The 558,525-nt window shown below is 44.1% G+C and overlaps 3 protein-coding genes, 2 long non-coding RNA genes, 1 other non-coding gene and 1 pseudogene across 20 annotated transcripts in view; 3 read left to right on the forward strand and 4 right to left on the reverse strand.

The window, feature by feature from the left end:
• Window positions 1–18,284, reverse strand: part of Arhgap26 (Rho GTPase activating protein 26) — a 411,097-nt gene extending 392,813 nt beyond the window's left edge. For 2 of the 6 annotated variants that reach the window (XM_058584255.1, XM_058584256.1), the window contains exon 1: window positions 17,746–18,283. In XM_058584255.1, the coding sequence (XP_058440238.1) occupies window positions 17,746–17,899 (154 nt within the window). In that variant the 5' untranslated portion in view covers window positions 17,900–18,283. Of the gene's footprint in view, window positions 1–5,081; window positions 5,210–17,745 lie in introns of all 6 variants that reach the window. The other 4 variants (XM_058584257.1, XM_046460146.2, XM_058584254.1 and 1 more) reach the window with 3 other exon arrangements.
• Window positions 18,285–86,948: 68,664 nt separating this feature from the next.
• Fgf1 (fibroblast growth factor 1) lies at window positions 86,949–181,543 on the forward strand. Of its 8 annotated transcripts, XM_046460357.2 has the most exons (7): window positions 86,950–87,329; window positions 98,139–98,292; window positions 98,674–98,853; window positions 106,717–106,834; window positions 161,010–161,212; window positions 173,149–173,252; window positions 178,290–181,543. In XM_046460357.2, exons 5-7 carry the CDS (start codon window positions 161,044–161,046, stop codon window positions 178,482–178,484), a joined length of 468 nt encoding a protein of 155 aa, XP_046316313.1. In that variant the 5' UTR covers window positions 86,950–87,329; window positions 98,139–98,292; window positions 98,674–98,853; window positions 106,717–106,834; window positions 161,010–161,043; the 3' UTR covers window positions 178,485–181,543. The 8 variants fall into 8 exon arrangements, with proteins under 8 accessions (XP_058440243.1, XP_046316313.1, XP_046316314.1 ...); XM_046460358.2 differs by lacking the exon at window positions 106,717–106,834; XM_046460356.2 differs by lacking the exon at window positions 98,674–98,853.
• LOC124103798 (small nucleolar RNA SNORA36 family) lies at window positions 150,295–150,421 on the forward strand. Its single transcript, XR_006855279.1, has one exon. It is a non-coding gene; the product is annotated as a small nucleolar RNA SNORA36 family (small nucleolar RNA).
• On the reverse strand, window positions 169,466–188,318 carry LOC124103402 (uncharacterized). The gene is made up of 3 exons (XR_009228293.1): window positions 187,484–188,318; window positions 186,180–186,249; window positions 169,466–170,847 (listed from the first exon to the last, which is right to left on the reverse strand). It is a non-coding gene; the product is annotated as an uncharacterized LOC124103402 (long non-coding RNA).
• A 14,691-nt stretch (window positions 188,319–203,009) lies between these two features.
• LOC124103641 (uncharacterized) lies at window positions 203,010–330,574 on the reverse strand. Of its 2 annotated transcripts, none has more exons than XR_006855244.2 (12): window positions 330,084–330,574; window positions 328,950–329,019; window positions 325,291–325,378; window positions 323,405–323,678; window positions 285,804–285,892; window positions 261,315–261,489; window positions 260,857–260,922; window positions 256,612–256,861; window positions 255,757–255,869; window positions 219,930–220,005; window positions 217,805–217,891; window positions 203,010–205,408 (listed from the first exon to the last, which is right to left on the reverse strand). It is a non-coding gene; the product is annotated as an uncharacterized LOC124103641 (long non-coding RNA). The 2 variants fall into 2 exon arrangements; XR_006855246.2 differs by lacking the exon at window positions 203,010–205,408 and adding an exon at window positions 211,681–212,709 and having other exon boundaries at window positions 323,405–323,540.
• A 67,737-nt stretch (window positions 330,575–398,311) lies between these two features.
• Window positions 398,312–413,184, forward strand: Spry4 (sprouty RTK signaling antagonist 4). 2 transcript variants are annotated; one of them, XM_046460321.2, is made up of 2 exons: window positions 398,312–398,513; window positions 408,528–413,184. In XM_046460321.2, the coding sequence occupies exon 2, from the start codon at window positions 408,575–408,577 to the stop codon at window positions 409,472–409,474; it is 900 nt and encodes a 299-aa protein (XP_046316277.1). In that variant the 5' UTR covers window positions 398,312–398,513; window positions 408,528–408,574; the 3' UTR covers window positions 409,475–413,184. The 2 variants fall into 2 exon arrangements, with proteins under 2 accessions (XP_046316277.1, XP_046316278.1); XM_046460322.2 differs by lacking the exon at window positions 398,312–398,513 and adding an exon at window positions 398,547–399,458.
• An 83,477-nt stretch (window positions 413,185–496,661) lies between these two features.
• Window positions 496,662–496,880, reverse strand: LOC124103460 (H/ACA ribonucleoprotein complex subunit 3-like; annotated as a pseudogene).
• Window positions 496,881–558,525: the final 61,645 nt, after the last annotated feature.

The raw sequence follows: 558,525 nt of genomic DNA on the forward strand, positions 1-558,525 counted from the left end.
TGGTCAGAGGCTGGGAGGCAGCAACAAGACCTGGCCAGCAGACACACATACAGTAGGAGCCCAAGCCCAAGATGTTGAGTACTGGTCCCCAGTGCCTTTCCTGAACTCCAGTTCCCACAAAGCCATACTGTCCCTTGCCAGAGTTGTGCAGCTGATGAGCTGTTAGATAAGCCAGTCAGGGCAGGGTTTGTGTCAAACATCGCTGCACTACCCACATACAAAAGCAAGAAGCTCCTGTCTTTAGAGAAGCAGCCCACAGAAATTCTTAAGAAGCAAGAGGCACTCAGCAACTTAGCATGGCCCTAAGCAACACAGTGAGATCCTCTCTCTAGACAAAATATAAAAAAGGGCCAGGATTGTGGCTTAGTGGTAGAGCGCTTGCCTAGCATGGGTGAAGCACTAGGTTTGATTCTCAGCACCGCATTAAAAAAAAAAAGTAAAATAAAGACATTGTGTCCATCTACAGCTAAAAATATTTTTTAAAGGGGAGGGGCGGGGCCAGGGATATGGCTCACTGGTTAAGTACCACTGGGTTCAATCCCTGGTACCAAAAAAATTAAAAAAGCAAAAGGCAGGGCAAAAGCAACACTGGTCTCCTGGTAACACCTGGGGTCTCACCAGCAGTTGCTGTGGTCTGCTCAGTCACCCAGCCCTCCCCAAAGGGCTGAGAACCTACAGAGATCAGAATAGAGATAGGCACCCAGGGAGGAAGAAGCAGAAGCTGTTGCCAGAAATGAGTGGCCCAAGGGCACCTCCAGGGCAGGAAGAGGAGAGAAGCACTCTCAGTTTGGGGTACTTCATGCTCCAGAGACATCAGCCAGGCTGTCCCCAGACTGTGTGACTAGCTGTGCAACTGCTCAGCCAGCTCATTATGCTTCCTGAATGTTTTTAAAGAAAAAATGTGCAAGATAATGACAGACTCTGACCCCAAATGACTTTAACCCTGACAAGAGCACCAGGACTCATTGTGGGAAAACTTTTTGCCCTGATTGTCCAGGAGCATAAAGTTCTCTTTTAGGAGCTCATCCACCCAACCCCAGTACTACCGAGAGCCCCAGCTCACAGATAGAGCTCATGAAAACAACTGGATCCCAGGTAGGAAGCCACACTGGCTGAAATGTTCCAAAGTCACTGGAACTTCCACACTTCAGAAACACTCAGCCATCATTCCTCCACCCGCAGTAATGCAGACACCTTCCAATACCTCAGATGGCCTAACAGAAAGGTGAACAACAACTCCATTGTGCACATTAAGGGGAACAAAGGATTTGAGGACCAGGTTTATATAAAAATGTTCTGGCCTATTCAGACAACATGTGGTTGGTCCAAGGACCTCCTCCATATAACTCACCCTAATGGGTGGAGGGGAGGTGGGGCTACAGGAAATGCAGATTTCCAGGCCTTCCCCGAGCTCATGTATCAGAATCTCCTTGTAGATCCAGAATCTGCAATTCATGGAATTTTTACACACTCTCACTTTTAAGAACCTCTGCAGGAAAAAGTGATGGGGGTTATTCTGAGGCAAGCATGGCAGTTATAACTCAAGATGTCTACAGTCGTGCCAAGCTAAATCCATACAACCACCAGCTTACAACAAGGACAATCTGGTAGTGAAAATAATGGCAGTTCCAATTATAGAATACATACCATGTGTCTCCTTACACAGCTCATCATAACATCTACTGTCCTCATCTATTCCTCACAATAATATTATTAGGTAGTTATCAATTTCTCCTCTTGCACTTAAGCGCTTTCTTCAGTTTTGCCTCCAAAGTGAAGGTCAAAATCCATAGGCCTCTGAGCAGGTCCTCACCCAAAATGGCCAAGAAAAAAGCCCTGGTTCAAACTGTCTCCCATCTTCTTCTGGTTACCTTCTACACTTTGATGCTCCATGGTTTCGGCCTCCTTCTCTTCTCTCATTCCACACTGGTGGTTTACTATCTTTGCTGTCCATTAGAATCACCTGGGGAGCTTTTTAAAACTTCCCATGTCCAGAATATACCCCCAGACAAACTATATCAGAATGTCCAAGAGTGAATCTATGGAAGTGGTGTGCTAGGCTCCTCAGGAATTCCAAACAGCAGCTAAGGCTGAGAACCTCAGCCTATGTCTCACCTTTATAAATCCATTTACTTCCAGGGCCTCAAATACCATCTAACAGAACCAGACTTATACCCATACCCTCCACAACTCTGCAAAACTCCCAACCTGTGCTTCCTACCACCTAGTAGTTGTCCCCACACTCACGCCCCATCAGAACTCAGCAGGAACTCAACTGTGCATCCCCTATCACACACCATGAGTCTTCTGTGGTATGCAGTTCAGCCAGCCCCCCAAGACCTAGCAGAGAAACTTCACATACACCCCTAGCTCTACCCTCCTCTCTGTCCTCATCCTCTCCTCAAGTCACAAAATGCTGTTCTCTTTCTCCTCTTCATTCACACAGCTCACGTCCTCTGAAAAAAATGCCATGGAACTCTTCATTCTACTCTGTAATTTATCAGTGTCTGTGTGACTATTCAAACAGTGACTGCACTGAGTAAAGCAGATTTTCAGGAAAATCCCCCCCCCCAACCCCCACATGCTCTCTGTACTCTCCGGCACAGAGCTGCCTATCTAGGACACTTGTAACCTAGTCTGTGGTCGGTGAAGCACATCCCTCTCCTCCTCTTCCCCCAGGTACCAGGCCAGACATGTGTCCATCCTCTTGAATACTTCTGCCTTGGGACAATGTTAAGCAGAGACTGACTCTCACATCTCTGATGAAATATAGGATTATTTAAGGTAATATAATAAATAGCAAGTAGTTTTCAATTTGATTATGATTGAATGGCTATTTGAAGACATTTTATAGAAAATTGCTAAACATATCAAACTGTGATTTCTCAAAGATATAAACTTCTCTTTTGAAACCAATGCATTTTTTACTAGATAGATTTTTACAAGGTAAATAAACAGTGATAAAGGTGAGGCAAAAAATAACAGAGGTAACCTTTAAATGACTGACTACTGTCTCCTTGGGCTTGATAAGCCTTCTTGGGCTTTACCTAGAGGTCTCTACTCCTTCTCCCAACACCTTTCCAAACCAGCAGCAACTCTCACATGGGCCACATACAACCTGTTTTCCCTGCCTTCTCTCAAGATGCTGAGCACCCGGGAGAGTAACCTGGGTGACCTGACCTGCAAGTGTAATAATAAGACTCTGCCTGCTCCATCCCAGAAACCACCCCACCCACCCCACCCCCTCCCAGAAAAGTTGGCTTCTACACCAAGAGGAGCTGCCACAGGCATAAACCAGAGAGGACATGAGGCAGGATTTTGTTTTGCATTAGGGAGAAGTGCTAAGTGCTAAGTTCTGCAGCAGCTACAGAGAGATATCAGAAAAAACACCCTCTCTCTTACCAGTCCCCAGGAATTCCAGGGCCCACAGGGAAGCTTCAACCATAGACAAGGTCAGGATCTCCAACTACCAAAGGCAGGAGATTGCTCTCCTTTTACACCTGTCAAGCCTCCTGAATAATGCACAGGATAAAAATTCAACAGCATCATCACCAGGAACACAAACAAGTTCTCTGGGGTCCTACACTTGGATGATTCCTAGGTACAGAGGGGTCACATTTTAGTGATTTTTGCTGTGGTTTTTAGTCCCAGAATTAACAATACATACAAACCAAGAAGAAGGAAATGGAGAAAATTCTAAGTACTGTTTTTATTTCAGAGGATACTCTGTAATGAATTCTAAACAGTGCGTTTCCTTCCCACACTAAAATCATAGTTTGTAAGATTTGGTTCACTTAGTATTTTTTTAATTTATTTTTTAGTTTTCGGTGGACACAACATCTTTATTTTATTTTTATGTGGTGCTGAGGATCAAACCCAGCGCTCTGCGCATGTCAGGCGAACGTGTTATCACTTGAGCCACATCCCCAGCCCCCACTTAGGATGTTTTAAGAACACTTCTATGAAATATTTATTAAACTGAAAAATACAAATATGGCATCTTTTAGCTGAGTAATTTCATCTCTAGGAATTTTCCTACAGATCTACTTACTTATCTGTCCTATGCAAGAGGTGCCAAGGTGTTCCTAGCAGCACTGCTAATAGGGTCAAAGACTGGAAATAGCCTAAATGTCTACTATTATAGGACTGGTTTCATAAATTATGTTATATTCACACAAAACAATGCTAACAGTGAGTTAGGTCTGTTCGTACCAATGTACAATATCCAAAATATATTATGACAGGGTATAAAACAGTATACATGGCATACTTCCAAATACATATATTTGTTAAAAAATGTGTATATATGTGTATATATATATATATACACATATATATGCACATTTATATATACATTTGCTGACACATGCATAGTTATACTTGAAAAATTCTCAAGAAACTGGTAAAATGTTGCTTCTAGCATAACTAGAGATCCAGAGGCAGAAGTTGCAGCTGTCCCTTTGTCTCTTTTGAATTCTGTACCATTTATAGGTATTACCTACTTAGATTGGCTTTTTAAAAGAAACATATGAATTCGACTAACTATTTATTTTTAATTTTATTTGCTCAACTGATATTCTTTGTCCGCACCTGACCTGCAAGTGTAATAATGAGGCACGCAGTCAGAAATGTGTTACAGTTTTGGTCCCATGGCTTGACAGTGCCCTTGGCACAGGAACAACCAAAGTTCAACTCAGCACCTGAAAAATCTATCTAGTCTCACAGGAGAAGCCAGTTCATGTTTTCACAATGCTCCAATCAGCCTGGAGTAAACTTAAAAGATCTGACAGCAAGATCAGATGAGCTTTGAAAACTACCTGGGATGTCTTTACAAACCATACAAAATGGGGTTTATTTTGGCTTTTCCTGTGTGGCGGCAGCAGGAGTCAAAGTATAGCTACTGGCTTGGCCCAGAGAAGCCAGCTAGTTAACAAGGTTTGTTCCAGAATCCCCAAACCCCAAACCTTTGTCCATCTAGCAAAGGAAACACACACACACACACACACACACACACACACCACCCAACCCCAGGAATCTCCTCTTTCTAAATATAGTAGGAAACTGCCCAGTCTCCAGCTCACCCTCTGCAGCACTCTGTGCCTTCCAACCAAGGTGAAATGAGCCAGACATAAACATGCCGTGACAGCTCCTGGCCCACACTGCCAAGCTGTTTTCCTTACTATTTCCTCTCTTCTTCCACTCTGGGTTCCTACAAAAAAAAAAACCCAGTGACTCTCATTTGTAAAAATTCCTTCAGCCACTAATGCTATTGTTCTCACTCTAAGAGACATGATTCCCTGCTTGGTCCCTGAAATTTGAGCAGACTGTTAAATATGGACAGAATCCTCTCCATCTCCTATTTTGCCTGTAAGAACCTGCAGCTCACCAAGGATATTACACCGGTCCAAGGCTAACAAGGACACATTTAATTAATTGTAATATCTCTCTCTCACACACACATATCAGGTTTTGTTCTACATCCTGGTTATCTTAGAATCAGAATCAATGCCTAAAAGAAGGGCCTATTCAAAATGTTGGCAATTTGAGCAAAAGGTTAAGCTCTGAAACATAATCTAACGTATTCAAAGGGGCACCAAGTATCAACTAGCTATAGGAATGTAAAGACCTAAACAACTGATGTCAACAGGCTTGTAAAAACTGGAGGTCAGCAACAATTCCACTTGGAGGAATCTATCCCATGGAAAAGCTGCCACCCCACACCCAAAGGCAGGTTGTGCAAATTATCAATGTGAGACAATCCAAAAAACCTCCAAAAGGAGCCTGGGTAAATAAACTATGGTAAATACACTATATCCACACCATAGAACCCTCTGAGGTGATCAAAAAGAATTCAGAACTGTATTTCACCACATAATTGTTGCAGATTTTATGCCATTTTTTTTTGCAAAAAAAATGGAATGAGACTATTATGTGAAGCTTTTTTTTTAATTGTACTGGTATTACTTAAAAATCATTTATTACTAAACTGTCTTTGAACCAAGATTAGGATGCATGGGTTACTCATGAATATATGTTAAAACTGAAGAGTCCAAATCCATGCACATCATTTCTTCTTGACATATTAGCAAACACTTTTCTGGTATGACAAAAAAGTTAACAAATCAGCATTATTGATTTGTGCATTATAGTTGAAATATTATACTTGAGGAAACATACCACAGCACTGGGAAGTATGGACTTAGAAATTCAAACTTCTCTGTCCAAAGATCCTGCACTGCTATCATTGGTTTCATTACCTGCCTCACCATCCTCAGTACCACTCATCTAAGATGCTAAGATGTGTGCTACTAGTACAGCAGCATTCTGAACAAACCACATAAGTGGGCTTTCAGAAACAGACGGACAATGGGCAAATGCTGGGAATTCTAGGCTCCTGGCTGGATTAGCAGTGTGTGAGAAGATAAATGAGCATCCTTTTGCCCCTGGTGAGTACACTGCTGCTGTTTACCTTTTAAGCAGCATGACGTACAGAATTATACCAGGTGACAATTATGCAATGCAAGGTTATAAGCCAATTTTTTTTTAAAGAGAGAGAGAGAGAGAGAGAGAGAGAATTTTTTAATATTTATTTTTCAGTTTTCGGTGGACACAACATCTTTATTTTATTATTATTTTTTTATGTGGTACTGAGGATCAAACCCAGTGCCCCGCACATGCCAGGGGAGTGAGTTACCGCTTGAGCCAAATCCCCAGCCCTATAAGCCAATTCTTAAAGTGAAAAAAAAAATTTGGTGTAATAATTAGGTGGTGGTGAGAATTATGCAGTGAAATAAAGAATGGGCATGTATTGACATATAAGAACTCTAAGACACAGTATTAGCTGGAAAAGTAAAACAGGATAATCTGCATAGTATAATCCCAATTATGAAAAAATTTTCACAGAAAAATGATACGGAAAAAAATATTCAAAAGTGCCGGAATTGAGTGTGCAGCTCAGCAGTAGAGTGCCTTCCTAGCATTGAGAGGCCCTAGGTACTATCCCAACCAAAGAAAAGGGACAGAGAGTACTGAATACTCCTATATACTTTTTTTTTTTTTAACTTTTTGAGTCTTGTATGAGAATATATTCATGATCTGTGTCATTTAACAATAATGTTAAATTTCTCCCTAAACTTAATCCTCCCCTAATTTCTATTTCAGAAAAGAGTAACATCATTCACACAACTGCTCAAGTCAGAGACACTGAGTCATCCTTGATATTCCTCTTTTCTTTCATAGTCCACATACAATTAAGCAGCAAATCCTGTGGGCTCTACTTCCAAAAGCACCAGCATGTGACCACCACATCTGATATGGCCAACCTGGACCAAGCTGCCATTGTCTCTTACCTTACCTATTAAAAGCAGCCTCCTAACTGGTCTACTTGACCCCATTCTGGCTTCACAACATTTTCCACCCAGCTGCCTGCGTAATCTTTCTAAAACACAAGCACGTCACAACCTCCTATGGCTGTCCATCATACCTAGAATGAAACCTAAAGTCCTTTCCAGAACTCAAGATCACTGATTTGGCCCCTGGGCTCTCTCTCCATTCATCTGCTCTGTTCCAGCCACAATGGCCTCACTGCTGGCCCATAAACAGCCCATGTACTCTTCCCTCTGTGACTTCTGCACCTGTTACCTCCACCCAAAAGCCCTGACTCTAATCTAGGGTTTTGGAAGGTCCAGTAAGAGCAGAGCAAGGCTCCTGATTTATTGAATTAAATACATAAAAATTTTAAAACATACTGGGTTATAGTTTTAAAAAATTAAAACTAAGGTCAATCAAAAATTTAAATCTAGAAAAACCACCTTAGTTGTTAGCTTCGTATTGGCATCCCTCTCTTGGCTAATTTTTAGAAATGCAATGGCCTTGACAGGACAACAAAATCCCTTCCCAAAGTACCTTCTACAATATCTCCATGGTAATTACAGTTCTCCCCTGGGGGCGGTTCTTATTTTGTCAACTCAGGGCGTTTGAGATCAGTAGCTTACAACTGCCAGAATTAGAAAGCCTTGTCTATGGAACTCCCAAAGAGATGCTGAATGGCCTAACTAGAGTAGAAACCTCAACCAGGGCTGGGAAAGTGGCTCAAACGGTAGCATGCTCGCCTGGCATGCGTGCGGCCCAGGTTCGATCCTCAGCACCACATACAAACAAAGATGTTGTGTCCGCCGAAAACTGAAAAATAAATATTAAAAAAAAAAAAAACCTCAACCACACAGCCTTCAAAGAATCACTGTCCTAAGTCCTGAGATCCAAAAATCAATCAGTCAAATACATCTGAGACCACAACACTGGAAACAAAAAGTCCCCAGAAGAGGACAAACAGAGAAAATATACTTGGTGCTGTTGACTTAATCATCAAAACCTTATAGGACAAACCAAAAGGTAATAAATATGTGAATACATATTTCATCAAAAAAGTTGTACCACTGGACAATAAATGCATATTAAGATGCTCAATGTTATTCATCATCAAGGAAATGCAAATTAAAATCACACCAAGATATCAGCACTTTACTCTCACTAGGGTGGCTTCAATCAAAAAGAGAGATAATAACAAGTGTTGGTGTGCATGTGGAGAAATTAGAACCCTCATACTTTGCCAGTGGGTATATAAAATGGTGCTTCTCTGTGGAAAACAGTTTGGCAGGTTTTAAAGTCAAATATAAGTTTGATTTAAACTTAAGTTTTAAGTCAAAATTAAACATATGTTTGCCATATAACTCAGCAATTCTATTCCTAGGTAAGAAACAAAATTAGAAGTGAAAACATACCCACTCAAAGATATGTATGCAAATGTTCATAGCAGCATTATTCTTAACAGTCAAAAACTTAAAAAAAAAATCCAAGGGTCCATCATTTGGTGAATGAATAAACAACTTGTGCTTGCAAAATTGAATAATCTTCAGCAACACAAAGGAACCAACTTCTGATACATGCTACAACATAGACAAACCTCAAAACCATCACAGTAAGTGAAAAGAGCCAGATGCAACAGATTACTTCTTTCATGATTCCATTTAGCTTAAAATTTCAGAAAAGACAAATTTATAAAGACAGAAAAGAGTGGATTAGTGGTTGTCTGAGACATAACATGAGAATAGAAAGAGCCTGCAGAGAGATATGTGGAAGCTTTTGGGATGATAAAAATGCTCATAACTGGATTGGGGTGATGGTTACATAACTCTATAACTACAAAGCACAGAACTGTAACTTAAAACAGGTGAATTCATGACATGTAAATTATAATCAATAAAGCTCTCTTTAAAAACTATTTGCCCAAAACATATATGCCTAAAACAAATGGGTACTTAGAAAGGAATAAATGTATAGATAGCATTCTTGTAAGAGACACTCATGATAAACTGATGTCAATTCCAAGTGCTACTTACCATTCTGAGGGGGGGAGAAAGAGATGGAGAGTGAAAAACAATTCCTTTACATGATTTTAAAGGAGAAAGAACTATTCTTTCCTAATAATAATTGTTGATAATCAAAAATTAACAGATATTCAGCCACAAAAAGATATTAAATTCTACTACAAGAACACTGAAAATATTATACTAAGTAAATTAAGCGGATACAAAATGAAAAATATTGTATGATTCCACTAATATGTCTTGAACAGGCAAATTCATAAAGACAGAGCAGAATAGGGGTTACAGGGGCAAAGGCAATGGGAAGAGGGTACATATAACACAGCTTCAGTTTGAGATGATGAAAAAGTTCTGGAATAAGCCAGGCACAGTGCCACACACCTGTAATCCCAGCAGCTCAGGGGGCTGAGGCAGAACGATTGAGAGTTCAAAGCCAGCCTCAGCAAAAAGTGGGGCACTACGCAACTCAGTGAGACCCTGTCTCTAAATAAAATACAAAACAGGGCTGGGGATGTGGCTCAGTGGTCGAGTGCCCCTAAGTTCAATCCTCAGTACTGGGAAATAGACACAGAATTGTGAAAGGCCACTGCAGTGTATATTTAAAGGTGGTTAAAATGGTAAATTTTGTATTATGTATATTTTGCCATAATAATTTTTTTAAAAACTCAACAATAAGAAAATAAACCAAACTAAAAAAATGGGCAAAAGATCTGGACTTCTCACCAGTGAAGATATATTTTCATGACATATAAGCACATGAAAAGATGCTCAATAGCGAATGCCATGAAGGAACTGCAAATTTAAAAAAACCATGAGATACCACTACACACCTAGAAGAAGGGTGAAAAGCCAAACACTGACATGAGCAAATACGGGCAACAGGAGCTGTCATTCTGCTGGAAGGACTACAAAAAGGTAGAGCCACTTTGGAAGACGTTCAGCAGTTTCTTACAGAAGTAGCACACTCTTTCCATATGACCCAACAATCAAACTCCTTGTTTACCCAAATGAATTGAAAACTTTCATCCACACATAAATCTTCACACAAATATTTATATCTGCTTTATTCGTAAGTTCCCAAACATTGAAAGCAAGCAAGACATACAATCATAGGTGAAAGGATAAACAAACTGTGGTTCATCCAGACAATGGAATATTGTTCAGCAATAACAAGAAATGAATTACCAAGCCATGAAAAGACCATGGAGGAAACTTAAGTGCACATGGCTAAGTGAAAAAAGCCCATCTGAAAAGGCTACAAACTGATCCCAACTAAGAATTTTGAAAAGACAGGCAGCAGTAAAAAGACCAGAAAGACCAGGGAGAAAGTAAAAAGAAACAGAGGTTGAAGGAAGAGGATATAGACAGAACACAGGACGTTTGGACAGTGAAACTATTCTGTATGATACTATAAACATGCGTCCATGTCATTCTACATTTGTCAAAATTGCTACTGAGAGGTTCAGACGGGAGGACTGCAAGTTCAAAGCCATCCATGGGCAACATGGAAAGACCCCCTCTCAAAAAAACAAACAATCAAAATACCATTTGCCATAGCATGTGTGATGCTAAGAGTGAACCCAAATGTAAACTATAGACTTCTGTTACTAATATTTTATCAGGGGGCTAGGAGGGTAACTCAAAGGCAGAGTACATGCTTCAAATTAGAAGGAAAAGATATGAGAGACTACAGGGAACTTTTCTGTAAGCCTAAAACTGCTCTAAAAAAAAAAACAAAACTAAGTCTATGAATTATTTAAAAGGGGGGAGGGGCTCTAAGCTGTAGGCAGTCAGCAGATTGAAAAATACAGACTGGATGTAATTTATTCAATGCAACTGAGAATGAAGAAAAGTAAAGGGATTCTTTTTAAGCCAATGTTATATAAAAACTACAAAATCTTGTTTGGATTTAATTGCTGTTTATATTTGTATGAGTAATGCTCCAAATGTCAGTATTGCAAATTACCACCATTTACAAATAATTAGGAAAAGGCTTTTTTTCCCCCCCTTTTATTCACAAGGTGCTAAAGCAAACCAAAAGAACTGGGAGAAATTTGTTGCTAGCTAACTCCATGTGCATTTATTCCATTAGGATTCTGTGAGTAATATAATTACTCCTAAACAAAGCAAGCTGGCAGAGAACATCCTTTGACAGTTTATGCCATTGAAGAAGGTCTCATCTTACTGTTGAAAAAAAAAAAAAGGCTATAACTAAATCTTAAAGAAGCACAAAAAGGTGACAAGCTTTAAAGCATACAACACTTGATGCTGGGTGTTTGTTTGTTTTTCCTAGTTTTAATAGGAAAATAGTTTTAATAGGCACGCCATTTACCTTACTGAATTAGACTAGAAACAGATTTTGGCCTCCCTGATTAATGCCCTATTTTCCACTTAAAAGGGAATCATTGATAATCATTCGTTATCACCCCAAAAAGAAAGCATTGCTTTACAATGCCAAGACACAGTCTGCCCCTCCAGCCTACAAGTTTCTATAAGCATGTGAGGGAGAGAAAACTACAAAACTTAACAGCACAATACAAAAGATTTACTAGTCTTTCCATAGGGTGAAAATCACCAGGACTATATTCTCACCTAATCTAGCATCTGCAGCACCACCTTTCTACAATCTAGATCTATGAAAAATTTGCATCTTCGCCACCAGCATTTTGCTAAGGCACTGAAGGGTAATTTTCAAAAGGAGGCCCCAGAGGCTATTGCGAGGTTCAAAACTTGATTGCACACATTTCTACCTTTAGTAGTGACTTTAATCAAGTTACCCCAACTATCAAATGCAGAAAAGGAAGAGGACAGTTGACCCTTCAAATCTATGGATCTGCATTCTGCAATTCAACCAACCAGGATTAAAAATACTGAGGGAAAAACTGCCTCTGTACTAAACATGTACAGACTTCTGTCCTTGTTATTATTCCCTAAACAATATGGTAGATAATAACTACTTACATAGCATTCACATTGTATTAGGTATTATAAGTGCTCTACAGATCATTTAAAGTATTCAGGGGGATGAACACAGGTTATATGTAAAGATTGTACTGTTATCTGTAAGGAACTTAAGGATTTTGGTATCTGAGGGGGTCCTACAACCAATCCCCCATGGATACTGAGGAACATCCATATTCATCTCACAAGATTGTGGTACAGAATAAGAAGACAATGTGTGGCATTTAGTATAGGACCAGGCACTTGGTAAATATTCAATAAAATGAAAGATGCTGGTATTCCTATAAGCTATTGTTTCTATTAAAATTACCTTAGGAATGTGTACAAGAGAAAGGACAGAGATCTCAGAATTACTAACCTCTGATAATATAATGAAAAATGCACATCATCCCCAAAGCCTCCCAAAAAGTATAGGCTCAACTAGAAACATAAATACATTCATTTCCTTTAGTTAAAAAAGTATCACCCAGCAGGATATCAACCACAAAGTATGGCTTTATTCAGTATCATATATCCTGCCCCAACATGGCTGAAAACTCAGAGGGAAGAGGCTAGATTCTTGGTCTTGTTTTGGTTATTCCCTCTGCATCCATTCAAGTACCATGAACTAGAATGAATCCATTCCCCTTTCATGAGCTGAAAACATGAAAGTGCATCCAGGTTTCTCCAGACCCTAAGACACTATCTTTGGTTCCTCAACTTAACTCCCTCCCATGTGAAGAACAGCTTTTTTTTTTTTGGTACCTGGGATTTAACTTGGCCACTGAGCCACATCCCCAGCCCTATTTTGTATTTTATTTAGAGACAGGATCTCACTGAGTTGCTTAGTGCCTTGCTTTTGCTGAGGCTGGCTTTGAACTCATAATCCTCCTGCCTCAGCCGCCTGAGCTGCTGGGATTACAGGTGTGCCCCACTGTGCCCAGCTGAGAATAGCTTCTTGATTCTAAGTTTTCCAATGTGAAATTCAAATCAAGAACTCTGTGCCTAAATTGGTCACCATCACCTAGGGGAAAAAATGATTAACACTGTATTTCGAATGTCTAGAAGGCAAATCTATAGAGACAGAAAATACGTTAGTGACTCATGAGAGCTGCAAGGTTAGGAGGAATTAGGGAATGAATGCTAATGGGAAAGAGCTGCTTTCTTTTGGGGGTGATGCTCTAAAATTGTTCTAAAATTGATTATGATGATTATACATCTCCATGAATGTACTAAAAACTATTGAATTGGATGGTTTAAATGGGTGAGCTGCATGGTAATGAAATAAAGTTGATATTTTAACATCTGCATTTGTCACCCTCCCACCCACTTGGACTATCAGAATAAGTACACGCAATCTCAATAAATTTAAAGGAGTATATCCCCAGCATAGATACATGGTGTATAACACCAAATTTAGAAATTAACAATCTAGAAGAGAAGAAACAGTTCCTGAAAACTCATACCACCCATCAAAACCAATAGCCTAGTTCACTTTCATTCCTATGAAACCATATTTGGTTTGTCACTGAGTCTATGAAACAGCCAGGCATGAGGTTCCATGCAGTCTGCAAGCTTTTCCTGCAAGGCAGAGAGCAGTAGCCAGCCCAACCACTGAGGGGAGAAAGTGAGTCTAGCAAAAGGTTGAAAATTTAAGAATGTTATTAGGAACCAAAGAGATGTTGCGAGGCTTACTTACTTTGTTTTCAACTTATGAAGCTGTTCTGGCATACTGCAACTTGCTACAAACACCATTACCAGGATCCTGCCCACCACTGGCTAACAAACACGTAATCACATGATTTACCAACAACTGGCATGAGGGATGTGTGGGTCTAACTCCTCATACTGAAGGTAAAAACTGTACCTCTGCTCCTAATGACTTCTGCTCTGAAAAACAAGTCTTGACAATCCCAAGTGCTGGAGGAGGAGGATTGAGCAGTGCCAGGTGCCAGCCTCCAAGCTAAGTAAGAGCTTTCTACAAATGCCCTGTTTCATGCAGTCCTCACAACAACCCCAGAGGTCAGTGTGGCTGTTCAAATTTTATACTGGAGGAACTCCGGCTTAGTAACAGACCCAGAGCCAAGCAACTAGTAAGTAATGGGGTCAAACTTGATCCAGGAAATCCTACAACTCATTCATCTCTACAGAATGAAAAAAAAAAAAAAAAAAACACAAGACTTAAACACACAGAATCTTCCTGAATGAGATAATGATTAAACAGGTTGGAGGAAAGGGTCCTGGGTGAATGAGTGCCCACAGAAAAGGCAAAAACAAATCATCATCAGAAGCAACTGACTGGGAGTTGCCAAGACTCAACTCCATGTCAAACAAGTACTTTCTCCAAAGGCATAATTTTTTAAAATGCAGGTCTCAAATTATTTTATCGCTTATACTCTCTGTGTACTACCAAAAATCAGCAATCCAGAGAAAGAACCAAGGGATTCATTTTTATGAAATCCAGAGCTTATATCAGATTTTTCAAGGGGACTCAACAGACAAATGTGCAAGAAGCACTGACCTAGGCTGATCTAGAGGACAGTGTTGCATCATGGTTAAGTCAATGCTTTTGGAATCCCACAACTTGTTTTTAAATATTGTTAATTGCTGTGTCACCTTGGCCAGGTCACTGATTTCTCTGCCCCTTAGTTTCCTCATTCATAAAGTAGAAGCAACATAACAGAGGTCTAGCTGAACTCTGGCAATCCCTAGAGGCAGTTTTATTGCTTATGATTCACATAGAAAGGGAATCTAAACCCAAAGATCTGCAAACACTAGTTATAAAATAACTATAAAATAAAATAAGTATCGTTGTAAGATAAAACCATAAGACAAGGGTTACTCATATAATTAAGTATAATTACATATGTAGTTTTTAGTTATCCTGGAAAACCACCGGTTTTTCCATTTACAGCAGTAATAAAGACAATCTGAAGAAAAATAATACACAAATACTAATCTGTACAATGTAGCAAGTACCTCAAGATAACAGAAATATTATCATGTACAATGTAGCAAGTACCTCAAGATAACGGAAATCTGGGAAACAGTCATTGACTCCACCTTCTTTGAGAAGTCGATGCCCTATTCAATTAGTAGTTAGTGGTATTAGAGGAGCTTAGTAACAGAGATGGATGTAAAGAGACCAAAACACCCATCAGCCTTTCCCCAAAGTTACAAGAGTGGTCCATCCCATTGCGCAATTTAACTATTGAACTCCATTACTGCAATGTTTCTTTCTATCTGAAGAATTCTTGCTCCTGACCTCCCCAAAAATAGTAGCAGGCAAACTGCCAGTCAACCAAATGCACCCTTCTCAGAGTCAATGCAGAAATACAAATACAAGTCCAAAGTCTAGCAAGCTTGGTCCAAGGTGTTCCCTTCAGGGCAGGAAGAATGGGGCGGAATCAAGAGCTCTGCTTGCTTTGCAGGAACTTTGCTTAGGGTTCAGACCAAGTAGATTTCTTTCTTTTTTTCTTTTCTTCTTCTTTTCTTCTTTTTTTTCCCCCCTGTAGGGCCTTGCTCAATTGCTAAGGCTGGCTTTGAGATCCTCCTGCCTCAGCCTCGCAAGCCACTAGGATTACAGGTGTGAGCCACTGCATTCAGCAGATCAGGTACATTCAAAAGCTCTAGCCCAGCTAACACTGTGTGACTCTGGGCCAATGCTTCCCCAAGCTCCAGTTTTCTCATTTGCAAAATGAATAAAGGTACATAAGATAATTCATGTACCTTTGGGTGAAGCAGTGCTTGGCATGGAGTAGCCTCTGTAGCCATGGGACAGCTGAATATTGCTGTTATATCCTTAGCATCCAGTATAGTACCTAGCACACAGCAGGTACTCCCCGTTTACTGAGTGAAGCAGAGGACCAATTAAAGCTAGCCAGAGGATCAATCAAAATTGCTAAGCCCAACTTATAACTGGTCCCCTAACTTACTTCAAACCACAGGTCATGTGTTCCGCAAACCAAAGAATGACCCTGGTTTTTGTCAGAGGATGTCTGTTCATATGTTTCAGGTAAGGCACAGCTTCCTGTGAGGACCCCTACCCCTGGGAAGCCTCCCCACATCACAGTCCTACAGTTCATTTCACCCCAAAAGATTTGCACTTGCTGCTCTAGCATTTCATAGTCTCGTTCTTCATTTTTAGAAGGAATAGGCTCACAAAATGACATCTCAGGCACTTAGTTTCCAATGTCTCCTTTAAAGAGGCCTGGGGACAATTCTCACAGATAGGAACCTACCCACTAAGGCAACCTTTCTTAGCTGAAAGATATCACCTTTTAGTAAATGCATCACAGAAAAGACAGGAAAAGTAAAGAGTCAAAGATAATTCCACTATCTACCTTCATGTTGTTTCTGATTCTGAAAATGAAAAGATGGAATGAACTATTTTTAAATGGGTAAACTGGAAAGGCACCAAAAACCATTCTCACAGTGCAAGGTGCTCATCCCTGAAGCACTCTAATTTGTCCAGAAGGATAAACTTTGTGGTTCTGCAGAAATCAAGCAGAATGCAAATTTCATTCCTTCCCTTGCACTGGGAAGAAAAAAAAGCAAAAACGGTTTTACAAAAGGTACCAGAACCATTGAGATCACTTTAAACTTCCCCTTTCTGAAGGAGGACTAGGACATTCCTTCTCAGGCCTTTCAGTTTTCAAGGATAATAGAAGAAGTAAAAAGTAGAGCAAGGGAGAGAGCGGGGAGAGGGGTGGGGGGGGGAGGGAGGAGATGTATTCCTTCTATTTTTAAACCCACGCCCACAGTTTGGAGTAAAGGAACACTCTGATTCTGTACTCCCACCCCTATCACCTTCTGCTAAACACAAGAATCAGAACCTGCACACGTATACATCACTGATTCTAGATCTGGGGGTTACTGCCAGTACTCCACGGAATCAGGGCTAACCAACCGCTCCACCCAAAGAACCCGGCGGCCCTGACTGGACTGAAGCCGCATATAGGGAGCGAAGCAATCACAGCCCGCCTTTTCCCTGGGGGAGGCAGCGCCCCCTTGGTACGCTCCATTCCCACGGCAGGGCGCCCAGAGTCAAACAACTGTTCCGCTAAGGAAGCCGCATTAGTGGACGTAATTCGTTTCCCATTGGGCTGCGGCAGGCTGGACACTCAGGTACCACTCTGGGACACCTGTATGCCGTGCACACCCACCCTGTCCCAAAGTACCACCCGCGCTTCTTCACCACCAGGCCATCCCCTAACACAAACGGCGGGGCGATGCGTCTCCTTCCTCATCTGATGGTGGCTCCTAACCCATTTTAGGTATCCTTCCTGCATCGGAAGCATCGACACCCCCCACCCAGTGCCCCGGGGGCGAAACCCGGCAGCGCGCGGGCGACTAGGGCTGAGCGCCGCCCCTCGGACCCTCCCGCGCCGGACCCGGTCCGCACGGAGCTCGGGGTACTCACTCTTGAGCGCGATGATGAGTGACTTCCCGTCTTTGATGAGCTCCTTGATGAATTTGTTGGTCTTATCCAGCTCTGCTTCGTGAGACTTCAGCGTCTCTCGGAAGTGCGGGCTGTCGAGGCAGCAGTCACTGAACTCGAGCGCGGGGAGCCCCATGCTGCCCACGGCGCCCAGCCAGGGGTCGCGCCTCCCCCGGGGCTCGGGCGGCCGGCTCCCTGAGCACGCTCGCCTCGGGACCTCGGCCGGCACCCTCGACGGCCGCCGGCTCCACAGGTGTGGCGCCGGCTCAACCCGCGCGCGGTGTCCACCGGTGCGCACGACTCCAAAACCCAGCTGGGACCTGGACGATGGGCTGTTGCTCCTGCGGCGTGCAGTGGAGCAATAGGGGAGCAAGAAGCGCAGCGATGGACCCGCAGCGACACGGAGAAACAAGCTAGCGAGCGGGCGAGTGAGCGCGGCCGCCGCCTCCCCGCCTCCTTCGCAGGCTAGCTCTCCAGCAGCCTCGAGCGCCCTCTCACAGTAGCCTGGGCCGCCCCACCGGCGTCCGGGCCGTTCGAACCTGCTAGCGATGACCTAATCCGGTCCAGACCAATCAATGCGCCCTCCTCAGCCCGTCCCCCAGGGCCGCCCGGGGCCGCCCGGCCCTTCCGCGGGTCTTATCCAATCAGAGCGCCATGGGGGCGGGGCCTTGGATGGGGGTGGAGCCCACGCCACCGCCCAGGTCCGCAGAGCAAGCTCCGCCCGCTCCCGCCTGCCGGTGTTGCAGACTCTGAGCTCTAGGGGTGAGTGCTGTGGTTCTTGGGCCCCCGCCACCCCGGACCTTTGTGGCTTGTTGCGGTCCTAATCCCAGCCGGGGTTGATGCGTCTGTTGGTCTGGGGAGCCGAGGACCCTAGATATGCCAAGCATGAAAAATCTGGGAATTCGTGCTGCCATTCACCGCAGCTCGCCCTGTTCTGCTGGGCAACTGAGCTTGTACTTACATACAGCCCTTGCTTCGGGAGAACCCGGAGTTTACAGAGCATCACACGTTCCTCATCCAGTCAAGCAGAAAATGTTTGCATCTTTGAATTACCAACACTTCTTGCCCGCAGTCTTCCTGCCCCCTACAGTCCGTCCCCCTCACGGCCACTACTGCTCAAAACCCGCCCCTGGCTGCACTCCCCCCGCACTCCCTCCCTGACTTGCCCCTAGCCGAAGGATCACACTTTCTTCAGCCTGTTATTTTCCTGCTGGGCAATAGCACCATTTTACACAATTATGTCCAATGTCTGTTGTCCTTCGCTGCTACACGGTTAGCTTCAAAAGGGCACGTGCCACCGCAGTTTTCTTATCTGTTATTGCTCCCAACACTTAGAACAGCAGCTGTCATTTAATGACAGATTTTTGAGGGCTTACTATGTGCTCAGTGTGTTGTGGTGCTTGATAAACATTTGCGGTATGAATGAATGAATGTTTCCCTGTCACTCTTCACCTTCCACCCCCAGTGCGTTGAACGGTTGCCCCCACTATTCTATCATAGCACTCAATTCTGGCAGCTCACTCACTGCACACTTGCCAGGCTGGGTCCCACAGAGTGTCTAGTGCTGAACTGTGAATTCCTGGAGGATAGGGACTGTCTTCGAATAAAGTATTTCTACGTCCAGTAACTAGCAGCCTTCCTGCAGTTAATTGAGTACGTGTCTGTTTGGGTTTCTTTGTTTTTAGGGGTTTTTGTTAGTTTTGTTTTAAATGTCTGCTATGTGCAGGCATGAACCTGGACTCTAAGGGATACAAAGATGGAGACAGGTAAACTTGATTGCTTCTATTCTGGGGGAGATGGAGGAAAACAAGCAGTAACCATGCTGCCTGACAAGTTAGGATGGAAGACTTGTTGGGGGGGAGGGGGTCTATGTTGATAAATTAATTGATCTATCTATTGAATGCATAAATGAATGAATCTAATATATTTGCAAATTGTATCTACAAATTTAGACTTGATAGCAGGTCCAAACAGCTATCTGATAATCACAATCCTGAAAATAGTCATTCTTCACTTGCTATGGATGAGAAATGCCTGGAATGGGAACTCAATGAAAGTAAATCTGTTTAACACTTATTTTGAGCACCTAAAGGTAGGTGTTCTCCTTATCTATTGATACATAACAAGTCATGTGAAAACTTAATAGTTTAAGACAACAATAATCTAGCTAACTCAAAAACAAAAACAAACTTCTGCTATGATTTTTCTTCACAAGAACAATAAATCAAACAGAATGCCTTCTGTAAAAAAAAAGACAACAATAATCAAATTATTTTCTCTTATGATCTCCATGTGTCAGGTATTTGGGGAGGGCTTGACTGTGTCAGGGCTTGGGGTCTCTCCTGTTATTGCAGTCAGATGGTGAGAGGACTTAGAGCAGTCAGTGATGAGCTGGGCCTCTCTCTCTCTTCAGGAAGATTCAAGGCTTCTCCATGTGATCTTTCTATGTAGTCTAGTTTAGGCTTTATCAAAATGTGGCAGCCTCAGGGCTCCAGTGTGAACATTACAGCTCACTAGGGGAAACTGCCTCTCCTTTGATGATCTATCCTTGCAAGTCACACATTCATTGGCTATAAGCAAGTCAGACTCACGCAGACCGAAGCAGGGGGTTAGGGTGTATTTCTAGATGAGGGAATGACAAGATCCGGAGATACTGTCATAGCCATTTCTGAAAAATACAATCTGTCACAGTGGTCCTGGCACATGGTATAGGACTCAATAAATGTTAAATGAATGAAACAAAATTAGATCCACAATTATTTGTTTTATCTCATTAAGGAATATTGGGAAATATACTGATAATACATATTAGCTATCATTTGTTAAGCTTAGTTTATGTCGGGTATAATTTTAAAGTGCTTAAATGCACTTAATCCCTACAAGGTGAGACTGGTATGATGATAATCACCATTTTTCAAATGAGAAATTGAGGCCCAGAATTATAACTTGAACCACATTACATAGTAAGATTGTATGATATCAACACATAATTTAATATGCCCATTCACAGACATTCTTAAATGTGTAGATAATGTATAAATGTCTTATGCATTTAATCCAGAATTTCCACAAAAGAGTTCCCATGCTTTCAGCAGTACTATCAGAAATTTGTGAAGCATTCCACATTTAAAAGAAAAAAAAAGAATCAGAATGCAACAGTGTTGAATATAGACATTAGCACACAGAGGGTACAGTTATCTCTCTCCTGGGGAAAACCTTCCATGAGGGTAGGGATTTTCAGTACTAAAGCCCCAGTTTAGAACAGCAATTGGTTTCTCCAAGATACTCAACATCAACTGGAGGGACATATGTTTAATAAGGAAGAAATAGTGACTCCTGTGACAACAGGTTATGGCTATGCCATGCAAGTAGAAGAGAAGTTAAGTCCAGGAATCACTTTAATTTTAAATAAGGAAAAAAGTTAGGCAACATTATTTGGCCTGAATTCTTTGCCTAAATGTCTGAATTCCTTCAAATTAGACACATAGTTAGTCCAAATAGTTCTGCTTTCAGTATCAATGTATTTTAAATCCATATCATTTCCAACTTAAATTGTCCCATTAACTTTACATCTACCATACAATTACCTTTCATTTTTAGAAATGTCATCATCGGCAAAGCTCTCCCACAGATGTTGTGTCTCACCCCATGTAATCAGAGATGAACCTGGGCCACCCACTCATTGATACCTGCACTCAAGATCACACTGATCTGTGATGAAGTGTCCCTGGATCTTCTTGTCACTAAGTCCAAGTTCAGCTCTAGCTTCAGAACAGCCTCTGGAGGATTGGGTGATGAAACCAGCACAAAGCATCTCCATCCCTCAAGCTGAACTTCATTTGTTTGTTTGTTTGTTTGTTTTTTTTTTGGGGGGGGGGTACTTGGAGGGTGGAGGTATTTTTTTAGTGCTTGGGATTGAACCCAAGGCCTCATGCATGCTGGGCAAGCACCCTGCTCCACCCCTGATGACCCTCTTTGATGGCTATATTCTTTGGTGCCCTCTCATCTTCTCCAAATTTACATCCAGCAATATTAACAGTAAGAGAGTTTTCTTTCTAAGAATTCCAGAAGAAATGACAAGACCAGAGCCAAGGATAAAACAGCCTCACTCCAAACACATAAAGCACTGGGGAGTTGGGATTTCCTCAAAGGATAAGCAAAGTGCTGTTCACAGTGCTACTGAAGAGCACAAGCAATAATGTGCAGTACACAGGCCCTGTCCCCCAGCCCCCTCCAAAAGAATGTTCCTTCTGTTGCATCCCCATGGTTTTATAATTCTAGCTAGCACTTATTCATTCTTTTTTATGGTCGGTACCATATGTTGGTTTACACAGTGACTTCTCCTTTGTATTATTACTAGATACCAGTATTCCTATCTTAAAATAATGATTTGGGGTTGATGCAAATGTTCTGTATGGTGATAGTTACACAGACATCACATTTGTCAGAACTCACAGGGGCATTTTATTGGGAGCAAATTAGACCTCCATAAAGTTTGATTTTTAAAAATGGATGGTAATGGTAATGCTGATGAGATTTATTAAACATTTTTTTGTGTAGTAGGATTGTGCTAAACACTTTATTGTATTTCTTAATTTCACATATACTACAATTCTGGGAAGTGGGTACTGCTGCTATTCCCATTTTACAGATAAGGAAGTGAAGGGCTAGAGAAGTAAGAGACCTAAAGTCAAGAGTTTACTGGCGGATGTAGGCTCATAATTCAACTCTGTCTTAAATAACTGTCTCTCCATATGACATATCTATAAGAAATGCATTTTATCTATCTCAAAACATTAATAATGCCTAAATACGGAATGAAATCACACATGGTGGGAAAATAGGTATCTCGCTGGAAAGTATGTTTTAGTTTCCAGGAATGTTTTGGCTGTTATGTGCCAAATATATCTATGATTATACAGGTATCTAATTTGTTTTGGCTTTAAATCCCAGGCCCTACAATTTACATAGAAGCAATTGATTAAAGCAATCATGAAATCTTCATTTTCCTGGAAAGAAAAATAATAATCTATCCTTATAAATCCATAGGCTCATGAGAGAAATGAGAGCATTTATGTAACATTATTTGGCTTGAGAAACTAATGAAATTCATATTTCTTGAACTATACAAGTCTGTTTTGTATGTTAGCAATAGTTTTACTTTCAATATTTATGATTCATTATATGCCTACTACTTTTCTACCCAATATCCATTCTCTCTTCCTTACACACTTGAGAAAGTACTTATATAACATTTACTATGTACCAGACATAATCCTAAATACTTTATAAATATTAACCCTCTTGATCTCTTAACAATTCTATTAGTATCTTATTTCCATTTTATAGGAAAGGAAACTGAAACATATCACTTAAAATCACATAACCACCGAGTGGCAAAGCTGAGATTCTCATTGACTGTCTAATTCCAGACTAGGGCTATTATCAGCAGAACCCCAATGTGCTTGGCTGAAGAACCCATTTCTTGAGCTTTCATTCAGCTAGTGGTGCCATGTGCCACTTTTATGGCCACTGGGATATAATTGGCAACCCACTGGGTGGGGTTTGAAGGTTTGTGGTTTTTTGATAAGAGGGCAGCTGACATACACCTTTTGTTTATTTCCCTTCCCCCATCTTTTTTCCTTGAATGTGGTTAAAACACTTGGAGTAGCAGCAGCCATTTTGCAATCATGAGAATGAATGCCAGATGCTAAGGATGGTTAAACAGAAAAACAGAGGGAACCAGGTTCCTTTGTGATATCCATAAGCCACAACACTCAGCCACAGAGTACCCCACCTCCCAACTACTCAAAGCATGAAGGGGCAACACAACTTATTTGTTTAAGCCACATTAGTGAAATTTTCCATTATTCAAAGCCAAACCTAGCTTTAAGTGATATAATGCACTGACTACAAAATCTATTACTTCACCTCCTCCTGAAATTTTTATCGTCCTCCTTAGTATAGGGTTCTTAGGTAGTTTTCAAATTAGAAAACCATTAGTTTTTAGGATAATTACGAAAACATTTAGAATAAAAATATATCTGTATTTATAAGGCAAAAATGTGTATTAAATGAGGAAAGCTGTTTAGGAAAAAGGTAATCAATAAAAATAAAATTGTTCAAAGACTGAGTTAAAACCAGAAAACTATCAAATATAATTTCAGTAGAGACACAGGATTATCCAAGCCAATGAAAATAATATTCTTTCCTAATTTTTGCTGCTGAAATGACCAAATTAGCTTACTTTGGTAATGTAACCAAAACTAAACAATCCTCCTTCCTGGCTTCCCAATCTTCTTATATGTGTGTAAAATCATATTAGTATATTCTAAGCCTTGAGAAACCTGCAGGAAATAATCCTGTGAGATTTTATTTAATCCAGTATTTCTCATATTTCTTTCAACACAGAGTCCTATTCTGCTCTCTCCCCCTCCACACACAAACATTGAGTACAGGACACTAGATTCTACACTTAATATTCTACAAAACACATAGAAAATGAACAAAATTGTAAAACAGGGACATACGAGAGAAAGGGGCAATTTCTAGCCTTTCAGTTGCCATTTCAATTGTTGCAAAGAAGAAAGTTTGTCATGAGAACTAAGCGAGTTTTCTAAAGCAACTGGAAAATAACCACTATCCAATCTCAAAGGCTTCCCAGCAGCCAGCCTGGGAATTCACGTTCTTTCAGGTGGCTCTGGTTTTGAGGCAGCTGGATCTTTAGAGGGTGTCATGACTGAAGGCATGCTGGGAACAGAAGAGGACAGTATTTCATGGGCAAAGGGTTCCATTATGTTCTTCTTCTATGGAGAAGCCAGCATGAAAAAAAATCAGTACTAAAATGATTATCCTGCATCTAAACAGGGTGAACCGGATATAATGTCTGCTGGGGGAGTGAATGTTTGTGGATTTCTTTTATTTATGTCCCCACTTCCTTTTGTATTTCTTTTCTGGAATTTCCTATCACTACATTTCTATTACCCAACATTCATTTTTAGAAAAACTCAACAAAACTCATAGCTGTTGTAGTCTCTCACACTGAAGCATTTCTCACCAAAATACTAATATTTTCCAATTTAAAAACCAAGCATTTTAAAAGGTATTTTGTTTGTTTATTTTGCCTGAAAAGTAACCATGTGAACTTCCCTTATGCTTCCCAAAACTGGTCTGAGGACTTGGGCCAGTCCAGAGAGAAGTTTTCCTCTCTTCTTTCTTTCTTTTTCTTTTTCTTTTTTTTTATAGTGATGGAATGAGAAAAACAATGACAATATAATGATTTTTTCATGAAGTTGAATATATTTCATTTAAAAGGGTGCTTTTTAATTTGAGATTATTTCCTGCCTACATATTTGGCATTAATAACTTTCTTTCTTTCTCTTTCTTTCCCTTTCTTTTTCTTCCTTTTTTTCAGGATAAACATACTTCGTTTTTATAAGATGATGAACGAAGTGAGTGCTATAATTTTTTGAAATATTCTTCGAGAAAATTAACATTTGGAAGTCCCACCTCCCCTGAACTTGTGTGCAGTCTGTTTTGCTTTTATTTAAAAATTTAGCAACAGCTCCTGGAGCCAGAGCCCCAGTGTGTCTTGCTTGTTGCTGTCCACAGGGTGCATTGCAGTAGTAAGCAACCAAGGCAGTCTAATAGACGAGACTAGTGCCAGCCAACCTTTGCCATCAAGAACTTGTTGGGTTTTATAGGCCCAAATTGTCTGTTGTGCCTTCTCAACTCTGCTACAGAGGCTGGAAACCAACTACCTACAGTATACAAATTAACCCCTATGGTGGCTATGTGCCAGTGCAACTTTTGGACACTGAAAGTTGAATTCCATATGATTTTTATATATCACTAAATAGTCTTGTTTTTATTATTTTTTTAACAGCCATTTTAAAATGTAATAAACATTCTCAATGAACAATACAAAAACAAGTAGCAGAGCTGGGAGCGGTAGCCCATGCTTATAATCCCAGACTTAGGTAGGAGGATCACAAGTTCAAGGCCAGCCTGGCAGCTTAGCAAGGCCCTAAGCAAATTAATGAGACCCTGTTACAAAATTTAAAACTAAATAAATAAACCAAAAAAGCTGGGGATGTAGCTCAGTGGTAAAGCACCCTTGGGTTTAATCCCTAGAACCAAAAAGCAAACAAAAACAACCAACCAACCAAACAAACAAACAAAAAGAAAGGTAGCAGGCTGGAATGAGCTCACAGACTTCTGGATTAGCCAAACAAAAGAAGAGAAAGACTAGAAATTTCAAGGGTGTTAAATTCCAGTCCTTTCTTTAATTGAGTGCCTGGGACCTTAGAAAAGCCTATTTAGGACATCAGCATAGCCGAGTTTCCTCACTATAAATTAGGGAAAGCCATTTAAATTTATTTCTTGAAGTTATTATTGAACAGCATTTTAAATAACAGTGAGGAAACATTTTGGAACTAAAAAGGACTAAATAATATATAAATGAGTATAAAAGAAAAATAGTAGATGTATCTACTACATCAATTTAAAAGATCCCATTGCCTACTGCTTCCCCAAAAAGCCACAGATGAGAAAAGCAAGAGTTCCATTCAACACCAACAAATTATCTTTGAACTGGGCTATTCACAGACTCCCAGAGCCATGGAGCTGTCAAGCTAAGAGACCAGGAGAGTACCCAGCTCAGTCATGTTTCTCTAAAGGCAAGAGAATCAAATACCAGGGAAGAAAGTCAATCCCTAGAATCACTTGTTTAGAGAATGCAAATGGTCTAGTAAGAAAAGATACCTTCTGACCCCCCAAAAGGAAATAAGGTGGTACCATAAGAAGAGCCTAGGATTTCTGAATACTAAATTCAGATGACACTTAATTGGTTTGGGAACTCAGGCAAGATACTGAACTCTCTAAGTCCCAGTGTCCTGATCTTTAAATCAAGGGCAATAACTGACATTTCATGGAGGTACAATTAAGAACAAGTGAAATAATGTATAGTGCACATTGTCAGGCACATAATGGATGCTTAATGAATGAGAACCTTTGTTACTATTATATGAACTTTAAAAAAATTTCAAAATTTACCACAGCTGCTAAAAAACAATCTTGATATTACATTTTTTTAAACTGAGGAAATGGAACTCAAGTATTTACTTACAAAAATACTTTTATTTTTATTAGTAGAAATACGTCCTTGAATTTCTATCTATAGCATGCTTGGAAGTTGATGTAGCACTGTTTTTAAACCTGAAGCCACAAACTAAGACATTTTCGCTTTAGGATGGGAATTTGATGCCATGAAAGCAGGCTTGTCATTGAAATACTCTGAAGATTATTGATCCATATAGACATCCTAGTACCTGTGAATTTTTATTTCAATTTCTTTTCTGACAATAATTTGGTGATAATAAGGAATGCAGTCCTTTAAAGACATAGTTAGAATGTCCTCATATTGTTTTTTTTTTTTTCAAGTAAAGCTTAGAGCAAAGTCCTAAACAGAGACTTATGCTTGAACCACAGCTCTGCCACTTCATGATTATGTGACCTTGGATGACTTACTTAACCTCACTAAGCCTTTGGTTTTATAAGTGCAAAATGTAGATAAATTTTAGTAACTATCTCACAGGTCTAGGTGAAGTTTAAATGATAGGATAGTGCCTACTTAGACCAGTGTAGTAAGTCTGAACAAAATGATAGCAAAATTAAATGGTAACAAACCCAGTGTTGGAAGATAAACTTTGATAAATTCCATTGCATCCTCTAGTGGATGATGTTAAATAAGATTTTGAAAGAACTGAATTTCAGAGTAGGATTATCAGCTATAAAGATTGCTACCCATGTGAAGACAGAACTGGAGGCAGATCTCTTCCATTGTTACGGTAAAGCTGGGAGGAAACCAAGAACTGGGGAGTTTCTAGGAACTGGGAACACAGGTTCAATTCAGGACTCTCAAAAGAGTTGCTGGTTACCTTGGAAACATCAGAATCTGACTCTTCAGAGACACTTCTCTGCCTTCCCAATGAAAGCAGCCCCTCCTCCTGGTCCACTAAAGAGCAAATTCCCAGTTGGCAAGAACACGCTGGACCTGTGTGCTTCATGGCTGTACCACTGTCCCCCAGAATAGTGCCTGCCACTGGAAATTCCCTGTAATTCCCTGGTGAATGAATGAATGATTTCATGGATGGGCAGCCCTCACTTACACTCAGTGCAAACTCTCCCTAGATGTAGACAGAAGGTGAACTGAACTTTCAGCTGCTATAAGAGGAAAGAGAGAAAGGATGAGATTCATGACCATGGAGACCCAGTGAAAAGTCACACAGACTCAGAGTTTCTAGGAGACAAAAAAGGAAATATGTAGAAGCTGGATAACCCTGGGCCAATAAGAGTAAAGAGGAAAATTGTTATTCCACACATGTGTGTACCCATGCACACAAACATACATACACACACGCACACAAACATACATACACACACTCACACACACATTCCACAGGCCCCATACATATATGTAGAAAATACACTATCCACTGATTAGAATTTAGTAAGTTGTTTCTTACTAGAATGAGGCCTACCATGAGGCAAGTATGTAAGAAAATTTGTCAAATGAATGAATGAATAATATCATTTTGGGGAAATCTTCTGTATATTCAATAAGAAAATATAAAGTAAATAACCATTTGCTGAATCCCATCTACAAGCAAATACTGTGCTTGTTAATATCACATTCAGAATGCAGACCAAGACTAGTTGACATTCTGTATGGATTTAAAATTAATTTAGAAAATGTTAGTCTGAAAATTCAAGATAAGGCTTGGTAACTGACAGTAAGTAAATAAGCTATGGTTAAGCTAGAGAAACATTACCTCACTTTTTTCTTAGTCCCTCTTCTGATCCATGGTATCAGATTAGTATGTATTTTAGAGTCTGTAGCATTTGCCTTTGGTCTCTAGAGCTCATCCTTTCAGCCAGAAATGCAAATTAGATTACCTCCAAGTTTCTGCTGATAACCCTCTATCTCAATCTTGGATAATAATTCCCCTTAGCTCCTAATTTTTTTGAGGGGGGGCGGCACGGGATTTTCACACTGAAAGTTTCTACAGCCAAGAAGAAACATAGACCTACAATCATAAAAAGAAGTGTAAGCACTTAGGAGGAAATGCAGACCTACAATTAGAACTGTTCATTCATTCACCAGATATTTACTAAAATGTTACTATGTTTCAGGTGCTGAACAAGGCACTGGGAAATCAAGATGAACAAGACATGACCACATCTTTTAGGAACTCACAAGGGAATCTTGGTGACAACTGGAGAACCTAGTCTTTATAGTGTGATGATAAAGGGGAGTTCAGTGGGATACAAGAGTCAACTAGAGGGCATCAGCTCATCCTGAAGAGTCCACCAGGCTTCCTGGAGGACCTGGTACCTCAGCTGAAGCTCATATCATGTATAAAAATGGGGGTGCAGGGTGGGCCACATTCCAGACAGGGCAAAGCATGAGCAAAGCCATGGTGGTATGAGTCATGTAGAGTGTGCTGGAAACCAGAAAGAGATGTTGCTCTAGAGGTGAGGCTGGAAGAGGGCACGGGGAAGGATGAAGAAAACTTTATGTAGCATATCGAGGAGTGTGACCTTGTTCAACAGGCAGTGGAGAGCCAGCGAAGCAGGCAGGTGAATGTGTCTGCTACATAGACATGCTTGGAGGCAGGGACACCAGTAGGGAAGCCATGGCAGTGACCAAATGAAGGGTTATGTCATTCTGAATTAGCAAGAGGAGCAGAGATGGGAGATAAGGAAACAGACATAAGAAATGCTGAGTCAAAATCAATGAGACTTGATGAAAGCATTCATTCATCCATTGCCCATTTATTCAAATACCATCTGTCAAATATCTCATTGTAACTTTTGAGTCTGAATTTGAAGGGGGAGGTCTAGGCTTCAGAGCGTTGGGAGCCATTGGCACATGGATAATCAGGAGTTAACCCTGAGGATGGTTGTCACAGTAGGTAGCATAAATGAGGCTCTCAGCAAGTACCTGTTGAAAAGAAATGAATGGGGGCTGGGGTTGTGGCTCAGTGATAGAGCGTTCACCTAGCACATGTGAGGCACTGGGTTCAAACCTCAGCACCACATAAAAATCAAATAAAGATAGCTAAAAAATAAATATTAAAAGAAAAGAAATGAAATAAATGAAGAGTTACTGTACCAGAGTACATAAAGAGAAAAGTGCTGTGGACCAAAGATGAAACTTGGGAAAGCAAAAATGCTTCAGGACTGGGAGAAGGAGCAGGAATGGAATCAGAAAGGCAGAGTCATAAAAATAAAGTGAAATAGGCCCAGGAGCCAAGCACACCACACGTTCTCAGCAATCCTAAAAACTTTTAAATTCAGAGTCTTCTCCTATGTTAACATTTCTTCATGAATTATTCCTAAATTGAAAATTAAGTAGGTCTATAGACAAATCTAGACACACAAACAAAGGGCATTTCCTTTTTCTAGAGCTTTGTTACCTTACAATCCAAGGGCTTTTGGAGCAATAGGTGCATTTCTAGTTATCAAATTTAATTACCAAGTGCATGCTTTCATATGCTTTTGCATGAAATAATTCTGGATATTTGTTTCTCATTTAGGATGATTAGTTTCCATTCCCTGATATGGTTTGGATATAAAATGTCCCCCAGAGTCTCATATGTTCAGAGGTGGGGCTTCTGGGAAGTGATTGGATCAAGAGGGCTCTCAACTTGTCGGTAGATTAATCCACTAGGAGACTGGGCTTAGTTAGAGGAAGAAGGTCACTGGGGGCATGCCCTAGAAGAGCTTCATCTCTCTGTTCCCTTCCTTTCTCTCTGCTTCTTGACTGCCATGAGCCAAGGAGCTTTTGTCTGCATACCCTTCCACCATGATATTCTGTCTCATCTCAAGCACAGAGCAACGGAGTTGGTCAACCCTGGACCAAACCTCTGAATCCATGCGCCAAAATAAACCTGTCAGCCTCTACATTGCTTGTGTTAGGTATTTCAGTCATAGCAACAAAAGATGACTAATATACTCCCTAAAGATAATTTAAATCAGAGGATGAAACTGAACATCTGAGAGACCTAATTGTAACATTTAGTTAATACTATATATTCATGTACCAATGAAAGAGATTGTGGCTTCTGGTCTATGTGAGAATGATGACTATTGGTTGCAAACATTTTTGATTTGGTTTTGATTTGCTTTTTACCTACCTAGCATCCATACACCTTTCTTATGGTAGCAGTATCTAAGTTTTTCTTAGGAAAACAACTTATTTCCCATTCTTAGTCCAGGTGATTTGGGTGGGGCTGACTCCAATGAGCTTCAAAAAAAAAAAAAAAAAAAAAGGGCATGTAATAAATGCTGGCCAATATTATCAGGTGTGGCTGAACAATGAAGCACTGCAATGTCCTGAGCCCAGTGACTGGTTCCAGAATGGGTACATGATCCAATCAGAGAAAAAAAGAACTCTTGGACTTTATAGCAGCTAAGCCATAGGCACTCTGCTGAACTGGAAGCTGGATGATGTACATCTGAAGCTGATGTCAGCCACTACATGGTGAGAAAAGCCTAAGAATGAAATGAATGCAAAGAACAGACAGATGAGAGAAGAGAGCAAGACCAAGCACTGAAGACATTGCTTGAGACGTGGTTTGCATCTGACCTGCCTGAAGCTAGCATACTGCTGCACTTTTCAATTATGGAAGCCAATAAATTCCCCTTTGAAACTTTGGTCAAGTTTTGTTAGCTTTTCTACTCCTTCCAACCCAAAAGTCCAGATGTTTCCAAAAACAGAATTTCAAATCTGTTTTTTTTTTTTTTCTGCTTTATCCACCAGCAGGGAACCAACTGTCCAAAGCCATAGCTATTCCCAGCTAGCCTAGCATGCATTCCATGACCACACTCATCATTTTTGGGTCAGTCTCACTCCCTCTTTCTACTTTGTGCTTTCTCGGTTCCAGGGCCTGGTTCCTAACCTGAGCTCACTAAACTCCCAGCCTGAGCATGGATTTACTGCTTCCCATGGACACTCCCTGCTTATTCTAATCACTGACAGCAGGCTCTGCCCTGCCAATTTGTTTGTTGGAATAAGTAGAGGCAGGACTGGATGGAAGCCACTTCTTTCCCCAGGATTGGAAAGCCCAATGCCAAATCACTGGGCTCTGGCCCCTGCCCAGCACTGCGGATAGGTACACACTCTGCTTTAAGCTCCAGCCTTCTGCTCCCCATTGTCCCACCTGCTGCTGCTTTTCCCTCCCTGTTTGCCGATGACAGGTTTAGGCTGATGTTATTTCCAAATCTGTCGTCTCTACTGTTGCCATGCCACCCAGGACCTTTGCTGTTTCCCCTCCAGAGATCTTGGAAAATTCTTTCAAGTTGTAACTTAGAGACTTAGAACAATCCAGCTTCCAAACATTTTTTTCACAATCCCACAGTGACATTCTCCCTTTTCAAATAAGGTTGTTTTCCCTTCTTCTGCCTCCAGACGGGCAAGGTAAGCCATTCATATCTGCCAAGGGAGGAAAACAACCATCTTCAGAATTATGTAAGAGGAGAAATTTTCCTTTAGCTTTTCCTAAAGTATTGGGAAATATCAAAGGGACAAAAGCAGGTAATGACTTGGTCTCCTTCCTCTGCTTTTATCATCTTTCAGTATCTTTAAGTATAAATTGAATACCTTTTATATTCTTGTCAAGCCGAACTGAGTTGTGACCAATACGATTCAGTAAATACTTGTCTCTTACATGCCAGGCACTGTGCTAGGTCATGGACTTACTGAGGTGAATAAGAAAGGAAAACTCCCTTTCACTTTCAGATTGGAGTCAAAGGTGGGGTAGAGAAGAGGCAGCGACAAATGGGTAAACAAATAAGTGAGCAAATTTCAGACGGTAAGAAAAGCCATCAAGGAAATACAAGGTGGTAATATACTCAGAAGTAAGGGGACTGTTTTAAGAGTCATCTGAGAAGTTGTTCCCAGGAGATGAAATGTTATTTGAGATCGAATGAAGAGAAAGTTCAAAGCTTGTGAAACTTTGGAGAGGATTCCAGAAGGCCAGCATGTACAAAGGTCCTGAGCCTAGAGCAAGCCTTCTCTATCACAGCAGAAGTTAGTAAGATATAGCCCAGGGAACAAATCCAGCCTGCTTTCTTTTTATGAACAGCCCACAAGCTAAGAATTTACTTTTTTAAATGGTTGAACAACAAAACAAAGCAATAATGATATTTCATGATGCATGAAAATTATGTGAAGTTCAAATTTCAGTGACCATAAATACAATTTTTACTGAAACACAGCCATGTTCTTTCATTTGTGTATTTCCATGACTGATTATGTGTCTCATTGGCAGCTAAACAGTTGCAACAGAGACCATGTGGCCTGTAGAGCCTCAAATATTTACTATCTAGCCCTTTGTGGAAAAAGTTTACAGATCCCTATGTTCAAGGAACAGGAAAAAATATCTTTCCAGGCTTAGAGAACAGTGACTTTAATTGTTTCGTGTCCTTTTGACTGTAAATAACAGAAAACCTGTGTCTAATTGACTTAAGTAATGTGAGGGACAAAGATAGCCATAAACTCTTCAATACTTTCCCCATCAAGACAACACTCCATGTCCTCTCCCCTTGAATCTGAATGGGCTTTGTGACTTCTTTGGCCCATAGATACAGCTGGCTTGAGAGACTGGCAATTTCTACTTCCTGCCTCTTGAAATATTCTCTCTGGGAACCCTGTAATGGCATAAGAAGTGTGGCTATCTTGAGATGGGCATGGTGAAGAGGCCACATACATGTGCTCCAGTTGAGGGTCCCTGCTAGCCTAAGCATCTAGCCATCACTGCCAAGGTGTCAAATAGGTGAGGGAAGCCATCTTGGACTCTGAGCCAGTCCGTCTGCTAGTGGAAGATGAACTGCAGACCACAGAGTGACCTGTCAATGCTGCATAGAACAGAAGGATCACCTAGCTGAGTTCTGCTTGGCTTCCTGGCCCACGAAAATGTGAAATACAATACAACAGATGCTGTTTTAAGCTACCCCCCCCCTTTGTGACTGTTTCGTAGCAATATCCAATGAAAACAAACAACATGGGAATTTTCGTTATCTCACGTAAGAAACTCAGACGTAGAGCAGGGTCCATCCACAGATAATTTTCTGCAATTTCCTTGGCTCTGTTCTCTGTTTTGGGTTGATTGAATTGTCAGGATATTAGCAGGATGACTTGTCGTAGATCCAGGAATCATATTCAAACCTGACAATGTCCAGAGAAAGAAGATTGTACTTAGGAGAGAGAAAATGTAGGCTGATTGTGATCTAGCCTGGAATTAGAAATGGGATCACCTCCCCTGAGTCACTGGGGATGAAGCAGACACCTGATCATATCTGGGATTTTATTAGGGAGAAAGGTGAGTAGTTATATCTATAGTTATGCTATATCTAAAGCATCTTTCTTTCTACCCTTATTCATTAATTCATTCATCTGGAAAATTTTAGGTTGAATCATACCAATTTGTTTTTTTGTGTGTATGAGTCAAAAATAGTCAAATAATTTTAATATCAAATGGTTAGACAATGTGCCTTTAGTCTAATGGCAGACATAGGGCTAGGTGTCAGGACTATTGCAATTAAACAGTACTAAGTTCCAGAAAGGGAGAGAATAGGGGCAACTATAAGATCTACAAAACCCAGAGCAAAATGAAGATGGGGCCTCTGGTTCAAAAACTTAAATTTTCAAAAATGGTGAGAGCAAAGCCATAAACCAAGCATGGTGTCCTCCTAAGTGTCCTGCGTAACTACACAGGTGACATGCCCGTGAAGCTGTCCCTGGGAAAGAACAGGCATTCACAAAAGAGAATAGCTGAGTCCTAGTTTAGAGGGTAGGGTCAGGAAGACTTCTCTGAGGAGAAATTAATCAAGGACCTGAAATGTAGACAGAAATGAACAGTTGAAGGTGGAGGCATTTACCTCCTTGAAGAAGAATAGTATTCTTCCTTTTCCTCCATCCTCCAAGTTGGGTTAGTCTCTCTTATCAGTTGTGATGAGACAAAAAGATAACAGGTAACAGATCCCTGTCCTGTTTGTGCCAGCTCAGGCCTGTTTCCCAGCTCTTTTGTGTGTTGCAGAGTCTTACACTTAAGAAATCGACTCATAAAATCTGATCTTTCCCCTTTAATACTATGGATGGTTAGAATCACCTGAGGGAGGCCCCAGCCCCACTCCTTATCGGGTCCAGTGGCAGATGCATCCTAGGAAAACAGCCTAACTCTCCTGATCCACTTGGCCCAGACTTGCCATAAACAGGAAAAGAGTTTTTCCTACCCTCTCATTTTCTCAAGTCCCAAACCATGAAGACAACTAACATAAATTGGACCTCAAAACATTTATCACCAAACTCAAATTCCCTAAAATAATTTTGTCCCATTTTTAGTCCTATAGTGTTTCTTCTCCTATGCCAGATCCTACAGAATCGTGGTGTAGTGTGTTTCTGATTTGGTTGCAGAGAGAATCAGATAAGAAGCTTATTAAAAATACAGATGCCCTAGCTCCATGCCAAACCTAGCTCCTCTATTTTTAACAAACTCTACAGGTGATTCTAATGTACTGCCAGGTCTCTGAATCATTACCTTTAGCAAGCTGGACCTAAGAAGGAAACGTTTCCATTTGGCTGGTAGGACTCAGAATATTTATTTCTTGGGCTGGTGGTATAGCTCAGTGGTAGAGCTTTTGCCCAGAATGGCCAAGGCCAGAGGTTCAATCCCCAGCCCTGGAAGGAAGAAAAAAAAAAAAAAAGAGTTTCATTCCTGTCACTAACTGTGGCTCCTAGGGCAAACCACTTTCATTCAGTTCCCTAGTGATTACTCCATTAACTCTCTGTAGTATAAAACTATTGGTACCTTCCCATTACTTAATTCCCTTTCTGGTGGGAGCACCTCAGTTCCCTGGTGAACTGTCTCTGACTTTAGGTAGGCACAGGTAGGCTTGGTAGAATTGTCAAAGTGCTCCATGGCTTCCTGGCTGATAGGTGGACCCAGGCGCAAGTGTGGCCAATCAGATTCTGTCTCCCAGGAAATTAAATCTGAGAGAAGTGAGGCAGACACTGAAAATAAATGAAGTTGATTAAACTGGTTTGGATGACCCAAAAGTCTTAATTTCTACTCTGAGCTGTCCTGGATCCTGTGCTTTCTGAAACCGGCTTTTTCCAGATTTCCCTGAAGATCTATAAACAACTCCATAGCCTTCTAATAAATTCTTTCTATTGCTTAAATGAGGCAGAGTTTGTTCAATTGCTCGCCACCAAAGAATCCTGATTCTTGTAATCAAGATCTTTGATAGAGTGTTCTATATGCTAATGATGTCATAGCTTCCATTCTTGAAAAGCCATTGTGAATGATGCTTTTCTAACTATAGACCATTCTATGGGAGGTCAAGAGCTTATTTTAATAATGACATCTTTGTTCCAGTAATTCTACAAAGTGAAAAATCCTCAATAGGATAAAAGATTATTCACTGTCCTCCTGAAATATCTTAAATGGAAACAGGCTTTGGGCAAATACTCTTTTTCTAAGCAAGGCTTATTGTTCTAGACCTCAGGAAAGGAAAGGACAAAAGAAATAAAGGAAAAATTGGGCTCAGTTGAAACCAACTTCCCTCTGGCTACACCCACACTTCACACACAAATTTTAGGAAAGTTCAACTCTAAGTATTTTTAAGAGGGCTAGAAATTGCATTTGAATGTGTCTTTTACAGGGTGACTATCACAGAGGAATTAGCTTTATTAATTGAAGGCTTTTCTCTTAGCAGCCTATATTTTATTCCCACCCCATCTCATTGTGACAGTTTTATTATCATTATTGATATCCCCATTATTATGGTTCTAGTTAACAGTTACTGACCAATTCCTGTGAATCAGGCATGATGCTATATTTTTTTTACATGCATTACTTCAATTAATCTTTACAAAGGCCCTTTAATGCCCATTTTATAGAGGAGAAAATTGAAGTTCATGAAGTTCAGTAATAGGGCTAATGAGCCATAGGATTATTAATCATTGTATATCTCCCTCTGTCCCCAAGCCCTCCTTACATAATGCCCCATTGCCTTAAATTGAAAGTGTCTGCTAGTCCAAGGCATTACTGAAAAGATATTAAAAGTAGTAATACAACTGAACTCACTGCCCATGTCATGTTCTGTATTCTTGACTAGACTATAAGCTCCTTAAAGGAATGAATTATGTTTTGCCCACCACAGGATTGCCAGCACATGTCCCGCACAGAGAAGGCACTCAAAAAATGTTTGTAGAAGCAATGAATATCCCATAACAGCTTCAGACTGAGAGATCATCACAAAGTTAGGAGGAAGTGTTAAGCACTAGCCTAGCATGCACAAAGCTCTGAGTTCCGTCCCAGCACCTAGAAAGAGAGAGAGAGGAAAGACAGGAAAGAAAAAAGAAGAGAGAAAGAAATCTTTCCTAGGAATGGAAATTCCAGGTTGCCCCAAGTGAATCCAGCCAACTCCGAAGTTTGGCTGAGCCTCTAAACAGCATCAGATGATCCCACACTCAGGATCCTGGGCTACTGCTTCCCTTCCTGGAGAGCTGTTCCATCTTTGAGGCACTGTCATGCTTTGGCTTGAGTTTAGAAAGAGCAGAGTTTCCAAAAACCTGACAGGAGAAGTCTAAGCTGAAAGTCTGAAGTGCCAACCACACCTTTCCCAGGGTAAGTTAGTTCCCTGAGGGCTCAAGTCCACATAGTATGCTCTCCACTGAGGAGTGGAAGCATAACTTTATTGTCTCACTTTCAGAACTAATCTTTGGATGCTATAAGACCCATTATATACCCTTGGATGGATTCTCTTTGTGTCTCAACTCTTCATATGGAAAACAGTCAAACAAGCACAAATACAACCTCTGGGAATTTTCTGCAAATCTGTGGTGTCCCTCATGGAGTCATTTATTGCTGTTTAGTTGGACACTGGCCTTTGGATTCAAGTAAATCTGAGATTAGACTTTGGCTGTGTTGTATACCAGCTATGCGACCTTGGGCAGAACACGGCTGCTGTTGCTCTCAAAGCCTTCGAGGCCTTGCCTGTTGTTCTAGGGAGGGTGAAATGAGGTGATGGGTATGACGGACTTAGTACGGTGTCAGTCACATAGTGGGCAGGCAGAGCTTGGTGCTTAGTTTTAAAGACATCCCTGCTGGTTTCATTTACAAGTTTCATTCAAAACAGTTGAGAAGTCCTATGTGTTCTTGGCATTTTAGCTAGCAGGTGTGATCTGAAGTCATCCTTCAACTAAAATAGATTACTTTCTCCCCTTCTAAATTGTAAGCAGAATTAATCTGGAATAAGGCAATGAAGTCATATACTAATAACACTTTTGTTCTGATATTTCATTTGGAAAAAGTTCAGTCCACACTGAATCTTACAAAGATTATTCCAACCACCTACTTATCAAGGAAAGCCAACATTCCTATTGCACTTTATCTTGACTGTTTTACTGCCCAAACTTTATATATCTATTCTAAGATTCAATATAAGACCTAGAGTAGGTTTGATTCTGAATACAGTGAACAGATAAGATACTTCTCCTTTCTTTTTTCCTTTCTTTCTTCTTTCCTTTTTATTATTTTTAAAATGTTTGTGATCAAACCAGGGCTTCACCCATGCTAGGCAAATGCTCTGCCCCTGAGCTACACCTCTAGCCTTACTCCTTTATTAAAAGTTATTCTTAGCAGGTATTTTATAATTCTTCTCCTCTTTCTTTCTACTAGATCAGTGGTCGGTTCTCTATAATTTCAAGTCAGATATTTTAAAGACTCAAGATACCCTTTAGTTCATATTGATTACAAGTAGATCCATTTGAATTGGAAATTTTTTCTTTCTTTTCTTTTCTCTCTCTCTCTCTTTTTTTTTTTTTTTTTTTTTTTTTTTGTTGTTGTTGCTTGTTTTTAGACAAGGTATTGTTTGTTCAGCTTCCCAGGCTGACCTTAAACTCATGATCTTCCTATCTCAAACTCCCCCAATAGTTGGGATTATAGGCATGCATCACTGTGCCTGGCTGAAATGGAAAAATTCTAACCTGAATATTCTAACAGCTTTTTGTCACTACGCCAAAATACCTGAGATTGGACTTTTAATCACTCACAACATGTATTATATATTATGTGGCTTTTAATTACTTATAAAAGAAAATGTTTATTTTGGCTCACAGTTTTGTGATCTCTGGTGGGGATGTGGATGGCAATGTCAGAGAGCGTGTCGCAGAGCAAAGTGCTCCTCCTTTCATGGCTAGGAAGCAAATGAAGAAAAGGAAGGATCTGGGGTCCCATAATGCCTTGGAGGCACACCCCAGTGACCTAAGGACTTCCCAATAGGCCCCACCTCCTCACGATTCCACTACCTCCCAATAGCTCCACCTTAGGGACCAAACCTTGAATACCTGGGCCTTCGGGGGACATTCAACAGCTCAACCATAGCAAGTAATAAGAGAACTTTCTAAAATTAGTTGGCTACAGGACCTGCTTGAGCTACTGGAAGGTGGGTAGTAGACTATAAGAATCAAAATATGATTTTTCTCTCTGTCAATGACAGTTGACATTGATCTAAATATGCAGTGTGGAAAAAAATAGCTTTTTGTTGTTTTAAGCCACTAATACTCTAGGGATATTGGTTTCTACAGCACATTCTATCTTATCTTGACTGATAAAGCAAAGATATAAATGTATTTTGCAGGTATAATAGGCATACCTACATCCTCTCATCTTGGTGGACAATTAACTTCCAGAAGGTAGTTAGTGAACTACCACCAACATCAGAATAGTTTTAACTCTTTAGCAAAATCAAAGAACTATTGCCTCTATGCCATCATAATAGTGAGAAACATGGTTCCTAAATTCGTATTCCCAGCTAAACTCTCCTTATCTGTCAATAGACTAATTCTTTGATAACCTGGGGAGAATCCAGAGTGGGCTGTCTCTCCCTCATCCTCAGGTACTTCCCAGGTGAGTTAGAGAGCTAGGGCTGACCTTAAACTGAGAATACCTTAAGAAATACCACCTTGTGTTAGTCAGTTTTTCATTGCTGTGGCAAAATACCCGAGAAAATCAACTTAAAGGAAGAAAGATTTATTTTGACTCATGGTTTCAAAGGTTTTGATCTATGGTCAGCTGGCTCCATTGCCATGGGTCTGAGGCAAGGCAGAACATCATGGTAGGGAGTGCAATTTCACCTCAAGATGACCAGAAAGCAGAGAGAGAAAGGGGAAGAGGCAAGAGTTCCAATATACCTTTCAAGAGTGTACTTGCAGTGTCCTAGTTCTTTCAATTAGCCCCCCCCCTTCCCAATAATAAAATAAATAAATAATTTAAAATAAAAATGTAAAAAGTTCCCACTCTTTCCAGTAGTGCCACCAGCTGGGGACCAAGCATTTAACATATGAGTCATTGAGACTCCATTCCAGATCCGAACTACAGCATTATCCATTCCAAGTAGCCCTCACTCCAGGGAATTTATTATCTGTATCTTAAGTCTCCATAGAAGGGCTCAAGGTTGGTACCAATCTTTTTCACATCAGCCTCTTCATAAAGAAATCAGTGGTTTTCCAAATAATTTCTTCCTATAGAGAAATGGAAAGTATTATTCATTCTTTTAATAAAAATTACAATCTAAACCCCATTAGTAACAATGTTGAAAGCTTGTTATTTGGCACTATGACCAGCACTTTGTACACATCATTTCATTTAATCCTCACAACTCAATCAGGTAATAGTTAGAGTTCTCCAGAGAAACGGAACCAATAGATACAAATGAAGAGATTTATTTGAATTGGCACACGTGGTTATGGGAGACAAGAAGTCCCACGATGTGCAACATATGGGCTGCAGAACCAGGAAAGCCAGTGGTATGATTAGGTCTGAGTTCAAGGGTCTGAGGAACAGGAGAGCTAGTATAACTGCCAGCCTGAGGCCAAAGGTCTTGGAATCAGGAGGGCCAATCTCCGAAGCAGGAGATGGAGGCTCTACTCCAGCAGAGAGAGAATTCACCTTCCTTCTACCTTTTTGTCCCATTCAGACCCTCAGTGGATTGGATGATGGCTGCCTACATGGGTGGAGGCAGATCTTATATTGATTTAAAATGCTTCTACTGATATAAATGCTAACCTCTTCTGCAAATATCTTCAGAGACACACCCAGAAATAATGTTCTATAGCTATCTGGGTATCCCTTAGCCCTGTCAAGATGACACATAAAATTAACCACCATGGGTAGAAACTACTATCTCCCTTTTACAGGTAAAAACCCAAAGTTAATAAGTGGTCAAGAAACTTGCCTGAGGTCAGCCAGCCCAGAAGCAGGAGAAATTATACTAACTCAGAATCCATTCCCTTAGAGGAGACACACTTTACTCCCCCTCCTGGCCACAGAATCATGTCTTTATTCACACATCCAAGATTTAAACTCTGGTGTTTTCTTCATCTTGTTGCCAGGGACTTGATGACATCATTTCTGGTCTGACACCAAGGCTGCTCCAGTATGTTCCCTCAGAGGACCATGCCCCCAACACCTGCTAATTTCTTCCTGTCTTTGCAGAATAAAGCCTGGGAAATGAACCTCAGGGGGAAAAAAAAAGAAAAGAAAGAAAGTGATCCAAGGAGAAAACCCAACCCCTGGGAGGGAGAGAAGTTATTTTCCTCTTTGATAATCCTGTGTGACTGTGGAGGAGAAAAGTGATCTATGGGGCCTGAGGCGGAAATAGACCCTGTGAGACCAAGAAAGGGGTGGAACCAAAGGCTACAGCCAGGAAACAAAGGACAGGAAACAGGATTTCTTTTTTCCAATGTCCAGAACAAAGCTGACGAGAAGTTTGGCAGGAAGAAGGACCACCATTTCATACTTCCAGTGGAAAAAGCACTAAGTGCTCAAAATTGAAGATACGTGGGAAGGGATGAGTCACGGAGGAAGGGTGATGTATGACATTCTCTTTCTGAGAACAGTCATTTAATATTTCTGCTCAGCATTCTTTATTATTTGACTCTAGCCCTCATGTCACTCAAAGGAAGCCAGAAAGGGGCCAGAATCATCTCATGTTAATGCCAGGAAGCCACACTTCTTCTCTCCCTTCTTTTCCCTCCTTCACACAACATTTTTCCTCTCCTAGAATGCCTCTCCCACTGCTCTTGGCATCGATAATTCTTTACCTTTTGGTTTTAGCTTAGATAGCACTTCCTCAAAGGTACTTTCCTTGACCCTTGGCCTGTGGCAGAGTTTCTTGCCCAGTATCTATTTTCGCCTCTTTCTTATTGACATTATTTCGATTTTGTTGGAGGTAGAAACATTTCTAGAAAATTCTACATTTTCCAGCCTCTCTTGCAGCTGGAGGTAGCCACATAACATAGCTCCAGATAATAAACAGAAATTGTTAGAGTGTACTTCTGGAAATTTTCCCTAAGAGGGAGACCTGTTCAATAGGCAAGCTAGCTTTGTGTGCACTTGGCTCTTTCTCCTTGCCTCTGCCTGGATGGATGGAACACTAGCAGTCTTCCTGTAGGCATGAGATCAAGGGTCATCTTCTATCAACGATAGATTAGAAATTTAGAAGAAAATAGGGCCCTGATGACATTGAAGAGCTTTCATAACAACTCTGTTCTACTTACCTCCAGACTTCTCATCTCACAAAGAAATAAACTCTAATTATTTAAGCTATAATTTATCAGGTTTCTTTACTTCCAGCTGAACACAATCTTCAACTGATAATTCCACCCAAATAAATAAGTACTTTCTTGATTTCTCTCTCAAAACACAATGTCCTCTTCCTTCATAGCACATATACTTTATAATTATTTATCTGGTAAATGGCCTAAATGACTCTCTAGTCTCTGAGCTGCATGAAGTTTGGGACTTGGTCTCCTTTGCTCACTGCCCTATTCCCTATTCTAGCACCTGGAAAGCTGAACAATTAGATTAATGTGGTGACCGGTGAATTCCATCAACAAGCAGCCCACCCACCAATCACTGGAAAACAGAGAGAGAGAGAGAGAGAGAGAGTGTGTGTGTGTTTCTTTGGATCAAATAGGCAGGTAGGATTCCTTCAAAGGAACCATGTTAACACTGGAACCTCTTAAGAGACAATGTAGAGCATCTAGCTCAGCAAAACAGACCTTGAACCTGGCCTTCCCACTCAAGTTGTTTTGCTGTTGCTTTTCTCCTAGCAGAAGGAGCTCCACCAGCCTTCACAGAACACAGGAGCCAGTGGGAGGGTTGTCCATGCATAGAATGAGGGTCAGACTTCTCTACAGGACAGTTCCATGAAGGTTTCAAAGAAGGGGAATGAGGTCTCCATGGAAGTATGAGCAAACACAGAGAAGTGATGTGAGAGGTGTGAAGCCTGTCCCCAGCCACGGTCAGGGTCAAGGATGGCAAGGCCACAGGTTTTCCATCCACTCACTCATCTGCTGCACCTAAGCATCAGAGCTGGACTCAGCATCTGCAGCCTGAAGGCTGGAGAGGAAGCAAGCTGCTGATGGACACTGCCAAGCTGCCCCCACAATGGACTGTCTTGAGCAGTTGTCTCATTGTATAAGAAGACATGAAATTCAGATGGCAATTTTTTAGATTTTTCAACTTCCTATTTAGAAATCACATTTTCCAGTACATCCTAATCCTATTTAGTGTGTGTGTGTGTGTGTGTGTGTGTGTGTGTGTGTGATGGCCAAATGTCATTAACAAAGGCCAGGCATGAAAATAAAGAAAGTCATTAGGCTCAGACTGGCTTAGCAGCTACATCAGCTCTGTGGGCAGGAGCCATGGCTGGGCTGCTGTCACAAGTGGTGCAGCCTCCAGGGACCATCCAAGTATGTAAGCACAAATCTGGACTGACAGCAACTTCACATTCAATCAAGGTCCAGTCTTACCGGAGGAGCCACATGTTACAGAAAATGCCCTAATGGTTAACTCAGAAAACAAATAGATGCTAGTGCATTTGACTTCAGTTTGCATGTTATTTACTTCTCTTAGGTGCAGAGAATATAACTATAGTCTATGCTCACATAGCTCCACATCTTTCTGTTTTCAAACTGGCTTAGTCAAGCCTAATAACTAAATAAATAACCACTGGGGCCATAAGGGGTGATGTGATTCATCAGGGGCATACCTTGGAGTCAGACAGCCTGGGCTCAGTGCTGGATCTACCACTCACTCAAGCATGAGACCTTGAGAAATTTGCTTAGTTTCCCAGACCTCTTCTGTAAAATGGCTTAAGAAAAGTACTCATTTCATACCATTGCCATGGGGATTGAATAAGACAAGCTTTTAACATGGCGCTTACATAGAGAAAGTGCTTCAGTGATGCACCGTTATGATTAAATATGCCTAATTTTATGGAAACAATCCTTATTAGCCTTTGATGCCCTTCCTCACTGTAGAACAGCAGAGGGTATGGAGAAGAATTGGCCAAAAAATGGAGTCAGGGACAGGATTTGACCAAATTCAACCTTTACAAGAAGAAAAGGAAAGAGATGAGGGGTGTGTTAGGATTCTCCAGAGAAACTCACCCAGTAGGAAGTAGATATATAAAGGATGTTTATTATTAGATGTGGCTCATGTGATTGTGGAGGGCATGAAGTCACATGATGTGCAGTCTGCAAACTGGAGGACCTAGGAAGCTGATGGTGTAATTCTGTTTCAATCCAAAGGTCCAAGAACCAGAGGAGCCAACGGTCCATGTTCAAGGCTAATGATCTGAGTTGGAGGTTGAGCAGAGAAGGGAAGGAGGTGCTGCTAGTATAAGTCCTGAATTTTGAAGTCCCAAGAACCAGAAGCTCTGATGTGTATGGCAGAAGATGATAGATGTCCCATCCCAATAGAGAAAATCCACCTTCTCCTGCCTTCAGGTTCTATCTGTACCCTTGACAGACTGGATGATGCCTACCCACAGTGTAGAGGCAACCTGCTTTACTCAGTCTGCTGAGTCAAATGCTCATCTCCTCTGTAAACCCCCTTACAGACATGCCCAGGAACAATGTTTTGATGGCTATCTATGCATCTCTTAGCCCAGTGAGGTTGACACACAAAATTAACCATCATAAAGGGAAGAACAAGCCAGCTAACGATATGGTTCTAAAACATCAAATAGGAATGGAGGTAGAAAAGACAAGGAACCCATCATAAGAATGTACTTCAACTCATAAGCACTAATTTGACAATGACAGAGCATAACATTTGGAATAACTTAGTAGGAGACTGCCTATATTTATTCCTAAATAAAACAGGAAATAAGAAGGAGTATAATTAAAATGCCTACCGGAGGGAAAATGAGGCTGTACTGCTTTTGCTGGAATCTAGCAGCACGAGTATTGAAACAGTAACACCGAGGACAGTGGACTGTGGTGGAACAGTGGCAACATTCCCAGAGCAGGCTGGTGACGTGCCTCTCCTGTATGGTGGTGACAGTGTCTCTGTGGTCTTCTGCTTCCACTTTTTTTCTTCAACCCGGGATTGAACCCAGAAGTGCTTAACCACTGAGACACCACTGAGCCACATCCCCAGCCTTTTTCATGTTTTTTATTTTGAGACACAGTCTCACTAAGTTGCTTAGGGCCTTGCTAAATTGCTGAGACCGGCTTTGAACTTGTGATCCTCCTGCCTCAGCCTCCTGAGCCACTGGGATCACAGGTGTGCAACCACCATGTCTGGTTCCTGCTTCCACTTTTGCCCCTAGAGAAACCACTACTCTACCTAGCAGCCCAAAAATTTTTTTGAAAATATAAATCAGATTAGATTACTGCTCTGTTTCCAAATCTTCCCTGAGGGCTTCCCAGTGGATTTAAAACAAAATCAGACTCTTTGCCATGACCTAAAAGGTCATGATCTGGCCTCTGATGGCTCCTCAGGCCTCATCTTGCACAACGCCTGGATCCCAGTTCTGGAACAGGCCAGCTCAATCCTGTGCACGGCAAGGCGACACCCTGCAGCTGCCTTCCCAGCATCCTAGTGTCAGCTCAGATAGCAAAGCCTAGAAGAGGCCTTCCTCAACTGCCTACCCATGCCAACTCTCCACCCCATGCTCTATTTAGTCCTTTCTTTGTTCTCTTGAAAGCTCTTTAACACTGGATAGAATCACCTTACAAGTTTGTGTACGTACTTCTCATCTGACTCCCCCACCAGCAAGTGGGCCTTCGGAGGGAAGGAACTTGTTGGCTATTGAAGCTCAGGGACAAGGGTGGAGCTGACATGGAGAAGAGTCTTTTGAATAAATAAGTAAATAAATATTTCACTCTCTTACTACCCCCACTGCCACCCTGCCTTGGGGGAGTTTGAGATTCAGAGCTCAAAGCAGAAGTTGTCTGAAGCCAACCTGATCTTCTGTCTTTCTTGAAGACCTTACCAAGTCAAGGGACAGATGCTGTGGACCCAGAGGACCCACAGGGTGAGGGCCTGGCTTTGGGGAGGAATGGGGCAGGATTTCTTCCAGCAGAGGGAGATCTGTAGGTTGGTGAGTGACAGGCACTTGGAGATCTCTGAGGACATGAAGGGGAGAGAGTCTCATGGTGGGTTCTGGGAGGCAGAGAGTGACTGAGAGTCCTGTGGAGGCACAGAAGTGCAGAGTTCAGGCTGCCAGCACTCACCTGGACAAGGCCCACACACCAGTCCCTCAGGTCAGATGTACGCAATGGGAAACCCAGAGGTAGGGGAGCTGGAATAATAACTGAGATGGAGTTTCCTGGAAGCCTGATAGAATAGGGTTTACGGTTGGACTTCATTTGATTTTCTTTTTTAAGTAATGAAATGATGGGACATTTCAGACACATCTGAGTTTAGAAAGCAGCATGAAATCAGCTGCTCCAATACCCACCATAGAAGCCACTACACAATGAGCCGCTTTCTTTTAGGTCTTAGGATGCCAGACTTGGCATGAGTGCTTTTTATACTTTATGTCCCTGGAATCTGGATGAGGGAAGTGCTACTTATTTCCTCCCTCTCTCTCTCTCTCCCTCCCTCCCTCCCTCCCTCCCTCCCTCCCTTCCTTCCTTCCTTCCTTCCTTTCAGATTTAGAAGGTGAGGCCCAAAGATACTTGGCAACTAGCTCCAGGTCCATCCAGGGTGGGTGGCAAAGCATGGGCTTTGACAGCTCGGCACCTCCCCAAAGAGGCTCCACTTTGTAAGTCTCCCTTGAGACCTGCATATCTACCCTTACCCGCTCTGCATGTGAGGTTTATGATAAGCCCCTGATGAAAGGTCATTCCCCAGACCAGTTCTTTTGGTACCAATCTTGTCCTGCAACTGGACACATGCCAGGGCTGCTTGCCGATGGATGAGAACAACCAGAGAGTTCTGCTATCTGGGAGGAACCAGGTGGGTATGCTCTCCTCCACAGTTGTGGGCTGGGGTAGTTTTCACCTGAAGAGGTTACAACTCATTCTCCCCTCTCAACTCAGCCTCCAACACCCATTGAAGGCTGCTAAAGGGACAGAGACACTTTTTTCTTGATCCCCTACTGTATGACAGTAAGGGTCGTTCTCTTGCCTCAAACACCAAAATCTGTTCCTAGAATACCTACGGACAGGTAAAGTGACCAAATACCACACAGAAAAAGAAATCCTAATCAATTGCTCCCTCCTCAGGGGAACACTAGCCTCTTTGCAGTAGCTCATTTGCCTTCGGGGTCTTTCCATCTGCCCACCTCCTTCTATGTGGCCTTCCTGCGTTCCTATTACCAGAGTTATCCCCCTGGCTGAGGAAGGGATGGGAAAATGAGTTCATCTGGGAGTATTTGTGATTTGATTGTTTTATCCTTGGCAAAGAGAGTGAGGGACAGTTTACAAAGAAGAGTCTGGAGAAGATTGTGTTCTAGGCAAAGCAATGACTCCAGAGTGAAGGTTGAGGCCACCAAGGCAGGGCAGGAACACAGCTGAGAGCCCCTCAATTCACCACGCACTCTCTGGCTGGGGACTTAACCCTGAGGAAGCCATGGCTGTTGATGGACTTTCAGTGTCCCAGGTTTCCTGAACCTGACCAGCAGATCCTAGATGAAACTCCAAGGATGCTGTCTATACCCTACCCTCTCTTTGCCCACATATCCATGGTTCCTGTCCTCCCTGTTTTCACTCCTGAGACCAGGCCTGCACCCAGGGCTGGTGTGGGGAGTGGGAGGTATGGCCTAGGACAGAGGAGGCAAACTCAGACATTTGGGATTTGCATGTTTTCCCCAGGTTGCTCAGATCTTCTCCTTTGAGGGATTGAGGAGGGGTGGGGGTATAATTGACTGAAAGCCCCTCTAGACCCTCCGTGGTGTTTGTGCCCTGGTCTTGCTTTTCAGAGCTAATAACTGAGCATGTGGTGCCCTCATGCAAGACCTCTCTAGCTATGGCTTGAGGACTCTCTCTTGGCCTGGTGAAAACCTTCTCAGAACTGCACTGCAGGCTGAGTCATTTCCCAACCAATCCTCTTCTCAGTGTCCTTAAACAGGTGTTGGTTCTGCAGAACAGTCTGAAGACTCCCTGAGCAATCCTGCTCCCTCCCTTATCTGCAGGAGAGTCTCTGGCCACCATCACACCTGCTTCTCAGAGCACCCAAACTGGCAGTGCATGGGGATGACTGAAGAAAACAGAAGGATGGGGTTGGGGGGACTACCTCACTCTCCACCAGGGAAGCAAAGGGGACACCTTGGTAGACTGTGGGTCACAGAGTCCCTGGCAGAAGGTGCCAGCCTAATTGCTGAAGTGTCACTGGCGCTGGCCCACAGAGACATTCTGATAGAAGGGAACAACAGCCTTGCAGGTGGGACAGTTCAAGCATTTGAAAGATACTGCAGGGAGGCTATGTCTACAAGGACAGCAGAGTCTGCTGGTTGTTGCTATATTGTCTTGAAGCCTTCTGGAGAGAGGAGAAACTGAGAGTCTTTCATAAACAGCTTTAAAAAACAAAAAAACAAAACAAAAACAAACAAACAAACAAAAACAAACAAACAACAACAAAACCAGGCTAAGGCTAAGTGTGAGAGCCAGAGGGCTTATTTGGTAGTTTACCAAGAGGCCCTACCTCCTGTGGTGAAGAGCTTGCTTGGTGAGGAACAAATGAGAATTTCACTGCTAGTGCCACAAAGTCTCAGAGAGATTCAACTGCTCAGCCAAGACCAGTCTGACACACTTAGACCCAAGACCTGGTTGGAAAACCCAGGCTCTGAAATTTGGGTTGGGGACTTCTGGGTGGATGATCAGGACTCCTTAATATCTAAGAGGATGATACCTCCCCGCTCCCCACCCCGTGAAGTGGCTCTACACATCAGAGGCAGCCTCCCTCTTTCTACATAAGAGCACTTCCCTATGCTGAATGACGCTGCAGGGGCCTCTCCCAACCACAGTGACATTTCACTGGCCTCTTAGGAGCTACCATCATCTTTTAGTATCTAGGACTAAAGTCCTAGATATCCTAGACCTGATAAGGAAGAAAAGAGATGTGTAAGAACTAGCTGGCAGGTATTTATAGGGGACAGAGAAGGCCCTCGGGGATTAGATTTGCATATAACCTGAAGGAATGTTCTAGTATACACTTGCCACTATGTTGCTAGGTCCTCTCTATCAAGGACCCCTCCACCTCTTTAGTCAACAAGTTCAGGATATGAAATTGATTCTGGTCCAGAATCTGAGTGAAGAACTATGACTTCTTTCTGGGATGATTGCCTTCAGTATCCTGCTTGTTCAAGGGAGAAGCATGGACAACTGAATAAGCAAGAATTCATTGCCTCAGAGAACTTTCTTGGACATGGGATTTAACCCTCTGGCAAAGGACCCAGGAGTTGAGGCAGACCTGCTACTTGGGTGGCTGTGGTAGGCAGCCTCCAAAATGGCCCCAGTGACCCTTGCAGACTGATATTCAAGCCCCAAGGTAACCCTTTCCCAGTGGGTGTGAGCCCAACTTCTGTACTCACTTCTAATAACTAGGATACTGCAGAGGTGATGCGATGCCATTTCTAAGATTAGATTGGTTTAAATTTTAGTGTTGCCACCAGACACCAAGAAGTCCAGGCTGTCTTGCTAAAGAAACCAAGTGGACAAGGAAAACCTGGAGGCTGGGAGGCCACCTAAAGAAGAGCTGAGACATCCCAGCCAACATAGCTGCCAGCCATGGAAGTGACCCTTCTTGCAAGTGGGCCTTCTAGCCCCAGTCCCTGAGCCAGAAATATCCAGATGAACAGCTCCTGACCCGACACAGAAAATGTGGGATAAACTGATTATCATTTTAAGCTACCAGGTTTTAGGGAATTTGTTCCACAGCAATCGACAGCAAACCTAGTATCTTCTAGTAGCCCAAAGAAATTGATGGTCCATGCTGAAAAAAGGAAAAATGCCTGATTTTCCCTGAAAGATAATAGAAGAAGGAATAAAGAAGCTGGAGGAAGTGAGAATGCTGGGATGGATATATTATGTGAGGCCAGAGGGTCATGGTCCATGAGTGAGCCCAGACACAGCCTGACCAAGCCATCAGGTACTAGGGGTACAAGAGGTTCATCAGTGGATCTCCTCTGCAGGTCAGAGGGAGTCCCAGAGCTAGTCTCATTAATTCCCATGGGGATGAGCCTCCATTCTGAAGAAACAAAGACCAGGTGCATTAATCATCAGAAGCCAGCTCTGATGACTTTGACTTATTGACTAAAGAGGTGGATGGGTCCTTGACAGAGAGGACCTAGCAATATAGTAGCCAGTGTATGCTAGAACATTCTCTCAGGTTTATCATACTCTAAGAAAGGGGGAATACCCAGATATGTAAAACACACCTGGATAGACCAGTAGTAACATTGATGCAAGTTTGGAGGGACAGCTAAGAGAGCTTCACCTTTAGGGCATTGTGATGATTTTTTTTTTCTTACTGGGGATTGAACCAGGGGTGCTTTACCACTGAGCTATATCCCACGTCCTTTTTATTTATTTATTTTTATTTTGACATAGGGTCTTGCTAAGTTGTTTAGGACCCCACTAAGTTGATGAGGCTGGCCTTGAACTTGCAATCCTCCTGCCTCAGCTTCCTGAGTCAGGAGGCATGTACCGCTGTACCTGGCTAGGATGGTTGTTGTAGCAAAGTCTTTTAGGATCAAGCAGATAGGCAGCCCAAAGGAGATGCTTAATATTCAAAAACTTCACTCTTTCCCTGCACAAAAAGCAAGAGTGAACAAGCAGGATACTGAAGGCAATCACCCCCAAAAGAAGTCATAGTTCTTCACTCAGATTCTGGACCAGAGTCAATTTCATATCCTGAACTTGTTGACTAAAGAGGTGGAGGGGTCCTTGATAGAGAGGACCTAGCAACATAGTGGCAAGTGTATACTAGAACATTCCTTCAGGTTATACTCTAAGAAAGGGGGAATACCCAGACATGTAAAACACACCTGGATAGATTGGTAATAACATTGATGCTCAGACACCCAAAGCATTATCATATCCCCTTATTAAAGTAGGGGCTTATAGAGGTCAGATTGTGAATGGAATCATGGCTAACATCTTGTCCGTGGTAAATTTACTGGATCTGGACAACCATCCAGTAACCATTTCCCCAGTCCATGAGTGGACTATTTGGATTGACAAATTGAGCAGCTGGTGTAGTCCCCACATTGGATCCTTGGCCTGTGGGTAAGAGCTATGATCAGGTGGAAACCTTTACAGCTACCCCCTCCTCCTGGCCAAGATGTAAATAAAAATATTACATCCTAGAGGGATAGAGACAATATTACCATTAAAAGCCTGAGGGACACAAGTCTGATGGTCCCTCTTGTATCTCCTTTGAACTTGCCAGGCAGGTCCCTACAGAGACCAGATAGATTATGAAGAGTGACCAGATAAATTCTGAAGAGGACCCTCATGAGGTTGCTTTCTGCCTACCAGAAAGCATCCACCATGAAAGAGGCACTGAATAACCAAGAAGACAAAGTGACTCAGCTGTCTGATGTAATGTGCATGATGGGCACATGCAACAAGTCACCTTGGTAGCAGAAAAAGAAGCCCCTAGATCTGTGGGCCAAACAACATAGATCACCACTTAGCATGGCTGGTCTAGCTACTGCTACCTTTGAATGTTCAACTGGGAAGCAACAAAGATCAAACCTGAGCCCATATAATGGGCTGTCTTGGGTTTCCATCACCACCTCAACCTTCCCCTCCACAAGCTCAATCCAGGAGGAGCCCTGATGGCAGCCCTGGTGCTGGATGTGGATGGAGTAGATTGACAATGCCTCATGTATAATGAAAGTGTGTGGCCACTGGTTTGGTGAATGTGCTCTTTTATTTTAATTAGAAAAGAGAATCTGAAAGCTCCCTTTATTATATTACTGAATATTTATTTTCAGATTTGCCTCTATACTATTTTAACTCTTTTCTGTGTTATAACACAATTCAAAGAGCTCTGCACTCCCTGGAAGTCCCAGAGGACATCACACTGATGCATTCCATTGATGGCATCACGCTGGGCAGACAGAAAGAGCAAGAGGTGGCTAAACAGGGAAACTGGTGGTGAGACAAGCGCACCCTGCAGGGAGGGAGAAGAAGGTTACAATGTTTCAGGGATTGCCACTGGTCAGGGGCAGGGGTGACAAAATATCTTTATATAGAAAAAGACACTTTGCTGAAAGCTCCAATGGAAATGCCTTATGATTTTAAGGGAGCCCAGATTCTAAAGCAAGATCATACCACCCACAGCAGATGAGTATGTGCTGTAGAAAATCAAGTCCTGATGGATAACTGGGCCTTGGAAGAGAGACAGTTCATTTGATTATGGGTTACAAACTGGTCATATGTCTGAAACTGCCTTGCATGAGCTGGGTTCTATTGAATCCAAGTTACAAAATTGGATGTACCCAGTTGCACTACATCCTAAATTGGAAATGATAAATTTGGGATTAGGCTGCATGAACAGGTAGCCTAGACCTCCAGCACACTTGTCACAGTGGTACTAGTGGCCCTCCCTGAATCTGTACCTGTGCCATGGTGGAACTCCTTAAGACCAGCCAAAGGAGGAGGAAGGAGCCCCAGCTTGGTTCATGGCTGGGCTAACTTGGTAGCAGGTACAAGACAATGGAGCATAATAGCTGCTTTGCAGCTGCATTCAGGAGAGCTTTAAACAGTGGATGGAGATAGAAAGTCTACCTAATGAATGGAGCTGAAAGTGATGCATGGTGGTCATCTATTTTGTGTGAAAGGAACATTTGTTTAAGGTAAGAACATATAGACATTTATGGGCAGAGATCCAAGGACTATTCATCTGATTAGGGGCCTGGGAGATCAGAGACAAGGAGGTTTGAGGCAGAGAGGTGTGGATGGACAGATGGGAGTAGAAACAAAGTGAAAATATTTGTATCACATTTTAATTCCCACCAGAAAGCATCCAAGAAGACAAAGTAACTCAGCTGGCTCATATCATGTGGGTGATGAGCACATGCAACAAGTCACCGTGGTAGCAGAGAAAGAGGCCCCTAGATCTGTGGGCCAAACAACACAGATCACCACTTAGCATGGCTGCTATTGCTACCTTTGAATGTTCAACTGGGAAGCAACAAAGATCAGCTCTGAGCCCATATAATGGGCTGTCCTGTGTCCCCATCACCACCAAATTTATATGTTGAAATCCATTATCACAGAGCCTTCGACTGTACCACGTTTGTAGATAGGGTCTTTAAAGAGGCAATTAAGTTTAAATGACTCTATGAGGATGACCTGTAATCCAATGTGACTGGCACCCTTATGAGGACATTTGGACACAGACATGTACAGAAGAAAGACAATGTGAAGACACATAAAATGGCCAACTAAAGCCAGGGAGAGAGGCCTTCTACAGATTCCTTCATGGCTCTCAGCAGGAACCAACCCTCTGATATCTTTGCTCTTGGACTTTTAACTGTAATAACCATGAGACAATAAATCTCTGTTGTTAAAGTTAGTCAGTCTGAGGTATTTTCCAAACTGCAGCCCTAAGAAGCTAATGTAGCCCCTGACATAGCATTGGTCCTTAAGGAGACTAACTTGACTACTTGGGGGGAAGTTAACAACATTGAGCTCTTTCTTTCTGGGAAGGGCATTAGTTCATCCTTATATACAGATCGTTATTTAGAGTATGGATTTGTCTTTTCTGCTGACAGAGTCTTAGCCAGCACCACTATCCAGGGTCTTTTAGAACAACTAGTCCATTGTTGTTATTCTATTCAATATTTTTGACCTGGGAAACCTTCATAGCAATGGATGTACAGGTGTGGACTCTTTAATATGGGATCAGCTGTTCACATTCATACAAAAGTATCCCCTCCCAATGCAGTGAGACTTACAGAGTGCTGTAAGTCACTGGTGCTTCTAATGCCATCCTGACATGACTTCCTGGAGGATATGTATTGACATGGAGCTGTCCTCATGATCTTCTATAAACATAGCTGAAGGATGGGCGCCATGCATCAGGATCCATTATAGGAGTTAAATCCAAGATCTCAATGTGAAACTATCCTCGATAAAATAAATACATTGGTCAGAAAACCAAGGTATGGAAGTAGGAGTGACCCCATTTACCATTACCCATGACCCACTGGGGAATTCTGTATTTCTTGTACCCAGAACTCTGGGCTCTGTGGGGTTGGAGGTCAATGGCTCTCACAGAGGGACACTTTTGCCAAATGACATTGCAAAGTTTCCACTGAAATACAGCTGTGGATGCTGCAGGGAACTTTGGATTCTTTGTGTCTAAGAGCCCATAGGCAAGAAGTGACCATCTTCACAGAGTTGATGAATTCCAATTAGCAAGAGAAGGTAGGTCTGTATTTTTTGTTCATATATGAAGTATTCCCATAAAGCTCCTGTGTTGATGTATAAATGTTCAGAGGTGAAATGACGGTGTCATGAGAGCTATAACCTCGTCAGTCCAACCTGTTTGAATGGACTGACTGGTAACTGTAGGCAGGTAGAATGTGGCTACAGGAGGTGGTCACTGGGGGTGTGCATCTGCCCTGAAGCCCCTTCTTTCTCTCTCTGCTTCCTGTCTGCCATAAAAAGAGCAATGGTCTTCTACCATGTCCTTCTGTCCTGATGTTTTGCCTCACCTTGGGCCCAGAGCGATGGATTCCAATGACCATGGACTAAACCTCTGGAACAGTGAGCCACAATAACTTTCCCTCTTCTAAGTTGTTCTTGTCAGGCATTTTGATCACAGTGATAAAAAGCTGACTAATATTGGCTGCTGGTACATAATAAAGATGTGAAGTCATGCGAGTGGAACCCAGGTGATGTGTATATGGGTATAGTAACCCCTGCTGAGACGGCTGAGGCTCAGCCCTCTCAAGAATGAGGGTTTGAGTCACATCACCAGGTAAGCCACTGAGATCTTCAGAGGTGAGAAGGGAAGGTGAGGAGAATTTCAAATGCATAGTGAGGAGGGAAAGGAAGAGAAACTCATGGAAACCATGGAGGAGCTGCTGTCTGAGCATTATGGAGAAGGAGAAGTAGACCTGTGGGCGTGAGGGATAGATTGTTTAAGCCATGTGGATACAACACTCAGGTGTATCTTCAAGAAAGAACCTGCTGGAAAATGTGCTGTTAGCTCAGTCTCCAGCTGCTCCAGCTGCAGCATTTTTAATTTTATTTATTTATTTTTTCAGCACTGGGAATTGAAACCATGGTCTTGCATGTGCTAGGTAAGTGTTCTACCATTGGGCTACATCTCCGATACACACACACACACACACACACACACACACAAGCACAGATTTTCACTAAGTTGGCCTCACACTTGCAATCCTCCTGCCTTGGTCTCCTGATTAGCTGGAATTACAGCTGTGTGCCACCACACCTGGCCAGTTGCTGCATCTTCACAATCCACTCAGTGTTCATTGCTAAGGCCACACTTTCCCCAAAATGCTCCCATCAAAGACTGGGCATGGGGCTGGGGATGTGGCTCAAGTGGTAGCGTGCTCGCCTGGCATGCGTGCGGCCCGGGTTCCATCCTCAGCACCACATACAAACAAAGATGTTGTGTCCGCTGAAAACTAAAAAATAAATATTAAAATTCTCTCTCTCTCTTAAAAAAAAAAAAAGACTGGGCATGGCAGATGTAACAGAAACAGGCTATTCCAGATCAGCATGGACCTCCTTATGGGCAAGCTTAATGCTGGAGCTCACTGTCGGTCTAGCCAATAGGTTCCTGGAACTGTGCTGCAGTCTGGAGCTCTTGCTACCCAACGCTCTCATTCTTTTTCTCTCTCCCTTCACAGATGTCATAACTTCCCTGCATTCTGGAGGCCCTCCCTGCCTTCTCCTGCTTCCTTTCTCCTCTATTTTCCATGGCGGTTATATCCAATAAGTCCCTGGTGCTTCTAATGCCATCCTGACATTACTTCCTGGAGGATATGAATTGACATGGAGCTGTCCTCATTAAAATGGACAAGACCCCTGAACTTTGCATGACCTTGAAGGAAAGTATTGAGACATTGGGTCAGAGATTTCACTGCCTGAAAACCAAATGAGAACATTGAATTTTCTGCTGCTACTCTGGAAGGGACCGAGCACTCCAAAACCAAAGAGAAGAGGTGTATACAGACCTTCTCAACTTCTGTTTTATTGTCATCCCACATTCTAGACCTCTAAATGAGGAACATCCATGGGTTCAGTGCTTGGACACTTCCATTCCTTCTTTAACTTCTTGGTGGCTCACATGGAGTCTTGTAACTTCAAATAGCATCAATATGCTGATGACTCTTAAATTTATGTGCTAGATCATCAAGATGAAAAAATCTCCTGCTTCAAAGAACTCAATCAAAAGAGGGAAAAGAATCCATGGAATAGGAGAAAAATCTTTGTGACTCATATATCAGATATGAACTCTACAATTCAACAATATGAACACAAATAATCCAAATAAAAGGTGGCCAGAAAAATCAAAAAGCTATTTTTTCCAGAGACACAAATGGTCAATAAACACATGAAAAATGTTCAACATCATTAGTCATCAGAGAAATGCAAATCAAAACCACAGTGAGACACCACCACACACTCACTGGGAAGGCTGGAATAAAAAAGACAACAGCAAGGTTTGTTGACTATCTGGAGAAATTGGAACTCTCATGAATTGCTGGTGAGAATATAAAATGATGCATCTGTTTTAGAAAATAGTTTGGCAGTTCCTGAAAATGTTAAACATAGAGTTACCCTTATGACCCAGCATTCCACTCCTAAGTAGACCCAAGAGAACGGAAAACACACGTTCACATAAAAACTTATGCATGAATATTCACAGCAGCATTATTCGTAACAGCCCAGAGTGAAAATGACCCAAAAGTCCATTGACTAATGAGTAGAACAAAATATGGCGCAACCATACATAGGAATATTATTCAGCCATAGAAAAGAAGGAAGCACTGATATTCGTGGGCGAACTTTGAGAATATTATACTCAGTGAAAGAAGTCAGAAACAAAAGGCCACATATAACAGATTGCATTTTTATGAAATGTCCATAAAAGGCCAATCAACAGACAGAAAACAGGTTATTGGTTTCCAGGGGCTTAAGAGTGAGAGGACTTTGCAAGGACTGCTAATGGGTATGGAATTCCTTTTTAGGGTGATGAAAGTGTCCTTAAATTAGACAGTGGTGACATTGTACAATCCTATGAACATACAAAAATCTCCCCAGTTGTATATTTTAAAAGGGTAAAAATCTATGGTATGTGAATTTTGTCTCAATAAAACTTTTATTAAAAAGAAAGAAATCATAGGAATGAGAAAAAACATTTCTATGTCAGTAAACCCTGCCCTCTCTCCCAAACTCCAGATGGGCATATCCAACTGGCTACTTGAAATTTTCACTCGGATGCTTAATAGGCATTTAAAACTAAACATGTCCCAAACTGAACTCCTTGATCTCAGCATCCCCCGCCCAAATTTGTTCCTCCTGTAGTTTTCCCATCTCAATAAATGTCAACTTTATGCTTCCAGTTGTTCAGGCCAAAAAAAAAAAAAAAATTGGAACCATCCTTGACTCTTCTCTCTTTACACCCTACATCCAAACCCAGTGAGACCTGCTTTTCCTATGAGATATTTGCAAAATCTTTCTACTTCTCAGCCTTTCACTCTAACACTCTAGTCTAATCCACCATCATCTCCGGCCTGGATCCTGGAATTAGCCTCCTAACTGTTCTCCCTGCGTCTACCATTGTCTTGCTATGGATTGAATTGTGTTCCCTAATGCATGTGTTGGAGCTCTAATCCACAGTCCCTCACAATATGACTATATTTGGAGAGAGGATCTTTAAAGAGGTGATTAAGCTAAAATGAGCCCTTTAGGGTGAACCCTAAAGCCATCTGATTGGTTTCCTTACAATAAGAGGAACTTGTACACAAAGAGAGACACAGAGGAAAGACTATGCCAGGACACAGTGAGAAGGTGGTCATCAAAAAATAAGGAGAGGTGTCGGGAGCTGCCACCTAGGAGCTGAGCACCCCCTAGCTTTGAGTGATGGAAATGTGGAGACTGGCTTCCCCTACCAGGTGGGCCCCCATTTCTGCAGGAGGCAGAGGAGCACAGGTTTGGGAGTGGGTGTTACCCAGTGGGAGTGGGCTGCCCCGTGTAACATTACCCCTCTGCCTTATATGGATAGAATGTTCTTTTGAGCAGCCTCCCCCAATAAAACCTGGGTATCTTGGCCTGCTCCCTCTCTTTCTTGCCTGCTTTGTCCCCTGTGTGGGAGCTGGGTAAGAGGAGCCATCACAGAACCCAAAGAAAAAGGTATTTTCTCTGTCCTTGTGTGATTATTTCAAGCCAGCCCAGTTCACCTGGAGTGACCCTGACGGATTAGTCATTGTCACAACAGAGAGGGGCTGGGGTGTAGCTCAGGGCTGGAGCTCTTGCCTAGCATGCCCAAGGCCCCAGGTTTGATCCCCAGCACTGCAGAAACAAAACCCCAAAACAAACAACAGAAATCAAGGAGAGAGGCTTTAGAAGAAACCAAACCAGTCAACACCTTGATCTTGGAATTCCAGCCTCCAGAACTGTGAAAATATAAATTTCTATTTAAGCCACCCAGTCTGTGGTATTTGATTGTGGAAGCCTGGTAAACTAACACCCGCCCCTAGCCTGTTTTAAACAAAGCAGCCTGAGTGGTCTTTTGAAATCATGTGTCTGTGCTTAGCCACCCTGGCTCCCGTTCTCCTGGCCCGACCTCTTCCCATGTTGCATCTGCACAACTCTGAGGACATCAGGAGCTGCTCACCCCCTCCTCTACCTCCTTCCCTGTGCTCAATCCACCCTGACCTTTTGGAAGTTCTAGAGATGCCAGTTTCCCCATGCTTCCTGGCTTTGGCACGCACTGTCCTCCATACTGAAAGGACGAGTCTCCCAAATACCGGAAGGCTCACTCCTCACTCTACAGCTTACTTCTGAGTGTCACTCCTTAAGGGGACTTCCCTAATGGCCCTACCTCTCCCCTGGTCACTTCATCATATATTTCATAATTTCTTGCATGTTGTTTATCTTCTCCAACTGGAAAGTCAGCTCCAGGAGGACAGAGACTGTACTTTGTTCACAGCTGGATCCTTTTGCCTAGGGCAATGCCTGGCCTATGACAGAAGCTCAATACATGGCAATTTTTAAAAATAAAGTAAAAGATAAAGCAATTGCAGGTATTTGGGGCCACCTTTAAGACTGAGTACTTATTTTCTTGCTAAAAAGCTCAAGACCAAATTTATGTACTGTCTTGGTACACCAGGGAATTAATACATCACCCTCTACCTGGTTCCATTGTTTTCTCTTTATTTTTCCTTTGTGTCTATACCTTTTATTCAGGTATATCATATGCATTTTTGTTAGCTACCTTAATGTTTGAAATGTTATAAAAACAAATATTAAAGCCAGGTGTGATGGTGCATACCTGTAATCCCAGTGACTTGGAAGGCCGAGGTGGGAGGATCGAAAGTTGAAGGCCAGCCTGGAAAACTTAGCAAGACTGTCTCAAAATAAAAAGGGTCAGAGATGAAGCTCAGTGGTAGTGCATCCCTGGGTTTAATCCCCAGTAGTGCAAAATAAATAAATAAATAAATAAACAAACAAACAAATAAATAAATAAAAATGATTAATTAATTTAAAATAAACAAATACAATTTTTAAAAGTGTGTCCAGTTTCTGGCCTTTTGGATGGCGATTGGATCCCTTGCCATGGGGGTGGGAGAAAGAAACTGTGCATGTTCCCAGCCCATCTTACTGAGTGGACATAGGTTTTTCTTGTCTCAGGAGTTCCTGGGAGAATTCTTCTGAAGGTCTACAAATTCTCCCAGGCATCATCAGCTATAGAGGAAGAAAAGATTCCCTCTAGAAGACTTCATTGTCCAAGGGTATGGAAAAACAGAGCTCTGGGGGCGGCCAATGCATCTTCTCAGCCTATAATATATTGGGCCAAAGTTGAAGGGAGTGCTTTAAAATTTGCCTGCCCTGAAGGGCACAAGGGCAGTTTCTGGGTTAACTGCCTGGATGCCAGCAACAACTGGAACAGAGTGGCCATTGTGTGGCTGGCTGGGTCCCTAGAGAATGTCTCTGCCCCTGCTCTCCACGGGGGAGGAAGGCTCTGTGGGGCTGGCAGCAAAGCCTGCCTTGAACCACTTCACAGACAAGCAGACGGTGCCTCTCTGCTCCCTCAGAGGTCAGACCCTGCAGGCTGAGGCTGGAGCCCAGCACCTGACCCTTGGGATTCAAGTTTCTGGTCTCTTTGCTCACAAGTTTGCTGCCCCAGGACTTCTAGGGAGAATGCAAAAGCCACACAAGTTCAGAAGCAGCTGCAGAAGCATCTTCTCCAGGAGGAGGTTGCTAACTATAACCAGTCCCTTTGCCAAAGAATTGTGTCATGTTTGCTCACACACTCCATTTCAACCCCAAGGCTGGGTCAGAGTCAAGGTGAGGAGCCCTGTGTTTTTCCATCACAATTTCTTGGCCTCAGACTCCACGTGGATTCAGATTACATCACTCTTCTACTTTCTTTGTTACTTTGTTTTTTGTTGAATGACACTTCTCTCCTGTTGCTGAGAGAAGTCTAGTTAAGTCAGGAATAAAAGATCAAGGGTCCACAAGTCCGAAATCCAGGCTCAATTGTTCCCGTGTCATGGCTTTCCAAGGCTCATGATGCATTGGAGTCATAAATGCAGCAGTTCTCAAGCTGGATCTGTGGTGAAGGTCACCTGTTGAAAGGAAGTCATCCACACTCTAGACTTGTCAGTTTTGTGGGCCTGGAGTGGGGCCAAGGAACCTACATCTTAAACTGCCGAAGGTGATTCGATGCAGCCTGTCTGCAGATCACAATGTGCACAGTAAGTCCTTTGGTGCTGGTTAACAATACAGACAGTCCCCAACTTACGATGGTTTTACAATTTTTTTTTTTTACTTTTTAGGATGGCACAAAAGCAAGGTGCATTCAGTAGAAACTACTTCAAATTCTGATCTTTTTCAAGGCCATTGATAAGTGCTACAATACTCTCTTGGCCCTGAGCAGCAGCAGTGAGCCACAGTTCTTAGTCAGCCATGCAGTCACAAAGGTAAACAACTGGCTCTACAGTGGCCCGTTTCCCAGTCATTGGTAGACTAGGCGCATTCAATGCATTTTTTAAAAAAGTTGTATTCAGTGCATTTTGACGTAGGATATTTTCTACTTATCAGAACGTAACCCCCTCATAGGTGAAGGAAACATTTGGACAGGTGTTTAGGTCTGGCCACACACTCAGTAATTCAGAATTTGCAGCCCCATGTAAGCTATAGTCCACAGAGGAATCTGGCACACAGCTAAATTTGGGAATCACTGCTGCAGAAATTATTTCATCCAGAAAAAATAAACCAAAATGTCTGCCTCTGAGTTCTCCTGCATGGGCTCTCATCACTGCCTGAAAATCAAAGACACACGGGGCTGGCATCGAGACCTTGGTAAAAACTTGCATGTGCCCTAGCAGCCAAGATCCTTAAACAGGACTACAGAGATGGAAAGCATGATCATCGTGATTTTACACAGCTTTCTTCTTGTTCCCTGGGTCTGATAGGAATCCCCAAGGTGAAAGTGGCTGTCTGGAGCTTCCCATGTGGTTGGATGACAGTCCTGCTCTGAATTATTTGGATGTCAGTGAGGCAGTGGCAACAGCTGTATTTGTCACTCACCCAGGAGCCAGTGTGGCTGGCGTGCATCCTGAATGACTGCACACTGCCACCAGATGGACTGGTCTGTGCCAGGTACTGGGTTGCTGCAGCTGCCCGGGAGAGAGTGCTCTGTTGGCAGAGCTGTCTGCACCTGGACACAATGGTGTAACCCACAGGAATCCTCGACTCGCTGGAGTGCTGTCAAGTCCTCTGTGGAAATCAGCAGCTTTGGTACTGAGAGATGGCTGATTCCACTGTGGGATCTGTGGTCAGACTTGCTTGTTGGAACCGGCTGCTTCTCAGGGGGGCCAGATGGCTTCGTTCTGAGTTTATGTTACAACTGAAGTTTCATTCAAACTAATGTAACCCATATTTCTCGGTCCTCCAAAAAAAAAAAAAAAAAAACAAGTGGAAATCATGGGCCAGGCTCCAGCTGAAACTACTGATCTGATCTTCCAACTCCGCTGGGCACACTGGGTGCATACACCCTGGCTCCCTTTGACTCTTTCAACAAACATTAACCAAATGCCAGACATGACCATAATAACTACAGTCATTAGTTCATAATATAGATCATAAAAACTAATGTTATTGATTGGTTGTGGCAGGTCAGGTGCCATACTAGACTTGGCACTGGCAACTTTTTCTTTGATAGTCACCAAATAGTAGAGGTTAGAAAGTCCACTTTACAGACACAGGAAAGGATCCCTGAGGCAAAATAGCCTGTCTGAGGTCCCACAGCCAGGAGGTAGAGCAGCCTGCTGGCTGACCACCCATTTTAGGGCTGGGCTGAGCTGAAATGCCCTTTCCTGCCACTCAGTGCATCTGCCTCATGCACCATTCTTTTAACACTGAAACTTATTCTGGCTATGAGGTCTTCCCCTGAGGGTGTCAATAGGTTTGAGTGACTCCCACCCTTGGCACTGTGCCTCCTTCCTCTCTGTAAACCATCTCAGATGGTTCAACCCTACTGTCTCCCAGCTCCTACACTACCCGACCCTCCCTCTGTCATCATGGATGCCTTGGAAGCCCATGAACATGACACCTCACTTGGTGCTCCTTTATCTCACTCAGGAGCCCTGGCCCAGGGCTGAGCCCAGAGACTGTACAGGTTCCTGCAGAATGCCTTACCTGAGTGTTCTTGGGTGTTCTCAGGTAAAGGACCCAAAGAAGGCAATGGGCATCCAAATGAGAGCTCTTCCATTTCACCTCCTGGCATAAGTGTGAGGAGATCAGATACCAATGTGGGTTTGCAGCCAGCCAATCATCAGGAAGGCACTCTAGGCTAGAGAGCAGTGGTTCTGGAGTGTAAGCCTGCATCGCACTCAGCTTGGGTAGAGGTGGGAGGTCATTAAAGCGAGATTACAGGGCCCACCTGGAGCTCCAACCCAGTGCCTAGTGTGGTATGTGAGAATTCACTTTTCTAACAACTTCCCCAGGTGATGCTGATGCTACTGATAGGGGTCCTCATTTTAATAAACCTGGCTCTAGGGTTCTAACCCTAAAGTCGTATCACTTTCCTACTCTGCAGAAGAAAAGCGGCAGCCACTCCCACCCACTTCACTGGCAAGTCTCTCAACTGTACCCCTCAGAGCTTTTGCAAGGGTCCATGGCTGAGTGTAGGGTGCCCCCTCGTGGCCTAAATGAAAAATTACCGGAACTGTAATGCATTGGCCTTGACCCTTAACAAGCTTTGCCAAATATTCAATTTTACCTACCTGACAAAACATCCAGGAAAACTTGAAACCTTCATCACTCGTCATATCTGGTACATGTGTAGAGGAGGAACCAAAAGACCATTCAATATGTGATGGGTCAAATTCTTGGCCCACAGATGTTCAAATACAGCAGAAATGATTTATTCTCATTCATGGCTTGGGATTTTACCAGGTAAGAAGGTGTCTAGGAGAATAGTCCAAGCCAGATGCTCACTGAATTCTGCTAGAGAATATGCACTTGTAATATGTTAGAAGTAAATAATTTCAAAGCCCTTGAAGCACTATGTGACTAAGCAGGGACTTCAGAATGACTGAACTATGTTTGCTCCTCTGCTGCCCCCCACCACTCCCACACCGCCCCAACTGTCCTGTAATTAGAAAGCTGCATTATTAATTGGATATTGTGCAAAATCACTCTAGAGCAAGTGTCACTGATTGATATGGTGCAAACAACCAGGCTCTCAGCTTTCAGCAGTTTTTGTAATATTGTAGGATTTGCTGCCACCCACCACTCAGGCCAGGAGTTGGTAACTAGGAAACAGGATCAGCTAAGCAGCTTTCTCAGATTGCAGAGAGCACTAGAACCACCTGGAAGCTTTGTTAAAACAGATTTCTGAGCTCTACCTGCAGAGATTCTGACTCAACAGGACTGGGTGGGGTTGGAGGATTTGCTCTTCTATTAACTTCCTGGCTGCTGCTGGGTAGGGATGTCTCTTGTACCATCCATGTACAGGGCTTGATTACTCATCAGCCAAAATCTGTAAGCTATGCCTTTAATTCAGGCTGTCTCAACTTTGTCACTATCGATATTTAGACCTGGTAATCTTTTTGTGCGTGGGGGGGGGGGGGGGGGGTTTGGGCTTGTTTAGCAGCATTCCTGGCCTGGACCTACTAGAAGCCAGTAGCAGCCTCCTCTCCCCAGGTTTTGATAATCAAACATGTCTCAGCATAAGATGTCCTGGGAGGCAAACTGCCCCCAGTTGATAAGCACTGCTCTAAAAGGTAGGAATGTTTCCCTTTCCCATTTGGTAGACTGTGAATGCATCTACAAGTCTTGTCTTACCTAATAATACAGACTATCTTAGTCTATGTTGTGTTGCTATAACAAGAAACCCAATGTTGGGTATGTTACAAAGAAAAGAGATTTCTTTAGCTCACAGTTTCAGAGGTTGAAAGTCCAAGATTAGGTGGTCTCATCTGGTCTGCTGCTGGTGAGGGCTTTCTGACTGCCTCACTACATGGGGATGGTCTCACAGTGGGAGTACATGCAAAAGAGATCATCCAGCAAAAGAGGGAGCCAAGAGTGAGCTGCGAAAGCTGAACTTACCTTGTAACAACCCAATCTTGTGGTAACCAACCCAGTCCTGCAATACAAGCATGAAAATCTTCTGAGAGTGGCACTCCTATGATCTAATCACCTTTGAATAGGCCCCACTTCTTAAAAGCCTACCTCCCAACCCCCCACCACTTTGGAGATCAAGCCTTACATGAGTTTTGATAGACACAGACCATATTCAAGTCATAGCACCGACATATAATAAATTGTCAGCTCTTTTGAGTTTTAATAGCAACAGAAAAAGTAGCTTATGTTTCTTGAGTACCTACTGTGTACAAATTACTTTTTTTTTTTTAAACAGGGACTTACTATGTTGTCCTAGTTGTCCTTGAACCTCTGGGTATAAGTGAACCTCCTGCCTCAGCCTTCTGAACAGCTAGAACTACAGATATGCACCACCAAACCTGGCTTTTGCTAACATTTTAAAATATGTAATTGATTTTTAAAAATATTTTGTATTGGTGATTGGATCTACTGAGCTATATCCCCAGCCCTTTATTTTTTATTTTGAGGTAGAATCTTGCTAAATGTTGAAGCTGGCCTCAACTTTGCAATCCTCCTGAATTGCTGAGATAACAGGTGTGCACCACTGCGCCTCACTACATAATCGATATTTTAAAAATTATTGATTTTTCACTCTTGTTTTTGTGCTTGGTGTGGGTTTTACCTTTGCAGCAGTACTCGATTCTCAGTAGACACATTTCAAGTGCTGTAGAGTCACGCACGCTCCTGGCTTCCACGTTGAGTAGCACAGGTCTAGACCCTAACTGGAGGCTCTGCTGTGCCCAGATGCCTTCTGGCCTTCACGTGTCAAACAACATGGGGCAATTTTACTTCAGCCTCCTTCAGTTTCTGGCTCCACTTCAGCTACTGTATCGGACATACACACCTATTCCTGTACCCTGCAGTCTGTCCTTGGAACAGTTCAACTTATTTTAAAATGAGGTCTACAGTTTTATAGAATTTGTCAAACAGCAGAACACCTCATCTGGTGGCCAGACTGTGTTGACTGTTATCATCGTTTAGTTCCGATAGCTTTTCCAGAGGCTGTTTTCCAACACAGCCTGTGTTTGTACGCGCACAACAGAGATCTCTCATCCTATCAGATGCTAATTGCTGATGCGTGCGTCAGTCCCACTCTCCGGCTCTGTGATCTGCCTCACAACATCCAGCAGTGTTCACTCCTGCTCGGGATTCTGCCTTTTCATCAACCCCTGTTGACATTTCTCTGTGTATTCCTCATGCTGTCCCTTATGAATGTCTCTGGTCACTTAGGAACCACATTTCTTAATTCAAATTTTACAAACATAAAAATCAAGATACACTTAAATACTAAGGTCAACGTATACTAGGAAAAAGTCATAATGAGAACTAACGCTTATGAAAGGGTTCCTATGAGCCATATACCATGCGTAGCACTGGACATGGATTATCTTGTTGATTTCTTCTAATTAGGTAGGTGTTGTGACAACTGCCACGTTAGAGTGGGGCTAAGGAGGCACAGAGTTTGTGTAACTTGTCCAAGGCCACTCCACCAACCAGCAACTGGTAGCTGGGAGCCCTGTGGAGATCTGTTTGGTGACTGAGTTGGTTCCCTAACTTCTACACTTGATTTTTAGGAAGCATGATTTGGAAGGTTGTTCTTTTTTCTGGGCTTGTAAGGACATGTTTCCATAGCCAGGATGCCACAGACCTGATCTTGATAGGAAAGCAAAAAAAATAGGCCTTTGTACCCTTAGTATCCTAAGAACTGCCTCTGACGCAAGGTGCTGGGGCTCTTGCCTTGAACAGGAGGCTGAACTCCCATCAGAGGCTCAGACCAAGGGGTCACCTCAGAAGCCAGCAGAGCCCAGTGCTGAGAGCAAGGAGCAGAAGTGGATGGAGGAGTAGAAGGGAACATGCAAGCTGAGTGTGAAGGTGATTCCTTCAGGAAGACAGGCCTCAGAGGAGGAGACAGGGTGGGAGGCAGGGCTCCAAGGAGGGTTGTTCTTTTTATTATTATTATTATTATTATTATTTAAATTTTAGTTGTAGATGGACACAATCCTTTTATTTTATTTACTTATTTATTTTTATGAGGTGCTGAGGATCAAACGCAGTACGTGCTCCACCACTGAGCCCACGGGGGTGGTTCTTCACCTGGTGATTTTGTTTTGTTAAAGACTTGAGCATGTGGTAATGCGGATGTGCAGAAAATTAGGAGCTGAAGATAGAGAAGAGTATGGGGAGAGGGTTGATGCTGATGAACCAGCCGGGGCCTGAAGAGTCAGGGCAGAGGAATATTTGAAGCCATGTTGGATTATAAAATCCCTAGAGTCAAGTGGCTAGGGAAATTATTTACATTCAGCAACGTTTCTCCACCACCGGGCATAACTTTCTATGTTTTTTAGTGAAGAAATATAAAATCCATGATATCAGAACATATATCCTATGGCAGCACCATATGTAGGTGACATGGTTTGATACGAGGGACACTAAGTCTACCTCCATCGACAGCTGCCTGCCTCTGACCTTGGTAGACCTTCCTAAAGAGTCCTGACAAAAAGGTCAAAACAGTCTTGAAATGAACACTCATGTTCAGGGCAACATTATTCACAATGGCTGCAAGGTAGAAGCAGCCCAAGTCCAGCAGATGAGTGGACAAACACAGGTGGTAGAGCCACACAGGGGGCAAGTTATTTGGGGGCTTAAAAAGGAAGGACATTCTGGCCCATGCTACAACATGGATGACTCTTGAATCTTGAAGACACTAAGCTAAGTAAAATAATCCAGATACAGAAGGACAGATACTGCCTGATCCCATTATCAGAAGCCCCTAGAGGAATCAAATTTATAACTGGTGGTTGCCAGCAACAGAGGGGACTCTGGACTGAGGAGTGAACTTCAGTTTGGGCTACTGAAAGAGTCCCAGAGATGGAGGATAGGGGTGGTTGCACAATTACGTGAATGCACTTCATGCCATTGAGTTGTACATTTTTAGCTCATTTCACCATAGCTAAACTGTGAAAGCAACCTAGATGCCCTTCAATAGATGGATGGATAAAGAAACTGTGGTATATACACACAATGGAATATTACTCAGCATTAAAAGAGAATAAAATTATGGCATTTGCAGGTCAATGGATGGAGTTGGAGAATATCATGGTGAGCAAATTTAAGCTAATCCCAAAAAACGAAAGGCCAAATGTTCTCTCTGATAAGTAGATGCTGATCCATAATGGCAAGCCGGGAGGCATGGGGAAAATGGGGGAACTTTGACTGAGCAAAGGGGAGGGAGGGTAGAGAGGGGACATGGGGGCAGGAAAGATGATGGAATGAGATGGACATCATTACCCTAGGGACATGTATGGCTGCACAAATGTTATGACGCTACATGGTGTACAACCATAGAAATGTAAAGTTGTGCTGCAATTGTGTACAATGAATCAAAATACATTCTGTTGTCACATATACAAAGCTAAAATTAATTTAAAAAACTGTAACTTTTGTTATGGATATGTCCCCCTAACCAACCACCAAAAAAATTGAGTCATTTAGAGGGGCCCCTTGATCACTCCTTCTCCCCCTTTTCTAGTCTGCCAAGTTTTGCTTTTCAGTCAAGGGTGCTCCACCCAGAGCAGGACTTTAAAGAGCTGGGACCCACAGGGCTGGAGACCAGAGGGTCCTCAGGCTAGTACCTACCTCATAGAGCTCTGGGTGTGCCCTGGGAAAGGCAGGTGCCCTGCTACAGAGGAGACCACGAACGCTGAGACACCTGGGCGAGCAGGCGCCTTTCAGTCAGCCCCTGGGCCTGCTGGGACGCCTCCTCCAGGACCTCCTCGCTCCCCTGCTGGTGAGGGAGGTGCTGACACTGTGCTTCTGTTGTGGAGGGCAGGTGTGAGGGCTGCACTGGGCTGGCCAAGATGCTTTCCTTAATTCTGCTGGCACCTCCCCTTCCTCCAGCCCTTAGGAAAGGAAGCCATTTTGGTGGCAGCAAACAGCGTTTTAAACATGTCTCATTAATGGAAAAGACAGAATTGTTATACTAGTATGGGAAAACTCAGGAAGGCATAAATTACATTTTCATGCTCTCCAGCTTGAGTCCCAAGCTGAACAGATGCTATTTTTATCAAATACTTTCTATTCTGTGACATGCTTTGCCAACTTTCTATTATTAGACAAATCAGGGAAAGTCTGAGTTTGATTGCTCTCCCTCCCAATTTGGCAGGAAGGGTGGTGGTTTGGGAGGAGACATGGTCCTATCAATAGAAGGAGAGAATGATAGGGAAATGACAGCCACCTGACAACTCACCTTGTTGCCAAAACCTCCCGGAAGGAGCTCTGTCTCCTTTGAAATGACATCCAGTCTGACTTCACCCACCCAGATGGCATAGCTGTGGGACAGGAAAGAAAATGTATTTTGGAGTGTTTACAGCATTGTCTCCCCACCCCCATTTCCTGTGAAGGAGGATTTAGTCTTGGCCAGCTACATTTTGGAGTATTTCTTGTGCAGAATATGGGAACACGTGGGAAGGGATTCTGAATCCTGCAGTTTGTGGGTGGGAGGGCTTGAGGGCCCACCTAAGAAAAGGCAGGGAGTTACTTCCTAAAGCAAGCAGAATAGATCAGAAGGTGAGAGGGTGGGTGAAAGAGGCCAGAGCCAGGATGTACTGACTTGGGGGGAATTCAAGAACTAAATTAAGGGAAGTTGGAGTAGCTACTGGGCTGTCACGGGAAGGAGTTGGGAAAGAGACAAAAGAGGACTTTTCAGAAATGTGTCGGTGTTGTGAATGGAATCTACCCCCTTCCCTTTGGCATTTTTAAGAGATTTCAGTAAAGACATGAATTGGCTTTAAAACTATATTTTATGTGCAGAGCTGCTGTTTATTCAAGGCTGTGCAGGCTGCCAGGAGGCTAGAGTTTAATAGAAGGGAGTTCTGCCTTCACCCCACTTCTATCAGCAGACTATGGTCCAGAATTTTAAACTGGTATCCTGGACTAAAGTGTGGACCCCTGGGTGTGGGTGCATTTTGTTTGGCTAGTTGAGAATTAATTTAATTTAACACTTACTGAAAATTGGGATTTCACATTTCAAAAGTCCATGTCTACATTTCCTTTCCTACTTCTCTTGGAAAACCTGGCAATGTGAGACCCTCATTTCCACAAAACAAATGCTGGCTCATGCTCTCTAGTTTAACCCCAGCACCTACCACTCCCATAAGGTGTGCATATGCATGTACACCTGGCCAATGTCCTGCATTTATATTTTCTACCATCTGGTAATGGCAGACTAGATCATCCAGTCCTGTTCTCCTGGTGAGGACAATTATAAAAGCAGGAAAAAAATCTGTTGGAAAGCATCAAAGTTAAAAAGATAATGAAGAATCACAAATCCAGGTTTTGGAGAAAGATAGGTATTTACTCAGGCAAGCCCAATAACTGGGCCTCTTTCCCCCTGCTTGAAGAAGCAGAGAGACTAAGCAGCATGAGGGCAATATAGCATGCCTATGGGGACAAAATTCCAATGCCCACCAAAGGAGGGTGGACCTATAATCCCCAATTTTAGGTAAAGGCTGATGAAGGACTATGCCTCAGAACTGGATAAATTGGAAGTAGTTGGAATTTTGCAGAGCTTCAGCCAAGATGCAATGAATTGAGTTTTCTTCAAATTAGATTAAGGTGATCCCATATTGTTAGTATCCCTGGGTACCTCACAGAAGCAAATTTAAACACTCTCTGGAGGAACATAACAAAATCCTATTACATCCTCACATTACTTCTACCAACAATTTTTCGCATACAATTTTAGCACACATGAAAATAACCAGGCACATATGGAAATAAGACATGAAAGAGATTTAGTTGCAGCAACTACAATAGAAAAAATCCCAGAGAACTCCAGTTCTAGAGTTCACAGATATGACTTTAAAATAATTATGTTGGCTCTGGGTAATGAGACAAAAGGCAATATTTAAACAATTGGCAGAGAGCTAGAAACTTAAAGAGGAAGAAAATTTGAAAAGTAACTGGATAGAAATTTAGAACTGAAAAATATACCAACAAAAGAAAAGAGCTCAGTTAATGGGTTTAGCAGAAGACGAAACAGCACTGAAGGAGATCAACTGGGAAGTAAGTTAGAAGAACAGGTGGGGATGAAACATGGAGAGATAACAGGATAGAAAATGCTGCAAGGAGAATAAGAGCTATGGAAGAAAATGGGAAAGCAAGTTCTAGAAGGAGATGAGAAGCAATAGGGACATAGCAATATTTGAAGATAAATTATTTTAGAAATTATCAACATTAATGCAAGGCATTAAACTGCGGATTCTAGAAGCCATAGGAGTTGTAGGGGGGATAGATATTTTTTAAAGCCACATCTAGGTATATCACAGTGATATAGATGAAACCAGAGATAAGGAGAAAAAAATGTTACAGGTAGCCACCATTACTTGAAAAAAATGTATCAGATGGGCTGGGTTTGTGGCTCAGCAGTAGAGCACTTGCCTAGCATGTGTGAGGCCCTGGGATCAATTCTCAGCACCACATAAAAAATAAGTAAATAAAAAAATAAAGGTGTTGTGTCCAACTACAACTAAAACAAATAAAATATTAAAAATGCATCAGACTATTATTTTCTTATTAGAAACAATGGAAGTAGGAATTAGTGAAAATTTTAAATATTTTTCAGGTGCTAAAAGAAAATTAGCTATAAACCTAGAATTCTATGCCCAGTGAAAGTAGCCTCTAATAATAAAAGTGAAATTAACACATTTTCTGGATTTTTTTTTACCAGCAACAAATGCTAAAGGTATTCTTTAAGCAAAAGGAAAATTATGTAAAATGGTAGGTTATGGATGTAGAAAGAAGTAGTTAATTAATTTAGAGAAATCCTAAACAACATAACCATGTCTTCTTGGGGTTAAAAAAATTGAAACATAAAATGTGCATGAGAATCAGGAGCCAGGGCAAATGAAATTAAAATGTTCTAAGGTCCTTTTATTATTGTTGTTGTTGTTATTTGTGGTGCTAGGATCTTTTGCATGCTAAAGCAAGAGCTTTATCTCTGAGCTACATTGCTAGACCCCTTGTATTATTATAGAAGATAAAAGTACCAATAAACATTAGACATTGATAACCAAAGACATATTGTGATCTCTAGAAAATACCAGAAAGTAATATAATTTCCTACATAATAGAGGTAAAAATAAGGTATTCAACTACTCTACTCCAATAGCAGATTTTTTTTTTTTTAAAAGGAGGATAAAAAGAGCATAGAGCATGTGGGACAAATGAGAAAGATAAGATGGTAGGTTTAAATCCAAGTAGATATATTAAATATTTTTAAATATTCTAGCCAGTATGGTGGCACACACTGTAGTCCAAGCTCCTCAGGAGGCTGAAGCAGGAGAATAGCAAGTTTGAGGCCAGCAAGCCTGGGCAACTTAGCAAGACCTGTCTCAAAATAAAAATTTAAAAAGGGGCTGGGTGCTAGTCTGGAGGAAGCCCATCAACCCTTAAAACCCATCAAAGGGGGTGTGCTACCAGCACGGTTCTGCAGCTGATCCAGGTACCTGGTTTCCAACTCCCCCACCCTTAGCTGCGGTAACTCAAAATATTTCCCACAAGCTTTTGGGGGTTGTAGCTATCAATGCAAAACAACAACTGTACAGGCACCTGGTTTCTACCTCAGAGACTAGAGTAGGGAAGATACAGGTGGAAGCTCATTTCCTTTCACACTGGCTATACCCACCACCCTGAATACAGAGGCTCAAGCTAGGAATAGACAACGCCACCTACTGGAAGCAAGGAAAACAGTGTTCTGAGAGACCTTTTTTTTTTTCCTCTTTCTTTCTCTCTTTTCTTCTCTCTCTTCCACAACTTCAACGTATGTGAAACCAAGAACTGTGCACGAACAACCGAATTACCAAAGTAATATAATATAGAGGAATTGCATATACCCCACCTTCCCCCCATTTTTTTCTTTATTTCTATCTTACTTTCCTTTTCCTTCTCTCTTATTTCTCTTTTCTTCCTTGTTATTTTTCTTTTTTTCATTCGTATTCTCTCTATCCAACTTTCAATCTCCTAACATTTGCTATCTATACATAGGGTAACTATCTAAATACAGATAGGAGGTTGAGTCTATACATTCTTCCATAAATTACCAGTCTATTGGTTAGAGTTCTCAAAAGGTGCTAAGTTAGTTTAACCTCATACCCTCACTCCTTTCCCTCTAAGTATAACATCCTTCGTCTGAAATTAAGTTTTCTGTATGCCACCAGATATGGTATGCCTTTTATGAAACTAATGAATATATTCTTAAGTAATAATTAAAACCAATATCTATAGACTTAGAATCTAACTTAAATGTATTAATAATGAAAACTTGTGCTTAGATGATGTACTGTTGATATTGGGAACTGTTAACATTGTCTTTCTCCGCAAAAGAGGGATTTGGGAGCTATACAAGAACAATACAAATATATAAGGGGAAAAACATTAACACAACAGTTTCACAAAGCTAGAAAGAATCATGAGCAGTATGAAAAGACAAGGAAAGAAAGGACCACAAACAATACAGGTCAATTCAACATTAGATGAGGTAATATCTGCAGCTGATGGAATGTCAGACAAAGAGTTCAGGATATACATGCTTCAGATGATCTGGAGTCTCAAGGAAGACATTATACAGCAAATTCAGACAATGAAAGATCACTTTGACAATGAATTACATAAACAAATCCAAGAAGCAAAAGATCAATTCTGTAGGGAGATAGAGGATATAAAAAACAAACAAACAGAAATCCTGGAAATGCAGGAAACAATAAACCAAATTAAAAACTCAAATGAGAGTATTACCAGCAGAGTAGAACACTTAGAAGATAGAACTTCAGACAACGAAGACAAAGTTTTTCAACTTGAAAAGAACATAGACAGCTCAGCGAGAATGTTAAGAAATCATGAGCAGAACATCCAAGAATTATGGGATAACATAAAGAAACCAAACCTAAGAGTTATTGGGATACAAGAAGGTACAGAGTTCCAAACCAAGGGAATGAGCAATCTATTCAATGAAATAATACTAGAAAACTTCCCAGACTTAAAGAATGAAAAAGAAATCCAAATACTAGAAGCCTACAGGACACCAAATGTACAAAATCATAAGAGATCCACACCAAGACACATAATAATGAAGATGCCCAACATACAGAATAAGGAGAGAATCTTAAAAGCCACAAGAGAGAGGAAGCAGATTACATTTAGGGGTAAACCAATCAGGATAACAGCTGATCTTTCAACACAGACTCTGAAAGCTAGAAGATCCTGGAACATCATATTTCAAACACTGAAAGAAAAAGGGTTCCAACCAAGAATCATGTATCCAGTGAAATTAAGCTTCAGTATTGAAGATGAAATAAAAATCTTCCACGATAAACAAAAGTTAAAAGAATTTGCAGCTAGAAAACCAGCTCTTCAAAACATCCTTGGCAAAACATTACAGGAAGAGGAAATGAAAAATAACAATGAAAACCAACAGCGGGAGGTAGGACAGTAAAGGGGGGGGGAATAATCAAAGAGGAAAACAAACCATGTTTAGTAACAGAAATAAACAAATATGGCTGGAAGAACAACCCATATCTCAATAATAACCCTAAATGTTAATGGCCTAAATTCACCAATTAAGAGACACAGGCTAGTAGAATGGATTAAAAAAAAAAGATCCAACAATATGCTGCCTACAGGAGACTCATCTGATAGGAAAAGACATACACAGACTGAAGGTGAAAGGTTGGGAAAAATCATATCACTCATACAGACCCCGGAAGCAAGCAGGGATATCCATACTTGTATCAAATAAAATAGACTTCAAGCCAAAGTTAATCAAAAGGGATAAACAAGGACACTACATACTGCTCAAGGGAACCATACACCAACAAGACTTGACGATCATTAATATATATGCCCCAAACAATGGTGCAGCTACGTTCATCAAACAAACTCTTCTCAAGTTCAAGAGTCAAATAGTCCACAACACAATAATCATGGGAGATTTTAACACACCTCTCTCACCACTGGACAGATCTTCCAAACAAAAGTTGAATAAAGAAACCATAGAGCTCAATAATACAATTAATAATTTAGACTTAATTGATATATACAGAATATACCACCCAACATCAAGCGGATACACTTTCTTCTCAGCAGCACATGGATCCTTCTCAAAAATAGACCATATATTATGTCACAGGGCAAATCTTAGCAATTACAAAGGAGTAGAGATTCTACCATGCATTTTATCTGATCATAATGGAATGAAATTGGAAATCAATAATAAAATGAGAAAGGAAAAATCCTACATCACATGGAGATTAAACAATATGCTACTGAATGAACAAAGGGTTAAAGAAGACATCAAAGAGGAAATTAAAAAATTCTTAGAGGTAAATGAAAACTCAGACACAACATATCGAAATCTCTGGGACACTATGAAAGCAGTACTAAGAGGAAAATTCATTTCATGGAGTTCATTCCTTAAAAGAAGGAAAAGCCAACAAATAAATGACCTCACACTACACCTCAAAGCCTTAGAAAAAGAAGAACAAATCAGCAGCAAATACAGTAGAAGGCAAGAAATAATTAAAATTAGAGCTGAAATCAATGAAATCGAAACAAAAGAAACAATCGAAAATATTGACAAAACTAAAAGTTGGTTCTTTGAAAAAATAAATAAGATTGATAGACCACTAGCCACACTAACAAAGAGAAGAAGAGAGAGAACCCAAATTACTAGCTTACGGGATGAAAAAGGCAACATCACAACAGACAATTCAGAAATACAGAAGATAATTAGAAATTATTTTGAAACCCTATACTCTAATAAAATAGAAGATAGTGAAGGCATCAATAAATTCCTTAAGACATATGAACTACCCAGATTGAGTCAGGATGATATAAACAACCTAAACAGACCAATATCAAGTGAGGAAATAGAAGAAGCCATCAAAAGACTACCAACCAAGAAAAGCCCAGGACCGGATGGATATACAGCAGAGTTTTACAAGAACTTTAAAGAAGAACTAATACCAATACTCTACAATCTATTTCAGGAGATAGAAAAAGAGGGAGAACTTCCAAATTCATTCTATGAGGCCAATATCACCATGATTCCCAAACCAGATAAAGAGACGTCAAAGAAAGAAAACTACAGACCAATATCCCTAATGAATTTAGATGCAAAAATCCTCAATAAAATTCTGGCAAATCGGATACAAAAACATATCAAAAAGATCGTGCACCATGATCAAGTAGGATTCATCCCTGGGATGCAAGGTGGGTTCAATATACGGAAATCAATAAACGTTATTCACCACATCAATAGACTTAAAGATAAGAACCATATGATCATCTCGATAGACGCAGAAAAAGCATTAGACAAAGTACAGCATCCCTTTATGTTCAAAACACTAGAAAAACTAGGGATAACAGGAACTTACCTCAACATTGTAAAAGCTATATATGCTAAGCCTCAGGCTAGCATCATTCTAAATGGAGAAAAACTGAAGGCATTCCCTCTAAAATCTGGAACAAGATAGGGATGCCCTGTCTCACCACTTCTATTCAATATAGTTCTCAAAATACTGGCCAGAGCAATTAGACAGACAAAAGAAATTAAAGGCATTAAGATAGGAAAAGAAGAACTTAAATTATCACTATTTGCGGATGATATGATCCTATACCTAGAAGAAACAAAAGGGTCTACAAAGAAACTACTAGAGCTAATAAATGAATTCAGCAAAGTGGCAGGATATAAAATCAACACGCATAAATCAAAAGCATTCCTGTATATCAGCGACAAATCTTCTGAACTGGAAATGAGGAAAACCACCCCATTCACAATATCCTCAAAAAAAAAAAAAACTTGGGAATCAACCTAACAAAAGAGGTGAAAGATTTATACAATGAAAACTACAGAACCCTAAAGAGAGAAAGAGAAGAAGATCTTAGAAGATGGAAAAATATACCCTGTTCATGGATAGGCAAAACTAACATCATCAAAAGGGCGATATTACCAAAAGTTCTCTATAGGTTCAATGCAATGCCAATCAAAATCCCAATGGCATTTCTTGTAGAAATAGTTAAAGCAATCATTAAATTCATATGGAAAAATAAAAGACCCAGAATAGCAAAAGCAATTCTAAGCAGGAAGTGTGAATCAGGAGGTATAGCAATACCAGATTTCAAACTGTACTACAGAGCAATAGTAACAAAAACAGCATGGTACTGGTACCAAAACAGGTGGGTGGACCAATGGTACAGAATAGAGGACACAGAAACCGATCCACAAAATTACAACTATCTTATATTCGATAAAGGGGCTAAAAGCATGCAATGAAGGAAGGATAGCATCTTCAACAAATGGTGCTGGGAAAACTGGAAATCCATATGCAACAAAATGAAACAGAATCCCTTTCTCTCACCATGCACAAAAGTTAGCTCAAAATGGATCAAAGAGCTTGATATCAAATCAGAGACTCTGCATCTGATAGAAGAAAAAGTTGGCTCTGATCTACATATTGTGGGGTCGGGCTCCAAATTCCTTAATAGGACACCCATAGCACAAGAGTTAAAAACAAGAATCAACAAATGGGACTTACTCAAACTAAAAAGTTTTTTCTCAGCAAGAGAAACAATAAGAGAGGTAAATAGGGAGCCTACATCCTAGGAACAAATTTTTACTCCACACACTTCAGATAGAGCCCTAATATCCAGAGTATACAAAGAACTCAAAAAATTAAGCAATAAGAAAACAAATAACCCAATCAACAAATGGGCCAAGGACCTGAACAGACACTTCTCAGAGGAGGATATACAATCAATCAACAAATACATGAAAAAATGCTCACCATCTCTAACAGTCAGAGAAATGCAAATAAAAACCACCCTAAGATACCATCTCACTCCAGTAAGATTGGCAGCCATTATGAAGTCAAACAACAACAAGTGCTGGCGAGGTTGTGGGGAAAAGGGTACACTTGTACATTGCTGGTGGGACTGCAAATTGGTGCGGCCAATTTGGAAAGCAGAATGGAGATTCCTGGGAAAGCTGGGAATGGAATCACCATTTGACCCAGCTATTGCCCTTCTTGGACTATTCCCTGAAGACCTTAAAAGAGTGTACTATAGGGATACTGCTACATCGATGTTCATAGCAGCACAATTCACAATAGCTAGACTGTGGAACCAACTTAGATGCCCTTCAATAGATGAATGGATTAAAAAACGTGGCATTTATACACAATGGAGTATTACTCAGCACTAAAAAATGACAAAACATGGAATTTGCAGGGAAATGGATGGCATTAGAGCAGATTATGCTAAATGAAGCTAGCCAATCTCTAAAAAACAAATGCCAAATGTCTTCTTTGATATAAGGAGAGCAACTAAAAACAGATCAGGGAGAAAGAGCATGAGAAAAACATTAACATTAAACAGGGACAAGAGGTGGGAGGGAAAGGGAGAGAGAAGGGAAATTGCATGGAAATGGAAGGAGACCCTCAGGGTTATACAAAAGTACATATAAGAGGAAGTGAGGGGAAAGGGAAAAAAAACAAGGGAGAGAAATGAATTACAGTAGATGGGGTAGAGAGAGAAGATGGGAGGTGAGGGGAGGGGGGATAGTAGAGGATAGGAAAGGTAGCAGAATACAACAGTCACTAGTATGGCAATATGTAAAAACGTGGATGTGTAACTGATGTGATTCTGCAATCTGTATACGGGGTAAAAATGGGAGTTCATAACCCACTTGAATCAAATGTATGAAATATGATATGTCAAGAGCTTTGTAATGTTTTGAACAACTAATAAAAAATAAATAAAAAGGGGCTGGGGCATAGCTCAGAGGCAAAAATCCCCTGTGTTCAATCCCCAGTACCACCAAAAAAAAAAAAAAAGAAGAAAGAAGAAGAAGAGGAGGAGAAGGACAAAGGAAGAGGAAGAGGAAAGCATAAGAAGAAGAAACATATCTAAAACATTAGTATTAAAAATGTTGAACTGAAAGGGTAAAAAATGTAAATAATAAAATCATATTAATATTAATAATATCTATATTAATATCAATGTAGACTTTGAAGCAAGAAGCATTGCTAATGCTAAAGAATGCACAAAGAGGAACCCTTCCATACTCATTCTATGAGGCCAATATCACCCTGATACCAAACCAAAGACACTTCAAGGAAAGAAAACATCAGACCAATATCCCTGATGAACATAGATGCAAAAATTCTCAATAAAATTCTGGCAAATTGCATTCAAAAATATATTTAAAAGATAGTGCACCACGATCAAGTGAGGTTCATCCCAGAGATGCGGGGTTGGTTCAACATATGGAAATCTATAAATGTAATTCATCATATTAATAGACTTTAAAAAAAGAATCGTATGATCTTCTCAATAGATGCAGAAAGAACATTTGACAAAATAGAGCACACCTTCATATTCAAAACTCTAGAAAAACTAGGGGTAGTAGGAACACACCTCAACATTGTAAAAGCTATATGTGGTAGTAGGAACAAATGTGACTCCATTTTGTTTTGTGACTTCATCCTGTAAAACAACCATGCCAAGTAGAAGAGTCATGACTGGGGCAAGATGTTCTTTTCCTTTTGCTATAGAAACCTTTAAGAACACGGAACTACCTAATGAGGCATTGTTTCTGTAACTAGGGTAACGGGGCTCTGTTTCTGTAACTGGGGTGACTGGGCTAACTGTGATTGGTTAGGCTTCCCTCCACTTGACGGCACTGTCCCACTTCTGTAACCTGGCTTGCTTGCATTGGCTGGACCCCCAAACATCCCTTTTGCAGTTTTCAGGCTTATAAGGAGTGCCCTTGCAATTGTTCGGGTCTGATCAGGGGAACAGCTTTATGTTCTGGTCAGCCACCAGCGGTGTGCTTCAATAAAGGTTTGATTCAATTATACGTGAGTGGTCTGGAAGTCAGTTTATGAAACCCTGGGACGAAGCTTTAACTATAACTCATATGCTAAACTCAAGGCCAGCATCATTCTAAATAGAGAAAAATTGAAAGCATTCATTCTAAAAACTGGAACAAGACAAGGATGACCTCTTTCACCACTTCTAATCAATATCATCCTTGAAACTCTAGCCAGAGCAATTAGACAAAAGAAAGAAATTAAAGGGATACAAATAGGTAAAGAAAAACTCAAACTATCACTATTTGCTGATGACATGATTCTATATCTAGAAGATCCAAAAATTCCACCAGAAAACCTCTAGAACTAATAAATGAATTCAGCAAAGTAGCAGGATATAAAATCAAAACCCATAAATCAAACATATTTCTATATATCAGCAATGAATCCACTGAAAGAAATTAGAAAAACTACTCCATTCACAATATCCTTTAAAAAAATACCTGGGAATCAATCTAACAAAAGAGGTAAAAGACCTATACAATAAAAACTACAGAACACTAAAGAAAGAAATTGAAGAAAACGTCAGAAGATGGAAAGATCGCCCATGCTCCTGGATAAGCAGAATTAATATTGTCAAAATGGCCATATTACCAAAAGCATTATACAGATTTAATGCAATTCCTATTAGAATCCCAATGACATTCTTCATAGATATAGAAAAAGAAATCATGAAATTTATTTGGAAAAATAAGAGACCCTGAATAGCTAAAGCAATCCTTAGCAAAAAAAGTGAAGCAGAAGGCATCACAATCCAGACCTTAAACTATACTACAGAGCTATAGTAACAAAAACAGCATGATATTGGCACCAATATAGACTTGTAGACCAATGGTACAGAATAGAGGTCACAGAGACATATCCACATGAATATGGTTATGTCATACTAGACAAAAGTGACAAAAAATTCACTGGAGAAAAGTAGCTTAGTGAACAAATGGTGCTGGCAAAACTGGAAATCCAAATGTAGCAAAATGAAATTAAACCTCTATCTCTCAGGCTGCACAAAAATCAACTCAAAGTGGATCAAAGACTTAGGCACTAGAACAGAGACCTTGAGCCTAATAGAAGGAAAAAACAAGCCCAAATCTTCACTATGTCTGCCTAGGATCTGACTTCCTTAACAAGACCCTAAAATGCAACAAGTAAATCAAGAATCAATAAATAGGATGAATTCAAATTAAAAAGCTTCTTCTCAGCAAAGAAAACAATTACGTGAGGAGAGAGCCTACAGATTGGGATCACATGCACCTCTGATAAGACATTAATCTCTAGGATATATAAAGAACTAAAAAAAAACTTAGCACCAAAACCCCCCACAAATAACCCAATAAATGGGCTAAGGAACTGAACAGAAGAAGAAATACAATTGATCAACAAATATATGAAAAGGTGTTCAACATCTCTAGCAATTAGAGAAATGTAAATCAAAACTACTCTTAAGATTTCATCTCACTCCTGTCAGAATGGCGATCATCAAGAATACAGGCAACAATAAATGTTGGCGAGGATGTGGGGTGGAAGGTACACTCATACATTGCTGGTGGGACTGCAAATTGGTGCAACCACTATGGAAAGCAGTATGGAAATTCCTCAGAAAACTGGGAATGGAACCACCATTTGACCCAGCTATCCCACTCCTTGGTTCATACCCAAAATACTTAAAATCAGCATACTACAGTAATGCAGCCATGTCAATGTTTATAGCAGTTCAATTCACAACAGCTAAACTATGGAAGCAGCCTAGTTGTCCCTCAATAGGTGAATGGATAAAGAAAATGTGGTGTATATACTCAATGGAATATTACCTAGCTTTAAAGAAGAGTGAAATTATGGCATTTTCTGGAAAATGGATGGAATGGGAGAATATCCTGCTAAGAAAAATAAGCCTATCCCCCCCCAAAAAAGTCCGAATGTTTCCTCTAATATGCTAATGCTAATTCACAATAAGGCGGGGGTGGGGGGCAGTAGAGGAGAATAGCATTACCTTAGATTAGGTAGAGGGGATTGAAGGGAGGGGAGAGGAGGGCATGTGGGGATAGGAAAGATAGTAGAATGAAACAGACATTAATACTTTATGTGTGTGTGGTGTGTGTGTGTGTATGACCAATATAATTCTACAACATGTACACTCAGAAAAACGAGAAATTATATCTCATCTATGTATCATATATCAAAGTGCATAAATGCATTCTATTGTCTTGTGTAACTAATTAAAACAAATAAAAAATTTTAAAAAGAATGCATGAAGATTAAAAAATTTAATTCACAAGGAAAATAACAACAACTATAAAACTTGTACACATCCTATAAGGTAGTTCCAAAAATATAAAACTAACATTGACAAAATCTTAAGAAGAAATGAGTAAAGATATTGATTATTTGAACAAGATTGGCAAACCTGATTTAGTGGACATACCATTACACCTAACAATTACCTAAGTCATGTTCCCCAAATATTTATGATATACTACTTAAAATTCCCCACTTCATTTTATATTAGGTATAGCCATGTGACTTGTTTTGGTCAATGAAGTGTGAGCAGAGCATCTTCCAGTGTATTGGTAAACAGGTCTCCCATTTTCCTTCTTGAAAGCAGAGATCTGGAAATCCTTGGATCCAGGTCCTTGGGTGAGGATGATTTGGACCCAAGTTTCCCAGCCAATTTGCAAATGGACATGTCGATGTTGGTTACAGAGCAATAAATCATTGCTATTTTAAGTCACTCAGATTTGGGGATTATTTATAGCCACAGTATGACCTACTCTATCTTGACTAATACAGGTAGACAAACAGAAGGACTGTTTCCCAGGCAGAGAAGTGAGCTTGTTGTGAAAAAGTATGACATGCTGAAATTCTGGTGAGTTCACTGTGGCTTAAATTCCGGGAAGTGAGAATGGGAATAGGGGTGAAATGTAGAAAGCATATCCTGGAAGAGCTCATGAAGACTGGCTATGGGCATGTTTTGAAGATCCTTGGGTTTAATAATAAGCAATAGATGTTACTGTAGAAGTTGAAAACTCAAGAAGTTAGTGACTATTTGGGGGCAGTAATGGAGAGGATGAATTGGGGTAGAATCTAATCAGTGTGGAGGGAGGAATTAGGTAAAGAGCTATTACCAATGGCTTGCCATTATACCATAAATATATAACTATCCATCTGTTGATATTTAAGTTGTTTGCACAATTACAAACATGCTTTGGCACCTTCCTTGTGAGTAATATCTATATATTTTACTATCTTCCTTCCTCAGGCAGCTAGATAACTTTTGCCATCATTCCAGTGGTGAGAATTTCAGGCAAGGTAATAGAGAAAAACAACTAGGAATGCTATTTGAGGTCACAATTTTGTTTAGAGGCTGCCTGGTATGTCTCAATTATGCTCAAAGGTATTTTGACCTTACACAAAGTCAATCCATATTATAAATCAGTGGTCCTTGTTATGGATTAGATATGAGGTGACCCCCAAATCTCCTGTCAATGCAAGAATAGTCAGAGGTGAAATGATCAGATTATGATGACTGTAACCTAATCAGCCCATCCTAGTTTGAATGGATTAACCAGTGCCTTGAACATAGAAGACATCGGGTAAGTATTTGTTCAATGAATGAATGACTGAACCAAAAAAATGAGTGAATTCTTACCACTGTAGGTACTAATCAGGCTTGTCCTTCGCCCATCTGTAACAGGATTTCTTACCCTTGGCATTATTGACTTCTAGAGCCATATAATTCTTTGAGGGGGGACAGGGGAGGCTGTCCTATGCATTGTAGAATGTTAAGCAGCCTCTCTGGCCTCACTTACTAAATGCTACTGGCACAATTCTAGTTACATAACTAAAAATGTCTCCGGAAATTGTCAAAGATCTCCTGGGGGAAAATCACTACTGGTTGAGAACTGTTTTAGTCAACTTTTGGTAACTGTGACCAAAATACCCAACAAGAACAATTTTGAGGAGGGAAAGTGTATTTGGGGCTCAACATTTCAGAGGTCTCAGTCCACAAATGGCTGACTCCACTGCTCGGGATCCACAGTGAGGCAGCACATCATGGGGGAAGGGCCCAGCAGAGGGACACTGCTCAGCTCATGGCAGGGTCAGGAAGCAGGATGTGGGGGTGATGGACCACAGGGAAGAACAATCCTTCTAGGGCATGTTCCAGTGACCCACCTTCTCCAACTATGCCCCACCTGCCTACAGTGACCATCCGGTTAATCCACTCAAACTAGGATGGGCTGATTAGGTTACAGTCATCATAATCTGATCATTTCACCTCTGACTATTCTTGCATTGACAGGAGATTTGGGGGTCACCTCATATCTAACATAACAAGGACCACTGATTTATAATATGGATTGACTTTGTGTAAGGTCAAAGTACCTTTGTGAAAGCAACTAATTCTAGAAACATTGATCCTTCTTCCCCTGAATCTCCCTATGTTAAAATGGCCTTTCTTCCTAGGTTTTCTGTCTATTTGTAAAGATTCTTGGATACCTTACTTTTGGTCTAGATTTCATTTCTCTAGGGCCACCTTACCTGACTTTACCTTGCATCCGGTAGATCACCATTACACATCGTTAATGTCCATTATGCATTTCCCAGTCAACAAATATGCTTCTTTGGTGGTGCTTATCAAAGACCAATTTTTGGCCAGTTGTAATGGTACACACAGATGCATGAGAAGCGGAGGCAGAAAGATCACAAATTTGAGGCTGGTCTGGTCATCTTAGAGAGATCCTGTCTCAAAACAGAAAAAAAAAAGGTGGGGGAGGAGAACTGGAGATGTAGCTAAGTGGTACAACACTTCTGGGTTCAATTCCCGGTACTGAACAAAAAAAGGTGCATTCTTATATTTATTTGAGTAATTATTGAATGAATCTATTTCTAACTGTCAAAGAATTTGGCATGTAGCTTGTTAGGTTTTGCTCATAATTATTATCTCTAGTGTCCCAAACAAGGCTTAACACATAGTAGGTCCTCAATGTGTATTGAGTGCATGGATGGATGACAACCATTATCAGTTGGCAATACTCAACACTAGGGCACAACAACCTTCAGGATTTTTTTTTTCTTTTGATACTAGGGATTGAACCCAGGGGTGCTTAACCACTGAGCCACAACCCCAGCCCTGTTTTTTATTTTTTATTTTTATTTTGGAAGGGTTTCTCTAACTTGCTTAGGGCTTCACTAAATTGCCAAGGCTGGCTCTGAACTTGCAATCCTCCTGCCTCAGCTTCCAGAGCTGCTGGTATTATAGGTATTTGCCACCACCCTGGCTAACCTTCATGAAGTTTTGCTCTTGTGCCTTCTAAAACAATTGTGAAAAACAATGTTACTGGTATACACCTTTCAAACTTTATATGTTAATTTTCAGATTAAGTTTATGTGGTTTGAAGGTTATTACTTCCACCATATTTTAAATATCAGAATTTTAAAATTAAATTATGACATCATTCTTTAAGTACACCTATTTTTCTGTTATTTTTATTCCAAGATTCTCTTTGATTTGCTCCACAATTATATCCTCTGACATTAAAGGTATGGAAGAAAAAGTTGTCAAATGAAAAAAATGCCTAATGAGTCATTAAAGGAAGTTGAATTAAACCATCAAAGGAAGCTTTCAGTTTGGGAACCTGGAGAATTTTACACCTGAGAAAAAGGTACCTTATGAAGATTTGCAGAACAACCAGGATGTCTTTACTTTTATATACTAGGAGAAGAATTATTATTATTAACACAACCATGTTCTAAGGTAAACCAGTTTTAGGAAGGAGTATTCACAGAAACAGAGAACCTGAAAATTGATCCTCTGAAAAATCATTCTTGGTAAGGCTGAAGACTACTATCCTGGGGTAATGCAGCCCAATAGCCCACAGAGGGCAGTGTTGGACAAGCTGTTGGGCTCCATGGCTGGCTATACCTCAGACAGCAGAAAAGGCAATTTGGCTTGTATTCAGTGGGGGCCTTGCCCTGGCCTCTCTAGTGTGTGTGTTTGCACAGTGAATTATTCATAGGAAATGCCTCCAATAAGAATGGAGGCTAGAGATCCTCCATTCACCTAAAATCAGGGCCAGGGGCTGTAAAAACCTTAATCTCTTTTCCCTGTAAGAACTGAATTTAGGAAAGAAATCAAGGATTATAGTTATGGGTCTGAGTCAACCATAAGTTTTTTGTTTTTGATCTTATTAAATGAAAGCAGCAGAGAAATTTCAACACTTATAGGAAGCAGCAGAGCAAAATGATCAAGAGCCCCCAACTCTGTAGTCAGACAGTCCAGAGCTCTGATCTCACTATAGGCTTTCCAAAGGTTAAATTCAGGGCCATTCCTAACCTCAGCTTTCCTGGCTGTCAGATAGCAACAATGCCACCTTCCTGGTAGGCTGCTGTGAGAATTAGAGACCAGACATGAAAGGTGCTCAGCATGTGAATGGCATTTAGCGTGAGCTCAGTAATTACAGTGATGGTGGTAAAGATGATAATATGGAATTGGCATTTGGTCGGGCATGCCTGTTTCAGTTCTCCATTCGTGTCCAAAGAGGAAGAATCAGAGGTGAAAAATCAAGCAATTTCAATGTTGTTAAGTTTTACAAGCCTAGGAGTTGGAAGCAGGAACAACCATGGGAGGAAAGCAGAAACTTAGAGTCCACCATCTCCCTCAACATAGCTTACACATGCCTTCCAGGGTTGCCCCAATGTTGACGAGAGGGTCTCTGAGACTCAAAAATAGGGTGTATGATTACTTGACATGGTCACCAGCTCAGAAACACTGGCCTGCCTCTGGTAATGATTTTTTTCCATTACATTTATCCCCTGTGAAACCTCAAAGGGTAGCAGTCAACTAGTTGGAGAAAAAAATTAGTTAAGTTGCACAAATTGCTTGTAGCAAGACCCTCACTCCTTCCTCTGCTTGGCATGGGGGAAAAGGATCAGGGACTAGATCATGCCCAGAGAGGGGCATGGAGACGATTTGAATGAGATATTTGTCCTTTCACCTGGCAGCTGTCCAGCCCCCAAATAGCTCGTGTGTCAGTCCAAAAATAAGATCACATGAGTGGGAGAGAGAGAAGTTCACGAGTGCTTGTCCTTGGGCTTCCTATGGGCACACCAGCTCAGCTGCGTGATAGTGCTCAGGACACATTCCCTCCCCAAGCCCCCAAAGCCAGGAGGCCAACCTGCTATCAGGGAGGGTGCGTGGTATGTGTCACTGAGCCCTTCTCTCAGGGCTTCTTGGAGCTCTACTCACACCAAAAAGGGAGCAAGGAGAGTGAGGACCAGCGAATCCAATAACTTCCAAGGGGATAAGGGCATCGCCTCCTTTCTTGAAGGACACTCCCTTCTGATGGTGATGGGAACTCCCTTCCTCCTGCATCGGCCTGCCTGCAGTACAGTGTGAATGCTGCAGCAGCGACCAGGGCCCCAGAAAGACAGCGCCCCAGAGTCCAGGCAAAGAGGTGAGTGCATCTGTTTCTGTAGGGTTGGGATTGCTACAGACTGTCACCTGGCTTCAGGCTTGGGCTCAGCACGAATGCTCTTCCCCATCCCCCATGCCTTCCTCCTCCCTTCCTGGGTCTGGGCCTGTGGCAGGCTTGAGGCTCTGTGATGATGCTGGTATAAAAGATTCTCTCCTGCAGAGGCCAATTGACTCCCAGAAAGAACTAGGCAGGTCTAGTTCTTAGCGGGAAAGCAGGAAGTGATTCCTACCAAGAGAATTATCTTTGCTGAGATCCAAGAAGATGTGTACCAGGAAATCGTTAGACAAATCCCATGACAGTAGAGTTAATGCTTCATTTTAAAAAGCACTGCATGAAATAGGAAATAAAAGGATGCCAGCCGATTCTTTGTTATTAGGCAAAAAGGAAAAACGAAAACGGGATCTGCAGAGCTTCCTCTCCCCATCTCTTCCTGACTCCTTGGAGCCCTGCAAAACATGCCTAACAGATCCGAGAACTCATTACCCTGGTTGAGAACAACGGGAATAAAATCAAGAGTCTGGGGAGAACTGCTCTGTAAGCAGAATCAAGGCACAAGGAGGTGGAACCAGTGTTACAGCTCGGTCTCCCCTTCCAATGTTTCTGCACACCCAAGCACATCACATGGATGTGTGCCTATTTAGGGATGTGTACTGAGGCCACTATTCTTTGCACCTGCGTACTGTTATCCTGGACACAGACTGTGCCTGGGCTGTGGACTACAAATATCCATGCTGAGAAGTCTGAGGGCAGCCTGTATTCTTTTAGTGACCATAGACTGAAATTCATTTGGAAGGGTCTTGGGCAAAAAGAGAAAAACTTTGTTTTCTCTTATGTAACTGAAAAGCCAAGGTTTTGGTCAGGTAGGTCAGGTATGCAGACAGTGGCCTCCTGAATCTGCGTTTCTCATCTCTTGGCCTTGTGACCACTATGTCATTCTGTTTCCAGGAGGACTTGCTTTGTGGTGGTAACATGATTGCCTGCGGCTCAGGCTCACACCCTCCTTGGAGGGCCATCCTGCAAGAACAGGTGCTTCTCATACCCAAGGTTCCTACCCAGAGTTTCAGGATTGCTTCTCATAGATCTGGTGTGGGGATTGCACAGTTAGGGGTGTTGTCACTCCCATCCAAAACCACATGCAGTCCCAGGAGGAGGGCTGGGGGTAGATGTAGGGTGGTCAAGGTCAGTGGTGGTCACTGTGTTGCTCTTTTTGCAATGGTCTAGAGTGAGAGTCAAAGTTCCTCCAATATAACTCCTCCTCCTTCTTTCACTCCACAAAAATGCATTTGTAACAGAAGGTTTCATAGGAAGGATAATTATTACTAGGACAGGTGATGAAAAGACCCCATGCATGTCATTCATAAAGACCCTAAATACCAGGGAAGCCACAGATGCCAGTTTGCCTAGCTCAGTCTCTAGCCACGCACCATACCCCAACCTGCCTGGGCCCCAGACTGCCCGTGCTCTCCTGGGTCTCCTTTCCCCTCACCCATCCCTGCTCAGGTCTGTTTCTCCTGTACTGATGTGAAATCATCTTGCCTCGCAAGGACCAGCCTCAGTGCTGCTTCCCTTTGGGCCCTTGTCTGGCTCTTCCAGAATTTTCTGCAGTCTCTCCTCTTTGAACCTGAACCAGGTGTCAGGATTATTGTTTACTGTTTGCATGTTCTTTAAGAACTTCATGTTCTCCGTTTCTCTCCCAACTTGAATTTCACATTCATGGGAGAAAATTAAATTTTGTCTCTAGTCTTGTCTGTGCTAGTTAACAAAGAGTAGGTGCCCAAGTAAGTGAGTCCAATTCAATTGGCCAATAGAGAATGAGCCTCCCTAAATAGTTAGGAAGGATGGCTAGATTGCTTAGGCCCTAAATTCTGGCTTTAAAAGTCGTTTCATGACTGTGGCAGACATTGATTGAGTTCAGAATGCATGCGGAGCCCCTAGAGGTGTCATCTCAGCACTCCTTCTGGCAACCCTACCAGGCAGGGACTGTTATTGTCCCATTTAGCAAATAGGGAAACTGAGTCTCAAATAAGGAAGTCACTGTCCTAGAACATATAGCTAGGAAGTGGGGACGCTGGGGTTAGAACTCAGACAAGCCTGTCATCTCAGTTCCTATGCCAGTCAGCATTTACGTGCTAATTAGTCAGATTTCCTGCTGCAGAGGGGTGGGCTGCAGTGATTGTTCAGATGGCCTGAGGAAGCTCAGCTATTTCTCGGACCCTTCGCCACCTGGCCTTTCAGTGCCTCTATGAGGGGAGGTTCTTATTAGATTCTACCCAGGGGTATGAGTGCAGGCCCCTGCCCCAGAGCCAACAAAGGGTCAAGGGGTCAGGGATTTCACAAAAGGAGGTGCCTCTGGAGCTCTGTAGAGAGCGAGGTGCTTTTTAATTAGTGGCAAAACGTTGGCTGGAGCAGGCTTTAGAATGTTAACTTGCTCCTCTGGCCACCAGTCATAAGGCATGAACCTTTTCTTTCCCCTGCCCCTGACTAGGGTGACCAAGCTGGGGGCTTTGCCTCAGGGGCAGCTGACAGGATTTGGATGGCAACAAAATTCTGATCTCAAAGGAAATCAAAATATTGAGAAAACATGTTTATTATACCCACTATGCCCTTACATTACAAGCCACAGGCCTCTGGCTGTGCTGGCAAAACCCTGGTCTGAGCGCATGCTGTGAATTGGACATGCACAAGCTTGTTCATATGAGTTAGTGTCTTCAAAAGAGCAGATCCTATTTGATTTACGTCATTTTGTTTATCTTCACAACATCCTGTGAGAGGGCTAAAGAACTGGTGTTCTCACCTGCCTTGCCTCTATTGATGGCACAATTGAGGCAGTGAGACTGAGCACATCTTGAAACTGTACCCCAGGTCCCAGACTGGGAATGGAAGTTTTCTGAGGTCTTTAGGATCCAGGTCTGCTGGCTTCTCCATGAGGTTAAGATAGGTGATAAGTAGATAAATAAACACACATACATGTGTATATGTATTACATAACATCATATGTCATGTGTTACATGTATCATATATGCAATATACACACTTGTATATTATATTTCGTACATTATGTGTATATGTATATATACGTTATACCTACATATATGTATATAAATTATATCTATATGAAATATATACATATAATCCTTAACAGAAAAAAACATAAGAGAAATGAATACTTGTTTATACAAAGTCTATATTCATACAAAGACTTGCCATGAACATTCACAACAGATTTGTGTGTGTGTGCATGTGTGTGTGTTCCTGGGGATTGAACTCAGGGGCACTGTACCAGCCCTTTTTCGCGTTTTTTATTTTGAGACAGAATCTCCCCATGTTGCCAGGTTGACCTTGAATTTGGATTCTCCTGCCTCAGCTTTCAGAATAGCTGGAATTACAGTTGTGGACCATTGTACCCGGGAATAGCAGCATTATTGAAATAGCCAGACAGAGGGAACATGCAAATATACACTAGCTGATGAATGGATCAGTAAAATGTATTGCATTCATACGATGAAATATTTAGCAATAAAAAGGAAAGAAATTTTGATATGCTACAACATAGGTAAAGCTTGAAGACATTATGCTAAGGGGAAAAGTTCATATTGTATGGTTCTGTTTATAGGAAATGGTCAGAACAGGAAAATCTAAAAAAGTAGCTTAGTGGTTGCCTGAATCTGAAAGGAAGCGGGAATGGGGAATGACTATTCATGGGTTTAGGGGTTCTTTTTGGGTGACAAAAATATTCTGAAATGATAGTGATGAGTGTTACCCAGCTTTGTGAAAATATCCAGTTTGTCCACTTTAAATGGATGAGAAATATGATATGTGATTTATAACTCAATATAGTTGTTTAAAAAACATCTCAAACCAAGCTGGGCTGGGTGGGCTCGGTGGTGCATGCCTGTAATCTCAGTGATTTGGGAAGCTGAGTCAAGGGGATTGCAAGTCCGAGACCAGCCTCAGCAATTTAGGAAGGGCTAGAGATGTAGCTCAGTGGTAAGTACCCCTGGGTTCAATCCCCAGTACAAAAAAAAAAAAATCCCAAACCACTGCTAGTGGAATCATGAACTTAGTGACAGTTTTGCTGAAGGATGTAGTCCTACCCTGTCTGCTCTGATAAGCTCACGTCTTGCTCCCTAGAGCCTGGCCACAGACCACTCACATAATTCCAGTGGAAAGACAATAGATGGAACAGATGGCTCCATAGATTTCTCCCTGGAGGCTGAACCAAGAAGATCCCCACTCCCTTTTGTAAAGGTCATTATAAATTTTATGGAATCAATCTCATTCTATTTTCACTTCTGGGTTTCAAATCATGCTACAAAAAGTATTCCCCATTCTAAGGTGATAAATCTCATTAATGTTTTCCTCTAAGATCATTCTTCTTATATTTAATCCTCTGATTAAATCAGGGATTTAAATAACCAATGGGATCCAGACTGGTTTTGTTTGTTTTGCCAATAGCAAGCCAGTTATTAAATCAGGAGTTGGGGCATCTTCTAACTTCCTGAAATTAAACATAAAAACGTGTGTGAGAGCATGTGGATGTGTGGACGTGTGTGTACAGCATGTGTACCCACATTTATTTTCCTGGGGAATAGGGTTGTAGATCTTGTAAGTTGCTCGAAGGGTTTTGTGACTTGGAAAAACCACTGGGTTTTATCCATTTCACAACCTGGTGGGGTCCAGGTACTGAACTGGTTAGAATGTTCCAGTGCATTGAGGCTGAATCTGAAACCAGATTTGTAATGCAGGGGAGGCCTGTCTGAACACTCCTGGGGAGGTCCTCTGTCACATTCCACAGGAACAGCACCACCTTTTGGCTTGACTACCTGCTGAGGCAGGGGACAAAGAGTGACTGTCACTGGCTCCTCTTGGGCCTATAAAGCTTTAGAGTTTTAATATCCAGCTGACAAATCCAAGGAGCAGATTAACCATATTATCTGACAAAGCTCAGGACTTTCCTGTCACAGAAAATGTTGCTACAGAGAAGTGGCACAGCCTCATGTGCAGGCCTTGCACAAAGAGGTACAGGCAATGCCCACAGTGTGCCGGGCATTGTCCAGACTGGTGGCTCTCCAAGCACTGTCACCACACCAGCAACTGGAGAACTTGTTAGGAAGGCAAATTCTAACGTGGTGGATCCACCCCAGACCTACCGAATTAGGAAACCCAGCAATCTCTATTTTTTATAATTAATTAATTAATTTTAATTAGGTATATATGACAGCAGAATGCCTTTTGATTCATTGAACACAAGTGTGGCACAACTTTTCATTTCTCTGGTTGTACATGATGTAGCGTCGCACCATATGTACAGTCATACATGTACTTGGGTAATGATGTCCATCTCATTCCACCATCTTTCCTGCCCGCATGCCCCCTCCCCACCCCTCCCACCCCTTTGCCCAATCAAAGTTTCTCCATTTTCCCCATGACCACCCCTCCCCCATATGGATCAGCATCCACTTATCAGAGAGAACATTCGGCCTTTGGTTTTTTGAGATTGGGTTACTTCATGCTAAACAATCTCTATTTTAACAACCCTCAAGGTGAGTCTAGTGCACATCCAAGTTTGTGAAACACTTGGTGTATAATAGCAAAGAGATAAAGTCCCCGCTCTCATGGAGTTTCAGTATGCATGGCAGGGGTGATTAAAAACATTTTATGAATGTTACAATTTTCAGATATTTATAAGTTCTGTAAAAAAAAAAAAGAAAGCAGGTGGATGTGGAGGACAGTGAGGAGGGGTGAGTTTAGAACAGGTGGTCAGGCAGGAGATGGTCTGAGCTGAGACCAGAAGGACAAGAAAAAGCCAGCCATGCAAGGAATCTAGCAGCAGAAAATAAATGTGTACATTCCAGGTAGAGGAAACAGACAGCAAATGCAAAGGCCCTGGGGTATGACCAAGCTTGGCTCATAGAAGGAGCAATGTCACTAGAGCACAGTGAGCAAAGGGTAATGCATAGGGAGTAAACTTGGAGAGGCTTGAACTTAGTGTTCAAGCTTAGTTCTTGCTCTCAGTGCAAGGGAAAGGCATTGGACAGATTTGAACAAAGAAGGATGTAATGTAATTTACCTTTTCCCAATGAACTTCTAGAATGAACTATAAAAGCTAAGGGCAGAAGCAGGAGGCAAGTTAGGGGGTGTTGCAGTAATTCAGGCAAGAAATGGACTGATTTGCAGAGATCTATTATTAAGTGAAAAAAATGATGCAGGGTATTGTACACAGTAAACTATTTTTAAACACACACACACACACACACACACATTTCCCCTGAAAAGACCTCCCACCCTCACACAAAATTAAAAGTGGTTATTTTGGGGGAAGAAAAGGGTTACTGAGGATCATGTTGTACTTCTCTGTACATTAAGCATTTTTATCATGTACAAGAAGTTTTCCTTTTATTTAAGAATAAAATATTTTAAAATATTTAAAAATAGAATACACAATGAGTGATCAACATCAGAGAGAAGCAGCCCACGTCCCATGGGTAGGCCCCTTTCCGAGCATCTCGCCTGGATGTTGGTGGAGATCTGGCTGACAAACTGGGGCAGAGTCCCATTCTTGGGTTACTGTAGGACTGGGACAAGGCGTCTCTGTTCTTGAGAGCCACTGGACCCAGTTTCTGTCCTGCGGCTCTGGTGTTAGGTCAGGTCTCCTTGGACAATGATTGCCATTTCCCATCCATGTCTGCAGCATTTCCCAGGGCCCTCCATCCTCTTGGCAGCTGGCGCACCAGGATGCCAGGATGCCCTTCATTTAACTGCCTGATTGGACATAAACAGAAGGAAATGCTCTGTTGGGGAAAGAGAGTGGCGTGCAGCATCTGATTTCTCCTGTCAGCTGATTAGGATTTGTTGTGCCTGAACAAGGTTGAATGAGATTAGGAAGAAAACACACTGGGCCTGGTGTGCGTTTCAGAGAATGGCATCATTTCTGTAAACAGGAGGAATGAAGGGGGAAATTGTAAAGCAAATATCCAATGTAAGTCTGAAGATTCAAGGACAACTCTGTTGTCATGCATGACTGAAAAGCACAACAAGAACAAAAAGACTCAAGGACAAGTTGCCCGGCTATGTTATGCCAGGAGAGGAAGAAAACATGGGGGGCATTCTGAACCCTGCTATGTCTACCCATCATGCTCTGCTCCTGCTTTCAGGTCGGTGAAGTTAAAAAGCGAGGGTTTTAGGTCTGATTTTTCAGAGGCTCTGCAATGTCCCTTTCTTCCTTTGTCACCCTTCTAAAGCTCTCACGAAAGGTTTGGAGCTACTTTGTGTAATAGTTACTGCCTAGGTGCTCCATGTCCAGTCTTTTTCTTGGGATGTGGAAGCAGACCTCACCTCCAGTACCAGTACCCATGGTTCAGATGGGCATGACCCTGGCAAGCCCACATCTCTACGTATAAACATCCCAGGATTTTTGTTTGTTCCTGAAATCCATTCTTTTCTTCGTCTTTCTGCAATGGTAGTTTGGTTCTTATATTTGGTTTTATCATAGTAAAAAATAGCCTTTAAAGTAGTATAAGAGCTTTGAGGGAAGATATACTCTCTGTAACTTATGCTGTATAGGATCTAGTATACTGTGGCTATTTAATTAGTGGCTTTCATAGCTATTATTTCCGCAAACTATTTCCTGGCTCAGAGATGAAGGGTTATTCCGACACCAGACTTTTCTACTAGGTAATCTCAGAGTCCCTCCCTACTCTAAATAACAGTGGGGCTAAAAGCATCCACATTATCTTGTCTTAGGACTTAAGAAAAAAAAAACTTCAATGTATATTACTTAAGAGATAAATCTAGATCCTTGACACAGAAGTTGAAATAAATATTGAAATTGAGGGATGTTAAAATGAAATTTTAAGAAATTTCAACATTGAGAGAAATTATATTACAGTAAATATGTTAAGAAACTGAGGAGTCCTTATTTACCAGTATTTGGATCATGACATTGCTGAATACCCAACAAGAAGTAGAGACTGATAACGTATGTTAGTAACCAGGATTACATTTGCCTAAAAACTGTGTATGTGTGTGTGTGTGCGTGTGCACACGCGCTAAACAGTGTTTCACAACTGCATATAATAGAGAAATAAACTAAAATAATGATTTTGCTTTGTATCCTCAAACACCTGGACACATGCAATTGTCAAAATGATCCTGTGAGTTGGCAGAAATGATATGTCTTACTGATCTCCCTTAGGAAAGGGTGAATTTGGAGCCCTGGGCTGAGTTGCCTAGAAGGACCAATGACATCTGAAGTGGGGCGACCTGGTTTTGGTCACAGTGGGGACTTTAATTGGGATTGCAACCCAATCTTTTGGGTCTGCATCTTTTTTTAAATAGAAGTCTCTTTTTTTCCTTTGTGGTATTGGGGGTTGGACCCAGGGCCTTGTACATGGTAGGCAAGCACTCTACCACTGAGCTGTATCTCCATCTCTTTTTAAAATTTGAGAGAGGGTCTCTCTTGAGGCTGGCCTCCAGCTTGGAATCCTCTTGAGCCTTCTGAGTAGCTGGGAGTAGAGGTGTGGCCCCAAGCTCAACAGAGAGGTCTTTTGTCGCCTCATCAAAATACCACAAATTGGTGTTATAATCTGGGATCTTGTTTCCAAAGCTGGACAACTCTTGTATCTTACTCATCAGGCTGCTGAACTGTTCCTTTTTCAGAGACATAGATGCCACCCAAACATCTTCTGATATCCTTGTCTTATTTTGTGGCTTGTTGAATCAGGACAGCTGAATTTGATACAAGTTCACTGTCATTTCTTTCAAGGATTCTCAATTTTCTGGGCTTTAGAGACTAAAGAAGCAGCACCTGGGCTTCACTTGAACTCTGTGGAGGTATTTTTCTCCCAAGACATTTTGGATTTCAACAAGAGACCCATGGTCCGGAGTGAGGACGTTGATGGGGCGGTGCACACACACATAGACCTCATCTTGTAGAAAGTGGTGTGAACTCCTGGACAGGTTCTGTAGATGACTGCAGATGGTGGGAATGGGAGCTAGGGCCTTTTCCTATTTCCCCATCACCCCTGAGCACAGGGCCTCTTCTTTGAAGGAGACTAGTTTCTATGCTGATGTGATGAAGTCCCTCCGTAGGGTTCCTGAAGATCCATTCAGAGTGATGATGACATTTTTTGGAATATCCACAGTCTGATTGCTAGAATGGTCTTCATTCTCCCAGCAGATGTGGCAGAGAAAGAATGCCTCTCTGAACTCTAGATTGTTAGGGCATTCTCTCACTTCCAACACTGCTATTTCATGTAGCTAAAAAGAGTTAATACATACTCTATGTAGCATAATCATTCTCCAAAATTTAGAAGACAACTGTCCAAAGCATTTGTATCTATAATTGAGAAGGTTCTTTAGAATCTTGCAAATTCTCAGGAAGATTATTATGTTTTAAAGCAAATTATCAGTTTCCTTTGAGTATGTGGAAATGATAGTTCACAAAGGTTCCAGCTAATAGGGTTTGGAAAAATCAAAATTTTTTCAGTCCAGTTTTGGAGATCCATGATCAAAGTCGTGTAATATCTGAGCCTCTGACCCCCAAGATCCCAGGGGCCCCTCCCTTCTGAAGGCACCTGAGTAGGCCCCCAGATACTCTGTGCAGAAAACAGTCTCCACCTCCACCTTCCCTGCACCCAAGCAGCTGTCCTAGGAGGGAGAGACTGGAGAGCTCATTTTCAGCTGCAGCAGGTCAACCTATCTCTCTCTATCTGAATTATCCATGGTCACGCACACACACACACACGCACACACACTCACACCCCACTCAAGCCTCCCAGGCTCAAGCACCTGAGTAAAGGAAAAGGAAAAGGGAATTACAGGGAACTATTAATCGTGTTTCCATTTGGTTTCTTCAAAGATACCCCCTCATTCATATCCTTTCTGTCCACCTTCATTCCCACCTTCTGGCCAAATAGTATTTATATAGACACCTCCCTCCCTTCCTTCCTTTCTTCCCCTATCCTGGCATCAAGTGGTATAGGGATGATGTTGATGTTCAAAGACCATAGAGGGAATCCTCACCTGACACTGGGCTCACCTGAGGCTTCACCTAGTCCAATAGGGACAGGCTTGCACGGTGGTGAGGAATGATAGAAATATCCCCTTTGCAGCCCCTCCCCAGTCCTAACCTGGACAGCCATCGCCTTGACGGGCTTTGCAGGGGACCTTTTCTAGGGCTTAGCTCTGGGAAGGGCACAGACAGACAGACACTGCCACACGGAGACACACCTACACCCTGTGCGAGGATGCCAGATGACAGAACAGAAAAGGGCTCCCTTTCACCCCGCAGGCCTCTGGTTCCAGAGGAGTGTCTCTGAGCCACGACCTGCTGTTTCCCTGGTGACTGAGGCTTCAAAATAAACAGGATTCTGGTCAGACAGGCCAGTAGTCCATTCAGCTCAGGCATTTGCCCCAAGACAAACCATGTTAAAATAACAGCCGGTGTAGTTGCTGCCACTGTCTGCCATCTCTGCCTCTCTCTGTGGGCCAAAGCCTGTGTGTTCCTGGGCCTGCTGCCAGCTGCCCAGAGTTGGGGGTGCTGAGAGCTATGTGTGCATTGCTGTAGGCGGACTGACTCTGGGTGGTGGTCGACAGGCAGGTCCCCTCTGCTGATAAACAAGGGCCAGAGACAGACCTAGAGACTGACATTCCCAGCCCCATGCCCCCTGCCCCCTCCCTGCTTCCCACACAACCCTCTGGGACTGGTGGCCCGCTCTGCGGCATGGCCTCTGGAGGCAGGCCAGCAACCTGATGTGCATGCCATGGCCCGTCCCTCTCCCCACACAGAGCTACAGCAGCCCAGAGGTTCGGAGAGCCGGCTTGGGACTGCTGGAGAAGCAGCCGCAGCAAGGTGACAGTGACAGACATAGAGCAGAGGACACAAGTGGATTCTGTTTCCCCGCCAGGAGCGAGGACAGCCTTCAGCCTACGATCTCTTTGGGTAAGAATCAGGGGGTTTCCTCTGGGGAGACTAGGTTCTATCCAGAGCTGAGGTTGTATGTGTGGAGGTTGTATATGGGGTGTGTGTGTGTGTGTGTGTGTGTGTGTGTGTGTCCTCCTTGGTGTAAGTATAAGGCACTTGGAGAAGAAGGTAAAAAGAGAAAAGTTAGGCAGAAGAGTGTTCAGAGCAGATAGTGCTGGAGCCAGCACTCCTGCAAGTGAACCTCAAGAAGCTCCCCTCCGGCTGGGCAGGAATCATGGTGAAGACTGCTCAGGGGGAAGGTCTCGCTGATGCCACAGATATGTAAAAATAGCACTGACAATTTAGAGACTGCAAAAGTAATCATGCACCATGCTGTCCCATTATCTTCACCACCCCCAGTGCCAGCCCCAGCACCAAAGGGGCCAGGAATGTTCTCATTTACTAAGTGCTATTCGCGGTCCTGCGGTTCAGCGGAAGCTGAGAGTGGTACTGCAGGGCGTCTGGCTGACATTATATTGCTGTGTCACACTCTCCTGGATAGCCTGGAAATTCAGCCGCAAGGGGCGACCTGTCAACACGGTGAGCAGCTTAGATTTTATCATCCTCCTGCTATAAAAATCAGGCTGAAATGTAGGATTCTCTGAGGGTGTGAGCTTGATACTTTGAAGGGCAGTATTCTGGGTTATTTCTTACTCTATCTTCTGGTCATCTTTGGCTATCACCATCTTTATCTCAGAACCCCTCCCATAGGCACCAGTAGCAAAGAGGCCAGAATGGCTGATCCCTGGGCACATTCTCTGTCACCCGGGCAATCTCCACCCACCTGGCATTTATATGGCCAAAAGTATGCAGGGCTTCTAGACAGGAGCTCTTGAGGAATTCAGACTCCAGGGCTGGGATGGGAATTTCAGGTATTTTACCAAGTACCATTTTTCAGAGACCTCACCTCCCATCTCAGGTCCAAGAGCTCACTGTGACTCAGCAGAACTCAGGCACTCTGTGCTTTCTCTTCATCCACCTCCCCATCTCCTCCTTCCAGCACCTTCCCTTTAATTCTCCTGGGGGTCTAGGGGGAGAACATGAGCATCCAGCAGAAAGCAAGCCAGGCTGCCTCCTGGTGACTCTACCTGAGGAAGAGCCAGCCCGACAGTGGCAAAGGCTTGAAAAGAATGGGTCTTGCTTTGGGAGGTGGTATCCGGGGAAGGGTTGACCAGCTGCTTTGTGTGAATAAGTGTGGATTTTGGTGGAGCCTCTGATTCACAGCCACAAATCCGTTTTCCCTTTGTTTTCTTTTTGTTGGTCACTGAGGACTTCCTAGGAAAGTCCCCTCTTAAGAATGTGTCTCTGAGGGCAAGATCACCAGTTCACTGCTAAGGGCAGCTGGCTGAAGATGCAGGGAGACTTTCTTTTGTCGCCCTTGTCTTTTTTTTTTATTATTATGACAAAATGAGTTTGCAAATGAAGTACTTAATCAAAAGCAAAGGTATTATCAAAAAGTGAAGCAGGAAAACAATAAGTAAACCTTCTCCTAAATCTGGTGTTTATATATACCTGACCTGGTTTCAAAAATAAGAAAGCAGGATCTGATCCAGTGATGTGTCTTAGGGGTGTGTAGCACTGACCAGGATGAAGGCACTTTCAGGGAGATGGTGAGTGGACATCCACAAACTCCATCTATACTTGTGTAGGGATGTCCAGTCCTGGGACAGACAGTGTGGCAGTCTCTCTGCAGGAATACAATCTGTGGACCCTGAATAAGCTATAAATGGATCATGAGCTGCCAGCCTCACTGTGCCAGCTGCCAGGAGCTAGGTATTGTGCAGAGTGGAGGCACACCCGCTTCCACCTCATTAAACAGGCATTGCTTGGCTGATGCAGTACCCATTGGTTTGGGCTGCAGGGAAAATATTCTGTAGCCCCTCATGCCATAGACATACCCTGCTTTATGTAAAGCTAATCTTTACACATTATATAAACATATAAACAGTGGGTATTTTTCTTTATGGAAGGATTCACTAAGCAACAATTGTTCATTAAGTACCCACAGGGTGTTTCATTTCAGATGTGATTGGATTCAGCCCCAATCAACCGCAGAAAAGGGAGGGAACCTACTGGCTGGGCAGGTACAGAGATGAGTTGGGCTGAGAGTTGTTCAACTCAGTTGGAAGGTAAGTAAAGGAGCCCAAGGTACAGGGCAAGAGCAGGCTTCTGGACCAATGGCCTACAGAGAGAGAAAGGAGAAGGAGGGAATAGCCATTGTTTTAACACCTGACTCATGCTATGGAAGAGAAGCTGTATAACAATGGTGGCTGAGTACCTGGATTCTGCAGCCAGGCTGCCTCGGGTCCAAATTCTTACTCTGCCTCTTATGAGTTCTGTGCCTTGGTTTCCTCATCTGTAAAGAGGAATGATGAAGTACCAATCTTAATATTTTTAATTTTTTTTTTGTTTTTTTTTTTTTGGTGCTGGGAATGGAACCCAGGACCCTGTAGTGCTAGGTAAGCATACACCACTGAGCTACCTTCCCAGCCCCAACCTTGAAAGGAGTAACAATCTTAGTACTATGCCTGGATTACAGTGAGTGCCATGTGAGTGTTTACTGTTAACATTATTAAAAGATGAGCTCTGAAGAGGCTGCCCACAAGTCCATTTGTTCCAGAGGCCCAAGCGATACCCTACAAGTGACCGTGAGTGCTGCCTTTTGGCAGCACTGAGGCACTTTGGCCTTGGCATGGGGTTTTGTTTGCCTCTATGAGCATCAGAAACAAAAGAGCTTCTGTCCGGTTGCCATGCTTGGCATTGGGCTAGACTTTAGTGTACCAACTCACTGGATTCTTGAAACAACCCTGTGGAATAGGGGCTGTTACAGACACAGGAATTGAGGTTCAGTGGGTGGGTCGTTTGCTTGTGGTCCCACAGCTACCAGGTAGCAGAGCCGAGCTTCACACCAGGTTTTTCCAGATTACTATACTCCTTACAGGGTGGAGGGCGGGGGTGCTACATTTGTTTTTGGGGGTATGGGAGGTGTCTTGAGAGGCAGGTGGAATTTGGCAACAGGAATTCAGCAAGAGATGATATTGGAAGACCCTAGAAAATAGGCCAGGAATTGTTAACTGCTTAGAGGTGGCAGGACCCTTGCTTGGGCCACGGGCAGAATCTCATGAAGACCTACACTCTTTGGGAACAAGATATGAATGCTGGCATTGAGGGCGAGGTGGGTCTCTGGTTTTGCTGAAGCAGGCAGGGGATGGTGCCCAAGGACAAAAGAAATGCAGTCTGATGACAGAGACACAGGCACAGCCAGCAAAACTGGGCCAGGTCTCCCTCCCCAACTCAAGCTTAAGGTCAGAGGTCTCTTGAGTTAAGTCTGAGGTTAGCATTGGGTGACCCTAGTTGTGGGAAGAGGAGAAATGGACAATCTAAAACTAAATGTCTGGCCACAGTAACGTTTAATTACATAAAAGATGTGATCCCTCTAAAGAGAATACATTTAAAGTGTAACTTACAGAGATTTGGTTTATGCCTAATTGCTCAAGGTTAGCTCTCTGGCTTTGTCCGAGGAATGCCGGTGATGCAAACAGGTGTGAGGGGCGTGCACCTGGCACCAGGGTGGTGTGGATGTGCAGGATTACTCATGGGCATGACTCATCCCTGTTCCTCCAGGAACCATAGTCTGGTCCAGGGGTTTTCACACTTTAACGTGCATAAGAATCACAGAGGAACTTGTTAAAAATTCAGGTTGCTGAGTTGTAGGGGCAGTAGTGATTCAGTGAGTCCATGAGGGGACCCAGATTCTGAATTTCCTGGGTGGGGCCCAGGTGATTCTGTGCCACAGGGAATATGGTGGCATTATCTGGCTGTGTCCTTGGTCCATAGATCATAATTGAAGAAGCTCACAATTAGAGAAGGTCTGGCTGTTGCTCTGACTCCCTTCTCTATTACTAGTAAGGGAACAGAGGGTTTGGGGGCCAGAATCAGTGGCACTTAGCTTCTTCTTTGTCATTACTTCTTGAATTACCTGACTGGACCTCTACCTATTCTAGAAATGACAAGCACACACTTTCTGTATATTGAGTTATTCTGTCCTAGGCACACTGCTAGGCCCTCTACTCTGCTAATCTCTCATTAATTCTCCACAGCAATCCCATATATTAGACACTATTATTAGTCACATTTTGCAAGTAGGGGGAAAGCCCTCATTGCCCGAAAGTGGCTCAGCTGGGATTTGAATTCAGGACTAGCAGTTACCAGAGCCCAGACATGTACCCACTAGGCTATTCTATGAGAGTGGTTCTAGCCCAGCAGTCCAGCCCTCCTTTCTCATTGTTAGGTGGGTTGTCTTTCTCCAGGTCACATTGATGGAGTCTCCACCACATTCCCAAACTCACATATAATCTCTTCAGAAGATTCTATGTTCCTTTGCTTCCCTATTTTTATTTCATTCAATGAGTCAAAGTGATTTGGGGAATTGGGCAGGTTGAGGTAGATGTCATGGGTTAAATTCATATGCTCAAATATACCCCTTAGCCCTCAGTACCCAAGACTGTGACCTTATTTAGAGATAGGGTCTTTTCACAGATAATCAAATTAAAAATGAGATCATTAAAGGGTGCCCCTAATCTACAATGTCTGGTGTCCTTATGAAAAGGGAAACTTTGGACACAGAGAACTAAGAAGAAGACAGCCATCTATAAGCCAAGGAGAGTCCTGGAACATTCCCCCACAGCCTTTGGAAGGAACCAAACCAGCAGAAACCTTGACCTTGGACTTCCAGCAATCTAGTTGAAGGTCAATATATTATGTCAAGTTATAGCAATTTAAAAAAAACCTCAAGAGTAGCTTTCACATGACTTTCATGGTGTTTTCAGGAGCTACAGTTGGCTCAAGGATAGGAAAGAAAGACTGAATTAGAAAGAAAGAAGAGGGAGGAAGCAACGGGAAGTAAAGAAACAAGGAGGCAGGAGGAGAAAGAGATGGAGTGGGACAGGATGGGCACATGAAGGCCAATGATGACCACTGCAGATTCATCCAGCTCACTCAGAGGGAACCTCCTGGGTGTCAGGGCGAGTGCCCTCGCTGCAACACAGTCCCCACCACCAGGAATATTAGAGAACAGATGGAGCTACAGACATCAATCAAGCAGTGACTCCAAGGTGGTCTGCAAAGCGAATGGCAGAGGTCCTGACCCAATCGAGGAAGCAAGGGATCTGAGAAGGTTATGAAGAGGAAGGATGCTGAGGTTGAGATCTGAGGGACTGACAGGTGTCAGTTAGGGAAGACAGAGTGTCTCTGGTGGGGGAAGAGCATGTGGGAAGTCCACATGGTATGAGGAAGCATGGCATTGCCCAGTTCCTGGAGGAAGGTCAATGTGGGTAGATGGGAGCCTGGGGGCCAGGCAGGGTCAGACCACATGACCCTGTGGAAGATTTAGGCCCTTTAATTGTAAGCTATAGAAAGTCTGAGGAGGAAGTGATCTTACACAGAGCAAAAATTTCATTAAATAGAAACATCTTGGGCTAGAGATGCTGATGACCTTGGTTGGCGGTGGGCCAGCCCTGAAGCAAGACATCAGACTCCTTGGTTTCACAGACCCTGGGTTGGCTGCATGGGTATTAGAGAGCAGAGTTCTAGGCCTCTTCCTACATAGCGTCCAGCCATGTTGTCCTCCAACAGTGTATGTTCTAGGTGTTTATATGGCCCTGTTGAGAAGGCTCTCAAAAGGGACAGTTTTTTTCCTATGGGGGAGGCTAATTATTGAGTGTGGCAGCTGGATCAGGCTCATACTACTGTGCATGCGGCTGGGCACCCTTCTTCAGCATCATTTGCAAGACACAGAGGTCTGATGAGCGCAGGCTCTGCTCTGCCTGCCTGTGCTTTGCCTGCAGGAGGCCAGGTGTGCAGCAGATTATGGGGGACGGTGTGCAGCAGATTATGGGGGATGGCGGCGGTGAGGCCAGGAAGCCCAGGCAGAGCCCCCGAGGACATTGGGGAAGAAGTGGTTTAGAAAGGATCTGAAAGGGGCTGAGAGTGCTGAAAAAAAGAAGTCCCAAAGCCAAATTCTGCTTCATTTATAATTTCACACAAAATGCAGCCATCGAGGCCTTTGCTGGGAGCAGGGAGATCCCAGCCCAGCCAGGTGCCTGAGCTCCTTGCCCACCTTGACCACCCTTCCCATCCTTGGGAAATCTTTCAAGTGCCCCATATGTAAGTCCCTATGAAACAAAAGTCCTGCTGTGGAAAACTCAATACCAGCCTTTACCACAGGCCTTGCCTGGCTCAAAAATATTCCCTTCATTTGGAATTGAGCAGAGGGACTGGTTTGGCTAAGCAAGAATGAATCCCTGGAGCACACTTTGGTATACACTCAAGAGTGCCCACTCGATCCCCTTAGCTTCCCTTTGTTCTCTGCTGTTCCATGCCCTTTCCTGCCTCTGAGACTTCGCCACGGCTGTTCCACCTGCCTGGAAGACGCCCCCAGGTCTCGTCACAGCAGACCTCTTTTCTATTCTCAGTGCTCACGGTGCTTGTCAACTCCTCCAAGACTCTTCCCTGTTACTCCCTATTCTGTCTCTTTCCTTCATGGTACTTATCCCAGTTGATAGTTATTCATCAGTTCTTTTTATTTTTCCTATTTTTTTGATTTCTTTTATAAACACATATTAATTACCCAGGCTAATGGGCTTCACTGTGACGTTTCCATACACACATATATCATGCCCCATCAGGCCCACCCTTCCCTGTTTCCTTTCTTATCCTCCCCCACCTCTCCCCCTTGCCCCAGGTCCTTTCAAGTCATCTTTTTTTTTCTATTTCCCACATATGAGAGAGAACATGCTATACTTACTTTCTGTGTCTAGCTTATTTCTCTTGACATGATGCTCTTCAGTTTCATCTGTTTTCCTGCAAATGACAAGCATGATTTTGTTCTGCTTTACGGCTAAATCATACTCCACTATATATGTCCCATTTTCTTTCTTCTTCTTTTTTTTTTTTTTAAAGAGAGAGGGAGAGAGAGAGACAATTTTTTTAATATTTATTTTTTATTTTTCGGCAGATACAACATCTTTGTTTGTATGTGGTGCTGAGGATTGTACCCGGGCCAGGCGAGCGTGCTACCGCTTGAGCCACATCCCCAGCCCATGTCCCATTTTCTTATCCATACTTGGCTATGGGAAAAGTGTCATGATAAAGGAAGTATGCAGTTTTCTCTATTGCATGCTGTCTTTGATTCCTTCAGGCATGTACCCAGGGGTGCTATAGCTGGATCATACGGTTTTTATTTATTTATTTATCTATTTTTGAAGACCCTTCATACTGTCCTCCATAGCCACTATGGTAACTTACATTCCCACCCACAGTGTATAAGGGTTTCTTTTTCTCCACATCCTCTCCAGCATTTGTTATCATTATTTTTTATGATAGCCATTCTGACCGGGGTGAGATGGAATCTCATTGTAGTTTTGATTGGCATTTACTTGATGGCTAAAGATATTGAGTATTTTTTCATGTATTTATGAGCCATTTGTATTTCTTCTTTTGAGAAGTGTCTGTTCAGATCATTTGCCTATTTTTGATTGGATTACTTGTTCTTTTGTTGTTGAGTTTTTTCCACATTCTTTTTATATTCTGGATATCAATTCTCCGTCAGATGAATACTGGTGATGTCTTTCTCCATTCTGTAGTCTGTCTGTCTCTTCCCTCTATTGATTGTTTCCTTTGATGTGCAGAAGCCTTTTAATGTAATCTAACCCCATCTGTCAATTCTTGCTTTTATTTCCTGAGCTACTGAAGTTCTTTTCAGGAAATTGTTCTCACCAGTTTTTTAAAAGAGTTGCTATTGCCTTTTCTCCCTTATGTAAGCCTCAGAAGGGCTGGAACTAGACCTTGTCTGTCTTGTTCCTTGCTATATATATATATATTACTATGAGCCAAACCACATAGTAGGGGCTCAGTAAATACCAGTCCAGTGAATGAGAGAATCATTACATCTTGGGATGAGAAAGCCAAGACCCAGGGCAGTAATGGGACCTCCTAGCCTCTGTTGGTCCTTCTGAGGATCCTGGCCCGTCTGAGAGTGAAGTCAGGAAGTTTGCACCAGGGGCCCCTCACAGTTCTCCAAGCCCCATGCTCTGTGTTCCTGCCCTGGCTTGGCTGACTTGGTGTTACCTCTGGAAAAAAAATCTACCCTCGTGGTATTATTCACACTCAGAAATGAATAACTTCTTTGGCTGATGTGCATCAGAGGCAAGCAAGGGATGCCAGGCCCCCAGAAGGAAGGCATCGATCCAGCAGCACATCCTGGCCTTTGTGCCCTGGAGGCAGCGGGACGGAGCAGCTCGCTTCTGCCTCCCCCTGGTTAACCAGGGTGTGCCAAGTCCTGCCTAGGACCTTTAGGGGTAGAAAGGACGTCTAGCAAGCGCACCTCTTTCTGTCCTTCCTCAGAATCTATGTCAGCTTCTGACACCGCTGTGGAGAGAGTGAGTGCTGCAGAACTGTGACCTGCGGTCACACAGCAAGCCCAGGACCCAGAGGAGGGCACGTCCCCTGCTCAGGAGTGCAGGTGGGTGGCCCAGGCGTCTTGGAGTTGGCTGCATCACCTTAGTGACAGGTGGTGTTATAGAAGCTAAATAGTCTCCCTTAAGTGTGATCTTTTTTCTGTGTTTGAAGTAATAATGGGAACATTTCTAAATGACAGAGATGCAGATCAGCTTCAGAATGGCATCTTTCAAAGGAAGTTTTCTTCCCAAGGGTGACACTTCCATGCAGTTGGTCACACAAAACTCAGTGCCATTCTCCCAGGCTGGTCCTGAGATTTTTGCTGAGGGCTGGCTGAGCAGACCCTAAGTTGCTGGCATGGGCAACAAGAATTCTTCTGACAGTTTCACTTCTGACCCATCTCTCTAGACGTCACTTGCTAGACGTCCTTTCCATTATTTAAGAAACAGCCTGTGGAGTTTTGGTAGTATAGTATAGTGGTCAAGAGTAGGGACTCGGGCTGGGGATGTGGCTCAAGCGGTAGCGCGCTCACCTGGCACTCGTGTGGCCCGGGTTCGATCCTCAGCACCACATACAAACAAAGATGTTGTGTCTGCTGAAAAACTAAAAAATAAATATTAAAAATTCTCTCTCTCTCTCTCTCTAAAAAAAAAAAAAGAGTAGGGACTCTTGGGTAGGACTTGTTTGGGTTCAAATTCTGGATCTGACATTGAAGAACAGTGTGACCGTGGAAAAGTTACACAGCTTCTCTGTTTCTATAAAATAGACATAATAATAGTACCTATATCCTAGCACTTGTTGATAGGAATATGTGAATTAACTCAGGTAAAGTCCAGAGTACCTGTCAGTGCTATGCCAATGTTAGTTGTTCCTATATCATAGGGTTGGTATAAGAATATAGAGAATTGGGCTGGGGCTGTAGCTCAGTGGTAGAGCGCTTGCCGAGCAGGTGTGAGGCCCTGGGTTTGATCCTCAGCACCACAAAATAAATAAATAAATAAAGATATTGTGTCCATCTACAACTAAAAACATATTTTTTAAAAAAAAAGAATGTAGAGAATTAACACATTAAGTGCCCAAATGTTTTAGTACACAATGCAGAGTGTTTAGTATTTGCTCAGTAAAATTTGAATTGTTATTGTTATTGACAAACTTTACCATCTGACTAAGGTTTTTGGAAGTCTTCCTATAAATGTATGGTCCTGGTTGAGGGTGTGAAGGTCACCTACTACCCTGCTGTTCCCCAGGAGCCTTTATTTTGTCTCAGGGGAGGATTATCATCCTGTGATTTTTCAGCACTTAAAACCCCTATGATGGGAACCTAGAACCCACCAAGAGAGCAATAGTCCCTTAAAAGGTTGAAGTCCCCCACACATGCAGTCTGCTTTTCTGGCAGTTTCAAACTGGAGATGCTTCCAACAAACCATTAAAGAGGAGTCAGCTTTTACCCCTTTTGCTCAGCACACATGAAGACTTTAGGATTCCTACCCTCAGTACATGGACGGCTTAAAAATTTGGCTCAGAAGCCCCTGATGCTGGACTTTGAGTTGAAATCATCTGAAAGCTGACCGCAGGGATTGGAAAGATGGCCTGTTACACGTGGCCAATTACACAGCCACTCTGTGTCCAGCTGCGCCTGATGCGCTGACCTCCCTGGCCAAGTGACCTGGGCTAGGGAACTGGTCCTCTTTCGTTTCAGATTCCTTCTCCACAGAGCTCCTCTGGGGATGGTCTTGGAGGTTGAGTTAGGGGTGATGTGTAAAGCCCACGGCATGGCTGTCTCTCTTGCTAATTCCCTTCTCGCCCTTTGTGGGCCCCCTGACTGTCTCAGATCTGTGAAGGGAAAAACCCAGTGGTGATCAATGTTTTAGAGGGTTGTGAATATTCCCTCGCACCAGGTGACCATGAGCACATCACTTGGCTTGTGGAAGCAGCACAGACAGATGGATTCTGGGATGGGGTCCAGGTTGCGGTCTGGAGGAGGGGGTGCTGGCAGCCCCCACACCCTGCTTAGCCCATCTTTTTGCTCCAGCGAGCCAAGCCTGGAATATGAATTTGTAACCTACTGCTCTTCTGGGATGTGAGACACCTCCCCAAGGCCTAAAGATTGATATTCTCCTCTAAAGGAAGCGGACCTTGCCTCTCCCACTCTGACCCTTCCTAATGCTTCCCCACCTCCCACCAAGGCTTGAAGGGTTTAATACACAGCTGGTTCAGGGTGGATCCAGATGCTTGCTGTACAAGGGGGAGAAGCGTTTCCAAGGCAACGTCGAGTTGTTTCTGGAGACCCATTGACCCTTCCCTCCCTGCCTCGCGCTGCCCCCAGGACTGAGCCAAGCCTTTGGAGGGTGGCTTCACCTTGGGATAGCTGGCTGGAACCCTAGTATGGTGGGAGGTTCGGATCCCACGCTGGATGGGCCCTGGGGGAGGTCAGCTGGAGGATGAGTCAAGAAAGGCCTCTTCGCCTCTGGGTTACCTCCAGGCCTCTCCCTCTTCTCCCTGCACAGAGTCCAGTGGGGGCTGGGGAGGCCCCCCATTCTAGGAATTGTCTCTGAAAAACTCTAACCTCATCTTGCTCAAGGATGGAAGTATGACCTGAGTTGGCTACTTTAACATCTTCTCATACATGGCAGCTCAAGAGAGAGACTTCTGATGACTAATTGGGAGCTGTACATTCATCAGACTATACGGCAGCCCAAAGTCGGTATTTTCCTGGAGTCAAGATCCTTTTCTTCCTGGCCAGTCCCACATCCTGCTGGACCTGCGTTGGTCAGCTCATGTTTCTCATTATCTCTCCCTGATCCTCATTAAAGGCTTCTCATTCCATCTGGGGGTTTTATTTTTAACTTGCACCATAATGCTAGGGCTGAGCAGGACATACTGCCTAGGTCCACAGGAAACAGGGCCTCTTGGAATGCTGGCCCCATTTTGGGGGGCTTCCTCCCTCTCTCCCTCTAGCCAGGGGGTGGAGAGGGGAAACCTCTCTGAGGAGGTGCCATAAAAGCAGAGACCAGAAGAATGGGGGGCACCAAGCATGTGGGGAGCAGGGTGGAGACTTCCCCAGGGAGGGAAGAACGTGTGGTAAGGCCCTGACATGGGCAAGAGCATGACATGTTCTAGAATGCAACAGAATGCCAGAACTGGAAGCCTAGGGGCCAAAGGGACAGTGGTGAAGATAAGCTGGGGAGGGCTCAGCGGCCTGGTGGTGCTGGACCCCGAAGTCTTGAGAAGAGTTTGGGGCTGTGTTCCGAGTGCAGTGGAAAGCCACAGGGCGAGGTGGGGACAGGTGGTGGTGTACATTTTAAGATCCTCACTAGGTTCCTGAAAGGAGAACTGACTCGGAGGCGGGTGGGAGGGGAAGCAGGGATGTGAGTTAGGCGGCTACCGAGGCAGGCAGGAAAGAAGTGATGGCAGCCAGGGCAGGGCCACTGCACGCAGGCTGGCTCTCTGGGAATTAGCTCTTTCCAGAGAGCTCAGAGAACTCTGTTCCACAGTCGTCACCCAGCCTGAGACCCCCAGGCCCCCTGTTGCAGGGCTGGCCAGGATGAGCTGTTGGGGTTACACAGCCTATTGCCTCTAACTGGCCATGTTTAATAGATTCCAAACACAGTGAAGAAGCTCTTTGTCCAACACCTGTCCCTCTGATTGTCCTGAAAGGTGGGTAACTACTCTTCTCTCTTTACACCGTGGTAGCTCTCTCTGTCCTTGGCATCTTTGGCTCAGATTTGAGACCAAATGGGCCAATTTTTGAGCAATTGTTGCTTTGACGGAGTGATCTCACTTAGTCTACAAGTCATGGGTGATATGGATGCCCAAATGCCATGAGCAGTGGTCCCTGCTCTCCAGGGAAAACACATTGTGTTATTGCTCTTCAGAAGGAAGCGTATGGAATATAAAAGAGAAATACAACATAAAAAATTGGCAGAAAATAATAGTAGTTGTTATTTGCTGTGCTTTGCAGGCCTCTGCTTATATTAACTCATTTAATCTTCAAAAGGATCAAGGACATAGGTACCACTCTTAATCATTTCAAGGATGATGGAACTGATTGACGGAAGGGAGGCAGGGAGATGTCACTTGGTAGAAGTGGTAGAGTCAGGTTCTGGAAGCTGATGGACTCCTAACTATAAAACAGGCTCTATGCTGCCTGGCTTGGTCACTACTGTGAAAAAAGACCTGGACAAGCGTGTCCAAATGCTGGTGGAGCATGGATACGAGCAACTTTGTTGTCTTTTTTATTTCCTTTTTTTATTGTTTTGAATACACAGTGCCTGGTACAGAGTGGAAGCTCGGGATCCTCTTGTTTAATGAAACTGCTGAGCTAATGAGTACAAGTTATTTAAAATTATTTGGGGGTAGTTAAAGTAAGTGGAAAGTAAATTTTAAGAAAGGAAAAATTTATCCATCATCCAGAGATAATCACTATTAAAATATTGAGAATAATGATTCAGACATTTCCAGGTTTTTCCTTTTATTTCTGTCTGTGTCTGCCTGTCTCTCATTATCCATCTACCTACCTATCTATCTTCCTAGTGATTTGTATGTATATATGTGTGTATATTCTAAAATATTGTACACCATATTGTACTTCAACATACTTTTTTCACTTAACAATATATCACAATCATTTCCCATTCCATTTAATATTCTTTGGGTTTTTTTGCTTGTTTTTCATTCATTCTAATTAGTTATACCTGACAGTAGAATGCACTTTGACACATCATACATAAATGGAGTACAACCCGGGTGTACAGAATGTAGAATCACACTATATGCACATAGGGTAATAATATCCGATTAATTCCACTATCCTTCCTACCCTCATTTAATATTCTTTTAAAATAGAATTTTTAATGGTAGCAGTGCATTTCTCTAAAATTTATTTAATGAGTCCATATTATTAGATATTCAATTTGTGGTCATAATTATTCATAACATCATATTAAACATCCTTCTACAAAAACACTTATGCACAGCAACCATCTTAGTATGTTTGGGCTGCTATAACAAAATACTATAAACTTACAGTCTAATAAATAACAAATATATACTTTTTAATTAGAGCATTATACTCATGCATAGTAGTTGGGCTCATTTTGACAAAATTATACATGCAAGGAATTTGATTACAGTCCCCATCCCCCATTTCCTCCTCTCCTCCTTCCTCTACTCTATTGATCTTCCTTTTGTTTATTTATTTATTTTTATTGGAAATATATATAAAGCTGAAATTCCCTTTGGTACATTTATATAAAAAACATATCACATGATTTTATTGAATTCATTCCACATTTCCTCCCCTTTCCCATCCTCCCTCCCTCCTTCTAACAAATGTATTTCTCAAGGTTCTGGGTTGGGAAGTCCTGATGGAGGACCCAGTAGACTCAGAGTCTGGTGTGGGCGTTTCCTGGAAGCCATTTTTTCCTTGTGACCCTACATAGCAGAAGTGGGGAGGAATCTCTCTAAGGCCTCTTTTATAAGGTTACTAACTCCACTCAAGTGACCTAATCTCTCCTCAAAGCCCCTCACCTGTTAATACCATCATCTTGGGAGTTAGAGTTTCAACATATGAATTTTCTAGGCCCCAAACAATCAGATCATAGCAGTTACAGTGCTATTAAAAAGGGCGGGCGGGTGGTGGGGGGGAATCACTTTACACATTCAAATACAAAAGGGAGAAGATACTTCTTTTTAGGGCCCTTTGGGGTAGACCAACTGGCACGTTTCTTGCTTCTGACTTTCAGAATCACTTCAAGTTGACATGTCATTTAAAACTCTCCCCATTTTCTCAGTGCTGCACATTATTACTCACCCCTCAAGTATGGCTTTGGTGTAATTTCACCACAATAGGAATAATTCAGGAAAAATCTCAGTTGTGACTAAAATGTGGGTCCTGAAGTTAGACAACTAGGTCTAAATGCCAATCCCAGCCCTCATCAGCGTGTGTCCACAGGCACATTCATTTTCCTGAGCCTCAGTGTCCCCATGTATACATGGTGCAGGCCTCAGAGGATGCAATGAGGTAAAACGGGCAAGGTTCTTCTGAGCACTGTGCCCAGCAGGGGACAGAGGCTCAGAAAATGTTTGTTGTTAAGATGGAGGAAGCATTTTCTCACAATTTAACACTTTGGAAAACTGCTTCCCATCCTATTCTGCAAGAGCCTAGGAAAATAAATTGTTAAATCACTCAAAATACTCTCTGACTCTATTATTCTTTTTCCTTCATTTTTTTGGGGGCAGGGATGGGGGGTAGGGGATGAGGTGCATGTCAAAGTCTAAAACATTAAAGACAATTAACTCTCTTTTTTCTTCCCTTCCAAGAACCATGTTGATTGGATTAGAGATAGATTGAAATAATTCTGTTGTTCACAGCTGCAAAAGGAATGTAGCCTTTCTTTTCATTGGGCCAGCTGCATTTTATAACTGTCTATCCTCAAGTAAAAACAAAGCAGCAAAGCAACAACTCAAAAAAGGACTCTCTAGATCAACCCTAAATTGCTCTCTGTTTTATAAAACAATTCAGAAAATGTCTAACCTCTAAAATGCAGACCACAGAAAGAACTGATCCAATTCATATACTGTACATCATTTGTTAATGCAGGCACACTAGAGACCCACAGTAGGTGCTCCTTGGACTATGTTGGGTGTATATCTTGACTATATGTTTCCTTATGAGCAATAGATTGTTGAGGGTTGACACAAATACTGCTAGAGCCTCTTGGGAGGATCAGAAGATGACAAATGATTAAATGAACAGATGCTTTTTGAGTTTAGAAACTGAGTGTTGAGAAACTTTTTCCTCCTAATTCATGACTCTTGGAATATGATTGTGATCCTGATGGAACTGTGTAGGATTTCTCTAAACCACCATCCTAGGCAGCAGCACATGTGATAAAGCATTTCAGATGGCCAGGCCAAGTTTTTCCACTTCTCTCTAAACATGAGAAATGTTCAGAAGTCTCTCTCTCTCTCTCTCTCTCTCTCTCTGTGTGTGTGTGTGTATGTGTGTTCTGGTATGGTGTGTTCTCAATACCAAAGAGGCCCCAGTGATCACAGTTAACATATTTGTAGGCAACCTAGCATTGGGCACATGCCCTGTTGGTGCTGGTCAGGTGCCTTCTGTGCGTGAGAACTATGCTGTGGGAGAGTCAGGGTTAGATGTGTTCTCTGCTCTCATATTGTAGTATGCAGAGGAAGAGAGGAGCCAACTTGATTGGATGAGGGATGAGGTAATTGCTAGGCAAGCACCACACTGTAGGTGCTTCCGGGAAGGAGGGAGGCCTCTTACTGGCAAGACCAGGGAAAGCTTTGCAAGGGAGTTTTTGCTTTCAACAGAGACTTGAAGGATGAGAAGGGTTTTAATTAGCAGAAAATGGAGAAGGGCCTTTCAGGTGGGGGAACAGCAAGAGCCAACACATGAAGGTGTGGAAGTTCTTGGTGTGTGGCAGGGAGGAGCCCAGAGAGCTGGGAGGTAGATGGATACAGTGGGAAGTGAGGCCTCTCAGACTGGGTTTGGGTCCACTTAAATGTTTAGGCAAGGATCTGAGGTCTTAAAATGTGGGAAGTGGGAAGCAAGGGAAGGAGTCTGAACCAAGAAAGACCTCAGTGACAGTGTACAAAACACACTGGAATAGCACCTCTAGGAGACAGGAGACCAATCTGAGGCTCCAGGGTCCATTCTCTACTTTTAACCTCTTTGCAGTTTTGAACAGTGTGGCCCAGCCCCAGTACCCCCTCGGATGCTGGTATCCTGTGCTCTATGAATTCTCTCCTGGCTCTACCTCTACTTGACAGGCTTCTGTGGCTTCTCTGAGATAACTGGCTGCACTAGGAGTATCTGGGAGTGTGAGGTTGTCACAGGCAAATGGGGAACCCAAGGTCCGAACCTCAGTTCTTGTGTCCTAACGAAAGAAAACCTGTCTTGTTTTATAAAGGCTCAGAAAAGTGAACTGACTTTCTGAATTTTAATCCAGGAGTCAGACACAAAAAGTCAAGCAGGAGAATTTTATTAGACTTGAAAGTAAGGCTCAAGCAAAAAAAAAAGAACAGTCTAGAGGGAGAGGGAGTCATCTCCAACTACAGAATGACAAAGGAAACAAGGCTACTTCCAGATTTATTACTGCTTGATATTTACCAGGAGACCTGGGGTCCGCCTTCTGCCATCCTCACCAATCAGTTGTCTAGCTCCTCCTTCATGACAGGCAGAAAGTTTTTGACTCTAGTTGGTTTTCTCTGGAACTGTCATGGCCACCACCCCATTCAGGGGGTGTCTTCATCTACAAGTTAATTCTGTGTTAATGTAGGTACTGGGGTCAATAACCAGGAAAACTTCATCTTGGTGTACCTGTGCTCCTAATGACATTTCCCTTCTGAAATATGTTGAGAAACCTATGACTATACATCCTAACTTGACAGTAATCTTATTGGACCCTGTCAGGAGCTAGCCAATGATCTTTCCTTCTTGAGGTATTTCCTAATTGGTTCCTTTTGTTTCCACGTGTTTATTCTCAGGGTTAGTACACCTGTTATTCTACAAGTTACTTGATTGTTCTTTAAAGGCAATCAAAGAAACTCGGTGACCCTGATAGAGACTCGGTGACCCTGCTAAGTTATGGGTTCATATTCTACTGTTCATCACTACTACCTAACTGATTGACTCCAAGGTGGCTGTCTCTGTCCACCTGTATCCAGGCTTTAGGCTGTTCTCCCTAAAAAACTCCTTTTTCTTCTCTGCTCCGGCTTTCCTGCATCTGCCACACATGTGGCTTCTCTCCAGACCCCCGTTCACTGCCTGCCAGGCAGCCATCTGCAGATGCTGGCTCTTACTCCACTTGCCACATGCCCCACAGCCTGGTGTTTGGTCTGCTGAAGGGACTTCTCCCTTTGCTCAGCAACAGATCTCCATTCACTCCTCCAGCCCACCCCACCCAAGCATGTCTGATTATCCCATCCTCCTCTTCAGGTGACTATATAGAGCCATTCTCTCCCTCAACTCTTGGGGTTCAAGTTTCGGCTCTTTTCTCTATTTCAGTTCAACCAATGTTGAGCATCAGGGGCTGCATTGGGGAACGAGGGCGAGGAAGCACTTGGCCCTGTCCTAGGCTAGCTCGCAGCCTTGTAAAGAAGATGGACACTAAGTAAGGACTTCAAGACAAATTCACTTTTCAGAGATGGAAATTCTGTGCTCCTTGGCCTCTGCTCTGCCCACCCCCACCAGTAACCAAAATTTCCGTATAAAATGTTTCCAGAAGCATTTTCCAAATTCTCATCTCAAAAAAAGCTCCTCTGGTTCCACTTTTATTTGCTTGCAGATAAGTCTGAATTCTTTGGAATGGCATCCTTTGGGGTCTTCCATGGGTTGATTCCAAACTAGCTTGCACTAACCCTGCGCATTCCACAACCCCCACTCCTGCTCAGTGGCATCAGCTACTCACTGGGGTGGGTGGGATGGGGGTGACTTCCGCTTGCCCATCCTGGCCTTTGTTCAAGCAGTTCCTTGATTCTGTGCTGTTAGCTGAGATGTCCCGTCTTCTACAGAATCCCTGTGCTCCTTTTCCCCTCCTTAGTCCCCCAGCCCTTGGCACCTCCCTCAGAGCACTTAGCACAGCCTATATGCTGTTTATGATTTAGCCTCTCACCCTCTGTCAAGGACAGAGAGCTTATCTTATTCCTCTTGAATCATCATAACAACAAAAATAATAGCTCAAATTATGAGATGCATTAGAATGAACTTTTTATTTATCTGTTAGGCAGCAGAGTGCTTCATTTGTATTATCTGCATAACAACCATGCAGGGTAAGAGCTGTCACTAGCCTGCTTTTATAGAAGAAGTAGCCAAGGCTCAGAAAGGTGAACTGACTCTCTGAATTTTAATCCGGAAGCCTCACTTTAAAGCCCACAACCTTAGCCATGACTTGCCCTTCATTCCTATTGTGGGGTCAGTTTCCTTGTTCATAGTGTGTCCTTAATGGGATACAGGTTCCCAAAGCAAAAGACTTACCCTTCACACAGCCATGGCTGCCTCTGCCCAAGCTGAGAGGGATATTTAACAAGGGACTATCCTCTCCCTCCCTCCGTTGGACTGGACCTGTCTGCTTCCTTAGGGCAGAAGGGTTGTGTTCTCCAGGCGTCCATGCGGGCCCTGCTCATCTCAGATATGCTTGCCTTTGTAAGCACGGGCAGGCGGGGAAGCTGGGGTGGGGGACTCTCAATGAGCACATGAACCCTGTGGCCTCCCCAGTCAGCAGGAGCAGGGCCAGAGGGGACGGTTGGGATGGGAAGGTCAGGAATGGGAAAGGGTTGGTTGCTGAGAGACCTGTGCACAGGAACCAACAGGCCTGGGTGTTTCCTCTTCTCCTCTCTGGGGCATGAACAGGAGAGCCCCAGAAAGCCTGGAGGAACACAGCCCAGAGTTTGGACCTCAGTGCTCCCCAGAGCCTGTGACATCTGACATGCAGGACGTTGGTAGAAGGAGGACCATCTACTCCTCTTTTCTCTTTTCCTTTCCCCATCATCTAGGAGGGACTAAGAGGTTGGTGGCTGCTATGGTTTGAGTGTCCCCACAAAAACTCATGTTGAAATTTAATCCTCATTTTTAAGGTCTTCAGAGGTGGGACCAGATGGGACACTTAGGAGGTGACTGAGTCATGAAGGCCCCGTGGATTGTCATGGAATAATGGATTAATATGTTATTTCCAGAGTGATCAGTTATAAATGCTACTCTGGCTCTGTCTCTGGTACACCTCTCCTCTCTTGCCATGTGATGCCCTGCAGTGCTCCAGACTCTGCAGAAAGTCTCCACCAGAAGGTGTTCACTAGATGTGGCCCCTGACCTTGGATCTCCCAACCTGTAGAACCATGAGCTGAATAAACCTTTATTCTTTTTAAAGTACCAATTAGAGGTACTTACTCAGTTATAGCAACAGAACGTGGACTAAGACAGTGGCCTTTCCTTGCTTTATTTCTTGACTTGCCTCCAGTTTGGCTTGGCTTGTCTACAGCACAGACATCTTTACGTGCCCCTTTGTCCTCCATATCCTGGCTCACATGCTGCATTTGGGGGGACATGTTAGAAGATATACAGACAGGCAGAGGAACAGACCCATGAGGGAGTAATGTTCGGAGTCTCATCTAACACACTGTGCTTGCTACTCTCTGATTCAACAATGCCTCGCTGCTGCTGGATCTCAAGACATCTTACACCCCACCCTGGCCACTGCATTGCATTATGGACATAACTATTTTTAAAGGAGCAGAAACAAATTTTGAGGAGCTGGGGCTTATTTGACATGTTCTTTAGACCATTAGTCTTATTTTTATTCTTCTGCCCCCGCAGGATCATGCACAGCCTATGATGCTGCTACAGATCAATCTCATGCTATCAGGACTCTAGGTTGAATCTGCAGCTAAATTTAATTCAGCAAAGTCTGAGATTTTTATCAGATGTCATAAATAGAGTAGCTCAAATTACAGCAGAACTCCACAGGGACATCTAAGTTGCAGGTACAAGTCTGGATTCCTGAGCCTCCTGGTGCAGTGAAGCAGGCCAGGCACGAAGGGCACATTGAGTGTGCCATGCTCCCCAGCCCCTGGAGGACTGAGAGTGGGAAACCTGTGGGCATCTGAGGGTTCTGGAGGCGCAGGGAGTGAGAGTTACCATTGTTATAAACACATAGCTTTACTAACAGTGAGGTAAAGCAGTTCCCCAACTAACGTCCCAAGATGGTCCAAAGTCCTAAGGAGGGGGGGCACTGGCATGTGGGAAGCCTGGCTCACAAAAGAGGAGAGCAGGCAGGTGGGCTGGTGGACAGTGGGCTGAGAGGTGCAATGCGCGTCTGTGTCCTGGCTACCAGGGCAGACCATGAGACTGATTGGGGTTTCCAGTCCCCTTCCTGTTGAGAGCCTGAGATGGGTGCTTTGTGGTGGGGCCGCCAGGTTCTTATGATAACTTTTATAATGTGTAGGATTATTTAATAATTTGTATCCTCTGCCTCACTACTTAACAGTGCAGCAGTGCACTGAGCACTTTACATAACCTTAACTCGTTTTATCCTCACAATAACCCTACGATGCGTTTAGATGATATTGTTATCCCTTGTTGTAAAGAAGAGGAAACTGAGGTTCAGAGAAGTGACAGTCTCTAGCCCAGTTCTCACAGAAAAGTAACAGTGAAGTAGAGACTTGTCCCCAGCTGGGTTCCTCCAGGGCCCCAGCTTCTGCCCAGCCTGGAGAAAGAAGGAAACCTTCAGAAGTCAATAAGCCAAGACTCAAATACAGGTAGAATGACCACACCACACCCCAACTACCGCTGACTATCTGACCACTTCCATATTTTGTCTAAAGAACTGTCAGTTGTAAGATATGCCATCATTTTGGGTAGCACTAAGAGAAAAATGATACCCAGCCTGATTTTAGAGATGTTAAAATACCAGCTATATGTGCGTCCAAGCTTGATGGAATATTGCAGTGGCCACACTGGGCTAGGGGCTCTGCCTCCATGTGTCATTTCTTCACAGTGGCCCTTCCCATTGCCCCTGCTTCTGCAGGGCAGGACACAGGACTCTGTGCCCATGGGAGGTCACATAGAGCTTTGGAGCCCCAGAGCCTGGATCTGTCTTCAGCAACTTCCAAAGCCCAAACTTCTGTCCTTGACGAGGAGGCCACACTGCCCCTGAACAAGATGGGCTGTCTTGCCATTTGTTCCTTCTGATGGCAAACACAAAACACATGGGAGAAGGAGCACTTGCCTTACTGACCGGCACAGGCTCCTCTGGGAGCCCATGTGCCTGGGCCTCGTGGCCTCTCCGGCTCCTGCTGGACTTTGGGCTACAAGCCATCTACAGCGGAGTCAGGCGAGCCCTTCAGGACACCCAAGAGCTCTGTCCGGTCCTCCCCTCCTTCATCAGCCTCCTGTGTCCACGGTCTGTCTCCCACCCATCTCGCGCTTTCCCCAAACTCCACTTGTGATCTGTGCCAGATTTTGTGGCCTCTTGCCTGACCTTGAATTTATTCCTCCCCCGTCTTCCTTGCCTCCTCCCTTCTCTCCGAGCTCTTCACTCTCCACCGCGCCCTGCCTTCCTCAGGAGCTGGTTCATGCCTTAACCACTTCCCAGCCCTGTTCACGCCTCCTTCTCGTGAAAGGCCTTCTAGAATCCCTGCATGTTCACATGGAAATAAAGGGCAAGAGAGAGGCGCCGCAAAGAGGCTGTGTGTGGGGAAAGAAGTCCACTGGAAAGTTCCTTTGCTCTCGTTGTGACCCCGGGCCTCCTCCACCTCTGTGGGCTGAGCAGGGCCAGGTGGGCCTCTGGGTTTCCAACCTGTGTTGTCATCGTAGTCTTCTCGCCTCTGTCTTGCCCTCTTAGCCCCCCCCCCCGCCCTCCCCCCAGTTTTCCACAGTGAAGAGGACAATTATATTCATTAAGTCTTCCCCGGCTCTTTAAGACTCCCTCCTTCTCTCCCCTCCCAGCCGCTGAGTCACCCTTTCCCATCACACCTCTTCTCAAAGCCTTCCCTGACTGGAGATGAAGGATGGGACTTGGCACTTAACCTTCTTCTGCTTTTACTCTCCATGTCAACGAGAAATTAAAATCACAATTTAGCCTCCTAACCAACGGGATCATTCTATGGGGTGATTTTCTTTTTTCTGAATGACCTTCCTCTTACCCATCCTTGGCCCCTTAGAAACTTCCTTCTTTGTCTTCACATGACTGTCTCAATGCAGCCTAACTTTCCCACAAAACCCTACCAAGAGGAACTTTATTTTTTATTTTTATTTATTTATTTTAAGAAGGACGATAAAACAACTTGCAAGCTGGGTGGCACAGGCCTATAACCCCAGCTCCTCTGGAGGCTGAGGCGGGAGGATCATGAGTTTGAAGCTAGTCTGGGTAACACAGAGACCCGACCTCAAAAACAAAAATAAAACAATGAAAACCATCCAATTCCAATATATGCAAACCTTTATTAAATATTAAATATTATTTGCTTTCAGTGTTTAATTGAATTGTGAAACCTGCTCGTGGGGGTTTCCTTGTTCTAGGTTCTCCCGGGGCTTGGTTATGTCTGCCTCTTTCCTGCACTCCACACACCAAGGAGGCTACAGAAAATATGTGCTGAATGAATGAATGATGAGCAGTTGTCACTGGGGCTGTGTCCACTTAAGATGTGAGCTCTGTGAAGCCATCCACTCCACAGAGACTGATGGAGACCCTGCTACGTCAGGTCCTGGGTTAAGTGTGATGGACATGGCAGAATCAAACAGACACATGCTCTTGAAGTCCACCTTATAACAGAAAATGACCACTTAAAATTATTATATTGGGGTACTGAGGTTGTGGCTCAGCAGTAGAGTGCTCTCCTAGTATGTGTGAGGTGCTGGGTTCAATTCTCAGGACCACATAAAAATAAATAATAAAATAAAGGTGTTCAACTACAACTAAAAATTTTTTTTAAAAATGTTTAAAAATTATTATGTTAGTGCCTACATAATATGGGACTCTAATAAATGTGCTAGAGTAAGTCTCAAAATGACAGAAAGTTGAATTCATATTTGTTCTAGGAAAGCTAAGAAACTGGGACAGAGAGAGAATGAGAGATTTGATGGGGGCTTTATTGAGATATAATTCATATATATCAACTCATATAATTCATATATCAACTCACCCAATTAAAGTATACAATCCAATAGCTTTTGGTATGTCCACAGGGTTGTACAACTATTGCGCTATTTAATTTCAGGATGTTTTTAGTGTTTTACTGAAGAAAAAAACAAGGCCAGGATGTAGCTCAGTGGTGAGTGCTTGCCTACTGTGCGTGAGGCCCTGGGCTCCATCCCCAGAGCCACAAAAAGTAACGCAAAACAACCTTTTAAAAAGTTATATTCTATTTCTCTTCTTCCCCGTCTCTATGGATTTGCCTATTCTGGACATTTCATATACGTGGAATGTATATGAAAACATGGAGTCATATAAAATATGGTCTTTTGTGACTGGCTTCTTTCATTTCACATGAAGTTTTCAGGATTCATCATGTTATGTTCATTCTTTTTATGGCTAATATTCCACTGTATGAATGTACCACATTTCTTTATCCATTCATCATTCAATGGGCATTTGGGTTTTTTCTACTTTTTGGCTACTATGAGTAATTGAATGAACATGAGTAGACTACTTTTATATGCTTTCATTTCTCCTGGGTATATACTTAGGTATGGGATTGTTGGGTCATTTGGTTAACTCTGCTTCACCATTTGAAGTGTTTTCCAAAAGTGATCACCATTTTGCATTTTGCCAGCAACGTGTGAACAATTTCTTCATATTCTTGACAATATTTATTATTGTCTACCTTTTCCATTAAAGCCAACATGGTGGGTACAACATGACATCGTGCTTTTGCCTTGCATTTCCTTGGTGGCTAAAGGCGTTGAGCATCTTCCCATGTGGAGATGAGAACGTCTGTACCATTTGTGAGGCAGCTACTGGGTCCACAGCACAGCGCCTGCTGCTGTAGGTGCTCAGAGGGAAGGAACCTAACTAAGAATGAGCGAAGAAATATGCCTTGGATGATGTCAGCTCTGACAGCCTCAACCTGTAAGGGGACAGTCGTATGAGGGAAATGTTTTGCAAACATGAAACAATGCATTTTCACTCCTCTCACCCCATCCCACTGCTTATACACCATGTTCCATTTGGGCTTTCCCTCTCAGAGGCTGGGCCAGGAGGCCCGTCTCCTGTAGCCAGAGAAGGAAAGGAGAGCACAGAATAAAGAAGAGTTGGACTCAATTGCCAAGATCTGTGGAGAGACTTGCAAAATGGCTTGTGCTCCCAATTCACATAGCGAGGGCGCGGCTCGGCAGAGAGTCTTTGGAGCTCCCACTACTGTGGGGGTGGGGTGTGAGGTTCAGTCTTAAAGATCGGGTTAGAAAAGAAGGTATGATAAGTGTGTGTGTGTGTGTGTGTGTGTGTGAGTGTGTGTGTGTGTGTGTGTGTGGTGGGCGGTGGTGGGGGGACTTTGGCTTTAGAAACATCCTGACACACAGGGATGAACGCGGAGACAAGGCGGCTCTCAACACGGGGCTGCAAAGCGAGGGTTGGGAGGGTGACGGGCGCGATGGATGGCGAGTGGGTGTGCTTTGATGCCGTTCCCACATGATGAGATGCTGAGATATGAGCCAGAGGCTGCTGTGGGGTGACCCTACAGTGGGGTCCGGGCAAACCTTCTGGGTGGGGAAGCCAAGGCTCATGGCCAGCAAGAGCTGGTCAGCCTGGGAGCCGCCCTGGGCCAGGACAGACCAGCAGTCCCAAGTTGAGTCATAAAGGGCAAAGGGGTGGGCAGAACACACCAGGCAAAGCACTCAGCCAGAAAGTGTGGGCCCCTAGAGGACCCTGTGCAAGAGCATCTTGGTGCTTCTCTTCCAGGAAGAGGTTGGGTGCCTCCCCCCAACTCCTCCTGCAGCCAAGGTCAGGGGGGCCACTGAGGCTGGAGCATTTCCTAACAGGACCATTTAAATCTCCCATGGGATAAGAACAAAGATGTTTCCAGCTACCTAGCAGATGAGGTCTTGTGGGGAAGCCCCCACTACAGAAAAACTAAGGGAAACCATGGCCATGTGGTGTGAGGAAGACTGTGCGACTTCCCAGGGTCCTGTCCTATGGCAGCCCCATACAGGGCTGGTGACACAGGGACGTGGTCCCATCAGCATTGCTGTCTATAGCTATTTTTGGGGACTTCTGTGGAATCAAGAAGTATGTAGGCAGAGAGTCAATAAAAAATAGTCCAAAGAGCAAGTCCTTTGTCATCTTTGGCTGCAATCTTTTCAGAAACATTTGGAAGCATTCAGATGGGCCAAGCTAAAGAAATGGCACTCCTCTAACAGTGGCACCCGGTTTTTGAACCTTTACTTTGTCCCAGGTGTTGTGCTGACTCTTGACATGTGTCCTTGAATCCTCCAGCAGCTCTCTGAAAATAGAAACTCTTGTTATTCATGTTTCATAAAGAAACTGGGAGCTTGTGGAGGTCTCCCAGGATCTTGCACACACATGGAAGGGCCTGCATGTCTGCACCCAGGGGTGCTACCTAGAAGACCCCACTACAGTGTGGTCCCACTAGGGCAGAGACCATGACTATCTCATTCACAAAGATATTTATGAGGTGTGACCCATCGTGCAAGCTGTTTGTTGCCTCTCTAGTGAATAAAGGTTACAGTCAGATCCTACAGAGCTCAACCACCAAGCTAAGAAATTGAGCTTGGCATGTAGGCTATGAGAAATAATGGAGGAAATTCGATCAAGGGCAGGCATGGTCAGATCTGAGGTTTGGGAGATGCTGTGGAGAGGGTAAGAAGACTAAACTGCAGAGAGAAAAAGTAAAAGCAATTTCCCCATGGATAAAGATTGAGAATTTTTTATCAGAGTTAAGACATTGATGAAAGGGAAGGAAAATTTTATATTTAGGTCCAATCATGAGAAGATGCATGTAGGTAGTGATGGAAACAGAATATGACCAAGTCTGCAGCTTGGGTTACTTGGTAACACTGTACTGTCTTCTCAGGGGCAATGGAAGTAGGAATGCATGGATTCTACCTTGGGATGCATCTGTAGAATGTTCAGGAAGGTTTCTTTCAAATGGTGGGAGCTACAAATCAGCAGATCAGAGCAGAGGTATAGGACAGGATTTGGGAGACATGGTGGACTCTCAAGCAGACCAGGACACCCAGAGAGAACACCATTAAAAGAGACCGTCTAGGACAGGCCCCTGAAGGATGCCATACTTCAAAGGGTGACTACTATTGTTTAGATCTGGATGTCCTCCAAAGATTCATGTGTTTTAGTCTCGGTCCCCACTGCAGCAATGTTCAGAGGTGTGGCTTTGGGGAAGTGATTGGGTCATGAGGGCTCTGACCTCCTGAGTGTATTAATCCATTGATAGCTATATGGACCATGGGGAGATGGTAGAAACTGTAGGTTGTTGGGACGGTTGAGGAAGTAGGTCCTGGGAGTATGCCCTGAAAGGTATTTCTTGTCCGGAGTCCCTTTCCTTCTCTCTCCCTTCTTCCTGGCACCATGAACTGAACAGTCTTCCTCTGACACACCCTTCTGCCCTGTCTCATCTCAGGCCCAAAGCAATGGAGCCAGCCAACTCTGGGCCGAAACCTATGAAAATGTGAACCAAAATAAATCTTTCTTTCTCTAAGCTGTTTTTCCCAGGTATTTGTTACAATTTGAAAAGCTGACTAAAACAGTGGCTAAAGGAAGAGAAATCAATGCTGGGCACTAAGCAAGTTCAGGTACAGAGAAAGAAGACCCAGAAACTAGAGAGGGGAGCATTATCTAGAGTAGGATGAAAAGTCCTAGTGCCCTTTGGGTTGAAGAGTCTCTAAGAGAGTGGTAGAGATCCAGTCTCAGGTTGACCCTCACTCCAGCTGGAAAGGATAATGGGTGAAAGGGGCCAGGGACTGTGGGGGTTAAAGAGAAACCAGAGAGCAGGAGTTTTAGATGAAATCTTCCAATTGGTAAAATCATGTCAATTAAGGACAATATTCAAGGGCTAGAGATGTAGTAGTATAGTGTTGGTGCTTTCCTAGTGTGAGGCCAGGTGTTCAATCCCCAGCACTGAAGAAAGTTGAAAACAACAACATCCACATTTGACCACATATCCTCAGGACATTGCAACCCAAGTACAGGAGGAGATCATTCATCTGCTTTTCAAAAGTGGGTTTCGAGGGAGGAATAGGCAGGAAGAGGGCCCCAGAGGGCTGGGGGTGCCATCTTCCTTTAGTAAGCTCAGCTGTGCAAAGAAGCTGAGGGGCGAGAGGGCCTCCGGGTGAATAGGAAGGTGCATTCATCTGCTCTTCATGGCTCTGACCGAAATACCTGACAGGAACAGCTTCGAGGTGTAAAAGCTTATTTGGAGCTCGAAGTTTCAGAGATGTAGTCCACAGCTGCCTCCATTGCTCTGGGCCCAAGGCCATGGCGGAACATCATGGTGGAAGGGTGTGGCAGAGCAAAAGAAACAGAAAGAGAGAGAGCGCCGGGAGAGTCAGGAACAAAATATAAGCCCAGAGGCACCCCCAGTGACCTCCTTCCTCCAACCGTGCCCTGCCTACACTTTCTACCCAGCATGGTAGTTCTTTCAAATTATTAATACATCAGATGAACTCATCCATGGATTAGGTTTCAGCTTGTGTAATCTAATTGTTTCACCTCTGAACATTACTGAGTTTCCTAACATGGGCTTTTGTGGGACATCTCATATCCACACCAAAACAGAAGGACTTTCAGGTGGAAGGAACTGATTCAATTTGGGGGGCAAAGGGAAAGGTTCAGTGAACAGCATTCTTTCTCTCTTTTTAAGGAGTTTCAAAGTTTTTTTTCTTTTAAATTAGAAAAATTCCTACAGTATCAGAATAGAATGTGATTTCTCATCCACCCCAATCCTTTCCCTGAAGTAATCAATTCCTCAGGTTCCTATCTATGTATAACCATACATATGTGATTTTAAAAAGTTATGGGGTACTCAGGGCTGGGGTTGCAGCTCAGTGGTAAAGCTGTCACCTAGCACATGTGGGACACTGGGTTTGATTCTCAGAATTGCATATAAATAAATTTAAAAAAAATAAAGGTCCATCAACAACTAAAAATATTTTTTTAAAAAAAGCTGTGAAATGATTCTATGTCTATTGTTCTATGGCTTTCTTTTTCTCCACTCAAAAATGCACATAAATGTCTATCTCTCCTTTTTTATAGTTGCTTGATGTGACTTGGCCGTATGATTTATTTTATTGCTCTATTATTGATGTGACATTATTTCCAAATTTTTGCTATTGCAAACAGCACTGCAGTGAATCTCACACATAGATCTTTGGGCATTTGTGTGAGTTCTTTTGTAGGAAAAATTCTTAGTATTGGACTTGCCAGTTGTAGGGTTGGCACATAAGTGTGCTGGTTCCTGGAAGGGCCTCTTGATTTATTTGTTCTCTCAAGGCTAGGAATTACAAGCACAGGGAAGAAGACATTTCCAACGGAGCTTGTAAATTGAAAACAATACTTTAACATATTCCAACTTGATGAATATACAGCTTTCTTTTTAATCAAGATGCTACAGGTAATTGTATTGATGCATAAGTAACTCCTATTCACCTGATGAATATAGACCAAATATAAATCACTTTCAAAGAGATAACATTACAGTCTGCCCTTCTTGGTTTGATTTTTATGACCTTCTATACCTAGAGTCAATATTTGAAGAAGATTCTCATTCCTGAGGGCACATTTACATTGTTAAGATTTAACCCGAGAGAAATTTGTCTACAGATTTCAAGGAGATCAAAGGTTGATGTCCATTAACATTTTTAAAGACATGATTATATTCCTGGGACTCGGTATTTATTATGTGAAATTATCAGATAGTTTTTTGGTGCAGAGTAGGTAAAACCCTATCTTCTTCGGGTAGAAAGCACAAAAACATTCAGGAAAAACAAAGATGAAGCATAAACCACTTCTTGGTGGGGTCCCTCTGATTTGGGGGCAGCACGCTTGGCTCAGAGTGCCCTCTACTGACCTCAGGCGCCACTGCACCACCCTGTATCTGGCGTAATTTCTAGAGTTTGGAAAGCAACGCTAAGCTCTCTAACGCTGACATAAATGAAATCTTTGACTATCTTTTGTTGTAGCCACTATAACCCCAAGATGTCTTCTTTCAATAGTCGTGCTATATTTTCATGTTATTCATGGCTCTGCTTTCCCTTTAGGAATCATTCCTTGGTGACCACAGTGTTTTTTTTTCTTAATGCCCTTTCTTAGCTACTGGGGTATCACCTACATTCATTAACTATTGGAAATAAGATTCATAATTTTGGATAAGCAGGAACTAGATCTAGAAGCAAACAATTCAGTGTCATCACCCACTGTGTCTGAGCTAAGCATGGCCAAGATTGAGGTCTTCTGTCCACTCTGGAAAGCTGTCGGAACCTTAGGGCAGCCACGTCTTTCCTGTATTCGTTGAGCAATATTTGCCAAGTACTACTATGTGTCAGGGAGTGTACCAGGAGCAGGTCTTAGTGGTGGACAAGATGAGAACAGTTACGCTTTCATCATTACGTGTGATAACTAGGTAGTATTTTTATTGCAAAATGCTTGGAAACTTAGGAGCATCGTAATGGTTTACTGGAGCCTCAGTGATGTTCTTTCAAATTACCTGTTAATCTCTTCTGTGCAGCAGGACTACTAAATTTAACTAGGCTCATCCTCTCGCTCAGAAATGGCTTCTAACATCTTAAAAGGAACCATTCAATCCTCCAAGGAACATGCTCATGATCTGTTATGATAGGGAGGAGGAGGCAGCATGAAAGAAAACCATTTTTCCAAATAACTGTTTTCCTTGGAGCTTGGGTGGGCAGAGCTGAGGCCAGGCCCTGTTTGGATATGGGAACCTGTGGTTACCTGGCGCTATCTTCATAAACCCTGCTGGGTGAGCAGCAGGCCCGTGACCCCCTGCTCGTCCCTCACCCTGCTGCTCCTCTGGGCAGAAGAGAAGCCCCCCCCCACTTTTGCTTTCTCTCTCTATTCAGGGCTCATCTGCCAGACAGAGGGATCAAGTCCTGGAAAGGCCAGCCCCAAAGAGCGGGTGCTTCCTTTCAACCAGGCCACAATATTTATGGAGTAGAAGACAGCAGACGAAAGCACTGGCAGATGAGCCAGGCAATGTCATCCAAGAGAGATAAGGAAATGACGCAAGGCCAAAGGCTGGAAGGAACCAAATTCCACGCAGCATCCAGTGAGATTGCACTGGTTATTTATGCCCTAACTTTTACTAAACTTCAGATGAACTTGGAGGGACAGACATTATTTCTTCTTCATTTCTCCTGGATTTACAAGCACATATTATACTTCTTTGGGAAAGTCATGCATCCTTCTAATTTATTGTCCAAAGTTCAGTGAACGACCGCTAGTTCATTGTAAGTGAAGTTGGCTTTTTAAAAGGCTATTCTCTTTAAAATCATTCCTGATTTCCAAGATCCTGGTATTAATGGGTTTGTTTTTGTTGTTGTAGTTGCACTGGGGATTGAGCCCAGGGGTGCTCTATCACTGAACCACATCCTGAGTCCTTTTTATGGTTTATTTGGAGACAGGGTCTCAATAAGTTGCCCAGGCTGGACTTGAACTTGTGTTCCTCCTGCCTCAGTCTCCCCAGTCACTGGGATTACTTGTGTGGGCCCCTGTGCCCAGTGGGTTGTATTTTATGGGTTTGCTCCATGAAAAGTTCCAAAATTTCCAATCCCTTTTCCCAAGTTACACTATTCAATTAAATCCAGTTCATTTAGTCCAACTCACCAAATATTTGTTGAGCTGAGCACTCTGTTTGAAGAGGACCTGGACACCACCCTTGGGAAATTCACAGGATGAGACAGATGATAAACAGCTCACTTCAGTCCAGAGTGGTGATCGCAAACGAGAAGGTTCCACACACCACAGCACTTCCAAGCCTCTGCCCTCCTGGAGTTATGGTTTGGAGGGAGAGCCAGATGCTGATCAGAAAATCGCACAAATCAAAATAGAATTTAAACTCCAACCAGTGCTCTGGAGACAAGGAAGGTGGTGTCGTGGGTTAATGTGGCATCTGGCCTGGGTATGTGGGGGGGAGAGGTGTCAGAAGAGCATCTTCAAAGAAGATCTGAAAAATGGTTCAGGGTGAATTCACTGTAGACTGGTGGAACCAAGGTCCAGGCACTGGAAGGTACATGCAGAGGAACTGGAGCAGGAGGGCCATAGTGTATCCAAGGGATCAAAGCAACACTGGTATGGCTAGATCACAAGGCTGGCAAAGGAGAGCAAGTGGCCAGGCCAGTGAGGTCAGCAGGGTCAGACCCCCCCCCCCCCGCCGTGGGAGTCTGGTTGACCTTGGCCTGCACTCCTGTGTGCTCATTTCCTCCTCTGTATAATGGGGGGTCTGAACAACACCTGCCTCGTAGTCCCTGTCTGCAAAGCACTCGGGACTATGCTGCTGGTGTTGGCTGCTGCTGTTGTCATTGGGATCCTTGTCATTTTCACCTGGGGACAAGGACCTGCCCAACCAGGTTGAATGTTACTTTTTAACAATTCACACTGGCTCTGTGGGCACAGTCCTATAGAGGTCTCAGAAACCACAGAAATTAGCGTAAACTCCTGTCAAGGCAACCACTGGCTTTCTGGAGACATTCTGAATGAATGACCGGCGGGGCTGCTGACCACAGGACTCAAAAACAACCACCAAGAGTTTATCCCGAATACCCAGGGGGAAAAAAAAAAAAAAACAAGACGGAGGAAGGAGGCCTGAGCCTCCGGAGAGAAGACCATCTATAAATGGAAAATTACACTGAAGCAAAACAAATCTTATTTGATGTGAACCCATTTTTGACTCTGTCTGGAAATGCAGGGCTGAAGGAAGTGGAGGGGACAGGGAGTGAGCCGAGGTGCCCAGGATGAGGCTGCCTGACGGGGCTGGTGCAGACATGTGTGTGTGCTGTGACGGGGCCATGACAAAGGGCCACAGCCGGCTGCCAAGGTGGCCACTCCTCTGGCCAGATGCGGGTGGACCCAGGCACTCCTGGGGTGTCTGCACTGTGACACATGCCTGGGCAGCATGTGCTGACCGGCTGACTGAGGGCAGGCAGGGCCCTAAAGAGGTATAGGAAATGTGGGAAGAAGCATGAGGAACCCTGGGGCACTTCTGTTCCCTCCAATGGGGCCATCAGTGTCATGGTCTCACAGGGCCATCATAGCATAGACTGGGACAACCCAGCTAGGAAGTGCTATAAATAACCAATCAGCACTCTTCATTTTTAATATTTTGAATTATAGATGGACAGAATACCTTTATTTTGTTTATTTATTTTTATGTGGTGCTGAGGATCAGATCTAGTGCCTCCCACATGCTACGCCAGTGCTCTACCACTGAGCCACAACCCCAGCCTCCAATCAGCACTCTCCGGAGCAGCTCAGAACCACCATACCCAAGGCTGGTATTTCTATTTCTACAGTCCTTCCACGCTAGAGGTTATTTCTGAACATCTTCGTGTCTCATATTTCTCATGATAAGAGAACTGTGACCTTTCCACTTAAATGGCCTTCACACTCCCACCCAGCAGGGAGAGGGGCAGGGACTCAAGCCAGGAGGCAGGTAAGAAATGACAGTGACTGGGAACATGGCTGTAGTGATGCAGAGGGAAGAACAGGCCAGGGTGGGGATCTATTTTGAAGCTAGAACTAATGAACTCGCTGAGAAATGGATTAGGCTAGGTGAAGAAGAGGGAGAGAGAAAACTGATTTTATTTGGGGGGGGGGTGAGGCACTGGGAATATTTATAAGATTTGAAATATTTAGGAAGGAACATCTGGGGAGTTGGAAAGAGGGAATCAACAGGTCTGTTTGGGCCATAATAATTTTAAGATGAGCAGTGGACATCCAATGGAGATGTTCAGCAGGGGTGGGATGTAAGATCTGACTACATATGATTTTCCCAGGTTTACCCCTCTCACCCTTGGATTGAGATATGCTGGATTCGCAGTGAAATCTTCCAATTCTGGCTCTAAGTTTCCCCAACTCTGTACGTTGCCTAGGTGTGTCCTCTGCCCAGGGCACCTGCCAGTCTTGGCCTTTTGAGACCCCAATCATGACCCCTTCTTCCCAAATCTCCATCCTAAGTGATTTGTTCCTTGTGCGGGGGGGCTTGTCTTGTTTGTGATGCTTGTCATATTTTCTTCACCCCAGGAGAGCTATTTCAATGCATTAACTCCTGTACTGGCTGCTAAATTCCTGGAGTGCAGGGCTCACAACCACCTACCTATTTACGTATTTTATTTTTACAATATCTTACATGGTATGCGGAAATGTGCTCAGCACAGAGAAGGCTACACATTCAGTGTTGGATAAGGGAAGGATTAGGATATGATCTGACATGACTGAAAGGCTAATCTAGTCCCAGGTAGTCAAAGGTGGAAGGTTTTCTAAACCCTAGAGGAACTGGCAGTGGCTGTGTGTGGTTCTTTGGTGTAGAACCACCGAGCACAGTGCTCAGTCTCAACTCACCTACTTCTCTCTGCATAATTCATGTGCTCACTACAGAAACCTGTCTTTAGAAAGTCAGTAGTGTATGTTCTTTCCTAAGTGGGGGAAAAAAACTTCATATGCAGTGTTTTCATTGTCACTCTGTCACCCCACAATCAGGTTTTATAAGCCTGGACTTTGGGCCCTTTGCTTTCTGTGGATTCAGGCATTTGTGCTAGAGCACTGGATCCTGGTGTTGAGCCCCATTTGTTTTAGATCGATGCCTAATCTATAAGGCTGCATTAAGATTGGATTGATTTATTCTAACACACATTTTGCTTCATGGGGTATCAGATCACGGATGCGGAAGCGCGGAAGAAATAATGACAGGGTCAGGGCTGGGGTGGTGGAGCGCTTGCCTAGCACATGTGAGGCACTGGGTTTGATCCTCAGCACCACATATAAATAAATAAAGGTATTGTGTCCACCTACATCTAAAAAAAAGAAATTAAAAAATAAAAACGATGACAGGGTCAGATATCAAGTGGGGGAGTCTTGGTATGCAAGCTGACAGACAAAGTGAATGGAGACAATTAGAAATGAATAGTGACCATCCAGGGGGCTGGGGTGTGACCTGAGCTCAGGAGAGTGTGAGAGGCAAAAGAAGATTCCTGGACCAAGTAAGGGTTGGAGGCTAAGTGAAATGAACAAAGAAAGGAAAACATAAAGGGTGGGCTATAATGGGGGTTACTGAAGGCAGAGAGAAAAGAGCAGGGTCAATAACTGCAGTGTTGCTTATTGAGTGTTGGAAATGTGCCAGGCACTGGGATAAGGGCTTTGTGCAAATTGTCTTGTTTACTTATCCTGATGACCATGCGGTAGGTATTATTATTTTACTCATTTTACAACGAGGAACTTGGGGATCAGAGAGATTAAGCAAATTTCTCAGCGTCACAGAACTGGTAACTCTAAGAATTGGGATTTTGACCCAATTCTGTTGAATGCCAGAGACCAGGTTCTGCATCTTCGGCTATCGATGGATTCAGGGTCAGTCCTTCCACCAGGCCTGCTGCAGGCCGAAGAATGAAATGTCTCAGGACACCTCAAAGATCAAGGGAGATGAGCTAAGTTGGAAGTGCAGCTCAGAAGCCCAGCTCTGAGTGAGCTGCTTGCCAGGGCTGTGAGTGCTCAGGGCAGAGGTACTCTTCCATCACCAGGGAATACTCACCCCATTGTGTCGGGCCCCACCTAAATGTTTTTATATTGTCTGCCCTTTGCCATGAGTAATGCCACTTTCCATTTTAAGCGGGAGCTCCAGGAGATGACTGCATGAGGAGCCAGGATTTAACACTAACCTCTGCCTGGGGGATCACTCACCCACTTGTGGCCAACAGCACAGAATGCTGCTAAAAGAGCTTCTCCCCTGCCCGATCTTAAAGGGAATCTGGTTTCCCAGTAGGAGCTGAGCCAGGATATCAGAAAGCTGGCTAGTTAAGTGGTTTTCCACAGGGAACTACTGTCTTGCTCTGGTCCCCTGGTGTGTGCTAAGGTCTTGACTTGTTTGTTCATTTGGCCCTTGTTGAGGGCTTGCTGTGTGCCAGGCAGTCTGCTCTGCGGTGGAGATCCTGCCCAGGACGACACAGCCTTAGTTCTTGTCCTCACGAAGCTAACAGGTCTAGGGGAACAAGCAGACACTAATAATAACATGTCACAACCGATAAATAAACGATATGAAATGGAAACCCAGGGAGTGTTGGGAACCACCAGCCAGAGGACTTAGGCCACACAGGTAGGAAGGCCGAGGAGGAGCTGGCTGGGTTTCTTCACTGTAAGCAACTGAAACTGACTCCTGAAAATGAGAGAATGCCATGTGGCTCGCAGAGTCACTGGGAAGGTCTGGTGGCCACAAATCACTCAGCATGAATGGTGTGTGTGTGTGTGTGTGTGTGTGTCTGTGAGGGGAGTGAGGGGGAGATAGGTGGAGTGGGTAACTCTCAAATATGTGGGGTGTGGCTTCAGATGCTGCGCAGTCAAGAAGATGACAAATGTCCAGAACAGCAGGTAGAAATTGGGAAGGTGGGGAGGAGAACGCTGTCTCAGGATGACGTAAGACATTCTGAGTCAGAGTAGCCAAGAGGAACAGCTTATAGAGAGCTCAGGATTACTGAGGCCAGCCAGCCCTGGTGCAGCAGGCTCCTGGGGCTTCTTGGGAGTGAAATTCACTACTCCACCAAAGGCTTTGCCACCTCTGCAGGAGACCAGCCAGGTAAGCAGGAACTTCTTCCTTTTTTTTTTTCCTGGGGCCAAAGGAGAGTCTCACCACACATCTGGAGATTACAGGGCCCAGGTAAATCAGAGAAATGTTCTTCACGTGCTGATTAGAAACGATGCCTGCTGGGGACATGTCAGCGGGATGGTGATAAGAGCTAGCCTTTCAGGCTTGTGCTACTACCATGAGCTCACGTGGGGCATTTCATCTCTTCCTCATCATAAGCCTGTCAGTTTACAGATGAGCAGACTGAGGCACAAAGATGTTAAGTGACTTGGCTGCACTCCTGTGGTTAGCAAACCGTGGTTAGCAATGTAAATCTGCTTTACTGTAATGAGGAGCCTATCGACAGACAGGACAGGGCGCAGGTCAGATGAAGAAAAATGGTCACTGAGACGGCAAAAACACTCTTTTCTACACTAAGTTCATAAAAGGGGATCAGAAGCCTTATCCTTAGCTGTGCCCTCTCTCATGGGTACCATTGGAATCTTAAGGACAGTTTTTGTTCTCTACTGAGAAATTCCAAATCTTATCTGAGGGGAAAAGCCTTGTTTTCCTTAAGAAAGCCTTGTAAAAGCAGTAAATTAAAGTATTAACTCCCAGACTACAGCAAGGACTATATATAGTATTTTAAAATTTATTATTTAAATAAAACTTCTCTGATTATATAAAAAATACATGCTCTTCATAAAATATTGGAAAATAAAAAGAAGAAAACAAAAAACAAATTTAAGCTTACCATCCAGCGATGGTAGTTGTCATATTTTGGAGGGTGTACGGTAGTCCTTATGGTGAGTGCGTGCATGTGCGTGTGTGTGTAATTTTTGGTCTCTTTTCCTGATGCATATATGTTGATATTGCCTTTTAAAATCACAGTTCTTAGTATCTTAAATTGTTATTGTACCTGTTGAGTTCTTTTCTTTAAGGGAGAATTGTACTACAATATTTAAGTTTGCAAATCTACTAAATGAATCTCAATTAGTAGAATACATCATGATATGGAAACAAACTGAACCATTTGAATGAGTGGACAGAAGCCATGGGGGCTTTCTGGGTGCCTTGGATACTGTGCGTGGGAAGGTGCATGTCGTTTAATTAGGATTTGGGAGTTTGTTTTTGTTTTGTTTTATTTTGGTACCAGAGATTGAACTCAGGAGTGCTCAACCACTGAGCCACATCCCCAGCCCTTTTTATTTACTATTTTGAGATAGGGTCTTGCTAAGTTGCCTAGGGCCTTGCTAAATTGCTGATGCTGGCTTTGAACTCATGATTCTCCTGCTTCAACCTCTTAAGTTGCTGGGATTACAGCAACTGCACCTGGCAGGATTTGGTTTTTCATTATTTATGAATACTTCTAGCTGGTAAGCATTGCCTGAAAGATGTGTAGCATGATTAACCTAATCAAGCAACCATTTATTTATTAGGAGAGATTTACAACATAACCTATGATATGCATCACACTCAGTAATATTAGCTGACAAAAAGCAGAAGACTGGTGTCTAGGGCTAAGCTCCAAATGGAATGTCCATTGTGATCCCTTTTCCCCTTCACTGGCTTAGGGGACCCCACCTCTTCCCACAGCCCAGCCAAAAGCAGTGCAGGCAGGGATTCCACGTGGCCTTCCTAAGCCATTCCAAGCACCTCCTCGTGGATCCCACGTGCCTAGGGCAACACAAAGCCAGGTCTGTTCCCCCACTGCTGCTGCTGTCAATTCTTGGCATAACTGTGTGCCACCTACCTTCTGTCCTTTTTCCAAGCCATTAAGACAAAGTCCTCCGGATCAGAAGTCCTGTGTGTTCCTTCTTTGTAGCCCAGACATCTGTTTTATGTTGGGAGTTGAGGCCCATCCGGTGCTTGCAAGATGCAGCTGGATTTGCTGATGCAAACAAAGCTGCTGGGCTCTGAGTTTCCTGACCTTGAAATGGCCCCACAAACTATCCCGTCAGGCCTCCACAAGGACTTCGCCCCCAGTCCAAGGGAACCGGAAAATGAACTTAATTTCAGTTAATTAGGTACAGGCAACAAGGGACCAGAGCACCTGGCTCTTTCTTTCCGTCTCTGCCCCCTGGTAACCCTTCTCTCACCAGACCATTCCTTGTCCTGAAGTGAGATGTCACAGCCCAGGGCATCTACTGGGGGACCCAGGAAGTCGAGGGCTGACTGGCTCCTCTGACTGTACTGTGGTAGGTGCATGAACTTGTTCTTCCTAGAAAACCACTTCTGCTTTCCTCTGGCTTTTCTGTTTTGTTGTTCACATTTCACTAGATTTTCTTTTTACTTAAGAGAGTAAACATTTAAACAAATATCTATTTTAAAAGTCAATCATCTCCAATGCCACCTTTTGTTCTACTTTTTAGCTCCATGAAATTAACAAGGTTCTCGTTACATATTCCATGGGCAAACAAAAGCCGGATAGTAGTTTGCATGTTGAAAATACCTCCTAAACCTGGAAGTCGCTTAATTTCTCAGGATCTCAGTTGTGTACCTGAGGAATGAGAACGGGAGTAACAGCATATACACTGTGGTCACTTTTACAATAGATTAAGCAAGAGATAAGTGAAGTACTTAACAGAGTGCAAATAAATTAGATTTAATTAGCTATATATGTTTTGTTTTAAAATTACATTTACTTTTACAGCAACCGTCTGTCACAAGTGAGAACCAGTTTTATAACTTCAGTAGTGATCCAAATTTCCATCTGAAATGAATTTCAGTTTAAATACTAATTAAACTTTCAAAATATTCATTAAATAATGAGAAAATATATTCTAGATGCCTTTGTCTAGATTATTCAGGACAAAACATTCTGCATATGGAGAAAATAAACTCTCTTAAAAACAAAGAAAGAAATAGCATAGAAAACATAAGAAGATAAGAAAATCCAAACAAACCCCAAATCACCCAACTAACCAAATGGCAAAAATCTCAGAGCAGACCTGGACATTCACAGCCTTGAGTAGCAGGGACAAAGCAAGATAAGTCACAATGGCATTTTACCACCATCAAGACCCATAGAAATATAGGCAATTAATTCCCATTGCCCCCCAACTTTTTTTTTTGCTCCCTACAACTTCCTTTTTTTATCCTGGCCAACCCCCAGTAGCAAATTTTGAAGCTTTCCATGTTCTTGGTTGGATGAACCACCTAGTGTGGTTCAAAATTATCTTCTCCTTCCCTCACGTCAAAACTCTTTCTTTTTGTAAAAGGTTTGTCTCCAAAGTAAAACCCAGATATCCTCATTTTTTGAGGATATGAGCATCAATTAATATTCACTGAGCACCTAAAAGTGTATGGCCAGAGGGCATGTCTACAGCGGGACAGCTGTGCCCAGACCCAATCCCTGCCCTTGAGGACTTGAAGGGTCATCAGGGAGCCTGAGCAGAGGATGCAAATAACTCTAATTGCAGGGTAGAATGTAGAGGCTGCCACAAACAGCTACAGCCAACATGCACAGGATGCCATGGAGGAAATGGATTTTGGCTTGGTAGGGATCAAGTCAGGTTCAGGATGGAGGCAGCAATGGTCCCTGAGAAGCATTTGTCCTATAAAAAGATTATGCTAACTCTTGCAGCCCCCTGCAACCCGTGGATCATCCTGAATGCCTTGCCCACTCTAGGGTAACAGCTGTTGTTTCTTCCAGCTCCTTCCCCATGAGGATCACAAAACCTCCTCCCCTGGCTGACACAGGCTTAGATGCATATGGCCTGCACCAGCCCCTGACCCCACCTTGGCAAACTCCTGTTCACCCTCAAAGGCCCCAGCTCAAATGTCCTTGGAGAGCCCCACCCTTCTTTTTGACCACTTCCAGCTACTGGTGCAGTGTCCTCCTCCAGCCACCCCTCATTTCAAAGGAGATAGGGTCATTTGAACCATTTCAGTTTTTCTTTCTTTCTTTCTTTCTTTCTTTCTTTCTTTCTTTCTTTCTTTCTTTCTTTCTTTCTTTCTTTCTTTCTTTCTTTCTTTCTTTCTTTCGACAGGGTGTCCCTAAGTTAACTGAGGCTGACCCCAAACTTGGATCCTCCTGCCTCAGTTTCCCAAGAAGTTAGGATTCTTGCCACCTTACCTGGCCATTCCAGATTTTCATACTCAACTGTTTGCTTTCTAAAATGTAATATCTCATTGGGTGAAGTGATGCATACCTATAATCCTAGCTACTCTGTTTCAAAATAAAAAGGTCTGGGGATATAGCTCAGTGGTAGAGCAACAATGGAATCAATCCTCAGTACTGGAAAAAAAGAGAGAGAAAATGAAAAGAAAGAAAAAGAAAAAAAAAGAGTAATAGGAATAAAAAGACAGCAAAAGCAGGAAGCTGGCTTTTATTATTTGCCCCTGTGCTCTCAGAGCCTGTTCAATGATAGCATTTAATAAATTTTTTTGAGTTAATTAATTAGTGATTATTATTATTATCTAGTTAAATCTTGTCTCTTCCCCAACCTTTTCATCTCTCTGTTAGGCCAGTTTGGTTTTGTGGGAGCTGGGAGGGTGTCAGTGACTTCAAAAAATAAATAGAATTAATTGCATATTGATTCAATTAGTCAAAAATATTCACACTTTGGTTCAGTAAGATAATTGGAAAATTAGTATATTTGATGGGGCCTTGGTTCAGGAGGGGACCTGAGCCAGCATGTGTCTTTTCAGCAAAATTGACGTGCTACATGGGATGGGGCAGAATGTCGTTCCTCTCTGCCATAATCTTTTCTTTCAGTGAATATGGCTTTTTTTCTTAGCCTTATTAAAGTATAATTGACAAAAATAGTAAATGTATTCATGGTATACATCATGAAATGATTTCCTCAATCAACCTAATTAATATACCCCAAACCTCACATGGTTATTATGATATACGGTGAGACATTGAAGATCTACTTTGTTAGCAGTTTTCAAATATATAATACATTATTATCAATTATGACAACCATGCTATACAATAGACCTGCAGAATTTTTCTTTCTAACTGAAACTGTACCCTTGATCAGCATCTTTCCATTTCCACTCCCCAGCCCCAGGCCCTGGCAACTACCATTCTGCACAATTTTATTAAGTTTGACTCTTTTAGATTCCATATGTGAGCTCATGTGGTATTTGCCTTTCCATTTCTGGCTTTTCCACTTAGTATAATGTCCTCTATATTCATCCGTGCTGTTGCAAACGACAGGATTTCCTTCTTTTTAAGGCTGGATAGTGTTCTACATTTTTCTTGACCGATACATTTTCTTGACTGATTCCTCCATCAGTGAATACCTAGGTTGATTCCTTATCTGGGCTATTGTGAATAATGCTGCAGTAAACATGAGAGCCAGATATCCATTCAAGATACCGCCTTCAATTCCCTTGGATATATATCCAGTAGTAGGATAGCTGGATTGTATAGTAGTTCTCTTCTTGTTTGTAGAAACTCCATTTTATTTTCCAAAATGATTGAACTAGGTTACCTTCTGAGCAACAGTGTACAAAGGCTCCCTTTTCTCCAGACCTTTATCAGCACTTATTATTTTTTTATTTTTTATTTTAGTTGTAAATGGACACAGTATCTTTTTATGTATTTATTTTTATGTGGTTCTAAAGATCGAACCCAATGCTTCACACATGTGAGACAAGCACTCTACCACTGAGCTACAGCCTCAGCCCAGCACTCATTATTTTTTTGTCTTTCTTAAAAATATCTATTCTAACAAGTGGAGGTGGTATCTCATTGTGGTTTGAGTTTGCATTTCCCTGGTGACTAGTGATGTTAAATATTATTTCATAGACCTGTTGGCTCTCTGTATATCTTCTTTTGAGAATTGTCTCTTCAGGATATTGCCCATTTTTATTGACTTATTTGTTTTCTTACCACTGATTTGTTTGAGTTCCTTATACATTTTGGATATTAACCTCTTATCAGTGTATGGTTTGCAAATATTCCCCCTATTCTGTGGGTTGTGTCTTCACTCTTTGACTGTTTTTGTTTTTGTTTTCCTTCCTTCCTTCCTTCCTTCCTTCCTTTCTTTCTTTTTTCTGTACAGAAGCTTTTTTAGTTTGATACAATCTCATTTGTCTATTTTGTTTTTGTTGCCTATACTTTTGGGATTATATCCAAAAAAAAAAAATCATTGCCTGCACCAATGTCAAGAAGCCTTTCTCCTGTGTTTTTGTCTAGTTATTTTATAGCCTCAGGCCTTACTTGTAAGTTGTCAATTCATTTTGAGTTGCTCTTAGTCGATGGTGTGAGTCAGCATATTTATTGAACACATCTCAGGCGCCCAGCCTGTGCTGAACACTGGGATAAGATAGACGGGGCTTTGTCCTGGGGGAGTAGAGCTTGGAAATGGGTGAGCAAACAGCATGAGGCCTGCTCTGAGGGAGAAATTTCCTTTCTGAGGTAATGGGAGAGATGGCAGCTTTGGTAGACACCAGCCCAAGAGAAAACCAAGTTCAAAGACCCAGAGGTGAGAACAAGCTTGGGACATTGAGATCTAGAAGTTCTCTTATTGAGGTCACTAGTCCTCAAACCCTGGATTCAATACCAGGGAACCCCTGGGCCATTTGAGAAGAGCTTGGAGGAAGGGTGGGCCACCAGAGTGTAAGATTACAGAGAATAGAAGCTCTGTGGCTTTGCTCACCATTTGAGAATGGAACCAGAACAAAATAGATTCTTTTTTTTTTTTTTTGGTACCAGTGATTGAAGCCAGGGGTTAACCACTGAGCAACATCCCAGCACCACCACCACCCTCATTTTTTGAAAGTTGCTGAGGCTAGCTTTGAACTTGCAATCCTCCTGCCTCAGCCTCCTGAGATGCTGGTATTACAGGCGTGCACATGGCACCCTGCACAAGGAAGATTCCTAATGACCATTTATAAATTCACGCATTTATAAAGTGAATGAATGAATGAAGCCCACCAGGCAGTCTCAGCTATCTCCCCTGGCATCAGCAAAATGCACACAAGCCTAAGTTCAGAGGCATCTGGAAAGCCAGCTGTCCCACTCCTCCTCCCTGCCCCACCCCCACCAGGTTAAGCCACTCAGAAATGACACTGTCTTCTAGGCTCTGTAAATTATAGTGGCATGACTAGGAGATTCAGTTCTTGAGGACATGCTCATGCTGCTGCTGGAGAGACAGTTTGTCCAGTCACCGGTAGTGAGTCGAGGACAGGATGCCAAAGCATGGAGAGCAGCCCTGAGTGCCCCAGCCTGGCATGACAGGCAGCGGGGGAACCCTGGCTCCCCAGCAACATGTGTCATCTAGTGATTTGTCATGGTGCCTCATTTCCAAATTGGCTACTGAAGACCAATGAGCCCACAGTCCCAAAGTAGCACTACCCTGTGTGGGAATTCTATGTCTTGGTATTCGGTGGTACACTATTTAAATCCAAGTTTAGCTCATCTCCTGATACAATGCACTGACTACATGCTGCAGTCTCTCTTGGAGCAGGCTCCCGGGCCAATACTTCCAGGATATCTGAACCATCACTCTGAACAGTGACACCATCTCTGGCTCGTACCCACACATACCACTCCATTGAGGTCTGCAGCCTCCGACTTGGGCAATAGCAAGTACTTTCCCTTTTTCTGCCTCCTGTATTCCACTCAGCAGCCAGAGTGACATTCTTAAGATGCAAATCCAGGGATGTCACTTCATAGCCTGCATTGTTCAGTGGTTTCCCACAGTCCTTCAGCTCAATGCCTGCCAGGCTTAGGGTGATCTGGCTGTCAGTTTCCCCAGCCACAGCCTTCTCTCCTCAACCAGGATGCACTTTTCAGTTCCCCAAGTGAAACATGCTCTTTCTGGAATCAGGAATTTTGTATACACTTTTATCTGCTACCTTTCTCTCTCCACTCACTAGCAACATGACCACCCCTTCCTCCAGGAAGTCCTCCCCTCTCCCAGGCATCTGTAGGTCACTTATTACCTGCCTCCCATGGTGCCCTGGACTTTGCCACTGTAACACTGAGTTCACGCCGAATCCCTTGCATGGGGCTCTTTCTGTTCACCCACCTTGCTGAGAAGCTGCCTGTCTGCTTTCTTGCTTTCATGCTGTGGAGCAGCCAGGAAAGCGACCCTCTTGAAACGCCTCTTGGGGCTCTTTCTTCCTCACTAGAATTCAAACTCCAAGAGGGCCTCCCTGCCTCTGCTTTCTTCTTTACTCCATTCCTCCTATCTGGCACATACTAAATTCTCATTAAATGTGTCAAGTGAATGAATGAATATTCAGATGGGTAAACAGTTGGGAGCAACTTTATCAAACCAAATAAGAGGCTGAGAGAAAACAAAATTTCATAGGACCTCACCCTTTAGCAATTCCCAGCCTTGTGACCTTCCTCACCCTGGAGGCACGAGTTCGACTTATTGCCTGTTTATGTGCTGTGATTAGGTCCCAGTTGATCCTTCAGAACCGATTCTGGCTCAGCTCAGAGAAATCTGGGCCTCTCCACCAGGTACAACCACAATCAGCAAAGCAAAGCCCCAGCAAGCCAAAGGCAGCCCAGATGCGTTGGCTGCTGCTCCCACCCCACTCACCTGTGGCTGCAGAACAGGTTGAGAAGCAGCCTCCCTCATTTTGCCTCACCCTCTGTTTTTACTTGCTTCCCCCTAGTAGCAACAAACAATAATTCAGTAAAGGAAATATGAGTAATGGAAAGAAAGAGAAAAAATAAACATATCAAAATGGGCAGTGTTCCCCGGCTGTTGCTTTTAAAGAAAACAAAAGGAGGAAAATAATCAAGCTCGTCCCTCCCTTCTGGGCTGAAGTGCTTTCCTCTACCTTGGGACAGAAACAGTTCCCCCAGACCTGGGGGTGACACACTCAGGTGTGCCTCAGGGTTCCCTGTGGAGTCCTGTTGGACACACAGGTGCCCCAGCTCAGCCCAGCAGGTCGGAACCCCAAGGACAGGGACTCTGACATGATTCTTGCACCCAGGGGGCGTGAACTCAGGGTGCCAGTGCCATGGTATGTCCTGTGCCAAGGACACAAGAGGCAGCTCCAGTAGGAAGCTACTCTTGGGGATTCCAACCACAGTGCTGAAAACCTTTTCAAAGTAAACCAGACTTGGGATGTGCAGGAAAATGAATGCTGTTATATCACCTCTGGAGGAAGCAAATGGGCATGTCTTGTTTATTTTGTTCACTTCAGTTGACACTGAACTCTACCTGTGCTAAATACAACAGAAAGATGGCATTGGGCAAGACAGTGACGGTAACGCAAGTGAACTGAGACCTTAGTATGTGCTAGGTGTTTTGCATGTATTATCTCATTTAATCCTCCTAATCACCCTGCAAACTATTGTTATCATTTTCATTCCATGTACAAGAAAAATGAGACCCAGGGAAATGAAGGAACTTGGCCAAAGCCACTCACTAACTTACTGCAGAGCCAGACTGGAAGCCAGGTCTCCCCATTCTGAAATCTCTGGTCTAAACCATTATGGTCTGTCTCCCTGCCTTTCTGATGCTTATAATTAAATGGAAAAGGCATAAGAAAATCAAAAGGGAAAGTATAAATTATACAGTTTTATGCGGCAATGAGCAATCAGTCTGGGCACATCTGGTGAGTGATATCCAGTTATGGTTCATTACCGAGCACTCTCTGTTGCAGAGTCTTAAAAGGAAAGACTGTAACCAAAGTGGCTGTCTGCCCTCCTCCATGGAAGGGGAGAGTCAGCCTGTTTTTAGAAAAAGCCCAGCGGTCCCATTCCCCAGCATCACATGGAGGAGAGAAGGAGCTGTGTACATGTATTGAATTATCACATTGTACCCCTTGTAAGATAATGTGTCAATTGGAAAGAAAAAATAAGATGAGGAAAAGAAGTAAGGATATGAGCTTCAAACAGATGTCAGAGAGGGGAAAGGAGGGCACTGCAGAGGAGGGTCAGGGAGTCTGGGGCAAAAGACGCCTTCAAACCTGCGTCAACCAATGCTGTATCAGGCATTCTGCCCCCAGTGGCCTCAGCACACCTGACTTCCAGGGGCACAAATTAAGCCCATAACAGGTAGAAACTTCCTGAAATGTTTGAGTTAAAAACCTTATCAAATGGACATGATTTTCCCCAGGAATTTAGTTTCTCCAAATTCTCCCTTAGGAAATAATAACATAATGCACAAAGATGACTTCAGCAATTTTGTTGATAATGGGAACAAATGGTGAACAAATCAAACGTCCAACAATCAAGGATTAGTTAACTCAGCATAGCGTGTTGGTATAATGAAATCCCACGCAGCCCCTTACAAATGAAGATGTGCACGTTCTTCATGAGGAAAACATTCCTAACGTTTTGAGAAATTCAGACCATAAAAGAGCATCAATTATCAGGTGTAGTGTCACATCCTTATAATCCCAGTGGCCCTGGAAGCTGAGGCAGGAGGATCATGAGTTCAAAGCCAGCCTCAGCCTAAGCAACTCAGTGAGACCCTGTCTATAAATAGAATACAAAAAAGGGCTGGGAATATGGCTTAGTGGTTGAGTGCTGCTGAGTTCAATCCCTGGTATCAAAAAAAAAAAAAGAGCATCAATAATAATTAGTTTCTCTATAATTATTTTATAACAAATATATAATGTATATTTATAATATAAGCATATAATGTATACATTTTTTTCATTTTCTAAACTGCTTACATATTAACAAAAAAGAGAAGTTAATGCTGGCATGTATGATCATACACAGTCACGCAGGTGAGGTGTAGCTCAGTGGTACAGCATTTGCCTGGCACACGGTCTTAGGTTCAATTTCCATCACAAGAAAAAAGAATGATCATACACAGTCTTTAGAAACTTTATGGTGATTTATCTATATTCCTAATTTTTCTAACACTCCCTCATATTTAAGAGTTCCTAAGAAGACTGGCATCCATACTGCTTACTTGTTGAAATAATAACAACAGTAAAGCAACAGACCTAAATACCAGTCCTTTGCTTCCCTAGTAAGGGGCAGGCACCCCAAGATACAGGAGAGATTGTGAGCAGCACTAAGATGAGTCCAAAAAAACCCTGTTAGGGCTCCTTAAATCTTTATGATTATTCAGGGAGACAGCTTTTGTGTGAGGACAATTATGTTTCCAGCCAAAGGAATCGCTGCCCTTTCTGTAGGCCAAAGGGCTCAGCAGGCGGGAGGAGGTGGGAGGCATCTGACCAGAAGCCAGTGACAGGGTCATCTTTTCATGGAGTTTATCTTTCTGACTGCCTTCTACTTACGGGAAGTTTTTGCAATTGCACTTGAGAGGTGAAGCTTCCTTTAAAAGGGGAAATTAAAAGTAAGTGAAACTGCTCATCGGTAATTTAAATAGAAGTTAGAAGTTAGAAATTTGTTAAGAAGGGAGTGATCGATCAAAAGGATGAAGACAGCACACCTGAGACTTCAGTCTGAGGGACGTGATGGCCTCTAGAAGACAGGAAAGCCCTTCTGGAATATCAACGTGCATTAGAATATCCCAGTAGTTCCTAAGGCCCTGATTTGAGTCCATCTTATCATTTTAATATAAAAACAATAGCATGGAAATAAAAAATGAGCAGTTGGTTCAAGTGATAACTCAGCCAAATGGGAGACAATTTCAGAACAGGATTCTGAGTCTGTCCAGATAAATCCTGCTGGGATTTATCTGATTGGAGGCGGAGGAGCCTAAAAACAGATAAAATTTCTTTGCAATGTTTGCTCTAAGGAAAGAGGCCCTTCCGCAGGAAGAAACCAATCTATTTTTGAAAGAGCATTTCAAGTGGTTAGTGGACTTACTTCCTGTGGTTCCTAGGAATTCTGCAACAGGCTCTCAGGAGGATGTTGGTGATAGGGAACAGGGACTTGATGAGTGAGAATCAATAATTATCTCTATATTTGCTTCACTTTTTTCTATAAAAATAATCTAGGGGGAAAAGGCTTGCTTTAGAAGAGCAAAGGTCATGACAACAGAGATCAGAATGGGACATGAACATGCCTTAGTGTGTGGCAGCGTCCTTAGGTCACAAATTTGCAATCTGAAAAATTCATTTATTCACTTATTCTTTCCCTCCCTCGTTCACTTAACACATATTTGATTCAGTCCTCTGTGCTGGCCCTTGTGTGAAGACTGGGAAGGAGCTGAATAAACATCTCTTTTGTAGCCCTCCAGAGGCTGACCGTCTAGAGGAGAAGAGACCAAACAGCCACTCATGTGGGTGGATATGCAATTAATCAATTAATTAACCAACAGTGGTTAGCCTTGGGAAGGAAAGACACAGGAGGCTCCAAAAGAGAATGGTGGGGAGGTCAGGAAGCCTTCCAATGTAGTGGTGCATCAGCCACCATCTGAAAGGTGTCAGCCAGAGGCCACCCTCGGGAAGGAGACTGCAGGAAAGGGAACACACTGTAGGAAGTCAGCCCGAGAAGACTGCAGTGAGCTCAAGGATCCAGGAGGGAATGGGGTGACTGACATGTAGGGACAAAAGGTGGGAGTAGCAGGCAGTCATGAAGGTCTTGGAGACCGTGATAAGAATTTGGATTTTACTTTATAGAAATGAAAAGCTGTGGGCTGGGGATATGGCTCAGTTGGTAGAGTGCTTGCCTTGCATGCACAAGGCCTTGAGTTTGATCCCCAGCACACAAAAAAATAAATAAAAAGGAAAGCCATGGAAGGTTTCAAGCCAGGCAGTGACCAATCTGATATAGATTTAAAGAGATCTCTCAGGTTCATTGTATAAAAATGACAGGAGGAGAAAACAGCATAAAGAGGTGGTGGGGAGCATGCTCTTTTAGAGGTAAGGCTGGAGGTGCTGGTGGATTGGAGTGGGGCTACTGGGGGCCTGGTAATAAGCGTGGACATTTGCTGAGCCTTGACTAGAGTCAAAGGGCTTGATTAATAGACCTTGGAGAAGTCAACCAGCTAACAGGGGTGGATGAGGGTGATGGGAGGCAAGCACTTGCTTCAAGCAAACACTTCACTCCGTCATCACGCTGAGTAATAGCTTCACGTGATATTTTCCGAAATTCCACTGTAATGCAAAAATATCCATGGTGAACAAAATATGAACAATAATATAATTATAATAATTTGAATTATAATAACAATTTCTAAAAGACAGGATGAGTAACAGTGCTGAGTGCTGACAATACAATGTGAGCAAACCAAGCCTGATATGGGCCCTTAGATTACATTTTTGTGTGTATACAGTTATGTAGCTTGAGAAAGAACAATAACTATGAATTATCATGAATGATATGAAAGAAACACATTTAGGGAGGGAAAGAAAACACGGAAGTGAGGGGGGCTTCTTTAGACAGAGTGGGCCCTACACAGACTCAGGGGGGCAGATACCCTGCCTGTAAATGCTATGCGTTAATAAAGATTTTTTTTTTTTTCAAATCAAATCCATCAAACTTCTACATAGCCTAGTGACTGACTCCTATGAAGGACAGTTTTGAAAAGCAACACCCATCTATGTGTTTATTTTCTGTAAGAACAGATCTATAGAAAATTTATGCCATTAAGAGTTCAAGAGTACACTATCATAAAACACTGGAGAATGTTCTGCCTTCTGTCCTCCTCACCCCACGGGACTATCTCAAGTTCTAGATTTATCAAATTCCAAGAAGAGCCCCTTGCACCTGACCAAGCCAGGAGGAGCCAAGGAATGCAGGATCTCTGGCTGTCCAGAGGAATTATGTGCAAAAGATGGCACAGCTCAGAGAAGGGAAGAGAAGCCCCTCTCAGATCTCTCCTTGCTTCTTGTTGCCTAACCTGTTTTTCAAAGGCCGATAACTTAAAATTTCTCCACTTTTCAAACCACCCCACCCAACCCAGTGGGTCTTCTTTGATCTCTAAAACATGATAGGGGCCAGTGGACATTGAAGGAGATAAATGGCTTTGAAAGGTCAGATCCCAAAAAGAAATAAACAAGGAGGGAGACCATGGAGAGCTGAAGGGCTGGAAGCAAACCATGCTTTGAGCTACCTGCCAAGACTAATCTCTCCTAAGAGACCTCATCTAACGATGAGTATGCTGTGGCGGTTGTTGGTACCTACCTACCCTCGCCATTTTTTTGAGAAATGGTGTCTTAACTGTAATGCATGCCTTCCTGGAGACATGGGAGGCTAGGGCTAGACTTATCTCTTGGGCCAGCTTCTTGGACACCAGATTTCAACTCACTTCCAAATGCATTCATTCCTTATCAAACACCAGTCATTTCCCAGGCCCTGTGGTGATGTTTTTTGCTCCATCTCCTTTCCATAAAACCCACCTGGCTCCTGTCAATGGCTAGGCTGCGTGCGGACCCCTGTGTGGAAAGCAATGACACAGCCCAGAGACCTTGAATGCCCTGGGTGACATTGAAACAGAGAAAAGAGTGCATACGGGAAAATGGTCCCCTTTGTATTATTCATAGGGGATCAAGGGGAGTTGGCAAGAACAAGGAATCTCTAAAAATAGCCAAAGTCCTTAAAAAGAAAGAATGCAAAAAGGGAACAAGTTTTATACTGTCCTAAAACAGGCTCTGCAAAAGCTGAGCCCTGGAAGGCTGGCACCGGGGTCAGTGACTATTTTCTTCCTGCCCTTTGGCTGTGACACCCATTGAGTCCCTTTGCAAATCCAGGGCCCTGCTCTCCTGCCAGCTTCCTGCATGGTGCTGGATGCCTCTGCAGGATGTAGCTCTTGGGGGCCCAGCTGGGGCCTCCATGCCCCCTTTAGAGATCCAGAATAGACCATGACATGGGAAAGAGCTCTATGGGGTTTACATTCCTCCCTCGTATCCAAGCACCTTAAACACAAAGCTGCATGCCGGGATTGCCAACCATTCTTCCTGAGCCGCCTGGGTATCTATCATCTGTCTGACAAAAATGTGAGTTTGTCCTTTTTATTTTTTATTATTTTTTTTTTTTTTTACTTTTTCAGTGAGCAGGAGTCCTTTGGAAATGAGGCAGTCCAACAGAGGGGTGACATCATAAACTGATGTCTTGGGACTGAGGGTTTTGTTCTTGACTAAGTTGCAGATTTGCTTTGATAAGCTGTTCAGCCTCCATCCCAGTTGTCTTGGCTGGGGGGCCTGGGTGGGGGGTGTTCATGTAGCCGTAGGAGGAGGAATAGCAAATACAAAGGGAGAATAAAGTACCTAATGTTCTGTCCACACAATAGTCACTCAGAGAGGCTTTTTTTGCTTCTAAAATGCTCTGTGAAACCTCCAGTGCCTTAAAAATTCAAATAGTCAACCTAATAAGACACAGGCTCTAATTAACAATTATAATACCTGGCGTTTTCTGGAACTCACTGTATGTGAGATCCTTCCCTGGCTTTGTTCTCTTCCCTCCTCCTGACAAGTCCAGCACTCTTTTCTTCCTTTTTTATGGTGGTGCTGGGGATGGAACCCAGGGCCTCACATGCTAAGCACATACTCTATCACTGAGCCACATCCCCAGCCTGGGGCTCCACCCCGAACAACTTCATTTTACAGATAAGGCAATTGAGGAACAGAAAGGTTAAGGATTTGCCAGTTCTGCAAGGAGTTCATGACATAGCAAAATACAAAATCCAAGTCTGTGACTCTCAGCTCATGAAGACTTCTCAAGTTCAGAGCCCTTGGAGCCTCTTGAAATTGGACCATTCACGCACTACTCTGTGTTTTCAGGCCACCCTGGATCCTTTATCAGCAATGGCAAACGGCTGCTCTGATGAGGGCCCAGCTGGTATCCCATGATGCTGGGTCACCTTCAGGAGGTACCAGAATGACAACCAGGAAAGCACCCAAGGTGGCCACTGTACCACTGAGGAAGGGGAGAGTCTGTCAGAGGAGGCACTTCAAAGACCCCATTTCAGTGAAGGCAGATACCTCTTTCAGAACATCTCGAAGGCTGCATGAGTTACAGATGCTGGTGGGGTAAAAAGAACAGAGAGGGTGAAGGATCTCTCAGCCCAACGACATTTATTCTCTTTTCCACAATGATTCAGGGATTAAAATCAGGGAGTCCGGAATCAGAAAATCTCCCTTCAGGTCTGAGCTGTGACAGTTGTTCAGCTGTATGATCCTAGAAAGTGACTGAGATTTCAACTCTCTAAGCCTCAGCCTCTTCAGCTGTAAAATGGAGGTGAGAAGGAGAATCTTTGCCAGGCACGGTGGGGCTACCCTATGATCCCAGCTCTTCAGAGGCTGAGGAGGATAGCAAGTTGGAGGCCAGCCTGGGCTCAAAATAAAAATTTTAAAAAGCTCTGGGAATGTGGCTCAGTGGCAGAGCACTTACCTGGCAGGCATAAGGCTCTGGGTTCAATCCCTAGCAACACACACACACACACACACACACACACAAGCAATGCCTTGAGTTCTTTCTAGGGTAGCTCTCTTTCCTCTTACTTTAACTTTCAGACATTAAAATAGGCTAGAGTAAGTGATAGCATAGAAAGTGTTACTCTATTCATTTACCTCCCAGCCAACCCTGCCCAAAAGCAAAGCCTTCCTGCTAGGTTGAATGGTGCACACCTGTAATCCCAATGACTCAGGAGGCTGAGGCAGGAGGATCACAAGCTTGTCCACAATGATTAATATGTTGTATACAGCTTAGTGAGGCCCTAAGCAACTTAATCAGACCCTGTTTCAAAATAAAGAAAATCTGGGTATGTAGCTCAGTGGAGAATCACTCTTGGGTTCAAACCCCAGTATGGGGGAAAAAAAAGTATATAATGTGCTTAGGACCGTATCTGGTACATAGTACATGTTCAAGTACTGGTTGCTATTGCATTATTTGTGGATGTGCTTGATTATTTATGTGTATGTCTAAAGTGGGCTATTGGGTAATCTGTGATAAGAGCAAGCCTTCAGCAGTTCCAAATAGATAACAAATACATACTTCAAAACACTGAGTTTGGAGAGATTGGAGAGATTACATTGTCTAGGTGAGAAGGGAAGGGAGAGAAAAAACAAACCAGTGAACAGACTATCTTCCTATGAGCTAGAAAGAGGGCTTACTTAGAGAAGGTATGTCCTTGCTGGGCTGCTTCTGGAGACTGGAACTCATACAACACATTAAAAAGGTTTTTGGAGACACATCAATAAGAGAAGGTTAAAGGGAGGGGCGTGAAGTTGCAAGAACCCCTGCAGAATCACTTTGCTTTTGGCTCAAATCCCTGGGCTTTAATGCTTCAGTTTGCAGGAAGGATTTCCATTTAAGAAGTGTGCAGGTCCTCGGGATGGCCCCGAGCCGGCGGGATACTCTGGCCCAGTGTGCACCATTAAAGCTCAGACAGAACTGGGGCCAGCAGAGCATGGAACCGCTGCACCAGGAAGCAATCTGGTTTTCCTCTCAGATTGGAAGCTGTTTTCTGCAAGCACTTAAAAGAATTCCTGACCTCCAATTGCAGGGTGCTCCCTAACAAGGATGTGTTTGGGGGTGGATCCACTAACTGCAGAGAATAAAAGATCCTAAATCCAGGGAAGAAACCCCAGATGGAGGCAATCCTTGGGCATATGTGCACATGTGGATGCACACCTTACATTTCTCTAGTCTTCATTAAGGAGTGTGGGAGCCAACACTGGGAGTGGGCTGTTCGGCGTTGCACCTAGATTAGACTAACAGCCCCCATTTTCTGCCACTTACACTTGGTCCAAGAATCTGTATCTGTCTCTTCTGAAGCATGGCTTGATGAGTCAGATAGGCTAGACTGTGACCTCCTTAAAGACAGAAACCCATTTCTACTACAATCCCTTATCTGAAAAACCTTGGACTAGATGTGTTTCAGAACCTAGAATTCTGAGAATTTTAGAAGTTAGTATTACTCATATATTACAAAATAACTCCAGTGGCATCTGGGACAGTAACTTGGAATCAAACACAATTGTAATTTTGTACCAGATATATAAACATTAAGACAAAGTGAGATAACTAAAGATGACAGTTTGTGTCTGAGTTATGAAAGAACTTCGAGTGTTCAGAGCCTTTGAGACTTCAGAACTGGAGAAGAGAGATTTTTCAGCCTTTCTTTTCCTCTTTCTTTCTTTGCTTTTTCTTTTTTTTTGTTTAAATTTCCAGGACACCTGAAACCTTCTCCCCTAGATAGCTCCGAGTAGAAGTTATTGACATCTAAAGTATGATATCTTGATCTCTCTTGAATATTTGATTCTGGAAGGCTGGGGAACGGTTTGTGCTCAGTGACTTGGAGATTTTTAGGATTAGAAGGATCCTAAAGAACCAGAGAGAAGGACCATTAAATCCCTAGGTTCTCCGTCATCCTGGACAGTAAGACATGCACTTGTAAAAAAATATACTGAGTACTGAGGAGAGAGCGTCATTGCACACAGTGATGATAGAACTCCTAGCTTATCACTTAGAAAAGGACATTTTTCAAATATTACTAAAGTATTAGTAAATGTTACAGATCAAGTTTGTTCAGTTCTAAATCAATAGCACAGTTGACGATCAAAACTAACAAGAGGATTCATGAATGGTGATATGTGAATGGTGACAGTCAAGCTAACGCCTATTGAGCCTTATAGATTTTCAAGTGCTGGGTTCGGCATTTTGTAAGCATCACCATTTAATACTTAGACGGACTCTGTGCAGTACCTACTACTATGAAGCTTCATTTTACAGATGAGGAAACTGAGACCCTGTAAGAATAAGTCATTTACTAATGAGTTCCCCGCCAGGATTTAAATCCAAGGTTAGTAGTATGCTGGTAATTCAACTATCAAAAGAGAGAAAAAGAAAGGGGGGGGGGAGGCCCCGATTTCTAGCACTTGCCAATTTCTGTAATATAAATATCCTCATTGGAGCTGATTTGAAGCTACTAATGGTTTAACAGCCAGCAGCAAAATTCCTGAATGTGTAGTAATTGGTTTGCAAAAACTTCCAGGAGCCATCTCCTGCACACCACTGTTAAGTCCATTCCATAGTGAAGTTCACAGTTTACAGTTAATTTTGGAAAATGAATTATAGTTCATGGAACAGAATTGATTTGAGGATAGCATGCTGTCCAGGCCAGTCAACCAAGGCCACACTCCTAGCCTCAGACCCCTTACATATCACTTGAGGGTAGAATAGGCAAATACAAACAGCAAAGAACACAGTGTCTCTCTTAGTTCAAACATTCCCAGCCGGGCGTGGTGGTGCAACCCTGTAATCCCAGCTGAGACAGGAGGATCAAGAGTTCAAAGGCAGCCTCAGCAACCTAGCAAGTCTCTAAGCAACTCAGCAAGACCCTTTCTCTAAATAAAATACGAAAACGGACTAGGGATGTGGCTCAGTGGTTAAGCACCCCTGAGTTCAATCTCTGGTACCAAAAAAAAAAAAAAAAAAAACAAAGAAAACAAATATTCCTTCACCAGAGGGTTTGAGAAGGGTCCCTGCCAGCCTGACAATGTTCCCTGGCAGAAATAACAAAAGCTGGAATATTTTTTTCAGGCCCTACAATTTTTTTTTTTTTGGTTTGGTTTTGGTTAAACAAGGTCAGATTTGGGACCAAAAGATCTGATCCTTTAACTTTTGAAATCCTTGATTTCTCTAGCATTTCCTTCAAAGAAGTAAGGAAATATTTGTTATAAATAGGAATAGAATTTAGGCCTGGTAGAAACCAAGGCAGGGTACTCCACTGTAAACTGAACCCAATTAAATCAAATGCTGGCTCTTGGTTTAGCTTCTCTGTCGATGTCTGTAGGATACTATGCTAGAGCCTCCTGAGAAGGGGCTGCCTTGATATTCAGTCAACAAGCTGCACCGGATACTGATACATCCAGGCATTTGCCAAATGCTAGATGCAGAAAGAAAAGGAAAAAATGTCTTTCCCAGCATCTCAGACACTAATGAAGGAGACAGTCAAGAAGCAGAGTTAAATTACATTCATCCACTCACTCAAAAAATATTTGTCGAGTGACCATCAGATGCCAGGCATTCTTCCAGGCACTGGGAACCATGGTGAGCCATGCAGAGTGGTTTCTACTATTATGGAACCGACAGTCCTGTCATGAAGGAGACATTAATTAATCACAGGAATGAGTCCATATTTAAAAACTGATGTAAATCCTCCAAAGAAATATTAAATGGTCCTGTGAGAACTGGAGGAACCTGACCCAGTTAAGGGAAGCCAGGAAAGGCTTTCTTGGGGAATTGGCAAGTGAACTGAGATCTGAAGAAAAATGAGGAGTAAACCAGGTGGGTGGAGCAGAGAGGAGGAGAGCACAGCACAGAGGGCAGAGTGGGGGCAAGTGTCCTAGGGTGAGAGGGAGCCAGCGCTTTCCAGGAAATAGAAGGCAGTTTGGAGAAGGAGTGTAATGGAGATAAACCAGGGGAAGAAGCTGGGCTGGTCCTCCTGGAGCCCCACAGGCCAGCTCAAGGCTTTGGTCTTTACTACAGAGCAGCAGGAAGCCATGGAGGGGCTGCGGTGGGAAATACCCATGGCAATCACACCCAGTGCTGCCATGAAGCAAAAGGAGTGCTGGGAGCCCAAGAGAAATCAATCAGCTCATCTGCACTCTGTGTGTGTGTGTGTGTGGAGGGAATGGGCAGAGGTCAGGTTGGGGGATGTGTCCAAAGAGGGCCTTCTGGAGGAGGAACTATCTAGCTGAATTTTTGGAGGGCGAGGATGACTTAGCCAGGCCCCTGGAAGAGTCGGAGTAAGGAGAGAGATGACTGCTGGCAGCAGGAGGACGTGTGGGTCAAGGCCTGGGCAAGTGTGAGGGTGTGGGGGACTGTGAGAAGAGACCAGTAAGAGGACAGGTCACCAGGGTAGGCAGAGAGCAGAAGAGAAAGCCTCATAGGTAGGAGTCTGGGCTTTATTCTGAAGGCAGTAGAGATCCACTGATCCAGTCAAAGATCTTCAACTGGGGAGCGATTACCAGATCCCTAGTTAGGAGGTCACCAGCAGCAGGGTTGGAAGTGGTTGGAAGGAGCAGAGCTGGAGAAGAGGGACCACTGCAGCTTGCCGCAGCAGCCCAGAGACGGGAGGTGTGGCTCTGCTCTAAGGCAGCCCAGTGAGGAGGGAGAAGGGAGGGTGTTTTTAGGAGACATTAAAAAGGTAAAAGTGAGGGTGGGAGGGGGCATGGGGGCAGGAAAGATGGTGGAATGAGATGGACATCATGACCCTAGGTGCATGTATGACTGCATGTATGGTGTGACGCTATATCATACAACCAGAGGAATGAAAAGTTGGGCTGCAATTGTGTTCAAAGAATCAAAATGCATTTTGCTGTCATGTATACCTAATTAAAATAAATAAATAAATAATTTTTTAAAGAAAAGGTAAAAGTGAAAGGACCTTGTCACCAAATGGATGGTTGGAAGTATTTTCTATTCAGAGAATTGTTTGAAGGAAACTCACTCTTCTGTTTGGGTTGCATCTTGCCTTAGGCAATTTTGGTAAATGTTCCAATGTCCTTGAGAAGACCTCTGTCCACTTCACTGTTGGGTGAAGATTCCCTTAGATGTTTGTTCAACTAAACATCCTAGTTGTATATTTCAGGATGTCTTCTACATTCTCATTGATATTCTGTGACTGTCTGCTCTACCATTTATGACAGAAATGTATTAAAATCTTCCATCACCATTGTGGATTTGCTAATTTCTCTTTATATACTTGTCAATTTTTTGTCTTATATATTTTGAGACTGTGTCATTAGGTGTACACAAACTTGGGATTTTTTTTATCTTTCTGTTTAGTGTTTCCAGTTATCATTATGGAATAATTCCTTTTACCCTTAATCATTCTTTTTGCCTTAGAATTATTTTTATCTGATATTAATATAGCCAATTTTAATATTTTGTTAACCTTTGAAGGTCATCTTATTTATTTATTTAGTCATTCATTTATTTATTTTAAAACAAGGCTTTGCTATGTCGCCCAGGTTGATCCCAAACTCCTGGGCTCAAGTGATCCTCTTGCATCAGCCTCCTGAGTAACTGGGAGTACAAATGTAAACCATCATGCCCAGCTTAGTTTTTTATCATTTTACTTTCTACATTCTTATCTTTTAAATGTATCTCTTGTAATCAAAATGTGTATGGATTATTTTTTAAATCCAATAACTAGATAATTTAGTCCATTTACATTTATTGTTATTACAAATCTATTTGGGTTAATTCTTCCACCTAATTTTGAGCATTTTAAAAATTTTCTCTTCTCTTCCTCTTTTTTCTTGACACTTCCATGAAGTTTTATTTATTTCCTACAAGTACTGGTTGGAATTAACGCATTCCATTTGTTTTCTCTTTACCATTAACATTTTGTTTTTGTTTTGGTACTGGGGATTGAACTCAGGGGCACTTAACCACTGAGCCACTTCACCAGCCCTTTTTTGTATTTTATTTAGAGACATGGTCTCACTGAGTTGCACAGGGCCTCGCTAAGTTGCTGAGGCTGGCTTTGAACTCACAATCCTCCTGCTTCAGCCTCCCAAGCCACTGGGATTATAAGCATGTGCCACCATGCCTGGCTTCTTTTACCCTTAATATTTAATATGCATATTTGACTTAACAAAATCGGAAGTTAATTAGTATCTCTAAGGAATAGTTAAGGCTTTGGGTGATGCCTAAAAAGGAAGAAAAGGAAGGAATAAGAACTTAGAACCAATTTGGAACCAAAGCTAATCCTGTTTTTTTATATCCTTAAACAAGGACATGATTATCTTAATTGTCACACACACATCTACTTTTGGAGGCTTTATATACTTTTCAAAATGCCCTGCTTTAAGGGTATTCTGTATTGCATAGGTAGTGAAGGGGATAAATAAATAAATGTCAATGTTTGCCTTTCCTTGATTTCTAAAACCATAAGACTTTCCTTCCAGCTTCATCACCAGAGCCAAGCTGAGTACAGATGTCTCCTAGAAATAGCAAGTTTAATAAACGTCATTGCAATAGCTGCTGATAAGCTGAGAACCAGTCTGAAAGAGGAACTGAATCCCCTCTTATACAACCATGGTTTACCTTTGCCTCCTGCTCCTCTCTGTAGTTTGTGGCCTAAATAATGGGAAGAGGGACTTAGCTTAAATTTGGGAGGGAATGAAAAATAACTTTCAGGATGGGGGATGTAGCTCATTGGGAGAGCAGGAGACTAGCACTGCAAAAAGAAAAACAGAAAAATCCTCTATTTTCAAGCCCATTGAAAAATTATCTTAAATGAAGCATTTAATCATAAATGACCTAGACCACACCAGGCTTCAACTAGTTCAATATAACCAGTTAATCTTGTCTCCTATAGGTCAAATTACAATTTTAAACTGTCCCAAGGGCTTTTGTGAATATTGTTCCTATTTAACCTAACCCCTCCGTGTATTAGGGAAGGTGAGGGTTATTAGAGGAAACACCTTAGAAGGAGGGATCCACTCCTCTTCCCAGCCACTTTGGGTGCAGGTAGGGTGGTGCAATGGTTGCTTACAACCATTGCTTGTGACTGCTGTATTCCTGGGTAGGAGTGTCCACCTCATGTCCTGTTTGAGTGTCCAAATTCAGGGTCTCTTCCAGAGGCCACAGCTAACCAAGTGTGTCAGTTTCACACAGATGTTCTAGTAGACTCCATGCTCCTCTCATTTTGGTGTCACTGATAAATCAAGAAAATCACCTGGCTTTCCTAAAATCTCACCACTGTCCCAAATCTCCAAGGGCTGGACTTAGTGCATAATGATGACATAGAGTTCATTGGGCTTGATCTTCTTTATCTTCCAGCACAAACACAGATAATCCCCTCCCCTGACAGCCAATAAAAAGAAAATAGTAATGAGAAGCAGAGCTCATAAATTCCCATTATGCTTAATGCCTGATTTCACTTAGTTAATGGATTCATTTATTAGAGCAATTTGTGTAAATCCCCAAGGGCCTGCTAAGGTTGCTGCCTTCTGGTTTTATCATGTCATATACTTCCTTTATTCCTATCCTAAACAAATAGTGGATTGGCAGAGAACTTCAGACCAACCACAGCTCAAAAGATAGGTGAATTGTAAATAAAGTTAAAAATAAGAGCTTTTCGTGCCCCCTGGGGTTTTTGGCTGATGGCTAAATCCTCTTGCCCTGGCCTATCAGCTCGGTGTAGGCTCCAGGACTATGTTCCATTTTCCAGGATTATAGTAGCCATCTGAAGAATATAGTCACCCCATGACTGTGCATCTTATAGTGGGGAACAGGCAGAAAGCAGAGGGTGGCCTTGTTTAACTGCATGTTACATGATGGTCAGGAGGAAGGGAACCTTGAGGACCTGCTGGGCTTGGGCCAAAGTCATTTAGCTGGTGAGATCTCTTCACCAATAAGCCTATCCACACAGGTGAATGTAAGCCTTAGTGTCATCTTTGGCCAGAGCTGGTCCTCTAACAACAGCCAGCCTGCTGCTGCATCCTCTTTCCCCCCAACCCCCCATGGAGTGGAAGCAAGAATGCAAATGGAGTCAAATCCGTGCACAACACTTAGAAAACTACTTCATGGAGACTGTTCACTGGGGCTGGATCCTTAACATGCCGTTGTCCCACCATCAGGGAAAAAAGCAGACAGAAATCCCCACTGGAGGAGACCCAGAGACTACAAGAAACAAAAACCACCCTCCTATTTTCACAGTTAAATGGCAACCACTAGAATATGATTGTTATCTCCTGTATACCAAATTAAGTAAATGACTTAGGAAATGCTTGGGAAAAAAATATCTATCTATCTATCAATCTATCTATCTAAGTTGTATTTTAACAAGGGGTGACATTGTGTAATGGAAATGTGATAGGTGAAGGGGACAGAAGGGGATCCCCAGGACTGGAGCATGGCTCAGTGGCAGAGCATGCTTAGCATGTGTGAGGCCCTGGGTTCCATCCTTGGGGATGGGGAGAGGGAAGAGAAGGGGATCTAAAATTGAGCAGAGAGAGACTGAGACTGAAATGGGCACAGAGAGACTAAGAGGCTTCAGATGACAGGGAGTGATTTGGAAGAGAGAGTGGAAATTTAGGAGAAGATTAGAATGTGCTATGCAAGGTCAACTCTGCTGCTGCCCTGTGAAGCAGACACAAATAGAATTAATTTTCTCCCTGTCACTATGTTGTGTGAAGAGGATTGGACAGAGTTTCACCATATGTGAGGGGTCATTTGGGATGGTCTGACTTTAAATATAGTTCTTATGGTATGTGCAAAATTTGCTTTGGGGGTCTTTGGAGAGACCTCAAACAGCAGTTGAAACAGGGTTCAATGAATGACCCATGTGGCTGCACATTAGGAGAAATATACCCAAACTAGCCGAGAAAACAAATGAAGGTTTCCAACATCAGTCCCAATTTAAATGTCACAAGGACAAATTATTCAGATTGGTGCCTTGATCTATGATGGAATTGCTTTCTGTAAGAGCAACTCCGGGAGGCTGCTGCAGAAGCCGCTGAAGGCTGTGGTGGGCTGGGACAGAGGGAGGCCAGCAGGTCTTCCCTGGGCTTATAGTGCTCAGTGATCTGGCCTCCTCCTGGGAATGAAGAACTGCCTGAGTCCTGATTCAAGGTCAGCAGGGGGCAAAAGCAGAGGCTGTTGGTAGAGAGAGTCAACCTTTGGGTCAAAAATGAAAAGAACCTAATGACAAATTTAAGGAGGCAAATGTACCTGCCAGGCATGGGTAAACCCTGCTTCTGCCAACACTGCAGCCTCCGTGAAGCCATTTAACCTGTTCTCGGTGATTAAGGACAAGACAGGTTGTATGTTCAGACTCATTTTGAGTCTTAGCTCTATCACTTCTAGCTGTTGACCTTGGGAAAGCCAGGTAACTTCTCTAAGCTTTGATTTCATTTTATAAAAGATGGGATATTAGCATCCATGTCAGAGGATCATGGTGATGTTAACAGGCATTAACCTGTGGCTCAGAATATATTGTCGGTGGTGATGGTTGCTATGATTATAAGACCACTTGATAGTTCACCCTTATAGCTGGCCCCTCTCCACTTAGAAGCAAACCCCCCACAGCAGCTCCTGCTGTCTTTGACCTCTTTCTTTTCCAGCCTGTGTAGTCACCAGCCCTTCCATGGGGGAAATTCATGCTTTTAATGTAACATTCATTGGCTTTGTTTTTTTAATACTTTGGGGGTAATAATCCATGCATATTTATAATAATAATGTAAATTTGTATGCAGTAATATGTACAACATTAGGAGATTTTAATGTGCAATATGGAAGTTTTGGTTGTGTGTGTGTGTGTGTGTGTGTGTGTGTGTTGCTGGGGATGGAACCCAGGGCCTTGGGCATTTGAGACAGGCAATCTACCAACTGAACTATATCTCCAGCCCATTAGTTTTTGTGTTATGTCTCTCATAGTACAAAATAATCAGGATGAAGATGGCTTGGGACAGGTCAGACCTGACTTCTCTGTGGGCTATGAGGATGTGTGAAAACTATGGAACAAGCAGTAACCAGGCACAGCCTTTGTAGTGATCTAGCTCATAAAATTTCCTTTGGTACAGTGCTTTCCCTTTAAAAACCGTACTTGACCCCCTCCCTGCCTCCTCCCCTGGTCCTGGTTCTGTCCTCCTCACCAGCCCAGAATGATTCCTTCCCATTTTAACCCTTTGCTGTCTCTGCCGTCTTTCGCTCACAGGCCTCGAATGTCCCTGCCATCTGTGCTCTCTGCTGCCATAAGCCACGAGGCACCTAGTCTAAACAGTGTGAGGGTGGAGGGCAGAACCTCAGGCCTGGCCTCTCGGCTCTTGTGGGTTTCAGCCAGACCCAGGTGTTATTTTAGTGCAACTTCAGTGTTTAATTTGAGGATGTGTGTGGACCAGAAGGAGGGACCAAAACATGATTTTTTCCCCTTGGCTAAATGATTAAATTTAAAGTTCTAAAAAATGCACAGCTTGGTCCCAAGCTACGTCCAGTTGCAAAGACAGAAGGGCTGTGAAACACCCTCCCAGGCCAGGGACCACCCTGCCTTAGCCAGCGGCCACCTCACAGGCCCGTCTTCTGTGGCCATCACCTGGCCAGTCTGTGGTCACAAGCTAACCAGGCGCTCTGAGCTCTGAAGCAGTCCTTCTCTTCTTGAGTTTCTGCCCTGCCTTTACTGGAAGAATATTCTACAGATTTGTTTAATTTCTTACAGTCCTGAAGGTGTCACCAGCAGCCACCACTGAGCCATGGCTGAAGGGGAAATCACAACCTTCACAGCCCTGACGGAGAAGTTCAATCTGCCTCCAGGGAACTACAAGAAACCCAAACTGCTCTACTGTAGCAACGGAGGCCACTTCTTGAGGATCCTTCCTGATGGCACAGTGGATGGGACAAGAGACAGGAGCGACCAACACAGTAAGTAGCCATCCATATTGTACCCTCCTTGCTTCTGTCTTCTGCTGTCAAGGATGGGAAAGGGGAGAACTGAGCACTGGTACCCTCTTCTCCAAGGCTCTACTGGCAGGACACATTCAGAGGTAGGGGTACCATACCTGTGCAAAGAGCCCAGGTTTGGAAAAAGGGGAGTTGGGGGCTACTGCATATCTAAAGATGAACTATTGCAAATTTTTAAAGGGATTCTCTGCTGACCTAACACAACTGGCTGCCAATGTTCAATTACTGGATGTTTCCTGAGTTTCTGTAACTAGTGAAAGATCTGGCCCCTGAGGCTGGCCTGGGGCTGGCTTGCTCCAGGATGGGAAGAGCCAGATGGGCAGGGACGGTAAATCCTGCACAAAGACCTGGGCTCGGTTTCAAGTGAATGGACTCTCCAGGTTATGCTTCCGCTGGGCTTGATTTGTGAAATCCTAGTGTATAACTGTAGCCTTACACATCATAAATTATGCAGCTCTCGCTCCGCACATCATGCAGATGTGGCTGTGGTAATCAGGAGGGGTAAAGTCATTCTCCAGATTCTATAGAAGCCGGAGAGGGAGCGCCGTCCAGCCAAAGGCTGACTGCCTCTTCCAGGTTTCCCGGTAGCCTGACTCTCCGAGGATGTTGATAGATGGAGGTATCATTTCAGGGAAAAGAATCTTCTGGACTAAGCCTAAGATCTCTTCCTTCTGCCTCCGTACTTCTGGTGCTGGAGTGTAGGTGTGACTTCAGGGTTCTGGGTCCTGCAGTGGTGTCTGGAGATTCCCTGAGGACCACTAAAGCGTTAGATGTCATAGAGAAGCTAAAAGTCAGATCTGGATCCTGCTTCGGGGAGCTGCAATCTCAAGAGTCAAACACGCTGCAAATCGAGAGAAGGGAAGAGTGAGTGAATTGAGGAGATGCCAGAGCCCAGGCAGGAAGTCAGGTTCCATGAGACTGGCTTTAAAATGGAATGCAAAACGCTGCCTTGGAGGTGCTGGTTTACATATCGGGTAGTAAGCAGGCCATGCTCCAAAGGTTGCAGCCTGGAGTGCAAGGACCACTTCAGTGCTACCCGCTCTCTACCCCCGGGTGCACAGGTAACTGGCATGGATGCCAGCATTTATGGGCCAGCTGGCATTGTCCCTTCCTTCCCACCCTCCACCCAGACCTGCAGAAGAGAAGCAGGAAGGCTAAGGTCAGGGCTTTGTTCTGGTGACTTTTTTTTTTTCAAATGGACTTCCTGCATGCTTTATTCTCAGTGGAAAACAAGTACCAGAGTAATCCACAAGGAAAAAAAAATCTAGTGCATTAAATACAAGCAGCATTTCCTGCAAGTAAATGGACTAAGATTGTAGTCCATTGTGTTGGGCATGATATACAATTTATTCATGTGATTGGCCCACACAAGAGGAAAACAAGCTCTAATTGACCCTGGCTTTAAATGTCTCTAGTAAGTCTTATCAGTTTTCTGAATCAATGGGGGAGGCTCTGATATCCAGAATGGGAGAGGAAGGGCAGCCTTGGTGACATGCTCCTTGGGGTAAAGCCAGCTCTTCTGGGAAACCTTGAATTGCAGGGTCATGAGAAGCTGTAAAAACATCATATGTCTTCGTTATTGTCATTCTATCATTAACATTATAGACTGCACTCTGGGTACATAACATCAGGACAGCTTCTGAGTCTGCTGTGGATTTGGCTGCCTGACTGAAGACATCAGGACCCTTGGGACTCAGCACAGCAGGCACAGGAGTGTGTCAGGTGTCTGCATCCAAGTGATGCTGCATTATTGGTCAGGTGAACTTGGGCAAGTCACTTAATCTTTCTGGTCTTAAATTTCCCAACTATAAAATAAGAATAATAATGTTTCCTGCCTAACAGGTTTCTTGGGGGAAGTTAAATGAGATGATATATTGAAAGCTCTTGCATAATGTCCCACCCAGAGTAACAGTGCAGCAAATATTGATTAATACTGCTGTTATCATCATCAAAATTTCTACATATTCAATGAAGCATATGGAAATCCAGCACAGTATTAAGGAACTTTCCTAGTGTCCTCTTTTCTATAATGCCACTGACCAGGAAGGGCAAGGGTCTAGTTTCAAGCTTTGATTCAGCGCCTCTCTGACAATGTTCAAAATGGCTATGTTGACCTATTATTTTCTTTCTCTGGAACTAAGAACAAGGGGACAAAAATCAGAGTGAGTAGGGTGTATGGGCAGAAATCCATCCCTGTTCCGTCAGTACAGAACTGGAAAAATCCACATACTCTCTGTAGAGTCAGGGGCCCAGATTTAGGGTTGGAATACCCGTATTCCTGCTCTACCACTTCCAAACTAGACAAGAAACATTCTCTCCGTTTTGTAGGAAGTGTTCTGCAAAATAAACTTAAAGTCACCTTAGCTGTATGACTCTTCCAAACTCTAGTGTCTTCAGCTCTCTAATTTTGAGGGAAAATATTTTACTGTCAGAGACTCAGTTTCTTACCGGTGGAATGGAAAATGGTAGCATTGCTCTGTGTCTTTCACAAGGCTGAAAATTAATAAGATCCTAGAACTGAGAGGAGTCCTCCTGGGCACCAATGGACTCCGAGTGTGGATCTGTCGCCCTCTTCTGCCCAGTGGTGGTACTGCCATGGTCCTTCTGCATCTCAAGGGTTATTCCGAATCAGCCTTAGACAGACATGGTGTGAACGCCCCTGGATAACTGAGATCTGCATAGACTGGGGATTGATTCCTATTCCTTGACCATTAGTCTGAGTGTGACTAGACTGTTGTTACAGGTAGGCAGTCACACTCCAAGCCTTCTTTCAGAAAGAGCATTCCTAACAGACAATCAGATATTTAAATAAATCTACATAAATAATTTCTTTCACATCTTGTCCTTGTCCTCAATTAGTTGATCTGCCTTGGGCAAAGGTAGTTGTCAAAATTTGTCTTCCTACTACCCATAGCGGGGAGTAAATTCCCAAGTACCTTATTGTGGTACTTGGGTCTCCATCCCTCCCATCCTAACAGAGAACTGAGTAGAATGTCTCCACTGGTAAGAATTTCTGCACATGGAGAAGATCATCTCTGCAGGCAGTGGGCAATCTATGGACACTGCTGTGGACACTGGTTACCCTGCCACACCACCCGTGCCCGGTACAACCAGGTGGGGAGAGCTGCAGCCTCTGGGGCCCATGGAGAGCAGTTTGTGAGAAGATTCCCATTGGTGCCAGAGTTTTAACTCTGAGAGGAGGGTAGATGTGTCACCATGGAGAGGAGGATCCAGAAAGAGGTGAAGGGGCAGGGGAAGATGGCCAGTCAGTTTTGGATATAGCACATTTGAGGGGTATGTCCTGGGGTGTTCCCTCCTTGCACCTATACCTCTCCACTCATTTGTGTGATCATTTGACCGTTTTCTTTCCCACTGGACTCCCTGAGAGCAAGGACTTTGTCTCTTAATGCTCAACATTGCAATTTTTGTCTGGCCCATAGCCTGTCCCTTGGTATGCATTAATTTGATGAGTGACTGAATTGTATTGGTGGCAGATAAATTTGAGCTCAACAATAGATCCAATAATTGCTCTCAAATACTGATTTCCGCCAGGCATTGTGCTAGACTCATTTCTACCTAACTGTAACCCCATGAGTTTCCTAATAATAATCACTCTGAAAACACTGAAGCTAACAGGGGGTGACCAGCTTCCAATAGGGACAGCTTGGCTAACCAGTACTTTGCTTCCAGTACTAAGGTTCTTTCCACATTCCACCATTCCCTGCACAACAACCCCACAACAGTGGTTTCACTACTAAATAAGCACACAGAGTCATGTGGATTAGGTGAGTGGAGGTACAGCCCCCCAAACTGCCATTTACTAGTTCTATGTCACTTTGGGGTAGTTATTTCTCTTCCATGTGCCTCAGTTTCCTCATTTTAAAAATAAGAAAAGCAGCCAGGCCTGATGGCACATGCCTGTAATCCCAGCGGCTCAGGAGGCTGAGGCGGGAGGATCTCCAGTTCAAAGCCAGCCTCAGCAAAAGCAAGGTGCTGAGCAACTCAGTGAGACCCTGTCTCTAAATAAAATATAAAATAGGCCTGGGGATGTGGCTCAGTGGTTGAGTGCCCCTGACTGAGTTCAATCCCTAGTACTTCCCCACCCCCCAAAAAAGGGCAATACTATCTAACGCGTAGGCAAGAGGGGATTTGAAATGTGACCATGTTTGTACAGTGCCAGGCAACCAGTGCTGAGACTGACAGTCCTCTTCCTCATCACTCCTGGGCTATCTAGGCCTCCCCTATCTCAACGTTCCATCTTTCGAGTCTGCCACATTAAGTGAATTCCATGCTTGCTCACAAAACCAAAGGTGGTTTTTCATGCCAGCTTCTCTGGGACTACCTAGGTGGGAGCTCTGGAGGCCTGGCACAGAGGCTGAACATGCCCGGGGCCCTGTCCCTGTAAGCTCTGCCACGTTGAACTTCTCTGGTTCAACAAGCCACTTGGCCAACAGGGATGGAGGGTTGTGACTTCCTCCTCAATAGGAATAATAACTGCAGAATAATGATATTCTCCCGAGCATCCCCAGTCTGCAGCCTCGGGAGCCCACAGCCCCTGGCCTCCCCAAACACGTAAGAGGCTGCATGGGAAGAGGGATTACCGGCACCACTCACCACACAAATGGAAATGTTCTTGAGCGAAGTGGATTCCAATAAAATATTTATAAATCCAGCCACATCCTAGAGGCCCCAGGGGGGTTTGCTGGTCAGAAAAATTCTACTTTGTAGCCCTTAATCCAGGCAGACGGCTCCTCAGTGAAATCCCTCCCTGACTATTGTTTTGGGGAATCCAGACTTCGGCCACCTGGTTTGATGCGACTCAAAGGCACTTTGTTCCCCACTGGCTTGAGCCCTGAGTCAAGATGTCTTCCCAGGTGCCCACGGTGGGCAGAGCTGGCCCCATTGCCAGAGGTCAAAGAGAAGAGCAGATCTCCAGTGCACCACCCCCAACAGGGTGCCCTAAGCTTGGTCATAGGGATATAAGGGCCTCCCTACCCCTTCTCCCTACCTGCATAGTCCTTATCTGATTATAAGGAGGGATTTTTCCAGATAAACTTTGAAATATAAATATGCTATCATATATATATGATATCAACCTCTAGACTAAATAAAAAATTTCCAACCATCATCTTCAGACATTAAAAGAGCACACACTTACATAAATTTAGAAAAATGTCTTTCTCATATAGCCGTGCGTGTGTGCACGTGTGTATTCCAAACCACTGGAATTGGAATTTTTTCCCCTCAAATCCACTTTCTTCCCCTTCTCTGTCTTTCTTTAATGTTCTGCGGAGCCCGACTTGTGGCTACGTTTTAATTATAAATGTCACTGACATAAAACAACCTCCCTGAGTTCTGAATGAGGCTGACTTCACTTTGGGTAAACACGGCAAAGGACGGGAAGTCTCCAGCCCAGAATAAGCCCGCGCGTCATCCCTGAGGCCTCTCCTTGGTTTAAAGGGCAGGCAGGCTGCGCAAGCCAGGCCTCCTCTCCACGCTTTCCAGCACCCATTGTAACCTTATCTTTACAACTTCCTAGGGCAGGAGAGGGAGAGGCTGGGCTCAGAGATGGGGAGCAGTGACCAGGCTCCCCTCACATGGCAGGCTCCTGGCTCCTTCTCCTTCTTTCTATCCTTGGAGAGTTAGAGATCAGTACCTAACTGCCAACAAGCTACCACTAAGAGGAGATGGAAGGCTCTGAGGAGAAGAGGACAAACCAGGACGACATGCTCGCCGTTTCTCAAACAGAAAGCAAGTGTCCTGAAGGGCTGGTATATCCACTCAAAAACTCTGGGCTCACTTTCAGGCAGGTGCCTTTAGTATTCAGAGACCTGGGATGGGATTTACATGATGAGCACAAGATGATATGAGCATGGTCCATATCAGCAAGGTTATTTTGTACATTTCTGATTATTTGACATTTATTTTTGATGACCAGAACATCCCCAAACCAACACAATCTACTGTATTCCTAAAAAAAAGAATAGGATGGGTTGGGAGTGTAATTCAACTGTAGAACACATTCTTAGCATGAGCAAGACCCTGGGTCATGCACCAAAAAAAAAAGAAAGAGAGAAGAAGAATTAGGATGAGGAGACTGAGACAGGAGGATCACAAATTTGTAGCCTCAGAACCTTAGTGAGGACCTAAGCAACTTAGTGAGAACTTATCTCAAAATAAAATTTAAAAAAAGGACTGGGGATGTGGCTCATTAGTAAAGCACCCGTATGTTCAATTCCTGGTCCAAAAAACAAAAAAGAATTGTGGAAGATGGTAGCTCTTTGGTGAAAACTTTTTAATAAACACAAACCAATCTGCGTAGCTCATGAATATTTATGTAGGAAAAAAAAAGGTGTGTTAGAAACAGACCAAAGATCCTCAAACACCGGTGCCCCATCTCTCAGAGGTAGCCTTAGATTATTTTTAAAGAAAGGGATGGAAGAGACATTCCCTGCATTCTCTCTGCAGTCCTAGTCCTTCTTCTCATCCTCCCCAGAGCAGCTACTGTATGCATTTAGTGTGTATCTAGTGCAGTTTTATGTTTCACTTCATAGGAGCTATGCCCAGCGGTTCAAGTTATTATATTCTCCCACAGCTTGGGTTTTTGCCGTATGTTTTTTTCTGCTTTTCTTTGAAAGAGAAAAAAGGGGGGATGGGAAGAGAGAGAGAGAGAGAGAGAAGGAGGGAGAGAACTCTTACTGTAATTTGTGAGTTTTTGTTTGCTTTTGCTCAAAAACCAGCGGGGTTTGTTGTGTTGCCTTATCACGTGTAGGTTCATGTGTCTGTTGTTGACATGTGTAAGCCCTGGGTGCAGGGTCTGTGCCTAGCACTGAGCACAGTTCCCAGGAGCGTGCCAGGCCTGAGCAGCCCCCACCCCACCCTGCTGGTGGCCAGCCTCTCCCTCGCCCTGAGGCCCCTTTCTCAGGCTCTCGCCTTCCTTGCTCTTTTATAGCAGCAGCTGCAAGAGGATGTAGGTCTGGAAAAACTGGGATGAGGTCACTCTAGAGAGCTGGACACCTAGTCAGCTGCATGAGCAGCTCGGCTGGGTGTTGCTCCTTCCTGCCGGCTCTGCTTGCAGAAGGATATATGTTGAGGAAACTTAGCCAGAAAGCAATGCAGTGAAAATGAGCTATGAAACTTGGACATCCTGGAGAAACAATATTTACAGAGGAAACTCTTGAATCGAACTCTCACAACGACCCTGGTGTTGGGGCGCATGGCTGAGGGCTGGTCACGTGCTAGGCAGGTCTCGGCTCTTGTTGACCTCTGTGAGGCCATGACGGAACTCCACAGAAGGAAAGTCAACTCTGCTCGACCCCAAGGCAAGACAAACGGGCAACAGAACAGAACACAGAAATGGAAATCCTTTTAAAAATCCTCCTTGAGATCCAAAAGGACCTGCCCCTTGGGATTTCTGTAGCTCTCCTAGCGTGTTGGTCTAAATACTTGCATAGATGGGTGGTGGGTAGAAAAAAGTCCCAAGCACTAGCCTCACTCCATTCCATGGTTACCAATGGGGACCTGGAGGACCACCCACCATCTTGATTATAAAGGGACCCAACCTGGAGAGTATGGCTGGATTTGGATCAGTTCATCCCATAATTGGAGCCCAAGAGGTTGTGTGAAAGAGAGGAAATCGCAGGGTCCTTGGGGGACTCGAGCCTCGTTCTGGCCATGGTGTTGCCTCTTCTTATAACTTGGAGTGCAAGCAGATGCTCTAGCCAAAGCTCCAGCACGTCATCTGTCACCTGGAGTAGGGACCACCTCCTTCAGGGGAACTGGGTGAGGAGCAGATGAGGTCACATAAGCACAGAGGAGAAGATCACAACGGGAGTGGCCTCTCTCCATGCATGAGCTCATTCAATCCTCATGACAGCAATGGAAATAGGACACAGGGACCAACAACCCACCCAGTGACCACACAACTAACACACAGCCCAATCAGAACTGGAGCCCATGTGCTGGACTCCAGAGCCCACGCTCTCTAACTGTCCACTGTACTATGACAGAAACTAGTGTGGGGCCTGACCCACGTAGGTGATCCATAATGGTTATCACCTTCCTTCAGGCTCAGTTAAACCTGCAGGATTATGCTGAGAAATCCAGAGAAAAATATATGTGAAGGTTCTCTGAAGGCCATAAAGTCCAATGAAAATAGAGGACTTTTTTTTAAAAAAATGACTTTATTGAGATATAATTCACATACCATTATAACTCACCCATTTAAAATATATCATCCAGTGTTTTTTTTTTCTTACATTTTTTCTTAATAGAGTTGGACAGCCATCGCCACCATCAATTTGAGAATATTTTCAAAGAGAAACCCCATGTCCCTTAACTATAATTCCTCCATCTCCACTCCCACCCCTGCGGAGACCCTGGCTACCACTAACCTGCTGCTATATTTATAGATTTGTTTCTTTGGGGCCTTCCTTGTAAATGGAATCATAAAGTATGTGGTTCTGCTGGTTGCTGTGGTGTGCACCTGTGATTCCAGAGACTCGGGAGGCTGAGGCAGGAGGATTGCAAATTGAAAGCAGACTCATCAATTTAGTGAGGACCTGCCTCAAAATGAAAAAAATAAAAAGGGCTGGGGATGTTTTCCAGTGCTAGAGAGCCCCCACGGTTCAATCCCCAGTACGTGGGAAAGAAAAATCTTTCCATTGTACAGACAAGGAGGCTGAGGCCCAGAGAGGGGATGGAGCATGGCCAGCTGTTGGGGGTAGAGGCCAGCCTCGAGCCTTTTGACTCTCATCTTGATCCCATCTCACTTTGAACTGTTGGAAACACAGTTAAAAACTCACAGGTCACTGATGGGGGACCAGCAGCAGCATCTCTGCCAACATTTGCCTGACACCATTCATTCAGCAAGTGGATGCTGTCTGTCCCCCATGTACAAGACACTGCGAGAGGCCGGGGACGCAAGGAGGCACAGATCAGCCAGGACTCCTGCCCTTCCTCTCAGATGTACCTTCTCTTGGAAAGGCAGAAACAAATGAATGAACCCCTAAATAATCAAATAATTGTATGTTAAGGGCCACAAAAGAAGCAATCAAGGGTCTGAGAAAGAGCCATGTGGGGACTAGGGAAGTACCGGCACAGCAGGGGTGGGGTGAAAGGACCCACCATACAGAGTGCCACACAGCACTTCATCAGACACTTGGAGAAGGTGTCTCCAAGGAGGGGATATTTAGGTTGAGGCCCGGAGGAGGAGAGAAGCAATCTTGTGACTATCTAGAGGAAGAAGTTACCAGACAGAGAGCTTAGTATGTGCAAAGATCCTGGGGCAAGAAAGAGCTTGGAGTGACTGAACAAGCAGGTGGTGTGACATGAGGCTGGAGAGGGCTGGGCCTGGATCCCAATGGAAGCTCTTTGGCCTCTTCTTTCATGACCACACTCTTAGAGTTAAATGAAGACAGGAGGACTTGTGGGAAAGACCAGAGGCTCCCAGTTCCCTTCCAGTGAATTCAATGAACTTCACTGACCACAGGCAGCTGGAAGGAGTCCCGAATCTAGAGCAAAGGCTTCCAAGGATGAGAGAAGCATCCTCCGTACGCTTCCGGTCTTCGGTGGGAGTGATGTAGCTGTGTATCGCCCTTGGGGTGAATCAGATGAGGAAAATGGTGTATAAAAAACATATAAAAAACAACATACAGCCGTATCAATAGGGAGGGGGTTAAATAACTATGGTATAGCCACATCGTGGAACATAATTCAACTGGCAAAAACAATGAGCTGAACCTTTCAGTACTGCCATAGTTGATAAGAAATCAACCAACCAACCAACCCTAGGGGTAGCACTGTGTGAATCGAATGTCATCAATTGTGTGCAATAAAACAAGATGCATATTTGGCAAAATCCACACATATCATCTGTCTACAAGGAGGGATTCCTGCTGTTTCTGTCTCCCCAGGATAATGAACTGCACAGGGAGGAAGGGCAGGATCTTCTTCATTGGCTAGATGGTAGGACGGAGGGAGGGGTACCCGGGGACTCTCCACTGTCTTTTCTGAGACTGTTTCCAAGTTTGAAACATGGGAATGGATTCTTCCCTATTCAAAGAAGTTAAATGAAAAAATAAAAACAAAGAAACGGTCTAGACCTACGAGCCAAAGCCCTATGCTCCAACCCTGCTGCCCCTCAGCCTCTGATAAGTCCTAGAGGAGTCGGTTCCTGGTCTGGATTTTGCTCCTAGTTGTATGGATGCTTTGTGATCGTCTGGTGACCAAAGAAATTGTCCAGAGAGACCAGAATTAACCCCAATTGCCAAATTAGAACCCTCAAAGCCCCTGCCTTCGGAGGCACTCTGAGATGTGCCGCAGTCCGGCTGCAGCAAAATAACCGGGGGGTGACGAATAACTTGTGTACATTGATACAGCAGGAGTAGGAGCCGTTTATTGCAGGACAGGAGCAGTATTTATACATTCCACACAGCTTATCTAATTAGCATAAACTAGATACATCAGTCAACCAATAAGGAATCTCCACACTTAATGGCTTGTTTTTGTTACTTCTCAAACCAGTCCCTCTGGCATTTTGCCAGGCACCATCCAGACTTGTTTAGGAACTTTAACATTCCCCTGGCTAAATGCCAGGTGTTATTTTGACTTGTTTACAGACTCTAACAGAGATGAACAAGCAAGAACGTCTTCATCACTTGGGTCCTAGACTGTGATTATGGACCCAGCACTGGGCGGGCACCTTGGGAGTGTCCCTGTGCAAAACCGGTCGAGCGGGCCTCAGTTTAACTCGAGATCGCTGCCCTCAGCCTCCAAGTTTCTCCACCTGGGCACCACGGACTCTTCCAGCTGAACAGTTCTTTGCTGGACGGCTGCCATGTGCATTATAAGATGTCTTGCAGGGTCCCTTGGTCCCTGCCTACTAGAAACCAGGAGCACCCTCCAACCCCTCTGGTTGTAACAATCCAACCCATCCCCAGACAATGCCCAGTGTCCTCCATGGGACAAAATAGTCCCAGCTGAGAACCCCTGTTCTCACCACTGTATTTCCGAGCAACTGTTGCCCTCTAGATGGGAAACTAGTGACTTCCCCTTGGTCTGGACCCCAGATGGGTTGCCCCAGGGGTGGAGAGGTCGACTGAACTTCACTGTGGTTGGTCCCCTGTGTTTCATAGCTGAAAGCCATCCTAACTCCTTGGGAAACTTTTCTGTCTGGAAAAATAACAATTCCAGATTTTTTTTTTTTTAAATAAGAGAACAAGGGACTGGGGTTGTGGCTCAGCGATAGAGCGCTCGCCTAGCACGATCCTCAGCACCACAGTAAAAAAAGTAAAAGATAGTGTGTCTAACTACAACTAAGAAATAATAGAATAATAGAAATAATAGAACAAAGCCAAGTGTGATGGTGCACCCCTGTAATCCCAGCTGCACGGGAGATTGAGGCAGGAGGATTGCAGGATCAAGGCCGGTCTGGGCAAGTTAGCAGGACCTTGTCTTTCAAACAACAACAACATCAAAAATCTGTCCGCAAGAGTCACACGCTGGTCAGCTCCACTGCACCCCAAGATTGATGGGATGGCAGAGCCAGGGAAGCAAATGCCATTCCCTCCTGATTATTTTCTTCCAGGAGACAGCAGGAGGGGAGCAGGACACCCTGAAGGGCCCCACGGGGTTATTGTAACAAACAGGGTGGACAACCAGAGGAGCTAGCCATCGTCTCTCCTCCTCTCAAGAACATAGTTCCCCATGCACAGCTTTCTCTGGATGGCAAAGAAAAAGGAACTGTATTTCTATGTTCTGATTAATGGGAGGCTCATCCTTGGGGTTCTACAAAACGAATGAGCAGAATTTTCCAGAACCGATTATCCTGGCCGCTGGGCCCTATCTGCACAAGTGTCGCGTTGACTCTACTTTTTCTTGTGTTATTTTTATTCCAGTTCAGCTGCAGCTCAGTGCGGAAAGCGTGGGGGAGGTGTATATAAAGAGTACTGAGACCGGCCAGTACTTGGCCATGGACACCGACGGGCTTTTATATGGCTCAGTAAGTATGAAACTGACGTGCCTCCAGACACGGCCCAGGTTTGAGGTTTCCAGAAATCTTGTTACACCAAGTGATGCAAACTCAAAAGCATCAATTAGTCTCTGTTTGTTATTTTTTCCAGTAGGATTCCCACCCTCTACCTTGCCTTATTTTAGGTATGAACATAAAAGAGTTTTTTGTGGTAGTCTCAAAATACTCAAGTGTATTATCCTACAGACAGAGAGGAAACATTGATTGATGTTTTGGTAGCTCATCAGACAGTCATTTCAGAATACCTACTCCTGCTTTATTCATTCAGTCCCAAAATGTTTTCTTGAGCACCTACTAAGTGCTATAGGCATGTCTCTTAATACTTTTACAAAAATTGTGAGCCCAGACGTTAGCAGTTTAAATGTCATGTATACAGGTTTGAAAAAAGGCCCCTTTTATTCTAGATAGATCACCTAAAAGAATGAACATTTTAATAACTTAATTGAACATCTATCGAATTGGCTTCTCTTGTGTCTCAGTGCCATCTTAGATACTGAGAGGTCCATAAAGAAGAATGAGCCACATCAAGAAGTGTAGGCTTTAATTTCTTCGGTAACTAAAACCCTGCACACCTGCTTCTTCCCTCTGAGTAAAGGCACTGGACAGGTTTGACCCAGTGTGTCCTTCTGGTCTTTGTGAGAAAAGAATAGAAACACAGGCAACCTGATTTTGCCCCTCATTTTCCTCCACTAAAAGATTTAACTGGACAGAGAGCTGAAATAAATCATTGCAGAGTTTGCAATTATTTCCAGATTTCAACTATCCCTCCAGTTCCCTAATATCTGATAACCAGGGTGTGACTGTGACTCATGACCCAGTTCAAACCACTTTCTTCCCTTTTATGAAGATGTCTCCAAAAAGGTAACCATAGTGCGAGTTTAGTCTGGGGCTTCCTTTGACTTGTACGAAATCGCCAAGCCTGAGAAGGGGCAGGAAACCCTTTCTTGAAGCCTGGCTGCTAGTGCTAGATGTGAACAGAGTTTGTTTCATCACACTGCCCACTAGAGGTCAGGAGGAGGAATCATCACAGTAATAGGTTGACTCTTAGGCAGTTTGCTGAAACACAGAGCAACTGGGACAAGTTCAAGGGGTTTGGAGCGTAGACCTTGGCTGCTACATAGGAAGTAGTTTTTTCAACTACTAATAGAATCAATCAATCACCCAGTCTCAGACCCACAACTGAATCTCACGCCTCTGTCACTTTGTAAGTTACTTGCCCACTTGGAGCCCTGTCTAAAATGGAATGTAGGACAGTGACCACTTCACATGGGCTCAAGAGGGGTCAATGAGACCACACACACAATACATCCGCCAGGGTGAAGGGCACATTGGCACTACATTAACAGTAGCTATAAGACAAATAATCAGCTTGTGAATACCTTATCCTATCTCTGTCTTAGGTTATACATTACAGTTTTATGGCCTTTTCTCCTTTAAATCTTTTTTTTTTTTTTTGCAGTACTGGTGGTCTCCTTTCATTACACTCAGCTTTACCCCATGAGCACACATCCCCAGCCCGTTTTATATTGAGTCAAGGTCTCACTAGGTTGTCGAAGCTAGACATGATTTTGTGATCTTCCTTCCTTAGCCTCCTGAGTAGCTGGGGATTATAGGTGTGTGCCACTACACTGACCCCTTTAGATCAGTTTTGATATTTATTGTAAACTTCTTTTACTTATATAAAAATATTAAGGAAGAATCCAGTTTGCTTTAGGTTCCAGGCAGCCCCTCTCCCACTATCACCCTGGTTTTCACTGCTACTTACCTGAAATATGGTCTTAGTATCCTATGCCTGATTTTTTCGGGAGGGTGGAAGGTACTGGAGATTGAACTCAGGTGCACTCAACCACTGAGCCACATCCCCAGCCCTATTTTGTATTTTATTTAGAGACAGGGTCTCACTGAGTTGCTTAGTGCCTCACTTTTGCTGAGGCTGGCTTTGAACCTGTGATCCTCCTGCCTCAGCCTCCTGAGCTGCTGGGATTACAGGTATGCACCACCAAGCTTGACATTACACCTGATTTTTGACATTTTTCCCCATTTAAATTTTAAAGAAAATTCTCAAGTACCTCACAGCCCTGCCTCATGAACAAATTTTATTCAATCATCCTAATTCAAATATGTGTATGCACACGTGTGTGTGTGTATACAGAGAGGACATGTTTATTTTAAGTTTGAATGTCTGTATACCAAAATATTAACACAGTTCTCTCTGGGCGTGGTAAGTGGGTGTTTTTCTAACATGGGGGTGCCTTCCTGTATTTTCCAAATCTTCTACGGTGAGTATGTCACCTGTGTAACTGGAAGAAAAGCATGCTAAATATAAAAAAGAAACAACCACAATCCTAGGTGTGTATCAACAAGTTGGCACTGTACCTCATGCATGGCAAGTGCTGAAAAGTCCCAGCTGGGGTTGGGGCACCTCTGGGTTGGCCTGCGGCTCAGCTTGTGACTCAGCCACTTGGTCTGTGTTGACTGAGCCGGTGTAGTAGAGACATCAGTTGGGAAACGTGGCCAGCCTCACCTATATCATAGAAGGCAGGCCTTACACCCACCGGGGGGAGTCATGGGACTAACGTCCCTGAGAGGGTCAACGACCCACACAGTCCAGAACCTCCTGCGTCCTTCCATCCCGACACAGTGCATCAATGCTAATGTTCAGACCAAGTTCCTCCTGAGGCAGCCTGGCCAGCCAATTAGTATATTTATATTTCATCTTGTTCCAGAAGGGCTAGAGTGTCTCACCCAGCTCTCCTCTCTATACTTCGGTGAATATGAAGCAGCATGCTTCCTGTTGCATAGCTTTTTACTAATGAAAGCTAACTTTAGGGCGGAGGCTGTAGCTCAGCAGTAGAGCATGTGCCTAGCACACCCTGGGTTTAATTTCCAGCAAAAACAAACCAAGATACCAAATTAATTTGCTACCTAGCTGGTGAACACCTACCATCTGCAAGACTGGGGATAGACACAAGGTCAACGAGATCTTATCTTCCCTCAGTGGGGCTTACAGTCTAATGTAACAACCAAGTCCACAAATAGAGAACAATGAGCAAGAGGACTGGAAACCACGAGAAAGGGAATCACCAACCACATGGGCACAGAAAGACTTTATACACCATGCAGCTTGAAAAAGGTGCCAAGTCAGATGTGTGATGTCATTGGAAAAAGAGCATCCAGCAGAAGGGCTTTGCTATCCCTGCTTTATATCTCAATAGAGTAAATGTGTTCTAAAATCTGGACAAATAGAGGTTCAAAGGCTGGCTTCCCCCACTCTCTTAACAGATAAATTATAAGTAAAATATCAGTTGGTGGATACTTTTTAAGTACGGTACTCTTTTTAATAATGTTGTGGTAGCTACTTAAGCTTAATACACTTACGTCTGCACGGGACCCCACTCTAGTGATGTATCTGCCCACTCACACCTTGCCATAGGTACAAAGATTGCTTTCAGTTTGTTGCTATTACATCCAATGCTTCAAAGAACATTCTTGAAAATATGATCTTATACTCGTTCAACTATCTTCTAAGGGTAAATTCCTAGAAGGGAATTTCTGAGTCAAGGATAATGCTATCTTAAATTCTGATACCGCCAAATTGCTCTCATCTCACCAACAGTGAATGAAAGTGCAGGTTTTCCACACTCTCACCAATACTGATATGTAAATCTCTTTGGTCTTTACAGATAGGATAGCCAACAGATGATCATTTTTTAGCTTGCATTTTTCTTGCTAGTGATACTGAATGTGTTTTCGTAGTTTTATTGTCCAATATTAGAACAGCAGATAAAACATGTCATTTATGATAATATCATAAATCTATATTCACAGAGTCTTATCTATTGTACATAAAGAGATGTAGGGGAGGGTGTTCATCAGCTGTTAACAGCTGCCTTGGGCTGGAAGTGTAGCTCAGTCGTAGAGCACTTGCTTAGCCTGAGTAATGCCTGCGGTTCCATCCCCGGGACTGTACAAAAATAAAATGAGTGAACACACAAAAGAACAAACAAAAAAAACATATCTAGTGGTGGGCTTTGGGTACTTTGTTGTTTTTTCTTTTTAAAATAAAGTTGTGGGTACAACCAGAGAAATGAAAAGTTGGGCTCCGCATTCTGCTGTCATGTATGACTAATCAGAACAAATAAACAATAAATAAAATAAAATAAATAAAAATTTAAAAATCATTTGAGTTTTTCAACTCAAATTTTAAAACAACCAGAAATGTTATTGTGTAACAAAATATAGATGAGGCATTTCCAAAATTTAGTTTGTTGAGAGAAGTTGCAATTTTTTTCTTCCATATTTTGACTAGGATGTTTTAACAAACTTTTGTTCGAAAAGATCTCTTACAAATTCTTTACCTTTGTTAAATTTTAATCAAAAGCATAAAAAAAGGTTTTTTTAAAAAAACATTTTATTCTTTTTTATAGGTAGCAAAAATAGTTATTTTCACTTAAAAAAAAATTTAAGTCCCAGTTTAAGTTTTAATATGTTAGGGCAAATTTTGTACAAGCATTCACATCTGTAATAATACTGAAGTGAAATCCTCAGATATTGTTAGTGACAATCACCAGGATAGAAAGAAATATTAGTAGGTTTTCATTTATTTCAAGTCCAAACTTGAAAAACACCACTGCCTCACTGTCTGGCTTCACGTTCTTCTACGATCGCGTCTGTCGGCCTCCACAGAGACAAAAGTCCCAGCCTGCCCTCAAGGTGCTTGGTCTAGCAGGTCTCCCCGGCAGAGACCCTAGGTCCCGAGAACAGCAGGCAGGAGGGGAGCTTAGAGTAATAGTGGATGCATATTGAAGACCCATCACTTGTTGGGTACCCTTCAAAGTCCTCGTGAGCACCTTCTGAGATGGGCTCCCTCTTTATTCCAATTCTGAAGAAGATCCTGAGGCACTGAGCATTTCAGTTACTGTCCCAAGATTAAGCTGCTAGTGAAAGGAGGGATCCTTTAAAAGCACTTGCTAACAGTTCTACCCTATGTTGGTTTTATCTTTGTAGCAGACCCCAAATGAGGAATGCTTATTCCTGGAAAGGCTGGAGGAAAACCATTACAACACGTACACATCCAAGAAGCATGCAGAGAAGAATTGGTTTGTTGGCCTCAAGAAGAACGGAAGCTGCAAACGTGGTCCTCGGACTCACTATGGCCAGAAAGCGATCTTGTTTCTCCCACTGCCTGTCTCCTCTGATTAGAGAAATCTGTTCTGGGTGCTGACCACTCCAGAAGAGCCTTGAGGGGTCCTCACCTGATTGGCCCCCAAATGTCCCCTTGATCATTGGCTGCGCTAACCCCCAGCCCACGGAGCCTGAATTTGTAAGCAATGCGCTTCTAAATGCCAGTTCCCTTTTTTTTAAGAGCCCTTTACCCTAGCTCAGTTTGGAACAGAGGGACCAAATTGCTTCCAGGGGTGACTGGCAGGCCAGTCTGAGTCCAGGTTTGGAGGTTCAGTTGCCGCAGGGCACCTGCGGTAGGCTGAGCCTCTCAGTGCAAGGTGGGGCCAAATGAAGTGTGTTCCGGAGTTTGCCAAGTGGCCGTAGGTGACTGCATAGCATTTTCCTGCTGCTGAGTAAACCCCAGCTGCCGGTCCCCCAAACATCTGGTCCAATCTGCCTCTTTTCCTTTCGGTAGCTCACAAATATTAGCAGAGAAGCAGATCGTGAGGTTTAGAGGAGGGCCATGTTCCGTAATAGAAGCAGGGACAGAGAAGTCCTCCCTTGAGCACAGAAGGGATTTAAATTGGAAAGAGGGGGTGCACTTGGGTGGACATCAGAGAAGGATGGAATTTCAATGCAGGATAAATGAAGGAGGGGAGGCTCAGCCACGGGAAAGAACAAACCCATAGCCTTAGGAATCAATACCGTGCCCAAGAAGCCTCTGAGGTCAGGAGGAGCATGGGAAGTGGCTTCTTCATAAAAGCAAGGACATCAATGCTGGGAAGTTCATTTGGGTCTTGGCAGTGTGTTGGGAGTGACGAGAAAGGAAGGGTGTCCCTGGCTAAGGGGATGTTGCACTCTGAGAAGGACGATTTTAGAAGACAGGAAGAAAGAGAAAGTGACACCATGACTTGTGCTTGGCCACCAGTAAGCAGGGCTTTGGAGTCCGCGTGCAGCACTTCCCCACTCTGACGTGCTTAGGGATCAACTGGGATCTGCTTTGAAGTAGCTTCTGGTTGGGTGGGGCTGGGAGCTTCTACATTGCCAAGGGGCTCCCAGGTCCTGCAGAGGCTGCTGCCTTTCCCCAGTGCACTTGAAGGAGCAGATCAGAAAAAAAATGTCATTCAAATAAAGATGGCCCGAAGCCCTGACCCTCACCCACCTCTGCCTCACCTCGAAACATGCACCCCGCCCCCCACCTTCCCTGAACATTCAGTCAGCATTGACAATAGTTAGGCCTGTATCAAGGAAGGATTTTAAAGACCCAATGCTGGCAAAATGCCCATTTAGAAGATATACAAAAGCATACAAAAAAGTGTTAAACCCCCACACACAGCTTCCCGCAAGAGACCTTTTCTGTTACCCTTCCTTGTATAAATATGCTTCCTGCTTAAAGTGAACTTGGCCCAAGTGGCTAGCATATTAGTAACACCATTCATCTCTGACATATGATACCGATGCTGAGGCCTTTAATAAGCCATTTAAATTTACTGTGAGACTGTATGTTTTAATCACATTTTGAAATATATAGCTTGAAGGCAGTTAAACTGATTAGCATTCAGCCTTTGTGAATGGTAATAATAGGATACGATACATAAGGCACTCAGTTAACTAACACTTCACCATGTTTACTCAAGAGATTTTTCTTTGTCTTCCACTGTGCTGTCCCGCATTTGCTCTTGAAAATGGGGACTCTTAACCAATGAGATGATCGTTGTATATAAAAACGGATGAGAGTGTTAGCTCACGTTTTACAACGAATTGCAGTAATTTTTAACTGAAGCATAATTTCTCACTCATTGAACTGTCAGACTTAGGATGAAAGAAGAACGACAATTTGAAAGTTCAATGTGAGAGCACATCTGAGGAACTAAGTTGGCATTATGGTTAATAATAGTGATCTGCTTTTGTACAGAAAAATGATTTCATAACTTTTTGTTTTTATAACTTGGATGATTCTATTTTATTTTAGTCAATCTTTGTAGGCAAGTTGGGGATAATGCATTGTGGCTTAACATCTCTTTTGTATGAAGATTTGGCCAGTAAAAGGCATCCAGAGAGGAAATCTAAGATATTTATGATGGTCCATAATTTTTATTGTGTGAATCAAATTCAAGTATAACACTGGCCAAGAACAACGAAATACCGTTGCTAACAGACGAGATGGAAGTTGGTGATTCCAGAGACCCAAAGCATTGAAGTAGATTGTGACTTAACAATCAGCCCAGGCATCATTTGCATATTTGCTCAATGGAGACCGTGTGCCTGTGTGCCAGGTACTGTACTGGGAACTGGGGTCCCTGAGGACTTTGTCTGTCTGGTTTGCTGCTGTATCCTCTCCCAGGGCATTATATTTATGATGAAAGATGCTGTGGATTCATTTCTTTAAATCAAGTGAAAAACATAGACTTTGCATGTTACTGCTGAGTAAATAGCAAGTACCAGAAACCCAGGATTTGGAAGAATTGGCTCCTCCCAACATAAGACAAATCCCTAACAGAGTGACAAACAACATAGCAAAGTGAATCTAACATTTTTAGCTGTAGACCTGCATCTGCTTCAGGGAGACTGCTTGCAAATTAGGAAGAGAGCCCATGAGCTCTTGGCAGAAGGGAGTGGTGAGCAGTTCCCTGTGTGGTTTTGAGCGGGCGAACATTCCCATTGTGCCCTCTATTCCTTCAGTGATTCTTGCCGCCATCTGCCCATCCTGTGCCTCTCCCATGCATCCATGTTCAGAATGACTGTCACAAAGGGTCTGACACTCTATTGTCAGGACCACAGAGGCTTCAGCAGGTTGGCAGTGAGGTGTGGGTGGAGGTGGCTCTCATCTCCTCCAGTAGCCAACAGGGTGGATATACAAAAACCAGATGGGTGTACCAGCTGCCACTGCAGAGGAGGCCCTTACTTTGTGCTGGAGGCAACAGAGCCCAGGTCCTTAGCCTGGCAGAGTGTGCTGCCTAAAACAGCCAGGCCCACGGCTGCAGAGCAGGTCAATGAGGACACCACCTGTCATTTCACATCACTCTCTGTCTCTCTCTCTTTTTTCGGTATTACAGTTATGCCTTACAAGTAACAATAAATGTTCCATTAACTGGTGATTACGTCTCTGAGTGTCTGAACGTCATGGTTTCTTTTCTATCAAAAGACTTCTCTTGGCAAGCCTAGGATGTGGACACTGTTTTCTACTTATCTTGTTCCCAGATATGAGACTTTAATGGCTGACAGGAAAAGCTGTAGCAGAAGCATTTTTTGTTTTGTTTTGTTTTGTTTAGAAACAGAAGGCTTTTGCTAGGGAAAGATATTCAGGAAATGTGTCCCCTCAGGAGCCAGGCTCCACTAATAACTCAGTTAAATCTTTTGCTTCGTAATATAAACCTTGTGAAATTGTGGTACTATCACTGGGCTAACAGGCTTCTGCTTAGGCAAAGATATGGTAAACTGAAAAAAGAAAAAAAAAAAAGAACAACTTTAGAGCAATGTCAAAAAAAGCTGCATATCTTCATCCTAAAAGCCCACCAGCTTTTCAAACTTATCGTTAAGTAAGGATGTTTCCTTATTTGAACCTCCAAATCTCATGATCTCTTGTTCTTGGAGACACAACATGGTCTAGCACAACATGGCTAATTAGATTATACACACACACACACCCACATGCACACCTGTACAAAAATACCTGGGCCGTGTGTGCCCACTATAGTAATTACATATCTTTCTTTTAAAGTTGCCTTGAGCAGTAATTTTTTTCTATTTTTTGGAGTTTGCTCACAAAAAGAATTACATGTTCCATTCTAACCCAGCCACATACATATCCTTATACATACACAGTTGAAACGAGAAAAATTCATAAAACAGTATGAGACACACTTTTGACCTTTCTATGATATTCCACTAAAAATACTGATCCAATAGTTAAATTAGGTCCCAACATTATTGGGTCACAACCACAGTTTGAAAAAAAAGCAATTGTCCTCCTTCCCAAAGATGGAGAGACCCAATTAGGATCCTGTGTTGACTTCAGTGTTCTCACTGCACACCCACCCCAGTACCGGGAATGGAAGCCAGCGCTAGCTGGACAAGAGCTTTACCTCTGATTTACACCCCCAGTCTGACTTTAGTGTTTTCAATGGCATGATTTGTTCTTGAATAAATAAGACAAGGGACATCCTGTCACCCAGGCACCATCTGTTCTGAAGCTCAGCGGTTGTCTTAGCCTGGTTTGCCACTAATCAGGCAAAATGAATGCGACCATGCAGATTCCACGGCACCCACCCACAGCCGCCAGTGCTGGTCTAGCAGATTTCTGCTCTTGGAAGCCCTGGACACTCTGGCCCACTCCCTTTTCCTTTGGAATGAATGCTCACCACTTTGGGTCTTGAGGTCATCCCCTCCCTAACTCCCACGATCTTCATTCACCCTTCCTGCCCCCCCCAGGAGAGATGAAGCAGGAATCATAACCATTTCTAAGAAAGGTATAAAAAGACTGAGCCAGGAAAAGGCCATAAACCTAGGACCTCTGAGCATCCTCCCCAGCCACCAGCACTTTCTGGAAATTACCCTCTGGCCTCTCACCTACCTCTAGGAAAAATGGAATACCACTCTAAGTCCTCAGATAAACGCCACTGCTGTTGGAAGGAAGCTTTTAAATTCCTGTTTTTTGCTGAACCGACTTTTAAAAAGTACTTCTGTTCCTTGGATGTTTGAGGGGGTAGGATGGCTGAGAAGGGGCCTCGTGGGGATGAACTTGACGGCAAAGAGAAAACTACGAATGAAGTTATCACTTTTCATGTTTATGGGGTTGAGGGTCTGCTTGTCATGGGGCAGGAAGGGTGGGCAATCTCAAGTCCTAAGCCCTAGTGGGTAGTTGTTATATTGCTAGTAGGATAACAGCGGCACATCAAGCAAAAATGTGACTTCAACTGTAGTTTCACAAATTATCCAAAAAAAAAAAAAATATATATATATATATATATATATATATATATATATATATATATGTAATAGTGATACTGTAGGGATATTTAAGCCCAACCAAGCCTGGGGATCTGTAGGTTTCCCATTTCAGAAGTAGTAGGATGACGTGTCTAACAACTGTTAAAATGAAATAATGGCGAGTAGAAGCGGCACCCCCACCTTCCTCGTCCACTCCTAAAACGCCCTCCACCACCAGAAAGAAACTCCCTTTGTCACTGTGCATAAAATTTACTCCCAAACCCAGTCAGAGAATCAGAGGCATGGGGCTTTGACATCAGGTACTCCAGACCCCAAGATTTCTCCAACGTTATCTCTGGTGTCAGGGGAAAAGTACTAAATGACTCTTGGAGTCTTTCTGCAACATTGGACTTACTTTGCAGTTGATATATTGACCATGACATACTACACCGCTAGCTTTCCACCCTAGTTATAAAATTAAAAGGAGAAACGAGGTCACACACAGCTTGAAGCCAGAGGGTAGGTTTGCTGTATAAAATGCACATATTGTAGGCCCAGTTTTGGGGTCTTCTGATGGGTCTGAGAGGGTTTGTGATGTGGGGAGGAGGTATCTCCCAAACTGCTTCCTTCCCTCTTAGTTCTCACTGTCACACAGGCTAAATTTACACATTTGGCAGCTAAACATTGGTGTCTGTTTTATTACGTAAACAAGCAAAACCTCACCCTGTCCTTGATGTGCTTTTCTGTGGCCTTAATGAAGGGTTGGGCACTCTTGTTTGGAACTGCATTCAATTTAAGGATTTGGTTCCCTTGGCCGAAGTGTTTAGGGATGTAGATGTAGATGGGCAATTTGCGCAAATCATCACAGAAATATATCTCATTGAAAGTTTCACATTTCATGTTTTCCTGTCGTAGGGGAAAAAAAGATGTATTTTAGACTGACCCGGAGATACATAGAGTAAGATGTTAGTTTGTCTTGCTGATAGACCTTGGCTAGAAGTCTTTATCCTCCAGAACAGGTCATAGGAATGTTACTGTAAACTAACCTCTTTTGTGTGGGCTGGAAAAAAAGGACCCTTCAGAGCCTGGAAATATCAACTATGTTAAGGGTTTAGTAATTTCCTGTGGAAATGAACAGAAAAATCTATGGTGTTCTCAAAATAGAGCACCTGCATTAGCCATGGTGCTGCTGACCCCAGGACACAGTGCAGACTCTACGACTGGCCAGGTTATTTCTGGTACAAAGCTGCAATCGTGGATGGGTGTATGGAGGGAAATTTGCTTCTATCTCTTTGGTGTACTACAATGTGTCCTGTAATTTAAGTGAGGTGAAGAAGAGAGATGGGCTTGAAGATCGCTTGAAAACATGCAACTCTCAAATATCTTGAACATCTGGGAAGAATTTGATAGGACAGAGGCCACCTAGTCCAGTGCTTCAAAACAAAGGGCGGCAATCAATTGAAAAATGAAGCATTTTGCTTCAATTCCTCACTCAAACATCCATTCATTCATCATTCATTGTCTACCACTCTATTAGTCAAAATTCATGCAGGAGATAGTATCCACAACAATGATTTGAACAGGGAAATTTTAATGGCTTGTAAAGGGGATTCACTACTAAGAGGGATAAGGAGATCTCAAAAAAAAAAAAAAGTGGAACAGCAGATGCAGGGAGCAGCTACCATCTGCAAGGCTGAGGAGAGACAAACTTGAGGGGACAAACTTGAAAGAGGGTGAGATGCAGATTTAGTAAAGCTGTGTCTGTTACCCACGGGATGGCGAAGAATTTCCCTAAGGTGCTTCAGGGAGTTCTCCCCCAGAGTGATGGTGAAAGTTTCTAGGTGTGACTTCCAGGGGTTCTGGCAAAATCGACAGAGGTGTGCTCCACTAGGTCTCCCACAGGAAAGTACCCACTGGGCTTGTGCCCTAGGAACAGGAGGAAATCACAAGAACCCCAAAGAAAAGCCCCTTCTTCTTACAGCGTCCCGCCAGCTCCCTCTATTGACAAATCTTGCATTGCATCTGCTGGTATAGAAGAAATGTTGAAAGGGTCAAGTTCCAGTATCTCAAAACAAGACGAAGAAGAGTCGATGAGGAAAGAAAGCAATAGACAGCTAACTGGCATAACCATGCCTCACATAATTTACTACACACAGTATTTAAAATGGAAACTGTGATCCTTTATCTTGGTTTTTACTTGTTTGTTCATTTTTTGGTACTGGGGATTGAATCCAGCTGTGGTCCTTTCTCTTAAAAATCTTATCATAAGTCAGGTATGACAGCTCACATCTGTAAACCAAAGATTCAGTAGGCTGAAGCAGGAGAATCACAAGTTCAAGTCCAGACTGAGCAACTTACCAAGACCCTTTCTAAAAATAAAAAAAAATAAAAATAAAAAGGGCAGAGAATGCAGCTCAGTGGTAGAGCACATGCCTAGCACACATGAGGTCCTGGGTTCAAAGTCTATCGCCTCACTCAAGAGAAAAACAAAATGTTTATCATAGTAGAAGAGAAAATACCTAAATGAAAGTGTTAGGGTTGTGTTTTTTCTTTTCTTTCTTTCTTTTATTTTCTTTATTCCTTTTAAAGAATATAACAGTCTCTCTAAGCCCTCTGAGCCACTTGGATGAGTACCTTGTATGTTCATAGCACTGTCTTTACATATGGCTATTCATTCATTAGTTTAAATCAACTTAAACCAACATAACATACATGTACAGAAGAAGGCAGTTTTGAAGCCAGACTGGAGGGTGGGAATCCCAGTTCTCCATTTACTGACATCAGAACTTTGGGCAAGCTACTTACTCTGTCTGTGCCTCCATCTCCTCCTGAGTAAATACAAACAGTATGAACCTCACAGTGTCATCAGGAGGATCTAATAAGAAGGAGACATGCAAGAACTGTGAAACACAACCTCTGGCATATGACAAGGATTCAGTAAACATTTGGTATTGTCTCTATAATAAGTATAATCATACATATTATAAAATAAGAAGGGCTAAAAATGATCTTTTAAGACTCTTCATTTAATGAGTCTTAGGAAAGAATGATTTCATGAGTCTGTATTTAAAGAGATATTACAAAAAAAAGAGATATTACTCCATACAATCCACATGAAGAAGATATAAGAATCTTAGTTGATCCCAAGTTAATGAGGTCCAGATTACAGTAATTTTTCTACAGTAATCTGAGCTGGTCAGTGCTCATCTAGGCCATTGTATATGATTCTAGATGCTGCATGGTATGTGACGTTTTATAAATTAAAAAAAAAAGTTAAGTGGAGGATTACATTAGTTAAGAGAGATAAAGATAAAAGTTCTCTTCAGATATTCTGAGTACCTTTTGCTTTTCTTGCTCTGTTATAGTTTAGTATTTGGGACTTAACAAGAAAGTGATTTGGGTTTAATAAAAGGGAAAAAAATTAAAATAGCAAAGCCATTCCCATCACAGAAGGTATATCCACAGCCAATGACTGACACCTGCTACTCCTGGAGATTTTCATAGTCTATGGCAAATCCAGTGACGTGTCACCCTATCTCCCTTCTGATATGCCCTACCTACAGGCAGACCCTAGCCTATAACACCTGCAGGGATGGCCCTGATGAAGAGAGCTGCTGTCCCCAAGGTAGTCCTCTCCTTGAAGTGGCCTACAAGGGTGTATAATTCTTTGGGCAGCTCTAAAAGTCATTCCAGGTTTAGAACTTCTCATGGAACCCACTTAAGCCCACACTGAGACGGCCTTGATTTCTCCCTCTGCCCACTCCTGCTTCCTTCCCTTCCACAGGAGTTCTAAGAGCACTCTCTATAAACTCCCTGCCACTGATCTCCCTCTCAGAGTCTGCTTCTCAGGGACTCCAGTCTGTGACAGCACCCTTCTAGGATGCTGTTGATACTATTTTGAGTAAGGTAATGGTAAAGATCCCTACAGCTCTGTGACTCTACAGAGTCTCTGGGCATCTGAAGGTGACTGGTTTAGGTCTACAAAGTTACAACCTGTCTCCTCTGTGGATAATATTTACTAAGGCCCAAATGTGCATCAAGTCTGGTGGGTACAATGGTACACACACACACACACACACACAAGAACAAAAATCACCTCTGGAGCTTACATTTTTGTGAGGGGAAACATACTGACGAATGCATTCTTTCCCAAATTTCAGTCATTTTCATTCTGTTTCCAAAATGTTTGCCACATATGCCTGTTTCCGGACCACAGTGCTCCTGATTCACATGGTTTGCATAGGTGGATTCATAGTTTTATCTACTTTAGACCCATCATAAGGTGGCCTAAAATGTTCACAAAATGTTGTTCATTACTACCAGTACTATGTAGACTTTTTTTAAAAAAATGCACATTAAAATAAACACATAACTCATAATAAAACAAATATCCACATATCGATAAGCTGGCACACATACCTACACTACACTTCAGGAAGCAGTTTTTATAAAAGATCACACAGAGAAACGTATAATTGCAACGGTAACAGGTGCTTACAAAGGAGAAGTATCAGGCATCCTGGACCCTGTGGTAGAGGGTTAAACTTGCTCAAGAGCTTCCCTGAGAAGCAACCTGACATCTGAAGGAAGAGCAAAGCTGACTAGGTCAAGAGGCATGGGCAGGCCTGTGAAGAACATTCCAGATAGAAGTAGCAGCATGTGCCAAATGCCTGTGACAGGAGAGAGCATATGCCAGGGAGGCTCAGTGTAGAAAGCAAGGGGGGCAGGAACAGAGTAGGACCTGAGACCCACCAGAGAGGCGGATGCCAGAAACAGAAAAGTTGGGTGGACTGCATTCTCCAACATCTGTAGATAACCAAGTGGAAGTTACATATGCATAATCGTTCTCTCTCCACGCACAGCTGAATTATAACGCTTCTCTAGTGCCTCTGCCAAAGAACACAAATAATCAGTATCAGCATGCATGTGTCTGGCCTGGGTTCAGATCTGAGAGCCTGTGAAATGTATTCCAGACTTGAAACTCTGGAGGCTGAGGTTACATTTGCTAAATATTTAGATCTTTCACTGAGGCTTTTATTCATTCCATCCAGCAGGTGGAGTACAGGAAAATGCTTCCCCCTCCCCGCCCCCCCCCCCCCAATGAATTCCCTGGGACCCAGAAAGAAAAGCAAGATTTGCCAGCATAGTCAAGGGTGTGAGTTAGAACAAGGGAACCGTGATTATGTATTGGCGTCTCATTCATCTGAAAGCATGAAGGAATTAACTTCTTACTGTTTTGCTTCCGGAGATTCTGAATTTGGTGTTTCTGCCCAAGTTTGGATAGCTACGATGTTAATCAGTCCAAAAACAAATGATTAGCTTAAAAAGAATCACACAGCCAAACCTTACATTCTTCACAAGGGAGAAAAAGGCAACTGGAAAACTCTTTAGAGATGGTGCCAGTTTCAGAGTTCAGGAAGGAACTGGCTGTCTGGGGATGTCTTAATCTGGGTATGAAAATAAATAACATAAGAAGCTTATTTATACAGATCTAAAGAGAAAAACTCCACAGCCCATATTACCCTTCAGGAACTAGTTTCCTAAGGTCCTACGGTAAAATAGTGACCCTACAGAAAGAACAAAGAAATCAAAGAGACAGAAAATGAGTAGAAATGAGTAGAGATAGAAAAATTTTGGCACTCCAGATTCTTTAAGAAATGACTGATTCTTCGCAATAACCTCTATGAGTTGACCTCATTTGTTTTTCTAAAAGGATAGAGATCTGCTTTCCTGACAACCAAGCAAAAAAGAGAGTCCCTGAATCCCTCCTATGGGGGAGAGACTGTAACAGAGACCAGAGAATTATGAACTAAAAAAAAAAAAAAAAAAAAAAGGATGCTATTGAGGGGCTTCAAAACTTAGCGGGAGAATGTGACATGAACAAATCATTTAAAAGCAACAAGAAAAGCACTAAAAGAAATATGTACAGGATGCTTTGGGAACACAGGTAGGAGGAAAAATAATCTTCCTAGGGGTGTTAGTAAAACTTCCCAGAGAAGCAACATTTGAGCTATGTCAGAACAGAGGAGCAGATATTATGATTTGAATGTCTGTGTGGCCCCGAAATGCACGCACATGTTGAAACCCAGTCACCATTGTGATGGGGTTGGGAGGTGACTAGGTGAAGTGGGCTCTATCCTCATGAAGGGGATCAGTGCCCTTATTTAAAAATAATAATAATAATAAAATAGACCCCAGAGACCCCATAGACTGCTTTATCTTTTCCACCATGAGCAGACACATGACACAGGTTCAAACAGCCAAGCTGTGGTCAGAAAAGTAGTCTACTTATTGGCCCAGAGATATGGCTGCCATGGACCCTGTATCCTGAGAAACAGAGGTCACTCTCCAAGGATTTATAATCATCATCTATCCTTAAGAAGATCTGGGCTACAAATTTATACTACCTGTCTGGTTGAGGAACCCCAGCCTTAGAAATAAACATAAGAAATGGCCCATGGTATTCTTGGGACACCAAGTCAAAGGAAACAGAACTCTCTCTGCAGATTCAACTTCCCAAATCAGGACACATGGTTTTTCCATGTTTATTGAATCTCTAATCCCTAGTTCATAATTCAAAACTTACTTGCAAAAAGTTGAATGAGACAGTCAGCAGACATGCCGAACAGCAATGCTAAATGTCCAAGAACTTCAGAGAGTGGAACCATCGGTGCTGATCGGGTGTCCTCACCATAGAATACATATCTGTAAGATGATCAAATATGCTTTTCAAAGGGACGTGAAGAAATATAAAGGTTCTCACAAATCCAAGGCAAATTTAATTCGGAAAGGAGCCAAATAGAACTTCAAATGAAAAAGATACTGAAATTTAAAACCCAATGGGTAGAACTCCCAGCAATGGCAGATGATTAAAGTGGTCATGAAATCCTCCCACAGATAACAATGATAAAAAATAGGATAAAAACAATTAAAAAAACACACACACAACTATTGAAAGACAGAAGCAGAAGAATTTAATCTCAAAAACTGCCACAGGAAGAGGTAAGAATTTTGAGTTTCTGTCTTCCTGGCTTGAGGGTGATGCCCAACCCTCACAGCTACAACTGTGAAAAATAGCAGTGGAAAACCACAGTTTTACCAGCTGAAGGTGCCAGAGATCAGAGTTCAAGGCTGGAAAAGTAGCTAGAAATCTACAGGAAAAGTACTGGCAGTAGAAAAACCACAGAAGGAGTATAAAACGGTGAGTATAAACTCTGCCCAAACCCTTGGCCAGAAACTAAACTACGCAGATGTGGTAGGAGACCCTAAGGGACGTGGTGAAAAAGTGGACAGAAACCAGAAAGAAATCTGCTCTTGAACAGAGCTGTGTGCAGTCACTGCCTTTTTAAATTTGTTTTTAAAAACTGAGTAAATTTCTCAACTGTGCACAAATCAGGTGGTGGAAAATTGAAACTTACAGGCCTGAAATGTTAGAGAGAGTGCTCAAAATCAGCCAAATAGCTAGAAAACAGGGAAAGGGAACCCCTAGAAGCAAGAAAATCACAAAGAGAGCAATTCCGTCTCTGTTGAAATCCTTGGCTAACCACCAAATGACAGAAACAGGGGAAACCCCCAAAGGGCCAGAGGAGAAACACAGCAATGGGAAGCCATAGGAACAGAGAAATCAGCTACTGAGCCTCACAAGGTGACAAAGTTTGCAGGGGAGTCCAGACAAGTTAACTGCTTGCCAGGTCAAAACTCAACAAAGCGCAAAAGAATGCAACAGAATCTGGAGTTGCCAGAGTGGGTTATCTACAAGGCCCAACTTTCAACCAGAAATTCCTAGACGTGCACAGAAACATGAAAGTGGTCTCTATTCTCCCAGGAAAAGGCAGCCAATAGAAACTGACTCTGAGTGACTCCGGATGTTGGACTTCATGGGCAAAAATCTTTAAAGCAGTTATTATAAAAATGTTCAAAAAAAATTAAAGGAAATTATTATATCACATTCAATGAACAGCTAGGAACTCTCAGTGGAGAAATGAGAACTGAAAAACAAAACCACCACCACCAACAACAACAAATAAACAGAGCCAGGAAGATCTAGGTCTGAAAAATATGGAAACTGAAATTTAAAAAGATCATGACACGGGCTCAACAAAAATTTGGGATGATAAAACAAAGAATCAGTGAACCTGAAGACAGTGTAATGGAGATGCCAGATTCACACAACTGCAAGAATAAGAACTGAAGAGAAAGGAAGAGGACCTCAGGACCGGGGGGATAGATATCCAGATGTTCCAGATGTTGGTATACATGTCATTGGAATTCCAGAGGAAGAGGAGAAAGAAGAGGAAGAAAAGGTAACCGAAGAACTCTTTATTAAAAACTTCCCAAAGGGGCACAAGGAAACTTTTAAGGATGGTAGAAATGCTGTGTGCTTTGAGCACAGAGGTGTAAACATTCATCAAAACTCACCTAATTGTATACTATAAATGATGTATATCAATCAGTATCTAATACTCTATTCTAAAAAGTGATGAAATATGCTCATCTCCCCCATTAAAAACATCCTAATGTATGAGTTAAATATTATATTGGCGATGTTTGCACTTCCCAATCTTTTATTTATTGTTTGCTTAGAGTATTTCCTTTAATTACATGTTAAGGGTAGGCTTGTTCCCATAAATACTCTTGGGTATCTTTTGTTTGAAAATATTTTTATTTCCTATTCATTGCTAAATATTTTTACCAGATATAGAATTCATGGTTGAGTTTTTTTTTTTTTTAATTTGAGAAAAATGTGCTATTTCTTTCCTCCATGGGTTCAGAAAAGTGAGGAAGTATGAGGGGTTTTGATGTTGTTGTTTTGCTGGTGTTTGGATTATGTAGGGTAGAGGCCACCAAATGGTCCTTTGGCTCAGGGAACAGCTTTTCTTAGAACATTTTATTTTTGTCTGTGTCTGTCTTAGACTATCATAGATTGAATGGCTTAAACAACCAACACCAATTTCTCACAGTTTTGGAGGCTAAGGAAGAATTCAAGAACAAGGTATCTGAAGGTCCAGTATCTGGTGACCCACTTGCTGACTTGCAGATGGCCAACTTCTTGCTGTGTCCTACTTGGTGGAGAGGTAGGGAAAAGCAAGACCTCATGTCTCTTTATTCAAGGGCAATGATCCAATTCATGAGGATTCCAATCTCATGACTTAATTCCCTTACAAAGGCCCCATCTCTTAGGTGTTAGGATTCAATACATGAATTTTGGGTGACACAAACTGCCTATCTATAGCTTCTACAACTCTTTAGTTGGGAGATTTGGGAGATGATGAGGAAAATAAAGGAAATTTCCATTAAGCTTCTCCTCAGTCCCAAAGTCCCCAGTTGGCCAACTTCTTTCCACATTTCCAAGTCTTCTTAGGCTCCTTTATTGTGTCATGTCAGGGGTTTTTAAATTACAAGAAAGACAACCTGGGAAGATTGGGGCTCCTCCATTTTGGCTCAAACTCAAGATATAGAATTTTTCCAACATTATGATGGACATTTTCAAACATGAAGCAAAACTGAAAAGATTTTACAGTAAAACCCATATACCAAAACCACCTAGATTTTATCACTGACACACTACACTTGGGTTGGCCTGGTCCTGAACAGCTAAAGTCTAGAATGCAAAATGTCCTCTACAGTACAGTAGGAAAAGTTCCCTGAAATCACGACGGTAATTCCAACAAAATGTTTGGAAGACAGTTTTTGTCTAGGTCTGTCTGAGTTTAGACTATCATAGACTGAGAGACTTGAAAATACAGGTGTATGACTTTATCATATAAAGTTACTAATGTGTGAAACTATCGTGTAAAGATGTTTAAATGGGTAGTAAAACTACAAAGGAAAGCAAAAAAAAAGTCTATCACAAAAGTCATAATTGGCCAAATTATATTGTGCACATGTACAAATATGTAACAACAAAATCTCATCATTATGTACAACTATAATGCACCAATAAAAAATGTGCAAAATAATAAAAATAAAGTCATAATAGCAAAACCATGATGAAAAGACAGAGTATTGGCAGGGTTACAAAGTACCTCTCCACCAAAAGCTTATTAGTTGCAAGGAAAAATTATTTCTGATTAGGAAGGAAGTACTAAGTGTTAGTACTTCTCAACTTGGGTGTTCGCTTTATAATAATGTTATATTGGACTGCATGTTCTAATTGGCTTTCTGTGTGTACTTCACATTTGTAATAGTATGAGAAATGAACATTCTTGAATTGATAAAAAAAATATTATATTGGTAAATACTGAAGAGAATACAAATAGAAAAACAGATCTGAAGAAATTAACCAAAATGTCACACAGTGAGAAATGTGAGAGGAACTGAGGGCTGGGGAGGAGAAAGTGAGGAGGCCGTGCAGTGTGGGAAAAGAGGGGAAACAGAGAGAGGGGATATGGAGGGACGGGGACTGAAACTGTTCTTGCTTTGATGAAAGGTAGAATCCTAATGTTCTGGAACCATGTGGAGTTCTCTGCCGGATCTATGCCCACATTCAGAGGGACAGTCACCAGGAGGAAGAACATCATAGAGAATATCTTTAAAAAAGAACTGAAGGAAAGGGTGGTTCCCTGTACAGTGGCATTTATAGCAGCAGCAACACAACAATAGCAGCCAGGAGAGAGGAGACTCTGTCTTCAAAGGGCTGAGAGAAAATAATCGTTAACCGGCTGGTTCTCTGTGACCAACGTCAAGTCATTTCTGAACTTCTGTTTTGAGCTTTCTTGTTACCTCTTCACTCCCAGTCCATCAAATATGTCCAGTCTCTTAGGCTTTGAAGGGATTTTATTTAAAGTAAACAGTGTTAATATGCTCAGGGTGTTAATGACATAAGACTGTGGACTGCCAGTGTTGACCTAAGCCATTTTTATTATATTACTAAACTATGCACAAATATATAAAACTAGGTCTAATGCTCATATGCTTATAATTCTCACACAATTACTAAGCCTAAAATGTATGAATAAAGGCATAGGACTTATTCATAGATTAAAAACAAAATGTCAATGAAATCCAAAATATTGACATAAATGTGACAGACTGTGCTATTCATCTGTTGATGGACACTTGGGTGGTTGCCACAGAATAATTGCTAAATTCTTAAAGACCAGAAGCGTATCGTGTAGTTGTGCATTTTCTTTTTTGCTGTGAGAGGCTAAGCATAGTCGCTCGGAATGATGAGCCTGAAATCAGAGGCTTTGTAAGTTATTGTTGTCCTGATTGTAATTTGTCCTTTTTAAGATAAGCTCGTTTTAACTTCTGTTTCTGTTTGTTTTGTTTTGCAAAGCTGGGATGAAACCCAGGACCTGCTAGGCCAGCGCTTTACTACTGAGCTGCATTCCCAGCCCTGTTTCACGATTTTAAAAGGTTAATTAATTTCATGAGAAACCTCAAAATACAATACCAAAAAGCTTCCATTCAAGGGAACGTGCTGATGAAGGGGGGACCATGAAGCAGGCTTGGCTGATTCTGCAAAGTGGGTGAGTATGAGACTGGACCCCTTGATCCTCATACCTTGGGGTCTTCTCAGTCTACCTTGCAGTGAGACATCACCTCCTGTTCCCCTGATCCCCATATGAACACAAACCCAGGAACTGAAGGAGGGTGGCCAGACTGACACAGAGATTCAGAATGAGTTCACAGTCCTTCTGAAAGCTGCACACACGCATGTCCATACACACACACACACACACACACACACACACACACACACCCCGCTTGCATATTTAACAACCTCATTTTTATCCTGAAAATGAAGGATTTTAAGGCAAGAGAATCACTTGGGGTAAGAATCTCAGATGGTGGAAGGCTCTGGCAAGCTGTTGATAAAAGGAAAGATATGCCACACTTTAGCGGTGGCAAAAAAATGATCATTAACACTCAAGCCAGGAATGGTGCATATTTCTAATCCCAGCTATTCCTGAGGCTCAGGCAGGAGGATCACAAGTTTGAGGTCAGCCTGGGCAATGTAGCAAGACCCTGTCTCAAATGATTTTATATATATTTTTTTCCCTAAACACAAAAAAAAAAAAAAGAAAAGAAAAGAAAGAAAGAAAAATTGTGAGTTACTTATTAAAGATCTCCAGGTCTAAACAAACCATCACACCAGGGCCTGAGAAAGTACACACAAAGAGGCTGACAGTCTCCAGCCCTTTACCACAAGTCTATTTTCCCCACAATCCACTGACTGCCTGCCTCCTTCAAGATACTAAGGTGGCTAGTGAACAAAAAAATGAAGGAATTCTTTTAAGAACACAAAGAACGATGAATAGATTCAGACAAAGTACTGGATTCTTAGAAACTAGACTCTTCCATCCCCTGCAAGTTCAAATTAAAAAGTAGAGATGGCGAAAGAGTTGGAAACAGGAACCAAAAATTCATGTCAATGAGCCAGGCCTGGTGGCACACACTTACAATCCCAGCAGTTTAGGAGGCTGAGGCAGGAGGATTGTGAGTTCAACGCCAGCCTCAGCAACTTAGCAGGGCACTTAGCAACTCAGCAAGACCCTGTCTCTAAAAAAAAAAAAAAAGGTCTGAGGATTTGGCTGAGTGGTTAAGCACCCCCTGGGTTCACCCCCTGGGTTCAATCCCTGGTACCAAAAAAAAAAAAAAAAAAAAGAGGAATGAAGGTGCTGAACATGCTGAACACCCTGGGTGAACTTTGAAAACACTATGTTAAGTGAGATAAGCCAGACCCAAAAGACCAAATATTGTATGAATCAATTTATAAGCGATATCTTGAATGGATAAATTCACAGAGACAGGAAATAGATTAGAGGTTGCCAGGAGCTAAAGGGAAAGGATGATTATTGCTTAGTTTCTATTTGGGCTGATTAAAAAGTTCAGGAAATATAAAATAGTGATGGTTGTACAACAATGCAAAATCAATACCATAGAATTGTACATTTAAGAATGGTTAAAGGAGCAAATTTGATGATATATATTATATATATGATATAATGTATTATATATAATGTATTATATATATTATTTATATATTACATATAATATATATAATAATTTCCCTCTCTATATAATGTATTATATATCATATATAACCACAATTTTTTTGAATGAGGGACTCCACTAGAAACAGTCCAAGTGCCCTCCAATAGATGAACGAATCCATATGTAAATTGTGGTACATTCATATGTTAGAATAAAATGAAACTAACTATGGATACATACAACAACTTTGATTAATTGCAAGGATATTATGCTGAGTGAAAGAAGCTAGTTTCAAAATGACACCTACTGTGTGATTCTCTGTTTACCACATCCTCACAATGAAATAGAAAGCACATCAGTGGGGCGCTGGTAGGGAAGAGTAGAGTCAAAGTGGTGGCACAGGAGAGTTTTGGGGGCAGGAGATGGAACCGTTCTGAACCCTGATTGTGGCGGTGGCTACGTGAATTTATGTAGATGTTAAAAGTCATAGAAGTATTCATTGGAATTTTACAAGTCAAGTTGTAAAAAAAAAAAAAAAAAAGGAGGGGTAGGAGAAATGTCAACAATCGCTGTCACTGCTCCTGTCACCACTGATAACTGCTTCCTCCCTCAAGTCCCTGATTTCCCCTGGAACTTCTATCTCGTAATATCACTCAGAGAGCACTATCTGGAAACATTTCTCTTGTAATTATAACAAAGGGTGCACACTGCTGTTCCTAGGAAGGGTCCTTTTCTTCGCACTTGTCCATCCATCTAAAGCCACGCTCTCTGCCTTTCTACACTTGATGCTTTTTCTGGACAAAACTTTTTTCACCTGGGAAAGAGAAATGTGGCTGGGTCCCAGGGGTAACTTCCACAGAGCCCTGGGAAAACACCACAACACACATCCGTCATGCCGTGACAAGGAGCACCCCAAGTCCTCCTGAGGTACAACCTTGGGAAATGTATAGACTCACAGTGTGAGCCTCCTGGGTTGTTTAATGACCATGGCCTCTGGAAACCTTCAGGTGTGTGACTCTGAGGACCTGGAAGAAGCAGGTCCCACAAGAGCCCAAACAGGCTCTATGGAGCAAACCCATGCACAAAGCTGCCAGAGACTCTGGATCACACCAATGGCCTGCAGGAGAAAAACAGTAAGAGAAAGCCCCCAGCAAGCTCCTGTTTCTGGGGTAATTCATGCTGCACTGGTAGCTCTGGCCTCTGGAAGCCTCTGGAAGCCCTGGGACATTATTTATGGCAGCTACAGGCAGCTACAGTCCCTGGATGTGAGCTGGACAGACTTGGGAGAAAGCAGAGACTAAGTGCCCTGCTTTATCTCACCCCGTACTTCCTCACCTCTTGGTGCTGGGCGGGGGTGTCACCAGTGAAAGAGTATTTTACAAGCGAGCCATTCATCAGGACTCCTAATTAAAAAGTTGGAAGGCGGAACATTGGAGCTGCTTTTGCCATCTTCCGACACCTCATTAACCTCATCGCTGGTCTTCTGTTGAGGGCTGAGGCTCAGGGACTACTTGGTAGGATCCATCCTCATGCTGGAGTAGAAAAAGAAATAGCACCACTCTGCCTAAACAAGGACCCCCCCATGTGACCAGGAGAGTTGCATCAGGTCACGAACCAAATGGGAAGGACGTGACAAGGGGCGAAGATGTTCTTAGCCTTTCCTGAATTTAGGCATATCCGCCCGTTCTCAGAGGAGAAGGGAGGAATCACAAGTAACCCACTTTTCAGAGGCCCTTAGTAAAGGGGAAGATGATTTCCCAACTTCTCTGTGCAGAAGACAGCTAAGAATAAATAGCTAGGGTTTTGAGCTAGACTGAGAACCAAAAGCTGCACATTTTGTGAATTTTGAACTGAGACCAAGTATTCTTTTTTACTCAGCTGCAAAACCAAACTTATGTTTTAAATACATAAATAAACTTTAGAAATACAGTTCACACTGAGCCAGATTCATTTATTTTTCCATGACTGGTGAACTGAAGCACAAAAAAATGTTCACTATTCACTCAACTAAACTTATATTCCATTTTTTTTTAAGTCTGTCTCTGGTATCATGGAAATAACAGAAAGAAATTAGGCTCTACTGAGCAAGGGGTCCAACTCCATCTCGCTCCTGGTGAGAATGTGGTGAGACTTGGAAAAGGAGTTGGGCCCAAGCAGCCTTTCGAAGCCCAGGGGCAAGATCCCAAACTGGGTTTTACCTGAATCTGTGATGTTTTAATTTGTCCACAAGAACCAGAGCCCCTTCCCTTGCTGGTCCCCTACAAAAATGAAATTATAAAATCATTTTTTTAAAAAAATACTTTTATTGATTGATTGATTGATTTTTATGTGGTGCTGAGGATCGAACCCAGGGCCTCACACATGCTAGGTGAGTGCTCTACTCCTGAGCCACAACCCCAGCCCATAAAACCGTTTTTTAAAAGCCCAAATAAGAAACCAACAAGCCAAAATGTAGGTTCCATCTCTTACCTATTTGGTTTGGCCTACAACAAGTAGAAGGGCTACAACCTGCCGCCCCTTCACTTGGATCTCTCCAGAAGGATCTAACAGGTCCCTATGCAGTCTGAAGAGCATGGAAGGGATGCCAAACATGGCAAACACACAAAGCCAGATATTTTAACTCACCTAGTTAGGAACTGACAGTGTGTACGGTCAGATTGCTAACAAGCAGGAACACTAATGCATCCTGGAAACTTTGACATCCTAGACAACAAAAGGCTGAACACCAGTGATTTGTGGAGCAGACAGAAGATACATGCATGGACCAGAGGCTGCCTCTTCAGAGAGCAGAGGGACAACACAGCCCCTGACCATGGTCCTCACCTCTTTTACAATCATTTTGGCTTGTCTTTCCCCTGTTCTTTTGCACAGGGTTTGTCCTTGGCCTCTTCCATACTCTTGGGGTACCTACAGCTGCTCTCATGTCTTCAAGGAGACTTTAAGGCTATCTCCAAACCTGTGTCAGCAACTGTTTGGGGGAGCTGTGGATCAGTATGTTCAACTTTCCCCTGTGGACATGTCGATGATCTGCAAACACTCTAAAAGTCATCTGCTGTCCCTTCAGTCCTAATCTGTTCCTCTTCCTGCATCACTCCAAAGCAAAAATTATTCCCCCTAAATTCCCGATGCTTTCTCAGTCTCAAAATGAACAGATCTCCAGCCAGGAGGCCAGAGGGTAACCATGTTGTATGAAAGTGCCTGCTCGCTCCAGGGCTGGGTGGACAGGTGTGGGGGTGGGGTATAGGAATATCTTCCAGAAGACAGAAAATGGTTCTCCAAAAGGTAGTATCTTTCTGTGGAATCTAAAAGCTTTCAGTATTTATGCTCACTGTGACTGTTTATAAGGGCTATCTTATTGTTTACAAGATTTGGGGCATTATAAAACATACATGCAGCTTGCTTAAGAATTCAGGATATCACCAGGTATGGTGGTGCACACCTGTAACCCCAGTGGCACGGAAGGCTGAGACAGGAGGATCACGAGTTCAAAGCCAGCCTCAGCAACTTAGCAAGGCTCTAACCAACTCAGCAAGACCCTGTCTCTAAATAAAATATAAAAAATGGCTGGGGATGTGGCTCAGTGGTTAAGTGCCCCTGAGTTCAATTCCCAGTTCCAAAAAAAAAAAAAAAGAATTCAGGATATCAAAATCATTATGTAGTGAGATAAGACTCAGAATAGAGCATGGATAGAACAATCTTATGGAAGAACTGAATGTCCAGCCGTCTCTGAGTCTCTCCCTGACTTTCTACTCCCTTCTTGGAAGGTCTTCAGCTACATCTAACTACCAACTCCAATTGAAGCATAGACAAAAATTCCCTTTCTCTCCTCCCATTTATAATGTCTCAGACCAGCTGGCAATTTTATAGAGAACATTATAAAACCAGCAAACAAAAATAAAGAACAACTATTTCCTCACATTCAGTTTTAGGACTTGAAATCTAGGCATAGTTTAATCATTAGCCTCTTTATCTTTTCTCTTATAGATGATGAGACCCTCTTATAGTTTTGGGGTGGAGCGGGGGCGTCCAGAGAAAGTAGGTGAAGGTCATAAAACAATTTTGTGTCAGAAGCTGAACTATGAATGTGGTGACTTCAGTGTCTTCTCCCGTCCTTTTGGTTTTTTCCAGCTACAACTCTTAAAAGCATGGCCTTGGGTTGGGCTGAAGCTTGGAGGTAGAGCATTTGTGCAGCATGGAGGGTGGCCTGGGTTTCAAGCCCAGCATTACAAACAGCAACAGCCAGGTCTTGATGGCTTCCCTCCACCCTGAGGTTTGCTCCTCTGTGGCTCTGTACTATACGGCCTCCCAGCACCATCTTGGCTCCCTGGCCCTGGAAACAGTCTATCAAAGTATCATGCTGTGTCCAACTCCCCAAAGACAGAACCTCCTTTTTGCTGTCCCCTGAACTCAGTCTTATTTCCCACCAAAGCAATAGGCCCGGTTCACGATGAAGTTAGCTGGCAATGAGCACTGACATCCTTGGCTCTCCATGAATGGCTATGGCTCAGGTAACTCTCTTTGTAGGCGAGTCTCAAGCTGCATACAGAAGCAGGTGCATTACATTCTCATTATGCTAATGCCTTCATCATGTCGTGGTTATGTCTGTATATGCACACGTGTGTATGCACACACACAGTGAGAATTACAATGTATCTATTGATAATGGTATCTCTTGATGTTTGAAATTTAGCTCAACACAAACAAAAAGGCACCTGAAGAGCATGGGAGCTTATATAGCATCATGCAGTAGCCTCCGTCCTGGGCTGGAAGTCATCATAATGTGTTCTTTGTTCTGATTTTGCCAGAACTCTGAGAGCCTCATCTGCATGCCAACTCAGGATACCTGGGGATCAGCCTCAATCAGCAGGAATTTTATTTGTCTGAGCCACCCCCCCAAAACCTCATAAAACAGTGGTTTTCAAGCATCTTGACTATCTCTCAGGGATGGATAGGGCTGAGGGACAGTCCCCACACTTGTAAAAGAAAACCGCTTGAGGGAGGACATTATATGATTTGTAAGTTTCCTTTTCTGAAAGTTTATGTATGAATCTAAATTTTCCTTGGTTTTGCCTTACAAAGTGTGTTTGAGGAGTAAACTTTTTTTTCTTTTTTGATTTTTTTTTACTTCTGGATACTTATTAGGGGACATTAAAATGTCTCCTTTCCCCATTCCATACTCTGGCAAGAGCTAAATTTGTTTTTTGAAGGTCTGAGCACCCCGCCTCTCTCACTGCTGCCTCTCTCCACTACCCCTACTCTTGCTCTTAGAAGCAAAATGCACTTTTGGTTGAGGAGGATTTTACTAGATCATCCCAGGGGAAGGATGGAGGTCACTGCTTTGTGCTGAAGTAGAAGCAGCCAGACTCAAGAGCGTGGATGAAATTCTCTGCAAGGTCAGGGTTTAGGAGTTTCTGTGTAGAGTGTTTGAACATCTGTGCCCTATTGGCATGCCATGTATGGAACAGGAACGGAGAATAGCTGCTAAGCCACAAAACCCTGAGAGCAGTGCCAGGGACTTCTGCACTCTCCCTAGGCCTGTAAAAAAAGCTCTTTGAAGGATGTCTCTGGGCCTCTTGGGGCAGTAGTGCCCAACAGATGGCCAAGAAAAACCACCTGCAAATAGCAATAAATATCCTCCCCCCCAATACTTCCCAACTCCATTTATGTGGCCAGTATTACTCTGATACCAAAACCAGGCAAAGACATTGTAAGAAAACTACAGACCAAATATCCTTCATGAACACAGATGCAAAAATTCTAGACAAAATCTTAGCAGATTTATTCTAGCAATACAGAAAAGGGATGATTGTGGTACATTCACATAGTAAAAAATGACTCAGTAATTAAGGGGAACAAACTACTGGGATTCAAAACAAGAAGGATGGCTAGGGATATAGTTCAGTTGGTAGAGTGCTTGCCTCACATGCACAAGGCCCTGGGTTCAATCCCCAGCACCCTTCCCTCCCCCCAAAAAATAAGCCCAAGATGGATGAAACTCTAAAACATTATACTATGTAAAAGAAACCAAAGTGTTTATTGTGTGTGTGTGTGCATGCGCATGCACGCGTGTCAAAATAGATGTAGGTGTGCATGATTCCAATTATATAAAACTCCTGAAAAAAAAAAACAAATAAAATGTACAGAGAGAGAAAATGGTTCAGTCTTTGCTTGGGATAGAAGGGAAAAGGAATGAGGGGTGAGGGTGTCTGGGACAGAGTCCAAGAAGACTTTGTAGGGTGACAGAAATATCTATATTGATGATGATGGTGGTGGTGGTTACATGCAAGTATTGCTTCTTAAAAACTTGTCCAAATAAATTTAAAATGAGTAAATGTCATTTCATGCAAACTATGGCTAAATAAAATTGCTTTTGTTTTTCATCTGAAATCAGGCTTGTTCAATGTGAACTCTAATCTTTTTTTTTTTTTAAGAGAGAGAGAGAGAATTTTAATATTTATTTTTTAGTTCTCGGCGGACACAACATCTTTGTTTTTTTGTATGTAGTGCTGAGAATCGAACCCGGGCACACGCATGCCAGGCAAGCACGCTACCGCTTGAGCCACATCCCCAGCCCAACGAACTCTAATCTTTACAAAGGTAAAACATTCAGTGGGAGAGTAGACCTCAAAGGCTCGGATCACCCAGATGAAAACTCACTTCTAACACCAAGTATTCTCTGATGTGGTCATACAGGAGTCTTGGGAACAGCATAAAATAATTAGACCAAAGTTGGAGAACCCTTAAATACCCAATAACTAACCAGAAGAGACACTGCATTGAAAAATGCTTGAGCCTGATATGTCTTGAGCGTCCCTCAGAGTTCAGTCTTCAGGGCTCACAAGGGTTAAATTCCGTTTTTCAAGTCCTGACCTTTTTTTTTTTTTTTTTTGGCAAGGCTTTGTCAGGAGAAGCCTCTAAGAGCTGAGCACAGCTCCCAGATGACAGCCAGCAAGGAAATGGGACCTCAGTCCTGCAACCACAAGGACCTGGATTCTGCCAAAAACCTGAATAAGCTGGGAAGTAGATTCTTCCCCTGAGCCTTCAGAAAAGAGCTCAGCCCGCCAGCCCCTGATTCAGGCCTGGGAAGGCAGAACAGGGGAGCCAGCCGTAGGTCAGGTTTCTGACCTCCACCATGTTCAGTTTCTACTAAGAAAACTCCACACTTGTTAACATGGAAAAAAAGATTGATATGGGTTATTTCATGTGGCTAGAGTTTTCTTCACTTTTCAAACTCATCAACACAGACTTGTTATCCGAAGCAATGCGAGAGCATTTTTCAGAGGTTGGCTGGATAGATTTGATCTTTAAATAATAAAGTTTGTTGTTTAGATTTGCAAGCCAAAGAGTTAGGCTCCAAAGAGTTAATGTACCTTTTAAATGTGGAGCTTCTTCCCAGACAGAGCCTTAGGCACCGAGGAGGGAGGAGTATAGAGTAGGAAAAAAAGGAAGCTGTGAAGTATCACTGCATGAAACCATTTCTTAGGCCTCTCAGGGTCACTTTGTTCTAATGCACTACATCCCGAGAGGAGACAGACCAGGCACCACGATTTTAAAGAGGCTGCCCATCAAAACAGTGCAAAGTAGACAAGTTTTCATTTATTTTCTTTGGAACATTCCTGTTGGCAGCTGTACTCAATTGGTTAATGGAATATTCTAGACTCATTAAATAGGCTCATTTAAAGAAAGGAGCCACCGAGAGTGGGGTAGGATGTGGAGCCAGCCTGGTTCTCCGCTGGCAGTTTCCAAAAGCAGTACCTTTTCAACAGCTCTCACAGATACTGTGTTGACATGATGGGTGTTACAATCATGATGAGAGACACTGTAGAAAGCAGCAGGGAAGAAAGACTGCCAGTCTGGGGTCAGGGGAAGTCAGGGGTCGGGGCCTCTCTTAGGTGCCTCCCTGGCATCCTGGGGTGGGAGATGTGGGTGGTGAGGGGTCAGTCAACATCAAGCCCCACCTCCAGGCTGACCACTTTTGCATTAGGACCTGGCATTACCTCTGCACACCTTGTCTGCTCTGAGGCTGTTTGAAGAGCAATCACTGCTCATCCTCCAGGACTCCTTGGCTGCAGGACTTCATGACAAGCCTCTCTCACCTCTGTGTCTCTCACCTCTGAAATGTGAACTGGGCAATTCTTTACCTTAGTTCCAAGAATAACTTGAAGCAGGAGTTCAAATCTTTGATAGATGTGTGGATTTTAATAAAGCTCTTGGTAGGAACTTTTAGTTCCAGGAAAACCAAATTCTATTACAGTGAATATAATTGTGACAAAAAAATAATAATAATCTCAAGGTCCTAGCCGGGCCCACTTATTTCTAGCAATATTTAATATCATTAATTCCAGTACAATCAAAAAAATCCAATAAACTCTTGAAAATTTTTTTATATTGAAGTTGACCTAGTCATACATTAAAAAATAAAAAATCTTGTCAGGTATGGTTGCACACACCTGTAATCCTAGCTACTGGGGAGGCTGAGGCAGAAGGATCCTATAGATTTTGCCATTTCCCTGTTTTGTTTATTCTACCCCAGAAAGAGGGGCATGAAGTCACATAAACTCTGTACTCTAGGGGCCAAAACTTTTTTTTATTGCGTTTTATGTTAAATAAACAAACTTTCTGAAGTACTGCCATTTGTTGGGTAAGAATGTAAATCTGAACTTAATGGACCTCAGATGTCTTTGGGGGCTGTCTGAACTTGACCATGCATTGAAAAGTCCTAAGTCCCAGAAGGTACTAGTGTGCATGGTTATAGATCTGCTAACTGGAGAATTTTTTCTTCATTTAGAGATGAATTCTTTTCCCCCAGCATGTGGAACTCGAAGCAGTAACCAAAGAGCTACCCAACTGAAATGGAGGGGGAATGTTCAGGATGAAGGCTGATGAGAAGAACTCCGGATGCCCCAGCTGCCAGGATTACTTGAAATATATCAAAGTTTCCACCATGGTATGGCACTCTGTCCTCATATCCCATTCCGTCCTCTATGATGGACTTCATTTGCAAAAGGTCATCTAATAGAATCTCCTCTGAAGGCAGATGTGCCACTGTGTCTGTCAGCTTGATGTTGCTGTGACAAAACACCTGAGAAAAACAACTTAGAAGAGGAAATATTTATTTTAGCTCACAGTTACAGAGATTTCAGTCCATAGTCATTCAGCTCCATGGCTGTGGGCCTGAGGTGACGCAGAACATCATGGTGGCAGGAGTGTGTCACAGAGAAAAGCTGTCAGCTCATGGCAGCCAGGTACCAACAAGGGAGAGAGAGAAAGGAAGGTGCTAGGAAGAAGATAAACCCTCCCAGGACTCTCCTCCCCATAGTGACCCACTTCCTCCAAATAGGTCCTACCTCCCATTAGTTCAACCGGTGATCAATCCATCATGTGGATTGAGCCCTCATGATCCAATCACTGCATAACAGCCCAACCTCTGAACGCTGTACTGGGGACCATGCTTTTAACACATGAGGGTTTGGGGGACAGTCCAACCCTAACAGCCCCTCCAAGGGGAAGTGAGCTAAAGTCTCCATGGATCAGTGCTCTTGTCAAAGCCATGGGCCTGCAACTGGCACCCAGGCCACAGAGCTGTGAGAGAGTTCAATGTTTAGAGATGCAGTTCACCTCCTTTGATCAATTTGCTGCTCTTGTCTGCGGGTTTGGAAGTCTCTGGAACAAAAAAAAGACATAGGCTAGGGGAAGGAGCATAGACTTTCCACTTCACCCAAGAGTCCAGGATCGCTCCTTAAGACTCCTAAGGTCAGGAAAAACAAGAAAAGACCGAGCAACTCGCAGGCCAGAGGCGCCTGGGGAAGCCTGATAGCTAAAAGCAATGTGGTTTCCTGAACCGGATTCTGGAGTTGAATTAATGATAATGTACCAATATCTCTTGGTTTTTTTGTTCTGATGAATTCTGATTCTGCATTCTTTTCACCCAGAACACTCATTTAGAAAGAGGAAAGCTGAGAAAGGGGTTCTATTTGGCCTGCCACACTCCAGATTATCAAAATTTTGTTCATAATTTTTTTTCAAAATTGTATTCATAATTTAAATGATAAAAGTAATAATTGAACATGGTAAAACTAGAGAAAGATCTAAAATGAAAACCAAAATCTTCCCAATAGACCCAGCCTCTAGTTCTAATATTTACAGTAAGAAAGGATTTTAGGGCCCATAAAAATGATAGTTCATGGGCTGAGAGTGTAGCTCAGTGGTAGAGCACCCTCCCAGCACATGTGAGGCCCTGGGTTCAATCCTGGCAGGAGGGGGTTGGGGAAAGAGAAAGAATGAATGAGTAGAGGGACTGGGGTATATCTCAGTGGTAGAGTGCTTGTCTAGCATGCATGAAGCCTTGGGTTCAATTCCCAACATTCACCCCATGTAGTATATGCAGTATAGCATATGTGTATGTGTGTGTATGTATGTATGTATATATCCCAGCTAGTCAGGAGATTGAGGCAGGAGAATCACAAATTCAAGGCCAGCTTTGGCAAGTTAGACTCAAACAGTAAACAAACAAAGAAAGTAAATAGGGACTGGGGCTATAGCTCAGTGGCAGAGTGCTTGCTTAGCACATGTGAGGCACTGGGTTTGATCCTTATCATCGCATAAAAATAAGCAAATAAAATAAAGGCATGCTATCCTTGTACAACTACAACAAAAAGTAAGTAAAAAGGGGATGTAGCTCAGTGGTAGAGTGATGCTGGGGGTTCAATCCCCAGTACCAAAAAAAAAAATTTGGACACACAGAGAACAGGGATATTTATACACAGAGGAAAACTGTGTGAGGACATAACAAGAAAGCAGTTGTCTGAAAGCCAAGGAGAGACATCTTATGAGAAACCAAGTCTACTGACATCTTGATCTTGGACATGCAGCCCCCAGAACTATAAGAAAACAAATTTCTATCAGGTAAGCCACCAGTCTGTTATTTTGTTATAGCAGTCCTAGCAAACTAATACAGTCCCCTAGCTGCAAAGATCTGTGAAAAGATTTGGAAAAGGAAACAGGGTGTCATGATTCTCTCAGGCTGAGCACTCTAGATTGTGGGGAGCAGCTCTTAGGCACATGACAACTCCTGAATTGGAAAAGCTGACACATTCCTACCCCTGCTCCTTAGTAGGGACCATGGGTGAAACACAGCTTTAGTTTAGAAGAAAGGTATTATAACTGACAGTTATTCTCCTTTCCACTTGCCAAACCTGAAATTCAAAATTCCTAAGAAAGGACTTTGGAAACATACAGACCATATACAGAGTACACATTTCTAAAATGCAGATAACTTAAAATATTTTCCATGTTCCATTCCAACTTTCAACTATTCAACAGCTTATTTCCTGAAAGACAAATTTGAATCTCCTTTTTATACATTTCCAAAACCCTAGGAACCCACAGTACATTAATGAGCTATCTTACTTTTAGAAATGCCAAGAAAATATGCATACATCCCTCTATGATGAAAGATTTGCCATTTCTCTATTAAATTATATACTTCCAGAGGGCAAAAAATCATATCTAACCACTTCCATGATCCCATAGGCTATTGCACATAGCAGCAATGAATGCTTGTTGAGTAAATGGAAAACACAGCCTCTAGGGGTTCATCCTATGACCACCTCATTTCACAGTAACTAGTCAAACTCTAGTAAGTAATTTGTTCTTTCTGGAAGATGGGTGTCAGTTTTTGTTTGTTTGTTTTGTTTTGTTTTTAGGTGCTGGGAATTGAACCCATGGCCTTGCACATGCTGGGCAAGTGCTCTATTACTGAGCTACATCCCAGTCCTTAGCATCTTTAAAGTTGGTTAAAGATCAAATTATTTTCTATTCTAAAGAGTTTTATATATTAGGAAAACTAACATGAAATAATATTTTCCTTATATTGAGGCATCTTACTTTTAGAAATGCCAAGTATAGTATTGATGAACACTGTGAGAACAACTGATAGGCAGGTAGAAAGTAAAGTTTGACCTCTAGTGTAAATTTATTCTTCCCTCAAAGTTTGTAGTTGGATTAAAGATTTAAATGTAAAAAAGAAAATATGAAAATCATCAGAGGAACATTGGATCATTATAATAGGGTCTCTAAAGCTGTGCAAAGGCAAAAATGAATTGATAAATTTGCTAGTAAAATAATTTTTCAAATGTTATATGGAAAGAATCATAAAACCAAGACAAATGATAAAGTTGGGAATTACTACTACTACATATGGTACAAAAGAGTCATTTCCCTTCATATAGAAAGAGATCTTTCTATAACTCAGTAAGATGCAGCTTAAATAATAGAAAAATGGCCAAATTTACCTGAACAAGAAAAAGTTATTAGTCATTTAAATTTTAAAAAGTTATTTAAATTAAAATATTAATTTAAAATAATAAAATTAAGCTAGGAGGGGTGGCACATACCTGTAATCGCAGCTACTCAGGAGGCTGAGGCAGAATTGTAATAGCACCCCCTCCTCCACAAAAAAATCTTAACTAAGCTTCTCCAGCAATCTTCACCATAATTGATTTTTAAGACTATAAGTAAAAGAGTCTCCACAAAAGAGTCCAATGTAAATAAACTTCCTATTTTCATGTTGTCCTATTCTACTTGGCCGATAGCCTGGAAGAAATTGGCACTCCAGGTGCTGGACACCCCCTTATTAGTTTTTCACAAACATGTATCCAGTATAGTAGTTTGTAGAAATGTGTAAACAAGGCCTCTGGCCTTGAGCTGGAGCTTCACAGAGATGCCCACATTTCTAAGAGAAGTTACCAATTGGGCTCAATGGTAACAGCTGGCAGGGGGAGGAAAGAAAGGGGAGAGGAAGCTTTCCCCTTCTCAGGTGTTGTCCTTGAAGGGTTAACTTGCCCAGAACAGTGAAAGAAAAAGCTGCTTTTATGTGAACTTCTGAGCCTCTCCCCTTACATGCTGGGTATAAAACTCTGAAACTACCTGAACTCGGGGTTCAGGGGATTAATTGATTACAGCAAAAGCTGTGCCCTCTGAACCTGGCTGCAGCCAAATAAAAGGGTTTCCTGCTATCTTCGGTGCCTTGCCTCATCTGTCCCTTCAACAGAATAAACACAAGTTTGAGACCAGCATGGGCAACTTTACTGAGACCCTGTCCCAAAATATAAAATTAAAGGATTGGGGATGTAGCTCAGTGGTAGAGAACTGCTAGTTCAATCCCCAGTACCAACAAAAATAAATAAATAAAGTAAAAAATTATTTTAAGATTGGCAAGCTTAAAAGTTTGTGTATGTATTTGTGATGGTATGTGCAACCAGGTATTCTCACTCATGATTACTAGAGCTTAAATTGGCATAAGCTTTTAAAAGGACAATTGACATCTCTCAAAATTTTAATCTCCCAGACATCTTAATTAAAAAAAAATAAATAAATCTCTAAGTGGAAGATACTCCAAAAATACAGGATATGGATGTAGATTTAGGACACTTATTCTAAGCACTGTTCATAATAACGCAAAATTAACATAAATATTCATTAACAGGGAGTTGGGTAAATACATCAGTACATTCATAAATAGAACTACGGAGCAGTTTTTTAACAAGAGTAAATCTAGATATATTGAAATGGCAAACATCCAAAATGTGCTACATGAAAAATAGCAAGTTGTAGAAAAAGATGTCCAATATGCTCCCATTTGTGCGTGAGAGTGGGGGGGGGGAATATATTGTATGCTTGTATGTGCATAGAACATTTCTGGAAAGATACACAAAATGCTGCTAACTGTGGTTCCATCTGGAAACGATTCTGTTTGAAATTTTTACTGTGATTGTGTATTTCTTTAGTAATAAAAAAAATAGTTAAAATATAAAAAGCCCCATGCTGCTTCCTCGGAAATTCCTCAAATGGGGAAAATTAAGCTAAAAACATTAGAACTTATCACTTCCTCTTAAGAATGAGCTTTTTTGGGGGCTGGGGATGTGGCTCAAGCGGTAGCGCGCTCGCCTGGCGTGCGTGCGGCCCGGGTTCGATCCTCAGCACCACATACAAACAAAGATGTTGTGTCCGCCGAAAACTAAAAAATAAATATTAAAAAATTATAAAAAAAAATTAAAAAAAAAAAAAAAAAAAAAAAGAATGAGCTTTTGAAGAGGAGAATAAATGACACCCCCACCCCCCACCCCCACCCCTCAAAAAATCGGCCTTTGGAGAGAAGGTAAATGCTCAGGAGGAGTCTCTGGGATGAATCTTTGAGAGCTCAATCTGGGGCAGAAATATTCTGGAACTGCTCCCGTTTGAGCGAACAGGCCCGGGAAACCGAGGCAGGACTCCCGCAGTCGCCAGCCCCAGCTGCGCGCCCATCGGGAGACAGAGCCCGGGGACAGAGCCGGGGGACTCAGCGCCCCCAGCTCCTGCGGATCTTAGGAGCGGCGCAGCTCCCGAGCGGAGGGAGAGGAGCGGCGGTGGGGGGAGCCCCTGCGCGACATCAAACGCCACCGAGACATCTCTGACCTCCGGGTCACGGCCCGCGAGCTGGTCCGGAGCCCACCCGGGGCGCCTGCGCTGGAAGCCAATTCCCAATGATTTAGGAAATCGCCCCAGCCCGGGGCTCGGGGCGGGCAGGAAAGGAGCGATTAAGGGCGAGGAGGAGAAGTGAGGCTTCCTCTGGAATGAGCACATTTGGAAGCCAGGCAGGAAGGGGGCAGGAAGCTGCTCTCATAAAACAATCTGACAATTACGTGTCAGTGGAGGAGAAGGGCTCTGGAAATTATGGGGCTGCCGCGCCGCACTCCGGGGCCCTCCCCTGGCGATTTCCTCAGGGCCGTAATAAGCTGCAAGAGGAAATTATATTTGGGGCCAGGTGTTTGTTCCTCCACGTTTGGGTTCAACTTGGGACCGCGAATTTTACGCTCACACGCGAAGGGAGACAATTCCCCGGTGCCTTTTTGTAAATCATGGGGGCTGCGCCTTGTGGGTCCAGCTGGACTGGCCCTTGGCGGTGTTGTCACTGTAGCCGGGTTACCAAAGCTTACTCCAGCCACGTGCTTCACCTGCATCCACTCACACAGCCCGACAGGATTCCCGGCCTAGCCAGGTTCACTGACTTGCCACTGATGTGTAGCTAGGGGTGGCAGGGCAAGATTTGAACCTAGGCATTCTGTCTCCAAAGCTTCACACTCCAAATCCACTTGAAAACATAGTTTATGGAGATTTTTCATAAGAGCAGCCAGGCCCATTATTTTATACATAGGACTGGAGGAAAGTAGACTGCTACCCAAACACAGGGACTGCCTTCTCCTTGTTCTTCACAATTACAAGACCCACTTTTGCCCCTGAAGATAGCATTTTATAGACTTGAATTCCAAATATATTTGCAGGGATTGGGGAGTAGTCCAGTGGTAGAGTACTTGTCTACCATGCATAAGGCCCTGGGTTCAATCTCCAACCTCACAAAAAGAAAAAGAAAAAAAAAACATGAATATATCTGCTGTCTTCTTGTGGGCTCTTGTAAGTCCATTTCAGATCCATTTAACAGAGTCCTGGAAGACCCTTGCCACTCCTTTTCTCTCCACTTTAGTTATGTTATCTATTCAGGGAGTCTATAAGAAAATCTGAGGGTCTCTAGGGCCACCTGAGAGAAGTCCAGAAAAATGATCAAATCCTGATTCCACCAATTGCTAGTTATGTGGCATCAGACAACTAATTTCATTTTTCCTCATTTCCTCTGTAAGGTGGGACTGTTGCTGAAACAACCGGAGAGGATGTGACCCTGGGGGTCAGTGTTGCTTGCTTTGTTAGAGTATGCAAATTCTGCCCTGAGAGTCTCTTCCATTAACAAGCACCCCCAAGACACTGAGAATGCTGTGCTTTCCTCCCCACATCACACATTAATTTTCATGCAATGAACTATACCTACTAAAACGATGATCTCCTTAGTCACTGAATTATTGCATGATTATTAATTACTTGAGAATACAAAGAGAGAGCTCCACAGTGGTCAAGAGTGAGGTCTTTGGACTTAAACTTGCAAGTTCAGATCCCATCTTTGTAACTTGGGCAAGTTACATAATATCTCTGAACCTTCATTTTCTCATTTGTAAAAATACGGATAATATAGTTTTTAATCTCGTTATGAAAATATGAGCAAAGGATAAAACAATGTGAAATTATTATGTGCTGCTTTCAGGTAATGACTAAGTGACAGCTGCTTTATTATTGTTATTGTTGTTGCATTGAAAATTGAACAAGGAAAAGGCACACGATCCTTGTCTTATGAGATAAAAATGAACAAATGTCCATGTTGGTCAGCATGTGGATAAAGGTAACTAAAGCAGCATTTAAAGTCTGTTAGAAGAAAGGTCTCAGTAAAATAGAAAATGGAGTGCCAAGTAGACTTGAGAAGATTCCATTAAGATGTCTGCATGTTGTACAAACGCCATTGAGAAACAAGTATCTGGTGAAGAAAAAAGAAAAAAAAAGAACATACAAGGTGGTGGTAGGTGGTAGGAGAACCTAAAAGGCTTAAATTGTTCAAATCATTCAGTTTTATGTTAACTCATTCAATAAAAGAACCTTCAGATGCATCTCTTTCCAGAGAGTTCCCAGGGGAGAGGACCTACCTTGCCTTTGGGCAACTCCTTTCCCAAAGTCCTGAAGAGACTGCTAGGCAACAAGCATCACCTCCCTGCTCTAGGGTCTCCACCGTGTGCAGAGAATCCTCTAGCACCTGTGTTGCCTGATAACTTTAAAATAGTATTTCATCTACATTTAGTTATTCACTCTTCATATTCCCTATCTATACTGACTACAAGCTTCTATTTTAATTTTTTTATAGTTACAATCATGTCCTTGTCTACACATAGTAAATACTCAAATAAATTTCTGCTCCTTAGGATCTCCAAAGCTACTCCTTTGGATTTGAAGGAATAGTGTGGCATTCAAATAAAAAATAGAAGGGGCCAGGAGGGGGCAGTGATGGGGCAAAGCTTGCCAGAGAAAGGGAAATGTGGTTATTATCCTGGATGACTTCAGGACAGACAGAAAACATTTGGATTTAGCCCAGGAGAGGGTGCTACCTACTTCCAAGACAGCCTCTACAGGAAAGCCCAGCAAGGCCTGTCACCTGAAAAGAGGACAGGACTCAGGCTCCCATGCAGCCCTTTGGCCAGTTAAGAAGGAAATGCTCTAACTTGCTTGGTCCTTCTTCGGTATCAGGAAGTTGTCTAATTTAGAAGGAGTCTAGGGAGGATGAGAACATTAAAAGAGCAGAGGCAAAAAGGACACAAAGATGTACAGATTCCAAAGTTTCATTTTAAGCATCTGGCCAGCAGCAAGCTGGGCTTGGGGGAGAATGCACAAACCCTTCCATTGCTACTTCTCCTACTAAGGTGGTTTCTGCAAAGATTTTGAGGAGACAGGAGGAGTGGTAAATGTAGGGCTGTGAGGTTAGATACCACAGGTATTGAATGAGCCCTAAATTTGGACCTTCTCCCAGCGCTTCTATAGGTATCTTCTTATTTCCAAAAATATTCAAAGACGCTTTTGTCTTTGTGGTGGAATAGTCTCTCTAGAGTCTGGGGTCTGGCAGATGGTATTCCTGAAACTTCTTCCCCTAAAGATATTAGTTAGGTTCCTCATTTCTCAAGAACTTATGCCCATACCTTAATTCAAAATAATTACTAGCATCTTTTCAGCAAAAAAGTGGAATTTTTGCCCCAAATAAAGTATTATCCTAAACCAGATCACTCGCCTGCTTCTGATTTGTCTTTTGAAAAGTCAAATACCATGCTCTTTCTGAATAGAAACCCAAATAACAAAAGAAACAAGTGAATAGGAAACAAAACTAAAGTCCAGCTGTGCTCCCAATGGGAACCTGAGTTTAAAAGCAGCCTGGACACTAACTGAAAATGCAGAAGGAGCTGCTTATACACACTATTTCACCTAGCAACTCCAGTTCTATGGCTTTCTCCTACCTATGTGTTGGCACACAGATGTATGGGAAAGAAAATCTGTTGCAGCAATGTTTATAATAGCAAAACTCTGCAAACAAATGTCCATTAACAGGAAACTGGTTAAATAAACTATGCTACATCTACTGCACAATGCAGTACTGTGCAGTCTGATAGAAATCAATGCATATACACCATTTTGGAAAGATGTTTAAAAGTATGATTGCATTTAAGCAAAGTATATTATAGTATGTAGTATATGCTTATTTATATTTTAAAATGAGATTATATGTAGTAAATATTATATAAATGGCAATATATATTTATTTTTTAATTTATTCTATCTTATTTTTTGAAAAGGGGCTCTCCACACATGGAAAAATCTCTAGGGAATACCTTGAAAGCTTTTCACATAGGGACTTACGGGTGGTAGGACTGGGCACACAGAGCATATTTCACTACACATGGTTTTGTATTGCTTGAACATTTTTATATGTGTCACTTCTCTAAAAATAAAAACCAGCCTCAAGGAATGGTAGACACTCCTCTCAGCCTTTAGAAACTCTGTGGTCATCATTCATCTACATCTAGAGTCCAAGTGACAGAAACACAAAAGCAGAGGGCAGTGGTGTATAGGGGGACAAGTCTTTGCCACTAAGGGAACATGCGAACTCAAGCTACGTTCACTTCCATTATTTCCCCTTTTTGATATTCCGGCCATAAGGGAGCCTTACTACATTCGGCTTTCATGGAGAACGACCTGGACAATAACTGCAGTATCTTAGACTAACTCAAGCTTCCATGACTTGTCAGCAGGAATGGGCACATTGTTCAGAGCAGCTGAGAATGGCACTCTGGAGGGAAACTTAGACAGCTGTATGACTCAGGATTACGGTCAGCTGTGGAGACTAACAGCCCTCTAATGGGTAAGATAAAAGTTTGTTTCTCTCTCATATGAAACGGGGTGTGGTAGCTGCTACTTGGCTCCAATGGTTCTATCAAGCATGGTCTTGACCAAGATAGTGGCACCTGCATTTCAGGCAGCAAGCCAGAGAAAGGCTTGAGAAAGAAAGTATGTGTATACACCTAATTTTAGCCCGCGGCCAGCACAGGCTTCATAAATGAAGGTTCAGTACATGAGAAATCCTTAAGGAGTTTTGAATTAAAGAGACAGACTCTAATTACCTTTAAACCAGCTCCAGGACGGCTTCTCCTAGCTCTGGACACAAGGATGTGTCTAAGCGCCTCTCGCCCAGCCAAGAAGGTAATTCAAATCACGTGCGAGGATGGCCTCCCACATCTAATGCCTCTCTAGGAGCTACCACTAGGCAAATTTACCTATTTGCATCAGCAAGAACTCAGTCTTATGGCCAAGTGGCTACATGCTCAGCTTAAAACTGGGAGTTCTGTTCCTACCAAAAGAAGGAAAGGACAGACACCAGGAGAGGACTGGTTTTCTCTAACACTGATCCAATAGACCTGCCCTCTCTACACACCAACTTTACTAAAAATAAGCTTGTTTGTCATCTCATCCTCTCAGTAAATGGCATTGGTAAGTACAAGTATCCTGCTTTGCCATCTACTCATATCCATGAGCTCAGGGAAACACTTAGAGAAAAGCGTTGCTAAGGCATTGGCCTTGAAGGGATGTTGAGACATCCTGGAATTTCATTCACCTCTCTGTCCCCATCTCTTTCACTGGCTTTAGAATCTTGACCATATTGGATAGGATATAGTAACTTACTGGGGACAGGAACCATGTCATTCTCACAATGGTTCCACAATAAACGTCAACAGAATACAGTAGAACTCGTCTGTGATGTAATTCAGACACTATTTCCTGTGAATGAGACAATATGCACAGGAATAGAATGCTATTTATGCTATGGGAAAGGCCCGTGAGGTTTCAGATTTAGGTTCAAGGGAAAAGGAATTCATTCATCGGTGATTATACTAAGTCCCTGGGGACTGAGGATAGTAGAGTTAATAGTCATAAAGGAATCGTGGCTGCAGAGATTCCCAAGGTTTGGAAGGACTAGATCCTGTTCCGGAGCTGATGTGGCAGACTTTTCAAGCATTCCAGGATAAGCCTGTCACCAACCTTCAGAGCCACTAGACTGGCGGTTTATTAACCTCTGCTCAGAGGGGACCTGAAACCTCCCTGCCCTGGCTCACCTATCATCTACTGTCAGGTCCTCCCAGACATAAGAAGATTCTTCATTAGGAGGACGGGAGAGAGCTCTTTTATATTTCCTTGGCTGCAGGCCTTCCAGTTACTAGTAAAAGGCCAAATTTAAACTCTGAAGTTAAACCTCCATGTTGTGGCCTCTTATGTTGTTAAAAACAAATTTATGGTTCTCCAATCAATAAATAGTGTAGGGTACAGATATAGCAGAAAAGAGCACTAGCAGAAAGACAACAGACTAAACGAGACCCCTGAAGATTACTCAGAGAGACAGAATCTTAGAGTTTGTCAGCAGGCTTCCCAGTGACAACGTAGACTTGCTTCGGTCTTGGGGATTGGCGATGGCTTCAGGTTCAGTGTTTGTGTAGCTTGATGCTGACCTCACCTGGATGCATCTTCTTGGCCCTTCTAGACAGGGTGCAGAGGTCATCCTGCCAGTGAAGGTCTCAAGCTGCTTGTCAACCTTATATATGCAATTCCTACTTGGCCTCCCCAACAAAGCCTCTCAAACACAATCCAACATCTACTCATTATTTTTTTATTGTTCTTGTTGTTATTATTATTATTATTATGACTATTGTTATTTTGGTACTGGAGATTGAACCCAGGGCACTCTACCACTGAGCTACATTCCCAGACCATATTATTTATTCTTTATTTTGAGACAGGATCTCCACTAAGTTGCCCACACTGCCCTGGAACTTGTAATTCTCCTGCCTCACACTTCCAAGTCACTGGGATTACAGACATGCACCATCACATCTGGCCCAAGAGCCACTCTTTTGTCCCCTCCAAGTTTGCTTCTCCCACAATCTTCTCCATCTCACTAACCGGCCAGGGTATTATTCTGCAAAGTGCTCTTTCTGTCTGAAAGCCTCAGAGCCATCCCTGGCTCCAACTCTGACATCCCTCTCCCAAACCCTCAGGACATTCTATTGGCCCTGCCTTCAGAACGTATCCAGAATCTTATCACTTCCACTAGGACCCAGATTACAGGTTCTCACCATTTCCACTAGTCCAGGTTATCACTTTCCCTAGTTCTAGATTACTCCAGACCTCCCATCTGGTCCTGAGACTCCCCCAAACCATGTGTCCCAGTCTCCCTGCCACGGCAGCCAGAAGTCTTTCCAAAGGGGTCACTGGTCCCTCAAGGGGCCTCCCCATTTCACATGGAGTAAAAGCCAAAGTCTGCCTAAGGCCTCCACACCCTCCCTGGCCTGCCCCTGGCCCCGACTGTCCCTCCTACAGCCTCCTCTAACTTCTCTGGCTCACTCAGCTCGGCCTCCCTGCCAGGCCTGTGCACTCAGTACTGCAGCTGCCTTTCCTCTGGCTCTCTGCATCCTTCAAGTCACATCCTTCAGGAAGCTTCACTGAGAATCCCATTATTCTACTTTCAGTTTCTCCATAATACTCACCCTCGCTTGACAGAATATGCGTTGATTTTTACTGTCTGTCTCCCTTCCCACTGGAATGTATGTTCCACAGATACGGCTTTTCTCCACCTGGTACAGAGTGGATAAATATTTTTAAAATGAACAATGTTGCACATTGCCCAGATAATGTTCATTCTAAGTCAAAACAAATAGCAATGACTATAACAAAACACTCAAATGGGTATAATGTGCTTTTTTAAAACAACTATCATTTTTTAAAGAACAGAAAAAAATTATTTGTTGGATAAATGAGGAGGAAAAATCATTTATTGAAGGTCAACTCTGTCTCAGGCACTATTCTAGTTCTGAAAGTATAGAATCAAGCCAGGGAAGCACTTGAAAGTGGGATAGAGGTAGAAATTGAAGAAGCTGGGAAGAATACCATAAAAAAGCAAACAGATAAATGAATACGATAATTTCAAGTAATTACAAATAAGATATGTTTTACAGAAAGTTTATTGAAAATGACCAATAAAAATGTACCTATATGGGCTCGGGTTATGGCTCAGTGGTACAGTGCTTGCCTATCACGTGTGAGGCCCTGGGTTCGATTCTCAGCACTGCATATAAATAAATTTTAAAAAGGTCTATTGACAACTAAAAAAAATTAAAAGAAAAAAATTTTTTAAAAAATGTACCTGTAATCCCAGTGGCTTGGGAGGCTGAGACAGGAGGATCCATTTAAAGCCAGCCTCAGCAAAAGCAAGGCCCTAAGCAACTCAGGGAGACCCTGTTTCCAATAAAATAAAATAAAAGGCAGGGGTAAAGCACTCCTGGATTCAATCCCCCAGTACCAAAAAAAAAAAATGAAAAAGTAACTGTTTTATGTAAGGGAGACCTATGAGTCTTCTTCCCCAACCGACCCCACCTGAAAAATCCTGCACTTTAAATAAAATACATTTATATTTCCTATATCTTAAATTAATATAAACTGCTTGTCTTAGAGCAGCTACTTTATAACTTCTACAAAATGATAAGCTATACTTTGTCAAAGATAAGATCTGTAGCATGGGGTTAGCAGTTGATATTGTCCTCTGCCATGTGCCTAAACGGTACTCATTAGAAATTAGTTGATGACTTCTCACAGGTCTTCAGAAGTGAGTGTCTGCAGTTCTTTCCGACCTACCCTTGAATCTTTGTGGCTATTTCGGCACGCTGCTGAGAAGTTGCATGCTTTTATTTTAGTAGAGTTGGTGAAGATTCCATATGGATTCCTCTGTTCTTAAAACTGAATGAAAACACAGAACCGCTTAAAATAAAAATAGACGTGTTTGGGAACCACGGGGGAAATGTTGCTTGTTCTCTGAGCATTCAGCTTTTGCTATCCCTTGTGGTGGGAACCCACACTGTCATTCCAATTTCCTATAAACTTGGCAGGACTCCGTGTCCATTTGGAATTGTAATAGCCCGGATTTCAGTTTGGGGAGGAAGGAAGGAGTCATTGCATTCCACTGAAGAGTCCTCCAGCGGAATCCCAAGAAGCCAAAGCTTAAATGTCAATATTCTCCCAAAGGAAGAGATGGATCCATCTAATGAGTTTACCTGGTTAATGCTCCATAACCAGTTCTGGCAGGTTCTCTGGTCTTCTTTCAGTAATGTTGCTTATTGGAGAAAATTCTGGTTCCTGTACTAGCTTGCTTGCTTCCCACCCCTGCCCCCCACCATACACAGAATTTTTTGGACTAAATACCCCAGGCGTTTCAGCCTGAGAGTTCCGGGATGTGTACATTCTTGCTGCTCATTCCCCACTCCTGCAAGCTTCCTGATTTAGAATGTGAGAATAGCAAGGAAGGCCACCAATGTGCCCTCACCAGGTCTAACATCCTGCTGTCACAGTCAGACAAAGAGAGAAATCCTCCTCTGCTGGGGGCAGACAGGAGATGTCTCTTGGGTTTGGAAGAGGCCTGGGTGAGAGTCAGGTTATGGGAGATGATAAATTCTAAGGTTTGCTGAAGGCTGATCAAACCCCGAGTCTCTAGCTATTGCTTCCCTCTCCTCCATTTTTAGTTCTAAGCAAGTGATTTGCGTGTAAGCAGTTACATTCCACAAGCAAGTCATTTCCTTTTCCTGTGGGAAGGCAACTGGGAACAGAGGGAGAAACACATACCTCTTCGGAAAAGCAGAACTGCGGTCAGGCCTCCGTAGACCCTCAGCCTCTTCACCTCGGGCTCCGCTCCTCCCTGCTTGATGTAAACACCTTGTGAAGCTCTCACATCGCATGTTAAAGATACATGCTTCTTTCCCCAGCAAAATTATGGATAGGTTTTTATTTGTTCATAGGTTTGGTTTATTTCTATGGTGCTGGGGATGAAACCCGGGCCCATGAAACCCGGAGCCCTGCACATGCTCTACCACTGAGCTTTATACCTAGCTGGGAAGGATTTTTAAATTTTCCTTCCAAATTTATTTGGCTCCGAGGAACTGATTTCTAAATATTTCTTGGGAAGTGAGAAAATCTAACCTACACATTGTTTTCAAATGCATTGAAGTCTTTTTTGTGTGTGGTACTAGGAATTGAACCCAAGGCCTCAGGCATACTAGCAACAGAGCTTTCAGTGAACACTAAACCTACCAACTGATAGAGTTGGCATGATGTCATCTACTGTGGCACTGAATTAGTATTCACTAATTTAAATTTTGAGAGTTTTCACATATTAGAAAATACATTTATATTTTGTTGTATGGAATTATACATGTTATATTATATGATTATAAAAACCTATATGTGTAAATTTTTTCAGGGTTAAACATTGCCATAAACCCTTAAAATCTATTGACCTTGAGCTCTGAGTCTACAGAACCTAAATACAGACAGTAAATTGGGAGGCAAATAGTCCTTTTCTAAAACAAAAGCAACAATAATAAATATAAAATATAAGCATAAAAAGTCATTGCAAATCCAGGCTAGTGAATGGATTAACATGTTCAGAAGGCGGTTCTGCGGAGGTGTCCCTGCCAGCCTGGAGGCTCTGACAGAAGCCCTGGATCACTCCCCACTCCCCACAGCCCACCAGCCTTGCCATAGGAAGCCGTAATCCCACCACATCGGCTTATATTTCAGGCCCACTCTCTATCCCCGGGGACTCTCCTCCAGGCTGTCCTTCCTAAACCACTTGAATCTCATTTCTCCAGCAGCTGATTTTTTTTTTTTCCAAGATGTTAACAATTTCTGTGGAACCATCTGGATGTTGTTAAGAAAGTGTCCCGGGTCCTCTGAGGCAGTTGGCTGTGGCCTCTTGCCTTGTTTCCTGTGTCCTGGATGTCTAAGTTGACTTTCATAAGAAATTTGGAATATTAGCTTAAAAAAAGAAACAGTCAATATTTTTCAGGCGTTGAGCTCTTGCAGCCCAATTTCTCCAGTTGGGACTTTGCATTTTCAAGTTCCCATCTTTGGCCCCTGCTCTGGGAAGGATGAAGCACGTCTGTTTTAAAAACAGAAGGCACCAGTGGTCAGGGGTGAACCAGAAATCCAATCTTCCCCGCCCTCCCCAGTTGGCCTCACAAAACCTCCCTTATGTTGTGGCTGCTGCTTGGCCATTTCCACACCCGCAGCCCTGCTCCAAACTGAGACCCCGAATCTTGGTCCAAAAGTAAACACTAGTTAGTTCAGCCCTGTAAGGTTCTCTCCAAGCATCCTTGAGGGAAAATAATGGCACAGAGACAAAAAAGAAAAAGGGGCTAGGCAGAGGATGATGATTCCTTGGTTACATGGGGTAATGCGAGTAGGTGGGCAATAGGGGAGATTATGCTCCTCTAACCACTAGCCAGGAGCAGCTGGAAACTCAAAAAAGAAGCTGCCATGAACCCATTTGCCTGTTCAGAGCCTGCAATGGGATTAGGGCACAGGCTCACCTCACTTCCTGTTTTTTTACCGGAAATTCATGGGCTGTGCTCTGAGTTTTAAGCCTTGACCATCTGCCTTCCCCCACTGAAGGCACCCATGCCCCTCCCACTTCAGCCTCAACCAACTTGCATCTCATTACCCTTCAATTTTATTAATGAAGTTAGTACTAACTCTCTAAGAGATTGCATTGATTGATTGATTTTTTTTTTTTTTTTTTTTGCAGTGCTGGGGATTAAACCCAGGGCATCACAAATGCTAGGCTAGTGCTCTAACACTGAGCTACACCCCCAGAACCTCTCTGGAAGATTTTAAGAGCTCCCTGTAAATGTTATTGTAACAGTGGTCCACTTTATGCTTTGAATGTAGCTTTTGCTGCTCTGCCACTACAACTGATTTTTTTTTTTTTTAAATGGACATGTTTCTTTCTCTTCCTCTCTCCCAGCTCCTTCCTAATCTCTCCCCATCACTAATTTCAGAGGAAATAGCATTACCTTTCTTCCCCATCCTTGGCAGATTTATCTATGCTTGAATATACACCCTCCATTGGAAGGAAGTAATCCAGACTTTGGGAGTGGCACCAGAAGATCTCAGAAATGACCATCTCCTAAATTAACAAGTGGATTACAACTCCAACAGAGAACATGTGGAATGTAGCCTTTGAATCATCTCTTTAAAATCCTCCTGTTCCTGCTGATGGGCAGAATCACAGCCTCTGGGACAGGAGTCCCCTGTGTTTCTCCTTTGCTAGCAAAGCAATAAACCTTCTTTTTCCTTTTTTTTTTTTTTCAAAACCTTGTCCTCATTATTGGATTGGCATCAGGGACAAGAACTAAGCTTTCAGCAACACTATGACATCAGACAGTATGTTCAGAAGCAAGCACAAGCCCAGAATGACTTTCCTGGAAGACAAGCAGCCTGCCTCTCCCCCTCTGATGCTGGTGGGCCTAAGAGAAGTTTTGAAGGGAATCAAACAACTCACTCTTCACAGAGGATTCACTCAGGAGACAGGGTAATGCCTCAGTATTCCTAATTTTCTTGTCACAATCCACCAGAATTTACCATTGTCTATTAGGTATATTATAGATGCTCAATAAGTGATCTCCCTTCCCAGTATTTTCATTTTGGAATAGCTCAAGCTACAAAAAAATTAAAATAATTCTATGAATCCTTGTATATCTTTAACCTAGAACATCAATGATTAAAATATTGCAACATTTGCTTTCTCCCAATACTTTACTTTCTGATCCATTTGAAAGAAAAGTGCAAATATCATCCCTAAGTACTTCATCCTTAAATAATCTCTCAATATTTCCACAACACCACTATCACATCCAAGAAATTTAACAGTGAAAAAATAGTGACTGATGGATACTTCATTCAAATTTCCCCAATGGATTGATATCCTTTACAATTTTTTTTAATTTTACATATAATTCACATATCATAAAATTTGCCCTATGTAAGTGTGCAATTCAGGTTTCTAATATATTCATCACATATACAATCGTCACCACTGATTTCAAAATATTTTCATAATTGCAGAAAGAAATCCTATACCCATTAACAGTCACACCCATCTCCTCTCCCCTCTGCTCTTGGCAACACTAATCTACTTTCTGTTGCTGTGGATTTACTTATTCTGGACATTTCCTAGAAGTGGAATTGTACAATAGGTGTTCTTTTTCTGTCTGGCTTCTTTCCCTTAGCACATTGTTTTCAAGATTCACTCTTGCATCTTTACTTCATTCCTATTTCTGACTGATTAATATTTCATTGTATGGATCTGTCACAATTTGTAGGTGCATCGGTTGATGGACACATGGATTGTTCCACAGCTTTTTTTATTTTTTTTTTTATTTTTTACTCAAACTGTCCTGAATTTGAGAAATGGAATCTAATCAAGAACTACACAATGCATGTAATTGTTATGTCTCTAGTTTCCTTTAATCTAGATTCTACAACATTGACTTTAGAATGTTCATCCATGTCTCATAACATTCTTCTCAACTGTTTTTCTTTTTATCTTTTATAACAGAATTTTTTTTTGGGGGGGGGGGTATTAGGATGGAATCTAGAGCCTCACACATGCTAGGCAAGGCTCTACTACTAAGCCAAACCCCAGCCCTTTTAATTTTTTATTTTGAGACAGAGTCTGGCTAAATTATACAGGCTGACTTTCAATTTACAATCCTCCTGCCTCAACCTCCTGAGTAGCTGGGATTATAGGCTGCACCATCATAACAGGCTCAATGGTTTGAAAATTAGAGGTTGTTTTGGAGAAGTCTTCATAGATTTGTCTGAGTGCTTCCTATTATTTGATTCAGGTTAGACAATTTGGGCAACAATATCCCCCAAAGTGGTTGTGTATTTCTATTGCATCACTCTGGAAGGCACACATCACATGGTCTTATGGTTGGTGATGCTAAATTTGGTCAGTTGGTTAGATGATATTTACCAGATCTCCCACTGGAAACACACAGGAAACTGAGGAAGAAACTGAATGAACCCTCTAGCTTTACTTGCTTTTAGTCGCTTGTTTTCATCAACAATTTCAGAGCTCAGGTAGCTAAAAGCAGTATACTGCACTCTCTTGGTCCTCCGTCAGCTTCATTGTAGATAACGCCTCTGACACATGGGTCACATGGTAATGGCTGCCTACGTTGTTTTCAGGAATTCTGTAGCTTAAACTCGTTGAAACCACTGACCCTTCACTGGGACCTGTGCAAGTATCAGATGCGTAACCTTCTGACGTCGGAGAGTCAAAAGTCCACCGTCACGGTGCCAACATGCCCATTTTCTGGGCATGTGTCCTATTAAGAACCATGACGTTTGATGACTTGTGCTCAGACCACTGATAACTGCACTTTTCTTTATGCCCCTCACCCACTGTTCCCCACACCTCTGACCACTATTTCTTCATTCCATAAATACTCCAAAGGCCCTATTCTTGGAAAAGCAGATTTTGATACTTGGGTCTCTTGTCTCCTCGAGTCTGGCATCTCATGAATAAACTTTTCTTTTGCAAAACCTATTATTTCAGTGATAGGCATAATATTGCATGGCCTGGTTCCATAGCACACACTTTCCCTTTGTATAATAATAAAGTTAAGTGATATTAACATAAGCAATCTTTAAGACTATGTGAATATCTTATTTTCCAATATTCTTTAAACGTATATATTTTTTTCTTTTCTGCAATTCTGGGCTGGAATGCAGGCCTTCACACCTGCCAGGCATGCACTCCACCACTGAGCTGCATTCCAGCCCCTGACCAAGGGTTTCAACGGGCAACAATGCCACTGTCTGCATCAACTGCGGTCATGCGTTGCTTAACAACAGGCATACATTCTGGGAAACCCGTGCTAGGTGACATCCTCCTTTGTGAGTATTGCAGTGTGCTTACATAAACGGAGACAGCTACAATGTCTCTGGACAATCTAAAGGAACCACCATTGTATGCGTAGTTGATTGTTGACTGAAACATCAGTGCACTATAATTCGTTCCCTCCCTTCCTTTTTTCTTCCTTTCTTTGTCCTTCCTTCTTCCTTTGTCCCTCCATCCAGCTTTCTTTTTCTTTTCCCTCCCTGTCTTCCTTCCTCCCTCCTTTGGTAGTCCTGCCTTAGTTAATTGGCATTTTGTAAAAAAAAAAAAAAAAAAGTTTCCTCTACTAGCCACACTCCCCACCATCTTTTTAATCACCACTCTGAACTCAGTATTTTATTTTTTTGTTACCATAACTGTGTCACAATCAACATCACTGTCATTACTCTTCTGATACTCAAACTGTCCTGAATTTGGAAAATGGGATCCACCTTGGGCGAGCTCATCTGTCTTTTTGACATGTACCCATTCGTCTTTAAGCACATCTTTGCTTTGGGACTCAGGATACAGGAAAAAACTGAAATCCAAAGTGTTTTTCCTCCTCTTGCCCAGTCACTCAACGCTCCACTTCTGACAGCAGAAGTGTGTGGGATTTTCCCGCTATGCCAAGCAATTCTCCAGCAGACACCATCGAGAGTCCTCTAATTCAATCCAATGATGATATTCTCTACATGCAGATGGCATCAGATCCCTCAGTTTAAGGGTTCAATCCACAAGTTTGCCTCTATTTCAGATGTCAATCACAAGCCCCAGGTTGTGACCTGCATGCTTCCGACTGACTGGCTATAAATCAGGGTACCTACAGATGCCCTCTTCAGGCTTGATTAATGTGCTAGAGCAGCTCATAGAACTCAGGGAAATATGTCACTTAAGTTAACCTAGTTATTACAAAGGTTATTTTAAAGGATGCAAAGGATCAGGCAGAGGAAAGGCAAGGCCTGGAAATCTCCAGCACAGGAATGAGTTCTTATCCATCAGCCTGGAAACTCCCCAAAGCCAGTCTTTTTAGTTTTTTATGAAGGCTTCATTATGTAGGCACGATTGATTAAATCATTGGCCAGTACTGATCAATTCAACCCTGAGTTCCTCTCCCCTCCCTGAGTTGGGAGGTGATACTAAAATTTCCAACCCTCTTATCACATGGCTAGTTCTCCTGGCAACCAGTGTCTCATCTTGTGGTTATCTAGAACTTTCCAAAAATCACTTCATTAACAAAAACTCATACATTTTTTTCTGTCTCTACAGTGCTCTGGTGTGGGGTTCAAGAATCTGAATTTTAAACATTTTCCCAAGTGATTCTAAAGCAGATAGCTCCCTGATCATACATGGAAGAACCACTTCTCCATCCTTTTGTACCTATTTTGGGTATTTAAAAAAAATTTTTTTTTATTTGGAGATGGACACAATGCCTTTATTTTATTCATTTATTTTTATGTGGTGCTGAGTATGGAATCCAGTGCTTCACATGTACTAGGCAAGCGCTCTACCACTGAGCTACAATCCCAGCCCCCTACTGGGTATTTGATAGATTCCCCCCTCTTTACCTTCCCCCACTTTTTTTCTTTTTTTTTTTGGTGTTGACATTGAGCTCAGAACTCAAATGCCCCTTTGCCAGGCTTGCCTTCCCTGACACTCTGACCACAGTCAGCCCCTCCTGTTACCTGCTCTCATCGTATCCTGTGATTCTTCAGAGCCCACAGCAAACCTGACAATTACATAGCTTTGGTTTGTAATGAGATGCTTAATATCTGCCTCTCTGGTGGAATGGAAGCACCAGAGGGCATCACTAGGGTCTTTCAACAAGCCCCGTACCCAACAGCACAGTATCTGCACATAATGGGCAATCAATAAACGTCTATTGAACTAATGCACAAATGAGGAAATTAATACTGACTTTATTGCTAAACAAAGACTGAACAAGATGCAGAATTCATAAATAATGAATACAGAATCAAGTTCATTATCGGTATGAATAATTGGATACCCCACTTCCTGTTCTCATCATCTTTCCTGGGGTCCTTGGAATGATAGTTTGCAAAGAGGAAATTGCACTTTTAATGACAAATTTGGGGACAATCTGCTTAGAATAGGCAGGAATTCATAATGAAATTGCGGCCTCGCTCAGGCCTCTCCTCTCTCTTCCTTCCCTCCTGGCTTCAGTTGTCATCTTGCACGGAAGCAATCACATCTCTCCTTGCTGCAGCCTGCCAATATTTTCAAACCAGCACCGAGCAGGAGAGCTTCTGGCTGGGGAGTCAGGGTGCTTCCTTTGGGCCATTGGGAATTGAGTGTGTTCCCCCTTCGTGTGCACTTCCGTGCCTGCAAGAAACTCCTTTATAATTTAACGTCAGGCCAAATAAGCCCTGAATTACACAACCAGAGTTTATGCTCATATATTTATGGTCAGGTGGGGAGTAGGGTTGTTTTGTTTTCAGTATTTATTTCTGCAAAGTGGCTCTGACTCTTCAAAAAAAAAAAAAACTGAAAGAATTCATGTAAAGGAGCGAGAACAGGAACCATTTCTATAAAGATTTCCAGAACTATATAGTGACCCTGAACTTGAAGCAGCAGCAGAGTGCTAAGTCCGTGTAGGCCCCTGCAAACCGAGTTCTCAAGATGTGTCTCCTTCAGAACTCTGTTCCCAGCACATTAGGGAACAAAGACTTGTATACTTTTCAACTCTTCAATTTTAGCTACCTAAAAGAGCACCCTACTATCTGAAACCTCCACATCTCAGAAATCATTAAGAGAAGGGGCTGGGGTTGGAGTTCAATGGTAGACCACTTGCCTAGCGTGTGTGAGGCCCTGGGTTCTATCCCAGCACCGCATAACTAAATAAACAAAATAAAGGCATTGTTTCCATCTACAGCTAAAAATATTTTTAAAAATAAAGAAATCATTAAGAGAGATATGCGTAATGATTCTTGCAAATCTGGTCAATTTTATTTTCTTATGATGTAGTGCTTGGTTTTGGTATTGTCCTAGATTCAGAACTGAGAAGGCGCAGTGCCAGTGGTGGGTAACCTGGCACTAGGATTGGATCTTCCATGTATTGAACCCCTTTTCTGAAATCTCAAGACCCTGCTCCACCAGTTACTAGCTGAGTGATGTAGAACATGGTTCTTCTTCTCTGTGCCTCAGTGTGCTCCACTATAAGATTCAGATAGTAATATATACTGGGGATCATGGGCAGTTCATGTGATGCCCTGAGGATCTGAAATGAATGAGACATTGTTGCTCCCAATAATAATGACAGTGATACAAAGAATAACAATGATAGTAGCAATCACTATTGAACATTTACTATGTGCCAAGGACTAGGTTAAACATTTTACACGAATTATTTTAATACTCAAAGTAATCATTAAGATAGGTACTATTAATGTCTCCATTTTATAAATCAGTAAACTGAGGCTCAAATAAATGGTCTTGCCCAATGTCATCAAATGAATAAACAGTGAAACCAGGATTTGAATCTAGCTAGTCTAACTAGGAAGTCCAAGCTCTTGATATCTGCTGCTCCTTTAAGGAGGTTCTCAGTCATTTGGGAGTGAAGGTAGAGAGTGGGAAGAAGGAAGGCATGAGAAGCAAATAATTAGACAAACTGTGTTTCAGAGTCTCTTGCATTTTTATAGTATGGAGTGCATTGACTGGGAAGGGCCATCCATCGCTCAGGGAGTCTAGGGGGTGAGACTGTGTTAGGCTTTGAATAATGCAGAGGAGCTCGGCTGGCATTCTGAGTCCGGAGCTGGGATGGGGGAGGAGAAAGAAAGAGAGTAGGCAAAACACTGAGCCTGTGAAAAGGCGAGAAAGAGGAGAAATATGGCGGCATGACCAAGACATAGCAGGCTGGATAGAGCTGACACATGGAACACGCAGGACAGGTACGAAAAGGAAGGAGGGGGAGTCAGAGAGGTCTGAAAGCCAAGAAAAATAGGCTTTGTCCACTGAGGAGTTGATGCCTTTAGGGTCACAAATGGACCTGGATGTAAGGAAGAGGTGGGAAAGAAGAAGAGAGAACCCACTCGAGTGAAGAATGGAAGAGGATGAAACCTGAGGAAGGGGGACAGTGGGGAGGCTGCTAGAATAGTCCAGCCAAGAGGTGAGAGGACCAGAATGGGAAGGTCAGCAGAAAGAATGAAGAGGAAGGAAGACCCATTTGGACATTTAAAGTCACTGATTAAGAAGGAAGCCAGGGGGCTGGGGATGTGGCTCAAGCGGTAGTGCGCTTGCCTGGCATGCGGGCGGCCCGGGTTCGATCCTCAGCACCACATACAAACAAAGATGTTGTGTCCGACGAAAACTAAAAAATAAATATTTAAAAAAAAAAAAAAGAAGAAGGAAGCCAGTCTTCGAAGAGCCCCAGTGATGCATCAGAACTGGGTTAGATGCTCATTATCACGTTTATCCCTCCCAACAGCCCTTTGAGATGGGTACCATCAGCAAGCCAATTTCAGGGAGCGCCAGTGTTGGCTGTGGGAGGTTAAGGAGCTCACTCAGGCCACGTGGTGAGTGGGATGTGGAGCCAGGATTGGAGTCCAAGCAAAGCATGTTTCCTACTGTTCTCAAGGCAGGAGGAAAGGGAGAGGGAGAAAGGGGCTGAACACGAGGCTCGGGTTTCTTGCTCGGGAGACCAGATGAATGGTAAGGCCACTAACTGAGATATATATGTGTGTAGGGAAAGATGAGATGCTCTGAACTTGACACCCTGGAACAGGACATCCTGCTGGTGCCATACAGAAGATAACTGGAAATATGGGAAGCACTGGGCTGGGAACATAAAATAAATCTTTTGGTTGAAGCCATCAGGAGAGATGAAATCAGAGTGTGAGGGGAGCTGGGCCTGGAACTCCAGGAACACTGGAGGGGTTCAGGGCCAACCAAGGAGCAGAAGCCAGAGGGCAGCCTGACAAGGAGCAGGCCGAGAGACCCGAGAAAGGCCACGGCAGGAACGGGTGAGGAGTGGGTTGCAAGAAGGGCAAAGTGGCCAGCCATCTAATTCAGCCCAGAATCAAGCAAGAAAAGAATGAGGTGTTCCCTGCACTTAGCAGTTAGGATGTCACCAGTGGTCGGGGTGAGAACCCAATACTCTTTACCCTTCGGCAGAGTCCATCTTGGCCTACGACAGGGGCAGCATGGCAGCTAGAGGCAACGACAGGCTCTCAGGTCTCTGCTGATCTGTAACTAGTACGACACAAACCCTGTTGGTAGGTGGAGGGGAGAAGCCAACAGAGATGGAGGCGCTGGGTCAAGGAGAGAAACCAGAAATCCTGGGTGCATGGGAGGAAAAGAAATGAGAACGAGAGGATCTGCTACTACAATGTGTGAAACTGCTATCCTAAATGAAGGCATTAATAGTGTTTCAGTTAATTGCCACATAGGAGCTGCCATGTAGATGAAGAGAACAGAGAGAAAAGCCCAGAGACAGACCTGTGTGTGTGTGTGTGTGTGTGTGTAAGAATTTAGCAAATGAAATAGAAAATGCTATTTCAAATTGATAGGAGAAGGAAAGCTTCTTCAACATATAGTCTGTCAAATTATTTAGGGGAAAACTTTCCTCCTCCTCCTCCTCCTCCTCCTCCTCCTTCTTCTTCTTCTTTTTGGTACTGGGAATTAAACTCAGGGGCACTCAACCACTGAGCCACATCCCCAGCCTTAATTTGTATTTTATTTAGAGACAGAGTCTCACTGAGTTGCTTAGCCCCTCACTTTTGCTGAGGCTGCCTTTGAACTTGCAATCCTCCGGCCTCAGCTTCCCAAGCCACTGGGATTACAGTTGTTCGCCACCGCACCTGGCACGTTCTTCTTATAATATACCAAAACAAATCCCAGATGGATTGAAGGTTTAAATCTATGACATGACACCATACATGAAGATATCAGAAAAGAATATGGGGAAGGAGTAATACAATCTGGGATGGGGAGAGTTTCTCCTGGGATGGGGAGAGTTTCTCTAAATGTCTGAGTATGTCCAGTGAAACCTGAACTAGCAATCAGAGTTTGGCTCTGTTTAGTAAATGGGTGGACCACTGCAGCTTGTGTGGGTTGAGAGGCAAGAGCAGATATATATTTGAGAACTTGATTTGCCTGGAGGTAAAAAGGCCTCCAGGCAGGAACTGCTGCCCGTCACTTGGAGTGGCAGAAAAGAGTGAACAGACAGATACTGGTTGAAATGGACAGGGCAGCAGGGAGGTGTCAAGGCCTCCTGTCCTCAAAGATTCAAGGGCAGAACATGCAGCAGCAGAAGTCATAACCACCTCACCTGCTGGAGGATTCCTTGTCTATATGAGGCTGGTTCCATGAAGAAGTTGATAAGGAATTTTTCAGAAGGAGGATTCTAGGAAGACAGTGGTGGTAGTATAACCTTTGAATCTCCCTGAACCCCCACAAACAATCAAACAAAAACAGCTAAACCAAAAAAGCATAGAAGACATTTACAGCGAAACTAGATTAAATATGGTAACAAACTCTGAACTGGATCTGATTTCCACTCTTTGTATCAGGATGGTCTTTGATTTACTTTGGACAGTGGCATGTGGTAGACGTCACATTGCTTAACTCTGAAGCCTCAGCCTGGGGGCTTTTCAAGCAATCAGGCTCACCTGGAAGGAAGAGACACCTCTGAGTTCAAGGGTAGTTTTTAAAAGTTGCCTTCTGATGAGGACAGAAAACTGACACAATATTTTTAAAAACTAATAAATAAGGTAAAGCATTTAACCTTTCTTTCTTCCTTCCTTTCTTTCTTTCCTTCTTTCCTTCCTTCCTTCCCTCCCTTCCCTCCCTTCCCTCTCTCTCTCTCTCTCTCTCTCTCTCTCTCTCTTTCTTTCTTTCTTTCTTTCTTTCTTTCTTTCTTTTGGCAGTGCTGGGGATTGAACCCAGGCCCTTGTAAGTAAGGGAAAACAAACTAACCCTGACAAAAAAGTATCTGATAACAAGGCACAGTGTTGCAGAGGCTGAGCAGGAGGATCTCAAGTTCAAAGCCAGCCTCCCAACTTAGTGAGACTTGTCTTAAAATTAAAAGAAAAAAAGGGCTGGGGGCATAGGCCTGGGTAGAGTGCCCCGGGTTCAATCCCGAGTCCTGGGCAGGTTAGGTAGAGGAATCAGGAATGTCGACAGTGCTACAACAAAAGTAAAGCAGAGTGACGTGGTAGGACTTCACTGGGGAATCCACCTGATATTAGCAAACATGGAAGACATCCTGAGGACGGGCGATGGCTTGGAATAATGGAAATGTGTACCCCAAGGTCATGTGTTGAGGCTTGGTTCTAGTACGGTGATGTGAAGAAATGGTGGGACCTCTAAGAGGTGGGGCCTAGTGGGAGATCCTCACCACCCCGCTCCAGTCTTTCTGGCTCCTGTCTCACCAGTGATCTCTTCCTCTCACACAGGCTCCCGTGATATTCTCTGCCATGATGTGATCAAGCCCAGGGACCCTCACCGGAAGCTAAGACAATGGGCTACCCAATCTTGAATTTTCAGCCTCTAAAACTGAACTAAATAAATCTTTTCTTTATAAAGTTCCCAGTCTCAGGTATTTCCCTGTAGCAACAGTGACAAAAATGACAAATACAGAAGGTTACATTTAAGCTGAAACCCAAATGATAAGTAGGCTCCAGTAAGGAATGTGTTATTTCAAATATTTGAAGTTTTTCTAGATATCTTACTATTTTTAATTCTAATTCGGTTCCACTATAGCCAGAAAACAGAATCTGCATAACTTTAGTCCTTATAAATTTGTAGACTTGCTTTATGGTCCAGGGTATCATTTATCTTGCTGAAAGTACATGTGTATTTGAAAAGAATGTTTATTTTTCAGTTATTGCATGAGTATCAACTAGATCAAAGAGGTCAAGGGTGTTATTCATGCTTTCTGTGATTTTCAGTATATTTTTATCTAATTGTTCCATCAGTTGCTGAGAGAGCAGAGTAGTTTTTTCGATAATGACTGTAGATAAGTCTGTTTCTCCCTCTAATTCTATAAATTTTGCCTGTGTATCCTGAAGATCTGTTATTGGGAGTGTGAACATTTATGACAGCTAAGTTATGGACTAACCATTATATCATTAAGATACTTCTCTTTGATTTTTTAATCTTTAAATCTACTTTAGGTGATATTAATATAGCCAAACCAGTTATCTTATGCTTACTCTATGCATACTACATTTTTATCCATTTGCTTCAATCTATTTATACTTACTTATGGTTAGTTATCATGTAGTTAGACTTTGTATTTTTCTTAAAGTTTTGTTAATCTTTGATTTTAAAATATTTGTCCATTTATATTTAATAAATTATGTGATTGGATTATGGTCTGACATTTCATTATTTTGTTTTCTGCCTATTTTCCCTATGTGTGTTCCTGTTTTCCTGCCTTCTTCTGGGTTAATCAAACTTTCTTAGGATTCCATAGTAATTTATCTATTAGCCTTTTAGCTCTACCTCTTTGTGTTTTTGTTTTGCTTGAGTAGTTGCTCTAGAGAGGACAATGCACCTCATTAACATTTCATAATTTATTTAGAATTAAACTTATCAGCTCACATAAATGTAAAAAACTTGCATAGGTCCTTTTTCTCTATTGTCATTCATTATGCAAGTTTTTATACACATTAGACCATAATAAATCCAAGACACAATGTTGTAATGTGTAGCATGTATTTCAAAGGAATTATAGAGGGCAAAACTGACTTTGTTACTCATGTAAGTATTTCCTGTGTCCAGCGTTCTTATTTATTCTTTCCTAAAGATTCGGATTTCTTTCTAGTACCATTTCCTGCCAGTCAAAACTTCTTTTAACATTTCTTATAGTGTAGGGAGCTAGTAAAAAATTCTCATTTTTGCTTATCTATAAATGTCCTCCTCTAACTATTCCTTTTCATTTTTTTTCCTTTTGTATAATTGTGGATTGAACCCAGGGGTGCTTTACACTGAACTACACCTCCTGTTCTTTTTATGTTTTATTTTGAAACAGGGTCTCTCTAAGTTGCTGAGGCTGGCCTTGAACTTTAAATTCTCCTGCCTCAGCCTCCAGAGTTGCTGGAACTCCAGACGTGCACTACCTTGTCCAGCTTCTTCATTCTTCAAGGGTATTTTTGCTGCATATGGGATTCTAGGTTGACACTTTTTTTCTTTTGCTCTCAGTACTTTAAAGTTATTGTTCCATAATTTTCAGACTGGAGATTACAAGGTCAGCAGTCATCCCATCATTTCTCTCCGGCTGCTTTCAAGATTTGTTCTTTATCTGTGCTTTTCTGTAGATTGATTATGCTTTGCCTGAATAGACTTTTCTTTGCATTTATTCTACTTGGGGCTCACTGGGCTTTATAAATTGTTAAGTGTATGACTTTTACTAAATATGAATCATTATTCCTTCAAATATTTTTTCAAGAATTTTGATTAAATGTATGTTAGGCCTTTTAATATTGTCTGTGAGGCTCTGCTCATTTTAAAAACATATTTTTCCACTTAGATTATTTCCACTGATCCATCTTCCCGTTTGTGGACACTTCAGATGTCTCCAACTTTCTGTTAAATTCACCCAGTGAATTGCTTCCAGATATATCTTTCACTTGCAGATGTCTATTTGGTTCTTTAGATAGTTTCTCTTTCTCTGCTGAGATTTTATGTATTCATTCATTGTGAATATATTTTCTTTTATGTACTTGAACACAGTTATAACAGCTGCTTTAAAAATCCTTGTCTGATAAAACCAACATATGGGTCATCTCATGGTGGGTATGAGTTTAAGTCACTTTCTCCTGTTTCTTCATGTCTAGCAATTTTGGATTGTGCTCTGGAGAGTGAAAATGAAATGCTGTAGAGCCTCTAGATTCAACATTTCTCCAGATAGAGTTGATTATTATCGTATTATTTTAGCAACTCTTCTTGACTGACTTTCAACTTTAAGTTGTCTTCCCTGTAGTGCTGGCAGCTGATACCTTTGTGAGTTCTTTATGCCTCTTTCTGGGTCTACCTGGAGAGTGTCCCGTGACGCACTAATTCAGATAATCCCTCACAATTTGGGGCAGAATTATATTTGGAATTTGGAACACCTTCTCTTTGTTCTATCCCATTTCTCAAATGTAGACTCCCTCCCAACTGTGTCTGCTTTTGGTCTTTCTCCAGTCCCTGCAGGTCGTTAGCTGTGTGTCTATTTTTCTTCCAGAGTTTGTACTTGGTTTCCTGTGTGCGGGTTCAGCTGAAAGGAGTGAGTTAGATATTATTGGAAATGCTCCATTAGAACTTTCCTAATGGCAGAGTGACAGAAACTTATTTACTTTTTAAAGAGATCATTTTGGCTGCCAGGCGAGGAAATGGATTTTATAAGGAATCAATGGTGGATTCCAGGGAACCAGTTAGAAAGCCACTGCAATCAAAGATCCAGTAGAGGGTTGGTAGTTGCTGGCACAAGGGTGAGAACACAAGAAATGGAGATAAGGGACAGATTAAAGGGTGAAGGTAGAGGCAACAGAATTTGCCAAAGAATTAGATGTGGTGAATGAAAGGAAAACTCTAGAATAACTCCTAGGTTTGTAGCCTGAGCACTTATTTTGTTGTTGTTGTTTGTTTGTTTTCTTTTTTTGGCCTACTGAGGATTGTCCAGGGTCTCGTGAATGCTAGGCAAGTGCTCTACCACTGAGATATCATAGATTTCCAACCCACTTTATTTTCTTTTGAGACACAGTCTTGCTAAATTGTCCAGGCTGGCCTTGAATTTGTGATCCTCCTGCCTCAGCCTCCCCAAATAGCTGGGATTACAGGCAAGCACCATTGTACCCAGTGATAAGGATCTCCTTTAATGAGCTACAGAAGATTCAGGAAGAAGCAAGTTAGGGTGGGATATATTAAGACATTAAGTTTGAGGGGCCTGTTAGATATAGAAGAAGAAATGTCAGGAAAATGACCGAATGTGTACTGTAGAACTCTGGCGTTCAAAGGAGAGGTTGGAGCTGAAGGTAGAGAGTTGGAGTCTTTAATTTACTTATGTTATGAAACAAAATGAGGTTTTAAAAGCTTTGTTGAGGAAGGTGATGAGGAAGAAAGATGGTCTCAGGAACAAGCTCCTGGGTTGCCAAAACTTGGAGGCTGAGGCATAGGAGAAGGAGCCCACAATAGAAAAATCCAAGAGGTAGCCAGTAAACTAGGGAGAAAAATCCTAGAGGAAAAAAAGAAAAGTGTGTCAAGAAGAAACAATGAGTTGAATGTTGCTGTGAGTTTGAGGAAGATGAAGACACAGAAGATCTTAGGTTTAGCAGGGTGGGAAGGGACCAGTGAAGGAGGGTCAGAAATCCACAGTGTGTTGAGGGGGAAATTAAAGGTGGGTATGGGGGCTGGAGTCAAGATGGTGACCAAGGAGAAGAACTATTGGAATTTATACCACAAATAGGGAAAGAAATGGGGCAGTGGCTGAGAGGGGATGTACATCAAGGAAACGTCTTCTAGTTAATATTGGTGTTACCAGGACATGTTCGTACACTAGTAGGGTACTCCACTATGTTTGTCTCGTGAACGCAGCTGGTCTGCATGAAGCCTATCTATTCTTGGCTCCTCTTTTCTTACTCCACATGTCCCAAAAGAAGGGGAAAGGATATAGTTCACTGTCTTTAATATAGATAAGGATGAGCTAACTACTCACTTATCAGTGGGAATAAAATCCCATTGTTATCTGATTATCCATAGGCACCTTATTTTCACTGGTTTCAAGGAGTTTACATTTAAAAGCATGTTAAAAACTTAACCCTGTATAAATGCAGCAAAAGCCCTGTATAAGAAGGGTATAGCATGCACACATCAGGCCCTGTTTCAAACACATTACTAAAGAAGGAAGGTCCTTCAATCATTTTAACAATGAATTATATGGGACTTTCCTATAATCCCGAGATGAACAATACTGTTTAGTAAAAAAGAAAACAGAACTGGGTGTCACATCTAAGTTTAAATCTTGGTTCTGCTTCTTTCTAATGCTGTATCTATTTTAAGGATAATAAATACAGATCACAGCCAAATATTTGCCTGCCTTCTAGTGTTCACTAACATCATGAATACATCTGACTTTCCCTTCTCATACTCAAATATTGTTCTGTACATATAACTGCAGGTAGAATGTACTGTAACCATTTTAAAAACTATATTGTCATTGGAAAATTGTGGGCACAGGGGACCTGAGCCAGATCTCAGTATCTGTGTGGCGGATGTGAAGATAGTCCACACCTCCAAGGGTTTCCGGCCACCAGCAATCACTAAATTGCATAAGCAGATGTCCGTGCAAAGTCCAAGAAGTTAATAATGAACGATTCTATTTTATCTGTGGCCCAGGAGGTGGACTCAATATTGTCAACACCAGACAAACACACAGCAAAGCATTTCCCAAGAGAGACCTAGAGAGATAAGTCAGAGAGAAGCGCACCTGTTAGAAAGGTGACCCTTTTCCAGGGATTTCCTTCTGATTTCCCAACACCTGGGAATATTTGTTCACATGAGTCATTTTTTGCCCCTATGCCTTACTTATCTGAGCCAATAATAATCAAAACAAAGACAAAAATTAGAAATTTAATTTTCTTCTGAAACCTATTTGAAGATAAGGAAATGAAATCTTCCTCATCAGTGGAAAAGACAAAGGTTGGGAGTGTAGTTGAGTAGCAGAACACTTGCCTAGCATGCTCAAGGTCTTGGGTTCAACCCCCAGTATTGCAATGAAAAAAAATAAAGAGCCAGATTTCCCAATCTAAAGTCAAAGGAAAGACTCTGGGAGTGATAACATTGGTTTCTAGAAATTCTATGGAGAGGCATTTATTCAAAGGCAAGATTTTCCACTGTTCTCATGTTGGGGTCTGGAATTTGCCTGAAGATAAGGTAGCAAAGGGAATAACGATTTCCTAACGATTCCCTTGTATTTGGCATGCTATCCTGACCACCAGAACCATCCTAGTATCAGACCAATGGTGTGCTTCCAGATGAAAAATAGAAAATCCTGGCTCCCTTATAAGTTAAAAAATAAATACTCCAGGTAGGCCTTCTAAATTTTCATCTAGTTTTACATCCTGTCCTGGGAGGTGGACCTCATGCGCTCTCACATTAAGTAACTCTCCTTCTCTGCCCTTGTTAACATTCAAAATGAGCTGACAGGCTTTTGTTAGCACCAGTAACCCATCCACGTTGCCCCTCCACACTCATACATCCAAGTATGAGAAACTCAATCTTCCTGCTCCTGAAACATGAAAGGCTGCCTGGCCCCCTGGTGCCAAGGAGTCTAGGCATCCCAAGAAAGGGTTTACTTAGATCATAGGCCGCCCAGGCCTCCCTTGGGAAGTGCCTCTACAGACAGCAGCCAGGGAAAACACCTCCAAGGGTAGGTGTTTATGGGTGAATAATTATTCAATTGTCTTCCAGGCTGCAGAACCCCTTTCAGGTGTCCAACCAGAGTAAACACCACAGATTCTGCATGAAATAGCAAAATTGCACAGAAAAGAGCTAATTGCATGAAATATGCAAATTGAGCAGAAAACAGGCATGGACTATGGATCTCTGGGTTCTTTCAACTCCCTGGAGTTCACTTTTACCAGCCTAACAAATGTTATCTGGCTCCTTTAGAAGAAGTGAAGTGTCCACTCCAAGCACAGAAGATGGGAGTTTGGGATTCTTCCTGTTTTCATTAAAGGAGTGAGTTGGGGCATCACTGAACATATAAGGATAAGAATATGTGTGTGTGAAGGTGAGAGAGTGTATGTGTTAAGCTGTGTCCCATGAAATACAAAAGGATGGAGAAGGGACAACTATACGTTCTGCTGTTACAGACAGGGTTTCTCAGTATTGTCCACAGGTCATGTGAATCAAACTCACCTGGGATGTTTGTTAAAAATACAGATTCCTGGACACTGCCCTCATAGAGTCTGATTTAGTGGTCTGGAGTGGGTCTGAGGAATATGCATCTCTGACTCACTTCTCTAGTGGTTCTTGGGTATCCTGGAGTTTGAGAAGCCCTAGCACCAGGGTCGGGAAGAACTGCTGCAGTATTGAACAAGCCCATTCCCTTCACCCCTGTGCAGTCTCTATTAAGGATACATAATAAAGATAAAATTGTTCCAAATGTGAGGCTGATCCATCTTGAAAAACAGAAGCTCAATTCTCACCTCATACTATACACAAGATTAATTCGAGATGAATGAAAAATCTAAATGGGAAAAAAATCAGCAATCTATTGCAGTAGAGATCATTTTCATAGTTTGAACAAACTATAAAAAGCATGATGTATAAATCAACAATTTATTAATTAGACAACATGAAAAATTTAAAACTCTTAATGATAAAAGAATCAAAATATAAAAGGATAAACAACCAAGTGGAAGAAGATTCGGTAGATTATTATCCATACTTTCTAAAGAACTCCTACAAATCAGTAGGAAAAGAGATAAATACAGAAATGGATAAAGAACATAAATTGTAAGGATTGTAATGCATTCTGCTGTCATGTATTTAAAAAATAAAATCAATTTTTAAAAAAGAACATAAATTGATAATTCATTGAAAACAAACAAAACCCCAAATATCCCTCAAACAAATGAAAAGCTGCTTAGCTAGGTGTGGTGGCACACTCCTGTAATCCCAACAACTCAGGAGGCTAAGGCAGGAAGATTGCAAATTTGAGGCCAGCCTCAGCAATGTAGGAAGTCTGTCTCAAAATAAAAAATAAAAAGGGCTAGGATGTAGTTCAGTGGTAAAGGGCTCCTGGGTGCCATCCTCAATATTAAAGAAGAAAAAAGAAAAAAAAAAAAAAGATGCTTAATCTTATTAACAATCTGGCAAATGCAAACATTAAAAAATTAGATATTTTTTAAACTTTTTTTTTTGGTGGACATAACAGAGTACCTTTATTTTATTTATTTATTTATGTGGTGCTGAGAATTGAACCCAGTGCCTCACACATGCAAGACAAGCGCTCTACCACTGAGCCACAACCCCAGCCCCAGATATTTTTATATTTAACAGATTTTTTTAAATAATCAAAGTCTGATAATATTAAGTGTTTGTGAGTGTGTGAAGAAAGAACAACTCTTCTGCATTGCCAATGGTACTATCAATTCATTTAATCAGTTTAGAGTGATTTCTTAATCTTTATTTTAAAGGCACATACTTTATAACCCATCAATTCTACTTTGACATATATGATGAAGAAAATTTCATGCAAAAGGAAATGTATATAATGGTGTCCATTATGGTATTGTATATAATTGTGAAAAATGGAAAAGGTCAATATATGTGTGATAGGGTAGTGAATAAACAAAGTGGATTACAAGCAGCAGTTAAAATGAAATAGGTCTACTGAATCAACATGGCTAAGTCTTCAAAACAATGTCAAAAGAAAAATGTTTTCAAAACATATACAGAATAATGCCATTTAAGTAAGTTGTCAAAATACAAATAGTTTTACGTTCTGTTATGTGAGCAGTGGAAAGAACGTATGCAAATCATGTACATCAACTTTCAGTTAATATTTTTTCCTGCAGAAAGAGGGGAGGAAGTTAGCCATGATGATGTTTCACATCTTAAAAAACGAAAGATCTGAAGCGAATATGACAAAAGCATTAACACATTTGTTAATCTGAGTGCTGAGTTAAGTGGCGTCTCTCGTGTAGACTGCAGTATTTTACAATTAAAAGAAAATGAAAACCAAAGTAAGCAAGAAGATGTTATCAGGTCAGATAAACCTGGCACGGTCATTATTTGTCCTATGTACAGGACAGTGGCCATGGGCTGACCCGATTCTCCTCTCTTTCACTTATAGTTCTCACAGATAACCATACCACGTGCTGGGAATGGACGATCCTGAGATGGGGAGCAGCTGGCCTTTACAGCTAAGAGGAGTCTTAGAAACAGCGCATCCTCCAAGGCTGTATCCCAGTGGGTCACGTGTCCCCATTGTATATAAAATCCAAACTGGGCTGCTTTTTGGGGGGTCCCTTCATTGTGGTGTGAGTGACACACCAGTGGAGACGCCATCTGCCTGTGCAGCTTTCCTGAGCCTATGGGGACACCGCTCATAATGAATCCTAGGCTTCTCTGGTCCCTTGCTGCCTGTCTGTAAGCAATAAATCACTTCATGTGACTTGTTGCATGCATGGGTGTTGCGTCTCACTAGACTCAGACAAATTGGCACCTGGTATCCTATCAGTGCATGGTGAGAGCCTGCGTCACACTGTGCTGCATGGAAGGAAGGGAAGGAAATGTTTAGTAAATCAATCTTTTCAAAGAAAGACGGCAGGAAGTAGAAATAAGACCTTCTCAAGGGCTAACTCCTGTAAGATGTGGTTAAAGCAGAATCTGAGAGATGGTATTTACTCCCAGTGGATGGGAGACACTGACAACCACACAGGTGGAGAGCTATCTTGCCACCAAATGTTTTTTAGCGGATAGGAATAATGCGATCATATTTTTTTCTTAAGAAATGTCATGAAAATAGATCAAACTAAAATAAAACAAAGAGATGAAGATACCCAATTAGTGTAATATACAGAACACACAAATGTGATATTCTGAAATAACACATTTGGTCAGGACAAACATCAGAGTCTGGAATCCAAACAAATCATATTTGGAGATCCAGGGACTCACTCTTCCCGTGGGTACACCTTCAGCAAGAAGTTTCCCTTGAAGTCATGGACTGAGGGCACAGTAGGTTGATGCAAGCATCTCCTTTTCCGGAATCTTTGAAGGGGATGCGGCAACCCAACATGAAGATCACTGGGTTCCATTAGAAGAGCCTTTGACTAAAGGCATCGCCACACAGACAGATTGCTTCACTAGCAAGCAGGTTCCCCGGGCCAAGGGAAGCTTGCTCCTTAAAGCCCACTCCCTTGTGAGCAGTCATTCACTCAACAATCTTTTCCTTTTCTTTCTCTCTCTTTCTCTTTCTTTCTTTCTTTTTCATACTAGGGATTGAACCCAAGGGCACTTAACCACTGAACCACATTTCCATCCCTTTTTACTTTTAATTTTGAGGCAAGGTCTCACTAAGATGCTGAGAGCCTCTGTAAGTTGCTGAGGCTGGCTTTGAACTTGCAATCCTCCTGCCTCAGCCTCCAGAATTGCTGGGATTACAGGTGCATACCACAACAAATATTTATTGAGTACCTATTATAAACCAAGAATTATCTTAGACGTTGGAATAATGGGGAAACAAGAATGACAGATGCCGTTTTCACAGAGTTTACCTTCTTGGGGAGGGGTAACATTGATAAAGAAGTAAAGAAATCAAGGAATCCGATGACTTTAGATAGTGCCGAGTGACCTGCAGCAATGAAGCAGAGGGCTGCGAACAACTGTGACCAGTGGGGACAGGACACAGTGGTGGTGGCAAAGGTCTATCTGAGAAAGTGACATCTGAGTACAAATCTGAGGAGTTGGCACATGGGGTCTGGGAGAGAGTTCCCAAGCAGAGGTAATGTTATCGTTTGGATATGAGATGTCTCTCCAAAGCTCCTGTGTTGGTGCAAGAACATTTAGACATGAAATGATTAGACTATAAGAGCTGTAACCTAATCAGTCCATCCTAGATTGAATGGACTTAACTGGGTGGTAACAATAGGCAGGTGGGCAGGTGGGGGCATGCCCTGGAAGGGTTCATCTTCTCTGCTGCCCATTTCCCCCTCTCTCTGCTTTCCAGCACCCCTTCGCCACCACCCTTTTGCCATGATGCTCTGCCTCAACTGGGACCCAGAGCAATGGAATCAACCAACCATGAAACCATGAGCCAACATAAACTTTTATTTCTCTGTGTTGTTCTTGTCAGGTATTTTGGTCACAGTGACAAAAACCCAACTAACACAGGTAAGGACTATGTGCAAAGACCCTGAGGAGGAAATGAGATCAGAAAGTGCAGCATGTGGCTGGAAAGGCATAAGAAAGGTGGATGTCAGTGGATGAGGTCAGAGAAGTCGGCAGAAACCAGGTCCAGTGGGGCCTTGACCTTGACAAAGAGCTGGATGTTATTCTAAGTGCAAAAGACAGCCACTGGTGGCTGGGGCTGTAGCTCAGTGGCAGAGCGCTTGTCCAGCATGTGTGTGAGGCACTGGGTTCGATCTCAGTACCATATAAAAATAAATAAAATAATTATCTAAAAAATAAAGCTACTGGTGCATTTGCAGCCAGGCTAGTAACCCATGATCGAGTCACCAGGAGGCTGCATTGCAGTCTGCCACTGGTGTGACCCCTCAAGAGGCCACTTTGTCTCTTTCTCAACAGGGCAGAGCCCTAAACACAGAATCAATAAGTGCCCCAGCTTGCAGCCTGAGTCAAGGGGCACAAGAAAGGAGGCTGACTCAAGGCCAAGGCTCTGGCTTTGATCCTATCCTTGCCACGTGGAGGCTGGCTCATCCCTGTGCAGGACCCGTGGAATTCTGACATATGAAATAGTCCCCAAACCCAAAGACCCCACTTCTTCAAATTCACTGCCTTATTTGAGGCCTCACAACAAGCAGCAAAACTTTCCTTAAAAAAAAAAAGAGAGAGAGAGAGAGAGAGAAAAAAAGTAGGTCAGGGCTCTTCTGCCTGGTAGCACACGAAGCACTGGGCAAACTCCAAAAGCAACTGCTCCACTTGGAGGTCTCTATTGAGCAATCGGAGTGATGTCAGTTCTGAGGGCCTCCGAAGCAGTATGATTCTGAACCTGACCTCACCCGTGGTTTTCCTGGTAACTTTTTTAAACCATTGCTTCCTGCCCTGTGCTTTATTTATCCCACATGTTTATTTTCTATACAGTCTATTCCGAAACAGAGCTCTGTGTGAGTTTCCAGGTCACTGTGTCCCATCAGGGCAAGCTCAACAGATGTGGGATGAGCTGGAAGATAAAACAGGCCATCGCTGCCATGACTGAGCACAGCCTGCCACCCATTGCGGGGTTTCTTATTCTGGGGCCAGCCAGGGAAAGTTAGCGCCTGCAATTTGTGCAATCTATCTTCCTTCTCTGAAGGTCACGCAGAGGGCAGGTCGGGGCCTCCCAACCCCCAAACCCAAGGTGCTCCTTGCTTACATGTTCCACACGACAGTAGAGGTCAAAGAGATGTCCACAGATTCCTGTGGGATTTGCTTTAATTTCTTCTTCTTCTTCTTCTTCTTCTTCTTCTTCTTTTTTTCTTCCTAAGGCACCAGCAATTTCCTTCCATTTAATTCATTCTCTGGGTCTCCTGGCACAGTCTGCTGTTGTCACGGCAACAGGGACCAGCAACGCTGCTCTCTGAGGTTAATGTACCCCATGGCCCAAAGCCCACAGGCCTCTAGGCCTCATCCTGACAGTGCTGCCTGCGTTGGGCCGGCGCGCTGCCCACGCCCTTCCCCCAGCAGCCCGGGCACCACCACAAGACCAGGAGCTGACAGAAGTTTCAGACAAGATTGATGCCCCTTTTCCTCTACCAGATCCCAGCAAATTAAAAAAGCAAAAAAGCTCCCTAGAAAACCAAACCCCAAACCTTTGAATTCTGCTTTGCTAAAACTAAAATTGATCTTTCATGCTTCTGAAACCACAAGCAGAAATTTGGTTTCAACTGTGGGCTGCTTTCTCTGACCTCTTCTGCATAGAAACTCATTCTTCCGCAGTTTATTAGGGCACCTCAGACTGGAGGCTGGCACGCAAGGCGGCGGCGGTGGCAGCAGAGATGACAATGACAATCCTAGTACAGAGGCTAGAGCGTAAGTACAACGAGGACAAGGGCTTTTCTGTGCTCTCCGTCCATCCTTATTACACTTGATGCATTATGACTGCAATCTCTGTACCTGGAAGAGAGCATCTGGCACACGGTAGGCCTTCAAAACAGATTTGCTAAATTAATACATAAATAACATTCCCTGAGCTCTTACTGTGTGCCCGACACTCTAGCAATTTACACACATCTGTCTCAGCATTTATTATGGGATTACTTATTACAAGATCTAAAAAGGTACTTAGTTCACCCTTAGTAACCTCAAGGCACTGTCCTGAGCATTTACATGTATTAACCCAATTGATCCTCATGACAACCCCGCTGGAGATGGAATGGTGACCCCTGAAAAGCTACGCCCGTGACCTAATCTCTGGAACTTGTGAATGGGAACTTATTTGGAAAAGGGATTTTTGCAGACCTTATTAAGTCAAGGATCTCTAGATGAAATTATCTTGGGTTATCCAAACATCCTAAATCCAATGAGAAGCATCTTTACAGGAGAGAAGAGAAGATGAAAAGGCCACTTGGAGATCAAGGCAGAGGATGGAGCACCGCTGCTGCAATCAGTGACCCCTGGAGCCACCAGAAGCTGGGAGAGGCAGGGATCACCCTCCTCTGGAGCCTCTGGAGGGAGGGAGCACAGCTCTCTACACTTTGATTTTGGACTTTTGCCCTCCATAGTTGTGAAAGAATAAATTTCTGTTGTTTTAAACCATCAACTGGTTAACTGGTTATGGAAGCCCTAGAAAACTAACATGGATCCTGTTTTCCCAAAGAAACTGAGTACAGAAGATGAGGTGACTTGCACAAGTTCAGAGTTGGTAAGTGGCAGATTGGAATTTGAACCAGACTATTTGGCATAAAGTTCTTGCTCTTAACAACTACATTCATCCCTTGAATATATTTATTGAAAATCTATGAAGTGTCATATGTCAGATGCTAGGGACTCAATTATAAACAAAAGAGGCAGAGTTTCTTACAAAGCTTAAGTGGGAATTGACCTTCATAGGGGGCGAGTCATTTGCCTAAGGTCACGCGCAGTTGGCAGAGTGGGGATTTGAACTAGAACATTTTACTCTGTAGCCTACTCTCTACTCACTCAACAAAAAAGGAGTCACTGGCCTACATTGCCCTTGTAAACTATAACTAACAAACAAACAAAAATGCAAAAGTATAAGCAGCTGTTCCCTTTCCCATTGAGAAGATCCCTTGACAGCCTGGGTTTCGCTCAGGCTGCCTTTGATGGTAGAAAGAACAGGACGTGACTGGGAGCCAACTGGTCTACTGGGAAGCAGAGGTAGAGACCATTTTCTACCTCTGCTATCAAGATGGCCCAACATCTGGGGACAGCACCTTCGAGCTGACGGACATCCAGGTTGCCCTCCAGATTGAAGGCTGGCTGGGACATTTGACCTAACCCTTCCAGACCAGGGGCAGGTCTGCTCCTAAGTTTGCCACGGAATAATCTGAATTCCACCTGGAGAACAAAATGACTTATTAAGTGAAACCAGACATCATTCTCCAGGTCCAAGGGCAAAAGCTCTGAGTGGTGCATCTGCACATTCAATGAAGCAAAGATGTTGTGTCCTGGAACTTCCGACACCTAAAGACAAACACATTGAGCAGATGAAGGTGTCAGAATGAGCCAGAAATGTGTTTTTCGTTTTTTTCTTAAAAATATGTGTGTATGTGTGTGTGTTTGTGTGTATATGTGTGTGTGCATGCGTGTGCGTGTGAAGAAAGGAGAAGGTAGCTTAACCTGGATAAATGTGTATAATTTCCTTTTTTAAATTCAGTTTCAACTAGCTCAGTAGCAAAAGGAAAGACAACAAAGAGGATCCAATAAGGGGATAAAAGAAAGGAAAAGGAAAGGGTAAAAAAGTAGAAAGAGGCAAAATAGGGAAATCCATTCCCAAAAAAGAGAAAGAAAAATAGGGGATGGAGTGACAAGGGACAGTGACACAAGGTAGGGGACATGAGAGAGAGACTGGAGTCAAGATAAGCAAGCCGAGGAAGCTCAGGCAGGAAAGATGATGACTTTCTGTGTCAGTTTTCCAAATGACCCTCTACCTGGGGCTCTCGCACCCTTCCCCTTGGCGGCGGCTCAGGGGACTCTCTATCAGTCTATTGAAGAAGCAGGAGGCTATCAGTTTACAAGAAGAGAGGAAGCAGAGGAAGAGGAAAGAAAGCAGACAAATTACTAAATGAGGAAGCCAATTATCCAGTGCACCATACTTCAAGCTGTCAGCAGGCTGCTGTTCCTCAGGCACCTTTGGGCAAAGTGGGACTTAGACCTCTCGACTTGCTGCCATCTGGCCTCTCCAATGAGACAGCCCATACCGACTTTCCCCAGCACATTCACATCAAATTGTCAGCTTCCTGAACAAGATCCTTTCAAACCAGGGAGCCATATTACAATATCAGCAGCTCACAAAAGCAGACGAGGCCTCCAAGCACAACTGCCCAGGAGCCACTTTGGTTTCCTATTTGGATAACTACAGGGTTTCTGTGGAGCCACTACCTCCGACTTCTCAGATAGCACCAAACGTAAAACGCCAAGAGCAATAGACGTTTGCTTCAGTCAAGAAGCCAAGGAGGGCATGGCATAAGAGACCTTTTGTGGCTGCCAAAGACTAGAGCAGGGAAGCCAGGTCAGCACATGGTATCTCAATTTATGAAGGCTCCTTTGCTTTCACGTGAAACCCTGACAAACAGATGCAAAACAAGGTAAATGCAACTTGATCCAGCTACACCAGCTGCCATGGGCACGGCTCTACCACAGGACCCCATGCAACTGGATGTGGGAGTCACTGGCAGAGAAAGGTCAGTCAGGAAGCAGATCAAGATGTCTGAAAAGAATCCGATAAGTCAGTGACAAATTCCACTTTGCAAGAGATACGAATGTCAGGGAAGAGCTGGTTTGGGGACCAGTAGCAGCTGCAAAGTTATCTAACAGCCCCATGGAGTAAGCACAGTGGAGACCTCCGAGAAGTTTAAATATGCTGTTTTCTTATTCCTTGAATGGAGTCATGTGATGTGATTGGTCAAAAATTTTATAAAAAGGAAAATGTCGGGTTTGCAGTGATAAAGTCACCCGGGAGATAAAAGATGCTGACTCTGGGGGAAGACTACAACCCTAAGTCCCTCCAAAGGCAAAAATGGTAAGTCCACTTGTCCCCTCACCAGTACTGTACACGATTCTACAAACAACTCTCCTCTTCCACAGATGTCACCCTGGAAAACATTCATAGTGACCGACACACCCACCTGCTGACTCTGCAAGGTAGAGCTGAGCAGTCACAGTTTCTGTTAATGTTTCTCAGGTGTGGCCTGTGGGCTACAGAGTCACCAGGGGGAACATGTCGACAGTGGAGACTGCTGAGCGGAAGTGACTTGGCATGAGGCTCAAAGAATCTGCTTTTTAAAAGTAGCTGTACTAGGGATTCTCCTGCTCCCCAAGGTCTGAACTACTCTTCTATCACATGCTATCCATGGACTCTTCTCTCCTGACTTCCATCTCTATCCACTACCATCTTCAGATGAGGTACTATGTTCAATATTAAGGATATGGGCTGCTAAAGACCAGTACGTGGCAGGCTGGTTAGCACACTATGTTAATTTGTAGCAAATTCTTTTTTCTTTTTCTTTTTTCTTTCTTTCTTTCTTTTTTTGAGACAGAGTCTTTCTGTGTTGCCCATGCTGGCTGCAAACTTCTGGGTTCATGCAATCCTCCCACCTCAGCCTCCTGAGTAGCTGGGACTAGAGACACACACCATACCCAGCTTCAGGTATGGAGAATTCTTACTTCACATAAACCAAGCTCTCACTCAGAATGGCTGCAACAAAGAAACATTCAGAAATAGGTGTTTCTATGACTCTAAAATTCATCTCAGGACATGAAAAGTTGCCTTTGGTTTCCTTTTCTGAAATGTAAAGCACTCACAAGCAAGACTCGCTCACTCTCCTAGGTGACTTATTTTGAGAAGTATGTAAACTTCTTCCCAGCTGTGGTGTACTTGTAATCATCCCAGCTACTCGGGAGACTGAGGCAGGAGGATCACAAGTTAGAGGCCGGTATGTTCATATATTATTACACCATCAGTGAAACTCTCTGATATGTGGATGCTAACACACAATAAGGGAAGGGTGAGGGAAGAACAGAAGTTCATTAGATTAGACAAAGAGGAATGAAGAGGTGGAATGGGAATAGGAAAGACAGTGGAATTAATCAGGCATAACTTTCCTATGTTCATATATGAATACACGACCAGTGAAACTCCACATCATGTACAACCACAAGAATGGAATCCTAATTAGAATATGTTATACTTCATGTATATATAATCTGTCAAAATACACTCTACTGTCATGTATATCTAAAAATAAAAACAGCAAAACAATATTTATTTGACATTACGCATAAGAAAAAAATATTGGAAACCATTTGCCAATAGGAGAATGGGTTAAATGAAGTAAGGTATTCCACACTATAGAATATAATATGTTGTTTAAAAAAAAACAAGTTTGATGCCAGCCTGGGCAACTTAGTGAGACCCTCTCTCAAAAATAAAAACAAAACAAAACAAACAAACAAACAGGGAATGTAGCTCAGTGGTATAGCATCTCTGAGTTCAATCCCCAGTACTGCAAAAAAAAAAAAAAAAAAAAAGAGTGTGTAAACATAAACACATTTGTTAAAGTCACCAATAATTCTTTGCTCCATACATTACCTTAGTGAGTTATTTGATCACGACACAGAGCATGCAAAGTGAATAAGAAATAAATCCGCTTGAGTTTGTGCCAAGGGTGGGTCCATCTGAATGACAGTTAACTGCTGGCAAGAGAGACCTGTGGTGCAAGCCAGGGACTTCTTATACACGGGCAGAGGTTTCTCTTGAGAACAATAAAGGGAACAATAGGAAGATAGAGGCAAAAACAGCTGCAGAGAATTGTTTGGGGCACAGTCATGAGATGGTTTTGTTCATTCTACTTTCACATTATACCAACATGTTCCATGTGTAAGAAAATACAGTGGCTCTGAATTCCATTGACCCCAATACCTTGCTTCAGGCAATGCAGGCTGGAAATTCTACTGTGTTTTGAACAGATGCGTACCTATCAGAGCCTCAGTGAGCTGAGAGGCAATTTGTTTCTGTCAGAGGTTTCCTGGTTGATTTCCGCTTTTCTGGACATCTCAGTAAGCTTCCAGTCACCCTCCAACTTTGCACAAGCTCACATTCGTTCACCACCCTTTCCCGGTTTCGTGGTCTCCACCCCTATTTTCTGCATCAATGCCCATGACCTTCACCAGCTGACTCCCTGCATCTTTTCAATGACCAAAAAGCTTTCAAAGAATGAAATAAACTTCTTGTCCAAGTTTGACATGTATTTTAGTTTTACAAATAAACAGAGAAAAAGAACTCTGAGACTTATGGGTGAAGCATAAAATACACTCGTAATGCTGGTTTCCTCCTAGACGGAGCTCAGGAGGGGCAACCTTGCAGTTTTTACTCTGCTAACCCAGCTTGAATCAGAGGGAAATGGACCTGAAGGAAATCCTGTCTGATAACTAAAACAGATTCCACTGCTTGGTAAAAACCAACTTCCCGTGAGATGGGAAGCAGAGCCAGCCACCAGTCAAGCTGTAGGGTGAGTATGCCACGGGAAGGACTCCCCTGTCGTACCAATGCTGTCATATTTCTGATCACTTGGATTTGGGGTGAAGATACCTATCATACTGGTTTTCTTTTCTTTCCTCCTCTCCTTCTTTTCTTCTATTGTTCTTTTTTTTTTTTTAAACACTGGTTTTCAAACTGTGTTTGGATGGTTTTCTTCAACATTTGTCTGTTCTGTTACCTCCGGGCCCTGTCTAGAGATTGGGATGTTGGATCCAAAAAAATAATAAACAAAAAAAAATATTCCAAATGCTTTAAAACCGCTAGCACAGCACAATAGTTTCCAGGGGTTTCCAGATGCTCTGGCCAAGACAGAAGACCAGAACTGAAAAAGAGAGAGGAAATCACTCAACCTCAACATCGCTCACTGTTCACCACACCAGGTTGGCTTGAAATCTGAGGACAGATGACGTTGGCTCTGGGAGTCATCAATGTAGGGGCCAGGCAGGGTGAGGTGGACTGGGGAAATGCCTTTTCAGGGTGACATTTTCAACCTCTTTCTGTTCTCATGGTTTACATAAAGTGATTTCTCAGAGTATTCTCAGCAGCTGAATGAGAATCCTTATTGAACACCAACAATAAGGATGACCTCTAAAGACAGAGATTCAGGCTAAATCATAGATTTCACAGGTTTTGAGGTCCATGGCCAGTTTTAGCTACCTTAGCTGGTCATCTCTGTGACTTGTCATAGTTATTGACCCTGGTCAGGTGCGGTGGCCCATGTCTATAATCCCAGCAACTCCAGAGGCTGAGGCAGGAGCATCTCAAGTCCAAGCAATTTAGAGAAACACTATTTCAAAATTTTTTAAAAAATATATTAAAAGGACTGAGGATATGGCTCAGTGGTTAAGCACCCCTGGATTTAATTCCTGGTACCACAAAAACAAAACAAAATAAACAACAACAACAACAGGGAGTTCTCACCAAATTAGAGTGTGCAGTTTCTTGGCAGGGGCAAGGGGTGGGGCAGGGGTGCAGTATGCACTCCTTTCCATTTATAAAAAAGATTCTGAGTTGTTAGAAAGTCTTGTCTATGACACGTTCTGGTGCCAAAGCTTTCTACGCAGCAATCTAAAGACAGTCAAATGAAGGACAGGGCAGGGGCTCTCACCACCATACTGTCTCCAACTCCCAGACTCACCCTCCCTTTCAGGTTCCTGCCTGGTGATTTCTCCAAAATACTCAGGAACTAAATCCTGATTATCCTTGGTTTTGAATCCTTACCGTGTGCCTGGCCTCATGTTCTATATACATTTCCGCATTATCCTCACAATGCATTTGCAACATACACATTGTCATTATCAGAATTTTATAGGCGATAAGAATGGTCTTCAAATTTTAAATAACCCCACCCCAGGTCATAGCTGGCAAGTGATGGAGGGAGCCAGGCTTCAAAGATGTCTCTTAACTCCAAAGCCCGCACACTTAATCAGCAAAGTGAGAAAGGAGGACTTAGCCCAATTGACCAAGGGTGCTCTGGAGCACAACAGAGAAAACATAGAAAGCTGAAAACTTGACCTTCATAGAGAGCTAGACCAAGCCAGATCTAAAGGCATAGGAACTTATATTTTTAAAGGAGATTTCCATATACAAGGTAAGCAATTTATCAGCACATAGATAATCCATTGAATCCCAATGGAAAACAGAAACTGGGAAGATCTCTCTTGGAAGGCTCTTGGGCCTGGACAGGAAACTGAGAAGCAAATGAAAATATGAGGGGCTGCTACGGCTTAGCTGTGTCTCACGGGGGTTCATGTATTGGAGGCTCAGTCCCAACTGCTTCAGGGTTGAGGTGATGGAAACCTTAGGGGGGCCCAGTGGAAGGTAATGGGGTCATGGGAGCACTACTCGCAGAGAGATGAAAGGTCTTCTCACAGAATGAGTTGGCTCTTAAGAGAACAGATTGTTATAAAGAGAGGTCACCCCATGCTCTTGGTCCCTTCTGCACAATGGCTGGTTCTCTCCGCTTCTTTGTGATAAAGTAACACGACCCAAAGGTCCCTTACCAGTATGCCAGGGCCATGTCCTTGGATTTCCAGAACTATAAGCTAAATAAGCCTGTTTTCTTTATCATGTTCCCAGCCTCAGATATTTTGTTATAACAACAGAAAACATAATAAGACAGAGGGATACTAAAAAGTTCCCCCAGAACTCAAAGTTTTGTTGTGGTAAACTGAATTGCCCAAGAGAACTCAAAATCAAAGATGATTGAAAAAAGATAATTGAAAGCAACATAGTTCACAATAGCCAAATTGTGGAACCAACCTAGATGCCCTTCAGTAGATGGGCAGATAGGGAAACTTCATATATATACACACAAGGGAATATTACTCAGCATTAAAAGAGAATAAAATCTTGGCATTTGCAGGTAAATGGATAGAGTTGGAGAATATCATGCTAAGCAAAGTAAGCCAGTCCCCAAAATACCAAAGGCCAAATGTTCTCTCTGATAAGTGGATGCTGATCCATAATGGTAAGGGGGCGGCATGGGAAAAATAGAGGAACTTTGACTGGGCTAAGTGAAGTAAGCCAATCCCCAAAAAACCGAATGCCAAATGTTTTCTCTGATAGGAGGATATTGATCCATAATGGGGCTGTGGGGGGGAGCATGGGAGGAATGGAGGAACTTTAGATAGGGCAAAGGGGAGGGAGGGAGGGGAGAGGACAGGGGGCGGGTATAAAAGACGGTAGAATGAGATGGACATCAGTACCCTAAGTACATGTATGAAGACATGAACAGTGTGACTCTACTTTGTGTACAACCAGAGACATAAAAAGTTGTGCTCTATATATGTGTAGTACGAATTGAAATGCATTCTGCTGTCATATATAACAAATTAGAATAAATAAGTAAAATTTTTAGAATATTTCCATTTAGCATGTAATATAAACCCATAAACAAGTTCTGGTAATGTTTGATTCTGTGTCAGTAAATAGCATGCAGAAGATCTTTTCAGTCCAAACTAAACAGAACAAAACAACAAGAAGCCCATATGCATGACTGTTAATCACTTCAAAAATTTGATTAAAGCCATATAACATTTAAAAAAAAAAAAAAAAAACAAGATGATTGAAGGGCTGGCAAGGTAGCTCAGTAGAGATCACTTATCCAACATGTGCGAGGCCCTAGGTTCGATTAAATTAAAGAGGGGGGCCAAAAGAAAACATAAATATAAAAAAGATGACTGAAGATGGGAAAACTTACAAGAACAAATTTTTTGGTATCATCTTTGAAAATGTGTAAGTGGTATGCTTAGAAGTAATCATAGATGAGTTTTCATTAATAGTAAAATAATCAAATCTGCAGTTATCCTAATATTTTGAAATATTTTGAAGGAAAATATTGCCATTGCCAGTGACCTCTTGGTCCTGTTCCTTAAAGCATCACGATCATCAGGGTATGCAGATTACCATACACAGAAGTCATAAGAAATGGCCACATGCCCATTTGTTATCTATAGAAATAACATATGCTTAAAAAATGATAAGATGTTAATGATGGTATTATTAACTGGGTTCACAACTAGTTTGTAGTGGGACGTACAGGACACCAAAGAGTTTAAGATAGTTTGATGGACTATATGGAAAATCAGAATATTTTATGTTGGTAAGAGATAACAAAGAAACCTGGCTCCTTCTGTTTCTAAAAATAGAACCACAGTCTGTACTCAATAGTGAGTGAGTTAGATCCCATTGACAAAGGCTCCAACCTCAGCTCAGATGGAATGGAAAACCAATCCCATATCACCAAGAAGCCAAATGCTATCAGGAGCATTCCCCAGAACACATGCAGTGACCGCAAACAAGTAGATTTGGGTTTGCAGAGCAATATATTATCTTATTCTCTTTGTGCTGCTATAACAAAATGCCACAGAATGGTTAATTTATAAACAACAGACATTTATACTAGAAGTATAGAGTACTAGAAGTATTCACAGTACTAGAAGTTAGAAATTCGAGATCAAGGTGCCAGCAAGCTCTGTGTCTGACAAGCTAGTGCCTTGCTGCTTCCTGTAGAGTGGAGGGATGTTGCAACCCTAACTTGATGGGAGAGATGGGAGGGGTGAATTCAGTCCCTCAAGCCCTTTTATAAGCACAACTCCATTCAGAAGGGCGGGGCCTAATCACCTCCTTATTCGATGGCGTGGTTCTCACTCCCTGCTTCCCTTTCTCTCAGGCTTCCTTCAGTCCCAATTTGCCTTTTACCTGTTCTCTAGATGCCACAGGCCAAGTAGCTGTTGGCTTGTATGTGCTGATTGGTACTGTGTTTGTATGGGGGGGCAGGGTCAGTGTGTGTATGTGTTTGTGTTCTGTGGTCTGAATGTGTTTTCCCAAATTCATAAGTTGACATTTAATCCCTAAGGTAGCATTAGGAGGTGATTGGGCCTTGAGGGCTCCGCCCCTGTGAATAGATTAGTGCCTTATAAAGGCTCAAAGGAAAGAGTTCACCACTTGGCACCCTCTCACCAAGTAAGGGTGTGGCTCAGGGGTGCAGTGCTTGCCTCCAAGGCTCCATGCCTTGGTTCTAGCACCACAAAAGAACAAGTAACTAAACAAACGGTGGTACACTCAATCCAAGGATCAGTACGCAGCTGTTATGGTGTAGATATTAGGTGTCCCCCAAAAGCGCATGTGTAAGACAACGCAAGAAGATTTAGAGAAGGAATGATTGGATTAAGAGAGCCTTAACCCAATCAGTGAATTAATCCCCTGTGGATTTGGATTAACAGAGTGGAGACTGAAGGCAGGTAGGATGTGGCTGGAAGAGGTGCGTTATTGGGGGCTGCCTTTGGGGTGTATATTTTGTATCTGGCAAGTGGAATCTTCCTCTCTGCTTTCTGATCATCATGTGAGCCACTTCCCTCTGCCACACTCTTCCGCCATGATGTTTCGCCTCATGTTGAGCCCTGAGGAATGAAGCCCCCCAAAATAAACTTTGTCTCCTCTACAGTTGTTCTAGTCAAGTCTTTTAGTTACAGCAGCATAAAAAAAAAAAAAAAGCTGACTACAACAGCAGCACTCCAAAGGAGTAAAGTGGATCCAGATAGAACAACATGGAGAGGTCTCAGGGTCATTCTGCTGAGAGACAAAGCAAGTGGGCAGAATAATTCCATGCAATTTGCATATCATCTTTCCTCACCAATAAAAAAATAATTTTTTTTATAGTTTTATATTTACTTACAGATCAAGGTATATCAGGCTACACATCAAATTGAAAACCTAAGTTTCTCTAGAGAGAAAGAGGACCCTGGGATTTTGGCTAGGGCTTAAAGACTTTGGGTTTTACTACGAATTATGATTTGTTTATAAGAACAATAAATGTATGTTTATAAAATAAGACTTACTTTAAGGTGTATAAATCAGATCTGTCTTCTCTAACAAGAGATCCTCCTTGGGCTGGGGTTGTGGCTCAGTGGTAGAGCGCTCACCTCGAATGTGCGAGGCCCTGGGTTCGATCCTCGGCACCACATAAAAATAATAAACAAAATAAAGGTATTATGTTCAACTATAACTAAAAAAAATAAATATTAAAAAACAAAGAGAAGGGGAGGGGAGGGGAGGGGGGATAGTAGAGGATAGGAAAGGCAGCAGAATACAACAGACACTAGTATGGCAATATGTAAATCAATGGATGTGTAACTGATGTGATTCTGCAATCGGTATATGGGGTAAAAATGGGAGCTCATAACCCACTTGAATCAAATTGTGAAATATGATATATCAAGAACTATGTAATGTTTTGAACAGCCAACAATAAAAAATTTAAAAAAATAAATAAATAAATAAATAAATAAATAAACTTGGCTAAAAAAAAAAAAAAACAAAACAAAGAGATTCACCCACCCACCACTGCCAACATCCATTTAAAAAAAAACAAAACAAAACAAAAACTCTCCTTAGCCCCAGGAACAACTTCAACTTCACTCGTGACATAATTTCTCTGTTCATTTACTTGTTCAGCAAATATTTTTCATGGTCCTACTATGTGCAAGCCCTATTTCATAAACTCTTTGCTCAACGCAGAGCTTCCTGTTGTAGTTTCTACATTCCCTGATCCTTCTCACCACTCATCTCTTAACCCCAAGTTCTTGTCCACCAGGGATCAACTCAGGTTTCCAGACTTCCACCCCAACCCCAGCCAGCACTGAAGGAATCATCCCTCCAGGACCTCAGCTCTTCCTCAATAAATATTGACCTACCTATCAGCCTCTGGGCCATTTACCTCTCTTCAATTACTCCAGTACTGACTGGAGCATTATCAAGTCCACAGAGGCTAGGAATGAGGAGGAGTATCCCAAAACTCACTGTAGAAAAGCACAGAGTGAAAAATAAATCCCCATCTGAAAAACGGCCCCCACCCCTTGGAAGATATAGAAACCGGATTGCTGTTCTGAGGCTTGGAGTTGCTGACTCCCAACCACACATCCTTAGGTTCTGCTCTGGCTGCAGCTGGAAAGGAAGGAGACATTTGACACTAATGAGGTTTGGTTCTTGTCTCAGCTTCATATCATTTCTGCCAATGAACACTCTCCAGCCAAGCTCTGCTTCACTCTTCCTTGATTTTTTTCAAAAAAAAAGGTGTGTGGCTCTTGCACTTGAAGCCCAGTTTCTATTAATTTTCCTTTCTCTAGTCTGCCTCCAAAACAAAAGAAAGAAAGAAAAAGTTTAAAAAGCAGAAGCAAAATTCCAAACTGCCTGTTAGTGGTGGTTTAGCGAGTGGCAAGTTTCTCCCAGGGAGAGAAAATATGTGGGTAAAGGGTTAAATATTAACGTGCTTCCCTGGACGGTCCTTTCTGCCCTGTTAATGGAACCCAAGTGCAAACCTTGGCAGGAATCGAACATTAGCTCATGACAGGTGTAGGCTTCATGCTGGCTGCTGCTGTATTTCCAGCATTAAAAAAAAAAAATCGGGGACATGGGGACCACTCCATGACACAGTAGGCTGGAACAGATTGCTTTGCAGAGATCTCTTCTGGCTGAAATAATTCCCTATAACAACTTCCTTGACATGCTGTCAGGATGGCCTGTTTCCAAGGTAATGGCTGATGCCTGGGGACATAATAGACATCATCTGTGGCCTTCCAGAGATACAGTCGCCAGAACGACCCTGCTGCATTGTTGGAACACAGTCATTCATCCATTCACAGCTATGGCAACTAAACTGGGCCCCGCGTGACACACTCCGCAGCCTCCAGTTGATTCTACACCATAAGGTTGTTCATTTTTTCTGTAAGTGTGGGGTCACAAACTCCAATATCTGAGGGAGTCCGTTGACATAAATGACCGAATCAGTGTGGGTGGCAACAGGGAGTCCCTGCCGGCTCACAGAGGGGCCACGTGTAGCTCTAGCTCCTGCTGCTCTGGAACAGAGTTCTTTGGGGATCTCTGCTGGCTGAAATAAATCCACAAACCATGATGGCCCGAGTATGGAGTTATATCCTCTCCCCCAGAACTGACGTCCACCAGGAACCTCAGAATATGACCTTATTTGGAAATTGGGTCTTTGAGATGTAATTAGTTAAATTAAGGTGAGGTCAGTCTGGATTAGAGTGAGCCCTAAATTCAACAACTGGACGACCGAGAGAAACAAACTCAGAGACAGCAGAACCCTGTGAGTACACAGAGGCAGAGACCAGAATGACGTCATCTATAAGGCAGGGGGTGCCAAGGACTGTCTACTACTGAAAGCTGGAACAGAGGCATGGAACCCCCTGGCTGAAGAATGGATGGGCTCTAGGACTTTTTTTCTTCTTTCTAATTTTTTAAAAATTATTATTTTACTTGCAAAAGAGCAAAAAGCTTTCAAAGAACCAAGGGAAACATGCTTATGGACCTCTCAATGAACCACAGGGCCCCAAGTCTACTCCAGCCTCTTTATCTACTCTACATTGTAGCCAGAAGGATGTTTTGAAAACTCAAATCAGACAATGTCACTCATCTCCCTGAAATCCCTTAATGATACCCTTCTACTTTTCTAAAGAAGATGAAAATCATTACCATGGCTCATAAGATCCTACAGTATCTGGTCCTTGTTTCCCCCACCCCCTGTTTTAGTCTAACTGGACTCCTCTAGTGTCTCTACTCCTTGTGTGCTCTTCACCTCAGGACATTCGCACATGCTCTTATCTCTTCCTTAAACATCTCCCCCACCCCTCACCCCCCCCACACACACACACAAGTCACACATACACATCCATGTGTTCACACATACATACCCTCTTCATCTGGTAAATGGCTTCAGCTCTTAGGTCAGTCATCATTTCTTCAGAAAAACTTTCCCTGACTCCTCATCCAAAATTAGGGTAGTCCCTTTCAGACGTTGTCATGGTGCCACACATTTTACAAACCAAGCACCTTCCTCCAAATGTGTGTGAACACCCCTACTAGACTGTGAGTGCCATCCTTCATACCTAGCACGTGCCTGCCATATAGTACGGCCCCACAGGAGGGGGTCCAGTGCTGTCTCTCCAGGGAATTGCATGCTTGAAATGTTCTCTACAGTTCTTCCAACCCAGTCCTGGTTTGTACTTTCTCACAGTTACATTTCCATTTTGCACTGTTCTCTGATAGTCACGTCTGTTTAAATCTTCTGACTGTTGGCCACACTGCGGGCAGTGATTATACTATGTGTGTCACAGCATTATCCAATGTGTAGTATGGGTCCTGGTCACACTTAAGGATTTGTTGGGTTCTTAAAGACATAGTCTAAAACTTTTCATTTTAATAATGGTAAGAAGGCCTTATACAGTTGTATGGGCAGAGAACGAGGCACAATACTCAGGCTGGACTCTGAATTCTGAAACCTGGGTTTGAATCCCCTTAGTGCCAGGCACAAGTCAGGGTTGAATAGTTTTAGGCAGGAGGGCTACCTTTTTGCAAGTCTAACTTGACTTTTCTGGAAACCTTCATTAAAAATGCCAGATTTTCATTCTCAACACTAACTAACTAAATGAATAAAATAAAATGCCAGATTTTCTACTGCATGGATTCCCGTCTCTTATAAATACCTTGCTCAGATGGGTCTAAACTCCAAATCTTACTGGTCATTCTCAGATGGGGCAATCCCTCACCCCCAAAGAAATCTGATGATGTTCAGAGACATTTTTAAATTGTGACTACCTGAGCTGGGAAGGGCAGAAGGATGTCTATTGGCCTCATAGGTAGACCAAGGATGCTGCCAAACATCCTTCAATGCCCTGCCCACACCCCATCAAAAAATAAATAAAAATAAAAATAAAATAAATTTAAAATGTGTATATATATCTCACAATTGTGCCACGGTTGAGAAACCCAGTTATAGACCACTGCAATTCACCACACCAAGAGTCCTGGATTTACATTCACAGACATCAAGTTACAAGTTTGGATCCCTCAGTCCCCGTGGCATTTCAATTTGCCTTTCTTTCAAAAGAGCTTTTCAACAATAACCAACGGGTTTTAAAACTTCATAGAACACAAAGAAGTATGCCCTGATCCAGACTAAATCTTTCATCTCTTCCATCCAGGCCCTGGAATTCCCAGTTTGGATCATTGACTTTCCAAAGGACACTGGCACCTGCGGGCTGGCAGGGTACCCCCAGGAGATGAGTTGTGCTTGTTTGTGGTGGGCGCTTCTGGAGTGAGTGGAGCACAGGAAGGACAAAACCTTCATCCAAACCAGGGTGTGCGCCGAGATGGCCTCCACTGTCATCTAAAGCTGTTCAGCCTTGTGGGACTGGGAACGCCACCCCTCCGTGCTCTGAGCTACTGCCACCAGGGAGAACCGTCACCCACCACACACGTGCTCATTCTTTCCCTCTGCCGGTGGGAACTCAGCCTCCGAGCATTGGAAAATGAGGTTTCCAGGGCTTTCTCTGCCCTCCACCACTGCTGCTTATAAGTTGGGGGTCTGTAAATGATCATCCATTCCCCCCTCCCCACCTGGCTTTCATACCACAAGGAAAAGGAAGAGCACCATGAAGGATCCCTTTGGAAAGTTACTGACTTTGCCACTGTCCCCAAATTTCTGAACGTATTTATCTGTTCAGATTTATGTCCTTTCCTATCTACCATCCTGGAAGCTGGAACAGCTCCTTCTGTCCTCCTGGTGTCCAGCCTCCTGTGCCCCTGACGCTCCTGCTCTCCTCCTTTGCCCGCCCAGCTCCTCTTAGACTTGGTTCTGTTGTTCATTCCTCTGTGTTACATTGCTATGGCCTCCCTCTCACCACCAGTTTCCTTCTTCCAGGAATGGGAGGTGTCTAGATCTTTCTCATCCTACAATGGACCATTCTCTGACCCCACAACTTCTCTGGCTTCCACCCAAACTTTCTCCTCCGTTTTTTGCCTAAGTAGCCTATGAGGACTGAGCTAACTTACTTCTTGTCTTAGTCAGCTTTATTGCTGCTGTAACTAAAGAACCCAACCCGAACAACTGTAAAGGAAAAAAGGTTCATTTCGGGGCTCACCGTTTCAGAGGTCTTAGTCCATAGAGAAAGCTGGCTCCATTCCTTGGGGCTCAAGGTGAGGCTGAACTTCATGGCGGAAGAGTGTGGTGGAGGGAAGCAGCTCACATGATGATCAGAAGGAAGAGGATGCGGGGTGGGGAGGGAAAGAGAGAGAGAATTCAGTCGTCAGATACAAAATATATACTCCATAGCCACGCCCCCAATGAACCCCTTCCTCTAGCCGCACCCCACCTGCCTCCAGTTACCACTCAGCTAATCCCATCAGAGATTAATTCACTGATCAGGTAAAGGCTATAAGCCAATCATTTCTCCTCCAAACCTTCTGGCATGGTCTCCCACGTGAGCTTTTGGGGGACACCTCACATCTAAACCATGACACCTTTCATCCTTACTAAACCCACCATCCCCAGGCTTCTTCCCTCACAAGGCCATGAAGCGAGGCTCCTCAGAGTACTCACAACTCATCTCCCGGAGACTTGTCCCTTTTGAATCCTTCTCTCCCTGCACTGCTGCTGCATTGCCTGATGAGCACTGCCTGCAACTCCAACCCTCCTGGCTCTTGACACTTCAAGTTCTGCTTCCACCCCAGTTTCTTCTGTTTTATCTCCTGCATGGAGTTCCCTTCCTCCGTATCTAAAAAAAACAATACCTCCATGACCCATTTCTCATGCCACCTCCTAAACACCAGTGGCTCCCAGATGTTCATCTGCAGCTCAGCCCTCTTCCCCCGACATTTTAAGCAAAAGTGTCAGATGGAAATGCCATCAAGGGCCAGGCAGGGAAAGTCAGTGAAGGAAAATGATGGTAGAAATTGAAGGCTAAAGGTAGGCATGGGAGGGGCGGCTGCTCCTGTGCTCCAGCCGGTTGTCCACATGCAGGAATTCAGGACCAGAGGTGCCAGATTTTCCAATTTTCCCCAAAGTCAGAAACCCATAATCCTATTTGGAATCTCTCAAAGATTAAATATTGGTTCAAAGAATTTTAAATGTCTCTTAGGACCAAAGTCTGTCTGAGAACCATGTCTGACTATGGACCACCAGTCAGGGATAATGGATGGACTCATATATTCTACTGAGTGCCACTACCTTCATTCTGATGCTCGAAGGCACTTTAAACTGGACCCGCCCCAGACTATCTTTCCTCCAAACCCTCCTCTCCTCCTCCTGTGCACCTTATCTCAATTAGTGATGTCTTGTATCCACTCATCCAAGCCAGAAATATGAAAGCATGAATCCCCCTCTCTTCCTTTTCTTCATCTTCCATATTCATCGACATTACTTTCTAAATAAGTCTTGACTCTGTTTCTAGCTCTCTGTCTCTAATCAGCATAGAAACCCTTGCAAGGGTTTCTAGGGATGGTCTATCACACTTGACTCTCCCCGTGTATAAAGTATTATTCTGAGCAAAGCACATAACCTTATTTCCTTGACAGTGATTGGTTTCAGGATGGGCCAATGACCTAGTGGGGCCCCGTGGGATGAGAGGGGAAGTTTGCTGGAAAGCTACTGGAAAATTTTTCCTTGCTAAGAAAGCCACACATAGAAGAAACGACTTCCTTCTGTACATGGTCATCGCTGTCTGGATATTGTTCAGGGAACGGCTGCAGCTAGCTTCTGAAGATGAGGAAAGGCAGCCTGCAGGCAGAGCCCACCATAGAGAGGGAATGGGGAGATAGCGGCATGGAGCCTGGGAGCAGTGACTCTGCTGAGGCACTGAATCGGCCACCTCTGCTCTCTCTCATCTCGGAGCTTATAGCTCCACTGGTTGTCTCTTGATGATTCGGCCAATAGGAATCAGGGCTTTATGATTACAGAAGCCAAAAGCATCCTGGCTGGTACCCTTGTCTCCTGCCTCCAAGCTAATGCGCCATCACTTCACGTGACACCTGACTGCCAGGGTGGTCCCTTCCGATGCTAATCTGACTGCATAGCCTTCTGCTCTTGGTTCCCAGTGCCTACAGGATAAAGTCCCGGGACCTTGGCAGAATACACAAAGGCTTCCATGCCTAGGCTCCTGCCTCTGCAGCTGAATCGAGTTCCCCTCCTTAATGCAAACCTTACGCTCCCTTTGGTCTGATCTGCTTGTAGTTCCCTGCATAGATGATGCTGTTTAACTCTTTCATTCATTGCACAATACATACAAGAGTCAACTCTGCCAGGAGCAGCTCAATGCATGGGGATACAGAAGGAAATAAGACAGATGAGGTCTCTGCCTTACTGAACGTTCCAGCCACTGTCCCCAAATCCACAGCATTAGCTAACCCTTCTCTCTGGAGCACCTTTCCCTCTATCTAACACCTACCTTTCTTTTCTTTCTTCAGTCCAGTGTTTAGCCTTTGAGATGTATTTTTATATAGGTATTTAAAATTGTTTCCCAAATGTTTCTCATACATAAAGAATAGTATGTTCCTATAACTTCACCTAGATTCACTAATTATATTTGTTCTCTCCTCCCATATGCATACGCACACACACATCTCTTTCCAAAGAATCTAAAAGTAACTTATTGATATTATGACTCCTTATCCACAACCAGTTCAGCATGTCTCAAGGATAAGGATGCTGTCTTAGATAACCGTAATGCCATCATCAGCCACTCCAGATTAGGAACATACAATAGTTTATCTAATATGTAATCTAGATTCAAATTTTCTCAATTAGACCAAATATGCTTATGGATATTTTCCCCACCAGAATCTGACTTCTGATCTAAGTTCTCATTTCTTTCAGGAGCCTTCTTTGACCTCTTTCCACTGCTCACCACTGGATGCATCTAGAATGCCCCGTGCAGATTTGCTCTTACAGTATTAACCACATTGGTCAAGACAGTTAGTTAGATGGAATCCCATGCCATGCTCATCTCTGTATGCTCAATGCCTATTGCAGTGTGTGTGGCACGTAGTAGGTGCTCAGCACTTTTTGGCTGATGAGTGATTAAATAAATGACTGAAATGGAGACAAAGGCTGTGGTCTCGCTGCTGTTTTCTTGATTCCATATTTAGCTGCTTTTTACAGCCACTGATGTTAATAATGTAAGAGCAGAAAGTCCCATCTGTCAAATGGTGAGGAGAGGTAATCCAGATAGATAATTGTGACAATGGCAAGCAGCAACAATTAATGATATCCAGGGCCATGCTCATAGAGAGGCCTAACCCAGATATCTAAGAGCTTTAGTGGAGAAAAGCTACAGTCTTCTTACAGTTGTTGCAAATCTCTATCCTATGCACTATTCTATCTTCTAACCAGAAACCAGGACGGCTTCCGAGCAAAATGAAGAACAAACCCCACCTCTACCTAGAGCCATACTTTCTGGCAGAAGAAATGTGTCAGCACCTGTGGGGGGGAGGGGGAGCAGGTAATGATACCAGGGAAAGGGTCCCTTAACATTTCTTCCCTCTACAGGTCTCAAGTTAGAACAGTTGAGAACCATAGAGGGAAAGACTCGTTTTAAGTCAATAGCTGATACCATAATTAATATTTGGATCCAAATAATATGTCCATTCAACTGATGGCCATTCTCTCACCAAGGAGAGTATAGAAGCAGGATCAGGACCAACCAGGTCCCTCAGAAAGCCACTGGCCATTTGTGAGGAGTGGCCACTTGCTCTCTTCCCTACAGGACACATTTTTCTTTTCCAATTGGCCACAATGTATTTTACTTGATCTCTTAAGATTCCTGGGTCCACTAGGAAGATTTACTTTTTTTTTTTTAATCTTCATAAGCCATTGAAACACACAGGTGTGCACAGTCTTCCCAGCTACCACGGGGCCTGATTTTAAGATAAAATCACCCAACCATCACACTCTCCAGCTGGGAACAGCCCAGGCACCTATTAACCATCAGGCACTGTGGATTCAAAAGTAAATATGCCGTCCCTCAAGGAGCTCAACATCCCCTGGCACAATGACTCTTAGAATTAATGAAGAATGCAATGGTAGAGATATGTGCAGTACACTAGAGACCTCAGAGGAAGGACACCCTCCCAGCTTGGGAAAAGTGGGTCAAGAAAGAGCTGACTGGTGAAGGCAGGCTGAAGATGGATAGAAATGAGAGAGGCAGATTAGGGGACATGCTAGAACGAGGCACAGAAGGAGGCAATAATGGGAATGCTCATCATCTTAGTGAATGTGGGGACAAAGTGGCCATTGGCCATATGTTGAGATGAGCCCCATGGTTTTGATAACGCACTAGCACTAGAAGGCCAAAGGCTATCTCTAACTTGCGTCCCTGGCTTTGGATGATCCTTTTAACAGGACTCCCACCAAGGGTTAAAGGTGGAAGACATCCCCTGCACCCCCCCACGCCCCCCCCCCAAAAAAAAAAAAAAAACGAGGGAAGGTAATTATACCACCATCTATTTAGCTGCTAAAGAATTTACCATTCAAGGAGATAGGACCCTGCCTCACCAGAGGCGTTTAACAGTCCAACACTATCACATTACCCAGATTGTATAAAGAGCATGAATGATTTCCGCTCGCAGACCTCTAATGGAGGTGTCTCTTTACAAAGCCCCTGCTTCAGGCCAGCTGAATGCCTCAGCAGTGCCTCCGAGATCCCGCAGTCCTAATCCCTTTAGCAACAAAGATCTGTTTCTTTGCTTAGCATGAAGTAGGCCTCAGAGGCCTGTGTGTGTCTTCGCCTGTAGGCCAGAAGCCTCCTGTTTACAATTTCCCTATTCCTGTTTTTAATGTTGTTCTGAGAGCAGCCACAAAGGGCTAGTTTTGTCCAGCAGGAACAAGGGAGCTATTAGAGAGAGACGGAGGAAGGAAGGAAGGGAGATCGCAGGAGGACTCCTCGAGGGATTAGCAGACACAGCTGTTCCCGAAGGGAGAGGAGCTTGAGGCTGTTTATAATTTCCGTCACATTTACATTTTTTAATATTTTATTTCCTTAATTTTTTTTTTCTGATCAGTTTCCTGTCCACCATTGAGAGCATGCGTCTTGCTGCCATATTGGCAGACAGAGGGTACCTGTTTCCACCTATCTGGGTCATCTTGAGTGCTTTGCTTTAGTGCTCTGCTGCTTTGGTTTGGTGGTGTCTGGCTTTGGGGGAGGTCACAGACCTCTAGACCACCAGGTGCCTGAGGAAATCAATCATTAAAAAGAACGGTCCCACTCCTTATCCCATTTGTGCGCTTGCCGGGAATTCTCTAAACTGTATCCAATTCATTCAGATCCCATAGACATCTGTCTTTGCAGGGTCTCAAACCTGCTTTTAAAATGCATCTCATTTTTGTTTGCTGTTACGTATCTAACCAGTGTGTTGTTAAAGGTATTTACTGCAGGTAGAGGATCAGATAAGATTCCATATTTGGAAGATGCCTTATAACAATTGCTTTAAGAAAATTATGTATGGTTGCATCCTGCAAACAAATCACTTGTGTCACTTTCTGATTCTTGTCTATGTATATATTCAATTTTTGCACATTTGTAATAAAATCATAGGCTGGGCATGGTGGTGCACACCTGTCGTTCCAGCTACTGAAGAGGCTGAGGTGGGAGGATTGCTTGAGCCCCACAAGTTCACCATCAGCCTGGGCAACACAGCAAGACCCCATCTTTTTTTTCCTTCTTTCTCTCTCTTTTTAAAAAAGATAAACATGACAGTAGACTATATTTTGACATATTATACATACATGGAATATAACTTCCCATCCATGGTTGTACATGATTGGAGTTACATTGGTCATGTATTCATATGTGAACATAGGAAAGTTATGTCTGATTCATTCTACTGGCAAGACCCCATCTTGAAAAGAAAAATAAACAACCAAAAAAAAACCCATAGAAATAGAATTTTAGTCTTAATTTTCCATAATATTACACCATGCATACTTTTCTGTTAATAATTTGTCTATTAAAAAAAAAAAAAAGCTCCTTCTCCCACCTCTCTCCATGTTATGAATAGTAGAAACTTGTCTATTCTTCCTAGCTCTGTATTCAAACAATCATATGGGGGAAATCTTGGACTGGGGGTATCATTACTTATTTTATTAAAACACAATTATGTATTATCTATTTCTCTATGTTTTTCTCTCTTCATTTAACAAGATGCAGAAGACTCTGCCTTTAGTATATAGTGTTTTTGACCTCACGTGTTCTATGCAGGTCCATTTTGCTGAAGAATATTCTTTGGTTGAGGGTGTAGATGCCCATGTATATGGAAATTTCATTTTTATTCTGTTTTGTTAAGTTGCACTTTTTTTCTGGGGAACTTTAGTCAAAATATAAATGTCTTTCTCAAATGTCCAGTCAGCTCATCGCTGACCCTTTGGGCTTTCACTGCCTTGGGGTAAGTTTCCGGACTTGAGTGTCTTTTAGATCCGGCTGACCTAGTACTACTGTTACAGAAATATTCCTCCTGATAGTCTCAAAAGTTAAGTACATGCAGTTTCCTTTTGCAGGGGCCCGGGATGTGAGCTAATCTTTAAGTAAAGGAGAGAAGGGACAGTGATTAACATTCTCCCAACTCACTCAGGGACAGCTGTTCCAAACCTTTCCTTCCTGCTCAAAGTCCTAACTAGTTTTCAAGAGGAACTTAAAAAAAAAAAAAAACTTAAAGAAGAATATGGAGTTCTTCCAAGATTGCTCAATTTTTCTTTCTCTAAAGTAAAATAGCTCAAACCATGTGCCAATCCAAATGCACTTTCTGTATTCAGCCTACTGGAAATGTGGACTGTAAGATAACATGCATGGCCTCTGGAATATTATTTTTCAGAGCTGACCAGAAAAAAAAAAAAAAGCCACAATTTCAGCTGCTCCAATTAACCCCAGGCTTTTTAAAGAGGAATGCTAAGGATATTTTAGGGAACACAAGCTTCCAGAAGCCCATCCTCTAATGGCCCCTGTCATATGGGCTTCTTTGGCAGAATTACAGATTGGAGGTGGTGATTATTGTTTTGGTGATAACATGCTTTTGGGGGTCCATTTTTTGATGAAAGAACTTTGAAATGATGTCTTCCCATTCCAAGTATAAATTAAAGGCTCTGTGAATTTAACTAAGTGCTTTTATTAAAAACCTGGAATTACCCAATATATTCACAGCCTTTAAGTTACGAATGTTATGATTTTATTAGTCTGTGTGAAGGTCATGCCCTCAATAGGGGAATGAGCTGTCTTTCTCTCTCTGGAAATGGGGTTTCTTTAATGCAAGGTGGTGGGGGTCATATATAGGATCGTGATGGAATATGGGATCTCTGCCTAGTCATCCAAGGCAACGGAACAAACCCTGACCATCAGTGGTGACAAACATCACAGTGCAAGCTTCTTAGGTTCCTGAAGATGACATCAATGAAAATACAGATGGGAAAATGCACAGAACCCTTTCATAGCTTTATAGTATATGTCAGTTTGCCCAACTCCATGTTTGTGTGTTATCTGATCCAATGCTAAGAAAAAAGGAAGATGGAATCTGTCCCTTTTACTCTCTTCCATTTGCCATTACATAATCTTTAAAAAAATTAATCAAGAAGATAAAAAGAAAATTTGACAAAATATTAATTTTTTTTTCAGGAGGGCTAGGGTTGTGGCTCAGTGGTAGAGCGCTTGCCTAGCATATGTGAGGCACTGAGTTTGCTTCTCAGCTTCACATATAAGTAAATGAATAAAATAAAGGTTCATCAACATCTAAAACAAATATTTTTTTAAAAAAATTTTTTTTCAGGACTTAATAAAAAACTGCCTTTTTTGGCAAACAATGAAAATTAAATAGCACAGAATCAAGTTAAGTCAAAACAAAAGTCAACTTCCTCTAAATTACATTCCCTAGTAATTATAATTTATGTAATTATTATATATTGCAATTAACATTGAAGTGCCTACTCTTACACCTAGATAATGATAAGTTCTAAATGATGCTAGTCAAAAAATGAAAAAAAAAATTCATTTTGTAACTATTTTTTCCATGGGTTTATCCAGGTGGTGATTGGGAAGAAAGAAGAATACTGATAGGGGTCCAGAGTAGGGGAAATACAGCTGAGCTTCTGGAACCCTCCCTGTTTCACTCCAACAATTCCTCTTTCACCACCTTAAATGTTCATATTCTAAACATATTCTACAGCCCAAGAGACCATACTGGGGGGGAGGAAGGTAGAAAGGAAGCATTCTGTTGCTGCTGAAAACTGAAAATAACCATCTATCTAGAGGACAACTCATCCTTCTGTAGGTCTTTTGTTTTGGGTTGCTTTCCTGGTGCTGGGGATGGAACACAGGGCCTCACACAGGCTAGGCAAGTGCTCTCCACTGGGCTACACTGCCGTTCCTGCAGTAGCTTTAATGCTGCATTGACTAATAGTTCTGGGGCCTTATGTAAGCAAAACTGCCCCAATGGCTAAGGATGAAATTTTGAGACAGTATATGACTCCAAATCATCCAGATTTTGACTTTCCAGGAGTTGACGGTGATTAGAAAGTATTTTTTTTTCCCCATGTTGAGTATTAAGAGAAAAATAAAAGAAGAACTTTATCTATGTTACAAATTACCAAGAACTATGAAAATAGTATTCTGTAGGAAAAACCAAGGTGGCCACCCATACAAAATGGGACCTTTGAGTTGCTGACAAACCTCACTCGACCACGTCATCGTCCAACAAATTACATTTATGTGGTGAAAGAATCACAGGTCTTCCTTCCTCGTATTGATTGTTCCCCCTTCTTCGTTGTGATAAAACAATCTTTCCTTGAGTTTTAACCAGTGACATGGTGCAGAATTAGATCCACATGTGCTGATTTTTCCATTCTATTTTCTAGTTGTTTTTTATTAAGAGTCTGAGGAAAAGGGAACTGAAAGTCAGTCCTGGATTGCATATATCAACCTCATTAGAGGATTTTTTAAAAAAAATATTAACAGATATTCTAGCCTTTGTAACTACTGACGTGCTGAAGTTACGGAGAAATATCCATCCTAATCCCCGTTTTCATTTGCTTCTAACTTTCCAATAATGTATCCTTCTGGGCTGAAACTTTCCATCCTTCGTTTCAGCTCAAAGGTAAATTTATTTTGGAAAGTTCACACTAATTTAATTCAGGGACTTGGAAGGATGTGAGAGTAAAAATATACCCTCTCCTGCTCTACAAATAAATGTAAGACTTCGTTCATAGATAACTCTGGAGCAGCTGAATAGCGGAACAATAAACAGGTCTCAGAAAATCGCTGCCGAAGCAGGTTGAAGTAATTAACCACACATTTCCTGCACGCACTGAACAGCTCAGAGTTCCTGGAGCAGAGGGGGCTTCTCGGTGATTCCTTTACCCAGAGCCTGCAGGCCTCCTCCAGGGCAGGTGTCTGCCAAAGCAATTTTCAAGAGGCAATTTTCTTCCTATGAAGCGGTCCATCCTGGGGGGTGGTCACAGCAATGCTTCTCCTGGCAACCCACTGCCACAAAGTTTTGATTAGCCCCCCCCACAAAAAAAAAATCCTTCATAGTTTGGGGCTGCTGCATTTATAGGGCTGTCTGAGGCCCCAGAGATTGGTGGGCCTTGGTGGTCCATTTTCTTCGATCCCAGGTGGAAACCTTGAAGAAGAGATAATCACCTGACACAGAGCCACACACAGAAGCCCCTTGATGTCCAATTCCTGACACAGCTTCCAAATTCAGTCACTTTTCCCCTTAAACTGTGACATAAGAGTAGTACCAGCCCAGAGGCTGGGGAGGCTAAGGCAGGAGGATCTTAAGTTCAAAGCCAGCCTCAGCGAAAGCAAGGTGCTAAGCAACTCAGTGAGACCCTGTCTCTAAATAAAATACAAAATAGGGCTGGGGATGTGGTTCAGTGGTCGAATACCCGCAAGTTCAATCCCGGTACCCCCCACCCCCACAAAAAAAGAGTAGCATCAACAGCAATCCCCAAGCAGTCTGGTCTGCAATGGTCTCCTTTCTCCTTCCTCACACCTATATTTTAATAAAATTTCCTAAGAATAACTATTTGGATTGTCTTTTTTCTGTATCTTATTTGTTTTATGGTGGAGTTGCTATGAGGCAAAAAGAAACAAACAGTTCTTTTTTAAAAAATGCAGGACGAAAATAATGCAGGGGGAGAAATATGTGTGGAAAGGCCACTATCTGGATATTAGGCACCTCTGGAGGAACTGGGATTAAGCTGATATAAAAATTTCCATGTCTTAAAAACTATCCTAATTTTTTAAAGTAATAAAAATCTGGTTATAGACCTTGCAGTGGAAAAATCAATATGCTTTAATTCCTTCTAAAAACTTGGGTCATTAAAATAGAATCCAGGCAGAAGAGGTCGGCGCACTGGCATCCTCTCACCTGTTTTGAATTATGTGGTTCAAGCCGGCATGCATTTCCCCAGGGGGTGTGGAATCTTCTTCCTTCAAGAACATGCTAAATGCCCATCTGTCAGGAATGGTTTTGGGGTACTGAGGTGTAGAGATGGAGAACAGAACAGACCCTCCCTGGAGACTGTGGCCTGTGCCAAACACTTTTGTCCCTGCTGGCTGCATGTTCTCATTATCCTTGATCAACGGCCCCCTGTGTGGCAGGCAAGGCCACCCACGCTGGGGACACAGCAATCCATGTCCTCAAGAAACTTGTCCTCTCCTAGCAGAGCCAGATACCCAAACAGACCACTCCAGGACAACACCACCCTGTGAAAGTAGAATGTCGGAGGGAGCCCTAGTCTAACACCGACTATTACCAATGCATACTAGAGGGAAGGAGCCATTGCGACCCACCTCCTGTGCTCCTGGGGAATTGCGGGGTATAACCTGGTACTCACCTAACAAACAGCCCTGATGTTACTGAGTGATTGATGCCCAAGGTCACAAGGTGATGAGGAACAGAGATGGGGTTTGAACCCAGTCTACTCTGATTCCAAAGTCTATGCCAAACAACATCTCAAGTACTGGATTTTCAATGCCTTCTCCAGTTCTCTTTACTGAACCTTATTTATTTGTACTTCTCTTAAGGAAATTACCTTAACCTGGATGTAGAGTCATTTGTATTACTTATCCATGTTACTAGACAGGAAACGTCAATGGTAGTAATGGCATCTCTGAATAACATGAGTGTGTAATATGATTTTTTTAGATAAGGCACGCCTCTCTGATGAGGTGATGGTTAAGCAGATGCCTGAAAGCACTGAGAGCAAGCCCTGAGGGTTTAGGGAGTGGGCTGGGATGTAGTCCAAGCACTGGGCACGTCTAATGTGCAGGCCCCATGTTATGGCTTGAATATGAGCTTTCCTCCAAATCCCCTATGTATGTTAATACAGGAATGTTCAGAGGTGAAATGGTTAGACTATGAGAGCTCTACCCTCATCATTCCATACTAATTTGGATATACCAACTGAGTGGTGACTACAGGCAGGTGGGTTGTGTGGGAGGAAGTTAGGTCCCTGGGGACGTGCCCTTGGGGATTATATCTTGCCCCCCTGGCTCTTCCTTCTCTCTCTCTCTCTCTCTCTCTCTCTCTCTCTCTCTCTCTCTCTCTCTCCTGTGATGTTCTGCTTCACCTCAGACCAAAAGCAATGGAGTCAGCCAACCATGGACTGATGCTTTGAGCCCAAATAAACTTTTCCTCCTCAAAGTTTTTCTGTCCAGTATTTTGGTCCTAGTGGTGAAAACCTAACTAACATACTTTATGTCAGAGGGCAAGTTTGAAAAACAAAACCTCCTCCCTCCTTACAGAGCATTTTGCCTTCTTACTCTGCTTAAGTTTCTTCAAAGCATTTTTCGCTACTTGACTTTATATTTGTGAATTTCTTTACTACCGTTTACACCTCCAGCCAGGTTATAAGCTAGAACAGGTACAGCATATGGAAAGAACTCCCTATACTTTTGTTTAATGCCCATTATTTGGATTTTCCTATTTTGTTTATTTTCATTAAGCAATTTATATATAATTACCAAGCTAAGTACTTCATTCTTCTTCTTCTTCTTCTTCTTCTTATTATTATTATTATTTTGAACCAGGGGTTGAATTCAGGGATGCTCAACCACTGAGCCACATCCCCAGCCCTATTTTTGGATTTTATTTAGAGACAGGGTCTCACTGAATTGTTTAGCACCTTGCTTTTGCTGAGGCTGGCTTTGAACTCCCAATCCTCCTGCCTCAGCCTCTGGAGCCACTGGGATTACAGGCGTGCGTCCCTGTTCCTGGCCACATTACTCTTTTTAAACCTTATTGATGTACATTCCCCATATTTTATAGAGAGTGATTGCTTAAGGTGACTCAGCTAGTAAGGGACAGAGTTGGGAGGGGAACCCAGGTGGGATCCTTCACTGGAGGCTCTCAACCAAAATATTACTCTAGTCTTGCTGATCCTATTGTGGCCACCTCAACCATGGAAGTCCCTCAACAAGTAGTCATCAGATTGAATTAAAAACTTGAGTGCAGAGGAGGGGGCATTCCCAGAAAGTTGTAACTTAGAATTTGGAAACCAGTTTAGAAGATGCCTCATTCTGATGTGGAAGCTTAAAAGGACCAGCATGAAGGAAATGTGGTTTTTAAAAAATGCGGTTAGTAGATGTGCCCATTCTTCCCACCCCCAGAAACCTGCCCAGATAAGAACCCGTGTCTTAATATGGGGCATAAGTGACAAAGTCCCTTCCTGAAGGCTCCTGGGCTACGTGACTCAGAAGAAAGGTGTTGATATCCTTTTAACTAATGGTGGAGAAGATCTGACCTTGGGAACTGTCCTATCTCTGTCGAGGAGGAGCTGTGGTTGAAAGGGGATACTAAGAGGGGAAGATCACAGGAGCCCCACGTCTGCTGGGGTGGAGGGTCTGGCCCACTGAAAGGTAAATGGCGATAAGGAAGCACACAAGGTCTCCATCCAGACAGCTTTGATAAATAGCCCAAGACTCGCCACCCCTTTACCTTGATTTCCTGCTGGCTAAGACCGATCCGGCCTTGACACTGGAGTGGAGATTCCCAGAGTCATCGGCCCAGCTTTCTTCATCCCCCTAGCTGCAGCACCACTTTAGCTGTCAGGTGGATGGCTCAGGACTGGCCTGCTGGCAAGCTCCCAAGGCAGGGGTATCAAGGTGCTGGAACCACACCCTCTCCTCACCCATGCTGAAATGCAGCTGCCAGTGCTTGGCGCCTCCCTTCCCCAAAGCCAAAAACAGCTCTGCAGAGACGGAGCCTCAACCACAAGCAGGTTGGGCTCTTAGCGGCCCCCAGCTTCTCTCTTTTAAAAAAAAAAAAATTGGGGGGGTGGGTGGTAGATCGACACAATACCTTTATTTTATTTATTTATTTTTATGTGGCACTGTGGATGGAACCCAGGGCCTCACTTGGGCAAGGCAAGCACTCAACCACTGAGCTACAGCCTCAGCTCCCCACCCCCAGTTTCTTTGACACCTCCACCTTGCTCTGTCGAAGCGTTCAGGACAGGCTGCCCTGCTTCCTTCGAAACATTTTAAAACAAAAGTCATTTGACTGATCTGGCAGATAGTCTCTCAGACTCTCCCTTCTGGCCATTCCCACCTACCATGGTTTCTTTTGCTGTGACACAGACAGGCCTCTCCAGAGAGGACTCACACACCAGTCCACAGGTGGCTGCTACAAAGACAGGTATTTTCAATGACAATGTCCTCGTCTCAGGAAATGATGATGCTTCATCTCTCAAGACAAATATCTGGGAATCACCCTGGATTCCTGCTTTGTCTTCAGCCCATATACTGTCTGCATTTTGTGTCAGGCTGATTCTACCACCAAAACGCATCTCCAAACTGTCCACCTCTGTGTCTACTTCTCTTGGTTAAGTGTCACCAACACTCACCCAGGCTCTTGTGCAGTCTCCTAAGGGACTCGGCCCTCAGGACCTCTGTAGCACACACATTCCCTGCATTCACTCTTCTCTCTTGGTGAATTGAGAATCCGGAGATCAATACAGAGACTACATTTCCCAGACTCCTCTGCAGCTAGTTTGACCATGTGACCATATACTTGCCCATAAAATATGAATGGAAATAATGTGTAGTTTTGTATCACTTGCTTAAAAGAATTACTTCTCAGGATTTCCTCTCTTACTCCCCTTTTGGAGGGCTAGAGTGCAGTCATGGAGTTGTGGCTGCTGTGACCACACAGACAAGATGGATGGAACTGCAGCTCCAGAATGATGAGGTGCATACCAGGTGGGGTGTCTCTGGCTGCTGTGATGAGAAGGGAATGGGGGCCAGCAAGGCTAGAAGCAGAGAGACTATTATGTCAGGACTATCACAGAAACCCAAGCAAGACACAGTGGCTTTAGTCAAGGTGGTAGTCATGGGAAATGGTGAGGTGTAGTCAAATTCTGGATTTATTTTGAAAATATGGTTAAATTTCTGGATGAATTTTTTTTTTTTTTTTTGGTACTGGGGATTTAACCCAGAGGTGCTTTACCACATCCCCAGCCCTTTTTCATTTTTTATTTAGAGACAGGGTCTCACTAAGTTGCTTAGGGCCTTTCAAAGTGACTAAAGCTGGCTTTGAACTTGGCAATCCTCCTGCTCAGCCTCTGGAGTTGTGCACCACCACACCCGGCCAAGATTGCTGTATAAATTTTACACTTGGGGTAAGAGAGGAAGAAGGATGTCAAGGATGACTCCAGGGTTTTTGGCCTGAGCACCTGGAAGGATGGAATAACCATGAACTGAGATGGAAGGAAACTCAGGGTGAAGCTAACCTTTGGAGAAAGAACAGGAATTAAATTTTGGACACACTTAAGAGTAGAGTAGAGGTCACCAGAACCTGGGCTTGAGGTCAAAACTGCCTGGATTTGAATCCTGACTCTGATGCTTAGCGGCGCAACCTTGCTCACATTACTTAAATCATTTAAGCCTTAGCCATCTCACCACAGAATGAAGACCAGCCATGCCCTATCCCATAGAGCTGATGTTGGAGGAAATGCATGCTTTCCAGCCTTTCTTTTGTGTTCTCTGAATCTTCAAAAAGGCTCAGAGCATTTGAGATGAGGAACAGATCTTCCCTCATCTCCATGTCTGCTTATCCCATATCGCGTATCACTAAGCCCCGAGATTTTGAAAGTAGAGATGTGATTGTCTGCCGTGGTTTGGGGACAGCTGTGAGGAAGCTTTCAAAGCAGCTGGTAGAGGCATAGAACCAGAATATTTTCTTCACCTCAGAGTTCTGGCAAAACAATGCCTGCAGTTAGAAAGGGAAAGGTTTTAATTACCAAGCCACCTGTCCAGCCATCTGAAGCCAACCCCAGCCTTTTGGCTGGCTCCCTGTGGGCAATGGGAAATTTAGGGAGACCAAGCTCAGAGTCCCTAATGTCTTTCATATTTCACAACACTGTATAATCAAGGATAAAATTAATAGATCTCAAAAACAGACCCCTATGATGGCTCCCCTTCCCCATTTGTTATTAAGAATGGAGACGGACACTGAGGGTTTGGGCCACAGAGAGCCTGAATCCATCCTTTCTTTTCATATGTTCAGGATAAGGCGGCCCCTGAAACCAAATGACCTTATGTGCTCCAAAGCTAACCTCAGTCCCCTAATTTCACTTCCAAACCTAGATAAGTGGTTTCTAGGTTATAAATTGTCCACTGATTCTTTTTAGATTGACAAATATATGAAAGTTGAGTTGGTTGTATTCAAACCTGTAGAAGAAGAATAAAAAAAAATTAATAGAATTCCTAACTCTCAACATCAGAAAAAAAGAAGAGCATGAAAGAGAGAAGGAGACACCTCATCAAAATAAATATAAAATATAAAAAAAAGAAAGAAAAAGTAATGAGCTGCTTTTAAGGGTATCATTTATTTAAGCTCTATGTTAACATACTTCCCAACTTCAGTTTGTTTTTTCTAAAGGAATAGACATAAGGCAGAGAAGAAAGTAAGCCTGAGTATAAAGATGGCAGGACCAATTAAATCGGCAGAGAGCAGTTCATTATTCTTTAAAACTGTCTCTCCTTCCCCGGCCCATGGCTGGATTGCATTGTCTACCTTCCTTGCATAAGCAGTGACCTTGTTACTAGAATTCTGAGTGTCGCTTCCAGAGACCTGACCCAGGAAAACCTCTCAGGCACGTGCTTGCTCTTCTTTCTGCTTGGCTTTGGAAGCAGCAAAAAGGAAGGAACCTGGAAGCTTGAATCACTGCTTAGAGGAGAACCACCTGCCAATTAGGAACATCCAGTCAGAATTCAAACTGCATATTTCAAGCCAATGAAATTCTGATGTTTCTCTGTTTACAGCAGCTAATGTTACATCAATTAGCTCAAATCTTAACTTATGCCCTCCACACAGCCTGGCTTTGACTTTGCAAACACCGAGTATTTACTACACTTCGTTAAAATAAAGTAGATGAACAGATTAATCACAACCAACCTATCACCCCTGTGTTGGTCCTTTCAGTCTTGCCCTCATGACTTATTTAATCAAAAAGCCACCTCTCCACAGAAGCATATCATTCCATAAAACAGCATGCACCAAGAACACGCGTCATCTTTTTGAAAGTTCCAAAGTACATTTAACAAGACAAGAGTTTCTAAGAAATAACAGGCAGAAGTTAAATAATCTGTTGGCTTGCCATAATAGCACAGAGCATACCCCCAGCTCATTGGCCGTGAGCTGCAGGACAGGGACATGGTTCTTTGTGTGACGGGAACACTCTGCATGCTGTTCTTGTATCACTGTGCACCTCCCGACTCTTGCCCTCACTGTCTCCTTTGCCCAGTTGCTGATCTTCCTTCAGATCTCAGAACAGCATCCTCCCAGGTCTCTTTGTGCTGCAGATCTTTCCTTCTGTGTCATTTTACACTTATGTGACTTTCTTCAAAGCACTAAACATCCTATTTATTCAAGTATGTTAATAATCTGTCTCCCCACAACCCCACTGGGGACCCTGAATGTCTCATCCACAGGTCTCCCAACTGTGCATGGCCACAGAATGTCCCCAGCAAACAGGCTGAATGAATAAGTGTGTCCGATGTCATAATTCTTATATATTTAGTTAATTTTATTCAGTCAGCCCAACCACTAGGCTGTCTTTTTTAATATCACATACTGAAAGATATATTAATATCAATGGAATGAAAAACCTTTCAAGACATTAATAATACAGAATCAAAACAGTAATCCATCCCTTATTCTTCCTGCTGATGAAATGTGTACTCAGTCCCTTTTCTATGCAAGGCATTATATTTGTTTCCCTGAAATGAAATAGAGTTGAGGATGAATGAAATAGAGTTCTCTGTCCTCAAATAGTTTCCAAGTCCTGTGGCAGGAGAGTATTTTAAAACAATAACGGTGAATCTTTGTCCAGGTTTCTTAGCATGCTTGGCCCTCGCCCTCCCCACTGGGCAAGGCTACTCTGTTTCTTGCCCCAGGGAAGAGAAGACAAAACAGGGAGGAAAATTTCTTCTGAGCTTCAAAGTTTACACCCTGTTGGGAATGGAATGGACTCCGGTAATTAACACTTTGGGGGAAAATACATGATAATCTAAGAGCAAGGCTTCCGGACTCCACCTGAGACAAAAGTCCTCCCTCCCAATCCCCCAAACAGGATGGACTCCAGGGGAGGAGGAAGCAGCAAAGATTTGAGGTCTGAAAGCAGGGGTGATGGAAGCTCCAGGGAATGTCAAGACCTCAGAGAGGTGGGGCTACATGAAGGCAGCCCCCCTGGAACCCCCCAGCCTGGCACAGGGCAGGAAGAGGACTTGGGATCTAAGGGAGACAGCAGTGTAGTAAGGAGAGGACCTAAGGAGGCATTGCAGAGGGCAGCAAGGGCAGGGCAGCAGCCACCCACATGCCAGCGACTGAGGACCGGACAGCGATGGATGTTCTAACAGAGGTCCTCTGACGGCTGCCAGCTGAGTGCTAGACATACCAACCTACAGATGCCTTGACCCTAATCCTCCAAAACCCGGATGCCCCCCTGGGGAGGGGATGGAGTGGGGAACGCGCCGGCACACAGATGTCTCCTACTTAATGATAGTTCCACTTATGAGGTTTCAACTGCACAATGGTGCAAAAGAGATGTACATACATTCAGTAGGTGCCACACTTAGAGTGCTGGTCTTTTCCCTGGGCTAGTCACATGTGGCAGGATTTTCTCATGGTGCCATGCCATGGCAGGTAGCCACACGTCACGAGGAGAAGCCACCGAAACCCCACAGTGTACTGTGTTGCTAAACTGTTTGGTAGAGAAAGTATACTACAGGCATTTTAGACTTCTGGTTTGACTTATTATGGGTTTATCAGGATATAACCTCATTGTAAGTTGAAAAGCATCTCTATTCTCAAGCAGCTGAGGAGCTCAGAATGGAAACCAAGAGGGTTATGGGCTCTGCTCAGTGGTGGTACACTTGGGCAAGGCCCTGATGCAATCCCCAGAACTGCAAAACAAAACCAAACCAAAGAATAGAAACTGAGTTAAAAATTAAATTGAGCCAGGTTTATAGTCTAAGCTTCTTGGGAGGCAAAGGCAGGAGGATCACTTGAGCCTAGAGTTCAAGGTTAGCAAGTCTATAATGACAAGTTCCAGGTCAGCCTGGGCAATTCAGCAGGATCCTGTCTCAAAAACTTGGTGGGGTAAGGGGGTAAAGGGGTGAAGCTAGGGAGACGGCTCAGTGGTAGAGAATCTGCCTGGCACACACAGGCCCTGGGTTCCACCCCCAGCACTGCACACTCACGCATGTGCACACACACTCACGCACACAAGAAGCAGTGGTGATTAACACTAGTGTGTTCTGAGCCTGGGAGCCCAGAGCTGTTTACTTCTCACAATTCCTTGGAAGTTGTGAGTATTGTCCCCATTGACCCAATGAGAACACTGTGGCTCAGAGAGGTTGCCCATGGTCACACAGCTTGGGCATATGTAAGTAAGTACTAGAGCCAGGACTTGACCCAGGTCTGTCTTTGTGGCTCCCAAGTAGCTCCCTAGGCCTTTCTCTGTTACCCTCTCAGCAGTGTAAGAGAGGTTATCCTTTCTTCAATGCTGCTGTGGCGGCCATCTTCCTGTGCAGTTTGTGGTAGTCTCTGTGCATCTCTGACAGTCAGAACTGTGCAAATTCACACCCGCTGAACTCTGTTTTATAAATCAGGCATTACCATTCCCATTTTCAAGGTCACAATCTGAGGCTCACCTGGGTGACACAGTCAGGATTCAAAACCTCGGCTTCCCTGATTCAGGGCCTTTTCAACAAGTCCGCCCGCCTCTGGTTCTCACTGTGTGGAACTGTTGTTAATACTCAGACTTTCCTCCCCTAGCCACAGGGACTTCCCCCATTTGCCAAACATACGCCCCCCCCCACCTTGCTCTCAGCCCTGGTAGACATATGACACCGTTTAAACCAATTCAGAGTTTAACCTATAATCTTTGTGTCAGTTGGTGGCTAATAGCTGCCTTGTGACTTTAAGAGGTACACCAGATCTCCGGCAGGTGCAGACAAGCCACAAAGAAACCTACTCTGTGTTGGCGGGCTGGAACCGTCCCTAGATTATAAACTGCACTGCACAGGGCAAATCATCCAGCCAGGTTCTTTAGTTTAATCAGGAATGATACAAGATGATACTAGGGATTTTCTAAATCAAACTTTGTTTCAAATGTTACAACAAGGAAATGACTATAAATAACTCCCCCAGAGGGCTAATCAATTATTCTTCTAAACTAAGATCTATTCATATGGCATTACAACCAAAGCCTGAAATACTGTAATTTTGCAAGGAGAGCGTTCTGGAAGCAAGGATTTAAGTGTCAGACAAATAACATTTACTCCAGATTCTAGCCTACATCCCCTTTAATTTATGTTAAACATGGTATTTTAAACCATCACTACTTTTCTCTTCCGTCTCCAAGCCAGACTCTCCGACTTCCCTTTCTTGTCGATTCCCACAGCTCTCCCCGCCTCCCTTTCCCCATTTCCAGCCTGTGTTACACAGATGCTTCCATCTCCATCCCCCCTTCCCTGTTGAGAGCGCCATGGCACTAGCTGGGAATTCTTCCCATCCCCTCCCCTTGAGACCCCATTCCCTTCACCAAGTCTGTCCACTCAAAGGTGCGCCCTGGGCCCATGAACAGAGACTGAAAGAATGAGAGGGTAGCATACCAGCACAGAGAAGGATTGGCCAAGACACAGAAAACTCAGGCCACAGTTTGGCAACCCCTCCCCATAAGCTCCCTAGGAGAAGGGGATGCACAGAGAACAAAGCAGGCAAAACCACACTTTTTGACTGGGTTTGGCAGCAAGCGCCAGCACCACTACTGGGCTAGGGAAGCAGGAGTGCCCAAAAGTCCTTCCTTGAAGGCCCACTCTCAGGCCCCAGTCGGAGCCTCCATCAAGAGCCAAGCACAGGTAGAGAGCTGTGGTGCCCCACTTGGGAGGCTGAGGCAGGAGGATCACAAGTTTGAGGCCAGCCTGGACAACTTAGCAAGACCCTGTTCCAAAATAAAAAAGGACTGGGGATGTAGTCAGTTTTAGAGTACCCTGGGTTCAATCCCCAGTACTGCAAAAAAATAAAAATTGAAAACAAAAACACAAAAAGCCAGGCACAGAGGTAATCCAGGCACAGCCTGTAATCCCAGCAACTCAGGGGGCTGAGGCAGGAAGTTCAAGACCAGTCTCAGCAATTTAGCAAGACCCTGTCCCAAAATTAAAAAAATAAAAAAGATGGGGGGCAGCTGTCTTTGGGATGTGGCTCAGTGGTTAATTGCCCTGGGGTTCAATCACCTATACCAAAAAACAGCCACCACTGCAATGCAAGTAAGCAAGAAAAAGGGGACAGAACGGAATAAATGCAGGCCCCTCCCCAGACCCTCTCCAGACCCTCTCCAGCCAGGCAGAAATTGGTGCACCCAAGGGAATAAAAGGAAGGGAATGAAGGAATGGACAGGAAGAAGGGCCGTCAGTCAGGCCTCTCTAAGGAGGTCCAGGCCTGAGTCCAGCGACTTCTCAGCCTCCAGAGTGGGGAGACAAGAGGAAAGAGAGAAGGTCCCCAAGGCAACTGTGCCGTGAACCTTAGTGCTTATGAAGAGAGAGTGAGAAGCCCCCACCAAGGCCACGCAGACCTTATAGGAGCCCACTCCCCACCGCCCTCCCCACACAGGTACTTACTGTCACAGCCACCTCCAGGCACGGCCACCCCTCTCCTCACTTCTACAACCAGAAGGGGCCAACCCGGTAGGCATGGGAGCCTTCCAGCCGCCTGTGTGTCTAAACCTTCAGTTTTTTCTTGTTTATTCTTTTCGACTTTATTGAGTCTAACTGACGAATACAGTTATATGTATTTAAAGAGTACAATGTAACGGTTTGATGTAAAAATGCACACACACACACACACATACCATATTGAAAAGATGACTACACTCAAGTTAATGAACACACCCATCACCTCACACGGTTACTTTTTGTGTTTTTTTGCTGTTTTTGTTATTTTGGTAAGAATGCTTAAACTCTACCATCTTAGCAAATTTCACACAGTACTATTAACTATAGTCCCACCACGCTGTACATCAGATCCTCAAAATTCATGCATACCTTAACTGAAAATCTGTGTCCTTTAGCCAAGGTCTTTCCATCTCCCAGCCATGGCCACTACCATTCTACTCTGCTTCTGAGTTTGGAATTTTTTTGTTTGTTTGTATTTTGCAGTCCTGGGATTGAACACACGGCCTCACACATGCTAAAGCAAGTACTCTGCTAATGAGCCACATCCCCGGCCTTTTTATGTTTTTTATTTTAAGACAGGGTCTAAGTTGCTGTGGCTGGCCTCGAACTTGTGATCCTACTGCCTCAGTCTCCTGAGGTGCTGGGATTATAGGCCTGTACCACTACACCTGGGGCTAAGCTCTGAGTTTTGATTCCAGCTTTTCCTAAAGGGCTGAGTGAACAAAAAGAACCTGGAAGGGGCTCAGCCACGTTCCTTCTTCCACCTTCCTTCTTCCGCAAGATGTTGGTCAAACAAAAGCAAGTCACTTGGAGATGCCTGGCAAGAGGCACTGAGCTCTAACTCTGCCATGGCTTCTTGAGAGCAATGACATCCTGCCTCTGGGCTTCTCGGTCCCTTTGCTTCTCCACAGATGCTGGCCTTTATTTACCAAGCTGAATTCAAAGTCCTTCCTCATATCAAGACAGACACTCTCTCTCTCTCTCTCTCTCTCTCTCTCTCTCTCTCTCTCTCTCTCTCACACACACACACACACACACACACACACGCAGGACAAGGCTGAAGGAGAGACATCAGGGGTGCTGGTCACTGCAAAGAGCACGGACTGCAGTGGGGCAGATGTCCCTGGATGTCATTTTCACGGAAGGACAAACCCCAGAGTTCCTGACAAGCCACGCAAACCAAATGTCCAGCTCACCTCTTTCCCCCTCCGCCCCCACCGCATTACATGACTTTCTTTGAAGGGAAACACATGGATTTTTCCGGAGCCTTCTTCTAGTTCACTTCCTTAAGCTCCTACCTCTGAGGAATACTTGTTAAAGTGTTTGAAGAAATGCTACAAGCAGAATTTTTAAAAATAGTAACAGAACAGAAATTTATACCTTAAACAAATCATTCCAACAGATGGGACTTAAAGCATTTATTATCCCTCTCTGGTCTGGGACTTTTCAAACACTGAGTTTGCAGCCGGCCAGACTGGGAGCTGTTTGATAGTACCTCTCTGACCAATTACATACTAATTAAAAGACCTCGGTGTGCGCTGGAGGTAGCAGCTTTGCATATGGACTTTAATTACTGGGCCCTCGTTTTGCCAAGAAAACACAAAGGGCTTTTTCTGGCTGGTTGCTGAGGCTCAGAATGAACATATGGCCTGTGTGGGAGGAGGGGTTAGGAGCCTAATCCTAAACAGGAAGGGGAGCACTTCCCCCGTAATCTCCTGGAAGTAACTGTGCACCGGGGGCGCTCCAAAATCCCTGAGTCACTGCTGGAACAAAGGGCACTCTTAGCAGGTAGAGAGAGGCCACCCTGGACATGTCAATCTGGGCCATCTCTGGATTAGAGTTCTTTCTTGACCCTCTGGCCTTTTCTTGCTTGGATCAGATCCTCCTGTCTCTTCCTATGTGTCACAAAGCCTGTAAAAGTCTAGTATTAATTTTTAGCTACCCAGAATCCATCCCTCAGTCTCCTGGTTACGTCATCCCAGACCCCAGTGGACAATATTGAGGCAGGGCTGTACCTCAATCTAGCCAAAGTGTTTGCTTCAAAGATGGGCATTTGACCCAGCCTACAAAGAACACTCTTGCTTTGTGGAGTCCTGGAGATCTTGACCCAGAAGCAAAGAATTCTAGAGCTGGAAGAGACCTCAGGGACAAAGATTCAAACATCTTTGTCGACTTTTTCTAAACAGGTATGTATATGAAGGTCCATGGAGGAAGGATGTCACACAGCAATGAGACAAACTCTTGATGTCCCAATGCCCTGTATGTGTGTGGTTCAATATAGTCTTTTTGACTGGACATTATAGATCCAGGAATCAATAAGCAATCTCCCTCTCAAACATGCAGCCAATAGTCTTCTCTCATTTTCTGTACAGCAAATATCCTGCCAACCAATTTTTGCATGGCTGATCTTTACCTTCTGTAATAATCTCCCTCCTAACTTCTTTATTTCTTTGATTGACACTAACATCTTACTTCTTCCTAGTCCCCATTTGTCCTTTCAGCTGCTAAAAAACAAAATAAAACCTTTCTTTCTTTCACTGGGAATTGAACCCAGGGCTTCCCACATGCTAGGCAAGCACTCTACCACTGAGCTACATCCCTAACCCCATTTTTAAATTTTATTCCTAGACAGTTTACTGAGGCTCAAACTTGCAATCCTCCTGCCTCAACCTCCCAAGAAGCAGCTGGAATTACAGGCGTGTGCCACCATGCCTTGCTCAAGATCTTTTCTTCACTTAATTTGATCCCCCATTGCCTAGGGACCCTTATCCTCTGCCTTGCTCACTCGCCAGGCTTTAACTTCTACCTCAAGTCAGAAGTGCCCTGCACATCTCACCCAGCCTTTCCTTATCTTCACAAGTAGTTGGGTTGCATTAAAAGCAGTTGCAATTTTTTACATTCTGCCTCCAACAAACATGCAAAAAATCTAAATCAATTTCTCACAACTGAGTTATGAATTATCTTTACAATGATCAGGGAATAGTTCTTCCTAGGGTCAGATCTCCCAGCCACCTGATTTTACTTTTATTTTTATTAACTTTTTAGGAAACAAGGATTCACTATGTTGCCCAAGCTTGTCTCCCACTTCTGGGCTCAAGTGATCCTCCTGCCTCAACTTCCCCAGTAGCTGGGATTGCAGGCATCTACCACTATGTTGGGCTTACCTGAGAAAAAAATATTGTTGTTGTTATTATTATTATTATTATTATTATTAATAGTAGTAGTAGTACCAGGGCTTGAACCCAGAGGCTTTTAACCACAGAGCTACATCCCCAGGCCTTTTAAAATATTTTATTTAGCGACAGGGTCTTGCTAAATTACTTAGGGCCTTACTAAGTTGCTGAGGCCAGCTTTGAACTTGTGATCCTCCTGCCTCAGCCTCCCGAGCCTCTGGGATTACAGGCATGCACCACCACTGTGCCCAGCTCTGAAATATTTTTAAATGGGTCAGGATGGTAGTAGAAAATAACCCTAATCATCTATTTCTTGCAGACTCCTTATCTGACAGGATCAGTTATTTTAACTTGTGGTGACTAAATTCCCCTTATTTCTAAGACAGATTAATGCCATTTGCCAGTGTATGAAGTTAGCCAAGTTCTGGTAACACAGACGGAAATCTTCATGTAAACGTGAAGAAAAGCTATTACCCTCTGGAACCCAGTATGCAGTTGGCAGCCCTCAAGAATTACAATTATTATTTTTATGTCCCTTTTAGATTGTCATAGGAATTTACAGGTTTTCAAAGAAAAAGCTGTGGGAGTTTGGATGAGACACAAACTCCTTCAGTCTCCAGCCCAAGTGCAACCTTTTATTAGACCTTTGGACTAGGGAGGTGGAAAGTTAATTCAGGATATAAAATAAACACATGATACCTTAAATTTATGCGGTCTCCTTTTGCAAAACACTGCCACTGCTCGCATGCATCATCTGATAACCAGGTTCTTCTATTACTAAAGTTGTTCTAAGGACAGAAACACAAATAAAGAAAAATTGAAAGATGTTTTCTACGGGTGAAAATCCTAAGCTTCCTTTCTTAGTTCCTTGATGAATGTTCCAATTAGATAATGTCCCTAGAAATCTTCCTTCTTAATATCCAGCTTCAAAACTGCAACTCATTATAGAACTGCCCATCCACATTACCCAACCTTCTTTATTGGGGAACCAACCTGTGCACCTTCCCATATGCCCTCCATGCAGCCTTCTTCCTTGCTCTCTGGCCAGCATCCCATCTGCCTTGGTTGACCCTCTACTTCCAGGGGTCTGAGATCTGGCTGCTGCTTCTCTTTATTTGGGTGTGTGTGGTGGGGGGGGAGCTACCAGGAATTGAACCCAAAGACACTTAACCACCAAGCCACATCCTCAACTCTTTTTACTTGCTTATTTATTTATATATCTAATAACTTTTTAAAATACCTTTATTTTATTTATTTTTATGTGGTGCTGAGGATCGAACCCAATGCCTCACACATGCGAGGCAAGCACTCTACCACTGAGCCCACAACCCTAGCCCTTTTTATATTTTATTTTGAGCCACAGTCTCACTAAGTTGCTTAGGGCCTCTCTTAGTTGCTGAGGCCGGCTTTGAACTTGTGATCCTCCTGCCCCAGCCTCCAGAGCAGCTGGGATTACAGGCATGCACCACTCCACCCAGCTGAGATCTAGGCTTCTTAAGACACATCACTGAGAGGACAGGTGGCCCAACACTGCAAGGTGATAGAATTAATTCCCAGGGGTGAATTTTACCAATGGGAAGTAGAGATCAGGGCATGGTGGGCTAGAAATCCAAATAGTTCCATCTCCTTCTCCCTCCAATCATGCTGAGATATGATTCCCCCTGCAGAGAGCAGCCACACATGCTGACACCTGCCCCATCCTTCATGATGTATTTTGCAATGGCGGCCAGCATGAAAACCCAGTATCCTCCTGCATCTTCCTGTGCCTTGCTCACCCCATCCTGGAGTTTCACTGTCCAGATGTATTAGCACCTGAGCCCTTGCCTGGCTCTGCTTTCTGTAGGACCAAAGCTAAGAATGTTTATTTTCTCTAGATCAGCTTAAGGTGTGATTTATGGATCACCTTCAGAAGAGGCCCCTGGGATACCTGCTAGAAAGGTAGATTCCTAGCCCTGCCCTGGAGGGCATAGATTCAGCAGGAATGGGGTTGGGGCCTAGGTATCTGCAGTATTCACAATCTCTGCAGTTGACTTTGAAACACTCCAAAATGTGAGAACCACTAGTCCAAATTCCTTCAGTGTGCCCCAGCTCCTCAGAAAAGGCTTCTGGTCATGCAGGCTAGAACCAAGGGGTTCCTCCCCTGTATTCCTCAATCTTGTCATTGCCTCTGCATATGTCCCCTCTTAGCAATCCTACTGCCCACTCCCCAGCTCATCCCTTTTCACCTGAGATATCACTGAAGCTTCCTGAATGATCTCCCTATTTACATGCTTCTGAAACGGAACTAAGCTCTGGGATTGGTGTGTATGGAGCACCTAGAACAGTGCAGTAGGAGAAGTAGCATTTAAATTTGTTAGAGATAAAGTTCCAGAGGCCTTCAACGGGACAGAACTAGGCCTGTGCTGGATTTGTGACCCTGCCCATGTGCTGTGTTTAGTTCTTTACATCACTGCTGCACCTAGTGATGCAAAGTCAACCCTGACAGTGTGTCTAGTGACTTCCATGGGAGCACTGGTGGGCCCATCCATTTCCATGCCATCCCATATCTAACGGGGCATACTGCACACAGTGGCTGCTTTATACCCAGGTGGGAGATAGTCGGGGTAACAGGGATATAAAATTCCCTCCTTTTCTTTCTTTTCTCCCTTTCAGCCACCCCATATCCATGTTGCTCAATCCAAGCCTCCTAGCTTGAAAATACTTCTGCCACTGCTTGAGGACTCTTCATGCCCTGTCCTGAGTGACTCTGGCCCAAATCCATTGGACTGCCCCTGCGTTCTAGTCATTTCTTTCTCCACGTGTCTATTCTTTCAGACTTGAGAAAATAAAATAAGTATCCTTCCTTATCATAAGGGCACAAGTTGTTTTGCTTAACCATGATAATGAGAGCTAACATTTATTAAGCATTTACCATGACTAAGCCAGCCCTTTGCAGGTGTTTCTCCACTTAGTTCTTTCAACAGCCCTACATGGTGGATGGAGTTAGTCATGGCTCAGTATCAAGGAGAATTGGTTCTGGACACCTGTGGGTCTCCTCAGATGTTCAAATCCTTTATATAAAGTAGCACAGTAGTTGCATAACATTTATATGCATCCTCTTGTATATTTCAAGTCATCTCTAGATTACTTGTAATATGCTATTAAATTATTACACTATATTGTTTAAGGAATAAGGACATAAAAAAGTCTGTGCGTGTTCAGTACAGATGCTTATTTATTTATTTAATTTTTTTACAATGCTGGAGATTGAACCCAAGGCCCTAGGCGTGCTAGGCAAGCACTCTACCACTGAACCACATCCCCAGCTCCAGATGCTATTTTTTTGAAGTACTTTTCATTCATGGTTGGTTGAATCTGTGATTGTGGAACCCATGGATATGGCTGACTGTACTATATTTATCCACCTTTACAGATGAGAAAACTGAGGTTTGGAAAGATTATAAATTGCCTGCAGAAAGTGCTGCAGTTTGTCTGATTACAAGGATCATAACCAGAATGGTTCCCTCACTGCCCAACGGTGCACAATAATTGTCCTTCCTGCCACTTCTTGATATGAACTTCTCACACTAACAACTGCTCCTAAGTTCACATTCAGGGTGACTCGAGGTCAACCCACAAGGAGAGCAGGCAGCCAGCCTCACCTCCTTGGCCTTCTGCCTCCTCTCACTCAATTCTCTGCTCCTTGAAGACCTAACTCTGCAGTGCCCTTTGCCACACAGCTCCATGGTATCGCGCCAGCCGCTCCTTGCTGGGTAATACATGCTGTCGTCGTGCATGACCGGCTTACGAGCATTCTCACCACATCAAGCCAGGAGCTCATTTCCCCCAATATTTCCTCCACAAACGTCATCCGTGCCATCTACCCTAAAGCCCTGCTTCCCAGTCTTTCATCCCGGCGTCTGAACCAATGCAGAAACTCTCTCAGTGTCTCTGGAGACTCACTGTCCCCACAACAGAATCTCCGTGTGGGCCTTTGACAGTTCCTCCTTTGAAAGCCCTTAAATCCCCTAGTGAACTGTTGTTTCTTCTAAGTAACTCTGTGTGGACTCTATTTCCTTCGTTCTTTGTCCTTCTGAGCCGTTAAAACCAACCAAGATTTGAGCCAAGGGATGAGCTTCATTAATTGGCTTCAGCAATCCACTTGTTTTATCAGGTCGCAGGTTGAGCCACCACCCCCACCATGTAAACCGGCTGGAGGCCTCCTATGATGGTACCGTCTCCCCTTCTTTGATCCTTAAGTGATGGTAACTGTCCCCCACCCCAAGTGTAATTGAACTTTCAATTTTAAGATGACTTTCCAGAGATCTTGTTCTCCCCAAGCCTACACATCTGGAACCATTCACAAAGTGGTGGTTGAAGTTTCCACTAATTCAAATGGAATGCTGGTGATGGAAGCCACTCGGAGGCCCTCAGCTTCCCTCAAATCTCAGGGCAAGTGGTTCTTCTCTCAGAAATGCGTGTGTCAACAAACAGCCCAGAGCACACCCACTGGGGACGGAGGCTTCACCCAGGAGCACTGGAGCATCCCAGCTCAGTGTGCAGTGGCTCTGAGGTAAGGAAAGACATCATGGATAACACACGTGTCCCTCCAAATTCACATACTAACCACTCATCTGACTCTATCTGGTGATAAGGTCTAGGCAAAATGAGATCATAAGGGTAAAGCTCTAATTCAATAGGACTGATATCATAGAAGAGAAGGATCCCCAGATCAATCAATCAATCAAATTCTCATCATTACATGAGGACACAGTGAGAAGGAGATTATCTGATAGCCAGGAAGAGATCCCTCAACAGAAACCCGGCTGTGCTGCCATCTTGACCTTGGACCGTATTCAGCCAATGTGGTTCACAGGAAAAAGACAAGAATTCAGATGTTACTCTCCTTATCTGCTGAGCCAGGCTACCTGGGAAGGGTACAGCATCAGGGAGGGGAGCAAGGTAACTGGGGAGAAACACACGTGCAAACCGGCTCATCCAGACAGCCATCAATAAGCATTATGAAATGACTATTATGTACAATTATAAATATTTTCAAACACAATGTAATCCTATTTGTTTATAAATGCATGGGAGAAAGATCTGGAAAAGTAAACAGGAGATGGCTTAGAATGGTCATCTTTGGAGTAAAGTGGGAGGTGGATGGGGGAAAGAGGTAAGGAGGTTGATGAAGAGGGACTTTTACTGATGTGAATGTGGTGTAATATGTTCATCTACCAAAGGAAAACCATATACTCTTGCAAATATCTGCTGAATGAGGAGCAAAGACAGTAAGCAGGGCATGGTGGGCCTGGCTTGTTTATGGAGCCATCCTGCTCCCCAGGCTTTTTCTCTGGGACATGGGAACGTAAACATTGAAAGTGCTGAGAGTTAATCCCCTTAGTGGCTACATCCTCCACACCTGCCGCAGTACCTGGTGCACAGTAAATGTGGAAACACTGGCTGCTTAGATGCATGAACGAGTAGGGCAGAGTGACAGGAAGGTTCGGTGGGAAGCTCACCTAGAGATGGAGCTGAAGCCTCAGAACACAAATCTGGGTGACTTTGTGGAATAAAGCCCAAAGGTGGACAAATGGAGAATCGGCATGGTTTTGAGGTTTACATACTTCAGGGGACTCTAAGTGGCACATGCAAAAAGCCTCTGAAGTAGAGTCTAAGATTCCAGAGCTTACAAGGGACACCATATCCCCAACAAGGGTATATGACCTCCTATTGCCACAAAAACAAGGACCATGTGGTCCTTGTACAGACCCCACCCTTTTAAACATGGAGAAACTTAACTGTTTCAGTGCCAGCTTAAGATCAGCACAGTGTGAAGATTAAGAGCATCGTCTCTGGCTCCAGCCTGCCTGGGTTCAGATCTTGGTTCCGTCATTTAATAGAGTTAGTTAACTTCTCTGTACTCTGGTTTCTCCACCTGTAAAATGAGGATGCTCCAAGTACCTTCACAGGGAAGGCGTGTGAAATGGTGCCTTGTCCCAGGAAAGAGACGGGAGTCTAGTGGAACCCCCCTGGCTGTGGATGAAATCATCTGACTTCACTCATGCATAACTCAGCATCCACTCCTAGAAACTAACTTGCCTTAAAGCCTATATGTGGTGCCTCTCTGTGCTGTTTTGATGTAAGGACTTTAGATAAGAGGACAAAGACAGAGAGGGGTGGCCATCGTTATTCATCATACAGATACCTTCTCCACATTGTGCAATCAAACCCTAATCCATGTGCTGCTGTGAAGAGATTTTATAGATGTGATTAAAGGCCCTAATCAGTTGACATTCAAACAGGGAGATGATCTTTGGTGGGCTCAAACCACTGAGGTGAGCCCTGAAAAGGAACTGAGCCCTTGAAAGGGGTATCCACAGTGGCTTTTCCTCCCCCAAATTCTCCCTTTCTGGCTCTCCGACATGCTTCAGCCATGCCCATAAGATCTTCCCTTCCTGAGACCTTGCCCTGCGAATTTTTCGGATCACTTACCCAACCCCACAATTACAGAAGCTAGTTCCCTGTAAGGCATCTCTTAGAATATTTTATCTCCTACTGCTTCCGTAACTGAATCTGACACCATCATTTCCTAGAAAAGTTCACCTGGGGATAAAATGAAGCCACTTCCTCTTTCCCATATTAAGCACTGTTAAGCAGCCAGGGACTGAATGTGAACCAAAAAACCCAGTCAGTTTCCATCATTGGCAATACTTTTATTTTATAGAGTCACCACAAACACTAAACTAGGGAATACTAAATCAATGCTACAAGGGATAACACCAGATGAGGTTCCTGTGAGCGTCTAGTCAAAACATTTTTGTCAACTCTTCAACATATAGACTTGCCTTATGTGTGCTTCTGTTCAAAGACATCTTATTTAATCAATAGCATTGATTCATAGGCATTCAACTCAGCCAACAGCGCTGGAACTTGTGCCTAAAGGAAGCTCACCTCGCATGCAGGTTTTCCCCATAAGGCACATCACGGTCTTCTTGAGTTTGGAACACCAAGCACCACACTTAAGGACCATTTTGAACAGCAAAATTGCACCCTTCCCCCCAAAAAAAGCACACACACACACACAAAAAAAATGTGGAAAACGTGGCCAAAGACCACTAAAAGGACAATTGATCATAGTCTGAGAACTGAGGGTTGGGATGGAACTCACTGGAAGAACGCTTGCCCAGCTTGCAGGAGGCTCTGGCTTTGATCCCCAGCACTTTGAGACACGCAGGCCGAGTACCTCACCCTCTCCACAGGATCACATGCATCAGGTAACTCAGTTTTCTGGTGCTCTGAGCATGACTGAGAATGACCATAAAGGTGTCATGATGAGTGATGTTGGGGGTTACAAATAAATTTCAGCAAGTAAGCGAACATGCACATATGGAATCCGTGTAAAACGAGTACTGAATGGGGGCTGGAGTACTGAATTGTATTTTTTACTCTTTCTCTGTTCAAACCCTTGGTGGGAGATTTTTCTCTCCTATGCTAAGCATGACTTTCTCCAGTTTCAATCTGTTCTCACCCACCTCCCTGCCTTTTCTGTTTTGTCCTCATCTTTGCCCTCACAAGCCATATGGGACCTTCTCAGTTTCTTTCTCTGCATGTCTGTAGGAGAATGGCAGGAAGACCAGCTTTGAGGCTGTACCAAGATCAAGGTGAGAAGCCACAGAGCCTGCAGAGGAGGCAGGACCTTTTTCTCTTTAGCATTTTGTTTTGTTTTGTTTAAAAGTGGGAATTGAACCCAGGGGCACTCAACCACTGAGCCACATCACCAGCCCATTTTTTTTTTGTATTTTATTTAGAAAGAGGGTCTCACTGAGTTGCTTAGGGCCTTGCTGCTGAGGCTGGCTTTGAACTCGTGATGTTCCTGCCTCAGCCACTGGAATTACAGGTGTGTGCTATGGCACCTCGGCTGGCAGGCCCTTTCTTGATGAATACTTGGCACCAGGATAAAGAGGAATGGCAAGTCACTCTGTGGTTTCCAGTTGCATAAATCCAGTAAGTGCTGAGGGTCTCTGCAGGAGGTGAGGAATGTAAGAGATGTAGGTCTTTGGGGGAATGTAGTGAGTTTTGTTTGGGACTCATTATTTTGAAGTGTCCACACATCCAGGTATTGTACATATCAATCAGCACTCTCACTTGTAGAAAAAAGAAGGCAATTCTGGCTAAGTCAAGTAGATAAGGAAATTTACTAAAGAATATGTGGCTATTCACAGAACTGCCCTAGAGCGAGAGAACCAAGGTCAGTGACTGGGAGCGAGCACCAAATCCATCCCAGACCTTTCTAATACCACCAGAAACAGACTCTGTAGTTTACAGCTCTGAGTTGGGTCTGTGTTTGCAGAACATTCCTACTGCACAACAATCTGGATATGGCCACCACTGCCATCCTCATCAAGATGGGTTCTGTGTGGGCCCTGTTTCTTTTTCCTTTTTGGGGGTGGGTGGGTGGGAGGGTACTGGAGATTGAACTCAGGGGCACTCAACCACTGAGCCACATTCCTACCCTATTTTGTATTTTATTTAGAGACAGGGTCTCACTGAATCTCACCTCACTGAGCTTCCACCTCACTTTTGTTGAGGCTGGCTTTGACCTCCTGATCCTCCTGCCTTAGCCCCCTGAGCTGCTGGGATTACAGGTGTGCGCCACTGTGCCCAGCCTAAAATGAAATATAGATAGGAAAAAAAAAAACACTGAAAAAAATGAGCAGAATATCAGGAAGCTACAGTACATTAAATAGGCGAAGATACTTCTAATTGGAATCTAAACACCAAGAAGATGGGACTGGGGTTGTAGCTCAATGGCAGAGCACTTGCCTTGCATGCCCAAGGGTTCACTGCAAAGGGAGATGAGGAATATTGGGGGGATTAGGGAACCATTCTGTATTATGCCTCTGGTAGTAGTTATAAAACTTTAAATATTTGTCTCAACTCATTGAGTTGTCACTTGGGATTTACCAGCTGGGCACAGTGGCACATACCTGTAATCCCAGTTATTCAGGAAGCTAAGGCAGGAGGATTGCAAATTCAATGCCAGCCTGGGCAACTGAGCAATCCCCAGCACCAAACAAAGCAAAGTAAGAACCAAAAAGATGGGAGTAGGGGGTAAAAAATATATCTGAAAAAAAAAAATGATGGCCAAAAAATATTCCAAGTTTGATGAAAACTAAAATCCCACAGATACAATATACTTAAGAAATCTCAGAGAAACAAAAAAGACTACACCACGGCATATGGTATTACACTGGTTATAATGAACGAGTGACAGGGAGAAAACTTTTTAATTTAGCCAGGGAAAAAGGACAAAGAGGAATAAAAATTGGCAGCAGACTTCTCACCAGAACCAGTACAAACCAAAGTGCTGAAAGAAAAGAAAAAGAAAGAAAGAAACTATTCACTTAGAATTCTACACCCAGCACAAGTATTCTCCAAAAACAGGCAAAATTTTCAAATGTAGAAAGAATTCATAACAAACAAACCACCATTATCAGAAATATTAAAGGGAGCCGGGTGTGGTGCATAGCACCTGTTATCCCAGCTACTGGGGAGGCTGAGGCAGGAGGATCACAAGTTTGAGGCCAGCTTTAGCAAATTAATGAGACACTGGCTCAAAATAAAATAAAAAAAATTAAAAGGGCTAGAGATGTAGCTCAGTGGTAAAGTGGCCCTGGGTTCCATCATCAGTACCAAACAACAATGACAACAACAAACCAGAGAGAGAGAAGTGAGTGTTTAGAGGAAAACCGGTAACAATGTCTTAAGGGGTCTATAGCACATGTAGAAATAAATTAATGATAACAACAGTAAAAAGGCCAAGAAGCAGGAAAGGGTGGGAATACACTGTTGTAAGGTGTGTTAAGGTATATTAAGTGGTATGATATTACTCCCAGACAATTTGTGATAAAGATTTACACTGAAAATCCTAGAAGACTTTCTCAAAAAATAAAAAGAAATACAGCTAATTAACTCAATAAAGGAGATAAAATGCAATCATATTGACAACAAACAGGCACAGAGGAATTTTTTGGAATAATAGAAATATTCTAAAACTGGATTGTCATGATGGTTGCACAACTATGGAAATACACTAAAACTCATTGAGTAGTATATTTAAAGGAAGTGAAATTTATGGTATGTAAATTGTGCCTCGATAGAGTTGTTAAAAAAGGAAATAATGAACAAAAGAATCCAGAAGGGAGAAAAAAGGAACAAAAAATGCAGACGTGATAAATAGGAAACGAATAGCAAGTTGATAGATTTAAGCATGTATTAACGAGCAGAGAGAGCTACTCAATTTTAATTAAAAAATTAGAGGAGTGCACTCTGATTTCTAGACTTTGGGGGATAAAATGACATATAGATGAATGGAACACAATGACTCTAGAAATAGATTCATATATTTATGAGCAACTGATTTTTAACTAAAATGCAAAGGTAGTTCAATGGCAAAAGGACCCTTGAACAAACAGTATAGGCACTATACAGCCACTTGCAAAAACAGAGAAACGTCCTAGTTTACACCACAAACAAATCTGACTCAAAATCTATCATACACTTAAATGAAAGAGCTAAGTTGTAGTTGAGAGGAAAACATAGGACAGAAGCTAAATAAACTTAGGTAAGGCAAAGATTTGTTTTAAAAGGACACAAACCATTAAAAGAATAAGATCAATAAATTGGACTTCATCAAAATTAAACCATAGTTTTTCTCTTCAAAGGACACTGCTTCCCCTGCCTCCCTCCCGCATCCCCCAAAAAAGGAAAAAGAAAAACCAACCTACATAATGGGAAGAATATTTGCAAAACATATATATGATAAAAGACATATAGAATACACACACATACACACAACAAAATAGTATTCAGCTTAAGAAAAAGAGAGAAATCCCACCAGTTGGCACAACATGAATGAACCTGGAGGTCATTATACTAAATGAAATAAGCCAGGCACAGAAAGACAAATATTGTGCCATTTCACCTTTTTTTTTTAAAAAAAAAAAAGAGGTTAAATATACAGAAATAGAGAATAAAATACTGGTGTGAGGAGACAGTAAATGTTAGAGAATATAAAGTAGCAAACATGAAAAAGAATGAACAAGTCTAGAGATCTAATATGCAACATCAAGTTCATAGTTAATCAAACTATACTGCATTTGGGATTCCTACTAAATGAGTAAATTTTAGTTGTTGTTTCCTTAAAAAAAAAGAAAGAAAGAAAGAAAAAGAATAACTGTTATATGATGAATACATCCATTTGCTTCACCATTTTATTATCTAAACATATCACATAACTTTGTGTTGTATCCCTTAAATACACACATTTTAAAAAGATGTATGCATAACAAGACCTTTCACAACTCAAATACATGAAGAAAGAACTTGATAAAAATAAAGTGGATAAAAAGACACATTTCATGAAAGAGGAACTATTGATGGCAAATAAACACAATGAGAAACCACTGTCCATTTCCTTGAAGAACTAAAAAAAGCTGACAATATTAAGTGTTGGCAAGGCTGTGGGAGCAACTGGAAACCTCATACAGTATTGATGAGAATGCAAAATGTATAGGAACTTTACAAAACAGATTGTCAGTCTTTTTTATAAAATTAAACATACATTTACTACATGACTCAGAAATCCTATTCCTAGGTATTTACCCAAGAGGAATAAAAACAATTTATTTACAGACTTATGTGTTAAAGTTCATGGCAGCCTTTGTCACGATAGCCAAAGCCTACAAACCACTTACATGTCTATCAATAGGTAAGTGAATAAACATATTATGGGACATTCATAGAGTAGATTACTGTGGAAGAACTAAAGCAAACAAAATACCAATATATGCAGCAACATGAGTGAGTCCCCAAAACATCACAGCAAGGAAAATAAGCCAGACATCAAAAAATACCTACTGTGATTTAATTCAAAGGAAACTCTAGCACAAGCAAAACTGCACTGATAAAAAAACATATTGTGGGTTGCTGGGGACCAGGAATAGAGGTAAGGGGTTCACTGCAAAGAGAGGTGAGGAATATTGGGGGGATTGGAGAAACATTCTGTATTACACCTCTGGTGGTAATAAATAAATATTTGTCTAAACTCATTGAGTTGTACACTTGGAACTTACTAGTTAAGCACAGTGGCACATACCTGTAATCCCAGCTACTCTGGAGGCTGAGGCAGGAGGATTGCAAGTTCAAGGCCATCCTGGGCAACTGAGCAAGACATCATCTTAAAGTAAAATTTAAAAAAGTCTAGGGATGTAGCTCAATGGTAGAACCTAGCATACATGAGACCCTGGGTTCAATCCTTAGTACTGAAAAAAAAAAAAAAAGTATTTTATCACCTTAAGTTATATCAATAAATTGGCAACAATTATATTAAAATCAGTAACTAGGCCAAAGAGATTATCCATGCAGAGACTTTCTATGCAAGAGACTATCTGTCGGGAAAATATCCTAACTTCTATATTTAAATCATATTTTAAAATATTTATTTTGGTTTATATTTTATAGTATGCATAATATATTTATGCATTAGCATATATGAATTATTAACAAATATCAAATATTAAGGCACATAATTGGTTTTGCTGATAGGGATGGACCATTTCAACATTTGAAGACCTGAGTTGCTGTGGTAAGCCCAGTGGGGCAGTTCCCGTGCCATGGTAGAAGCAGAAATCACGTTGTAATAGGGATTAAGAAATGAAGATAAACAACAAATTTCTCTTTCAAACTACTGGGATGGTGAAGAGTTAAGGTAGTTATTTTTAGGATGGGTCATTTTAGCATAAGTTTAAAGGAGGGAGTCAGTTCAGACGGGTTGAAAACATAATCAAGAAAGAAGAAATATTGTAGATGAAGTGCCCAGTTTGCAGGAGAAGTCAGTTCTAGGGTCTCAGGGAAGAACTGAGAAAGAGACAGAGAGGAGTTGTGAAGTCAATGGTCCCAGTTTTATTAACTTACTAAGCAAGGTCATTGGTACATGGAGGATGGGAAGGCGTGGTAGGGCAGAAGTTGTCTTTGGAATAACTTGCCTGGGAAATAACACTGGGAAGGAAGGAAGGAAGCCAGCATCCTCCTGGGGAGGTATTCATGTGGTGCCCACTGCCCAGTCCTATTTCCACCGTCTCTAATGGCTGGCAGGAGCAAGCTGCTTCCCTAGGCCCTGAAGGCAGCATCTCCTACCTACAGCAGCATAGGTGGCCCTTGAATGGTGGTAGGGATTTAAGTGGAAACTGGTAAAGTGATGACTCTATCTCTGGGCTCCTTTGTAATTCGTCCACCACCCACAGGGTCTTGGACCAAGATTCCCACTTTGCCTCAGAAGCTAATTTTGGCCCTGCTGGTCAGTGCTAACCTGGGTGTGGTGGTTGTGTGGGTGGGACCACCAGGAATTAAAGGAAGTGGGTCTGGTGAATCAGGTGGGGGCCTGACTCACCCAGGCCCATGGGAACAGGGACCTCAGGGCTGGTGGCGCCATCTCTGAGCAGCCTGAAGGCCGTAAGGGGCATCATTAGTGGTTGCGAATGCTGGCCCAGCACTTCTCACAGGATGGCCTTAGGGCCTACCCACACGCCATTTGGGTAATTATGTCCTGCTCACCCTCCTGCACATTCAGGGAACTAGCAGTGGACTTCCGGGCTTGACCTCTCCGCATGCAGACCCAGTGAGGCAGCGGTGAGAGACCCACTTCTTTCCAACCCATTCAACCCTCTTCCCTTGCTACTCCATGCAAGAGGACTCCACAGGACGTGGAGGCAGGCCCTCTGGCCTCCTTCACATTGAGTTCACCAGCTGTAGGGGTCTCCTGGGGAAATCCAGACAGACTCTCTGGCTGCTGTGGATACTTTGTCTGGGGGGTCCTCTGGTTTCTCTCAACATTCCTAGCTACTCTACTGCTCAGAAGGAACAACTCTCCTTCACTTTTTAGTCGATGTGGTTCAGGAGGTGCCAACTCTATCTCCAAACCCAGGGTGGACATATGAACCATTCTGGCTCAGGACAACCTGCAATCTCCTAGCCATAATGACTGCCTCCCAGTGGACATGCCCCACAAAGGAGTCAACAAGACCCTGTCCTGAGTGTTCTACAGAACTTTTTGGGTGGGGTTTTTTTTTGGGGGGAGGGGTTGGGGGGCAGGGAAGTGCCTGGGATAGAACCCAGGGCCTTGCATATGCTAGGCTAGTGTTCCACCCCAGAGTCCCAGCCCTTTTTAATTTTATTTATTTGTCTTTTATTGTGGTACTGGGAATTGAACCCAGGGCTTCACATAACTAGGCAAGTGCCCTAACTACCTCCCCAGTCCCCTTTTCATTTAATTTTGAGACAGGATCTCATTAAGTTGACCAGCCTGGCCTTCAACTTGCAATCCTCCTGCCTCAGCCTCTGGAGTAGTTAGGATTACAGGTGTAGGCCACTACACCCAGCTAGTTCTGCGAAACTCTTAGAAAGAGAAAATCCCTCATCTCTATTAATGTTACTAAGAGCATAAACTGCAGGTCAAAATCACTGATAGGATTGGGGGTGTGACTCAGTGGTAGAGCGCTCGCCTAGTACGTACGAGTCCCTGGGTTCGATCCTCAGCACCACATATAAAATACATAGAATAAAGTTATTGTGTCCAACTACAATTACTGGGAGTTTCTCTCTCTCTCTCTCTCTCTACCTCTCTCTTTCTTTTTTTTCCAGCTCCAGGTACAGTGGCACCCTCCTGGAATCCCAGTGACTTGGGAGGTTGAGGTAAGAAGATCACAAGTTCAAGGCCAGCTTCAGCAACCTACCAAGGCCCTAAGCAACTTATGAGACCCTGTCTCAAATTAAAAAAAAAAAAAAAGCCAGGCAAGGTGGCACACGCCTGTAATCCCAGCAGCCTGGGAGGCTGAGGCAGGAGGATCATAAGTTCAAAGCCAACCTCAGCAAAAAATAAGGTACTAAGCAATTCAGTGAAATCCTGTCTCTAAATAAAATAGAAAATAGGGCTAGGAATGTGGCTCAGTGGTTGAGTGCCTCTGAATTCAATCCCCAATACAAAAAAAAAAATGATGATAATTTTTTTAAAGGGTTGGGGATGTGGCTTAGTGGTAGAGCACCCCTGTGCCAAAGGAGGAGGAGAGAAAAAAATTAAATGACAGTTATGTGAAGAACTGCCTCAAGTGTCTTTATATACATTATTCCAATTAATTCCCATGAGTTGGAAGTTCTATTACAGGAGGTGAATTTAAAGGTCAGTGGTACTATTTCTGAAAACAGATTGCCTGGGTTTGAATTCTGGCTCCAAAGATATTACCTTGGAACAGAGAGTATTAAAATTTTCTGGGGGCTGGGGATGTGGCTCAAGCGGTAGCGCGCTCGCCTGGCATGCGTGCGGCCCGGGTTCGATCCTCAGCACCACATACAAAACGAAGATGTTGTATCCGCCGATAACTAAAAAATAAATATTAAAAAAATAAAAAATAAAAAAATAAAAAAAAAATAAAATTTTCTGGGCCTTCGTTTTCTCATCTATAAAATGGAGCTAATAACAGTACTTATCTCATAGGTTGTTGTGAAAATTAGTGAGAGTATGTACGTGAAGAACATGACACACCAACAAGCGCTCGATAAATTTCAGCTGTGACTATCACCAGTGTCGTCATTTCCAACTAAAAAACAAGGAAACTGGGGCTGGGGGGTTTAGCTCAGTGGTAGGGCACAAGGTTAGCATAAATGAAGCCCCAAATTCAATCCCTAGCATCAAAAATTAAAACAATAAAATAGAAACAAAGACAAGTAAACAGACACAGAATCGTTACAATACTTGTCTCTAGTTGTATGACTGGTAAGTGATGGAATGGGGCTTCCAACCAGAGCTATTTCTGGCTTCAGAGTCTTTGTTCTTGACCATCAAGCAATACTTATTTTGCCTTGGCAACCTTAGAGGAGAGTCTGTCTGAAAACAGAAAGCTAAATCACAGCAGATAGAGCTAAGAGATAGAGATAGCAAGAATCCTAAGGAATTGTCTGAACCTCTTGAACCAGCCAAGGTTCAATAATATTAATCACGGCTGGGGCTGTGGATCAGCAGTAGCGTGCTTGCCTGGCATGTGTGAGGCACTGAGTTTGATTCTTAGCACCACATATAAATAAATAAAATGAAGGTCTACCAACAACTAAAAAAATATATATATTCATAAAAAAAAAAAAAAAACTCCATCTCATTCCAGTTTAAATTGGAGTAACTGTTCCTTCCAGTTGGAATCCTTTGCAAACTTGACCAGGACAGCAATTGAAACCTAATCCCCAACAGATGGATGCAGAGGCATGTATGTGCCTGCAGTCCCAGCTACTAAAGAGACTGAGGTGGGAGGATTGCCGTGAGACCCAATCTCAAAACAAATCTCAATATCAAACCTGCCCTCATTCTGGCCCTGACTAGCTCAAGGAGAAAAGCCATGAAAGAATCTACTCCAGGGTCCTGCAAACAAAGCTGTTCATTTGTTTGGCCATTCATTCGTTTCATTCAGGGACCTTGTTTGTGTCAGGAACTGTGCTAGCTGCCCAAATATTTGGGTGTGTGGAGAGACATAAGGTCTTGCTGCATGGAAATATCAGTGCTGTTGCCACTGATATGGGGATTGAACTCAGGAGAGCAGAGGGAGCTAGACAGGCAGTGGAGGGAATAGGCAGGGCATGTAGCTCAGTGGCATACCAATTAGGGCCAATGCAGCCTCAAGCAGGATCTCAGCTCTCCTATCTATCTGAACAGAAGTCTCTGGGATCTTATGCTCTATGCCAGATTTATTCCAAACTCTGCATATCCATAGCTACAGCTGGACTCTAGCTCATCTTTAAATGGAAGAGGTAATGGGGGATTTCTGCACGGACTAAATTATTCAGCTCCATCGAACCACATAAGCAGCATTCAATCTCCATCTCTGGATACAGTCTGCCCAGGTCAAAACATTCGATCGAGGTCTAAACAGGAAATGCAGACACAGAATTGGTGACTTAGAATGCGGGAGTAAAGCCCTCCCCCAGCACGGTGGCTTGCTTCCTTTTTTGCATCAGATCTACTCAGAGAGAACCCTTGAGGGCTGGGAATACTTTTGATTTTTACATCACAAGCGTCATAGAAAATATACAATGAAAACCCCAATAATTCCTTGGAGAGTTCATTGCTCTCCCTCCTCTTCTTTGATTCCCCTGCCTCCTCTCTGCATCCTTTGAACTTCTAAAAAGACACTTTGAAGGCATGTCATAAAGCAGTTTTTCATTCATGCTCCCCTCTTTGATGATCCTGCTATTTGTCTGAACTGCAGTGTCCACAGGATGCCGGGTTTGGAGAGCTGAAAGCCAATATGGATGACAGAGAGCCCAGTGAGGAAGAGCCGAGCTGTGTCTGTCAATGAGAGGGAAGGAGAGAGGAGGAGGAAGCCAGACCTGAGGGAATTGGGTGGAATGTCTGGTCTCATTATCCAGAGTGGCAGCTCAGGATCGAGGCCCGGGGTCTAGAGCCCAGTGGAAGGTCACAGGGTGTGGGATGTTTGGAGCAGGCATTTTCCTCCTTGCTCTGACCTCAAATGCGAGCTCCCTGTTCATCCTGGCTCCTGCCATACCCCCGCTCTGACTTGATGAAAAGCATTACTGGTTTGATGTTTCCAGCTCCTTCTGTTTTACCCAGTGAAACATTTATTCACTTCAGTGCCACACAACACTTCGAGAGGGGATGAGACGAAGGGTGTGCCGGGGAGGGAGATGGGTCTGCAGACACATGCCTCTTCTGCCCACTGAATTAGTGGTTGAAAACCAACTCTCCTTATTTTCATTTATTTATTTAGGTACTGGGAACTGAACCCAGGGGTGCTAACAACCAAGCCACACCCCCAGCCCTTTTAAGATTTTATTTAGAGACCGAGTCTTACTGAATTGCTTAGGGCTTCAGTAAGTAAATTACTGAGGCTGGCTTTGAACTCACAATCCTCCTGCCTCAGCCTCCTGTGCACTGGGATTACAGGCATGTGCCACTGCACCCAGCTATTTTATTTTTGTAGACAGTGTCTTGCTAAGTTGCCCAGGCTGGCCTCATGCTTGTGATCCTCCTGCCTCAGCCTCCTGAGTTGCTTGAACCATATGCATGCACCTGGTTAAAACTAAGTTTTTTGTTTTGTTTTGTTTTTTGATAGATGGCTCTCAGGAACCCTAAGTTACTCAGGAAATAGCCAGTTACTCAGGAATAACCCCTTAAAACAATAGCCTGTCTCCCCTGGCCTGAGCATACGGAGCAAGGGTCAAGGCAGATCCCTTCTCTGAGCCTGAGTTCCGCAGCCAGTGTGGGGGAAACAGAACCGTCCATCTGTGAGGCAGAGAGTGGGATTAATGCTGAGGAAGTGGCTGTGAGGGACAGGGATGGGGGAAAGCTTCATCCAACTGTAAATATTAAATATAGCGGGATCTATCACCCCAGAGGATTTAGGTATCTGTGGAGAGGGTAAAGAATGCATTTGTTGTATGATATATGATATGTCAAGATCATTGTAATGTTTTGAGCAACTAATAAAAAAAATTTAAAAAAAAGAATGCATTTGTTCACAAATATTTAGTGAGTACCTACTACTGCAATCTGGGAAGATGAGAACATCTGACCTCTCCCTAAACTCTGAGCTCAGTCTCTACATTGAGCTCAGAGTTTAGGGAGAGGTCAGATGTAAAACAATTCTACTCGTGTATCTATAATTATAAGTTGAGACACAGGCTGGGGATGTGGCTCAGTGAGACATATGTCTTGAAGGAAAAGAACAGGTTGTTAGAACATTTAACACAGGCCCATTTGGGATAAGTTGCATGGAGATCCAGGAAGGTCTGTCTGAGGTGGGCCATTTAAGCTAAGACCCGGAGAGCAGAGGGAGCTAGACAGGCAGTGGAGGGAACAGGCAGGGCGTGTAGCTCAGTGTTAGAGCGCTTTCCTGGCACGCAGGAGGAGGACCTGGTGTGCGATCCCTAGCACCATAAAAATAATAAAATGAAAAGAGTCAGAGCATGTGAAGGGCTTGGTGTCCTGCGTGGCCCATTGTAAATGCTCAACTGGCATCAGCCACCGTGACTGCTTCCATGTCAAAGAACCCACCCCCCGACTGGAGCCCCCTGGTTTAATGTAATTTTTATAAATCACAGAATTACAAGCCAGGCCCTTAAGTGCCATTTGCAACCCTCTCCCCTTTCTTCATACATTGCCAGGGAAACCAAGGCACGGCTCAGCCTCCAGCCGGGCATAACCCCAGCACTTCAAAGTCAGGCCCGCTCATTTCTGAGAACAGTGCAGGGAGCACAGGAAGCGTGCTGCAGAAGGCAACAACTGGCTGAATGGGTCTCCCAGGAATTCCTCGGAAATCTCTTCATTCAGGGAGACTTTGTGAATTTTCCATTGCAAATATTTAATATCGAATTGGGCTCTTTCTTCCGCCTCTGTCAGTGGAGTGCTCAAAATAATTTTAATATTAGCCTAAGCCAAGTAAAATTAGGAAAATAAATCTGCAACATTTCCTTCCCCTTCTCTCTCCCTGCCCACAACATGTCCCAAAGCCAAAACTCCACGATTTGAAATATTGAGCAGCTCGGCAGCACAGCAGCAGAGCCGTGGCTTTAAAACAGATCACACGGATCACACGTCAACCCGGATATTTGTACATTTTATGATTTTTTAGGCTAATAGGATGCTCTTTAAGACCCGAGTTCCTGTTCCATGAGATAGGAAGAGAAGAGTCCTCACCTGGTTGAATTACTGTGCAAATGCAATGAAATAATACATGTAAAGCACCAAGCGCGTGGCAAGCTTCACAGGCAAGTGCTGGCTGCTACTGTTTCTACTACCCACTACGATTTCTACTACAGAAACAGCTCTCTCTCTCACTTGTGCCAGAACTGACGCTAGACTAAAAACAATCAGAACAGCGATCATTCCCAGCCTGGGATCTAGAGCATCCAGAATTGACCTGGCTGCAGTTGGGCCAGTGCTCAGAGCAGCCACCAGAGGACCAAGGAAGAAAACAACAACAACAAAAAATCCTTGAAATGGGATGAGAAGCCTTGGCATGTCTCTTGGAGAGCCAAGTTAAAAGAAAGATCTGTGTGAAACTAAGAGAACCTACCAGAAACCACGTCAGATGACACTGATGCTGACAGAGCTGCCTTCCTGGGTTATAGTTTCCCATCCCCAAGTCAGAGATGGCAGCAGAATAAAATCCTGAACTTCTATAGTATATTCAAGGGCCTTTTCAGGTTTGGGGGGATTTTTTTCCCTCCCCTTCCTTCTCCTTACAACGAACAATTCCAAGGTTCATGAAACTTACATTCTGGAAAGGATCACAGGGCTACAAATGGGTAGAGATTCTATGAAGGAAATAACACGGGGGTGGTCTGGGAAAGCTGCCCTGACACAGCAGCACAGGACCAGAGGCTGTGTCCATGACACAAGCAGGCTATCTTGCTCATTTCTCATATTTAAAGCAAAACAAACAAACAAATAGACCCAATAATGAAGTACTCAAGGCAGGCAAAAGAAGGAGGAGACTGGGGGTGGGGTCTTCCTATTTAATCAGTCTCTTCCTCCACCAATAACCCATGTAAAAGTTAGCACAGGAAGGACCCCAGGGGGGTCTAACACACCTCCCCAGATGGCCCTAAAGCATCACCAGAAACACAGATCTCTCCAGTTTGTGCCAGAAGCACTGCTAGACTAAAAACAATCATAACGGCAATACCCATTTCATACACACAGCTCTGCACCAGGCACTGGGCACCAGGCGCCAGGCCATGTACTTCCTTGTCTAATCCCCTCCACAGGGAGGATGAGGATATCATGATCGCCATCCACATTTTACTGACGGAAAAGGCAAGCTCGGGGAGATTACATGGCAAAGCCTTCCACAGCATACCAGGCGGGACAGGGGTTGTATCAGAAGACACTGTACACGTGTTCTGCACACGGGTATAAACACACGACATGCACAGACACCGCCATTCCAGAACTGTGGTATAATAGGAAAGACAGACAGACACAAGGTTTATACAGAAATAATCCATTACCTCTGGGTAAAGGGAGGATGAGAGCAGAGAAGAAGGAACCACAGAAGCTTCTCTGAGACAGACACCCAGTGGAGGAGTGAGGGCTTCCTGGGTGTAAGGGGGGACATAAACGTGGTAAGAATCAGGAGCAACAGTCGCAGCAACCCTGGAAAGAAGACAGCAAGCTAGAGGAGCCGAAGGAAGGCAGGAGGGACTGGGGCGCCCTGGGTGAGGCCGGGAGGCAGGGAGTCTGAGAGGATAGAGAAAGGGGATAGAGGTGAGGTGGTGGGGTTCTCCTAGGGCCAGGCTAGGGAGCCACCATGAACAGATTTGAGCAATCCAAACATTGCCACAAGCCGAGGTGCACTTCAGGAAAGCGGCTTGGAGACACATGTTAGGTGATGTGGGAGGAAGCAGCTGCTACTACAGAAATGATGAACATAATCCATATGAAATGTATTGAGTATGGAGCAGGGGTGGCAGAGAAAATAAAGAGGAAGGAAGGAATTCAAGAGAACCAGCAGAAAGAGATGGCACAGGACCTAGCCAGCCTATATATCAAAGGAGAAAGCCAAGTCACAACTGGGAATGACACGGGGCTATATAATGCCAGCAGGACTGGGGACCAGGGCAAGTTCAGTTTGGGCACATTAAAGATGAGACCTGTTGGGGTGACAGATGCTGAGCCCTCTGTGACGCACCTTGGTATGCTCTGTCAATCAGTTGCCACTCTTCCCATTTAACACACGGAAAGCTGAGTCTTGGTGAGATGAAGGGATCCGGCCACTCATATGCTCAGGCACAGGAGAACTGGGGTCCAAATTAAGGCCTCTCTGGGCCAAAGCCCACATCCCTCCACCAGCCCATGCAGCTTCCCTGAGCTCTTCTTGGGGATTAAACCTTCTCCCGCTCCTCTGCATTGGCTTATGTTCTGCCATCTAAAAGGTGAAAGCTTTCAGATGCCCTATCCTGCAGGGGCCCAGGGTCTGCTACCTTTCAACTCTCAGGCAAAGTAAAATCCACAAACAAGTTTTGTTTGACACAAAAATTTTTCAATACATAAGTTGGTCATTGACACTTAAAAATCAGAAGATTTTACACACAAATTCAGATATGTGACTACTCTTTCAAAAACCAGATTACTGCCAGGCACAGTTGCATGCCCAAAGGCCCAACTACTCAGAAGGCTGATCTGGGAGGATCAATTGAGACCAGGAGTTTAAAACCAGCCTGGGCAGCACTTTGAGACTCTATCTCAAAAGACACACAAAAATGAAAATAAGCAGGTTATCTGGTGGTATTGGGTCTGTAGCCTCCTCTGGCCACAGTGGCCTTCAGAGAGGCAGCTGCCCTCTTAGGTGGGCACAAGCTTTGGTGTAGTCCAACATAGCCCCCACTCCCAAACATCCAACAACCCAAATAGAAACCAAGATGTGTGACCACCCAGGAAGTCTGTTGTTGAAAGCCAGTCATCATTTTTTTCTTGGGGACATCAAAAATTCTCTGGACTGGGTTAAATACAGAGTGCAATTTTCAACTAACAGGGAACCCCGCCTTCCTGGTCTTTGCAGCATTTGGGTCTCTGACCTCTGATCCATGCTGCTGAATTTTATTCTTATGGGAAGGTAAAGGAGAAGCGCTTTGGACACTGATGCTTGGATTCCAGTTTGGGACCACCCCAAAATAGTCTCTCCACCCACTCCGCAGCTACCACATCCCCTGCCAGCTCCTGAGCAACCTACCTGCTGCCACATGGACCCTAAGTTGTCATTCAAAAGTTTGTTCAGCAGGACCTGCTAGGGACATGGGGACACAGAGGTGTATTTGCCTAGCATCATTTCAAAATAAATACAATCCATGTGGAATAGGGCTCATGCTGAGGCTGTCTGGGGTCTCCAATGAAATGGGACATTCTTTCAGAGCAATGTGCTGACAAGGGAACGGAGAAGGGAAAACTCTGATTGCAGAACTCTCTCTCTAGCTGAAGTTTGACATAGAACAGAAAAATGAAATGCACCCCTTGCATCTCTCCAGAAAAATCTCAGTATGACCCAAGATATAAAGGAGAAGAGTCGGAGATGGTCAGTAAAAATGAAGAGGAAGACTCTTCAGCCAGGTCTGAAGGTAAACAGGTGGCTTTTATTTAGGATGTCCTGCATCCTGGCTTTTTAGGATGACAGGAAATGCCTTGTCTCTCCAAACACTCTCAGATGCTCAGCATCTCAGCTTCTCCTGGATGATTTCAAGTCTACCAAGCATGGGTGAGTAGGACAGACCTGCTCGTGCCAGCTGGAAACACCCTTGCTTTCCAGACTTGACAGAAGCCACCCCACCCCCCACCCACACTGCACACCCTTCCTGAGCTTCCATCTGTAACTGGTCCTCCAGAGAGGCCTACCCCCAGAGTTTAGGCACAGGGCACACCGGGGTTACGAGATGAGCAACCACAGACATGCTCCTGCCTGTCGCGGGGAGACAAACAACAACCAAACAAACACACCTAACACAGGCATGCATCCTGCAGAATGGAACTAGGGACCCTGAAGGAAGGGGACAGTTTCACACAGGTGCAGAATGAGGTTGTCGGACAAGAGGGAGGGCAGGCAGGAAGGCTTCTGGGGATAGCAACTGGCGGTTGAAAGAGGTGTGACAGGGAAAGTTTTGAAGCAGAGGGAACAACAGGTGCAAAGACTGTAAAGAAGCAGGAAGCACAGAACGTTCCAGAGCCTGAGAGAGGCCTGCTGTGCATGGAGGCCAGGTGACCCATGAGGAGGCACCAATGAGCACCCGGGGCCTGCAGGGCCATGTCGTAGCTGTGCAGGGCTGAACTGTGGTTGTTCAACCCCTGGGACCCCCTCCTCAGGGCCTTCCTCTCTGCTCCCCACATAAGAAGCACTGGGTGAGCATGGGCTGAACAAAAGCATGAGAAGAACAGTGAGGAAGACACACCTCACGGTGGACACACACACAGGAATTAACACAAGAGTGGAAATTAAATGTGCGACAACCCACCCAAAGCTGGAGCCTCTGGGGAAAGATGCCTGCACTGTGGCAGCCCCAGGACTTCCTTCTGCAAACTGGCTTTGTTTCCTTTCTGATTCTGAAGTCTAAAGCTGTTTGCCAGCCTCCTGGTGGCCCTCCCACACCTGGAGAACACCCTTCTAGTCTCTGGGCAGCTGAGCCCGGGCAGGAAGCCAACCAGCACCAGCCCTGGGGCCATGAGCCTGGGGCTTCAGCAGGCCTGCCCGGGAACAGGTGGGCACTCCACTGGGCCTGATGACCTGTTTCCTCTTAAGCTTGATTTAGTTCCATCACGGTCAACTTGAAGGATCTGAAGAAAATGTAGGTGGGCCCTACAGGAGAAGTTTGCAGGGAGAGTGGGTGGGAGGCAGGAGCCACAGATGCAGGCGGCACAATTCCCTAGAGGCCAGCCCAGGACCAAATTAGAAATGGCTGGGAAGCAATGGGACCACTGTGCTGTTTCTGGGTCACGATGATGTCACTGAAAAAGCGCACAAACCCTAGACAAGAAGAGACAACAGGGACAGGGGACGTGGTTAGTGGTAGGGCCTTGCCTGTCATGTCTAAGGCCCTGGGTTCCATCCCAGCACCAAAGGGGGTGGGGGGGGGACACACAACAAGAGGTGTCCCCACCAACCCCTCGGGAAGGCCAAGAGGTTCACACATCTGGAATTACTCAAGTGTAACCCCAAATACACACATAAATCAGGAAATTTTATTGAATTTTTTATTTGTTTGCTTACTGTGGTACTGGGGATTGAACCTAGGGGCACTTTACCACTAAGCTCTGTCCCAACCCTTTTTATTTTTATTTTAAGACAGCATCTGCGATGCTCCTGCCTCGACCTCCTAAATCACTGGGATTACAGGCCTGCACCACTGCACACGGCTAAATCAGGATGTTTAAATCATCTTTTGTGATTTCTCTAAATTCTTGCAAATTCTCCTTTGAATTTATAAAACTTTTTTTTTTAAAGATTTCATTCCAACCTGGAAATCACCCTGAGAGATCCTTCAAACCTCCATCAGTCAGATCCTTATAAAGTAAGTGTGCTTCAGCCCCTAACTGTCCCCTTTATCAGTTCTCCAGGGGCTTCTCATTGCACCTAAAACTAGAGGGAAAAGTCACACCATGATCTAGCCCTGCCCATGACACCAGCCTCATATCACTCCTCCCCCACTCCACCCTCCCTGTCTACAGTCAGACGGTCCCAGTGGTCCAGTTCCTCCTCCAGGTCCATCACATCCAGCCTCTGGACCTTTGCATCACCCCTGCCGCCTGGTTGGTACTTTCTCATCCTTTGGGTGTCAACTATCACCTTCTCAAAGAGAGATGGTCCTTAGTTGCCCCATCAAAATTAACACAGGGCTGGAGGTGGGCCTGTGGTAGAGCTCTTGTTGAACATGTGCGAGGCCCTGAGTTTGATCCCAGCATCGGAACAAAGAAAAAGATACCCACCCCCCAGCCACCCCCTTCCCCCACCACCCCCCGCCTCCCACCCAGAGTTACATGATTCTCCACTCCTGTCTCATCTCGAGCCCTATTTTATTTATGTTTTAGAGCAGATGCATGTCCAACCAGGAATTGTCTGTTGTCCTCATAGTGTTTTTTACTATAATTTTCTTATTTACCCTCAGGCTCTCCCACTAGACGGTTGGTGCCAAAAGAAAAAAATGGCCACCTTGATTCCGAGGTGTCTCCACAGGCAGCACAGAGCCCGGCACCCAGGAGGCACCCAGACACTGCCAACCACGGAACAAGCAAACTGCATAATCTGCAAAATGACTATTCCAGACTCCTCCAGAGTGTTAACTCCTGAGAGAAAAAAGAAAAAAAGCTGGAGAATTATTTTCCATAAAAGGGCACCAGAAACATGACAAGTTAATGTCATATTTATCCTTGATCAGCCTGGATCTAAAATAAAAACTAATAATAACTGAGAACATGATGGAGACCTTAAGTGAAATTTCAATATGGACTGTATATTGGCAAAAAGTACTAGATCGATCTTACCCTTCCTGAGCTGGTATTTCCTCTGTGGTTGGGCAGGAGAATGCGAAGCTGCGTATTGAAGTACTTTAGGAAGGAAATGTCATGTCTGCCACTTACTCCCAGATGGCCCAGCCAAAGCAAGTGCATTTATCTGCACATGTCCACACACGACACTGCTCTCTGTTCTTATACTTTTTCTATAGGTTTTTAATTTCTCAAAGTAAAAGGCTGGAAATACAATTAAAATAATGGATGGATAAATAGATAAATGTCAGAATGCTTTCTCGTTTTTGGTTGAAATGATGTGATTTATCTAAGATCTTATGGATAGTCTTTGGCAGAGTTGAGGTTATGACTAAAATATTCAAACCTCCAGATCTTTTGAAATTTCCACTGCTTAAAACAACTCACTGGGCGCTTGCAGCTCTCAGGTAGGTACATTTCAGGGCTCTGAAGTGCATTACTGGTTGGGATATGCATCAGCTTAAAAACATCGAAACCTGTTGGGTGATTTTAATCTGGGAGTCTTGCTTCCAGGCATTTTACCTTATAAGATAAAAGCTTTCTCATTTGCATGCATCTAGTCCTCAGACAAGCAATCAAATCTCAGTCCTTTCCACATGCCCCATACAACGTGATGACGGAGACAGGTTGGGAGAGAAGGCTAGCATGACATTTTAATTTTCTATTTTTTTGTGAAAATTCTTAAGCCTAGGCTTCCTTTTTAAAATTTTTTATTCTAATTTGTTACATACGACAGCAGAATGCATTACAATTGATATTACACATTCCTTTTTCTTTTTAACCTAGAACATTTGAGGCCTGTGCAACTGTGCAAGGTCAAGCTCCTATACATTCTTCAAGTCCTGCCCTAGATTCCTCTTCCTCCAGGAAGCCTTCCCTGACATCTCTAGGATAGTTGAGCAGCCCTTCATCTGGGCTCCCATATCCCTCTACCTTCTCTGTTCAGAATTAAACCTCACTAACACAAATTTTTATTGCCCACCTTGTCCATCTCTATCACTGGGTCATACCCTCCCCAAAGACAGGAATGGAGATGCAGTGGCAAACCTATCCCAGGCCATAGAGGACTCAGCTAATCCACCAAACAATTTCATTGAACCAGCTGGCCCAGCCCCACTCCTACCAAATCTTTTTTTTTTTTTTTCCTGCAATGCTGGTGCCTGAACCCAGGGCCCCGGGCATGCGAGGCAAGCATGCTACCACTGACTACCCACCAGGCCCAAATCTTCAGTAACAGGGAGGGCAGGCTGAGGCCAGCCTTCCCAAAGCAGCTCTAATGAAACTTTTCTTCCTCCTGTTGTTTCAGGTGTCCTGTGCCATGTCCCCTTTGGGACAGGAAGTGTCCTGTGTCACTGTTTTCTCCTCTTGTTCTGATATCAAAGGTTTGACCAGGGAGTTCCTGTGGGAAGACCAGGGCCTGGGTCCAGTTACCCACCACCTGCTAGAACAGCGACCGGCCCTGCTGCCAAGCGGGGAACAACACGCCCTTTATTAGATCATAACGACAGGACTCCCGCGGCTGGCGCATCCAGGCACAGTTGCTCAGGCAGCAGCTCTCAGGTCTCGCCAGGGTGGAGGAGAAGAATGGTTTCGGCAGGAGGTCTGGGGGACACAAATTATATAATTCCCAGGATTTGATTATAGAGAAGGTTTTCAATTGTTCTAGCCCTTCCCAAGAAGACTCCAAACTAAAATCAAAACTAATACCTCACTGCTATCTGCAAAGGTAACAACTGCACATAGAAAGAAAAAAACATGGTCACAATGTCAAAAAATACATATTTGATTCTAAGCTCCTTCCCTCCGCAAGCCTGTGGGGTAGGTGGGGCATTTAACCTCTTAGAGTCACAGTTTCATTCTCTATGATTGATGGTCCATACAGTAGTGCCCCCTTATCCACCGGGACATGTTCCAAGACTCCCAGTTGATGCCTGATACCACAGATAGTATCAGATTCTACAGATACTGTTTTACACACACACATACACACACACATACACACACACACAGACACCTATGAGAAAGTTTAATTTACAAATTAGGCCTGCTAAGGTATTAATAATGACAGCTAATAGAAAAACTAAATAATTATAAAAATATATTATAATAAAAGTGATTTTTTTAAAAAAAGTGATTTAAAACTTGTGAATCATTAGCTAGATACACCTGTAATTCCAGCTACTCAGTAGGCTGAGGCAGGAGGATGGTAAGTTCAAGGCCAGCCTGGGTAACTTAGCAAGCCCTGTCTCAGAATAAAAAATAAAAAGGGCTAAATATGTAGTTCACTGGTAGAGAACCCCTGGGTTAAATCCCCAACACTGCAAAATAGATAAATAAAATTTTAGGAAAAATAGAATTTAAGAATTGTTTATATCTGGAATTTTCCATTTAATATTTTTGGAAGGCAGCTAAACACAGGTAACTGAACCTTAGAAAGCGAAACCTCGGATAAAGGGAACTACTGTACCTTTTAATCTAGATAATCAAGCACATAGTAAATGATATGCATCATGCAAACATTTGTTAAAATAACTTTAGGCACAAAGTGCTATGATGCTGTGATAAGATTCAGGAAAACCATTCCCTTGAATGCAGGAAGGAACAGGAAGGGACTAGAAGAGTCTGAACATGCTTGCCAGGGGATTGCAGATTCCACTGAAGAGGCATCACACAGTACCCTTGGGAGTTCATCATGCATCCAGTTAAGGGCGTAAAGCTTGGTGGGGGATCCACGGAGTAGGGGCAGATGCTGTGGTTCTTGTTCTTGTCTACCCCTCACAGCTGGGCCCTGGGTTTTCTCAAACCAAGTAATTGAGATGTGGCGCTCTTCCCCCAGGGTCCAGCAGGTGTGCAGAGGACAGCATGCATCAGCAACCCAGAACAACTTAGCCTGAAATTCCACATTGATGCTTAAGGAACTGTTTGCCAAGCTCTTTTCTGCCAAGGAAGCTGCCTGCCTGCTGACCCTCTGCAGGGAACACTCGGGGGACCTGCCCACCCAGCATCTGCCAGCTCCACCTCGTCCTTGGCATCTGGCTCAAATGTCACCAATGCAGGTAGGCCTTGCCTGATAACCTTCCTTATCCACCTCCCTGCGCTCCTGACACAGCATCCCAACAACTCCCTCCACAGCAGGGTGCCCAGTGGGTGGTCGAGAGTGTTAGAGTTTTATGTCTTGATATGCATTTGTCCCGTGGACCATGAAGGCAGGGGCCTGGCAGTGAGGTGATCAACACATGCTGAGCAAATAAGTAGATGAATGAATAAACTCATCAACCAAAGAAAGGAAGGAAGGGCCAACGCCTCGGAGAAATGGCCGCCTTAGGCTTCTTATCCCTGGGAGACACACATTCAGTAAGTGCAGTGGCATTCTGGTGGGTATTCTGGTTTTCACTTGTTTAGAGAGAGTGACACAGAAAGAACTCTAACCAATGCATCTGTTCTGGTGGCTTATGCTGACTTGAACTTTGCCTTCCAAAGAGGCAGTCTTTAGAGGGAACCCACTAAGCCTCCCAGGGTGACCCTGTGTGGCCTCCGACAAGGCTGAACAGTCAGTCATGCATCCCCATTTATTGTTTGCAGCCTTTAACCCAACTCCAACGGGGTTAGGAGAGCCTAGAATCCCAGAAGGGACTCCTGAGGGAATGAGCTCCCACAGTTACTGCCCTGAGCACATGCCTTCCAAACTCAAGGCTGTGGTTCACAGTGCAAAAGGGAGGTCAGGGTGCAAGGAGAAGGGGTGCAGCAGCCCGTGGGGAGGAGGAGCAATCAGTCCCCAAACACAGAGAACATCTGAGGGACTTAATGGGGACACTGAAGTTTCTCCCTGGCCTTAAGAAAATATTTATGAAGAGAAGCAGAGGGGAGGGGGACGGGAGCCTTAGTCCCCACAGGTAACTGCTGTGGACCAGAAGTAATACCACTAACAGCATCAGACAGAAAGGAGGGGCAAGGAGGGGGATAAAGGAGATCACAAAGGGGGAAAAAAATTAAATGCAAAAGTCCTTCTGGGAACAAAACCATTCTATAAGAAGACGCCTCACTGCAAGTTGAGCTCCTCGGTTCTCAAGATCCCCACCCCCATACCTATGGACATTCATTTTTTTCTTTAGTAGGAAGAGGCAGATCTTCTCTGCTTTTCTCTCTGTCTTTTTCCTGTTTGCTTTTTGGCTCTCTCACAGGCCTCCTACACCTTCTGGGTTCCAAGAGCATCCTGAGGATATTTACTAACAGGAAGCTGGGCACGGAGGGAATCGACACAGTCATTAGGTGACATAAGCCCTTTGACACACTGCCAACTCAGCCTATTGAACATACAACTGAAAAGCCAGCATTTTACTCAAACTAGGTCACCTCCAAGTGCTGTGCATGTCAGCTGAGAGTTCACCACAGACCCAGAACAGGGGAGCCAAGTGGTTGGTGGCTTCCCCTGGGACCAAACTGTGGTTGCCCAACGGGGAGAGTAAGAATCAGAGGGGAATTTGTGAGATGGATAAAGTTGAAGATGGGGTGGGGGGTATCCAGGAGCAAGTGGATTTCCAAAAGCAAGCTGTGGAGCTGTGGCTGTCAAGGTCTGAGCAAGCCACAGATTCGCCTCCCGTGCCTCCTGTGCCACTTATGTGGCATTTGGCATTCTATTTTTAGGCACTTGTTTCTATTTGCTTGATAACTCTTCTCTTCATTGAGCTACAACAGTTCTTCAAATAAAGGATCAGTTGCGTAAAGACAAGGACTGTGTCTATTTTGTTGTTGTCTTCAGTTTCATCTCGTTCTGCACAAGACCCAAAGCCAAATGCCCGGTGACCGACTGGTTGCATTAAAATATGGTGAGTTTGTTGAGCACATGGGCGCTGGGGTCTGTTACATTTGAGCTGGACACGTTGGCTCCATTTCTTGTCAGCCACATTCCTTGAGAACTTTTCCAAGTTCTGTGTGCTCAGGCTCCTTGTTTATATCCTAAGATTCACAGTATTGCTCACCTTCAAGGTTCTGGTGAGGATACAGTGAGATATTATATAGCAAGGGTCTGGCACTAAGTGAAAGTTCAATAACCATGAGTTATTTTATATTTCAATTATTATTATTACTGTGAATGATGATAGGATCCTACCAGGCCTGGGGGTTTCTTGACAGCCACTAAGTATGTCTAGGTTTTACTCTTAACAGAATAACTGAAAACTACCCATTCAGGAGGCTGAAGCCTCACCTGGCATATTTAGGATAAAAGCACCTACAGGTAAGTCGTGCTCGACTGAAGATAGTCCACTCTTTTGAAGGGGTGATAGACTGGCAAGATAAACTGATTTTCAGCAAAGCATTTCAAATCGTGTATCATTTAGCCTTTATGGTCAGTAATACAGTATCACTGGATCTGGGCCCAAAAATTGTACAAATAAATGGACTAATACTTGGTTGAACATATACATGAGTATTTCTCAAATTGTGCTCTCTAAAATCATTTGCTGTTTTTTCATGGTGTTGGGGATCAAACCCAGGGCCTTGTGCATGCTAGACAAGCACTTAACACTGTTTACAGGTTAAAGGTGGTGCTTGGAGGATGGAGGGGAGAGAGCCTAATGGTCAAGTATGTTTAGAAAACTATGCCTAACAATTTTTATCTCAGATTTCTTTAATATAGTTATAAGCATCATGAGTCTTGGAGAAAGGGTATGGTATGTAGCACTATCTCAACATATTAGATCACAGGGCTCTGTTTCTGAAGACCATCCCACAGACTGTGTCCTAGAATGTGTTCTGAGACACGCTCATCCACGATCAAGGGTATTTGACATCAACCCAGCAGCAGTGAATGGGTATGCTGCTGGCTCTGTCCTTGACCCAGTCTATCTAGTTCAACCTCATTAATTTCTTGACATGCTGATCAGACTTGAAGATGACACTAAGCTGCATGGCAAGACTAAAGGGGAGATGCTATAATTGGGACTATGGCCTAATAAGATACTCCATAAGAATTAAGATCAACGAACACAGAGCATTCAGGATGGTGGAAGACGGGGCTCAATGTAGTACATGGGGAAAAAGGCTAGGGACTCAGGACTATGAAGACAGAGAGAAAAAGCTGGGTCTTTGATAAAATTGCACCTTGCTCAAAGGTACTGCAAGCCCACTGCCACCAGCCTTTTTAATATACTTCTATAGTTTGGATGTTAATGTCCCCCCAGAGGTCCATGTGTTAAACTCTCAGTCCCCAGGGTGGCATTATTGGGAGGTGCTATGAACCTTTAGGAGGAGGGACCTAGTGGAAAGTTTTAGGTCACTGGGGACATGCTCTTGAAGGGACTGTGGGACCCCAGCCTCTTCCTCTATTTTTTGTTCCCCAACCATAGTAAGAAGTTTGCTCTACCACAAACAAAGCCACCCCCCACCAAAAGTGGCCAAAGCCCACCCCCCACCCCCCGCCATTGCCATCTGGCTTCGCAACCAAAGGCCCGGAGCAAATGGGTCCACCTGATCATGGACCAGAACCTCTAAAACTCTGAGCCAAAAAACCTTTTCTCCTTCTAAATTGAATATTTCAGGTATTTTGTTATAGTGACAGCTAACACAGAAACCAATAAATTTCCTTTAAATGTTTTCTTTTCTTAAAATCTGCAACATAAGGGCCAGGGATGTGGCTCTGTAGTAAAGCACTTGCCTAGCACGCGTGCAGCTCCAGGTTCCAACCCCAACACTGCAAAAACAAATAAGCAACCAGGCTGCAACATAAATATCCCAAATGGACAGTTCTGTCAGGTAGGCCATGGTTTCCAAAGATGATATTGCACTTCTAGGGAGAAGCTAAAGAAGCCTCAAGTCAAACAAAGGAGAGATTGTGACCCAGATGGTTCCTGGGGTTCAGCTTGTATGTGGTTCTAGGTGCCAGGCTTAGAGGGACAGGGACTACCAGGAAAAACAGTCAGGATAACAAAGGTGCCTGAAAACGTGTTCCATGGAGAATTATGTAAAAGAAAGGAAACAGACAGACTGACGAGAAATACGGAAACCTGAGAGGGTCTAGCCTTCCAAACGGAAAGTTTGTGAGGAACACAGAATTAAATGCTCCTTCTTCTTCTAGAGGGAACAGACTCCCTTGAAAAACTGTTAAAAACCAAACTGTGCAAACGCTTACAGGGGATTGCCACTCCCCATCACCTGCGCCAAAGCCCACCCCCCACCAAAAACCAAAGCCAAGGTGAGGAACCTCAGGATACATGCCCATCCCCTGCCAGAGAAAGGAACTAGGCTCCATGATAGATGTTACAGACAGGAGTTCCTATCATCCTGGCCATCGAACACCTGGAAAGAAAGGTCTACCTGCGTGGAGGGAGCTTTTCATCCAGAAATTGGAAGAGTATTCACAGGGAAGTTGTAGAGGGGTTTCCTCCAGGCCACTGGACTAAGTGACCCAAGGCCTTTTAGGACTCTGCAACTTTAGATGTGATCTGACCACCTAGGCCACACCAGAGAGCTTGTTAGAAACGCAGACACTAGGGTGATTCGGACGCATGTCAGTTTGAGAAGCACATCCAAGAATATCCAAGATCGTCCACGGGGAGAGAAAGGGAAAGATTCTGGTCCCTCGGCAACAGCTTTCCACCTCCATCTTCAGAGAAGAGAGCCGCCCTTGGGTTTGTGTAAGTTTGAATTTCAAGGGTACCAAGTAAAGGCTTGAAAACCTCATCCCACCTTCTACCGATTTATGTAAGTTTATCCTTCATCTTTTCAAAGTTGCATATGGAGAACTGAGGGGAAGAAGGGGACAATTCCTGTTCTGTCTCTAAGCCAGGGTCTAAAACTTAAAGAAGGAAAAAGTAGTGAAAACATATTTAGCTTCATGATCAAGTTCATCTTTTTTCTTTCTTTTTTTTTTTTTTTTCAGTGTTGGGGATTAAATCCAGGGCCTCGTATATGCCAAGCATGTGCCGTACCACTGAGCTACACCACCAGCCCATGATCAGCTTGTTTAATAATAATAATAATAGATATAATTTATCATGTACTCACATGGACCATGTATACTGCCAAGTGCTTATCCTATTTAATCCTCATAATAATCCCATAGGATATGGACTATTATTTTTTACTTATTTTTTTGAGATAGGGGCTCATTTAGGTTGCCCAGACTGGCCTTGAACTCACAGTCCTCCTGCCCCAGCCTCCAGAGCAGCTGGGATGACAGGAGCATGCCACTGCACTTAGCTACTATCATTTTTTCCTCTTATTTTCTGAATCAGTCTGAGACTCAGAGAGGATACATGAGTTGCTCAGGACCACACAGTTGGTTAATGAGGGAGCTAGGTCCTGTGGTCAAAGTTCAAGTTCTTAACGACTAAGCCCCACAACTATCTCCTTCAGAGGAAATCTCCTGCCTTCTTTTCAAGAAGCTGTAAGAGTGGCTGCCTGAAGGCCAGGTTATCTAGGGATATGGCCAGGCCACTGGCTGAGTGGCCTCAGAGGCAGGTGTGCCGAGGTCTCAGATCTCAGCCGTCCATTATATTCTGTTCATTACACAGGAAGACTTAGAGGTCGTGCTTTCAAATCCTGGCCCTTTCTTCATTATCTTCCCCAGCATCAGAGTTCTCCCAGTCCTGTATTGACTTGCTTTATCTCCTGGCTGCTGGCCCATCTCCATTAGATCCCAGGCATCTGAGCACAGTACACAGCTCTCCCGTTCTGACTGAACAGAATGGACTCGCCATTCCTTCTCTATAATTTTGGGCATAGTCTGAGAGGATTTGGAAGGTGTCATTGACTTGGAATTATAGTTCTTTGTTACAGAATGAATTTCCGGACTATGTTGAAGAGAGACCAGTGCCCCTCCTCTTGCACTTACACAGGCAGCTTTGTTCCCATCAAAGTGTCCCTCTAATTGCACTGTGCGCGTTCACCCCGACTGTGCCGCTACTCCAGGAGGAACTCCATCAAAGAGAACTCAGACTTCCTACAGAGCTTAACATCTGCAGCCCTCACGTGGAAACTAATCTTGAGTTGCATATTCTTTTTTTTTTCTACCTTTGGTCATTAACTTTTTTATTTCATATAGCTATTAATTTTTTTTTGGATGCCTGTGTTTTATACGCCCTGTATGGCAGGAAGTACATTTTTAGTTATCTGTGTTTCCATCTCAGCAGCCCAGCACACTGCCCTGCCTCCATGATGCTGATGACCACGCAATTGATTGGAAACTAACTGATTGCATTTTATACATTACCGTGCACATCTGTTTCTATGTCCAAAGTGAAGTCACTCTTCCAAACACAGAACTTATTTAGAGGGAGGGACTGGGGGAGGGGGGCGGCGGGGGAATCTCTAAGCATGTTGAGATCCTGAAGCAGATGGTGCCGCATGAAAAAACCATAACATTATGGTTTCAGTCTCATAAGAAGTAACAATAAAACTTGCTCCCATGAGGTCAGACTCAGCCACTAATCCCCCTGGTACAGCCGGAAACACAAAAGCTTCTTAAAGTTCAGGGACCCCACCCCACCTGGTTAGACAATAACCAGGCCCCAAACCTCATTTCTCAGCTGCTTCTGTTATCACTTGATCCAACTCCCAAACCACTTAAAAAGAATGCTGGGGATTTGCAAATAAATTTGCCTGAGAAATGAGACAGAATTGTATCATTTTCTACCTACCGGGGCAATCCTTAATGGTACTAGCTAGAAAAACCTGGGCATTCCCTCCAATTATAAAGAAATGAAAGAAAAAGAAGGGGAAAAAAAAAGGCTCAGCAAATGTTTTTTAACTTTGAATGGGTCCTGACACACTTTTTAAAATTTCTTCAGATTTCTCTCCTAATAGATGACTCCCCCACCTATTTTCCATTCAACAAATAGTTCTCATCATTCTCCTGATGGACAGTCTGCCCAACACCAGACAAAGACACAAGCTGTTGGCTTCTTATCATTTAGCTCCTTCAGTACCACAATATCTTCTTCTCCAAGACAGACTTTACCACAACAATTTCTAACAGCATCTGAGAACCCCCGACCAGAAAAGGAGGGAAAATACTACCAGGAATGTAAGAGATTCTAGAGCCAGGCAAAGTTCAGACTCCGTCTGTTACTCTACAGCCTTTGCTTGGGATCTTATGAGCTTGGGCCTGCTCCATGCCTCAATCACTTCAATTTTCTGTTTCCCTCTTACATATTATACATACATGGAGAATAACATCCTAAGTGGGGGATGATGGCATTTGCTGGTAAATGAATGGAACTGGAGAGGATCATGCCAAGTGAAGTAAGCCACTCCCCCAAACCAAAGGCCAAATGTTCTCTCTGATATGTGGATGCTAACACACAATGGGGCGGGGGGTGGCAGCAATAGAAGCTCATTGGATTAGACAAAGGGGACTGAAGGGAAGGAAGGGAGAATGAGAATAGGAAAGACAGTGGAATGAACCAAACATAACTTTCCTATAGTCGTACATGAATATGTGACCACTGAAACTCCACATCACGTACAACCACAAGAATGGGATCCTAATTAGGATATTATACTCCACGTATGCATAAAATGTAAGAGGAAAACAGAAAAGAAGAGTGGAGTTGAAGGTACAATTAGATAGGAGTGAGTTCTGGTGTGAGATTGCACAGCAAGGTGATGACAGATAACAACAATGTACTGCGTATTTCAAAAAGCTAGACGTGCCAGGCGCAGCGGTGCACGCCTGTAATCCCAGGCTGAGGAAGAAGGATTGCAAGTTTGAGGTCAGCCTCAGCAATTTAACAAGACCCTGCTCAAAATAAAAAGTAAAAAGGACTGGGGTATGGCTTAGTGGTAAAACCTCTGGGTTCAATCTCCAGTACCAAAATAAAAGAGGAAAGGAGAAGAAGATGTTGAATGTTTTCACCATAAAGAAATGATAAATGGTTTGAGGGGATAGGGATGTTTAACCTGATTAAATATTATACAGGTATTGAAATATCACATGGTAGGTACCCTATACATACAAATTCATTTTTTCAGTGTTAGGAGTTGAACACAGGCCCTCCTGCATTTTAAACAAGCACTCTACCACTGAGCTACACCCCCAGCCCAATATGTACAATTTTTATGTTTTAATGTTAATGTTTTGTTTTATGGTTTAAAATAAATTTCATTAAAAAATAAAATAATTGAATAGAAAATATTCCTTATCTGAGGCGAAAAGTGTCTGGCCCACTCGAATGGTATGACTCTACTTTGTGTTCAACCAGAGACATGAAAAATTGTGTTCTATCTGTGTAATATTAACTGAATTACATTCTGCTGTCATATATGACTAATTAGAATAAATAAAATTTTTAAAAAGTGCCTGGTCCTTTTATAAATTCATACCCCTAAATATTATCATATGACTTCAACCCAGAGGTTAAAGAATAAGATGATTGAAGGTAAAAATGGGCACAAGAACTGGGCCCAGTGGCAGGGACTCAGGAGAGAGAAGAGGTGAGCAGGAGAACACTGCCTCACTAAGGGGCCACCTGACGTGGCACAGTCAATTGTAACCACAATTGTGACCAATTGTGCCCTCTGTTCTGATTTTAAGAGAAACCTACTTTCCTTGTTTTGATGTAAAATGCCCCATTTTTAAATGTAGGCTCAAAAAATGTGAGAAGCCACCAAACCAGGCAAGCAGGGTTCTAATCCTAGTTTTTGTTTTGTTTTGTTTTGTTTTTTGCCAGTGACCTTGGACAACTTCACCTCCTCATGTCTTATTTTCATCACACGAAAATTAGCCATAATGTCAATACCTATCTCAAAGGGTTACCTTGAAGAATAAAAGATATACATAAATCCATGTATATAAATAAAGACAAATGATTAGAACAGTGGCTGGAACATAGCATAGTGTTTTTAGCTATTACCATCATCATCATTTTCTTTTTAAACAGGACTATTAATTGAACCCAGGACCTCATGTATGCTAAGCAAGTGCTCAACCACTGAGCTACATCTCCAGCCCAACCATCATTACTATTGAAAACACTGTATAAAACAAACAAAATAGTTCTCTTAAGAGAACTCATCCTCTGTATGAGGCAACACTTTGAGGCCTTAGCTGGGCCTCATTAGCCTATTATACATTCATGGAGCCCCATACCCTGGTCTCTACAGTTGGAAGGGCTGGGTAAGAAGTCTGTCTGTATCCACTGGCCAGCCATCACCAGAGACCTAGGGACACTCTGCAGCTAGACCCAAGGGGGATGCTGGGGACTGACCCATTAAATGGCACATCAATTACCTCTCCTGCTTTGCATCCTCTCTGCCCAGGGATGAGAGTGGGCTGGGGATCGATGAACCAGGCAACCAAAGCACGTCAGGGTACTTTCCCAGTCTGCAGTTTTTGTCACAGAGAAGTTCTGGATATAAGGAGCCCACTGGAAAGGTTGAAAATTCAAGCCACTTTTGGTCCTTGATGCAGAGCAATGACACATGCCTACAATGGCAGCTACTAGGGAGGCTGACGCAGGTGGATCTCAATATTGAGGCCAGTCTGGACAATGTAGTGAGACCATCTTGAAAAGAAAAAACATTTAAAAGGGCTAGGAATACAGCTCATTTTGTAGAGTGCTTGCTTAGCAGGAAAAATGAAAAAAAAAAAAGAAAGAAAGAAAAAGAAACTACTTTGCCTTAGCCAAGATCACAAAGATTTTTTTCCCAGTGTTTTCTTGTAAACGTGCTATAGTTTTATGTATACACTGGGCCTATGATCCATCTTCAGGAGGCATCCTGGACAGATGTGGGAGTATTTTTGTTTGTCACCACGACAGGGGAAGGTTTGACCAGCAAGGGGTGGGCAGGGCAGGAATGTTAGAGGTCCTGCAGAGCAAGGAAACACACGCCATGATACATATGACCTTCAGATGATCCACTGAACATCCATGTAGACAAAAAATCTGTTCACAATTACGTAGATATCGACTTAACTTTCATTTCCAAATACCAAAATCTTTAAGGAAAGTTTCACCAATATTAGTTCATATTTCCTTACTTCTCTTAACCCTGAAGTTTTTCCTGAACAGCTCCTATTTCACTCTGTCATCTACTATATTGGTGCCTGTGCATTTACATATTGAATTAGATATTTTGTTATAAACTCATTTCCTCTCACTTTTCCTTTATAATTCAATTATGGTATTAAATTAATTTTTTATCTTGTGTGTGTAGCTGGTTATATTATATATTTAGCAACATGAGATAAAAACATTGAGCTGAGTTTAAAAAAAAAAAGGATTGGAATGACATCTGTGACAATACCGTTTACACATTAAATTAGTGCTGCTGCTGTGTAATTAAAAGTTCTAGAAATTGACACACACATTATTCACATTTTACAGGAATCCACAGGAAAGATATACACATTGCATACATTAGAACCTCTGCCTGGAGGAAGGAGGAAACGGGAGCAGAGAGGAGGATGGGAGATGATAAACGGCTTTGCAGGAGAGGGACTGGCAGGGATGGATTGATTGATTGATTGATTGATTGATTGATTGATTTTGGTACTGGGGGTTAAACCGGGGCACTTCACCACCAGCCACATCTCCAGCCCTTTTTTTAATATATTTTATCTAGAGAAAGGGTCTCACTGAGTTGCTTAGGGCCTCTTTAAGTTGCTCAGCTGACCTTGAACTCATGATCCTCCTGCCTCAGCCTCTTGAGCCACTGGGATTACAGGTATGCCTTCAGCCCCCAGTGTGCCCCCCAACTTATAATGTGGTTATGTCCCAATAAAAGTCCTTGAAAGGTTGAAAATAAATTTAAAATATCCTAAATCAGAAAGCCTTTAATACTGACTGGGATCTTTAGTAAATGACAGCACCCCTCCCCACACCCCACAGTGGTCTTGGGCAATTGCCTGGTTCAGTTCACATATGATATCATTCCATGTTGAAGATGAGGTGACCCTGGTGCCCCGAAAGATAAAGAAGTTTGCTTCAATTCCACAGCAAGTGGCAGAGTGACGGCCAGCACTCAGCCCCTGCCTCCCAGGACCCACCTATACTCCATGTCCTGCTCTGATTTATGGAACTCTGGGTCTCCATTTTCTACCACATTATAGAGTTAAATATTAAATTTCCTAAATATTGTGCAAACATTCTCTGAGTGTTCCAGACAGTTTCTTACCTGGATAAAGGTGTGTGATCCAAAACCTTTCAGGGGGAGATGTGCTGTTTATCTGGAATCAAGTCCTGGACTCAAGGAGAATCTAAGCCTGTGATAGAAACAAACTGATGAAGCTCACTGGACCTCAGCTTCCCCATCTGTTTAAAAACATGCCCAACTCAAAATGTTTTGGGGAGAGTTCAATGAGATTGTTTATGAATGTGTCGTGTATAATATAAAGCAAAGATGTGGTCCAGAGAGTTTCAGGGATCCCTCAAGTCCTTGGGGAGATTTTTAAGATCAAAATGATTTCCATGCTAATATAAAGATGTTACTTGCCTTCTTGACTGTAAGTTTCTCACAGGTGTGCCATGGCACATCCAGAGGCTGTGGGATGTGGGATATTTGTAACAGATTGAGTACAGGAGATATGAGATATTCAACTAACTTCTGATAAGCCGGGTATTTGAGGTTTGCAAAAATGTTAAATTTAAACATTTAGAAAGAAAGAAAGAATTAATTAATTTTATACCTTAACCTGCTGAACACCATAGCTGGGCAACACAGCACACAAAGGAGTGTTCTCCTTGTGAGGTGACACTCACGGGGAGCTTTACCCCTGCTGCGGAGCATAGGTGCAATAGGATCAATCTGGGGATCTTTAGCTCTGGAAAAGATCAAAATTCCAGGGCTGGGGTTGTGGCTTGGTGGTAGAGCGTTTGCCTTGCCTGCATGAGGCACTGGGTTCGATCCTCAGTACCCCATAAAAATAAATAAAATAAAATAAAAATATTGTGTCCATTGACAACTAAAAAAATATAAATAAATAAAAATTTTTAAAAAGACCAAAACTCCAAATACAGATTCTACTGAATGGCATTGCTTTCACACCATGAAAAAGTGGAAGAATCATAATCAAACCATCATAAGTTGGGGCCCACCTGCGATTTGCTTTAAAAATTAAATTTTTGCCTGGGTGTGGTGGCCCATATCTGTAGTCTCAGTGTCTGGGGATCGCAAGGCAGGAAGATCACAAATTCAAGGTCAGCATGGGAAACATAGTAAGACTCTGTCTCAAAAAAGAAAAAGGGCTGGGGAAGTAGCTCTGAGGTAGAGCACCCCTGGGTTCAATTTCCAGTAACCAAACCAAAAACAAACTCTTTTGTACTTTTGTCAATTATACCTCAAAGAGCTGTCAAAAAATACCAGGGTTGGGGGATGTGGCTCAATGGCAGAGCACTTGCCTAGCATGCGGGAGGCCCCAAGTTTAATGCCCAGCACCACAAAAGCAAAAATTTTAAAAAACAGACAATATACTAGTATGTCTAAAATGGTCATAAGTGTTAGGGAGGGAGGAAAATGCAGGTGAGGGGACAGGAATGTCCTGGGAAAAAGAATTAAAATTTGGGTGGGGTGGAGGCCCTTTAACAAAGATAATGATAAAGATGTAGAAGTGGGGCTTATAGAAGCCTAGGGGCAAAGTATTCCAGGCAGAGGGAATAACAGGTAAATTCTTTAAGGTCTTGCTGGGGGTGTAGTTCAGTGGTTAAATAAATGCTTGCTTAGCATGCACAGGGCCCCAGAGTTTAAGCCCCCTCACCACAATAAATAAATACTCATTTTTCTTGTGGTACTAGGGATTGAACCCAGAACCTCACACATGCAAGGCAAGTGTTCTACCATTAAGCTACATCCCCAGCCCTTCTTTATCTTTTGAGACCACGTCTCATTAAGTTGCCCAGACTGGCCTCAAACTTGTGATCCTCCTGCCTCATCCCCCCAAGTAACTGGAATCACAGGTATGCACCACCACACCCAGCTCTGATAGATTCTTTAAAGTAACAAGCTCGGAATATTCCAGAAAAAAAAACAAGGATACGGAAGCAAAACAAGCATGGGGTGAGTAAAAGAAGATAAGGTCAAAGAGGCAGGAACAGGCCAGTTCAGGAAGGTCTCATAAGCCCCTGTGAAGACTTTGATTTTTATTCCTAGTGACATGTGCAGCCAATGAAGGATCTTGAGCAGAGTGACATAACCCAAGGACACTTAAGAACAATTGTTAAGGGCTGGGGTGGTGGGGCTCAGTAACTGAACGCTTGCCCCACATGCATGAGGCACTGGGTTTGATCTTCAGCACCACATAAAAATAAATAAATAAACAAATAAATAAAGCAAAGATATTGTGTCCCTCTACAACTAAAAAATGGAAGAAGAGGAGGAGGAGGAGGAGGAGGAGGAGGAGGGGGAGGAGGAGGAGGAGAAGGAGGAGGAGAAAGAGAAGAAGAAGACGAATTGTTAAGTCTGCCATATTAAAAACCGGAGGGTCAGCAACAGAGGCAGTTAGGAGTTGTCTGCAATAATCTAGGCAAAAGCTGGGACCAAGATGGCAGCAAAGGAAATGGTGAGAAATGGAAATATTCCAGATATATTTAGAAGGTAGAAAAGGCAGGATTTCATATATGTACTTGGAAAATTATGTCAGATTCATGTCACTATTTTTCCTTTTCCTATCCCTCTCTCCCTTCCCTCCATTCCCCATTGTCTAATCTCCTGCATTTCTATTCTTCCTTCACCCACCTCTCCTTATTGTGGGTTAGCTTCCACAAGTCAGAGAAAGCATTCAACCTTTGTTTTTTGGGGAGTGGCTTCTTTTACTTATCAAGATAGTCTCTAGATTTATCCATTTGCTGGCAAATGTCATAAAGTCATTCTTCTTTTTGACTGAGTAGTATTCTATTGTATATATACCACATTTTCTTTATCCATTCATCTGTTGAAGGGTACCTAGGTTGGTTCCATAGCTTAGCTATTGTGAAAACGTGAATCCCACCATCGTGTACATCTTTTAGAATGAGATCTTAACTAGAATAAGATATATTCCATGCTTATAGGATTATATCAAAATAGATTCAGCTGTCATGAATAACTATTAACAAATTTCTTTCTTTCTTTTTTCTTTTTTTTTTTTTTTTGGTACTGGGGAATTGAACCCAGGGTTACTCAACCACTGAGCCACATTCCCGGCCCCATTTTGTATATTATTTAGAGACAGGGTCTCACTAAATGTTTAGCGCCTCGCTGTTGCTGAGGCTGGCTTTGAACTCGTGATCCTCCTGCTGCTGGGATTATAGGTGTTGCACCACCCTGCCTGGCAATAAAAATTTAAAAAAAGGAAAAAAGACAGGATCTGTTAGTGCTCTGAATATAAATGGATTGAGGGAGAGGGGTCAAGGATAAACCCAAGGTCTGAAGCTAGATACCCTGTAGGATAATTACTTTCTGAATTTGGGGAAGAACAAATTTGTCAGGGAGAGGGAGACCAATTTGATTTGGATCTTACTAAGTTTGTGATGCCTATTCAGATTCAAGAGGGGACATTGAAAGGGTAGTTGGATACAGGAATCTCGCATTTGGCAGAGAGGTCAGAGATGGGAAATGGTATTTAAAGCCATAAGTTGGAAAATGTCACCAAGAGAATAAGGACAGAAAGATGAGATTCAAGGACAAAAATCTAGAACACTCCAACATGTAAAGAAAGGAGAGAGAAGAATAAGAAAGGAAGTTGATAAGGAGTTGAAGGTGAGGTAAGGTGGCCCTAACAGAAGTGTGGTATCCTGGGAGTCACATGAAGAAAAACCGTCTCAAAGGCTGGGGTTGTGGCTCAGTGGTGGAGCGCTCACCTAGCAGGCATGAGGTACTGGGTTCGATCCTCAACACCACATAAAAATAAAATAAAGACATTGTGTCCACCTAAAACGAAAAAGTAAACATTAAAAAAGAAAGAAAAACCATTTCAACAAGAAGGGAATAGTCTGTTATGCCAAATGCTACTCACAGGATAATAAAATGAGTTTGAGAAGTGACTGTTGGATTTGGCAAAGAGAAGCTGGAAGCGAGGGCAGGAGCTGGGCTATTTAGGGAGGTGTGGGCACAGAGAACTTTCACCCCTTCTTCCCCCACTTCTCTGCTACCTTGCCTTTGAACATGTTTTCTCTGCCTGGAAAAGACCCCCCACCCCTCTGTACTGAGTTTCCACTGGCTCAGAACCCTGACCTCAGTTCATCAGGGAAGCCTTCCCAACAGGGTGCAGAGGGGACCCTCTCTTCCAGGGGTCTGTCTCCTTCCCAGCACGGGCCCTGTGGTGTTTTCCTTGGGTGTGGGTGTGATGGTATAAGCAGCATCATAGTCTACCCTCCTGCAATCTCCAGGGACAGGAACATTTGGGTCAGGGACTTACTGCACGCCCTAGCACAGGGCCTGGCATGGAGCAGGCCAGGCATGCAACATACAAAAACTGTGTCCCCGGCACTGATGTGACTGGGGAGAAACACGGAGATGGTGAGATGAGAAGCATATCCATCTCCGAAGGGAGGATGCATTCTGGATTCCAAAAGACACTGCAAGAAGTCCTTCCTCCATGCACACAGCTGGGAGGGACTGAGGCAACCAAGATCAGTCTGAGAGAGAGGGGTTAGGGTTAGGGTTAGGGTTAGGGTTAGGGTTAGGTTTAGGGTTAGGGTTAGGGTTGATGGCTGGGATCAAAGGAGGAAAAGAGGAGATGGAGGAGAGCTCCAAAATCCAGTCTACCCAGTGTAGACTCTTCATTTTAGGCAGTGCACAAGTGGACTCTGTGATTAGAGGCTGGGAAATCCATTTGACCCCTTGCAGTTCAGCAAACATTAAGCTGTCCCAAACTTGCCAAGGAGAGAGATGCTTGTTTGGGGGAAATGGAGGGGAGCATAAAAACATATTTTAAAAATTAAAAATAAAAAAATAAAAACTAGAAGAGAGTAGCTGGGCATGGTGGTGCATACCTTAATCCCAGTGGCTGGGGATGCTGAGGCAGGAGGATGGTGAATTCAAAGCCAGTCTCAGCAACTTAGCGAGGTCCTGTCTCTAAGTAAAATATTACAAAGGTCTGGGACGTGGCTCAGTGGTTAGGTGCTCCTGGGTTCAATCCCCACTACCAAAACTGGAAGAGAGTTAGTAGATAAAATGTTCATCTTGGAAGGAAGAATAATAACCTTATCAATAGTAATGTGGGTTATCTCATCTCATGTTCGCCTCCCTAACTCCCTATCTAAGGTCACTTCCTCCAATCACTGTTAGTCCCTTCAAAGCAATGGTCATCATCAAAGTTACCTTGTCTGAATGCTTCTTTGCTGCTTATCTTCTGCCTTCCTCCTGATAAAGCAAACTCCTTGAGGGCAGGAACCTTATCTATCCTAGCTGAGCCCCTCTGATAGAATAGCACCAGGCACACAGTATGCACCAAATACTTATCAAGAGAGTGTACTAATACCTGTTTTATAGATGAGGGTCCTTGCTCATCTTTAGTTTTTTCCGACTTTGGTGTTTAAAGCATTGGATGTTTTTATCTTATTTTTGCAGTGCTAGGGATCAAACCCAGGGTCTTGCACAAGCTAGACAAGCATCCTATCACCGAGCTACACCTGCAGCCCAAAGCACTGCCTCTTTGGACTGAGGCAGCTCTAGACAATCTCTGCTTTGCTTCTGGTGTTTTAGCAGTAGAAAGGCTGATCTAGGCTCCAGATCTCTCTTCCAACAGCAAAATCCGTTTCTTCCCTAATGAAAATACAAGAACCCACCACCCACCTATTTAAAGAAGTGTGTGCTTTGCCCTTCCAGCCTCTGCATGTGCTCTTGTTCTGCGGGAGAAGGGGGATTCTGTGGGGGGCGGGGGGGGGGGTGCCCCTTCCTAGGGAGCTCATCAAACTCACTCAGCTGTCCTAGCCTTGCCCCTACATTCCTTTCCTAGGGTCTCCCTATAGTAGCATTGCAAACTAGGTGGCTTAAAACAACAGAAATTTATTCCCTCACAGTTCTGGAGGCTGTAAATCCAAATCAGTGTGTCAGCAGGGCCATGCTCTCCCCCAGGATCTGGGGAAGAATCTGTTCCACACCTTTCCCTTCTGATATTTGCCAGAAATCCTTGGCATTCCTTGGTTTGAAGCTACACGCTCTGATCTTGACCTCTTCTTCTTGTGGTATTCTTCCCGTGCCTCTCCACTCCTCTTCATATCAGGACACCCTACTCCAGTATGACCTCTTCCCCTCCCCACCTGCAGTGCTGGGAATTAAACACAGGGCCTCACAAATGCTAGGCTAGAAGTCTAGCATTGGGAGCTATACCCCCGACCTTTATTTATTTATTTGTGTGTTTGGGGTTTTTTTTAATTGTTGATAGATTTTTATTTTATTTATTTATATGTAGTGCTCAGACTTGAACCCAGTGCCTCACACGTACCAGGTAAGTACATATAAGTACTACCAGGTAAGTATGCTACTGCTCAGCCCCAGCCCCAGCCCCTTTATTTTTTATTTTGAGAAAGGATCTCACTAAATTGCCCAAGCTGGCCTAATACTTTCGATCCTCCTGCCTTTTCCTCTTAAATCACTGAGATTACAGGTGTGCATCACCACACCTGGCTCTCTATTACTTCAACCTAACCAATTCCATCTGCAATGACCCTATTTCCAAATGAGGCCACGTTCTGGGGCACTGAGAGTTAGGGCTTCATACGGTTTGGGAGAACATAATGCAACCCATATCTCTCCAAGAAAAGAGCTGGTTCCTGCTCTCGCTGCCTACACCTTATGCCTTAATTAGCTCACAGATCACATTATACTGTAATTATTTTTTATTTAATTCCCTCCTGACCAATGACCAAAAAATTTCATTCCATGTAATTATACAGTTAATTAAAAAATTTTTTTTTTTGATCAGCTATTGATACCTGTCATGGGTGGAGGAAAAAAGTGGACAGATTATTTGGAGTAGATCAGTGTTTCACAAACTCCAATGCGCACATAAAGCCTTGACAGATCATATGGCAATGCCAACTCTGCTTTAGTAAGTTAGGACAGGACCTGGAATTCTGTATTTCTACACTTCCAGGGGCTGCTGATCGACATGGACTATCCTGCAGAGTAGAGATCAAGTCAATAAGACTTCTGCATTGTACACTGAGTAGTATAAAACTTCAAAGAATGAATATTAAGCTGGGCGTGGCGGTGCACGCCTGTAATCAATCCCAGCGGCTGGGGAAGCTGAGCCAGGAGGATCACAAGTTCAAAGCCAGCCTCAGCAAAAGCAAGGTGCTAAGCAACTCAGTGAGACCCTGTCTCTAAAAAAAATACAAAGATAGGCCTGGGGATGTGGCTCAGTGGTCAAGTGCCCCTGAGTTTAATCCCTGGCACTCAAAAAAATTAAAAAAAAATGAATACTAAATTGCTGGTAATTTCTTAAACTAGACACTTTCCTCACCTAGCTACCCTTTGGAAAGACCCTGTCTAGCAGGCACCTGTCACCTGTTGGCCTGGAATGTTATCTCCAGAACCCACCCATATGTAAGGAGGGTAGCTGTTCACCCTGCATACCAGAGATCTCAACTACGGCCTGAGCTTTGTAGAGCTGGGGAAGTACAGGTCCAAGGAAGCAAGTTAATCCTTTCTCCTCCCCCTCCTCCCAGGCCTGAGGGGCTTCCTGTGAGGAAATGTAGTCTCTCCGGGTGCCTCCTCGGAAGATGGCAGGGGACAGGAGCCAGCATGTAATGAGGTTAGGGGTGGTGATGCCATTTAGCAACCCCTGTTTAATTCACAGACCAGCTCTGGCGGCAATTTCAGATGTCATTCCTGTGAATTAATCACTCCCAGCCCTGGCCTGCAATAGGCACAGCGCCTGGCCCCTGGGCACTTCCCAACCGAAAGTAGTCCTGAGGTTCAGCAAGGGAGAGCTTCGTTCCAACTGTTCAGGAGCTGTGTACCGGCCACAGGTGTTCCCTCTCTCTCTCTCTCTCTCTCTCACACACACACACACACAGCTGCCAGGTCAACTAGGAGTGGCAGGCACATCTGGCGTTTCTGAAGTGGGGGGTGGGGGTGTGGAACAATACAATTCTCTACTCCCCACAGCCCCATGCACAAAGTCCTATAAAAGTATGGACAGAGCACACTTTTCTCTCTCTCTCTCTCTCTCTCTCTCTCTCTCTCTCTCTCTCTCTCCACACACAGGGGTCAACTAGATTCGGCCCTGGTTTCTTAAAGAAAGAGAAGCATTGAATCCCCCACATCAGCTTTGCTTGAGCCAACACCCATGGCTGTGGCTGGGAAAACCTCTATCTGCTTTTGGAGTGACAAAGGGGACTGGGCTGACAACTGCATGAGCGTGGAGGAGAAGCAAGAGTGGGACCGACTGGAGTCAGGCACAGTGACTGGAGCAGAGGTCAGAACGTCTTTCTCTGGACAGGACTTTAGAAAAAGCTTATGTTCTGGATTTTCCCAATTGCCTGGGTTCAAATCCTGTACATGTGTGGCCTTTTCTTTTTCTCTTTGCTCTGGCCGCTGGCCCTAAGGTAGAGGACAAGAGGAAGAGAGAAGCACCTAAGGGTAAACTTCAAAAGGCTCAGGCCAAGCCCAGCCCTGCCCTGGCTTCCATGGGAGGGATGTGAACAAATGTCCAGCCAGGGGGCTAGGAGTGGGCACACTGGCTAGGGGAAACCAGCTACTGGAGAAGAGTGGGAACAAGACAACCAAGAAAATGAGACAGAGGGTTACTGGGAGAAGACAGCCTGGAGCCCCCGGGCTGGGCCAACACAGGACCGTGCAGACGGCCTCTGAGTCCCTTTTCTGAATCATGGGTTGGGCTAAATGCCCCATCTCTGGGGTCTTCTCTGGCCCCAGCATCCTGCAGCATAGAAGGAACTCAGCTTGAGTGACAACAGATCAAGAGAGGGACTGGGGGTCATGGAGCTTTGGAGGGGGGATCTTAGCACCAGCTCAGAAGTTTACCACAATTGTGTGATTGTGCACACGACTTAACCTCTCCAAACTTCCAATCTCTCCTGTTGAATGACACTAATAATAGCATTTACTTCTCAGAAGCCAGGGAAGAGGACTGAGCCACCTCCATTGAAGGCTCCTGTACACATAATGACACAAAATAGATTATCATTAAGCGTGACATATTTTAAGTGCTTAAAGAAAAATTTAAACATTAACAACAAACATAAAACCTAAGCAAAAAGGAAATACTAATGCCCATTTCCCGGTTCTGACTGTGCACTATGGTTATTTGAGATGACACTGGGGGGAGATGGGTCAAGGGGAATTCTTTGTACTATTTTTGCAACTTCCTATGAGTCAAACTATTTCAAAATAACAAGTTGTTTAAAAAATTAATAGGGGCTGGGGTTGTGGCTCAGCGGTAGAGCACTCACCTAGCACGTGTGAGGCCCTGGGTTCAATCCTCAGCACCACATATAAATAAATAAAAAAAAAGATATTGTGTCTAACTACAACTAAAAAATAAACATTTAAAAAAATAAATAAATAAAAAATAAAAAATTAATAAACACGCAAAAATATTATTGCATATACAATTTTATTGAAGGTAAGTTCAAAAATCTAAATTTGAGGTTTTACATCAATAAGATGCCCTTGGCCTGAGCCTCTTTTACGTCAATAAGATGTCCTCTTCCCTAACTTGTTGCCCTGTAAAACACTGAGTTTCTAGGAAGATTAAATCAGATGAGATGCATATAGTCCTTAGCATAGTACCAGGCGCATAGACTCAATGTTTGCTATTTTTAAAAAATTTAATTATTACCCAAAATGGCCAGAGGGAAAAAGCATTGTAGCATTCCACTCTGTGTCGTAACAAAGCCCTTTCTCTCTCTCTCTCTCTCTCTCTCTCTCTCTCTCTCTCTCTCTTTCTCTTTCTCTTTCTTTCTTTTTTTTTTTCCCTTTGCAAGGTTGGGGATGAACCCAAAGTCTTCTCAGGCTAGGCTTAAGGTCTCTACCACTAAGTTAAATCCCAGTTCCCAGAGCCATTTAAATGATGTTCTATATCTAAGGTCATTGATATGGAAAAGGGTTAATAATATACGACATTCTTTTTTCTTTTTGCAGTACTAAGGATTCAACCCAGGGTCTCATATATGCTAGGCAAACACTAAGCTATACCCCCAGCCCTTTTTACTTTATTTTGAGACAGGGTTTTCTAAGTTGCTCAGGCTGTCATCCTTAAACTTGCAATTCTCCTGCCTCAGCCTCCTAAGCAGCTGGGATTATGGACATGTACCACCATATCTACCTTCAAAATATATAGTATTCAGTAGAAAACAAAAAAGCAGATTACAAAATGGTGTGGATAGTTTTATCCTATCCTTTTGAAAGTTAGTGAATGGCTAAGAACATAGGCTCTGGACCCAATTGCCTGGGTCCAAATCCTGGCTTGGACAATTACCAATGACATCTTAAGCAAGGTGCCTAATCATTTTGGGATTCTGCTTTCCCATCGGTACAGTGGGCTTAATTCTTAAAAAACATCATTGCATTGTTGAGGGTGAAATGAGTCTACAAATGTAAAGTGCTATCAAATAGCAACACTCAAATGTTAATCATCAACTATTACATCTTATTTTACATTAGCATATATTTACTAGGAAGGAGCCTGGAGAAGCATACAAATACCAAAATAGCAGCCGCAATGATCCTGGATTATGGGATTGTAGAGGACTGAGGACTGTTATTTTGATATTTGATATTTTCTAATTTTTCCACAATAAACGTGGATTTTAAAAAACCCTGGAATTCTTAGGATTGAAAATGTTTAAAAATTCTCAGAAATCACATATTGTTTCCATATACAAGGAGATAACAAGGAGAGTCTATAATGAAAATGTAAAATACTCTATCCAAGTCTCGCCTAATGGAAATTTTCTGAGCCTTGTTAATGTTTCAGAGCAGCGATCTGGGTGTCTCCCTCCAGGCCACTGCTCTCAAAAAACATTGCATACCGTGCCCACGCAGGTCACCAATGTAGTAGATGTATATTTATAACCATATACACATCCCATGTCCAAAAATACTTCACACGCGTGTACAAGTTACCAGAGAGAAGAGATTATAAACGCGGGTTAGGTCTAGCCATGGAAAGTGCCTTGGCAAAGGCAGCCAAGGGCACAAAGACCTGTCTGTGGGTTCCCCACGCCAAGGTTCCTATGCGGCTCACAAGCAGCAACCTGCAGACAGCATGCACTCACACCTTCCTTCCCAGAGCGGCTGCCTTTCTGCGGCCGCTTGCCACCTCCTCCGTTGGCACCAGCTTGCCAAGCAAGCATCCCGACGAAGCTGGGAACCCTGCTCCCCGCCTTCACGGTGGTTTGCCCAGCAGCCAGCAAGGCTGTCTGCTCTTGCTGCCCCAGGACCCTGGCCATGCCGGCTCACGTGGGCAGAGCCTCAGGCAAGCATCACTGGAGGGCTGCCCCGGTCGCCTGGTGACACGGGAGTAAAAGAACACCGGCCTGTTCAGGGTCTGCGTGGCGCATTACCCAGAGGAAGCTATAAAAGCTGCCAACATGGTTACCTCAAGCATTTTCCTTCTCAAATGCACAAGGAGAGAGGCTCTGCCTTCCTTTTTTTTTTTCCAGAAAAGGCTTTCTGTGTCCTGCCTGTGTTTACTGACATCCCGGCCTCTTGGCCGCTCCAGGTTCACCAGAGTGATTCTCCCTCCTGGCCATTCAAAGTGGCCCCTGTTCCGACCCACTGCCTATAACGTGCTTCCAGACCGCACGGCCCACTGGCTTCTCAAAGTCTGGCTCGGAAACCAAATAAAAAGCTTTTCATTGACACTCAAGTTTATGTGCAGCAGCTCAAAAGCCTTATTTTCATGTCTTACACAGCTCCCACCTGAATAAATTCATTTTAAGTGCCACTTTTCCATTTGTGGCGTACAAAGCGGTTAGGAGTTCTGAGGGACAGCCCCTCGGGCTCTACGGGATGCTACACAAGAAGACAGAGATGCAAGGCGACCCCTCAGGGGCAAGAGAGCCAAATGATGCCAAAACCTTTGGCAGGAAACACACCACCCTAGGAAGGGCAGGCCCAGGGCCACCACCCCCAAGTGGCTGGGTGCAGCTGGGCTCCAGCTTTGGCATAGCAGAAAGCAAGGCTCTTCAAGTCCTGGCTTCCAGTCCCAACTCTATGAGTTCCTGGCTGTGTATCCTTGGGGCACAGCACAATCTCTAGGGTTTATTTCTTCAGCTATTAAAGGGGGGACACCACCTTGGGGGAGGGGAGTTATTATGGTAATTGAAATGAGATGGATCCACAGAACCCCTGCACCAATTGTCAGGACCTATTATCACTAAGATTTACATTTAAAATGTGAAGCACAAGCCGGGCATGGTAGCACACACCTGTAATCCCAGCTACTCAGGAGACTGAGGCAGGATAGAAAGCCTAGGCCAGTGTGGACAATTTAGTAAGACCCTGTCTCAAAATAAAACACAAACAGGGCTTGGGGGTGCAGCTCAGTGGCAGAGCAATCCCCAGTACCACACACATTCGCATATATTGCCTGCTAGGTGCTAATAAAAGCAAAATAGACATGGTCCCTGGTCCAAAGGGCTTACAGAGTGGCAGTAAAACAGTCCTAACACAGTGTGATTATTGCTATAGTGGCTCTCGTACATGTGACACAGAACAGCACCAGGGAGTGAGCAGCTGATCTTGTCTGGAAGAATCTAGAAATAATGATCACTTAGAATAGTTCATAGCAGGGCCTATGTGGTCTGTTGGCTTCCATCCTGGCCTCATTTACCACAGACCTACCACCCTGCTCATGGGGGTGGGGCGTCTCACTAAGCCAGATTCAGTCCCACCTCGAAGTCTCTGCCTGGATGTCCCTCCAACACTCTCATGATGACACACTTACTTCACTAGGGACTCTGTTACCTTCACCACTTTATTGTTCTTCTCTCCAATTCTATAGTCAAATCTGTCTGCTCACATGTTGTTGTTGTTGTTGTTGTTGTTTTTGTCTCTTTCCCGCTAGAAAGGGACCTCCGTGAGGGTGAGGACGGGGACCTTATTGTGTTCATATTTGCAATCTATGAATCTAAAGCAGTACCTGAACCCAAGTGTGGTGGCACAGTCCAATAATCCCAGCTACTCAGGAGGCTGAGGTAGGAGGATCTCCAGCTTGAGGCCAACCTGGGCAACTTATCAAGACCCTGTCTCTAAAATCATAAAAAGAGCTAGGGATGCAGATCAGTGGTACAGCACTTGCCTAGCATGCACGAGTCCCTCGGTTCAACACCCAGTAGTACCCAAAAAGAAACAAGAAACAGTACTCAAATCAATAAGTTAATGAGCCACAGTTAAAATGTGGGCACTCAATACGTGTGACGTGTTGGGCTGAGAGTTTTGAGTGCATCGGCACTTAATCCTTGCCTCCTCCTTGTGAGGTAGGTGCTGAGGTCATGGCAGCCTGGGCCTCACAGGGTAGGCAGTACTGCCTCTGGAGGGCAGGGTTTAAGAAACCAGGCCTATACGGGGCTGGGGATGTGGCTCAAGCGGTAAAGCGCTCGCCTGGCATGCGTGCGGCCCAGGTTCGATCCTCAGCACCACATACAAAGATGCTGTGTCCTCCGGAAACTAAAAAAATAAATAAATAATTCTCTCTCTCTTAAAAAAAAAAAAAGAAAAAGAAACCAGGCCTATAATTCCCTTTGAGGGCCTGCCCTCAATGACCTATAGCCTGGCCTCCTGAAATTCCACCATCTCTAAAAAGTGCCATCGGGGGGTGAAGCCTTTAACATTCAGACCAAACCATACAATCCCCTTCATTGAAACGCCTGCTGATTGACCCCCCTCCAGCAAGGATCCTCTTCTTCCAAGTCTCAACAGATGGCTCAGCTCCTTAACGAATAAAAAGTGGCCAGACAAGAAATGAACTATATTAAGAGGACAGAAGAATTCATCTTCTTTCCTTGAACAAAAGGAAGCACTGACAAATACTCTCTCCTTGACCAAACTTTAGACGGGCTTTTCTGAGACCTTTTCTCAGATAGGCCTCAGTCCTGGTCCTTCCAAGTTTCTCCTGTCTTGACAGGCCTGCATCACCTGCTTAGCAAGAAGCCTGCCAAGAATCAGTTTAGACAGAATGCCCTGCCCTTGATAGCTGGTCAAGTTCTGCACCCCACCTTCAATATGTAAGTCCTTGGTCTGCTTTTAGCAAGAATCCTGTTAGTTGCTTTTAGCAAGAATAACCCTACTTTTGTGTGTGTGTGTGGGGGGGGTACTAGGGATTGAACTCAGAGGCATCTAACCACTGAGCAACACCCCCAGCCCTTTTTTATATTTTATTTAGAGACAGGGTCTCACTGAGTTACTTAGTGCCTTGCTTTTGCTGAGGCTGGCTTTGAACTGCCTCAGCCTCCCTAGTCGCTAGGATTAAAGGTGCTCCACCACACCTGGCTGCTCCCCTTACTTTTGATGTCTCTCTCCTCTCAATCATTTTCCATCCACTGACCACTTCACTCTGCTCCTTGGCTATCAGTACTCAGCTCTTTTTGCTGTAATCAGAGTTGAACCCAATCTTTCTATTACAATAACCCTATTGCAATGGTCTTGAACAGTCTTCCTTAACATTTTAACAAGTATCAGAATAATTTCTTATTTAACCATACCCAGGGGTTGCTTCCAGTAGGGGTGCCTCCTTGCCTGAAGATTCTCCATTCAGATCCCAGTCAAACACCATCCCCAGATCAAATAGCCATCTCCCTCTCCTCTCCACCAGAAGCTTACAATGGTTTTACCATCACTACCCTGTGGCTCTCTGCCTCTCTGGGTTGCCTGCCAGGCCCCCTACCTGCCCCAGTGGCTGCCAGCTCCTAGCATCACGCACACAGAGGACAGAGCTATGAGAACACAGGAACACATCTCCCATCTGGAAAGGCCTCAGAGCTAAACATTCTGTAGGATGTGATGGTGTCCTACCGGCAAAAAAGTGAGGTTAAGAGAAACACTGGGACACAGGAGAGTGCGTCAGCAAGAACTAAATTTAGTAACCTAATCCTTTAACTTCATTCTTTCAAGAAAGAAAGAGTAGAGGGGAAAAAAAAAATGTATGAACACATTTAAATGAAAGAACTTCTGAGAAACTTTAGAATCCACATCCAACTGACCTGATGTTATTTTGTAGAGAAGGTGCTATTTGGGGACCTGGCCCTGAGGTCACAGGAAGGTCTCTACCCAAGGAACCACATCCCCAGAAGAAGGTTCCTGTGGACCCACCTAGTGAGCCCTGGTACAGAGGAAGCAGGGATTTGATTGGGAAATTCAAATGGTAATTGCTGGGGGCAAGAGAAGCAGGTGGATTCTGAAAAACTGGAAGTTCTGGAAAAACCTGCAATGCAGCTTTCAAACAGATTTTGTTTTCTAGCCGAATGGCACCCAGGCACCGGATGCCTCCAGGGAGTGTTCAAGAGGAAGCCAGAGAGAGGAGCCAGAAGTTCCAGGCCATGACAAGCAGTGCCTCTGCATACACGGGTGGAACCAGGTTCCCACTCCAGCTCTGCCCTCGACCAGCTCTGTGGGGGTGGGTAGGCAACCTCTCTCTGGCTACAGATAATCCATCCGTTAAACAAAGGTAAGGGATCAGCTACACTCTAAGACCAAGTTCTTAAAGACCAAGACCCTACATGTTTCTGGAAATACGTGTGGGTAGCAGGGTAAGCAGCTTAAATTTTTTTCATCTAGAATCCAGGCCTCTGTTCTCAGTTAAAGTTCCACTATCAAAATATTTCATCCCACTATTAAAAATGTATTGGGCTGGCAGCAGTGACACATGCCTGTAGTCCCAGCTACTCAGGAGACTGAGGATCACTGAGCCCAGGAATTCAAGACCAGCCTGGGCAATTCATAAATTGAAAAGCAATTCATAAAAACACACAAATAATTAAAATAATCTGGAAGAAATGGTCAATCTTACTGGTAGTCAGAAAAAGGAGACATATATATATATATATATATATATATATATATATATATATATATATATATATTTTTTTTTTTTTTTTTTTTTAATTTCTTTTCGGTTGGATGCAGTGGCACATACCAATGATCCCAGCAACTCGGGAGGCTGAATCAGGAGGACCACAAGTTCAAAGCCAGCCTCAGCAACTTAGCAAGGCCTTAAGTAATTTAGTGAGACCTTGTTTCAAAATTTAAAATGCAAAGGGCTGGGGATGTGGTTCAGTGATTAAGCACCCCTGTATTCAATCCTCAGTACCAAAAAAAAAAAGGAAGAAAAAGAAAAATAATTTCTTTAGTACTGGGACTCAAGCCCAAGTCCTCCAGCATGCAAGGCAAGTGCTCTAACACTGAGCTTCATCTCTAGTCCTTTTTATGTTATTTTGAGACAGGGTCTCAAAAGTATCCTAGGCTGGCCTTGAATTTACATTCCTCCTGCCTCAGCCTCCCAAGAACCTGGGATTGCAGGCATGCGCCACTGTGCCTAGCTAGAAAAAGGACATATTCAAATAAAAATGAGATAGTTTTTCCCACATGTCAATTGGCAAGGTCCTAAAAATCCAATAATGCATAGCAAGAGCCAGGATTCAGAGAACTCAGATGCACCGCACGCACCATAGTAAGAAGGTAGATTAGTATTACTTGTTTAGGTTCAGTTTGGACAGATGAAACAAAAAGTATTACACAAATATCCATTTGAGCCAGTAAGTCTACATTTTAAAACTCTGTTCTACAAGATTATTCAAGGATATGCACAAAGGTATATCTTTAATTACAATTATTATTTAATAATCCTAAAATATTGGAAACAGTCTTCTGGGATACATTGAACACAACATAACAGTCGAAACTGTTATGTAACAGTGAGAAATCAGGCTACACCAAAAGTAAAGATATAGGGTAGGGTGTGGTGGCACACACCTGTAATCCTAGCTACTTGGAGGGTGATGAAGGAGAATTTCAAGTTTGAGGCCACCCTAGGTAACTGAGACTCTGTCTCAAAATAAAGAATTTTAAAAAGGCTGGGGCTAGTAGGGTGTGGTGACACACATCTGTAATTCCAGTCATTCTGGAGGCTCAGGTGGGAGGATGGCAGTTTTGAAGTCAGCCCCAGCAACTTAGTGAGGCTGTAAGCAATCGAGAGAGACCCTGTCTCAGAATAAAAAAATAAAAAGATCTGGGGATATGGCTCAGTGGTCAAGTGCCCTAGAGATCAATCCCTCGTATAAAAACAACAACAAAAAGGGATGGGACTATAATTCAGAGGTAGAAAGTTCCTGGGTTCATATCCCAATACCAAAAGAATTTTTACAGGTAAAGGTAAAGATATAGCCAGGTGCAGTGGCACACACCTATAATCCCAGTGGCTCAGGAGGCTAAGGCAGGAGAATTGAGAGTTCAAAACCAGCCTCAGAACTTTTCGAGGCCCCAAGCAACTCAATGAGATCTTGTCTCTAAATAAAAGTATTAAACAGGGCTGGGGATACGGCTCCGTGGTTAAGCACCCCTGGGTTCAATCCCCAGTACCAAAAAAAAAAAAAAGATAGATTGATAGAGAAAATTGTTTATATTATATAGTAAGTGAAAAACAAAAAACAGATTCTGATGATTTTTGTACAGAAGAATCAATTTTTTTCATAAGCCTTCTCTCATATACGTGCATGTGTATGTGTGTACACACATACAGATAATCTGTATACATATTTATTTACAGATATATGTATGGTTACAGATAAATATATATATGCATAGGCACAATGAGATACATACTGGAAGGTGACACACAAAAATATTACCAGTGTTCTCTCTCTGGAAGTTGTATGATCATTGTGGTTTTTATTTCTTTAGATGCATTTTTCTGTATTTTCAAAATTCTTAAACAGATATGTGGTTCTCTTACATTAAGAAAAACTGTATTATTTTTTTTAAAGAAACAAAGAAAAAACACGTTTTTCTGTCTTTTCAATAAGGAGAAGGCATTTGATTAATAACTGTAGCCGGAAACCTGCCCCCGGCCAGAGACTGCCCTGCCCAGATGGCCCTTGAGAAAACTTTGACATCCTCACCCACAACCCCCAAGGAAGAGCAGAGCAGAGCAGAGCAGTCCACTCAGCACCCCTTGTAGGCTTCCTCTTGACCGAGGAACATCTGTAGTGTGCAGTATACCTCAGATCATTGCCCAAGTCCATCTGAATCTCCAGAGGGTCTTTCCAGCCCTTGTCTAGTACAGCCCTCAAGCTAATGAAAGAGACCCGTCACCTTGCAGTTATGGAGGGCTGATGGTGTTTATAACGGTTTCGGAGATGCATGTGTCAGATTCTGTAAGCCTCATACAAACTGTGAGATGGGCAGGCAGCCATTAGCACTCTGGTTTTACGAAAGAGAAAGTGAGGCTCAGGAAGTCACACACAGAATCAGAGCAGGAGCCCAGAGCTGGCTTGCAGATGAGCTGGCTCCCTGTTGACTCCAGCTGCCTGTTGACTCCAGGCCCTCTTCAGTCATGGCCAGTAACCCATAGCTAGGAAGGGGCTGGGGCCCTGGCATCCTCAGCCCCATTTGGCCAAGGCCATGCCTGTCAGCCCACCCTCAATCTTCTGCCTTCAGCCCCATCCCAACCCTCTGCCCTTGCTCCCACTCCAACAATAAACAGACTCAGGGAAATTCAGAGAACTTGCTTTCACCACTCCTCACTCTAACATTCTACTGTCCTGTTGTTTCTTAGGTCAAGAATTTCTAATTTTTCCATCAACTGTATGGGTCAGAACCAGGTGTGGTGGCACACTCCTGTAATCCCAGCTATTAGGGAGATTGAGGCAGGAGGATTATAAGAATGAGGGCCGCCTGGGCAACTTAGAAAATCCTGTCTTGAAGATAGAAATAGAAAGGGCTGAGGATATGGCCCAGTGGTAGATCACCCCTGGGTTCGATCTCCAGTGCCAAAAAATGAAATAAAAGTGCATGGAATAGAACTTGCTCAGATATAAATGACAAGAAACCCAAGTCAACCTGGCTTCTGTGGGAAAACACAGAATTCAATAGCTCATATCACAGGGAGTTCAGGGCACAAAGGTAGCTTCAGACATGGGTGGATCTTAGGAGCTCACATGCTAGAGTCTTGTCCTCTCTATACAAGACACAGTCCTTGTATAATTTTACTTTATTTGCATAAAGTAAAATTCATCTTTTGGCCAAGGTGTGTGGCACATACCTGTAATCTCAGCACCTTGGGAAGCTGAGGCAGGTGAATTGCAAGTTCATGGCCAGCCTGGGCAAGTTGGCAAGACCTTGTTTCAAAGTTTTTTTTTTTTGTTGTTGTTTTGTTTTTGTTTTTTTAAAAAAAAAAAGGAGAGGAGGAGGTTCTGGGTATGTAGCTCAGTGGTAAAGTTGCACTGGGTTTGATCCCCAGTACCCAAGTCATCCTTTTTAGTAAAAAGTTCTATGAATTTTAGTAAATACATACCAAATCACCAACACACTCAAGATATAGAACATTTTTATAACATCAAGAAATTCCTTGGTGCCCTTTGTAATCAACCCCTCCCCAAGCTCCCTCCCCTGGAAACCACTTGGGTGTGGGTGCGTCCTTCAGTGGACGCTGGCTTCCTTTACTTCTGAGAGTACATTTGCGACTCCTCTATGTTGGTACATGGATGTTCCTTTTATTCCTGAGCAGCACTGATACATATAACCAAGGTTTTTAAAGTTTACCTACAAAAGCTTGCTCTAAGATACTCACAGGGTACTCTTAATGGATCGCTATTTTATATATTAGCTCAACAGGTATCTGTTTCCCGTGTATGCCTGAGAACAGGAGTTACACCAGTGACCAAGACACAGTCCTTGTTCTCACGGTTCATTTTAATGAGAAGAGACAAAATAAATAAACATATCAGGAGATGAGAAGTGACACGAGGAAAACGGAGCAGGATAGAGAATGGGGGCAGCTACTTAATAGTACGGTGGTCAGAGAAAGGCTCAGGGGCATGAGCCTGGGGTCACCAGGAAGAAGGACACTCCAGGAAGACAGGATTGCCAGAGGAGAGGTCCCAAAGCCTAAAGGACCAAGGAGTGTTTGAGGAACAGCAAGGAAAGCAGAGGGCAGGAGGGAAGGCGGGGACCCCCCACCCTGTTGTCTTAAGCCGTCTGCCTTTCCTGCACTGACATTCAGAGGCTGTGTCCAACCTCACAAGCTAGAGCTACACCAGCCCGGTGTCCACATGACCATCTCCACTCCAGGATGCTTCACAGAGGAAACCCTCTTGGGCCTGTAATACCACCTTCCAGTCCCCCTGTCTCCCCAGCAGCACTAGCTACATAATTTGCCCGGCTGTTAGAATTTGTGAGAAAAAATATAAGATACCCAGTTAAAACCGAATCTCAGATACATAATGAATAATTTTTCATCTAAGTATATCCCAAATGTTGTATGGGATAGACTTGGAATAAAAAAGGAGGGGGGGGAGAAAGGGGGTGGGGGAGAGAGGAAAAGCAGCCAAGCATGGGGAGTAATCTCAGTGGCTCATCCCCAAGGATCCACTCCCTGACACTCCCTTCAACTAGGTCCCACCTCCTACCCTTTCCACCACCTCCCAAGAGTTCATAAAAAATGATGAATCCATCAATGGACTAACCCATTGATGAGGTCAGACCCCTCATGAGTCAATCACTTCCCAAAAGCCCCACCTCTAAACATTGCTGCTTTGGGGACTAAGCTTTCAACACATAAGACTTTGAGGGACATTCCATATCCAAACCATAACATCAGCCCTGGGAAGCAGTAAGAAGCACGGTTACAATGGAGATCCTACATTCAGACTCCCTGAGCTCAAACCAGTTCCCCCATTTGTTAGGTGTAAGACATTTCTAAGCTACAAATTCCCCTTCAGAAAAATAGAAACAGCTAGGCCTTATGGCATACACTTGTAATCCCAGCAACTCTAGGAGGCTGAGGCAGGAAGACTGCAAATTCAAGGCCCGTCTGGGCAATTTAGTGAGACCCTGTCTCAAAATAAAAAAGAAAAAGGATTGGGGATGTAGCTTGGTGATAGAGTACCCCTGGGTTCAACCCCCTATTTTGTTAAGTAGCCAAGAGTTTATTCCAGGGAATGAATCACAATTGGTTTAGGTGAGTTACAGAAACCAATTTTCTTTTTGCCAGTGATTAATTCTGTCCAATGAAACAAAAGAGAAAGTCTACTAAAGGTTTCTGGAAAAACAATACTGTCTTAAGAACAAAGCAAGAAAGGAGTATGCCCCGGGCTTTGTGCTTTAGAAGGTCCTGCCTATCACAAACACAGAGTGAAGGTTAAAGAACACCTCTGTCATTGAGGGTCACACAGTATGACCCATAATCCTCAATATCTACTTTGGTGACTAACACCTAATGTACCATTCAGGCTTTGGAGAAACACTTTGCACCTCTTGCCCTATGTTCTCAAAACAAAGGTAGCTGCTTCCAAATGAGGTTTGTGGCTCAGGTGGCTGCCACCAGGAGAGACCAGCATGCAGTGGTTTGGAGAACATCTGAGCAGCAGAAACCCTTAAGTAAGAGAAAAAAACCAATCAGCTTGTCAAAGCCTTCTTCCCAGCACAAATGCAATGAATTCTTGCAAAATGAAGTTTAGAAAACCAGGAATGCCAAATATTCATTTTCTGGCTTCTATTTCTATTTATGATTCCAAAGGTCCTCAGAAATCAGTGCTACTAAATTAGCAACAGTGGCACATGGCAGCTGAGGAACACTTTGAAAAATGATATCAGATTGCATATACATATGGAGATATACATCTCACGCACATATGACAAGGATATATATGTGTGAAAGACAGCTTTCATGATGCATAATACCAATTATTTATTTGGTAAATTAAGCACTAGATATTGAGCACTAGAACTTTAGATATTAAATATTTCTTAGTTTTAAATAAATTTAATCTTCACACTTTTGAATGATATTTTTCAACTTTTAAATAAATTTGATTAAGATGTTAACATTAATCATACATTGTATTACCATTCTCTCCCCAGTACTCAGGATTAAACCCAGGGCCTGGCACATGCTAGGTAAACACTCTACTACTGAGCTACACCTCCAGCCCTTTTTATTTTTTATTTTGCAACAGGGTCTTGTTAAGTTGCCCAGAGTGGCTTCAAATTTGCAATCCTGCTGCCTCAGTTCCCAAGTAGTTGGGATTACCAGCATATACCACACCACACAAGCAGCCTTTTACTTTTTTTTTCTTTTTATTAGCGCATTACAATTATATATAATAGTGGGATTTGTTCATATTTGTACGTGCACATAACATAATTTGGTCAATTTTGTTCCCTGGTCTCTACCTTTTCTTTTGGGGAGCCGTATGAGAGATTGAACCCAAGGATTCATACAAGATAAGCAAATGCTCTACCACCCATCCCCAGCCCAGTCTTCTACTTTTAATAGATAAATTTGAGCTTTTTTGTTTGTCTGTTGTTTGGTTTGGGGGGACAAAAGTTGGGAATGAACTCAGGGGTTCTACTCCCAAGCTACATCCCAAGCCTTTCTATTTTTATTTTGAGACAAGGTCTCAGGAAGTTGCTAAGGCTGGCCTTAAACTTGCCATTCTCCTACTTAGCCTCCCAAATAGCTGGGATTACAGGTATGCAGCACTATGCCCAACGAAAACTTGAGCACTGTAGAAGAAAACCCCTTTTAAAGGATTATTTTAATATTATTTAATTTTAATATAATTGGATAATTTTGGTAATCTTTATACAAGTTAAATGCTCTTATATTTGCTTTAAAACAAGCATTGTACAGTATAAAGATAAATGGTAAAATTCATGGTAATAATTCAACATTTTAATTTTTCTTTACTTACAACAGTATTAAATAGCAATTATTAAAATACTAGGAAAGCAAAAGAGAGACTGCAAAAGAAATTAAAAACTGTGTTTTCTTATGTTTAATGGAATTTTATTCTACTGTTTTTGTTTTCTATTTTTATGGTTCTAGGGATTGAACCCAGGGCCTCATATATTCTAGGCAAGCACTCTACCACTGAGTTTGCAACGGGGTCCCACAAATTATGTAGGCCAGCCCCAATGGGACAGCAGAAGACATCTTGAGTCCTTAATGCCATTGATGAACCACCACCCAGATTTCTTGTTTAGTCAACAATAAAAACCACCTGGGCATGGTGGCACATTCCTATAGTTCTAGCAGCTTAGGATGCTAAGGCAGGAGGATCTCAAGCTCAAAAACCAGCCTCAGCAACTTGGTGAGGCCCTAATCAACTTAGCGAGACCCTGTCTCAAAATAAAATATTTTAAAAAGCCTGGGAAGTGGCTCAGTGGTTAAACATCAATGGATTCAATCACCAGTACTACTACTACTACTACTACTACTACTACTGATAATAATAATAATAATAATAATAATAATAATAATAATACCATTCTGATTAAAGCTGTAGTAAGTGAAATTTCTCTTACTTGCAGCCAAAAGCATTCCTAACTAATAAAATTCACCCAAGGGCTGGGATTTGTGGCTCAGTGGTAGAGCACTTGCCTTGCTTGTGTGAGGCACTGGATTTGATTCTCAGCACCATATATAAATAAATAAAATAAAAGTCCCATTGACAATTAAAAATAAATATGTATTTTAAAAAATTCACCCAGTTCAGGACTGTCAGAAGGATCAGGTAAGATGCAAGTAAATAGCTCAGTTTTGCACATTTCCCATGAGCCAGTGTTTACCTGATGATGGAACTCTTGGAGTAGAATTTGGGACCTTGTCAGGGTGCCATAGAATTCACATCCAAACCGAGCACTTTTCAGAGAAAAAGATGGAACAAACAAAAACTCTGCCAGGATCCAATGCTCATACAGGGCCAATGAAGAGTAAACAATCAATGTTAGCTCTTCTTACTTAAGGGTAAACTTCAATATCACTTCCTCTGGTGAGATCTTCCCAAGTTCCCAGTGAAAGGTTACCCACGGCAGCTCTGTGTCCTCTGTCTGTCTGTATCTCTGATACAGACAGATCAGAGATAAATGATAAAAAAAAAAGATAAATGGTAAAATTCATGCTAATAATTCAAAATTTTAATTTTTCTTTACTTACAACAATATTAAATAGCAATTATGAAAATACAAGGAAAGCAAAAGCCTGTTTCCAAGTGTATCCATCTGACCCAGCTACAGATCCAGAAGATGGGGCCATATCTGCCCCTGTTCCAGAGGACTAGCAAACAGCAGGTGTTGAACCAATTAATAGTTGTTGAATTAACTAATTTTAAGTAGTTATATCTGTTACCTCCCCCCACCCCCTGTACTGGGAAATAAACCCGGAGTCTTGCACATGCTTGGCAGGTCCTCCACCACTAAGACACATCCCCAGTCCTATCTGTTGCTTACCTCCTTCCCTGATCCTGGTGATCCCACTATGAGTGAAATGCTCTAGTGTTTGATTAGGTGCTATGGGAGTGGGACCTATATTTTATTCACAGATATGTCCTCTGAAGTTTGAATTGAGGTTAGACATGCCCAGAACATGACAGGACTCTAGCGATGTTTGTTACTTTTCCAGCACCCTTCCCAGACAGCATGGATGTGGAGTTTTTAACAACAGAGAGGGAGAGAAAACCAAGTTACCCTGTAGTTCTACAAGTTGAGCATAAAGAGCCAAGGTGGGAGATGGCAGCCTGGCTAGGCACATGGGTCACATTACTTTTTTGTCAAGTGATAAACTCCACCTTTCTTGCAGAAGAACACATCCGATGGGGAGGAGGGAGATGCATTGGATTTTGCTCCCTTGACGTGCCTCTGTGCATTTCAGCTGGGGGTCCTGAGCACCCAGCCACCTGGTGCCTTTCTCTTCTCTTTCCCATTTAGTATGTAGCAGATGCCTCAGAACCCCAAGTCTCCAGGACATCCCTCAGAAACAGCATGCCAGAGCTGGCCGGCCTGGCCAAAAAGGGCGAGGGAAGCTGGCATCTGTCTCCTCCATCAGATCCCAGACTGTAAATCCCCTTCCAAAAGTAACAGAGGGACCCTAACCTAGACACACACACACACACACACACACACACACACTCAGAAGGAACATAGAGAAACGTTCTCCTTCCTGCTCTTTCCTTTTCACATCAGGTCAACCCAAGTTCTCTTTGGGGAACAGATAAAACAGCAGTAAGCAGTAGCTCGGGCCCTCTGGCTACTTTGGGCAGCCAGCTCCACTGGCAGAGCCCCGCCTGGGGTTCAGGAGAAGGAGGTGCATGCTCCAGATGTTCATCAGCAAAATCAACCAGCTGTGATTTGGGGCTAACCACACCAGGGTCCAGCGACCTGTAGCTGCCTCAGGGACACGGTCCCCCAGGGACATTGCCACAGCCAATCAAGTATAACACAGTCCCTTTCACAACACTGCTTTTATGGCCTTCTTTGATGTGTACCCCATCTGACAGAAGTAGGAATCAAAGCGGTGCGCACTCTTGAGCTAGTCCCATGAAATGTCACAGGTTCTGCTCTTTCCCACATTGTGTTCCCAGGATCTCAGAAACTCTCCTTACCTGCTAGTCAGTCTCTTTCTCCATCTATCTGGGGGTCCTTTCTTTCCCCCTCATTAGGGCACACGTAACTGGAACAGCCATTAAATCTAAGATGGAATTTTGAGTTAGTTATCTATCTTGGGACCTAAAGGAAGCCTTTGTAATAAAAAGTTGATTCTTTCTGGAACCTTATGGATTTTTCTCCCTGACCTCTGATACCTGGCTTTCCTAATCCCTGGGTCTTTTTGTTTTTTTCCTCTTCCTCTCTTGACTTCACTAGAGGGGAGAAAAGACATCTCTGGTTGTGGGAAGGGAGGAAGTAGACGTGGAACAAGCAAATACAGTGAAGCTCCCCTGGCCCCCATCTGTTCCAAATCTTCCCCTTGCAGGATGTCATGTCTAAAAAGCAAGAAAAATATTCCTTCCTCTTCCAACATTCAGCAGGATCTTGCATGCAAAAAGAAGAATGTCTGGTTACTCCGTGGGTTTTCATCTGCTTTTTAACTCACATGTTGCCAAATTACACTAGCCCCTCCACCCACTTCCCCCTCTCCCCAAACCCCCCCAGTGGCAGCAGGGCTCCCCAGCAGCGAGGACCATCCCAGCTCTGGCAAGGCGCTCCCCTCCCCTCCGCACCACCAGCCCCTTCGGCACAAAGGATTAGTTTTCTTGAGGCTGGCCGATGACTTTTGCAGATTTCTTAGCTGAAGACATGCCAGAGAGCTGCCTGGGCCCCCAGAAGAAGTGAGGCCGCCCCCAGGGTAAAAGGAGTGGGCTCAGAATCCCCCGCTTCTGGTATTGAGCCCACTCCCCCCACCTCCCAGCAGCTTGTAGGCACTTTGCGTGCAGATGTGCACAGGCAGCCAACCCCTGGACACAGGGACAGGAAGGATGTTCCCCAGTAGCTCCCAACAGCCCTGACGGCTGCACTTCCAGGACTGGGAGGGCGATATTTATAGAAGGGCAACCAGCCAAGCAAGTCCAGCTCCAGCTGTATTTCAACCAACCCTCTTTTTCCGTTCTCTGTAGTTCTCCTTCAAGTTAACCAGAGAGCCATTCCTCCCTTTATGGCTTAATTTTTACGCAAGGACTGAGACTCTCATTAAAATGATTGAGAAACCCCCGACTGAAAAGATGGAAAAGGACCTGCCCTACCCTCTTTGGCTCCACTTCTTCCCTACCCTTCCATCTTCTCCCTCCCCACACAGGCTCTTTGGTATCTACTCCTTCTTATCCCCTTGCAATACAGATTCCCTGTGGTCCTCCAGATGAGCAAAGCTCTCTCTTACCCTCTCTGTTATCTCCAAAGTGTCCTCACTCCCAGCCCTCTCACTCCTTCTTCCCACACCCTACAAAGCCCTGCATGATCTACTTGCACCCCACCCTCTGCTCTTCCCCTGGGAATTACCTCCTCCCTGCTGTTGCTCAGACACCTCAGGGCCTTTGCACAGGCTGTTCCCTCTACCTAGAACACCTACCCCAGGGGGATTTGAAAATCTGGCTCTCTCACATCACCTGGATTTCTGCCCCCAAAGACCTTACTACTACTGTCTACTAAAAAGCACCCCATCTCTCTGTGGCCTCACTATCCCACGGCTCCCCTATTTTCTTCACAATACTGACAGACTCAATCTTGGACCAGACTTTAATTGGGCTCCTCTGAAGCCTCTTCTCCAGCAAGCACCCACCTTGGCCTGTCTTTGATAGCTGATCAAGTTCTTCATCCTCTGCCTTTGATATGTAAGTCCTTGTCCTGCCTTCCACAGAATCCTGTTACGTTGGTCCAGCAGGAACACCCCTACCCTTAGGGGTCTGTGTTTAATAAACTTCCTTTCTACTAAAGCCCCTCACTCTTGCTCGTTCATTATAAATTCCAGCCAGGTCTTTGCTGTAGTCAGAGATGAGGTCGATCTCTCCTCTCTGTTCCAAAAGATTGGGCTCCTTATTTCAACAGTCTTTAATTAAGTCTTCCTTGCCATGTTGACAAGCATCAGAGTAATTTTTCTTGAATATCACCAGATCACATGGTCTTTTTATTCATCCATTTCCCTCCGTGGACTGTAAGTTCCACGCGGGGGGGATCTTTATGTGTTTACCCTCCCCTAGTTCCCTAGCTTCTAGAACTGTGTCTAGCACATAGCAGATCTTCAACAAATATCAGTTGAATGAACAAATCCAGTGATTTCCACTCAGTTCTTGGACTTGGCTTATCTGTCACTTCCTCTGGGAGGCTCTCTGAATCTTCCAAGGCCCGACCCTGGCCTTCAGCTAGCAGTGATCCTATTTATCTCAGGGGCCAATTCTCTACTTTAACACGTGCTTTTTAATTTGTTAACTATATAATACACTAAAATATAGAAAAAAGCATACAAGGCTATCTTCCCTTCCACACCTTCATGACACCCTGGCCCAGTCTTGTTTTCTACGTACATCCATCTGTGTGCACATCTGTATCACCTTGCCTGGATCCTAGCAGGGTAGAGGAGTCCTGGAGGGGCTGAGAGCCAGCTCTGTGTTATCCAAAACCAAGTCCAAGAACTGGAAGGCGCAGTTCAGTGGTAGAGCACTTGCCCACTATGCACGAGGTCCTGGGTTCATCCCCAGCACTGGGGCATGGACCAAGTCCAGCTTTGCCCCCTGTTCCTAGCTTCCTCTACCACCAGAGGAGGTGGTGCTGGCTGCCCCCCAGGAGGCAGATGGAGTCCCAGCTCAGGTCAGCAGAGTTGCCTGGGCCCTAACATTCTAAGATGGGCTCCCGGAGGGCATGGGGGTTCAGCTGACCCAGAAAGCTGCAGGGGGCTGATGGCCAGTGAATTCAGGCCTGTTTAGAAGCCTGGGGGAAGGGGCCACCTGGGGAAGGGGTGACTGGTTGTAGAAAGAGTCCAAGTCGGTTCCACATAAAGGAGAAGTATACAGATGAAGGCCTTTCCTTGGCCTTTGGGCCTCTCCAAGGAGACCAAACCTTCAAGTGTTTGTTGAAATGCTAAGCCGATTAGAAATGCTTTCAAAGAGCTGGAAGAGGAAGCGCCAGCTACTGACACCCGCCGGCCTGTAGTACAGTGTGGTCCATTTCTCTCCCTCAGCCTCTGTCTCTGGATATAATACGGAGGACGGGAAGGTACCTGGGCAGATATGAGAATCAGCCCTCATCCCCTGTGGTCCCGTGAGATTCCTCTGACTTCTTCCTGCTGAACTTTGGAAAAAGGCTTCTTGGGAGCATAAACCTGACCAGATCAGAAGAGCAGACTCCAAAAGCTCTGGGAGACATTAACGTGCCCTTGCCCGTGCCTCCCACGGTCAGATCTCTGGCAGCCACTTCATTCCCAAAGTTGCAGGTAAAACGAGCTTCCAGGTAGATTTGCCAAACAATTACCAGGGAAAGTAGACCCTCCTCAAATGCTCTGGAATCTTATTCTCTCTCCCTTAAGCGACTTTACCGGATCCTGTCACCCCCTGTCACATGCTGCAAGGGTGACTAACCATCCTGCTTTGCCAAGGGCTGTCCTGGTTTTAGCATTCTAAGTACCACAACCGAGATGGTGGATCCAACACCCGCGGAGCCTCCCTCCCTGTCTCCCCGTGGTTTCAGGACAGGAACATCTTTTGGAAAGGTAGCCTAGCCAGGCAGGGGCAGGCTTCCTTGACGTGCTTCCTCATGTCACTCTCACTGGCTTTCCTTTAAAAAGAGGGAGATTGACAAGAACAATACCTGACATTCCCCTTGCTATGTGTATACAAATTACCCCGGGGCTGGGGTGTGGCTCAGGGATAGTAGTATGCTTGCCCCACATGCCTGAGACCCTGGGTTCAATCCCTTGCACTGCCATAAATAAATACATACCCCCCCCCAAGCTTCAAGATTAAGCTGCCCAATGGTTGCCCACAGCTAATGAGAGGAAAGAGGACAGCTGAACACAGATTTGCCTAATTCAGGGCTTGTGCCCACACTATACCACACCCACCTGCAGACAGCAGCTTTATTTGGCTGGTGGGACTCCTGGCAACTGTCCCCCGGCTGGTTTGTACTGTTGTGTATATTCCAAATGTTCCAAATTGTTTATACTAGCCATATTCTGCATCATGCCCTCTTAGGTACTAGGGATTGAACCCAAGTAAGGGTGCTCTACCACTGAGCGACATCCTCAGCCCCCTCCCCTTAAAAAAAAAAAAAAAAAAAAAACTTGAGACAGGATCAGGATCTTGCTCATTTGCCCAGGCTGGCCTCCAACTTGCCATCCTCTTGTCTTGGACTCCTAAATAGCTAGGATTACTCACAGGTGTGTGCCACTGCCACTGTGCCTTTATGAGCTTCTTCTTTTTATCCCCCTTGAGATGAGGGTCTGCTATATTGCCCAGACTGGTCTCAAGCCCTGGGTTCTTGCCTCAGCCTCCTGAGTGCTGGGACTTCAGGTACTGCACCTGGTTTGAACTTTATTTTAATTCCATGTTGAAAGGAATACAGGCTTATAACACTCTATGTGTCACATTAACTCTTTTAAAAGTGTTTTTATTAATGCAATATAGTTATACATAATAGTGGCATTCATTTTGACATATTCATAGAAATGCACAAAATAATTTGCTCCACGTCCCCTTCCGCTGCCCTCCTCTCTGCCCCATTCTCTCCCTCTATACTACAGGTCTTCCTTCCATTTATCGATTGTTTTTTTCAGTTGGTACATTACAGTTACACATAAAAGTGGAATTTGTTGTGATATATTCATAGGTGCAAGGCACATTACCTTTTTACTATAAAAAAAAAACACAAAACAATACATTTGGGAAAAAATTACTTAAAAAGCATTCAGTCATCTTGAATCCAAAGCTCTCCACAATCCAGCTGTCAGCTCACTTCCCACCACTCTTTTTCCATAGTTGTTAAGTCAATAAGCAAAGTTATGAGGTGACACTGCCACATCTGTTATTCAGAAAGAACGCCTGGGGGGTGCTGGGAGGGGACAGGTGAGGGCTGAACCCCAGGGGCCCCACAGAAAAGACAAACAGAGGGCCTAGCGATGCCCACTGTCATGCACTCACACTCCTGGAAAATCTGGGCCCAGCTTGTCCAAGGGCAACAAACCGCCCCAATCCAACAAAGAAACAGCAGGAGGCTGGAGCCAGAACGTGGGCTCCTCCCCATCTCAGGGCCTCCTGCTGCTCCTCTACGGAAGCTAGGACACAGGGAGGCCTCTCTTCGCCCTCCTCATCTCCACTCCCCGGATGTCCAGGGCTGGAGAGCCAAGGAGGAGAGGACGTGCAGTCCCCCCTCCCTCTGTGGCAGGGTCTCTTGGAGACCCCAGGCTCTGCAGGGAAACAAGTCACTGCAGACAGCTTAGTGTGAAAGGCTGCAACAAAGATGCTCACCTGCTGGGATTTCATGCACTTTCCAGCCCTTGCATACTGGAGGGCTTTAAAAGTAAAGATACAATATCACCAGAGGAAATCAAAACATTAAGAGAGGACTCTAAGTGTGGCGGTGTAACTCTGAGATAGGACACCTGCCTTACCTGTGCAAGGCCCTGGGTGTAATCCCCAGCACCTCAGCGTCTACTTGACAGTGATTCTCAGCCTTTAAGGGGCCTCTGGAGCCTCAGAATAGCCATGAGGGTGGACGATTTGGGGTTGGTTTTTTGGTTCTGGAAATTGACCCCACAGATGTTTCACCACTAAGCTACATCCCCAGTCCTTTTTATTTTTTTGAAACAGGGTTTGAACTTGCCATCCCCCTGCCTCAGCAGTTGAAATGCAGATTTTTCAGGCTCATCCCTGAATATTCTAATGTAATAGATTTGCAAGGTGGTGGCGGGCAGGTGCCTGTGATTGAACTCAGGGACACTGAGCCACATCCCCAGGCCTATTTTGTATTTCATTTAGAGACAGGGTCTCACTGAGTTGCTTTGCGCCTTACTGTTGCTGAGGCTGCCTTTGAACTGCCGTCCTCCTGTCTCAATTTCCTGAGCCGCTGGGATTACAGGCATGTGCCACTGTGCCCAGCTAATTCAATAGATTTTGCTCAAGCCTAAGAGTCTACCTTTTTCATAAGAAACTGCCCAAGTTGCTGTTGAGCCCTGGCAAACCAATTAAGAAACCTAACTGGGGGCTGGGGTGTTGCTCAGTGGTACAGCACTTGCCTAGCAGTTGCAAAGGCCTTGAGTTCAATTCCCAGCACCACAAAATATATATGTATGTGCTCGTGTTACAAAGGTTATACAGATAATCCTCTGTATTGTTTCTGCAGCTTTTCTAAAAGACAAATTATTTCAAAATAAAATATTTAAAATACGTATCACAAGCCAGGCATGATGGCATACACCTGTAATCCCAACTACATAGGAGACTGAGGCAAATTCAAGGCCAGCCTCTGCAATTTAACAAGACTTTGTCTCAACATAAAAAGTTTTCTGGGCTAAGTGGCCTCAGCTGGAGTTACCAAGACCCTATATCAAAATAAACACAAAAGAGCTGGGGTGGCTCAGTGGTCGAATACCCCTGGATTCAATCCCTAGTATGGGGTGGTGGGTGGGAGAGAATTGAACATAAAAATCCAAAATGGGGCTGTAGCTCAGTGGCAGAGCACTTGCCTAGCATGCACAAGGCCCTGGGTTCCATCCCCAGTACCAAAAATAAACAAACAAATATTAGAAAAATAATTTGTGCCTATAGTAAAATATTTTTACTTTAGATAACGTGAAAAATAAACTACCCTCCCCTGCACAAGCCCCACTGCACACTCCAAGCTTCCTGCCATGAAGAGTTTGGTATATTTTAGGGGTGGGGGGGTGTTCTGGAAAATGGCCCCAGGACTCAGACATGCTAAATACTCACTGTACCTCTGCACTATACCACCAGTCCTGTTTGGTTTCATTGTTTAACTATAACAAACATCAGCAAGCATTTGATGAAAATGACACTCTCAAAACTGTGGACTGAAGCACAAATTAATACAGCTCTTTTGGAAAGCAATTTAGCAATATGTATTAAAAAACACAAAAACATTCATACACTTGGACCTGCCAGTTCCACGTCAGGGAATCTCACCCACTCCCAGGACACCAATCCCTTGAAATAGTGTGCGGTCATTTAAAATGATGACGAGGAACATCAAGGAAGATGGTTATAAGAAACAGTCACAAGAAGCCCTTACAATGACGTGAGTGAAACAAACAAAACACGATATAAACATTTTAATATCCTCTGATGACCAAAGTGTTTCTTTAATTTCGTTTTGTTTAGATACAAACATAAGACAAAGGAAATAAACCTAAATTGCTAACAGCATATTAGGAGGTGTATTTAAGTGAGACTTTTTTTCCTCTGCAGAGAGGCTCAGCACTGGGACTTTGCAGACAGACAGACTGATAGACCTGGGTGAGAAATCCATCTCCCTCTTTCCATTCATGTAACACGGAGAACTTTTTGTAATTTCCTGGTCCTCAGTTTCCATATGAAGATAATGAGAGATTAAAAAAATATTACCCTCTAAACTTGCTTTGATAATAAACATGAAAAATTCCTTGGAAACACTGAGTGCTTTTTGAGCTGACATAGTAAGTCCAGCTGTTGTTATTATTATTATCATTATTGTTGTTATTATTATTATTGTTGTTGTTGTTATTTGGTACTGGGGATTGAACCCCAGGGCACTTTACCACTGAGCTACACCCCCAGCCCTTTTTACTTTTTATTCTAATATAGGGTCTTGATAAATTCCTAAGGCTGGCCTTGAATTCTGATCCTCCTGCCTCAGCCTCCCTATTTGCTGGGATCGCAGGTGTAGGTTATCACACCTGGCTATTGTTATTTTTCTATATTCTCTATGATGGGAGACATTTCGTTTAAACACTAGAGAACTGGGGTTTAAAAGTTGGGACTGATGGCGGAGGAAACCTCGGGGTATAACTCAGAGGTAGAGAGCTTATCTAGCATGCTCGAGGTTCTGGGTTTGATTCCCAACACCATAGGAGAGAGAAATTAAAATAGGGGTTAAATTTTTGATCACCCTCATTTTCTTCATCTAAACCTCTCCTAAGCTCCTGCATGGTTTAACTCCGAAAGAGGTATTGTACAAAGTCATTAAAGTGTCAAGGCCCCATCCCCAGTTAACTGAAATAACACGTGGGAATAAGATTTGCAAATTGCAAAGCACCTACAAATGGAGTCCATTTTTACTAAATAAGAAGGAAGAAGGCTTTCAACAAAGGCCCCGGTAAAGTACTTGAAGGAAGCACTTAGAATGCGTAATAATGCACTTAAGTGAACACGTGTGACACAGGGGCAGGGGATGAATATGACACACACCTCTGTGTGTGTCAAGAAAATCGCCATTACTGGTCCCACAAGGGGCCAAGCTTCCAAGAGGGGGTAAGACTTCAGAAGGTCATAAGAACAGGAGTCATTCTTTAAGAATGCCTTTCAGCCAATCAGAAGAGCAATTCCTCAGTTTACCCTCATGGAACTCATGTAATGCCTCGCTACTAGGCTTGGCTCCACATCTGTTGCTATGGAGTTATCATGAGTGTCACTCTAAGCCCATGATTATAGGAAGCCTCTTCTTTTTTGAGGGGAGGGGGGGCACTGAGGATTGAACCCAGGGACACTCTGCCACTGAGCTACATCCACAATTCTTCTTATTTTTTATTTTGAGACAGGGTTTCACTAAGTTGCTTAGGGCCTCACTAAGTTCCTGAGGCTGGCCTTGAACTTGTGATCCTCCTGCTTCAGCCTCCCAAGTTGCTGGGAGGCTGAGGCACCAACATGTCTGGTAGAAATCTCTTCTAAGGGACTACTTAAAAATAGAGAGACCTGCTAATTGAATATGTATTCTGCACTATTACTTTCATAAATTAATGGTATGTCTTCATATGCTCACAAAATCATCCCCTATTTCTCTGTTCCTTGAATGTCATAAACATCTTTTCCATATCTGTACATAGGTGTAATATGATGATTACTGACTTGAACCCAGAGGGCCTTGACTCAGTAGCAATGTGACCATAGCCAAGCTACTTAACACCTCTTTCCCCATCTAAAAAGTATTCTCATAGTAACAAAAAGATTATTGAGAAAACTGAATTAATATTGTAAATGTGCAAATATACCAATAAATATACATTTGGAATGATGTGTACACAATGAGTACTGTATGTGTGCTGGCCATTGTTATTATATACCTCTTTTTTTTTAAATTTATTTTTTAGTTGTAGGTGAACACATATCTTTATTTCATTTTTATGTGGTGCTGAGGATCGAACCCAGTGCCTCAAGTGTGCTAGGCGAGCACTCTACCACTGAGCCACAACCCCAGCCCCTCTTTTTTCTTTAATAGCCATAGAGTAGTCCGTTTTGAATGAACTATTACTTTCTGGCCAGTCCCCTACTGATAGACTCGAAGATGTTTTCCTACTTTTTGCACCAATGAGCACTTTTGAATACAGGTCCTTGTATACGTGTGCAACTATTATTGTAGGATAGTTTCCAAAACATGGAAGAACTGCATCAAAGGTCAGGCTCATTTGCTATAAGAAGTTGCTGACGTTCCCTCCAAAGGCTGCACTGATTCACGTCCCTGCCAACAGCTTGTGCATGCGCGTCTCCAGGAATCTTCACAGCTCTGGCAGCCTGGATCCTTGGCATCCTGCTTTCTGCACTTGCCTTCCCTAAATGAAACCTAAAGCAAAACCAACAATGTATTTGTGTTTGGGGTTTTTTTGTTTTTTTGACTGGGGATTAAACCCAGGCAGGGCTTTCCCACTGAGCTAAGTCCCCAGCTCTTTTTGAGACAGGATCTAAGTTGCTGAGGACCTAGCTAAATTACTGAGATTGGCCTCGAACTTTCTATCCTCCTGCCTCAGGCTCCAGAGTAGCTGGGATTACAGGCGTGGGCCATCTCAACTGGTTCAACAATGCATTTGTTAAAGTCCCAGGGACACCTAATCCCTTTGTTTCTTCTAAATAGAATTAAGCATTCAGTTCTTTGACAGGCCTTCAGTTGCCTGGACACAGCTCTGGGATGACTTTGAAAAATGTAAATAAAACACACTTGCCGTTTCCTAACACTCTCCAGAGAAGCTCAAGGAGGCCTGCATCAGGCCCAGCCGCTCTGCTTTCTATCACACGCAAAAAGATTTTTCAATAGCAGCTGGTGTTTTCCTGAGTGGAGATCAGAGCCAACATTTTTATATAAATATTATCCCAGGGCTGGAGGGAAAATCAGGCTAGAAGCAGAGCCTGCACCATCCCAGTTGTGATGTTAAACATCAGGGGAGACATGAGTACCCGCAGCCTGTCCCAGAGCTCCGTGGGGGAAGTATCCCAGGCCTGGGGCCTGCACATGGGGGCAATTTTGAAGCAAAATCAACCAAGGTGGAAGCATGTACAGAGCTCAGCTGGAAACCTGCATCAGTCAGAGAAGACAAGGAGGTGAGCTCAGTCTGGGAGACCAGGCTGAGGTTTTGTCACCTGCTCTGCACTTCTGCAGCCACTAACTAGGTCCTCCACCACAGCAACTAATACGTAATGATAAGACAATGACTGATGAAGGTTGCCCCTCTGGCTTCATCTCAGTGGTTCTGAGGTACAGTGGTTTCTCGCTTCACTCACTGCCCCCTTGGAATGGACGGGAGCTGAGCAGGCCTCCGCTCCCGAGGGCCTCTGGAATTCTCAGGCAGGAATGTCAGTAATTCTGAGGGCTGCCCCTGCTAAGCTCCACAAGGCACAAAGCCATTCATCTTCCAAACTTGTTTTTCAGGATCACGATTTTATGGCTCAAAATCATTCACCTTTGTTCTTCCCACTGTCTCCTGGCCATTCCCAGGGACCCAGGCTGGGGAGGGCAAGAAGGCCGGAGTCCCTGGAATGGTGAATTCCACGAATCAGAGTGAGCTCCAGCGGGGATACCCAGGAACCCTGGCTCACATCCTAAGAAAGGAAGGGACTCTGTAGGTTACCTCAAAGTGGGTTAAGCTTCCCCTTCTCATCGGCTCATGGGAGATGGTCATTGGGAAGGAAAGGCAGCCGGAGGGTCCCCCTTGGGCCTGACTACAGGCAGCTCCCAATATGCTTCAAGTCAAGGCACCTGGTCCATTCTGCCTCAGTTTCCCTTTCTCTAAGAGCTTGGGGCTACCCAGACAACACCTGGCATGTGCTAACTGAGGCCTATGTCTTAGACACCAACAATATGGCAATAAGCAAGAGATCAGTGTCTGTCCCTGAGAAGTTTTTATTCCTAGTGAGGAACGTAACGGTTACTAGTGTCATGCTTACTACCGAGGAACCGGAGATAACTGAGGCTGCTAACATACCAATAAGGACAGGCCACCCCTCAATGTGCTTTGTGGCTCTCTCAAGACAATGCTCCTAACCACAAATGTTAACAGTCCAGGTCCACTGCAAACCTGTGGAACTGGTGCTTCAGGGTCCTTACCTACCAGGGGCCTGGAAAAAACATATGTTTGCACAGACTTTTGCTTCTTTAGATCTGCCAAAGTGAAGTCTTTCAAACAACGCTGGAAGGACCACTGTTTCTCTCCACTCTGGTTTCCCTTCTTTTGTGGTTTCCTTCCTGTTGTGTGATGGTGAAGTGGCCAAGGGCATTCTGGGAACGAACATGCACGGGAGCTGTGATGGTGACACTGAGTCTGAGTTTAGTGGGTCACATCTATGTGGTTCACAGTCACCTTCAAGAAGGTGGCACAGGTCCCGGGAATATGTGCCCACCACCTAGGTCCTGACCACCTCCACAGCTGTGTCGCTGCAGGGACATGTCCTATACTGCCAGCCCCAATGTACATGATGAGGGAGGAAGAGAAAGATTCGAAGTGTAGGATCAGATGCTTCCTGTGAGAAATGCTTCCACTTATTAGACTCACAAAATTGTAAACGGAAGATTCAGCTCCCCTGATCAAAATGGAAGTTCTCCTCTGTCAGAAATATACTTATCAGGAGCCGGGCACATGGCGCAGACCTGTAATCCCAGCAAGTCAGGAGACTAATGCGGGAGGATCGCAAGTTCAAAGCCAGCCCAGGCAAGTTAGTGACACCCTGTGTCAAAAAAATAAAATAAAATAAAAAGGATGTAACTCAGTGGTAGAGTATCACCAAGAAAAAAAAAGAAATATACTTGTGAGCACATACATACAATTATGTTGCACCACAGGCTCTTTTTTCATCTTTGGTGAGGATTGTACAAAATAAAATTTACAAAAATTCCTCCATGAGACACAAACATGTAGTAATCTATAAATAGTGCTTGGGTCTATGTGTAAATTTCCTCATTTTTACAATCTAAACACACGGTAGAGAAAAGAATAAATAATCTTTTATTTTCTGTATAGAAAATTATTTTAGAGGATCATTGTCATTATTATAAAGTGATCAAAGAGTATGAAGCCAGAAGATAAAAGAATAAAGAGTATTATAGAGGTGTATTAGGCAGTTAATAAAAATGGAATTGGGGGTGAAGCTCAGTAGTAGTAGAACACTTGTCTGGCAAGTCAATGTCCTGGGTTCAATCCCAACACCACAAGAAACTAAATGTGTGAATTGTAAGAGCTCTTTTCTCACTCTAAATATTCACTAGACTTCTAGTATTGGATTCATGATTCTGTAGTATTTATTTTAAAGATGGCCCTCAAATTGTATAAACTTTGGACCCCCATAAAACCTGGATCATGTGCCAAGATCTAAGTCTTTACATGAATTATCTAATTTAATCTCCAATCAACCCACTGAGGTAAACTAGGGTTTGAAGCATTTATTTATACAACAAAACTCATTCTGCAGGACTACAGCAGGGACACAAAATTACACAAGCACCAGGGCAGTTCTTCATGCATGGAATAGATGCTACTATTATAATTCACTGTGTAGCTTCTATGAGCCCAAGTTTTCTCTTATTTGAATTTGAAGGGGTAGAAAGAATTTTAAATATTTGTGTGCATCAGGGTATCTGAAAAGATAACAGACTTTTAGTAATAAACAGCTGCTCCTATAGAGGGAACTAGGGTGTATATGATTATTAATTTTAGTGTCAACTTAATTAGGCTAAGGGATGCCCACATAGCTGGTAAAACATCATTTCTGAGTAGTCTGGAAGGGTGTTTCTGGATGAGATTTTAATGCATAGACTGAGTAAAGACGCCCTCATCAATGTGAGTTGGCATCTAATCTGTCTTCTTGAGCATCCACCTTCTCCTGTCCTCTAACAACTATACTCTTGATTCTTGAACCTTCAGACTTGAACTGAACCTTAACCATGTGCTCCCTTGGTCCCCAGGCCTGGGGCTGGGAATGGAATCAAGAACTTGGGCTGCAAAGTCACTCAACATGCAGGATGAGGCAGAGAAAGTGGGAGAAGAAAAGCTTTAAATTTAAATTTGTTCGTAACAGTGAAAATCTGAACATAACGAAAATGTCCCAGAGAAGAAAATGATGACACAAATTATGGTTTATGGAATTCTATGTTCCCATTTTAGACAATAATTAAGAAGGCGGGCATGGTGCTGCACACCTGTAATTCCAGTGATTCCAGAGGATGAGTTCAAGGTCGGCCTCAGCAACTTAGTGAGACCTTGTCTCAAAAAGGATATAGCTCTAAGTGTCCTTGGGTTCAATCCTCAGTAAACAAACAAACAAAAGAAACAAACAGAAACAATAATAATAATAATTAATAATGATAATGTTATTCATAATAATAACTAGAGAGGGACACAGGAAAATATATATAACATAATGCTAAGAGGAAAAAAAAGAAAGACACAGAATCACAATGACCTCAAAGTTGGTCAACTTTGAATGGAATCAGACCTGGGTCTGAATCCCAGCTTTGCTCACCGTGACCACATGATTTCTCACAGCCTCAGTCTTCCCATCAAAGTATCAGAGATAATTCTTTCCTTCCAGAGTTACTACAAAGATTTAGTGAAAAATTTAGCACAATTCAGGCCTACAGAACACATAAAGGATAAAGATGCAGATGGATCCCAAGCAAAAGGTCGGGTTATTTTAGAGATGGGAAGATTATGGATAGTTTAATTTTTTTTTTTTAAATTTAAGATTCTAACTAAGTAAGTTTCCTCTTATCTGCAGCCCTATCTGGTCACTCCGGCTGGGAGGTGCTATTCTTATAGGCATAACATTTGCTCTTGGTAGCAAAGCCCAGCTGGAAGAGGAAAGACAGATTCAAAATTTAAACACACCATCAGCAATGTTTTGCATCCATACTTAAGAGGTGCTCAGGGGCTTTTGAGCCCGGGTCCCAGAATCTTTAGACGCCCACTGGGGTGTCTGCAACCCTCCCTCCCAAGTTTGTTTTTCACTCTAAGTGTGCATGCAGCCTGCAGGCTCCCCTGCCAGGGTTTAGGAGCAAGCGTCCCACAGGCCATTCGCTGCTGTGCCGGGTGCACTGGCCTGCAGAGAGGACTGCAGCGGGGCTTGATGCATTCCTGGACAGTGATCGGTGGAGACAGGCTCAATTATTTTCATTATATGGAGGCAACAGAGATGGGAGGCATAATGAGTCTCCGCCAGAGAGGCAAAGGTTAAGATGAGGGGGAGTTAGGGAACTGGGGGGGGCACTCCCAGGCCCGGCCCGCAGGGCCCACTGAAGCATGCCGCCAAGGAAGATGAGGCAGGACAGGGAGATGTCAGATGCTAGTCTGTCCCTGCTCTGCTGGTCCCAGAGTAAACTCCTAGAAGCCAAGATCAACTCCCCTGTGTGGCTGACTAGAAATCTCATCTGAGTGGTCCAGCAGAGTGACCAGGAAGCCCTCTCCCCTCCACTGATTCTTGAACCGGTTAACTCCCCTTTCCTCTCTCAGAACCACAGCCAATGTTCACAGCTTCCTATCATCAGGAACTGTGCTCAACATATTGCACACACCGTGGAACTTTACTCTCCCAACAACCCTGGCACTTACTGTTAAACTGAGGCTCAGAGAGGGTGATGGGATCTGCCCAAGCTGCTAAGCGGCAGCCAGTCTGCCTGGCCCCAGCGCCCCAAGTTCTCCACCGCACCATCTCTCCCTTTTGCTGCTTCTCCTCCCTAAATGCCAAAAGCCCTCTGATCTCCTCTCTTTCACCCCAAAGCAGTCCCTGTATCTTCACCCAGGAGGTTGACCTGGGGACAGCAAGGCCCCGCAGGTGGAGGAGGCCTCGTTGCTGAGGTGGCTCCAGAACAGGAAACTTCCCCTGCCGCCTGCAATCAATCCAAGCCTCCCTTCCTTTGTGATTTCACCCCGGAGCAAGCTCCAGCATGACTCATCGCCAGGCCGGCAGGAGTCCTCCTCTGGAGACTGGAGGTGACCTTGGCTGGGCACTCACATCCGGTGCCTGTTTTCCCATTTGTCAAGTGGGCAGCCCCAGCCTCCCACCAGGCTTACAGTGGACTATCTGGGTGAACACAAAGCAAGTGGAAAATAATCTTGAAAATCAAATGCAAAATGCTGACAATTCTCTACTCCAAGCTACAGCCCATATACCAAGCCGGTATCTGAATCCTCTCCAGTGGGAACTCCAGCTGCAAGAGTCCAGGGCACTCCTGCTGCCTTCTCCGAATACAGTCAAACCAGGAATGCTGGGAAAAAGAAAGGCAACAGGAATAGCCACCCTTTTACCAATGCAATCACTTCTACATTTCCCCCATCAGAAGCACTGAATGTTAATAATGGTTCTCATTCGTGGAGCCCTGATTCGGTGTATATTTCATATTTTTTCCTCATTTTATCCTTTATGAGAAAACTAAGGTTCAGATCAGTAGGTGTCCAGATGTGATTCAAGACCAGATGTGGGTTTCCACACTATGTCCTCTTCACCTCACTCCCCAGTGGTCCCGGCACTCCCCAGTCCCTTCCCCACTTCATTTTTCTGCATAGTTCTTCTACTCTTTACAAACAAATTTGCTGTCACAACCCTCCCTCACCTGGGTAAAAAGTAAACCCATGTGAGCAGGGATGTCTTGGTATTTGACCACTGCAGTATCCCTTCAGTTCCTAGAAAAAAGTTTGGCACATAGTAGGTACTCAATAAATATTTTGGCCAAAACAAGTTAATTTGGGCCCCAAACTTTCATTAGCCATTTTTTACTATTCCTTCTACTAGCCTGGAAATTTAACAGCATTTCATTCATTTCAGTCCCTACCATCCCTAATGCCAGCGTTGAGAATGATAACTTTGAACACAGTAGAAAAATACAATACTTGCTTTTTGAAGGTGCTTTGGGGGTGGCCAAAGTGGGGGAGTTTTTGGGAAACTCAAAACTCACTCTCCTTTCCCCACAACAAACTAGCCTTTAGTGGAAAACTGTCTTGGGAGGCTGGAAGAGGCTTGGCATGCCCTTCTTGCTCCTGTGCTTAGCTCCTGTCCCTGTTCCAGTATGCTGGTGGACAGGCCAGCTGGATGGCCCCAGGCAAAGGTACCCTCCTTCCCTCGGGTCTGCTGCTGTGTTTCTGACTCACATTTCCCTGGGCTGTGGGAAAGTGTTGAGTATGTGGCTTCACCAGCTCTGCTATGCAGCAGGCTGAGCTAGCGGGCAGCGGTTGGAAGGATATGGGGAGAAAAAAGGATCTAATTAAGCAGAGTAGGTGATAGTGTCAGGAAGAAAATGCAAGCAATTGGCAATTTGGATATCTGCCTGCAAATAAAAGAGATGACTGTCGTTTTCTCCTCTGGCTCCTGTTTGCCCTATAAATCTCAGTTCACTAATCCAAGTGTTTTAATTATCGCTGTATAATATGGCATGCTGTGCTGGACCTATCATGGGGAAATTAAAAGGAAAGGAGTGGGGTGGAGGGACGCAGGCTGCCCCGGTTCCCCATTTCTCTTGTTTACGCTAATCTGAAGGTGTTTTCCCCCTTATGCCATAAACACAACATGGGGTTTTCAGCATCAAACATATTACCTTCCCCCACTCACAAAAAGGAACTTCAGTCCCTGAGCTCCTGTCCAAACAGGGCTACTCAGGGGCCTAGAGTCACCTTGGCCACTGTGGACACTTAATCCTGAAGAAATCAAAAGAACCACGTTATGAATTAAATACCAGCTTCAGCTCTAAGAGTCCCTAGACAGAAACAGCATGATTAAGACTGGCATTTGAATATCACCTCCTCTATCTACTAGCTGTGTGGCTTTGGGTCAATCACTTAACCTCTCTGAGCCTCATACTTAAAAAAAACGGTGACAGGATTAAATAGATAACAATATAAAGCACTTAGCACATTGCCCGATATATACTAAGTGCTATGCAGCACACTCGCCTCCCTGGTCTTTTATCTGTGCCATTCCAACTACCTACAGCAAGCTTCTTCCTGCAAGCTGTGTGGCTCACTCCTTCCATTCTATCTTATCAGTGTGCCTTCCTTACCACCCTAAATAAATAATAGCCCCCCCACCCATAAAACTGTGTCTCCCCTAACACTCTTCATTTTTGTCCATAACCTAAGCATTACCTGATATTTTACACATATATGCACAGGGAACGTCATATACACAAACATACACATACACATATATTTATATATGCCTAAAGTAGATTCTTATTTAATTTGGGAGTCTTGTTCACCTTAAAGGTAAACTCCAAGAAGGCACAGCTTTGGTTTTGTTGACTGCTGTTATCTTTAATGCTGGTAACAGTGGTGCATGGCAATGCAAGGAATGCTAAAGGCTAACAATAAATGCTAAGGCAATGAATAAACAGAAGCTATTTTTCATATAATGGCTGGAAGGGCCAACAAAGAGCAAAGTTCTTCACAGTTCAGGAAATAGAGACCAGAGACATCAGACGATCTGCCCTCTGGTTCCTGCTTCCCCAGAACTGAGTGGCAGGGGCTGGGGACCCTGACTCCTGGTGACTTTGCTCTGCCTTGAGCCATCCCACTCGGGGTGACCATAGACCAATCATAGAGGTTGGTACCCAGTGCTTCCCCTCTGAGGAATGGAAACAACCAGACAGCCCTCCCTCCCAAGTGCTGGGGACCTGGGTGCCCCTGTGACTGGCATTCCACAAAAGCAAAACAGGACAGGTGGAGATGCTAAAGCCAGTTCCATCAACAAACGCTCTGAGTTGGAGATCTACAGACAGCTGCAGCACAAAGGAGGCAAAGGCCACTCAGTTTCTCTCAAACCCACAGACATCACAAACCTCTTAGCTTCCTGCACTGATTGAAGGCAAGCAACTGCAGTCCTATTTCTGGGGCTCCTGGATGACTTGCTCTTCTATAAGTCCATAGGAACAAACCCCACCCCCAACTTTACTCTTCCAAGGTGCACGATCTCCCCGGGCACCAACTTTCATCTCTTAGGATATAGCTGGACACGCCACATGTACCTAGCAAGCACAGGACAACACTGATGTATTACATCGCTTATAATCAGAGTCAACCCCGCCATCTACTCTCCACTCCAACTACTGCCCCCTAGAGTTATTAAACAGAGGGTCTTGCAGAGGATGGGGCTATTCCGCCTTAGAAATCTAGCACCACACACATTTCAAAGATTCCCCATTATTTCATTCAAGTAGAGTGGAAAGAAATAACAGGCCCCAAGCCACTCAAGACCTCACATGGCCATTCAGGACCTCACATGGCCCTTCAGTACCTCACATGCCCAAAAAAGGCAGATTTCAGCTTGAGTGCACCAGTCACCCAAGTCTATTTCCAGAAAGTGAGGTCTAGACCAGAGTTCACTGCAGACTGAGGAGATAATATACCCAACAAAAATATCCTGTGTCCATTCCACTAACCAAATAATCAAATCTAAAATATTGAGGCCGGTGAACGTGGTGACTAAATGAATCTGGTGCTTAGGCTGTGAGTTGATCCAGTTCCTCAACCTCTCTGAACCTTAGTTCTGTATAGACAGAATAGCGAAGTCTACCTTTGGCTAAGGGATTAAAGGAGAGAATTCGGCTCAGCACAGTGCCTAGGACATCAGCAGCTGCCTTTAATATTCTAGAAGCGCAGTGAAGTCAACGCCGGCATACCCATTAATAGCTCCAAAAGAACACTGTGTACAGCAAAGGCAGCTCTTTCCCAGACCACAGACCAAACCAGACCACTCCGCCATGGGCCACAGGTTGGAGCAAGCATTAACTCCACCGGAGGCTTCCAGAAATCTTAGGAAGTGAGTGGGTGGGGTTGGGGTTGGGGTTGGGAGCCCAGCATATGTAAGGGTGCAGAAAGGCAGCTCCTGAGGAGGAGGGTGCACGTTGGAGGAGGGAGGGATATTCCCCATGACATTCCTTGGACTGAGGGACTGTTACTTTGGCTTCCCAAGGAAAAGTGCCACCGCTTAAGACTTGGGATTTCTAGAATGTTCCTGCATCAGTACAGTTCAGTTTAGCCTACTTAAGGGAGGGCTAGGGGAGTGTTCCAAGAGCCCCCAGCGAGTTCCAAGAGCTGGTCACTTTGGCCTACTGCAGTGACCTCTCCGGGCCTCAGTTTCCCCCTGGACCTCCGAGCTAAGGATCGCTGCCTCTGCAGGGAGGCGCAGGCTGCGGCGGGTGGCGCGCACCGGCCGACTCTTCCCGGGCCTGGCACCGGGCAGCCGGCACGCTTCCCCTCCGTCCAAAAAGCGAAGGGCGGCGCGCTTCCAAGGGGCCGAGGACCTTCCTCGGCTGCAGCAGTTGGAAAAAAAAAAAAAAATCACACTAGAGCCACCGCGGCCAGGCGGGGGGCGCGGCGGCCCCGGCTTCTCGCGGGGCCCGGGGCCGCGGCCCGTCCTGGCCCGGGAGGCCGGCGGAGGCCGGAGCGGGCGCCCCGCGGGAGCGCCGAGGCCCTGCTGCGCCGGGCCGGGCGGGGGCGGCGGAGGCGGAAGCGGGGGCGGCCGGAGCGCGGTGGGGATGTTTAAAGGAAATTTACAATCATTTCCTCTCTGTGGTTTGGTGACAAATCAACAACATCCTGTTCTTTTGTGAGGCTCCGGGCGCCTGCGAGGCGGGGGCAGCGCTCGGCTCTTAAAGAGACACACACAGGGCCCCTCCCCCACCCCTCCCAGCGGCTCAAAAAAAAAAAAAAAATACAGCCTCTCCCAGGCGCCACCTCCGGGAGCGCGCGGCCGGAATGCGGGGCTACTGCTCCGCCGCCCCAGGCCACGACCCGGATCGCGTCCCCTCCCCCGCGGCGCCCCACCACCACCACCACGGGCGGAGACCGCGGCGGCGGCGGCGGCCCACCCCTTGATAGATGTCGCAGCCCGGGGCCATCTCCCGCCGAGGGGGCGGGCACGGAGCCGAGGGGCGCCCGGCGACTGCTCGCTCCCTCCCCCACCCGGGCAGCGCCGCCTTGGCTTCGGACCTCCGGGTCGTCGTTATCTCCCTCCCCCAGTCCCCTCGCCTCGAATTTTTCAGCCCCGAAAACTCTTGTGGATTTATGGTTAAAATGTCCACGTACGCACACGAGGTTTATAAAATGCCAAGGCAGAGAGAGAGAGAGAGAGACTTCCCGAGCTGTAGGAGTAATGAGAATCAGATGGTTAGGACCAAAAAAAAAAAATAAATACTCAACTGCCCTCCCGGGATTTCGTTCATTCAGTCATTTAATGAGTATTTTTTACTAAGTGCTGGTCACTGATCAGCCCGGGTGCAGCAGGATCAAGATAGACACGGTCCTTGACCCCAGGGGGCTTAGAATTTCGAAAGTAAAGGAATGAATGAATGAACAGGAGTATTTTACATCTATAAATGCAGTCATCAAAGAGCATCTTATTCTAGATCAGCAGCAGTCTAACCGGAGAGCTCTCTGAGGAGGTGGCCCTCTGACGGGAGGCCTGCAGGGTAAAAGGTCTGAGTCCTGGAAAACTGGATCGAAGGGTCCAAATAATATTTTCAGGAAAGAGCCTGCAAAAGGGAGCAGTTCTCCTCCCATCCCAAAGACCTGAATGGTGTTCAAGGGCCAGATTTCCCCCATGAAGCCCTGGGGGTTGGCATCCAGGATAAAAAACCTGGTTTCCTCTGGTCTGGCTGTCAGACCTGGGCAGGTCTCTTCCCCTTTCCAGGCCTCAGAGCTTCCCATCTGGAAAAGGTGAACACCACAAAATCCAGTGGTTCTCTAGGTGTAAATTGAACTTCCGGGAAGTGGTTCAAAAACACTGACTCCTGGACCCACCATAGATCAAGGGAATTAGAATCCCTGGTAATAGGGCCCAGGCACCGGCATTTTGGCAAGGCTCCAGGGGTAGGAGATTTAGTTTTCCAGCAAGATTTAGAGCCAAAGAACTAGATCTGAAGTTTGGGTTTGAAGGCAGCTCAGGCACTGAGTATGTGGCGTCTACCACAGGCTACCCTAAATAGGCAACATATATTTTTCATCTAAATTAAGTTACAAAGAAAACCTCTGCTAAATGAGAGGCATTTTATTATTATTCCCATGTTGCAGATAATGCAACTGAGGTACAGAGAGGATGTGGAATTTGATTAAGGGCACATGGTTAATAAGTGGTCTTGCCTGTATCATCTTAGCTGGGGACAAGGAACAAATTTCAACCTGATGGGGTCATTAAACACATAGGAAACAGCTACCAAGAAAAGATGCCATAACCTAGACAATTTGTACATCTTCAACGGAGGCAGGGGATTTGCCTGGGTGCCCAAGATGGGGGTCTCAAGAGTACAGTCTAAAGAAAACAGACTATTGTGTTTATCCCTTCTGATCCTCTTGGCCATTTCAAAGATGATTCCCATAAAGCGTGAGATTTTGCCTTAGCCAGGCAGAAGAACCATTTGGCAGGGCAAGGAGGAGAAAGAGCTTCCTTTGCACCACAGGAACAGCCCGGATAGAGCACATTACCCCCTCCACACTCTCCCATATGGGTCCTCCCCTGCCCTTTTCACCTTTGACCACCTTCCCATTTGTGCAGTTCCCAGAGGCAGGACGCTGGGCCCTGGGAATTTGATGCTGGGTGGACCCCTGGCCATGTCATCTTTTAGGGTTTCCAGCCGATGTCAGCAGCCCCATTCCTCTCTCATGGTTGTTTCTCCTGGGTCGGCTAGTCCAGTGGCAGTCTCTTACCTGGTCAGCCATCTCTTCTCCAATTGTCCAGTGTCCCATGACATTTCTGGGTTACAGAAGGTGGATTTGAGAGTTGCTGGCTCCAAATGATACAACAAAGCTCATGGGAGAAGGAAAAATGTCCCAGGTGCTTCTCGATGGCCATGCTGTACAGTGGTGGATGTTGGGAATGGCACTAGTGTTCAAAGGCTCTCATTTCCCTAAGTCCTGTTCTGGAGTCTGAGAAAGAGAATGTAACCATCCACGTCCTGAAGAGAAACAGGGCTTTGTGGTCAGAACTTTGGTCCAGAAATCCAGAAGGCAAGGGACATGTGTCTGTTTATAATGCCAAGTGCAGAACAGTCTCCTCCAAGAAGGACCTGAAAACTTAGCAAATACATAACCTGGGTCACTAGCGAAAGGTGACAGGTGTGCTCTGAGAACTGATTGGCCATTCTACGCTGCTTCTTATTTATGTTGTCTAGATCTTTGTAGTTTATAAGCAGCAGCATGTTAAGGTTCAGAGAATTAACTAAGAATACAGAGAACTGGGGTCAGACTCCATCTCCTTCTCTGAGGCTCAGTTTCCTCTTCTCTAAAATGGAAATGATACTAGTACTTACCTTATAGAGTTCATGGTAAGAATTAAATAAGCAAACACATGAAAAGTCCCCAGCCCTGTACTCTGGCACACATAGTGTTTAGTAATTGCTAGTTTTATTACTAAAAATACAAGATTCAAGGCAGTTAACAATTCCCAACAAGTGAGGAAAAAGGAAAATGAGCTAAGCAGCTCATCTGAGTTCATACACCTACTAGTTTACATATGGCCAAGGTAAATCTGAATCTTGGCTTCCGGGATTAAAGGTCTTCCAAAAGACCTGTGTTCATTCACATCCTACATAGCTAAGCTATTACTTCATTCAAAAGTATCACCTTCATTAAAATCATTCAATAAGCCCCTACTTATCTGTGCCCTTGAGCTAGCCGCTCTGAAGACACATCAAGATAGATGAAACTCCTTCCTTCCATCTGGACCAGGCCACCCTTCCCCAACTTCTTCAAATAGCATTTCTTCCTCCCTTTTAACTTCTCCTTCCTTTCTGGGATGGATAGGAGGTTTGAACTGATGGGCCATTAACAGCTTAACAAAGCAAAAGGAATTTTCCAGGTCACCAGCCAACAACTTTAGAGCAGCACTATTTAAAACTCCCTGCTTGGGAGGAAAGGGGGGGACAAGGCAGGTCTGGAGAGGGCAGGGGAAAGACCTCTTAAATGATGGGGAACTGGAGGACACCCTTTTTTATGGCCCGCAAAACCAGTAAACATAACACGCAGCAGTGTAGTTTGTGTGCAGATCTTTTATCGTTGTGCTTGAAATGCAGATTTTGAAAAGAAAATGTCTGTCTATTGGAACCATAAATAAACGGTTCTCTTTGGCTTCAGATCTAGGGAACACCTGGATCCCTGTTCTGGCTTCAGCCATGATTTGCTAAAATATAACATGCTCATAAATTTCTTCTAAGCCCACCAAACGAATGTGCGCACGCGCACGCAGGCACACACTGCTTTTTCCAGCTGTGCCAAAGTTTGGCAAGAGACTTGGCCATAATGTGTTTCCCCCACCCCATGATTGCAGCTGAAAAATTTACTGGCTGGCAGTCCCTTGGAGAGGCAGCTTGCTTACTTAAGTGGTGAGCAGAGCTGTCCTAGGAGAGATGGTCTTCCAGGGATCACCTTTGCTGCCAAAGAGAGACTGACCAACAAAATGTGCCTAAAACGCAGTAGCTGGCCCTTTCACCTCTCCAAGCCTTTCTCCAGTGTACTGCTCCAGGGACTTCAGTAGCTCACAGCCACCTACATAAACCTTAAAATTCCTATGACCTCTGGACCCAGGATCTCTCAGGACTCTGCCAGATTGCGCAAGGCTACTTAAGTAGTACAGATGGTCAGACTTCCAATTCTTTGACTTGTGATTTTTTCCAACTGGGAGAGGGTGCAAAAGCATATGCATTTAATAGGAATCATACTTCAAATGTTGAATTTTGATCTTTTCAAGGGCTAGTGATATATAGAATGATCCTCTCTTGTGGTGCAGGCAGCAGCAGTAAGCCAAAGCTCCCAGTCAGCCTTAAAATCACCAGAGGAAACCCAGTACTCCACATTGTGCTGTGTTGCTAAGTTATGATGTTCTGTAGCTTAGGTATATTCAATGCATTTTTGATTTATGATACCTCTGTTGGGACATAACCCTATCATAAATTGTGAAACATCTGTAGTTAAGACTTTTTTTTTTTTTTGGTTTTTCTAGTATGGGGGCTTCCAAACATTTTTTCAAAAGTAACAACCAGGTGTGATTTTGCAGGCCTGTAATCCCAGCAACTCTGTAGGCTGACACAGGAGGATAGAAAGTTCAAAGCCAGACTCAGCAATTTAGCGAGGCCCTAAGCAACTTATCAAGATTCAGTCTCTAAATAAAGGATATAGGATATAGGTGGTAGAACACCCCAAGTCCAAGTTCAATCACTAGTACTAAGAAAGAAAGAAAGAAAGAAAGAAAGGAAGAAAGGAAGAAAGAAAGAAAGAAAGAAAATTAAATTTAAAAAGAAAATGCTGGTTGCCTCGAATGCACAAAGCCCTGGCTTTGATCCCCAGCACCACAAAAAAAAAAAAAAAAGAAAGAAAGAAAAAGAAAAAGCAGCAGAACCCTTTTCAAAGGAAATATATATATATATATATATAAAATATATGCACGGCGTGCGCACACACACACATACACACAGAAATTGATTAAAACTATTGTTTCTGGTTGAAGTAAACCACATTGTGTTCAAAAGGGCCTCTGAGATTCAAACTTGGGGAAAGAAGGCTCTATTTTAGGATATTATTCTATTATTACTTTAAGTAACTTTGACATTATAGCTGGGGTAGAGCACTTGCCTAGCGTGTGCAAGGTCATGAGTTTGTTCCCCAGCACCACTCAAAAAAAGAGAAAAAATTGACATTACAGTGAAGTGTAAGCTTATTAATAAACCCTCTTTGATCCAGGCCCCGCCTAACTGAGCTCAGGCCATTATTCTTACATTGTCTACTCTCTTGATTTACACCTTGGTTTCCTTTTTCTTTTCTTTTTTTTCTTTTGAGAGAGAGAGAGACAGAGAGAGAGAGAGAGAGAGAGAGAGAGAGAGAGAGAGAGAGAGAGAATTTTTATTTTTTTTTTTTATTTTTATTTTTTTAATATTTATTTTATTTTTTTAGTTTTCAGTGGACACAACATCTTTGTTTGTATGTGGTGCTGAGGATCGAACCCGGGCCGCACGCATGCCAGGCGAGCGTGCTACCGCTTGAGCCACATCCCCAGCCCGAGAGAGAGAATTTTTAATATTTATTTTTCAGTTTTCGGCGGACACAACATCTTTGTTTGTATGTGGTGCTGAGGATCGAACCCGGGCCGCACGCATGCCAGGCGAGCGCGCCACCGCTTGAGCCACATCCCCAGCCCAATAAAGAAACTAGGGATTTTTTTTGGCGATGCTGGGAACTGAACTCGGGGCTTTGCATGTGTGAAGCAAGCACTCTACCACTAGCTATGTCCCCAACCCCCAAACAGATCTGAGTGGGTGGGGTTTTCTTGATACAGATCCTTCACTAGACTCCTGGAAAGAGATATACAAGAGGCAAATTTTTGGACATTCCATATCCAAAAATGTCTTTATTTTTAGTGCTTTCTCATTTCCCCCACCCCTGCCCTGGTACTGGGGATTGAACCCAGGGACATTCTACCACTGAGCTATACCACCAACCTTTTTTATTTTGAGACTGGGTTATGCTAAGCTGCCAGGGCTGACCTTGAACTTGAATGAACTTCTCATGGTCCTATCTCCAACTCCTGAACTCCTGAATAGGTAGAACTTTTTTTTTTTTTTCTTTTTTTCTTTTTGACTTTTTGATGAGCTTGGTTTCCCACTATGTTGGCCAGGCTTAAACTCTTGGGCTCAAGTGATCCTTCTGCCTCCAACCTCCTAAGCAGCTGGGACTATAGGCATGTACCACCAAATCTGGCATTCCTCACACATTGATTGATGGTTTTCCTGGGTATAAAATTCTAGATTGTAAATGACTCCCTGAAACCACCACCTCTACTCCTCAAGCCTAAGCTTCTCCAGTGCCCAGTCTTTGAACTAAAAATTTCTTTTGCCATGGAACACATGTCCCCATCCTCCTTGACACCTCTCTGTAGTTAACACCTATGAGAACAACCTGATAAACATTAGCCTCATCAGACAAACTTTCCTGCCTAGACACCTACCCTCTGAGGTCTTGTAGATATGTCTCCTAGGAGCTCCACAACATACACTGCTTATCCTCCTGATTCACTTATTATACAATATATTCACTCCTATTTACTTTTCTGAGTCCTCCACTAGATTTTGAGTATGAGGGCTAGGAATCCATAGCAATAGCGCTACTCAATAAATACTTGTAGAAAAAAGAAAAAAAAATGAAGTCATGGTGTTTTGGGGGTTTTGAGTTTTGTTGTTGTTGTTGTTTGTTTTATTTTGTTTTTAATTAAAAGATATAGTATACGGGGCTGGGGATATATAGAGTGCTTACCTCACATGCACAAAGCCCTGGGTTTGATCCCAAGCACTGGGGGGAAAAAAATAGATACAGTATAAACTGGGAGCTGTGGCACATGAGAGTAATCCAGGAGGCTCTGGAAGTTGAAGCAGGAGGATCATGAATTCAAAGTCAACCTCAGCAATAGCAAGGTGCTAAGCAACTCAGAGAGACTCTGTCTCTAAATAAAATACAAAATAGGGCTGGGTGTGTGGCTTACCGGTCGGGTGTCCCTGGGTTCAATCCCCGGGGTACCCACCCCCCAAAAAAGATACACTATATAATAAAGTGTTTGACGATTCCTTACCAGTTGGTACATGTCCAGACTTGAGGATAGAGAAAAAAAGGATTGCTCTGGGAGAAAGGAATGCCACCTTGATATTAGGATCATGGAAATAACTCATAATTTCTTGTTGACTATCTGTCTTCTCTGGGGATAGGGATTAGTTAGGCTCTGCTCACTGTTGTGTTCCCAACACCCAGACAATAAATAGGTGGGGTTTTTGTTTGTTTTGCTTTGTTTTTTTTATGGTCTGGAGATTGTACCAGGTGAACATACTTCCACTGAGCTAAATCCCAAGCCCTTTAAAAAATATCATTTATTTTGAGACAGGATCTCCCTAACTAAGTTGCCCATGCTGTCTTGAAACATGTGATCCACCTGTCCTCAGTCTCCCAGGTAGCTGGGATTACAGGCTTGAGCCACTGTGCCCAACAGTGAGCAGGCTATGTGAGCAGGCTTTGGGTTTACCTCAGTGGTAAAGCCCTTGTCTAGCATGTGTGAGGTCTGGATTTGAACCCCCAGCACCAGGAGGGGGGGTAAAAAACGGAACTAGAGCTGGGGTGTGGCTCAGTGATAGAGCACAAGCCTAGCACAGGTGAGGCACTGGATTCGATCCTCAGTACCACATAAAGATAAATAAATAAAACTGAAAAATATTTAAACAAAACAAAAACGAACTAGTCCAGACAAAGCAAGACCTATGTATTATACTACCAAGAAAACCAACAAAGCAAAAAGTTCCTACACTGTCTTTACCATCTTGGGAAGAAGGGGGATTGTGAATGAAAACCCAATTCATTCTGGTGCTGGTCTCTTCCTTCCTTACCCCTCTCCAATAGCCAACAGAACCTTCTCCCAATTCCCTGTCCCAGGCATAGGCATTCTCCTGTGAACACCTGGATTTGAAGCCCTGGAATTATCTGACCCAGACCCTCTCCTTCATAGCACATCTCTTTATAATCACCAAGACCTGTCACCTCCTCTCCCTTAAAGCTGCTTCACATCAACCCTCCTGTTGGTCTGGCGTGAGACCTCCATCACCCCACATGTAGGATTTCACATGGCTCCCTCCTTCACAGAGGGTGGGGGGGTGTCACCATGACTCCTATATAATTGGTCACTGTGAGGGATGGGGATGTGGCTCAGTGCTAGAGCACTTACCCTACTCACACCAAGTCCTGCGTTCAATCCCCAGCACTATAAAAACAAAGCAAACTCTTTGAAGTACGTTTTTTTTTTTTTTAATTACCTGTTCACTCCCAAAACACCTACTTATGTTCCTAATTTCCAGGGCTGGGGTTGTGGCTCAGCGGTAGTGAGCTCACCTAGCACGTGCGAGGCCCTGGGTTTGATCCTCAGCACCACATAAAAATAAATAAATAAAATATAAAATAAAGTTATTGTGTCCAACTATAACTAAACAATAAAATATTTTTTTTAAAAAGTCTCTAATTTCCTTTCACCTTCAATTACAACTCATCTGCCAGTTTTCAACCTTTCTGGTGCTGTTTTAATTCCATACTCGCAGCAGCTCACTGTACATACAGTCTCACCATGATTAGGTAAGATGCTTCAATGCCTCAAAAAGGACAGAGCAGTTTTAATGCACACCTTGTATATTTTTCTGGAACATTCTCCCTCACCTCTGTCTTGATCCAGTCTATTCTTTGAGACCTAACTTAAATCTTTCCTCCTCCAAAATACCTTCATTGACAACTCCAGGCCTTGGTGATCTCCCCAACTTTAAAATCCAAACGGTTGCTGGGTATGGTGGTGCAGGCCTATAATCTCAGCTACTCAGGAGGCTAAGGCAGAAAGATCCCAGTTCAAGGCCAGCCTCAGCAATTTAGTCTTAAAAATAAAAAGGGGCTGGGGACGTAACTCATCAGTAGAGTACCCCTGGGTTCGATCCCCAGCACCAACATTAATTAATTTAAAAAATCCAAACAGTATTTATCATCTTTACAGCCCCATTAAATTCTAATGAGTACCTTATCTAAGATATCATCCAGCCTAAGTATGTTAGTGTGAAGTTCTCCCAGTTAACCTGAATGCTGCCTTTGATGGCAAAGGTATAATGATGACCTGTTCTTGTACCTACAGGAACCTTAAGAGATTGGCACATAGTAGTTTTCAACAAGATAAAATAGCTATCTGCAGAAAAACACATGTATCTGGGTTAAATCACCGGCCTACCAATTATTTATTTATTTGTATTTGTGACAGTGGGGATTGAATCCAGGGTCTCTGGCATGCTAGGCAAGCACATACCAGCCCTTTTTAGTTTTTTACTTTGAGATAGGGTCTCTCTAAGTTGTTGGCCTCAAACTTGTGATCCTCCTACTTCAGCCTCTCAAATAGCTGGGATTAGAGACATGCCTTACCACTCCCAGACTGACAATTATCAACAATGCATATTTGGGCAAGTAATTTAAACCCCTGGAGCCTCAGTGTTCTGGTCTGTAAATTGGGGTAATAGCAATAACCCTCAATAACAATAACCCTGGAAGCACTGAGTCAGTGGTCAGCAGTGTGGTCACCTTCCTCCTTACTTCTAAATAGAAGGGTTGTTATGAAGTTGAAATGAGATCGTGCTGGGTAAGACAGTTTGCACACTGCTTCAATACACAGTTAAGAACTCACTATATGTTAGCTACTATTAGATGCTCCAATCCCCATCCTTGGAATTGAACTTTGGCCTTGACTTTGTTTTACCTTTCTGTCACTGAGTCATCCTTGCAAATAGTGATTTCCTGCCAGTCCCTTCCTGTGTCCACCCCTGGTTGGTTAAAGCACAGCTCCACAAGCAGTGGCTAGGGACTAGTCCCAACGTGCAAGACCATCTCAGGCCCGCTTCGATGTTCCTCCTGGATACAGTGCTGTGTGGTTGGTGTGCCTTTAACTCGTGAACCTTCTCAAGCCCTTCTTTCTCCTATTTTATCCTTATTATTGTATTATAAAAGCAACTCATGCTCATTTTAAAATATTTTAAGCATGCAAGAGTGTAAAATGAAGAGCAAGAGTCTTACTCCCCGCCCAAATGCCCATTCTTACTCTTCATAAGTAACCTTCTGGACTTAGTTTCTTGCATTTCCAAAAATCATCTGTGGCTATAGAATTATACACAAGTGCATGCGCTGTGCTATGTCTTGCTTCAGTCACTCATCAGTCTTGAGTCCCTTTCTATATCTGCACCTGATAGGTCCGTCACATTTATTTAATGGCAACAACATAGATTTTCTTTGCAAAAATTAGCTGTCATGGATTTCATCAGTCTCCTACAGGTAGATGTTGCTATTAGTGGAAGGCTGTAATGAACCTCCTGTAATGAACCTCTGAGGACACCTTATGTCTTCAAGGCTTCTGATTGCCTGGTTAGACTGACCTGGGGACAACGCTTCAAATTTGGTTCTACCTCAAGTTTTCCACCTGGATGGTATTAAGACCCCGGAAGCACTGATTCAGTGCTTCAGTGGCCAGGAGTGTCGTCACCTTCCTCCTTACTTCTAAATAGAAGGAAGAATTCAGACCCAGTGGTATACACTGTAATTCCAGTGACTGGGGAGACTGAGGCAGGAGGATTCCAAGTTTGAGGACAGTCCCTGCAAATTAGTGAGGACCTCTATCGATATTAAAAAAAAAAAAAAAGAATTAAAATTAAAATTAAAAAAAAAAAGGACTGGGGATGTAAGTCAGTGGTAAAGCACCCTTGGGTTCAATCCCCAGTGCCAAAAATTAGTTAGTTAATCAATAGTAAAAAGGGTAAACTGGGTGTGGTGGTACATGCCTGTAATCCCAGTGACTTGGAAGGCTGAGGCAGGAGGATCACAAATTCAAGGCCAGCCTCAGCAACTTGGTAAGACCCTGTCTCAAAATAAAATATAAAAAGGATTGGGGATGTAGCTCAGTGGTAGAGCATCCCTGGACTCAACTGCCCGCATAGCGAGGAGAAAATAAAAAGAGGTGCGTAGGAGAGAAGGAGGAGAAGAAGGTGGTCACTGGGCTTTTCTTCATGATCCTCCCCAATAGGAGCTCATGGAAGCAGGTTTCTCCCTTTTTGCTGGAACTGTGGGGAAATCCTGGCTGTGTTCTCGGGTAGTTCTGAGGAAGCCCCAGAGAAGGAAGGAAATACGTTTTTAGTTCATGAGACACAGTCCCAGCTGTTTTCAGAGGGGCCGGGAGGGATGCATTAGTGACGACAAAGACCGTAGCTGCAACAGGCTTCAGGTGGTGGCTGGGAGGAGGCACACAAGCAGGCAGTGACGTGGCACTATTGTCCCAGCCCACATCCGTCCCTACACAGTGTCCTTTCTTAGGCCAAGGACAGGATGGGCTGCAGGAACTAGGACTGCTTATCCCCAGCTTGGCCTGACTCATCTGTGACCCCACGCCAGTTACCGTACCCTGGAGAAGCTCAGGGGCCTGAGAAAGCTATGAGTAGGAAAAAGGCACCCCCCCCTGGGCTGTGTCCAGTGGCTTACTGATTACTCTGGGACCTGCAGTGAGTTACCAAATCATCCTAAGATTTCGTTGGTTCATTTCCCCTATCAGTAAAAGAGCCACACCAACAGTGCCTGTGTTAGAGTGTTCTTGAGAGCAGGATGTACACCGAGTGCTTAACACAGGACATGATGTTGCATAAGCAGTCAATAAATATTTGATATTTGCTCCACTGATCTCTCTTTCTGGCCTAGCACAGCACTCAACTCAGAATAGGTGCTAAATTAGACATTCATTATTTATTTATTTTGAGTACTGGGCATAGAACCCAGGGTCATGTGCAGACTAAGCTTGGGCTCCACCACCAAATCACACTCCCAGCAGGAATTTCTTTCTTTCTTTTTTAATATATATTTTTAGTTGTAGATGGACACAGTGCCTTTATTTTATTTTATTTTTATCTGGTGCTGAGAATTGAACCCAGTGCCTTCCACATGCGAGGCGAACACTCTACCACTGAGCTATAATCCCAGCCCTCTTCCTTTTTATTTTTTTGAGACAGGGTCTCACTATATTTCCCAAACGGGCCTCAAATGTGAAATCCTCCTGCCTCAGCCTCCTGAGAAGCTGGGATTCCTGGTGTGCACCACCATGCCCAACTCAAAATGAATTTTTTAATAAATGGCCAGAAGAGAAAAATTACAAAATGATCCCATCACTCATACCCTATTGTCACTCTATTTTCCTTCTCGTTTTTTTTCCCCCCATGGTGGTGATTGAACCTAGGGTCATATGAATGCTAGGCAAGCACTCTGTCACTGAGCTATACCCACAGCTTTCCCTTTTCTCTTTGTTTATGACTGTGGCAGTGTAGTGACAGAGGTTTGTAACATTTCTCACTTTTTTTTTTTTCTTTTTTTAAAAGATAGAGTGTCACTGTGTTGCCCAGGCTGACCTATAACTCCTGGACTCATGTAGATCCTCCTGCCTCAGCCTCCCAAGTAGCTGGGACTACAAGTACATGCCACCAGGCCCAGCTCATTTAGTTCTTCATTCTCCTCCTTCTTTCTCTTCCTTCCTAGGAAAAAAAGCCATTTTATTTTCCCTCATTTATCCACAAGACCCAGTCAGATGAGGTGGACAACTTCAGGATCAGAATCCTCCAATGCAGGCCTTCCGTCACAGTTTCTAAAGGGAAATCAAGTCCCAAGACCATGGGAATATCAGAGGAAGGGGGAAAAGAAACTCATTTATTCTTTCAGTCAATAGAGAGGGAGAGAACCTACTGTGTCAGAAAGAAAAACCAGAAGCTTGCTGCTGACCTTGCCCCTTCGCCCCCTAACTGCATTAGCATAAACTTAATTCCTCAAAAACTGGCTTCTGCCTCTGCCGAGATGGCTCCCTAGATAGTGCTGGGGTGCCCCTGTCAGCCAGAGCCTCTTCCTCCCTGCTTGCCCTAACTCGCTCTCTACAGGGGACATTTGATCTCACAGTCCCAGCCCTGTCTCCTCCTCAGGCTTCTCTGGGTGACTATGTTCTTATCACCTCCTCCTCCTTTCTCAGTCCTGCTTCTTATCTGCTCTTCTGGGCTTACCTACACTCCCCAAATTCACATGTTGAAGTCCTAGCCCTTTGTACTTCAGACTATGACCATATTTGGAGACAGGGCTTTAAAGAGGTAATTATGTTACAATGAGGTCATCAGGATGGGCCCTCATTGAGTATGACTAGTGTCCTTATAACTCAAGGAAATCAGGACGCCAGCTGAAGGAGGACCACGTGAAGACCGGGGCGAGGATGGCCATCTATAAGCCAAGGAGAGAAGTCCTAGAAGAAACCAGCCCACTCAACACCTTGACCTTAGACTTCCAGCCTCCAGAATGGTCAGAGAATAAATTTCTGTGGTTGAACGCCCCCCCCATTCTGAAGTTTTTTGTTACAGAACAAGGTCATTACTCCCAAGACCCCAGACTCCTCAATTCATCCATCTCCAGAGCCTCCACTAGAGTGCCTTCCCTCCCCAACTCCACTCAGGTCAAAAGTGTCACACACTGAGAACAGGACTCCCACCAGTGCTTCAACTCTGGATTCTAACTGCCAGCCAGACAATTCCCTGAACTGTCTTGCTAGTCCTTAAACCTGAAAAAGTCTACAACTATACAATCATTGATGTAAGTTAGTCCAACCACCTTACTTTACAAAGGAGGAAACTGTAACAAAACAAAGTACCAACAGCCTCTTCCTGACATCCTCATGCCCACAAACACCATCTACCTAGGCACTATTAAAAAATGTGGCCATCTTCCCTCTGCCCTTCCCTTCCTCCCTCACAGCCAATCAGGGAGGTACTCTGCACTTGTATCCTGAATAAACACTTTGGTGCATTTATATGTAGATAAGTATGGGACCTGGGGTGTCCCTTGTCTGTTCTGTTAGAAAGGTGGACCAGCACTGAGGTGAAGAGCCCAGACTCAGGGATCTCTCACTTGGATTTGGTTCCAGGTTTCATTCTGTGACCTGAACCATGTTTCTTGGCCAATAAAATGGCAACAGTGATGGTATATACATCTTTGAGTTCTTGTAAGAATTAAATGTGGATTTGAACCCAGTGTGGTCAAGCCTTAAAACTCTTTATTCTAAGCTGGGCATGACGGCCCACGCCGCCTATAATTCAAGCAACTCAGGAGGCAGAGGCAGGAGGATCCAAAGTTCAAGGGCAGCCTCAGAAACTTAGCAAGGCCTGAAGCAACTTAGCAAGACCCTCTCTCAAAATAAAAAATAAAAAGGGATGGGGATGTGGCTCAGTGGTAAAGCCCCTTTGGATCAATCCCCAGTACCAAAAAAAAAAAAAAAGAAAGAAAGAAAAGGCTTATTATGCAGAGCCAATATAGAAATAAAAAGAGTAACTGTGGAATATAAGTGAGTGTGCAAGACCAACTGGGACTGAGGGTATCTGTCAAAACCTGGTAGCTGGGGGCACAGCTCAGTCGTAGCTTGCCTAGCACATTTGAGGCTCTGAATTCCATCCAAGCACTGCAAAAATAAATAAATAAATAAATGAGAAAAGAGCTGAAAATAGAGATAAAGCTTGTCATACAAGGTAAGGAGTCTAATAGAAGACTCTCTCTCCAAGGGTGCACCCAGCATTCTCCTCTCTGTGCAAGGGAGAACGAGAAGTGAAGCGATGGCACAGAAGGGACAGCAGAGAAGTTGGTTTGACCAACCTGGATACTGGCTGAGGGAAGAAAAAAAAAAAATCTTTCCTGAAAATTCCCAACTGCAAACCAGTCTTTCCATGAATGTGCAGTCTGATTCGTACAACCTGTACCCTATGTGGTTAGAAAACTCTCAAGTGGAAAATTTCACTTAGTGAGCACCTGTTAGGAATAAATCCTCGTGACTGGTAAAATCAAATACAAGTGCTCTCCAAAGGACTGCAATTTCAATCTGTGCCTCAAAAAATGTCCACAAAGTTTCAAGAAACTTAAGCCTAAAGTTAAAAATCACAAAATACACAAGGAAACAAGGCACCATGAGTGAGAGCCAGCAGAAACTACAGACATCATCAGACCCACAAAAATAGAGTCATAGAAATGATTAAGTACAGAAGATAAAGGGGTATTTTAAATATATTTTGAGATATGAATGTGAGGCTCCAATATGTAATCTAGGAACAAAAGTCTATAGCTAATTTTGAAATATAAAAAATTGAGGTGTTAAATAGTGGGCTAAAAACACTGTTACAGGCAGACTTTACTTACTGAAAACTGGATCTTCAAAAATCTAGGACATTATTCAGAGACACAGAGATAAAAATACAAAGAATAAGATACGTGGACTGGAAGACAGAATGAGATGGCTTAATATATGTGTAATGGCATGTGTGGAAGAAAACTAAGTTGGAGGAGGAGGTATTTGTAGAAAATAAGCTAAGGCACCTGAGCAAGGCTTAAAATATAGGGAATAAAATTTAATTGAAATGCTCACTCTCAAGGCCAAGGCTTCATCTGCACAACCTTAACAATGAGCACCTCTCTAGACTTTGTACTCAGCACTAGTTTCACATGAGTTCTGACCCTGCTGAAAATTTTTCCAAATTGTTCTAAGACACCAAACTCTGGGTCCAGAAATCCCAAAAAGGATCAAGAAAAACTCAGAAATAAATATAACAGACTGAAGCTGAAGAGGACATGAGAAGGAGAATGGGAAGGGGGAGGAAATGGGGGGCAGAAGGGAGGGAGGGAGAGGGAGGAAGAAGACAACCGAGAAGACTGGCTGCCTGGTGTGAGGCCCTGGGTTCAATTCCCAGCACTTGAACACGTGCACACACACAGACACACATACAAACAGGGAAAATAGCAGAAAATAAGGATAGAAAGACATCTAATTTGGTAGTTTTCACAACATATAATAATACAGGCAAACTGAACTCTGCTCTGCCCTGAAAAGACAAAGTTTGTCAGACTCACCAGAAAACAAAGTCCAGTCATATAAGAGAGTCACAAGCACAAGAGAAGAGTTAGGTTTAATGACTGCCAGGGAAGGTGGCACATGCCTGTAATTTCAGTGGCTCAGGAGACTGAGGCAGGAGAATTGTGAGTTCAAAGCCAGCCTCAGCAAAAGCAAGGCACTAAGCAACTCAGTGAGATCCTGTCTCAGAAATAAAAAAGAAAAGACTGGGGGTGTGGCTCAGTGGTGAGACACCCTGGATTCAATCCCCAGTCCCAAAACAAACGAACAAATAAAACTTTCCTTCTACTTTATCCAGTCACTGTGATTTCTCCACAAAGTAAAAGCAGAATAAATTTGGTGATTTGAGGACAGTTTGATAAAGGAACTATTTGCAAATACATGGGCAGTGTGTGAAGAAAGTACAGGAATAGTGAAACAGCCTGAAACTAGGAAAAACTGGACTCAGCTCTTACTCCAGGAACCCAAGGGGGCAAGCCCATCCTGCCCCCTCCAATCTTCATTCTTCACACAGTGCCAGATGAGCTTTTAAAATGTGAATTAGCTGGGCCTGGAGATGCATGCCTATAATATCAGGTACTCGGGAGGCTGAGGCAGGAGGATTCCAAACTTGAGGCCAGCCCAGCAACTTATGAGACAGGGTCTGAAAATACGAAATAGAAAGGGCTGGGGTTGGGGGGGCTGGGGTTGTGGCTCAGTGACAGAGCACTCACCTAGCACATGTGAGGACCTGGGTTCGGTCTCAACACCACATAAAAATAAATAAAATAAAGATATTTAAAAAAAATCTTTTATGGTCTATTCCTGCACCGCCCCTACCTTATATCCTCTAGCTCTGTCAGGGACCAGGGTCCACATCATTCTCAGTCCTTAAGCCATGCTGCCCTTCTCTCTTTCTTTTTTTTTGGATACTAGGGATTAAATTCAGAGGCACTCAACCACTAAGCCACATCCCCAGCCTTATTTTATATTTCACTTAGAGACAGGGTCTCACTGAGTTGCTTAGCACCTTCGCCATTGCTGAGGCTGGCTTTGAACTCACAATTCTCCTGCCTCCGCCTCCTGAGCCACTGGGTTTACAGGATTCCTCATGCTCCCTCCAACTGTTCTCTGCCTGGAATATTTCTCACTCCACTCTCCAAGCCCACTTAACACTACTTGTCCTTTAGTTCTGAGCTGAAGTGTAATTTACCAGAAGAACTTCCCAAACTCCCTGCTTTTGTTATATACCTTCAGGACATTACCATCTCGGCTGCAGAACACCTATCCCTGGTGCTTTGTATTTATATTTGTGCCACTGATTGATTAATGTCAGTCCTACTAGACTGGAAGCTCCATGAGGGCAAGAACGACCCCCATTTTGGCTCTTTGCTGTACAGTGCCTGGCACCCTGCATCTAGCAGAAGCTCAGCAAATACTGATGAATGAAGGAATGAACCATCCCAACAAGTAAAAGGCAATTTGTACTGAAAAAAGTGCTGTATGACCTAAGAAGAAGCTTTGCCCAGTTTCCTTATGCAACTAGCATTCATTCATTCACAGATGATTCACTCACCATCTCTCAGGAAGAATTAAAGGTAGCTTCCTTCATGGGCCTCTCCTGCACAGGAACAAACACTCTCTGGGCTGTTTGTAAGGCAAGAGCGTGAATGGTGTGCCTCCAAGTCAGGGAGGGCAGATGGGCCCCACATCTTGGCAACCTGGCAGGCCCTAGAGGTAGAAGACAAGGAGTGGGAGGAAGGAAATAAACAAATTACGAGCCCCTCAAAGGATGGCGAGGGCCATAGTCAATGGTACCCAAGTGACTGACCTCTGAGCATTTTAGCAAAGTGGGGCTGAGGAAACTGAATTTGGTTGGTTCCAAGTAATTGCTAATCACAGAGAAAAACCCCTGTCTTAAAATCCCTGGTTGGGAAATGGACCCAAAGCATTTCCCCTTATTGATAAAATCTGCATCCTGTTCTCTGATTTGATTGACTTTACAGGTGGATGGTAATGGTTCTATGCCTTGGCTTCTTCATTCTCAATGAGGATGGGAAATTTTATGTTCTTTTAGAGCATCAGCAATGACAGAAATAGCAGTAGCAGCATGGTCCCCTCCCAAGACTTTCCACTGATCTTAAAAGAAAATGCAAACTATTAAGCATGGTCTTTAAGACCCTCTGTGAGGCGACTGCTGCTTGTTTCTGTTGTCCTCCCTCCCCCTTGGTCAGTCAGCTCTGGCACAATCAACCCCCTTTCTGTTGGCTCCTGCCTGGTGGTCCTCCCCCCCAGCCAACCCTCCTACATGGAGTGCTCCTCACTCAGATCCACTCTTGGCTGCTCCTTCTTGTCATTTGAGACTAGAGTCAATTTAGTCACCACCTCCTGACTCCCTCACCACCCTCACCCCATTGCTCAACCTCAGCACCTTGTCTTATCGCCTGGATAGCATGTCAAACTATCTGAAATCATCTGATTTGTTCGCATAGTCATCAACTGTGTCCCCTACCTAGAACATACACTCCCTGAGAGCAAAGCCTCACCTGTCCTGCTCACTCCTGAGTTCTCGGTGTCCAGAATGGAGCTTGGTAGGCACTCCATAAACATTTCTCAAATAAAGGAATCATCGATGGAAGACCCTATTGGAAAAGAGCTACTATACTTTTTTTTGGTGGGGGAGTACTGGGGGATTGAATCCAGGCATGCTTAACCACTGAGCCACATCCCCAGCCCTATTTGATATTTTATTTTGAGACAGGGTCTTATTATGTTGCTGAGGCTGGCTTTGAACTTACAATCCTCCTGCCTCAGCGTCCTGAACCTCTGGTATATAGGCATGTACCACTGCACCCAGCGAAGAGCTACTGTACATATACTATTTTGTAGATGAAGGACTGGAGACTTGGTAACCTTGAGTGACTTGCCCAAGGTCATAGAGATAGTAGATTGGGAGAGGAGCTGAGTGAGACTGGAACCCAAGCCTGGCTGGCTCCAGAGCTTGTGTTCTTAATCACTACACAAACAGATCCATTCTGCAGACTGATGTCAGCCGCCCTCCCGCCCACTACATGTGTGTGCATTCTTTGCAACAGGACCTGGCCCAAGAGCCAGGCAGTGAGGAGACACTGAATGACGCCCGCAGAGTGTGAACCAGCACAGTCATTTTGGATAGCTCCTCGGAAGTTCCTACTAACACTAATCCTCAATATACATGTACAGATCTACAGATGGGCTCCACAAAAGCCACATACAGGAACATTCATAGAAACTGTAGTCTTTTTCTTTTTTTTTTCCTGTGCTGGGGATCAAAGCCAGGGCCTCTCCCATACTAATCAAGTACTCTACCACTGAGCTACAAGAAGCAGATTTTGTTGTTGTTGTTACTGGTTTTTTGGATTTTTTTGTTTGTGTGTTTTGGTAACTGAGCTAGTACAGGGGTGTTTTACTGCTGAGCTACATTCTTAACCGGTTTTATTTTTATTTTGAGATAAGTTCTCACTAAGTTGCTTATGGCCTCACTAAATGACTGAGCTGGCCTTGAACCTGCAATCCTTCTGCCTCAGCTTCCTGAGTTGTTGGAATTACAAGCATGTGCCACTGTGCCGGGACCCAGCCTTTTTATTTTGAGACAGGGTCTTGTTAAGTTGCCCAGGCTGACCTCAAATTTGCAATCCTCCTGCCTCAGCCTCTTGAATAGCTGGGATTACAGGTGTGCACCACACTACCACACCTGGCTAGAAGGAGTATTCTTTTTTTTTTTTTGATACCAGGGATTGAACTCAGGGGCACTCAACCACTGATCCACATCCCCAGCCTTATTTTGTATTTTATTTAGGGACAAGGTTTTGCTATTGCTGAGGCTGGCTTTGAATTCATGATCCTCCTCTGCCTCCTGAGCCACTGGTATTATGGGTGTACACCACCAATCCCTGCAGAAGCAGTATTCTTAATAAAAAAAACAACACAGAAAACAAGCTAAATGCCTAGCAACAGTAAAATGAATAGATACATTACAGTATATCATATAATGGCATATTAGCTAGCAATGAAAAAGACGCTATGACTACATGAATAAAATGGACAAATCTCTCACATACAAAGTATACAGTCTATAATTCCATTTAAAGAAAGATCAAAAATAGGCTAAATTAATCTGCAGTGTTAATTCAAGATTGAGATTGCTCTTGTCAGTGGAGGTGAGGGGTAGTTAGAGATGGGAAGGACATGAATGAGGCTTCTAGAATGCTAGTGTGGGGGAGCAAAACCTGCTTCTCTCTACCTTTTTAGGTTCTTTGAATTTAAAACATGGGCTGGGGTTGTGGTTCAATGGCAGAGTGTTTGCCTCGCTCATGTGAGGCACTAGGTTTGATCCTAAGCACCACATAAAAATAAATAAACAAAATAAAGATATTGTGTCCATGTATAACTAAAAAAAAATTTTTTTTTAATTTTAAACACGACATAGAGAAACTTAATTACATGCATAGACACAAAGGTCGCACAAAATGAGACTGGAAGATAGTCCAGTGATTGAAGTTTACATAGCATCCTAAGCTATTCAAAGGAATGGGGCAGGGACCTGGTGAACAAAGGCTGGCTGTTATGCAGATAAAGTTTTGGGCAATAAAAGCTGCCTGGAGCAGCCCTCTTCTCCACACAGATTCTTTTACTAATGTAGATTTCCTTCCTAGATGCAAAGTTCCCATACAAAAGGACAGCTTTCCCCAGCTACCCCTGTGTCAACAGTTTCTCTGAATAACCGGCTTAAAATGTGCCAGAGAAGTATATTTGGGGGTGTTCAGTTTGGTCTCCGGTGTCATATTTTGGGGTGCTGTGTCCTAAGTCCAAACATTGGAAACATTCTGTTTCCTGATCAGGATACTGGTTACACCATTCTGTTCACTTTGTAAAATTCTCCGAGCAGTATGTTTTTGATTTGTGCACTTCTCTGAATGTAACTTATTTTGAATCACGTGAATTTGACATTTTTGTATGTGGTTGCACTCAGTATGGTGGTACAAGCCTGTGATCCCAGCTGCTCAGGAGGCAGAGGTAAGAGGATCCCAAGTTCAAGGCCAGCCTCATAACTTAGCCAGACCCTATCTCAAAATTAGAAATTAAAAGGGCCAGGGCTGGGGTTGTGGCTCAGTGGTAGAACGCTTGCCTAGCACATGTGAGACACTGGGTTCAATCCTCAGCACCATATAAAAAAATAAGTAAATAAAATAAAATTTAAAAAAATGTAGGGCCAGGGATGTAGCTCAGTGGTAAAGCATCCCTGGGTCAATTCCTAGTACCCTTTCCCCTCATCCAAAAAAGCAGTTTTGAGAAAAACAGGCTCTGCCTTCTCAGACTCCTTGGCAGGTGTCAATTAGGCTATGGATGACCCCAACAATGGACCCCGTCGAGGTAGAAGTCCACTGGAAAGTCCAGAGGGCCTGAGGCTTGTTTCTGGAACACTCCAGTAAGCCTGCCCTGGATCTCTGCACTCCTTATGCATTTACCAGGCTTCTCCTCCTAAGCCTCCAAACAGCTTGGAGAGGCTCTCCCTGATTAGGGGCCATCTTCTTCCCCTAATCTTGGTCATATCACTTCATTATTTCCTTTGGAGATTTGGCCAATATCTGAAATTGGTATTATTCAAATGTTTTCTTTTTACTGTCTGCTCATTTCGTTAGACTGAGCTGTGTAAGAGCAGGGGATTTCTCTACCTTACCCAACGTTGTATCTGCAGGTATGGCATCCTGCCTGGTACCTAGAATGTGCTTAAATATTGGTTGAATGAAGGACCACACGAAGCAGCAGGAATAGAAGTGTGTAGACAAGTGGCCCAAAGCACAACTGTCAAGTCAGAAAGAAGGGCCCAGCATCCCTCCCTTCTTTGGAGAGTGAAAGTCTCTCAGGCTTCCAGAAAGAAAGTCACAGACCCCTCCAGCGTCCAGACAGGCAGTTCTTATCTCTGTTCCTCCTGAGGGTCCCATTCTGTTACATAAAGGGGAGACAGTTATAGGGTGATCACTGAACAACCCAATGGAATTAGAATCATCCTGCCCATCGTAGCGATTAGACTGGGGCTCTAAATGATCAGTAACTCATTTCAGATCTCTCAAAAATTAAGTGGTAGTACCCTGGGCAAAGTCTGTCTATGGAGGTTCCAAAGCCAGAGTTCATCACCCATTGCATCACCAGAAGTGTTCAAGGTTACTAGAGAATTTCTGTGAAAGCCACCGCTCACAGCTGGGTTTTGATTTTTTGTTTTTGAATTCTCTTCTTCTTTTGGTGCCTGAGATCAAACCAAGGCCTTGTGCTGCATGCTAGACCAGCACTCTACCACGAAGCTATACCTTCCAGTCCTTAACTTTTTTTTTTTGGTACTGGGGATTGAACCAGGGGTGTTTTACCACTGAGCTATATCCCCAGCCCTTTTAATTTTTTATTTTGAGACAGGGTCTCCCTAACTTGCTTAGGGCCTCTCTAAATTGCTGAGGCTGGCCTTGAATTTGTAATCCTCCAGTCTTAGCCTCTGAGTCCCTGGGATTACAGGTGTGCCCCACAGCACCCCACCTTCTTGTTTACTGTTCACATTTGTACTTAGCTCTGGATTGAGCTCCCACATCTGAAACGGATAGTGTGCTTATATTTTACATGAGTTTGAACTAATGCATATTTGAACTTGCCATAAAAACATGTTTATAAAAATCCTGATTCTTTTATCAAGGCTGGTAGGATGACTTCATATTCACACCTATGAGGAAATCAGTTGAATCATATGAGGCATTCTCTAAGGCTTCTTTTGCATAACATTGCATTGTCCAGAATGAAAACAAAGGGTCTTAGAGGAAAAGCCAGAAAGAGGAAATGAGTGACCTGTATTACCATAATGAAGTCAGAACCTGCAAAATTTATACATAACATTTACACATAACAACTAGAGGTCCAGGGAAATAGTTGTGCAGCCAGCTCTGAGCTAAGTTAAAAAGCATCATGCCATCTAGAGCTCAACAATCTTCTCAAGATTCATTCCCATTTTATAGTTCACACTTGAAGAGATTAAGAATCACGCAGTCATCAAGTGTTTAACGCCCTGCCCTGCCCCCCCCACACACCAGATGCCAGGCAAGCGCTCCATAGCTGAACCATAGCCCACAACCTTTCTCTGCATTTTAGATCGCATTTCTTTTTGATTTTTTGATACACTCAGATAAATGAACTCCTCTTAAATTTCGAACTCATTCCTCATATCAAACCAGCTATTAGCCCTAACCCCAGCAACTTGAGAAGCTAAGGCAGGAGGACCAACCTGGGCAACTGGACACCCTTCCTTGATATGAAAAATAAAAAGGGCTTGGGATGTAGCTCAGTGGTAGAGTTCTTGCCTACAAGAGCTAAGTTAAAAAGTATGAAGCCCTGGGTTCGATCCCCAGCACCACACACACACACACAAAGGACTGGATATACTGAATTATCATCACCTAGCAAGTGTTGTCACTTAACATTACTGTCAGTTACTGTGTTATGTGTGTCATCAAGCTTCACAACCGTTTACAGTTAGTACTGCTACTATTAGCTTTCATATCACAGAGGGTAAAACTGTGGCACCTAAAGTTCGAATAACTTTTCCAATATTCTGGCGTTTGTAGGGCTAGGATTTAGCTCCAGCAATCTGCAGTCATTGTCTGCACATCTGTCTTTCAAGTTGTCCAGCCCCAAACCTGAAGCATTTGAATTCACTGAGTTAGAAAGCTTTGGAGGGAGTGTTGGAACAGAGCTGTAACCTCTAGTTCTGATATGCCCCTTCTTTCTCAAAGGACGCCTATCCATGGTCTCTACATTGCTTCCCAGGGATTCTTCCTGCTTCTGAACCTTCCCCCACTAAATTCAGCCTAGTTAAGTCTGTACTACTAAGCTCCAGGGAAACTTCCCCAGAGTCCAGGCTGAGCCCCAACCTCAGCATTCTGTACTTTGTATGTACCACTTAAGTTAACTACAATTAAACCATTCTTTGAACAACTATTTGTTTAAGGTCTATCTCCCCTACTTAACCACAAACAGTAGCAGTTTCAGAATTTCTTTATGGGTGGGAACAGGTAACATGGGGAGGAAGGCTTGGCTTCCATTGTTTAATACTTGACATAAGGCTGAGGAATGGCAATTGAACATAGAAATGAATAAGGATGCTGATGGAGATTATAAGAGGGAAGCACACCCTCCCCTTAACCCCCTCTTCCTCCTCCTGCTCTGGGGCACCACCACTGACTATAAGCTCCATAAGGACAAAAATAGTCTGGCTATTCTCACTGTAACCTCAACACCTGGCACTGTGCCTGACACACAAGAAGTGCATAATAATTTTTTATGGAATTAACACATAAATAAAATGGAAACTTGAACTTCATGTATGAAAGAAGGATGCTAAGCCCAGGACACAAATTTTTTTTTTTTTTTTTTGATGCTGGGTACCAAACTCAGGGTCTTGCGCAGGCAAGGTATACTCTCAAAGGCTGAGCTACACCCAGGGTTCCTAAGACACAGTTTTTAAACGCAGCATTACCTATGAAAACATGCTGAGCACAAGACTGGCATTCAGTAAGTGCTCCATAGATGTCTGTCATTGAACTGAAATTCCTTCCTCTCACTCCCACTAACTCATCTCCCCAATCCTGGCAAAAGTAACAGCTTAATGAAAGTACAAAGTCCAGAACTGAATCCACTCTACTCACAGACATTTGCATTGGGGTTGAGGTGAAAAACTGTCATTAGCATGGCAGGAATGCAAAATTACTAGGATTTGCCCCTAGCAGATAAGTTAGAGCTAGGGAAAATATTAAGTGGCTATGGAACAGGAAAAAAAATAAATAAATACAAGACGACAAAAATCCCTCAGCACAGGCCAGCCAGATTCCTTATTCCAAAAGAGTGGATGTGGTATCTTCTACCTGCTAAGGAGCAAATGTACTACATCTCCCCACAATCCTTCACCACTGACCTCAGGGATGCTGGGGAAGTTTAAAACACAAATAATGTGTGTTATATCCTGCTTAAAACTCCTCACAAAGCTTGCCTCAACCTTGCAGGTCAGATTGTAACCCAGACCTGTCAGCAGCTCCACTGTATCAGTCTCTCCTAGGCTGCCCAGCCTGAGATGTTTTCAACTCTTTCTCAGGCTCACTGATCAGTCTTCAATCTCAACTCACATCTATAAACTCTGTCTCAGAAAGACATTCCCTAGCTGGGTGCTATGGCAGATCCCTGTAATCCCAGGAGCTAGGGAGGCAGAAGCAGGAGGATCATGAGTTCAAAGCCAGCCTCATGAACTTAGCAAGGCCCTAAGCAATTCAGTGAAACCCTGTCTCTAAATAAAATATAAAAAAGGACTGGGGAGGTGACTCAGTGGTTAAGTGCCCCTGGGTTCAATTCCCAGTACCAAAAAAAGAAAAACACTCCCTGTGCCCCAATCAATCCCTGTCATGCTCTCAGAGCATGCTTATTTGTGCCTTCTAACACTTAGTATAGCCTTGAATCCTACAGTCAACCTCCTAAAAGTACTGAGCAATCTGGCCTTCACTATTTGTCCCCAGTCAGTGCAGGCCCCGGCACAGAACTGAATGAATGAATTTCTCATAACTGCTGCCCTAAACTAATCCTCCACTTAGGTTCTAAGCAGAACAAGAAAATGGTCTCCCGTGCACTTCAGCATTCCCATCACACTGTACTGATCACCAGAGCCCTTTCCAGATGAGGACTTAGAGCTCCTCCTCCTTCCCCACTTTGAGCTGGGGTCTTCTCACTTTTTTTTTCCCCAAGAAAGCCAAGAAAAAGGCCATGAAGTGGAATCCTGTCTCTTAGCTAATTCCTCTAATAAAAGAAACAGGACAGCAACCCCACATTCTCAACATTCTCCATAGCTTAAAAACAATTTATTTACTCTCATCCTTGTACATTTAATGCAAGGATCATGGATGAACACCAGCTGGAAAAACCATAATTGTTTAACTGCTTAAACGACATGCAAGGTGTGTGATGCAGTAGACAGTTGATGCAGAGTAGAAAGAACCAGGTTTCAAAGAACCAGGTAGAAAATCAGCACTACAATTTATTAGTGCTTCCGTTTACCATCTGCAGGACCCTTGGCCTCAATTTCTATGTCTGGCAAATGGAGAGAGTGACAATGAACTTCAATTCCCATAAAGGGAAGTTCTGAACAGCTGTAAAATCCTCCATTGTCCTGATGAAATTTTTCTCTTGGCTTTAGAAAGGTCTTGGTCCTGAAGGAAGGCTGAGGTCCCCTGGGGGAGTCTGCTCTAGCCTCTAGAAGTTGGGTAAGTAATCACACGGGAGAGATGAGTCCAAGTGGTGAGAATATTTTAGACTAGGACACAGTGACCTTGGGTTCTAGTCTGGGCTCCCAGCTCTGCAGCTCCAGTCCAGCCCCAGGCGAGAGAGGCCTTTCATTGGTTTCTCTGACAACAGCTAAGTGCCGTCCTATGGTGGCGTAGGAAGAAATAGCCTCACCATCTTCGTGGGAAGGCCTAACACTAGCAAGACACACCTTACAGGGATTTCAGACTCAAGCCCAGCTCTTATCCTGGCATCAAAGCCACCCCCTACCCCTGGCTCCCCGGAGACTACAATCTCCTCTGTTCCTGGGCGGAGCTGGGCCTACAGAGAAGGTTCGCTCCTTCCTTACCAGGAGTCAGGCCTAATGGCAGGGGCTTTTCTTTTCACAGGCTTGGGGCTGACCCCCCCCCCGCCCCCACTCATTAACAGCAAAGAAAGGATCCCCGGCCATTTCCATTTCCTCTGTGGCTCAAGAGCCCTGTTATTTAATCCCGCGGCCACCCCGGCCGCATCCTCGGTGCGGCGGGCTCCACCCATGCACCTGGCCAGTTTTCTGCTTCTCCCGCTTCCCTTTAGGGGAGCTGGAGGGGGAGGCGGGGGTGGAAGGGGGTTTGGGAAAGTCGATTATGGCAGCCACCGGCCGTCGGCCTTAGGTGGACGGATGCTCCTTAAGCCAGCGTCCGGTGAAGGCTCTGATACCTGCGGGGATAGAGTGGGAGGCAAGTAGCCAGGACTGCAGAGGGCGGACAGAAGCTCCTGGCACTAAGGAGATTACATTCGGGAGTGGGGAGGCCTCTGGCTGAGTGGACAGAATCGCCCCGGGGGGTACTGGAGCCGGAAGAGGCCTCGGCCCAGTCACTGTCCACACCCAAGAAATGGGGGAGGGGTGGTCTGCACTCAAAAAAGACTCAGCCTTAAGAAAGGAACCAGATTCACTCAACAACCCCCACCCCTCCCTTCTTGAATATGGGTGATGGACGTTTTCTTAATTTCTGGTAAAAGCAGATTCAAAATTCCTTCCCCCAGCCCCCGACGTCCCTGGGCGCCGCTGGTCCCAGCAGGGGTTCTCCCGCCCCAGCCCCCCACACTGCCTGCGGCGGGAAGAGATACCCAGATCTAGGTGTGTCCACCCCCACCCTGCTCTGAGCCTCGTATCCGGAGGCCGCAGCGCCCCCCACCCCCAGCGACACTGAGGGTTCCTGCCCAGGCCCGCAGTGGTGTGAAGGTTGCTTTTACCTCCTCTTGCAGGCTGGGAGGGGGTAAAGCCCGCGCAACTGAACCAGCTGCAGCAGTCGCCGCCGCCCTCCATTCATTCAAAAAAAAAAAAAAAAAAAAACCAACAACAACCTCCGCCCGAACCTCCACCCCTCTTTGTAAAAGAACGACGGCCCCTTAAGGAGCCAGAGCCAGCCCCAGCAATCACGGGTTAAGTTCTTTTCCGGCCCCCCATTCATAAAAAAAGGAGCGCAGCGCATGCGCGCGCGGGGTCTCTTGTGCCCACCCATTCATAGAATCGCGGACTGCGCGCGTGCGCACTGGAGCTCCCTTCCCTCCCATTCATAAAAAAGCCATTTTCCCAGGCAGTGGTTGCAACATCGCCGCTGAGGCAGCGAGCAGAGCTGACAGCCCCGAGCTGGAGCTGCGGGACTCCGGGAGCCTTGCGGGTTCCTCTGGCTGGCGTCTGCGAGTACAGCAGCGGCTGACCCGCTTGGGTTCGGGGATTTACACAAACGTGGAGCGATGCTTGTGACTCTGCAGCTCCTCAAAGTAAGTCTATGGCCGGTTTGGGGATCCGAAACTGCCCCTTCTAAGCCACGACGCGACTCCCCTCGGGCTGGGGCAAATGGTGCGCTATTTCCAGTCGCGCTTCTGTGTTCCTTCCCTCTGCTTGCGTCTCCTGGAGTCGCTGCGGTGCGCCGCAGCTCCTTGACGCCCTCCGCCCGGCCGGCACGGCGCTGGGGGTGTTCAAAGCCTGGCACCGCCGTTCCGACCCCTGGGCATTGCCAAGCCTGACTTCCCCGCCCTCTGCGACTCGGGAAGCCCCGTGCGCGTCCCAGGAGTTTGTCTCTGGCCTGGCCTCTTTCCTCCTGCTGCCACCACTCGCCTCGGGCGCTGGAACCGGAGGCTTTGGGCTTGGTCAGGAGCCACCACTTGGGTCTGGGGGGCGCCCTCGCCTTGGACAGCTCTCCCACCCCCGGGCTTCGTGCCCACGGTGCCAGCTCTGCCGTGAATCTCCCCAGCCCGCCGCAGCGGCCTATGCTCGACGTAGATTTTTCTTGCCCCTTCGTATTCGGGACCGACTGGGTTTCCCCCCCTTCTGCCTCCGGCTAGATGGTCAGCTCGGGGCCAGCCGGGCATTTCTACTCCCTCTCCTTAGCTAGGCGGTTCCTAGCCGTCTGACCTTTGCTCGGCTGCCGCATTTTATGCTGTGCAACTACCTTGCAGTTGCCTTTTCCTTCCCCTGCCTCGGCAGAACCCGAAACTCCTCGGCTACCCCGTGTCTCCCTATCCCAGAACACAGAGCTGTGCCAGGCCCCAGGGCCCCCGGACCTCGCTAGGTCTGGTGGGGGCTGAAGGTGCGTTTACATAACGCCGGTTGTGTGAGAGCTGGAGGAAGAGGTTGCGTGCGTAGGAGAGATAAGGCTCCCACTTTCCCTCCTTCCTTCTTGGTGGTACCAGGCTTGACATCACCCAGGAGAGAGAATAGAGACGGTACGTTCTGAGAAATTCTGAATCGCCAAGGCCACGGGGGGCAAGGAGGGGGGGTGAGGCGGGTTTGGCCAGCCAGGGCAGCTGGAGTTTGGCTCCATCACTGGGGCCAGGGCTGTGCCCAGTTCCCCCTCCATGCAGACGATCAAAAAGCATTTAGACAGTAGCTGCTCTTGTGCAAGAAGACGGTTTCTCAATTCTCTTTGATTGGGGGCTGGGGGTTGTGGGCAGAAGAAGCAAGAGAGGCGGAAAATGGTTGCATGGCTTGAAGGGCTGAGGGATGTAGCGATTAGAGAAATGGGCTGGAGGGGCTGGATGGTGAGCAGAGGGTAGAGCTGCTTGCTTCCTCTCACCAACTGCTGGATGGGCATCCATATTGCCAGGCCTGGGTGAGAGCAGGAGGCCTCCTTATGGCGCAGTGATCCTTGGGGAGAATCCCCCACCAAGGCTGTGCTGTAAGGAAAGGTGGAGGGAGATTCAGTGGGCGTCCAGAACTAGTGGCAGCTCCCTCTTTCCTGCCTCTAAATCAGACCATGATTCTCTTCAGTTTGGGGAGAGGCCGGACATATCAGAGGCCAGAGAACCTGTGGAGGAAGGGAGCAAGCACATGTCTGGTTAGCAGACCAAGACTCTAACCTTCTTGACAAGCCTCTTGGGGATACAAAGCTGGAAGGTAAAAGGCCCAGAGCATTGGGAAATAGAGGTTTATCAATCTCTTAATATGCGCCGGCTGGCCTGAGGCCCTACCCAATATTGCACTGGTGGATTTCACAATGTTTAGAGTTCTCCGGATCTTCACACTAATGGAGCATAAACATCTGAAATTTTCAGCTTTTTTTCCATTTAGTGCTGGTGTGGGGTGGCCTAAGAAAAGGAGGGCTGCAGTTGGTCTCTCTTTCTCTGAGGGGTGAGAAAGAAGTTGTAGATATGTCACTGTGAAATTGCATTTCCTCTATTTCCATCCCTTGGGAGGGTCCTCATGTGCTGGCTGGCTCCAGGTGAATCCTCATCTGGTGAGCAGTACACAATGACCAATTGGAGCTATGTTGCTCCTCTGGGGAGGGGGAGAGGGAGCCTTTTGGTAGATTTTTTTTTTTAAATCTCCATGGACGGATATATGCCAGCTGGGATGAGGGAGACATTAAGGACATCTGTTGGTTATCTTCCATTTTAGATTCTGAACTCAGAAGTCACTCCTTTGTGGATTGTGGATGCCCTCCTTCCCTATCCCTCCTGCTTGATCCCATGACTCTTTCCATATTGCCTTCTTGAAAGGCACTCTCCATAGAGTTTTGGTTGGGGATGGTGGAAGGAGACAGAACACATAGAATAGATGATTTCAAGCTGAAGCAGATTAGGGGCTGGGCACTAGTGAACATTTGGGGCTCAGAGGTGACGTTTTTGTCTGCATCCTTCCAAGATTATGGAGAGATGTGGCCTTTTAGAAATCAACCCTTTGACTACCTCCTACCCTTTCCCACAATCTTGTAAACCTGACATTGCATGTTCCTAAAGGGTTGGCTAACTTTCCTGAATAACAAATTAAAACAAAATGTGAATGTCAGTGATTTAAAAATTAAGGGAGAGGGAGAAACCCATTCATAAAGTGGCCCTTGAAATGTGTTGCTATGGGGCTTAATACTTTTTTTTTTTTTGTCCTTTGTGATACCATGGATTGAACCCAGGGGTGCTCTGCCACTTAGCTACATCTCTGGCTCTTTTAATTTTATTTTGAGACATGGTTTAGGTTGCCCAGGCTGGCCTGGAACTTGTGATCCTCCTGGGATTACAGGTATGGGCCACCACACCCAGCATGGGGTTTAATACTTTGGGACCACATATAGGGATTTCAGATTCTGATGCTTAATGTCCCCTTAGTGTGGCATCTTCCAGCTCCCTATTTTGGGCCTCCACAAGCATTTTTTTTTTTTTTATTAAATTAGGCCATCTAGTCAGGTAAGACCTAGATGTTGGCAGGAAGAAGACCTAGAAAGAGTCCTTCCTCTTTCTTTCAGAGAATTATAATTTTGTTCTGAATCTAGAGTACCTGTCTTCTTGGCGTCTACTGAGGTGCAAGTCCCTTGTGACAAAAATCTTAATCCTGGTGAGGATTTTTGCCCTAGTCTGTGGGTTTGACAGCTGAAAGTGTGGGGTTTGAGATGTATAAACAAAACTCCAGACATTTTAAGGCAAGGGAATAGCCAGAGTGGAGAAGGTGTTCCATCTCATGGTCAACCTGGATCTCCCTGACAGGGGAAAGCAGTAACTCATTGGGGGAAAAAAAATACATACATACATATATATATGATTTCATTTATTTTTATATGTTGCTCAGGACTGACCCCAGTACCTCACACAATAAAGATGAGCACTCTACCACTGAGCTACAACCTCAGCCCCTGGAATATACTTTTGCTCCCTCAAAAAAATCAGAGCAGTTGGATCTGGTGGAATCCTGGTTACTGGGAAAGATGAGGCAGAGGAATCCCCAAGTTCAAGGCCCTCCTGGGCAGCTTAGTGAGGCCAGATCTCAAAGAGAGAGAGAATTAGAGCAGCTGGGGGCCAGGGCAGAGCAGGGATGAATGATTAGGCAAACCTGCTAAGCATGGGCCTTGATGGGGAACAGTCTTCCCCGAGGGCCTGCAGAGCAGCTAGTGAGTGGTCAGCACTAGGGCCTTGCTCCCTGTTACTGGGATCCTCAGAGGAGGGCCTAGTTTTAAGGGTGCCTCTAACTAACTAAATGCATCATATAGGAGGTGCGGGGTGTTGCATGATGTAAGAGGCGGGGTATTCTTGGTCTGGGGCCACCCTGCAGATCCGGGCAGCTGACAAGTCTGGGGAATGTATCCAGGACATGTGGCTGGGCTTAAGAGGCTCCACCATTCAGCTGTGATCTCGATTGTTCTTTCCAAGGACAGGCCCCAGTCAGTGGAGGAAGCAAGGGCACTGGGGAGGGAGCACAGATGTGCTGGGTCTAGTGGAGGAGGGAAGGGGCCCTTCAGGGCAGGTGGCCACTTTTAGAAGAGTGGTTTCCCTTGTCGGTAGTCTTGTCTGTTTCTGGCTCGGGGAAGGGGGAAGTCATTTCCTGCCTGGTCCCAGGAGTAAGCTAAAACCTATTATTGTCTGTTCATTTCTTGGTGGAGGGTAGGGAGACAAATAAGACCATCTTGATGTGTGTGGGAAGAAGCTCTCCCTTGGGGGTCTAAGGTTCTGGTCCCACATTGCACCTTGACTTCGGTCAGTACTTCCCAAATGATGGCGGTGGTTAGCAGGTTCCTTCTAGCTTCCTAGCTCCCTTTTCTGACATGGCTACTAATGTGTGTGTGTGTGTGTGTGTGTGTGAGAGAGAGAGAGAGAGAGAGAGAGAGAGAGAGAGAGATGCTGGGGATTGAACCCAGGGCTTCCATACACTAAGCAAGCCTCTACCACTAAACTACACCCCTAGCCCTCCGATTCCTTTTTTTTTTTTTTTTTTTGGTGACCCTGATGTGATTTGAACATGATTCCTTTTTACAGGATCTGAGTAGACAACAATTAATGGGGTACTACAGTGAAGCCGAAACTTGAAGCTGGTTAAAATAACCCAGAACCAAAGTACAGCCAGTCTCCCACCCATTATGTGCGGGGGGGGGGGGGGGGCTTTGGAACTCAGCTGATTGGTTGTGAAAGAAGGAAAAGAAGTACTGGGAATTGACAACTGGTGATAGGGTGAAGTGATGAAAAGCAACTGTTTTCTTTTGTGATCTCTGATAGATTGAGGTGAGCTCCTTAGTGCCAGTGCTGGGGGTGGGGAGGGGTGCGGGGGGGGGGCAAGGCAATGCCGAGAAGAATGGAGGATTCCCAGACAAACCCAGCTGCCTTAAGACCTTTATTCTCCCACTGGGGCCATTCTCAGCAGAGTTTGTCTTCCTCCTTAGGGTGCAGGGAAGGACAAGTCCCTGGCTTCCCTTGCGTCCCTTCACTTTAGAAGTCTTTTTAAAGCAATAAGTCAACATTTGGTTATAGCTTCATTAACTAACCGGGGATATTGTCAAAAATAACCAAGCAATGGTGGTTGAAAGTGGTGGGCGGACTCTCTGACAGTTTAAAGACCTTTTTTCTGAGTTGTTAAAGGGTTAAACAACCTTCACTGAAAGAACCCCCAGAGACTCAATGGGGCAGTGCAAAAACTGCCCATTCAGTCAGAGCCTTTTGCCAGTTTGTCATTAGCTGACCTATGGCTTTCAAAATACAACTGTCAGGTTTTCCCAATATTTCCCAACTCCCCTCTCTAGGGTAAGTCCAGGGGAAGATGTGGGTGGGAATAGGCATCTGACCCACTTGTGTGAACCCAGTTGTGTACTGGGTGATTAACAGACCTCTTGCTTCTTTGCACCTGGCCTGTAGGTCTGCAGCCCTTCCCTGCAGGTACAAATGGCAGACTGGCCAGCTCTGGGCTCCCAGATGTGCCAAACAGCAAACACAGGGCTGTGCGTTCTGGGGGTTTCCATATCCTGCAGATTTAGTCTTCTAGAACTTTTCTGGCTTCCTTGTACCTCACTTCTTGCCTTCCCCACAGACCTGTCCAGGAAGCGCCATCCATAAAGATGCTTAGGGACCTGTAAATTCAACTTGGTAGATGCAGAACAGAGGGGATTCCCTTTCAGGGTTTCCTTTTAAGGATTGCTTTGTAGTGAAATCCTGTAAGTGAGACCCATTGGATTTTAAGGAAACTAAAAATGAAAATAAAGAGGGATGAGGTGACAGAAAGGATAGCAGAGAAAACTGAGAAGTTGAGATAACTTGAGCTCTGCGCCTTCCTTGAATAACAGGAACTTACAAACCCTTAGCTTCCCACTCTCCACCACAGTGAAAACTCTAACTAGGGAGCAATCTGATACAAGCCCCGACTGGCTTCATTTCCCTGCTCACTGAGTTACTGAGACCCCAAATGGCCTGGTGAGGTTCCCTGGGGGCTGGTGGCAGACTGGGAAGGCTGAAGAGGAGGGGGGTGGTCTATGGCTACAAATGTGACTGGTATTTCCATGAATACTCCAGGGTTGAGGAGGGCTGCATGCCTGAGTTCACAGCCTCTGCTGTCTAGGGTCTCATCCTGCCCTAATCACTCCCTATAATTCAGCCACCCTTTATGTTTTCATTTCTAACTCTGTAGAATAGGTACTATACTTCAAGGTGATGGCAAGAGGGCTTAGCCAGAGCCTAGAAATGCTTCCTAAATATTAGCTGCTTCCATAATTATTATTAGAATGTTGAGTGAAGGTGAAAGTTCTCTTGCCTCATGCCACCTAAAACTCCAAAGAGATGCTTCTTTGGCTAAGTGCAGTGTTGGCTTCATTTCTCTTTCTAGAGTCTTCCAAATTGGCTATCAGTCTAGCCTACATGAGGCAAAGCCTTGTCTCCTATTTATAGTATGAACCTCTTCCTTCCTTGGAGGGGAAGCAGAGGTATGTATTAAACTGCACTTAAAACCCAGGGTACTGGTGCATGCCTGTACTCCCAGTGACCTGGGAGGCTGAGGTCAGCCTGGGCAACTTAGCAAGACCCTATCTCAAAATAAAAAGGGCTAAAGACTTCACTCAGAAGTAGCTCCTGAGTTCAATCCCCAGTACTGTTAAATAAATAAGTTAATTAAACTGCACTTAAGATGCACAGCAGCATTCAGAGCATGTCCCAGGATTTGCAGATTGATCTTCTAAACCGGCTCTCAGTTTTTCTGTTTTTGAGACATCATGGAGCTGTGCTGGTGATTTATCAAACAGAAAGAACGGGAATTGTTTTTCTTTTTTTTACCAGCCAAATAAATTCATCAGGGGCTCTTGGAGGGCCCTCCTACAGCGAGGGTCCCTGTACCAGGCAGGTGAGGCCTCAGGCCTGAGCAAGTTTAAGCAGTGAAACTCTGAGCCAGCCATTGGTTTTTGCTGAGCTAGTAGCCAGAAGAGAGATCCTACATGAAGGTTATGGTAGGAAGATACATTTTAGAATATGCCTGCTGGAACCATCAGATGCTTCTTGTCCTGAGAGAGCTGAGTCATCATAGGCCAAGCTCCCACCCCCATGTCTGGCCTCCATTGCAGGCCCAGATGTTGACAGCTGCCTCTGGGTGGGGGGTGATGGGAACCTGCTAATGCCAACTTCCCCACTGCTTGCAGTGGCTGCTCCCACCCTGGCTTCCTGGTGGGACTTTTCATGAATTGGGGAATCTGCCCACTGATTCCAGAGCCCGTTAAAATCCCTGAGCATTGCCCATGGCTTTTGTTTCATCTGCCTGCAGCTATTTTCAAAGAGTTCCAGTAATGAACTGGGAAAACAAGAGTGGATAATCTGAGATGGGGTGGGGGGGTTAGGTACCTTTACTGTTCTGGTAAGCAAGGCCAGAACCCCAGAGCTGAGACAACCCCAGCTACACGGGACAATATCATCTTCAAACTGCCACTGATATTTTGTTGGCAGGACCTGTAGTATTACTAACTCAGGCTTTTGGAATAAGGGGATCGTGTTGTCTTTGTCTAAGGGTGAGATTCCAAGCTGAGGCATTTCTTGGAGGGTGCCAGAGAGTCTTATCCATAACATTTTTCATTATACCAAGTTCAGCCTTTTCCTCTTGTTAAAGTCCCAAGGCTAGGAATTTTGGCCCCTAATCCTGCCTGGTCTGTTGACCCTCAATTTCATTTATTCTAGAAGCAAGGCCTTGAGACTCTACTTAGAATAAGTACCTGAGATAGCATTCCCTGGAAAAACTTCAACCCATAAGTACTTCCTTGTGTTCTCTTTGTCCACCCCTGACCACAGGATCCCCGCAGCAGGCTGCCTTGGCAAATAACTACTCTAGTGGCAGACTCACCAGATACCTAAGGCAAACTGCTACTGGGAGGACTCCTAACTGAAGATGCTGTTCTCTGAAGAGAACTTTGGGGCAGGTGATGTCACCAGGTAGACTTTATCTAAGATAGGAAAAGGTGTATAAAGAAATTCCAGCATCTTTTAAATGGGCAGGGCTGTGGGAACAGAGTCAATAGTTGGTCCCCTGTGTCAGTGGGAAATATCAGTTGACTGAGCATTAAACCTTGTAGAAAAGATTTGCCTTTTTTTTCCCCCCATTTAGCAGTATAGATGATGCACAGATGAGCCTTGCAGAACCCTTTTTATCTGCTTCATCTAGAGCTAGCTCTATTTGATGGGTTTGAGGCATCTAAGGAAGCTCTTCCTCAACAATTTTAACTGGCAGAAGAAGTAACATACTGAGTTCATTTGAATGCCTCCTTATCACTCTCCTGTGATTGGAATATCTAGATGGACCCACAGTGTCCCAAGTCCAGAGAGATATGGGGTGAACTACACATGGAAACTATCCCTATCCTCTTCTTCAGCAGCTCCTTTGAGGGAAAGTTAACCTATTAGCTGAGGGATAGGGTCAGCTTTCCTAGTTACAACGTCATTAGCATCTTGCAAAAGCTTTTACGGCAACACCACCCATAACACTAATCCAGTGGGGGTTTTTGTTGTGTAGCCTGTCATCTTCTCCTTCTACACCCCTCCCTCCTCGCCCCATCCCCTGGAGTTCTTAAGCGTGGAATCTTCCCAGAGTCTAATCTGTCCCTTGAATTCCAAATTGCATCCCCTTGAGCAGAGGTCTCGGCCTTCTGCTGCTATTTCTTTAAATTGATCTCCATCCGAATTCCAAATGTAAAGGTCAGCAGGCAAGGAAATGGCACTTCTAATAGAAAACAATGTGCACTTTCTAAATTTGAACCAAGCCGTTTCCGCTCTTTGATTTAAGTGACTTCCTGGGGTTCCGTGTCAGGCGCTGCAGTTGAATCTCTGGCCAGATGCCAACTTAAAATTGCACTCTCTCAGTGAAATTAGAAACTGATCCAGTGTTGGCTTAGCTATTCTAGTAAATAGCATTTAGGCTGAATGTTCAGCTCAGCACTTGGAAATGGGCGATGTGAGCGCCCCTTGAGAGGATTTCCCATCCAAGGTGTCAGAAGCTCACCAACCCAGGAGTTATTAGCCACTGGAGGTTGCTACCCTTGGAAGTAGTAGTAATAAGTTAATATCCTGGATGTGCAGGCAACAGATATAGCCCTTCCTTCTCTTGTGAATATCTGAAATAATGGCTTTTGTTTATCCAGCTGATAAACTCCGTGGGAGCACACAGGGGCGGTTGTGTTCAGCACCCAGCGCAATGCTTGGCACGAAGTGCTTGTCAGTGCTCACGGAATCTAAACTGTTCTCGGGTATGATAAATTGTCAAGTACTTGCCATGCACCATGCAGTGGGCTAGGTCCTAGATTTGCATTTTCTTATTTAATCCTTGCAAGAACCCATTTACATGGAACTGTAGCTCAGCGGCAGAGTATGCGTGAGGCACTGGGTTCCATCCTCAGCACCACATAAAAACAAATAAAATAAAGGTGTTTAAAAAAACCCATTTACAGATGACAAAACTAAGGCCTAAGGCATAGACATGAAAGAACTCATCCACAGAGACGCTGGTAGGCAAAGGTAAGAATTCAAACTCGGATCTAATTTCAGATTCTGTGTTTATTTATAACTGTTGAGCTGTATATTTTAAATGAGCGTGTTTCAAAGCAATTGTGAGAATAGACTCAGACTGTCCATGTTTGAACCTTGGTCCTTCTATTGATACTTCTATGTGACTTTGGACAAGTTACTTGGAACATTAGTTTTTTGTAAGTAGAAAAGGGGAATAATAGTTGATAACATTTTACCATTGTTGTAAAGAGTTAATGACTTAATGATATACATGATACTTAAAAGAGAGTAACTTAAATACAATACTACTTTTTAATTTTTTCTTTCTGCTAGGCAAGTATTCCCAGCCCAATAAGTGTTATTTCTACCATTATTATTATTAGTATTGTCATTACTAATAATTTTATTAATTATCTAAGCCTTGGATATTACTGGAAAGTCCACTAAGGAAACCTGAGAATTGAATTCCCATTTTACTTGGGCTTCCAAGGACTGTTGGGGGGTGGTGTGGGGGGGGAGACCTTTAACGGGCTGCCTACTGATTGATGCCTCTTCCTTTTCCCTACTTTCCCCCAGGGCCCTTAGAAGCCTGTTTCTCCGCGCGGTCCAGAACCTCCAGCCCCATGGAGCCCCCGATCCCACAGAGCGTCCCTTTGACTCCCAGCTCAGTCATGGTGCAGCCCCTTCTTGATAGCCGGATGCCCCACAGTCGGCTCCAGCACCCACTCACCATCCTTCCCATTGACCAGATGAAGACCAGCCACGTGGAGAACGACTACATTGACAACCCTGGCCTGGCCCCCCCAACTGGCCCAAAGCGGCCCCGGGCTGGGGCCCCAGAATTGGCCCCAACACCTGCCCGCTGTGACCAGGATGTCACTCATCACTGGATCTCCTTCAGTGGGCGCCCCAGCTCTGTCAGCAGCAGTAGCAGCACCTCTTCTGATCAGCGGCTCCTAGACCACATGGCCCCGCCACCTGTGGCTGAGCAGGCCTCGCCCAGGGCAGTGCGCCTCCAGCCCAAGGTGGTCCACTGTAAGCCACTGGACCTAAAGGGCCCAGCAGTCCCACCAGAGCTGGACAAGCACTTCTTGCTGTGCGAGGCCTGTGGGAAGTGTAAGTGCAAGGAGTGTGCGTCCCCCCGGACGTTGCCCTCCTGCTGGGTGTGCAACCAGGAGTGCTTGTGCTCGGCCCAAACCCTGGTCAACTATGGCACATGTATGTGCCTGGTACAGGGCATCTTCTACCATTGCACCAACGAGGACGATGAGGGCTCCTGCGCCGACCATCCCTGCTCCTGCTCCCGTTCCAACTGCTGCGCCCGCTGGTCCTTCATGGGTGCCCTCTCCATGGTGCTGCCCTGCCTGCTCTGCTACCTGCCCGCCACCGGCTGCGTGAAGCTGGCCCAGCGTGGCTATGACCGCCTGCGCCGCCCTGGTTGCCGCTGCAAGCATACGAACAGCGTCATCTGCAAGGCAGCCAGCGGGGACGTCAAGGCCAGCAGACCCGACAAGCCTTTCTGACACTTTGGGTTGAAGCCCCAGTGCTGTCCCTAGAAACGTGATTCCTCCTGCCAGTCTTCTGAGGCTGACCTTGCTCACGTGTGTCCTCTTCACATCCGTGGCTTGGGAAGAAGCAGGCAGAGACAGCCACCATCACCCACCCTCTGTTCCCCAAAAGGATGAAGATGTACTCTGGGTTTTTTTAGGGTCTTGGAACTTTGTGTCAAGCAGACAGTGGCACGGGCAGGGTGTGATTTTGGGGGGATTTTTCTTTTTCAGAAGACGGAACATAGATGTGGACGCATTTCCCAAGTTGCAGCTGCTTGATGGCCTTCGGGGTCCTTGCTCCTCCCTCCCTGTCTCCCTCCCACTTTGCCATTGTCTTTGGCTCTCACAGAAGCCTGCTGGCTGCCTGGGAGGAATTGTTAACTGAGGACCAGGGTAACCTTGAAGAAGACCCTTGGAGTCTCAACTTCTCAACCTTCTTCTTCCCCTCCTCCCTCCACACCAGTTGGCTCCTGCGTCCAGGAGAAGGTCTAGAACACCCTAGCCATTCCTATTGTATATACTTGGGAGTCGCTGAGAACAGAGGACAGCAAGTGAGTTGAAGCCTCATTCCTCCTCCTGCCTCCCCAGAACCACAGGATGGATTTCGGAGCCAATGAGCAGTGCATTCCTCTCTCTTGGCCGCATCACTAACTTGGGGTGTCCGCTCATCACACCGTCCACAGGTTCTTACCGAGTCACAGACTTGCCCACCTGCTCTGTGTCCTGAGTTCTCTCTACTCAGATCCTTTCCAGAAACTTGATGGGTAGAGGAGGCCAGGGGAGCACATGCGAGACCAAATATAATTTTGCCAATGAGTCTGAGGCTGTGGTCTCTGGATCCAGTCGAGATGTTTTTATAGAATAATTAAACCAGATGCTAACGGTGTTTTAAAAAAATAATAATAAAGCAACTTGCTTCCTTTTGGGCCACCCCCAGGAAGGGCTGATATCAAAATCTGGGGGGCAAGCGACCTCAAGGAACACAATTCCCCTGCCCACCAAGAAGAGGATCTTATCAGCGAAGAAGAGGCAGCACCTCTCATTGGCAGAATGACAGCTGAGCCGAGCTGGGGCTGGATTTCCTCTCCTGATTCTGCTGCTTACTGTCATAGCCTTTGTGTATAGTGATGCGTCTGTATCTTTATGTAAATAGAGATGGTGAAAAGAGTATATTTTAGCGTTAGGAAGCCCCAGCGGGGGAGTCAGAAGAACTCAAGAGAGGGTGGGAAAGTTCTCCAGGGGCCCCTGGGATCGAGCCCTGCTTTTGTGCACAGCACACCGCCCTCCCGACAGCCCCCAAAGACGTAGCAACTCTTTCTTTCAAGGTGCTAAAGGACTCGGAAAGTGCAGCACGTCCAGTGGGTAGGTACTTGTTGCATGCAAAAGCTGTAGTGTGTCTGGTCCTCCCCCACCCTGACCCCCACCCCAGCTATTGTTGTGTGGGGTTTTTGCTTTGTGTGGTATGTTGTGTCCCACCCCCCATCTGTTGAGAGGAAATGGCCTGGGTCAGAAGAGATGCCCCAGGTAAAATTGGAAGCGCATTAGACAGCATCTGTAGCATTTCCAGCTTGTTCTATAGAAACAGAACTGCCTCCAAAAAAGGATGCAGGGAGCCCAGAGTGGCATGTACTTCATGCTTCTCAAGGACTCCTCCTCCCCCGCCCTTCGGATATTAGTAGTTAACATCTTATGATTTAGAATAAGTTAATTGTAACCATAGGTATTTATTGATTGGAGGAAGGGAGGGTCTTATTATTTTTGGCTTTATTTATGTAACATCGGCTGGCTTGTAAAAGGCGAGTATAAGGTATTGCATCTTCATTTTCCAAGGCTAATTCACATAGCTCCCCTTGCCACAATTGTGATGGATGTATGGATGTTCTTGCACAAATTGGAGGGAATGGTGAAAACAAACGTTCAGCAACCACTTACTCATTGAATGTATTGGAAGTGTGCTGAAGGGGCTGGAGAGGTTTTTCCTCAGATGAGGTGTGCAGAGGTGGCCCCCCCCCAAATGATAGCACACATGCACTCTTTCCTGCAAGGCCATGGGATTGGCTCTCCGGGCCCCTCCCTCAAAATTGTCTCCATGGGAAACTTAACCCAGTGGCAAGTTGCACTTTGGTGATCTTGGTCTACACACCCATTCTGTGGAGAATTGGTTTTCATAAGCTGTGTACACACACACACACACACACACACATGCATGCACGCATTCACACACACACACACTGACCCCCTACTGACAAAGACCCCATTTCCTGGCAAATGGCCTCCTGAACCCTGACTTTTTGTGTACATAGTTGTAAACACGGATCTTGTGGGTTTTGGTTTGCCTTCTTTCTTTTTTCCCCTCCCCTGTTGTGGCTTGTGTTTAACCTGCTAGATCTGTGTCAGCAGAACTGTCCCCAGGAGTCCACCTCTGTGCCCCGCGTGCCCAGTGGCGAAAGGGAAGCAGTGAAGGAAGCGCCCTGGGTTCTCCCAGCTCTGCTGTGCACCAGTCCCCTCAGCTTCGGTCTTCCCTGGCTCGTTGGCCAAAAAAAAAAAAAAAAGAAAAAGGAAAAATGTGGCTTGCCTGTGGGTCCCCCAGCCCTTCCCAAGCCAGTCCAGAGCCGCAGAGGGATCAAGCACTGAGAACACATTTCTGTAGCTGCTTCTGGCTGGTTGCTTGCTGTCACCAGCAGCTTGCTTGGCTGGATTACGTCTCATCTTGAAAAGTGCCAGCTGGTTCCCACTTCTCTTAGACCTGGGACTGGGGTTGATCCAGGACACTTTGCCTAGTTTTTCTGTGGCTGCTTGCCTGCCCCACCTTGAGGGTGGGTTTATGAAGGCTGACACCCCAACAGGCACCCTGGGAACTGGGTCTAGGCTAGCAGAACCCTCCCAGATCAAGTGATAGGGTGCAACCAAGGCTCCTCTGAGAAACCGGCTGGAAGTGAAGACTGGTCCCTTCTGTTGACCCTTCACAGCTGACAGACAGAAGGTACGCATGTGGTGTGGGGTTTGTTCTGTGTTTGGAGTCTACATTGATTCCTGCTGTGCATCAAGTGGGACCCATTTAGACAGACTTGCCTGAGGTTGCACACGTGAAAATTGTGTCTGGCCAGAACCCAGGTGACTGTCACCTTGAAGTGTCACATTCTCCTATGCTGCCCCAGGAAGTGTGTGATGGGGTGCAGGGACACAACTCTGCGCTGTACAGTTCACTATGGCATCCTGCAAGCTTCACCAGCCCTCTGGTTCATGCCTTTGGTAAGCATTTTCATGCCTTCTCTGCTTACTGTGACAGTGGATGTCAAATATTGCATTGCTATTGTTTGGCTGTGGGTAGCTGCGTGTGTGCAGTGTTCTTCTCTTGCTCTCTCTAACTTGCTGCCCCACAGTTTGGTTTCGTGTTGCAAGCAGTAAAGCTGTTCCCTGGCTCCCCCCCCCCACCACAATCCTACTTCATTTTCCCCTTCACTGTAGCCCCTTCTCACCCCACCACAAAAAGTTACCACAGAAGGTTTCCTTTGTATAGAATATTTATTTTGAAGCTCTATTTTAATAGTATTTATTTTAGAAAGTCTACTATTGTAAGAGTTCTTCTGTTTGTGAAGAAAAAAACAAGTTAAAAACTGAATGTACTGATCTAGAAAATATCTATAAATATATATTGTTAAATATACACAGGTTGTTTTCTCGTGTGTCTGTGTGTTCAGTTTCTGGCCCATCCTCCTAGCAAGGCCTTTGGCTTGTCAGAAAACACTAGGCCACTGCATCAACTGCAGGGAGCGGGGTCCTTCTGGGCTGGGACAGACCCCTGTCCTGCCTCTCAGATGACCTAAGAACCTTGAAGGAAAGCTTCACTTTATTGGGAGACTGACGACCACCAGATGCTGTGAAATCCCCTTTCCTGGGCCGGTGGTCTCCTACACTGGGGATCTTGGTACCTCATAGACAAGGTGGGGAAGAGTAATCTGATCTGTCTGTTTTGTGAAAATTCTGCATCTCTTCACTTAGGCCTTGATTCTCCCAAATCTATAGGCTTCAGGAAGCCAAACAGAAAAGCCCTTGGTGACTTCCTGGTTTACAGTGGAATGATGGATATTGTCCAAAGCCAGTTCCTTTGATCACTAAAGCCTTCCATCCACTGAAGTACTTGTCTTTGTCCTTCTCATGTACTTTCCATTTGATTTCCATGTCCCCCATCCCCTCTTACTCTCAAACTTGGTAAGACCCAGCCACTTCTCCATTTACACAACTGGGGGGATTTTTTCATTACCTCATAAGTCAATCACAATGAGAATTGGACTTTATGCCTTATTTTCTGGAAGAAAAATTATTAATAGTTCCTATTACCAATCAGTGGGAGAGATGACCAATGATGGTTAAGGGGCGGGTGGAGGGAGAGATCAGGATCCCTATTTCAGTTCTTGGTTTTTCTAGAGATCACCAGTTATGGCCTCCCAGGCTCCTTTGTGAAATACAAGCCTTGTTCCTTTGGAGACATCCAAATGCCTGCCAAGGATCTCCTGGTCACTGCCCAAGAAGGCACGAAGTTTCTTCAGGGTGTTCTTGTTTATAATAAAACTTTGGAATAAAAGTAGGCTTGGCTTCCCTCTCTGTTGCCTGACCATGTGGCCTGTCCCCTCTCCAGGATGGACAAAGGTTAATTAGTGCTTCAATTCTTTCTTTCCCATCAAGGTAAGAACTGGCACTTGGGGAATAATTTGTTTTTAATCAGCTCAGTCCTTACTGGTGTCTACCACACTTTGTCTCTGTCTTGGGTTTCTTTCTACTGGGACATAAGGTAGTCCTGCACACACACACACCCTCACTGGTTTTTCTGCTTTGTTTCTAGAGTTTAGGGAATTAAAGCAACAAAAACCTGTACCAGGTGTTGAGTGCTTAAAGTCCCACCCACCCAAATGCTCTTGGGGAAATGGAAGCTGAACTTTTCCATAGAAAAAGTTCCATGGGCTTCTCTTATCTTTATCCATCTGGTCCTATTCCTCTAGATTCCTAATTAAGAGATGGCTTTGGGGTGACAATAGTGGAATTTTCTTTTTTGCTTTATACTGAATATGTGTGACAGATATTATGGTTATTTCCCTCTTAGAGATGTAGAAACAGGTCCAAAGAAGTCACACCCATTATGTGATGAGAGGTAGAGAGTAAAGACGATTTAGTGACTCAATTTGGGGACAAAGAACATGATGGAGTAGATAGAAGGCTCCCCAGAGATCCAGTGTAAAAATAAACAGGAAGGATGGGGTTTGGGGCGAAGCATAGTGGTAGAGCACCTGCCTGGCATGCATGAGCCCCCAGGTTCAGGCCCCAATATTAGAAAAAAACATGGGAGGGGTGCAGATTTTAACCCTCTCTTTGTCCATGACCATATATCCCCTAAGAGGACATCACACCAGAACAAATGGTCTAAAACACATACACACACACACCCCTAGCCTGGTCATCTGTTCAAGAGGCCCCAACTCTCCATAGCTCAAGTGAGCTCAGTTTTTTCTGAAGAACTGTGAACGAATCCAACAAACCCAGGCAGCAGGCTCCATGCTGGAGGTGTGAGCCGGAGGAAAAGCCAAGAGGACATTTTTAAGAGCCTTAAGTTTATTCATCGGAACTTTAATAAAACAATATGTCCATGGCCTGGGGCAGGTATAATTTTCATAATTTATAGGTCTCTGAGACAGGAAGAGAGCTCAGGGTTTTATTGTGTTTTGCACGATAAATGGCATTCCAATTGTCTACATGATGCTCTTTAAGGACTCTTGTCTGGCAGCGGCTCAGGCCGTCTGGAACCCACCTGGGCCTCGAGGCCCGAGGCAAGGGGTGATTATGAATACATCTGTATGTGTTAAGCAGGAGATGATTGAAAAACTCCCTGGGTTCCTTCTGTCATTAGAAGATACTTCCTATGCCGACACCCATATTAACATTTAACTGTTGCAAAAGTTTGGAGCCATCCTTCATCCCTTTCCCTTCCTCTCCCACCCTCTCCCTTGGGCCCCTTCACTGTATCTGAAGAGAATCCAGTGATGTCCTGACTGGCTTCCTCCCCTCCACAGGGCATAGTGGAGGGAGTAGCTCAGAGAGAGGTCACAGAGCGATGGGTGGGGTTCTGATTGTAATCAGCAGTTGGAAAACCTGCAGACAGGGCACTCTGTGAAGCCTCAGGGCAACAGACCAAGCGGCCTCAGGATATAATTACAGAGGATATCACTTCTGAGCACAGATGCAGATTCTTGTTTACAATCCTGAAAACAATTAAACTAGGTTGATACAATCAGCCTCATTACAGATGAGAAAATCAAGGCTTAGAGATTAAGTTGCTTGCCCAAGGAACTACAAGGTTGATAAGAGGTAGACGTGGGATTCCAACTTAGAGGATCCACCTCCAAGGCCAGTACGCGGAACACTAAGAAGCTTTTATAAGTTTTAGGCCAAACTGTGGACCACCTCCCCTGGGATGCCTTCCTGCATCCCCAGAAAGAGGCTTTCTTCCCCTGGGGCTTCTGTGGAAGTCAGTAGAATAGGTAGTTTGTTTAAACCAAGAATACTTCCACTGTAACTGAGATGGGACTTGAACCCATATCTCACCAGTGAACCATCAACACCCCATATAAAATACTAAGGGCTCATCATCAAGCGGCTTGGGAAGGATCCTCTGTGACCATACAACATTGCTACCATCCCTTCTGAAATTGCTCAGAACAGCATTCCTGATTTCCTCTAAGATAGAGAAATAACTGGGGCTGAGATGGCTAGGGGCAGTATCTGGGGACAGAGCAAAAATCTTCAAGGTGAGAGAAGGAAATGTAGATTGCTTCAGATAATTTGAAAAGTCAAAGTCTGTTGACTTCATGGGTAAGTGAGGAGACGTGAATACACAGGACAGTGGGCATAGGCTATGCCGCCCTTCTAGGGCACAGACATCTTCCTCTTCATGCCAGCTTTGGAGTAGACGGATGGAACAGGGACCAGAAAGCCAAAGTGTCAGGGAGGAGTGGAAGTAAGTGGGGTAGGCGTTGGGGACTCCCCAAGTTAAAAGCAGTGCCCCACTCAACCCTCCAAGCTCCCCTTGACCATTTCTCGGGCACTGATCCAGCCAGCCCAGGGTTACTAAAGCACTGTGTCCATCTCGGCAGGTCAGTTCCCAGAGTGGGCCTAGCTGGGGCATTGTGGCTCTCGAAGAAGAGACAGCTACTTCCACAAGGCCACTCTTAGGAAAATGGGGTAAAGAACACTGAGCCTTATGGTCTTCTGCTTGGGTCCCCCTCACCTGTGCCTTCACCAGCTGTGATGTTAGGAGAAAGTACTGGGAATGGGGCCCAGAGCTTCGGGCATACCAGGTGAGGACTCTACCACTGAGCTCACTCCCAGCCCCCAGTGCCATTGGAGGTTAGATCCAGCCCTGCACTGGTAACTTCTTAGTCTCTTAAAGATGGGAGAGCAGAGAGCAGAAGAACTCATTTCTGCTCTCCCCTTAGCCTTGGTTTCTCCATCTTCAGCCTGGCAGTGTGGACCACCAGGTAAGCAACAAGCCACGAGCAGAGGTGCAGGCCTGTGATCCCAGCCATTCAGGCAAGGAAGGTCGTGAGTTCAAGGCCAACCTGAGCAACATATCGAGACCACATTTCAACAACCACAAAAAAGTCACACGCTGTTGGCCTACGGTGTTCTTAAAAACTGGACTTGTCACCCAAATTAAGGTTTCCCTACCCAGATCTAAAACTTCTCTTGGAAGGGAACTGGCACTCCTGGCTCCATTCTTTATGGCCACGATGGGTTGGAGCTGCCCATCTCAAACCAGGCATCACTCTGTCCTTTCCTCAGCCCCTTTTCATTGCCTGAGTCCCCTGGGCTGAATGCCAGTTACCATCCATCATTGGATTTGCACCTGATGTCACTTGTACCTGCTTCTCTTCTATACCTGCCTGGCCTCTGCTTTTGATGCTGGCTGATGTCAAGTCTGATTGGCCTCCCTGGACAGCTCAACTCAAGACATCACGTTGTCTCAACCTCTGACTGGGGGCTTCCTAAGGATGCCAGACCTGTGTCATGTCACTCAGATGGCAGATCCCAGAGTCAATCCTAGAAAGGACTTGAGATCTAAGAGACCAATCTAGGATTTGTGAGGTGGAAGATAAATTTTGGGGTGTGTTTTTCTTTCTGTTTGAGGCATGTTTTCTGCATCCTTTTTGGGGGGAGGGGCGAGTACCAGGGATTGAACCCAGGGGCACTCGACCACTGAGACACATCTCCAGCCCTATTTTGTATTTTGTTTAGAGATAGGGTCTCATTGAGTTGCCTCACTTTTGCTGAGGCTGGCTTTGAACTTGTGATCCTCCTGCCTCAGCCTCCCGAGCGCTGGGATTACAGGCATGCACCCCATGCCCAGCTATGTTTTCTGCATTCTCAGAAGAGTATGTGACCTCCCCAAAATGTTAAGCATTACTGGTCCAATCCACTAGCTCCACCGCCTGGATGAGCATAGGAGACCCTGAAAATAAACAAGTGACTCCCCCAAGGTCACATACAGAGATCCTTAGTGGCAAGGCCAAGAATATGAGCCATGTTTTCTGGTTCTTTAGAAAAGAGACAATTTTTTTTTCTTTAGGAAACTGGTTTTCAGTCATTTATGAACCAATTTATAGTGTTTCCTACAAAAAAAAATAATTATCCAAAACTTATCAACTTTAATAATTATTATGATATGATTGGTATATAGTTTATTCCCTCAAACTGAGATTGAAATTTGATTGCCCTGTGGTGGTGTTGGGAGTTCATCTTTAAAAGGAGATTGGGCTGAGTGTGGTGGTATGTGCCTGTTATTCCAGCTGCCCCGGAAGGCTGAGGCAGGAGGATCACAAGTTGAAAGCCAGCCTCAGCAACTTAGTGAGGCCCTTAGCAATTTAGTGAAACCCTGTTCAAAATATGATATGAAAAAGGCTAGGGGATGTGGCTCAGTGGTTAAATGCTCCTGGGTTCAATACAAGAAGTGATTGGGTGATAAGGTCATGAGGGCTCTGCCCTCAAGAATGGATTAACCCATTCATGGATTAGAACTGGGTGTTCTATTAGCCTGTGGTCCAGATACTTGAGAGCTTAGGAGACTGAGGTAGAAGGATCACAAGTTTGAGGACAGCCTGGATAACTTAGCAAGACCCTGTTATAAAATTTTTTAAAAATTTTGTTTGAATAAAAATTTTGTTTAAATAGTTGGGGATGTAGTTCAGTGATAGAACACTTGCCTAGCATGCACAAGACCCTGGGCTTGATCCCCAGTACTGTTTGTTTGTTTGTTTGTTTGTTACTAGGGATTAACCCAGAGGCACTTTACCACTAAGCTACATCCCCCAGACCTTTTAATTTTTCACTTGAGACAGGATCTCACTAAGTTGCTTAGGGCCTTGCTAAATTGCTGAGGCTAGCCTCAAACTTGTGATCCTCCTTGTCTCAGCCTCCTGAGCCGCTAATATTACAGGCATGTGCTACCGTGCCAGGCTGATCTTCAGTACTGGAAAAAAAAGAAAGAAAGAAAGAAAGATAATGGATTAATGGGCTCTTAAGAAGTGGCTTTGTTGCGGAAGCAAGCTCTCTCTGGCTTGCTTACTGTCTCACCACGTGACATCCTCCTCCATGTTATGATGCAGCAAGAAGGCCGGTGTCTGCTCTTGGACTGCATAGCCTCCAGAAACGGGAGCTGAATGAACTCATGCTTTAGGATCTACCTGCTCACAGGTGTTTTGTTATAGTAACAGAGTGGAACTAAAGCAATGATGTGTCTCTCGTCACCCCCACTGCCACCCCCTCTCACACTGTTTCTTCTTCCTCTGGTTCCTTCCTGCTTTTCCTACCATATGCAGTGGTTTGATACTTTGTTGGCTTGTTCACAGCCTTCTGTTTCTACATGCTGGGTTCCATCAGGGCTGGAAACTTGGCCTCTTTGATCGTGACTCCAGCACTTTCTGGCTTTCATATATACATGATATTTGAATTGTCCACTGAGGTCCAGGGACCGCTCTCCCCAAGTCACCCACTGTCTGTTTCTTTAGAAAAGAGACAAATCTGAGGGACCAGTATTTCAATATACCTCCTACCTTTAACCTGTTGGTAAGCTTCCAGAATAGCATCTGGCATAGGACTGGCATTCAAGAAATGTTTGCTAAATGTATTAATTTGTAAAGATAGAGATTCAGAGAGAGTCAAATAGCCTTAGACTTTTTCTGTCCTGAAACTAGCCAAGTGATATAGCCTTTCCATTACATAATCATAATGATGTGAATAGTAGTGCTAGCTCTCATCTCTGATGACTGACATTTGAGTATTTACCATGTGCCAGGGCACAATATTTTTAAAAGTTTCCTTTGGAGGGAGGAGGGGCACTAGGAATTGAACTCAGGGCTTCGCACATGCCCAGTACGTACTTTTCTGCTGAGTCACAACCCCAGGACCCCCAAATAAGTGTTTTTGTTTTTTTTTTTAATCCATTATTTCCCCTGCCCAGCAGAAGAGGCTTTAGCAGGGTGTCTTCTGGCCAGCTGTGGGGGGAGGGGGAGGAGAGGGTGGGGCTGGAAGTCCTCACCACCTTCTCTCTAGAATCACTCCCCATGGGCTGTATTTTGCAAACTGAATCTGACAAATTCCTATCCCTCTACTTGCCCGTGACAGAACATTCTCAAGGAGGATAAAAAGAAGGCCTTATGGATTTATGCTATTTGGTTCTTCTGGCCCTTCTAGAATGTGTACGGCCTCAAGCATTTATTAAGGGTCAGTATTGAACACTTACCACCTCCACCAGACCAGTATAAGAATTATTATTGGGGCTAGGGATATAGCTCGGTTGATATAGTGCTGGCCTCCATGCCCTGGGTTCAGTCCCTGGCACCACACACACACACACACACACACACACAAAAGAATTACTATTGATCAATTTGCAGAAAAAGAATCAAAGTGGTATGTGGCTTTTTTTTTTTAATTTTATAAATCAAATTATATTTTTAAAAAATAACTATTGCAAAAAGAAAAAAAGGGAAAAATAAAACTCCATCATATTCCCACTTACTCTTTTAAGAAATAATATTGATTACATGCTAGGCATCATCCTTTCATCTTTCAAACCACATGTGGGTTGGGTGAAGTAACACATGCCTGTAATCCCAGCAACTCAGGAGGCTGAGTGCAGAAGGAACACAAGTTCAAGGCCAGCCTCAGCAATTAAGGAAGGAAGGAAGGCCAGTTATGGATGTAGCTCAAAAGTGAAGCACCCCTGGGTTCAATCCCCAGTACCAAAAAACAACAACTATATATACATGGGATCACAGTGTACCCAACAGACATTCTAATTGCTATTGCATTTTATTGCATTGTGTCTTTGCCACCTCTTCTTCCCACTTGGCTTGTGATGTGCTCTGCTCTTCCCTCTTACCCCCACTACAGCTTCATCTGAACCATACTAGCCATGCCCTCTGCTTGCCCAAGGAGACCACTGGTCAAAAGCAGGAGCCTCCTGGGCCCCTGAGTGTCAGGGGAGGTGTGGGGGGAACACACAGGGAAGGCTGTCACTTAGGGGTGAAGGAAATTCCTTTTTCGCTGGAAGATCTGCCAGTGGTATATCTGAGTTAGGTCAAGATCCTGGATGGAATGGGATTCACCTTAAAGACAATCAAGAGGAGGAAACAGAAAAGGGTATTGGCTTTCAAGTACACAGGTGACTGGGCTGTCAGGTCCAGGTCTGCACAACTTGGGGCATTCCACAGTGACTGTAGTTTAGGCTTCCAGTCCTTTGTTGTCCTGCCCTTCTTAAAGCCCTACAGTTTCTCCCACCCCACCTTAAGTGTGGGCTGGACTTAGTGACTTCCTTCTAAAGAACAAAATATGAAAAGGGAAAAATAGTCACTTGACCGTGGAGGAGCCTGGCAGACCAAGTGATTGGGGTTGAGCATCACCAGAAATAAGTCATATGATCTTATGTCACATGCAAAAAGGACACTTCCCCTCTGATAGTCTTACCCCAGGTTCATAACCTTAGTCTAATAAGAGAATAGCAGATGAACCCAGATCAAAGGACATTTCTACAAAATACCTGTCTAATACTCTTCAAAAGCATCAAGATCCAAATTTGGGTTGGGGGTGTATCTCAGTGGTAGAACACCTGCCTAGCATGTGTGAGGCCCTGAATTTGATCTCCAGCAGCACAAAAAAACACCCCACAAAACAACAAAAATCTGTCAAGGTCCATGCTTCCATGGTGCTACAATGCCTGTAAACCCAGCCACTCAGGAGCTGAGGCAGTAGAGTGGATGGAGCCCATGAGTCTGAGACAAACCTGGGCAACTTAGTGAGACCCTTTCTCCAAACAAAAGGGGCTGGAGATGTAGCTCAGTGGTAGAGCATTTGCCTAGCATGTTTGAGGCCCTGGGTTACACCCCTAGCACCTGGGGGCAGGGTGGGGTGTCACAGTCCTGAAAAACAATGAAAGACGGGAACTATATGTTACAGGGTATCCTGGACTGGATCACAGAGCAGAGAAAGGCAATTGTTGGAAAAACTCGTTAAATGTGAATAAAGTCCGTGTAGTATTGTGCCAGTGTTAATTGCTCGTTTTGATCAATGTACCATGTTTATAAAGATGTTAACATTAGGGGAAGCTTGTTGAAGAGTATAGTGGAATTATCTATTATCTTTCCAACATTTCTGTAAGCCTAAAATTATTTAAAAATAAAAAAGTTTTTAAAATAAATTTTTGTTTGTTTGCTTTGAACTTGGCTTTTTCTCATTCATCTCAAGGCAAAAGTCAAGCTCCTTACCCAAATCCACAAGATCCTGCCTAATCTTGGCCACTCACCTCCCCCACCCTCACCTGGTCCTCCCTCCTGCACCTCCTTGGCTCTCAACAAGCTAAGAGGCCCCAGCCTGCTTATGAGCTCTGGGATCAGCCCTTGATTCCCAGGGCATGTTCTGGTCCCTGTGCATGGCTCTGTCCTTCTAGCTGGAGTGTCACCCCTCTCAGAGAGGCCTCTCTGGGCTGCCCTGACATTCTCTACCCTAGCTGTGATCTTTTCCTTCACTACACTTATTTCAATTTGCAATTATGTACACATGCATTCATTTACTGTCTTTCCTCTTTAATGGGGCAGCAGTTTTAGTCACTGCTCAATCTGCAGATTCTAGACTTTGCCTAGCAAATTGGTTGTCAATAGTTTTCTCTTTTCTCTTTGTTTTTAATGAATGAATCTATTCCCCATTGATGGATATTTATGCTCTCCAAATATTTGCTCTCATAGCTACAGTGGCAATTTAGATGATATTCCTCCTTAGTTTTTGTTGGCTGCCCTTTGTGTTCCAGAGTTCACCCCTTGCTATGTAACTCAGGAAAGAATAATTTTGTTCGGCACCTCTAGAGATAAACCAGGAAGCTGCTCATCAAATGATTAGGCCCTATCACCCTTGCTAGTGATTGGCTCATGCGTGGACATGTGATCCAGTGCTGGCTAATGGGACATGAAGGAAATATGCTGGGAACCTGGTGAGAAAAGTTTTTTCATTCTTAAAATGAGAACCTAGGACTGGGGGTATAGCTCGGTGGCAGCACTTACCTATCATACTGAGTCCCTAGGTTAGATCTCCAGCATTAAAAAGAGCAAGAGAGAAGCAAGAGAAACAAAAGGAAAAATGAACATGACTTAGCATCTTCTCATGACACTGGAAGTGCAGCCTTCCCAGCACTATGAAGGAGCTAGTCTGACCTGGATGGAGGAGAGGAAAAGGGAAAGAACCTGGTGGGGTTTTTTTGTTTGTTTGTTTGTTTTGTTTTTGTTGTTTTTGCTAATACAACTGCTGAGGAGGTAAGTGTGGCTTGAGCATCAACAGTGGCCCATGTATCAGTTGCAACATGTATCATCTGGCTCTTGAAGGATGGCATTCTAGGGTTTGTTCATGATTGCCAGGAACATGTGGTCCTGCAAACCAGATGGTGCATCTCCAAGCATTAACTTCCTCTGATGATTCCTATGTTGAGCTCTCCTTTTGTTAAGCCAAGCCTGCACTCTGGTTTCAGTCACGTTGATGCATCTTGCAAGCCCCTTTCTGGTGGTCACATCAGAGTACTGAGTTAATTGGAAAACACTTTCCAGTTCTGCAACTGCCACGTTTGAGAACTTGGATTGGATTGGTGGATGGCTGTGCCGGAGGTGCAGAACCACAGGCTGCCTGGGCTGTTGCCTCATGGTATATGACACCTCCCTGGTTCACAGCGCCCTCGTGGCTGAGGTAACCCTCTTGAATCATGTCTTCCATGAGGCCTACAACTCCTTCATGAAAGTGGCTGCTTGCAGCTGCTGCTGCTGCTTCTTCTGTGGCTGCTGCTGGTACACCTTGCTCTGCTTCAGCAGCTATCTCCATATTGTACATCCCTAGACCATAATAGTTGGAATCACAATACTAGTACCAGTGTGACATGGCTGCCCCAATGCACCAGATGCCACGTGGCCTCTACTAGCGCAGTTTGGCTCCTGGGTGCTTTTTGACACCATTGAGTGGCCTACTTAGGCAACCTTGAGGTGCTACCAGGAGACTTCTTGTTATATGAGAGAATAAATCTTCCATATATTTATTTTTTTATTTTTATGTTTTAGTATTGGGGATTGAACCAACCCAGGGGCACTTTACCATTGAGCTAAATCTCCAGCCTTTTTTATTTTTTATTTTTAGACAGTCTCACTAAGTTGCTGAGGCTGTCCTTAAACTTGCAATCAAACCTCCTACCTCAGCCTCCCAAACTACTGGGATTATAGGTGTGCCCCACAGCACCCAGCTCCTCTAACTTAAGCCAGTTTGAGCCAGATAAGTTTTGTGACTTGCAATCAAAGGCGGCCTACCTGAAATAGCTACTACATTCTCTACTTCTACGTGAGGCTAGTGTTTAGAAATATCAGGTTGGGAAGGGCCTGAAGACGTTATCTTCTCATCGACTTGTATAGATTGAATACACATAGCTTTTTATGTCAATCAGACCTCAATACAGTTATTGGAAAAAGTCACTTTGACAATAATTTCAACTCTGTAAGTACAATAGGTCACATTTTAAACCCTTTCTGTAATTTCCTTGGAACCTGTGTCTCAAAGTCACATCTTAAATGGGTCATTGATTGTTTTGTAGAGAGCCATGTCCTCCTTTGTGATCATCTACGGATTCACTGGCCTGACCATTGGTAGCAGCTGTTTCTGTCTTCAGGTAGAAGAGGAATGAATGGTAGAGGAAATGTAGAAGGAAGTTTCAGGTTGTTCAACGTATGTCCTATTTGTTTACCGAACAACCCCCCGCCCCCCTTTCTGAAAGATGAGGGGCGGGGCACAGAGCTACAACTCCTAAAATCTTCCCAAGTAGATCACATGGAATGTTGCCTCTAAAATCAAAATCATATTTTCCTTGTAATTCCGGGAAGGAGGGGGGAAGTCAGATCTTAAATAGATCCCAAATTAGAAACAGCCCCTCCCACCCCGCAAGCTACACAGCCCAAGTCTTTCTCTTGTGGACCTTCAGACTGGAGCCCTGCCAAAAATGTGAGCAAGAATTTGGCCCATTGTTACTTTAAATATCCTGTGTCGCAGGCCATCTAGGAATGTCTAAGTATGGGAATTTTCCTTCTGAGGTCTGGGATGTAGATATAAATAACTCATTTGTTCGATGCTGTCTCCATCCTGCCTCTCCGAGCTTCAGTGGCCATGAATAAGCCAGCCCTGTAAATAATGGTCACCGGCCCACTCAGTGGCGAGGCCAGTAGAGACGTGCCCTAGGAACATATTTCCCCGCTCTCTAACCCTAACTTACATGCCAGGCCAGCTGGGGAGCAGCTACTTCCAACGCCTCCCCAAACTTCTCTTGAAAGGACAGTCTGGAAGATGGTGGTTCAGGCTGACCGGTTCCCATACCTCTACCCCATATTAACAGCGTGATGAGCTCGTATTTCTGTTGTGTTGGATAAGGAGAGCTTGATTCCTGTCCTCCTTCCCACCTCTTCTACCAGAAGGGTCTCCTGGAGCTGGCCTCTGTCACTGGTGACCTGATAGAAATAGTTCGTAGAAGATCTTCTAGGTCAGACTTCACCAATTGGGATTACAAATAAACCAGATGGCCTGTGAGCGGTGCCTGGACTGAGATCAAGTGATCCCCCACTTTTTTCATCAGGTAGGACTCAGAGAGGCAGAATGTACCTGGAGGGTGACTTCATAGTGTGATCTCACAAGCTCACCTGCCCGGACACGCTCTCGGCCTGTCCAAGCTCATTTCTACCTTGCTCCGCCTCCTTTGTGCTAAGAAGTATGTTGGAGTGGTGGACCTGAGATCACCAAGGCCTCGTGAGAGACTCTTTTGTGATTTGTTTATACGGGGATTGAGCCCAGGGGCACTTTACCACTTGAGCTACATCCCCAGCCCTTTTTATTTTTTATTTGGAAACAGGGTCTCAGTAAGTTGCTTAGGGCTTTGTTAAGTTACTGAGGCTGGTTTCAAACTTGCAATCCTCCTGCCTTAGCATCCCAAGTCATTGGAATGACAAATGTGCACCGCTGTGTCTGGCTCATGAGATACTCTTTCTTTCCTTTCCCTTTTTTTTTTTTTTTTTTTAGTTTTTGATAGATCTTTATTTTACTCATTAAGTTATATGCAGTACTGAGAATCGAACCCAAGGCCTCACTCACATTAGGCAAGCGCTCTACCACTGAGCCACAACCTCAGACCCTCATGAGATACTCTTTATATCAACCTAGAATTTAAACATCAGAGGATCTGGGTTCAGATCTTGCGGAGCTGCGTGCTCTGTGTGAACACACATCAGAAAGTCTCCCAGAGCAGAGGCTCCTCTATCTGAAAAATAATGGCAGTAATGTGTCAGGGACTAGAAGGAAATTCTCCTTCAAAAAATAGCCTGACAGCCCCCTGGGAGGCATCCTGCAGCCACCTATCTCCCTGGAACATCCTGGATCATCAGACATCTTTATCAGGATCATCAGCTGGCAGTTTTACCACCCACATCCAGCAATTGCTGATTAGAGAGCTTCCCCATCCCCAGCATATAAATACCCCTGTGTGAACAATAAAAGTTTGCAGCTTGATCAGACACCTGTCTTGCTGTCACCTTTCCTGTCTCCTGTCCCTTCATTCCTCCCCATCTAGGTTCGCTGCCCACGTTGATGTGTCCTGCCGGACGGGACAGTAATGACCATCTCAAGACCCACAACTCTAATCCCAGTGGCTTGGGAGGCTGGGACAGGAGGACCACAGGTTTGAGGCAAATCTCTGCAATTTAGTGAGACCCTGTCTCCAAAGGAAAAATAAAAAGGACTAGGGTTATAACTCATTGCCCCTGGGTTCAATCCCTGGTACCGCATGATAACAATAAGGTTGACTTGTCTCATATGACTTCTTGTTAGGAGTCAGCAAGAGTCTATGTGCATAGCAGTTATCATGAAGTAAGAACTCAGTGAAGAAAAACAGAAGAGAAAGAGAAGGAAAAGGAGAGAAATAGGACAGAGAACTACAGAGCGATGTGGGGCCAGTGCAATGGGCAGAGGCAGGCCTCAGAGCTACAGAGACACAGGGAGGAACTGTCCGGGATGATTTGAGAAGCTCCCAAGGGGAAACAGAGGGATAACATGGCTTCCTCTCCTGGCACAGAGTTGGCAAAGCTCCACCACCTGCATCTTGTCCTGGGGGTTAGGCTGTATGTTTAATCCAGAGCAGCTGTCCTGCCTGCTGATCAAGAGTGATGGAAATTCCATAGCCCCCAAAATGAAAAATCATGACCTTTTACAGCAAGCAGAGATCCCAACAAGGAGCAAAGGCCATGCCTGGTGACTGGCCTACTCGGGCTCTGTTACTAATGGCCAGTCAACAACACTGACCGAGGGCCCAAAGGGGCCAGCACAGTGCAGCCAGAGGACCCTCACAGACTCGCTCATGTTCTCGAGGGAAGGAAGCAGCTGAGAAAGAACTGTGTGAGAAATAAATGTTCAGGATAATTTTAGAGAGTGAAAGGGCTACAGAGAAATTAAATCAGGTGACAGGATAGGTAATGACGCAGGTGGTGGTCAGTCAGAGGCCCTCTGAGGAAGTGACAGCTGAGCTGAAACCCAGTGAGAAATTTAAGGTGTGAACCTCAGGATAAAGTGGTGGTCTTCCCTCCCAGGTCTCTCAGGACCTGGGCCTTACCTACAGGCACGTACACGCATGCACACACCACAAAAGGTGGGCGTGGCGGTGCACACCTGTAATCCCAGCGACGGGGGGCGGGGCGCGGGGGGGGGCGTGGCGCTGAGGCAGCAGAATCGCAAATTCAAGCCAGTCTCAGCAACATAGCTCAAAAACAGGAGAGAGAGAACTGAGGGTGTAGCTCAGTGGTGCAGCTCCCTAAATCCTCAGTACCTCCCCCCCAAAATAATAATATAATTTTAAAAATCTGCAAAAACTGCCCAAACATGACTGGGATGATCTGCAAACCCCACGCTTTTCTGAACTAAAGCCACGCCTCTCCCTCCATGGCCCTGAAAGGAGCGAGAAGGGGTCGCAGCCTTGGGAAGCCCTCAGTGGGGAGGGGGCAGCAGACAAATGGTCAAGACAGAGATCTTTCCGAGTGCTGTTTCCCTTCCCAGTGACAGCACCTCAGCAGCTTACTCAGCCTGGCCTCCTCTGAGGGTAGGCAAACTTCACACCCCCAGCCCTGCAGGCTCCGACCCCCCTCCGCCTTACTCAGGGGCCTCTGGGACCATAATCTACAGACACAGACGTGTGCCCTGGGGGTGGGGGTAGGGGTGGGGTCCAGAGGAGCCTGGGGAAGAGTTCAAGGCAGGAAGCCTCCCCTTGACCCAAGAGCACAAGTGGAGTTGAAACTGCCCTCCTCAGGTCAAAGCTGCAAAACAAAGTTAAAGGTGTAAAAACGAAGTGAGAAAGTCACACAGCTCTGGAACCCAGGGGAGGGTTCAGCCATTATAACAGCAGCTGCCCTCCGTTAGGAGGAGAGAGTGGCACACAGCATCCCCCCGCGGGCTCTCCCTTTCATAAACACGTATTTTTACTTGTTTTAAACAAGCCAAAGTCTCCACTTTCTCTCCCAACCTGCTTTTCCTGTCTCCCTGAAGATCTCATTTTCTCAGAAGCTCAGGCCAAAAATCTTGGGCTCATTCCTTGGATTCTCTTTATTTCCTACCTTATATCTGATCCAGCAGATATTCAAATCATTTTGAAGATTAAAGATGTACATTCAACGATATCCAGAATCTGGTCTGTTCTCACCACCTCCACCAAAACAGATCCAGAATCCAGTCAGTTCTCACCTCCCCTAGCCAGCTACCCCCTCTCACCAGGTCTCCCTGCTTCCTCTAGCACCCCTACAGGCCACTCTCTGCACCCGCCAGGGGAATTCACGGGGAAGTTTACCAGTTGGGTGGCCTGGGGCAGGTAGCCTCTCCCCTGTACACTTCATCTGAATCAGAGAGAAATTAATAGCACCTTCCCTTTGTAACTCAGAAGGTTAAAAGAAGTAAGTCATGGCTGTAACGTGAGCCTGGCAGGTAGTCATTCCTTGTTTTATAGTCGTCTGTCCTTTCGCTCTCACCGGGCTGGGTGGCAAGTGGCTGCTTAACAGTCATCTCTTCCTATTACATTGGTGCTACTGGAAGGCAGGAACCAGCCAGGTAAGCATTCACTTCCCTGCTCAAACACCCCTTCCCCCCCCCCCCCCAACACACACCTGTCTTTCTCTTTAATACAGTTTTTAAGCAAGCACAGCAGCCAGCAGGCCCTGAGATGTAGCAAGACCCTGTCTGAAAATTAAAACAAATAAATAAATAAATAAAAGGACTGGGATGTAGAGCACCCCTGAGTTCATTTCCTAATTCTGGAAAACAAAAACAAAAAAGCCACTCTCTGAAGTCTTCATTGCAGGCCACGAGGCTCGGTATGGTCTGTCCTGACAGACTCCTCTGCCTCCCCTTCTTCTTATTCACTTCCTTCCGGTCCAGTCCCTCCCTGAGCTCCTCTCATCACTCCAAGCATCTCTATCACAGGACCTTTGTGTTCTTTGTTCTTTGCCTGGATATTTGCATGGCTCCCTCCCTTCATTAGGGGCCCTTTAATTGTCACCTCCTCAGAAAGGCCTTATCTAACCTCTCTGTCCAAAATGTTCCCACTGTTCCCAACCCCCTAGCCTCCTGTTGGTATTTCATTACTGCCTGCTGTTAGGTTACATCTGCACTTAGTTTTTGTTGACTTGTTTATTGTCTGTCTTGGTCACTAGGATCTAAGTTCCATGAGGATGAGGAGTTCATCTTGACCACCACCACGTTCCCAGGGCCCAGAACAGTGCCTAGCTCATGGTAGGTGCTTACTAAAAATGTGTTGAAGGAATGAATGAATTTATCAAGTACTCATACAACTGCATAAGCCTTTTTTTTTTCCTATCACTAAGCTACGTCTACAGCCCTTTACATTTTTTATTTTGAGATAAGACCTCACTAAGTTGCCCAGTCTATACTTGAACTTGCAATCCTCCTGCCTTGGTCTCATGAGAGCTGAGATTATAGATATGTGACACCACACCTGCTCCTGGCACTTTGTATATTATATAGACTTTTGTTCAGTCCTCATAATCATATAATCATTACTTCTTCTAAATATGACTCCTTTTTTTCTTTTTCTTTTTTATTGTTGTAATGTGCCTTTTTTTAAATTTATTTTTTTTTTATTTATTTTTAGTGGTGCTGCTGAGGGTCGAACCCAGGACCTTGCACATGCTAGGCGAACGCTCTACCACTGAGCCACAAACCCAGTCCCTCCTTTTTTCTTTTTCTTGCTTTTTTTTCTTTTTGGTACCAGGGATTGAACCCAGGGGTGCTCAACCACTGGGCCACATCCCCAGCCCATTTTTGAATTTTATTTTTAGACAGGGTCTTGCTTAGTTGCTTGGGGCCTCACAAAATTGCTGAGGCTGGCTTTGAACTCACAATCCTCCTGCCTCTGCCTCAGTCTCCTAAACCGCTGAGATTACAGGCATGCACCACTGCACCTGGCATGACTCCCATTTAAAAGAAACCAGGACAATCTCTGAACCTTCCATAGCAGAAGGAACGTTCCCCTCACTCTTTGCCTGGAAACTCCTACTCCCTGCTTCCTCCTACTTGGTCTACTGTACTTTCAGGTCCACTCCGACATCTTTTCCACCTTACAGCCTCTACTGCTGGAGGCTGGTCAGATGTCCCTCTCTCTGCCTGACTCATCCTACCATTAAGATCTGAGTGCTCTGGGAGAAGTCTCTTCACCTCACCACACTTCAGGCTCTGCATCTAAAAGGAGAAAGAATATAATAAAACCAGCCTCCTGAGCCTAGTGTGGGGAGTAAATGAAAAAAAGAGAAGCAATGATCTTCAAAGGTGTTGGCATGAAGTTAAGTACTGGAGTTAGGATGTGTGTGTAAGTGTTGACCACACGGTGTTGTAACTAATGACCTTGAGTTCAAGTCCCTTTACGTCTCCTTTACTATGGTTTGAATGCTTGTATCCCCTCCAAAATTTGTGTTGACAATTAGAGCCTTTAGGAGGTAGTGAGGGCAGGAGGGCTCCCCCTTGGGAATGGGATGAAAGACTACAAAGAGGCATCTGGCAGCATTGGGTCCTTTTTACCCGTCCTTCTACCATGTGAGATCACAGAATCTGTCTCCTCCAGAGGACGCAGTGTTCAGTGTACCATCTTGGGAGAAGAGACAGGGTCCTCACCAGACACAGAGCTGCTGGTGACTTGGTCCTGGATTTTCAGCGTCTAGAGCTGTGAGATACTTTTCTATTATTTATCAATTACTCTCTCAGACATACTGTCACAGCAGCACAAAAGGACAAAACATCCCCTTACCAAGTGAACATTACTGGAAGGTGGGACCATATCTAGCACCTACAAGCACATGGCACCCTGTAGTCTGACAATCACTATTTGCTAAGTCAGCAGGAGTAGCAGTGAGGGCTTCCATTTCTGTGTGTTCTTTTTATGTGCCAGGCCAGGTGCCAAACACTTGAGTGGATTTGCTCATCTAAGCCTCATGGCAAACCCAGGAGGTGCTGTTATTTTTTACCATTTTATGGACAAGGAAACTGAGTCTTTCAAAGTTTAAACAAATTGCCACCCAAAGAGTGAGTGGGGAAGCTAGTATTCAAACTAAACGGAAGGAAGGAAGGAAAGAAACAAATCAACTTGACCTTAGCCAACCCAAGGCTCAAGGGGATTAGCGCACACTTGTGTGTAAAAGGGCAGGAGAGAGCTAATAAACTTGCAAATCTCCCACCCAAATCCCTCACCTCCCTCTGGCTCCAGCCTAAATAATACAATGGCAGCTAATTGTTTCCTGGTGCCTGATGTTATCTCTCTGGCAATCAAGCACCCCTTGGGGTGGGGGTGCAGATCTCACCCATTGTTCACTTCTGGGTGAGGGGGTGGGGAAAAGAGCCCCCTGGGTTTCCTTGCATCTCCACTTCCCCTTACAACGAATTCCTGCAGAGGAATGTCCATTCCAAATCACCTGATGAATAAATCATCCAGCCCCCGAGGAAGAGCGTGGCCTAGACTGCTGCAATGATTCTGTTTCAAAATCAGGAGAGAGAGAGAGAGAGAAAATTCCATTTCTGAACACCACACTGGGGGAAGTTTCCACTTGCCCTGAGTTTCAACCCCCTTCAGGGACTGTCAGCAACATGTGGCCCAGTGTTGCCAGCATCCAGTGCACAGGGTGGTTTGGGCTTGTCCAGGGCTGGAAACAAACCCTCCTGTCTGTCTGGTCTTTGCAAGGCGGTCCCTCTAGCCTGGGAAATGGGTGCAGAGAAAAACACAATCAGTGAACTGTCCAGAAAGCCTCCGTGGGCCAACCTGGCCAATGTAGGAAGCAGGGGGCAGACCAGAGAACAAGGATTTCAAGTCCCTTCGGAGTCACCTGCTCAGTGGGTAACCTCAGGCCAGTCACTTGTCCTTTCTTCATTTCAGTTTCCTCATCTTTAAAAAGGGAATTATCATTCTTATTTTACATGATTGGTGCTGGGATTAAGAGTAAATGGTGCCAGGTGTGGTGGCACACACTTGTAATCCCATCAGTTCAGAAGGCTGAGGCAGGAGGATCGCAAGTTCAAAGCCATCCTCAGAAACAGCAAGGTGCTAAGCAACTCAGTGAGACCCTGTCTCTAAATAAAATACAAAATAGGGCTGGGGATGTGGCTTAGTGCCCCTGAGTTCAATCCCTGGTGCCAAAAAAAAAAAAAAAAAGTAAATGGTGCTGGGATGTGGGCAGGTGCCTATGATCCTAGCACCTCCAGAGGCGGAGGCAGGAAGGAGAATCACACACTCAGGCCAGCCTCAGCAACTTTTTTTTTCTTTCTTCTTGAGGCTGGTGGGGGCAGGGGATACTGAGGATTGAACTCAGGGGAACTTGACCACTGAGCCACATCCCCAGCCCTATTTTGTATTTTATTTAGAGACAGGGTCTCACTGAGTTGCTTAGTACAGTTCCTAGCTTGTCATTTGCTTTTGTTCAAAAAGCCAAGATGAAGCTGGATGCAATGTTGCTTTTGCTGAGGCTGCCTTTGAACTCGTGATCCTCCTATCTCAGCCTCCTGAGCCACTGGGATTACAGACATGCACCACTATGCCCTGCTAGCATAGTAAGACCCTGTCTCAAAATAAAAATAAAAAGGGCTGGGAATGTAGCTCAGTATTGAAGTGCTCCTGGGTTCAATTCCCTGTACCAAAAAGAAAAAGAGAGAGTAAATGGCAAGGGCAGAGTTCAAAGTAGTTCCATTCTCTGGAGGGAGAGCGGCTGGTAGTTACACAAATAATGGAATCCCTATGTCATACAGACCTTCTCTTGAATCACTATTACCAGATCTTACGGCTGTGACTTCCCTATTATAATTCTCCATCACATTCTTAGGAGCAGGAATTTACTTTCAAAGCCCTTTGAGAGTCATATCTCATTTTTGTTGTTGTTGTTGTTGTTTTGGTTACCGGGGATTGAACTCGGGGGCACTTAACCACTGAGGCACATCCCCAGCCCTATTTTGAATTTTATTTAGAGACAGGGTCTCACTGAGTTGCTTAGCTCCTGGATGTTGCTGAGACTGGCTTTGAACTCACAATCCTCCTGCCTCAGCCTCCTGAGCTGCTGGGATTGCAGGCTTGTGCCACCATGATCAGCCAGAGCTCAGTTTTGAACACGTGGCCTGGATGGTGCTCCAGGCTCCTCTTCAAAGCTGAGTGCATCCAATTAATTAATATTTATTGAGCACCAACTATATGTCAGATGCAGGAGGTGGAGGAACAAGACAGGAGCAGGACCTGCCCTCCAGAAGCTTTGCCCTCTGGTTTGGGAAACAAGACCCGTGCATGGCGGGAAAGCCAAACCTGACGTCCCAACGCCAGTTACACAGGAGAGCCCCTTGATGACACAGTTTCACGAGCTCTTTATTTGGAGGTGGCATGAAGTGAATATGATGCTTGTTGAAATGAAGAAAAGGAAACAGGCAGAAGAGTACCCACAATTTGCCCCCAAAGTGCAGCCTGTCATGGCAGGAGCAGCGGCAGAGAGGGACCATGCTGTCCAGGCACAGGAGCTGAGATGGCCAGGCCAGCACCCTCCCTGTTCAGGATCACTGAAGAACCAGGCTTCCAACACCTGCTTTTCTTGATTCCTGAGATGGTGTTCTTCAGACTGTGTCACAGGGAGCTGGCCCCTGAACTGAATAAGGTAATTAAAGACTGGGACAGGGCTGGGAAGCTTGGGATCAGAACTAAGGGGGTCTTGAATGGCAAAATAGTATGTTTCGTCTTTCTTTTTTTTTTTTTTTAGTAGTGCTAGGAGTGAACCCAGAGTCTCATGCATACTAGGCAAGTGCTGTACCACTGAGCTACACCACAGACCTTCTTTGGAGACACAGTCTTGCTAAATTGCTCAGGCTGGCCTTGAACTAGACATCCTCCTGCCTCAACTTTCCAAGTAGCTGGGATTACAGATATGTGACATCATGTCCAGTTTCATCTTGGTTTTTAGAGCAAGGCTAGGAGCTGTGCTTCAGAAAGGGGAGCACTGACTCTCATTGGGGTGACAGTCATAGAATGTAAGATCAACTATGATTGCTGAGCCACATGCCCACCCCAGTCCTGTTGTCATTAGGCTCATGTGAGAGATGAGGATAAAGAGTATCAGAGAGATTGAGCTAACTGCCCAGGGTCACACAGCTGGCAAGAGGAATCTGAACTTGCAGCCCAGTTCCGGGACACTGCCTCACCTGTATGGGGAAGAGGCAATGAACCAGAGAGAAGGCTGTGGGAGAGGAGGAAGAGCTGCTCAGGGGAAAAGGCCTGCAGAGGAGCGCCAGAAGGCCGTGCGTGCCTTCCCAAGCTCTCATCCAGGCCAGTGTCCTCTCGGGCCCAGGACAGTCTTGGCCTCTTTTTACACCTTGCCGGCTGCTAGAATGCCCTTTCACTCCTCAAGTCCTTACAGTTCACTGAAAATGAATCCAGTCGCCCCAGAGTCCCCTCTGTTTTCCCTGGTTGCTGATTGATAGTGTCTTTGGCCCCAACTTTTTTTTTTTTTTGCACGAGCAGGGTGGTGGCAGGATTGAACTCAGGGGCACTTAATCATTGAGCCACATCCCCAGCCCAAATTTGTATTTTATTTAGAGACAGGGTCTCACAGAGTTGCTTAGGGCCTTACTAAGTTGCTGAGGCTGGCTTTGAACTTGTGATCCTCCTGCCTCAGCCTCTGAGCCGCTGGGATTACAGATGTGAGCCACCGCACCCGACTCCCAACCTGCACTTGAAGCCAGGATCTGAATCGGGATCTGTCACCTCTCAGCTGTGCAACCTGGGCTAGTCTCTGGGCGTCAGTTTTCTCATTTGTCATAAGGATGTCATAAAACCCACCTCCCTGGAGTTCCTGGGGTTCTGCAAGGACTGGATTTGAACGAGGAGTACGCACGTACCCTAAATATGAATGAGCATTGTCTGTGTGGGTGAGTAGTACCTCATTAATTTTTCAGCCTTGCTCCTTAATTATGAACTCAGTTCTTTGCCTCGGATCTGCAGCTATGGTGTAGACCCCAGTTGTGTGGTCTACACAGCCTCCACCCTGGGTGTTTCACTGGAGAAAGGAAAGCTCTGGAAAGTAGAAGCCGCAGCCATGGCCAAGGGGCCAGGCTGCCTGGCCTTCCCCACCAACCACCAGCCCCTTCCTGAGCCTGGGGTGGCCTCTGGTTTCCGAGGCAGCTGCAGCCACACAATCCCACAATTTGCCTCCTTCCCGTGTAACCCATTTCAGGATTAGGCAGCCAGGAGGTCATAAAATGCAAAGAGGAAGTGGGAGCATCCCACAATTGTAGGAACCCGGCCTCCAAGGGAAGCAACCTGTCTGTAGGTCTGTCTGCCTCTGGGGAAATAGGCCATAAATCTCTGCCTTAAGGGCTGGTGAAAGGATACAGCTATTTATAAAAAGTCTCAGGCTTTTGAACTCTTTAAAGAGGCAATAGCCTTCACTTGGGTAATTAGGGTTTAGTATCAAGACCTCAAACAAAGACCCAGCATCCAGCTAGGAAGAGTGAGGTTGGGGCTACAGGGCCAGGCCTGGCCGCTGGTTGGACAGTCCTGCTGTGAGTTCCTGGATGCCCTATGTACTGGAGCTGGTCATTGAACGTGCATGGGTTAGCTCCTGCTTGAGGGCTAATCCTGTCCCTCCATTATGAGGAAAGGCAGGGGTGTGAGCCATGAGAAGTGTTCTTCAAGGAACATGAAATGCTAGCACTTGTTTCTTCTGCCTTGAATACTCTCCTCCCTGGCCTTCCTCCTTTCCTTTCTCTTTCTCCTTCTTTCTCCTGGGGATTGAACCCACGGGGGATTTACCACTGAACTACATCCTCAGCCCTTTTTATTTTTTGACACAGGGTCTTGCTGATCTGCTAAGGGTCTCACTAAGTTGCTGGGGCTGGCCTTGAACCTCCATATCACTGGGATTACAGATATATGCCACCACACCTGGCCCTGGTTCCTTCTTCAATGTCACCTCATCCGAGGACCTTTCCCTGACTATTCTAGCACCTTGAATCATTTTATCCACTTATTTGTTTATTGATTCATTTCTGTTGCTGGACACTGAACCCAGGGTCTCAAGAAGACTGGGCTCACTCTCTACCACTGACCTACCTCCCAGGCCCCAGTTTCATTTTCTTTAAGGAACTTTCAGCCATCTGAGGGCTGGGCCACATGGCCGCACATTCCTTGCTAGACTCTCAGCTCGGTACCAGCTTGACATACGGAATATGGATGCTCCCTAAATTTTTATTGCATTAATGAATAAATAAACACAAGCACAACACAGGAGGGCATCTCAACTGTTGAGGGTCTGCTGGGAGAAAAGACTGGAATGTGGATGACTTTACAGAATGTAGCATTTGAGCTGGGCCTGAAGCCATAAGTCAGTGGGTCTCCGGAGGAGGGCAGCAGGAAGGTTGGCCAGGCCTGGCTGGGGCACAACCTGTGGTTTCAGAGACCATGAGCCATGTGGTGTGACCAGAGCACAGGTGGCAGGAGACCAGGGGGGAAGCTGGCAGTCAGGTTATGAAAGACTCTGAAAGGCTGAACAACATAACTTTGATTGACAAAAATTATATTCCATCAGGAGCTTGTGGGGAAGAGATGGAAGGAGGAAGAAGTAGGGCTTGCTGGTGGCACATGCCTGTAATCCCAGCTACTCAGGGAAACAAGTTCAAGGCTAGCTTGGGCAACTGGCAAAGACCCTGTCTCAAAAAATAAAAGAAGGGGGCTGGGGCCGTAGGACACTGGCAGAGTGCTTGCCTAGCACTGATTCAATCCTCAGCACCACATAAAAAATAAATTAATAAAGGCATTGTGTGTCCCTCTACAACTAACTAACTAAATATATATATATAATAAATAAACAAAAGAAGGTCTGGGGATGTGGCTCACTGGAAGAGCACTTGCCTAGCATGTGTCAGGCCCTGAGTTCATCCCACTACTACAAAAAATTAACAAGAACTGGAGCTCGGGGGATTTTTTAGAGCAGGGACACTATTCTCTATGAGACTATAATGATCATATATATGTGGTTACATTTTTGTCAAAACTCATAGAATGCCCAACACAAAGGATGACCATTAAACCTGGTGTGGTGGCGTATGCCTGTAATCCCAGTGGCTCGGGAGGCTGAGGCAGGAAGATCACAAGTTCAAAGCCAGCCTCAGCAACTTAGCAAAGCCCTAAGCAACTCAGTGAGACCCTGTGGCTAGATAAAATATAAAAAGGGGCTGGGGAGGTGGCTCGGTGGATAAGTGCACTGAGTTCAATCCCTGATACCAAAAAAAAAAAAAAAATGAACGCTAATATTAAACTTGTATTTTAGTTAATAATAATATATCAATATTAGCTTATCAATTGTATTGAATCATATGAATACAAGGATATTAGTGATAAGGGAAACAGGAAGGGGGGAGGTGGGAACTCTGTACTTACTGCTCACCTCAATGTGAACCTAAAACTGTTCTAAAATATAATGTCTATTACTTAAAAAAAAAAAGACTATATGTCTACCAATAGGACACTGGTTAAACAGATTGTGATAGAACTATACAGTGCATGACATGCAGGCACCGAACCTGTACTAATATGGAACAAGAAAGCAGCCCTGGCCTGTGTGCAGGCCATTTGTGTCATTACGTGTGAGTTTGCGCCACTGGTTGGACTCTGGAGAGGTAAGCCAAGAAATGCCACATTGCTGCCTCTGGGGAGGGACTTTTCACTGTACCCTGTGTACTTTTTAATTTTGTAACCTAAGTTAGTGCTACTTATTCAAGAAAAGATAGTTTCAATTTTATTTAAAACATAAGAATAACCTTTGGGCTGGGGATGTGGCTCAAGCGGTAGCACGCTCGCCTGGCATGCGTGCGGCCCGGGTTCGATCCTCAGCACCACATACAAACAAAGATGTTGTGTCCGCCGAAAACTAAAAAATAAATATTAAAAAAAAATTCTCTCTCTCTCTCTCTCTCTCTCTCTTTAAAAAAAAAAAAAAGAATAACCTTTGCCCTGTAGCTCTAGCTATAAGCACAGCAGGAAAGAAAACCCCCAGTGCTCAGTTCCTGCCTTCCAGAAGTTCTAGTCCCCAGAGCCCGGCACCTCTGCCTAGCACTTACTGTACTTGTGATTAATTAGTTATTCTGATGTATTTCCTATTAGTTGTCTTCCTGTCAAAGCATACTCCTTGAAGGCGAGGCAGTATGTGTCATGTATATTGCTGCATCTCTGCTTGGTGAAAAGTCCTCTTCATAAGCGTGCTGACGTCTATGAACACCTGCCTGATTGCCTCACGGAAATATCTTGTAAGGGTCAATGTCTGCATGATTTTTCTTTCATTAAGTCATTCAAGAAACACTTACCCGCATCTACTCCATGTCTGGCCCTTCACAGTTCTGTCTTGCTGTTCAGTCTTTGTTCCTCTTTCTTTCCCGATGGCTGCAGGGATTGTATCTTAACTTTGTATCTTCTTAGAACTTGGAACATTCCTGACACAGAGCACCGAGTGTTTTTGTTGTAGTAATGAATGAATGTAGTAATGAATGTTCTAACCAATTGAGTTAATATAAATAATCAGCACGGGTGCCGACTGATTTCCCATCGAATCCTCACAGTACGCCACTAAGAGGGGCACATTTTTGCAGATGAGGAAATTGAGGCTGGAGACATTCAGTGACTCTGTCGGGGTTACACAACTAGAAAGAAGAGGAGCCCAGATGCCAGCCCAGACTGCCGTACCCTTGGAGTGTAGCACTAGCAGTCCTGCTGGTGCTCCACACCACATTTTGGAAAGGCCTTGAGGTTACACTATGGGAAATGGCCTCACAGGTAACCAGACCCCTCCTGGCCTAGGCAGTGGTGAAGATAGATTTTATGCTGGAGGTGGATGGCGGGGCAGTATGGGGATCCAACCCAGAGCTCTGTGCTTCATGTGCTCACCACTGAGACAACCCCAAGCCCTCTATGAAGGGATCGATTTTTTTTTAATAGCTATTTTTTAGTTGTAATTGGACATGAGACCTTTATTTTATTTATTTATTTTTATGGGGTGCTGAGGATGGAACTCAGGGCCTCGCACATGCTACTGAGTGCTCTACCCTGAGCCACAACCCCAGCCCGGAGGGATCGATTTTTTTTAAAGGGTTCTTTTTTAATGGCAATGGTTCAAAGTACCAGTGAAGATCACCTTCAACTGCATCATACAAAGTAGGTGCCACAGGTAGTCAAAGCTGGGCTGCCATCACGTGAGGGAGGCAGTTTACCAAGGAGGAGTGGAGGGCTGGTCAGACGGTCATAGCAGCATAGAGAACCTGGAAGAATGTAAGAGAACCAGGAATGAATGGAACCCTCCAGGCCTTGTGAAGGCCGTGCCAATGCCCTTGTCACTCCACTCAAGTGGCAATACCTCCAAATACCCTACCCCAGAACTCAGTCTTGGCCTGGTTAGAGAAGGGGCAGGTAGAAAGGGCTATGAGTCCAGGGACTGAAACCCCTCAAAGTCTGCCCAGAAGCAGGGTCACAGAGCTGCCTTGGCTTTAAACACTACAGAGAAATACAGTGAGACCTGTGGCCTTGGCAGTTAGTACCATGAAATAAATCTAAATCCCTCAGTGTCTAATCAAATGAAAGAATAGGGCCAAGTGCACATGAATTATATTATATTATAGGTACATGCCTATATTCCCAGTAACTCAGAAGGCTGAGGCAGGAGGATCCCAAGTTCAAGACCAGCCTCAGCAACTTTGTGAGACTGTCTTAAAATGGACTTGGGGGCTGGGGATATAGCTCAGTTGGTAGAGTGCTTGCCTTGCATGCACAAGGCCCTGAGTTCAATCCCCAGTACCGCTCCCCTACGCCTCCCCCAAACAAAAGACTGGGGATGTGGCTCAGTGGTAAAAGTACCTTTGGATTCAATCCCCAGGAAGAAAGTTAGTTGGTTTTTTTTTTTTTTTTTTTTTTTTTAAAGCCAAGGAGCATAATACTCCTGCAAGAGCAGCAGGCAGCCTCTGAGGAGGAACAGCATGTGCTTACAGGTGATCTGATACAAGTATGATTCCAACTCTGTTGCCAGGTGCTGTGGGAAGCACTTTGTATCTTTCACCCCTTGCCACCGAGCAGGATGCAACCCTATTTACAGACAAGAGGTAGGCTCTTGCCCAAGTCTCTAGGCTGCGAGTGTAGGGCAAGTTCAAGCCCCTGCCGTCTCTCCCCAAGGCTCAGGCCTCGGGCCCCACACTTGACTAGAGGGCATGCTTTAGCTCACCTAACCCTTGGAGCTACCAATACCCAGTGTGACTCTCAGGGCAGGACCAGGTCAGGTGAGTTTCCTTTATCTTACCTGAAAACAGAATTAGTTTACTGATTTTTCCTTTTGCCTTAGGCTCCAATGTAGGGTGTCTGGGATCTCCTTATTTAAAGTTTTGTTATTTTGTTCATCATGGGATTCTTACATTGATGTGGACTTTCTAGACATATTTAATAAGTATTTATCTCAATGACTGAGCTTTTGGGGGGTTTCCCTTTAAAGTTTATACTCATGGTAAGTGCCCTATATGCCTTCTGTTGGTCCCACCCCCTGAATTATGCCCACTTTTCAGATGAGGAAACTGTTCCTGGGGGACAGGTTGTGTTCCCTGTCTTGATTACAGTGCGGGTAAGTTCTAGACCAGGATGCGAACCCAGGTAGTCTTAAATGCCTTGTCCTATGCTCTCTGATCCATGTGTCCTGGTCAGGTATTTTTACCTTGGCTCCTTTTTCATGCCCTTTATTTTGCAGGTCCTGGGTGTCAGACTACCCTCTGCTCCTGTCTGGTCCTCCCCCTCCCCCTCCCCCTACCCAGTACCCTGCCACCAACACTACTCATCCTGCCATATAGCCCCTGGACTTTCTCCTGACTGATTCTCCAAGACAGATGTGGTTTCTCCCCGCTGTATGGAAAAGCTCTCTCTCTGTGTGTTCCCTGTGGCATGTCCATGGCCCTCTCCTGCAGTAGGTCACCTCTGGACTTGTCCTATGTGTCTTCCCAGACAACCCTTGCTGTTGTCAAATCCCTGAGGCCAGAACCGCAGGAGGGAGCAAGTTTCATCTTTGTGTTTAAATGCCCTCCATCCCTGGCCTAGTGCTTTCTTTATAATAAACATTTAGAACAACTTTTTAAAATTCATTAAAAAATTTTTTTTGGTTGTAGTTGGACACAATGCCTTTATTTTATTTATTTTTATGTGGTGCTGAGGATCGAACCCAGCACCTTGCACGTGCAAGGTGAGCGCTTTACCGCTGAGCCACCACCCCAGCCCTAAAATCCAATTTTAATAATAGGAGTGCAGCTGGGCCTCCAGGTTGGCTGTGTTCAAGAAGCGGCTCCAACACTTAGTAGCTGTGTGGTTCTGGACAAATTACTCACCCTGTTTCCCTTGAGCACGAATTGGAGGAATACCTGAGACTGTAACGTAGTGTCTAGGACGTTTGACTCACAGAACAGGTTCACTAAACGTTGACTGTAAGGACTAGGTCCTTAATAAAGGTAGCAATTGTTATTAGAAAAATTAATGTGCTAATCCTTATAGGAAGGGTTTGAGAGGCAGGGGACAGGTCAGATTAGCCAAATAGGCACAGAGCTGGAGTGTGACAGAGAACAGAAAGAATTGGAAAGGATCCAAGGGGCAGTTTGACAGAAGCTGAGCAGACCCAAAGAAGAGGGGCGTTTGGTGTGTGTGTGTGTGTGTGTGTGTCCCAGATCAGTGGCTCCTGGAACCTGTTGACACCATCTCTGCTTTATGGAAACCACTGGCCAACTTATGACCAGAATTGGAACCTAAATCATATAACCTCGTGCAACTAAGGGGAAGCTGGGGGCTGACTGATACCAAAACACAAACAGAAAGGCATAGAGCTTCTCAGGGCGTGAGAGTCAGGGCGCTTCCTGTCCCTTCAGACAAATTGGCTTCTATCCCTCAAGGTGCTAAGTGTCTTTGCAGGGGGTGAGGGGGTCCTGGGGTAAACCAACTGGAGGGCTGGGCAGCCCTCCCCACAGGCAGGGGCATTTGGTCAAGTGGCCAGAAGGAAGGTCCATCACAAGGCCATAAAGGAGGCGAGGCTCCTGACCCACGGGCCTCTGTCCTGTCACGGCAGCGGAGCCAGGATTGGGGTGAACAAAGGCCTGGCCTGGGCAGGGAGCCAGCGAGAGGGTTGATGATCTTGTTTTCTTCCTCCTCTCACTGTCCAATGGCCCCTCTGCCTCGCTGAACTTCAAGCTCTTTCCTCTTTGCAAAAGTGGGGTTTTAACATTGGAAGAAAAGAAACCTCCCTACTGTGGAAGACCCTGGAAATAACCCAAGTCACCTCCCCAGGGTGACGGGGGTGAGTCGAGAGAGGCCAAAAGGCCGTCTCTGGTCTCTCCGTTTGGTGCCTTAAATTCCCACCCACAACTGCCACTTGAGTTCCAGCCCTGGGTGGCGTCATTATCACCTCTTAGCATCTTAAGTGAGTTTTAATGTTCTGGGAGTGGCCTTTTGGAGGTGGAGGAAGGGGCTCTGCAGCGGATCACCCTGGGGGTGTGGTGAGAAAGGAAGGAGGTCTTAAACTAGATGGGATTCCAGGGGTTGAAAAGACAAACGCTGCTTCTTCGGAGTTCACAGATTCCTGAGCACATCCTGTCTCCAGGAGAGCCAGGGTGTGGGCTTCCTCAGGCCCTTTGTACCTTGGCTTCAGGGCTAAGAAGGCCCAGCCAAATCCTGAGAGTCCCTGTGCTCACTGTGAGCCACCTGCCTCCCCTTCCTAGTACCTTGGCCCTGTCTGCTGGGCAAAACCAAACCCAACCCGAGGAGTTTCACTTCAGCCCTGCAGGGCCTGGGAATGGATGCAGCCATGGGATCCAAATGCTCTTGGAAGCCAGGTGGTGTCCACGCCCAGCCATGACATCACAGCCTCTGACATCCCTTCTCCCACCAAACTGGTTCAGTGCTCCTAGAGGGCCCTGGGCTGGCCTTCTTGCAGAAGAGTCCCAATTAGAGGGCGCTTTGCAAACAGCCTGTGGGAAGGACATGGGGTCAGTGCTGCTATCAATCACTCAGCAAGTGGCAGCCAAAAGCCCGAGAGTGCCCACTGCTCTGCTGCTGAAAGGACCAGTGACCAACTGGTCAATCACTCGGTGTCCTCCAGTGTAGAATGGCATTGATGCTAGCAGTTACTTCAAAAGATTTCTGAGGGGCCAGCACAGTGGCACACACCTGTAATCCCAGAGGCTCGGGAAGCTGAGGCAGGAGGATTGTGAGTTCAAAGCCAGCCTCAGCAACAGCGAGGCGCTAAGCAACTCAGTGAGACCCTGTCTCTAAATAAAATACAAAATAAGGCTGGGGATGTGGCTCAGAGGTCAAGCGCCCTTGAGTTCAATCTCTGATACCAAAAAAAAAAAAAAAAAAAAAAACCTGAAGAAACTAAATGCTTTAATGCTAAAGACCCAAACACCCAGATGCCCTAGGAAGCCCAGTGGGCTGTGGCCCTAGGGTGGCTTACTCCCTTCGCCCTGGACCTCCAGCTGCTCAGTCCTGTGTTGGGTCCTCACACTCTGCTTGGCACCTGGTATACCAGCCTCCTGGGAAGTCTCTCTCCTCCAGTAACCTCTGCCTTGACACCCCCACCACCCTCCCACCACCTCCATCCAAACCAGGCCCCTCTTCTAAGCTGTCACTCCCTCTTCCTCTTCATGGCCCTTGGCGCCATCCATCATTGGAGACTGGTTCTGTTGATCCTGTATTTGAGGCTAGCTACTTTGGAAGCTCCTGGAAGACAGAGGCTGTTTTCTTATTCACTGTTACAACCTCAATACCTAGCTCATAGCAGGCGCTCAATAAATTCTGGCTAATGAAACATAAAGTCAAACTAGAAGGTACAGATAAAATTCTGGGCAGCCATGAAAAGCATCCATGACTTTGGCTGCTGGTCTGAGGCTGCAGATCCAAGACTCAAGGAGAAAACGAAGGAGACAGGCCACCCTGTGCAAGCTGAGTCAAGATAAGCCAGGAAGACATGATTGACACCGACAGGGCAGAGTAAGGGACAGCATTGGAATAAATGTTCCGATGTGGGTTGTAGTTGCTCCTGAAGCTCAGAGAAAGGGGGTTAACAAGTGTAGACAAAAAGTGCTTTGGAAAAAAATAGAACTAAAGCTGAAAGAACAGCAAAGCAGAGTAGAGTAAAGTTGGGTGGGGGGCTCCCTTCTTACTAGCTGCCATAATGGTGACAGGGTGAGGATGGTCACCATCACTATCATGAGCCAGCATTCGATTCAGCATTTACAATGAGGGCAGGCAGTGTATCAAACTTTTAAAGAATCGTTTTGTTCAATCCTTGAAACAACCCCAAGAAAGTTCTTTTATGATCACCACTTTAGCAGTAAGGAAGGTGAGGCTCAGAGAGTATTTTCTAAGTTGCCCAAGAGCTCCTGCCAGGAGCAGGAGGCCTCACACTGAGGCCGTCCAGACTGAGGGGGGCCAGGTGGAAGCGGGCCCTCAGGAGACAGCATTTACAGTGGCTGCCATTATAACTATATAGAACCCTGAGACAGTGACATTTGAGTTCGGGATGCTGCGGTGAAAGCTGGCCTAGGGGCAGTGCACCTGGTCCATTCTAGTGTAACAGGGTTCAGAGCCCTGAGGCTTCCGCCATATCCCTTGTGGCTTTGAAATTTACATGGTTTTTTTTTTTTTCTTTCTTTCTTTTTCCTAACCTTCTCCCTGATCTCCTCCTTGATCTTCTTTTTTCCTAACCTTTTCCCTCATCGTCTCCTCTCTGGGCTTCTTTTTCCTAACCTTCTCCTCCCTGATCTTTTCCTTTTTGATCTTTCCTCTCTAATCTCATTTTCTCTGAATCACCTCTTTATACCCGCCCCCTGTTCCTACTGATGGGCAGAATCACAGCCTTTGGGACAGGAGTCCCCTGTGTTTCTCCTTTGCTAGCAAAGCAATAGACCTTCTTTTTCCTTCTCCTCAAAACCATGTCCTTGTTATTGGATTGGCATCGGGGACAAGGACCAAGCTTTCGGCAACACTAGCACAGAATACAAGAAGAAAGGGGCAGAAGCTAGGCACAGGATTTCAGCTGATTGACCCATGAGCTTCAGTGGCCGCAATGGACAGGAAGAGAGAAGGAAGAATGGATGGATGCAGGGTTTTGTTTTGTTTTATTTTTGTTTTTGTATTTTTTGGTACCAGGGATTGAACCCAGGGATACTTAACCACTATTCAAGTCCCCAGCCCTTTTTTTAAATTTTGTTTTGAGACAGGGTCTCACTGAGCTGCTTAGGGCCTCACTAAGTTGCTAAGACTGGCTTTGAACTCGGGATCCTCCTGCCTCAGCCTCCCAAGCCTCTGGGATTACAGATGTGTGCTACCGTGTCTGGCTGCAGGGAGTATTTTAAAGGTGGTATAGACAGAGCCAGGGAACTGATAGGCTGTTACTTTCTGGTGTTTGCAAATAAGGAGTGGGGGCTGAAAGGGGGTTTGAAAGGGTTATCATTTAGAGAGAACTCTGGAATTTTAAGTCAAAGCGTAGTACGGGTCCATCTGCTGTCCCATTAGCAGTCTTTAAGTAGCTTGCTTTCATCGTGTGGCCCAGAGCTCAGGAGCCACCTATTTACTCCCAGTCCTTAGTACTTTAAAGCTACCCTTCCCAAGAGCTGATTGCACACGTCTCCTCTAATTCCATGTTCAGCGACTTCGTGTTGCTGTTTGAGTCTGCCACGGTGGGGTATTTGCACTGGGGAAATCGGCAAATGCTACAGAGCACTCTGCCTTTGTTGTCTGGACTGCGGGGTCCTTAAATATTTACCAGCGCATTTCTGCCTGGGGCCGAATTAAACTTCCCAATGCACATCAGAGGTATTTTCTCCCTTTCTACTGTGAATGAAGACTAAAGAGGGAGGATGAGTAGAGTCAAGAAGGGGTGCAGAGGAGTCCCTGGAAGCAAGCTCACCTCTGCAGCTAAAGGTAATTAAGATAGTTACCATCCCTGAAGACCCGCTCTGGGCTCAAATCTAGAGGAGAACTCACATCATCTTAATTACATCATCTAAATTATTCTGACAGCACTCAGGATGTCATAGGGGTAGGTCCTACTGTTATCCCCCTCTTATAGGTGAGACCCGGAGGCTCAGAGGTTATGTCACTTGCCCAAGGTCACTCAGGCAGCAAATGGCAAAGCTGGGATTCAACCCAGGGACTTCTGTTCCCAGCTCCTTTTTTTGGGGGGGGTGCAAGGATACTAGGGATTGAACCCACAGACACTCGGCCATTGAGCTACATCTGCAGCTCTATTTTGTATTTTATTTAGAGGCAGATATCACTGATTGCTTAACACCTTGCCATTGCTGAGGCTGGCTTTGAACTCACAATCCTCCTGTCTCAGTCTCCGGAGCCGCTGGAATTACAGGTGTGCACCAACGCGCCTGGATCCATTAGGATTCTTATAGTGCAGGTAAGCAGACATAAGGAGTTCGGATGCCGGGTAACCTCAGGGAGCTGTGTTACTCTCACACACTGGTTTTTCTCTAACCCCTTAGCTGTTTATGCACAATTTGTTTGTTTGTTGACTTCCTTGCAGATATACGGAATATCACTCATTTTTAAAACCAGTTTCCTATAATTCTTCACCAAAAGTTAGGATATATTGAGTGACAAATAATGAACAAAAACAAAACACCCCAGTTCAAATAATTAAGAGATTTTTATGGGCTGATGTAACTGAAAAAGTCATGAGGTATTTGCCTTCAGGTGAAGTTTGATCCAACACTCCGAGTGACACCGTGAAGGATTGAGTTTCTTTCCGTCTCTCTGCTGTGCTTTTTAGTGTGAGTTTCTTCTTCCCATGGTAGCCAAACAGCCACTACATTTCCAAGCATACACATTTACACTTCCCGGCCTAAGAAAAAGAAAAGGTTTTCCTCGTGGTTCTTACCCACATCCTCAGACTTACACAGACTGAGATTTCCTCCTTGCTTTGCATTTGCACCTGGGACCATGTGCCTCTCTCCAAACCAGTGACCACAGTCACAGGATGGAATGATTGACTGATTCCAGAAAATCAGGACCCAGTATGGGGGAAGCATAACTGGCCCAAAGGTCTACCAGAGGACGGTTATTGAAGTAGAGGCTACAGACAACCAGAAAATGTCCACCACACTGGGACAGAGTCCTTCAGTTTCATGTCATCTCTAGGACTCCATTTATCTCCAAGCATAGCAGGAAGGCATTGGTGACAATGACTGTATCTTATTAATCATCTCATCCCAGTGTCTAGCATAAAGCCTGTAACATTGGCACAAAGAGCTGTCTGATGAACAACAAAAGTTTCAGTAAGTCAACAAAATTTTAAGACGGGGCATCCTATGTAAGACTCAAGGCCTTCTGAGCGACATGACCAGGGAGAGGTCTTTTGATCTGCCCCTGTCCAGAACTGATCCTGCTGTCGTTGCCAGATACAGTTCCTCCCTGAGGTTTTCATGGGACAGTGCCAACTGTCAGTGGCCAGTTATGTTATTTGAGGCATCGTCGCTTTCCCAGGAATCTCTGTGGGCCGGGTGCCCTCAGCTGCACCTCCAATCCAAAATTGATGGAGTGAGTCACCAAGGTGGGTGTGGGACCTGGGATCAATATTGGCTTTGTTGAACAATGCTCCTCTGTCCAAAATCCCTATTCATTGAGCGTGACTCACTGTCTTTTTAAAACAGGCGTCTGGTCTCCTTTGGGCTCCTGGGGCTTCGTGGCACGGGCTCCATAGAAAAATATTATAATAATCACAATAAAAAATGGGAGGGGAAAAGGAAGGGAGAGAGAACTTATGAACTCAAATGACTTCTCTACCTTCCTCTGGCTCCATTGTATTAAAACTGAGGATCTCTGGTAATCTCCAGTCATCCAGACTGGACTGTTACTTCAGGAAGGTGCAGATATTATCCCTGATGCATTATTATCCTTCAGTATCTTTACCTCAAGGTTGTCCCCTCGGGGACACTGGGGCTGTCTTTTAGTAAGGTTTTATCTTGTAATCAACCTACTTCAGTCTTCAGTTTGTTTTGTTGTTTTTAAGTAATACACCTAAATTTTTAGAGCAGTTAAAATTTACAAAAAAGGTTAAGCAAAGGGTGCTCATATAACCTCTCTTTTTCATTTCCCCCTATTTAATTTATTTTTTATTTGTTTTTGTTTTTGGTACCAGGAATTGAACCCAGGGGCACTTAACCAACTGAGCCACATCCCCAGATCTTTTTTTGTATTTTATTTAGAGACAGGGTCTCACTGAGTTGCTTAGTGCCTGGCTAAGTTTCTGAGGCTGGCTTTGAACTCACAATCCTCCTGTCTCAGCCTCCTGAGCCTCTGGAATTACAGGCATGTATCACTGCTCCCAGCTCAGTTCCCCCTATTATTAACATCTTGCATTTGTGTAGTATATTTGTTATAGTTGATAAGCCAATACTGATATATTATCCTTAACCAAAGACCATAGTTTACAATTTTTTTTTTTAGTGTGGTACTGGAAATTAAACCAGGGGTGCTCTACCATTGATCTATACCCCCAGCCCTTTTATATTTATATTTCCTGATAGGGAGAGGGTCTTGCTAGGAAGCTGAGGCTGGCCTTAAACTTGCCAGCCTCAGTAAGATCTCCTCTAAGGGCACAACCCCCAATGACATGAGTTCCTTTCACGAAGTCCCACATCCAATGCTTCTGCCTCAGTATCCCAAGTCACTGGGATAGGCATGCGCCACTGTGCTTGGCTTGGAGTTCACTCTTTATGATGTGTCTTCTGTGCATTTTGACAAAGACATACTGACATGGATCCACCATTGTAGTATCATAAAGAATATTTCACTGCCCTGAAATCCCCTGTGATCCGGGTCTTCACTCCTCTGTCTTTCCCATGGAACCCTGGCAGTCACTGACTGATCCCATCCTGTCCTGGAGTTTTGCCTTTTCCAGAATGGGATACAGTGGCATTGTGAAGGATGGAGCTTTTCAGATTGACTTCTCTCGCTTAGCACCTGAGTTTCCCCGGGGTTCTTTATGGCTTGATTGCCAATTCTTTGTATCACTGAGTACTATCCCACTGTCCGGATGCCCCATAGGCCATCCATTCACCTGTGGAGAGACCTCTTGGCTGCGTCCAATCTCTGACAATCAGGAATAAAGCTGCTGTTATGGTTTGGATCTTAAATGTCCCCTAAGGGCCTCTGTAGTAAAGATTGGTGGCCAGCCTTGGCACTCTTGAAGGCGATGGAGCCTTCAAGAGGTGGGACTTCAGGGAAGGAAGTCAGGTCATTGGGGGTGTGTCCTTAAAGGAAATACTGGGATCACAACCCCTTCCTTTTCTCTCTTTTTCACTTCCTGGTCGCCCCGAGGTGAGCAACTTCACTGCATTCCCTACCATGACCTTCTGCCTTGCCACAAGCCCTCAAACAACGGTGCCAACCTGCCATGGACGGAAACTCTGAAACCAAACCTCTTTTTAAGTTGATTTTGTCCCAGCAATAGAAAGTTAACAGTAGCAACCAATATTCCTTTTTGTGTAGAAGTAACTTTTCAACTCCTGGGTAATACTAAGGAGCACAGTTGCTGAGTCATATAATATATTCGGCTTTGTCAGAAACTGCTCAACTGTCTTCCAGAGTGGCTGCACCATCTTGCATTCCTGTGAGCAAGAAATGAGAGAGTTCCTGTTGTTCTATATCCTTGTCATTGTTGATATCCTTAGAGTTATCCAAACTGTTTCCTAGAGAGGTTTTTTCTTGTAATTAAGCTACTTCATGCTCTCGTCTTTTTTTTTTTTTTTAAATTTAAAAATTGTTGTTTTTAAAGTCTTTGAATTAAGGTGTAATTTGTTACCCAGCATTAGGTAACTGATACTGGCTTAGTTCGCTCTGAGCCATCAGCTGGCACCCAACTACCAAGTGTGAGTTGGCTGTGTTGGAACCTCGGACCTCGGTCAAGCTTTCCAATGACTACAGCATTCCAGATATGTGGCTGTGGTTGCATAAGAAATCACAGGTGCGTTCCACCCATCCATGACCTTCCTGAATTCCCTGCCCACAAAAGCCATTTATTTCCTAGATTACACAATGGAAGTTCAGAACTTTTACATTCTTCTCATTTAGTACATTGGAAAAGGAGAGGAAAAAAAAAAAAGAAACAACCCTGTGTTCTGATCCTAATTTGCTTGTTGGCTACACATCAGTAAACACAGGGCCTCACTCTGGGGAGTCTCAGTTTTCTGAATAATAAAATAGAATAGTGCTGCCTGCTAGGGTTGATATGAAAATGACTATAAGCAGTGCTCTGTAAAGTATCACTTGGTGAGCAGATATCACACAGCATATTAATGGAAGGGACCAGTAGTGAAAATTTCCAAGTGATGTACATCTGGTTTGGACTATTTTATAGGATTTTCTCCTCATAGCAAAACCATCATCCAAATTGTGAGTGGGCTATCCTTAAGTGGAGACCGTGTCTCCTGGACACACTTCTAGTGGTCTGATGGGAGAGGTCAGGCAAAAAATTCAAAATTGGCAACATAATCCTCAATGTGCATAATCCTCTGGAACATACTGTCCTCAATAAAACAAAATATTTATGAAATTATTAGCCATCCAGACTGGGTGTAACTTAGCCTAAATAAAGACTAAAACAATAACAAATAACCATCATAATTATAATTTATTGAGTACTAATGTGCTGGGCACTATACTTCACATGTATTACCTCAATTAATCAACTCCCAATTCCATTGGTAAATATTATTACCCTTCTCTTTTTTTCTTTTGGTACTGGGGATTGAACTCAGGGGCATTCAACCCCTTAACCACATCCCCAGCCCTATTTCATATTTTATTTAGAGACAGGGTCTCATTGAGTTGCTTAGCGCCTCGCCATTGCTGAGGCTGGCTTTGAACTCGAAATTCTCCTGTCTCAACCTCCCAAACTGCTGGGATTGCAGGTGTGCGCCACCCCCCCCCCTTCTTTAATTGATTAATTGAAAAAAAGATTTTGATTTTCAGGTAAAGGTGGAGGATTGAATATGCATAAATGTGCTTGTATTTTATCAAAAACTTCATTAAACTGGGGATGGTGGTGCACGACTGTAATCCCAGCAGCTTGGGAGGCTGAGGCAGGAGGATTGAGAGTTCAAAGCCAGCCTCAGCAACTTAGCAAGGACCTAAGCAACTCATTGATATTCTGTCTTTAAGGTGTCTGGGGGTGGGGGGAGTGCTGGGGATATGGCTCAGTGTTGAGCGTCCCTGAGTTCAATCCCCAGTACAAAAAAAAAAAAAAGCCACTAGATCCCAGATCTTTTCCCCAATGCCATTCTTCTGTGTGACTCCTAATTTCCTGCCTCAACAGGACTGAAGTTTCTTTTCAGGAGAAGGTGGGATGGGAAGACTGGATTGGAGAGAGCCCTACTACTAAGAGTAAAGCTGCATGGAAAAACAGGGGGGGATTAAACAAGTGTTCTTGTGAGACACAGTCTCTCCCTCCAGGGCCCTCTTTCCTCCCTTGGTTCCAAAAAGCTGACAGCCAGTCTTGTACTGTCTTAGCAGGAGATTAGAAATCACTTCTCTGGGAACCTGAATAACCCAAGAGGAAGGATCCAAAATACTAAAGCCAGGCATTTCCCAGCGAAGGAGCTAGCCAGATCAACACACAGCAGAGATCACAGCCAATAAGTCCCACATGCTCAGAAAATGCAGGAAGTACCTCATTCTTAAATATAAACAAACAAGTCTCTCTAGACATTTGAAGAAAGTAATATGAAGTAGAGACCAAAACAAACATTAAAAAAGCACAGTGGTAGCCCAGTATCATGGTACACACTTGTAATCCTAGTGACTCAGGAGGCTAAGGCAGGAGGATCACCAGTTCAGGGCCAGCCTCAGCAACCCAGTAAGACCCTAAGCAACTTAGCAAGACCTGGTCTCAAAAATAAAAAGGGTTGGGGATATAGATCACTGGAAGCACTTCTAAGTTCAACCCCAGTACCAAGTAGAAAAAAGAAAAGCATGTTGGAGGAAATAGAAACAATTTACAAAGAAGAAATCTCATTTATTAGTATTATTTCTAGAGTGTTAAGAGATTTTTGCATTAATGAAAGAACAGTATGCTATTAAAAAAAAGAGGAATATTTAGAAAACGAAAAAGAACTGGTGTATTGGTCTATTTTCCATCACTACAACAGAATACCTGTGTCTTGATAACATTATCAAGAAAAGAGGTTTATTTAACTCATAGTTCTGGAGATTGAAAGGCATAGTGCCTACATCAGCTCTGGTATTAACCTCACGCCAGATGGCATTGAAAGGAAGAGAGCACATCACCAGACAGAATGTCAAAGAGGTTAGGGAACTAGGCACAGTGGTGCACATCTATAATTCCAGCTACTTGGGAGGTTCCTGCAGGAGGATAGCAAGTTCAAGGCCAGTGTGAGCCACTTAGCAAGAGCCTATGACAAAATAAAATATAAAAAGGACTGGAGATATAGCTCAGTACTCCGGGGTTCAATGCCCAGTACTGCCAAAAAAAAAAAAAATTCAAAGAGGCTAGGGAGGCTGGATTGTTCTTTTATCCTTTTATAACACCTCTTTTGTGAAAACAAACACAGGGATCCCATGAGAATACCTTATAGCTCCGAGGGCAGTGTTTCCAGTGACCTAAGAACCTCCCATAAGGCCTCACCTCTTCAAGGTCCTACCACATCTTACCACACCACACAGGGAACCAAGCTGTCAACACAGGAATCCTTAGGGGACAAACTGCATCCAAACCTGGAAAAGAGAATTACAAAGAGAATAAGGAAGATACGTTAGAATTGTTGGAAGATCAAACTGAAGAACTCTCCATAGAAAGTAGAGCAAGACAAGAGAGAGCTAAAAAAGAAGAAAGACGTGGTCAGAAAAGTGGAGAACTTATTCAGGTGGTCAATCTTCAACTAATAGAGTCTCCAGAAGAATAAGAATAGAGAATAGAGAAGACGAAGGAGAGGAAGTCATTAAGGGATGAATCCGTTGGAGCTTGATCAGAGCCATGTTAAGGGACCAGGACACGGAGTTTGTCATTGGCTGGGTCTTACCGGCTCGTGGAGCTGGTGCAGCTGCCCACTGGTTGGCTTTACAGCTAGAGTGAGCCCAGGGCCTCTGGAGACAGAGAGTGGGGAGGAAAGCTGTTCATGGACAAGATGGGACAGGGTGGACCCCAAGGGATCAAGCTGAAATCCATTTCTTTCAACCTGAATGCCATGGTGAGGTACAGGCCAATCTGGCACCCTGTCCCCGCCACAGACCCTCCACACACTGGCCCAAGAACTTGGAGAGGCTAAAGGAACAGTTGAGGTGGACCTCATACAACCGTGGGTCCAGTGTCGTCCCACGGCTATGGCTTCATTTCCACCTTCTAGAGCTGACACATGACGTGGTTTGTGGCTGACACCATTCAGAGAAGGGAATTCTAGGAGGTGTCATTCTAACATAGCTAAGATGACATAGTACAAAGCCACCCTAAGAAATAATTCAATAACGTGTATCAGAATGGAAAGACAGTTTTAATTAAAATTATTCACAAAGCGCTCTGAATAATGAATGAAAATAGGCTCACATCAAAGCATAGCATGGAGAAATTTCAGAAAACTGGGGACAAGTCTCCGGAGAGAAAAAAAAAAAAAACAAGTTTCAGACAAAGAATCATAATGACATCAGATCTTTCAGCCGCAACTCTGAACGTTAGGAGAAAACAGAGCTGTGTCTTCAAAAGTCTGAGGAAAAATGATTTCTGACCTAGAATTCCTCATCAAGTTCTCCCTCAAAGTTAAGGCTAGGATCATTCGTTTTCACAGAGGTCTATGGAAGCACCTGACTGGTGTCACCCACCACAGGTGGGAGATTCTGGCAACGGTGGGCCCAAGGCAGAGGGAGGTGAGGGAACCCTCAGAGGCTTCCTGGGAGCCTGGAGCAGCTGGGGCTGGGGCAGACCAGCCTCCTGGATGGTCAGGATCCACAGGGATGACCAGGGTGACGCCAAAGGACTCTGATGTCAGTATTTTAAGATGAGACTCACAACTAGGCACAGTTGACAGCGCCTGTCATCCCAGCTGTTTGGGAGGCTAAAGTAGGAAGATCACAAATTTTAGGATAATATGGCAATTTGGTGACATCCCGTCTCAAAAAGTAAAAAGTGCTGGGGATATAGCTCAGTGGTAAAGTGCCCCAGGGCTCAATCTCCAGTACCACCAAAAGAAAAAAAATAAATAAATTAGAAAAAAAAGACTTACAATTAGTGAGTATTTGGGTTGAATTTATGATAATGATAGAAAATACTTAACCCCACCCCTTCCAAAAAAATAGGACAGATGTTACCAGGGGTGGAGGATACACAGGAAAGATAAGTATTTCTAGAATACTACCTGGCTCAGCTGTGAATCCCATTCCATGGTCATAATATAAATGCTACATATTGACCTTTGAATAAATATGAATTGTAACTGTATTGGGAGGCAGGAAGGGGGTAAGGAATATGTAGATGAGAAGGGATGGAGATGCCAGAGGAGCAAGCCCTAGGTTCCAATCTAGAATTCTATGATAGCTCTTTTTTACCTTTTGATTTTATTCCATATGAAAATATTGTCTAGGGCCAGAGGTGTAGCTCAGTGGGAGAGCACTTGCTCAGCATGTACAGGGCCCTGAGCTCAAGCCCCAGTACTGGAAAAAGAAAAAAAAAAAAGAAAGAAAAAAAATCTATTAGAAAAATACATATAATTTTTATAATGGTGTACTTGGTCATGTTCCATAAAGAGAAGTCAAAGATCATGCTTTAAAAAAACCGAAAAAAAAAAAATTAACGAAGCAGCAATTCAGTCGTGTTATTTAGATATGCAGAGATAATTACCTAAAGAAAGAACTAAAAAACTTCAAAGTAGTTGCCTCTGGGGAAGAGAAAAATTGGGTAAGGGGGCTGCAGAGAGAGACCTGTAATTTTACAATAAGTTTCACAGAAGTATTTGACTTTGTGTGCATGTGGTATTTTGATTAAAAACAATACAAAAACTAAAAAAAAAAGATACAGCCACCAAGTCTTACAGCAAGAAAAGGAAGGATGAAAGAGAAAGGGCAAAAGGAAGGAAGGAAGGAAGGAAGGAAGGAAGGAAGGAAGGAAGGAAGGAAGGAAGGAAGGAAGGAAGGAAGGAAGGAAGGAAGGAAGGAAGGAAGAAAGAAAGCAAATGAAGTTTTAAAATGCAGCTGAGGGCTGGGGATGTGGCTCAAGCGGTAGCGCGCTCGCCTGGCATGCGTGCGGCCCGGGTTCGATCCTCAGCACCACATACAAACAAAGATGTTGTGTCCGCTGAAAACTAAAAAATAAATATTGAAATTAAAAAAAAAAATGCAGCTGAGCCCAGTGACACGTGCCTATAATCTCAGTGGCTAAGGCAGGAGGGTTACAGGTTCGAAGCCAGCCTCAGCAATTTAGCAAAACCCTAAGCAACCCAGTGAGACCCTTTCTCAAAATAAAAAATAATGAAGGGCTGGGAATGTGGCTCAGTGGTTACGTGCCCTTGGGTTTAATACCTGGTAGCAAACACACACTCACACACACAACCATGCATCATTTAATGATGGGGAGATGCCATGGAAATGCATGGCTGGGTGATTTCATCACTGTGAGAACCTAGGTGGTGAGGCCCAACACACACCTCAGGGTAAGCCTGGTGTTCCTAGGCTGCACCTGTACAGGTGTTACTATACTGAGTATGGTAAGCAACTCTAACACAGTGGTAAGTATTTTTGTGTCTAAACATCTCTAAATATAGAAAAGGTAAGACACTTGCCAATATGAGTTCTTCAGCTCTGTCACAGTGCTTTGAACTGCCATCAACATGAACTGCATGACTGTCCTTACCTAGCCTGCCCCAAGTTCAGAGTTGGTCAAAGACAGTTGAATTCTAAGCTCAGGGTCATCTGACACCACGTGCTCACCATGCTCCCCCAACACACCAGGTGGTTTCCCTAAGGTCTTCGCTCAGTTCTGTAGTAGACCTAAATGTCTAGGAGGTGACATTGTCCCCTCAGCATGGGGACAGGCCAAAGGTAAAGTGGCTGAGGATAAGGAGGGAAAGCAGTGGTCTGGTAAACAAATATCTACTCAGAGAAACACGAGGGTGCCACCTGACCCAGTTTCCTGGGGCACTGGGAGGACAGGAGCCGAGAGGGGCAGCTTCGTGGGGGCGAGAGTTTGAAGCAAAGTCCCTAAAGATGGAAGCAGGGTCTCCCCTTAAAGGTGCTGGTGGGAGGAGAGGGAGGAGGGCCGGGGAGGCTCCCTGGACAGGAAGAGAAACACTGAGCCGATTTAACAGGGCAGGCTGCACACTCTCATTTTTGAGTAAGTGCTTCCAGAGAGCAAATACCAGAAACTCAATAAATATCTGCAGAGTGCCTGACTGCTGGAGTCAAAGTCAGGGAGAGCTTCCAGGGTTCAGATGCAGTGTTAAGGTGGACGTGGCTTCTAATTTTTTAATTTTTTAGTTTTGCAGTACTGGGGATTAAACCTGGGGGCACTCAATCACTGAGCTACATTCTCAGTCCCTTTTCTTTATTATTTTGAGACACGGTCTTGCTGAATTGCCCAGGCTGACCTTGAACTCCCTATTCCTGCCTCACCCTCCCAAGTTACTGGAATCACAGGCATGCTCCAGTGGTAGATGTATTTTGAGGCTCTCATTAGAACTTGAATCTCATGTCTCTAACTAATCCTCTGTGTGACAGAGGTGCTCATACCAGCCCTCAAGAGCCCAAGATTCATTGGGTATGGTGGTGCAGCCCTGTAATCTCAGCTACTCTGGAGGCTGAAGCAGGAGGATTGCAAGTTTAAGGCCAGCCAGGGCAAATTAGCAAGACCCCATTTCAACATACATTAAAAAAATAAAAAGGGCTGGGGATGCAGCTCAGTGGCAGAGCACTTGACTAGCGTTGGTAAAGGCCCATGGGGCGGAGGAAGACGGGAGGGAGGAGGAAGAAGGAAGGGAAAGAAAAAAAAAAAAGAGCCAACCCAGTCACCATCAAGCTGACAGCTCACAATTGGTCATGGTTGGAGAATTAACATAGAAATCAGGAAAAACTACAAATTAAGGCTTTTAAAAAATCTTGGAAAGCTAACTGTTGAACATTTACCAGCCCATCACTGCCTACATGTGTTAAGAGGGGAAAATAGACACAGACTGAGTGAATAAGGAAGGTATAATGGTAATGTTAATTATGAGAGTTAGGATTTAAGGAGCAAGTACTATAGGCCATACACTGTATTAAGTACCTTAATCTAGGGATATTAGTATTATTTATTTTTTCGGTGTAGTACTAAGGATTGAACCCAGGGATGCTCTACCACTGAGCTACTTCTTTTTATCTTTTATTTTGAGACAGGGTCTTGCTAAATTGCCCAGGGTGGCCTTGAACTTCCACTCCTGCCTCATCCTCCCAAGTTGCAGGGATTACTGGCATGTCTGGTGGTGGATGTGTTTTGAGGCTCCCATTAGACAGAACTTGAATTCTAATTAGGATTGCAAATTTAAGGCCAACTGGGGCAAATTAGCAAGACACCATTTCAACATAAAAAAAAAATAATAAAAGGGCTGGGGATGCCACTCAGTGGCAGGGCACTCGTCTAGCATGGGTAAAACCCATGGGCTCAATCCCCAGCACTACAAATCTGAATCCTAATTTAAGGTTCTGCCTCAATTTTGTAATCTCCCTCCTGAGTAGCTGGGATTACAGGCATGTAGCATTGTGCCCAATTTCCTTTATTCAAATTTTTTATATTTTGAAAACTGAGTAATGATTTCAGTGTAATAAAATTCAAAAGGTAGCTGAGTGCAGTGGCACTTGCCTGTAATCCCAGCTACTTGAGAGGCTAAGGCAGGAGGATGGCAAGTTTGAGGCCAGCCTTGACAACTTAATGAGACTCTGTCTCAAAATAGAATTTTAAAAAGGGCTGGGGTTGATCTGGGGTTGGTCTGGGGTTGTGGCTCAGCGGTAGAGAGACTCACCAGGCATGTGCAAGGCCCTGGGTTTGATCCTCAGAACCACATAAAAATAAATAAATAAAATAAAGATATTGTGTTCAACTACTACTAAAAAATAAGTATTTTTTTTAAAGGGGCTGGGTAGAGTACTTGCCTAACATTCTGGAGGCCCTGGGTTGAATCCCAAGCACTACAAAAATAAAAAGGAAAGGAAAACTGACATTTGTCACTGAGCTTGGCCTGTGATATCTACTTGGCATAAATTAATTGCATAATACAAAATCATTGAGCGAATGGGAAGAAGCAATTCACACACACATGGATTTACAATCACTTGTTCAAAGCTGCGCTGAGCCTTGTTTTCAATGTCAAGGATACACGGGAACCAAACAGTCCCTACTGTCACGGTGGGGTGCAGAACAGATTAAACAAAGCAATGTGTTAATTTCAAACACTGACAAGGAAAATGAAGGATGTAAATAAACATGGTGACAGCATTGTTAGTACAGGGGTGTGGCCAAAGAGCATTTTGGATAGGGCAGGGTCGGTCAGGGTAACATTTAAACTGAAACCTAAAGTTTGACAAAGGTCCAGCTAGCTCTGAAAGATCTGGAACAAGCATATCCTAGGCACCAGGAACATCAATTGTGAAGATCCTGAGGTGGGAGAGACTTGGGGTGTTCCAGTGATGCAGGGGCTGGTGACAGGAGTGTGCCAGTGAGGAACTGGGCCGTGCCCAGGCTGGGCCCTGTAGATGTCAGTGAAAGGTTTGCAGTTCACTCTAAACATGGTAGGAAAGTCTTTGTTTTATTAGTAGCAGAAGTCAGAACCATATTTGCCTTTCTCTAAGAACACTGTGACCAGTGGGAGGAGAATACCACCACAGAGGGTCACAGGAAGGAGGACAGTGGGCTACTGCCATGACCACAATCATGGGAGCTTCACACAACAGAAATCCATTGTCCCCCAGTTCTGGAGGGCCGAAGTCTGACCTGGTGTCAGCAGGGCCACACTCCCTCTGGGGACTCTAGAGGAGGAGCCTGTCTTTCTAGCTCCTGGGGAATGCAGGTCTTCCTTGGCTTGTGGCTGCAGCTCTCCAGTCTCTGCCTCAGTCTGCACATGGCCATCTCTCTGCATCTTCCCTCCTGTGTGGCCAGGAGTCACCTCTTCTCAGTAAAGCACTTGTGGTTTGGTGTTAGGGACCATGAAGCGAATGTGGCTGATCTCATTTGAGATCCCTACCTTAATTTTATCTATGAAAGCACGTTTTCCAAGTGACATGTAGTTGCTGGGGGTGATGTACTGAGGAGTTTGGTGTATCTTTTGCAGAGGGCACAATTCAACCCACTACAGAGTTGAGGAGATCAATGTAGACACACAAATGAGGGACTGGGGCCTATTAGAATAAGGAGATGGCAGCAGAGGTGGGAAAAAGTGGGTGGGTTGGATGGATAGTGTATTTGTTAGGGTTCTCCAGAGAAATGGAACACATGTAGGGATGTGTGTGTGTGTGTGTGTGTGTGTGTGTGTGTGATAAGGAATTGGCTCACTTGATTAAGGAAGCTGTGAAGTCTCTAGATCTGACCACCAGGTCTGACCTGAGTCTGAAGGTCTGACCACCAGGACAGCCAATGGCTTCAGTTTCAGTTTAAAGACCAGCAGGCTCGAGACCCAGGAAGAGCAGGTGCTTCAGCCCAAGTCTGAAGACCAGAGTAGAACAATGGGCCTGCTCAGCCATCAGACAGGAGGACTTCCCTTAGCCTTTTTGTTCCATCAGGCCTATGACTGAGAGGTTGAGGCCCACTGCCCTGGGGAGAGCCGTCTGCCTTACTCCTCTATAGATTCAGATGCTCATGCCTTTCAGAAACACCCTCACAGGCACACCCTGGATGATGTTTGGCCAGTTACCTGGGCACTCTGTGGCTCAAATCATAAAATTAACACATAAAATTAACCAGCACAGATGAAGAATGAGGGAAGAAAAGAAGGATTGAAGAATCTCATGTTCAGAGAAGAGATATATATTTGAGTAGCCCGATTCAGGACCAAAGCAAAGGTAGAGATGGGAGATCTCAGCAAAGCCAGGTTCTCTCTTCCTCATCCCTGGAAAAGAATTTCCCTGCCAGCTACTGAGACAGATTGTTCCCTTTAGGAAGACCTCCATCAGCTGTGACATTATTACCCAGCCAATGAATCAGCCCAAAGTTGGGTAGCTCTGGGTACCATCTTCTGCCATGGAAATGGATTTTTATAAACTTTTCCTCTGCAACTTCAGCTTGTACAGGACAGCTCAGGAATATATAATGGATCAATCTATTGAGCTTCAGGAAGGGTATAGCATTCTTTTTTAAAAAAATTATTTATTTGTTTGTTCTAATTAGTTATACATAACAGCAGAATGCATTTCGATTCATAGTACACAAATGGAGCACAATTTTTCATTTCTCTGGTTGTACACAAAGTAGAGTCAAACCTCTCGTATCATCATACATACACCTAGGGTAATGATGTCCACCTCATTCCACCATCTTTCCCACTCCCATACCCCCTTTGCCCTATCCAAAGTTCCTCCATTCCTCCCATGCTCCTCCACACCTCTATTTTGGATCAGCATCCACTTACCAAAGAAAACATTTGGCCTTTGGTTTTTGGGGATTGGTTTACTTTACTTAAGGGTACAGCATTCTGATTTCAGTCTAAAAAGGTTATTTCTACACCAATGAATTTGTGAGATCTATAGCTATACTGGAGATCTTCAAGTTTCCCTCCTTCACCTTATTATTTTCTTCTCATATTAAGGTAGAATCCTTTGAAATTTTGATATTTAAATATACTCCACAATATTTCACCTCCATCTTTAGGAAGATGCTTTCTCTCAGGGCAGACTTAGGCAAAGGCACTGTTTAGGTGTATATTGCTGTGTAACAAAGTAACTTCCAAACAGTCTCTTCAATGACAAACACTTGTTCTCTCACAGTTTCTGTGTGTCAGAACTCACACTATGTGGTTCTGACTAGGTCTCTTGGGAAGTTGCAGTGAAGATGCTGGCTAGAGCCATAGTCGTCACCATGGATGGCAGTTGCTCTTCCCAAACGGCCAACACATGGTCATGATGGAGAGAGCTCAGTTCCTTGCTGGCTGTTGGAAAGCAGCCTAAGTTCTTGCCATGGGAGTTGTTGAGTGCCCTTACAACATGGCATCTGGCTTCCCTAGAGCGAGAGCAAGGAGGAGGCTGCCAAGTCTGTTGTGACCTGCCATGGATGTCACACATCCCATCACTTTGGCTACATTGTTATTGTTAGAGTTACCAAGTCCAGCCTACACTCAAAGGGAGGAGAATTAAACTCAGCTTCTTGAAGGGACGAGCATCAGATAATTTGTGGATATGTTTTTATGTCCAGTACTTCAGAATCTTGTCTCTGACACCGAGTAGGCTATAAAAACAGATATTAACAGTGAATGGTGGATCTTCCAGAACTTGCTTATTCAGGAAAACCAACAAGCCACAGATAAGGATTATCCTCTCTCCTTCCTCATGAATTGGGTGGTAAAGAATATCAGTAGCAAATAGCACTAACGAAACAAGAAGAGTAATGTCACTTAATATTTGCTGAACACTCTCAAGAATGTTATCATCTACAGAACAGGAGCATTGCCTGTCTTAAGTTCTGTACTGTAGAAACAGGCGCTCAATACATATTGAGGAATAAATGAAATCATTTCTCATTTTCATCTCACAAGAATCTGGTGAGGTAAATACCATGGCTGTTCCCATCCTACAGGTGGGGAAACTAAGACACAAAGAGATTAAGTAATGCACCAGAGTGTTGTGGCTAATCATCATAGAGTTAGGATGAGACCCCAAACTATCTGAATCCAAACACCACCTCTTCCTCTGCTGGCCACAGAGACCTAGAATGACAACTCGTAATTACAGAACCAATGTTAGAAGTGATGAGTTGGCTTGAACTAATGGAAGGAAGATGAGGCCTGAATTAAAACAAAACACTGGATAATCCAAAAACCATTTTCATTTGGCTCAGTAATATAGCCAGAGACATCCTCTCAGAGGAACAGCTACACTCAAACCATCTGGACTTGGCCCTGATCTTTACCCAAAGCTGACATTCTTTGGAAGGAATCCTCAGAGGATCCAACCCCTACCCTCCAAACTTCCCTGAGCTCATGCATTTCTAAGATTCTCTAGAAAACACACACACACACACACACACACACACGATCCCTTCTAGAAGCCACATTCCTGGTTTTTAGTCTCCTTTCCTCCTGCAGTGTCACTCATAACCCTTGTTTTGCAAATAGCAAATTTCTTCCTTTTATGTCCTAAAGAGGAAAACATATTCCTTAATTTAAAAAAACAACCTATGATTCACCCTGGGGTGACCCTGCTTGAGGACCAGGGAAAGGTTCACTCCTCAACACACGTTGCAAGGGCAGACTGAGCGCTGTCACGTCGCAGGCTGGGATCCCAGTGCCTATTCTAGTTTATTAAACATACCCACTCTTCTGGTTTCTCAGAGACCCTCTGCCAACTGCAGCAACCACAAGCGGATACGCTGTGAGCATAGCCCAGATGTGGGAGCGGTGCTGGAGAGGCCAGCTGAACTTGGCACGGGCCAGGCTTCAAGTGGAAACCTGGAGTTGCACGGTTGCAGCTCGGCTCTGGTACTGATTTAGTGAGCACGGAGCAACAACCCGACTCTTTGGACTCAGTTTCCTTCTCAAGAGCTCAGAGATCAACACAGGGCTGGCGGTCCTTCTCCAAGGAGTGGACCCAATATGCCAAAGGGAACAGTTATGGTTTGGCTCTTTAATGGCCTTGAAAACTTGTGTGTTGAAGACTTGGACCCCAGTGCGAGGGTGTTCAGAGGTGGGGCCCCTGGCAGGTACCTGGGTCATGAGGGTGCACACCTTACGAATGGATTGATACATTTAGGGTTCATAACTTACTATTGGGAGGTGGTAGAGACTTTGGGAGATGGGGCCCAGTGGGAGGAAGTAGATCACTGGGGAGGAGCCCTTGAAGGTATATTTTGTCCCCAGCCCCTTCTTCTCTGTCTCTCTCTCTCTCTCTCTCTCTGCTTTCTGACCTCCACGAGGTAAGAGCTTTCCTCTGAATGTACTTTAGCAGTGCCAGACTGCCCCACCACAGGCCCAGAAGTAACCAGGCCAAGCAACCATGGACTGAAACTGTGAAACAAAACAAACCTTTCCTGCCTTTAATTATCTCGGGTATTTTATTACAGAGATGCACAGCTGACTAATGCAGAAGCTCAGTCTGATGTTGTCACAGGTAGGAAAGCAAATTGGCCCTGAGAGTCCCATTGGTTGACTATTACTTGTGGGCATTACTTAAAGAGAACAATTTTTTTTCCAATTTTAAATTAATTGCTAATATTAAAACATCAGGAGATTTTATGTTTTTTAAAAATTCAGATATCCAAGAATTGGAAAAGCCAATATCAGATGGATTGCATTCTCAAAGGGAACAATGAACTAGCACCAAGCACAGACTGTCACTGACTTGAAACAAGGTGGGGTCTTACCAGTTTGCCATAGTCTCCACTACTTCTTGTCACTTAACAGTCTCATGTTCATCATTATGTAAGTTTCGATAAATGTTCTAAATTTGATTTTCAGAATATTACAGCATTCTTACGTGTGCTGAAATCACAAGTTTCCTTCTTGTGTCCTTTTGGTAAAATGTTGCCTAGTGCGTCAAAGCTGAGCTTAGAAGATGTCCTTGCTTTGCAGTTACCTTGTGTCTATTTTCATCTGCTGATTGGATAATCCTGGCACCTATAAACTTTGGGTTTGGGGTCTCTGCTAGGACTTATAGAATAACTGGCCAGCCGGGGTATTAGCAGGGCATTATGACTAATGAACGTACAGAAGGAATATGTGTCCTAAATTCCACCCACTCTTAAGCCAAAATGACACCTAGACTAGGCTCCCGAGGAAGAGGTAGTATCGTGGGAATGTCGTCATTAGGATCCCTTAAGAATTAGGATCTTCCATCCCACATCTATGACACAATAAAGTTTTCATCTAGCAAAGGAGTTGGCAAATCTTGGCTGACAAGAAGGTCACCTGTTTTTGAGAATAGCGTTCTATTGGAATAAAGCTATAGCCATTGATTTCTATGTTGCTTATAGCTGCTTTTGACCTAAGAGGTCAGCACTGAGTAGTTTCATCAGAGACCATGTGGCTGGCAAACCCCAAAAATCTATTATCTGCCCTTTATAGAAAAGCTTGCCAAGCCCTGGTCTAGCACCTTGGGTTACAAGGAACAGACACCTACGCAGATTAGCTCCAGCAAAGTCTGCCTGCGGTCAGGACATAACAGGGAACATGCTAGATGCCAAGCACCTGAGCCTCAGAGAAATCAGGCCTCAGGGGAACTAAAACTGTAACTGCACATCTTTCTTGTGGGCTTTCTGCTTTTCTCTGTTTCTTCCCTGTTCTTTTTTCACTGTCCAATTTCTTCCACTTACTCGTCTTCCCCTAGCTTTGCAAAAAGCTCCTCAGGATGCCCAGGCCCCTTCTATATCACACAATCCCAAACAGCCTTTCAGCTTTCGTTTCCCTTGAACTCCAGCCTCTGAGTTTCCCAATTCCAAACTTATGGGAGGAATTTGATTGGCCCAGATCATCTTTTCAAGCCCATAGGTCTTGGAGATCCCTGGGCCAGACTGTGGTTGTCCCCACCCCCTGGAACAGGCCCCCACTCCTGGACCAATATCAAGACATTCAGCAGGGACAGTGGGCATGGAACCCACATTTAAAAGGGAGCAGAGGGCAGGAGCCAGAACCTAGCTGCCTTCACCACGAGGAGGAGGGCCCTGGTCTTTTCTTAAAGCCAAACAACAACAACAACTTTTCTTCTAAGCCTTCTTATTTACATCATGACCGAAAAGCTAATGTCTGAATTTTCAGTATGTCCCCTGTGAGAAGGGAACCAGAGCCCACTGGAGGCATAAGGTCCGCACAGGGAAAGAAGAGCCAGCTCAACTGCGGCATTTGGTGGGATATGAAATTTTGGCCTTGTCTTCTCCAAAGTAGCCAAAGGAAGGGGATGGAGGAAAACCATCCTGGCAGAACTTGCCCTGATTCTAGCATAAACAACTGATGATGAGCATGCTAGTTTTCTTCCTCCTGTTCCACCCCAGGCCTCAGTTTCCCCATTGATCAAACGATTGGACCGAATTAGAACAGTGGTCTCAGACTGGCTACTACAGCCAAACATCGTGGAGAACATGCTAAAGCACATACAGGTGGGTTCACCAGTTTCCCTGGTCTGGGTTGAGACCTAAGAATTTGCATTTCTAGCAGGTTGCCAGGAGATGTGGGTGCTGCAGATCTAGGACCACACTTTGAGACTCCCTGGTCTAGATCATCACCAAGACTCCCTCCAATCATAATAGGCCAGTCTGTTCTCCTCCTGGGTTAGGGTTGATAAGATTCCTGGTCAGTGTGGAGGACGTGGGCTGTGGGCCAAGGAAACCTCCTGCCTGGGTTAGCAGGCCTTTCCTGAGCCTGCTAGAGACCAGACTGTGCCCCCAGCATGGCCACCTTTCCTTCCTTTCACCACTACAAAAAAAAAAAAAAAAACATGTTGCCAGAGTCCTGGGCTCCAGAAATACCCAGCCGCCTTCCCAGTCTACTGGAAAATGTTGACTTTCTATTTCTCCCCTTGGCCAAATTTTGTGGGCAGCGTGGCTCCCGGACACGTAGGCCACACAATTGGCTCTCACAACTCACTTCCTCAAAGGTGATCCCATGTCGTTCTGCTGTCCATGATAAACAGCTCCAGACTGGGCAGCCCAAACCCAAGGGAAGCCAGCCTGCTGTGGATCTGGAAAGTTCCCCACAGGCAGAGAGATGGCAGCTGCTCCTCTGGCTCAGGCGGAGGCCAAGCCACAAGCTGGGGGGACAGCTCAGAGCTCAGGCCTCCAACTAGTGCTGCAAATTGCCCCTGCAGGGCCCAGCCAGGTCGGGGAAGGAGCCCAAGGAGCTGGAACTCTGAGTGACAGCTGAGCGGGAGACACCCTTCATCATCCCACTAAGTCACTAAGAGGTTTCTGAAACAGGTGGCTCAAATTTCCTTGAAAACCCAGAATAATCCCCCATTTGAAGTGTGCGCGAATCTTGTTGTCACCACCTAGTATTAATGGGCAGGCACCACAGAGGGAAAAAGGGGTTTTCGGCTGCATTTTTGCACACTGACTGCCTGACAAGCTCAATAAAAGCTTAAACAAATATTAAAAAACACACAGAGAGTCAGGCTGGTTTAAATTAACTTCCCAAGCACTTTACCTACTGTAGGAAGAAATTATAATAAAATGTCAGAGCAAAAATAAACCGCGCATGGAAATAAAAATAAAACATAAAATGCCCTCTTACAACCAACTGTTCAGTACGATTTACTTCATAACAACATATCATTGTACATGAAGTTTTCATAGTCTTGAAGTGTATTTGGGCATTAGAAATGTTGACTTTGAAAAATTCATATTTTACACGCTGGGAATCTATTTCTTTTCCCAGAAATCTTAAAGATGTAAACCACTTTGAAACAAAACAAACCACCACCCCCCACCAAAAAAAAAAAAAAGGAAAAAAAATCCTTCTTTGTTAACTCTGACATAATTCTTCCAAACAGATTACACTGCTCGACACCTGACCCCAAGTCCCATTTCTCTTAGGCATTCGCAGTTGTAGCCGCTGCTTGGGCTCCGCACTTGGAGAAGAAGGAAGGACTTTGGGGTGGAGACAGATGGGTTCTACTCAGGCCATCCTGGGCCTCACGGAGAGGAGAGGTTGGTGGGGCGAAAGACATTCTGAAGTCCTTGGGCCACAGCTTGTAGAATCTGCCAACCTTGGTGCTTAGATTGGAGCCAGATAAAATTGAGAGGCTAACAGAGGCAAGGGGGCTTGGAACACTTCTTTACTGGATGGAATAAAGAGAAAGACAGAAGGCAGGGGAAGGAGGGAGAAAGGCAAGAAGAGGGAAAGCAGGAAAGGGAGGAGGGAGGGCCGGGGGCAAGCCCCTCCTGCCCAGTTAGCTCATCTTGTGTGAATTTTCTCACAAGCTGATCTGCCCTGGCTTTCCTTTTTTTTTTAGCATTTATTTTTTACTTTCAGGTGGACACAATATCTTTATTTTACATTTATGTGGTGCTGAGGATCGAACCCAGTACCTCGTGCATGCTAGATGAGCACTCTACCACTGAGCCACAATCCCAGCCCCTGCCCTGGTTTTCTAACCAAAGAGAGTGTGGGCTGAGAAAGATCTCGAGGGCCTACATGGCTCTCCCTCCCCTGCCAGATTTCTGTCACACCTCAAAGGTGATTTTCTGGGAAAGGGTTTCCTGGCAGGGCCTGGGTGGAGCAGCCTGGTACAGCCTTCGGTATCTGGCTCGCAGCAAGATTTTCCAGGGGGACCTATCCTGGCATCCAAAAAGCCAGTCTCCCCTTCCTCCAGCATCCTGTCAAGGACTCCCATGGAGCCCTCCTGCATGAGCGGAGCCAGAGGAACCCCAGGAGGGCAATGGAAAGAGAGCCAGTCACCAGTGGACACATGTACATACATAACACATGTAAGTTCAAAAGTGTGCGTCTCCATATGTGTGTGTCAAGGCCTGTGCATCTTTCCTACTGAGTTAATCACGACCTTCCCAAGGGACTAGAAGATGACTCACCAGCTGGCAGAGTGTGGACAGCCATGCCAGGGACACCAGGCCCAGCCACCTCTCCAGAATAGACTAGAGGCCTGGGTAGAACCACAGACCAAGCACGAGGAGGTCCAATCCAGAGAGCAAACACAGACTTAAAAATGCAACTTATTTCTCTAATCTGCTTGTGCTGATTGTGCCAGAAACAAATACCAGCAGGCCTGGAAAAAAATGTTTCTGTTCATTTGCCTCGGCTCTGAGCCACCCTCCCTAAAGGGGAAGGAAAAAGAAGAGGAACAGATTCTAGGGCTGTTTTGTCTGGCTCGCTGGACCCTTCTGCCCCTTTGCCTCTGGGAAGGAGGGAAAGGGGTTATCTGGAGCCCCCCTCCCTTCTCTCAGGACCTGAAACAGCCCCTTCAATTTCCCACACACACAAAAAGGTTTGAGAAGCGGAAACTGGCCGTGGCTCCCCAGGGCAGAAATTGAGAGCTCAACTCTAAACCACTTCCTTTGCCTGGTAACAATGCACGGAGGAATTTCCACAAATCCCCTTAGCTGTCATGGCTTCCGCTCCTCAATTTGGGAAAAGACAGCCTGGGACATTCCAACCCCCAACCCGCACCCCGTTTGATCTGTTTGGCTCCTGGACGGGCCTTGGAGAACAGCATACATTTCCCTTCCCTATGTTTCCTCCAGGAGTTGAGAAGCGTCCAAGTCTGACCAAGTGTGGGAAGCAGCCCAGCCCAGCCCAGCAGCATCACCCAGAGGCTCTTCTCCAGCCCTGGAGAGGAAAGGCGCTTCAAGGCAGGGACCGGCAGGACTCGGAAGGTGGTGTGCAGCGTTAGGGCTTGAACTGACCCACACCGGTGGCTGGGCTCCACCACTGCCTAGCTGTGTCACTTTGGGAGGTTACCTGAGCTCTCTGATGATTAAAGTTCCTGTGAGAGTGACCCTGAGGGTTCTGGGATGGAGGTTTTTAAAGCCCTTAGCACAGTGGCTGGCACATCTCAAGAACTTGCTAAACATGAGCTACTGCAATCAACCAAAGGTCTACACCTGGAGACTCCCCAGCCTTCAGCAGCAGACCTTGATGCTCCTACTGCCCAGGAGTAGTCTCCACCCCGGCATGAAGAAAAACCACGGTTGCTACACAGCTCGGTTCAGCTCACATGCTCTAGCCCATGAGGTCCCTTGGAAAAGTACCCTATGTCCATGCCAATGTCCATGCCAGCGGTGCTTCCCACTGATGCTCTGGGAGCTTCCTGCACATTCTCAGGGAACTTATAGAATGCTGGACTCTGAACAGAGGCTGCGAGAATGGTGTCCTGAACCTCACTTGGCTATTTTATCGCTGTAACAAAATACCTGGCAAAATCAACTTAATGGAGGCAAGATTTATTTTGGCATGTGGCTTCAGAGGTTTCAGACCATAGTTTTCAGACTTGATAACAACTATGTTCCCCCCAAATTCATATGCTGAGTCTAAATCCCAAAGTGGCTATACAGCCTACAAGGAGGTAATGAAGGTTAAATGATGTCACAGGATGGGGTTTTAAATGGGCGTCCTCAGAAGAAGAGGAAGAGACACTAAAGAGCTCTGTGTGTGTGTGTGTGTGTGTGTGTGTATGAGAGAGAGAGAGAGAAGCCCATGTGAAGATAGAAAGCAGTTATCTATAAGCAAGGAAGAGAGGCCTTATCAGAGACCGACCCTTCCAAGCACCTTGATCTTGAAATCTAGCCTCCAAAACTATGAAGAAACACATTTTTACTGTTTAAACCAAACAATCTATGGTATTTGTTACAGCAGCCTCCTCAAACTCATACAGAGGGAGAAGACTGAGTCAGTGGAGTGTGATGTGGGAGCAAGCATGAGTGGTGCCTCAGAGACTAGGTGCTCTGGGAGCTGGGGAACTGGTACCTGGTCCTTCACACCTACTTCACTGGGACCAGCACCTATTTGGGCTGTTTTTCTCATGGGGGTTTAGGGGACTTTTTCTCATTTGTTTGTTTGTTTAAGGAAGTTCCTTTGCTGAACAAAGCCCATGCCTGTCATGCTAACAGTATTCTATTCCGTATCTCGAAGGACTATGGAGTCACATGACTTACAGGCCTGCCCAGCTTGAAGGGTCTGTGGCTTGGGAACAATTTTTGATGCCAATACTAATGGTATATTTAGCAATTCCCTAAAGGCTATCTTACAAACCTTACACATATAACCCATTCAGTCCTTCCCCAGGCCCCACAAGATAGGTACCACCACTCCATCACATGCTCAGGGCCACTCAGAGTGATCATTGATTCCAAAGCTTGTGACCATAATCTACCATCCTAGAAAAGGCAGGGGAAGTTGCCAGGCTGCCATTCTTCAGCAAGTGTCCCCCTCAGGCTCCTCATGGTCAGAGATCTGTCATATATCATGAGGAATCTGCCTCCACCATCTCAGGACCAAACTCAACAAGTGGGTTTCCTAATTGTCCCCAGGATCCTGCACACCTCCTCAATGGGCTTTCAGATCTGTTGCTGCAACTTATTTTTGTCTCTTATGCTACATGTTTGGATTATGACCTCCGATAAACACTAAAATCATTGCATATAAAAGGGGTAAATAGTAATTTTGAACTTGGCAAGTAATACTTAATGTTTTCTTGTGGACAGCAGGACTAATAATGTCACATTAAATATTCCAGCCCTTCAAGAAAGGATAGGTAGCCAGGCATGGTGGCGCATGCCTGTAATCCCAAAGGTTTGGGGGGCTGAGGCAAGAGGATTGTGAGTTCGAAGCCAGCCTCAGCAACAGTGAGGCACTAAGCAACTCAGTGAGACCGATTCTGTCTCTAAATAAAACACAAAACAGGACTGGGGATGTGGCTCAGTCGTTGAGTGCCTCTGAGTTCAATCCCCTGTACCTCCTGCCCCCCGCAAAAAAGGAAAGGATAGGTAGAATAAAATTGTCCTTATTTGCAGATTAATGTTCAGCTATAAATAAATTGTAAAATAATATTCAGATAAGCATTTGAATTAATAGGAGAGGTCTGTAAGGCTCCTTAATACAAAAAATCATTTGCATTGCTATAGAATTTCTATATATCAGCAATAATCAGTTAGAAAATGTAATTTTCTTATAAACATAGCCATTTCTAATAACCACAAAAAGTTCCTGGAAATCTAGCCATAAAAGATATGTCAATGTTTTGTGGGAAAATGATCAATTGGTATTTTAAAAGATGTAAGTAATGGAAAGAAATAGAATATTCTTAGAGAAGACTCAGTATAATAACTGTCCATTTTAACTAAAGTGATCCATACCTTAATACATTGCCTTATTCAAACCCTAACAGGTATTTTCAACAGACTTGAAAAGCTATTTTAAAAATAAATATGGAGGGCTGGGTTGTAGCTCAGTGGTAGAACACTTGCCCGGCATGTGTGAGGCACTGGGTTTGATCCTGAGCACCACATAAAGTATAAACAAATAAAATAAAGTTAAAAAAAATACGGAGGGCTGGGGGTGTAGCTCAGTGGTAGAGCACAGCACTTGCCTGGTCTGGCAAGGCCCTGGGCTCAAGCCTCAGCACTGCAAATGAACAAACTAAAAATAAGATAAAAGAAGAAAAAAAACAACTTACTAAGAGAAGATATTCGAAGCATATTTAACTAACAAAGGATGAGTATAAAGGATATATAAAGTGCTCCTGTACATCAAAAGAAAAAGCAAAATAAATGATGAGCAAGAGCAAAATCCTTGAGAAAGCATTTCACACCAAAGGAGACACAAATAGACACAACTGGCCTGTCAGTGTGGGCAAATATGTTTAATCTCCCACTACTGATAAGAAAAATACAAATTAAAATCTTGATGAGAAGAAAACCAATCCCCAAAACCCAAAGGCCAAATGTTTTCTCTGATATGTGTATGCTGATTCATAATGGGGGCGACGGGGTGGCAGGGAAGAATGGAGGAACTTTGGATTGAGTAGAGTGGGGCTGGGTGTGGAGAAGATGGTGGAACGAGATGGACCTTATTACCCCTATGTCTGGGTATGACTGCACGAATGGTGGGGCTCTACATCATGCACAACCAGAGAAATGAAAAGTTGTGCTCTATTTGTATAAACAATTAAATTTAATTAAATAAAAAACGTTCACACACATTCAATAAAGTATATTTGCATATAAAAAAATGGGAAAAAAGAAAAACAAAATCTTGATGAGATACTTTTTCATACCCCCAGATCTACCAACTACAATCAGAAAATCAGACAATATCGGCTCCTAGAACAACAGGATGGAATGAGCAGCAATAGAACTGCCATCTACTGCCGGTGGAAGAACAGGTAGATAAAACCACTTTGGAGCCAAATTGGCCCTAGCCAATAAAGATTAACAAGCACACACCCTACCACCGGCAATTCCACCTATGTCATGGGTCCTGCCCAAGGATACCAGGAAACATGCATAGATGTTCACAGCAGGATTGTTTAGCAGGGCAGGGGCCAGGGGGTGGATGAGAGCCTCCTGGGTACCAAACTGAAAGTGATACTCACAGGATTGTCACAGGTTGTGGCCTCTAATATTGCATCCACAGCATCCTCAGAAAGTTAAATGGTAGCCCACAAAAAGATGCATCCGTGCCCTGAAACCTGTGAATGTGACCTTTTTTCTTGTTTTTTTTTTTTTTTTTTAGAAAAAGAGACTTTGAAGATGTAATTTGGTTAAAGATCTGGAGATGGGATCATTCTGGATAATCTGGCCCAATTACTAAGACCTCGATTCAGTGACAAGTATCTTTTTTTTTTTCAATTTTAATATATTTATTTATTTTTAATTTTCGGCGGACACAACATATTTGTTTGTATGTGGTGCTGAGGATCGAACCCGGGCCGCACGCATGCCAGGCAAGCGCGCTACCGCTTGAGCCACATCCCCAGCCCGACAAGTATCTTTATAAGAGAGACACAGAAGAGAGACACAGGGAAAGAGGGGAAGGTCACATGAAGATGGAGGCAGCATTGGAGTCATGCGCCAGTCATAAGCCATGAGCCAAGGGACACTCTCTTGCCTCAATCTCGTCCCAATCCAGTTGTTCAGAACAGTAAAAAAAAAAAAAAAAGAAAGAAAGAAGAAAAGAAAAACAAATAAACAAAAAAAGAGAAGTAATCCTAGTTTCTACCAATAGTAGAACACATGGACAAATTGTGCTGTCTTACCCTGGTAAATCACTGCAGAACCAATGAACTGCAGCTACACAGATCAAGTTGCATAAACCTCAAAAATAAGGTTAGGTGAAAGAAATACACAAATTGAAAATATGAATGTTAAAGCTAGGTTAAAAGGGTTGGAGATACAGCTCAGTTGGTAGGGTGCTTACCTTGCATGCACAAAGCCCTGGGTTCAATCCCCAGCACCACAAAAAAAAAAAAAAAAAAAAGCTAGGTTAAAGGACATAATGAATTATTTATCCTGCACAGGTGGTGAAACAGAAAAGAAAAGCAAGTGACAATATGTAACACTTCTGGGAAGGAGAGGAAAGGCACTCCAGGCTTGTCAGGCTGGGCTATTTAAGTGCTGTTCAATGGAAGATCTCTCTTATTCCTCTTTACACTCTATATATTTCATTTTCTATACTTTTGTTTTTTGTACTGGGGGTTGAATCCAGGGGTGCTTTACCACTGAGCTGTACCCTCATCTCCCCTTTTTATTTTTTATTTTGAGACAGGATCTCACTATGTTGCGGAGGCTGGCCTCATACTTGGAATCCTCTTGCCTCAGCCGCCTGAGACACTAGGGTTATAGGCATGCACCCCTGCACCTGGCTCATTTTCTACTTTTTGACACTGTTGATACAGTTTATAATGAAAATTAATTAACAAAGAAAGTATGAGCTGTGGAAATCAACCTTGAAATGGTGCTAAGAGTCTCAGATAAAAGAGTCCTTAAGGTGCAGGCTAGTTAGGTCATCAGTCAGTCACCCAACATGCATGCACCATGCTGCAAAGGAGGATTGCCGTTTGAGGCTCTGGGTTCCATAGAGAGGTAACAGATTTGTATAAAAGGCAATGGGAGTAGAGAGAAGAGAGAAAACTTACAAAATTAATTTGTAAGTCCAGAAATGAGTTTAAGGGCTATGACTTACAACATTATTTTGTTGTTGTTGTTGCTCAAAGCCTGAAAGCTTTAGATATTCAATAAATGAGAAAACAGTGATCTGGGGCTGGGGCTCCGTAGTAGAGAGCTTGCCAAGTATGCAAGAGGCCCTGGGTTTGATCCCCAGCACTGTATTTTTATGTTTTTTTAAAAGAGCAATTCTGTTTAATATAGAAGATTGAAAACATGCATTTAGCATTCCAAAGTTCATAAAATAAAATAAATGGATTAAAAAAAAAGACATAAACTCAGAAGGAAAGGTGAACAGGAGAAGAGACAATGGCCAAAAAAATAATCAACAAAACAACGCAAGGCAACAAAAACCCAGTCATAGGTCGAGGAAAGCCACAGTGCAGGCGGGCAGTGGTCACCGAGTTAACAGGCCGAACACACTGACCCCTAAGGCAGAGCCAGGGACGCTGAGCTGCCCGGGGTTCATGCTGAGGATCCCGAATGGAGGGCACTGGCATCACAGCACCAAGGATCTCTGGAACCGAAGGTGACAGCTGTGCATGGGCTGGAAGGCTGCTGAAGAGGCAGCCATACTCTGTCCCTCCCTGTCTCCACACAGTCCCCAAGTGGACAAAACAAGTTTTGTTTTGTTTTTTCTCTGAAGAGGGAACAGCATAGGGTCTTGTTGGGGGTGAGGATGGGGGGCGGGGGGTGCAGCAACACCGTTGACAATGGTGGGATCTAGTGAGTGTTTACATCCTGCTGTAGCTGAGACCCCTCCAGCCCTCTGTCCCCATCAGGCCCCAGAAGACCAGGAGGCAGGAGCAGACCTTCCAGGTGGGAGACTGAAGGATCTGTAGCTGGGGAATCAATCCGGCCAGGTCAGGAGGAAAGGCCTAACTGGAGTGGTAGCAGAGACACTGGCCTTTCCACTAAGAAGCAGCCCATTATTTCATACCCCCCCTCTAGGAAGACTCTAGGAAGACTGTCATCTCCAGTCATCAAGAGCAAATGTTCCTGGTACTGAAAGACCTAAGCAATCTCATTCTGCTTGGGACCTCATTTTGCTCTGAAACTCTGTGGAAACAGTTTTCGGAAAAGCTACAGATGGTGATCACCTACGATAGGCCAAGATAACCACATATCTGAAATTCCAGATGGCCCCCACCTAGGTGTGGTGACCAGTATCTAAACTAGAAGCCCTGCAGTTTGGCAGGTACTCCCCTTGCGACATCCTCACGATTTAAACCAATCAGTTCAAATGAATCCCCCTCTTGTAGTGACCAATCACCCCTACCCAACTTGTTCCCGCCAGTGAATGTGCTAATCATGTTTTAGAGTTGTTATTTGATTTTCCCGCGGTGTGTGATGATTTGCTAGGAGATGCTATGATGTATGTGGGGGTCCCTGCCTTCTCCAAAGAATGTATAAAACTGCTGCAAACCCTGGGCTCAGGGCCTCTTAGTGTCACCTGTTTCTGTGTGTGTGCGCGGAAGACCGAACTAGCTCGCAATAAACACCTCTTTGCTGCTTACATCGATCTTGGTCTCTGGTGGTCTTTAGGGGGTCCCGAATTCGAGCATAACAGTACCAGCTTCTACCTGCTTGTGAAAGTGGATAACCCTCTTTCCTTCTCTGTGACTCAGTTTTCCTGTCTCTAGCAGTAAGGTAGTGAGTCCCTCAGACACTTTCAAGGATTAAGAGAGACAGCGCTGAGGATAAGCCAGGCATGGTGCTTAGCTCCCAGCGAGCCTCCCGTACTGTGGCCAGCAACCCAGACACCACCCAACCAGGCCTTCCAAGCCAAGCTCATTCACATTTTCCTACTGACTCTCATCCAAGGCAGTCACTCTCCTGTGCTCCTGCCCCCAACCTTCATTCCAAAGTCCCCAATTCCAACAATATATTGGTTGAAGTAATTAGCTCACATTTCCTCAGACATGGCAAGGGCCCCAGCATCCTTCTCAGCCTTGGTCTTCCAGACCCAGGCTGCTCCTGGGCCCCATAGTGTACCCCTTCTTTGTCTCCTCGCCCACTGTGGGAAGGGCTTTTAAAAATCTGGAGGAGATCTTAAGAGTTTCCTGGAATGAGAGATGGCATCAGATGGCAGAGTCTGGATCTTGAGAGCCTCTGATCACACAACTAGGTCATCTGAGAAATGGGGGCCCTCTCCCCAGAGAAGGGGGGATTCAAATGACCAGCTTTGAGACATGGGAGAGAAGGAAAACCAGCTTCAGTGTCTTCCAAACCTGAAATAAAAACCAGAGTGCCCACAGCTGCCGTCTCCACACAAAATGTAGCACCTTCTGGAAGATCAGGAACAAGAATTGAGCCCCTCAGATTTTCAGCCCTGCCCAGCAAAGGCCCTGGGTGCAGCTAACCTGCCTCAGAGGGTTTACCCGGACCACCTGAGTGGTCCACTCCAGAAGTCAGAAAAGGCCCAAGTGACTTAGCGTGACTTAGTGCCTCATGACAGGGACCCCATAATGAGCCAGGAGAAAAGAACAGAAATACTCATTAGAAACCCAAGAGAAATTTTGAAAAGATCCAACACACCCACCCCCTCTGTGCTCCAACTCATTGTCATCAGCTCCAGCCACAAAGCCTTCTGTCCCTGGGGAGCCCCAAGTGCCATTCTTCCCTGCGGGTACCACATGGCCAGAACAAGAAAGCATTCCTCTCGTGGGGCGGAGGAAGCCAGGCCCAGCCCCGCCAGGCAGGAGGGAAGGAGGGATTCCACTGCCATTGTTCTCTCAGACTGCGCCACCATGGGAGGACAGGGGGAAGGAGGCGCCTCCAGTGTCTGACTAGCTGGGGCAGCAACAAGAGGCCTTCCTAGCCCCCTACTGGGTTCTTGTTTTCTCCCTCCCCTGGATTCCCACACCCCTTCTTTGGCTTCCCTGTCCCCCACTGCTCCTCCATGTGAAGTCTTCAGTGGGTAGGAAGCTCAAGGTCCAGGGGCTCAGCCCTGATGCCTGTCACCTGCTGCCAGTCCCCATTGCTTGGTGGGGCTCTGTGGCATTCCTGCTTGCATATCTGTAGCCATGATCCACAGGCTACTCTTGAGATGCACAGAGGCAAAATCTGAACACATCCCCAGACATGCAGACCCCACACCACAATCCCAGAGCCACAACCCACAGCGTAATTTGCTGATCAAAACCTACTTCTTCTATCATACATGACTGAGGGCAGGTGACAAGTGGCCACCAATAATTTGTTCTTTCATTCTTTAACAGCTATGAACCAGGCACCATTCTAAGTACTGGAGATACAACATGAATTAAACCAAGATCCTGTCTTTTTTTTTAAATTTTTATATTTTTATTTTTTTAGTTTTTGGCGGACATAACACCTTTGTTTGTATGTGGTGCTGAGGATCGAACCCGGGCCGCACGCATGCCAGGCAAGCGCGCTACCACTTGAGCCACATCCCAGCCCTAAGATCCCTGTCTTTATGAAGTTTTTCCTGGCGGGCAGATCTTTCCTTATTTCTCTGCTCTCACCCATGTGCCAGGTCTATGGTACCAATAAAATGCCTCTTGACCATGTGTCAAGGAGTATGGCAGGAGTAAAGTTTTTGAAACTAAGTAGACCTAGGTTCCATTTGCAGACTGTGGAATCTTATATGAGAATTTGTTTCTTAGCCTTCTATGTCTCAGTTTTCTCATCTGCAAAGTGGGATCTTATTGAAATAAACTCTATTGCTCAGGGTAACTGGTTGTTGGAAGAGCTCAGTGAGAAGATATATCTCAAGGGCTGGGCCCAGGGCCAGGATGTAGCACATAAGTGCTCAGAAAAATTTGCTATCATGAGATCACTCCTCTTGGGGACACTGTCTGCAGGAGGGACTTCTTGCTCTGTTGACTGTGTACCCACAGAAGTTCCTATTCGCCCAGCTGCTCCCTTTTCTGCAACATCCTATTGTGACCCAGCTCCCCAGTCAGAAACTGCTTGGGCTGTTTATTTTCCACTTGTCCATATGCTCACCACAAATGCAGACGAGCCTCTGGATGAGGCTTATACTTAGGAACTGTAATCGTAACCTTGCAGCCAACGCATGCAGCCAGGGATGGGACCCAAATGCAAACAAACGCTACATATGATTCCAGTTTCTGGGGTCCCTGAGAAGCACAACCCAGGAAGGCTTTTAATTATGCCATTGGGCTGTGTAGGAGAAAAGAGCGCCCTCTGAGAGGACCCATTGTGAACTACCAAACCAGAAGATGACTAAGCCCCATCCATTGTTTCTTTGTTGTTGGGACAAAAGGACAAGTCCCATCATGGGCACCTTCCCCTCAGGGAGAGCACCAGGATGTTTCAATCAGTTGTTGCCAAGGATGGGCAGAACCGGGTAGGGACTGTTGATCACAGTTGCAAATAAATGCCCAGAACTGATGTCCAGCTCTTCATTTTGCCTCTGGAGGGAGAAAACCATTCCCAGAGTCGATATAAAATGAGATCCTGAGTTCACAAACCACAGCTTCCCCAATGACCCTAGTCTCAGTTGAGAGTCATTTATTCAGACATTGAAAGACAGAAAGAAACATCTGAAGAAAACATGATCTAATCCTATTGTCTTAGACAAATGTGTTTTCTGGGCTCTTCTCACCATAAACCTGACTTAATGAAGTCTCACTCTGCACAAAGCACCCTCCTAAGTGTTACCATATTTGTTTGTTTGTTGTCAATGTGCCTCAGACATTTAAAGAGGTCCCATTGAGCTTTTAGGCTCCTAGACACGCAGAGTATGGAGAATGAGGGGTGCAGCCAACATTTCTGTCTCTGCATCTGGAGATCTACAAATGAATCCTGGGCTAGCCAAGTCAGATCTCTGCATGTGTGTGCTGAGGGTAGAGCTGGGGAAGGGCTGCTGGCTTGCTCTTCCATGTATGCTAGCTAGTCCCTTGGAGTAGCGAACTTTGTGTCAGCTTAGAGGTCCCCCAGGGGATCGGGTAAAGTGAAGAAGATACAATAAACTCCAGAAGGGATACCTCTCAGGGCTTAGCAAAATGGCAGTGCATAGTAGGCCCTGTGTCAGAGTTCTGGTAGGAAATAGGTTGCCCCAAAAAGCAGTTCAACATCAGTCCTATTCAGAAGCTTTAAGGGAAGCAACGGGGATGGTACAGGGTCCCAGGGTGGCAATAGTGGGATGGATTTGACATTCCCAGGCTTGAAGGGGTAGGAACACAGAATGGCTCCCCCCTCGAGCCCACCCAACAGGGAGGGAGCTAACACTGTACCTCCCCCAGGTTCCTGCTGGTACTTCCCCCTGGCCCTGTCCAAAAGCCAGAGGAAAAGGAAGTCCCAGGATGCAGCCCGCACAGTCAGTCTCTCCGGTCTCAGGGTGAGGTAGAGACAGAGGATTGGATCTGGAAGGGCAAATGAAGTCATCCAGCCCCATCCTCAATGGTGATTTGCTGGTTCACTGAGAAGCTGACTTCTGACCAAAGGTGAAGCTAATAGAGAAAGGAGCCTCGTGGTGCTTTCCTGTCTTATTGCTCTTTGTGGATAATATCCACTTACTGAACACTTAGCATCAAGCGCTGTCACATGACACAGTGATCTTACTAACTCTCCAAAGCATCAGTATGAGGTGAGCACTGTTATCCCCACTTATAGATAAGAAAACTGAGTCTCAAAAGGTTAGATACTTGGCTCAAGGCCCACACTTAATAATAGAGAAATAAGGATTCAAATACAATCTCATTCCTTTATTTCCCAACTTTTCATTATGAAAAATTTTAAACAGAAAAAAGTTGAAAGAATAAAATAATGAACATGCCTATACCAACTACATAGATTCAAGAAATACATACATTCAATACATAAAACATTTTGTTACATTTGATTTATCTATATGTATATATAAATAGGTAGATGATTCTCCTGCATTTTTTCCCCCTTTTAAAATCCAGGGTTGCTCTACACCCTCAGCCCTTTTTTATTTTTTATTTTGAGACAGGATCTCTCTAAGTGGCCAAGGTTGGCCTTGAACTTGTAATTCTCCTGCCTCCAGCGTCACTGGGGTTACAGGTTTGTGCTAACGTTCTGGCTCCCAGGTCCAAACTTTTTAGTGTGCAAAATATATACATGCCAGGGGCGGTGGCACACGCCTCTAAACCCAGCCACTTGAGAGGCTGAGGCTGGAAGTTTGCAAGTTCAAAACCAGCCTCAGCAACTTAGCAAGGCCCTAAGCAATTCAGTGAGACTCTGTCTCTAGATAAAATATTAAAAAGGGCTGGGGATGTGGCTCAGTGGTTAAGTGCCCCTGTGTACCAAAATCATCATCATCATCATCATCATCATCTTAACCAATTTTAAGGCTACAGTTCTGTGGTATTAAGTTTATTCTAATGTGCAACCATCATCATCATCCCTCTAACTCCTGAAACTTGAGACCCATCAACAACCCAACAGTGACCTTTGTTCCTCCCTCCCTTTCTTTCCCCCACTCCCTGGCAACACATTTTACTGACTGAGTCAGTATTTTACAAGTAATTACAGGATTTTGACTCCTGTAATTACTTGTAAGTAGAATCATCCAGTATTTGTCTTTTCATGACTGTCTTTTTTCACTTAGTGTCATGTTCTCAAGGTTCAACCGTGTTGCAGCATATCAGAACTCCCCTCCTCTCTGAGGCTAGATAGTATACCGAATTGTATGTAGAAACCACATTTTGCTTGTCCATTCTTTTATCAATGGACACTTGGGTTGCTTCCATGTTTCAGCAGTGGAGAATAATGCTGCTTGCTATGAACATGGACTACAAATCTTTCTTCTCTTGTATATAGATATCGAGAAGTAGAATTTGCTGGATCATATGGTAATTATATTATTAATTTTGGGGGAGAATCATCATATTGTTTTCTTTTTTTCATTAGAGCATTATAGCTCTACATAGTAATTGGGTTTATTTTGAGAAAGTCACACATGCATAGAATTTGATTATAATCTCCATCCCACCCACTTTCCCTATTTTCCTCCTGGATCCCTTTATTCTCCTTCCTCTGCTGATCTTCCTTTCTCTTATTTATTTTTGATACCTGGGATTGAACACTGAGCCACATCCCCAGCCCTATTTTGCATTTTATTAGCGCCAGGGTCTCACTGAGTTGCTAGATTCTCCTGGCTCAGCCTCCCAAGCCGCTGGGATTACAGGCGTACACCACCATGCTCAGCCCTTTCTCTTATTTATTTATTTTTATGGTGTTGGGGACTGAACCCAGGGCCTTGTGTATGAGAGGCAAGCACTCTACCAACTGAGCGATATCCACAGCCTTCATTTATTTTTGATTGGTACTGTCTACATATCCACAAAGGTGAAATTTCTTTGGTATATTCATATATGCATATAGTGATTTTATTACATTCTTCCATATCCCCTCCCTTTCCCATCCCTCCTCTCTCCTACTCCATCTTCTCCTGCTCCACGGATCTTCCCTATATATTTATGATATTCATTTCACTCCCACCCTCACCTTCTTCCTCTATTTTGTTCCAGCTTCCACATAAGAAAGGAAACATCCAACCCTTGATTTTCTGAGTCTGGCTTATTTCACATATCATGATATTCTCTATTTTCATCCATTTGCTGGCAAATGCCATCATCTCATTCTTCTTAACACCATATTCTTTTTCCTGACAGCTGTACCATTTTATATTGCCACCACCAGTGTAGAAAGTCCTAATTTCTCTGCAGCCTCACCAATATTTGTTACTTTGTTTTGTTTTGTTTTGTTTTATAGAAGCCATCCTAATGGAGGGGTACCTCCATATAGTTATGATTGCATTTCTTTAATAATTAGTGATGTTAGCTGGGTATACTAGTACACACCCATCATCTCAGTTACTCTACAGGCTGAGGCAGGAGAACAGCAAAGTCCAGGACAGCCTGGGTAACTTAGCAAGACTCTGTCTCAAAATAAAAAAATAAAAAGGGCTGGGGGTAGAGCTCAGTAGCACAGGGCCCTGGATTCAACCTTCAAAAGAATTAGTTTTCTTGAGCATCTTTTCATGGTTTATTGGCCATTTGAATATATTCCCTGGAGAAACGTCTATTCAAATCCTTTTTGAATAGTACTGTTTGCTTTTTTGTTAAAATAAATACATTACTATTATTCAATTAAATACATTGATTCTTTTATTTGGAAAAAAATGTAAAATAAATTGCAAATATTTTCCTCATGCATCTTCCAAAATAATGACATTCTCCTGACTAATACTATACTATCACACCTAAGAGCATAACACGCTAATTTTCTAAGTCAATCAAACCAGCGGAGGGACAAATTTCTCTACAATCCCCCAAATATTATGTATGTGTGTATGGATGGATGCATGCATGCATTTATTTGTACCGCAACCAGTTAAGTGTGTGCAATGCATGTGGTTGTTATGGATTTTTATCCTTTTAATCTATAACTGTTCCCCAGCTCTTTGGGGAAGAGGCCCACGGCCTCGTAGAACCCTTTGTTCCTCTGTTTGCCTATGGTGCCTCTGCTCCTCATCTCTGTGAGTTAGAGCTAGAGGTCGTATCAGATTCAGATGTAACAGCGCTGGCCAAGATGCTTGGTGGGTGATGCTGGTCCTTCCAATGGCATCTCCTCAGGGGGCCTTCGAGGCTGAGGGGCCTCAGAGCTGCCAGTCAGTGGGGTCAGTTTTCCAGTTGAAAGTGACAGGAAGAGAAAGGACAGAGACAAGCTGGCTAGCCCTTAGGAAAATCTGTCTTAAGGCAATTCAGACTGGGAATTCCTTACTGAAAGTAATCTGGACGAGAGAAAGAAAATCCATGGAAAAGACCAGGACAAGTGGGGACAGAGAGAAATGCCACTGCCTTCCAGGGAGCCACCAGTCTTCACCCAATTGAGCAAAGGCATGTTTCTGTTCTCTTGAGGTACATCTCATGGGAAGCTGCTGGGCTGAATGGAAAGTTTATATCTAATGCTCCAAGAAACTGACATACTGCTTCCCAAAGTGGCTCAGCTTTAGTTCTCCCATCTACAAACTCAATAATCCAAGTTCCTACCTCCCACAGTTGTGGGGATCTGAATGAGTCAATGGGTAGAAAGCACCTATCTCCTTTCCCAGCCACTTTAAGGAAAAGGAAAATACCCTACCATGAAGCACAGGGTTATGCCCCATTTGGAGTTAAGAGCATCCCCTGCTCACCTCCCACCCCCAGCAAACTCCCTACTCCCGCACGCACACAACCAAGTGTGTTTGCCTTTCTTATGTGGTCCCCCTGCCCATCAACTTATGTTCTATTTGTTTGATCAAGGATTGTTCTACTGCAAGAAATAAAAATCTACTCCAGGTAACTTAAATGGAAACAGATAAACCATGAGGAAGTGGGAATAGAGAGAAACAGATCAGAAGGGTCCTGAACACACAGCTCTCCAGCACCTCTTCACACTAAACCCAGTGAATACAATCTAGTAGTTTTGTTTGGGAGGGTCTGGCCAGCAACCAGCTCCCACAGGCCCAGTTTTCAGCATGTCCTCCTTTGGTCTACCTACACTGGCACTTAGACGCTGCCTCCCAGGAATTTGGAATGGGAATCAAGAGATGCAGGCCAGTTTCTTCCGGCTGTTAGAATGGAAGATGTGTCGCTTTGGCAAAGCTGAGAAAGGCAATATGTAGACACAGGGGAGTGGGTATATGACAGGGGTCCTGGGGAAAGGAGAAGGGTACTACCCAGAGGGACCCCAGTTCCCAGAACACATTACCTTTCTGGCCAATTTGGCTTGTGCTGGGAGGACTGCTCCCAGTACCCTACTTTTGTACATCACTGTAACTGTCACCCAACCAGAAGGGTTTTTGTTTTGTTTTAACTTTCTTTCTTTCTTTCTTTCCTTCCTTCCTTCCTTCCTTCCTTCCTTCCTTCTTTTCTACCAGGGGCTGAACTCAGGAGTGATTAACAATGAGACACATCCTTAGCACTTTTTATTTTTTATTTTGAGGCTATATTTTCCTAAGCTGCTTAGGGCCTCTCTAAATTGCTGAGGCTACCCTGGAACTTGCAATCCTCCTGCCTCAGTCTCCCTAGTCTCTGGGATTATAGCATGTATCATCATGCCCATCCAGAAGGGTTTTAAAAACGCTTTCTAACACTTTTGTTTCCTTCTGCCTTCCTGGTCCTAATTCAAATGCACTACTGAAAGGAGCTTCCAGAGAGCTAAGAATTCCCAAGAGGCCTAAAGAAGAAAATTATCTGTCTTGCCTCCCTTGAAGAGAGGCAGAGGATATCTCTGTAGGGACCAAATTTGATGTGGGCAGAGCCAGAGCCTAAGTGTGAAGACTGTCCCCAGCTCCAGCTAAGCAACTCTCCAGAGCCCACATCTGTCACCAGATCACAGATTTTCCTCACATGGGGAAGATGTTGGCATCCTCCTCCTCTTCTCTCTATGGGCTTTGGCTCTCCTGTTTATGCAATGTGATCCAACCCTTAAAAGAAAGTGAGGGTTAAAGTTGGATGCCCAGAAGGGTCGCTGTGTGGAGACCTCAAGACACAACACAAGAGCTACCTCTTCCAGAAACATGAAGAAGTCAGGTGCAGTGGCATACAGCTATAATTCCTACTACTTGGGAGGCTGGGCCATGAGGATTGCAAGTTAGAGGCCAGCCTCAGCAACCTAGCAAAACCCTGTCTCAAAATAATAATAAAAAGGGCTGGGGATGTAGCTCAGTAGTAGAGGACCCACAGGTTCAATCCCCAGTACTGGGGGAAAACAGAAAAGAAAAAGAAATTCCAAGAAGCCTGGCCTCATTGAGTAATACAGCAAGTGGTCAGGAATGTGGTCTCTGGACCCAGGCTGCTTGGTCACTTCAGACAAGTAACTCAATATTACTCAGCCTCAGATGTTTAAAAAACAACTTTATTGAGGTATAATTTATATATCATAAAACTTGCCCTTTTTCGAGTGTGCAATTTAATAATTGTTAGCAAATTTACTGTTGTGCAGCCGTCCCCACAACCCAGTTTAGGTCACTTCCGTTACCCCGGTAAGATCCTTGGTGTGTATCTGCCGTTAGTCCTCATTCCCACGCTCAGCTCCTGGCAACCACTAAGCCATTTTCTGTCTCCCTACATTCTGGATGTTTCATATAAATGGAATCATACTCTGTGTGGCCTCTTCTGTCTGGCTTCTTTCACTTAGCATATGTTTTTGAGGTTTCTCCTTGTTGTACTTCATTCCTTTTTATTGTTGAATAATATCATATTATATACCCTATATCAGTACTTCATATATCAGTACTTCATTCCCTTTTATTGTTGAATAATATTCCATTGTATGGATAAACCACATTTTATTGACCTATTCATCAGTTGATAGACATTTGAGTTGTTTCCAATTTAAGGCTATTATAGTTTCCAAGAGGTTTCTCCTTGTTGTACTTCATTCCTTTTTATTATTGAATAATATCATATTATATATCCTATATCAGTACTTCATATATCAGTACTTCATTCCCTTTTATTGTTGAATAATATTCCATTGTATGGATAAACCACATTTTATTGACCTATTCATCAGTTGATAGACATTTGAGTTGTTTCCAATTTAAGGCTATTATAGTTTCCAATTTAAGGCTATTATAAAGTAATATGGCTACAAACATTCATGTGTCAGTTTTTGTGCAAACATATGTTTTCAGTTCTCTTGGGTGTACACCTCAGGGGGAGCCGCTGGGTTGGATGGTAAATTTATGTCTAACTCTCCAAGAAACTGCCACTGCTTCCCAAAGTAGCTCAGCTTTAGTTTTTCCATCTATGAACTCAATATTCTGAGTCCCTCCTCCCACGGCAATAGTGGGGTCTAATGGAGTCAATGGGCAGACAGCACTTAGCACACGGTGGGGGTGGGGGTCCTGGAAAGTGCTCAGGGGACGTTGCTCCTTCTAGTGAGTGCAATTCACTTCTTTTTTCTTTCTTTTTTTTTTTTTTTAGTTTTCGGCGGACAACATCTTTGTTTGTATGTGGTGCTGAGGATCGAACCCGGGCCGCACGCGTGCCAGGCGAGCGCGCTACTGCTTGAGCCACATCCCCAGCCCTGCAGTTCACTTCTGATTGCTTGACAAACTCCACTACTACACTGTTGGCTCTGAAGGCAGAGACTGTAGTCACTTGAATCTTTTTTTTCCGAGTTCCTTACTCACGGAACATGTTTTGTCTGTAGATGAGGAAACTCAAATACAAGTCCACTACAGGGCAGAGGGGGCCCGCGCTCTCCCAGAGGCACAGGATGCCATGGGAAGCCAGGGGGGATCCCTGCCGAGTACGTTGGCAGGATCTCATAGAGAAGGCAGCAACCGGGCAGGACCTTGCAGGCTGCCTTCTGTGGGGGCCCAGGATTGGTAAAGACCTACTTTCTACACCTCAGGGTAAGTCATTCAACACAGCTCACCTTGGACTGAAAGCTCATGTTCTTTATTTTCAACAGCAAGAATGAGTGGCCAAGGACACTTTCTGCTTATCTTCTGGGTTGCCTAGCAAAAAGTTGAGAGAAGGCCTTCAAAGGGCACCCAGGCCAACACCTTGTCCAGCATCAAGCACTTCCTCCCTACCTCCTGCCCTTGACTGCCAAGTGTAGAACAGGCACTTGAGTAGCCCTCCCTGGGGCTGGAGCTCAGACCTTATAACCGCTCCCTCCTCCTTAAGATACCTCTTGGCCACCTCCTGCACATCTCTAGGCCCATTAGTGGTCTCCTGGTGAGCCTCCCACCCCCCCAGATCCTCTGTTCTGGGATTTGTACTGTGGCTGGGCCTGTGCACCCAAGAATGCTGGGGGGACGTGGTGGTGGTGGTGGTGGTGGTGGTGAAGGGCTCTTGGGGGTACTCATTCTCTGCCTGGGATGTTATGTTGTTCTTTGCCTGTCTCTCTCCACATCTGTGCCTCTCACAAAAGTGAAGGTAGAAAAAATGTCAGATGAGCAGAAGCTTGTATTCATGGCCCAGGAATACCTATAGCCCGATTCATGGGCTTGAGCTCCGATCCACCAGAGCTCCCCATTGGGCAGGGGCAACAAAGGGATTCTGGACCGGCAGCAGTCACACCTGTCCCTCACTTCCACCTCTCACATCTACTCCAAAGCCCACTGCCCAACAGCCCCAGAAGCTCCAACAGCTGGAAAGGCGGCTCTGGCTGGGGGATGGGGAGAGAGGGAGTACTTCCCACCCTGCAGGGCAATTTCAGAATCCACTCATCACGTTGCCTACTCAACAGCAAACCAACTGCACGTTTAAGGAAATCAGGGGAATGTATGCAATTAATTAAAGGGCAAGTCTCAAGTCAGACTAAATACTGGAAATCAGGAACCGGAGTCCAAGTCCCTTCATGATCGGAAGGGGGAACTTCCCGATTTGATTGCAGAAAGCAATTTACTTCAATTAGCAGTGACATAAACAGGGTGATTGCTTAATAGGAGTACTGCATCTCTAAAAAATAAACAGCCTGAATTGCATCCCGTACCATTATATTAGCAGCACAGGATTGCTTTTAGCCAGACAGGTTTGATTAACTCTTTAGTGGCCACCCCCAAGCAGATCTTGCCCTATCCCTGATAGATCCTGACATTTGTTGCACAAGTTGGGCTTGTTCATCAATCTTCTTGTTGCTTTTGCTTTTGAGTCTTTCAATCCCTTCAACAAGCCTGTGACATATGCATTATGATGATGCCCTTTAAACAGACAGGGAAATTGAGGCTCAGCAAATTCAAGGAGTGATCGTTTCAAGTACGAATCCAATCACATCACTCCCCTGCTTAACTTTGGACCCTCCGAAGTCTTCCAGACTCTTTATTATGGCCTCCAAAGCCCTGTGTGATCTGCTTCCTGCCTTCTCCTCCCACTTCTACTCAAGCCACTTTCTCACCTGCTCACTACTACATTTTGGATTTTGTTCCTCACACACATCCTGCTCATTCCCGCCCGAGGCCTTGGCACTTGTGGTTCCCCAGGCCTGGAACACTCTTGTCCTATTTCTGTGTAGACCATCTCGTCTCCTTCCACACTGCAGCTCAAGCCTCACCCCCTCAGGGAGGTCTTCTCTCTCAGTCTCATCGTTCTGCCTTTTGGCTTTGAACCTAACCCTTAGCATTATCCAAAATCACCTTGTTTACTGTTGGGGTATTTCTTATCTGTCTTACTCCTGGAATGTAAGTTCCAGAAAAGCAGAGGTCCTGTCTCCTATTTGTCCTGTTCTCCACACAGGGTCAAGCGAGACAGGGTCAGGCAGACAGAGGGCGACTGAGATGATTGTCTAATAAAGGAAGTATCCCCCTGCTTTGATAGAGAGGAGAAAACTGAGTCTCCGAGCAGGTAAGCCACTTCACAAAGTCAAACAAACAACTGGCAAAGGTCGGCTGGGATTCAGGCAGCGCTGCCTTTTCTCCTCATTCCCCTCCCTCCCTACCACCTCCTCAGTCCCCTCCCCCACCGCCCTCACCAGCCGGGAGAGCAAGGAAGTCACTACCCCAGAGCACAGTCTCCTCTTCCCACCTCAATTCCCTCTGGTGGCTGATTCTCAGTCAGACAGGGCCTTCCTGATTCCAAGAGTGCTAATTCCAGAAGGGAAAGACTAGGACCCCCCTCCCTCTGGCTCCCCACCTGGATGATTAGGAAAGGAACTGGACTTCTCTCAAGAAACTGCATTACCTGGCGCTGGGCTCTGGATGCCATGGAAAAGCTGTTTGGAGGAGCTTAAGCTGCCCCATGACCCCACCCCAGCCACAGCCAGATCCCACCCATGGCCCAGGGTGGCCCCACACATTGTCTAGTGGGGGAGGCACAGAAAAGGAAAGACTGGGCAAGCCAAGGTCAGTCACAGGAAAAGTTGCTCAGCAGCCAGAGACCACGGAGGGGGTGAACAAAATGGGTGTGAGGGCCCTAGCTCTGGGCTGCAGGGGTGTCCAGTTCCTGAAGATTTCCCTGTTACTGGCAGCCAGGGTCTGGGCGGATCCTAAAAGCTGTCCTTGGACACTGGCTGGCTTTGGGCTTCTGTCTCCACAGAGCCCCTCCACGCAGCATCACCCTTGGGAAGGTCAAGTGCGGCTGTCATCACCGTCCTCATTTTGCTGTCCATTCCCTGGGTGACCTTGAATAAGGCTTTCACCTCTCTGAGGCTGCTTCCTGGTTGATAAGGAGATCACAATACCCACCCTCCTAACGCGCAGGGTTTCAATGGCTTTAAGTAAGATAATGAATGGGACATGCCCTGAAAAGCGTAAAAGTATAAAGTACACTCTTGTTTCAGCCCAAGTAGGAAAGAGATTTTAACATTCTTTAAACATCTACTGTCACAAGTAGGATTTCCTGTGCCCATTAAATAGATAAGGAAGCTGAAGCGCCCCGGGCAACGTGCCTCCAGCCACCAAGCACAGGAGTTAAGATTGTAAACATTGTTGATGTTGAACTATCGGCCAGGACACCAGACAGTGAGCTCATACTAGTTTCCATGAAACAAAAATCCTGGGGCTAGATGAAGAGCAGTGGGTGAAGAGAGTTCGGGGCACATGGTGAAGATGGAGAGGGGCCAGGAACCAGACCACAGGGTTGCCAAGGCTGTGCAAAGGGATTTTTTTATGGATTGGTTCCAAGTTACAGTAAAAATGCATTAGCAGGGTAACATCTTTAAAAGCAGCTTAACTGCACAGCATAATGGTATATGCCTGTGATCCCAGCAACTCAGGAGGCTAAGGCAGGAGGATAGCAAGTTCAAGGCCAGCCTCAGCAACTTAGCAAGATGCTGTCTCAAAAAAAAAAGGCGGGGGGGGGGGGCTGGGATGTGATCAGTGGTAGTTCTCCCCAGTACAACAACAACAAGCAGTCTTGGCAGCTTGAGGAGGTAGCCTGGTGAGGACAGGGCTCTGGGGTGACGGGTAGGGTGAGGAGTGGAGGAGCTGCAGGGAGGGACCATTAACTGGAGAGATACTTTGGAGGTAGAATCGTGGGGACCCGTTAGGGAGGGTGAGGCTGATTAGACATTGTTTTGCAAAGGGATAAAGCAAAACCCTAGGTCTGCCTTTTTCCTGGGGACACTTAAAAAATTTAAGAAGATCCTAAACCAAGTGAATACACATGAACAACTCCTGAAAACACGTCTCATCTTTGCCTTCAGGGAACCAGGATGTAGGCGCCTCTAACCTGATTGGCTACAGACACTCCACTTCTTTCTTTAATTAGGCTCCTCATTAAGACCCTCCGCTGTTAATTATTCCCAGCCTCCTGGGTGGGATGGGACCTTTACTCTTAGGATTCCAGCCCAGCGCTGTCTTCAGAAATGCTTTAACATGGCTTTACTTATGCCTTGGCGCCAGACTTGGGCCGCGGGGACTCAGATGCTCCCCTGTGACCATCAGGATTGAAAACAGAGTCCCATTTGAGATCATTCATTTCCCAAGGATCTTAAGTGTCTCCTCCTCTGTGAGGCCTCTTGCTGACGACTCTAAAACAGGAATCCTGCTTCTCTGTCCCCTCCAGCTGGGTACCCAGGGCTTTGTTCATTCATAGTGGTCATCACAAACAACCACTACTCCTCTGGTGACTTGTTCAACACCCTCCCCCACCAGATATGCACCCCCAAGAGCAGGCAGCACTCTTTGTTCATTGCTGTGCCTGCAGCACCCGAGCACACTATAGACACCTACCTAGTAGGTTGCTTTATAAATATCTGCCCACTAAAGTCACTTGACCAGGGCTGGAAAATTCCAGCCAATCTCTCCTTTTCCTTGTGTCTCTGTAGCCCCAGAGTTATGAGCACCAGTCACCTCGGTCCAGAGCCCCAAAGCCTGTCTTCCCCTCACCTCTTTATAGCATGTTGTTTCCAAGGGGACTTATTAGCCTCCAGTGGCTGCCACCTACATCAAGCCACTGAGATCAAAGAGGTTACTGATAACAGAAGAAGGCGCATTTTCTTGTTAACATGATGGATGGTTCCCCAAGGATCATTGCAAGTATAATTGAGTTCAGTCAAGAACTATGAATGCCAGCACTGTGCTCAGAGCTGTCAAGACCACATGATTCCTGATCCCTCTTGGAGTTCCCAATCTAGTGGGCTCCCCAAAATCTTCTCCAAGAACCATCTGTCCCCCAGAGTCGTCGGCTCTGAGACCAGGGAATCCAGCTCCTTCCCTTCCCGAGCCCTGCATGTGGCATTTTCAACTTCTCTCAGGAAGGAATCTATGCCTTAAACCCACCTCCCTCAGCTCTAGGCCAAGGGGATAACAGGAATGAAGTTCCCATAGCCCAGTCCTTTGGCTCATTAACGAGATGACCTTGAGCACGTGACCTCGAAAAGCCTCATTTCTTCACCTGCACAATGGAAAGTAAGAGTCCTCATCCCACAGGGTTATTAGGAGGATTAAATTAGACGATGGTAATGATTGCTAACACCTTTTGAGCTCTTTACTAGTGCCAGAGAGTGTGCAAGAACTTTGTGTGCATTATCATATTTAATCTTCCTAACAGCCCCGAAGGGAGGGCCATACCCGCTGTTTTTAGAGATGAAGACAGGTTACATTTTCGCCCAGGGTCACATGGCAAGGAAGTGGTGCCACTAACCCACTCCTTACCCAGTCTCCCCATGAATGCAGCTTGTGGCTTGTGGGCACACATGCTCCAGGAATGGTGCCTCTTATTTATCATCCCACTACAAGGCTCCCCCAGCTCTAACCATTCCCCAGGATTGGCCTGAGATTGCCCAGCAGCCAGACCTTCCAGACGTGTTTTATTCTGGTTCCAGATCCTGAATCTGGATCCTTCCAAAAACTCAGATAGAAATGGACAGTGGTGGAAGGCCAGCCTTTCCAATAACCTCCCAGCAGCCCAATCGTGGTGGCCACCCAGAGCTCAGTGCTGGTTGAAGACCCAGATTGGAGCCTCCCTGGAGAAGCTGGCAGCCATGGTGAATCAAAAGACTAATTTTGATGGCCTTGTTCCTTCACTCTACCCTCCCGGTACCATCCGGTACTGTCCTGAGCCAAAACAGCAGGGGTCTAGAAGGTAGCTCCTCCGGGTACCACTGGGACAAGCATGACTTGGTTCCAAAGAAAATGATAGTATGAGATCATTCATTATAATATTTAGCTCCCAGAAGAAACCACTGCAAGCCTCATCCAAACCACAGACAGCTTTGGCAGCCCCAGTATCCTCTTACAGTTACATAAGCTCTGCAGGGAAATAAATACCAACTCATCTTGAAGGAATTTTAAGGGCTAATAAACCTTAACTAGTCTGTACAGAGAGGGCTCCTTTCCGAGGGAGGGACTGCGGTTTTAGAGAGGAAGGACTGAGAGGGCTTAGGGGCAGGGCTGGGAGGCAGAGCTCCTGGGCCTGGCTGCATGTGTTCCTGAGAGAGGCTCAGACTTGCCGCTCCACATCTCCAAGGCCAGTCCTGCCCCCAAGCTACCTCCTCACACACCATCAGAATCCACCCCAGCTGTCTCTTCTAAATAGTGAGCACCCCATCATAGAAGGGGTTCAAGCATGCAAATGTCAACTGTGTGGCTTTAAAGACCTTCTTGTTCTGAGGTTTTATTATGACGCTGTGGTGCTCAGGTATAAGAACTTAGCCTGGCCATCAACAAAAGGCAGGAGAGCAGAAGAGAAAGAATTTGCATCCAGAGCCTGAAGATGTTGTGCTGTCTGGGTGACCTTGGCAGGTTGCTCTCTTGGCCTCCCCTACGACCCGAAGGCTGGAAGGGACAGATAAATTGTGGGTGTATGAAAACTCCCCTACAAATTGTGAAATGTTTGCCAACAGTGAGATGCCACCGACATCAGTGAGATGCCAGGTGCTGAGATGGTGGCTTTTTGCCTGTGGTCTTGAAGAAGCCCTAGACCATTACTCCAGGGTCCGCTTCTTCCACTGCCTTGCATTTTCTGAGGGAAGCAAAGCAAATGTGTGAGGGTTAAGGCTGTGGATTGTGAGCCAGTCTCCTGGAGGCTGAATCCTTGACCTCTCTGTACCTCATTTTTCTCATTTGATATTTGTACAATACTAGCACCTATTTTAGAAAATTGTTAGGGGGGGGGGTTTAAACAAATATAAGATATATCAAGTGCTTAGAACACTGGCATAAAACAAGTGCTATGTAAGGCTTTGCTCTTCTTATTAATATATTAGCCAGCTAGTTAAGTTTCTACTAGTTATTGGAAAGTTTTTGGGGAAAGAAAATAAGCAGGGTAAATTTGATAGAGGAAAATAAAAACAGTGACTTCCATTTAATGAGACTGACTATGTGTCAGGCCCCAGGCTAATCATTTATACATATGATCTAACATCCAAAACAGTCCTTTGAGGAGGTAGTGTAATTGTTCCCACTTTATAGGACATGAGACTAAGCCTCAGCAAGGTTATGTGACTTGTCTAATATCACAAAGCAGGTCAACAATGTTGTCATCGGTCAATACTCAGGCCACTTCCGGGCTATTTCTTAGGCCTCTGGGAGGAGCAGCAGGGTTCAACCCTGGTGATCTGAGTCCCTACCATGAGGGACTGAAAGGAAAAATGACAGGTGGTGTGTCATAAACACGACTGGTGAGACTCAGGCCACACCCAGTGCCTGGCTATGCACTGGGATCCTGGTGTCTGGTTTTCAAGGAGGAGAAGCACAGCAGTCAGGTCCAAATAAGAAAGCCAAGTGTTTGGGTGAAAATGTCAAATTTGAAGGAAGCATCAGGTGCAAGAAGAAACTAAGTCCCAGCCCAGCTGGGGTGCCATTCCTCCTACCTGTGGACAGAAATCGGGGAACACACTCCCAGAGGGGTGAGTCTGGGCAGGTCGGACAAATGCCAGGAGGTAAGGCCACCTGCTCATGTTAGGCCAGGCCCAGGGAGAGGTGATGAGAAAGTGGGCTGACTGAGATGCAGCCTGCGTAACCAGGGAAAACACAAGGTAAAATCATCTGAGATTTCCCGGGCTAGAAAGGCATCCCCAGACCAGCCTCAGCAACCACATTCCCAGAGTGCCAGGACTTAGGCTCCATTGCTTGCCCCATCCACAACAGAGGCCCTCCAGCAAAGATCTGATCTCCCCTGCACGTTAAAACACCTGCTTCGGCTGGGCATAGTGGCACACGCCTGTAATTCCAGCAACTCGGGAGGCTGAGGCAAGAGGATTGCAAGTTCTAGGCCAGCCTCCTCAACTTAGCAAGATCCTGTCTCTAAACAAAATCAAAAAAATAAAAAAGGATTGGGGATGTAGGTTTGTGGCAGAGCACCCCTGGGTTCAATCCTCAGTACTGCAACACCAACTACGACTACTGTGTCCCTGTCCCTAAATTCTTACTGGCCAACAATGCCCATAGGAAAAAAAGCTGTTTGATCCTCACTCCTCACACTTTTAGGATTCCCCAAACACGCATAGGCTGCAGTGCTCTGGGAAGGTGGGGGCCACTCCTCTGTGCCAGGTACTGTGCTAAGCACTATCAAGCTATTGGAGATCTGGGTGCTTGAAGGGCACAGACTGGAGAAAGCTGTGGTCAAATGGGGACCTGTGGAGGACGGAAACCTTGGGATCCCTAGGAAAATCCTGAATAAATGTGTCTGTGAAGTCCTGCCTTGTCTGCTCCTCCTTGGAGAGCAGACTCTGAGTTGGTAGCTTGGGTCTCCTTCCCCAGCCCTGGGAAATGCTCCACATCCATGAGCAGGAGCACACGGGCCAGCTGTGTCAGCCCACCCGGCTCCCAGCAAGGCACTCACCCCACAGAGCCTCCCCCACGTGGCAGGCAGGCAGCTGGCAGCTTGTTTTATGAACATCCAAAATCCATGAGGAACCACAAAACCACACTGGGCTGTAAACAGCCAATCAGGAAGGGAGCCGAGGCTGGGGATGCCGCGTCCTTCTCCCAGGCAGGCTCCTGCTGTGCTCGGCCAGGGCGACTGTCCTGTGCGGAGCAGCAATGGGCATCTGTTTCCTTCCCATTAGGGGCCACTGACTTCCAAGTCTCCCCAGCCAGCTCTGTGGGCCAGGAACACGTGCTTTCTCCCCAGGTAGACTTGAAAGTAGGGAATGGGGGGAGAGGGGCGGTCCATGACAAAGCTCAGAAAATCGTGGAGACAACTGGCAACCTTTTCAAGTATCTGGAGTCTTCTCACTGCTCATTGCTAACTTCTGAATTCAGGGGAGAAATCAGGGGCTTGGGGAACTCTGGTGGCTAAAGAATGGTGTGGGAGAAAGGTGACATCATTTTCTGAAATCCATTTTTCATTGAACACTATGTGGTGGATGCTTTTGTGTCAGGAAATAAGAATTGTACTGCATTCAGTTTAATGATGGTGGATAATATTTCCACATGCCTTTCCCAGTTGTGAGATTTGGAGGATATAGAGATGGATAGATGGTCAAACCAGTGAAGAGTTAAGGCTTTTCTCCACCCCTCTTGTGTTTTATCGCTTTCCCAATATTACAAATCGTAAGGTCTCAGCTTAGCTGTTACCTTCTTCTGAAAGCAGCCCCCTAACCATTTTGGTGGGTAAATTTGATAGAGGAAAATAAAAACAGTGACTTCCATTTAATGAGACTTCCACCTATTAATATTATTATTATTATTATTGACATATATATTATTGTTGACACTGTGTTGCCCAGGATGATCTTGAATTTGCTTCTCCTGCCTCAGTCCCCTGAGTAGTGGGTACAGGCGAGTGCCACTGCATGAGGCTCTCTATTGTTCCTTTTCTTTCTTTCTTTCTTTCTTTTTTTTCCTTCTTCAATATTGAACTGGGAATTGAACGCTCCACCATGCCCGACTGCCATTATTCTTTTTTGAATTGAACCCAGGGGCGCTTAACCACTGAGCCACATCCCCAGCCCTATTTTGTATTTTATTTAGAGACAGGGTCTCACTGAGTTGCTTAGCATTTCTCTTTTGCTGAGGCTGACTTTGAACTTGAGATCCTCCTGCCTCAGCCTCCGGAGCCACTAGGATTATAGGCATGTGCCACTGCACCCAGCTCTGTTATTCTTTTTTTTTTTTCAAATCATTTTATCTTTAATAACGTGGCAATAATTCAAAATATGAAAAACCTGTTCCCTTTAAAGAGGATGCCACCATGATGGCCTCATACAAGCATGATCAAGGGCAAGGAGGAGACCGGATTCCAAAGGGCACGGGTGGTAAGAAGGTTTCATGGCTCACAGATTGACATGTTTGGTTATGAATTCTCCGAAAGGGAGCAAGCAACAGACGAGACATGAAATTTAAGGGACCCTCAGAGAACAGGGCGTGGTTGCTGGGTCATGAGCACCTTGAAAGGTTTCTTGGTGGTGATTCAGTGTCGGGAGTATTTGCCATCCAGGGAGAACCGAGCAGGAGGGGCTGAGCAGGTCTGTTGTCCCATGGGGTCAAATTTCTTCAGTGTGTCGACCCGATCTCTTTGCTCATTGAGATAATACTGGAGAAACATGACCATGTTTAAACCTGAGGCTCCAAGTCCATCTGCACCTCGTGTCCATCAATTTCCTTTTCCATTCTTCTTCTTCTTTTTTTTTGTAGGTGTTGTCTGTAGTGGTTTTGTATTTTTTTTTTAGACTTTTATTTATTTATTTATTTATTTTTAGTCATACATGACAGTAGAATGCATTTTGACATATAATACATACATGGAATGTACATACATCAATCATATTGTCTATTCTATTCTGCTGCCCTTCCTATCCTCCCTACTCCTCCCCTCCTCTCCCATCCTTTCTCTCTATCCAATCTAATGTGACACACTTTTTTTTCTTTTTCTCATCACAACATCATATATGTATTCTGTATAACAATGAGGTTCTCCTTCCATCTTCCATGCAACTCCCCTTCTTCCTTTTCCCCCCCCATCTCTCTTCCCTACTTAGTGGTAGTCTTCTTCTCATGTTCTTCCTCCCTATCCCATTTTGAGTCACCCCCCTTATATCAGAGAAGACATTTGGCATTTGTTTTTTAGGGATTGGCTAGCTTCACTTAGCATAATCTGCTCTAATGCCATCCATTTGCCTGCAAATGCCATGATCTTGTTATTTTTTAGTGCTGAGTAATATTCCATTGTGTATAAATGCCACATTTTTTTTTATCCATTCATCTATTGAAGGGCATCTAGGTTGGTTCCACATTCTAGCTATTGTGAATTGTGCTGCTATAAACATTGATGTGGCTGTGTCCTTGTAGTATGCTCTTTTTAGGTCTTTTGGGTATAGTCCGAGAAGGGGAATAGTTGGGTCAAATAGTGGGTCCATTCCCAGCTCCATACTGCTTTCCAAATTGGCTGCACCAATTTGCAGTCCCACCAGCAATGTATGAGTGTACCTTCCCCCCCCCCCCATCCTCGCCAGCACTTATTGTTGTTTGACTTCATAATGGCTGCCATTCTTATTGGAGTGAGATGGTATCTTAGAGTAGTTTTGATTTGCATTTCTCTGACTGCTAGAGATGGTGAGCATTTTTTCATGTATTTGTTGATTGATTGTATATCCTCTTCTGAGAAGTTTCTGTTCAAGTCCTTGGCCCATTTGTTGATTGGGTTATTTGCTTTTTTTGTTGTTTAACTTTTTGAGTTCTTTGTATACTCTAGAGATTAGAGCTCTATCTAATGTTTGAGGGGTAAAAATTTGTTCCCAGGATGTAGGCTCCCTATTCACCTCACATATTATTTCTCTTGTTGAGAAAAAACTTTTTAGTTTGAATTCGTCCCATTTGTTGATTCTTGGTTTTAACTCTTGTGCTATAGATATCTTATTAAGAAATTTGGGGCCTGCCCCCATGTGATGAAGATTAGGGCCAACTTTATCTTCTATTTGACGCAGAGTCTCTGGTCTGATTCCTAGCTCCTTGATCTATTTTGAGTTGACTTTTGTGCATGGTGAGAGAAAAGGATTCAGTTTTATTTTGTTGCATATGGATTTCCAGTTCTCCCAGCACCATTTGTTGAAGATGCTATCCTTTCTCCATGCATGCTTTTAGCCCCTTTGTCTAATATAAGGTAATTGTAATTTTGTGGATTTGTCTCTGTGTCCTCTATTTTGTACCATTGGTCTACCGGCCTGTTTTGGTGCCAGTACCATACTGTTTTTGTTACTATTGCTCTATAGTATAGTTTAAAATCTGGAATCGCGATGCCACCAATTTCACTCTTCCTGCTTAGAATTACTTTAGCTATTCTGGGTCTCTTGTTTTTCCAGATGAATTTCATGATTGCTTTTTCTATTTCTGCAAGGAATGTCATTGGGATTTTGATGGGAATTGCATTGAATTTTTAAAGTGCTTTTGGTAATATGGCCATCTTAATAATATTAATTCTACCAATCCATGAGCAAGGTAAATCCTTCCATCTTCTAAGGTCTTCTTGTATTTCTCTCTTTAGGGTTCTGTAGTTTTCATTGTATAGTTCTTTCACCTCTTTTGTTAAGTTGATTCCCAGTTATTTTATTTTATTTTTTGAGGATATTGTGAGTGGGGTAGTTGTCCTCATTTCCATTTCAGAGAATTTGTCACTGATATACAAGAATGCCTTTGATTTATTGGTATTGATTTTATATCCTGCCACTTTGCTGAATTCATTTACTAGTTCTAGAAGTTTCTTGGTTGAATTTTTTGGGTCTGCTAGGTATAGGATCATGTCATCGGCAAATAGTGCTAATTTTAAGTTCTTCTTTTCCAATATTTATGCCTTTAATTTCTTTCGTCTGTCTAATTGTTCTGGCTAGTGTTTCAAGAACTATGTTGAATAGAAGTGGTGAGAGAGGGCATCCCTGTCTTGTTCCAGATTTTAAAGGGAATGCCTTCAATTTTTCTCCATTTAGAATGATGCTGGCCTGAGGCTTACCATAGATAGCTTTTACCATTTTGAGGTAATTTCCTGTTATCCCTATTTTTTCTAGAGTTTTGAACATAAAGGGATGCTGTATTTTGTTGAATGCTTTTTCAGCATCTATCGAGATGATCATATTGTTCTTATCTTTAAGTCTATTGACGTGGTGAATTACATTTATTGATTTCCATATATTGAACCAGCCTTGCATCCCAGGGATGAATCCCACTTGGTCATGGTGCACGATCTTTTTGATATGTTTTGTATCTGATTTGCCAGAATTTTATTGAGGATTTTTGCATCTAAATTCATTAGGGATATTGGTCTGAAGTTTTCTTTCTTTGAAGTGTCTTTATTTGGTTTTGGAATCATCCATTATTCTTTATCTTTGAAGGTTTTCATTTCTTTCAGAGCACTTCATCACAATGGAACTAGATATTTGTTGCTTGCTTATTGTCATCTGCTCTACTGTTATAAACTTCATAAGAATATGCATATCCTAAGTGCCTAGCATAATTCCTAGCACATAACAAATGTCCAATTAATATTTTTTGAATGAAAAAAAATCTGTAGAATGGGATAAACAATTTGCAAACCATATGCCTAAGGGAGTGATATTCAGAATATATAAATAACTTCTGCAACTCAACAATAACAATAAAACAAAATTTTAAAAAATTAAAAAAAAATATTTGTAGAATGAATAAAAGCTAAAATTCAGTGGGAGATGCCAAGAAGCATAAGATGTGGTCTAGTGTTACTATTTAGGTAGTGAGAAGATGGGCATGTGGAAAAAAGTCACCAATAAATGAGCATTGAGCATATGGTCTTTTTATTTATTTATTTATTTATTTTAGTTGTAGATGAACACTATACCTTTATTTAGTTTTTTTTTTTTTTAAATGTGGTGTTGGGGATAAAACCCAGTGACTCCTGCATGCTAGGAAAGCACTCTACCATCGAGCCATAACCCCAACCCAAGCATATGGTCTTGGAGTAATTATTGAAGTCATTGATAGGTAAAAAAAATCTGAAACTTGAGTTAAATTCCACAACTTCTCGTACCAAAATTGACTCAAAATGGATCATTGATCTAAAAGTAAAATATAAAACTTTTAGAAGAAAATCTTAATAATACTGATGAGTTCTTAGATCTGATACCAACATCACAATTCATAAAAGAAAATTAAAAAAATTGATGTATCATCCTTAAAGAGAAGGAGGGCAGTAAATACCACGTCTCTTGCTATTTCCAAAAACCTAACCAAGTTAAGGGAGCAATGAGAGCCAGCCTGGAGCGGAATGTCCAGATACAGACTATCCTGAAGGACTCTGGCTTCCCCCCCCCCCCTCGTGCACACTGGGGACTAGGGCCAGCTAGTGTCATCGTAGAAAGCTACTTTCTCGCACGTGTGCCAGGACAGTTCCTCCGCGGGGTGCTGGCCATACAAGTAAAGCCAGTTGATGCCACTGTCACTGCTCCTGCAGCCGAACATAGAAAACCCTCTTTCAGAGGTAACAAGGCACTGTGGAAAGGATACATGTCACATGTCCAGCCAGCTGCCACTGGACAAAACGCCATGATGGAGAGGAGAAGGCAGTGAAGGATGGAGGTGCTCTCTGTTCAGCCTATTGCCCCTGGACCTTCCCTGTAAGCACTTCTGCATTTTGCATTTTGCATAAAATCTTATGCTTTATGCACTGGCTCTCTGTGTGGGCTTTTCTTTCTTTCTTTCTTTCTTTTGTGTGTGTGTGTCTCAGCAACCTATTCCACCACACCGGATGCTGGATGACTGGGCTGTGGACATGGCAATCAGACTTCACCAAAATTAAAAACTTTTATCCTGTGAAGACGCTGTTAAGCCACAGAGAGAAAATACTTGCAAATCACATTTCTGACAAAGGGCTTGTATCCAGAATATAAGAAGACCTCTTCAAACTCAACAGTAGGAAGATAAACAACCCAATCAGAAAATGGGCAGATCTTTGCTTTTCGGCCTCCAAGAGATGTGCCACTTTGCTCCACATGTGTTCCCTGCCCTGATGTTCTACCTCACGACAGGTCCAAAGCAATGCGGCCAAGCAATTATGAACCAAAATTAATCTTTCTTTTAGAAAGAAAAATAAAGGAGATGGGTGCATTGGTGCACAGTTTGTAATCCCAGTGACTGAGGAGGCTGAGGCAGGAGGGTCTCAAGTTGAAGGTCAGCTTTGTTAGGTGCAGGACAGGCTGAATAAGTTGTCTGCAGGGCATGCCAAACAAAGTTAGCTGCAGGATGACCTGGACACTCAAACCCTCTTCCTGGTTCTTTATCACCTGTTTGCTTCAAGCCCAAACGCCCAAGCACCTGCTCAAGGCTAAACACTTGGCCCCCCTGCTCAAGGCTGAACACTCAACCCGACACTCAAGGCCGAACACTTAACCCCCTTGTGTGCCAACAAGGCAGCTTGCAGACCCAGAGACCCCATTAGATTTGGGCTATAAAAACTCCCTCCTGCCAGGCCCCTCTCTCTCTTGCTCTCTTGCTCTGTCTCTCTTGCGCATGTTCTCTCTCTCTCTCTCTCTCTCTCTCTCTCTCTCCCTCCCTCCCTCCCTCCCTCCTTCTCTTTCTCTCTTTTCTCCTCTGTTGCACTGCTGCAATAAAGATCTCTTGGTTGCTCTGAGTGTTGTGGTCACTTTCCTTTCAAGCTTCAGTAATTTAGTGAGGCCCTGAGCAACTTAGTGCGACTCTGTCTCAAAATAAAATATACAAAGGGTTGGGAATGTAGCTCAGTGGTAGAGAACCCTGAGTTCAATCCCTAGTGCCCCTCCAAAAAAAAAAAAAAAGGCACAAAACTTCAACCAACATTTCATTCAAGGAGGATATAAAAATTGGAAATAAACCCAAGAAAATATGTTCACCTTCATTAGCCAACCAGGAAATGCATGCTAAAACCAGATGGCATGCCACAGCACATCTTTCAGAACAGCTAGAAAACAAATACTGAGTAGACCACATGCTGGAGGGGATGTGGAGAAACTGGAGCTCTTACCTGGTGCTGGTGGGGATATGAAATGGCAAGGTGTTCTGGAAGGCAGCTAAGCGGTTTCTTAGAAAATTACACGCCTAGGCATTTTATGCTAGAAAAATAGAAACATGTTCATCCACAAATCTGCACAGGAATGTTCAAACTAACTTCATTTGTAATAGCCAGAATACGACAATGACCCAAGTGTCTTTCAGTGGGTGAGTGGTACCTCCCACAGTGGAATACTACTTACTCATCCATAAAAATGGACACATGCCACAATCTGGGTAGATCTCAAAGGCATCGCCTAAGTTTAAAAGATGACATGCTGCATGACATGTGCTGCACAATGACATTCTCAAAATGACAAAATTATAGAGATAAAGATCAGTGGGTATCTGGGGTTAGGGATGGAGAGAGGCACTCTCTTGGTGGCAATGGAATAGTTTTGTATTTGGATTACAGTGATAGACAAATCTATACAGGTGATGAAATTTCACAGAAACACACACACACACACATGCACACAGAGTGCATATAAAAACTAGTAAAAATCCAACTCTGGCTCACAAAAACATGTGAATGTCAATTTCCTGGTTGGCTATTGTGCTATCATTATATAAGATGTCACCACTGGGAAAATTCATTAAAGGGTACAAAGGATGGACAGGACATCTCCAGGCAACTTTTGCAATTTCTTGTAAATATATGATTACTTTAAAATAGGAAGTTAAAAGATAATAAGAGCAGTATAGGCAGCTGAGGATGTGTGAATAAGTGTTAGAAGCTGTAAACATCCAGGAAAGGAAAAGCATCATTATGGCTTGGGTATGGGGGGGTCCCCCTGAAAGCTCCTGTGTTCATGCAGGAGTGTTCAGAGGGAAATGCCCGGGTTATGAGAGCCGTAGCCTAATCCTAGTTTGACTGGACTGACTTGGTAACTGTAGGTAGCTGGGCGTTGCTGGAGGAGCTGGATCACTGGCCGCTCGCCCTGAAAGGGTTATTCTTCCCTGTGGCCCTACCTCCTCCTCCCTCTCCTCTCTGTTTCCTGGCCATTATGAGGTGAGCTGTTTTCCTCTTCCCTGCCCTTCAGCCATGATGTGCTGTCTCACCTTGGGCTCAGAGCAATGGACTCAGCCATCTGTGGACTGAAACCATGAGCCCCAAATAAACTTTCCATCCTCTAAGTTGCTTTTGTCAGGTATTTTGGTCACAGCATTGCAAAGATGACTAAAACACATTCAGTTGGGAGTGGTCAAGAAAAGCTTCAATTCCACTGGTATTTATTAGATAGTGAGCCCTTGTGGCCTGTCATGCACTCAAGGGAAATTCAAAGACATGGTCCCATTCTTAAAAAATTAAGAGGGTATAGGGCTGGGCGCAGTGGTGCATACCTATAATCCCAGTGGCTTGGGAGGCTGAGACAGGAGGATCGAGAGTTCAAAGCCACCCTCAACAATGATGAGGTGCTCAGAAACTCAGTGAGACCCTGTCTCTAAATAAAATACAAAATAGGGCTGGGTGCCGCGTCCGGCCAAGGGAGCCAAGTCCGGCGAGGGACGGCGAGGTTAAAAGACACACAGGACACCAAGGTTCTTCATCCAGGAGTCAATAATCTTTATTGCTAACACACCTTTTTTTATACCCCAAGCAGCAGAAGTGGAAAACTACCCAAAAGCAGGAGGGAGGGGGGAGAAATTTAGTTTCAACATCTATTATTGTCAGGTACCAAAACCTCCCTTAACAATAAGTCCATCAGACCAGAAAAGGTCAAGGCATTCCCGTGGGATACATATGTCTCAGACGGATAAGCAGGAACAGAAAAACCGCAAGTTCGCCATGGCCTTGTGAGCTGGCCACACTGGCATGCAGAACAAACTAGTGGAGGTAGGGCTCCAGGGGCCAAGGTGGACCTGTTGCCAACAAGTCCCCCTCTTTTGTTTTTTGCATGCCAGTGGGAATCAAGTAGCCCCTGTCTTAGGTCGTTCACAGCCCTTGCGATGCTTACCCGTCTCTGGGAAGGCCCCGATTCCCTGTCTTAGGTCGCACAGCAAGCGTGAAAGTTGCCCGTCACTGGGTACTACAAGATCAGCTCAAGGTGTTATGACCTATCAAGACATTATTGCGGTAAACGCTTAACCGTCTCCACCTACGGGACCCACGACCGTCACCGCCGAATGGCAGATGTGATTGGACCGAGAGATTAGACAGCAAAGATCCTAGTACAGGAAAGCAAGAGGGAGAGGTATGCATAGAGAAAAGATATGGCAGGAGTTCTTCTTTTAAGGAGGACACTCATCTTCGGATCGGTCTGAAGTATATCTCAGAGAGGCGATCATCCATCTTTAAGCGTTGATAGTGAACCTGTATTGGCTTAGAGGCTAAGATATTAATTTGATCCTTAATGAATTGTACTATCTTATTTACAATGCAGGGTCCTATTGCCACTACTAGAAGGAGGCCTAACAATGGTCCCAATAAGGGAAGAAGATAAGGCAAAAATCCATTAAGTCCAGTCCAGAGAGGGTTCTCAAATAATTCCCTCCTCCTTTTTTCTAGGTCTTCTTGGAGTTGTTTAATTTTTGTGCGAACTATGCCAGATTTGTTAGCATAAAAACAGCACCTCTCCCCAAGGGCTAAACAAATTCCCCCTTGATTGGCAGTAAGCAAGTCTAAACCCCGCCTGTTCTGAAGAACTACTTTTGCTAGGGAGTCTATCTGGTCTTGTAAGTCTTTAATGGTTCCCGACAGGGTTTGCACATCATCTATAAGCTGTTGAGATAGGCGGCGGTAAGAATGTATAGCCATACCCAATCCCGCCGTGCCTGTACCCACAGCAGCGGTTATTCCAAGGCCAACAAGGAGTGGTAAGGCCTGAACAGCTCTCTTGTGTCTTCTAACTAAGATGTCTAGGCTAGGAATGGGTAGGGGTTCATCTCCTGAAATAATTGTGATATCAGGAAGCAGTAATGCCAGAACGCAACCACCAGTCCAATTTGCTGGGAGCCTGGGAAAAGCTAAATTTCCACCACACATAAAAACTGTACCATTAGGGGGACAAATGGGCGCAGTAGGTGAGGAGTAATTCTTTACTAATGAGCAGTTTCCAAAGGAAGAGATTCCAACATCAACATCATAGGTATTATTTTGCATCATGCCTAGAAGGCATGACATAAAACCACCTAGAGGCTGCACCTTAAAGGGTAGCCCAGATTGACATGTGTTGTCATCATCAATGGTATAATTGATGGGAACCGCCAATGGCATGACTGCACCTGCCGTCATGCAGAGCCAGCAATCACCAGCAAGGGTAGGATTGGAACTATTAAGTAAAGAAAAGGTAGTTTCTAGGATATCTAATGTATTGGCATCTAAATCAGGAAACTGGGATTTGGGCAATATCAAGGGGTGGTATGTAGGCTTAGGGATCTCCGGCTTTAAAAGCTTAATCACCTGAAGGTGTTTGATAGCATCAGTGGGTCCCCCTCCATCAGAGACTCCGATGGGGGCCTGCATGGGCCAGCAGGAAGGTTTACCCACGACGCCCTCACATCCCACCTCTGTTAACTGAGTCGTGATGCCTTCCCCTCCCCGGTCACCAAGAAAAGGAATATAATTATAAGTGGTCCCCCATTCTCCACGGGTGTTAGTTAGGATGGCCTCAAAATACTGTTTTCCTTGATTATTAACACAAATTGAGGCCGATGTATAACAGGAGATGTGCATTGCCGGGGTGTAATGACAAGTGGCGGGACAGCTTCCAAGAGTCTCAGTCGGATTAGGGACAACAAGTCCGGGCTTATTAACACATACCCATTTTGGTTGCTTAAATCCTCCGATGTTTTCATTGAGTTCAGCCGCCATGTAGGCTACTTTAGTCCCACAATCAATGCTCTGGATATAACCAGAGGGGGCCGAGTGCCGGGGCCCTCCCTTACACTCACAAGGGGCTCCAAAAAGATATTCATGAATATTCCCAGGTGGGGGGTCAAGCCCTCCTTCAGCAAACCTGTCCAGAAGGAATGCCACAAGCGGGGTCCAGCTCATGAGGTGTGTCTCGGCACTCACTTGAAGGGGTGAGAACAACAGTGGCAGGATCAGCCATCTTGGGAACTTCATTTTGTCTTGAATTTTCATTCACCGGTCTGGGCTTCTCAGTTCCTGGGGGAAAAACACATACAGCTCCCCTCACTCTAGCTAAGAGTGGAGCCGGGGGTTGCCACTTTCCGGTGGATAAATCTTTCCACCTTATTTGAGCATCTTGTACAGTGGGAGGGGAAAAGTGGCGTTGTGCAGCCGTGCGCCCTCCAGTGTCAGTGAGTAAAAAATTTAAAGTAAATAAGGTTATGCTTAGAAGTGCTTGTGGTCCCTGACAATTCTGGTATATCTCCCCCTCTTTTGTTTTTTGCAAATAAGTTTTTAAATGTTGATGGGCTCGTTCCACGATAGCTTGTCCCTGTGGATTATAAGGGATTCCAGTCTTATGATTAATTTCCCATTGGGTGCAAAACCGTTGAACCGCCTGACTTACATATGCGGGACCATTATCGGTTTTGAGGCATCGTGGGGTGCCCATGGAGGAAAAGGCTTTTAGAAGATGACTGATTACGTCCTTAGCCTTCTCTCCAGTATGTAAGGTGGCAAAAATGAAGCCAGAATATGTGTCAGTGGAAACATGTATAAAGGAGAGCTTACCAAAGCTAGGGAAGTGTGTAACATCAGTTTGCCAGACATCATTAGGTTGTAGTCCTCTTGGATTAACCCCAAGGGAAGGAGAATGAATAAATGGTGCACAGGTTGGACATAATGAGACAATCTGTAAAGCTTGGTCTCGTGAACATCCTGTGTGGAAGTGTAAAGACTGTGCATTTAAATGAAATTTGTTATGGAATTGTAAGGCCTTATCATATTCGGTCGTCACACAGGAAAGGCCAACAGCATGAGTAGCAGCGTCTGCTTTTGCGTTGCCCTCTGACAAAGGTCCAGGGAGCCCTGAATGGCTTCGGATGTGGCCAATGTATAAAGGATCTTGTCTAGCCCAAATGAGAAGCTGTACTACCTGTAGTTGTTCTGTGATGGTGGATTGCTTTCCAATATATGATGCTGTTTCTATGACTAGAGCCAGATTGGCTACATACAAGCTGTCAGTATATACATTAAGAGGAATAGAACTATAGACTTTGAGAGCTATGATTAAAGCTTCAACTTCCGCCTTTTGGGCCGACTGACCTGACACAGGTTGTCGGAGAATTTGAGATCCATCAAAAACGACGGCAAATCCATTTTTGGCCCCATCTGTATATACAGTTTGGGCCTTTGGAATAGGTTCCCTTTTCATAATCTTTGGGAAGATAATGGGACACCTTTTAAAGCCCTCCAAAAGTCTATGTTTAGGGAAGTGATTATCAATCTGACCCTTGAAGCTGCACAGGAAAAGACACCAAAGGTCATGTTCTTGTTGTAACTTGTGTATCATATCTTGAGTCTAAGGTTGAATAAGTATGTCAAAGGTTTTTCCAAACAATGCATCACCCAAATATTTAGCCTTCCAAATTAAGTTAATAACTAGCTCATAAAAGGGAGTCAGTACCCGGGGGTTAGAAGCCTGCAAGTGGACCCAATAAATGGGACCCGTTTGCCAGAACACTCCTGTGGGAGTAATTTTAGAAGGTAGAACTATAAATGACAAGGGCAGAGAATAATCTATCTGCGTAATCTGCATGTCCTGCAGAGCCTCTTCTATTAGCCTCAGTGCTCGTAAGGCTTCTGGTGTAGGTACTCTACACGATGTAGGAGAAGGATCTCCTCGCAAGAGTTCATACAGGGGTTTGAGCTCTCCAGTTGGAATATGAAAGGACGGGCGCAGCCACTGTATTTCTCCGAGGAATGTCTGCCACTGATGTAAAGTTTTGAGCTGATTTATCTGGAACTGGGGTCTCTGGGGAAAGATTCCTATGTTATTAATGATGTATCCCAAGTAATTATAAGGGTGTTGAAACTGCACCTTTTCGGGTGCTATGACCAGCCCTGCCCCTTTTAGAAGGGATTGGAGGACTTCATAAGATTGAAGAAGCCTTTCTTTCTTGGGCCCTGCCAGTAAGATGTCATCCATATAATGAATGAGGTAGAGCTGTGGGAACTGCTGTCGAAAGGGTCGCAAAACCTCAGCTACAAAATATTGGCACATTGTAGGACTATTAGTCATCCCTTGAGGTAGGACAGTCCATTCATACCGTTGGTAAGGTTCCCTAAAGTTTGTGGAAGGCAAGGAAAAAGCGAAACGCTTTCGGTCTCGTGGGTCTAAGGGGATAGAGAAGAAACAATCTTTTAAATCTATGACAATAAGATGCCAATCCTTTGGGATCGCAGTAGGAAAGGGTAGCCCTGGTTGTAAGGGTCCCATGGGTTGCATAGTTTTATTAATAGCTCGTAGGTCCTGAAGAAGTCTCCACTTCCCAGACCCCTTTTGTATAACAAAAATAGGGGTATTCCAAGGGGAGGTAGAGGGCACCACATGTCCTAACTTAAGCTGGTCTTGAACTAATAGGGAAGCGGCCTGTAATTTGTCCTTAGTTAGGGGCCACTGTTCTACCCACACAGGGTCATCTGATAACCAAGTAATGGACAGTGGAGGTGGCCGCACTTCAGTGGCCCCTAGGATAAATTTCCCAGTCCTCTCCGGTCTCTTCCCTGCCGGGTAACCTGTTCTGCTGGATCCACGGGTGATATTCTGCCCTCATGTCTCTTTCCTAGTCCCCTTCCAGGGATCCATCCCATGTCTAGCATTACATCATTAACAAAGTCATTATTTCCTTTCAAAGTCTGGGTAGTGAGAATAGCCCCCATTTGATGAAGCAAGTCCCTCCCCCAAAGGTTCGTGGGGAGTCCAGTCACTACATAAGGCTGGAAATGGCCACTATGTCCTTCACCATCTCTCCATTTTAAAAAGGAGGCACTTCTTTTTGGTCGGGTCTGTCCTATCCCCTGTAATATGGCCGAGGGACTCTGGAGGGGCCAGGCAGGTGGCCATTGTTTTTCAGAAATGACAGAGACATCCGCCCCCGTATCTAGTATTCCCTTGAAAGCCTTGTCCTGTATCTCAATGGTCAGGTTGGGACGCGAATCCAAATGAGCTACCCAAAAGGCCTGGGGAGTTCCAGTGGAGCCAAAGCTGCCGTCGCCCCGGGACCCACGGAGGGCGTGCCCAGGAATGGAAGCTAAGGGTAGCAGCAGCAATTGAGCTATACGCTCCCCGGGGGGAAGAATAACAATTCCTTGGATAGCTTCTACTACTATTTTTATTTCTCCCTGATAATCAGCATCAACAACCCCCGTAAGAATCTTCAAGCCCCACTGAGTTGCGCTACCTCGTCCCAACACTAGTCCCACCGTCCTCTCTGGCAGGGGTCCAAAAACCCCAGTAGGCAGCGTCTGAGGTCCCATTTGGGGAGTTAATACCGCTCGGGAGGTGGAACTGAGGTCCAGTCCTGCGCTTCCTGGTGTTCCCCTGGGGAGTTCCCAGATAGAAAGGGGTTGGTCAGTGGGAGGCGGCGGAGACGCCCACTCCCTGGGGCACTGTTCTGTCCCTGCACTGCCCCGTACACTTTGGCTTCCGGGGCCCGGGGCGGGCCCCTGCTCCCGTTTCCCGACGGTATTGGGTTACTCTGGATGTCAAATTTTGACCTGCACTCACTGCTCCAATGATTTCCTTTATGACATCTAGGACAAAGTCCAGGCATCCCTCTGCCAGCACCCTCGCTCCTTTCCGGGCAGTTTCTCTTTATATGTCCCTCTTTCCCACACTTAAAACACCCCTTAGAGCGGGTTCCCCTGTTATCAGATTTTTGCATTCCAGTCTTAAGGGCAGCAGCCAAAACCTGACCAGTAATATGAGGCCCATCTATATCTTTGCATGCTCGAATCATGTCATCTATACTTTTGGCCCGGGAGGACTTAATAGCATTTTGGCAGTAAGTGTTAGCGTTTTCATATGCCAGTTGTCTAATAAGTGGCATAGCCTGTTCTAGATTAGGGAATATTTTTCCTGCAGCCTGCATTAGGCGGGCTATAAAGTCCGAATAAGGTTCAGAGGGTCCTTGAGAGATCTTGGAAATTTTTGCTTCAGTCTTAGAAACGGGCAGGGCTTTCCAGGCATGGACTGCAGCTGAGGCTATTTGAGCATAAACACCTGGGTCATAATTAATTTGTTGGCCTATGGTGGCATACTGCCCAGTTCCTGTCAACATTTCGGCATTTCGCTGTTGATGGCCCGCATTCAGGTTAATCTGAGCCAGCTCGCGGCACCTTTCATGATATTCACTTTTCCACAATAAGAAATCCCCTCCAGATAACACAGCCCTGCAAAGTTGCTGCCAATCATTGGGTATCAGTTGACTGGCTGAGAAGGACTCGAAGAGGGTCAATGTGAAAGGGGCATGAGGTCCATAATTAATGACCGCCTCCTTAAGCTGTTTTATGTCCTTGAAGGCTAGGGGGACATGGGCTCTGGCCGGCTGTCCATCAGCATCGGCGTTTTCAATCATTGGAAAAACCTGAGCCGCTCTAGAACCCCAGTGGACCCCCGCCCGTCTAGTAGGGGCGTCCTCATTCCAATCAGGATTATAGGGAGGAGGTGCGGCAACTGAGGGAGCTCTAGGCACCCTCACATTTGCCCTTTTAAGGCGATGTTCTAGTTTCTCTATCTCCCTTTCTAATCCCTCCTCTTCCTCAGAGAGAGAACTGAGGTCCTCAGGATCATTTTTGGGCTTAGAAATCTGGAGGTGTTTCTTACCCCCTGAGCCCGAGTCCTCAAGAGGACCCTCATCCTTTAAGGATTCTGCCATTTGCTCTTCCTGCACCTGATTAAGGGCCTGTTCACATTCAGCAAGCTGATCCTTGATTTTTACTTTATCTGTTAATAAAGCATCCTTTACCAACCTCCATAAGGAAAAGGTGGCAACTGGGACACTGTCCGAGCCCCGGTCCCTCAATAATTTCTGAAGGTCATGTCTCACCAGGTCCCAGTCACTATTATTAAGAAATCCTCCTGTCAGAAACCAAGGACAAGCCTGGGCAATAATTTCAACGAATTCGGTTGCAGTCTTAGTTTTTATTCCTGTTCCTTGTGTATTTAACAGCTCTTTCAGTTCGTTGGCCAGACGAACCTTCGCTGTTGAGTTACCCATGGTACGTACCCTGTCTCTTTAAATTATCTTTAAACCAATCCTCCCCCTTCTTTCTTAGAAGGTGAGCCCCGTCCGCTTACCCCTGCTTTCCGGATCTCGGTGGGAACCTCCAATTGCCGCGTCCGGCCAAGGGAGCCAAGTCCGGCGAGGGACGGCGAGGTTAAAAGACACACAGGACACCAAGGTTCTTCATCCAGGAGTCAATAATCTTTATTGCTAACACACCTTTTTTTATACCCCAAGCAGCAGAAGTGGAAAACTACCCAAAAGCAGGAGGGAGGGGGGAGAAATTTAGTTTCAACATCTATTATTGTCAGGTACCAAAACCTCCCTTAACAATAAGTCCATCAGACCAGAAAAGGTCAAGGCATTCCCGTGGGATACATATGTCTCAGACGGATAAGCAGGAACAGAAAAACCGCAAGTTCGCCATGGCCTTGTGAGCTGGCCACACTGGCATGCAGAACAAACTAGTGGAGGTAGGGCTCCAGGGGCCAAGGTGGACCTGTTGCCAACAGCTGGGGATGTGACTCAGTGGTCAAGTGCCCCTGAGTTCAATCCCCAGTGCCAAAAAAGAAAAAGAAAAGAAAGAAATTAAGAGGGTAGGGAGGTGGCATGGTGCTGGGAGCCATTAGCCAAGTAGGTATGACAATTTCCTTGCCAGCGTACCCCATGTTGCTGACATGTTGCAGTGACATTGAATGTAAGTGACCTTGCTCAAGGACCAAGGCAGATTAGGGTGTTCCCGGTTTTAAGATAATCTTGTTTAGGGCGTTCCCAGTTTAGGTTCCAGGTTTAAGGTTTAAGATTATTCCTGCTGGGAATAGGGCGTATCCTGCTGCCTGAGTTCCCCTTGAGTTCTCATGGGATTCAGACAGTATATTTTGGAGATAGAAGCCCAGTGGAGGTGAATTTGGGCAGAGAACGTGGATTTGGGCAGAGAACGTGGATTTCCCCAGAACGTGATTGTAGACGGCTGGTGTGAGTTCAGGAATAAAGAGTTGCTGTTTGAATCTACAAGCTGTGTGGTGGCTCGTGATTGTGTGCCCAGCCAGACTGCGGCATTTGTGCCCAGCCAGACTGTGGCATTTGGTGGCCCGTACGGGGAACTTCTGAAGCTTAGAGGTAAGTGAAATTGCTCGCCCCTGAGGAAGAGCGAAAGAATGGGTGACCAACTCAAAAAACAATGTGTTATTGTTTTGATTTATCTTGTTTTTGTTTCAAGCTGCCTCTCCCTAGAAATTTCTCAGGCAAACTGGAAAAAATGGTTGACTAAAGGTTTGAAGTTTGTCGGCCCTGAGGAAGAGAAAATTGATACAACGATTTTTTATTCCGTTTTTGTTTCATTCAGTTTCGGCTTTGTTTTGTGCTATCTTATTGGGTTGCGTTATCTTTATAGTAGATTAGAAATTAGTAAAAAACAAACCGAAAAGATGTTAAGTAAATTGTTAGAGGTTCAGACCATGGAGAAAGACATTTTAGATCAAGCAAAAGAGAAGGTCTCTCGAGCTAGTCAGACAGAGGAAGAAAATTTAAAGGAAAAGGGGTTGTTAGGAAAAAGGCCACAACAGGAGGCTGTTACTAACTCCATTTTATCACAAGAGGGCGTAATTCAACCAACAGCCCCACCGATGGAGACAGCTGAGTGGCCCTCAAACCCCGTAGTTGATAAATGGGATCCTGAGACAGGACCTCAAAGATTAGCATGCCCTGTACTTGAACAGGCAGGAGGGCAGCGAATTCACCGTGCTTTAGATTTTAAAACAGTGAAGCAGTTAAAGGAGGCTGTAACAACCTATGGTCCCCAAGCTCCCTTCACGGTAAGCATGGTTGAGTCCATTACTAACTTGGACATGACGCCAGCAGATTGGGCTAGCATGTGTAAATCTGTACTAAATGGAGGACAATATTTGTTATGGAAGGTTGCCAATGAGGAATTTTGCACGGAGACAGCTAGGCGAAATGCAGCAGTCGGTTACCCTCAAAGAAATCTAGATATGTTGTTAGGAAAAGGACCTTATGAGGGTCAACGGCAACAAATTGAATATGATCCTGCTATATATGCACAAATTGCTGCAGACGCAGTTAGGGCATGGAAGACTTTACAAGGACATGGAGATTTACAAGGTCAGCTATCTAAGGTAATACAGAGAGCTAATGAACCTTACGCTGACTTTGTAGATAGGCTAATTCAAACGGCTGCCAAAATTTTTGGGGATACAGAACAAGCAATGCCATTAATAAAACAACTGGCTTATGACCAAGCAAATCGTTGCTGCAGAGAGGTTATTAGACCATGGAGACATGAAGATTTAAACACATATATTAAATTATATAGAGATATTAATGAACAAGGGCAAGTCTTGGCAGCTGCAGTACAACAGGCTTTAGATGCCAGGCCAAAAACATGCTATGATTGTGAACAAACAGGACATTTTAAAAGGAATTGCCCCATAGGAGGAGGGTTTAACAAAAGTAGGTATCAAAGGAATAGAATACCAGGTATTTGCCCACGATGCCGTAGAGGGAGACATTGGGCTAATGAATGCCGTTCTCAAACCACCATAGAAGGTACTCCCTTATCAAAAAACGGACAAAGACCAGGTATTTATCCAAGATATCGTGGAGAAAGGCATCAGGCTCCATTGCCAAAAAACGGACAGGGGGGCCCAATGCTCCGGGGCCCACAACCACAAATATACGGGGCAGTGGAGGATCCCAGCAACACCATCAGGGTAGTGCCCAGGACACATTGTCCATTAAATCCCTCATCAGACAAACCCGAGGGAGCGCAGGGTTGGACATCTGTGCCTCTGCCAGAGCAGTATTAACTCCAGAGATGGGAGTTCAAATCATTCCCACAGGAGTAAAAGGACCTCTTCCCCAAGGAACAGTAGGCTTATTACTGGGACGTAGTTCATCTACATTAAAAGGACTTATGATAAGTCCTGGGGTAATTGATCCCAATTATGTAGGTGAAATAAAAATTATAGCTAGTTCTCCAAGAGGTATATCAGTAATTTCACCTGGAGATAGAATAGCACAGTTGTTAATAATACCCAGCCTACATAATAAATTTCCTAGTCATAGTGTAGAAAGAGGTTCCAGGGGATTAGGCTCCACAGGTGTAGATTGGGCTATGTTGTCTTTAAATTTAGATTCTCGCCCAATGCTAAAACTAAATATTCAAGGTCATGAGTTTAATGGGCTACTGGACACAGGAGCTGACCTTAGCATCATATCTCGTCAAGAATGGCCAAAACATTGGCCATTACAACAAGCCACTCAAACGCTTCGAGGCCTAGGAGTGGCGACTAATCCCCATAGAAGTTCTATGATATTAGATTGGAAGGATCCTGAAGGATGTGAAGGAACTATACAACCATATGTATTGGATCATCTTCCTATAAATTTATGGGGACGAGATGTCCTAGATCAATTAGGTTTGACGTTAACAAATAATATCAATCCTAATGTGCCCACTACTAGAGCTAGACAAGGCTTTAGGAAAGAAAAAAGATTAGGAAAACAAGGGAAGGTATAGCAGCACCAGTACAAATAGATCAAGGAACAGACAGACATGGGTTGGATTTTCAGAAAGGGCCACTGAGACAATCAAAATTACTTGGAAATCAGAAAGACCAGTGTGGGTTCCTCAGTGGCCCCTGACTAAAGAAAAGATACAAGTAGCCCATGATCTGGTCAAACAACAATTAACGGAAGGACATATACAACCTTCCATATCTCCCCATAATACTCCCATTTTTGTCATCAAAAAGAAATCTGGTAAATGGAGATTATTGCAAGATTTAAGAGCCATTAATAATGAGATGGTTGTTATGGGACCTGCTCAATCAGGGATTCCTCAATTGTCTGCTTTGCCAAAAACCTGGCATGTTTTAGCTATAGATATTAAAGATTGTTTTTTTTCAATTCCAATTCATCCCGAGGATAGTCCACGTTTTGCATTTACTATCCCTGCATTAAATTATGAAGGTCCTGATCAGAGATATGAATGGAAAGTACTCCCTCAAGGGATGGCTAACAGTCCAACTATGTGTCAAATATATGTTAACAAAGCAATCCAGCCACTTAGAAATCAAAATCCTGAACTACAAATATTTCACTATATGGATGATGTATTATTGGCACATAAAGATAAAAACATATTGCTGGAATGTTATGCCACACTTACAAACTTATTAAAAAATTATAATCTAGAGATAGCAATAGATAAAGTACAATTAAATTTTCCAATTAATTATTTAGGAGTTCTATTATCCTCAACCATGGTCCGTCCACCAAAAATTCAAATACGAGTAGATCAACTCAAATCACTTAACGACTTTCAAAAGTTATTGGGAGACATAAATTGGATAAGGCCTTATCTAGGTATACCAACAGGAGAATTGGGACCTTTATTTGATATTCTAAAAGGTCCATCAGATCCAAATTCACCCCGCATGTTAACTCCTAAAGCAAGAAAGGCATTAAAAATTATTGAAACATATATGGAAAACATACATTTGGATAGAATTGATATAAGTTTGCCTTTATTATTTATTGTACTACCAACAAAAAATATTCCTACAGGAGTATTTTGGCAAGAAGGTCCATTATTGTGGATACATTTATCTTATTCTCCTAACACTATTCTTACTAGGTATCCTGAGGCTGTAGGACAATTAATACTCAAAGGAATAAAAGCAGCGAAGGGAGTGTTTGGAATTTCTCCCAATAAAATTATTACTCCATATACTATGGATCAAATTGATGAGTTAGCTAATGAGTTAAATACTTGGGCAATAATCATGTGTAAATCTAATGTTTCATTTGATAATCATTTACCATCTAATCCTTTGTTGTCTTTTTGGTCTAAGCATCCTGTAGTTTTTCCTAAAATGACAAGAAAAACACCTATCATGAATGCTCCAAATATATTCACTGATGGGTCAAATAATGGTACAGCAGCAGTAGTTACCCCTGATCAAACTTTTACATTTTTAGTACCCAAACAATCAGCTCAAAAGGTAGAGCTTAATGCAGTTTTACAAGCTTTTGTGATGTTTAAAGATTCTGTATTTAATTTATTTTCTGATAGTCAGTATGTAGTTAATGCTATAGTATCTCTTGAAGATGCTGGTAGGATTTCCCCTTCTTCTACTGTTTTCTCTTTGTTTTCCACTATACAAAGTCTAATCTGGGACAGAAAAGATCCATTCTTTATAGGACATATTAGGGCACATACAGGATTGCCTGGAGCCCTTAGTTTAGGCAATGATTTAGCAGATAAAACTACACCACATACATATTTTCTCTACATTTGAAGAAGCTACAAATTTTCATAAAAGGTTTCATGTTAATGCTAATACTTTACAAAAGCGTTTTAAAATAACTAAGGAACAAGCCAGACATATAATAAAACAATGTCAAAATTGTGTGACATTTTTACCACAAGTTAATCTTGGAGTCAATCCTAGAGGACTGATACCTAACCATATTTGGCAGATGGACGTCACACACTTGCCAGAATTTGGAAAATTAAAATATTTACATGTTACAGTCGATACTTCTTCTGGATTTTTGATGGGCTCCCTTCATGCCGGAGAAAAAACTAAAGATGTTATAGCTCATTGCTTACAAAATTTTGCCACTGTGGGCGTTCCTAAACAGTTAAAAACCGATAATGGTCCTGGCTATACCTCTACCTCTTTTAAACAATTTTGCTCATCATTTGGTATTACTCATATAACAGGAATCCCATACAATCCACAGGGACAAGGCATAGTTGAAAGAGCTCATCAAACTATTAAAACATACTTATTAAAGCAAAAAGAGGGAATTGGAAGGGGGTATATATCCCCCAAAGATAAACTTAAAATAACGCTTTTTACTCTAAACTTTTTAAATTTGGATTCATCAGGACTTAGTGCTGCGGAAAGGCATATGTATCCAAAAAATGTACATAAGCCTAAAGTACTTTGGAAAGATATTCTAACAGGACAATGGAAAGGTCCTGACCCAGTGATTGTCTGGAGTCGGGGGTCTGTTTGTGTTTTTCCACAGGGAGAACAGCAGCCCATTTGGATTCCAGAGAGATTAACTAAAACAGTTTCTACAGATCGAAAAGAAGATGATTTGACTCAAATCCATAACAGTTGATATCCAGAACTCCAGCTTGGCCATTCTTACATCTGCGACAGTGATTAACCAGGATGCTTTTTTCAATAGCTATTTTATTATTGCATTTTTCCACATCATAAGGTTCTATTTTTATTTTTTGAGCTCATACAAACCTAGGTTAATGTTTTTCTGATCAGTTTTATTTTTTGACTGTGGAGTTTTTAAACATTGCAATGGAGATTTCACCTAGGTAAAGCTACAAGGCCTTTACTATTTTCTTATGTGTTGTACGTTTGTGTACACTCTTGTGTTTTGTGTTGTATGTCTGTATGTGCGTATGTCCATATTTCTTGTATGAGGAGCGCTCATGAAAAAATGGATCCGAATTATTATTATTTTTTATTCACGTGATTTAAATGGTTTAATTTAAATTAGGTAAACAGCTGTTAAGGATTGTTTTTAAAGGTGGTTAACAGATCTGTTTGTTTACTAATTTAAATTAGGTAAAAAGCTGTTAAGGATTGTTTTTAAAGTAGGTTAACAGATCTGTTTGTTTACTTTCACCTTTCCTTTTCATTATATTTAATAATTCTTTTCAGGATAATGTCTCTTTAGCATCATTGCCAGAATTCCTATCTCCATCCCAGTGCCGGTGAAGAACTCAACAAGTAATGCTCAATCAAAGAGTCAACTTACTTTGGGAGGAAACGGATTTTGGGAGGAAATGGACATATTGATAGATTCCTCTGCTTTGAACTGCTTGCAGAACTTGCCTGGACTATGTAACTATCGTTTGGTGCAGCGAATTGTGGTAATGCTGGCATATCTTTGCTGATGGTGTCACTAGTGATGCAATTTTTATTTCCTTGCCAGCGCACCCCATGTTAATTGTGGTAGTGCTGACATATCTTTGCTGATGGTGTCACCAGTGATGCAATTTTTCCCAAGGAGCCATCAATTGGCTTGGTGTCGTGGCATTTCTGTATCCTCCTCCCTTCTGCTAGTGATGGTCTAAAATTTGGGGGCCAATGGCTTATGCTGGACCGGTAGTCAGTGACGGGTATGATCCAATTGCAGTGGTATCAACCTAAGACAGGAGGCTGACGCCTAAAGGTCAGTTTTCCGATGACGGGTAAGAACCATATGTTGAATTGGACAACCTACCAGGCACGGTCCATAAGCCACATTAACCTCACTCCCCCACTGGCACCAAGGCCAAATTTGGGGGCCAACAGAGGTGAGGCAAAGAACCTCACCCCCCCACTGGTGCATAGACCTATCCACAAGTATGGCTGTATGCTGGACCGGTAGTCAGTGACGGGTATGATTCAATTGCAGTGGTATCAACCTAAGACAGGAGGCTGACGCCTAAAGGTCAGTTTTCCGATGACGGGTAAGAACCATATGTTGAATTGGACAACCTACCAGGCACGGTCCTTAAGCCACATTGCTTGTTGTTTAATTAATCAGAAGGGGGGAGATGCTGGGAGCCATTAGCCAAGTAGGTATGACAATTTCCTTGCCAGCGTACCCCATGTTGCTGACATGTTGCAGTGACATTGAATGTAAGTGACCTTGCTCAAGGACCAAGGCAGATTAGGGTGTTCCCAGTTTTAAGATAATCTTGTTTAGGGCGTTCCCAGTTTAGGTTCCAGGTTTAAGGTTTAAGATTATTCCTGCTGGGAATAGGGCGTATCCTGCTGCCTGAGTTCCCCTTGAGTTCTCATGGGATTCAGACAGTATATTTTGGAGATAGAAGCCCAGTGGAGGTGAATTTGGGCAGAGAACGTGGATTTGGGCAGAGAACGTGGATTTCCCCAGAACGTGATTGTAGATGGCTGGTGTGAGTTCAGGAATAAAGAGTTGCTGTTTGAATCTACAAGCTGTGTGGTGGCTCGTGATTGTGTGCCCAGCCAGACTGCGGCATTTGTGCCCAGCCAGACTGTGGCAGCATGGGGATGAGGAGAGGTGACCTTTGGTTGGGTCTGGGACCAGTAGACCCACTGTAAGCTGGATCTTGGCCAGCACTTCACTTATTACCTAGACCCCTGTGCCCCACCTAACAGGGGAGCTATGATGACACTTTAGTCTTTGAGTACCAAGGTTGACTCAGACCTTATGTCCAACAGTCCTCAAATATCTAAGGATTCCCTGTTCCCCAATACACATTGATCTGAATGAATGGCCATGGTACTCTTTGTGGGGAGATATAGGGATAGTGCATGTCAAGAACAGAGGCATTATGTGCTATGGTATCACAGGGTTCTTTCTGGAGACAAAACCAGTTTTTCAGTCAGTGGTTTCTAAAAACTGTTCACTAGGCAGGGGATTGTATATTTTCACTGGGCCTTGATCCTCTGTTTCTCTCTTCTGGATTTCTTCTGCTGCTACAAGCTAAGTGGTACCATTATTAACTATCCATCTACAATCATGTGCTGTACAATGACATTTCAGTCACCAGTGGACTGCATATATGATACTGGTCCTAGAAGATTCTATCACCTATTGATGTAGCCATCTTAGTTTTTAACTATACTCTATATTTGTCCAGTGGCAAAATATCCACTATTCATCCATTTTCTGTTGCTGTAACAAAATACCTGAGGCTGGGTAATGTGTTTTAAATGGATTTACTTAACTTACAATTTTGAGGCTAAAAATCCAAGATTGGGTAGCCCATTGACTTGGTGTCTGGTGAGGGCCTCATGGTAGACAGCATCATGGTGTGAGTATGTGTAAGAAGGAAAGATCACAGGGCAAGTCAGGAAGCCAGAGAGCAGAGAGGGGCCAGTATTGCTCTTTAATAACAACCTTCTTGTGAGAGCTACCCAGGGTTCCACAAGAGCTACATTAATTCCTTCCAAGTGCAATGCCCCAGTGGCCTAATATTTCGTACTAGGTTCCATTGCTTAAAGTTCCAGCATTCCCATTTGCCAAAGCAAGAACCAAGCTTTCAGCATATGCCCCTTTGGGGGTCACACTTATGCCCTACTCACACTCTAGCATCACCTAACAACCGTGTCTCAGAACATTTCCCCCATTGTTAAGTGACACATGGATGTACCCGGCCCTAGAGACACAGCAGTACCTTACCCATTTTCTTTTGGCACCTTGGCTCCCACTTCAGTTTTGCTAGCCATTATGACCACTGTAGTCCCCTGGCTTCTGGAAATTGAATCAGTGCCCCCCTTCTCTCTATTATTTTGGGTTTTCAACATCATCATCACCAACAGGGAGCCAAGTTCTACAAAGGTCCCCTTCCCTCAGCCCTGGTCTGCAGAGGACAGCCACCACTGAAATGCTTAGTGATACCAAGAGCCCATTCCTTATCCCACCGGTGGATGTGTGTCCTCTGAGCCCATCCTTGGAACATACCATAGTCAGATGTTCTGGCTGAACATCAGGTCCACCTCTCTGAGCCTCTTGGTCCCTTCCTCCATCCTCCAACATGGCAGTTTGGCATTTCAGCATTGCTCAGCATGGGCTTCACTTTCTCCATGCCTCCAGCAGCCTCCTAGAAGGGAGTTAGGCATGATGCTTTCTGGCATCAGGAAAGCATGACAAAATCAGCCTGCCCTATCCAATGCTGTGATCAACAGCCTCAAATGCAGGCCCAGGTGCATCCCCTGGCCCCTGCGGGCACTGTCTGGTTCAATTGTAGAGATCCTGACATTGGACCCTCTCCTCCTATATCAGGCCCATCACCTCCCCAGCAGGATCATGCTGTGGTTTAACCTGAGTTTTAGACCCAGTGGCCAGGAGGGATGGTGGGGGCAGATAACAAAAGGCATCTGCTGTCTCCAGGGGAGAAGTCTGTGCGTTGCCCAGCACAGGGAGACTGCTAGCTCTCACCAGGAGGGGTGGCCATTTCTGCATGCTCAGTCAACATAGACTTCTGGCGCATCCAGGTAGATGCCTCCATCCCTTATGTCAGTGCCCCGGGACTTTCCCCACTAGGGTCTTGATCTGGGCTTAGCAGAACTGTTTAGTTGGGCATTTCTCTTTCTTTGAAGTTCAACCAGTTGGACTACTCAATCCCAGGATTGGATCTCTGTTCTCTGCTGGAAGAGATTAGAACTTCTTTACGTGCAACCAAGAGGTCCCCTGGCACCACACCCGCCTTTCAGTTGCTTGTCACTGGTCCTCGGCATCAAGTGAGAGTATCAGTTAGTCATCCCACACCTTTATCCAAGCAGTTTCTATGGCCTGCACACCTCTCACACCAGGTGCACACCACGCACCCGGCCTCCCAGTGCATTTCCCCAAGCCACCACCAGGGGTGACAGTTGTGTCCAAGGCTGCTATGTTCCACCCCATTCACTGTCAACTCTGTGATGTGTGATCAAGTTCCAAACCTCTCCTCATCAGCTGCTTCCTTGGCCTGTACTAAGTACCAGAGGCTGTGTTCTTCAGAAGCAGAAGCTGAAATGGACTTTGGGGTGCATGGTTACTGGAGAGCAATACCTGTGAAAAGAGGGAGATGAGGGAACAGATTTGAGCAGAGGGAAAAGTCCAGCAGCAATGCAGACCTGTTACATCCATGGCCATTCTTTCAGCCTGAAGTAAATGTCACCGGTCACTGAGAAGTTCAGGCCTTGATCCCCTTCCCTCACCTGGCCACCAGGAATGGGCTGTCCTGAGCAGGGCATGAGACCAGCGTGGCTCCTGGTGACTGAGGCAGACCTTGTGGGAGCTGACACCCCACAGCTGGGCAGCAAGTCTTGCCTGAAGGGAGAGCCTGCTGATGAAGGAAACTCAAATCCCCACTGGTTGATGAGAAAATTCTTTCTGAAAGATTTGAAGTATGGTTTGACTTTCAAAAGAAAAAAAACAAAGAAGGGAGAGAAAAAAGAAGGGAGAAAGCATCTGGAGCCTTCCCAGGAGACAGGAGAATGAAGTGTGCCACAGGAAAGGGGGCAGCCCCTAGGGACCTGGACCTCGACCTGGAGACGTGGTCTGGGAGGTCCTTGCTCAGTCACCTGCAGTAGGATGGAAGCTTCTTGACACTCACCATTTACTTATTTTTCTTTCTTTAAAAAAAAAAAAAAAAAAAGTGATACTGGAGATTGAGCTCAGGGGCACTCTACTACTGAGCTACATCCTCATCCCTTTAATTTTTTATTTTGACTCAAGGTCTTGCTAAATTGTCCAGGCTGGCCTTGAACTTGCGATCTTCCTGTTTCAGACTCGTAAGTCTCTGAGATTACAAGTGTATACCACTGTACCTGGCCTGTTTGTTTCTCTCTCTTGAAAAATAGCTGTGACTGTTCTTCCTGAGTCAACCCCACAGAGATCTGCAGCTCTGTCCTAGAAGATGGCTCCTAGAAGTGTAGAGGTGGAACCCATAGCACTAGCAAATGTTACATATTAGATGTTCAGGGGGTGGGGGAATGGAGAAGGCCTTGCCCCTTAGCTCCCTGCAAGAAGTCCTGACATTCCAATTGGACATCATCATTACTCCTGATTCCTGCTCAGGATAGGTTATGAAAGGTGCTGCAGACAGAGCCCTGGGGTGCATCTACCTCTAGAAAGCAAAACCAATGCAAACAACCTCACTGTGCTGTCGAATACCAATGCTCCTCAATTTGTATTAGGGTTACATTCTAAATAAATCCATTATAGGGGCTGGGATTGTGGCTCAGTAGTAGCATGCTTGCCCAGCATGCGTGAGCCACTGGGTTCGATCCCCAGCACTACATAAAAATTAATAAAGATATTGTGTCCATCTACAACTAAAAATAAAAATTTAAAAAAATTATGCATTGAAAATATCACAAGTTGGCCAGGGATGTGGCTCAAGCGGTAGCGCGCTCGCCTGGCATGCGCGCGGCTCAGGTTCGATCCTCAGCACCACATACCAACAAAGATGTTGTGTCCGCCGAAAATTAAAAAATAAATATTTAAAAAAAAAAAAAGAAAATATCACAAGTTGAGAATGCATTTAATACACCTAGCTGACTGAACTTCCTTGCTTACCAACACAGTATTGGTTGTGTCCCCTTGTGATCGTATGGCTGACTGGGAGCTGTGCTTGGTTCCAGTGGAACTGGGAGATGAGGCCTCTCCTGCCTGAAGCCCTTTAATGTTCGTGGAGCCCCCCAACTGCCACAAGTCTTGGGGCAGGGGTTATGTTGGCCATCTACCAAGAAATCTTGTAAAGACCCACCTGCTCTACTTAATTCTAGCATCTGTATAGCTCTAGCCAAAGGGCCTTCATAAAGATGAAACAGAAGTAGAATCCTGTTACAACTTATTTCAGTTGTCATTAAAATCCTACATGGCTAGAATCATATTTGTAGTCCAAAGAAATATGTTTCTGGGGCAAAGAAGAAATATCAGGCACATTCTTGAAATTCCTGTTCATTTTTTCCCCTCTTCCTTTGTGGATGTTGTTTGGGCTAGAGGAAAGCTATAGGTTTGTTTTTGGTTTTGGTTTTTTTATATATTTTCTAGTTGTAGGTGAATACAATACCTTTATTTTATTTATTTTATTTTTATGTGGTGCTGAGGATCGAGCCCAGTGCCTTACACATGCTAGGTGAGCGCTCTACCACTGAGCCACAACCCCAGCCCCAATGCTGTAATTTTGATGGAGAGGGGTGAGACTGAAGGAGATTTACTTCTTGTGACTGAACAGCAGAGCCTTGAGCACCTTCCAGGGCCAAGCCAAGCAGCACAACCCCCATCCTTCCTCAACACAACCTTCTTCAGTTCAGAGCAGAAGGAAGCCTATGCTGGGCTGGCTGGTTTATGACAGGGTTTGTTGGGTGCATGCAGTGAGGCAGTGGTGCCTTGGGGCTCTCTGCTGACCATGGGAACCAACTGTCTTGCAGGGTCCTCCTTTGATTCAGGGAGTATGGATGTTGTTCACGAGAAAATACTACGAGAATATGAGTCCTTTATTTCCTTCTGCATGGTTCCCTCCAGATCAGCACTTCCCAGAGTGGGTTCTATGCAACATTATCAGTCCTTTGAAATGCCCATTGAAAAGTAAGTTTAGAGGCTAGAGTGTTAGCTTGGGGTGGTGCACTTGTTTAACAGGTGTGAGGCTGTGATCTCCAGCGCAGCCAAAATAAAATACATTTTAAAAGAAAAAAAAAAAAGAAAGAAAAAAAGTTTGGGCAATAATACCTATGGTGGTCCCAAACTGGATTAATATAATGGTTTTTTCTGTGAAAAGGATGAGAAGTCCAAAAGGTAAGAAGCCTGGTTAACTTGGTTTAACTCGTTTCCCAAGCCTAGTGGACCATGGAACACACCTCCTGCCACTCCCCTTCTCTTGTAACATGGGTTCTTTATCTCTGGAATTAGTGCTCTAAGGAATAGACTGAAGAAAATTTCACTCCTGATGGATGTCTGCAGTTGGCGCTGATTGGGGGCCACCATGTGGGACACACACCAATTGACATGTTTAATTCCATTCATCAAACAGGCACCTTCGGCTTCTAAAAATAGGATTCTCTTATATGAATGTGGCCTCTGCATTTCAAAAAAAAAATTAAGAAATTAAATGATTACAAAATATTTTTAAATCAACATACACTTACCTATCAAAAATGAAAGTTGAACTTGACCAGCCAAACGACACCAAACACATGACAAGAAAAATATCTAAAAATGGAAGAATTACCTCAACTGCTACAGTGTCTTCCATGAACTTCTTTTATCAGCCTCACTCATTTGGATCTATTCAGTAACTTTGTCCTTCAGTGGATGAATGGATAAAAAAAAAAATGTGGCATATCTATTCAGTAACTTTAGTCCTTTCAGCTTCAGTTTTCTTGCCCGCCCTCCAGGCTTGTCACCCCTCAGAGAGGCTCAGGAGTGTGTGAGCACATTGTGGCAAGTGTCACAGACCCTAACTTTAAAGATGTGAAAAGGATGAGAAGCTCTTTATGTCCTGGTTTTCACTGAGGTTCCAGTGGTCAAGACCAAAACTTTTGATGACAAGACTCCACGTGTTAAAGAAAAGCACTCACCTACCACCACAAAATTTGAGAAGGAAGTTGTGGAAAATGATTTCAGAACTTTTCTTCCTGGTATTTTTTTTTTTTTTTCTGGAGCTTGAACTCAAGGACACTTTATCACTGAGTCACTTCTCCAGCCATTTTACTTTTTATTTTGAGACAGTGTCTTGCTAAGTTGCTCAAGGCCTCACTAAGTTGCTGAGGCTGGCTTTGAACTTGTGATCCTCCTGCCTCAGCTTTCAAAGTAGCTCGGATTACAGGCGGGCACCACTGTGCCCTGCTTGATTTCAGACCCTTTGGCAAAATTGACCTTCAGGACCTAGAAACAAAAGGTTGAAGAAGTTAGAAATGATCATTTCTCTGGAGAACAATCATGGGTAAGCTGTGGCATCACTCTTAGCTATGGACAGCTATGAGCAGCATATGGTGGTGCGGGCTTGTGGTCCCAGCTACTCTGGAGGAAGACTACTTGAGTTCATGAGTTTGAGGCCAGTTTGGGCAACACAGTGAGACCCTGTCTTCCTCCCTACCGCAAAAAATTAACTAATTAATTAAATAAATAAATAAAAGATAGCTTTTAAGTAAGATGTAGAAGAAGGAAAAGAGAAGCCCACTCTTTCCTCCCCAAAAGATAATGGGGAAAGGACAGAAGCAGAACCATCTAGAACTAGACATGTAGATATGTAAGGCCAATCTTTGCTCAGAGAGGGGCAGAGGGATAGGTGAGGAGAACACAATGAGCAGAGTCGATTCTTACCCCACTTCTGGAGTGGCCTCCAGAGGAATACCAGCACAGCACGAGGCCACACACTGTGGTCAGGGAAGAGGATCTGGTGCCTTCTTCAGTTCTTACATTGTACACGTGAGCTGGAGCCTTCCGTGCAACTCTTGCCCAGGGCCCACCTGGCAGACTCGGCTAAGACACAGGAGGACAACGCAGAGGAACACAAGGTAGTAGGGCATCCTACCACATGCTGTCTGAGCCGAGTAGGAGCAGGCCCCATAATTGTAAAAGGTGTAATAGTCCCTGGGTGGCCCCGGGACTGGCTAGGACAGTCCTGGGACACTAGTCACCTCACACCCAAGGGTAAACACAAGGACAGAGGGAGCCTTCCCCTGTCCATGAATTCTCACCAGTGCCTCCTCCCACACCTTCTCATACTTGGTAGAAGAGACTGAGTGAAACCTCAGGTGACTGTTTAAAGATCAGGCCTGAGAGCTGAGAGTAGTGGTACATATCTGTAATCCCAGCAACTCCAGAGGCTGAGGCAAGGGGATTGCAAGTTCAAGGCTAGCCCCAGCAAGTTAGTGAGACCCTGTCTCAAAATAAAATTAAAAGAACTGGGAGTGTGACTTGGAGGTAGAGAGCCTCTGGGTTTAATGTCCAGTACCAAAAAAAAAGGACTTCAGTACCTGTTGCATCTGAGTGCATTTGCCCCTCCCGACACTAGTAGATAGGAGCCTCAATTAAACACAGAAGTCACACTTTCTCTGCTTATCTGAGAGGCACATGAACAAAACTCCTGACCTACGGCAAACTAACAGGAGCTTCTTTCTATCAATGATGTTACCCCATGATGGAGTACAGTGAGCTGACCCACATAGAACTCTGTCTACATGTCCCCTGAGAATACAAAATTCATCTCTAAGTAGTGAATTGCTCACTTCAATAGAATACTTTTATTTTGGAACAAATGGTCAAAGGATGGGTCAGTCGCTTCCCAGTGCCAGGCCAAGTGGGCAGGCAGTGTTTTTGTGCGGCCTAACTCTTTGGCATTGGAAGCAGAAGGCCCTAGGTGTAACGCTGCTCCCACCTTGTCCCAACTTTGTGACCTAGAGCTGTGAACTTCCTCTGCCTGAGGCAAGTGCTGGGCTGTAAAATGAGGATAATGCTCCACCCCACTCCCAGGGCTCTGGGGAGGCACCAGTGATGTTACATTGGTGCCGTGCCCACTCGGAACTGCACTGAGCTGTCCAGGAAGGGGACTGTGCATTGTCAGTCACTGAAACCCTGGGGCCCAGCACCAAGCATGGAACACAGTTGGCGCTCCATGAATGCCTCCCCAGGGACACCTCACTTTTGCTCACAAGCGTTTTTTGGCTTTTTCTTTCAGAAGTGCCTTCAGATTCCGAGCCATCAGCTTTGGCACGGCATCCGTGGTGACAAGTCTTCAACTTTATTTTTGGAAAACTGTAGGGCATTTGGAGCCCAGACGGCAAATAAGGCGAGGGGATGCTGGACAAATAATGCTGAGTGAAACCATTTTTGGTCACAGTGGTAGGAAGCAGTTCAGGCCCTGTCCCTGGGGGATCCGGGTGGGGAAGAGGATACAAGTGTGTATAAACCTCTGGAACCAGTGACCGTTCATCAGCCGACATTAGATCCACGGGAGGAAGTGGGCCTGGTTTGTTTCTTTAACTCTGTGTCCTTAACTCTGGAGCCTTTAAGTCACTATAGTAGAAAAGTCTAATTCTTTACTTTCAAAGAGAGAAAAAAAAAAGTCATTAAGTGATGTCCATGTGGTACAACTTTCAGCAAAGACACAATGAAACTGGTAATAGAAGCTGTCTCTGGAGTGGCAGTTGGTTTGGGGGAGGGTGACACTGGGGCAGAAGTCCCAGGACATCATACCTTTCCCATAGAGTCTTTGGTACCTTTTAGGTTTTATACTATTTGCACGCCATGACCTATTAAATAATTAACAACAACACAGGAAAAGCAGGAGGAAACAGCAGCATTCCTTCCCTGTATAATAAATATTTAACCTGAGTTTTCACTTAAAAAAGAAAATAAAAAGAGTAAACCATTAAAGGATTAACAGGAGGCTAATGATCCCATTGGGCCTGTTAGCACATCCCAGGGTGTTTTCCCCAGCCTAGCAAAGAAGTAGGCTTTGCTTCCCCAACCATATAGGTTTGCAGTTGAAGAAAATATATCCCCTTGGCCTAAACCCCATAGATAATTTGCAGTAATCAATTTTACAAATAATAATCCCGGAAATTAAATTCTGAAGGGAAGACCTCCATCTTTACCAGCTCCTGCCCTCCTTCCTCCCTGGGCTGCTTTTCCTCTCCTCAGGTACCTTTCTTTAACAGCAAGAGGGATGGAGAGGGGTTAAAAATCAGGCCTTTTCATCACCTGCTGCTTGAAGGCTGATAAACAGGTCATAACCCCTGACCTCAGCAAGGCTTTGGATCATTTGTGCTTGTCCTGAGACTTTCCACAGGGTTTTGATAGTCACTGCTTGTCCCAGGGTGAAATGGATTAGCCTTAGCCAGGAAGTGTTGGCTCCCCAATGACTCCTGCTTTGTAGAGGCTGCCTGCTAAGGTGAATGACCATGTGACCTGCACCAGGGAGGAACCATGGCCAGTGACTTTTGTCCATGACATCCATCCCTAGAGTCCTTTCCCTGCCTTCAGGAAATGGCTCCCAGGGAGGTTTTGAGGCCCATCCTAGCTCTCCTCTCAAGAGGAGGCTCTAAAACAGGCTGCAGGGAGGGACACACAGTACAGCTTAAGCCAATCCCCACATCAGATTCCCCAGGCCACAGGGGAAGGAATCGGGATCAGGGAAGGAAAAATGGCCATAGGGGAGCCAATGAGCCACAGAGGCCCGTGACAGGAACACAGAGCTGGAGACAGACACTTCCTCTGTCATGCTGGCCTCGGCCCTGGAGGGCGAGGGGCTGCAGGTGTGGCCACCCTCTCACCTTCACAGGAGTGCAAGGTGAGGAGAGGCCAGAGAGGAGCCCCTTGCCGACAAGGGCTCTCCATCCCATTTCCATCTCCACTCCCAGACAACCTCACATGTGACCCAATAAATTCCATTTCTCCCCCTTGCTTAAGCCAAAATATGTATTGTCTTTTCCATCCCTTGTGACCCAAATGGTCCTGTTTGATGCTAGTGTGTGAAGACTAAGGGACTGAAACAGATCCAAAGCTGGGAAACTAGCGGAACCTGACCTTGACTGGTGAATAACTTTGAATTAAACTTTGGCACACCCCAGAAATCTCAGCAACTTGGGGAGGCTAAAGTGTGAGGATGGCAAGTTTGAGGCCAGTCATGGCAATTTGGAGAGACTCTGTCTCAAAGAGAGAGAGAGAGAGAGAGAGAGAGAGAGGGAGACTGGGGATGTAACTCAGTGATAATGTGCCCCTGGGTTCAACCCCCAGTACTAAAACACACACACAAATAAACCCTTGGACTATTCCATCCAACTCATCATGGTCTCTATCTTCCATCTCTCCTCTCTTGGGAAAGTGGGAACAGAAGAGGAGAAAATCCTCAAAAGGACTGAAAAGGGCATCAAATGGAGACTTTTTTTTCCCCAAAAAAATCTTACTCCCAGCATCCCACACTCTCTTCCTATATAGGCTTTGTCGTTCAGCCCCTGGGCTCTCAGTTCAGAGCTGCCTTGATTCCAAGAAAGCATAGAACATTCTCTCACTGGGAATGACAGGGCCCTCTGAAAGCCCACACCCATCTACGCAAGTGATGATCTTGACGATAGTACAGGGTTAATAATTTGCTCATCAACACTTTGAACCCTCTCTTCAAAGGCAGGTCATGGGCAGCAGAACTGTCTGATGAGGCCCTGAATCACAGTCCTCATATGGGATATTTTCTGCCTCTCCAACCCCTCAAAACCATTCTCCTGTTTCTTTGATGATACAGTAAGTTCATGGCCTTACTCCCATACTGAACTTTTGGTATAAAGGATAACAAAACACAGCTAGGCATGCTGGTGCACACTTGTAATCCCAGTGACTTGGGAGGCTGAGGCAAGAGAATCGAACGCTCAAGGTCAACCTGGGTAAATTAGCAAGACCCTGTCTCAAAATAAAAAAATAAAAAGGATTGGAAATTCAGCTCAGTCTAACCCCCTGGGTTCAATCTCTAGTAACAAATAAATAAAATAAAAACATAAAAAGAGCTATTGATGTAGCACAGTCGCAGAGTATGCCTCAGTTCAATTTCAGTACTGCAAATTAAAAAAAAGAAACGAAACATAAAATGTTGCTCATCACCACTAACAGTAAAAACAAGATGCAATTTTTCATCCATGAGATTGACAAAGATGGAAACCACTGATCATGGCCTACCCTGGTGAGCACTCTTGCACCATACTGAGAATATGTGAGGGTACAGCTTAGTGGAAGGCAGTCTTGCAGGGGTCATCCAGATCTAAGATGCACATGCCCTTGAACCCAAAGAATTCCTCCTAGGAATTAACCTACAAAAACACTCACACCTATTCACAAAGATATGTGAACCACAAGGACACCCCCCCCCCATGGATATTTATATGTTTTTGGAAGCTAGTCTCAAAAACTGACACCCAGAGATTCTTCCCACCCTGCTCATGCACACCTGCTCCTCCTCATGCCCAGACATGGAGCTTGTGTCTTGGCTCCTTGGAATCTGGCCGTGCCTTGCCACTAGTTTTGACCAATAGGATAAGGCAGAAGTGAAATTTTGGAACCTAACTCCATACTTCGAGAAACTCAAGCCACAGGGACAGACCAGTCAGAGGAGAGCCAAGGCACCCCTGGTGCCAGCCACCACCAGCACCAACCGCCAGCCATGCGGACCAGAACATTCTGAAGGCTTCACTTAGTACCATGTGAGGCAGAGGACCCACGCAGCAGGTCCCCAGAAACATGAGAAATAATAAATTGTGGCTTCAAGTCACTGCACTTTGAGAGTTTGGTGGCTCAGCAACAGATAACAGAAACAATATTCATTTGTTATCTTAGGTGAAATAGAGAAAAATTGGAAACAACTTAAAAAGCCATCAATAGGGGCTGGGGCTGAGGCTCAGCGGTACAGTGCTCACCTAGCACGTGTGAGGCCCTAGGTTCGATCCTCAGCACCACACAAAAATAAATAAATAAAATAAAGGTATTGTGTCCATCTACTTCTAAAAAAAAATAAATGTTAAAAAAAAAGCCATCAATAGGAAGATGGCTGTAAGAATGACAGTCCAGTCACATCAGCAATGCTGTGTGGCCATTAAAAAAGATGGAGTAAACCTGATATCATGACAGGGAAAGGCCCCAGGACAGGTTAATGAAAAGCACAGATTTCAGAACAATATGCCCAATATAATTTTGTTTATGTAAAAATATGTTATTCGGTTACTTCTTGGGGAGGGAACAGGATGTGGGCCTAGAGATACAAAAACTTTCACATTTTGATTTCTGTATTTCTTTTTCTTCCTTTCTCTTATTTATTTGTCCATGAAAATGCACTCATATACTAGTCCTATACCTAATAAGAGATGACAAATGGGTTTCTACCAGCTTCCTGAATTTCGAGGAGCCTGGTTTTTTTGCTGGCCCTCCTCCCTCTGAGCGCCTATGAGAACTCAGGTGACCCCTCTGTTATTTCTAATTCTCACAACTCCCCAGGCAGGTGGGCATCATTTTCCCTATTTCAGAAATGCAGCTGCCTGGATTCAGAATGGATAGGTAGCTGTCCAAGCATCACCCAACCGAGTGGAGAACTAGTGTTTGAACTCAGGGCACTTCCACCTCAAACCCTCCCAGGAAAGACCTGGGCCTGCCCCAAACAGCTGATGATCTGGTTGGGGAAATAGTTAGCACATGTGTGAGAAACTGCTGGATACAACTGCGGGCCAGATGGGGGGCCACGGACAGGTGACAGCATCCTGCCTTATTCATCTATTGAGCACCTCCTAGGGGCCAGGTACTGCTCGTGCTAGGCCCCCATTCCCTCAGAAGGGAAATCTCTGGCTACATGGGATGTAATACCATATGTAATACCAGAGCCAGATATGAAATAAGCAGATTATCACAATATGTGATCACAGAGAGTGATAAAGTCTAAGAAAACAGGAATTTCTCAGTGTCCTTCTCTGTAAAATGGGATACCAATGGTGCCAACTTCAGAGAACCTCTGGGTTGGAGTCAATAAACTATTTCAGGTAAGATGCTTTCGTGCCAAGCTGAGTGCCCAGAGTGTTCCAATAAATGGGAATGACAATGAAGATGGTGACGTCCTGAACTGTCATGTAGAAGCTGTGATAAAAGCTTTCTTAAGGGTGCGTGACAAATGCAAGCAAGATAAACGCATGGGCTGGATGTGGGGGACCACATGGGCCAGAGCAGTCGAGGAGGACTTCCCCCAGGAGGCGACAGAGGAGCCTGTGCTCAGAGCTGGACCACATGTTGTTGGCAGGGCAAAGGCCTCCACCCTGCCCAGGAGGCTCTCAGTGTCCAAACACCAGACAGAGGCAGGCCAAGCCGCCAAGCTCTCTGCTAATGCGGTTAGTCTGGGCCTTATCTCAGAGGAGCTGGGCCTCAGACGCCTTGTTGGGCTGACCGCAGGGCCGGGCCGGCAGAGAAGGCAGACTGGGAACAGGCCTGCTGCTGCCACCAGCGGGAGGGCAGTGGGGGCCGTGCAGGAAGGCCTGGGGGAGCGGGGCTGTTTGTTATGGGGTGAAGAGGAAGCCGTAAGTGGTCCTCTGTCCTCCATTAACAGCAGGATGGAGTCAGGCTGGAGCCGCTGGCTTCAGAGTCAGCCTTGTTTTTTAAACACACATGGCTGGCCTAGGCCTTTTAACCCTGGAACACCCCAGGGTTCCTGCAGGAAGAAAACAGTAGCCTTTGGTCTAGAAGCTCCACAGCTGGGGTGTAGCTTAGGGCATTTCTTTGCAGCTCAGAAACAAACAGAGATAAGAATATTGTGATAAAAGGAACAGTATTTTTATAATGGATTATTCAAAGTCAGGGAGTTGGGGCTGGTTATAATTCTTTATACTCAAGATTCCTTCTGTAAGTCCATAGAGCTAAAAACAAACAGAAATGGATTCCTCTTTTCCTGCAGAGAAGTACAAACTATTTCTACCCCATCCTTCCAAGAGTGTCATTCCTCTCCTCCCCACCCATTCTCATCACCAAAAGTGACCTGAAAGTGGGAGACCTTGACCCCTGTAGAGGACCCCACTTGTCTGCTGCCCCTCCTGGCTTCCCACACCTCCCACATCCAGGCTTAACTTTTTGAAGAAGTCCCAGATACTCTGTGATGCTCATGGAGGCAGAGCCTGTCCCTGGAAAGATGCATTTCATGGGATCCCAGACTCCAGGGGTGTCCTTCCCAGATCAGACTCACTGGTGTTTCTTCCAGCTTTCACTAGATGGCTGATTTGATCCCATTCTATACATGAGATAATCTCAAGCAATCAGAGTCTGATTACAAAACTCTCAGTGAAGGGCAGGGATGTAGCTCACCGGTGGAGCGCTTGCCTTGCTCCAAAACACCCAGAGAGGGAGAGGCTCAACAGTCAGCAGGAGAAGAATGGCTCACCCTGTGGGAAGAGCCCAGGCATTTGCAGCAGGCATCTGGTTGCTGCTCTGAGTCCCTACTCTGGTGGAGACATATAGATGGGTCCCTAGGACCTTAAGTCCCAACAGACTTCCCTTACCTTATCACACCCACCGATAGGAAAGGCTGAGCTTCCTCACTGCCATCATCCTCTCTCTCACAGGGTCTCAACCTGAGGAGGCTCAGCTCCCATCCTCCACCAGGGGGTCCTCCAGGCTATGCTGCTGCACAGGGATAGGCCAGGACTGAATCCAGTGCAACCTGGTTTGAGCCCTTAGACCTCAGAGAAAAGATGGAGTGTGTGCTGGGTGCCATAATCCATGCCTGTAATCCCAGCAGCTTGGGAGGCTGAGACAGGAGCACAACATGTTCAAAGCCAGCCTCAGCAATTTAGCAAGGCCCTAAGCAACTCAGCAAGACTCTCTCTCTAAATAAAATGTATTTTTTAAAAAAAGCTGCACATGTGGCTTAGTGGTTAAGTACCTCTGGGTTCATTTTCCAGTACCAAAAAAAAAAAAAAAAAAAGACAGAGTGTGAACACATATTCATCAGGTCCTCAGCCTGTCTTGATGAAGGACAACTCAAAGACTTTAAGTCATGCATCGCCCCAGTCCCAACGACCATGGATGGGGTGGGAGTGAGAGGGTTGTTCCTCCTGGGCCTTCAGTTCTTTATCCACCAAATCAGGGTCCTGCTACGCAAGAACCATTCCAGACCCTCCGGAAAGCAATGTGCAAGACCTAACAGTGGCCCAGAAGGCAGTCCCCTCAGAAACCAGGGCCATCAGCACAAAGTAACTTCTGTGAGGCAGGAAGATTAGTATCCACAAGCCTTTAGTCAGGCTGGATGGGAGCAAGCCAGCCCCAAAATGTGGAATGATTACTAACAGACACGGTCCCAACCTTACACGTGTTCCACATCCACAAACTGGAAAAAATGTCAAATTAAATATGAAACAGGAAGTAGAGATAAAGAGCTCTGCACACGGAGGGACGCACACACACTCTTCTAGTTAGTGGGGAAGAAAGCCAGTGGTGGCGATTTTTAATTAGAAAGGAGGACTAATAGCTGCCTCCCAAGGCCAAGGCATTCACTCAGGAAGCACCAGGCCCTAGTTAACCCTTGCGGCTCCAGGGTGGGGCTCGCTCTGTAAGTGCCTCACTGCCAGAGAAGGCCTGAGAGGCTCTCCAAGCCTTGCTTGGTTATCAAAGAATCCTTAACGTTGGGCAAAAGGAAAAGAGGACTCAAAGTGGAGGCTACCATCTACCAGAATAGGTGGGGGTGGGGGCCATACCCTCTGAAGCCTGATTTAGAGATGGTTCAACCCCAGCTCTTCTATTTCCCAGCTGTGTGACTGTGAACTCACCCATTCCTGTGGTCTCAGTTTTTCCTGTATGTGAAATGGGGACAATAGTATGAACTTGCAGCATGATTAGGATTGAATGAGACGATGTATGAAAAAAAAATCATAAGTTCTCAAAAACCATGGCAGCTGCTGTTAAAGTAATTCATTACTCTGTAGTTTCCTCCTTGAGGCAGAGATTTCCCCAATGAAACCTAAGGAGATTTTTATGTTCTAGCTCTGGAATGTCCCCCAAAGACTTGTGTGTTAACAGCTTGGCAGCAATACTCAGAGGTAGGACTCTTGGGAAGCGATTGAATCATGAGGGTTCCCACCTCATCAAAGGACTAATCCATTCATGAATTCATAATTTGAGTGGCATTATTGTGAGGTGGTGGCAACTGTAATAGGCGGAACCTAGTTGGGGGGAGTGGGTCCTTTGGGTTGTGTGCCCTTGAGGATTATATCTTGTCTCCAACCTCTCTCCCCACCCCCACCCCGTCTGCTTCCCGTCATGAGGTAAGTGTCTTTTCTCTTCCATACCCTTCCATACCCTTCCACGGTGATGTATAGCCTCATTTCAGGCCCAGCCATCCTGGGCTGAACCCTCTGAAAGTGTGAGCCAAAATAAATCTTTTTCCCATTTAAGTTGTTTTTCTCAGGTCCTTTATCACTGTGACAAAAAACTAACAGAAATAAACTATCTTCTATCTGTGGATTTCAAAGTGTGGGGATGCAGGAGTAAGTAATAACTGTTTCTTCCCTAAAAAAACATTGAAATCATCTCACCCCACCATTGCCCAGTCAGCTCAGATTCAAGTGTGACATCCTGGGTGGGAGAGCCCAGCAGTTGTTCTACAGGGAAATAAGGCTCCTCACCACCACCCTGGGGTGGGGGTGGCCTGGGTGGGGAACAAGCTGTAAAACAGGAAATACCCTTCCCCCTGCCAAACTTTTCCCTGCCCATCACTCCTCTGGTTGGATTTAACTTATTGCTTGGACACTATAGCAATACAGGTACATGTATTTTCCACCTTTCTGTTTCCAAGTCTGTGTAAAAAGGAACAGACAGCAAAAAAGTGGGTTCGACAGTTTCTAAAACAAAAATCAATAATTTTAGAGATAACTGTTATAATCCTGCAAGCGCTCTTCATATCTTAATTAAACAGCAAGGGCATAGCATAGTGCTAGTCCCATAGTAGGTAGCAATAAATATCTGTTGAGTACCCAAATGGACAAATCTGACAGGTTCCCCACAGTGGCTCCTCTCTTTTCACCCTAGATGAAAGAGACACAGAAAGAACTCTTTTTCCTTCTCCATGAAGTTTCCAGGTATAGGGTCACAAAGAACACTGAGATCATGGCCTCCAAATACATCTCTGATATTATAAAATTTGTTTTAAAAAGATTTTTTTTCTCTCCTCCCCATCACCCTTACCTACACATTCTTACTATGACCTTGGACCCAGGACCTGACACACAGCGAGTTGTAATAAACAGGTGTGGATAAAAAGTAACTAATAATCACATTTAGCCATGCCAGGGCACCTGCTGTCCTGATGCAATTGTCTGAAAACATGGCAGCAGAGCCTGGAGCCAGCGGCCACACGAGCTTCCTTCCATTAGCTTCCTGCCCCAGATAGGATCTTCCGAAATGGAATCACAAGAGCAGAGCTGGTCTGGGAGTGCTGCCTTCCCAGCTCACTCCAGTGACTCAAGCCTGTGTTTCAGGAAAGAACAGCAGCCACCTTTAAGTCATAATCACAGTAACAGAAACAGTGCCGATAATTAACATTTTGTGAGAATTCACATGCCAGACACCCTATGATGTTTGACTTACATTCAGTATATCTGTTGTGTGTTCTCTGTGTTATGTATGTGTGTGTGTGTGTGTGTGTATGAGAGAGAAAGGGTTTTGTTATGTTGCCAAGGCTGGCCCCAAACTCGGGGGCTCAAGTGATCCCCTCCCTCTTCAGCTTCCTGAATAGCTGGGGCTTCAGGCAATCTCAGCTTCAGTATAAACTCAAGAAATACACTATCTTATCCCCATTCTACAGATAAGCAAATTGTGGCTTGGCGAAGTGAAGTGAGGCGCCCATGGCTGCACCGCTAGTCTGCGGGACTCCAGAGGGCTTTCTCACCACACCTCTGAGATGCTCTGCCACCCCACCCGCCATTCCAATTCCACCCAACACCACAGTGCTCCAGAACCACCCGACACCTGCCTGGACATTTTCCTAGGCACAGAAAGTGCTTCCTATCTTTGCCTACCATGTACAGGCCTCCTCATCCTTGAGGCTGTGCTCAGATGCTTTCTGAAGCCTTCCCAGGGCAGCCTTGCTGTAGAAGGAGAGCCATGGCTCCCCTCTGGGTTCCACAGTTCAGGGCTTCCCAGGAGACGTCAAGATCCCTGCACCATCATACCTTCAGCACCCCACCCCACCCCATCTGTCTGCCACTCAGCAAGAAGTCAATCAATGTCCTTTAATTAAGTAAATTAAGCACATTGTTCCCAGAAAAACAGAGACATAAACCCTCAGCCAGGGACATGCTCATGCTGGCCCTGGCTACGCCATAGGAAGTGGTTGACCATCCCCGGGTGAAGATAGAAGCAGAAAGATTAGGATCAGGCTGAGGTTTCAGACAGCCCTGGGGCTGGGAACAGGCTCAGGGAAAGCCAATGGTGGCCTCATAGCAGGCTTTGAGGTGGTGAGGTTCTGTCAAGCGCTGGGAGTTCAAAGCCATTTGCCTCTGGGCCTCAATCCCACAGACAAAGCCTGCAGCACCAGCCCTGCCCACCTGGTGGTATCTTTGCTGGCCTTCTTCTCTTTGAGTTTCCCACTATTCCATCTCAGAATGTTGTCACTTTTATCTAAGGAAGCCTTCTGGGCTTGACTGCAAATCCAAGAGCCCTCTCTTTTTGGAGCGGAAGTCATTTCCCCAGCAGTCCCAGTGTTCCTGTTCTCTCGTGGCTCATTAGAGAGTTTTGAGCAGAGGGAAGAAGGGGTGGACCAAGGAGAAATTCTACCTCTGAGCCACCCATACAGGGCGGAACCCAGGGTTTGACTAAGGCCGGCATGGAGGACCACCCTGGATGGTAGGGATCTGTTTGTTACCTTCCAGTAACAGAATGGACCAAAGTCCTCTGGAAATCCCTTCCAGCTCCCAAATTTCATGATTTTTCTGGTAATTGGTCACATGTGCCTGTGGGTGAGGTGACCATAATTCATTGTCCAAACCAAAATACTCCCCAAAATGAAAGTAGTCACGGGCATGAACTGGGCCTGCCCCATGCCCACCAGCAGTCCAGTTTTTTGATCTATGGTGTCAAGGATAGGGACACATCCTTCATACCATAGGTCAAAGGTCAAGTTTGTGTACATCTGAGATTCAAACATGGAACTGCTAGATTCAAACTTTTTCCAGAAGAAATGGCCACTTTACAAAGAGTTTGGTAACCCACCTGCTTGATGACCTCAGGAGATACATGATAAGTCATATGTCAGGTATTTTTGCCTAATGTTCTCCGATTTCTCCTGTGTGTTCTCACAGCATAATTGCCCCCAGAGAACCTTATGGGGAAGGAGCTGCTCACAGAGGAGTGGACAGAGATGGTTCTAAATGGCCTGGTCTACGGGATGCTTCCTGCAGTGCCATTCCTCCACAGGAGCCAGCAAGGCCTTTCACCAACTCTTGCCAGGTAGGAAAGGGCAGGCCTGGCCACTGGCCTCTAACCTCTGGGTGGAATCCTTTTTTTTAATGTAGCATTCTTTGGGCAGATGGGGGCTTGAGGAGAAGATGGTGCTTACTGTACTTCCCCTGAGCCACAATGTGGATCAGGGCTCCTGGACCCTTTTCTCCCTCCTCTTGGCTTTATCATGGGATTAAAAAAAAAAAAACAAAAAAACTGGGGATGTGGCTCAGTGGTTAAGTGCCCCAGGTTCAATCCCCAGTACCAATAATAATAATAATAATCAGAGATCAAAGGATCAGCGGGTTGTGGAGTCCATAGGGAGTGCAGCTCCCTGAACTGGCCAGGGAGACCAGTACTCATCAAACTCTTTTTTTTCTTCAAGCACTGGGGATTGAACCCAGAGCCATGCCTACATGAGACTGTACTCTACCACTGAACCACATCCCCAGCCTGAAATAATTTATTTTATCAATATTTTATTACATGAGAAACACATTAAATACATATGTGTGTGTATGCCTCAATACCTGACTACTAAACTTTGAAGAATCGTTATCCATGCACCGAGAATCACCTCACAACTGGGAAACAGCCGGGAACGGGGGCCTAAGTTCAGGCATCAGTAGGAGTGGGAGGCAGGAGCAGAATGAGGGTGGAGAATTTCCCCCATTCCTTCCCCACAAGTCATCCTGGCCTGGCCACGTCCCTATCAAAGGCCAAAGCTCTTGCCAGGGTTCCTCTCCTCATAGCATCCCTTATGGGGCTTGCTGCCTGCTCCCTCACTGGGCAAACTGGACTATTGTAGAGGGTTGCTCAGTCCTCAGCTGGCTCCCTGAACCCTTTATTTATAAAGCCCATGCCTTTATTGGCTACCCTTTGATCAAACTCTTTGAACTATCAGTGGAGTGTGCTGTACATATATCTTGTACAAAACACACGATTGCTAAGGCCCCAAGGAACGAATGGGCAGCTTAAGAAAGCAATTCAGCCGGGCACAGGGGCGCATGCCTATAATCCCAGTGACTCAGGAGGCTGGCAAGCTCAAAGCCAGTCTCAGCAACTTAGTGAGACCCTGTCTCAAAATAAAAAATGAAAAGGCTGGGGATGTGGCTCAGCGGTTCAGTACTCCTGGGTTTAATCCCCAGTACCAAAAAGGAAGGGAGGGAGGGAGGGAGGGAGGGAGGGAAGAAAGGAGGGAGGGAAAGGAAAGAAAGACAATTCATATTGAAGAAAAACAAGTACTAAACAAAAGATGTGGCAATAGTCAAGCTTCCTGGGACTCAAATATACGTACACTAACAACTCTAAGGATCATGGTCCACCTATTAAAGCAGCAGAAAGCAAAACACAAGCCCAGAGACCACCCAGTACTGACAGGCCTGCGGGAAATGGGCCCCTCATCCACTTCTGGTAGCCACGAAGGGTGCGTGGCCTTGGAGAGTAAGTCAGCAGAACACGTCAGGCGCCACAATAACCTTCAGATCTTTGAACAACTTAACCCACTCCTTGGAATTTTCTTAAAGAAATAATTCACAAGAGGATAAAAAGAAAAATGCAGAGAAACTCCTTTTTTTTTTTTTCAGGTAACAAGACTTAGAAATGGTACAAGTAAGACCCAAAAGAATAAATTAAGTAAATAATGTGTTCCACTCAATGGACTAGTATCCAGTCTTTAAAGGTGTAAATATAAAGACTTCATAAAAATATTTATAATGCACATAAAGTCAAACTAGAAAACATGAAATAGTATATGTACTATGATTAATAGTATGTGGAAATACCAATGCCTATGGGCAAAGGTTGGAAGGATATGTTTAAAAATTACTTATTAAATTAAAGTGTTACAGTTATAGGCATATTTTTTCTATGAAGACTTTCTTTAGTGTGCAATATATTTAATACATTATTAACACAATATTGTGTTTGGGTTTTTTGTTTGTTTGTTTTCTTTTAGCACTGGGGATTGAATCCAGGGGCACTTCACCACTGAGCTAGATCCCTAGTCCTTTTTAACTTTTTTATTTTGAGACAGGGTCTTGCTAAGTTCCCTAGGCTGGGCACAGATTTACAATCCTTCTGCCTCAGACTTCCATGTGGATGGGACTCCAGGTGTGTGACGCCATGTTCATCTCACAATTTGGTTTTGGTAATTACATGTAAAAGGGAAAAGTTTAAATTTCCCAAGTAACAAATGCCTTATATATGTATAGTAACTACATAAGTGTGCAACTTTCTCTAAATTCCTGTCTCTTTTAACATCTGATAAGAAAACAGCTTGGTGGGTGAATGGAGCATGGGTTTTGATACAGAGAGAGCCCATGCACTGGATTTAAAAACTGTGTGAGTGTGGGTAACTATGCAACTTATCTGAACTTCAGTTTCCTCATCTGAAATATTCAATGATTGTATCTATCCATCTTCGGAGATTTTAAAGATAACAATATGAGTGATTAATAAATGATTACTATCAAACCAGTCTATACGTTGGAGTTTAGTTTTACTTGATTTTTGGGCTGACACTGTTCTCTGCTCTGCGTCCTATGTGTACATGTTATTCCACCCAAAGGAGACAGTGGACTTCTTAAGGTCATCTCCTCTGGAGAGAGCCCAATGACAAATCCCACAGATGATACCCAGAACTATTAGATGAATGGCAGATTGATATCCCTTTGGCCCATTATTATTCATATGAAAAAGGGTAAAAATAAAGAAAGACTAGAAACAGCTGGCCACTCAGGCAGAAACTGGTGAAACCAGTGACCTTGTCATAAGCAGATCACCAGAGCCGGGCACGGTGGGGCACACCTGTAATCCCAGCAGCTCAGGAGACTGAGACAGGAGGATCGTAATTTCAAAGCCAGCATCAGCAACTTAGTGAGGCCCTAAGCAACTCAGTGGGATCCTGTCTCTAAATAAAATTTTTTTTAAAAAAATTATATATATATATATATATATATATATATATATATATATATATACACACACACACACACACACACATACACACACACACACATAAAAAAGGGCTGGGGATGTGGTTAAGTGCCCCTGGGTTTAATCCCTGGTACAAGGAAGGAAGGGAGGACACTAGGGTGAAGGACCCTGGGGATGACAGCATCCTCCAATGGCCCTCCCAGCTCATTCCAAAAGTGGAGAAAACACAGTGTGTAAGGCTTGGAGCTCACTGTTCTCATTATCCTCTCTCTCCCCAGTCCACCCAGGGCATCAGCCTGGGATGAATCTTCCAGGTGGAAGGAAACTCCACCCCTGCACACATGCACACACAGGCCCAAGGTTCCCAAAGAGTTGGGAGTCGCAGGAGAAAGTGGAAGAGATCAAAGAAAAGAAAACCTCTTTCTTTAGCCTCCAAGAGACTGGACACATTTCCCCAACTCCTAACCCTGAAAATTAGTTACTAAAAGGACAGAATTTACCATTTATCCCAACTCGCCAGGTGGAACTATATTTCAGGGTAATTGGTTGAAGACAAGGGAGAGAGCTCTTCCTCAGTGACAAATTCTAAATCGCAAATACAGAAGGAACAATGATTAGGAAATCACATTTTTGCAGCCCCAATAAAACAGGCAATTCTGGCAGGAATCATGAATGGATGCTAAAACTATTGGGTAAAATTGATCTTTGGGGAACTGGATATTCACACAGGGCCAAAGTGTCACCCCAGCAAATGACATGCTGTTTGTGAGGTGGAAAATAAAAAGGTAATTTGACACTGGAAGCAAAACCTACCACCCAGACCAACCTCTGCCCCAGGTGCAGTGGGACCACAGTCAAAATATTCCTCCTGATTTGATACAACAGGAAGGGCATGGTGTGACTGCAGGGGAATGTAACCAAGCCTCCAGCTCTAACTTCCAGCCTCCGGGAAAGCAAGTGATGGAGAACATGTTTAACAGCCCCAGGAAACAGACCAGCCAGGTAGGTGGGTGTTCCACAGGCTACTGCAGGGTTTCTTCAAAAAAGTGATGTCATGGGGAAAGAGGGAAGGGAGGGGCAAAATGTTCTGGAATAAAAGTGTCTTATACAGGGCATGGTGGTGCACACCTGTGATCCCAGCTACTCAGGAGGCCGAGGCAGGAGGATTGCTAGGTAGAAGCCAGCCTTGAGCAATTTAGTGGGACCCCTATCAAAACAATACAAACCAAAACAAAAGGTTAGGGATATAGCTCAGTGGCAGAACACTTGTCTGGCATATGCCTGGCCCTGCATTTATGCTCCAGAACCCCCCAAAAGTCTTAAAAGCCATAAAACCAAGAAGCAATATGAGGTCCTGATTTAAATAAACCAGGTAGAAGAGATTTTTTAGGACAACTACAGGAATTTGACTGTGAATTTGGCATTAGTTGATATTAAGAAATTAATTTTATAAGTTGTGATATGCAGTATTGGGGTTATTTACGAATAGATCTTTATTTCTTGGAGATGTATATATGGAAATATTTAGGGAAATGTCATATTTGTAAATACTTTAAGATATTTGAGTAAAAAAAACAATATGGCAAATATTGACCACATATTAATGGTTGTTAAATTTAGATGATGAACTTATATAAGGTACCTAGGATATTCAAATTCATAGAGACTGAAAATAGAATAATATTACCAGGGGTTGGAGAAGGTAATGGGGAATACTGCTGAATGGGTGGAGAATCACAGTATGGGGTCATGAAAAAGGGCTGTTGATGAATGGTGTGACCATGCCCTCGCCGTGTGAGTATGCTTAACACCAAGGTATATACTCAAATAGTGAATTTTATGTTTGAAATAAAGCATATAAACATTTAGGCAGACCATGGTACTCATTACATTACTATTACTCTCTTTTCTGTTCGTTTGAAACTTTTCATAATATGTATGTATATATACATATATATATGTGTGTATGTGTGTGTGTGTGTGTGTGTGTGTGTGGATTTTAAACTGGGGACTGTTGAACACAGGGATGTTTTAAAACTGGGCTATATCCCTAGCCCTCTTTATTTTTAATTTTGACACAAAGTCTCATTAAGTTGCTGAGGCTGGCCTCAACCTGCCAAGCTGCTAGGATTATAAGTGTACACCACTGCACCCAGCCATAATAAATATTTCTTAGAAGACTAACCATCTCTCTGGTCATGCCCGGTCACTTAGCCTTTTCTCTAATCCTAGTTTGTTTGTTTAGTACTGGGGATTGAACCTAGGGCCTCACAAGTGTGAAGCAAGGGCCCCGCCACTGAGCTATATCCCAGTCCTCTATTTCTAGTTGTGCCAAAGTCTTTAAAAAAGCTAATGGGAGGTCAAGGCATTTTTAAATTTTTTTTTTCTTAAAAGTAAACCTCAAGGACTAATCTCTTTCCTGGATTTTCATAATATCTGGTTCAGAGCAGAATGAAGAAGGTTGGATCTAGAAACAGCCAGAACCTGATAGAAAGACAGACCCCTTCAGTCTGAAGCAGCCACTCCCTGCTCTGAGTGCTTAGTAACATCAGGCACAATTCTAAGGTAAGCTCTTCAAGTCCTGAGAGGTCAGCATCACCCTCAACTCTTACAGCAGGGAAACAGAGCCTCACAGAGGTTAAAGCAACTGGCACACAGTGGCTCAGATGATGTGCAATAGGTTTCAAACAGACCTCTCTGAAAACAGCCTGAGTTACCAGTCCTCCAAGCTTTTCTGCTTCCTGCCTTTAAAAAATTCTTGGGGGTAGTCTTCAAACATATCAGGCCAGGGCTCAAGGCACCTGCTCTTAATTGATCTAAAAGCACTGACCACCACTTACTGTAAACTCTGAACATGGTGAGGCTCATGAGAGTCAAAGGTAAAATGTTGAGAGATTTAAAGCACTTGGCATCCATTTGTGAAGACAACACTAAGAAGCACCAGATTACTTGAAGCACTAACATGAGCTTGCACAGCACTCACCAGCACTGCCCTTGCACGGCTCCTCTTGCTGCTGCTGGGCTCATTGCAATGGACCAGTTACCGCAAAAGGGTTCTCTGCCTCTGCTATTTAGCGACTGTGGGTTCCTGCAGCTCACCATCTTGTCTTATCTTTATATATTTCACACCTATAATGCTGCTGGGCACAGAGAGGGTATGGTGACGTACTGGATGCTGGCCAGAAAGTAAGTAGGTGAGCTGGGACTGGAACATGAGCCTGGGACAGGAGAATTGAGAGTTGGAGGCCAACTTGGGCAATTTAAGGAGACCCTGTCTCAAAAAAAAAAACAAACAAGAAGAAGGAGAAAACGAAGAAGAAGAAGAGAAAGAAAGAAGAAAAGAAAGTGACTAGGTGTACATGGGACAGCACCCCAATTCCCCTCCTTATTTGTCCCAGGTAGGTCCTGGAAACCAATCATGTCATAGCCCTACTCTCTCGCAGCCCTCCCCTCACTACAATCCATCCTGAATCCCCCAGGTGACTCAGCTTCCCTTGACTCCTTCCCAGAGGTTATGTCTGTCAATGATGCAAAGGGTCCTGCTCCAGTCAAATGCCACCTCAAGTCCCAGCCCTGCCTGGCTGCTCTGTCCTTAGGCAGGTGCTGTGTCAGAGCTAAGCCCGTCCCCCCACCCCCACCCCCGCAGCCTCTAGGCCATCCAATTTCCTCCATGAATGAAGTGAAGCTGCAGGTAGAAGGGATCCATGGCTCTGATCTAGTCCCAACACCCAGACAAGGGGCCCGAGATTGCAGCGGGAGGTTCCCAAATTGGAATGAAGCCTTGCTTGTGTGCCTGGCTGTGCTCACTCTTCCCTGGGTCAGACCTGCTCCCTCAGCAAGTCCTCTGGACTCTGGCAAGATGAGAATGTGACTGCCACAGGCCTCAAGGACACGGGCTTCCCTGAGAGTCCCTAGTAGTCAAAATCCTTTGCACGCAGTTGAGGTGCAACTGTTATTCTGATTGAGGGGGCGGAAGGGCAAAAAGAGCACCTGCTCTTAAGAAGCGGTGGAAGAGACAACAGATGTCCATGAGGATATGATGATCTCTATGCCATCTAGAAGCTAGAGGACAATCCTCACCAGGAACTAAATCAGCACCTTGATTTTGAACTCTGCAAACTTCAGAGCTGTGAGAAAATACCTTTCTATTGCTTAAACCACCCAATGTACATATTTTGTTATGGCAGCCCAAGGGGACTAGTAAAACAATGTAATGCAATTTGAAAGTTTAAAAACGCTTTCCCACACATACATGTTTATATATGTCATACTTATATACACATGCACGCACTGAAGAAAGACTGGAAGCAGATGCATAGAATGCAGAATAATTGCTGCACGGTGGAACTAGAGGTGATTATTTTAGCCTTTGTGGTCCTCATCAGTGTTTCATCATATGCATTACTTTTGGGAAAAGGGAGAATTAACTCTCAAAGAATGTTAAGAATTGCCTCACCTCTGGCCAGGCAAGGTGGTGCATGATGTAACCCCGGCAACTTTGGAGGCTGAGACAGGAGGATCACAAGTTCAAGGCCAGCCTCGGCAATTTAACAAACCCCTTAGAAACCTATCCAGAACCTGTCTCAAAATAAAAAAAGGGCTGAAAATGTAGCTCAGTGGTAAAGGGCTCCTGGGTTCCATCCCCAGTACCCTCCCCACCCCCCACCCCCAAATTGCCTCACCTCTGTCTCCTCCGTGACCTGAGTCAATCCCCCAGAGAGAAGAGATGAAGGCGAAGGCATGCGGTACCACTGAGCCTCCCCGCGCTCTTGCCCTCCCATGCTGTGCTGGCTCTCTGCACGACACAGTGGGCCCATCCCAGAGCCACATGCGCCTGGCAAGAGTCGCTTTCCAACACGTCCCAACATGTGTTTCCAGTAACGCGGTTTGTGGCCGCTTTCTTCTCTTATCGCTCCTCCCGTGACCTTTGCTGGTTACAGACTTACTGACTGGAGCCAGGTGGATTTGTTTGATTTTTGTTGATGGTTATTAGGAAGAGGAAGTGCCAGAAGGGATTACCTCAAGTTTAAACCTATTTCCAGCGGAGTCCCAAGGCCTTTAATTACACATCTTGGGTCTGTTTGGTAAAGAAGTGGTCAAAGATGTGCTTTTTATCTCCCTCAGGATCTCTTGCAACTGGCAGCATTCCATTTGTGCCTGGTGTTCCTGTAGCCACAAGCTGGGAGCTTCTGGTGGGGAGGAGGGACAGCCGTGGAGATTGGGACATGATGCTGAAGGCTGATGAGAGGCATTTTCAAAAGCACCATCTCTGGGAGTTCTTAGCCATTTGGGGGTAGAAACAGTAGAGGAAGCTGGGTGTAGTGGTGCATGCCTGTAATCCCAGAGACTAGGGAGGCTGAGGCAGGAGGATTGCAAGTTTGAGGCCAGCCTCAGCTACTTAGGCTCTAAACAACTGAGTGAGACCCTGTTTCTAAATTTAAAAAAGGGCTGGAGATGTAGCTCAATGGTAAAATTTCCTTGGGTCAATTCCCAGTACCAAAAATAAGAAGAAGAAAAAAAAAAATCAAAGGAGGGGAAGGGAGAGGAGGAAGAGAAAGAAATAGTAGAAGCAGCCTAGGAACTGCTCCTACAGAAACATGGGATTTTGTTTTCAGGGCCAGGAAGCATAATTGCAGTCCCCAGAAGAGCATCACAGGTCAGTTCCTACTGAACCACAAGAATGAGAACCGTCAAAATGCTAAATGCTGGGCTGGGGCTAGAGGTCAGTGGTAGAGTGCCCGCCTCGCATATGTGAGGCACTGGCTTTGATCCTCACCATCACATACTATCCCCCTCCCTGTCAATCCGTCCTTCTTTCTTTGCAGATTAATTTAATATCTTGCAGTGAAATAGGAACAGCCCAATCCCCATGGGTAGGCAATTGTGTCTCTGGGGTGATCAGGATGCCCACCCAGCCCCAGAACTGACAAATGTCTCTTCTCTGGTGGGCCTCAGCAGAGAGCTCAGACTACCAGCTGAGCTCAGGAAAACCTTTTCCTCTCTGATTTCTCCAGGCAAGTAAAAGAGGACAGATTCCTGGAATCCATTCCCCAGAGCACAAGAGTGTTGCCGTCCTTTAACTTGCCAAATTATAGAGTAGCTTAAGGTCCAAGACTGGAAAGTTTAACATGTAAAATGATACTTTATTTTTTGGGAGGCAGGGTCTGAGGGCCCTTGGTTACACAGAGTCTTAGCCCATTTTGGAATAACAATGAAGTTAGGAAATTAGGAATTATTCTTTAGCTGTTTGTGTTAGCAATGTAGGTCAAATGTACACATAATTTCAGACAATAGGACTCTAAATTTCTTCTTCAACTTATGCCCCAGAGGGGATGAGATTTAGAGAGAACACTTGGTTAGAATGGAAATGGCAACAAACAAAGTTTAGTTAGAAGCTTCTTCATCCTAGGCTGGGACCCTGCAAGGCTGGCCTTCCATAACCCCCAGTATCCCAGCAATAGCCTGTGGGCTAATAATGCACACAATTCTTGCCCTGGTTCCTGGAATCCTTCAACCCCCTTGAGGCACACTCAGTACCCTTTCTCTAGGCCCCTCTGCCTCATGAGAGCAATTTATGCAAACCCTACAGGATGTAGGTGATGGTCTCCAATGGAAGAGTGCCCTCCCTGGGGACAGTTCTGCCACCATGGAGGTTCTTGGCACCAGCCAACATGCCCCTGGCCTGCTTCTGGACCTGCAAATGGGTGCTACCTGGGATAAGTGGGATGAAGGTGACTTTACCCACAATTCTGCTGCAATACAGATGCAGCCTTAAGATTTTACATTGGGTTTTCAAAGCGTGATACCAGTACACTGATGTCAGGTTAAATGATGGTAGGTGGTACATTTAATGAATTGGTTGTATATTTATTTTAGTGTGAACTCAAGAATGATAAAATCATCACACGAATGGCTATTTTGTGGATATCATTTAGGATGAGGCTAAGTAATAACCAATTTAATTTAAAGTGTCAAATAATAACTTAATGGTATAAATGATGTATAAATAGGGCAGGATTCATGAAGCTGGTTTTTAGATAGGTCAAGTTCAGGAAAAAGAGACATCCACCCTATTCTGCGCCAGGTAGATAATCTGACTAATGTACACGGAAACCGTGGAGAGAGTGCTAAGAGCATGGGTACAGAAAGCCCAACGTCAGATCCCAGTACTGTCATTTACCTAACCGTGACCTTGGGCAAATCACAACTCTTTAAGCCTCAGTTTCTTCATCTGTGAGTTAGAAATAAAAATTCCTATCTCAGAAAATTGTCTGAGACCAAGTGGGGTGGGGTATGCCTGTAGGAGTACTGAGGAAGCTGAGGCAGAAAGGTCACTTTGGTCCAGGACTTTGATACCAGGCTGGGCAACACAGCAAGACCTAGCTTCAAAATAAGGAAATTTTCCTGAGAATTAAATTAGATAATATTTATACTTGAGCATAGCCCCTGGAATACAGCAAGAGTTTAGAAAGTAGGGGTGATTATAAATGTAAAGAACTCACAGTACAGAAACATCTATGGCTCACAGATTTGCTCCTAGAGAAATATGCAGAAAGACCAAATACCAAATTGCATACACTTTTAAGGTGTTCACAGACTCCAAGACCCCCAGTTGACACCTCCTGTTGATACCAACACATCTTTTGTTAACTACAGATCTGGTAAACTAAGATGGAGAACCAGAGTAATGAGAGAGATGTTCTGCTTCATGAGAACTGGAGAAATCTTACCTTGTGGGTGCATTCCTAAACCAGACTCTGTTGTTTCTTTTTTTGGGGGGTGAGTGGGTAGTAGAGATTGAACTCAGAGGTGCTCTACCACTGAGCTACATCTCAGTCCTTTTTATTTTTTTTTAAATTTTGAGACAGGGTCTCACTATGTTGCCCAGGCTGACCTCTAAATTATGATCCTCTTGCCTCAGCCTCCCAAGTTGCTGGGATTATAGGGGTGTGCCATGGTGCCTAGGTCTGGGTGACTGTTAATATACATGCCAGCACTGCTTACTGTCTACACAGGTAGGACAGAAAAAAGTTCTTGAGGACCTGTACACATAGCGACACTCAGAACTACTTGTTCTCCCTGCCCTATCTCAATGCAGCACAGACTGGCCCTGCTGCTGAGGGAGCTGGGAAAACTCAAGTGACTAGCAAATGGACACGGAAAACGCTGGGCCTGATAAGCTGCTGATAGCGTGTGCCTGTGCTTCCGCCATTTCTGTTTAAACACTGATAGACCCTTGGGTAAACAAGTGACCTTTTGTGCTCTGAGCATCCACAACTGCCGTCTGGGGTCCAATCTGGATGTGGCCACGGCTCACGGTGGTGGAAGTGGTGAAGAGAGAGAAGCAAGCTCTCCTGCGCTTTATCAGATAAGTGTATAAAGGCAGGACCACGCTGATCTTTAATTCTTAGGCTCTGTATTTTCCTCCCTACCCCATACCGCACCTCACAGATCTCTCTTCACAATGGCAATTCAGAAAATTCACTGCAGATCATCAAGCAGGACAAGTGGGCCTGCTCAAGTCCCGACCCACTCGCATCACACTAGAAAGAGAGGGATGTCAACTTGCCACACAGCAGGAAGGGGGAGCTGGCGAGCTTACCTGCATGCACAGCGTCAGCAGAAAGGAAGTCAACTTCCAGAAAATCAGACGACTTCAGAGCCTAGGACTGGGGTTAGTTTTTCAAGACCTGTGAGTTTGGGGTTATTGAGTAAATAGCTTTTGTCAAGTTGTACATTCGAGTCTGAATTTCTTTCTGGAGTGTCAGAGTGGACTCCGGCCTTGCGTCTGCGTGTGGTTCTGCTGCCAAGCGGAGAGCATCCCTGGGAGCTCATTCCAAAAGCTGCAGGCTCACCTCCTAAACCATATCTGCTTCTCACAAATGCCCAGCTCACTGGGGTGCGGGTTAAAGTTGGAGAAGCTCTGGATTAGAGTCCTGAGCCAGCTGCTGGGAATTGTCTCCTTTCAGGTTTGCAATAGATTGTGACCTAAATGTAGAGCTTTTTTTTTTTTTTCTAAAGCTCAATTTGAAAAGATGAGTCGAATAACAATATCTGTGAATTCTCTAAACCTGAGTTTTTTCCTAAGAAGAGTGTAATAAATATAAACCAATTGGGCAGCTTCTGACACTCTTCTCTGACGTAAAGACAGGAGTGTCTCAGCAGGACAAAGATTGCATGCTGTTCCTATGAAGAATCACTTCTGGATACATTAGAGACCATGGCCTTTTGAGATAATAAAAAAAGTACTCTAGACATATTGACAGACATATTTTTAAAAATCAGAATCGAAATATTTTCATAATGAAAATTATGTTTAAAAAAAATAAAAGTTGTAGGGCAATAGAAATATTATTAGGGGTGGCGTGTGCCTGGGCCCTACATGCTGTGTGACCTTGCCCAGGCTCCTGGACTCTGAGAGCCAGCTTCTTAGGGGAAAGTGGGCGAACAGCCCTGTTGCTGTCGAATTATGGTGGATTAAGAGATTCTGTGTGGAAAAAACTATAGCAGCATTTGAATGCAATAAATGCTGAAGGAATGTCAGCAGTTGCTATGAAACTGGCATTCAAGGCATCATTCTGCTTAACAGAAAAAGATCGAGGAAAGAGCAAGATGCCCATTTTGCTTAACCGAGAGATACCTGGGACTTGCCCTATCTTTGTCGGGTGCTAGTTCTAGGAACCTGCAGAAATCATTCATTTGAACTCTAGCTAGAAAGAAGGTGCAGACTATCAGCTATGCCTGCCTCATTGGCTTAGGGGGAGGATTAAAAATCAAACATCTAAAAAAGTAAAACCCTGTGGCACAAGCTGGGGGAGCAGTCTCCCAAGGAAGGAGCCAGGGCCCCTCAGGAGAGAGCTTGCAAGGCCAAGAGCACATCTCAGCAGCTGTACAGTGAGAGGGTGCTGGCCTCTAGGCCAGAATCCCCTCTGTCCACTGTCAACAGAAGGACCTGTGGGGGAAGAGAAAGGGAAAAGTGTGAAGAGTGGACCAAGAAGGAACAAGAGAATGAAGAAGGAGCAGACGCAGGTCGCTCTTGGGAGGGCCAAGTGTCGCGTCATTGTTCAGAGTTCATGCTCCAAAGGTGCAACTCAGGCAACCTCTCTGAGCCTATATGTATTTTTAGGTCTATAAAAAAAGGACACTGAAGTAATGAGATAATACCTATGAAGGACAAAGTAGAGCCAGGTGCCCTGGGGCATTCCTATAATCCCAGGAGCTCAGGAGGCTGAAGCAGGAGGATCACAAAATGATCACAAACTGAGACCAGCCTCAGCAATTTAACAAGACCCTATCTCAAAATAAAAAATTAAAAGCACTGGAATGTAGCTTACCCCCGTAATACACACACACACACACACACACACAAAACAAAGCAGGGCACTTGGCACATGGTAAATGGTCAATAATGGGTATTCATCACTATTTGTGTCAAGCATCTGTAACACAATAATTACATATTTATTATGAATTTAATGCCTGGCATCAAGTAATTTGGTGAATTTCAGATCAACAGAAAAACTGGGACTCTACTGGACACCCTATAGATAAAAAAAAAATTATATGTATACGAAGGTTTTGTGGTGACCCTTTTTATGTTGTTTGGTTTGTTTTGCAGTACTGGGATTGAATCCAGAGGTGCTCTGACACTAAGCTACATCCCCACGCCTTTATTTTTTGAGACATGATCTTGCTAAATTGCTGAGGCTGGCCTTGAACTTGTGATCCTCCTGCCTCAGCCTCCCAAGAAGCTGGAATTACAGGTGTGTGCCACTGCACCAAACATACCTGTTTTATTCATTCATTCATTCATTCATTCATTCTGTGCCGGGGGTAGGAACTCCGGTCCTGGCACATGCTAGGCAACTCTGTCATAATTATTAAAAAGGTTTAGTCATTTTCTTTAGCAATGAAAAGAAGAGGTATTAGAAGTTGGCTTAAATAACACTATCATTTAGGAGTTCTTAGAACTAGTTGAAAAGCAGAAAAAGACAAGATAATCTCCTGGACAGCAAATGGACTATAAATGGAAACAATGTCTGACAGACGCAGAATGGTTGAATGAAAGGCCTCATCTCACTGGACTTTACTAGAGTAAGACTTTACTACATTACATAAAAATGGCTAAGGTCATAAAATCAAGGCTGAAAAACAACAAATAGTTTATTTTTTGGAGGTAGTGGGTTTACAGGTGACTTTTTAGATTGGTTTGGATTTTTTTTCCCCAAATTAGGGTATTTTGGGGACCTCTGTAAGATCAAGGGGAAAGAAATGTCTGATGACCTAATAGTTAGTTCCAGGTAATGTGAGAGATGAGTGGAGTATTCACCTAAGGAGGTGGTTTTTATGCTATTTTTTTTTAGCTGAAGAATAAAATGTTACTGAAACCCCAATATATAAAGCAAATAAAATACTTGTTATTGAGTATAAATCATTTATATTCAATTATAATACTTGCTTCACTTAGATCTATAAATGAGAGCACAACTATCTAAAATACAGATTGGATACACATTTGAATAGACATTGTATTACATTTTTATGGTTAAAGATGTTTTTTGAGAAAAAATTTTAGCCAGGTGCAGTGGTGCATACCTGTGATCTCAGCTACTCAGGAGGCTGAGGCGGGAGGATCCAAAGTTCAAGGCCAGCCTCAACAATTTAGTGAGACCTTGTCTCAAAAAACATTAAGGGCTGGGGATGTGGTAGAGCACTCCTGGTCTCAATACCCAGCACCCCCTGCTCCCCACAAAAAAATCAGTTCAAAGCCTGCAGAATCCTAGTGTTTTGTGGGAAATATTTCAGAAGCTCAGGTGGATTCTGAAACTTTAGGCTAGCCCACAATCAGGTGGTTCCTACAGAGGCCTGAGGGTTGTCATAGATGCTTGGGGTCAAATACGGTTAGGAAGAACAACAAGCCGAGGAGGCCCCGATGTCTTCTGTTTAGTTACAAATACAAAATAAAAACCGGAGGGTCATGAAGGGGGGGAGTCTGTGAATACAGTGGTGAAGGCACATCTGTTCAAAGGTCCCAGACCACAAAGGGAATCGGCAGGTCACGCCCTGGCTTTGCAGGGATGGAGAGCACAGACCCACAGGCTGGGCCCATCAACCTGGGGGCCTTCAGGAAAGCTACCTGGAGGCCTCCAGAAGAAACGCAAAGCATGTGGCTCTCTTGTTGGGGGGCGGGAGGTTCAGCAGGATGGTGAAGGAAGTGACTGGGGTGCCCACGGCCCAGGGAGTTTTGGAGAAAGGGCAAGTAGTCACTGAAAATGGTCATGGCTAAAGCTGTGTGGGAATTTGGGAAGGAAGAGCCAGAAAGAAGAAACTGAGTGGCTTAAGAAGTACTGGAGGAAGAGGAGGAGGAAGAGGGGGAGGCAGAGGGGAGGGAGAGGAGGCAGGTTGTTGAGGAAGATCTGTGGGAAGCAGGGAAAGAATAAAGAATTTAAGGCAAGTGCAGAAAGAAACAAGTGAAGGGTAAGAAGTTCAAAGGCTGCTTTGAAGATCTAAATCCACACAGATAGTATATGACAAATCTTGTAAAGTAACACAAATGGCTTAAGAAAAAAAAAGAAGGAACTCAGGAAAGGAAATGAGAATCAGAGCTTATTGAATTGACAGTGTTTGATGTGACGGAGTGTTGACAACTTATTGGAGGGGGGGTTGCTTAATAGTAAAGAACGTGAAATAAGCCCTTTTATAGTAATCTGTAAGGATCAATGAACATGTATGTGAGTTCCCGCATCAACATGTGACAGCAGTACCAGAAAGCAAGAGTAACTTGTATTCTCATCAGGGCTGCAGGAATTTAGGAGGGAAAGAATGGTCTTCTTCATCAGGGACACTCTAATGATAGCCTTTAGGAAAGAATGAGGATAGGCAGGGCTTATGAAAGCTTCCTGGTCCCGAGAAGGAAATGAAGGCCCTGGGTTTGAATTACAGGTTCTAGCTTTTTTTTTTTTTTTTTTGGTACAGGTGATTGAACTCAGAGGTATTCGACCACTGAGTCACATCCCCAGCCCTATTTTGTATTTTATTTAGAGACAGGATCTCACTGAGTTGCTTAGTGCCTCGATTTTGCTGAGGCTGGCTTTGAACTCACAATCCTCCTGCCTCAGCCTCCGCTGAGGATTACAGGCGTACAACACCCCACCTGGCAGGGTCAAGCTTTTAATGGACTACCTTTGGATTTAATGCTGTAGTTGGCTAGAATGCTACAAAAAGCTGTCCTCTGTGTGCAGGCACTTTTACCTACTTTACACTATTTAGAACTAAAAACAGCCCTACGTGAAAATATTCTGGAACTCAGATTGGAAACAAAGGTTGCACATGGTGAGTGAACGACCCGAGATTCCTTAACTGGCAGGAGGTGGGTCAGGTGAGGGTTCAGGCTCCATTGACCGGTTCCCACTCACATCTTCCCTTAGCAGCTGGCCTTCCCTTAGCAGCTGTGGTCCAGCCTCACAGCCCTGAGATGTTGCCCCTTCCATCCTTCTAGGACCTTTCTGGGGTGGCTTCTCCATGGCAGTGACCTTCCCTCTTTTGAGGGTATTTGGTATTATGGAGATCTTTACTAGCCTTCTAGCAAAAACTAAATTAGAAGCAAGTAATCATAGCATGACAAGTGTAAAAAGCTTTTTCCACCATTATGCAAATAAGGCAAAGATACATCATGACAAGATTTCCTAAATAGGAAAGTTCTCTGTCCTGCCCACTTTCTCTCTAGTTTAGAACCTCCTTGTGGCCAGTGGCCAGCTTGTACAAATCTTTGTATACTGGATTCAGCAAAAGATCATCCTAATTGGCTAAAAAAATAATATTTATCAAATGAAGGCCCCCAAACAACTATATTCGAGAAGCCAGAGTACAAGTATTTATAATATGTATAAAGTACATTTTTCAAAAGTAGAACTGGATCACTGCTAACACAATTGACTATGCAAATTTCACATATAATTCTTTCTGCAAAGAATAAATACCATAGATGGGCCAAGCCGAGGCCACTTGGAATCCGAAGATGAAGGGAATGTTTCTTGGCCTCTCTTCAGCCGTGTGATGTCACCAAAGAAGTGCTCCAGAGGGAAGGCTTGGATAAACTTATGACCTCTGTTTGGCCCTGGGTTCCTCAACATTTTTATGGGAAGGTCACTAATAAACTAAGTGTGTAAATGCTCTACAATCCAGTTTAAAAAAATAATAACTGCTACTGATGCTTACTCTACATATTTTCTGCAAAACACATTTATTTACCTTTCCTTCTAATAAAATACACCCAGCAATAAATAAAAGGCAGTAAAAATATCCATGGCTTGCTATTAAACTTGATATATTTTTAATGACAAGTTTTAGTATACTGTTTTTGGACAGATCAGGCATTATTTGGAAACAAGCATCCAGTGAGGACATGACTGATATTAGCACCAAGGTACAAACACAATTATTTGTCCCAAGTATAGTGTCTGTACTGAGAATTTAAATGTCTCCCCTGAAAGATCAGATTGCATATTAAAATGGTCGATATACTTCTAGCAATGAGTCACTTGTATAAAAACACCACCATAAAACACATTAGTCTTTCTGGGGTTTTGTTTTGTTTTTTAAGTTTAAACTATAGTCTGGTGGGTTCAGTTCATCACATGCTCATACAAGCACAGCAATGGCAGAGAAAGAGTTTTGGAATTTCAGAGACTTTCTTTTCCTTCTTTTTTATAAAGAGAACTTCTCAAGAGGTGAGTCAACCATTTATCGGAGACATAAGTAAAGTGACCTGAAAAAAGGAGGATTTCTTCAGTCCCCACAATTAGCTGGCCACTTCATTCTGTGGGTCTGAAGTAGTAAGGCAGGAGCCAAGGGCACCCACGTGATGCCCTCCTCTGTTGGTCCTCTTTCTCAACAAGTCCTGCTTGGTCTCAGACATCCTCCTTGCCCACCTCATCTTTTCCCATCATCCCTCAAGGGAGGGAAGGATTCTTTAGCCAACATCAGGGAATCCCACCTAAACAAAATCCCTTCAGGAGCAGCAGAGTTTGAAAATGGCTTCAGAAACTAGAGAGTAGTGTTTTGTTTCCTTGTTTTGGAATTCTAGGCAAAGCACAACTTTTCTGGATCACTAGGTGTTTAAAATAAAGCAGCAGGACGTAATAAACCACCCAAATTAGGTTTACCAGAAGCTTAGATACACTCCTTTCCTTTTTGCAGACCATTTAGGACAATGCTCCCAGAAGGTCACCACATTAAAGGAAGCACAGCCTGGGAACAGCAAACATGACATCTGTTGAACTTACTTTTCCATCTGTCACTGACACGGGCCACGTACGCATCTCCAGAACTCTTGGGGTCTCTAAGGGGCCTGCTAATCCAGTCCTTCTCCTTTGCCCTTAGACCATTCCAAACACAGGATGATCTATCCTGTTCTTAAAGACCTCCAAGCAAGAGTCCACAATCACTCTTAGCCAAACTTTATAAATAATTTCCCTATGGCCTTTCCTCATTGCTCTGGATATACTTATACTTCCCATAGCCCTTCCATAAAGGAAATAAAAATATTGTAGCCAGGAGCTTGATAAGACCTACATAAATGACTTTTTTTTTTTTTTTGTGGTGCTAGGAAGTAAACCCAGGGCCTCTATACTCCCATCCCCCCCAAACAAAATAATTTCTTTTTTCTTGATACTGGGGATTGAACCCAGAGAAGCTTTACCTCTGAGCTACATGCCCCCAGCCCATTTTATTTTTTATTTTGCAACAGGAGTTCATTAAGTTGCTCTGGCTGGCTTTGAATTTGTAACCCTCCTGCCTCAGTCTCCTGAGTCACTGGGATTACAGACCAGCACCAAGGCACCCAGCAATAATTCTTAATCTTACCCAACAATCAATGTCATGAAAATTTTCTGATTAAAAAATTAACTGAAAATTTATAAAGTATAGGTAAACGTGTTCTGCAAGTTTGTTCTATATTCAACCTTCTATGGAAACTGAAGGTTAAAGAAGAGCTTAACCATTACCCCTATCCTTATCTGGAATAACTATGGAACTGCTACAGGAACTATGACCATTTAGAATTCAATGGCACGGATATTAGAAAACATTAATGCATTTGAGGTCAGCCTGGGCAACTTAGAAAAATCCTGTCTCAAAATAAAATAAAAAAGAGCTGGGGATGTAGCTAAGGTAGTAGAGTGCCCCTGAGTTCAATCCCCAATACCTTTAAAAACAATTTTTTTTAATACCTAAATCTAGGAATTTCTCAATCACAAGAGCCTAAGGCCAAAAATAGGTTGGAGACCTGTGTACAGATTAAACCCAATTTTTTACATATAGCCCTAGAGATGAAATGTGAGACTAATCAAAAAAATGAAAATATTATTTTTGTCAGGCATACGACCATGGGTACACAGATCTAGGCTTGAAAGGCACTGACTCAAACCTGGGAAAAAATGGATTGCTAATTTTACTTCTTCTGGACACCAGTGTTCACTATTTCTAATAATCACATAGGGCCAAACTATGCTAGTAATAAAAGGTTTGTGCTCTACCTAGTGGCTGAATTGACCTGCAGTCCCAGTTAAAATATAAACCAGAAATAAGTCATATATGTAAAAATCATCAATGCTGATAATCCGAGAAAAATGCAACATCCCAAATGACCACAATGACATCTAAACACAGTGTCTGGCAAATATAGA

The sequence above is a fragment of the Marmota monax genome, unplaced genomic scaffold (genome assembly GCF_021218885.2).
Source record: "Marmota monax isolate L192 unplaced genomic scaffold, Marmota_monax_Labrador192_F-V1.1 WCK01_AAM20220418_F8-fsc00006, whole genome shotgun sequence".
Classification (NCBI taxonomy): domain Eukaryota; kingdom Metazoa; phylum Chordata; class Mammalia; order Rodentia; family Sciuridae; genus Marmota; species Marmota monax.

What these genes read in the sequence shown, in the direction of transcription:
- Fgf1 (XM_046460357.2), top strand. Translation starts at nt 161,044, where the DNA reads ATGGCTGAAGGGGAAATCACAACCTTCACAGCCCTGACGGAGAAGTTC. An exon ending in AGACAGGAGCGACCAACACA is followed by an intron (nt 161,213 to 173,148) that starts GTAAGTAGCCAT and finishes TTTTTATTCCAG; the next exon opens with TTCAGCTGCAGCTCAGTGCG. An exon ending in ACGGGCTTTTATATGGCTCA is followed by an intron (nt 173,253 to 178,289) that starts GTAAGTATGAAA and finishes TTATCTTTGTAG; the next exon opens with CAGACCCCAAATGAGGAATG.
- Spry4 (XM_046460321.2), top strand. Translation starts at nt 408,575, where the DNA reads ATGGAGCCCCCGATCCCACAGAGCGTCCCTTTGACTCCCAGCTCAGTC.